General features: G+C 43.7%; 6 protein-coding genes across 13 annotated transcripts; 2 read left to right on the forward strand and 4 right to left on the reverse strand.

Moving 5' to 3' along the window:
* Positions 1–17768: 17768 nt before the first annotated feature.
* On the reverse strand, positions 17769–277508 carry LAF3 (Amidohydrolase family). 3 transcript variants are annotated; one of them, XM_087400544.1, is made up of 15 exons: positions 277315–277508; positions 277111–277235; positions 268873–268974; positions 263052–263124; positions 241639–241745; positions 241419–241542; positions 216475–216669; positions 216088–216173; positions 165323–165430; positions 90942–91037; positions 90734–90832; positions 72548–72622; positions 66419–66550; positions 66202–66317; positions 17771–18228 (listed from the first exon to the last, which is right to left on the reverse strand). In XM_087400544.1, exons 1-15 carry the CDS (start codon positions 277484–277486, stop codon positions 18057–18059), a joined length of 1782 nt encoding a protein of 593 aa, XP_087256670.1. In that variant the 5' UTR covers positions 277487–277508; the 3' UTR covers positions 17771–18056. The 3 variants fall into 3 exon arrangements, with proteins under 3 accessions (XP_087256671.1, XP_087256670.1, XP_087256672.1); XM_087400545.1 differs by lacking the exon at positions 268873–268974 and having other exon boundaries at positions 17769–18228; XM_087400546.1 differs by lacking the exons at positions 66202–66317; positions 66419–66550 and having other exon boundaries at positions 18054–18228.
* A 53955-nt stretch (positions 277509–331463) lies between these two features.
* On the forward strand, positions 331464–333361 carry LOC147882924 (putative aquaporin NIP4-1). The gene is made up of 5 exons (XM_087400816.1): positions 331464–331778; positions 331880–332101; positions 332370–332564; positions 332664–332725; positions 332867–333361. The coding sequence occupies exons 1-5, from the start codon at positions 331596–331598 to the stop codon at positions 333090–333092; spliced, it is 888 nt and encodes a 295-aa protein (XP_087256942.1). The 5' UTR covers positions 331464–331595; the 3' UTR covers positions 333093–333361.
* A 10728-nt stretch (positions 333362–344089) lies between these two features.
* On the reverse strand, positions 344090–345017 carry LOC147882925 (uncharacterized). The gene is made up of 4 exons (XM_087400534.1): positions 344933–345017; positions 344725–344828; positions 344203–344312; positions 344090–344147 (listed from the first exon to the last, which is right to left on the reverse strand). Exons 1-4 carry the CDS (start codon positions 345015–345017, stop codon positions 344090–344092), a joined length of 357 nt encoding a protein of 118 aa, XP_087256660.1.
* A 15287-nt stretch (positions 345018–360304) lies between these two features.
* Positions 360305–364427, reverse strand: LOC147882926 (ribonuclease H2 subunit C-like protein). Its single transcript, XM_087401013.1, has 5 exons — positions 364226–364427; positions 361903–361995; positions 361379–361572; positions 360771–360834; positions 360305–360668 (listed from the first exon to the last, which is right to left on the reverse strand). The coding sequence occupies exons 1-5, from the start codon at positions 364371–364373 to the stop codon at positions 360625–360627; spliced, it is 543 nt and encodes a 180-aa protein (XP_087257139.1). The 5' UTR covers positions 364374–364427; the 3' UTR covers positions 360305–360624.
* A 99421-nt stretch (positions 364428–463848) lies between these two features.
* LOC147882927 (superoxide dismutase [Cu-Zn], chloroplastic-like) lies at positions 463849–512203 on the reverse strand. Of its 2 annotated transcripts, none has more exons than XM_087400649.1 (8): positions 511993–512203; positions 511421–511482; positions 511243–511282; positions 510947–511042; positions 510829–510860; positions 510629–510704; positions 503163–503216; positions 463849–463934 (listed from the first exon to the last, which is right to left on the reverse strand). In XM_087400649.1, the coding sequence occupies exons 1-8, from the start codon at positions 512162–512164 to the stop codon at positions 463909–463911; spliced, it is 558 nt and encodes a 185-aa protein (XP_087256775.1). In that variant the 5' UTR covers positions 512165–512203; the 3' UTR covers positions 463849–463908. The 2 variants fall into 2 exon arrangements, with proteins under 2 accessions (XP_087256775.1, XP_087256774.1); XM_087400648.1 differs by lacking the exon at positions 463849–463934 and adding an exon at positions 493164–493520.
* Positions 512204–529503: 17300 nt separating this feature from the next.
* Positions 529504–538184, forward strand: LOC147882928 (ABC transporter B family member 10-like). Of its 5 annotated transcripts, none has more exons than XM_087400597.1 (11): positions 529504–529713; positions 530843–530897; positions 531130–531305; positions 532725–532925; positions 533047–533306; positions 533980–534296; positions 534384–534607; positions 534922–535298; positions 535413–535843; positions 536085–536320; positions 536468–538184. In XM_087400597.1, exons 1-11 carry the CDS (start codon positions 529594–529596, stop codon positions 537683–537685), a joined length of 3615 nt encoding a protein of 1204 aa, XP_087256723.1. In that variant the 5' UTR covers positions 529504–529593; the 3' UTR covers positions 537686–538184. The 5 variants fall into 5 exon arrangements, with proteins under 5 accessions (XP_087256723.1, XP_087256721.1, XP_087256722.1 ...); XM_087400595.1 differs by lacking the exon at positions 529504–529713 and adding an exon at positions 529726–530607; XM_087400596.1 differs by lacking the exon at positions 529504–529713 and adding an exon at positions 529726–530595.
* Positions 538185–576716: the final 38532 nt, after the last annotated feature.

Below are 576716 nucleotides of genomic sequence, written 5' to 3' on the forward strand. Positions count from 1 at the left end.
CAGAGAAAGTAGACCCAACGATGAAAGTCAAGTAGTAAAGTGAACCATTGATGCTGCGGGTTTGGGCATAACCCCATACATCTGTATGTATCGAATCAAGAATGCTTCTTGTTCGAGAGGTACTTCTATCGAAATTGGTTCGCTTTTGTTTGCCGAAGCAACATTCGCAAATTTTTCCAAGAAACTGTAGCTTAGGAATCCCGATTTCCATATTCTGATTCCTGAGATCTAGCAAGCTCTTGAAATTGACATCACCATATCTCTTGTGTCATTTTGTGGATAGTGGCATCTATTGCAGTTGAGCTGACATGGCATGCAAATCTAGTACTATAGCTAGCATTCTGTACAAGCATCCTTCCTTGACTCCTTTTCCTACTAGTAGCTAAAATCTTCTAGATTTGTCTTCGATAGTGCATTCATCTCTGTCAAAGATGAGTCGATAGTTGTGTTCCGTCATTTGACCTACTAATGACAAGAGGTTCTTGCTGAGCTTTAGAATGTAGAGTACATCTTTCACCAATCCTTTCATACCAGTGAAATTGTTCATAAGGATAATGCCTGTCCCTTGAATTGGATTTGGTGTATTATTTGCTATGTAGATGACATTCTTTTGACCTTCTAATGGTTTCATCTCTGTGAACCATTTCTGTTGATTTGTCATATGAGATGATGCACTGTTGTCGATGTACCAAGGATCCTAATCTGCTTGGTCGACTTGATAGTTGAAATCCTCTTTTGAATTGCAATCAGTGTCTAGATGCATTGTATCGGTATGCTGTATTTCCTCGTTTTTGCAAGAAACATATTCCCATGTTCATTTGCATAATGACTATGACTAGAATGTCCACCACGATGATTTCCTATGTTGTGAAAATTCCCTTGATTGCTATTGGATTGACCGCATTGGTTGTATTGCTTCTTGTGGGAAATCTCTTTCATAGTGTCCAAACTTATGACAGTAGTTGCACTGGATGTTTGACACGCTGGTGGATGCATTTCCTCGTCCTTGGAATATTTTTCAATTGGAATGATTTTCTATTCTGAGGATGATGTTGATGCTGATTCTGACTTTGATGATGATTTTGTTGCTGATGATGACCACTTCGTTGGAATGATCTACCTCTGCCTTTGCTTTTGTCTAAAGCTATGAATGTTTGATCATTAGAATGACCTTTGCGTGCATGAATGGCATGAGTCCTAAGTTCTTCACTAAGTAAAACTGATTGGATCTCTTCTAGTGTTGGAATTTGTTGTTGGATGGCAATACTCTAGACTAGATTCTCATATTCCTCTCCTAGTCCATTCACGATGACTTGAACCATTTCTACGAGGTTCATAGTCTCTCCTGCTACTACAAGTTTATTATTGTGGTCTTTGATCCTGAGTATGTAAGCATGACTGGTTTCATTGCTATTGCAGAAACTCTAGTTAATTTGGTTTCTCATTGTGAGAATCCTAGAAGTGTTCTTGGACTCGTAGAGAGTTGCGAACATATCCCATGCTTCTTTGGACGTCTTGACGGTGTTTAGCTGTCCTAGCATGACATATTGCACATTCTGCTTGATCAGATAATATGCATACCTATCTTTCTTATCCCATTCTGCCTATGCTCGGGAAATGGCAGGATATGCTATAGGTGCAGAAACAATTTGTGTAGTTGGAAATCCCACTGTAGATCCTGTTGCTGGTGCTGTGACAACAGGTGGAGTCGCTCGTGAGGTTGTGTTGGAGAAGCCTCATGGGTAGCTGATGCTAAAGGCAGATCTCAAGGCTCTAGGAGCTGGTCATTGAAGCGCCTAGTATGGAGAACCGCCCGTAGCTAGAGATGTTTGCAGGAGGTTGTAGTTGGCGGGCATGGCTGAGCCTCTATTGTTGAGCCTTGCTATTCATTTGTTGGCATAGGAGATCTACGCTAGTTGGAGCTAGCCCGTGAGCTTGATGTGTTGGAGAGTGTGGAGCCACTGCTTGAGTGATGGAGTTGGTATCCGAGAGGAGATCATTTGTAGCACTGTGGTTGCATGCGAGTCATCGACATCTAGGGAGCCTCGTTGAGGTTGGGCATAGCTGGCTAGACGTAGGCACTAGTATGATACTTGGTTATTGCAGTCATTTGCTACTGGATGCACTATGGTGAGTCGCCAATTCGTTGCTAGCGAGTCATCGTGTGGGAGCGGCTACAGAAGGTCGTTGGCTGTAGGTAGAGCTTGATAAAGCTATTGTCGGAGTGTTGCCCCCCATAGCTTGTAGTTGATGGATGTAGCAAGCTGCACCATGCTTTGTCGTGAAGCTTTTTACTACTACTGAGGTGTACGTTTAGAGAAAGGTCCAAAGCTGCCTCCACCTAGCACTTTGTTGAAGAGGAGCTTCCTATCGACAAAGGAGGTCGAGCCGGATTGACCTTGAGCTTGTAGAGAAGGAGCTGGCTTCTCTTTGAATTGCCTCTCAAATTCAATTGAGCCACTATACAAGGACCACAAATGCCTTGAGGAATAGCACCAAAAAACAAAGGCATAGACTAGTCTTTTTCTATCGAATTTCTCACAAATGAAATGAATGAAGAAGAACTCACAAATCTCTCTATCTCTATCACTCTCTCAAACATGGATTGCAATGCCTCAGCGGAAGGCAAGGGAGCTCTGATACCATGACAAAATATGAAGAGGGGAGAGGAGAAGAGTGGAGATGAGGAGAGAGAGCACAGCTAGAGAGCACACCACAAATGACTAACTGTACACTAGATTTTGTTGAAAATGTAGAATATATACAAACCCATTTAGGGTTAGGGTTAGGGCATCTAACCCTTTCCTTTATAGCACTCTATATGTGTTAGTGCTATGCACATGTAATCACATGATGTTGAGCATGGTCTTTCAACACTTTATACATAGCAAAAGTAGATAAAGCTACCAATGAAGCAGTCAAGCACACCCTAAATGATAGCCTAGTCTCCAAGGCTAGCTAACAAACGTGTATGCAAAATAGGAAACACAATACTAAACACTTAAGACATCAGTGCCATCAAGTTGTCTACCTTTCATTATCACTTCCGCTAATGAGTATCACTTTGCTAATGAGTAGGCACCCACAATGAGGTTTATTAGTGCATTAATATTACTCGAGGGGCGACATGGAAAAATTAACATAAGTACAATGCACACTTAATTCAAGAAGGGGGCAAATTAACATAAGTTGAATAATAATTCCAGAAGATTCGCCTCACAAGAGAATTTGAGAAGGTTCATTGCATCGCCCTGAACAAGTATATGAGGGGGAGGGAGAGTCAAGGGAGAAGGGCATGGAGGGTATCTGAGGGGGGGGGGGGTTCCTAACACTTCCGGAAGTATTATCGGAGGCCTAGGGCCACTGGTGCGAGAAGCGAGTAAGACGTGCCATAAGTGTCACTGATGGTACGTAGGTGAGTGCTTGTCGATGGTGTCAACTATGTGCAAGCGGTAGATGGTGTCAACTATGTGCAAGCGGTACAAGTGCTGAAGTGATGTGAGCAAGAAGAAGACCAAAGCGGAACAACATCATGAAAGCCAACCCTCGACATGAATAGCAAAGAACTTCAACCACATGACACAGGTCCGTTGTACCAGGTGAAGGGAGAGGAGGGGAGGAGAACACAATGAAAAGAGATTTTAGAGTAGCGAGCAGAGATGGGAAGTAGCATAACTCATTAGAAAGCAAGATGACTGATACACTCCCAGAAGATACACATGAGGCGAGCTCTTGACTCTAGCCTCTCACTCCTTCACTCACGCCTCTCGCCCCTGCTAGAATGTCCCTCCCCCTTTTCCCTTTCCCCCTCTTCACCTTCTCCTCCTCTGCTCCACCCCTTGCTACCAATCTCCACTCCTTCTTCCTATTGGATGTCTTCTTGCACCCTTAGCCATCCTTAGCCATTCCACCGTTTGTGGGCCGCTCTGTCCTTGATGGCTTCCGCAACACTCCAGCCTGTCTTGGGTCAGTGAATCTCGTGCTCCATGTGTTCTCCTGCGCTCCTGACACTAGTTGGTTGAGAGGGTTGGTGCACCACCTATGCCTCTTAACTGTTGGACTGCTTCCCATGTGCACCAACAGGTGTATCCCGTGTACCATTGCGCCAGTACTTCCCTCTGATTGACTTTGACCATGGTGAGTCGAGGTTGAGGTTTGGCACTATCATTCACCGTCCCGGTGAATGACTGAGGATCTTGTGAGAGAAAGTTAAGTGTAAATTACAAATAAGAAAGTGACCTTGTGGTTGACATCCCAAAACTGAAAAGAAAGGGCTCATGGCCTTACAACTGTAAAACTGAAAAAAAAAAAAAAACTTGCTCATGGCCATACAACTCCAAAATTCCTTATTTACATGAGAATCCAAATGTACAGAGTTCGCAAAAAGAAATGCCGAACTAAAAGATCCAGGAGCTACTGCTTGCTGGATGAAGGTCAGGGAGGGGGAGGGGGTGGGTGTGGTGGGTGTGCGGATGTTCCGGGGCTGGTCCTTGCCTCTTCCTCGACTGTGTCCATGAGGTTGCGGATGTCCTCGTATTTGGATTTATACCTGTGGTAGCCAGACCTGTAATGATCACATCGAGATTTGAGAGCAGAATTTTCATCTTGCAGCCCATGGAAGTTGTCCTGCAACTTGGAATGTGAAACTTGGAGATGGTCTTCCTCCTCGCGAATCTGCTTCATCTGACTCCGCACCACCTCCACTTGTTGATCCACAGTATGCTTATCTGCAGCCAGTGAGGTGTATCTGTCCTGTAGGGCGGCAAGCTCCCGCTGGATTTGAGCCTGTTGGGCTGAATGATTGTCCTCCAAAACTTTCTTGGTGGCTGTCCACTCTGCCTCCTTTGCTACAAGACATTGCTGAAACTCGTCCTGCTGAGTTTTCCACGCAGCCTCCCTTGCCTGTAGAATTGCTCCCCACTCCGCTTCTTTCATTTGCAATGTTGTATCCCATTCTTTATGCATGCTGGCTACCTGCTTCTCATGTTCCAAGCGGAGGTGTTGCTTCTGTGACAGAAGCTTGCAAACCTGACCCGTAGTATTAAAGAGGGAGGCACCCATCTGAATGAAGCTGTCATCTATAATGCGCTGAGCCATATGAAGGGACCTTTTAACCCATGCATACCTGTCCCGATAGGTCATTTGTCAGCCATGTCAATAAGTTCGCCATATTCCTCGAAGGCTGCTTTCATCCCCTCTTGCTCTGGGTCCTCGAGAGCTGCCACTGGAGCCAGTGTGTCGATGTCTAGGTAACAGCTTGGAGCTTGGGATACCTTCTTGTTGGAAGCGATTGTCTCTTGCAAGGGAAGTGTGAAAATTTGGTCCAGGTCCTCCTCCTCCATGCAAACAGGAGACCGCTTCCGCTTTAATGCATACAGCAGCGGTTTGTGTTCCTGGCTCTGTTCCTCTATCTGGGCCTCATGGGTGAATAGATCTCCTGAGGAGGTTGCGAAGTAGGTATCCAACATATCATTTTGAGGAAGTGGAGGACAATTCGCTTGAAAAGGTATCTTACCCCAAGCAAAAATAACCTTGCCAGGTCGAGTTTCCAGTAAGTCCTATTCAGCAGCCTCCATACTTGGTTCAAGGGTCAGCCGTCGAGACACCCGAGGTGGTGTCTTCGCATCACCAGTGGCTCCCAAAGTAAGATTCAAGTTCAATAACCTGTGTCGCTTTGATGCCTCTCCATCAAGAGATTCCAAGGCAGAGGTGCCTGCTACCGTAACTTCTGTCAAGGGATCCCCCTGAGTTGGGGGGCCAATGTGCATATCTTTGCACCCTACTGACCCTGATGAGATGATCGGAGGGGGAATGGTCATGACTGCAGGGGAGGTAAGTGGTAATGTCCTGCCATGGTGGGTGAGACCTGAGGAGGGCAGGGGAGTGACCGGAAGAACATCATCAGGGAAATCAAAATCTGCCTCGAAGGGGATGGATGGAGAGGCGACTCCTGCATGAGCAACTGATGGCAAAGCTCCAGAGGCTGGCCCAAGAGGGGATGGCTCAGAAACCTGTGCTGCAGATGTGGGTGGAGCAAGTGTGGGAATGGGGACTGGAGAGGAAGAGAGGATAGAGACTAATGCAGCAGAGGCCGAGGATGCTGGGGCCGCATGAAGGGGCAGTGGAGCTGATCTCAAGTGGGGGATCATAGGAGCGGAGGTGGGCGGTGAGGAGAAGAAGAAGTATGTGAAGGTGGAGGAAAAAGTGCAGGCGTTGCAGCCCGCTATGCGGAATTTTCATTTGCTTGGCACATGGAACTCCCCTTCTAATAGCCTCATCCAAGAAATGAAGATTTTTATTAGTGTGAGTGTGTCCCTTATGTTTCCCCTTGCATATCCATGTGGCCATGAGGCTACCCAACTTTGGCACGTTATGGACCTCAAATATTTCCCACATGGCACTGTGCTTTGAGTGCAACCTCACAGATATGTTAGATAGAGATAGAGATATAGCGAAGAGGTGATCATAATTCCGTAGGTATTATCCTTTACCTTCATAAGAGATAGGAGTACCACATGGCACAACCCTTTCGGCGTAACCTCACAAATGAGGAACATTGAGACAGAGATATAAAGAAGAGATGATTACATATATAGAAGCAATTCATGGTGCTTAAAATTAACTTGAGATCTCATAAGGTTGGCGCCACCTAAGGGGACCATTCATGCCACAGGTCTTGCAATTAATGAAGTCGGGGATCTTGTAGAATATAAGAGCGGAGAGGTCGAGGTTGGGGGCCAAAACCTTTCTGATACACTCTTGGAGAAGCCATTCATGCAAGTAGTGTCTCTTCTATTCATTCGTGTGGGAGACATCAATGCATAAGATTGATGGGCACTTAATGACCTTCAAGAGTTCCCACCGAGGATGTACACCCATGCTTTGCTGGTCAACATGACACTACTATAGTGTCTATGGTAAAGAATGATGATCAAGGTGATAAAGCCTTTTTTGCAAAGTGCCAGTGAGAACTATGGCATTGTCATCACGAAGATCATATACTAGGCATCTGTAGCCATCAAAAATTACTCTGAAACCTGAAGTAGCAATTGCTGAAATTGAAATCAAGTTGACTTCACTCTTGCCATGCTATTCAAAATGTGTATAATAATGTTTGAAGGTTATCAAGCAAGGATTTGCAAAAACAAACCCTTTTAAATTTGATCTTTTGTGACTACATCTTACAAAGTTCAATCTTGAGAAATATTACCCGAAAGGTGGTTATGAAGAGTTACTTTAAATACCCTTATTGATCCCTTATTTGATGTAGATATTAACACTATTTCTGAAACACGCTTCAAAGTTTTGGGAAACAGAAGAGGAAGCAACAGGTCCTTGAAATTGTCCTTTTATATGGTGTTCGTGTTTTCCATATGTTATCTTGCTATATTCTCCATATGATGTATTAATTTCGTTCCAAAGATGAGTTTCAGCAAGCTGTGAATCTGAAATAGCCAATGCTTCAGTAGACATTGGATCCTATTTGGCCTTTGTTGCTTTCCATGGTTGAGCATTTCTTGAGAGTTATAGAGCATGCTAGGTTGGTTGTAGCTAAGATTCAAGCTGGTATAAAGTGGCTTCAAGAACGTGACACACCATTGACATTCTTCTTTAGAGCGATAAGAGAGGAAAGGCTCAAAGAAATTATAATTTCAATAAAGGATGTTGAGGGAAATTCGGTGTATGAGGAGTCAAATATAGCAGGATTTTTCATGCAAGATTTATCTAGCATTGTTGGTACTAGGCCAGTTGAAAGCACTAATTACAAGGTAAAGCTAGATGCATTCTTGAGTAATCTACAAATGGGTGGTGATGCCCTATGAAACTCTGTTGATGTAGATGCCCTTCTCTTTGGCTGGGATCAAATTTGTTATATTCTCTATGGCTAGAGGTAAGTCACCTAGACTTGATGGTATGCCTATCGAGTTCTATCATCATAACTAGGAGGACTATGGTGAGGATATGATCAAGGGAATTAACTGGTGCTTTTGAGGAGGTATCCTTCCTTGGAGTCTCAATATGGGTATGATTCAACTCATTCCTAAGGGGTCAAATTGATGCTTACCGAGTCATTGGAGACCTTTATCTCGATGCTCAACTATGTGTATAGATTTATGGCCAAAGCTTTGGCTAATGGAATCAAGCATATTCTCAGTAGGGTGGTGCATGCCAGACAATATGGTTTTGTGTATGGAAGGGACATACAAGATGCAGTCCTAAATATATTGTTGGCTATTGATCATGCAGTGAATTAGAATGAGAGATTTGTGCTCTTAAATCTAGATCTTGAAAAGGCATATGATAGGATTTTGCAATATGACACAGGTTCTTTTCTCTAATGCACATGCTAGATTGTCTTTTAATGCATATTTATGGCAATATTTTGATTTGTAGTGTTCTATTAGGCAGGGATGCCCACTTGCTTCGTTACTCTTTGCTATCACTGAGCCGCCATTGTTGTAGCTTGTGTCAACTAGATTATTATTAGAGTATTGGATTTATTAGAGGCCTTTCATTGCCTAATGGATCATCCTTTTGCATGCAATTTTTTGTTGATGATAATTCAAGTATCTTGGTTGGTGAGGAGGAGAATTTAAGAAGGTTTCTTGATGTTTTTGAGGAGTTTGCTATTATTTTTTACTCAAGGGTGAATCATGATAAAACTACTACTATTTGGTTGGGTTGGGGAGAGACTCCTAGGTGATCTATTAACTTCTCTTTCAAATGATGCAAAGTTGGGGAAATAATTAGATATTTTGGTTGCCCTATTGGATTTGTAGTTTCAATAAGGGAAAATTTTGAATGGCATTTGTTGCTGCACTTTCAACTGGTTTGTCTTCCACAGTTTGTTCAACGGGTTCAACCTCAACATGTGAGGTAGACAGTCTCTCCAACTGGAGGAAAAACTCCGATTTCATTTCTTCTAAGTAGGTTGTGACGGTTGGTAGACATTCTCTCTGCACCCTGACTTGGCCCCTGTAAGCTTGGAAATCTGCTTATCCTGCATTTCCTTATATTGGGCATATTCTTGCTTCACTCTACTGCAAGTTCATTTTTGGTCTCTTCAAGTTGTTTCTGGGTAGTTTGCTACTAAACGATGTAATCATGTACATCCTATTTGTCCTGCTTCAATTCCATGATCTGTTTGTGAAGTTGCATCTTCCCTTCTCTTTGCTGCTCGTAGAATGTCTGCAATACCTACAGTGCATGTTTTGCCTCCATGGTCAATACCCTTGCACCTTTGCTTGTGGTCAAACTTATGTGTGGAGTTGTCTCTCACAATTCCTTAGCTCTTGGATAGGGGAGAGTGCTTCGAGCAAGCTTCGTCGAGATGTTATTAGCAAAAAATGAGGCAAATCCTCCTTGGGTTGTTGCCATTTCTCTTGATTCAAAAACATCGACTTGGCCTTTGGATTTAATTTGAATTTCTTTGCCGCCTTTGGTCCCAGCCAAAAGCTCGGCACTGGTTAGAGGCATATCCCAAAGTTTCTCTTCCAGTGCAACTGACCATACATCGCCATTGTGGCTTCTTCCTTGGTGTAGTGTGAAGTTTCAAGGTCTTGAATGACTTGTTGCTTCCCTTTTGCATCATCATCATCCAGATTATCATGGATGTGTTTTGTTCTTTCTTCTCAATATTGCACAATTATCTCAGGCCGCTTCTAGCTGCTTGATGAGCATACTCGAAAAGAGCACAAATAGAAGGTGTGATTTTGGTGTGGGCATTTGACGTTTTTAAATCCTTCCTTGCAATCTCACTCATCGACCTAGAGTGGCTGGAGGAAGATTGCCCTGATGCTTGTGCATCCATTGTACTTCTGCTTGTTTGAGTAATATTTTTTTGTTGCAGATTATTGCCTGAATGTTGTTGTCAGATTGTTTCAGGTAGAGAACTATTGGACTGGGCTCCAACTTGCCTCGGATCAACTTTACCCTTGCCTTTGTTATTGTGGTGGGTTGTCTTTGCATGTTGACGTGCATTGTTGTCAAGTACTTGTTGTAGGGATTTGTTTCTGATTTGTTCTTGGTTGGGTGAATTCATGGGCTTTGTTGTATCTTTTAGGGCATCTCCGAGTGCGACTCAAGGTTTCTCTGATTCCTGTGTCCTTGTATATTATAATCATCAATAATTGGCACCAAGTAAACCATGTTGACATGTGGTGGTGGCTGCTGCTCTTGGTTTTGGTTACCTCTTTCATTGTATTGAATGATATGTATTCCTCTTTCTTCTCTGTGCTTACACCACAATTCACATTGTGGTCCTTGTCTATGTCCATCCAAGCCTGTGCATGCTTGATCTTGCTTTTGTCTTTTTTTTATTTCCCCAATTTTGTTGATTGGGTCTTCATGGTGCTACATTGTGGAATCTTTGTTGTCCTTGCCTGCCTACTGCAACTTGATTAGCTGCCACGAGTGGGGCCTGATTTTGGATGTGTTGAATGTGTGGTGGGACTCATCCCTGTAACTTGGATTGTACCAGCATCTCTCTTTTTCATGGTTGTCCTTCCCACAAAAGTCACAGTGAACTTTGGGTGGGGCTAGGGGTGGCTTCAAACTCTGCAACTAGTCCTTGATCATTTGCTCCAACTTGGAGTGTTTTCTTGACAACTTGTCTGATTTCTTCTTAGTCTTTGAATTTTCTTTGCTTTTGAATTGCTTGTCCTTTTTCTTTTTCTTGGTGCATTCTTCCTCTTCATTGTTTTCATCGGATGTTTCATATTCTTCTTCCTCACTATCCTTTTCCTCTACATCAGTATTTGTCTTTGTGTCAGAGTCAGAATGTCTCTTTTTCTTTTGCTTTTTGGCCTTTGACTTAGTGCCAAGTCTTCTGCTCTTTGGGCTACTTCAACCATGTTGTTGAAGTCATTAGCACCACCAAGTTGATCTCTACCAGCTATTACTACAGTTCTTAATTCTTTGTTTAATCCTTTGCTGGAGTAATCTTCCAATTGCTCCTGAGTTGGTTGCTGGGCTGGAGTGAGTCTTTTATTCAAATTTTGGAACATCTGAGCATAATCCTCCACTAAGAGATCTTTCTGTCTCATGTTTCGAAGCGTCTTGAGGATATCTTCTTGCATTTTTTATTTCCAAAAATGACTTAAAAATGCAGTTTTTAACTCGTCATACGTGTTAAAATGAGCTACTCCATACTACATCAACCAATTTCATTGCCTTACCATTGAAGGTTGGTGCAAATTTCTCCTTTTTTGTGTCGTCTGGGAGTCCGTGCCAAAGCTGCTTGCTATCCACCTTGTCTCAAACTGCCATGACGGTCTGGCTCTTGGCCTTTTTTGCCTGTGAACTTGGCTGCTTTCACTAATGGGTTATCCATTCTTGGTGGAGCTGGATTTTGAGCTTTGGCTGGTACTCTCCTTTTTGGTTGTTTAGATAGTGGGTCAAAGTTCAATCTTCTTTGGGCTACAACAACCACACTTGCTACTATATTAGTTGCAAGAGTTCTTTTGAGTAATTCCTCTGTCAGTGTAGAAATCATCAACGTACTGAGTTCAGCACGATCTTTGAGTGAGCTGTTAGACAAGCTTGTTCCACTTGGTGTGTAATCTGGATCATGGAATATATCCTATTGATCCTAGTTAGCTTGAGTCACTGCTTCAACACAAGCTCGATTGCATGTGAAGTAGATGTATCCTATTCATCTTGGTGACAATGGCTCCTGAAATCTATCTGACATGAGCGGAGATATCCATCATGAAAGAAAAGAGAAGCAGAACTACTGTCACTAGATCGTGTCGGACTACTTGTACTGTAGTCTTGCCCACTAAGTTGCTTGTAATGTCGACGGAGCTTGATAATTTGAAAGCTTGTGTAGTACTTTGTTGTCGATGTAATCGTATTGATCTTGATTTCTTTGATGAACTCTTCAAAACAATCTTCTATCGCTTTGTCTAGTCGAACTTGTCCAGTGTGGATCCACTTCTGTCGAAGACCCAATCCGTGAACAGGCTTTGTAGTCATTTGCTCCTTGTTGCAGTTCTTCTAATTTGTTCAAAGGTTGTTGGAGACTCTTGAGTGCGTTCTTTCCGTGAGTTCTTTCTGGCAGAAAGTCACAGTATATCTCCTACCGTACGCTGTTGGAAGTTGGATTTTCATATGAATTCATGTTATGAATGCACCGATTTGTCGAGCTACTATGTCGTCTTTGTTTCTAGTGATTTTGCTATTGATTGTATTCGTTTGAGTTGTCGCTATTGTTGGCTTCTTGCTGTTTGAGTCGTTTTGGATTGTAATGTACTCACTCTTTTGCACAATTGCTATGTAGCAGCAATTGGCTAGGAGTTCGAACACAGTAGAGGATCGCCAATAGTGTTCCTAGTGTGTTCTAAAGGGAGGAAAACACCAACACACATCCACTTCTAGTAATGGAACTACCAAAGTCAGATTCATGTCTAACTAAAGTAAAAAAGAGATGAATTAGAAATGCGCATTAAGAGAGATGAAACAACGTTTTAAAAGGCAAAGGCTTGCAAGTAGTTTGTATTTTCAGCTTATAGCATACAACTCTCTTAAAAAAGAAGACGACATGGTGCTTATAACATATTCCATTAGTATTTCGATAACGGTCGGGTTTCTAAGCATCATTCACTAGATAGGGCTACTACTCTAGAATGTGAGCAGTTACAAAACGGCCTCCACTCTTATATTGTTGTTACTCCCCAAAGTGATGGCCACATGGGTGAGAGGTGGACCTCAACAATTGCATTAAGGATGTGTTCTGTGCCTTCAAGTATGTTAAAAATGACAAAGCGTTTGTGTGAACAGGTGAGGAACTTTAGTGATTTTTGTTGGTTTTTGTCTGTACTTGTTATTTGAATGAAGTAGAACTTTGTTCGTATGTTGTCCTATTCTTAATCTATTTAAGATGTTAATAAATGCGATGTTCTTTTGTCTCATAGGTTTATTAAGCTCATAGTATTTTACTTGCTCCCTCCAAATGCAAGGCATTATTGTGAAGGATGTGTTTTTTGGTGAGAAAATCAGAGTGTCTTTAGTTGGGCTCGCTTGATATAGATCTCCACATAAGAGTACATCCACTCCTCCAAAAGGTTCCATGTGGTTATGCTTAATGTCTCTCATTCGCATGTATGTGGCAATGAATGTGTTGAGTCCTACTAAATATATTTCATTAAGAATGAGCAATTCCAAGTTCTTGTATAGCGTGGAAAGGCTTTGCAATTCCTTGGGTGCAAGGCATGTGTAGTTCAACATGAGCAGAGATAGATGGAGCGCTAAGTGAACTCTTGTTCCACCTATGTTGTGAGCTGCTTTTATTGTGTAAGCAAGTAAGAGTGCTCATGGTAGTTCTATGTTTGTATTATCTTTGTGGGAGTAGTGGCATAGCAATGCTTGTAGTATCACATGGAGGGCATAAGTTTTTCCTACTCCTGCATTTTCGGTCAAGAAAATAAGAAATTGTTTGTGTCCTATAATTCTTTTTTTCAAGATAATATCTTCTACTATTATGCATTTTTCATTGTCGAGATCTCTAAATAATTTATGATATTGCTTGTTTTGCATCATGATTTGTATTGGTGTGTGTGTGTGTTGAATGTTTTTGGGGTTACTTGTGTATCCCATTTATGTACCAATGTCGAATTGTTCTTGTGCTTTGTTATGTGATGGAGCCTATGATGAGTTAAATGCTGTGTTGCTATTTGTTGGAGATGGTAGTGCTCATAGTAATATTTTGTTGAATGCTCATTTATTACTTTCGATGGTTGCCCTATTTCATGGCACACATCCTACCGTGGGAAGCTCTTATGTGAATGAATGCTCACTTCCCATGAAGGGCAAGTACATCATACATTCTTATTTGTAGTGGTTCTTAGGGTCCCTATTCTTGCTGTAGTTATTGGATCGTATAATCTTTGGTCTTCTTCTTTTTTATGTGTTTTTATTATGCATGTACTCACTTATGTATTATGCAAGGCAAACCTATTGTAGTTGTTGTGATCTTCTTTGGTATTTAATGATAATGTCTTCAAGGAAGATGTTAGTGCTATTCGGCTCCATCTTTTCTAATTCCCACCATTGTTTCAAAAACAATGTATGCTCATCTGGTGGGCTAGTGTTAATGTAAGCATGTCTTCTAGTACTATGCATTAGCACCAAACAAAATCACATTAAAGATGTTGGGTAGCCACACTTTCACACTATGTCAACCACTCAACCCAGCCACCCTGATCAACAAGTCAAAGGGTTGCCAAGGGAGGCACCATAGTACTTTCATTTTGAAGAGGAGAATAGCCCTCCAAGCAAATGAAGTGCAAGTCCAATCAACGTGCATGTGGAGCACCAAGTTGGGGTAGAGCAAAGACCTGGAAAGGAGCCAATGGTGATTGGCACTTTGTTAGAATCGACTAGTAGCATTATGCATGCTGAAAATTTTAAGGATGCATCACCTTTATGCAAAATCCAGCAAATGCACTTTTATGGCAAAGGAGGTTGAGTACCTGGGGCATATTGTGAGTAGACGTGGCATTCGAGTGGATCCTGCAAGGTGAAATGCATCAAAGATTGACCACAACCACAAAATCCCACCCAGTGAGGATTTTTAGGTCTTGCTTCCTTCTACATGCACTTTATTTGCAAATTTGCTAAGAGGACAGCTCCTCTTACTGACCTCTTGAAGAAGGATGCCTTTGGGTGGTCAAAGGAGGCACAACGAAGCTTTGAAGACCTAAAATTTGCTCATTCATGCACCTGTCTTGGTATGCCCTGATTTTTCGCGTCCTTTCATTGTGAGGCAGATGCCAGTGGCAAAGGATTGGGGGCTCTTTTCAAAAATAACACGGGATAATAGGTAGGAAGTTTAATGCCAAAGAGTAAAAAAAAGGGAAGGAAAATGTGGTTGCAAATGCCTTGTCCAGGATGTGGGCTTGCAATTCGTTTGCTATCTGTACCATATATCAAGAGTGGATTCATGACCTTCACGAGGAGTATATGCAGAGTTCTAAGGCAGCTCCCATATTTTTAGATTTGCAGATCCTTCTAGTCAGGGTCATCTAGATTTCAAATTGCATAATGGGCTGTTGTGGTGCCAAGACATGATTTATTTAGTACCAGACTCAAAATACCGCCAATTGATTTTACAAGATTTTCCCTCCTTTCCCATCATTCAACATGCGGGTATCACTAGAATATATGAAAGAATCAAGCAGAGCTTTACTTGGGAAAGCACTCTGCTTTACTTGGGAAGCATGTGGAGAGATATGGTTAAATACGTGGTTGAATGCTTGCCTTGCTAACATAATAAAGTGGACAAAAAATTATCTGCAGATCTCTTGCTGCCATTACCAATTCCAAAGGACAAATGGACACACATAGCAATGGATTTCATCACAAGATTGTCTTCTACAGAGAGGGAACGTGACAACATTTTTGTTATGGTGGATAGAATGACAAAACAGACCCATTTCATACCTACTATTCAGCATCACAAGTTGCTTGGTAATTCATTAAGCATGTCTTTAAGCATCATGGTTTCTCTCAGGACATTGTCAATGACAGAGATGCAAAATTTATGGGTCACTTTTGGTAGGAGATATTTACAGCAGTGGGTACTCTACTCACACCTAGCACTACTTACCATCCTGAGATTGATGGACAGTTGAAAAGGATGAACAAATTGGTGGAGGAATATTTAAGGCACTTTTGTCATGATACTCAAAAGTCTTGGGATAAATGGTTGGCACTTGCTAAATTTTGCTACAACAGCACCAAGCATCTCTCCATTGGCATGAGCCCATTTGAGGCAACGTACGGATGCAAGGTCGGGATGCCTTCTTCAATTGCTGACATGGCTGTGAAGCTGTCATTAGCCACATCTGTCATGGCTACCATTCCACTATGCTGGCAGTTAAAATTACCAGCCACTGCTCACCCACCACCAGGCTTAAGCATACATGATCACTACGAGTGTATTAAAAATTACCAGTCACTAGGCTCACATGATCAGTAGAGTACTAGAGCGCATGATAACGAGTGATTACAGTCACGTCTGTCGTGGCTACGATTCCATCGGACTGGCAGTTAAAATTATCAACCAGCTCATTCACCACCGAGCTTAAGCATGCATGTAAAACTTACCAGCCACCGAGCTCGTATGCTCAATCAGTAGAGAATTATGTGCATGGTAAATGAGTGATTAGAGCTTCATGATAACAAGCACAAAATGACTTGGAGAGAATGGATGCCCTTCTGCAATTGGTAAAAAATAATATGCAGGATGCCCAAGCCAAGCAGAAGAAATATGCGGATGAACGTAGGAGATATTTGTCAATTAAAGAAGGAGATTATGTGCATTTGCATCTCCATAAGAACCGTTATGTCTCACTGAGAGGTAATACTAACACAAAGCTTGCTCATAGGTATTACAGTCCTTATAGAATCATTCGCAAGATTGGAGAGGTAGCATATCCGCCCGGTACCTCCAAGACACGTGATGTTTTCCTTGTGTCTTTGCTGAAACCACATGTTGGACAGCATGTCCATGATGAAGAGGGCCACATCCTCTATGTTCTAGAGCACATCATGGGTTTCAAAGACCATGTACTCCGAAACAAGGCCTACGTAGAGTATCTTATCAAGCGGCGAGGACTCCCTCAGGATGAAAATTCATGAAAGCCAGAAAGCATTGTCCAGGACCACCCCTATCTCCTACCAGATTCTTTTCGGATAGCCATGCTGTGAAATTTTGAGGGAAAAATTCTATGGGAAGGGATGGCTGTAATGAAGGTGAAAAAGGGCCAAGTTAGAGGCCCTTTTGAGGCCCTTTAGGTGGAAAATGTGGAGGGACTATGTAAGTCCCCATCCACCCCCTCCTATGTACTTTTTGATGTGACATTGAATCCTATCTACTCCCACCTCCTTCCTCCTACGTGCTGCCTACACTCTCCCTATCTCTCTTCCCCTCACTCCTCTCCCTCTTCTTCTCCCTCTACCCACTTTCCCTCCTATCTCTCTCTCTCTCTTGCCTTCCTCTCCCCTCTCCTCTTTTCCTCTCCCTGCCATCTCTGGCGCTTCACCAATTCAACTCCGGCCTCCTTCATTGCATCAAATCTCATAGTGCTAGCACTTCAGGTACCCGATGGGCAAGAACACTTCTATCAAGAATGGAAGGCAGGTTGTTTTGCCGACTCTTTTCTCACTTACTCAACTAAAGGAAAAGTGGAAGTAATTATTTTAATGCAAAGGTTTAAAATGAACCCACCATGTTTCATTTCCCATTATAATATTTTATTCAATGTTGGAGTATTTCACAATGATTTGTAGCTATGAGGCCAAACTTGCACAAGTTTATCCTTGCATATTGGATTTATTGGAAGTGTAGAATTGTTGTTCCTTGAATTATGCACCATTGTTCTACACTTCTATTAAGAATGGAAGGCAAATTGTTTTGCTGATTCTTTTCTCACTTATTCAACTGAAGGAAAAGTGGAAGTAATTATTTTAATGCAAAGGTTTAAAATGAACCCACCATGCTTCATTTCCCATTAGAATATTTTATTCAATGTTGGAGTATTTCACAATGATTTGTGGCTATGAGGCCAAACTTGCACAAGTTTATCTTTGCATATTGGATTTATTAGAAGTGTAGAATTGTTGTTCCTTGAATTATGCACCATTGTTCTATTCAATGCATTGGGATGGCAGCTTGCTTATACCAACCTGAAATATCGATTATAATTGTTATGCCATTTTATGAGTCAATGTTGTTCATTCATTTCAAAAATTGGGTTTCTCCGTGAGCAAAGCCCTTGAAAATCACAGATTGATCAATATTTTACACTAAGATGTTGGCATGTTCTGAAAGAGTACAACATATCCCCTTATACTTTCTCATTTTCCCTGGCTGAACAACAAAGAATAAGAGATTGGAATTGTTTGTTTGCTTATTGCTTGTTGCTTGTAGTCACTCTACAAGCATTTGCATTTTGAGTGTGCGTTAAGTTTTTTAATATGACATTTTTCAGCACTAAGGAATAACTCTATCTAATGCAAATTCAACCAAATAACTTTTTAATAAGTCAATTGTTCTAATGCATGGAGAATGCTTTCATCCCTCCAACATACGTCGCTGAGACAAATATATCATCATACTTGCTTAAGAGATCTCCTGAAAGGACGACAAAATCTGCAAATTTACCTTGTGAAAGTGATCCAATCTCATCATCCATGAAACTAGCATAAGCTGCTGAGATGGTGTACCTGCCAATTTGAATTCAGAAAGCATTAATCATCAGAATCATAGCATTGTAGTTTACGCTCCATTAATGGTAATAAGTTGGATGCAACACAAATTCCTTTCTACTCTGAATGACATAGTGAGCTTTCCATTAGTAAATAGTTCAAGAAGTACATTTATTCTAGCATAAACAGAGCTGCCATAGCTTTCATACTGGCACTCTTGGAAATCCTCATGCAAGCCTAGGCCTAATGATCTCCCTCGTGGGATAGATGTATGAGGTCACTGTTGGAGTAACAAGAAGGATTCAACAAGTGAAGAAAAAAGGAGAGATTATTCAAGAGAGATAGGCCCAATATATAGGCACCAGTTACATCCTGTAGTGACATCATATGTGAGCTCAGTAGAGCATCTAGATCCACAAATCTCTCAATCACTTCCATGATTCTCTCAATCACACACCACACACCTAGATTCACTCAATCATACCTACTGACACCTAACCAGGCACACCATGTGTTCACAACCTTAGACCTTAGGACTCTAGGTATGATCCCATTACGTCAATTTGTCCTTTATTCCCCCCCACAAATCGATGACCTCAACCCTAGCAGTAGTCCAATGGGAAACTTCATGGCTTCCACCTCTAGTGGCAATACACATGATCCACAACCTGGTACTCACCCTAGTTGCATCAGCAGTAGACTCATTTGGGCATCCTCATCCCAACATGATCTCACTTTGACTTTGATCTTTTGGTTTACAATTGGGAGATAGACAATGACTATGCATGGGAAGACCCTGAGATCCAGCAAGGTAAAACATAAGACTGACAATCATTTGAGGGGGACATCCCAAGGCAGAGAACCCTTATTGACCACACACACAAAAATTCTAAATTGAAGATGTGGGAAAATACCCCCCTTTGATGGCATGTCTTGTCATTTTCTTCTTCTCTTCCAAGCTACCATAGTGTGAGGTACATTGTCATTGGAGAGGTTCTTGGTGTAGCCAATCTTGTAACTCCTTTGCTCTTTGTCCTTCACCACACTCTTTAATGTATCTTGTCCATATTCTGCAATACAAGATCCTTGTAGTCCTTCACCTTCGAGTGTCCAAGCCTTAAAAACACTTTGTGAATTCTCTGGACTGAAAAGGGTCTTACCACTTGTCATGCAAGGGCAGTGTCTACTCTTGTACAAGAGGAGATCATGATTGGAAACCATCATGTAAGTCATGATATACTCTTTCTTCATGTAAGCTCTTGTCATAGTCAACCCACACTAGTCAACTAGTCAACAAGATAGTATGACTTGAAATCCACTTCAAAGTACCATAACTTCAATCCTCAATATAAAAGATGAACAATGCATTCAACTGAACTTCAAAGAACATTATCTGAACTGAAAAAAGCAATCTCTGAATCTCTGAACTGTGCTTTAAGAGAGATAGGCCCAATATATAGACACCAGTTACATCCTGTAGTAACATCATATGTGAGCTCAGTAGAGCATCTAGATCCACAGATCTCTCAATCAGTTCCATGATTCTCTTAATCACACACCACACCTAGATTCACTCAATCACACCTACCGAAATTCACTCAATCACACCTACTGACACCTAACCTTAGACCTTAGGACTATACTAAACACACGGTGTGCCTGGTTAGGTGTCGGTAGGTGTGATTGAGTGAATCTAGGTGTCCTATAGTCCTAAGGTCTACTCTTGCAGCTTTTTTGGGGAGGCCTCTACATGTTCCGAGACAGGAGTTTTTGTAGGCTACCTGGGATGTTCGCCTTTGTATTTTATGGGATATGATGCAGCCTGTGCCCTCCACTCTGGATCTTGATTTGGGATTTGCCCATCCGATGCACAAGCTGCATTTTGCCTCTTTTCCTACAGCATGTTATCGGTACCGGCAGGTTGGTCATTTTGCACGTGCTTGCCCTTTTGCTTCCATGACCGCTCCTCCTGCTCCTTCTTCAACTGTGAAGGTTACTCTTCCTTCTCCTCCAGTTTCTGCCAAGGCTTTACTGGATACGCCTTCTTTTACTACTCCAAAGCATTACTGGAGGAAGGTAGAAAAATCACAGGCCATCTTTCTCTTGTTGAAAAAGTTCAGGATCCGACTCCTGTTGAGCATCATCAGCCTCCTCCTCCTCAAGATATGGATGTGCCTCTTGCAGAGGGGATCATACAGGACGTTACACATGCCTTTTCTCAGGTTGATCCTCATAGTGAAGCTACAATGTTGAGTCCTGCTTTATCAGAAGATATTGGGCCCTTTGGACTATATGGATAGATCGCAATCATAGGGTCTTTGGTGATCCTCAGTTATCCACTTTCTTTTTCTTCCGCAGATCTTTGCAGCAATCTTTCTTTGATTGTCTGCAAACTCACTTCATAGATTCTCATGTATATCTTTCTTCAACTGAGATTTTCTGTTGATGTATTGTCCAACTTTCCCTTTTTGGGAAGCTCTCTTGTAATATAAATCAATGAAATTTTCACTTAAAAGAAAAGTGCGCGCATGTGTGTGTCCTCCGCGACAAATTGAGATTGAGATTCTCTCAGGCTGTTTTTGGCAAGCATTTCTGGTTGTTTGGGATATATCTCAAACGGCCAGATTTTGATTTGTTCTTTACCTGGGTTCGCTACTGAGCACTCTAGACTCTCTGAAAAGCTAGGAATCATAGAGTCTTTGGTGATCCAGTTTTTCCTACTTTTGTCTTTTCCCGTCATTCCTTGCAGCAATCGCTCTTTGATTGTTTGCAAACTCACTGCATAGATCAGGATGTATATTTGTCCTATATGGACATTTTCGCTTGATGTACTATTTTTGCTTCCCATTTATTTTCTGGCTAGCTATCTTGTAATATGAAGCACTCAAAGATTTCACTAAAAAAGTGTGTGTGAGAGTGTGTGTGTGTGTGTGTGTGCCAAGTATACATAGCAGGATGTGCTTATTCTGTAGGTAGATATTGCAAAGGCATTTGACACCATTCAACGGGATGTTATAGCTCAAACTATGCAGGCTTTAGGATTTGGTCAAAAATTGCAGCATGTTATCTTTGGGCTTTATCAGGATAGCAAAGCTGCATGCATTTTATCTGGAGATTTATCAAAATCCTGGACACTTAAATGTTCAGTTTGGCAAGGTTGCCCTCTCAGTGCTATTTTGTATGCTATAGCCACGCATCCAATGCTTCAATATATATATTTTTTTCAAGAAAGAGACTACTATTAAGTAAGAGAAAAAACCCGCGAGAGCAAGCTCAAAGCGGAATACATCATGAAATCATGAGGATAAATAAAACCCCCTCAAAGTGAGGTGGAAAACAACCAAGGCTGAGGCTGAAAGTGCCACCTCAACCTTGTAGGAGTCTCAGAGAAGAAAGGAGAATCTTTCCATTCCTTGAAGAAAGAAGACCTCCTAGCTGAGGCTGCACGGGAGTCTCCCTGCATACTCATCCATACGGCCATCAAAGTATGTACGGTGTCTGTCCAGATACTAGCCAAAGTGTGCGAGGGATGAACCTGAGTACCCTCCAAAGCCTCTATACATCTGGCTCTCCAGATATGCCAGGATGCTATGCTCGCTAGAATCTCCCAAGAAGTATCCACAGATGCATGTACAGCTGTAAAAGGAAGGTGTGGTACCACATCCAACGAACAGGACTCAATCTGATGACGTCGAACCAAAATGGCCCGAGAGGAGTCAAGTCTCTCATAGAATACCTGAGGCTCTGTAAGAGAAAGCCAAGGCCCATCATTGCCGAGTTCATAACTCCCTTTTGACGTTCAGCTTCGATTAGGGACCTCCATATTTCATTGCTTCGATTAGTGAGGTTCCATTGCTTCATGCTATAATGTTTCAAGGCCTATCACTTCCGAGTTGCTCACGCTCTTCAGACGTTCAGCTTTGATTCGCTTTGCCTTGCTGCTTGGGGGGAGGAATTCCCCGCCAAAACCCATATTCTACTCTGGTGGGAGCATCTTCAAGTACCTTTCTCGTCCTTTATCATCATGAATGCTAAATGGGGGGAAAAATCCATTGTCAGGCTGGCCAAATCCACTATGTCCATAGCCTTAATGGTGTTTCTTGGTTGCAAGTGAGTACTAATGGTTCCTTCACGTTCTTAGTCCAGTTTCTAATGTACCCACATAGTGAGCTCGGAAGATCTCACACAGCCAACTCTTTTGTGAACCACATTTCTATTTAGCTCTTTTTGTGGACCACAATGAGAAAGAAAACGTCAATGTCAATTATGCTTATGTCCAAAGTACTCCAAGCTTCCCGCTTAAGGCTGCCTCTGGCATCTCTCATAAATTCAAAACTATAAATGCTCTATTTCTCCAAGCAATTAGGCATCCCGCAAATCACGTAAATGATAGTAAAAAATCCCACCATTTTACTCCATTATTGTCACGTATTTCTTCTTGAATTGATCCTAGCCTCTTTTTCATTATAATAATGCCCAAGTATAATACTCCCTTCTATAGTGTTTCAGTAGAATATGCGCGTGATTTACTTGCTGAGTCCTTGCTTAACTCGCCTTGAATTCTCTCAGTGGTCCCAACATACTTCAATTAAGTGTACTTAGTCCTCTCCAATAATGGTCCAAGGGATATCGTGGATCCAAGTGATTGTCCGATGGATATTTTGGTATCCAAGGACCGATAAATATCGCATGCACATTACGCCTTTAATACCACAATATATTCCAATGAAAATGTTTATAACCTCACTTATGTCATTGATATTCATAAGGATTACCCCATGACCTTGAGCATGCATGGTTGCTCATAAGGATCTTCCCATGACCATGAGCATGCATGGTTGGTCATAACCTTTTCCAACATGATTAAACCCCCAATCACAATTCCAAGTTCTTTTTGTGGGGGACGATGCCAATAATGTACCCCAAATTCTTCCTCTAAAGTGTTCTCACGCATAGACTTTACACAGGTCCCCCAGGGGGATGAGTATGCATACTCAAAAATCACAAGGGACCCCAAGGGTGTGTGTGTGTGTCTCGTTTGCTTCTGCCCCTTCCTTTGCCCCTGCATAGGCCGTACCTGTTGTACGGTCGTCTGTACAGCCTGTACAGAAGTCTATACAGGCCTCCCTCCTCCGTACAGACATCCGTACAGCCCCCCCCCCTCCGTATAGCCTTTTGCTCTTCTCACGCCGGGTTCTATACAGTCTCTTTCTGATGTCTCTTCCTCCCCTCTTCCTGCTCCTCCAACAGATGGCTCTTTCGTTTTCTTTGCTTCAGCCCCCCCTTCTGCCTTTGCTCCTCCTGCACGTGTCTTCTTTCGACGGAAGCGTGGTGGTTTGTCTCCCTCCACTTTGGTTAAATCGGCAAAGCTAGATATCGCGGATGGTCCTTCGTCTTCCCTCCAGCTGGACCTTCTTCGCCAGTTGTGTTTTGCTTTTGTCATAGATGTTCCTTCATCGGGTTCACCGCTTGTTTGTTCTTTGGACTCTGCCCTTTTGGTTTCCAGTCTTCGACAAGCTCAGCAGTTTGGGGTCTGTCTCTACTTTATGGGTAGGGTTTTATCTACAGCTCAACTTCGTCGATGGGCTGAAGTTGCAGTGGGTCAGGATTGCCTTTCCTCCTTTGTCTTCCTGGGAAAAGTCCGCTTTTTGATCCGTCTGCCTCTCTTCTGACTCACTGTCCGGTCTGGGTTACCCTCAAAGCGTTGCCTCTGCCTCTTCTTCAGCATCTTCCTAAGGTTATGAACACATGGTGTGCCTGGTTAGGTGTCAGTAGGTGTGATTGAGTGAATCTAGGTGTGTGGTGTGTGATTGAGAGAATCCTATAGTCCTAAGGTCTAAGGTTGTGAACACATGGTGTGCTTGGTTAGGTGTTAGTAGGTGTGATTGAGTGAATCTAGGTGTGTGGTGTGTGATTGAGAGAATCATGGAACTGATTGAGAGATTTGTGGATCTAGATGCTCTACTGAGCTCACATATGATGTCACTACAAGATGTAATTGGTGCCTATATATTGGGCCTATCTCTCTTGAATAATTTATAATATATAAAAAAGTGGTATCAGAGCCATTCCATCCTCCATGAGCTCCCTAGTAGCCTAGAAGTCGAGATTCCAAGATTCCCTCATGATTTGTTCTTCTCTCCACCTTCTTCTATATCTCATTCCCTTTCTCTTCAAACTTGCAAAGATTAATTCTCCCACTACATGCAACCATTGTTGGAATTCTCTTAGCCTTTGCATCCTCCAGTAGTCTTTGCAACACTATGTAGCTAGCGCGGCTGGGATGAGAAATCACGTAGTTGCTAGACATCACATAGTTGCCCACGCAGCCGCTCTTGCTGCCCACGCTTCTCCTGGTGACCCTGCTCATTTGCTGCCCACGCAGCTGCTCAGGGATCATGCTCATTTCTACCAGCTCGCATTGCACCGCCCACAGAGTGTGCATCGTCAGTGTAGGAATGACTGGCCTTGCTGCTTGCAAGCACCTCATGCAACATGGATAGTTCATCCCAAAATGATATGTTATTTCCATTTTAATTAGTCATGTTTGTTTGCCTTGAGTCATATGTCCTATGGTGATACCCAAAGACACATATTCCTATGGCCACTTATGACCCAACGTTGACCCTTTTTTTTGTTTGTTTGAAGGTGAGAAAAACGTATAGTCCAATCTCGATCAAAAGATAGAGCGGCTTGGAAAGGCCGTGCGACTTGAAGGACATAAGGCAATGATTATGGCAGCCTGGAACCCAGGACAGGTGGACTCTCTTATTGTAAACTGAGGTAACCAGATTTGGAGTGAGGCCATGGTGGAGCTAGGGCGTTCACATGTGCCTACTGCCAATGCAACTGGAGTGAGACATGAAGGGCTACTGCCACGGTAGAAGGTCATCAATTTAAGGGGGGGTGTTGGATAAATTGATGTTTAGGAGACACACTTATGGACATGGTCATGTGGTGCGTGCGTGCGCCAGTGGGCTAGTGCTGTAGGACATGGTGTGAGTGCTAGTGAGCACCATGGTAGGTGTGTCAGGTGACTCATCAATTAGGTGTCACCCATCTAGGTGTGATTAAGATAAGCTAGGGACTTGGTGGCCAGTTTGATGGAGAACTTGGAGGTGTTACTGATGGAGACAATCAAGGAGATAATCATGGATGTGGAGCCACCTACTCAGGGGCATTCCACTATATGTAACTCTACTCATGAAAGAAATCAGACTTGCTACTGCTCCCATTTGCTCACTTGCTCTTGCTCATGCTACATTTCTAACAGTCATAATATCTATTCTATCCCTAAAAAGGATCATCCTTGTAAGATCAAGTAAGAAGTGTTGAAAATCATGCATTTTGTCTTGAAGAGATACACCACAACCCATCATGTGAGAGAGTTTTCAAATCTGTCCAAATGTGCCTGAAATTCCTTAGAGGAAGAAATAAGCATCACATTGTGAGTATATAGAAGGATTGAGCGCTAGGGATCCTCCAAGCATACCATTGGCACTCACAAACTGCGTCACCTATGCATCTAGCTGACCAAGGTAAATCAAAACATGACCGTTGATGGGGGGACATGTTTGATTCTCCCTAGGCATGCAACAAAAATACATTTACGATCCAATAGGGGCATGCTTGTAGATAGCCAAAGTCAGCCAAATACGCATACTCCTAGATCCCGTGACTTTGGCAATACAATGATCAAAAGCCTTCCTGAAGTCCACAAAGTAGAAACAGACTTTTGGTCTCAGGCTGAAGGGTACAGATGTAGAAAATGGTCGGGTGATCATCTTTGAAGCCGGTCTATGAGAAAAGCCGCAACCACAGACACACAGGATCTTGGCCATGACACAGTCATACAAATCCTATGGTTGGAAGGATCCATAGGATTCTCTAGACCTGTGGGTTGGCCGGATCACTTTGCTAGTGCAAAAATATGGAAACCCCTCACAATTTGCTCAAATTAGAAGTTCTGCAATCAGTTGGACCAATGCATGATAGACTCTGTTAGTAGGTACTCATGATCACTATGGCGTCTGCCTTCAGGTTTGAAATAGCCTACATACCCATCTTGAATGTGAAAATGTTGACCTCTTCAAGCTAAGGTCTGTCTCGACGTCTTCTGACTTGGACCTCATCTAGTCTTTGGGCATAACCCTTCCAAGTTTTTATTTCCAAGATGACAAAGGGTTGGGATGATTTTGAATGAGGTCTTTTCACCTAAAGGCTTCTTGGGCGCTGTCTTTCCAACTCCTCGCACTCTAGTCCCTTGGGTGTTGCTCTCCAATCGCTGGTAGGCTTTTGGATCGAGGGTTCTCTTGGCCCAAACTTATTGGTTTTTGGTTCCTGGGATTTTGGTGTGCCTTCGCTCAAAGATTTTGTGTTTCATAGTTTCGTGATGGCCTATTTCAAGTGTGCTGTGGTGAAGAGTGTGTAACTAGTCAGATGGGCAATTTCTCAAGTTTGGGTATAGGCTGGTTAGGGATATGGTAGAGGGTGTCATCGTAGGCTATCCAAAGAGTAGGATCCTAGATAGGACATGGTGGTCTTTTTCTCCAAGAATTTCATCTGGGATCCTTTGTATTGTTGTACAACTTCTTGCTCATGCCGCACAAGAAAGTATCGTATCTTGCGCTTCTCTTTCCCAATCAGTTGCTTGTTTGGATGCCCTATTGTCTTGGATGCCAATGTTGCCTAAGCGCTTTGAGAGAGAGAGAGAGAGAGAGAGAGAGAGAGAGAGAGAGAGAGAGAGAGAGAGAGGGAGAGCGAGAGAGAGAGAACACAATAGAGCAATAGGTCACAGAACAGCCGGAGAAGAGACAAGTAGATAGGAGTACAAAGTCATTTAAAAAAAGTAATACAATAAGTCTCGGAGCGTAGTCCTCTCCAAAGTCCATTTAAGCTCTTACTAGCTAAAGGGACCCTAGCCAAAGGACTCCAGCATGTAATTGAGGGGAGGGGTTCCTATCCTTCCGGAGGTGTTACCAAAGGCCAAAGGCCACTTGCGTGAGAAGCATGAGTTTTGCAATGCTCCGCGCAGAGCGCACTGTGCAGTAGTGTGCGAGTGTCGTATGCTATACTGCAGTGAACGACGACGTACGAGTGCACTATGCTAAATGACAATCACCGGCGAACTCCACAACATAAGCAGAATAAGAAAATCCTACACTGGTGAACAATCCCCATATCGGGAAGAGACAAGAGAGATGAGAAAGTGACCGAGTTGGCCAAAGTACATATCACTGGACTAGTGTCCCCAGGTCACAAGTCGCAAGTCACAAGAATACAAAAGTCTATCCCCATAGTAGACAGAGGATACACACAAGTCTCTCCACACTCTCTCCTTGGCGAGCTCGTAGCTCTAGCCTCTATCTCTCCTCACTCTCCTCTCTTTCGCTCCAGTGCCGAATGCTGAATGAATTTCCCTCTCTCCCCCTTCTCCTTCATCCTCATCCCCCGCCTTGGAGGGTCCCTTCTTCGCTAAGAATCCCCCTCTTTCTTCCCATTGGTCATCCTCTTATCTCCTTAGCTGTTAAGGATAGCCGTTGCGCCGCTGGCTCTCTTGATGGCTACGGCGACTTCCTGACTCCCTGACTCGCCAGCCTGATGGTGTAAATTCTCCATGTGCAAGTGAGCTGGATCACCGCACCACTGCACCACTGTATCACTGAACCATTGTGTAAATGTAAATACTCATGACTGCTCCATGTGCTAAGCTCACTCTCCATGTGCGCAGCTCTTGATGAGATCACTTTGGACATGATACTCCTGGTTGACGCTTCTGCGAATGCCCCCTCCCCTCTCCCGCTCCCGTCTACCCCCCTCGCGCTGCGCGGCCCCCTCTCCCCTCCCCCTCCTCTCTCTCCACCGCCTCCCGCCGCACCCCTCTCTCCCTTCTCTGCCCGCCATCCCCCCCCCTCTCCTCCCTTCTCCGCCCCTCCATCCTCTCCCCGCCTCCCCCCCCTCGTGTTGCACTACCACCCCCCCGACCCCTTCCTCCCCCTCCCCGCTGCTGTGCAACGCTGCTCCCCCCTTCCCCTCCTTCCTCGCCTTTCTCCCCACCCCCTCTCGCGCTGCGCTGCCACACCCTTCCAACTCTTCCCCGTCTTGCGCGGCGCTCCCCCCCCCCCCTCCCTCCTCCTTTCCTTCCCCCTCCGCCACTCGCTCCCTCTCCACCACCTCTCCTCCCCCCGCTTCCCCGTACTTCTCCATCCCTCCCTCTTTCCTCCCCCGCCTCCGTCCCACTCCCCCCTCCCTCAACTCTGCCTTTTCCTTCCCCTGCCTTTGGAGCGTTTGCAGTTTGTCAGTGCGGTATGGCGGCCGTGAGCCCGGAACCGGTGGCCCAGACGGACCCCCCCCTCCATCAGCCTACCGCATAACACTGACAGAGCATCAAGTCTCCCTAGTGAAGCACGCCGCCAAGGACTTCTCCCAGACATCCGTTTATGGGAGAGTCATTGGCTACGCCCCTTCACGAGCAGACATCAAGGACTGGTTGCAGTCCACCCTCTACCTTGAGGACAACCACATATTGAGGAGGTTGCACTCATGGGACGTGGTATCTTCTGGCTCAAGCTCTCCTCAGCACATGCTGCGAGCGATATGGTCAGACGGTCCCCTACTTCTGTGGGTGGGAAGATCATCCTTATGGTCCCATGGTATAGGGGTTTCAGTGTAGCGGACTTCGATGCCCGCTTCCGCATTCCTCGCCATCTAGTTACCCTCATTTTCCTAGGCCTCGCAACCGAGCTTCGCCCGATCATCAAGGACCTGGGGGGGCACTTTGGCTAGCTCATGCAGGACACCTTCGTTGATGCGGCGGCAGCCCAAGGGGTGCCACGTGTCAAAGTGGCAGTCCTAGTTCGCAAAGTATCCCCTCAGAGTTCGGACACAGGTGTGGTGACGCAACGCATTATGGTCACTGGTCGCCCACATCAGTGTTTGAGATGCCACGGCTTCGGGGACCAGGCGCACTCCTACCCTCGCTTCATGAGGACAGAACCTCAGATGGCCCCCATCCAGGCAACTCAAGATCCCCCGCCAGGCATCGACACCCCCTCCCGAAGGGGAAGGCTGGACTGAGGTCAAAAGAAAACGGAAAGGAAATAAAACATGACCAAAAAAGCCTTTCCATCTGCAGCAAGAGCCCCGTGTGGTCACCAATCAACAGCAGCCCGGTAAGGGGAAGGAGAAAGGGAAGGAGAAGATCAGCCAGCCTCCCCCTCATCCTTCACCCTGCGCCCCCCCCCCCCCCCCCCCCTCCTCCTCGGTCCCCCTACCTCCCCCCCCTCCAGGATCCCCCCCAGCACCTTTGGATTCAGTCCCCCTCTCTCCCTCGAGCATGATCCCGAGGGAAGCCCCCCCTCCGCCTGCGGCCCCGAAGCCAGCACAGACCTCCCCCGCGCCTATCCCTCCTGGCTCGGCGGAGGGGAGAGGCCCTTCCCCGCAGATGGCCAGCATCACTCCAACTTGTTCGACAGCCAGCACCCCTCTTTCTGGTTCAGACTCCTCATCCTCGTCCCCACACCCAAGGGCAGCTCCTAGAGCTCTACCTTTGGAGTTTTACTGAGCAGGACCTTGGGATTATTTGGATGCAGCGGGTGTTGGCTCCTTCCCTGCATGCCTAGACATCAGCATCTTCTTCCTCCAAGAGGGGCCTGAGGGTAAGGTGTCCGTCCTTGCCTCCCACGATGGTCCTAGCTATTCCTTCACTATCACCAGTGACGGGAATGAGCAATGGACGAATGAAAATGTTTGGGAGACGATTCGAGATCAGTCCCAAGAGCAGGTGCAGGACTGGATCGGTAGCAGAGCAGCGGAGCTTCTTCAGCAACAGTGGAAGGAGGGTGACGTTCGTCTGAGATGGCGCCACAGCGCCAAACGATTCCGCCTTTTGGTCATTATTCGACCGCCTCTGGAGTGGATCTACGCGGAAGGGCTCCGCTCGTGGAGGACCTCAGAGGTAGCGGGCTTCTACAGTATTTCCCTGGCGGAGGTGTCGAGTTGGTTAGAGAGAGCTTACCACCATGGGACGAAGGGCCTCTCCCCTCTGTTGAAGGTTTTGAAGGATGGGTCCGATGATCCGGCCTGTCCTTCGAAACCCTCACAGAAGCGCCTTCGTCTGCACACTGGACATCCTCTGACCACCTTGACATCGATCGCAAGCAAACAGCTGTTTGTGGCCCATCTCCCCTCTTCATGAGTATACGCATTATCTCTTGGAACGTCAACGGGTTCCACTCATCAGGAACCCGCGGCCCTAGGAAGATGGTGCTCAAACAGGAGCTCCACAGCCAGCCTTGGTGGGAAGGGTAGATGTGCTCCTATTGCAGGAACACAAGCTTTCGGCTTCTCAGACTAGTAAATGTGGGAAGGTCCTCACAGGACGCTCCCACACCTACTGGGAACCTTCGATTGGCGAGCAAGGGAGGAGCGGGGGTGTCTGTACCTCCATCGACACTTCTCTAGTTCAGCATGTGTGTGGTTTTGGCACCCTGATCCCCGGACGAGCGCTTTGGGTGGGCTTGAATATTGAGGGATCCCGCATCGGCATCCTCAATATCTATGCCCTGACCGACCTCAGACGGAGAGCCGCTTTCTGGAGCTCTTTGACAGACTTATTGCCAGAGATGGATTCTTGGATTGTAGGAGGGGACTTCAATAACCTTGAGACCTTAGAGGATTAGCAGGAACGGGGCCCAGAGTTCCTCGGTATATCTCAGGCAGAGCAGGCAGATTGGGACTTCTTCTTGTTCGCTATGGGAGGTCGCGACAGCTGGAGGAAGCCTTCCTTTTGCAGATGGACAGGGAGTCTGGACTTCTCTTGGGGTTACAGGAGAGAGGGAGGCAGACTTCTGGAGCGGTTGGACCGTTTCTATGTCAGCAATTGGGCGCTAGGTAGAGGTGGAGAGTCAGGAGTGGTTCCAGGGATGACCCTCTCCGACCATGCCCCAGTCATCCTAGTCCTGGACTCAACCTCTCGCTCCTTACCTCCACGCTCGTGCCGGATCCCAGACTTCATCTACTCCAGAGCAGCGGTTCGCAGCAGGATAGTGGACCTGTGGGAGCAGGATTGGGACCCCATGGGGGATATGGCAACTCAGGTAGCTCAGGCCCTTGCCAAGTCTATTCTCATCTGTCAGCAGGAAGCGATTCAGGTTAGGCAGCAGTGGTGGGCGAAGGAGAGGGGTCTCAGACGAGATCTTGCCTCGATACAGCGGATGCAACAGTCTTCTCCAGGCTCTGAGGAGCTCAGACGGCAGGAGGTTAGAGCCCGAGCCATGCTAGAGGAGATCACCCAATGACGCTCAGAGTTCTCATTTCATGCTTCCAAGTCCTTTTGGGCTAGGAAAGGCGACAGGATGTGCAAAGAGTTCTTCAGGACTCATGGCCAGAGGTCAGCAGGGAAACAACTCCGATCTCTTAGAGTGCAAGATGGTAGTGTCAGGACAGAGCCAGACGAGGTCCGGGACTTGGCGACAGATTTCTATAGATCCCTGTTCCAGTAGGAGCCCCAAGACCCTCGTGCCCGCCGTTGCAGGGAGGAGGCGTGGAGGTATACACCGTCGCTCGTGCAGCCTAGCATGAGTGAAACCCTTCTCACCCCTTTCACCGTGGCAGAGATGCAAGATGCGGTGAGCGCTATTGGTGAGGATGGGCTCTCTAGAGCTTTCTTCACCACCTTCTGGGAGCAGGTCCACCAGCCCTTGCTCGCAGCCTTCCAGCATATCTTCTCCAGCGGACAGATGCCAGAGAGCCTTGCGATAGGCTTGATTTGCCTCATCCCCAAAGGGGGGGACCGTCAGGAGATCAGACAGTGGCACCCTATCACCCTCCTCCCGACTGCCTACAAAATCCTCGCCAAGATGATCAGTAGCCGCATCTGCCCCCTACTACATGACTTGATCCATGACACCCAAACTGGTTTTGTCCAAGATCGCAGCATTTTGGACAACATTTTCACATTCTTAGAGGCGACAGAGTGGGCCCAGCACAGTGGCTAGCACCTTGCCATACTTCTTCTTGACTTTGAGAAGGCGTACGACAGGGTAGACTGGTTCTTCTTGGAAGGTACACTCTCTCGGTTCGGTTTCCCGAACGAGCGGATCAAAGGTATTGCTAGCCTCTACAGGTCCGAGCCGGGTTATCATCAGCGGCAAGATAGGGGAGAGATTCACCCTCGAGCGCTCGGTGCGTCAAGGCTGCCCGCTTGCGCCCTACCTCTTCTTATTTTTTGCGGAGGCCATGACTCACTTCCTATGAGCCGGTACCACTGGTCTTCAAGGGATGCGCCTCCCTATTCGCGACGATGCAGAACTTCTGGACTCCGAGTATGCAGACGACACAGCCCTGTATGTGCAGGATGATATCGAGTCACTGGAGCGAGTGAGACTGTCTTTAGAGGTTTTTTGCCTAGCCGCTGGGGTGAAAATCAACTGGCATAAGTCAGTTGGTTTTCTTACAGTCTGGGAGCCAGCTCACAGTGGGGTATTTTCCTGGGGTTTCGCTGGATCCCTAGAGGACAGACGACACGTTACCTGAGATTCCAGGTAGGCCTGGGTATCACGCCGGCTCAGCAGTTCTTACCGATCCTAGTCTCCATACAACGGAAGCTAGCCTTCTGGAGCACGGCTCTGCTATCCTTGGCAGGCAGGGCCCTTGTGGTCAACCAGGTCCTTCTTGCCACCACTTGGTACGTGGCATCTTGCTGGTGTTTCTCGAGATCGTGTAGCCCAGCTGAGGAGACTAGTGCGAAACTTTCTTTGGTTTGGCTCAGATGGGGTTCCGGCACCACCAGAGCCCGGGTCGCCTGGCAAACGGTCATTCTCCCCCAGACAGAGGGCGGTCTTGGTATCATAGATCCAGAACTGTAGAGTCAGGCATTACTTGGCAAGTTAGTCATCCACGGTCTGACCCCAGGAGGGCAGACGTGGAAGCTCTTGCTTCAGCATGGTCTCAGCGCATGTACCCCACATAGAGGGGGTGATTGGCAGCTGTCTATCCGATGGATTTTCACTTCTGTCCCACTGACTCAGCCTCGTTCCCCCTTTCTCCGTAGCCTCGTCTCGGTCTGGAGGAAGTTGCGACATAGCCTCTCTCACATTCCCCCTAGCTGCCGACAGAAGATAGACAGACAGCCCCTGATCTGGAGCAGCCACGTGACAGATGATACAGGTCGCCAGCTTGGAGAGAGATCCCATATCCCTTGGGTGCTCTGAGCGCGTGGGCCCGCGCGCTTGCTTCGAGTTTGGAGGGACGTCTATAGCCAGCTAAGCTGGCAACAGCAGTAGGTACGACACGTGGGATCCAGGCTCGACGAGCGGAGATCGATGCTGCCATTCCTGCAGGCCTTTTCTCGAACTCCTTGATTCACTTCTTCTCCGTCGCCGATGATAGCCGTCTCCAGAGCAGAGAGGCCGTGATCGACCACCAGCTTCCCTGGTAGCGCCTTCGCATCATAGGGATGCAAGGGAAAACGTGGCATATAGACCCCCTGATTATGCAGGACCAGGACTGGAGACTCTGGATTTGGGAGGGCCGCTCCTTGACAGTGGTGAAGTGGGACCCAAGGGAGTGGCGCTGGCCACCACTGGAGACCTCAGAGAACCCTACCCCCTTCTTCTCATACAGTGCGCGTACTGGTAGGCGTGCTCTTGGGGCTCTCCAGCGCGGGCTACCCACACAGGCACATAGTTGGTATGCCTAAGGGATATCTCTAGTCTTTCTTCGCACAATCTGGAAGACTCTTTGGGCAAGCTCGCGGCCAAGAAAGATTTGTTACTTTTTTTGGATGGTGGCCCACAAGGGGCTACCAGTTGGCAGATGGCTGAGGCAGATGGGGCAGAAGGGGCACTGCCAGATGTGTTTTCAGGAGGAGTCGTCCCTGAAGCACTGCCTTTGGAGCTGCTCGCATGCTCAGATAGTGTGGAAGGGAGTCATGGGGATCTTAGCGAGGGCTGCACCCGAGCGAGGGCTGGTCACTTGGGGAGCCGTTTGCTGGTGCAGCACCGAGATGGGACATCACTTGGCTTATGAGTTCTCTAGGTAGGATCTAGTTTTCTTCATCACGCATACCACCTGGGCATACATGGACAACTTCCCTTGGCATCTGACAAAGACAGATGTAGAAGCAATGACTCGGCACCCAGTTTGGGAGATCATAGGGAGTATTGCACGCTGGCATATCTGGACTTCCAGATGCGCGCAGACCTTAGGAGATCAGGCTTCTTTTGCTACCCAGACCCTAGCGGACATTTGGAGCACGATCATTCACACGCTCAAGGGTCAGTGGGATCAGATTCAGGGGGAGTCTCGGGCAGGGAAGGAGAAGAGTTGGCACTTCCTTCGCGACTGGGACCATCGAGAGCTGTTCTTCCAGCACTCTGCTCAGAGTCTTCAGTGGCATTACTCCCCCCCACCATGGCTGTTTGTCCACACTCCGATGATTATGCCCTGAGAGGCTTGTAATTAGTATTTTGTTACCTCGGGCTGTATCCGTTTTGTGATTGCAGCCCGCTGGCCTTTAGGCCCCCTTGTACTCTCGTTTTCAAGCAATATAACTAGCACTAGTTTTTGCGCAAAAAAAAAAACTCCTGGTTGACCTGTGGTTGACATGTGTCGTTACATGATTGCCTCGGATAGTACTCCTGGATGAACCCGTGTGATCGCCTAGCTAACTTGTGTTGACACATGGTCAACATGTGGTCAACAGATGTCGTCATGTGGTCAACGCCTGTCGACAGGTGGTTGTCGTGTGATAAGGTAACAGTTTCCCCCGCCACGATCATTCACCGTCCTGGTGAATAGAAATGGAGGACGAATCCGTCAAAGAAAAAATAAAAATGAACTTACAAACCATTGATATGGTGATGGAGTAGGAAAAGGAAATGGTACAGACCATGTGGTTGGCCGTGGGAGTAATCCAAGATTTGTATTAAGTTGAAACTTAAAAAATAAACTGCTGCATGATAAGGGACAGCATGGAAAATTGCAAAAAAAACTGAGTACATCTTGAGGTAAAACACTGATATTTACAGTGAGGGCCAAGCAGCTTGGCAAAATCTAACAGTGCAAAAAAAAACCCAAACACCCATGTATCAACCCTTGTATGAGATTACTGAGAATGGTAATCAGCAGCCTGTTCCTCTGCCTTCTCCTCTTCCGCCTTCGTATTTGGCTCTGTGGCCTTTTGCTCATCCCTTTGCTTTGGCTCAGTCATATGTATCTGTGGATGGGGTGCTTCCTCCTCACACTCAAGCGTGTCCATCACATTTCTCAGATTTTCATACTTGGCTTTATATCAATGGTATCGCCGGTAGTAATGATCCTTTTGCCCTTGCAAGGTGGACTGGGAAGTCTGGAGGGTGGCCAACTGCGTCCGAAGATCTGTGAATTCTTCCTCCATGGATGAGCGCTTCTTTTCCAATTCAGCCACTCTAGATTCTGATTTTTTCTTGGCAATCTCCGAGGAAGACAACGACTCTTTTAACTGTGTAATCTCCTGGTGAAATCTGGTCACCTTTGTGACATGCTGGCTTTGCAAAGTTGCCAGAGCTGCTGCAGGTTGGCTGTGTAGTGTTGTCATTTCTGCTTCCCATTCCTACCTGTGATTATGGAGGCGATCCTCAAGGGCAGCCTGCTGAATGTTCCAAGCGATGTCACGCTCATGTATTGCTGAGTCCTTCTCTTTCTGCCACCTTTCCTCCTGTTGTCAAAGTGTCACGTCTGTGGCGCGCTGCTAGGCTGCCTGTGCTCTCTCGAATTCTAACTTCAAATGTTGCTGTTGAGAGAGGAGCTTATCAGCATAACCTGTGGAATTTAAGACCGCTGTCCCAAGCTGCATGAAGGTGTCATCCATGATACGCTGAGCAAGATGCAGGGACCTTTTCATCCACGCATACCTATCGTTGTAATTCATCCTGTCTGCCAAATTAATCACGTCCCCCAATTCCTCAAACATGTCAGGGAGAGCTCCCTCTTCCTCGGTTGACAGGTTTCCTGTAGGTGACAATTTGTCCAAGTGCACAAAACATGTCAGGGCCCTGGAGATCTTTCTGTTCTGTGCGAGGCAGTCCTGCAAGGGAATGGTGAAGATTTGATTGAGATCCTCCTCTTCCCCACATATTGGTGAGCGTTTTTTGTGAAGGACAGATAGTAGTTGGCTGTAATCTTCATTCTGTTTTTCCACCAGGGAAATATTTGAAAGAGGTGGGCCTGATGAAGCAGCTATGTAAGCTGTGAACATATCATTCTCATGAAGGGGTGGGCAATCCACAGATTGGGGCAAAATCCCTTCCTCAAATACCTCCTCTAATGCTGAAGTGGCCGATGGAGGATCTCCTCGAGAGGGGCTCCCACTCCGGTCTTTGCTCCTGTCTCTGCCCTGTGGTGGTCGTGGTGGGGAGGCCGAAATGTGAAGTACTCCCTAGGATGACATCCCTTGAGAAAGCCCGTGGGAGTCAAGTTCCAGGCTAAGATTCAGGTCCAACACCTGGTCTAACACATGATCAGAGGTCGCTTGAACTGTGGTGATGACTGCATCGGTGAAAGTGGTAGGGAGTGAAGATCAAACAGCTGCAGTCCTTTGTAACAATACACCTCTCGAGGAAGTCCTTGGTACAACAGTCGTCATCACTGGTACAACAGGGGGTGTACCTAGTGCAATCCCTCCCATTGAAAGTCTGGAGATCCCTGGAGAAGCCTGGATAAGTGTGACTGATGGAGAGGCAAGTCCTGACACGGGCATGATTGATGGAGATACAAGACATGTCACTGATGGGAAACTTGTGGCATAGGTAACAGAATCCATCATGTCACTGATGGGAAACTTGTGGCACACCGGTGTGGATGGAAAGGGAGATGATACCATCATGGCAGGTAAAGGCATGGCCGGAGCAAAAGTATCCCCCAATGGGATAGATGTAGAGGAAGAATTAGCTTGGAGCCCAGAGCTATGCATAACAGATGAGGTAGCAGCTTGTCCACAAGAGGTCGAGGCGGGAGTAGAGGAGTCACCACTCCGGTAGAAGAGGTGGTTGATGAAGACATCGTTGCAGGAGGAGGAGAGGGGCTGCCTTGACCTTGATGAGTCCTTGAGGAGCCCTCGTCCTTAGTACCCTCTTCTTTCACCTGTTCTCCGCCGCTTTGCACTTCTTCTTCTCCGGAGTTCGAATCAGACCACCAAGGTTCCTGTTGATCCAAGTCAATGAGAGTGTCGATGAAGTTACTTGCTCTGGCTACTACTCCAATGGGCTCACTTTGTGCTCGAGTTGAGGACTTCACAAACTTACGTCGCACGTAATGCTTCTTGTACCTAGTTTGGTCTACCGTAAGTCTTTTCTCCACTCTCCTCAAGTACCTCCTAGTTCTCTCACTAGCTCCTTCAAATGTTTCAGAACTACTCGGCATAAGACCTCTCTCTAGGACCCTAGATCACCACTTCACTTGTGCTACTCAACACTAGCAGTGTCCCACTGTGATCGCCATAAACTGTTTGAGGGGAGGGGCTCCTATCCTTCCGGAGGTGTTACCGGAGGCCAAAGGCCACTGGCGTGAGAAGCATGAGTTTTGCAATGCTCTAATGCAATGGATCGCGCAGAGCGCACCGTGCAGTAGTGTGCGAGTGTCGTATGCTATACTGCAGTGAACGACGACGTACGAGTGCACTATGCTAAATGACAATCACCGGCAAACTCCACAACATAAGCAGAATAAGAAAATCCTACACTGGTGAACAATCCCCATATCGGGAAGAGACAAGAGAGATGAGAAAGTGACTGAGTTGGCCAAAGTACATATCACTGGACTAGTGTCCCCAAGTCACAAGTCGAAAGTCACAAGAATACACAGGTCTATCCCCATAGTAGACAGAGGGTACACAAAAGTCTCTCCACACTCTCTCCTTGGCGAGCTCGTAGCTCTAGCCTCTCTCTCTCCTCACTCTCCTCTCTTTCGCTCCAGTGCCGAATGCTGAATGAATTTCCCTCTCTCCCCCTTCTCCTTTATCCTCATCCCCCGCCTTGGAGGGTCCCTTCTTCGCTGAGAATCCCCCTCTTTCTTCCCATTGGTCATCCTCTTATCTCCTTAGCTGTTGAGGATAGCCGTTGCGCCGCTGACTCTCTTGATGGCTACGGCGACTTCCTCACTCCCTGACTCGCCAGCCTGATGGTGTAAATTCTCCATGTGCAGGTGAGCTGGATCACCGCACCACTGCACCACTGTATCACTGAACCACTGTGTAAATGTAAATACTCCTGACTGCTCCATGTGCTAAGCTCACTCTCCATGTGCGCAGCTCTTGATGAGATCACTTTGGACATGATACTCCTGGTTGACCTGTGGTTGACATGTGTTGTTACATGATTGCCTCGGATAGTACTCCTGGATGAACCCGTGTGATCGCGTGTCTAACTTGTGTTGACACATGGTCAACATGTGGTCAACAAATGTCGTCATGTGGTCAATGCCTGTCGACAGGTGGTCGTCGTGTGATAAGGTAACAGCATGTTTATTACCTAGAGCTTGAAGTTTGAGAACTCCAGCTCTGGCTTGCAGCTCTTGAAAGGAATGAAAGTCATCCATTGGGTACTAACAAATGTAATGCATCTTGACCAACACCACATCTGGTTTCCAAAGTGTAGGAAATTGTCACCACTTGGGTGAAATCAATGAAACAAGAGATGATTGTTGATGTAAACAACAGAGTAAACAAACCCGATGTTTACATGGAAGTGAAAGAGTAGGAAGCCAAAGGAACTAAGAAGCTGATCTTACGCGTGGGGAAACTATCACATGGCTGCCTTGGCAGAGGGGAATACACGGAAAATAAAATCAATTGCCTCAAATAAAAGATACTACAAGTGGAATGATGCGATTTGAATATCCAATGAAAGGGAACACATATACAAATCTCTCTTAGTGACAAGGCAGCAAGGATCAAGATTCTTTGACAAACACACAAGCTAGAGGGCACAAAGATATGGATATCTGAGGAGCTCACTCTGAATCAACTTAAGCAAAGAGCCATTGGACTTGCTAAAGTGAAAGAAGCTAGGAAAGTAGGAATATGGGCGGTCTACCGTGAAGGACAAAATTAACTCTTAGTATTTAACTAATGTAATGAAGGTCACTTTATGATAGTACTAGAATATAGGTATGCTCTATAATAATTTGGAGCTGCTTTATGCACTCTCTAGGAGATGCCTTTTGCACTCCTCTCCTCAAAGACGTGTAGCTTTTTGGATGTGTAACTTCTCTCACAGGCCCGCGAGGCCTTTTGCAAATGTTGATAGATGTTTCTTTCTTTCTCAGCCTACTGGTCAAGTTGTATGGCACTTTCATGGAGTTAAAAATCAGTAGATGGATGGAGACACAAGGATTAAGGCCACCATCCCAAGCATGCTTCCGTCCCAAACATTCGATAGTGGACCATTTGGTCACCCTATGGACTGCACGAATGGAGCGAAGCAGAAGAAAGAGGCCGTCTTTTGTTGCTTTGTAGACTTCAAAAAAGCCTTCAACACAGTTCCACATAAGAAGCTATGGGAAAGACTGGAAAAGCTCCAAGTTCCTCAAGAACTCAGAGAGGCCATACACCCGACTATACGAGGAAGTATTAGCAGAATTAGAGCAACCACTTGTAGATGGATCATGCTCCAAAGGAAAAGCCATCATTAGCATCGTACCGCTTGTCATCGCTCATAAGGCATAGCTTGTCGTCGCCGCTCAAGGCGTTGCTCATAAGGCCGTCATTCCTCAGCCGTTGACCTCATCATTTAGGGTGCCGTTCAGCAGGTCATACCCTAGCTATTGGCTGTTGGTGTCTTTGTCATCCTAACCCTAGCCGTTGTTTAGGGTTGCACAGAGCTTTAGCAAAGAGTAACCCAACCCTGGGGGTTAGTCACAATAGGGGGTGCATTAATACACGCAAGCCAACATGGATGGGAATGCCAAGACGCCTATGGCCTTCCCCAAGGTCAAGATTTTTACCTCTACCCCGACAAAAGTTTCATACTCCATTGCAGCTCTCCCTTTGCCCCCCCTTACGTGTTTGCAAAGACGCCTTCCCCGTTTGCCAAGAATTATCCATAGAATAAGAGAATGGTGAGCATGATAGACCCACAAGAGCATATTTACTATCTATAGCAAGAAATCCGTCAGCTCAAGCTCAGAATTGCAGGCTGGACAAGGGAAGCAGGAAATCATTCATGAAGTACTGCAGATACACAACACAGCAGCACCCACACCACAGATGGTGACTACAGTCTAGGACTTGGTTACAACTCAGCTGCAGTCAGTAAAACAAGAAATTACAGCAACATTGGACACTACAATCAACGCATCAGATGTATATGAAGAAGTACAAGAACAGGAACAGAGGGTGGTTAATGCACGATTCATACGCATAAGGGGGCTATCAGAGGGCTGGTTTGAGGAAGTAAAATAGAAAAGCTGGAAAATATCATGGAAAGAATTCCACAAATAGAGTGGGAAGCTGAAGATGTAATAGTTGTCTTAAGTTGAAAGGTACTAAAGTATGGATAGCGGAGGAGCTTACCCCCACTCAGCTCAACTGAAGGCCACTGAATTGACTAAAGTGAACAATGCTCGAAAGGAAGGAAAACAGGCTGTTTATAGGGATGGAAAAGCAATAATCAGAGATTTCAAATCCAAACCTAAAGAGTCTCAGTCTTAAACTGATGTAATGCAGGCCGATTATCTTCTATAGTAGACTGTAGTTAACCTATAATACTTTTGTACACACTCCCAAGAGACTCTCAGTCTATAACTGATGTTTGGTGTTTCTCTCTTTGGTGTGTGTTTTGTCCCATAGGCCCGTGAGGCCTCTTGAGGACGTTAATCTCTCTCTCTCTCTCTCTCGCTCTCGCATAACGGCTTCTCTTTCATATGGAAGTCTTCATGGGTTCATAACCTACCATGAGGAGACCCGGCATGTTGCAGAGCATCAGGATGATCGGATGATGTGGAACTATTCAAGGCATAGATGCAAAGTTTCATGAGTGCTTTCACGTAGTTCACACAAGATCCTCACTTCCAGAAGATGATGAGCTCAGATGTGCAGCCGAAGAAAAGGAAACCTGATGATGGGGATAGGGACGTTGAAGCTAACAAGAGACCACATGTCAGCTTTCAGGATCAGCCCTCTCAAATCCCCTATGGTCAGCAGCAGCAGTCTAATGCGATTCCGGGGCCAACTCAAGGTAATAATTTTCAATCCATGGTTTCCGGACAGCAAGGAGTTTTGGCAAACCCGGTGCAACCAGGTTATTTTGGTGGTGGTTCAGTGTTTCAGGCCATGGCTAGCCCACAAGCCCAATTTTCGGGTATGCCTGCTAGTCAAACAGTTGGGTTTCAGCATAGTTTACAGCCCATGGGATAGAATATGATGTATGCAAATGTTGGAGCAGCCCCAGGGATGCATACAGGTATGCCTAATGCAGCAACAGGTAACCTTGCTTTGGGAAATATGAAAATTTTGGGTGCTGGTCTGAATAATACAGCTTTTCCCAATGCTGGTAGTGTGGGAGATAGATTGAGTGCTGCTGTCCCTTTTGCCCAGGCACCTGTTTATGACAATTTGGCACTTCAAGGGAAGTTGAAGGACTTTAAAGAGGCAGGTGCAGCCGTAAAATTTGAGACATTCAGTGGGGTGCATGACAAACATAAGGCCCCTGGTTGCTATTCTGAAAGCTTGGGCTAGTTTCAGAAGCTCTCTTCGGAGGATTCCTCCTTCCTCCCGGGAAGAGATTGATAGGCAGCCCATCATGTGGAACGACAGTATTTTAGATGATCATGGCAGACCACTGGGTGCCTCACTCTACATGCAGTGGGCCAGGTGGGAGAGGGGACCTGCTTCTTCTTTGGGATCTTGGAAAGCCTTCCGTAGGCTTCCAGAGGAAACCAAGTCAGGGTTGACAGAACATCTCAGAGGGAGTGCAGGGAGGATCTTGCAGATTGAGTCAGCCCTTCCAGAGGCTTGGATAGACACAGATGATATGCAAGGATTCTCCTTTCTTCTCTGAATCTACTACAGGGTTGAGATGGCACTTTCAGCCTCAGCCTTGGTTTCTTTCCACCTCACTCTGAGGGGGTTTTTTTATTATCCTCATGATTTCATGATGTATTCCGCTTTGAGCTTGCTCTCACGGGTTTTTGTTCTTACTTAATAGAAGTCTTTTTCATGAAAAAAAAAAAAAAAAAAACATAAGGCCTTGACCTTTTTGCAGCAATTCGATGCAGCCTACAAAGGAGCGAATTTCACAGAGTCTTCCAAAGTACGCTGGGCTGCAAGTTTTCTAAAGGGGAACGCACTTCAGTAATGGACCACTAGGCTTATGCAAAACACCACACCAAACACGTGGGTAGGTTTCAAGCAGGTGTTTTCAGCTGCGTGGCTTACCACGACTTTTGAAGTAGATATCATGACTGCTTGGCATGAGCTGAATTCTATTAATTGCCGCAATTTAGAGTAGTATAACAGCAAGTTTTGGGCAGCTTTGTTGCCCGTTAGCTCCTACCGGCTTGTTCCTTTCACTGATCAGGTTGAGAAATATTATTGCGGGCTGCCTAAGGAGTTGAGAGACTACTGCACGAAGACTCAAGTCTCCAATATGTCTTAGCTGATCGAGAATGCTAGCACAGCACATGCTTTGATGCAAGGGAGGACTTCTGGATTCAAAGGTGAACAGAAGCAGGAATCTAAGAAAGATGACACAGATAAGAGAACTGGGTTCCAATTTTCCAAAATAGAGAAGAAGACTAATCGTCAGAAGGCTGCGTTTGTTGCAGGGAGGTGACAAAACAATAAAAAGGCAGCTGCGTATTTGAGTCCAGAGGAGCGAAAAACTCCCTATGAGGAAAAGAAGTGTTTCAAATGCAAAGAACCAGGTCATGTGTCTCGGGATTGCCCAAAGTGGAATGAGGAGAAGGCTGAGGCAAGCAAAGGAGATTAGAAGGGGAAGAAACAGAAGACCATGGCTGGTTTGATGCCTGATGTGATCAGTGAGCAGCCCCAGGGTGAGGAAACTGAGTTATGCAGAGCTTGGGGTAAGGTTCGGGATCAAACAACCCTTGTTTTCTTTGATCCAGGTGCAAAGGCCAATTTTATTTCTCCCGAGATGGCAGCGAGATTGGGCATTCGAGTTGAGGAGATGGGACCGAGCTGTGACGCTGGCATGGCCACCATTCCTGTCACACCTATCATAGGGAAGTTGTGCTTGCATATTCAGTCTTTCGTGGACAGCGAAGACTTTTATATTATGCCACTTGCAGGTTGTGACGTTTTGTTGGGTATGCCATGGATGCATCGTTGGGATGTGGTGATTGAAGCCAGGTGATCGAAGCAAAGAACAGAAAAATTACAGTTTTGCATAAGGGGAAGACCCATGTAATTGACACAAAATTAAAAGGGGAGTCTGTCCCAGTTGTAACGGCTTCTGCCATTAATTCTGTAATGAAAAGACATATTTTTGCATACATGGTTTTTGCTAGAGAGATACCCCCTGTAAATGAAGAGTATACTGTTTCCTGTTTGGAAAAGCAAAGGGCTGTTTTTCTAACTGAATTCTCAGATTGCTTTTCTAATGAGTTGCCTAGTGAGCTTCCACCAGAAAGGCCAGAGGACCATGGGATTGACATCATACCTGGCAGTAGTCCACCCAATAGACCACCTTGCAGAGTTAGTGCGGCGTAGTAGGAGGAGATCACGAGTCAGGTAAATGAACTTCTGGAGAAGGGGCTGATTCAGCCAAGTTAATCGCCTTATTGCTCTCCAGTTCTGTTGGTTCAGAAGAAGGATTGTTCTTGGCATATGTGTATTGATTACTGCACCTTGAATAAGATCACCATTAAGAATCGCTTCCCTATACCCAGGATAGATGATATTCTGGATAGGTTGGAGGGGGGAGCTATTTTCAGCTGCATTGATTTGAAGAGTGGGTACCATCAGGTTCGCATACGTCCACGAGATGTGCATAAGATGGCGTTCAGGACTTCTTTTGCTTTCGGACTCACTAATGCTCCTGCCACCTTTAATCGTATGATGGACATGATCTTTTGAGACCACAGAGCCTTCGTGGGTACATTCTTTGATGACATGATTGTATTTTCGAAAGATGAAGAGGAGCATCGGGAGCATTTCGCGATTGTGTTTGCCGAGCTCAGGAAGCAGAGGTTGCTCATAAACCCCAAGAAGAGTGAGTTTTTCATGGCTGATATTCATTTTCTTGGGCATATTGTTTCCAAGGATGGGGTTCGTATGGATCCAGCTAAAGTGGAAGCAATACGGAGTTGGCCACAACCAAAGAAATTGCACGAGGTTCATAGTTTCTTGGGTTTGTGTTCCTACTACCGTCATTTTATCCGTCACTTCACAGAAATTGCAGCCCCTATGCATGCACTTTCCAAGGAGGAAAGACCTTTCCAAGAGGGAAAGACCTTTCCAATGGACACAAGCTGAGAATGACTCTTTTGAGGAGTTGAGGCCCAAGCTTATAACAAATCCGGTGCTGATTTTACCTGACTTGAGAAAGTCTTTTCACGTGCATGTGGATGCTTGCAGTAAAAATGGTATAGTATTGGAGCTGTTCTCACACAGGTTGGGCATCCTGTAGCTTATGGGAGTCGTATTTTACAGCCAGCTGAGTTGCATTTACAGATTTATGAGGACATGTTGGCTATACTTCATGCTTTATCCACTTGGAAGCATTATCTATTGGGAGCTGACTTTATAGTACAGACGGATCATCGGTCTTTGCGCTACTTCTTGACCCAATCTAAACTGTCCGAGAAGCACATGAGGTGGGCAGACTTCTTGTCGATGTTTCATTTTCAGATTGTACATGTTGAAGGCAAGAAGAATGTGGTTGCAGATGCTTTGTCTAGGAAGCCACAAGTTTCAGCTGTGACAATTGCTTATCACAATGAGTTGGATGTAATGAAGGATTACTATGCGGAAGATGAGCAATTTGCTGAAATTTATGACCAACTTAATAATGGACAGAGACACGAGCATTATGTGCTTAAGGATGGGTTTATGATGATGCATGGCAGGTTGTGTGTAACTAAGCCAAAGCCTTTGATACTGTTCAGTGGGATTTTATTTCATCGACTATGCAGGCATTGGGTTTTGGCACAAAAATGCAGCAACTTATCAATTGGCTATATTAAGATAGTGAAGCTGCCTGCATACTTTCAAGAGATATTTCTCCATCCTGGACTCTTGCTTGCTCTGTCAGGCAAGGATGTCCCCTGAGTGCTTTACTGTTTGCCATAGCCACTCATCCACTGCTTCAATATCTGGATCACCTCTTGGACACTGACCAGTTGCACGGTTTGGAGATTCTTGGCAGTCGCAGCATGATTGCTCATGCTTATGCTAATGATTCATTCTTTACTCCAAAAAATACTCGGGCTGACCTGTCCATGATTATGCATGCTCTTTCTACATATGGATTGGCTGCTGGCCTTCGGGTAAATTTTCAGAAATCAAAATTGCTGCCGTTACATGCACAGGAATGGCACAACCTTCTGTGGCCTGGGGAAATTGTCCCCGCCTCTCAATTCATTCGACATCTTGGTTATCCTCTAGGCTGGGGACTCACCCGTTCACAACAAACTGATTGGGTGCTAGTAAAGTTAAGGGCAAAACTTGAATATTGGAAGCTTGCAACTTGGCCATTACATGTTCGTCTGCGAATCACACAATCCATTTTGATAGCATACATACAATTTTATTTGCCTCTCACTATGTTCACTAAGGCAGATCTGGTTTCATTTATGTCAGCTATCATGGAAATTTTTTGGCGTTCAAAACATGGCAAGAAAAGTCTCAGATTACTCTCTATGCATCGTCTCTGTTCTCCAAAGATGCACGGGGGTCTAACATTCTCAATATTCAAATGCATTTACTTGCTCACAGAGGGAAAATGATGATACAGTTTATGCAAGGAGATCAGCCTTGGGCTTTCATGATCCGCTCTCTCTTATTACATCTTCATACATCTGCCTTTGGAAATTGGCAGCCTACTCAGTGGGATTTTTTATTTGGCTCTATCCAAGGCAAGATCAGAGGCTGCCCTTTTGTCTCTCATCTACTTCTTGATTGGAAACACATTCTATCCCACTTGGAATGGCATGGCAGGGACTCTCTCTCGGGCAACTCTTTGAGGGTAGAGAATTTTTTTGGTCTAAAGTATTCCACCCTCCTTTGGCCATACAAGAACCCCGACGTTCTTATTTTCTCTCTTTCAAAGGCATTTCATCTGTGGCGGATGTACTTTAGGATGATGGCACAATTTTATCTTTTTCTATGGCTGCTCACAAATATGGCTTGGGAGCTCATTATCGTCCTTTATGGCATAGAATTTCAACAATGCTCCAACCGTACTTGCCGGTACCTCATTTGGAACTTCAGAATCGGCTTGAGGATTGGATTTTACGCTCTCCTTCCTTATACGCCCGTCCTTTGAAGCTCTCACATATCACAGTGTCATCACTGTATAAAGTGTTATTACCTCCACCTTGGATTTCCCACAGAGCAAATACTGTTTGGCATATGGATCGTCCAATGAAGTGGTGGAGAAAAAGGCTGCGTCTCCTTTGGCATTACGAAGTCCCTCTTCGACAACAACTTTTCCTATGGCGAGTTCTCCTTGGCATTTTTCCATCCGAACAGTTACTCGCACATAGACATATTGCTTCAGCTGTTTGTCACAGATGCCAGCACTCTACTGAATCAGTGTTTCACATCTTTTGGTCCTGTCCAAATACTTCTGATCTCATTGCTCTCATCAGACAGAGGCTTCGACAGCGATTTCCTACTGTTACTTTTGGCAGATTTTTCTGGTTGTTTGGCTTTCATCCACAGAGATAGGGTTTTTGTATGGGTGCGCTATTGGTCCCTATGGACTTTATGGATGGATAGAAATCATAGAGTCTTTGGTGATCCACTCTTTTCATCCTTTCTTTTTTTCAAACGATCTCTGCAACAATCATTCTATGATTGCCTTCAGACTCGTTTGATTGATCGGGATGTGTATACAGCTTATACTGAGATCTTTAGTTGAGTAGTAGCTACTTCGTTTTTGAAGTAACTATGAATGTAATTATTCTACAGAAATAAAAGATTTCTTCCCACAAAAAAAAAGTAACTAAGCAGGTAAGACAGAAGGTCATGAGAGAATGTCATGATCCACCATATGCAGGACATCAAGGTATTGATGCTACAGTTAAGGCGGTGGAGCATTTATTTTATTGGCCTACGTTGTGTCGCGATGTTGATGAGTATGTTCGCACACGCCTAACTTGTCAGAAGGCGAAGTATGATCGCCGGGAGACTCCTAGACTGTTACGTCCTCTGTCCATACCCGATGGACCATGGGAGAGCATAGCCATGGAATTTATTTTTTATTTGCCGAGGACACCTATAGGTAATGATGGAATATGGACGATCATTGATTGCTTAGCAAGTAGGTGCACTTCATTCCTGTACAGAAGAAGATTGGGGTAGATCATATGACGAAGTTATTTATGCAGAATATCTTCAAGTATCATGGTATGCCAAAGTCCATTGTGAGTGATAGAGACCCACGCATAACTAGCTTATTTTGGCGGAAAATTTTTTAGAATATTTTTTTTTGCGCAAAAAGTAGTGCTAGTTATATTGCTTGAAAACGAGAGTACAAGAGGGCCTAAAGGCCAGCGGGCTGCAATCACAAAACGGATATAGCTCGTGGTAACAAAATACTAATTACAAGCCTCTCAGGGCATAATCATTAGAGTGTGGACAAACAGCCACGGTGGGGGGGAGTAATGCCACTGAAGACTCTGAGCAGAGTGTTGGAAGAACAGCTCTCGATGGTCCCAGTCGCGAAGGAAGCGCCGTCTCTTCTCCTTCCCTGCGCGGGACTCCCCCTGAATCTGATCCCACTGACCCTTGAGCTTGTGAATGATCGTGCTCCAAATGTCCGCTAGGGTCTGGGTAGCAGAAGAAGCCTGATCTCCTAAGGTTTGTGCGCATCTGGAAGTCCAGATATGCTAGCCTGCAATACTCCCTATGATCTCCCAAACTAGATGCCAAGTCATCGCTCCTGCATCTGTATCTGTTAGATGCCAAGGGAAGCTGTCCATGTATGCCCAGGTGGCCTGCATGATGAAGAAAACTGGATCCTGCCTAGAGAACTCATAAGCCAAGTGATGTCCCATCTCAGTGCTGCACCAGCAAACGGCTCCCCAACCAGTGACCCGGTCCTAGCTCGGGTGCAACCCTCGCTAAGATCCCCATGACTCCCTTCCACACTGTCTAAGCATGCGAGCAGCTCCAAAGGCAGTGCTTCAGGGATGACTCCTCCTGAAAACACATCTGGCAGTGCCCCTCCTACCCCATCTGCCTCAGCCAGCTGCCAACTGGTAGCCCCTTGTGGACCACCATCCAAAGAAAAAAAGAGATCTTCCTCGGCCGCCAGCTTGCCCAAAGATTCTTCCAGAATGTGTGAAGAAAGACCAGAGATATCCCTTGGGCATACCAACTATGTGCCTGTGTGGGTAGCCCGCGCTGGAGAGCCCCAAGAGCACGCCTACCAGTACGCGCACTGTATGAGAAGAAGGGGGTAGGGTTCTCTGAGGTCTCCAGTGGTGGCCAGCGCCACTCCCCTGGGTCCCACTCCACCTCTGTCAAGGAGCGGCCCTCCCAAATCCAGAGTCTCCAGTCCTGGTCTTGCATAATCAGGGGGTCTATATGCCACGTTTTCCCTTGCAGCCCTATGATGCGAAGGCGCTGCCAGGGAAGCTGGGGGTCGATCACGGCCTCTCTGCTCTGGAGACAGCTATCATCGGTGACGGAGCAGAAGTGAATCGAGGAGTTCGAGAAAAGGCCTGCAACCACCAAAGGAATGCCACGGCTAGCCACCTCTCATCTCCCGGGAGGAGCTGTCTGGTGATCATGGGACTCCTCCAACCTGCAGGAATGGCAACATCGATCTCCGCTCGTCGAGCCCAAGGATCCCACGTGCCGTACCTATTGCTGCTGCCAGCTCGCCTGGGCTCAGCTGGCTATAGACGTCCCTCCAAACCTGGAGCGAGCGCGCGGGCCCACGCGACCAGAGCGCCCAAGGGATATGGGACCGTACTCTTGCACTTGAGCTTGCTCTGCCGTTTTTATTCATACTTAATAAAGTACTTTTCTTGAAAAAAAAAGTGAATGGACGAGAACGAGTTGGCAAATAATCCTGAAGTGTTACAGCTTTATCTTGAGGCTTTCCAGCTGGAGCCCAATTTGCGTGGCACTCATTCAGGTTCAGCACAGCGCCAGGTGTCTGTAGCATTACTTAATGCACAGGGGGGGAGTTAGCGCTTCCATACCTAGAGGACACTTGGTGTTGCATTTTTGTTTCACCCGAGGTACTGGTTGCTGACAGTATCTTCGCCGTTAGAGCCTCTATGATTGGTGTTCTAGTCACTTAGTTATGATGCATCTTACGTGCAATGCATTATGTATTTGTTACCATGGCTCTACAGATACATACTCATTCTTGGTTTACCTGTTGGCGGCATTGGTACGCTACCCTTTCAGGTTTGGTTGGTCTATTGGGTCGCTCCCATTTTAGACTTGGTTGATCTGTTGATGGCATTGTTGGCTGTATTTCAGATTTGGTTGTTGGTTATTTGGTTATTTTTCTATTTCAGCTTTGGTTATTTCATTTGCTTTTGATTTTTCCATTGCTACTTTTTCTTTTTGTTTTGGTCTACAGGAAATCGAGGACGTTTGCCTTCTTTCAAAAGGGGGGTCTATCACGAGGACATGAAATTATGGGACTTTTGATTTGCAACTCTCGTAATTTGCGTGTGACTGCCTTGAGCCTCTGGGGCACGAGGGTTTGGCCATGGGCGGGACTTGGGGAATTAAAATTCCCTAGTGGGCCCTTGGAAATAGTGAATGTGCGCCCGGTTACTAGGCAATTAATTCCTAGGGCCAAAGTGTGCAACAGGGGGACCAAAAAAGTGGTGCAATTAAAAATTGCTAATTTTAGCACAGGACTCCAAAAAGAGCCCATAGCTCTTCTTTTGGGCTTAGAAGGCCAAATCAGTTCCAGAAGGAGCCAGATCATTAGTTGTGAGCTGCCAGAGCCTGCCACGTGCTGCTAGAGCAAAATCGCCTTTTACCAGGAGCTTCCAAAGCTTGCCAAGGAAAATTGTCATCAACCAGGGTCAGTACCATTGCATCCAGGGCTTGCCAAAGGAAATCGCACCTGATCCAGAAGCCTGTTGCACACGGGTTGCCTAGGGTCCAAACGGAGAAGCCGCTAGGCCCGAGCGGCGAGGTGAGCTGCTCGTGGGCACCCGAGATGGGGGACGGCCCCCGTTAGTGAACAACAAGCTACTCACAAGGGGCTCTTGAGCGAAGACGCGGCAGAGGGTGGGGAAAGAAGGAGAAGAAGCGGCCAAAGAGGGGGCCCGAGAGGAGACGGAGGGAGAAGGAAGCAAGGAGGGGAGGGGGCGAAGCGGGGGGGTAGCAACGAGCTCAAGAGAGAAGGAAAAAAGATTTTTTGGTATGCAAAATAGTTGATTTTCAAGCATCATGGTATGCCCTAGTCCATTGTTAGTGACAGAGATCCCAAAATGACTAGCCTATTACGGAGAGCCTTATTTGATAATATCCGGGCGAATTTTTATTTTTTCCATGCCCAGACAAATGGTCAAAGTGAAGTAGCTAATTCAACAGTGTTAGATCTTTTGAAATGCTATGTGGCTGACAAAAAAATCAGATTGGGAAAAGTACCTTTCACTTGTGGAGTTTGCATACAATAATACAATTCATACTTCCACAGGGAAAGCCCCATTTGAAGTCACATATGGAAAGGTGATTCGGCCACCAATCCTGAGGACCAAAGCCGAGATATATACAACTGATCAGTCTGTCAGAGACCTCCACACGGCATTCAACCAAGTGGGGACAACGATAGAAAGGTCTCAGGAGAAACAATATAAAAGTGCAAATAAGCATAGAAGTAAACCAGATCTCAAGAAAGGTGATTGGGTACTCTTGAAATTTGAGAAAGCTAGGATCCACAACTTAAGGGCAAAGAGAAAGTATATGCCAAAGTTGTCTACCAAGTACGATGGCCCTTTTCTGGTCACATATGAAATCAATGAAGTGGCATACTGATTGCAATTGCCAGAGGATTGAAACATTCATAATGCCTTTCATATGAGTATTTTGAAGAAATATCAAGGGCCGGAGCCTAGTGAACCAATAATGGAAGACCCACCAGAAGTGGATGAGCTGGAGGAGATCCTTCAGCCTAGAGTAGATCGTGTACCATGCTCTATGCAAAGGACCTTAGGGCAAGGTATTTTATAGATACCTTCAAACATTCAAGAATTATGCGGCATTGAATGCCAAGTGGATGGATGGAGACATATTGTGATTATCCACAACTTCTGGGTGGTTAAAAAGAGGCTTTTCAGTTGAGGTCACTTGATTAGAAGCCGAGGGGATGTTACCAAGCTGTAAATATCCAAGTAAAATACAAAGTTGACCATATATTTCGATCATAATTGAAGAGTTTTTCATTCAGTTTTAAGTATGGTCAAAGAGTTCTTTGAAGTGATCAAAGCATTGACTTCGGTCAAAAATACTTGACTTTGGTCAAGAATGCCTTGACTTCGGTTAGGGGGACTTGGTTTAGGCCAAGAGGGTTGACTTTAGTCAACCAAGATGTTTTCAACTTTGGTTGGAGAGGTTTGGTCATAATTAAGGCACCTTGACTTTAGTCAAAGCCCTTTAATTATGGTCAAAGAGGGTTTCCCTCGGTCAAACAAAAAATTATTGTTTGGCGTGCACTTTGGTTTGCTTGGTGGGGACACCCACAGAGACAATGATTAGTATAGGGATTATTTTTATTCGCAATTCTAGAATTTTAGTTTCTTAGTATACCACTTACCAAGGGCCCTAGCGAGCCCTTGCTCAGCCCATAGTGGCTTGTAAGAGTTACTTTTCTGATTGTACTTTCGTTTATAGGCCATGACCCGTGAGACCTCCGTAAGACATCTCTCTCTCTCTTTCACACACACACACTCTCTCTCTCTCTCTCTCTCTCACACACACACACACACAACACACACACACTTTTTTTTTTTTTAAGTGAAAATTTTGTTGCTTTATATTACAAGAGAGCTTCCCAGAAAGGGAAAGCTGGACAATACATCAACAGAAAATTTCAGTGTAAGAAAGATATACATTAGAATCTATGTAGTGAGTTTGCAGACAATCAAAGAGAGATTGCTGCAAAGATCTGTGGAAAAACAAGAAAAAGCATAACTGACGATCACCAAAGACTCTATGGTTGCGTCTATCCATAGAGTCCAGAGTGCCTAGTATCTAACCCAAGAAAAAAACAAATCAAACTCCCGTCGATGTGGATTAATGCCAAAGAGCCAAAAGAATTTTCCAAAAATAACATTTGGAAAATGAGCTCTCAAATACTGTCCAATGATACCCAGAAAATCAAGAATATGCAGACAAAGCTAGAAGAGATGAAGCATAGGTTCCTGCGGAGCATGACATCGCTAGCAAACAACAGGAGCAATATGTATGCGTGCCATAAGCTGCCCAGATGGGAAAACTCCCAACAAAACTCGCCACAAGAAAATCTGTTGCCGAAACCTTAGAATCCCAAATATGGCAGTCTATTCCGCCACCACTTTGCATGTTGATGCATATGCCAAATCTGATTAGCTCGATCCGAAACCCAAGGTGAAGGCAACATAACTTTAAACAATGCCGATACCGTAATATGAGACAGTTTCAGTGGATGAGATGTGGATATAGAAGGCTGAATAGTTCAGTCCTGAAGCCTGTCTTCAATCTCAAGTGGAGGAACCAGCAGAAAAGGCTTCAGTGTAGAATCAATGGAGTGAGATTAGGAAGGAGGATGGGGGGAAGAAGGAGAAGTGGGGAGGAGGAAGGAGCGGAGGAAGGGGGGAAGGAGGAGGAGATCTATGGGGAGGGGGAAGGAGGAAGCGGGAGGAGTAGGGGGAGGATGAGGAAGCGAAGGAGAGGGTAGTGGGAGGAGAGAGCAGGAAAGCTGCAGAGGGAGGATTAATGCTATGCGAGGCATAGGTTAGTGAAAGTTGGGGACTAATATTTTGTGCGGGTGCCACACAGGATGATCGTGCATCCCCAGACCATATTTTGCAGCCGCCAAGAAAAGAAAGGAGAGTACCATCGTCATGAATACCGAATAAACACCTTTGAAAGTGAGACCATCCCAACGAGGAGATTTCCATCTGCCACATGATTTTACTGCATCAGACAATTCTCTTTCAGTGAAAGGAAGTTCCAACTCCAAAGCTTGCACAAGAGAGATAATTAGATTGACATGATGCAATAAAAGGTCTCTTGCTGAAAGAACCTCAGGAGTAGAAAAATCTGCATGGCCAAAATGTCGAGAAAAATGATCAACACAAGCTTCAGCAAGCTGTGCTCAAGAAGAAGTCCAAAACCCATCAGGCAAGAGAACTCTGCAGATATTTTTAGATTCTCTTGTGATGTAACTCTTGAAGAACACTTTAGACGAGAAGCCTTTGTCCAAGAAAGCCCTTTGCTGTGCCCTGGTCTCCCACTTAATAATTTTCCTATGATCATTGGATTGGAGACAATGTTTTGCCTGGCATAAGGACGTATTTTCTTCAACTGATAGAGCGCGAAAGTGGCTGAGCTTAGTCAATGAATGACAAATGCTTCTGGCCTGAGCAACAGAGTCTCTCAAAATTTTCATATAATTTTTTCCCTAATCACGAATAACTGCTTGCATTCAAGCAACAAAAGCAGTCCAAGCATAATCAATGTCAATGAGACTCTGACGTGAAAGAGGCTAAAAGGCATAAGAAATCATGGCCTTAAAAGTATCATGCCCCAGGTAGCTATTATTGATTATTTGTGGCCACCAAATGATCAATATATTTGTGGCTATCAAATGATCAATATATTGAAGCATTGGATGCGTGGCTATAGCATACAAAATAGCACTGAAAGGGCAACCTTGCCGAACTGAACATTTAAGTGTCAAGGATTCTAATAAATCTCCAGATAAAATGCATGCAGCTTATGTAGATCCTCCTCATGCAAGGCATCATATAAGGACTGCCGCAATGAGGCCCAGAAGAACTCATAGGGGTGTTAAAAAGGAGAAGCTAGAAATGCATGATTACACTGTAGCCATAGGGTCCACACACACTTTTTTAAGTGGAAAATATAAGGTACACACACACACACATTTTTTTAGTGAAATCTTTGAGTGCTTTATATTACAAGATAGCTAGCAAGAAAAAAACTAGGAAGCAAAAATAGTACATCAAACGAAAATGTCCATGTAGGACAAATATACATCCTGATCTATGCAGTGAGTTTGCAAACAATCGAAGAGCGATTGTTGCAAGGAATGACGGAAAAAGACAAAAGTAGAAAATACTGGATCACCCAAGACTTTGTGATTCCTAGCTTTCCAGAGAGTCCAGAGTGCCTAGTAGCGAACCCAAGTAAATAATAAATGAACCATAAATGCTTGAGAGAATCTCAATCTCAATCTGTCACGAAGAATACCCAAGAAATTCTGTGTCTTAGAGCAATTCCAAAATATATGAGATACAAATTCCCGGGGAGCTAAACACCGATGACAGATAGCAAGAGCAATACATCTGCAAGATAAAAGCTGTCCTGACGGTACAACCCCCAGCAGAACACGCCATAAAAAAACCTGTTGGCGTAAAGGAAGCTTAGAGTGCCAAATCTTCTTTAATCTCTTTCTCCACCATTTGAGTGGCCGGTGCAATGCCCCAAATTTGATTAGCTCTGTCTGACACTCATGGTGGTGATAACAAAACTTTATATAAAGAAGAGATTGTGATATGAGACAACTTCAAAGGATGAATAGATGAATATAAAGGAAGAAGAGTCCAATCCTTAAGCCTGTCTCGAAACTCTAATGGCGGTATTGGCTGAAATGGTTGAACCATTCAAGAAATGACCTGCCATACGGGACAATAGTACATGCCCAAACCATATTTTGCAGCAGCCAAAGGAAAAGATAAAATAGTGTTTCATGGAAAAAAAAAAAAAGATAAATTAATGCAGTCATCATTGATAACATCTGCAACGACTGAAATCCCTTTTAAATTAAGAAATTAATAGCGTCAAGGCTCCTGCAAAGCCAAGGGAGTAGAGAAAGCTCGGGACCAATGGATGCTCTCAGCTCGCAAAGAGTTACCCTGTAAAGAGTCTCTTCCATTCCATGCCAAGTGTGAAAGAATATGCTTCCAATTCTAAACATGTGAGAAACCACATTCAATGTAGCCCAGAGGAAAATCCCATTGTGCGAGCTGCCAAAAACCAAATGCAGGAGTGGTGATGTGAACCAGTAAGAAACGCATCATGGCAGCCCAAGGCTGATCATCTTGGAGAAACTGAAGCATCATCTTGCCTTTGTGAGCTAAAATGTGCACATGTATATTAAGAATATTCAACCGTCCATGCAATTTGGGCAAGCACAATCTCTGCACTGAAAGAATCCACAAGCTTTTCTTGCCATGCTTTGACCGCCAGAAAATTTCCATAATGGTGGACATGAAGCAAGACAAATCCTTCTTAGTGAAAAAAATCAATGGCAGATAAAATTGAATATAAGCCACCAAAATAGACTGAACAATGCGAAGTCGGACATGCAGCGGCCAAGTAGCCAATTTCCAATATTCCAGTTTTTTCTTCAATTTAGCAAGAACCCACTCAATCTGTTGACGGCGAGTAATGCTCCAACCTAAAGGATATCCAAGATGACGAATCAATTGAGTTGGCGGAACAATTTCCCTCGGCCATAGCAGCCTTTGCCAATCCTTGGTATGCAATGGCAACAAACGGGATTTCTGAAAATTAATGTGTAGGCCAGCAGCCAGTCCATACAAAGAAAGAGCCTGCATTAGTGAAGAAAGATCCCTTGGAGTGTTTTTGGGCATGAAGAAAGAATCATCTGCATAAGCCTGAGGAACCAATGAGCGACTTGCAGGAATTTCCAGCCCATGTAATATATTTGTGGCCACCAAATGATCAATATATTGAAGCAGAAGCAGCCCCCTCCCTTGCTGCCCCCTCTCTGCTAGCCCCTCCCTCTGCATCAGCCACTCCCCCTCCCCCGCCCTCAGCCTCTCCCTCCTCCCCCTTCTCTCCCTCCCAGCCCGCCCCCTCACCTCTCAGCCTGCTGCCCCCTCCCCCGCTCCCTCTCACCCTCCCCCGCTCCCTCTCAGCCCGCCCCCTCACCTTCAGCCCTGCTCCTCCTCCCCCGCTCCCTCTCAGCCCTGCTCCCCCTTCCCCGCTCCTGCTGGACCAGTGCAGGATATGTAGGACCATTGGACACTTTGCCAGGGATTGCCCCAGGAAGAAGAAAAGGCCCAAGAAGCCCTCTGGTACAGCTACCGTCCCACGGTCTCGACAGAGGGGTGGTGCAGGTCTAGCACCTGCTCCTCGGTCTCGACAGGGGGGTGATACAGGTCCTGCACCTGCTCCTCGGATGCCCTTGAGGTAGAAGGTCGTGAGGCAACTGAGGTAGAAGGTGGCGATATCAAAGGAGCGCTCCGTGGAGGAGCACTCTGGCGAGCAGCTAAACCACCATCCTGAGGAAGACTGCCATGTGGAGATCGAGGAGCAGGTGCTGGACCTGTACCACCCCCCTGTCGAAGCCAAGGAGCAAGTGCTGGACTTGTACCACCACCATCCTGAGAAGGACCATCGTGCGGAGGTCCAGTCTCACCTCGCACAGTCCGAGACGTTGAAGCTTCGACCTCCTCCCCGGTTGCAGCTTCTCTCCTAGAACCAGCGGTGCCAGACACTCTCCTTGAGGCAATAGAGGTCTCCGCGGCTGGGCAGACATAGGATTGAGAGCAGTCCTCACTTCCTCCCTTGGATAGGGGGAAGGGGATGCTTTACACTATTGATCCTCTTCCTTCAGAAGGGATCCTTCGCACTCCGGTGTCTGGCTTGCTTCACAAGAACTCATTTCCAACCTTGGCAAATGCTTCAGATTTCCCAGAGGAGTAGTTTGTGCCCTCTACTTTTTGTGAGCCAGTGATTGGGTTTCCTGTTGACAGGGCTTCTTCTTCAGGCGGCAAGGTTCTTTCCCCTGTTGATTTTTCGCCAACTTGGTTCCATTCCTCGCTCCTCGAGCAGGAGGTCTTCCTTTGTTGAGGGATTTGTTTCCGCCACTAGGTCAGGTAAGGTGTTCCACTCTACATCCTCCTGTCGATGACGATTATTAGTTGGAACATAACAGGGCCTAGGTGGCGTCCCACATCGCTGCCGTAGACAGCTTAAGCTTCATCCAGGTGTTACTGGGGGTTCCATTGATATCTTATTTATTCAGGAGCACAAACTAGATTCTAGAGATTGTGCCAAGTCAAGCAAGTTGCTTTTTGGCCATACTTTTTGGTCGCCTGCCTTGGGCACCAGGGGGGGCAATTCTATTTCAGTTTTGCAGTCGGTTCTCCCCTTGGTTGTTGGACACGCAGTTGTTATTCCCTCTAGAGCTCAGTGGATTATTCTCTTGATTGGAGGGCATAAGGTTGGTTTCCTTAACCTGTATGCCTCCAACATTAGAGGGGAATGTACCATTATGTGGAAGGATTTGCTCTCCTGGGCCCCCATTGCGGATTCATGGGTGATTGGAGGTGACGTTAACATGGTTGAGTTACCGTCAGACAAAAAAGGAGGTAGAGAAGGAGGAGTTAACTCTTTGGAGAGAGCAGCTTGGGATGCCTTCCTTTTTCACTATTGTGGCAGAGATACTTGGTTTAACGATGCCTTTCTTATTCAGCCACAGTCCCTCCTGTTCTCTTGGTCAAACAGGAGGCAACAGATGCCTATTCATGCACGCATTGACAGACTCTATGTAGATGATTGGGCACTAGACAGAGGTGGATCGGTATGCATTGCTGCTGGGGTTTCCACTTCAGACCACTTTCCTGTTGTACTGGCTATCTCAGAGCCTCACTTGAGAGGCCGGTCTGCCAGCATCAAGATTCTAGATGCCTTGTACACAGAGAAGGACCTTACAGAGGCAGCCCTGCAGATATGGATTTCTCATGTCCGGGGTGGGCAGCCATTGCCATCACAGGTAACTGCTGCCCTTTCTGGTATTAGCGACTTCTACCTCTCAGTTGCTTGTACTAGGAGACGAGATATTCTCAGACGTGAGATTGGTGTTTGCCAGCAGTTGGCAGCTTTGCAGAGGGAAGAGCAGGAACGGCCTTCAGATGCTTGGATTGAGGAGCGCCTTGCTGCAGCAAGGGCTCACCAGCAGGTATTGCTTGATCAGAGAGCAGAGTATGCCTTTCATGCACGGGCCTTTTGGATTCAGATGGGTGGCAGAGTCAATAAACACTTTTTCTCTACTCTTGGCCCTAGACATAGTAGAGAGAGTGTATCCCAACTTATTGACTCACATGGGGTTTTACAGACAGATCCAGGTGATGTCTTGCGCATAGCTTCAGATTTTTATGCCACCGTTCTTATTGCTGATCCTAAGACACGGGATAGATAGGATGCTAGATATGCAGGTTTTGCTTGATGCACCTTTCACCAACACAGAGTTCAGGACTGCATTATCAGCTCTTCACAAGGGCAAGTGTCCAGGTTCGGATGGACTTACCCCTTCTTTTTTCTTTGCATTTTGGGATATGATTGGAGACTACATTACTTCAGCCCTGCAGGGCATTTAGGACTTTGGTGAGATGCCCAGGTCGCTTACAGAGGATCTCATCCACCTTATCCCGAAAGGAGGTTGCAGAAATCTAGTGTCCGAGTGGAGACCTATCACACTTCTGGGGACTTGTTACAAGATTCTGGCCAAGGCAATCAGCCTCCAATTGCAGCCCCTTCTCCCAGATCTTATTCATGACACTCAGACGGGATTTGTGCATGGCAAAAGCATTTTTTATAACATTTTCTCTTTCTGGGAAGCTTCAGAGTGGGCCATGCAGATCAGCCAGGGTCTAGCCATTCTACTTTTGGATTTTGAGAAAGCTTATGACAGAGTAGATTGGGGTTTTTTGGAGGATAGTCTTCTACGTTTTGGCTTTACTGATGCTTGAATCAGAGGTGTTTCCTCTTTGTGCAGATCAGCCCACAACGAGGTACTTATTGGTGGGGTAAGGGGTGAGAGATTTCAGATTTCCAAATCAGTCTCTGTTAGGGATGCCCCCTTGCTCCTTTTCTTTTTTTGTTCGTGGCCGAAGCTATGAGTATCTATGTTAGATCTCAAGCTGACATCTTTGGGCTGAGACTTCCCATTAGAAGGGAAGAGGAGTTACTTGACAGCGAGTTGGCAGATGACACAGCAGTTTACTTGGATGCCACTCCACAGATGCTCACTTCTTTCAGGACAGCATTGGATTTATTTTGCTTGGCGGCAGGGGCGCAGATAAATTGGCATAAATCCAATGGCTTTTCGATCAGTGATGAGGACACTCTAGTTTGGGGGCTTGACATAGGATTCACTTGGGTTCAAAGGGGTGCGCCTATCAGGTATTTGGGCTGCTAGGTCGGCTTGGATATTTCTTCCACGCAGCAGTTTGCTCCCGTGTTGGAGAGCATCAAGAGCTGCTCAACCAAGCTAGATCTTGCCTCTAGAGTTGTGGTGGTCAACCAGGTTCTCTTGGCCACAGCCTGGTTTGTTTGTTCTTGCTGGTGCCGTTCTAGGGACTACATCTCTCAACTCAGGAGACCGATCAGAAATTTTCTTTGAAGTGGGCTTGATGGCACCGCAGAGGCCTTAGCCAGGGTGGCTTGGGAGACCCTCATCCTCCCTACACAGGAAGGGGGTCTCAATATTATTGATCCAGATCTACAGTGTACTATGCAAGATGGTGGTGCAGGGACTTATGCTAGGGCAGGAACCATGGAAGGCCTTTCTTATTAGCAGCATACAGAGGTGCACACCTTCTTCAGGAGGAGACCGGATGAGCAGTATTAGGTGGATCTTCACCACAGCACACCTCAAATCACCTTCGTCCCCTCTCATGGTTGCCATTCTGAAAGCATGGGCCAGTTTCAGGAGCACTCTTCGGAGGATTCCTCCTTCCTCTCGTGAAGAGATTGATAGGCAACCCATCATGTGGAATGATAGTATTTTAGATGATCATGGCAGACCACTTGGTGCCTCACTCTACATGCAGTGGTCCAGGTGGGAGAGGGGACCTGCATCATCTTTGGGGTCTTGGAAAGCTTTCTGCAGGCTTCCAAAGGAGACCAAATCTCAGTTGCCAGGACATCTCAAAGGGAGTGTAGGGAGGATCTTGCAGATTGAGGCAGCCCTTCCAGAGGATTGGGTAGACACAAATGATATGCCACTCACTTGCTCCACTTGGGTAGGTACTTTTACGAGAGGTGGTGTTCCGCTTCAGGTTCTGGCCTTTCGAGATGCACAGGAGGATGCTTTAGTTTTTAGTGTGCAGGATGGGGGCAGATTGCTCAGGTCTACAGAGGACATCTTGCTTGAGTCTGCTTTTCAGCCTATCAGGGTTGTAGGTCTTTTGGTGCAGGGATCAGATTCAGAGTGGTTCCTCGACCCAGACCCCCGGCTACTCTCCACCGGGTCTTGGAGGCTTTGGCTCTACGGGGGAGTTCCCATTAGGTATTTGCAGTGGGACCCTAGAGAGTGGGAGTGGATTGACACAGGGCATCAAGAGAAGAGCATCTCCTTCTTTCGTTACATGGTCAGTAATGCTAGGGGATTTTAGCTCAGTAGTAAAGGTTGGAGACCTTCCAGAGTTCCTCATTGGCAGACATTTGATATCACTGCGGATTTGCAGAGGTGCTTCTAGAGGAGACTCTGGAAATCCCACAAAAATAGTAAGATCACTCTCTTCTTTTGGCTCTCTATCCATGGTGGGATTGCAGTGAACCTTTGGAGATCCAGGTTTGGAGCCAACCCTACTTGCCCTCGTTGCCTCTCTGCTTCGGAGACTATTCAGCATTATTTATGGGATTGCAGACAGGCGAGGATGATTTGGATGGGGGTAGCCAGGATTTTCAGTCACTTTGTCCACTCCCCATTCTTTATGACATGGCATGAAGCAATGGAACCCCACGAGATGTTCTTGATGAGCTGTGGACAATGGAGCCCATCCCAGGTATGGCAATCATTTCTTTTTCGGTTCTTTTTGCTGATGGAGTCTGGACCCTCATAGCTACTGTTGGAATGCTGAGGGCAACGAGCAAGAAGAAACAAAAGCTTTGCAACACTTCAGTTGCTACTCGTAACAGTCGCAACATAATAAAATGGCTAGAGGGAGAAGTCCGCCATGGTTTTGTACTGAACATAGGTCATGCGACTTACCTGTAGTTTCGTAACGAGCAGGCTTCCGTGTACTCAACCAGCTGCTCTTCTAAGTTCCTACCCTGCTATAGCAACGTCTTTAACATTCTAGAGACACATTGCCCTCACTAATCCTTCAAGATTTGTGATTCATGGATCCAAGAATTGATGCATAAGGTTTTACGAGAGAGCTCGAAGCTCCTATGCAACCTGTAGAGACCTTGTATGAGGACAACCGGTGCTATCCGGATGCTCCAAGTCGTCTCCTTGCTTGCACTAGTCTTACGTTGCAGGTCATAGGGCATTGTGGCCTTTGGTAAGCTGTGGTATAGGATAGCTACGGGCATGCCGCTGTGTAGCAGTTTCATGGGCTAGGACTTCATGGCTTCAACGCTGCTTGTAATCTTGCTATTATTGATTGTTAGACACTCCCTGCTTTCATTTGTGGATGATTAGTAGCTGGCACTCATGTTAGACACTCCCTTCTTTCGCATTATGCCTCCACTTAACGCTCCTAAGTAACTGGATCATGTCAAGGAGCTAGCAGAACCGTGTTGGTCTTCATCTTTTGCTCCTTGCCTCCCTATGATGATTGCAACTTTCTTTCTTGCACTTCCAGTACGATGAATACGACTCCTTGCAAAAAATTTACACAGGACAAGGCTTACCTTTGTATAGTAGCTTACCTGCCCATTTGTAGTCGTCCAGTTCGGTTCTTTTGTAGTAACAAGGCACAGGACAATGTGTGTTGGGGAAACCTGGGTAGAGGATTTTTTACGACTTGTGAGCATGCACAATGAGAGCATGCGGGATGAGAGTAACTATTTGAGCACAGGATCAAACTTGTGTTGTAGCCATCCTTAGCCACTACTGTTGAGGCTCGCAACACGGGAACCCTTGGGAGGATTAAATCGTTGGGATTTTTACCTCTCCTCTAGGATGAATGTCGAGTAACGGAACCCGTGCATTCCGAGAGCTTGGCTTCTTCACTTCATGTTGGGTGAAGCACCTGGCATAAAATCAATTGGTGAAGTCTACGTGATTATAACGCTAGATCTTCCTTCTATGGTTCTATGAAATCAAGAGAATGGGGACCTTTTGATTGTTGTATGGAACACTCTTACGGCCCTTGTAGATTGTCAATTTCCAATGGCCAACGCTGCCCATTACTCTCCACCGTAAGCGTAGTTTAGACGGTAAACAGGATATGCTCCACATATATTTTGTAAACAGGATTGGTAATACGTCAGTGATTCGGTATTATGGATATAAGACTATTATGTAGATTGGTAATGCATCAGTGATACGGTATTATGGACATGAGACTATAACGTAGAACAATATTTTACCAAGATTCAAATAGATTGTTTATGGAAAAGTGTTAAGGGACACTAGCCGGCGTATAGTATAGAAGGAGCTCTTCCATCTACTAGGGATGAGCTCTTTATGACTTTGAAGTCTCAAAAATTCCATTGCAGAAAATGCTATAGTTGATGTGACTATCTTATGCTCATTGCCTGAATAGAAAGATATAAAGATAGAAAGAGTTCCTTCTATTGTATATGGCAAACTTTAGATGGAGACTTAGATTTGATTTGAAGTTCCCTCTATTTCATAAGGGAGTTTCCTTTAATTTCAGTAAACCCCTTGATGTAAAAGATGGGAATATTTCTATTTTACTTTCTATGTACTCTTTGTGTTCTGCTCTCACCTTCGTGTTCTGCTCTTGAAACTCGAGCGTAGGATACTTGGTACATCTCTATTAGAGCTCTAGATAAGAAGCTCAAGCAGGATGTTTAATCATTCATAGAATCCCATGAGACGCCCTTCGATTTTTAATTTTCTTTGGAACTCTCCTGCTGGAAAATTCGGACAATTATTCTTCAACCTGAAGTTATGTAAGGTAGATCTCCATGGGCATTATTTTACCCCTACGATGATCTTGGGTTATTGGGCATTTAAGTTATCTTGCTTGGTGGATTTCTTTACAATTCTAAGAATTATGGTGATACTTACAAGGGGCCTAATGAAAACCACTTGGAAAATATACTTAAATTATTTTGTATTGGAATTTCCTCAGACTCGTGAGTATTATGTGGATAAACTACATGATCATTAATATGGATCTATGGGATGGCCTTGACCTAATGGATGGCCCTGCCTTATTGAGTTTCGGCCATATGGGGAGATTGTTTTGGCATTATTTAATCCAAGGTGAAAAACACTGTACCATTGGAACTTGGAATTTGTCTTTGAATTGGAACAAGGGAATTGCAGACACGAGGAGAAAGAGCAATATCTCCAATGATTATTATTTGAGGATTTCTTTATGGTATTGTTTTTAACAAAATTTCCTTTAGGGTGAATGGATTGATGCTTTCATGTTCCACATGTCTAGCTTTTATACTTTATGCCATCCTCCTACCCATTGGTATCTTATCACAGTGTGTTATGCCTAGGGTGCCATTGGCTTTTGAAAAGAGTTTCTTGCCCTATGTTCTAGAATATTCAAATGAAAAATGGGATCATCTTGGATATATGCTGAGTCGAGACATATTTTACCCTTTGGAGTTCTTGTGTACAGGCCTAACATGATTCAATATCATGATTGGTTGAGAACTGATCAAAGGACAAGGGGGCCTTTGATTAGTCCATATAATCCTTTGGGAATTACTTTAAGATTTTATATGCATTTCATTAACTGTCTACATTCCAACCTTTGATTATTTTTGAATTGAATGCCATATTTGGTTATGCTATCTAGATACAGTGACATGGATAACAACTATGTGCCGGCATTGAAGCCTGGCTACCACAGCTTGAATGAATTGTTCTAACTTTCATTTGGTTGTGATGGTGCCAAGTGAGTCAGCATACCTCTCCATCAGATTTGCATTGAAAGTTCTATGGCATAAAGACGGTGTTGGCAACTTCAACGGATTATCTTCAAGTACTAGTAAATAAGATTTAACATTCTATTGGAGACTAGCCATTGATATATGTTGTACTTTTTGCAATGTTCTAACATGAATGTGAGTATAAAAATTGACTTTCACTTGGTAACTTTGTCAGAAGAAACGATATGATATGAATTATTCTCACTTAAGCAGTATTAAGAGATTGGTTAACAATGGATTACTCTCGTTAAGTGTGTGAAAAGGGCAAGAGTGGATGTTTGCAATTGATTTATTTTGACATTGGAAACTGGTGCAATAGTGTAGTAGGATAGTTGTTTGATAGGACACACACACAAACACACACATACACACACACTTTTTTTTGGGGTGAAATCTTTGATTGATTATATTATATGAGTAGCAACCTCAAAATCCTATGCCACTCCCTTTTAATATCTCTACAATAATCGAACCATATTTCAAAACCATCCTCAAGGTAATGAAGCTTCCTGCTGCTAGAATTGAGCTATCTTTTTTACTCTATCAATGCAGACCATGCTCATGAAGGCATAACCTGAGATCACTGCTATAATATGCATGCCCAAATTAAGACACATAATGTTGGATATGGGCTAACCCCTTGATGTGCCTCCTTGTGTGGTTTGGATAAAGGTAAATGGGTGATGGATGGAAGGCACCCTTGGCGTTTACGACACGTGTACAAATGGGCATTTGAGTAATCCCATATGCAAAAGAGGATCACACTAGGCCTTGGATATAAAGAGGGTTGAGACCCCTCTATCTCATTCCATTGTCTTTTTGGGGATGCGTCAATTTTACGAGCAAAAACCTATGAGCATTTTTATCCGAGCGTGTTTTTCAAGAGATTAAAAAAAATGTATTTCTTTAGGAAACATGGTTTTTACACTTTTATTTTCACTAGAACTAGATCCCTTTATCATAAAAATATACAGACTCGTCACTCATTTATTTTTACACAACATAATTTTCTTATTTAGAGACATCCCTTTGTACCCCTGTTATTACCTTAAAAAAGTGTTGATTTCTTTAAGAAATATCCCTCATAATCACTCTCAATGTAATAATACTATGCATATATAATTACTTATTAACACATTTATATCATATGGCATTTGGTTTGGTGGTGACACGTGTTTGTATGCACTTTGGGAGGTCTTTGATTTGTCCTACCCCGTGCGATTTGTCGTCTCCCTCCTTCCTTTCAAGGTGCTGAGCCCCCGGCGGGTGTTGGATATGGGCTAACCCCTTGGTGTGCCCCCTTGTGTGGTTTAGATAAAGGTAAATGGGTGATGGATGGAAGGCACCCTGGCGCTGGTGACACGTCTACAAATGGGCATTTGAGTAACCCCATTTGCAAAAAGGGATTACAATGGGCCTTGGATATAAAGAGGGTTGAGACCGAGGTCTCATACCCCGCCCACTTTTTGGGAGAGAGAGAGGTCTTGGCATGGCTAGAGGATGTGGGACCCTCGTAACCGGAGCCTCCTTGTTGACATGTGGTGTGCTCTCTTACATTAGCCTAGAAAGGGTACAATTGGGATTCAGAAATCAGTGATCATGACTTAGATACAAAAAGATTTTTTTGGACTCATAATAAGATGGACAGAAATTCTTTGTGACCTAAAACATTCTACCAAGAGGAACATTCACAAAGAACTGTTAAGCACTAGCAAGCTACAAACCCTCTCAGTGCAGCTTCTATGTCAATTGATTCTGAAGGTGTCCACGGAGTTTTCCAGCCAGAGGGTGTTCTCTTTACAGCTGCCTTTATTCCTTCCAAGGGATCAAGATGTGTCACCTGAAATTTCATAAAGAAGTTTGATGCACAGCGGTTCATAAAATCACTTGCATTTTGATATTTAAATCAAGACATTTCCTGCAGAAATGTTCACCACTCACAGGCCAGTCTGAACCAAATGCAAGTTTTGTTCCATTCTTCAATAACGTACTGAACAAGTAAGAGCCTCGTAAAGCTCTGTCCTCCCCAAGCTTCCTTGAGACATAGACAGCATCATCTAACAAATGTTCCGGCTGCACATTCCCAATTCATCTTTCGTATAAAGCACTGCATACATGATGCTCAGCCAAGAGGCTTCTGAAAAATCCATGTTGCATTCTATGTCAACAAGTTAGTTTGGAATGTTTTCCAAATTTTCAGACAAATCCAATATTTAATAGCAGAAAACTAGAGTACAAAGGATGTGTCAATTGAAACAAAGACAAGTTATGATCACCAATACAAAAATGTCATGGTTTGAAAAACCAATATTTAAAAGATTAAGATGTGCATTTCCAATTTCTCTTTGCTATAACCACAAAGCATCTTGCTTTTGAGTTTGTTGATACTAGCTGCATGAAGTTGCGTTTGTACCCTTGATAGATGATTTAAGGAAAACCTTGCCAAGACTCACAACTATGGCATCCCTACCAACTTCATTGGCACAAAAAGTAGAGCACACCTTGTAACTGGTTAAGCTAGGAGGCACACAAATTTGAACCAGAAGAGGACAAGAGAGAAAACAAGATGTCAATCAAAAGGTCAAGTAGAAAAACAATGGTATGTAGAACAGTCTGTATGCCTTCTCATAGCTACAGAAAAAAAGCGTTGACACAGATTGGTTGATTAGTGGAAATGCCTTAGGTTGCCAAGATCTTCATCCTCACATAGGCGTCAATGTTGGATGAAAACTCTACTAGCATCTTGGACTCAAGAGCTGTCATGAGGGCGTGAATTTCTGATTGTGAGATTTACTCGTGAATACCTTTACCTGCATGTGGACGGCCATAGGTTGTTAGGTGTGCAAGGGCCCCCCAAGGAGTTAATGGCCTTGGGGGTGAATTAATTGTTTGGTCCAAAAGAGGAGGCAAAGGCCCCTATATTAAATGTTGGGCCATTGGTGTGGTCCAAAGAGGGTCCAAAGAGGAGGCAAGAGGCAATTGAAACATGGAATTGACACGTGGCACTTTCCAAATGAAAATTCCCTGCATGGGCTGCTGGAAGCACCTGGAATATGTCGCTGGACATTGACAGGGAAGACAAAGTCTTCTGTACAGCAATCTTGCCAGGGGCTGGCGCTGCACGTCGTGGGTGAATTCCAAGGCCGATTTCAAGAGCTCCAGTTGATGATTCCGTTCATACAGGACTATGAACAGCTCATGGACAAAGTCTGTACGTAGGCTGCTCACGATTCAGGCTGTGAAGAGCTCGTGGGCAGAGATCTCGAAGTCCTTAAGTAGGCTGGTCATGATTCAGGCTGTGAAGAGCTTGTGAGCAGAGATCCCAAAGTCCGTATGTAGGCTGGTCACAATTCAGGCTGAAGAGCCCATGGGCGGAGATCACAAAGTCCGTATGTAGGCTCTGGGCAAATAAAAAGCTCAAATGGGCACTTGGTACAGCAATAAGAATTACCCAGCATGGATTGCTAGGAACAATTCTTGGCTTAGAACAAGCCATCTGGAACAGAAATGGATGCCCATTGACTTGCTTGGTGAGAGCAATGCACAGCAAGGAATATTCATGGCATATGGATGCCTAATGGGCTGTGGAAGGCCCTTGGTGCAAGTGGAACTGTATCCATTGTGTAACCCAATTTCCGGGTCAATAAACTAATATCGAAAGGGGCACCAACGTTTGGGGTCAATCTGTCTCTCTGTTTTTGTTGCAGGAGCATTCTAGCTCCCAATCGGTTGGTTGTTTAGTTTCTGAATTGTTAATGTGAGAATATTGTCTTGGTCATTTGCTTATTATTGCCCTTTTGTTAGAATTAAGGCCGGTTTCATGGTTCCGTTGCCGGACTATCTTCTTTAAGGAGGTGAACCTATGGTTGTCTCTGGTGCAAGTATAGCTTGCTGTAATTGAATTATAGCAAGAATGGCACATTTTGATGAAGATTTGCGATATGGAACAGGATTCCTTCCAACAAGGGCAAGATGGACAGTCTATGAATGAGGGAACTCCTTATGATGATGAGTATGCTGATGGACAGCAAGCTCTAAATTCCTTTGATGTGAATGTTTCTCAGCCCAAAGGGTCTAAGGAGGATGATTATGCAGAGGAGGCCGATGCATTGTTCAAGGCATAGTTGCTTAGTGCAGTGGGAACACTAGCCCAGATTACTCAGGACCCACGGTTTGCTGAGTTTCCGCAAGCTCCTCCAAACACAAAGGAGAAAAAGAGACAGGGAACCTAGTGGGGTTCAAAGGCAGCCATATGGTCCAATGCCATTCAACGGACAGTCATCAGTTTGCACACGGTGCTCCATTGCAACAGTCTATCTATGGTCTTGGTGTTGACTTGCATGGCCAAGGCAATAGTTTTCATAATGCAAATCAGGGACAGCAAGTCATCCCACATGCCACAATGCATCCAGGATATTTTGGGGGTGGTTCAGTATTCTATGCAATGGCTGGTCAAGCTGTGGATAATTTTGGAATGCCTAGAGACTACCCCGTTGGGTTTCAGCCTGGTATGCAAGGAACTATGCTTGGGGGTATGCAGCCTGGAATGCATAATGTAATGTATGGAAATATTGGCATGCAGCCAAGGAATACAAAGTGGAATGCATGGCACCATGGGAGCTCCTACATGCATGATTGGTATGCAAGGAACTCGGGCTGGTATGACAAACCCTCCCATGGGTAGTGGCAATGTTGGCCAAGCTGTGGTGTGGGTAATGCTATGCAAGCACCATTTTTGCATCCGCCTGTTTATGATAATCGACACCTACAGGCAAGGCAAAAGACTTTAAGGAAGGTGGGGCAGAAGTGAAGTTTGAGACCTTTAATGGGGCACAAGGTAGGCTGAAAGCTTTGATTTTTGTTCAACAGTTTGATGCAAACCTTTTCAGGAGGTAAGTTTGCTGAGTCTTCTAAGATATACAAGGCAGCCACCTTTCTGAAAGGGAATGCATTACAGTGGTGGACTAATCTGTTACTTAAGAACAAAGCACCATTTAGTTGGGTTCAATTTAAACAGATATTCTCAGCCACTTGCTTGACTACTACATTCAAAGTGGATATAACGATAGCTTGGCATACTAGATACAGACAACTGCCTTAGCTTGGAAGAGCATAACAAGAAGTTTTGGGAGGTTTCGTTGCCCATTAGCTCTTATTGGCATGTGTCTCTATCTAAGCACATTGAGAAGTATTGTTGTGGGCTACCCAAAGAAATTAGAGGTTACTGCACTAAGACCAGAGTAACCAACATGTCACAGTTCCTTGAAAATGGAACTACAGCTAATGCTTTATTGCTTGGGAAGACTACTGGTTACAAGAGTAGTAAAAATGAGAATATTAAGAAAGCAGGGAAGCTAGGGAATGTTTCCAAGGATCCTTTCAATAGGGGGAAGAAGCGTGATAGGCTAGGCTCTAACTGGCTGTCACATGAAGAAAGGAAGGCCTTAATGGATGCTAACAAATGCTTTCATTGCAAGGAAGAGGGACATGCAGCACGGGAATGCTCAAAGCGCAAGTTAAAGGGGAAAACTGATGATACGGATAAATAGAAGGCAACCCACTGCAAGATTTACGCCTTATGTTATTAGCGCGCAGCCAAAAGGGGATGCTACAGAGCTGTGTAGAGCATGGGACAAGGTGAGAGATCAGATGTCATTGTGAGATTTACTAGTGAATACCTTTAGCCTGCATGTGGGCAAGGCCATAGTCGTTAGGTGTGCAAGGGCCCCCTAGGCATTAATGGCCTTGGGGGTGCCGCAAGGGGCAATTGAAACGTAGAATCACCACATGGCACTTTCCAAATGCGAAGTCCGTATGTGGGCTGATGGAAACACATGGAATACATCACGTGGATATTGACGATGGAGACAAAGTCTTATGTGCGGCAATTTTGCCAAGGGCTGGTGTGACACATCGCAGGTGAATTCCAAGGCTGATTTCAAGAGCTCCAATTGATGATTCCATCCGTACAGGGTTGGGAATAGCTTGTGGCCAGAGCTCACAAAGTCTGTACATAGGCTGGTCAGGTTTCAGGCTGTGGAGATCGTGGGCAGAGATCCCGAAGTTCGTACGTAGGCTGGTCATGATTCAAGCGTGAAGATCTCATGGGTAGAGATCCCAAAGTCTGTAGGTAGGCTGGTCACGATTCAGGTTGTGAAGAGCTTGTGGGCAGAGATCACGAAGTCCGTACGTAGGTTAGACATAACAGCCTATGAGGGATTGCTAATGTGGGCATGGGACCCAAGAATGCCCTCAAGGCATAGTCAATTGACTTCGTACTGCTTGAGAGGAGTTGGTTGCTCATAGGATTCTACTCATAGGTCGCGACTTGTTCTTGAAAGCTTGGTTGATCACTATAGGTTGCCTTATCGGCACAATGAGGCCTTGGAAGGTTGGCAGGGCACAAAGTTCCACCTACATGTCACGAGTTGTCCGGAAGGGGTTGGCTGGTCACAAGAGACTGCTTGCACATGCGAACTAACTCTAGGAGCTGGCTAGATAGTAGACCTCCTAATGCCTATGTTGTGCATGGGTGCTTTGAGTGGGTAGTTCTATTTCATGTCCAAGCTTCTATGGATGCTGCCTGTTTATTCATGCTTTCTTTCTAGCTTTGGGCAAATAAGAAGGTCAGGTGGGCAATTGGGGCAGTAATGGGAATTGTGTTTACCAGTAGGAGTTGCTAGGAACAATTCCTGCTGACTTAGAGCAAGCCATCTGGAACAGAAATGGATGCCCATTGACTTGCTTGCTGAGAGTAGTGCACAGCAAGCAATATGCATTGCATATTGATGCCTAATGGGCTGTGGAAGTTTCAGGGTCCTTTAAATAATAAAGAAACACGGAAAGGGGCGCCAAGGTTTGGGGCCAATTTGTGTCTCTGTTTTTGTTTGCAGGAGCATTCTAGCTCCCAATCTGTTGGTTGTTTAATTGCTGAATTGTTAATGTAAGAAAATTGGCTGGTCATTTGCTGATTACCGCGCTTTTGTTGGACTTAAGGCCGCTTTCAAGAGCTTTGTCTCTGAGTCTAATGACTCAAGACCGGCCTTCACCTTGACCTCCATGCAGCTCGTCCCCTTCTAATAGTTGCCTGTCCCCCCCGCCAAATGTTTCCTTCCCCTTTCCACCTATGCTAGTGGCAAGCTACCTTCCAGCCACCGCCCCCTCCTTTCATCTAGTTCTGGTCAGCCCTCCTGCCATTTACCGACATGATCTCCTCCCCCATCAAGAATCTTCTCCTCTCCTGTCCCAACGTTTTTCAGCTCCTCTATGTCCCACGAAGTTCCGCATCCCCTGCCTGCCGCTTTTTGGGCTGCCTGCTGGCCCTCGACCCTCTTGGTGTTAGGGCTGTCTAGCACAGCACATTGAGGCCTTGTAGGCCTTCCATCACCTTGTCCAAGATCTAGGATCAGTTGAGGCCTCCAAAGCCTTGTTTCCTCCTCACTGCCCCCCCTAGATTCCTCCCTTTTCAAGCTGCCTTAAGGAGGCTCCAAAGGCCTCCGCCCTCCCCGATTTCCCTCTCCCTCTCCAGTAAGAGATAACCATAACACTGAACCCCAAGTCATGAAGAAGGGTGCTCTATGAAATATGCTAAATATCTTGGCAACACCCTTCGAGATCATCCTCGCCTGTCTGCACTCCCAGAGGCAATGCTGAGCTGAGTTAACTACTACGTGGCATCAGGGACAAGTAGGGTCAGCCCCGAACTTGGATCTCCATAGGTTCACCTTGCAATCCCTCCATGAATAGTAGAAAACCAAAAGAAGAGAGTGATCTTTATATTCCTGAGGGATTTCCAGAGCCTCCTCCAAAAGTTTTTCGGCATCTCTACAGAAATCTGAAAACTATCCCAATGAGGAGCTCTGGAGAGCCTCCAACCTCTACTACTAAGCTAGAATCTCTTGGCATTTCTAACTATGTAACGAAAGAAGGAGAATATGCTTTTTCTGACAAGAAGAGGAGTCGTGATACTCGAAAGTGCCAGCCTTTCCTATTCATCTTTTTAGAAAGTAATTCATAGCAACTCCATAACACTGCTGAATTTCTACCTGTAGGTATCTTTTGCACACTTACTTGCATCGAAGCTATCACACCCAATGAGCTAAAACGTGCTGGAGCGCTTTGTGAAAGATGTTGAGCATGCTCAATCTACACCATTCAATACACAAATTTGATCTTTTAATTTAAAAACGGATCCTCTGACTGCATATCGATAGACAAGAATTTGACATATTATTATTAGCACATGCAAAATGACAGTAGTAATCCATTGCAATTTCATTTGAACATGGAAAACGAGAATTGCATTCTTCAGCAAATAGAAATAAAATTTTTGTGACAAAACTTACCATTAAGACAAATATTGCCAAACAATCAATACAAAGCTACAAGCAAGAATTATAGAAGTTTATTTAGCAATGTATTTCCCGTGTTTATGAAGAAAGTTTTCGGACCCAAGGCTTGGAATGTTTTAAGAAACATCTATCCATTTTCTTAAAATCATAAGACAAGGATTAGATATACAATTAACCTTGAGCATTTGTAACGCGAATATAGTGTAAGAGAAATATAGCTCCTACAACTTTATATATTATGCACTAAGAGAATTCTGCAAACACTCGGGAATGCAAGCCAATATAGATAAGACAAAGGTAATGGCGATCGAGACACGTACTAAACAAATGGATGTCAAATTTATTTTTTTGGCAAAAAGAGACTTCTATTAAGTATTAAAGAAAACCGTTAGAGCAAGCTCCATACGGGCTACACCATGCAATGCATGAAAAGCTCAAGAGCCAAAAAGAAAGGATTGGGGCTGATAGTGCCATCTCAATACGGTAGAAACCTCCGAGAAGAAGGGAGAACCCCTCCAAACTTGAAGAAATACCGTACTCCCAGAAGAGGTTGCCCGTGAAGGGCCCTGCATGCTAGCCCATATGGCTATCAAAGTGTAAACTGTGTCACTCCAAATACCCATGAACACCTGTGATGGGTGTATCTAGGTGCCATCCAAGGTCTTTGTGCATCTGGCTCTCCAAATGTGCCAAGAGGAAATGCTAGCCAAAATCTCCCAAGAGGTGTCCACTGAAGCATGCGAAGCTCTGAAGGGAGTAAGTGGTACATCCTGAAGAGAGCAGGGCTCTGTCACCTACTGGCGGATCGAGAGTGCCTAAGAAGAAGGCTCACCCTCATAAAACACCTAGGGCTTAGTAAGGGATAACCATGCGTCTGAGCCCCAAGTCATGAAGAAAGGGGAAGTATGAAAAATGCCGAGTATCCGAGCAACCCCTTTCCAAATAGTCCTCACCTGACTGCAGTTCCAAAGGCAATGTCGCACAAACTCCTCTGCCGAATGACAGCGAGGGCAAGTGGGATCAGCTCCAAATCATGATCTCCACAGGTTCACTGCAATCCCTCCATGAATAGAAAGCCAAAAGAAAAGAGTGATCTTTCTATTTCTGAGGGATTTCCAGAGCCTCCTCCAGAAATTCCTACGCAAAGCTGCGGTGATGAAGAAGTTGTCCCAATGGGGGGCACTGGAGGGAATCCAACCCCTACTGCTCAGCTGAAATCTCCTAGCATTACCAACCGTGCAATGAAAGAAGGGAATCCCCCTCTCTCGGTGCCCATGATCTATCCACTCCCACTCTCCTGGGTCCCACTACAAGCACCTGATAGGTACACCTCCATATAACCATAATCTCCAGGATCCCAGGGCCAAGAGTAGAGGGTCGAGGTCTAAGTACCACTGCAAGTCTGCTCCATGGTCCACAAAACCAGCAATCCTGACAGGCTGAAAGGCAACCTCTAGAAGAATATCATCCGTGGATCTAGCGAGTATACCTTCAACCCCAACATCAAAGACCAGTGCATCTTCCCGGAGACCTCGAAGATCGATCACTTGTAGAGGAATTGCTGTCCTCGGAAAAGCTCCCATCCAAGTGGTGGAAGTAATAGGCATCTCAACTGTCCATTCCACCGAGATGGCTGCATCTATCTGCTGAATCTTGCGTGCTACCCCTCTGAGGTGAGTGAGGGACTATAGACTCTGATCCTCAGGTAGCCTGATAAAAGCCTCCCAAGTGCCTACTGTGTAGGCGGGGCCTCTCTCCCATCTAGACCACTGCATGTAATGGGAAGTACCCAGTGGTCTGCCATGCTCATCAAGTATACTACCATTCCAAATGATTGGCTACCTATCAATCTCTTCGAGGGTAGAGGACCGAACCCTTCGAAGAGTGTTCCTGAAGCTCCCCCAAGCTTTCAAGATGGCAATCATGAGAGGAGAGGCAGGAGATCTGAGAAAGGCGAAAGTAAAAATCCAACGAGGGCTGTCCACCCAATCATCTCCCAAGGTAGATGTGCAAGCTTGAATGCATCCAAAAAAGAAAACCTTCCAAGGTTCCTGCCTAGGCATGAGTCCCCTCACCACCACCTTACAAAGCAATGCCCTGCACTGCAAGTCGGGGTCAATGATATTAAGGCCCCCTTCACATGTAGGGAGAATAATGGTCTCCCAAGCCACCCTTGTTGCAACATCTGCCGTGCCATCAAGTCCACTCCATAAGAAATTCCTGACTGGTCTAATGAGCTGAGTGATGTAATCCCTAGACCGGCAACAGCAAGAACACACAAACCAGGTGGTGGCCAAAAGAACATGGTTCACTACCACAACTCTAGATGCAAGGTCGAGTTTGGCTGAGCTCCATAAAATGAGCTTTTTCCTTAATACTTTCTAGTACTGCGGCAAACTGATGTGCTCGAGAGATGCCCAATCCTACCTGGCATCCCAAATATTTGACAGGAACACCCCTCTGAATCCAGGAAAAGCCAATGTCAACTTCCCAGCCTGGAGTATCCTCATCACTGATCCAAAAGCCAAAGGATTTATGCCAGTAAATGTGTGTCCCTGTAGCTGAGCAAAAGATATCCAAGGCTGTCTGGAAAGAATCAAGTGACTGCGAAGAGGCCTCAATAAAATTAGCAGTGTCATCAGCCAACTCACAGTCAAGAAGCTCCTGCTCCTATCTCAAGGGCAATCTCAGCCCATAAAGCTCAGCCTGAGATGTAAGGAAGATACTCATAGCTTCTGCCACAAAAAGAAAGAGGAAGGGAGCTAAAGGGCATCCCTAACCAATTGATTCTAGAAATCTGAAACCTATCACCCCTTACCCCTCCAATCAAAACATGGCCGTGGGCTGATCTGTAAAGGGAGGCCACCCCTCTAATCCATGCATTTGAAAATCCAAATCGTAGAAGAGTGCCCTCAAGAAAACCCCAATCTACTCTGTCATAGGCTTTGTCAAAGTCCAAGACTAGAATTGCTAGCCTCTGCCCGCTCTGCATAGCCCACTCTGTGGCTTCCCAAAAGGAAAAGATATTATCAAATACGCTCCTGCCATGCACAAAGCCTGTCTGAGTATCATGGATGAGGTCTGGAAGAAGGGGCTGCAATAGGATGCTGATCGCCTTGGCAAGGATTTTGTATAGAGTGCCCAAAAGAGTGATGGGTCTCCAATGGGATACAAAATTCTTGTTGCCACCTTTCGGGATAAGGTGTATGAGTCCCTCGGTCAATGAGTCGGGCACCTCACCCGAGTCCCAAATGCCCTGCAGGGCTGAAGTAATATGATCACCTATCATATCCCAAAAGGCTATAAAAAAAGATGGAGTACGACCATCGGAACCAGGGCACTTGCCCTTATGAAAGGCGGAGAGAGCAGTCCTGAACTCTATGTTGGTAAAGCGTGCATCAAGTGAGCATATCATCTCTGGTGTGACCAACACAGGTAAACTCTACCAAATTTCATCTCTAGCCACATCTCTGGCCTATGTGTCAGGATCTGCAGAAAGAAGGGAGGCATAGAAAGCTGTCGCTAAGTGCATGACGGTATCCGGATGAGACTGCAAAACGCCGTCAGAGTCAATAAGCTGCCTGACACTCTCTCTACTATGTCTGGGACCAAGTGTAGAGAAAAAGTGTTTATTGACTCTCCCTCCCATCTGTATCCAAAAGGACTCCCGTGCGTGGAAGGCAGACTCTGCTCTCTGATCAAGCAATGTCTGCAAGTGAGTCCTTGCTGCAGCAAGGTGCTCATGTATCCAAGCATCTGATGGTCGTCTCTGCTCCTCCCTCTGCAAGGCTGCTAACTGCCGGCGTATACCAATCTCCCGCCTGAGTACCTCACCTCACCGAGCACTAGCGACAGAGTGATAAAAGTCGCTGATAATGGCAAGTGTTGTGACCACATGTGAAGGACCGGCCACCCCCCCTGCATGTGAGAAACCCAGATCTCCAAGACTACGTCTGTGAGAGTCTCATCTGTGTATAAGGCATCGGGGATCCTGATACTGTGAGACCGTCCTCTTAGATGGGGCTCTGAGATAGACAAAACTATCGGAAAATGGTCGGAAGTGGAAACACCAGGTGCAATGCAAACTGTCCCCCCTCTGTCAAGAGCCCAGTCATCCACATAGAATCTGTCAATCCGAGCAAGGATAGGCATCTGCACCCTACGGTTCCACCATGAAAACAAAAGTGACTGAGACTGAATATCAAATGCATCATCTGACCAAACATCTCTACCACTGAACCTGAACAAGAAGGCATCCCCAGCTGCTCTCTCGAGGGAATGAATACCACCTTCTTTGCCCCCTTGCTTATCGGATGGTGCCTCAACCATGTTGAAGTCACCTCCAATAATCCAATGTCAGCCCACGAAAGCAACTCTTTCCAAAACCGAACATGGTCACCTCTGTTGTTCGGAGTGTAGAGGTTAAGGAAACCAACCTTATGTCCGTCAATCAAAAGTAAAACCCACTGGGCCTTGGAGAGGATGATGGTAGCGTGTCCAATGACCAGAGGGAGAATAGAATCTGAAACTGATATGCATGTACCTCCTCTGGTTCCCAGTGCAGGAAGCCAAAAAGTCCAGCTTGAAAGCAGCTTACCTGACTTGGAGCAATCTCTGATATCGAGTTTGTGTTCCTGAAAAAAAAGAATGTCTAAGGAACCACTTGAAACACCTGGATGGAGCTGAAACCTGATCAGCTGTTTGCGACGGCGATGAGGGATGCCGCCCAATCCCTGTATATTCCAACTGCCTATCCTCATCGGCGCAAGGAAGCAGGTTGGAATACCTTACCCGACCTAGTGGCTAATAAAGAACCCTCCACCGGAGCTCACCTCCTGCCATACACACGAGGTCCAAGGGGAGGAAAGTCCACATGTGAGAGAGAGAAAGATCTCTCAATAGGGATGCCGATAACCGGCTCTCTGAAAGTGGAAGGCGAAGGATTCCTACCGAAGCAGGGAGAGAATGTAAGACTCCCTTTCCTCTATCCACAGAAGGAGGCACTTGTACTGGGTCCTGATCAAGAAGTGCTGCGAACGAGGTGCCAACAACGTGGGCTGCTGAGGGAGGTACACCTTGATCCTGAGGTGGAGTGGAAGAAGGCTCCTTAACACTAGGCTCCAAGGCGTTAGTCTCCCAAGGCTTCAAGGGGGTAGCCTCTAAAGCGGTCGAGGTATGATCTGAAGTAGAGGGCCTAACCGCGACCGGATCCCACCGTGGGCCAAAGGTGGTGCGGGGTGCAGTAGGGACTCGAGTAGCCCTAGGAGGTGGGGGAACCTGTGTCTGAGGTGGTGTCTGTGGAGTGGTAGGTCCTGCTCCTGCTCTCTGTCGTAAGCTAGTATCAGCTGGTTGCTTTTTGGGCCTCTTTTTCTTCTTTGGGCAATCTTTGGCGAAGTGCCCCAAGGATCTGCAAATCCTGCACTGGTCTTGCCAACTTGCAACCTCAAATCTCTGGTGGAAGAAAGACCCATCGGGTCGCTATAGCATGATGTGGTCATCTGAAATATTAGGGTCCTGGACAATGACCCTAACCCTACGTACCCCATCCATCTTGACCGCCTCAGTAGCCGAAGAGGGCTTGCTAGGAAGAGGGGGGATCTCTGCTACCACACCAAACCTCTCGCTTATAACTGAAAGAAGCCGGTGATAAACTAAGGGGAGACCAGGGAACCTGATGAAAACAGAACTCCCTGCTTGTCCTCTTCAACTGGGTCAAAGTGCAGTTGAAAGGGAAACAAAAAAAATCCTCCTGTAGCCTAGAAATAGAAACCCGGCCTGTAGCAAGTCTCTCGTGACGTCTGGGGTATCTAGGTACACCTGAAAGAAACCTCGTCCCAAACAGAGGAGAGAGAGCAAGTTAGAAAAAGCCATCTCGGGTTGGACACCCACATCACATCGGGTTGAAGGAGAAGGGAGGTTGAAGAAGGGGGGAGCTGGAAGGGGGGAGAGGGAGGGCAGCAAGGGAGAGAAGGGAAAGGGACAGCAGGGGAGTGAAGAGGAGAGAGGGAGGGGAGGAGAGAAGGAGGGGGGGAGAGGAGAGGGGAGGGGGGGGGGGGCGTGGGAGCAGCGTAGGCAGCAGCGCGGGGGGGGCAGCGCAGCAGCACCGCGGGGGCGGGGGGGTAGTGCAGCAGCAGCGCCGGGGGGGGGGGGGGGGTAGCACAGCAGCAGCACGGGAGGGGGTAGCACAGCAGCATGGTAAGGGGAGGGGAGGAGAGGGAGGGGAAGGGGCAGCAGGTAGGGAGGGAGGGGAGTCGAGGGGAGGGCAGTAGGAGGAGTGGGGAGCAGCAGCAGCTGGTTCTTGAAAAAATCCGCACAATGATTCTTTTGGTAGATAGAGAACCTTCCATGTCAAATTTTAAGGGGAGCCCTGGAAACAATTAACACATATAAATATCTAGGGATATAGAGTTGACGCACACATCCGAGAACATTACAAGGCAGCAGAGATAGTCTGAAAAATCTGCTGGAGCAGCCAGCCAAAAAGCTAGGAATCTACTTGAAAGAGATTTTGGAACATCACAATAAGGTACTAGGACTAGCACACACGCTAGCCCAAAAAGTACTCACTATAAGTTAGTAATATTTTCTCTCACTCGATGTAAAGGAGCACTATTAGTCGATAGCGATCACCGGTCCCATAGAGCTTGAAGAGTCTCACCCAGACTTTAATAGAAGCATATCATCTTTCTCCCTCAAGGCACAAGAAGAAGAGAAAACAAAGAAGGCATTTGGAGGAGCTAACATCTGCAAATGAATCTTTCAAGAAGGAGATGGCTGCAGTTCAAGCCAATATGCAGGGCAAGCAGAATTTATGCAGTAAATAACAAAAGGGGAAGAAAATTTTCTAGAATGGAAAGAAGTGGTCAAGAAAGGTGCATGAGCCCCAAAGATGGCCTTCACTTTTGTGGCGTTAGAGCAGGAAAACAGGCGAAGCAATAAAGCCCTTAGTGTGTTGGTAAGAGGCTTGGCAGTGGGTGATACCTTGATGACGGATGCAAAGGCATTCATTACCACGATGAACATCAATCTCAGCTTTGAGGTTGCATGGTGAGGAGGAAGAGATGACGTACCCACACGAGGCTGCTCATAATTAAGTTCAGGACTGCCATGGATCAATCCACTTTTATGAGTATGAGAGCCACGCTGAAAGGGACCATGACATACCTTGATGACGATCTCACACTCTTGCAGAAAGAGCATCGAAAAGAGGTATGACACGTGTTATGCCATCCACAGAGGAAGGAAAATGGGCTGTCTGTAAAGATGGAAAAGTCATAATCCGAGAGAGGAAAGAAAAAGGAGAGGATACACGTGGGGATAGTGCATGATGGTGCCCAGGCCATGGGGTGAGGGGACAATGTGGGATGAAGATAGCAGTATGGAATTGTAATGGCACCCTATGGTCAGATCTAGGGGGCTTCTCAGAGACTTACACTGGTAGAGAGTGAATATTCAACACTGAAACACATTAGAGTCCTGAAAGAGGACTACCCATAGTCATCACAGGATATACCTGGGAGTAAACCTTTAGACAGGAGACGAGGAGGAACACTCTAGAGGGGTAGTTTAGATCGCACTTGAGGCCAGCTATATCTATGATATGGAAGGAGGAGCACGCACAACATATGTGGATACGATTCCAGCCACAAGATACACGACCGCTCTTTATGCTATTTTCCCCCAGACACATCATCTTAAGCACGTGAGGTCACAACAAATGGTCATAGCCCCTATGAGATGATCTATGAGGACATAGTGGAATTTTCCAAGTATGAAGAGGTACTCCTCGGTGATTTCAATGCGCGCATGGGGGATCGACAGGTGGAGCTGCTTGATTTTGAGTAAGACCCCCTCCAGGTGCCAGAGGTAGACCTAGCAGAGCTCTGGATAGAGAGACATTCAAAGGATGCATCACATGTGCCACGATATTGGACACATATATTAGACGATGGAGCGATACATGATCTGATCATATATAATAGTCTCCAACGAGGCCGAGGTCTCGAGGGCTTACATGTTTCCCACATGGAGGGGACAACACCACTGTGGACTACCCCGACTTTTGTGACATGAGTACAGGACTTATATATATATATATTCCCTTATATATATAGTCCCTTTGGCCCCTCTTGGCACCGATCACTCATGCATGTCATTTAACATCTTGACTACATTGCCAGATATAGTACATGATCCACCTGCCCCCACCCAAGTTTGGGTACATTTCGATCATGCCCTTGATGCAGTTTATATGAGGCACCTGTCCCGCTGGCTAGCGACTCCCTTGAGAGATCATGCAGACCTCGTTCTTGCCTCAGACAAACCGGTATTAGTGATCCATGATGCTGCCACCAGATCATTCCCTACGATGAGATATACAGTTCACCCCCTAGCTAGGAAGATGCACACAATCCTTGGTATGACGATGAGTGTCGAAAGATGAGATCATACCTCATATGGGAGCAAGCTTTGGCACACTTAACGAGGTTTGAGGCACAATGGATTTCACAAAATCTGATGCGGCGTAAGAGGCGAGCTCTCCTCTCACATAGGATGGATGAGGTGATCCGATCATTTCGTGGAGATGACCCCACTTTTGCACCGCGACTATTATCCGATGGGAAGCCACCTATACCCATCACAGATCCAAAGGTGTGGCACACCTAGGCGACATCCCTCTACGATGTCCTGGCTCAGACACCACTGGACATGTCCGCTCTTTCCTGGCCCTCCATGCATCCTATTCGACCACAAAGTGTGAGAGTTGTGCTATGCCGGCTCCACAATCGGAGAGCCCAAGACGAGAGGCCTTGGCCCCGATCCTAGCACAGATGCTCAACCATGTGGTATGTCATGGTTTCCCTCCTCCTTGGAATACCACTACCATTGTACCGATACACAAAGAAGGAGACTTTTAGTAGCTCCACCCTTTTTGCTTGTTGTATCAGGGTTTCTATCAGTCTCATAGACCTATCAGTCTTCCGTAGATTCTAATACTCTCTCTCTCTCTCTCTCTCTCTCTCTTTGTTCTCCATCGTAGCCTATGTCTTAGCCTCTCATCGTAGTCGTAGCCTCTCCGTCGTACCCTTCTTAGACTCCGTCCCGTAACCCTTCCGTAGTTTCGTCTTTTTATCTCGTCTATAGCCCTCCAATAGCCTTCGTCCGTAGCCCATTAAAACCCAAACCACACCTCAAGAATAACTTTGAGGTGAAACTACAGTTCAGAGGGCTTGAGGAATAGTGCACTACATAGGGACAACAAGCTCTTACAAAAATTTCCAAGAAAGAGGCAAAATGGAGAGGAGGTGGAAGTGAGGAAGAAGATGATGATGTGGCAAACTAGGGGGCTAAAGGGTTTTCTAGAACCAAGAACTCTGATACCACATGTTGGGGAATGGGAGAGAAGAGATGCATCATGACAAGAGTTGTGAACACAAGAGAAGACCAAAATGTGTGTTCTATTGATTGTGAGAGAGAAGCCTCTCATTTATAGAGTGGGAGAGAGGGTGGCCTAGATCATAGGCACCTCTCCTACAATCATCCCTACATCATAGGGACCTCCTAAATCATTTGCACCTCTTGAAGAGGGCGCCTTCTACTGCATCATCACCTTTGTCATGGTCCTAGATAGTACTAAGTGTGCTTCACTACACACACACACACAAACATGTGACTGCTAGATGCACACATGCACCTTAGAGCAAGCCCTTGATCACAAATGTCCCAACACTTTACACAATCCAGGTTATAAAAGAGGACCCTCATAAAACAGTATATGGGGCTGGGGATAGCAGCAAATGAGGGAAATATTTGCCTAGAACCATGCTATTTTGTGCCAACTCCAATCTCCTATCAACAAACACAACAGCCTCTCAGGAGGGGACTCCTTCATGCATTTGGGAAAGGATATAACCATATACTCTAAAAGATCATGAAATCATACCGATCAGGGATTCTAATGCATGAAGAGGCTCAAGGCAGGCTATCATAACAATAGAAGGGAAAACCCCACCTGGAAGGAGGAAATGGATGAGGATAGTGAGGAAATAAGGGGCTAGAAGAGGACGTCAGAAGACATAAGTGAGACCACCCCATGGGGAAACAATTACTGACCTTATGTGAATGTTTTGGGCTATAGATATGCAACAGCACTCTCCTCTTTAGAAAAACAGGAGGCTACACATGCAAAATCCCTCACAGTTTAAGCGTAACTGACTAAATCATCGTAAGTCTAAATGCAAATCACATGGTCAGATATCTCAAGGTCGATGGAGACACTCTAGAGTCTGACCACAAAGAGATCGCCCTTGAGATTGTTGGAACAAGGTTCACTGCAGTAAAATAGAAGCAAACAGCACTCCTTCATCATAACACCCACCTCAACCTAAGAAAACTACGTGCCAAGGTAGTACATGGCCCAAATCTGTTGTAGCAAATGACAACTGTGAATCAGCCTCAAAAGTTGCAATATCCTGACTGGAAGGTCGAGTCAAGATCATTCCTCCCACATATAAAACCAGAATCAGCAAGTTAGCATCATGCTTGCGAACATAGACCTCGTCTTGCAAATTTGCATGATGGAAAGCAGTTGTGATGTCAAGCTTATGCACTTGCCGATGATGGGCTGCTATGGCAATGGCACACCTAATGGTTGTTGTCACGGGGACGTGAAGTTATGAACCGTGACTAACTTTGGCTTAGGGGGCTAGCCCAGGGGAAGCGACACTTCCCAGAAGTCCCTAGGTGCACACACTAGGCCTACTTGCTAGGGGCAAGGCAAGGTTTAGAGGAGTCTTAAAGTTAGGCCCAAGGAAACCAATCTTTCATTGGTTAGAAGGGTTAGGACTTAAGTGTGAGGAGCAAACTGATGTTTCATTGGTTTGTGTGGGTTAGAGCATTAATGAGGGGGCCACGTGGCAGCCCCTCATGCACACCTACCCTCTCTCCTTCCAAGGCTAATGTATGGTTTTCTTTTGACGTTGATTTTGTTTTTGCTCATTTGCACGCATCTCGAGGCAAAGGGGTCATGTTTTACGAGGCGCCGTACGAATCCATACAGACGGGCATGCATTCCAACGCTTGATTGCTTGCATATTTGACCTGCACGCATCTCGAGGCAGTCTGTACAGTCGAGGAACTGCATGCATACCTGTTGTACGGGCCTTTCAACGATGTTGTACGGACGACTCCATGTTGGCTGTACAGGTCTTTTATTGCTGCTGCCGAACGGGATATTTGGGCACTCTTTCCAAGGCTTGTATGGTGGTTTTTGCTTCACGCACTTTGAGGTTCTGGCTGCTGGTTGAACTTGTTTTCTCCTGCCCAGAGGTCTTTTGCACACCTGAGCTTCTTCATCCCCTTTCTTCTGCGCTTCCAGTCTTCTCATTCTCTCTCTTTCTCCCTCTACCCCTTGGTTGGAAGTCACCTGAACTCTGTTAGGGGCCTGGACAGTGGAAAGGTGCGAGAGCAGAGCTTGCCCCTCTTCCACGGACAGCAGGTACAGTCGTTTTGACTTCCCCTTTGTTTTCCATTTGCAATTTTTTTCAAGTTCCTTGCAGTGCATTTGTTGTTTGGAGCTTCCTCTGGACCTTACAGGCTTAAAGCAAATGCTTAGTTATAGAAAGTGTGCCTGGGAGAGTGCCAGAGGGGCAGTGTATTGCATTTGGATGCCTTGAGGCTGGGAAGTGTATGGATGCCTTGTCACTAACAGTTGGTTACAGTCTTTGTGGAATGCTTGGACACCTTTACAGTTGGTCATGGACAAATGGTGAATGCCTTAGCTTTGCCTTGGCACTTGGGTACTAGTGTGTGCACTAGGATGGAATGCAGGTTATAGCCAAGGTGGCTTAGACTATAGAATTGCCCGTGGGCAGAGCATAAGGGTGAGCCCTTGTTGTATGTACAAATCTCATTCTTAAAGAAATAAATAAAAACCGGAAGGGGCGCCTAGAGTTTGGGGCCAGTGTGATGTCTTGTACTTGGTCTCATTGAGCAGGGGCACTCTAGCCTCCATCCAGTTATTTCTCAAATTGTTTCTAAGTGGTATTGTTTAAAGTTAAGTGGTTGGAAATGATGCAATGTGGCTGTGAGTAATGAATATGCAATGCAAGTTATGGTCTACTGCCCCTTAGGAAACTTAAGGCCGGTTACAGTTGTAATGCATGACATAGTGCAAAAGTTTCCTTGAAGTCGATTCCCTGCTATTCAGCATAGCCTTTTGCAACAAGCGGGCCTTATAGTAGTCAACATTTCCTTCAGCCTTCCTTTTGAGTTTGTAAACCCAGTTGGTCCCTATAGCATGCTTCCCTTTAGGCAAGTCACACAACTCCCAAGTGTGCGATTTTGATATATTGAATCCAACTTGGATTTCATAGCATCCATCCAATCGTTGCTCTCAAAAGCATCTTGTGACGCAATCAATGGAACCTCCACTAAGTGTCCCTGCATGTGATGAGAGGCAGCCCTCGTATGGCCAAACAAAGTCTCTGCTTATTGGCTGTCCTTCAAGCCATCCAAGAGCCATCTAGGGACTGTTTTCTGCTGTCTTATGACAGCCCTCTATTTTGTCCCAGTTTCATCTGTGGCAGCCTGATCAACGGGAGGCATATCAGGCTGTAAATCAAATCGAATATGTGGATGTAAAGCGCCATGTTTTTGACAGTCCAATGAGTTTTCAGCAAAGACAAGATCTCTATTAATGGTAACATTGCATGTAAGCAAATATAACCTATACCCTTTTCTTTTTTAGCTGTATCCAATGAAAATGCATTTGAGAAGATTTTCCTCAAGCTTCTATTGTAACTGAGATGGAACATGTGCATATGCTAGGTGTTCAAACTCTCTCATGTGTGAGACAACCACCTTATGACCTATCTATGCCTCATAAAGTGTGATAGTCATTAATGCCCTGGTTGGTGACTTGTTTAAGACATAATTGGCACACATGACAAGATCCAACCAAATTTTATTTGGCAAAGACTTCCCTTTCATGGTTCAAGCGCTCATGCCACGAATGAGTATCTAAAACCACAGAATCCTCTACTGCAATTGATGCAGTGTCTATCTCTTTTGGCATAGGCATCTAGTCTATACAGACCCCGAGTCAAATGTCCCAATGATAACAATGGTATTCCCTTTTCTGAAATCATAGACTGCACAACAGTAACCAATGGTATTACCATTTTTTGAAATCATAGACAGCACAATGGTAACCGTAGAAGATAACTCTATACCCATGGTGATACCAATGTTATTACGATTTCTGAAATCATAGGTGACACAGCAGTAACCATGGAAGACAAAACTATATCCAAGAATAGCTATAGTTGAAACAGATATGTGATTCTTTTTGACCCCTGGAACATACAAAACATCCTGTATAGAGGCAGAATCACCTGATGATGCTGCTGCAAGTTTAACTTGGCTAATGCCCTTCACAACATAAGATGCATTTTTGACACAAGTCATTGTGCCCCCATCAGTGCACCATGCAGAGAAAGAAAAAGCTTCTCACAAGAAGTGATGTGCTTAGAAGCACCACTGTCCAAACACCTGCATGCATCTAAAATTGCCATGCAAGAGTCATGAATGGAGGGATTATACCTGTATGTGACCACAAAATCCCAATCATGATGAGAAACATTGGCTGATTCACCCTTCTTATGAGAAGAGGAAGCATCAGTAACTGCAATTGCTCCTTCATCATCTCTGACTCTATGTGCTTTCGGCATTTTTGAGATATCATGAACTCATTTCGTGCAATGATTGCATCTTTTCTTTCTATTCTCTGCATTTTTGTTGGCTTCAAAGTACTACCACAATTGTGCTTGGGTTTACCATGAGGCTTTGTTGTTTTTGCATTATCCTTATGATGGGTAGCAAAAGACTAATCACCAGGGATCAAAGCATTCCAACTAGTGCGGCTTTGCTCCTCCTAAAACATCAGAGTAACCAACTGGTCAAAGCTATAATGGATGGGATTTCCTATGGCAATCAACCTCAATGTGTTAGCAAACCCTTGATAGGAGTCAAGAAGTCCACTCAGCGTCATGGATGCCAGTCTGGCATCACCTCATCAACATTGGCCAATTGCTCTTTGAAGTCCTTGACCTTTGTCAAATTGGCATTCATACTTTCCCGTTCATCCATTTTCAAACCACCTAATTACTTCTGCAGATTTGCAACCTATGCTTCATTGTGAACCTAATACAAAGAGCTTGAGCATCTCTGCCATCCCATCTGACCTAATCTTGAGTCGGAGGCACAGGGCCGGTAGCGGCAAAAGATGAAGAGACAACAGCATTACCAACGTAGCGGTGGGTGTAGTGGAAATCTCACCTCAAAACCTACAATAGCTCCACAAGTTATTGGACACCAACACATGACGTGGAATGTATGACCACATGGGGTACTTGGTCCCATCAAGCTTGTCTTCAGGAGCAAGCTTACCGAATGCACAAACACTCCCATCTTTCGGGAAAGAAACACCATGCATTTCCCAAGTAGGCATGTCTCAGTGATAGGAGCATGCTAATGCATATTTCTTAACACAGGTATGAGATGCAGTGGAAAATAAGAAAATCTCCATGCCTGATGATGCAAATGCTATCGAATGAACATAATATTTTTCATGAAACTTGTAGTGAATAAGATTAAGGCATGTGCAAAGTATTGTATCCATCCGTCACAGGCATATGTGATAGGAGCATGCTGATGCATATTTTTTTATACTCATGTACCCATGACGAAGGTCTCACCTCAAAATCTAAAATAGCTCCACAGTTATTGGACACCAACACATGACGTGTAATGTATGACCACATGGGGTAGTTGGTCCCATCAAGCTTGTCATCAAGAGCAAGCATACCAAAAGGTCATTGTTTGCCATTGCAAATAAGGCACAAATGCAAAGATCCCAAAGAAAACTGAATGAATTAAATGATGGTACTAAGGCAAGTGCAATTGTCTGATTCTGACCAGAAAAGGTCAATGGCCTGCACAAACTTTAGAACCAAAAGATATGCTGCCTACACAATGCTGCAATTGAGACGACCTGCAAACAAAACCCCAAACACAAAGGCAAATGTGCAAGAGAAAGGGCAAAGCAGGCCCAAAAATGCTGCAGACTGCACAACAAGTGCACCAATGACAACAACTGCAAGAAGTCTAACTGAGGCAACAGTCCACTGCACATCTCCTTCTAGAAGCTCACCAACTAAGAAAACAATGCCAAAACAGTTCGATATATTCTCTTGGAGGAAGTGCTCCACAAAAGTGCATAGAAATGCCTCAAAGGCAGATGAATAGCTCCAAAATTCACAGGAGCAACTGAAAATTTGCACAAAGACAGTAGTCGCCTGATTTACGCCTTCAAAGAACTGATTTGCTGGCGGTTGGAGCCCCAAGATAGGAACAATTGAGCTCATAAATGCTGCAGCAGATCTTGTGCAGAAAATATCAGCTCAAAACAGCTGAAAAGAGCTTCAAAAGAACTCGCACAGTACGGCAACAGGTCAGGAAGCTCCCAGAAGAGGCATAGTGCAGAGAATTTGCTTCAAACTGCTGCAGGTAAGTTGTACATGCAGAAAACAGCACAGACAGCTCTAGACAGCATGAAGGAGGCACCAGACTGCTCCAGATGGAGTCACAGCTCAGCAAACAGGTTGGTGCAGATGGCGACAGAACTTGGGTAGCCGACTGAAGCTGTAGCTGTCATTTTCTCATGACAAAGTCTTCCAAAATAAGCTGGAATGCATAGGGTAGGGCTTTGCACTGAGAAATGCAGCAGCTAAAAGGTAAAGAGTAAGCTGTGTTATTGCAGCAGCACTGTACAACTCAAAGTAATGGAACGTCACTTGGAGGGATAACTCTGAAACCCTAGTCCAGTCAACCCATTGTGGGGGGGGGGGGGGGAGTAAGTTATAAGGGCAGACTTTATCTAAATGAACTAATAGTGCACAGTGTCACACTATGTACAGTCCCGTACAAACTGCACAAAATTTCGTAGTTGCTGCACGCCATACAGCTCACTGTACCTACGCTGTACAATGCATCGTACCTGCAGCTGTCTGTACAGTTGTACTTGCAACCCGCAAGCAACTCCGTACATCTGTGCTGTCAAGTTGCCATACTGATGTCCATACCATCATACGGTTCAGCGTTGTACCTGCCGTACACGTACCTTACAGCTACATATGTTCACGTATAGGCAGTACAGACCTGTCGCTAGTCAGCAGCTCTCAGGTCCACCAGTCACCTGCCCGTACACAGTACATTCCATACTGCTTGCCATCAGCCCTTCCATACAATAGTTGCTCCTGCACATTTCTTTGGTGCACAGGTTAATTTTGTAGGTGCACTTCGGAATTTGGTGTGCTGAAAGGCACACATTTGCACTCAAGGTGCATTTTTCAGATTGCATTTGGGGATTTTCGTGTGCCCACAGGCATACATATCCACTTGAAGTGCATTCTTTGATTTGATTGCAAATCAATCAGTTCCACTTTGCAGTGGTTGATACCATTTATGCTGTGATTGCACAGAGCAGTCAAAGGCACTTTTATTTCAGTTGCATTTTTATTCGCAGGTGCATTTGCAGTCAGAGTTATTTTTGCAGTTAGGATGTCTTAGAATGAGAGCTTTGGTATTATGATGACCGAGGGTAATAAGTTGGAAGGACCCAACTATGCATTGTGGTCATTCATGCTCAAGAATATTCTGGTTGGCAAGAATTTATTGGACATTGCGAGTGGTGATGAGACTAGGCCAGCAGGTGCAGCTCATTCTAGATCATCTTCTACCACCACTGCCACTTCTACTACTCCTGTCACTCCTTCTACTGAGAAGCAGAAGAAGTTTGATCGTAGAAATGCCCACAATTTGTTCTTGATTGCCTCATCAGTAATGAAGAGGCACATTATAACGATCATTAAGTCATGCAAGTTTCTCCTAGGATCATTCAGCACTACAGTATTGCAGTGGATACATTGTTACAACAGATACACATGTACGAATTGTGAAGGATGCTTTTATTACATGGAGATTACAAAGTGTTGTCTTTGGCTCAAACTAAACCTACACACATCTGGTTTGGAAAGTTGCCTCTCTACCAAGCTGGAGATGTGTGTCATGCAGGTCTGCAACAAGAAAGTGATAACTTCACGAGGCAGAGCCTTGACTAAACATTCTATATCCCACATCATCAAAGATCCCCACTTAAGTTGTCACTCTCCTTCAGAGAAACACTTAAAGCATCAATCGTGACTTGCTCGTCCTAAAGCAGATTGCTTGGGAGATTCTCTTTAGCATACTTCTCTGTATGTTCAGGTGTACTTGCTGTAAAGATGTCATTGGAGAAGAGTAAATGGAGGGCAGGTGGGTATTGTCATAGATTTGGCAGGAGATCATGCACACTCTAGCAAGTCAGTGGAGCAGGTATTGTGAGACCTCAGGCAGTGAGAGACCAATCAGCGACCTTCCTCACATACTGGGATTTCAGATCTTCCTTCACCTTATGAGTATATGGCAGAAGGTGGCATTTTGCCCTACAACATTATCCTTTTGTTGATTTAGCTCTGGCAAGAATCTCTCCAGCCAACTGTACTGAACTCAATTTTTACGTGATTGGAAAGACTTTGTCGACTTTTTTTTACATGATTGGAAAGACTTTATCTCCCTTCGTAACATATATATTGGGACATTACATGAGTGGTTTATGCCCTCTTTGTTTGATTTACGTGATCCATTTTACTTAGCCATTTAAAAGAAGATACAATTGACATTTTCCTTTCTTCAGAACAAGGCACATCATGTTACAGCATTCCTAAGGAATATTTATTAGAGTGAGTAAGACAATAAAACTGGAAGGATTAAAACATAACATGGAAATTCAAACTCAGTTTCGTACCCTAAATCTTCGATCGCGCAGACCATTTGTTGCAATGACTGCCGCAACAGTAGTCAACACCCTATCGTTAGCTGCATCCCCAATTGCATGCACCGCCACCTGTATGCTTCAAGGAAAACTTTGCATAAATATCCTACACTAATTCGCATAACGCTTACAAAGATTCCTAATGGATTTGGAAAAACAATCATGCATGCACAATACTCACCTGGAGCTTTCTCTTGTCGGCCTCTAATGACTCTTTAAAGATAAAATTTTGACTGGACACTTCTAATCCACAATTTCTAGGATCATCTGTATACGGCTGGAGCAGCAGGACAGGCTGTTAGAAAGTTTTGACCTGAATTCCAGATGTGCATGCAAAAGTAAAATGTCACCATAAAACCAGTATACACATACTAACTGAACTTAAATAGCATTCTGATTACAAAGAGGGGCAGAACTAGAGAATTACATGAGAATAAGCTTGTAAGAAAACGCTTACACCCTAATTTCTAAGTCAAAATAGCATTCCTAGAAATAACTCCTAGCACCATTTCCAGTATGAAAGTTAGATGCATTTGGATGGATTAGAATGCTGGGCTATCGATTTAGAAATCGCACTATGTTGCAAGATCAAGACCTGGGGTTATGTAGCACGTTCAAATCCTATACTACACACCAAAATTGTTGATGTCTTCAGCCAAGACTCTCTTTTGGACTCATTTTGTCCCATTGTTTCTAAAAATGTGTCCACATTTATGGAAGTGTTATAGCCAGCCTGTGATCGCTTACGTGAGGAGGCATGGTGTGTGCCTAGAGCTAGGGTGCATTTAATCAACATCAAAAAGACAACAATGGACACCATGAGATTAAAAATAACAAAGAATGTAGATGGGAGACAATAGAAAGAAAGAAAGAAAGAAAGTGTATTATTGTCCACTAAAGGCCAAAATGGGCTCATGGGACATCAAGAACTCTGCGTACAAGATAGCACAAAATCAACGTGCCACAAAGAAGAGGCATCGTCGAATATCATCTAAGTGCTACGCAATACAATGCAAGTGAAAGTACATAATGTCAAATCCGAGCCTAAATACAAAGTAAGCTAGATGCAAGGAAACCGCCCCTGGGTGCAAAATGGGGGGATGAGTACAATATGTCAATGCAAAGATACAAGTCCATGTATCACGGAGTCTGAGAACCAAAATAATACTGGAAATCCTGTCCATCGACTCTGCCTCCTGCTATGAGAGTACAAATCTGAGCAAAAGTGACGTGAGCAGCTGGTAGGGCGAGATCTCCATGAGTAAGTCTCCTCCGAAAAGCTGCCATCATCCTGGATCGTCTGGAGATGAAGCGGCGAGTACGTCCCCTATGTAACAAGATCCTGCGGCGTCTACAAACCATCTCATATGTACATCCACAGGGTGGAGGCATGTGTCCTGTGTGAGCTCTGACCTCCTCATGCTCCTCCTGATACCTGTCAGAGAAAATTCAACAAAATTCCGATGTATGACCTCAAACCTCTGTTACTATGGCGGCTCATAGTTCGAGCCTTCTCCTCTTTTACATTTTTGCGCAATCTTCTCTTCAGTTCATTCTGCCCCCCTTTTTGTCTACTTCCTCCTAACATGCCTACCCCTTGTTGTTAGGAAAGCCTGCGTCCCTATTCTTCACGAATCCCTTGGTAGATTTCCGTCCCAATAGCTCTATTGAACTAAAGAGATACTCCTCAATTGATGTTTTCTTGGGATGATGCTCTGATTACTCCATCAACACTCTAATGCCTCTAATCCCTTGCTCCTTGTGACTTGTCACATTCTCTGCTCCCTACTACAACTGTGAGTGCAGCTTTGCTCTGACCGTCACCGATTCCTCCTTGGGCATAGCCAACTCTGGCACCACTCTAATCCATTCTCTTGGTGAACTTCCATGGGAATACTACAACATAACGTCTACTTGAAGATGGTTAAAAGTACAATATGTAAAATAGGCGGCTTAAAGATAGCCTTGGTTCAAATGTGGCTCGAATGGACTTTTGGGCCATAAGTGGCTCGAACGCACCCTTTGCTTGAAGATGACTCAGGCATCCCATGGTGGCTCGAACATACGTTCGGCCCAAAGTGGCGCAGACTTACCCTTGTCCGAAACTCATTGGCAGCACCCTTGGCCTGCCACTATTTATTTAATCCACTCTTTTCTTCTCTCTCCATTCCTTTGCCTTTGCTCTCTCTTATATATTTCCTGTGTTGCTAGACATTCAGTGTCCTAGTGTATGAGGCCTCTTGTAGTTTTCTTTCTTTAGAGAATAAAATGTACAGAAAATCTTCTTTCACACAGAAACATGTATGATATGAAGCTCTTAGCATGTTTTATGTGTATTTATTTTGGGGAAATTTTTAAGCACTTACAGTCCATAGAGAGGGATACCTTTAGTACACAACTATACATGCCTGTCCACACATCAGACAAAGACCCATATTGATGGGTAGAAACTCAAAGCGAGGGGGTAGTAGTTCCGTTTCAATCTCTTTTCCAATAACCATCACAAGCACGGATGAGCATGCTCGATATATGTGGATCTAATGTCAAAGGCCCTAAGCCACAAGTCTATACATTGCTGCATGCTACTTTCCTCCTAGACATCCGACTATGCTAGGACTTTCACAAGGAGGGGATACGTATCACTATTTTTGGCACTCTATGAGGATATCCAAAGATACATGCAACAAGGGAAGATCCTACTTCTCAGGGACTTAAATGCCAAGACTATAGACGTGCAAGTAGAAATATTGAGTTTTTAAGAGGATCCCATAAGTCCCACAACTAGACATTCCAATAGGAAAGTTCAAACGTAACTCAGCAAACACACACTATCACACCATATGGGGCATACTTGCTAGACATGTGCACTACACATGAGCTAACCATATACACAAAGATGACCAGCTCGGAGAGATGAACTCTCAAACGACCAACCACTCGGATCCTTAGCCACTCTCAATAGACCCAATCATTCCAAAGATCTTTGTCTCTAAGCTCAATTCCAACTAAAGCGACCCTCTAGGACCTAGGGCCGATACTAAAGCATACTCAGAATGGTAGACCGATGTCATAATGCAAGAAGACGACTCTAAGTTCCCCTACCCTAGAGAGTTGATCATCTGGGGTGGGGAATTTGCTAAGCCCATCTGGCCATTGGGCTGCATTGATCTCTAGCATTATACTACTAGCCCCTCTTAAGTATTCTAGTGCTCGGCTTCACTCCTCAAGCTGTTGGGGGAGCTAGCTCCATACCCCTATGAATCTAGTGAAGGCAAGGGGAGGTGTATAGAGGAAAGTAATTAATATGGATGACCAATTGAAAAAAATTCAACCATATAGTGGAAAGGGAGCAGGGGAGGGGTGGGAACGGCAAGAGGAGGGGTAAAGAGGAGAGTGATTAGTGATTGTGTCCCTATATTGAGATGTGTATACAGCTTATACTGAGATCTTTAGTTGAGTAGTAGTTACTTCGTTTTTTGAAGTAACTATGAATGTAATTATTCTACAGCAATAAAAGATTTCTTCCCACAAAAAAAAAAGATTGTGTCCCTATATTTACAAGAGAGATGCTACGCAAATATTTCCTATATGGTTGATGAAGATGGGCCCATTATGGATGCTGGCCGGCATGCTGTACAAACGCATTGTTGCCCACTCCTATGGCAAACATCTTTCTTGTTTGGATCATAATTGGGATTTTAGTAATAAATTCTACCTTAAATTCTACCTTGTATTGTTATGTTCGTGTTTCCAACTATTTCTTTTATTCTCTATTTTAAGCATATCTCTATTTTTTTACTTTGTATCTTTTATGAGACGGTGGCCATTCTATCCCCTCTCCGAATTGAGGTCCGGCCCAAATAAGGGCATTGATGGCTAGTTCAATGAGGCCTCTTGAGGATGATGCCACCTTCTCATCAAGCTTGTCATCGATGATGATTCCTTCCCTATAAGAGTGGCCTCTGCAACGATCCACCGATGAGATTTGTTGGGGTGGAGGAGACAGCCAACACACACCACGGAATAGGGAGCTGAAGCAACGTACACGGACTGCAGGAATAATAATGAAACTGAACGTACAACATAACAGATAATACCCTAGGACCAGTACTAGGTGTCCCAAGTGGACCAAACAAAGTGTCCTAGATGTCTCAAGTGGACCAAGTGTCCTAATTGACAACAAGGCTCATACCACGGATAATGTGGCAACAAACCTCCCTCCATGGTATGGTTGATGTATCCTGGAAACATCTCAAAAATACCTAGAATCTAAATCATGGTTGCGCATGTTCATTCATGATGAGATATAGCAAAGTATGATAGTACAGGAAGGGCAGAATCACGTGACAAAAAGTACCAAGTGTAAAGCTTGCTGAAAAGCTTCTAGCTTGGGTCATGGTAAAGCCTTCGTGACAAGATCTACCAAGTTATCCTCCGTCGGAACACAAGACGACAGTATGTTTCAGCTGACAGTCATTCTCGGACATAATGATAGTCAACCTCTATGTTCTTTGTACGCACATGAAACACATGATTGCGCGCAATAGCCTAGGCATTTTGACTATCAGTGTGGATTGTAGTCGAAGATGTTTGGCTAACATCATGATCTACAAGTAGCGTGTGTAGCCAAACACATTCCATAGTATCTATAAAGGCTTCCCTGTACTCAGCCTTATAGCTAAAAGTAGCAATAGTAGGCTGCTTCTTGCTGAACCAAGATATGCACAAAGCAGCCCAGTCATTGTCATAACAACCAGCCCAATCACTATCCATAAAAGCGTCCATGACCAGCACATCATAGAGAAGCCCCAAATGTTGTGTGCCCTTCAACTAATGGAAGACACATTTCACTACCTACCAATGTTGTGTACTGGGTTTGTGCATAGACCTGTTTAACTCAGAAACTGCATACTGCAAATCAGGCCGAGGTTGGCACAAATAAATCAAGCAACCAACAGCCTTCTGATATAGAGTACCATCAAATGGATCACTCCAATACTCGAAGGAGAAACGGAAGCTAGGCTCCAAAGGTGTTGAAACCCGCTTACAATCCTCAAACTGAAAGTGATGCAAGAGCTGTTCAATATACTTGGACTAGCTCATCATAATGCCCCCCCCTCAAAATGAGCAAGTTGGATAATGCGACTGACTCAGATCTGTCATAGCAAAAGTCTGTCATAGCTATTGCAGCTCATGGGCATTGGGAGGTTCATTAACTGAACATTAAGACTGCCTTTCTTCATGGTGAGTTGCTTGAGGAAGTCTTATGTCAACCCACCTCCTGGTTTTGAGGTTGGTCATCTACGTATGCCATCTACGTAAGGCCTTATATGGATTGGGGTGGTATGCCAAGATTTATGCGCATTTGATGTGCCTTGGTTTTCAGAACAGCCCCACAGAAACAACGCTTCAGTTTTGGAAGGTGGATTTTTTTCTCTTTTTGATTCTTTATATGGATGAGTGATAATCACGGGGCCACCTTCGGAGCAAATCGCAGCCTTTAAGGCTGATAACCCTTTTGGCAAATTGCAACTGTTAAGGCTGATTTGCAGAAATGGCATTCCGCTTCAACTTGTAGACTCACTTTGTGCCGACGGCACGCTTGGCAAGAGGCAAGTCACACAACACCCATGTGCCATTTTGGTGAATGGGATCCAATTCAGTTTTCATAGCATCCATCCACTCTTGGGTGTCAAATGCATCAAAGGCTCCTCATTACAGGCCGTGGCAAATCAATGCAACATCCAAAAAATGACCATGCATCTGACGTTGCACACTTCTTGTACCGGAAGCCAAAGGTTCAACGTGTTTACTCTCCTTTAGAGTATCCAAGAGCCATCTTCGAACTTTTTTGTGCTTCCAGTCATGACAAGAAAATGCTTGAAACAAGCAAAGACATTGGGCTTGGATTATTCACAAATGTGATAAAGTAAGAGTAGCCTCCAAGAGATGGGATTTGCATCGGTCCTATGAACCAAGTTGAACTTATGAGATGCACCAACAGTCCCATCCTTGGGAAAGAAGAACCTGTGCATCTTATAGACTAAGCAGCCCTCACAAATGTGCTTTGAAAATGCATGCATTTTTGGAAGGTCTACCATCATATCCTGTGAATGCATTGTGTCGCTTAATTGGTTAATTGTCATGAAGGGTATGTGGGCTCATGGAGGCGCTTGCTAACACATGGCATTGTGGCATTTCAATCCCATAAGCATAGTTGGGGGATTGAATGCCTTGTATATATATGGTCGATAGACCTCTATCTCTCATCCTGCTCATGACTTTTTGGGAAAGACAGAGAGAGTTGCGTGGCTATGGGAGGGGGAGGGGGACCCCTGCACCCTCTATAGGTTCCAACATGGTATCAGAGCTTGTTCGGCTGTCACAAGTGTTGACACGTGGCAACTCTTCTGGGTGGTGTGGCAGCTGTTGCGCATGTGGCTGATGCATGGTGGTGCTTGTCTCTATCTCGACTGCTATGAAGTGTCATGATTCGGAGCAAGCACCTAAAAAAGAATTTGGTGAGCAGCTCGCATGCACCGGCAGCTCGCTGCGTTTGTATTGTGGTGACGAGTCTTTGTGTGCACTTTGGGAGGACCTACCCCGTGCGATATGTCATGTCCTTGTTGCTTGGGTTGGCATTTGGTTTGTGGTCAACTCACTTTTCAAGGCGCTTAGCCCACGAGGGGTGTTGAATATGGACTAACCCCCTTGGGTGCCCCCTTTCGTGGCTTAATTGGTTAATTGTAATGAAGGGCTCATGGAGGTGCTTGCTAACACGTGGCATTGTGGCATTTCAATCCCATAAGCATAGTTGGGGGATTGAATGCCTTGTATATATATGATGGATAGACCTCTCTCTCTCTCTCATCCCTCTCGGGACTTTTTGGGAGAAAGAAAGAAAGAAAGAAAGTGTACTATTGTCCACTAAAGGCCAAAATGGGCCCATGGGACATCAAGAACTCTGCATACAAGATAGCACAAAATCAACGTGCCACAAAGAAGAGGCATCGTCGAATATCATCTAAGTGCTACGCAATACAATGCAAGTGAAAGTACATAATGTCGAATCTGAGCCTAAATAAAAAGTAAACTAGATGCAAGGAAACCGCCCCTGGGTGCAAAATGGGGGGATGAGTACAATATGCCAATGCAAAGATACAAGTCCAGGTGTCACGGAGTCTGAGAACCAAAATAATACTGGAAATCCTGTCCATCGACTCTGCCTCCTGCTATGAGAGTACAAATATGAGCAAAGGTGAGGTGAGCGGCTGGTGGGGCGAGATCTCCATGAGTAAGTCTCCTCCGAAAAGCTGCCATCATCCTGGATCATCTGGAGATGAAGCGGCGAGTACGTCCCCTATGTAACAAGATCCTGCGGCGTCTACAAACCATCTCATATGTACATCCACAGGGTGGAGGCATGTGTCCTGTGTGAGCTCTGACCTCCTCGTGCTCCTCCTGGTCTCTGTCCTCTGGTATAGCGTGTGCCTGAGCTCTATCACGCTCCGGTCTGTGCTGATGGTCTCTGAGGTAGTCTCATCGAAGCATAGTGGCCTCCCTAACATAAAGAGCTAGGCAATGTTGATCCTCGTAGTCCATCACTCGTGAGAGAGGTCCGAAGACAATGGAATCTACCTCTGAGCTCATAATATAGCGGGCATCTGCAAATGAAGTGCTCCTCTGACTCCACCTCTCCCATGGTGCAACAAGGGCAGATCCTGGTCTCTCGGCCTGGTCGCCGTCCATCCTCCATGCGTCGCATCCTACCAGCCTCTATCTCGAGCTGATGCGAAAAGACTCTAAGCTGGCCAAGGGCAATCCTCAGTGAGTGGGACATGTGGATACCTGTATAGCCTGGTGGAATGACAAATCCATCCTCTGAGATCCGAAGGAAGTGGTCACGATATGTGGCCATCTTCGTCGGAAGCTGCGTGGGATAAATCCAAGTGCGATACGTATGAAGCTGCAGCAAGTCTGCTCTCGTGACCTGGCTAAGCTCGTGGCGAGTCAACTCGAGATGAGGGGCATCTATGCTGTATCAGAAGGGAGGCAGTCTATCCATGTCTAGTCCAAGAGATGTGAGCCACCTAGTGAGTCTGAAGTACCAGCAGTATCGGGCCCCAGATCGTGCCAACTCCATAGAAGATGCAAGTGCTAACCATGGCAACCGAGCTCTGCCTGCTGCTGAGTCTCCAAACTCCCTAACCCTGTGCAAATACATGACCGACTGAAACGCTGCATCCAATGCAAGGGGAGTAGCTCCAAACTCTGCTAGCATGATCTCGTGCGGAACTGTAGCCTTGGCCCTAATGAGCCGAGAGAACATGATGATCTGTAACCTCTCTACTCGTCTCCGATCTGCAGCACCGAGGTCTCCTGCCCAGAAAGGAGCTGCATACATCGCAGCTGGTCTCACCAATGTATCAAAAAGAAAGGATTTTGTATCGGGATGCTGAAAGTGGGACTGAAAACACTGACGCTCAAGATGAGCCAACGAAGCATACCCTTTACTAATCCTATCTCGTGCTGCATATGTCATGGTGAAGACCGGTCCCCTGAAAACTGCCCCCAAATAAGTGTACTCTCTAACAAGCTCAATGGGCTGTCCGTCATAAGTGAAGCAAAACTCATCCGTGCTGTAAATACGATCAGAGGTGTTGAAAACCATAACCTTGGTCTTGCCAAGGTTTACGGTCAACCCCCTGTCCTGGCAAAACCTGTGGAGTGCCTCAATATGTGCCTGGAGGCCCTGAGCAGTAGAGGAAATGAGAACCACATCGTCCGCATACAGGAGGATAGGAATGGAGGATCCTGAGAGAGTAGAGCCCACACCGCCTCATCTGTACAAACATCTCTAGCTCATCAATATATAATCCAAAGAGAGTAGGAGAGAGCGGGCAACCCTGCTTCACCCCGATCGTGCTGCATACCTCCTCTGAGAGCCCCTCACGTGTCCGAACCCGACCAGTGACCCTCTCATACAAAGCCATGATAGCCCACTGTATCTCTCCACTGAAGCCCATCTGGCGAATCCTCTGAAAAATCTGAATCGCGGAACTGTGTCAAATGCCTTCCTGAAGTCCACGAAGCAACAATAAAGCCGTTGCCTTTGTGACTTCGCATCCTCTACCAGTGCCCTGAGTGTGAGGATGTGGTCAAGTGTCGAATGATCCCTGCGAAATCCAGCCTGCCCTCTGGCTCTGAGTCCTGTCGTCTCGGCATGGTCATTTATACGGCTTTCCAAAACTGATGCATAGATCTTGGCCATAACGTGGCCAATCATGATGGTCCTGTAATTCGACGGCTCCATAGGGTCCCCCGACTTGTGGATAGGTACTATGGTATTGCCTAACCAGGACTGTGGTAGGCCTGTACAAACAGACTCATTGAAGAGACGGGAAAGAACAAAATCTAAGGCATCAATCCCATGGATTACATACTCCGCTTGCAATCCATCATGATCCTTAGAGAGAGAGCTTGCATGGCTATGGGACGAGGAGTGGGAACCCTGCACCCGCTACTCCGCTATGTGACACGTGTCGCCTTCTACGGGTTCCGACATGCATCTTCATCAAACTACCATAGTTTAGATGCCCAAGTCCTTCATGCCAGAGGTGAGTACCTGCAATAACTGATTCAGCTACTACATTTGCCTCAATGGCAGTCCCTCTCTCATAAGAGTCTAGATTATACAGCCCTCTAGTAAGTGTTCCAGTAAGTTACAATGTTGTTATCATGTTAGACGTCATACATGGCACAGTGATAACCATCAAATATTACTCTATCACTATCCCCCTTTGTGAGGTGTATTCCCTACTACAACAGAAGTTTCCAAGGCTAGGAGATTGGGGCAAGACCCCTAACAACAAGCTTGACCAAGAGGGATTTGTCTTGCATCTCTCAATCAATAATGCCCAGACTACCCTCCTTTACCTAGAGCATAATCACCATCTGGCAAGCATGTCTACTAAGCACTTGCCTAGGTTGATAGCAATCACCCCCTCATCCTTGCTCCTGCGAATGCCCCCTCCCCTCCCCCGCTCCCGTCTACCCCCCCCTCGCGCTACGCAGCTCCCTCTCCCCTCCCCCTCCCGCCTCCCGCCGCCTCCCGCCGCGCCCCTCCGTCCCCCTCTCTTCCTTCTCCGCCCGCCATCCCCCCCCTCTCCTTCCTTCTCCGCCCCTCCGTCCTCTCCCCGCCCCCCCCCTCGCGTTGCGCTACCACTCCCCCGCCCCTTCCTCCCTCTCCCCGCTGCTGCGCAACACTGCCCCCCCCCCTTCCCCTCCCTCCTCGCCTTTCTTCCCCGCCCCCTCTCGCGCTGCGCTGCCACACCCCCCCTTTCCTTCCTCCTCTTCCCCGCCCTGCGCTGCGCTGCCCTCCCCCTCCCTCCTCCTTTCCTTCCCCCTCCGCCATTCGCTCCGTCTCCACCACCTCTCCTCCCCCCGCTTCCCCGTACTTCTCCATCCCTCCCTCTTTCCTCCCCCACCTCCGTCCCACTCCCCCCTCCCTCGTCTCTGCGATTTCCTTCCCCCGCCTTTTGGAGCGTTCGCAGTTTGTCGGTGCGGTATGGCGGCCGTGAGCCCAGAACCGGTGGCCCAAACGGATCCCCCCCCTCCATCAGCCTATCGCATAACACTGAGAGAGCATCAGGTCTCCTTGGTGAAGCAGGCCGCCACAGAATTCTCCTAGACGTCCGTTTATGGGAGAGTCATTGGCTACACCCCTTCACGAGCAGACATCAGGGACTGGTTGCAGTCCACCCTCTACCTTGAGGACAGCCACATTGAGGAGGTTGAACTCATGGGATGCGGTATATTCTGGCTCAAGCTCTCCTCAGCACAGGCTGCGAGCGATATGGTCAGACGGTCCCCTACTTCTGTGGGTGGGAAGATCATCCTTATGGTCCCATGGTATAGGGGTTTCAATGTAGCGGACTTCGATGCCCGCTTCCGCATTCCTCGCCATCCAGTTACCCTCATTTTCCCAGGCCTCGCAACCGAGCTTCGCCCGATCATCAAGGACCTGGGGGCGCACTTTGGCTGGCTCATGCAGGACACTCTTTGTTGATGCGAGATTGAGACGGACACAGGTGTGGTGACGCAGCGCATTATGGTCACTGGTCGCCTAGATCAGTGTCTGAGATGCCATGGCTTCGGGCACCAGGCACGCTCCTGCCCTCGCTTCACGAGGACAGAACCTTAGATGGTCCCCATCCAGGCAACTCAAGATCCCCCCCGCCAGGCATCGACACCCTCTCCCGAAGGGGAAGGCTAGACTGAGGTCAAAAGAAAACGGAAAGGAAACAAAACAGGACCAAAAAAGCCTTCCCATCTACAGCAAGAGACCCCTGTGGTCACCAATCAGCAGCAACCCGGTAAGGGGAAGGAGAAAGGGAAGCCAGCCTCCCCCTCATCCTTCACCCCGCCCCCCCCCCCTCCCCCCTCCTCCTCGGTCCCCCTACCTCCCCCCCCTCCAGGATCCCCCCCAGCACCTTTGGTTTCAGCCCCCCTCTCTCCCTCGAGCATGATCCCAAGGGAACCCCCCCTTCCGCCTGCACCGCCTGTGGCCCCGAAGCCAGCACAGACCTCCTCCGCGCCTATCCCTCCTGGCCCGGTGGAGGGGAGAGGCCCTTCCCCGCAGATGGCCAGCACCACTCCAGCTTGTTCGACAGCCAGCACCCCTCTTTCTGGTTCAGACTCCTCATCCTCGTCCCCACACCCAAGGGCAGCTCCTAGAGCTCTACCTTTGGAGTTTTACCGAGGAGGACCTTGGGATTATTTGGATGCAGCGGGTATTGGCTCCTTCCCTGCATGCCTAGACATCAGCATCTTCTTCCTCTGAAAGGGGACGGAGGGTAAGGTGTCCGTCCTTGCCTCCCATGATGGTCCTACCTATTCCTTCACTATCACCAGTGAAGGGAATGAGCAATGGACGAATGAAAATGTTTGGGAGACGATTCGAGATCAGTCCCAGGAGCAGGTGCAGGATTGGATCGGTAGAAGAGCAGCGGAGCTTCTTTAGCAGCAGTGGAAGGAGGGTGACGTTCGTCTGAGATGGCGCCACAGTGCCAAACGATTCTGCCTTTTGGTCATCATTCGATTGCCTCTGGAGTGGATCTACGCGGAAGGGCTCCGCCCGTGGAGGACCTCAGAGGTAGCGGGCTTCTACAGTATTTCCCTGGCGGAGGCTTCGAGTTGGTTAGAGAGAGCTTACCACCATGGGACGAAGGGCCTCTCCCCTCTGTTGAAGGTTTTAGAGGATGGGTCCGATGATCCGGCCTCTCCTTCGAAACCCTCACAGAAGCGCCTTCGTCTACACACTGGACATCCTCCGACCACCTCGACATCGACCGCAAGTAGACAACTGTTTGTGGCCCATCTCCCCTCTTCATGAGTATACACATTATCTCTTGGAACGTCAACGGGTTCCACTCGTCAGGAACCTGCGGCCCCAGGAAGATGGTGCTCAGACAAGAGCTCCAGCCAGCCTTGGTGGGAAGGGTAGATGTGCTCCTATTGCAGGAACACAAGCTTTCGGCTTCTCAGACCAGTAAGTGTGGGAAGGTCCTCATAGGACGCTCCCACACCTACTGGGAACCTTCGATTGGTGAGCAGGGGAGGAGCGGGGGTGTCTGTACCTCCATCGACGCTTCTCTAGTTCAGCATGTGTGTGGTTTTGGCACCCTGATCCCAAGGCGAGCGCTTTGGGTGGGCTTGAATATTGAGGGATCCCGCATCGGCATCCTCAATATCTATGCCCCGACTGACCTCAGACGGAGAGCCGCTTTCTGGAGCTCTTTGACAGACTTATTGCCAGAGATGGATTCTTGGATTGTAGGAGGGGACTTCAATAACCTTGAGACTTTCGAGGATCAGCAGGAACAGGGCCCAGAGTTCCTCGGTATAGCTTAGGCGGAGCAGGCAAATTGGGACTCCTTGTTCGATGTGGGAGGTCGGGACAGCTGGAGGGAGCCTTCCTTTTGCAGATGGACAAGGAGTCTGGACTTCTCTTGGGGTTACAGCAGGGAGGGAGGCAGACTTCTGGAGCGGTTGGACCGTTTCTATGTCAGCGATTGGGCGCTAGGCAGAGGTGGAGAGTCAAGAGTGGTTCCAGGGACAACCCTCTCTGACCATGCCCCAGTCATCCTAGTCCTGGACTGAGCCTCTCTCCTTACCTCCACGCTCGTGCCGGATCCCAGACTCCATCTACTCCAGAGCAGCGGTTCGCAGCAAGATAGTGGACCTGTGGGAGCAGGATTGGGACCCCATGGGGGATATGGCAACTCAGGTAACTCAGACTCTTGCCGAGTCTAGTCTCATCTGTCAGCAGGAGGCGATTCAAGTCAAGCAGCAGTGGTGGGCGAAGAAGAGGGGTCTCAGACAAGATCTTGCCTCGATACAGCGGATGCAGCGGTCTTCTCCAGGCTCGGAGAAGCACAGATGACAGGAAGTTAGAGCCCGAGCCATGCTAGAGGAGATCACCCAGTGACGCTCAGAGTTCTCATTTCATGCTTCCAAGTCCTTGTGGGCTAGGAAAGACGACAAGATGTGCAGAGAGTTCTTCAAAACTCATGGCCAGAGGTCAGCAGGGGAACAGCTCCGATCTCTTAGAGTGCAGGATGGTAGTGTCAGGACAGATCCAGACGAGGTCCGGGACTTGGCGACAGATTTCTACAGATCCTTGTTCCAGCAGGAGCCCCCAGACCCTCGTGCCCGCCGTTGCAAGGAGGAGGTGTGGAGGTATACACCCTCGCTCGTGCAGGGTAGCATGAGTGAAACCCTTCTTGCCCCTTTCACCGTGGCAGAGATGTAGGATGCGGTGAGCGCTATTGATGGGCAGAAATGTCCAGGTGAGGATGGGCTCTCTAGAGCTTTCTTCACCACCTTCTGGGAGCAGGTCCACCAGCCCTTGCTCGCAGCCTTCCAGCATATCTTCTCTAGCGGACAGATGCCAGAGAGCCTTGCGACAAGCTTGATCTGCCTCATCCCCAAAGGGGGGGACCGTCAGGAGATCAGACAGTGGCACCCTATCACCCTCCTCCTGACTGCCTACAAAATCCTCGCCAAGATGATCAGTAGCCGCATCCGCCCCCTGGTACATGACTTGATCCATGACACCTAGACTGGCTTTGTCCAAGATCGCAGCATTTTGGACAACATTTTCACATTCTCAGAGGCGACGGAGTGGGCCCAGCACAGTGGCCAGCACCTTGCCATACTCCTTGACTTTGAGAAGGCGTACGACAGGGTAGACTGGTCCTTCTTGGAAGGTACACTCACTCGGTTGGGTTTTCCGGACGAGTGGATCAGAGGTATTGCTAGTCTCTACAGGTCAGCCTCCAGCCGGGTTATCATCAGCGGCAAGATGGGGGAGAGATTCACCCTCAAGCGCTCGGTGCGTCAGGGCTGCCCGCTTGCGCCCTACCTCTTCCTATTTTTTGCGAAGGCCATGACTCACTTCCTACGAGCCCGTACCATTGGTCTTCGAGGGATGCGCCTCCCTATTCGGGACGATGCAGAACTTCTGGACTCCGAGTATGTAGACAACACGGCCCTGTATGTGCAGGATGATATCAAGTCACTAGAGCGACTGAGACTGTCTTTAGAGGTTTTTTGCCTAGCCGCTGGGGCGAAAATCAATTGGCATAAGTCAGTTGGTTTTCTTACAGATCCGGGAGCCAGCTCACAGTGGGGTATTTTCCTGGGGTTTCGCTGGATCCCTAGAGGACAGACGACACGTTACTTGGGATTCCAGGTAGGTCTGGATATCACGCCGGCTCAGCAGTTCTTACCGGTCCTAGTCTTCTGGAGCACGGCTCGGCTATCTTTGGCAGGCAAGGCCCTTGTGGTCAACCAGGTCCTTGCCACCGCTTGGTACGTGGCATCTTGCTGGTGTTTCTCGAGATCGTGTGTAGCCCAGCTGAGGAGACTGGTGCGGAACTTTCTTTGGTCTGGCTCAGATGGTTCCGGCACCACCAGAGCCCGGGTCGCCTGGCAGACGGTCATTCTCCCCCAGACAGAGGGCGGTCTTGGCATCATAGATCCAGAACTGCAGAGTCTGCAGAGTCAGGCATTACTTGGCAAGTTAGTCATCCGCGGTCTGACCCCAGGAGGGCAGACGTGGAAGCTCTTGCTTCAGCATGGTCTCAGCGTGTGTACCCCCCAGAGAGGGGGTGATTGGCAACCGTCTATCCGGTGGATTTTCACTTCTGCCCCACTCACTCAGCCCCGTTTTCCCTTCCTCCTTAGCCTCGTCTCGGTCTGGAGGAAGTTGCGGCACAGCCTCTCTCAGGTTCCCCCCAGCTGGCGAGAGGAGATAGACAGACAGCCCCTGATCTGGAGCAGCCAGGTGATAGATGATACAGGTCGCCAGCTTGGAGAGAGATCCCATATCCCTTGGGCGCACTGGGCGCGTGGGCCTACGTGCTCGCTCCAGGTTTGGAGGGACGTCTATAGCCAGTTGAGCCCAGGCGAGCTGGCAGCAGCAGTAGGTACGGCACGTGGGATCCAGGCTCGGCGAGTGGAAATCGATGCTGCCATTCCTGCAGGTTGGAGGATTCCCATGATCACCAGATAGCTCCTCCCAGGAGATGAGAGGTGGCTAGGGCAGTTCACACCCCGTGGCATTCCTTTGGTGGTTGCAGGCCTTTTCTCGGACTCCTCGATTCTCTTCTTCTCCGTCGCCGATGATAGCCGTCTCCAGAGCAGAGAGGTCGTGATCGACCCCCAGCTTCCCTGGCAGCGCCTTCGCATCATAGGACTACAAGGGAAAACGTGGCATATAGACCCCCTGATTATGCAGGACCAGGACTGGAGACTCTGGATTTGGGAGGGCCGCTCCTTGACAGAGGTGGAGTGGGACCCAGAGGAGTGGCGCTGGCCATCATTGGAGACCTTAGAGAACCCTACCCCCTTCTTCTCATATAGTGCGCGTACTGGTAGGCGTGCTCTTGGGGCTCTCCAGCGCAGGCTACCCACACAGGCACATAGTTGGTATGCCCAAGGGATATCTCTGGTCTTTCTTCACACATTCCGGAAGACTCTTTGGGCAAGCTGGCGGCCGAGGAAGATCTCTTACTTTCTTTGGATGGTGGCCCACAAGAGGCTACCAGTTGGCAGCTGGTTGAGGTAGATGGGGCAGGAGGGGCACTGCAAGATGTGTTTTCAGGAGGAGTCGTCCCTGAAGCACTGCCTTTGGAGCTGCTCGCATGCTCAGACAGTGTGGAAGGGAGTCAGGGGGATCTTAGCGAGGGCTGCACCCGAGCTAGGACCGGTCACTTGGGGAGCCGTTTGCTGGTGCAGCACCGAGATGGGACATCACTTGGCTTATGAGTTCTCTAGGCAGGATCTAGTTTTCTTCATCACGCAGGCCACCTGAGCATACATGGACAGCTTCCCTTGGCATCTGACAGAGACAGATGCAGGAGCGATGACTCGGCACCCAGTTTGGGAGATGATAGGGAGTATTGTAGGCTGGCATATCTGGACTTCCAGATGCGCGTAGACCTTAGGAGATCAGGATTCTTCTGCTACCCAGACCCTAGCGGACATTTGGAGCACGATCATTCACACGCTCAAGGGTTAGTGGGATCAGATTCAGGGGGAGTCCCGGGCAGGGAAGAAGAAGAGACGACGCTTCCTTCGTGACTGGGACCATCGAGAGCTGTTCTTCCAGCACTCTGCTCAGAGTCTTCAGTGGCATTACTCCCGCCCATCGTGGCTCTTTGTCCACACTCCGATGATTATGCCCTGAGAGGCTTGTAATTAGTATTTTGTTACCACGATCCGTTTTGTGATTGCAGCCCGCTGGCCTTTAGGCCCTCTTGTACTCTCGTTTTCAAGCAATATAACTAGCACTACTTTTTGCGCAAAAAAAAAAAGCAACCCTTGCCTAGGTGTTCCATGTGCCATCCAAACCTGCCCATAGGAAGTTGTACACCAAGTGCCTAAGCTGCCCCATGCATCCCTAATTTAAGCACCTACATGATACAATGTACCAAACAGTAGCTAGAAGGACTTGGTCCGTCACCAGAGCCTCCCCGCCATAAATAGTTTGGCCGAGCACTAGTATGGAATCTTACAACAAATACTCGTAAGCATTGGGGCAATTTGTTGCTCTATTAACGTGTCTAAACCTACCTAACATCCCTCTTCGTCTGTCCCTAAAGAATCCAACGAAAACCTCATATTGCCCCCCCATCCTAAATCTCTTTAGTCTTTACAAAAGCTGCTGATTTAATCCGGTCGATCTTGGCTTTGGATGCCAAAGAGTACAGCTCCAATGAATGGCATACCCTCTCCAAGCTCTCAACTGAACCTCCACATGCACGGTGTTCGAAATATTAATATATTAAGGGAGTGCCAATGTAATGATTAGTTAGAAGGGTTAGGGGCACTTTTCCCTCATCTAAGGTTTTTTCCCCTAACCAGAGTTTAGGTGTGTGTGTTTTTTAACCCTAGTTTGACTTACCCTAGGGTTTTGTCATGTTGAGACCCTTGTACTGATTCATTCTTTATTCTAGCAACTACAATTTGTGGATCTTCACGTTTTACTCCCTCCACGCTTTGTTCTCCGCCCCATCTCCATCATTTGGTAACGAAGCAAGTTGCCTCTTGCTCTCCCATTCCTATCCTCACCTCCATGCTCCATTTGAAGCTCCAGAGCACGATTGTGTGACGAATAAGTGCGCTGGTCGACCTGTTCTTCACATAATGCTGCTGGTTTTTGATTGGTCGAGCCCTTCTGAAGGTGTTTGCACAGTTTTCGAGCTGTTTTCATCTAGCGACCTGTTGTCTGGCAGCTGTTCGAGCTGTTTTCAGCCAGCCTACCTCAAACAATGCCTTTGAGCTGCTCCAGACCTGTCTAGACCTAAACGCCTGATGTTTGAGTCTTCTACAAACAAGTTTCATCTCGGTCATCACCTTTGAAGGTGGTTCCAGAGTTGCGCTATTTTGGAGGCATTTTAGTGATGTCAGTTAGGGTTTTGGACCAGCCACCAACTTCTATAGGGTATCCAAAACTGTGTTTTAGGGTTTCGTCCTGGTCGCTAGATGTTTTGGAGCTATCATGGTCCATTTCAACAAACTACTAGAGGAGTTCACTCTGTTATGCACCTGCTGCTGCATTTTACGGCTCAAGCTCTGTTGGCTTTATCAGAGCTATCTACTCGCTCAGCCAAGTTAGTTGTTGCATTCTCTGGTTGATCCCCTTCCTGCACATTAACATACATGCTCTTTCTTGTTTGTTCTTCTTGCATGAAGGGGATCGAGCCTTTGGCAAAAGGGAAGAACAAGACTCATTTCAGCGCCATTGGTCCAAGACTGATTCCACTCAGCAATTAAAGATAAATTCAGAAAACGCATGTCAGCCCAAATAGAAGGGTACGTGTCATTACTATAAGAAGATTGGACACCATCTCAATCAATGCAAGAAGAGATTGGAGAAAGAAGAAAGATGGAATGAAAGTTAAAGATTCCAATGCATCACACGCAAACAAGGGTAGTACTTCAGCAAACTATGTAGCTAAAGATTGGTCTTTCTTGGTCAGCACTTTCATATATGCAATGTGATGCTAGATATGATGCCAACCATGAGATTACCTACACTTAGTGTGAGTGATGTCTACAAACTAGTAGTTTGATAGTGCCGCTTCTAGGACAGCTTCAAGGAAGGATTTATTTGCTGATATACAGCCTGCTCCAATTGGCAAGACAGTGTCGTGAAACCAGCCTTCAATTAATCAAAGGGCAGTAAAACTAACAAGTAACCAGTCAACACTGTTACATTCGGCTTAGGCATGACCCTAGACCCAAGCCCTTTAGGCCTTAGTAATGCAAGTGCTACCAAGCCCTCTGGCTTCCCGCCTTATACCGTAGTCACGGTATTATAGTTGACGCTTCCTCTTAAGAAACGTTTACGTCCTTGGAAACAAAATTGGAAAACCTCCTCTAGAGACTGCTTACCCTTTCCCATGTTGAACTCTCTTCAGGTCTATCTTTCCACTTAACCACACATTCTTGCCGTATAGTATGTCGTGTTCTTTTTTCTTGTTTATCTAGAATTCTTTCTGGTTCGTGTGGTAAAGATGCAGGTTCAATGAGTTCAACTAGGACTTCATTTCCAATGAGATTATCATCATCTCCTAATTTTCTTTTTAGCCTACTAACATAAAACTGGATGTACTCTACATCCCTCAGGTAAGGCTAATTTGTGAGCGAGTTCTCCAATCCTCTTAAGTATTGTGACATTTACCTGTCTTTAGAGATTCTAAAGATTTAGGCATCTTTCAAACTCCAACCTTCTACGGTGCGGGTTTGCACAACTTCATGCTCTATCCTAAGCTCTTCTTATGCTATCTTTAGCTAACTTAAGCATTGGATTCACATCTTCAAGAATGTCTTTGGCCGCTTGAACCTTCTCTTTTTCGAGTCCCACTGCCATTGGGGCTCTTGGTTGAAATTCATGCATCATCATGAATGGACTAAAACCTATAGCTGAATGTTTGGCACTATTATATGCAAATTCTAATATGGATAGATACTGTTCCCAATTAGTTTGCCGTTTATTTACATATGCTCGAAGCATATCCTCAATGATCCGATTGACTCTTTCAATTTGACCATCACTTTGTGGATGATCCGCAATGCTCATATTCAATGAAGTTTCTAACCTCTTAAACACTGGCTGTTAAATTTGCTATCTCGGTCACTAACAATACCGGTTGGTAGCCCATACAGTCTATAGACATGCTCCACAAATAGCCTAGCTAATTCTAAAGTTTCAACATCTTCATTACCCGCAATAAAATGAGCCATCTTGGTCAACCGATCCACAATTACCCGCACAGAGTTGTGCCCTCTCTGTGTCCTAGGTAATCCCACAATGAAATCCATGGAGATGCTTTCCCATTTACCAGATGGAATCTCCAATGGGGGAAGGAGACCTCCTACCTTAAGGCGTTCAGTCTTATTGACCTGGCATTTTTGGCACTTCAATACATAATCTTGGGTGTCCTTACCTGTTCTAAGCCAAAAGAATTGTCTTTTCAGAAGCACATATGTCTTCTGAATTCCCGGGTGTCTAGCACTGGGACTATCATGACATTCAAAAAGAATTTGGCGCCTAATGTCATTATTATCCAGGACACTTACTCTACCCTTGTAGAGTAGGTAGTCATCCTCAATAGCATATTTTTTCCACGTAAGTCCTTTATCACCAACCTATGGTGTGTCGCCATTTCCATGCGACTCCAAGACCCTCGATTAGTTGAATTCCTATTTCTAATTGCTTTCCATATTTCAGAGAAGTGAGGATCAAACTCACATTTCCCCTTTAAGGACTAGGAAATCGTTCTGAAATTAAGTAAAACTCAATTCATTAACAATTGGCATTCGGCTAAGGAGTCTGCTACCACATTGAACTTCCCCTTCCGATATGTCAATTGTATATCAAACTCTTGCATTAATTCAGTCCATCTAGCGTTTCTGCCTTTAAGCTCTGGTTGATTACAAATCCACTTAATGCTCTCTTAATCAAAGATGTGATCTTTAAAAAAAAAAATTTTGAGAAAAAGTGATATATTCCATTCAAAACGAATCATACAACAGGTGGGAGAGAAAGTACTCTATCCCTAGCCTCAACAATGTGGCCAAAAGCCATGGTGGTGGTCTAAAATGCCACGACATCCCAAAAGGGGTCAAATGAAAAAATAATAAGCAGTCCCATGTCCTCATGAAGGATAACAGTCTCCCACGAGCTGCCAAAGAGGTGCCTCTACACCGCTCCCACTGACTCCTGAGAGTGAAGATAATCTCCGCCCAAATGGAAGCGAGAGTGTCAGCCTCCGTGCATAAATGGCCCCCAAGGAGAAAAGAACATCGCGAACACCATATCCGCCATAGGGTAATGCTGGAAATCACCTCCCACGCTGACCCTGCAGGTGAAGTAGGCATGGAATCCTGAGCTGGTACAGGTACCAAAAGTAAATCCTGTGGCTCCATGATGCTGACCTCTGTGGGACCCCGTCTTTGGCGACGCTGCATGAAGAAATCGTGATCTCCTGGCTCTGACTCAAAGAGAGCAAAGGCTCCACATTCTCTCCCCCAAAGGGCGGCGTCCCATGTCATCAGAAAGGACTCGGATGTAACATATGAGAATAACCTGAAGATACCTGTCCATACCACCCTAGAGCTGGGGCTGCTCCATAAACAATGCTTACTAGATTCCTCTGCAAGCTGACAACGCATACACAAGGAGGGTCTACCCATCTGCTGAAGCCAAGTACCCACAGGTATACCCCTATGTATAGTGAGCCAAAGAAAGTAGGAGACTTTCCTGGCTCTACTGATGCCCCAAAAGTGAGTCCAGTAGCTCAGCAAGAGCTCTGCAGTATGTCCCTGTGCGTGCCAATGCTGTGAGGCAGATGGTAGGTGATGAGAGTCTCTCTGTTGAAGCCTATAGCCTGCTCTCGTCGAGTATTGGAAAAAGGAAAGAGGACGAACGCCTGCCACCGGAGCAGGCCACGCCCACTCACCTGGGTCCCAATCGAGTTCCGCAAGAGGTCGACCTTGAAAAATCCAAAGTCTCCATCTAGGATCCTCTGCAATGGTCAACCTGGAGGGATCTGTGGCCCATTCCTTACCCAGGCAACCAATGACCCTGACTCTCTGCCAAAGGAGCTCCTGTCGATCCAGGGGCTGAGTGGGATACAATCTGTGAGAGGAGTCCGTCTCAAAATAAGTAAACGGTGCCGGTCCTAAATCATCTCTCGGTTTCGCTGTCCTGCTGAGCTGATGAGTGATAGAGGGTCTCACTTCCTATATGACACCATTGCCTCTGGTTCACCTACTACAAATAGTTCACAAATTTTCATCTCCCTATTACCCACGTGCCAATGGTCTAGCTGAGAGCTCAAATCGCACAATGTGCGTGATCATGCATTGTCTTTGCCTAAGTTCTTTAGCCGATTGGGATGAGATACTTCCCGCTGCTTTATTCGCCTATCGAACTGCTTACAAGGCGAGTACTGGGTATTCACCCTTCAAGCTGGTTTATGGACTGGAAGCCGTCATGCCTTATGAATTTCATCTTGACACCCACAGGGTTCTTCCAGACAAAATAACAACTTTGAAGCCTGCACAATGGAACGCTTGTGGAATTTGGAGGCACTAGCAGAGCATCAACGTGAAGTTTTCGCTCAAGAAGTGTGGCAGAAACGACACAAAGCTTGGCATGACCGAAACCTCAGAAAAAGAAATTTCAAAGTTAGTGATTTAGTACTCTTGTATTTGAGTAAGTTTCTCAAACACAAACCTAAGTTTGTAAGTGGTTGGACAGGCCCATTTTTCATTGCCAAGCTTATCCCAAGTGGCGGAGTCTACTTGGCCACTTTGGAAGGCAGACTCCTACCTGCACAGTGAATGGGTTACGCATCAAGAGATACCATGATCAATGAGGAAACACCCTCCTAGTCCTTCTATATACACTCTTGCCTTCTCCTTCCCTGGTGACATCTTCTCCCTCTGAGTGCCACTTTCTCTCTCTACATGGGTCCTTCTCTTTCTACCCGAGTGTCACTTTCTCTCTGTAAGTGAGGCCTCCCTTTTTCACCACTTGACACTTTCTCTCTCTAAGTGAGGCCTCCCTTTTTCACCCCGTGCCACTTTCTCTCTCTAAGTGAGGTCTCCCTTTTTCACCACTTGACACTTTCTCTCTCTAAGTGAGGCCTCCCTTTTTCACCCCTTTCCACTTTCTCTCTCTAAGAGAGGCCTCCCTTTTTCACCCCGTGCCACTTTCTCTCTCTCTCTAAGTGAGGCCTCCCTTTTTCACCCCTTGTCACTTTCTCTCTCTAAGCGAGGTCTCCCTTTTTTACCCCATGCCACTTTCTCTCTCTAAGTGCGACCCCCCCTTTTCATCCCGTGCCACTTTTTCTCTCTAAGTGAGGCCACCCTCTAAATGCGACCCCCCTTTTTTTTCACTTCGTGTCACTTTCTCTCTCTAACTACGACCTCCCCTTTGCATCCTGTCACAAACCTTCTCTTTCCACCCTCTGTCCAACCCCACCTCTCTCTTACAAACACCTTCTCTTTCCACCCTTTGTCCAACCCCGACCTCTCTTACAAACACCTTCTCTTTCCACACTCTGTCCAACCCCCACCTCTCTCTTACAAACACCTTCTCTTTCCACCCTCTATCCAACCCCTACCTCTCTTTTACAAATTCCTTCTCTTTCCACCCTATGTCCACCTCCCACCTCTCTCTTACAAATTCCTTCTCTTTCCACCCTCTGTCCAACCCCCACCTCTCTCCTACAAACACCTTCTCTTTCCACCCTCTGTCCAACCACCATCTCTCTATTACAAACACCTTCTCTTTCCACCCTCTGTCCAACCCCCACCTCTCTCTTACAAAATCCTTCCCTTTCCACCCTATGTCCATCCCCTATCTCTCTCTTACAAAATTATTCTCTTTCCACCCTATGTCCACCTATATCTCTCTCTTCCAAACTCATTTCCTTTTCACCCTCTTGACCACCTCTACCTCCCTCTTAGAAACACCTTCTCTCTCCACACCCTGTCACTCCCCCACCTCTCTCCTACGAGTACTTACTCTCTCCACCCTTTGTCACACTCATCTCTTTCCTGACCAAAACCTACTCTTTCCATCTTCCATCATCTTGGCGATACACTTCCAACCTATTTTTAGCACTTCGCTAAATTTGGCAAATATGCTAAATTTGACAATTATGCTAAATTTGGCAGAGATGCTATTTTTGGTGGATTAGGTTAAGTTTGGTGGATTCACTTTTTGGCTCTCTCTCCCCTCCATCGGTTCTCTCCACCCCCCTTACACATCACACTCAAAAGTGCTATTTTAAGCGCCTTGGCGGCCAACTATCCTCCTCCCTCTCAGCTCCCTCCCTCCCTCATCAGCTCTCCCCTCCTTGACGATCAACTCTCTCCCTCTCCACGCAACTCCCTCTCCTCAGCGCAACCCCCCGCCTTCCTCTCCCTCTACCCGCCACCCTCCCTACCCTCTACACCCCCCCCTTCCCCTCTCTCCTGCGCAACCTCCCCCCCTCCCTCTCCCTCTACCCACCCTCCCCACCCTCTACGTTCCCCCCCTCCCCCCTCTCCTGCGCAACCCCCCTCCCTCTCCCTCTACTCGCCACCCTCCCCACCCTCTACGCCCCGCCCCCTCCCTCCCCCCTCTCCTGTGCAACCCCCTCCCCCCCCCTCCTGCGCAAAACCTCCCCTCCCTCTCCCTCTACCCGCCACCCTCCCCACCCTCTACGCCCCCCCCCTCCCCCCTCTCTTGCGCAATCCCCTCTCCCCCCCCCCCCCTCCTGCGCAGCCCCCCCCCCCGGCCCCCCTTCCTCTCCCTCTACCCACCACCCTTCCTACCCTCTATGCCCCCCCCCTTCTCCTGCGCAAAACCCCCCCCTCTCCTCAGCGCAGCCCCCCCCCTCCCCCCTCTCCTCAGCGCAAACCCTCCCCCCTCTCCCTCTACCCGCCTACCTCCCTACCTCTACGCTCCCCTCCCTCTCCCCCTAGCCACCACCCCTTCATCTCCTCAGCGCAACCTCCCTTCTCCTCCCTAACCTCTACGTCACCCCCTCTCCTCTCTCCTTGTACCCACCCTAGTCCCCCCTCATCACCCCTCCCTCCCTATCCCTCTACATCCCTCGTCACCCCTCCCTCCCTATACCTCTACATCCGCCCTCTCCCTCTACCTCTCCACCCGCCCCCCTCCTAGTTACCGACCCCTCCGACTCCACCCTCTCTCTCCCTCTACGTGGCTTGGCTCTATGGCCATCCTGTCAACCTCCTCTCTCAGGTCTCAACATGTCCTTCCGACAGCTGGGCCTGCATTGGTGGCTCTGCTAAAGAATTCTCTCGTAGCAGATTCCGGGCTCCTATCTTGTTAATCTCGACATCAACACCTCCTCCTCCCTCTTTGCCTCTCCAGACCTCGACATCAACACCCCCTCCTCACTCTTTTTCTCTCCATACGACGCAACTGGGCCTGCATTGGTGGCTCTACTAAGGAATTCTCTCGTAGCAGATTCCGGGCTCCTATCTTGTTAACCTCGACATCAACACCTCCTCCTCCCTCTTTGCCTCTCCAGACCTAGACATTGACACCCCCTCCTCACTTTTTTCCTCTCCATACGACGCCATCGTTCATGCCTACCCGTGCCCCTCGCCACTAGTACAAACCCAGATTACCCTGCGATACTCTATTCGTTGACTTCCATAGGGGCTCTCGGGCAGGCCACAGAATAGGATCAGGACCACCCTCCATGGCATCACCTGGCAAACGCACCACAGACGACCTGGGTGCCGAGTCTACACCACAGAGCACTTCCAAACTACCTTGAGCAGCTGTAGATTCACCTCCCTCCAATAGGATCACTATCATATCAGATGAGGAGCTATCCCCTTTTTTGAGTTCCTCTAATTTAGATCATGGAGGCTCTGACTATCTGCCCCCCATAGGTCCCATCAAAACACCATCCAAGGCATCCAGTGGGCACAATGGGCACAGTACCGGTGGCGGTGATTTGGCCCCACAAAGTACAGCTTGCGATCTTCCACCCCCTGCTTCATCTTCCTTGATCATTCGGGTGGTTTTCAAACCTTTCCTTGATCCCACACTCAAGCTGTCCAGCATCTTGTCACCTAATGACATAACCCGCATGTCTCTCATGGAGTTTGATACTCTCACACTTCCCCACGTGGACGTCCAAATGTGTACTGCGTTTATTCAGTCATATGACTTTCCAACAAACACATTTGGATTCTTGAATTCCCGTCATATGTTCACTCCAAGTCTCGTATCCACATCTCTGTCTTCCCACTTCCCTTTTTGCCACCTCACACCGACTCACTCACATTCATGTCCTTCTTGTTTACGTGTAAATCTCATCACCGGGGACATGAGTGCAAGAAGGTTCTCGAGGGAAACAACAGAGAGGCGCTTTTAGCAAGGTAGTTGTTCACGCACTTCTACTCTGTCCCGGGCCACTTCTTCATCACCAAGGCGATCAATTCTACCCTAGACTCCATTCTCTCCGTCACTCCCTACGATTTCGCCTCACTCTTCTACTCTACCTTCCGTAACACAGTCCGCAAGTGTCGGGGAACATGTACCTGTACTTGTGGGCCTGTCTGAGGGGGGGGGGGGTTTCCTAACACTTCCGGAAGTATTACCGAAGGCCTAGGGCCACTGGTGCGAGAAGCGAGTAAGACGTGCCATAAGTGTCACTGATGGTACGTAGGTGAGTGCTTGTCGATGGTGTCAACTATGTGCAAGCGGTACAAGTGCTGAAGTGATGTGAGCAAGAAGAAGTCTTACCGGAGGCCTAGGGCCACTGGTGCGAGAAGCGAGTAAGACGTGCCATAAGTGTCACTGATGGTACGTAGGTGAGTGCTTGTCGATGGTGTCAACTATGTGCAAGCGGTAGATGGTGTCAACTATGTGCAAGCGGTACAAGTGCTGAAGTGATGTGAGCAAGAAGAAGACCAAAGCGGAACAACATCATGAAAGCCATCCCTCGACATGAACAGCAAAGAACTTCAACCATATGACACAGGTCCGTTGTACCAGGTGAAGGGAGAGGAGGGGAGGAGAACACAACGAAAAGAGATTTTAGAGTAGCGAGCAGAGATGGGGAGTAGCATAACTCATTAGAAAGCAAGATGACTGATACACTCCCAGAAGATAAGGTATCTTACCCCCAGCAAAAATAACCTCGCCAGGTCGAGTTTCCAGTAAGTCCTGTCCAGCAGCCTCCATACTTGGTTCACGGGTCAGTCGTCGAGACACCCGGGGTGGTGTCTTCGCATCACCAGTGGAAAAAAAGTAAGATTCAAGTTCAATAACCTGTGTCGTTCTGATGCCTCTCCATCAAGAGATTCCAAGGCAGAGGTGCCTGCTGCCGTAACGGTGCCTGCTGCCGTAACGGGGGTTAATGTGCATATCTTTGCACCCCACTGACCCTGATGAGATGATCGGAGGGGAAATGGTCATGACTGCGGGTGAGGTAAGTGGTAATGTCCTGCCATGGTGGGTGAGACCTGAGGAGGGTAGGGGAGTGACCGGAAGAACATCATCAGGGAAATCAAAATCAGCCTCGAAGGGGATGGATGGAGAGGCGACTCCTGCATGAGCAACTGATGGCAAAGCTCCAGAGGCTGACCCAAGAGGGAATGGCTCAGAAACCTGTGCTACAGATGTGGGTGGAGCAAGAGTGGGAATGGGGACTGGAGATGCAGATGTGGGGGGAGTAAGAGTGGGAATGGGGACTGGAGATGCAGATGTGGGGAGCAAGAGTGGGAATGGGGACTGGAGAGGACAGAGACTGATGCAGCAGAGGCCGAGGATGCTGGGGCCGCACGAAGGGCCAGTGGAGCTGATCTCAAGTGGGGGATCATAGGAGCGGAGAGTGGGCAGTGAGGAGAGGATGAAGTATGTGAAGGTGGAGGAAAAAGTGCAGGCGTTGCAGCCCGCCACTGGTGCAAGAGGTAGGTGAGGTGAGGTCCACAAGTACAGGTGTGTGTGCTTCGGCGTGTGCGATTTCGAACAGTGGTCCGGAATGTTGAATAAAAGAGGGATGCAAAATCATACTGAGTGATGGTGAAGAGAGCATTGAGAGCAGGACGGATACCTTTCGTGATGTAGTAATGCCCGGGTGCTGAATAGAAGCGAGTGAAGAAGTAGCGTGTGATCACTGCTTCTCTGCTTCCACCTTCCAAAACCTTTTTGCAATCATATTCCCTCCTGTTGGGTTTGCACTGTGAAAGGAATGAAAGGAGATGTGGTGAATCGTCGGAAGGAGGCTGAATAGGGAGAGCAGGGAGCCCCATGTACTGTGAGACCAAATTGGGTGTGAGAAGCTGCCTGGAGCCCATGAACTCAAAAGTGTCTGTGACATAGTCATAAGATCTGATGAATCCTGTACACAGTTCCACATCCACCGAAGGGAAGATGACCTTGTCGAACTCAGTTAGACTGAGGGTCTGGATCTCGGAAGATGTCAATACGGAGGATAGTTTGAGGTTCGGATCAAGAAGAGGTTTAAACATAACCCGAACGTGGGAGAGGGGAGGGGTGGTTACCGAAGGGCTCTGTATCTCCGTTGGCCCACCTGACCCTTCTGAATGTGGTCTCCGTGCAGAGGAGGTGTAATCTGAGCCCCCATGGTCGGAAGAGGAGGCACTGGAGCTCTGAGAGTGAAAAAGAACCCCCCGCTGCTGTCTTGATTGCGGTGGCTCTCCATCCGAGATGATAGTGATCTCCGGACCAAGAAGGGAATGCATCACTGATGAAGTCGGTCCTGCTAATGAAGTCGGCCCTACCGATGAAGTTGGCCTTGCTGATGAAAGTAGCTCTGCTGACGAAGTCGGTCTAGCTGATGTAGTCGGCCCTGCTGAGGCTGTAGGCATGGGTGAGGTCATGTGCATTGCAGAGGCTGCCTGAGACGTCATGGCGGTATAGAAAGGGATGAAGAGCTTATCTCTGGGCAACCGTGGCTTATACTTGGACTTCTTCTCGAGCATGAAGAAGAACAAGAGGTAAAGTAAAAGCTAATGACGAAGCAGGAAAGGAAGCTGATGACGAAGCAGGAAGGTGAGTGATGACAAGGCAAGAAAGGAAGCAGGAAGGGAAGGGGAGCTGGTGACGAGGTAGAGGAGCTGTTGTCGAGGGCTTGAAGCAGGAAGGGAAGGGGAGCTGGTGACGAGGTAGGGGAGCTATTGTCGAGGTGTTGGCAAGCCCGCTGAGATAGAACGAGATAGTGGGGCAGGTGGGGACAAGAGGGGGAGCTGATGGTGATGAGAAGGGAAGCTGATGGAGAAGCACGGAGGATAGAAAGGAAGCAGGAAAGGAAGGGGCGTTAATGACGAGGCAAGAAGGAAGTTGGCCAAATGATAACGAGAAGGGGAGTCGATGACGAGGTCCAGAGAGGAAGCTGGCGAGGTGCTAGTGAGGAGGGGAGCTGGTTAGGTGATAACGAGAAGGGAGAAGGAGAATTGCGATGGAGTGAGGGCTGCAGGAGAAGGCTGCAGGAGAATTGCGATGGAGGGAGGGCTGCAAGAGAAGGCGCTGGAGGGGAGGCTGCAGGCTGCTGTAGGATGGCGATGGAGGGAGAGCTGCAGGAGAAGGCTGCAGGAGAATTGCGATGGAGGGAGGCTGCAGGACAAGGCGCTGGAGGGGAGGCTGCAGGGCTGCTGTAGGATGGCAATGGAGGGAGAGCTGTAGGATGGCGATGGAGGGAGAGCTGCAGGAGAAGGCTGCAGGAGAATTGCGATGGAGGGAGGCTGCAGGAGAAGGCGCTGGAGGGGAGGCTGCAGGGCTGCTGTAGGATGGCGATGGAGGGAGAGCTGTAGGATGGCGATGGAGGGAGAGCTGCAGGAGAAGGCTGCAGGAGAGTTGCGATGGAGGGAGGCTGCAGGAGAAGGCGCTGGAGGGGAGGCTGCAGGGCTGCTGTAGGATGGCGATGGAGGGAGAGCTGTAGGATGGCGATGGAGGGAGAGCTGCAGGAGAAGGCTGTAGGAGAGTTGCGATGGAGGGAGGCTGCAGGAGAAGGCGCTGGAGGGGAGGCTGCAGGGCTGCTGTAGGATGGCGATGGAGGGAGAGCTGTAGGATGGCGATGGAGGGAGAGCTGCAGGAGAAGGCTGCAGGAGAGTTGCGATGGAGGGAGGCTGCAGGAGAAGGCGCTGGAGGGGAGGCTGCAGGGCTGCTGTAGGATGGCGATGGAGGGAGAGCTGTAGGATGGTGATGGAGGGAGAGCTGCAGGAGAAGGCTGCAGGAGAGTTGCGATGGAGGGAGGCTGCAGGAGAAGGCGCTGGAGGGGAGGCTGCAGGGCTGCTGTAGGATGGCGATGGAGGGAGAGCTGTAGGATGGCGATGGAGGGAGAGCTGCAGGAGAAGGCTGCAGGAGAATTGCGATGGAGGGAGGCTGCAGGAGAAGGCGCTGGAGGGGAGGCTGCAGGGCTGCTGTAGGATGGCGATGGAGGGAGAGCTGTAGGAGAAGGAGGGAGGCTGCAAGAGAAGGCGCTGGAGGGGAGGCTGCAGGGCTGCTGTAGGATGGCGATGGAGGGAGAGCTGTAGGATGGCGATGGAGGGAGAGCTGCAGGAGAAGGCTGCAGGAGAATTGCGATGGAGGGAGGCTGCAGGAGAAGGCGCTGGAGGGGAGGCTGCAGGGCTGCTGTAGGATGGCGATGGAGGGAGAGCTGTAGGAGAAGGAGGGAGGCTGCAGGAGAAGGCGCTGGAGGGGAGGCTGCAGGGCTGCTGTAGGATGGCGATGGAGGGAGAGCTGTAGGATGGCGATGGAGGGAGAGCTGCAGGAGAAGGCTGCAGGAGAGTTGCGATGGAGGGAGGCTGCAGGAGAAGGCGCTGAAGGGGAGGCTGCAGGGCTGCTGTAGGATGGCGATGGAGGGAGAGCTGTAGGAGAAGGAGGGAGGCTGCAGGAGAAGGCGCTGGAGGGGAGGCTGCGTATGGTTTCGTTGTTTGGAGGGGGACAGCCATAAATACATAACCAAGAGATCCAAATTTAGAAAAGTAAGCCAAAAATAGCATGAGTGGGTTGCAAGATGCGGTGGAGGAGGTGGATGAGCTGATCCCAAGGATCCACGCTGAGTTTAGCCAGATGCTAAATATAGCACTGGTTGGAATTGGGAGATAAAGGACAGACGCTGAATTTGGTGGCTAAATATAGCCTTGGTGGGAGGGGGTAGGTGAGAGAAAAAGCGGTGTGGGCAAGAGGAAATATTTGAATGAACACGGTGGGAAAATTGGAATTTGAATTTTACTCTCTCTTGTATAGGATATTGGATGAGGGTGTCATAGAGGTGAATGAGGCTGAATGAGGCTGAAGGAGGGATGAACCAAGGGTGAACCAAGGATGAAGAAGGAGTGACATTGGTGTGCCCATAGGTGACGGAGGGTGAAAGCGGCAAGAGGTGACCTAGGGTGAACAGGGGAGGAACAAGGGGTGACATAGGGAGGAGCATAGGTGACAGAGAGTGAGCTTGGGGGGTGACATAGGAATGAACAAGGGTGAACTAGGAGTGCACAGGGGTGACCTAGGAGTGAACATAGGTGACCTAGGAGTGAACATGGGTGACAGAGAGGTCAACATGGGGGTTGACATAGGAGTGAACAGGGGTGACCTAGAGGTGAACAGGGTGACCTGGAGGTGAACATGGGTGACAGAGAAGTGAACATGGGGAATTGACATAGGAGTGAACAGGGGTGACCTGGGAGTGAACAAGGGTGACCTGGAGGTGAACATGGGTGACAGAGAGGTGAACATGGGGAGTTGACAGAGGAGTGAACAGGGGTGACCTCGGAGTGAACAAGGGTGACCTGGAGGTGAACATGGGTGACAGAGAGGTGAACATGGGGAGTTGACATAGGAGTGAACAGGGGTGACCTAGGAGTGAAGAGGGGTGACCTGGAGGTGAACATGGGTGACAGAGAGGTGAACATGGGGATTTGACATAGGAGTGAACAGGGGTGATCTGGGAGTGAACAGGGGTGACCTGGGAGTGAACAAGGGTGACCTGGAGGTGAACATGGGTGACAGAGAGGTGAACATGGGGTGACCTGGGAGTAACAAGGGTGACCTGGAGGTGAACATGGGTGACAGAGAGGTGAACATGGGGAGTTGACATAGGAGTGAACAGGGGTGACCTAGGAGTGAACAGGGGTGACCTAGGAGTGAACATGGGTGACAGAGAGGTGAACATAGGGAGTTGACATAGGAGTGAACAGGGGTGACCTAGGAGTGAAGAGGGGTGACCTGGAGGTGAACATGGGTGACAGAGAGGTGAACATGGGGATTTGACAGAGGAGTGAACAGGGGTGACCTAGAGGTGAACAAGGGTGACCTGGAGGTGAACATGGGTGACAGAAAGGTGAACATGGGGAGTTGACATAGGAGTGAACAGGGGTGACCTAGGAGTGAAGAGGAGTGACCTGGAGGTGAACATGGGTGACAGAGAGGTGAACATGGGGATTTGACATAGGAGTGAACAGGGGTGACCTAGGAGTGAACAGGGGTGACCTAGGAGTGAACAAGGGTGACCTGGAGGTGAACATGGGTGACAGAGAGGTGAACATGGGGAGTTGACAGAGGAGTGAACAGGGGTGACCTGGGAGTGAACAAGGGTGACCTGGAGGTGAACATGGGTGACAGAGAGGTGAACATGGGGAGTTGACAGAGGAGTGAACAGGGGTGACCTGGGAGTGAACAAGGGTGACCTGGAGGTGAACATGGGTGACAGAGAGGTGAACATGGGGAGTTGACAGAGGAGTGAACAGGGGTGACCTAGAGGTGAACAAGGGTGACCTGGAGGTGAACATGGGTGACAGAGAGGTGAACATGGGGAGTTGACATAGGAGTGAACAGGGGTGACCTAGGAGTGGAGGTGAACATGGGTGACAGAGAGGTGAACATGGGGTGTTGACAGAGGAGTGAACAAGGGTGACCTAGAGGTGAACAAGGGTGACCTGGAGGTGAACATGGGTGACAGAGAGGTGAACATGGGGAGTTGACATAGGAGTGAACAGGGGTGACCTAGGAGTGAAGAGGGGTGACCTAGGAGTGAACATGGGTGACAGAGAGGTGAACATGGGGAGTTGACATAGGAGTGAACAGGGGTGACCTGGGAGTGAACATAGGTGACCTAGGAGTGAACATGGGTGACAGAGAGGTCAACATGGGGTTGACATAGGAGTGAACAGGGGTGACGTAGAGGTGAACAGGGGTGACCTGGAGGTGAACATGGGTGACAGAGAAGTGAACATGGGGAATTGACGTAGGAGTGAACAAGGGTGACCTGGGAGTGAACAAGGGTGACCTGGAGGTGAACATGGGTGACAGAGAGGTGAACATGGGGAGTTGACAGAGGAGTGAACAGGGATGACCTGGGAGTGAACATAGGTGACCTAGGAGTGAACATGGGTGACAGAGAGGTGAACATGGGGAGTTGACATAGGAGTGAACAGGGGTGACCTAGGAGTGAAGAGGAGTGACCTGGAGGTGAACATGGGTGACAGAGAGGTGAACATGGGGATTTGACAGAGGAGTGAACAGGGGTGACCTAGAGGTGAACAAGGGTGACCTGGAGGTGAACATGGGTGACAGAGAGGTGAACATGGGGATTTGACATAGGAGTGAACAGGGGTGACCTAGGAGTGAAGAGGGGCGACCTGGAGGTGAACATGGGTGACAGAGAGGTGAACCTGAGTGACAGAGAGGTGAAGAAGGATTAAGGAGGAGGGTGTGTCAGAGAAGGCAAGGGCTATCTCCGTCTTGCCAGAGAAGGAAAACTCAGTTTTTATTGGTCTCTCACCAAAGAGTGCAACGGGGTAGAGAGTAGAAGCTTGACAGGGTTAGGAAAGGGAATACATTGTTGTGGTTTGAATAAATAGAAATTCAACTAATAGGAATGGAAATCCTTATCCAAAGAGAGAGAGTCAATGTGGATGATACTTCTTTACCCGTGAGCCATTTACAGGTGCTGGTAACTTCTTGCCCTCCAAGGTGGCCAAATAAACCCCTCCAGTGGGAATAATCCTTGTGATAAAGAAGGGCCCTGTCCAACCACTGACAAATTTGGGTTTATGCTTCAGGAACTTACTGGAATATAACAAGACCAAGCTGCCAACTTGGAATTCCCTCTTCCTGAGATTTCTGTCATGCCATGCCTTCTGCCTTCTTTGCCAGACTTCCTGAGCCAGGATCGCTTCACTACGATGTTTATCCAAGGCTTCAAGATCCCATAATCTCTCAAGTGTGCATGCCTCCAAGTTATCATCCATCTCTGCCATGACCCTAGTGGTCTTCATGTGGAACTCATAGGGCATAACTGCCTCCAAGCCGTAAACTAGCTGGAAGGGTGAATATCCAGTGCTAGCCTTGTATGCGGTTCTGTAAGCAAAAAGAGCAGCTGGTAGTAGAATATCCCAATCTGCCAAGGAATGAAGGCATAACCGAGCCACAATATGAGACATGGTCCGATTGGAGCTCTCGGCCAAACCATTGGCTCGAGGGTAGTATGAACTAGAGGTCTTGTGAACAATTTGCAGTTGGGTGATGAGGTCAGCGATGACATCATTGAGAAAGTGGGTACCTCTGTCACTCATCAATTCCACAGGACATCCAAACCTAGAAATGATTTGATCATACAAGAATGAGGCCACAACTTGAGCAGTGCAGGTCTTCGCGGCCTTAGCCTCCACCCATTTAGTGCCATAATCAGTAGCAATCAGAGCATACTTGTTCCCTCTTCGAGTTGCAGGAGAGATGGGTCCAACAAAATCCAATCCTCATCTATAGAAGGGGGGTACAGGGCTGGATGGCTGAAGGGGAAGGTACTCCCGTCGGGTAGGCTTCGGCCCCCCTCTTTGACATGAGTCACAGCGGCGCACATAAGCATAGCAGTCTTGGAATAGCTTTGGCCACCACAACCCAGAGCGCATTATCTTTCTAGCAGTGGCCTCTGGTGCCATATGACCTCCCCCCATTCCTGAGTGAGCCTCCTGAAGGATGTCTTGTGTTTCATGAGGGAGCACACACCTCCTCAAAATGTGGTCCTTCCCCAACTTGTACAGCTGACCCGCGATCAGTTTGAAAGGAGCAGCCTGAAGAATCTGCCTCCGCTTTTGTGCTGGAGTTAACCCTTTGGAGAACTCCCCTGTAGACAACAAGTGTACAATGTTTGCATACCATGGGGGAAAGCTATCCACAGCAAACAGGCAGTCATCTTTTGGTACTGTGGCATCGACACGGAAGAGGCCCGCATCTGGAAGGTCATCATCAACTCCTATGGCTGCTTCACCTGAAGAGATCCTTGACAAGTGGTCTGCTGGTTGATGTAATCGGCCTGCTCTCACTAGGATGTCAAAGTCAAACTCTTGAAATAGAAGAATCCACCTACTCACTCTCCCCCCAAGCGTTGGTTTGTTCAGTAAGTACTTGAGAGCTTGATGATCAGTAATGATGATAAACTTACTGCCCAAGAGATAGTGCCGATACTTTGTCATGGCATAGACCATGCCCAAGCCCTCGCGTTCAGTGGTGCTATAGTTTCTTTCTTCTCCATTGAGTTGTCTGCTTGCAAAGTACACAGGTAGGTCGAGTTTGTGCTCTTCATCTGGTTGGGCCAATATCGCCCCAATGGCCAGCCCACTTGCATCTACATGCACATGAAAAATGACATCCCATTGAGGCTGCCGCAAGATGGGTGCCTTTACTAGACGATCCTTGAGGTTGTCAAACGCCAGTTGTTGAGGTGCCGACCAGTTGAAGGACTGCTCCTGCCGAAGGAGTTCCGTCAACGCCACCGCTATGTCGGCATAGGACCTGATGAATCTTCTATAATAACCCACATGTCCCAAAAAAGACTTGACTTCTCTGGGTGTGCGAGGAATAGGCAAGGTCAATATCACTTCCACCTTTGCTGGGTCCGTGGTCATTCCCTTAGCTGAGACGATGTGGCCAAGGAGGACCCCTCGCAAGGCGAGGAAGAAGCATTTGTCCGGATTCAAGCACAACCTAGCTTCTCTGCACTTATCAAAAACCCACCTCAACTTACTCATGTGGTCAGTCTGAATAGCAGGTTCGAGGTGAGAAGCATTCTTACCATTGAACACAGAGAAGTCATCCAAGAATACCTCAAGGAACTTTCCGATGTTCTCTTGGAAGAGTTTGCTGACAAGACGTTGAAACGTGGCCGGTGCATTGCATAGACCAAAAGGCATCATCCGGTAAGCATAAGTTCCCCATTGGGTGACGAAGGTAGTCTTTAACTGATCTTGCTCTCGCACCCGAACCTGGTTATACCCACTGTATCCATCCATGAAGGAGTAGAGAGCATGACCAGCTACGGTTTCTAGCACCCTGTCAGTGAAGGGGAGAGGAAACCTATCCCGACGTGTGGCGGTATTCAAACTCCTATAGTCGACACAAACTCGGAGTTTTCCAGTCTCTCTCTCTTTCTCTCTCTGCTCAGCCCCCCCGCTCAGGCCCCCCGCTCACCCCTCGCTCACCCCTCCGCTCAGTCCCCCCGCTCACCCCTCCTTGCTCAGCCCCTTGCTCAGCCCCCCCGCTCAGCCCCCCCCCCTCACTCACCCCTCCGCTCAGTCCCCCCGCTCACCCCCCGCCCCCCCCCCTCGCTCACCCCTCGCTCACCCCTCCGCTCAGCCCCCCCGCTCACCCCTCCGCTCAGTCCCCCCGCTCACCCCTCCTTGCTGCTCCTTTGCCCTCAGCTCACCCCTCCGCTCAGTCCCCCCGCTCACCCCTCCGCTCAGCCCCCCCGCTCACCCCTCGCTCACCCCCCCCGCTCACCCCTCCGCTCAGCCCCCCCGCTCACCCCTCACTCACCCCTCCGCTCAGTCCCCCCGCTCACCCCTCCGCTCACCCCCCGCCCCCCCGCTCACCCCCCCCCGCTCAGCCCCCACAGTCCTCACAGCCCCTCGCTCAGCCCCCCCCCCTCGCTCACCCCTCCGCTCAGTCCCCCCGCTCACCCCTCCGCTCACCCCCCGCCCCCCCCCCGCTCACCCCCTCGCACTTGCAGCCCCGACCCCCCTCCCTTTTTTTTTTTTTTTTTTTTTGGCAGCCCCAACCCCACCTTTTTTTTTTTTTTTTTTTGGGGCAGCCCCAACCCCAACTTTTCTTCCCGCTTTTCAATGTTGCCAGCTTCCCGTAATTAAAAATGGCCGACACCGTCAAGCATGTTACAGAAGCAGCAACAGCAGCAACATCAATGGCCGCCACGACCGAGATGCTGCACTATAGTAGAAGAGGACTCGCATCTTCTACAAAGGACAGCGCACTGCCCGCACTTGCCGCACTCCCAGTCGCAGGTACACTGGTTTCAGCTCCATTGTCCCATCTTCCGTCCAGCGCAGTGCCCGCACTCCCAGTCGCAGGTTCACCGGTTTCAGCTCCATTATCTCATCTTTCGCCCATAGCTACTTTGTACCCGCAGTTTTTTTCACCCCTCCCCTCTCAGGTTCCTTCTTCTCCTACCCCTTCTCCACCCTTTTTTCTCTCCCTCTCACAGCCCTCTGTCACCTCTTCCCCTTTGTTGCCTATTTTACCTACTTTGCCAGAGGTTACCTCCTCCTCATCCTCTCTACAGACTTTATCCATCCCCTCCTCTCCTTCCCCGGTACCCGTTTTCTCTCCCCCTTTCCAGCCTTCTCCTTCATCCCCGCTACCCACCTTACCGGTTTCCCCCCTGTCTCCCTCTCTTTCTCCTTCCATGCCTTGCACTGTTTGTCCTTGCTGCCACATCCTGCCAGAGCTTCAGCACTTTGAGACCCATCTCCGAGCTGCACTTCAGATGCTTCACAGAAAGGACGAGACCATTTCTCTACTTACAGCTCAGGTTGCATCTCTTGCTGATCGAGTGACACAGCAGGATCGGGAGGTCTTATCTATTAGGACAGATCTTCAGGTCTTACAGGCGACCCATAGGACTCTTGCTGGAGAGATTCATGGACACACAGAGCGAGTGCAGCAGATCGAGACTCGCGTTCAGCACATGGATACATCTCCCACTACAGCAGTAGCAGCGGTTGAGGAGCGTTTGACCTCCCTTCAGACAGAGGTCCAGAGAGCCACAGAGTGGGTGGATGTCGTCCGCCGTCAGCCATCACAGCCTCAGAGATCTACTGTATCAGCTACATTGGTCGAGTCACAGCAGAGGGCCACAAAGGCCCTCAACATTCGCATTCGTGGTATCTTGCCCTCGGCGACAGAGTCCAGGATGACACAGGCTGTGACCTTTGTCTCTCAGACATTGGGAGTACAGGATCATGGCATAGTAGGAGCATATAGAGTCGGGAGGGATCCTACTAGAGAGCAGCCCCTCATTATCAGATTCAGAGATGCCCAGGCACGTCTAGCTGCCCTCAGGAGGAGAGGGACACTCAGAGACCACCCACAGATTTCCATGGACGAGGATCTGACTCAGATACAGGTTGAGGAGCGCAAGGCGCTCATGCCTCAGAGAGATGCAGCCCGAGCTCAGGGCAAGTGGGCAGTGATTAGGGATGGCAGACTCATCACAGGCACCTTGAGGCGTGCTCCCACAGTGCTTAGAGATGGCAGACCAGCAGATACAGCCCCACCTCCACCTCCACCTCCTGCCCCGTCCGCTTGACAGGACAGGGCCCATGGGACACACCACCCGTCAGATAGTCTACGCATCGCTGTATGGAACTGCAATGGTTCTTTTACAGCACAACCAGGCAATCTACGGGGGGCATTCTTTGGGAGAGATATCATCTTTTTCACGGAGACACACGAGAGTCCAGAGAGACCTTTGCCACGAGTGACAGGGTATACATGGAGATCTGCCTTCAGGCAGCACGCCCGGACATTTGGAGTGAGAGGATCTGGAGGAGTGGCCATTTTGTACAGAGAGCATCTCGATCGGATCATCACAGTGGAGAGAGCAGATTCACATGCCCGATTCTTGTGGGTACGCATCTGCCGCAGGGCCCCTCAGCGAGATCTTTTTATTGCAGTTTGCTACTTCCCCCCGGCACAGTCGATCTATTCTTCCACTGGACCAGGCCAGTCCATATTTGAGGATCTCTCAGCGGACATTGCAGATTTTTCACGTCGCGGAGAAGTCATCCTTTTAGGAGACTTCAACGCGAGGACCTCAGACAGACAGGCCTTCACTTATGACTTCATGGAGGATCCGGTCATACTCCCAGCATTTCACGATGATAGCCTCTGTCGGACTTCATCAGACTGCACAGTACAGCCCACAGATCAGGGACGTCAGCTACTGGAGCTCCTCACCTCGCACAGTATGGTCATTTATAACGGCTTGTCCAGGTGGCCACAGTCTTCCATGCCTACATTCTCTTCTGCTTCTGGACGTGGTACTAGCGTGATCGACTACATCATAGGTCCCCCGACTCTAGTCCCTTCCATCCATAGCCTTACTGTTAGCCCCTTCATGCCCTCTGCCGACCATGCACTCATCCACTTTACTTTGACTCATGTCTCCCATGACCCACCTCCCCCTCGTTATCACGACCGCCAACCCTACTACGAGGTTCATTTCGACCACCAGTTCGATGATGTATATAGCCAGAACCTCAGCCGCCTACTTAGTCCTCATCTATTAGATGCTCTACCATCCACACGGGACCGGTGGGAACTTGTACATACTTCACTCGTTTCTGCCGCTCACATGTCGTTCCCTGCCACATGTCATCCGTCTAGTCCCCCACCGGTTGGTCTTGTTCCTTGCAACGGTTGGTATGACGAGGAGTGTAAGGAACTCCGCAAGAAACTTAACCTTGAGACCAAGGAGAAGTCTCCCCTCCTTGCCGAAACCAAGAGAGACTACAAGTGGTTGGTTAGGCGCAAGAAACGCCAATTTCTAGCCCGGAATGAGGAGGAGCTGAGAAGCTTGCTTTTCAGCTGTGACTCCAAGGAATTCTGGAGAAAATTCCTCCGCTCGAAGTCTCAGAGCCCCCTCACAGATCCACGTGTCTGGTCTGCATATACTTCAGCTCTATACGATGTTCCAGATCAGCCAGATATCGATTTATCCCACTCCCCTAGGCCAGGCTTCATCTAGTCTCTTCACACCGGAGAGTGTCCGTGCAGCAGTCCACCGATTGAAGAATGGGAGAGCTAAGGATCATGATGGATTGCAAGCGGAGTATGTAATCCATGGGATTGATACCTTAGCTTTTGTTCTCTCCCGTCTCTTCAATGAGTCTGTTTGTACAGGCCTACCACAGTCCTGGTTAGGCAATACCATAGTACCTATCCACAAGTCGGGGGACCCTATGGAGCCGTCGAATTACAGGACCATCATGATTGGCCACGTTATGGCCAAGATCTATGCATCAGTTTTGGAAAGCCGTATAAATGACCATGCCGAGACGACAGGACTCAGAGCCAGAGGACAGGCTGGATTTCGCAGGGATCATTCGACGCTTGACCACATTCTCACACTCAGGGCACTAGTAGAGGAGGCGAAGTCACGAAGGCAACGGCTTTATTGTTGCTTCGTGGACTTCAGGAAGGCATTTGATACAGTTCCGCGATTCACATTGTTTCAGAGGATTCGCGAGATGGGCTTCAGTGGAGAAACACAGTGGGCTATCATGGCTTTGTATGAGAGGGTCACTGGTCGGGTTCAGACACGTGAGGGGCTCTCAGAGGAGGTATGCAGCACGATTGGGGTAAAGCAGGGTTGCCCGCTCTCTCCTACTCTCTTTGGACTATATATTGATGAGCTAGAGATGTTCGTACAGATGACAGGCGGTGTGGGCTCTACTCTCTCAGGATCCTCCATTCCTATCCTCCTGTATGCGGACGATGTGGTTCTCATTTCCTCTACTGCTCAGGGCCTCCAGGCACATATTGAGGCACTCCACAGGTTTTGCCAGGACAGGGGATTGACCGTAAACCTTGGCAAGACCAAGGTTATGGTTTTCAACACCTCTGATCGTATCTACAGCACGGATGAGTTTTGCTTCACTTATGACGGACAGCCCATTGAGCTTGTTAGAGAGTACACTTATTTGGGGGCAGTTTTCAGGGGACCGATCTTTACCATGACATATGCAGCACGAGATAGGATTAGTAAAGGGTATGCTTCGTTGGCTCATCTTGAGCGTCAGTGTTTTCAGTCCCACTTTCAGCATCCCGATACGAAATCCCTGCTATTTGACACATTGGTGAGACCAGCTGCGATGTATGCAGCTCCTTTCTGGGCAGGAGACCTTGGCGCTGCAGATTGGAGACGAGTAGAGAGGTTACAGATCATCATGTTCTCTCGGCTCATTAGGGCCAAGGCTACAGTTCCGCACGAGATCATGCTAGCAGAGTTTGGAGCTACTCCCCTTGCATTGGATGCAGCGTTTCAGTCGGTCATGTATTTGCACAGGGTTAGGGAGTTTGGAGACTCAGCAGCAGGCAGAGCTCGGTTGCCATGGTTAGCACTTGCATCTTCTATGGAGTTGGCACGATACTGCTGGTACTTCAGACTCACTAGGTGGCTCACATCTCTTGGACTAGACATGGATAGACTGCCTCCCTTCCGATACAGCATAGATGCCCCTCATCTCGAGTTGACTCGCCACGAGCTTAGTCAGGTCACGAGAGCAGACTTGCTGCAGCTTCATACGTACCGCACTTGGATTTATCCCACGCAGCTTCCGACGAAGATGGCCACATATCGTGACCACTTCCTTCGGATCTCAGAGGATGGATTTGTCATTCCACCAGGCTACACAGGTATCCACATGTCCCACTCACTGAGGATTGCCCTTGGCCAGCTTAGAGTCTCTTCGCATCAGCTCGAGATAGAGGCTGGTAGGATGCGACGCATGGAGGATGGACGGCGTCCAGGCCGAGAGACCAGGATCTGCCCTTGTTGCACCATGGGAGAGGTGGAGTCAGAGGAGCACTTCATTTGCAGATGCCCGCTATATTATGAGATCAGAGGGAGATTCCACTGTCTCTTCACGGATGGCTTTGGACCTCTCTCACGAGTGATGGATTATGAGGATCAGCATTGCCTAGCTCTTTATGTCAGGGAGGCCACTATGCTTCGACGACACTACCTCAGAGACCATCAGCACAGACCGGAGCGTGATAGAGCCCAGCCCGATAGAGCTCAGACACATACTATACCAGATGACAGGTATCAGGAGGAGCACGAGGAGGTCAGAGCTTACACAGGACACATGCCTCCACCCTGTGGATGTACATATGAGATGGTTTGTAGACGCCGCAGGATCTTGTTACATAGGGGACGTACTCGCCGCTTCATCTCCAGACGATCCAGGATGATGGCAGCTTTTCGGAGGAGACTTACTCATGGAGATCTCGCCCTACCAGCCGCTCACCTCACTTTTGCTCAAATTTGTACTCTCATAGCAGGAGGCAGAGTCGATGGACAGGATTTCCAGTATTATTTTGGTTCTCAGACTCCGTGATACATGGACTTGTATCTTTGCATTGACATATTGTACTCATCCCCCCATTTTGCACCCAGGGGCGGTTTCCTTGCATCTAGCTTACTTTGTATTTAGGCTCGGATTTGACATTATGTACTTTCACTTGCATTGTATTGCGTAGCACTTAGATGATATTGGACGATGCCTCTTCTTTGTGGCACGTTGATTTTGTGCTATCTTGTACGCAGAGTTCTTGATGTCCCATGGGCCCATTTTGGCCTTTAGTGGACAATAATACACTTTCTTTCTTTCTTTCTTTCTTTCTTTTGGGTACCACTACGATGCCACTAAGCCATTCGGAGTAGTCAACAGGGTAGATCAACCCTGCTTGCTCCATCTTTTGAATATCAGCATGGACAGCCTTGCCATAGTTAGGATTCATGCGATATGGTCCCCTGATCACCGGCTCTGCTTCCGGATATAGATCGATGCGATGTTCCATGAACTCAGTGGGTACTCCCTTTAAATCCTTATATGACCAGGCAAAGACATCAACATACTCTTGAAAAAAATCAGACAATGCAGCAAGGAGATAGTCATGTTCCCAGACCCAACTGGCTACCTTAAGATGTCGCGGTTGGTCTTCTGTCCCTATGTTCAGATACCTCCAATCCCTGGCATGGTCAACCTGAGGTATGCTTCCTGATGTGGAGTTGTTCGGTTCTTCTACTCCCACTGCTGGGTGCGCAGGAGAATCATCTAGAGAAAAATTCCCCACTACTTCTTCCATCCAAGAGCTCGGATAGGACGGTTGGGTGTGTTCTGGAAATGGTTGAAATGTAGAGGCAACAGTTGGGCCCATTCTCTTCTTTCCTTTTTGTGCTTGCTTGAGCATTCCTCTATATGGTAGTCCAACCACCTCGTATGTAGTGTCATGAACCTCCTGTGTCGTTGGGGAGTCAGCTTCTGACATATATAAGTCGAGTAGAACAAGGTCCGCGACATCTTCTTCTCCCTGTATGTTGTGGGCTTGCCTTGAAGGTCTGAAGTTCCAGACTCCAGTGTGAATGTGGACGGCTCCTTCAAATTGTCCGGCCTCTTGACCCCTCCTAGGTTGGTCAGATTGCATAATGGATTCAATAACCCTTCCAAGAGTCATTTCCAGTACCTCCTGCCTTTGAATGACATCAGTAAGTAGGTGGTCATCCTCTTCTTCTGCAGATCCATGAGTGTATTCTCCAATACCATCATTGTGTTCAGCCAGCCCATGATCTATGTGGTCATCTTCTTCTTCCATAGATTCATGAGTGTTCTCTTCAGGACCATCATTATGCTCCGCTCGCTCGCTCCGCTCGCTCATCATCTTCTTGCATAAGATCCTCTTCCTCCTCTGTTGTGACCCCATGGTCATTTTCTTGGTGTGAGGCATCCATGTCGTGTGCATCCATTGCTTCCATTGCTGCTTCATGGTTTTGTCTTTGAGTCACCCTGGTGGCCTCCCCACCACTTGGTCTGGTACTTGCGGACATCATTCGCTGATACATGTGGGGATTATTAAGAAGGCCAAAAGGCATCCGTTCATACATGAGATCAGCCAAACCAGGTGGGGAAGAGGCTTCCTGGCTCACCTCTTGCGCATTCCGTGAAGTACCAAAATGGGCTTCAGGATCCTCTTCTGGACACAACTCCACCATGTTGATGGCTAAGGATCCCAGGGCCCCCATCCAATCCAAGATGACAGCTTCTTCCTCATCTGGTCTAGCATGTTCCAACAAGTACGTCAAGCTCTCACCAACATCTCGTGCCGCTGTTACATCGGTTTCACCTTGGAAGGGTGAGTCCTCCACATAGGCCAACTCTTCTTCCTGTAGGGGCCAATCCCCAAGTGCCCATCGCTCCTCTTCCACCCCTTCTTCTTCTTCAAAATCCTCTTCCCCAAGTTCCACAGGTCGGTGGCGGGCCCTTCCAGTAACCATGTCTATTTCTAAGGATGTGGATCCCAAAGGTAGTCGAACTTCATCACTTGACCAATCTTGAATGGCCTTTGCTGAGCGTAACCATGGTCTACCAAGAAGTAGAGGGTAAGTCTGCTCACCCTCCGTCATATTAAGTACAACAAAATTGGACAGGAATGTAACTCCCCCAATCTTCATGTGAACACCTTTTACAGCCCCCATAGGCTTCACCTTGCGTTGATCCACCATGCGTACTTGGAAATGTACGTCAGTTGTCAATTTCAAACCCAGTTGTTGAAGAGTACCCCTCGGCATGATGTTTATTGCTGCCCCACCATCCAAGAAAACATCTTTCAGCTCCACCCCATTGATCTCCACTGCGAGCTTGGGACTTTGTTCACATGTGAGGGCAGCATAGGCTGAGCAATTGTCTAGTGTTACTCCATCTTGAACTGTTACTGTCTCTGGTGTGGGTCCACCCTGAACAGATCCCCTTTGGCGCCCTCCTGGCATGCGATTCAAAAATGCAATAGTCTGATGCTTGATATGTGGAGACAATTGACAGAGTTGTCGTAAGGTGATATTGGGCCTAAAATCCATCAAGTCATCCATCAAAGAATAGGGCTGCTCTGAGCTGCTGCTCCTCCCCGTTCCCCTGCTGCTCCCCCTGCCTCATCCCGTCTCTCTCCCCCCTCAGCCTGTCCCTAGCCCCTCCCTGCTGCTCCCCCCCCTCCCCCCCTGCTGCTCCGCCCCCTCCCCCTGCCTGTCCCTCGCTCCCTCCCTCTGTTCCCTGCTTCCGCCCCCTCCCCCTTGCTGTCCCGCCCCCTCTCCCTGCCTCCGTCCCCTCCCCCCTGCTGCTCCGCCCCCTCTCCCTGCCTCCGCCCCTCCCCCCTGCTGCTCCCCCCTGCCCCCTGCTGTCCCGCCCCCTCTCCCTGCCTCCGTCCCCTCCCCCCTGCTGCTCCGCCCCCTCTCCCTGCCTCCGCCCCCTCCCCCCTGCTGCTTCCCCCCTCTCCCCCTGCCTCCGCCCCTTCCCCCCTGCTGCTCCGCTCCCTCTCCCTGCCTCCGCCCCCTCCCCCTTGCTGTCCCGCCCCCTCCCCTGCTGTCCCGCCCCCTCCCTGCTTGCTCTCCCGCCCCCTCTCTTCCTCTCACTCCTCCCTTTCTTCTCCTCTCCTTTCCCCTCCCTCCTTGCCCCTCTCCCCTCTCAGCCTTAGCCCCTCTCCTCCTTCCCTCCCCTTCCCCCCTGCTTCCTCCTAGCCTCCTTTCCCCTCCCTTGCCCCTCGCAGTTTTTTTGGAACGGAAGGAGCCTTTTTTTCTGTTCGAGTCGGCCTCCTCACCTTGATTGGCGATGGATTCCCCGTCAGCCAATCCTACTCCATCTCCACCGGCCGCGAAAACTATCACTTTCTCTAAAGACGAGTTGCAGCAGCTCAGGAAGGATGTAGAGATTGAGTGCTCTACCACTTTGTTAGCACGCATCTTCGGGTCTCACCCTTCCAGATCCCAAGCCAGAGACTGGATGCTTGCGGCTCTCCCCCCAGACCTCGCTCCTCGATTGGTAGATGTTCGCCTTCTGGGACGAGGTTTTTTCCAGGTTGTTTTTGACACTCCAAAGGCTGCGAGCACTGTGCTCAAGGCCGAGCTTTTACACCTGGGACACAGGAAGATCTTCTTTGAAGCCTTTCACCTTGGTTTCGACCCAGTTGAGGCAGATAAGAAATTCTTCTCGCTCTTCATCAGGTTCCCCGGGCTTCCCCAGGTTTACCATCGACTTCTTTCTGTTATTGGGGAGCATTTTGGCGTAGTTGCTGAGATCCCACCCCTCCCTGGGTTGCCATTGACTGCAGCAGAGGCAACCAAGGCTGATGGGGTTCCTAGAGTTAGGGTCCTTTGCAAGGATCCTAACCTCGAGATGGACCACGTCATGATACAGCGCCCGGATGGTTCCTTTTTTCGCCAGAGAGTGGAGATTTCAGGCAGGCAGGACCAGTGCAGGATTTGCAGGACCTCGGGACACTTTGCCAGGGATTGTCCCAGGAAGAAGAAAAGGCCTAAGAAGACCTCTGGTACAGCTACCGCCTCAGGGCATCGACAGGGGGGACAGGGGGGGGGATTAGACCCGGCACTTGCCCCTCGACCTCGACAGAGGGGTGGTACAGGTCCAGCTCCTGCTCCTCATTCTTCACGTGGCGGTCCTGCTCAGTCAGGTGGTGGTACAGGTCCAGTACCTATTCCTCGGCCTCATCAGGGGGGTGGTACAGGTCCTGCTCCTCGACCCCCACCTCCCTCAGGCACACGCGATGCTTTACAGTGGGTTCCAGTACGTGTGCAGGTCCCTCCTTCAGTTCACGAGGGTACCTTAGTAGACTCTGCTTCACCTCGAGCTGTCCTTCCTGTCTCACCTTGCACAGTCCGAGACACTGAAGCTTCGACCTCCTCCCCAGTTGCAGCTTCTTCCTTAGATCCAGCACTGCCAGATGTTCCTCTTGAGGACGGAGAGATTTCCGCGGCTGGGCAGACACCGGGTAGAGAGCCTTCCTCACTCCCTCCCTTGGACAGGGGGAAGGGGATAGCTTACACTGTTGATCCTCTTCCCTCACAAGGGATCCTTCGTACTCCGGTGTCTGGATTGCTCCACAGGAACTCGTTTTCAGCCTTGGCAGAGAGTTCAGATTTCCCAGAGGAGGAGTTTGTGCCTGCTACTTTTGGGGAGCCAGTGGTTGGATTTCCTATTGACAGGGCTTCTTCTTCAGGTACCAGGATTCTTTCCCCTATTGACTTTCCTCCACTGGGTTCCTTCCCTCCATCCAGGAGGTCTTCCCCTGTTGAGGGGTTTGTTTCCGCCACTAGGTCGGGTAAGGTGTTCCACTCTACATCCTCCCGTCGATGAGGATTATCAGTTGGAACATACAGGGCCTAGGTGGCGTCCCACATCGCTGCCGCAGACAGCTGATCCGGGATCAGCTTCATCCAGGTGTTACTGGGGGTCCCATTGATATATTATTTATTCAAGAGCACAAGCTAGATTATAGAGATTGTGCCAAGTCAGGCAAGTTGCTTTCAGGACATACTTTTTGGTCGCCTGCATTGGGCACTAGGGGAGGCACTTCTATTTCAGTTTCGCAGTCGGTTCTCCCCTTAGTTGTTGGGCACGGAGTCATTATCCCCTCTAGAGCTCAGTGGATTATTCTCTTGATTGGAGGGCGTAAGGTTGGCTTCCTCAACCTATATGCCTCCAACATTAGAGGGGAAAGTGTCCTTATGTGGAAGACTTTGCTCTCCTGGGCCCCCATTGTGGATTCTTGGGTGATTGGAGGTGACTTTAACATGGTCGAGTTACCTTCAGACAAAAAAGGGGGTAGAGAAGGCGGACTTCACTCTTTGGAGAGAGCAGCTTGGGATGCCTTCCTTTTCCATTTCTGTGGCAGAGATACTTGGTGTGATGATGCCTTTCTTATTCAGCCACAGTCCCTCCTGTTCTCTTGGTCGAACAGGAGGCAACAGATGCCTATTCATGCACGCATTGACAGATTTTATGTAGATGACTGGGCACTAGACAGAGGGGGATCGGTATGCATTGCTGCGGGGGTTTCCACCTCAAACCATTTCCCTGTTGTTCTGGCTATCTCAGAGCCTCACTTGAGAGGCCGATCTGCCAGCATTAGGATCCCAGATGCCTTTTACACAGAGGAGGACCTTACAGAGGCAGCCCTACGGGTATGGTTTGCTCATGTCCAGGGAGGGCAGCCACATCCTTCACATTTAGCCGCTGCCCTCTCTGGTATTAGCGACTTTTACTGCTCAGTTGCTTCTACCAGGAGACGAGATATTCTCAGACGTGAGATTGGTGTTCGCCAGCAGTTAGCAGCTTTGCAGAGGGAAGAGCAGAAACGGCCTTCACATGCTTGGATTCAGGAGCGCCTTGCTGCAGCGAGGGCTCACCTGCAGTTATTGCTTGATCAGAGAGCAGAGTATGCCTTTCATGCACGGGAGTCCTTCTGGATTCAGATGGGTGGTAGAGTCAATAAACACTTCTTCTCTACTCTTGGCCCTAGACATAGTAGAGAGAGTGTATCTCAGCTTATTGACTCACATGGGGTTTTACAGACAGAGCCAGATGACGTCTTACGCATAGCTTCAGATTTCTATGCCACCCTCCTTACTGCTGATCCTGAGACACACGATATAGAGGATGCTAGACAGGCTATTTGGCAGAGTATCCCAGTGTTGGTGAATCCGGATATGCATGTTCTACTTGACGCACCTTTCACCAACACAGAGTTCAGGACTGCACTTTCAGCCCTTCACAAGGGCAAGTGCCCAGGTTTAGATGGCCTCACTCCGTCTTTTTTCATTGCATTTTGGGATATGATTGGAGACTATATTACTTCAGCCATGCAGGCCATTTGGGACTCTGGCGAGATGCCTGAATCGCTTACAGAGGGCCTCATCCACCTTATCCCAAAAGGAGGTAGCAGAAATTTATTGTCCCAGTGGAGGCCTATCACACTTCTGGGGACTTGTTACAAGATTCTGGCCAAGGCTATCAGCCTCCGATTGCAGCCACTTCTCCCTGATCTTATCCACGACACTCAGACGGGATTTGTGCATGGCAGAAGTATTTTTGATAACATTTTTTCTTTCTGGGAAGCTTCAGAGTGGGCCGTGCAGAGTGGCCAGAATCTTGCCATTCTACTGTTGGATTTTGAAAAAGCTTATGACAGAGTAGATTGGAGTTTTTTGGAGGGCACCCTTCTACGCTTTGGATTCACTGATGTTTGGATCAGAGGTGTTTCCTCTTTGTACAGATCAGCCCATAGCCAGGTACTTATTGGTGGGGTAAGGGGTGAGAGATTTCAGATTTCGAGATCAGTCCGTCAGGGATGCCCCCTTGCTCCTTTCCTTTTTTTATTCGTGGCCGAAGCTATGAGCATCTATGTTAGATCTCAAGCTGACATCTTTGGGCTGAGACTTCCTATCAGAAGAGAAGAGGAGCTGCTTGACAGTGAGTTGGCTGATGACACAGCGATTTATTTGGATGCCTCTCCACAGACATTGACTTCTTTCAGGACAGCATTGGATTTATTTTGCTTGGCGGCAGGGGCGCAGATAAATTGGCATAAATCCAATGGCTTTTGGATCAGTGATGAGGACACTCCAGTTTGGGGACTTGACATAGGGTTCACTTGGGTTCAGAGGGGTGTGCCTATCAGGTATTTGGGCTGCCAGGTCGGCTTGGGTATTTCTACCACGCAGCAGTTTGCTCCCGTGTTGAAGAGCATCAGAAGGAAGCTTCTCTTTTGGAGCTCAGCCAAGCTGGATCTTGCCTCTAGAGTTGTGGTGGTCAACCAGGTCCTCTTGGCCACGGCCTGGTTTATTTGTTCATGTTGGTGCCGTTCTAGGGACTGCATCATTCAGCTCAGAAGACCGATCAGGAACTTTCTCTGGAGTGGGCTTGATGGCACAGCAGATGCCTTAGCCAGAGTGGCTTGGGAGACCCTCATCCTCCCTACACAGGATGGGGGTCTCAATATTATTGATCCAGATTTACAGTGCAGAGCCTTACTTTGCAAGATAGTGGTGCGAGGACTTATGCCAGGACAGGAACCGTGGAAGGACTTTCTTATCAGGAGCATACAGAGGTGCACACCTTCCTCAGGAGGAGACTGGATGAGCAGTGTTAGATGGATTTTCACCTCAGCACACCTCAGATCACCTTCATCCCCTCTCATGGTTGCCATTCTGAAAGCTTGGGCTAGTTTCAGAAGCTCTCTTCGGAGGATTCCTCCTTCCTCCCGGGAAGAGATTGATAGGCAGCCCATCATGTGGAACGACAGTATTTTAGATGATCGTGGCAGACCACTGGGTGCCTCACTCTACATGCAGTGGGCCAGGTGGGAGAGGGGACCTGCTTCTTCTTTGGGATCTTGGAAAGCCTTCCGTAGGCTTCCAGAGGAAACCAAGTCAGGGTTGACAGGACATCTCAGAGGGAGTGCAGGGAGGATCTTGCAGATTGAGTCAGCCCTTCCAGAGGCTTGGATAGACACAGATGATATGCCTCTCACTACCTCCACTTGGGCAGGTACTTTCTCGAGAGGCGGGGTTCCACTTCAGGTCTTAGCCTTCCAAGGTGCACAGGAGGATGCTTTGGTTTTCAGTGTCCAAGATGGTGGCAGATTGCTCAGATCTACAGATGATATATTGCTTGAGTCTGCTTTTCAGCCTATCAGGGTCGTAGGCCTTTTGATGCAGGGATCAGATTCAGAGTGGTTCTTAGACCCTGACCCCCAGTTACTCTCCACCGGGTCTTGGAGACTTTGGCTCTATGGAGGAGTTCCCATCAGGTATTTACAGTGGGACCCCGGAGAGTGGGAGTGGATTGACGCGGGGCATCGAGAGAAGACCATCCCCTTCTTTCGTTACACGGTCAGTAATGCCAGGAGATTTCAGCTCAGTAGTAGAGGTTGGAGACCCTCTAGAGTTCCTCATTGGGAGACTTTTGGTATTACTGCGGATCAGTAGAGGTACTTCTGGAGGAGGCTCTGGAAATCCCACAGGAATAGAAAGATCACTATCTTCTTTTGGCTTTCTATTCATGGAGGGATTGCAGTGAACCTTTGGAGGTCCAGATTCGGAGCCGACCCTACTTGCCCTCGTTGCCTTTCTGCTTCGGAGTCTATTCAGCATTGCTTATGGGATTGCAGACAGGCGAGATTGATTTGGATGGGGATAGCAGGATCTTCAGTCACTTTGCCCATTCCCCACTCTTTATGACTTGGGGCTCGGTGGCTTGGCTTTCTCTTACAGGACCTCAGGTTTTCTATGAGGGACTTGACTCCTCCCGGGCCATTTCGGTTCGACATCATCGGGTTGAGCTCTGCTCGTTGGATGTGGTTACACACCGTCCTTTTACAGCTGTACATGCCTCTGTGGATACTTCTTGGGAGATTATAGCGAGCATAGCAGCCTGGCATATCTGGAGATCCAGATGCACAGAGGCTATGGAGGGTACTCAGGTTCATCCCTCGCACACATTGGCTAGTATCTGGACAGACATCGTACACACTCTGATGGCCGTATGGACGGGTATGCAGGGGGACTCCCGTGCAGCCTCAGCTAGGAGGGCTTCTTTCTTCAGGGAATGGAAGGATTCTCCTTTCTTCTCTGAATCTACTACAGGGTTGAGATGGAACTTTCAGCCTCAGCCTTGGTTTCTTTCCACCTCACTCTGAGGGGGTTTTTTTATTATCCTCATGATTTCATGATGTATTCCGCTTTGAGCTTGCTCTCGCGGGTTTTTGTTCTTACTTAATAGAAGTCTTTTTCATGGAAAAAAAAAAAGAATAGGGCTGGACAGTAGCAGCAATCTTTTGTGCCTTCATCCGCCGAGCTTCTGGCCGAGGGTCGAAGCTTACGCGAGGGAGAGGAGGTGCCTCTGGATTCTCAGTCAATATTTCCTGTGGTGACTCTCCCATCACCCATTTCCCCTTTTCTTTGGCACTACTAGGCTTCACCCCTTTTTCCTTCTCTTGCTTCATTGTGCTTCCTGAGTGGAAGGTGGATGGGCCTGCCTGCGACTCTTCACGTTTTTGCCCTGAAGTTGTCACTTCTGTTGCAAACCTCACTATTTTGGACTTGCGCGAAGGAAACTGAGGTGTGACTCCTTCATCTTCAGAACTAGATTGAAGATCTTTGGTGACACTCCTGATCACCTCCTGATACCTTGAAGGCATAGATTGCTCACTTGGAGCTGAGGTAGTTTTAGAGCTATTGATAGGTCTTGATGGCTGTGGGGCCCTTCGGGTCCTTTCTAATCCAGTTACAGGAGAGGACAAGGGCGATGTAGTCTTGTGCCCAATGTCCACCTTGGAGGAAGGAGGTGGGGATGCTCTTCTAGTGACTGAGCTGGTATTAGTTGGTGATGAGGCCTCCGATATTGATGTTGAATCATCCTTACTACTGTCACCCTTCATTTGTGACCTAGTCACAGCTCCCAACACTGCACCAATCAAATGGGGTTTGTCACCCTCCCCCGCCACTACTACGTCAACCATGTTGACTTGCGATGTTAATTCCCTTCTGCCATTGGGACAATCTCTGGTGTAGTGGTCATTTGTGTTGCACTGTGTACAAGAGGGTCCCCCAAATGGTTGTGTACAATCATCTTGGTAATGGCCGTACTCGCCACATCTATAGCACATGATGGGCCTGCGAAAGTTGGTACCTCTGCCTCCACGTCCACCTCGGAACCCACCCCGTCGACCGCGAACATAAGGGGGTCCATATCCACCCCCTGACATAGGTGGTTGATACTGTGCATAGTAGGGTGGAGGGTAGAAGTATGGAGCCCCAAATTCACTAGGAGTAGGAGCTTGGAGCAAAGGAGGATTAGGAAGTAGTGGAGGTGGAATGATAGGGTGGGTGGGTGGTTCAGGTGCCTTCACAGGGGCTGAAGCTAGGGGTACTGGCCCTGAAGTGGTCGGTGCAGCTTTGTTGATTGTAGCCACCAGTGGCTCCCCAATTGGATACTCCGGTAGAAGCTTCCTCAACCCCTTAAGATACCTACACTCGGAGGCATCATGTCCATGAATTTCACAAAATGTGCAAAAGGAGGTTGGGGTGGGTACCTTACGCTTCGATGGACATTCCCAGTAGCCATGGCCAGAACCCTTGCAGTCGGTGCACCAGAGACCACTTCTTATCTGAGCTTCAAAGGGTGACGGTCCATCCACTTTTGTTCTGTCTTTCAGACCTTCTTTGATTTCTTCTAATTCCTTCTTGAGTTGCTGCCATGCCTGTGAGCCCTCTTCTCTCGGAAGTTGGGTGGTCTGAGCGGGTGTTGAGGCGAAACTTAACTGGGACCGTTCCATCTTCACCGCTTCCCTCAGAAATTCTTGTAGTGAGGCATGCTCAGGAAGTTTGTCAACCAGCCTTATAGCAATGGTGGAGGATAAAGCCTTCAAAAACCACCCCTTCATGACGGCGTCATTGGGTGGCACTGACATCTTTGCCGCCAAGACCCTCATCCTTGTGTACATCTCAGAGATGCTCTCTCCAGGCTTCATGGTGTCAGTGGATAAAATCATGTGTTCGAATTTTTCCAACTTGAAAGTGCGTAAGAATTCCTCCCTTAGGTCTGTCCACGTCTGGAAGTGGTCTGGAGGAAATTGACTGTACCATACATCCGCAGCATCCTCCAATGACGAGGGAAAGATGTGAAGGAACCCATGCTCATTCTCCACACCTTTAGCTCGGAGAAGTCACTACTGATGTAGTCATAGAGGAAGTGTACCCAGATGGTAGGGCGTAAGTGGGGGGTCTCGGTGTTGCAGAGGGATAGGGTGAGAACATGGAAGATGTGGGGGTGAAAGAGGATGGGAGAGCATTTGGGAAAGAGAGGGACGGAGTTGAAGTCATGGATGAGTAAGCAGAAGGGAAGGAAGAAGGTGGTGGAAAAGGCAACACCGGTGTGGATGGAAAGGGAGATGAAACCATCATGGCAGGTAAAGGCATGGCCGGAGCAAAAGTACCCCCCAATGGAATAGATGTAGAAGAAGGATTAGCTAGAAGCCCGGAGCTATGCATAACAGATGAGGTAGCAGCTTGTCCACAAGAGGTTGAGGCGGGAGCAGATGGAGTCACCACTCCGGTAGAAGAGGTGGTTGATGAAGACATCGTTGCAGGAGGAGGAGAGGGGCTGCCTTGACCTTGATGAGTCCCTGAGGAGTCCTCGTCCTTAGTACCCTCTTCTTTCACCTGTTCTCCGCTTTGCACTTCTTCTTCTCCGGAGTCCGGATCTGACCACCAGGGTTCTTGTTGGTCCAAGTCAATGAGAGTGTCGATGAAGTTACTTGCTCTGGCTACTGCTCCAATGGGCTCACTTTGTGCTCGAGTTGAGGACTTCGCAAACTTACGTCGCACGTAATGCTTCTTGTACCTAGTTTGGTCTGCCGGAAGTCTTTTCTCCACTCTCCTCAAGTACCTCCTAGTTCTCTCACTAGCTCCTTCAAATGTTTCAGAACTACTCGGCATAAGACCTCTCTCTAGGACCCTAGATCACCACTTCACTCGTGCTACTCAACACTAGCAGGGTCCCACCGTGATCGCCATAAACTGTCTGAGGGGGGGGGGGGGTTTCCTAACACTTCCGGAAGTATTACCGGAGGCCTAGGGCCACTGGTGCGAGAAGCGAGTAAGACGTGCCATAAGTGTCACTGATGGTACGTAGGTGAGTGCTTGTCGATGGTGTCAACTATGTGCAAGCGGTAGATGGTGTCAACTATGTGCAAGCGGTACAAGTGCTGAAGTGATGTGAGCAAGAAGAAGACCAAAGCGGAACAACATCATGAAAGCCATCCCTCGACATGAACAGCAAAGAACTTCAACCATATGACACAGGTCCGTTGTACCAGGTGAAGGGAGAGGAGGGGAGGAGAACACAACGAAAAGAGATTTTAGAGTAGCGAGCAGAGATGGGAAGTAGCATAACTCATTAGAAAGCAAGATGACTGATACACTCCCAGAAGATACACACGAGGCGAGCTCTTGACTCTAGCCTCTCACTCCTTTACTCCCGCCTCTCCCCCCTCCAGAAAAGTCCCCCTCCCCCTTTTCCCTTTTCCCCCTCTTCACCTTCTCCTCCTCTGCTCCACCCCCCGCTACCAATCTCCACACCTTCCTCCTATTGGATGTCTTCTTGCACCCTTAGCCATCCTTAGCCATTCCACCGTTTGTGGGCCGCTCTGCCCTTGATGGCTTCCGCAACACTCCAGCCTGTCCTGGGTCAGTGAATCCCGTGCTCCATGTGTTCTCCTGCGCTCCTGACACTAGTTGGTTGAGAGGGTTGGGGCGCCACCTATGCCTCTTAACTGTTGGACTGCTTCCCATGTGCACCAACAGGTGTATCCCGCAATGGTTGCTTCCCATGTGCACCAACAGGTGTATCCCGCGTACCATTGCGCCAATACTTCCCTCTGATCCCCGCCCCGCTACCCCCCTCCGCCCCAGCCCGCTACCCCCCACCCCGCTACCTCCGCCCCGCTACCGCCCTACCGCCCTAGCCCGCTACCCCCCGCCCCGCTACCTTCACCCCGCTACCGCCCCACCGCCCTAGCCCGCTACCGCCCCAGCCCGCCACCCCCTCGCTCCACTCCACTCACCCCCGCCGCCGGTCGTCCCTTCACCCCTCGCCTCCCGCCCCGCCCCGCCCCCTCCCGCCTCTCCGCCCTCCCGCTTCACCTCCGCCCTCCCCTCCCGCCCTCACCCCCGCCCCCCCCGTTCATTCGCCCCACCCCGCCCCCTCCGCCCCTCCATTCCCCCCCACCCCCCATCCGCCACCTCGTGCGCCACCTCCGTTCCCGCCACACCCAGGCTCCACCCTCCCGCTTCTACCCCCCGTTTTTGGGTGACAGCCTCTTCCTCATCGGAAGCCTCGCAGTTTGTCTTGGCGGTATGGCGGCTCCCTGCCCGGAACCGAGGCCCAGACGGTCCCTCTCTCTCCAGATGCCTACCGCGTCATCCTGACTGAGCAGCAATCATCTCGGGTTCAGGAGGTGGCCAATGACTTTGCTCTTACATCAGTCTACGGCAGAGTCATTGGACATTCCCCCTCCAGATCAGCCATCAGGGACTGCCAGTCTCATGTTAGAGGACGGCCATATTGAGGAGGTGGCCCTTATGGAAAGGGGCATCTTCTGGCTCAAACTCTCCAGTGCGAAAGCTGCGAGCAACCTGATTGCTGGCTCCCCCACGTCAGTGGACGGAAAGATTATCATGATAGTCCCGTGGTACCGTGGATTCAGCGTAGCAGATTTTGATGCCCGGTTCCGTATACCTCGCCATCCTGTGACGTTGGTTTTTCCTGGTCTTGCTGCTGAGCTGCGGCCGATTGTTAGGGACCTTGGTTCCCACTTCGGCTGGGTTATGCACGATACTTTCGCCGATGCGGTGACTACGGCAGGAGCCCCCCGAGTCCGTGTGGCTGTGGCGGATCCTGCGACTCTCCCGGCAGTGATCGAGATCGTGACAGGTGCCGGCAGCATCACCCAGAGCATGGTAGTCAACGGACAGCCAGGACAGTGTCTGAGGTGTCACGGCTTTGGACACCTGGCGGCTGCCTGCCCACGTTTCGCCAGCTCTTCTCGGCCCTCCCCGCGTCCCCCCGCTCCGCCCCCTCCTCCCCCCTCCGGACAGCCACGCCAGGAGGAGCACAGGCAGCCGGAGCCCGGACCAGAGTTAGCTGGCGGCTGGACTGAGGTTAGAAGAAAAAAGGGAAAGAACAAGAAGATCTCTGATAAAGGCAAGGAGGCAGAGGTTACCCCGCCTGTAGCTGCACCCCAGAGACCCGATAGGCAGCCGCCCCAGGGACTTGGGAGAGCATCTTCCTCGACGGTAGCCCGCCCTCCATAGCCTCAGGTCCCCCTCTCTCCCTCTCCCCAGCCTCTCCCCTTCCAGCCCCAGCCCATCCCCCAACGGCACCCCTTGTCTCCCGACCCGCAGCTTCAGCCCCCGCGTCCTCCTCAGTCTTCTTCCCCTCCTTTTCAGCCCCAGTTCCAGCTGCAGCCCCATCCCTCTCCCCCCCCCGCCTCTTTCAGTTCTCCCGCAGAGCTAGCTGCTCCGTCGGTTCCCCAGCCGAGGGCAGTTCCTGCTCCCCCTCCTCCTTCTCCTCCGCCAGCCGCCCCTGAGTAGTCTGAGCTGCCTATTCCCCAGCCTCCTCCCCCTCCCCCTCCGCTGATAGGACACCCGGAGTCCCCACCATCACCGGAGCAGGCTTCTCCGTCCGCTAGCCCCTCAGTGGCAGACTCTGATGGGCCTCAGCCTCAGGAGAGAGAGCTCCCCCGCGACTTTTACAGATCTGGCCCCTGGGACTACCTGGATGTGGCCGACCTCGGGACCTTCCCTACTTGCCTCGACATCAGTATCTTCCTGCTCCGCAAAGGGGCGGATGGGAAGATAGCCGCCTTGGCCCCCAGGGATGGCCCTAGCTTTGCTTTCACGTTCCTCAGTGACGGCACCGAGACCTGGACAGACGACTCGGTCTGGGAGGCTCTCAGGGAGCAGACGCATGCTCAGATTTGTTCCTGGATAGGCCCGTCCGGTGGGCAGCTTCTCGAGACTCAGTGGTCCGAGGGTGACGTGCGCCTGCGGTGGCGTTGCGCCGCCAAACGATTCAGACTGATTGTGATCCTCAGGCCCCCCCTGTCTTGGCCCCTCCCCCAAGATGTCAGAGCCTGGACGCCTCAGAAACTCCGTGCCTTCTACGGGATGTCCACCTCAGAGATCTCGAGCTGGCTCGAGAAAGCCTTCGTTCATGGTACCAAAGGCCTCTCGCCTTTGCTGAAGGTGTTGAAGGACGGGCAGGACGACCCCGCCTCCCCCTCCAAACCTTCCCATAAGCGCCAGCGCCTCTCCTCCGAAATGTCAGCTTCTTCTTCGACCTCGACCGCGAGCAGACAGTTGTTCGCTGCCTCCCAGTCCTCACCATGAGCCTACACCTCGTATCCTGGAATGTGAACGGGTTTCACTCTTCTGGCACCCGTGGTCCCAGGAAGCTCATTTTGAGACAGGAACTTCAGCCAGCAGTGATAGGACGTGTGGATGTACTTCTGCTACAGGAACACAAGCTTTCGGCGGCTCACTCCCGTAGATGTGGGGATGGCCATCGATAAACAGAAGTGCCCAGGTGAGGATGGGCTATCCCGGGCATTCTTCACCTCCTTCTGGGACCAGATCCATCAGCCCGTCTTAGCAGCTCTTCAGAGGATTTTCAGCAGCGGTTATATGCCAGAGAGCCTCTCCTCGGGACTGATTTGCCTCATCCCGAAGGGAGGAGATAGACAGGAGATCCGCCAGTGGCGCCCGATCACTCTCCTTACCACTAGTGGCCTACAAAATCCTAGCCAAGATGATCAGCGCCAGAGTTCGGCCTCTACTTCCAGACCTCATTCACGACACTCAGACAAGCTTTGTTCAGGATCGCAGTATCCTGGACAATGTCACTTGAGAAGGCCTACGATCGGGTGGACTGGTCCTTTCTGGAGGGGACTCTGGAGCGGCTAGGTTTCCCAGCAGGTTGGATTCAGGGTATTTCAGCTTTGTACAGGACAGCCTCTAGCAGAGTCATCATTGGAGGCAGGATGGGAGAGCGTTTTAGCTTGGAGAGATCAGTGCGTCAGGGCTGCCCCCTTGCCCCTTACCTGTTTCTCTTCTTCGCAGAGGCTATGACTTACTATCTCCGGGCGAGGTCTACAGGGATCAGGGGAGTTCGCCTTCCCCTCCGGGAGGACACGGAGCTCTTGGACTCGGAGTACGCGGATGACACAGCCCTGTATGTCCAGGACGATGAGTTGATGCTGGAGAGGGTGAGGATGGCCCTGGAGGTCTTCTGTTCGGCTGCTGGTGCGAAAATCAACTGGAACAAATCAGTTGGTTTCCTCACAGACCCCGGGGCGCGTTCTCAGTGGGGGAGGTTATTGGGTTTCAGGTGGATCCCGCGGGGACAGACAGCTAGATACTTGGGTTTTCAGGTCGGCCTGGACATCACGCCAGCTCAGCAGTTTCTCCCGGTGCTAGATTCCATCCGACGGAAGCTGGCTTTCTGGAGCACTGCTAAGCTTTCCCTTGTAGGTCGTGCCTTGGTAGTCAACCAAGTCCTCCTTGCCACGGCTTGGTATGTGGCTTCCTGTTGGTGTTTCTCGAGATCCAGTGTGGCACAGCTTAGGAGGCTGGTTCGGAACTTCCTTTGGTCCGGGGAGGATGGCCTCAGAGATACCAGAGCCAGGGTTGCTTGGCAGACAGTTATTCTTCCGCAGGCTGAGGGAGGCCTGGGAGTCATCGATCCAGAGCTGCAGAGTCAGGCCTTGCTAGGCAAGTTAGTCATCCGCGGTTTGACCCCGGGGGGGCAGACGTGGAAGATGCTACTTCAGCAGGGGGTCGGTTCTTGTGTCCCGCGACGAGGTGGAGAGTGGCTCCCGTCCCTCAGGTGGATCTTCACTTCCGTCCCACTTACTCAGCCCCGTTCCCCACTCGTTCGTAGCCTCCTCATGGTTTGGAGGCGGCTCCGCCTCAGTCTCATTCAGTCCCCTCCCCGCTGTCAGGAGGAGATTGATCGCCAGCCGCTTATCTGGAACGATCAGGTCAGAGATGCCGAGGGCCTTCAGTTGGGGGAGAGATCACACATCAGGTGGGATGGTTGGATGAGGGGGCCAGCCCGGTCCCTTCGAGTTTGGAGGGACACGTACAGATATTTGGAGACGGCTGATCTCGCAGATGCCGCTGGAGGTGTTTGTGGAGCCCAGGCGAGACGCACGGAGATCGACGACGCGATTCTAGATGATTGGTTGGTTCCACCGGAGCCTCAGATTCTCATGCCTGGTGACGACCGTTGGCTGGGACAGTTCACCCCCCGTGGCATCCCACTCGTGGTCGCAGGACGCATGGTCGACTCCTCTATTTCTTTCTTCGCGGTTATGGGGGATGGACGACTCAGGAGAGAGGATGCACTCATCGACCCCCTACTCCCATGGCAGAGGGTTCGGAACGTAGGCCTTTTGGGGAAGGTCTGGCGTACCGACCCTAGCATTGAGCAAGATCAGCTGCAGCTTTGGCGACTCTGGCTCTGGGACGGGCGGGCCTTGTCAGAGCTTGAGTGGGACCCAGGAGAGTGGAGCTGGCCAGAGGTTGTGACAGGACAGGGGCCGACCTCCTTCGCCTACAGCACAACTTTGGGCAGGCGAGTTCTTGGGAGGATGCAGAGCCGCCCCCCCACCCAGCGGCCCAGCTGGTATGCACAGGGTATTTCCAGATTCTTTTTGCAGGCCTTCTGGAAGGCCTTGTGGGAGAGCTGGCGGCCGCGGAAGATGTCCTACTTCCTGTGGCTTCTCGCCCACAAAGGTCTTCCGGTGGGAAGCTGGTTGAGACAGATAGGCCAGGACGGACGCTGTCAGATTTGCCATGTGGTTGAGGAGTCACCAAAGCACTGCCTGTGGAGCTGCACTCGCGCCCAGGAAGTGTGGAGGTGGACTTTCGGGATTCTCACTCGCGCAGCACCAGAGCTAGGCTTGATCACGTGGGGCGCGTTCTGTTGGTGCAGCACCGCACCTGGTCTACATCACTTATTCGAGGCATGCCAGCAGGACCCCACTTTCCTTATCACGCAGGGTACATGGGGGCTGCTCAACGGTATCCCGCAGCACCTAGCAGAGGCGGATACAGGAGTTCAGGAGAGGCAGCCAGTCTGGGAGATTATCAGCAGCATAGCAGGGTGGCACATTTGGACCTCTCGTTGCGCGCAGATCCTCGGTGGCACCTCCTTATCGACTGCCCAGGTCATGACTGATATTTGGTGCGAGATTATTCATACCCTCAAGGGAGATTTCCGGTCCGGTCAAGAGAAGCGGAGACGCTTCCTTCGGACTTGGAACACTCAGGGCCTCTTCTTCGAGCAGACCTCGCAGGGCCTTCGGTGGTGCTACTCACCACCCCGATGGCTGTTCATTCATACTCGCCTTATCCCGACGTGAGAGAGTGATTTATTGTGTTACCTTTTAGGGCTGTGTCCGATTTGTGACGCAGCCCGTCAGCTACAAGCTGACCTTTTGTATCTTGTTCTCGAAGTAATATAATTAGCACTGTTTTTTCGGAAAAAAAAAAATACTTCCCTCTGATTGACTTTGACCATGGTGAGTCGAGGTTGAGGTTTGGCACTCTTCAGTCATGTATTGCTTCCGTCATATCCATGTCAAGTCCATGTCATGTCCAAGTCATGTCCATGTCAAGTCATGTCATGTCCAAGTCATGTCCATGTCAAGTCATGTCATGTCCAAGTCATGTCCATGTCAAGTCCAAGATGTGAACACATGTGAACACTACGCAGCCAGCATGCAGCACCTCTGGCAACTTTGCAAAGCTAGCATGTCACAGAGGTGACTAGATTTCACGAGATCACACAGTTAAAGGAGTCGTCATCTTCCTTAGAGATTGCCAAGGAAAAATCAGAATCTAGAGTGGCTGAATTGGAAAAGAAGCGTTCATCCATGGAAGAAGAATTCACAGATCTTCGGACACAGTTGGCCACCCTCCAGACTTCCCAGTCCACCTTGCAAGGGCAAAAGGATCACTACTACCAGCGATACCACCGGTATAAAGCCAAGTATGAAAATCTGAGAAATGTGATGGACATGCTTGAGGCTGAGGAGGAAACACCCCATCCACAGCTACATATGACTGGGGCAGAGCAAAGGGATGAGCAAAAGGCCACAGAGCCACATACGAAGGCGGAAGAGGAGAAGGCTACTGATGACCTCCCTCAGTAATTTAATACATGGGTTTTTGGGTTTTTTTTTTTTTTGCACTGTTAGATTTTTGCCAAGCTGCTTGGCTCTCAATGTGAATATCAGGGTGTTTTATCTCAAGATGTACTCAGTTCTTTTTGCAATTTTCCATGCTGTCCCTTATCAAGCAGCAGTTTATTTTCCCAGTTTCAAATTAATACAAATTTTGGAATTACTTGCATGGCAAACCACATGGTCTGTACCATTTTCTTTTCCTACTCCATCACCATCTCAATGGTTTGTAAGTTCTTTTTTCTTTGATGGGTTCCTGCTCCATTTCTATTCACCGGGACGGTGAATGATAGTGGCGGGGGAAACTGTTACAATAGAAACACCCCTGACCACACAACGACAGACGTTGACCACGTGTCGACAGGCGTTGACCACATGACGACATGGGTTGACCACATGTTGACCATGTGTCAACACAAGTCAACCACACGACACAAGGAGTGGATCACACGGGTTCATCCAGGAGTACTATTTGAGGCAACCATGTGTCGACACATGTCAACCACACGTCAACCAGGAGTATCATACCCAAGGCGATCTCATCGAGAGCTGCGCACATGGAGAGTGAGCTTAGCACATGGAGCAGTCAGGAGTATTTACAGTTACACAGTGGTTCAGTGGTAAGGGGATCCAGCGCACTTGCATGGAGAATTTACACCATCCTGACTAGAAGAGGTTGGCGAGTCAGGGAGTCAGGAAGTCGCCATAGCCATCAAGAGAGCCAACGGCACAACGGCTATCGTCAACAGCTAAGCAGATAAGAGGATGACCAATGGGAAGAAAGGGGGGGATTCTCAGCGAAGAAGGGGCCCTCCAAGGCGGGGATGAGGATGAAGGCGAAGGGGGAGAGGGGAGGGAGACATTCAGCAGGGGGCATTCAACGTTCGGCACTGGAGCAGGAGAAAGGAGAGTGTGAGGAGAGATTGAGGCTGGAGCTACGAGCTCGCCAAGGAGAGAGTGTGGAGAGACTTGTGTGTACCCTCTGTCTACTATGGGGATAGACCTGTGTGTTCTTGTGACTTGTGACTTGTGACCTGGAGACACTGGTCCAGTGATATGTACTTTGGCCATCTTGATCACTTTCTCATTTTTCTTGTCTCTTCCCAATATGGGGATTGTTCACTAGTGTATGACGAGATTTTCTTATTCTGCTTATGTTGTGGAGTTCTCAAGTGATTGTCATTTAGCAATTGGCAGCTCGCCGCATTGCTTCTCCTTTCTGCCCCCGTTGCTCTCATCCTCGCGAGACAGTTCCTCACTTATTATGGTTTTGCCCGCACTCTCGCACATTGATCACTCAGGTTTCTCATTTACTGCGGCTTCGGTTCCCTTCTATCAGATTTGGGAAACTTTTCTGGATGTTTGGATGCTGCTCATCTCAGATGTCTCCATTACTCCTTTTCTTTCATTGGACTCGCTTTTGGGTATTATGGACCATCTGGACACAGAGACTGCACTCTAGGATGGGTCAACAGTTTCCTCAGGCATATATTTTCTTCAGAATGTCCCTTAAGCAGTCTTTACATGACAGTATTGCTGCAAGGGATTTGGATGCTACTTGCCTTGAAGTGTTCTCTACTTGTTTTTGAGTTCTTCTATTGGGCTCTCTTTCGGAGTTCTTTGCTAGTGTGTGGGAGACCTCCCATATTGTAAATTTATGAGCATATAAATACAATGGATTTTACCAAAAAAAAAGATTGTCATTTAGCATAGTGCACTTAAAGGACACCTGAAAGGCATAGATCAGTCCCATCAACTGATGAGACTAAAATCCTTGCAACTCCTTACACAGGGTATGAAGAATTGTCGGCATAGGTGTCAGGAGGGCGTGATTTCTGGCGCATGCATGTTGGGCCGCATGTGGGCAAGACCCTGGGAAAACAAAGAGCGAGGTCATGGGTTGCTTGGAATGCTAGAAACCCCTAGTAATAAATGCCTTGGGGGAAAAATGGTGGTTGGGTCCAAGTGGGGGGCAAAAGGCCCTAAGGATCCAAGGTTGGGCTATTGGAATGGACCCCATAGAGGGGGCAAGGGGCAAATGCCTTTCAAGTTGGTCATTGGAGTGACCATATAGAAAGCTTGGGGGAAAACTAAAGCCCAAGGGGGAAAATGGAAACGTGGGCTGCCATGTGGCATGCACATGCAAAACCATTCAGGCGACGGGAAAACATGGAAAAGAAAGAACGAATCACAGGCTATCGTCGCACAAGTAGCGGGGAGCTTAGGAGGCATCACGACGCTTGGAAGGTGGTAAACCAAGGCGGACTGCACGCAGGGGCTAGGAATGCTCGTACATAAGGTTCATGAGGGTGGCCTTGCATCGGGCGACGTGCGTGGGCAGCAGGCTAGAAAGAGCCGTACTGGCTTTGTACGGGTTCTAGTGAGCTACATGGAAGGCTTGGTTAGTGTAGGGAATATTTTTCATGGCTGAACGGAGAGCCATACAGCTGTGTACGGAACATCCGTGCAGTTGTACAGAACAGCCCTATATTGTACGTACGGGTCAACCGTACAATGTGTACGGTAGGCAAGGGTATAGCCTGCAGGCACAACAGTGAGTGCATCTATGTACGGACTATTCAAAGTACGGATTTGCTCACGAGCTGCTGCTAGTCGGTGTTTTGGGGCTCGAGCTGAGCACATGAGCTCACGGGCTGATCAAGGGAACTGCTTTGGAGCTCGAGTGGAACATGTATGCTCACAGGTTGACGAGAAGGACTTGTTTGATGGCTTCTCTTCGTATGTGCACATAGTTGGCCACAAGGGACTTGTGCTTTTCCTTGGTGGGGCTGAGTACAGCCCTTGCTCTTGCATTTTCTCGTGAATGAGCTGAGTTGGTTGTCTTTGGGTTAATTGAGAATGCCCGATCCTTTCCTTACGATTATTCTTGATTGAAAGTTAGTTTGGAGTGCCAAAGTAGGAGAGAGATGCACAAGTATTGCTTTTTGGCTTGAATGCAGGTTTCCTGGAGATTATGGGCAGGCTCCTTATGCTTTTACCCATTGCTTGGGTATCTCAGTGAGGTAGTAGACACCTGTGGCAGTTTAGAGAGTTGTGTGACCCAGCTTGGGCTGCTTGCAACAACTCCCGGTTCTTATGCAGGTGTTAGCACTGATGTGGATGCCTGTTGTCACTGGGGTGTGTGAGCAGGGCCCAGCAGGGCTAATGTTTGGAATTCTAATGCCTACCGAGAGTTGAACATGCATTGAATGCAAGTGGGATTGAATTCATTGCATATCCTATTTGCTGGCTTTGACTAGTAACATGTTCCGTGTGGGAATATGTTTTTGGTTGCTCTAGGAGATGGGTCACATGCAGGCAGTGGCTGCTAGGCAGACGGCACATCTTTGGTACAACCTCATTGCCGAGTAGGAAGGGGTCGAGAAATCCATGCTTGGAATGGGTAGTATTCCTAGAACCTCGCAAGAGGTGGTACAGGTGTGACTGCCTTTGTTTGCTGTGTTGTGATGCAAGTTCCTTTATGGAAATCAAGTTGATCTCTCAAGATTTATGCTGTCAATAGGGTGAGAGACTTTTGGACATGACAGCCCTGGACAATGGAGAAAGCTCCTGTATGCTTTCTTTCTCAGCTTTGAGCAGATGAATGGCTAATTGGGCACTAGTGACAACTGTCGGGAACTGAGTGGCTGAGTGGGCTGCTAGTAACAGTTTCAGGCTGAGTGCAATCAATCTGGAATAGAGATGGATGCTCATTGCCAGGTTTAGTGAGAGCAGTGACCAAGGCAACAGAGGATGCCCTTTTGTCTCTCGTCTACTTCTTGATTGGAAACACATTCTATCCCACTTGGAATGGCATGGCAGGGACTCTCTCTCGGGCAACTCTTTGAGGGTAGAGAATATTTTTTGGTCTAAAGTATTCCACCCTTCTTTGGCCATACAAGAACCCCGACGTTCTTATTTTCTCTCCTTCAAAGGCATTTCATCTGTGGTGGATGTACTTCAGGATGATGGCACAATTTTATCTTTTTCTATGGCTGCTCGCAAATATGGCTTGGGAGCTCATTATCATCCTTTATGGCATAAAATTTCAGCAATGCTCCAACCATACTTGCCGGTACCTCATTTGGAACTTCAGAATCGGCTTGAGGATTGGATTTTACGCCCTCCTTCCTTATATGCCCGTCCTTTGAAGCTCTCACATATTACAGTGTCATCACTGTATAAAGTGTTATTACCTCCACCTTGGATTTCCCATAGAGCAAATACTGTTTGGTATATGGATCGTCCAATGAAGTGGTGGAGAAAAAGGCTGCGTCTCCTTTGGCATTACAAAGTCCCTCTTCGACAACAGCTTTTCCTATGGCGAGTTCTCCTTGGCATTTTTCCATCCGGACAGTTACTCGCACACAGGCATATTGCTTCAGCTGTTTGTCACAGATGCCAGCACTCTACTAAACCAGTGCTTCACATTTTTTGGTTCTGTCCAAATACTTCTGATCTCATTGCTCTCATCAGACAGAGGCTTCGACAGCGATTTCCTACTATTACTTTTGGCAGATTTTTTTGGTTGTTTGGTTTTCATCCGCAGAGACAGGGTTTTGATTTATTTTTTGTATGGGTGTGCTATTGGATCCTATGGACTTTATGGATGAACAGAAATCATAGAGTCTTTGGTGATCCAATATTTTCATCCTTTCTTTTCTTCAAACGTTCTCTGCAACAATCATTCTACGATTGTCTTCAAACTCGTTTGATTGATCAGGATGTGTATACAGCTTATACTGAGATCTTTAGTTGAGTAGTAGCTACTTCATTCTTGAAGTAACTATGAATGTAATTATTCTACAGCAATAAAAGATTTCTTCCCACAAAAAAAAAAAAGAGAGCAGTGAACAATAAAGGCTGTGCAGGGTATGTGGATGCCCACTGGGATGTGGAATGCCCCAGTTGTAAAAAGGAGTGTATCCTTTATGTAGCCTGGATTTTGGGGCCTCTCAATTAATTAAAGAAATACTTAAACGGGAGCCAAGGTTTGGGGCCAATCGGTGTCTTTGTCTTGGTGCAAGGGCACTCTAGCTCCCAATTTGCTGGTAATACTTTTGCTGAATTGTGATTGTAATAGTGTTGACTGGTTACTTGTTAGTTTTACTGCCCTTTGATTAATTGAAGGCCTGTTTCATGTTTCCGTTGCCGGGACATCACCAACTTTCTCAAGGGGGTGAGTCTGTGGTTGCTTTGGTAAGGAGACAACGGCATCTTCTTTAAGGAGGTGAGCCTGTGGTTGTCTCTGCTGCAAGTATTACTTGCTGTAAATATATTGCAGCGAGGAGAATTCAGCAAGTATGTCACATAGTGATGACGATTGGGATAGCGGACAGGAGTCCTCCCAAGATGGGCAATGTTTGTTTGGGGTAGCTTCTGTTGATGATGATCGGAATGCTGATAGGCAGCCTTATGGACCTATGCCATTGAATAAACAGCCAATAGCTATTCCAAATGGACAAGATGCTCCATTGCAACAGTTTATTCATAGTGTTGGTGTTGATTTGCATGGCCAAGGCAATGGTTTTCAGCATGCAAATCGGGGACAGCAAGTCATTCCGCACCCGACGGTGCATCCACGATATTTAGTGGTGGGTCTGAGTTTCAAGTAGTGGCTGGCCAAGTTTGAAATGATCAAGGAATGCTTGGAAATCACCCTGTTGATTTTCAGCTTGGAATGCAAGTTATGCAAAGGTTTATGCTTGGGGGTATGCAAGTCGGAGTGCAGAGAGTTATGAATGGAAACACTGGCATGCAACCAGAAATGCAAAGTGGAATGCATGGCACTATGTTTAAAAGTGAATTCAAGACCATCGAACAAATACCAAGGAAGAGGGCATCATGATTTTCTCTCTGATATAAAGCGTTTTGCTTTATTATTTCTGAAAAATACGCGTCTTTAAAACGACAACTCCAGAAAGGGACGACATGGTTAGAGAGGCCGAGGAAAGGACTAGGAAAGGAAAAGCTGTAGCTGGAGAGGAAATACATAAGGAGGTACAAAATGAAACTCAAGAGGATAACTTGGAAATGGAGGATATAAATTACGGTGATTATGGAATTCCATTTACGGAGTTCACTAAACTTGACACTTGAACGCAAAATATAGAAACACAGCTAGGAGCTATCAATGATACATTAAAAACCCTAGCTGAAGCCATAACTAAGTTAGCTGATTCTCAATTGGTAACTATTATAGAAAAATCACCGATTCCTCCTAATCAAGTTGAGAGGTCCACCTCTCGACTTAGAGAAACCTCTAACATCCTTAAAGACTTGAAACCGCCAATTTTCAATGGGGAAGAAAAGGAGCATAATAAAGATGCGATTAATACGTTCTTGCAAAAGTGGCGAGACTTCCATTGACTCAAGAATACTCCTCCTGAAAATCAAGTCGTGGAACCAAGTCTTTCTCTTGGAAATAAAGCCTACAAACGGTGGATGAGCCTCAAGGAATATGATAGAATTCCTAGGTATTGGATTGAGCTTGAACAAGCCTTCCTAAAAGAGTTTTTACTGGAAAATGAATTAGAAAGAGCATGGGAGGCTTGGGACAATTGCACTATGGGTAAAAACACTCTAGTCCAGTACATAGCAAACTATAGGGAGGCAGTCCTTAAGTTGAAGGGAATTGATGAATTCCAAAAAATAAGGGGTTCGTGAGAGGTCTCAAAGACACTTATAAGGTTGAGGTGAAAATAAATTCTCGTAAAACCTTGGAGGAAGCCATTAAGTATGCCCAAATATATGATGATACGATGGGGAAATTCAAAGTTGGAACTTCAGAGCAAACATGTTTTGTTCCAAAGTTCAACAAATTTCCCAATTTGAAAAGGAAGGGGCACTTTAAGAAGGACGTTCCTCAGGTAACCCCTAAGAAACCTCAAACACAAAATTATCCTCTCTTGAAGAAAGAGGATTATGAAAGGGCCAAGCAGGAAAATCTTTGCTTCAAATGTTTGGGCAAAGACCATGCTGCTTGGAACTACCCTAAAAATAAACAAGTGAGAGCTAAAGCCCCAAATAGACCTCCACAAAAACAAGTACACACGGTGCAAGTGTTGCCGCTTAATGGTACTGAAAAGTAAAGTACACTGAGGTAGAGGTCTATCATGAGGATAGCACCCACGTGTGTTGTCTATCATCCTTGTTGACCGAAGTCAACACTCTCTGACCAAAGTCAGCACTTTAGTTCTTTGGTTAACCGTGGTTAACCATCTTGACCGAAGCCAAATCTTCCTAACCGGGTTTAGGCTTACTTAACCGAGGTTAAGTATCTTTGACCGAAGTCAATACTTTGACTAAATAAAAATAACTCTTTGATCATAATCATATAAATGAAGAACTCAATAATAATGATTAATAAATGGTCAACTAGAACTTTGACTTAGGAGTATTTACAGCTTGGTGACATGCCACCTCTAGTTATGGGGGGCAAACCCTTGCACAAGGTGCAATGGGATCCAAAAGAGCGGTTTTGGCCATCCATGATTGGGCACTTGGAGCAGGTGGCGGAGGTGCTCTTCTCCTCCTAAACCACCCACATTAGTAGATGGCTTCAACTGGATGCTGACGTCCGTCATGGGAGCGGCACTAGCTAGCTCTCTCTCTCACTCTTCTTTCTCTCTATGTCCTCTTCACTCCCTTCCCTCTTCTATCACCTGGGGGCCGCAGCCCCCAGGAGTCCTCTCTCTCTCTCTTCCTTCTCTCTCTCTCCTCCCCTCCCCTTCCCTCCTCGCTCTCACTCCTCTCCCTCCCTTACTCCTCTCACTCTCCTCTCATCCCTGGGGGCCGCGGCCGCATGAGGCCCTTACCAAGTTTTGGGCCCCTCTATGGACTAGCCTTTGTCCCTATTTCTTTTGACTGGTTGCTCATGGAGGGTTGCTAGTAGGACCGTGGCTAGATCAGATGAGAGTAGATGTGGCCTATCAATGTTAAGATGTGCGGCACTCTGACCCCTCAAGATGGTGGCCAAAATGCGAGTACTCGTCAAGACTTCACTTCAGACATGGCAAAATGGTTTACAGAGGGATGGCACACTGCCCCCATTGAGATGGTCCCTCTAGCCTACACCATAGATGGTCTAAGCATCATGAACATGGATATCCAAGACTTGGTCCCTCCCTCTCACCAGGGACCTGTCTACTCTCAAGAGGATGGCATCTAAGAGTTGGTGGCCAGTATCACACTATGGGATATCTCGGTAGCACACTACGATGTAGTGATGGGGGGGCAGCAGATTTGGTCTGCAAACACCCTCGTCAACATATGCCATCATATCATATACACCCTACAGGCCACATGGGAGTAGAGCACAGAGAGATCTAGGAAGAGATTGCCAAAAGGTGGGAGTGTTTCTGCAAGGCATGCTCTGCAGGTTTTTTTTTTTTTCTGGGTGCAAAAAGAAACTTCTATTAAGTATTAAAGAAAACTGTTAGAGCAAGCTCCATACGGGATACACCTTGCAATGCTTGAAAAGCTCAAGAGCCAAAAAGAAAGGATTGGGGCTGATAGTGCCATCTCAATCCGGTAGAAACCTCTGAGAAAAAGGAAGAACCCCTCCAAAGTCGAAGAAATACAATCCTCCTAGAAGAGGCTTCCTGTGAAGGGCCTTGCATGCTAGCCCATATGGCTATCAAAGTGTGAACCGTGTCACTCCAAATACCCGTGAACACCTGTGATGGGTGTATCTAGGTGCCATCCAAGGCCTCTGTGCATCTGGCTCTCCAAATGTGCCAAGAGGAAATGGTAGCCAAAATCTCCCAAGAGGTGTCCACTGAAGCATGCGAAGCTTTGAAGGGAGGAAGTGGTACATCCTGAAGAGAGCAGGGCTCTATCACCTGCCGACGGATCGAGAGTGCCCAAGAAGAAGGCTCACCCTCATAAAACACCTGGGGCCCAGTAAGGGATAACCATGCGCCCAAGCCCCAAGTCATGAAGAAAGTGGAAGTATGAAAAATGCCGAGTATCCGAGCAACCCCTTTCCAAACAGTCCTCGCCTGACTGCAATCCCAAAGCCAATGTCGCATTGACTCCTCTGCAGAATGACAGCGAGGGCAAGTGGGATAAGCCCCTAATCGTGATCTCCACAGGTTCACTGCAATCCCTCCATGAATAGAAAGCCAAAAGAAAAAAGTGATCTTTCTATTTCTGAGGGATTTCCAGAGCCTCCTCCAGAAATTCCTACCCAAATCTACGGTGATGAAGAAGCTGTCCCAATGGGGGGCTTTGGAGGGAATCCAACCCCTACTGCTCAACTGAAATCTCTTGGCATTACTTACCGTGAAACGAAAGAAAGGAATCCCCCTCTCTCGGTACCCATGATCTATCCACTCCCACTCTCCTGGGTCCCACTGCAAGCACCTGATAGGTGCACCTCCATATAACCAAAACCTCCAGGATCCCAAGGCCAAGAGTACAGGGTCGGGGTCTAAGTACCACTGCAAGCCCACTCCATGGTCCACAAAACCAACAATCTTCACAAGCTGAAAGGCAACCTCTAGAAGAATATCATCCGTGGATCTAGAGAGTATACCTCCAACCCCAACGTCAAAGACCAGTGCATCTTTCCCGAGACCTCGAAGAGCGATCACCTGTAGAGGAACTGCTGTCCTCGAAAAAGCTCCCATCCAAGTGATGGAAGTAATAGGCATATCAACTGTCCATTCCACCGGGATGGCTGCATCTATCTGCTGAATCCTGCGTGCTACCCCTCTAAGGTGACTCATGGACTGTAGTCTCTGATCCTCAAGTAGCCTGATAAAAGCCTCCCAAGTGCCTACTGTGTAGGCGGGGCCTCTCTGCCATCTAGACCACTGCATGTAATGGGAAGTGCCTAGTGGTCTGCCATGCTCATCAAGTACACTATCGTTCCAAATGATCGGCTGTCTATCAATCTCTTCGAGCGTAGAGGGTGGAACCCTTCGAAGAGTATTCCTGAAGCTCCCCCAAGCTTTTAGGATGGCAGTCATGAGAGGAGTGGCAGGAGATCTGAGAGAGGCGGAAGTAAAAATCCAGCGAGGGCTGTCCACCCAATCATCTCCCAAGGTAGGTGTGCAAGCCTGAATGCGTCCAAAAAAGAAAACCTTCCAAGGTTCTCGCCCAGGCATGAGTCTCCTCACCACCACCACCTTACAAAGCAATGCCTTGCACTGCAAGTCCGGGTCAATGATATTAAGGCCCCCTTCACATGTAGGGAGAATAATGGTCTCCTAGGCCACCCTTACTGCAACATCTGCCATGCCATCAAGTCCACTCCATAAAAAATTCATGAATGGTCTAATGAGCTGAGTGATGCAATTCCTAGACCGGCACCAGCAAGAACACACAAACCAGGCGGTGGCCAAAAGAACCCGGCTCACTAACCACAACTCTAGATGCAAGGTCGAGTTTGGCTGAGCTCCAAAAAAGGAGCTTTTTCCTTATACTTTCTAGTACTGGGGCAAACTGTTGTGCTGGAGAGATGCCCAATCCTACCTGGCATCCCAAATATCTGACAGGAACACCCCTCTGAATCCAGGAAAAGCCAATGTCAACTCCCTAGCCTGGAGTGTCCTCATCACTGATCCAAAAGCCAAAGGATTTATGCTAGTTAATGTGTGTCCCTGCAGCTGAGCAAAAGATATCCAAGGCTGTCCAAAAAGAATCAATTGACTGCGAAGAGGCCTCAATAAAAATAGCAATATCATCAGCCAACTCACAGTGAAGAAGCTCCTGGTCCTATCTCAAGGGCATTCTTATCCCATAAAGATCAGCCTGAGATGTAAGGAAGATACTCATAGCTTCTGCCACAAAAAGAAAGAGGAAGGGGGTTAAAGGGCATCCCTGACGAACTGACTTGGAAATCTGAAACCCGTCACCCCTTACCCCTTCGATCAAAACCTGGCTATGTGCTCATCTGTAAACGGAGGCCACCCCTCTAATCCATGCATTTGAAAATCCAAATCGTAGAAGAGTGCCCTCAAGAAAACCCCAATCTACTTTGTCGTAGGCTTTCTTAAAGTCCAAGAGTAGAACTGCCAGCCTTTGCTTGCTCTGCATAACCCACTTTGTGGCTTCCCAAAAGGAAAAGATATTATCAAATATGCTCCTGCCATGCACAAAACCTGTCTGAGTATCATGGATGAAGTATGGAAGAAGGGACTGCAATCGGATGCTGATCGCCTTGGCAAGGATTTTGTATAAAGTGCCCAAAAGGGTGATGGGTCTCCAATGGGATACAAAATTCTCGTTGCCGCCTTTCGGGATAAGGTGTATCAGTCCCTCGGTTTGTGAGTCAGCTAGAGGCGGGGTGCAGGAGGGACTTGAGTAGCCCTAGGAGGGGGGGGAGCCTGTGTCTGAGGCGGTGCCTGTGGAGCGGTAGGTCCTGCTCCTGCTCTTTGTCGTACGCTAGTACGATATGGTTGCTTTCTAGGTCTCTTTTTCTTCTTTGGGCAATCTCTCGCGAAGTGCCCCGAGGATCTGCAAATCCTGCACTGGTCCTGCCGACCTGCAACCTCAAATCTCTGGCGGAAGAAAGACCCATCAGGTCACTGTAGCATGATGTGGTCATCTGAAATATTAGGGTCTTGGACAATGACCCTAACCCTGGGTACCCCATCCATCCTGACCGCCTCAGCAGCCGAAAAGGGCTCGCCAGGAAGAGGGGGGATCTCTGCTACCACACCAAACCTCTCGCTTATAACTGAAAGAAGCCAGTGATAAACTAAGGGGAGACCAGAGAACCTGATGAAAACAGAAACTCCCTGCTCGTCCTCTTCCACTGGGTCAAAGCCCAGTTGAAAGGGAAACAATAAAATCCTCCTGTAGCCTAGAAATAGAAACCCGGCCTGTAGCAAGTCTCGAGCTCTTGGGGAAGCGCTGCAAGCATCTGATCTCTAGCCTGTGATCTGGAGGGGTGTGAACCAAAGATGCATGCGAAGAGAGTCGTGGAACACTCATGCTCCAAGTCCTTTTGCAACTGCTGCAGCTCGTCTTTTGAAAATGTGACGGTTCTCGCGGCGGGCATGTGTGATAACGGATTGATTGAATGGGTGCACATTCGTCAATCGAGGTGGGGAAGGCGGACTCAAACACACACAAAAAAACTCCGTCTGCTTTCCTGATGCCCAGGAGACCCCCCAAAAAACGGGGGTACACTTGAAGGGAGAGGGTGAAGGAAGGAGGGAGAGAGAAGAGAGAGCAAGTCAGAAGAAGTAGGGGATAGGTTGAAGGAGGAGGGAGGTTGAAGAAGGGGGGAGAGGGAGGGCAGCAAGGGAGAGAAGGGAAAGGGACAGCAGGGGAGTGAAGAGGAGAGAGGGAGGGGAGGAGAGAAGGAGGGGGGGAGAGGAGGAGAGGGAAGGGGGAGGGGGGACGTGCAAGCAGCAGCAGCGTGGGGGGGGGGGCGGGAGCAGCAGCGGGGGGGGCAGCTTAGGCAGCAGCGCGGGGGGGGCAGCGCAGCAGCTGCACGGGGGGGGGGGGGGGGGGGGGGTAGCACAGCAGCAGCGCGGGAGGGGGTAGCGCAGCAGCAGGGGAAGGGGAGGGGAGGAGAGGGGAGGCGAAGGGGCAGCAGGTAGGGAGGGAGGGGAGGGAGGAGGCAGCAAGGAGGGGAGTCGAGGGGAGGGCAGCAGGAGGAGCGGGGAGCAGCAGCAGCTCGAGGCTGCAGGTATTTTTTGAATTCTCATGGATCGAGGAATCTGCTGGTTGTACAGCCCCTAGCCTGCTGTTGGCACCTGTTTCTGAGACACTCTAGGCAGTGAGCTGGGGTCCTGAGAAGCAGGAAGACAGCCACGTTCCCCTTTTGATTGGTCAAGCGTCCTATGGATTACTGAGCTGTTTTTGTTTTCTCAATTTTCTTTTGGGAAATAAAAAATCTTAACAGATTACACCATGCCAGCAATCCAGCTAACACACAGTATTTGGAAGTAGTGAAAGATTTTTAATTTTCGACATTTTAAAGTAATGCTGAAACGTGACCATATCATAAAAGAATTTTGAAAAAGCACATGTTTTGCAAAGTTGTTCCAGCCACCTTATACTCATCCTCTTTTCTACTTTCCTTGCCCATGATTTTGGCAAGACCACTAATCTTTCAAATAAACACAAGACTGTTTTATCATTCATCACCAGCAATCTTTCGTCACAATTCCTATTAGGGACTAGAAAATTAAAGCTCATCTTTTTACTGAAACCAATAAAAGGACCTTATACTAGAAAATGACAAAACCCATAAAACTAATATTCTGAATCTTAAAGCTGACTACTTGAGACATTTAGGTCAGATTTGCACTGTTGTATGATTTACTTATCCATGCCCTTTGCTTCCACAAAGTCACCTCATTGAACAGAGCAGTGTTGGAACCTAAAGATCCATCTGCAAATGCTTTCAAGCCACCAATTTGAAGCCATTGGCTCAATTTATGCCCTGTGCTTCTGACCATTTCCTGCACAAATGTGCTTCAATCAGCTTAATTGTAGGATGCTTTTTATACATAAGAGCAAAAGGCTTCAGACAAGCATAACAAGCATTGTGCCGATAAAGAGGCAGATAACCAAGGATTTTCTTATCTAATGGCATTTTGAAAGAAATTTACATTGTTTTTTCATACTCTGTTTTCTTCCGGCTTTTATGTGACAATGGTAATGGACGATGAAAGCAAAGCTGGGATTGGAAGGGGTGAATCAGGATTCAGAATACCATGAAGATAGGCATGCAGTAAAGTTTGAGTTAACCATCTATATAGAAGTGAGATTGGGGCTATCACAGGCGTGTTGGGGGCTAATCGAGTATATTCATCAGCTTTTGGACTGATGCTCACATAAGTGGAGATAAGTGGAGACACCTCAGCGGCATCCCCTGCCTCTTTAGCTGCACATTAAAATGGTGCAACCTTTGGTTGACAAAGCTATTGTTAGCCCACTCAGCTTCAGAAAAACAGGAGAGTATATCGAAAAAGAAGGGGTGGCCGCCGTCATCTGCAATAAACTGCTATACCATGCAGCTCCTGTTGGCCCTGATATCAAGTTCATTTGGTTTGCTCTCTGTTTGTTCAAAGCTGTGGTCACTTACCCCTGTTGAGCCATGAACCTAGGGCTCCCACCCGCTTCAAGCAATGCACTACCCTCTTGGAAAGATGTCTTTTCCTCCTATCTGATCTCTTGGAGAATGATGAATCAGGCATGCAGTCTCTCCCCTTTGCATAGGAACAACATTGCTCATATATTTGCACGTTTTACAATATCCCATGGCCATATGTGAGGGGATATAGTAAAGATGTCTTGCAGTAATAAAATAGCAACTAGCCAACCAGTTGACTTAGCACACCACAAATCACCAAGGTGCAACTTCATTATCCTATCTAGAGACTGCTGTCCCCCATACGGCCTCCAAAGGTCAGCATCGTATGCTCTCAAAGGAAACTCTAATTGACCACCGTCCAAGGGGACTAACTCATTTTCTTTTGCTCACACAAACACATTTTCCGCACCCCAAAATGGGAATCTGTTGCATTTGCCTCTGTAGCTGCTTTCATAAACTCCTTTTCCTAATGATCAGGAATAGTGCCTCCCAATGTTTTCCACTGCTCCCTCATCTAATCAGCACTGCTTGCTAGCCAATGGTGCATAGAATGGACTATTCAGTAGAGCGTAGGTCTGGAGCATGGCCTCATGCTGAAGAGAGGGGTAGAACCTCTATCTCTTTGTACAAACAGGCTCAGATATCTAGAGGTTGCTTGGTGACATTGTATATTTCACCCGAGGTATTGTTTCCTGACAATATATCTGACTTGGAACTTCTATGATTAGTGTACTAGTCACTATGAGATTTTCGCAGTAAATATGGATTGCCACACTAGGATCTGAACAATCATATATGCTATGCCAGTTTCTCATACAGGGCGCTTGCAATGTTTCAAGAGAGGGGTATGTCACGAGGATGTGATTGTTAGTGCATGCATGTTGGCCTGCATGATGTGGGCAGGACCCTAGGAAAACAAGGGGCGAGGTCAAGGGTTGCTTGATGTGCTAGGACCCCTAGCATTTATGCCTTGGGGGAAAATATAAGGCCTAGGGCCAAGAAGTGCCCAAAGAACCTTAGAAATTGAAGTTTGTCATTGGTGTGGTCCCACTAGAGGGGGCAAGGGGAAAATGAGCTCTAAGTTGGTCATTGGTGTTCACCAACTAGGGCTTAGGGGCCCCTAGGGCCAAACTAAAACGTGGGCTTCCAAGTGGCAAGGCCATGCAAGAGAATTTGGAAAAGAAGGCCTTAGAAGGACTCATGAAGGAAAATGGCGCAGCAGGATCACGTACGGTACGACGCGATCTCTCGGGCTCTTCCGCGCGGACAAACGGAGATAGCTGGCGGTCGTACGACGATATGGAAGGGGATTGAGGAGCTGTGTAGATCCCTACGGGTCCATTAATTGATGCTGGTACGGGATCATACAGCAGTTGGTACGGCATGCCATACGATTCAGTTGTTCGCTGCTACAGTAGGTAGTATGCATGGTTTGCAATACAGATTCTCCAACCTTGTGCACGATGCTCTTGGCTGTTGCTGAATGCATTCTTGTGGCTTCTTGACAAAGCTGAATTCTTATGCACAAATTTGCCGTACAATTTGTATGGGGCTTGTGAAGGGGCTCGTGTTGGCCTATTACTCAGCTCAGGTGGGCTATTTGCAGCGACTTTGGGCTGCATGTACACGCATTTGGGTCAAGGGTGCTTGGTTCCGTTTTTCCTTGTTATTTCTTGCTTTGCAGCTTTTGCAGTGCATGCGTGTTGTTTGCAGTCCTTTTAGGACTCCTACAATTTCTAGCAAGCACCCAGAGGTAAGGGTGATCCCATGGAAGGCCTAAGGATAGTGTGGATGCATGTGATAGCCTTGAGGCTGCCTTGAGCTCAGTTTGTCAGAGGTATGGATGCCTGAGTATGCCTTGCCAATGGGAATTCTAGTGGTGCACTTGGATTAGATGCCTTGAAGACAAGTAGAGGATTTGCAGAGAGGAACGGTGCAGGGTTGAACCCTTGTTGTAAAGCTTTGAAGCATTAAATAAATACCGTAAGGGGCGCCAAGGCATTTGGGGCCAGTGGGTGCACTGTGTACTATTTTCATTGAGCAGGGGCACTCTAGTCTCACCTTTGTTGTTGTGTTTCTAAGTTGTGCTAAGTGATTGAAGTGACAAAAGCTTGCATTGTGGCCATTTATGAAGTTTATGACTGAGTAGAAGAAGATCACTGCCCTTTTGTTTATCGAAGGCCGGTTTTAGTGGTTCCATTGCCGGATCGTCACCATCTTCCTACACAGGTGAGCCTTGGTAGTGTTGGGTGAAGGACACCTTCAGTGCAATTGTTGCTATAGCCATCAATCATAGCAAGCATGTCACACCGTGAGAGGTCATTGACCATCTCAGAGTAGGAGGGGTAGGACGAAGACAAAGCATCAGAGCACAGTATCAGCGGGGGTGATGACCAGCAAGATAGTGGGGCACATCCAGTTTCTTCTGAGCATGCCACGGAGGACTCATAGGATAAGGTAGATGAGACAGAGGAGCTTGATCCCAATGCACTTTTCAGTTATGAATGCAAAGTGTAGCGGAAGCCCTGTCGCAGTTGCAACATGTTGTCACACAGATTATACAAGCTCCTTCTCCTATGGTTGCTTCCCCTGGAAGCAAAAAGTCAACTCAGAAGAAACATAAAAAGCATAAGAAGACTCCTAGACATGTTTCCTTCAGTGGACAGCCGTCAGAGAACCCCTTCCTCAGCCCACAATGCATCTAGGATATTTTAGAGGGGGATCAGTTTTTCAGGCAATGGTGGCACCATCCGCAGAGGCACCCGGAATGCCAGGTAGCTTTATGGGCAGCACGCAGCCGAGAATGCAGAATTTCCAGCGACCTATGATGGGTGGAATGCCCCTTGCAAATGCCAATATGATGTACTTAAACATTGGGATGCAGCCTGGAATGTAGACAGGAATGCCTGGGACAATGGGCAATACTTGGAATATGCCACAGATGCAAGGAGTGGGACTTGGAATGCCAAACCCCACCATGGGTACGGTTGGAATGGCTCAGAATGCGGGAGCAGTGATGCCCCCACCGTTTTTACAACCCACCATTTATGACAATCTCAACCCTAAAGGCAAATTGAAAGATTACAAGGAGGAAGGGGCAACTGTCAAGTTTGAGACTTTCAATGGGATGCAGGACAAAGTGAAGGCTTTGACATTCGTACAGGTGGACACTTCACATAATCCTCCAAAGTCCGAAAGGCAGCCACATTTTTGGAGGGCAAATCGCTCCAATGGTGGACCAACCTCCTCTTGCAAGGCAAAGCACCTACCACTTGGGTTGAATTCAAGCAGGTCTTCTCAGTAGCATGGCTCACCACCACTTTTGAGGTGGATATCATGACCGCCTGGTACAAGTTGGATGTTGCAAATTGCAAAAATTTGGAGGACTACAATAAGAAGTTTTGGAAAGCCCTACTGTCAGTGAATTCTTACAAACGTGCCACTGTCCTAGCAAATTGAAAGATATTGCTGCAGGTTGCCAAAGGAGATTCAGGACTACTGCACGAAGACAAGGGTTTCCAATATGTCTCAGTTGGTTGAGAATGCCACTGCAGCTTATGCACTAATGCAAGGGAAAGTTTCTAGGTTCAAAGGAAGCTCACACGAGACATCAAGGTCAAAGGGCAGCAAGACGGAATCCCCTAAGAAGTTCAGATTGTTTTCGCAGCCCATGAAGGCAAAGTTTGTTGGAGGACAGAGGCAAGTACCGACCTGCATGTCTGATGAGGAAAAGCAAATTCTTTATGATGCCAACAAGTGTTATATTTGCAAGGAGGAAGGCCGCAGGGCTTTTGAATGCTCACATAAGAAGCGGGAGTTCCCTCCTACTCAGCAGGGTGAGCACAAGGAGGAAAAGAGGACTGATCAGAAGAATAAAAAGCCCAAGCCCACTGCTGGTCTTTTGCCGGACTTGATTGGGGCTGTTTAGAATACAGATTGTACAGAGTTATGCTGGGCATGGGGTAAGATAAGAGACCAGACAGCTCTGATGTTTTTCGATCCAAGAGCCAAGGCCAATTTCATCTCCCTAGAGCTGGCTGGAAAGTTAGGAATACGGGCAGAGGAGATGGGTCCTTTGTGTGATGAAGATATGGCTTGTCCGGGACTCAGCCAGTTAGTTACTCCGGTGATAGGCAAGCTGCGGATGCATATTCAAAGCTACGTGGACACAAAAGAGTTCTATATTATGCCGTTAAATGGTTGTGATATGTTACTGGGGATACCTTGGCACTTTCGTTGGGGTTGTTTTGGATACAAAGAATAAAACAATCACAATCACTCACTGTGGCAAGACCCACATTCTGGATGCTAAATTGAAGGGAGAATCCATCCTTGTTGTATCTGCTTCTGCATTGGCAACGTAATGAAAAAGCATCTTTCAGCGTACTTAGTGTTTGCATCTAAAAAGAAGTCAGTAGAAGAAGAGTCCCATTTTTCTAAGCTGGAAAAACAGCGGACAGATTTTCTTTTTCAGTTTAGGGACTGGTTTTCTGACTCACTTCCACAGGAGTTGCCCCCTGAAAGACCAGAAGACCACACATTAGATATAATCCCTGGTAGCAGTCCTCCTAACCGACCTCCTTACAGGGTCAGTGCAGCCCAGCAAGAGGAAATTATGAACCAGGTCAAGGACCTACTGGAGAAGGGGCTGATTCAGCCCAGCTCTTCACCTTACTGCTCAGCCGTGCTCTTGGTCCAGAAGAAGGATGGATCCTAGCAGATGTGCATTGACTACAGAGCCCTCAATAAGATTACCATTAAGAACAGATTCCCTATACCTCGGACAGATGATATTTTGGATAGGTTACAGGGGTCTGGAATGTTCAGCCGCATTGATCTAAAGAGTGGTTATCACCAGATTCAGCTAGAGAATGTTCACAAAACAGCATTTTGTACCACATTTGGTCTGTACGAGTTTCTTGTCATGCCATTTGGGTTAACCAATGCACCAGCCACCTTCAACAGAATGATGGACATGATTTTTAGAGAACACCGAGCCTTCGTTGGCACTTTCTTCGATGACATCATCGTGTTCTCTCAGGATGAGGCTGAACATAGGAAGCACCTGGCAATTGTTCTCGAGGAGCTACATAAGCATAAGCTGCTTGTCAATGCCAAGAAAAATGAATTCTTCATGCATAAGATCCATTTTCTCGGGCACATTGTGTCCAAGGATGGAGTTAGGATGGACCCCGCCAAGGTAGAGGCCATCAGGAATTGGCCACACCTGAAGAACATCCAGTACTATAGGAGGTTCATTCGGTATTTTGCAGAGATTGCATCTCCTTTACATGCCTTACAAAAGAAAGGGGTCACTTTGAGATGGGGTCCCAAAGAAATTGCAGCTTTTGACCTACTGAAGGAGAGACTCTACTCAGATCCTGTGAGTATTTTGCCAGATCTTCGCAAACCCTTCGCTGTCCAAGCAGATGCATGTGGGAACAGCGTAGGAGGGGTACTTATGCAGGATGGAAGAGTCATGGCATATGAGGGTAGAGTGCTCCAGGATGCTGAAATGAATTTTGACATCTATGAGAAATAGATGTTGGCTGTCATACATGCTCTTTCGACCTGGAAGCATTATCTTTTGAGTGCTGATTTTCATGTTCAGACCGATCATCAATCACTGCAGTACTTTCTCACTCAGAGAAAGTTGTCTGAGAAGCATATGAGGTGGGCAAATTTTCTTTCTATGTTTCATTTTCAGACTGTGCATGTGCTTGGGAAGAAGAATGTTGTTGCACATGCACTCTCACGCAAGCCCACTCCAGATGCAGTGTCTGTTAAGCCACAAGGGAGGAGGAGGATGACACATCCCAGCACTCCTGAAACCCCTGATCTGCAAAATAACCACACACAACATCAGAACTGAGCAGGCTGCTCACCACCCAACCGTGACATCTACGGGATGTGATCCCGAATCAGAAGATGTCCCCTCCGAGCCACGAGCTGAGCTACTGGCACGAACTCCCAATCAGATCCAAACCAGCCTGGTGTCCCATACCACCAGATGGCGCTGTGAAGCCCTGGATCTGCCACTGGGCCTTGGGCTACGCTAAGATGCAGGCGCGCGTCCGCGACACAATCCAGGATCAGACCTAGCACCTGGGAACGAGACTTGCTCCCAACTGCAACTGAGAACTGAACCCCTTGGGCCGCTTTTATAGACTCGGGCCCCGGCGCCAAAAATAGCGAAGACCTATAAATAGTTCGTACCCTTGCCACTCAACCCGAGAATCAAGCCTGCCTAGCTCTAAGCCTCCCCAGGCTAACCTGAGCTAGTTCTGTGTACCTAGTACACGTCAGATACCGATCCGTGCACATGACATACTCCCCCTCCTCTAAGAACTCACTCCTGAGTTCGCTAAGAAATTCGGAAATGTTCTTTGGAGGTTTTGTAATGTCTCCCATGTGGCATCCTCCTCAACACGATCCTTCCACTTAATCTTGTATTCCGTGATAGTACGATTTCGAATCTGTCTTTCACGAAATTCAAGAATAGATTCAGGTTCGTGGCTCACAGGTTCGTGGATGAGCCAGGTAGAGGGGGTGCAGTAGATGAGGCTGTAGTGGCGGGACAGCCTGTGTAATAGGCTGTCCACAGCCAGCGCAGTAGGCTGTCCACAGCCTGCGCAACAGGCTGCGAACAGCCTGCGCCTAGGGCTGCGTGCAGCCTGCATTGGAGAAAGGTGCTTTTTTCGAAAAAAGCACCTCTCCAAAGTTGGAGGGGCTCAGGTGCTTTTTTCGAAAAAGCACCCCTCCAAAGCTGGAGGGGCTTAGCCTTTTTTGGAAGCCTAGCTTCCAAATCAGGCAGCCCTGCACCCTATATAGGTGGGGGCTGGGTGCTAGGCTACCCACAAGCAGCCCCAAGATTCGAGATCTTACCTCGAGTTTCGTGCCAGCCAGCCTCGCCCTTCAGCCTGCGCCCTGTTTCGATCAGCTCCCCTGCATCAGTCCTGATACCAACTGACACATCCCAGCACTCCTGAAACCCCTGATCTGCAAAATAACCACACACAACATCAGAACTGAGCAGGCTACTCACCACCCAACCGTGACATCTACGGGATGTGATCCCGAATCAGAAGATGTCCCCTCCGAGCCACGAGCTGAGCTACTGGCACGAACTCCCAATCAGATCCAAACCAGCCTGGTGTCCCATACCACCAGATGGCGCTGTGAAGCCCTGGATCTGCCACTGGGCCTTAGGCTACGCTAAGATGCAGGCGCGCGTCCGCGACACAATCCAGGATCAGACCTAGCACCTGGGAACGAGACTTGCTCCCAACTGCACACTGAGAACTGAACCCCCTGGGCCTCTTTTATAGACTCGGGCCCCGGCGCCAAAAATAGCGAAGACCTATAAATAGTTCGTACCCTTGCCACTCAACCCGAGAATCAAGCCTGCCTAGCTCTAAGCCTCCCCAGGCTAACCTGAGCTAGTTCTGTGTACCTAGTACACGTCAGATACCAATCCGTGCACATGACAGAGGAGGAGAAGGAGGAGGAGGGGGGAGGAGAAAGGAGAAGGAGGAGGGAGGAGGAGGAGGGAGGAGGAGAGGGAGAGGATGGGTTGCAAGGTTGGAGGAGAGGGGAGGAGGAGTTGCAAGGTTAGGACATGCTTTTGGATGTGGAGTGCAAGGAAGCATGGACACTTGAGACAATTGCTTGGAATACCAAAGTAGAACTCAACACAATGCCCCAAAGAGTGTGGGCTTCATTCCATTATGGGGTATTTATACAAGTTGGACAGCTTCTCTTTCTACATGTAGGAATTGTAAGGCATTCTCTCTCTACATGTAGAACTTGCATATAGAAGTTGCATGTAGGAGTTGCATGTAGAACTCGCATGTAGAACATGCATGTAGGACTTGCATGTAGAACTTGCAAGTAGAACTCGCATGTAGGAGTTGCATGTAGAACTCGCATGTAGAACATGCATGTAGGAATCGCATGTAGGACTTGCATGTAGAACTCGCAAGTAGAACTCGCATTAAGGATAGTGTGGATGCATGTGATAGCCTTGAGGCTGCCTTGAGCTCAGTTTTTCAGAGGTATGGATGCCTGAGTATGCCTTGCCAGTGGGAATTCTAGTGGTGCACTTGAATTAGATGCCTTGAAGACAAGTAGAGGATTTGCAGAGAGGAACGATGCAAGGTTGAACTCCTGTTGTAAAGCATTTCCATTCAGAAGCATTAAATAAATACCATAAGGGGCATTCTAGCCTCACCTTTGTTGTTGTTGAAGTTTGTTTCTAAGTTGTGCTAAGTGATTTAAGTGACTGAAGCTTACATTGTGGCCATTTATGAAGTTTATGACTGAGTAGAAGAAGATCACTGCCCTTTTGTTTATCAAAGGCCGGTTTCAGAAGAGCATTGAATGCAAGTGGTTTGGAATTCATTGTGTATCCTATTTGCTGGCTTTGGCAGGTAACATATTCCATGTGGGAATATGTTTTTGGTTTCTTTAGGAGATGGGTCATATACAGGAAATGGTTGCTAGGCAGACAGCACATTGGTACAACCTCATTTTCCTGAGTAGGCACGAGTTGAGAATCCATGCTTGGAATGGGAAGTATCCCTGGAACCTTGGTACACGTGTGACTACCACAGTGTTTGTTGTGTTGTGATGCCAGTTCTCTTATGGGAAACAAGTTGTTGTATCAAGATATGTGTGACCCATAGGGTGAGAGAACATTGGTCATGGCAGTCCTGGTCAGAGGAGAAAGCTTGTATATGCTTCCTTTTTCTGCGCTAATTGGGCACTAGTGACAGCCGTGGGGAACTGAGTGACTGAGTGGGCTGCTACTAACAGTTCGAGGATGAGTGCAATCAATCTGGAATACAGATTGATTCTTATTGCCAGGTTTGGTGAGAGCGGTGAATAGTAAAGGCTATGCAGGGTATGTGGATGCCCAATGGGATGTGGAATGCCCCAATTGTAAGAAGGAATGTATCCTTCATGTAGCCTGGAATTCAGGGCCTCTCACTTATTTAAAGAAATACCGAAAGGGGCGCCAAGGTTTGGGGCCAATCTGTGTCTTTGTCTTGGTGTAGGGGCGCTCTAGTTCCCAAGCTACTGGTAATACTTTTGCTGAATTGTTAATATAACAGTGTTGACAGGTTACTTGTTAGTTTACTGCCCTTTAATTTATTGAAGGCCGGTTATCTCCATATCAGTCCGTCAGGGATTCCCTTTTGCCCCTTTTCTTATCCTATTTGTGACTGAGGCAATGAGCATTTTTCTCAGGTCTAGAGCTGATATTCTTGGGCTCACACTACCACTTAGACGGGAGGAGGACCTCATCGACTGTGAGCTAGCAGATGACATGCTATTTTCTTGGAGGCCTCCCCTCAAACTCTCACCTCTTTCGGGACAGCCTTGGACTTGTTTTGTATGGCAGCAGGTGCTCACATTAATTGGAAGAAGTCCAATGGCTTTTGGATTAGTGATGATGACACTTCGGACTGGGGGGCTGATTTGGGCTTCACTTGGACGCAGAGGGGTGTATCGTCAAATACTTAGGATGCCAAATCGGTATGGGTATCTCTTTTTCACAGCATTTTGCTCCAGTGTTGGAGAGTATCAGGAGGAAACCCCTTTTTGGGAGTTCGGCAAGGTTGGACCTCGCATCCAGGGTGGTGGTTGTCAACCAGGTTATGTTGGCCACAGCTTGGTATGTGCATTTGTCTCTGTCAGATGCCAAGGGAAGCTGTCCATGTATGCCCAGGTGGCCTGCGTGATGAAGAAGACTGGATCCTGCCTAGAGAACTCATAAGCCAAGTGATGTCCCATCTCGGTGCTGCACCAGCAAACGGCTCCCCAAGTGACCGGTCCTAGCTCGGGTGCAGCCCTCGCTAAGATCCCCATGACTCCCTTCCAAACTGTCTGAGCGTGCGAGCAGCTCCAAAGGCAGTGCTTCAGGGACGACTCCTCCTAAAAACACATCTGGCAATGCCCCTCCTACCCCATCTACCTCAGCCAGCTGCCAACTGGTAGCCCCTTGTGCACCACCATCCAAAGAAAGTAAGAGATCTTCCTCGGCCGCCAGCTTGCCCAAAGAGTCTTCCAGAATGTGCGAAGAAAGACCAGAGATATCCCTTGGGCATACCAACTATGTGCCTGTGTGGGTAGCCCGCGCTGGAGAGCCCCAAGAGCACGCCTACCAGTACGCGCACTGTAAGAGAAGAAGGGGGTAGGGTTCTCTGCGGTCTCCAAAGGTGGCCAGCGCCACTCCCCTGGGTCCCACTCCACCTCTGTCAAGGAACGGCCCTCCCATATCCAGAGTCTCCAGTCCTGGTCCTGCATAATCAGGGGGTCTATATGCCACGTTTTCCCTTGCAGCCCTATGATGCGAACGTGCTACCAGGGAAGCTGCGGGTCGATCACGGCCTCTCTGCTCTGAAGACGGCTATCATCAGCGACGGAGAAGAAGTGGATCGAGGAGTCCGAGAAAAGGCCTGCAACCACCAAAGGAATGCCACGGGGTGTGAACTGCCCTAGCCACCTCTCATCTCCCGGGAAGAGCTGTCTGGTGATCATGGGAATCCTCCACCCTGCACAAATGGCAACATCGATCTCCTCTCGCCGAGCCTGGATCCCACGTGCCGTACCTACTGCTGCTGCCAGCTCGCCTGGGCTCAGCTAGCTGTAGACGTGCCTCCAAACCCGGAGCAAGCCCACGGACCCACGCGCCCAGAGCGCCCAAGGGATATGGGATCTCTCTCCAAGTTGGCGACCTGTATCATCTGTCACCTGGCTGCTCCAGATCAGGGGCTGTCTGTCTATCTCCTCTCGGTAGCTAGGGGGCACCTGGGAGAGGCTGTGCCGCAACTTCCTCCAGACCGAGACGAGGCTACGGAGGAAGGGGGAACGGGGCTGAGTCAGTGGGGCAGAAGTGAAGATCCACCGGATAGATGGCTGCCAATCACCCCCTCTCTGGGGGGTACACGCGCTGAGACCATGCTGAAGCAAGAGCTTCCACGTCTGCCCTCCTGGGGTCAGACCGCGGATGACTAACTTGCCAAGTAGTGCCTGACTCTGGCCTGACTCTGCAGTTCTAGATCTATGATGCCAAGGCCGCCCTCTGTCTGGGGGAGAATGACCGTCTGCCAGGCGACCCGGGCTCTGGTGGTGCCGGAACCATCTGAGCCAGACCAAAGGAAGTTCCGCACCAGTCTCCTCAGCTGGGCTACACACGATCTCGAGAAACACCAGCAAGAGGCCACGTACCAAGCGGTGGCAAGAAGGACCTGGTTGACCACAAGGGCCCTGCCTGCCAAGAATAGCCGAGCCGTGCTCCAGAAGGCTAGCTTCCGTCGTATGGGGTAAGAACTACTGAGCTGGCGTGATGTCCAGGCCTACCTAGAATCCCAGGTAACGTGTCGTCTGTCCTCTAGGGATCCAGCGAAACCCTAGGAAAATACCCCACTGTGAGCTGGCTCCCGGATCTGTAAGAAAACCAACTGACTTATGCCAATTGATTTTCGCCCCAGCGGCTAGGCAAAAAACCTCTAAGGACAGTCTCACTCGCTCCAATGACTCGATATCATCCTGCACATATAGGGCTGTGTCATCTGCATACTCGGAGTCCAGAAGTTCTGCATCGTCTCGGATAGGGAGGCGCATCCCGCGAAGACCAGTGGTACGGGCTCGTAGGAAGTGAGTCATGGCCTCCGCAAAAAATAGGAAGAGGTAGGGCGCAAGCGGGCAGCCCTGACGCACCGAGCGCTCGAGGGTGAATCTCTCGCCCATCCTGCCGCTGATGATAACCCGACTGGAGGCCGACCTGTAGAGGCTAGCAATACCTCTGATCCACTCGTCCGGGGAACCAAACCGAGAGAGTGTACCTTCCAAGAAGGACCAGTCTACCCTGTCGTACGCCTTCTCAAAGTCAAGAAGGAGTATGGCAAGGTGCTGGCCACTATGCTGGGCCCACTCCGTCGCCTCTGAGAAAGTGAAAATGTTGTCCAAAATGCTGCGATCTTGGACAAAACCAGTCTGGGTGTCATGGATCAAGTCATGTAATGCGGCTATTGATCATCTTGGCGAGGATTTTGTAGGCAGTCGAGAGGAGGGTGATAGGGCGCCACTGTCTGATCTCCTGACAGTCCCCCCCTTTGGGGATGAGGCAAATCAAGCCTGTCGCAAGGCTCTCTGGCATCTGTCCGCTGGAGAAGATATGCTGGAAGGCTGCGAGCAAGGGCTGGTGGACTTGCTCCCAGAAGATGGTGAAGAAAGCTCTAGAGAGCCCATCCTCACCTGGGCATTTCTGCCCATCAATAGCACTCACCGCATCCTGCATCTCTACCACGGTGAAAGGGGCGAGAAGGGAATCACTCATGCTAGGCTGCACGAGCAACGGTGTATACCTCCACACCTCCTCCTTGCAACGGTGGCCACGAGGGTCTGGGGGCTCCTGCTGGAACAGGGATCTGTAGAAATCTGTCGCCACGTCCCGGACCTCGTCTGTATCTGTCCAGACACTACCATCCTGCGCTCTAAGAGATCGGAGCTATTCCCCTGCTGACCTCTGGCCATGAGTCTTGAAGATTTCTCTGCACATCCTGTCGCCTTTCCTAGCCCAGTATTTAGTGAAGTACATGAAGGCATTGCAGAAAAACACTTTCAAGGTTAAGCAACAGCAAGAAAAATCCTCCTTGCAAGCTACTGGTGGCCAGCTCTTTGGGTAGATGTGGCTTGGCTCTCTTTGTCAGGACCTCAGATTTTGTATGAGTAGCAGGATGATTCCTGGGTCATCTCTATTCGAGACACCTAATTGAGCCTTGTTCTCTAGAGGATGTGCCTATCTCCCGATATAGACCAGTACATGCTGATGTGGATTCCGCTTGGGAGATACTGGCTAGTATTAATGCTTGGAAGATCTAGAGGCCACATGCACAGAGGCCTTAGACCAATCACAAGTCCACCCTTCTCATACCTTGGCCAGTATTTGGGCTGATACCATTCACACTCTCATGGCCAGTTGGGCGAGCATCCAAGGGTCCTCCTAGGCAGCCTCTATCAGAAGGGTTATATTCCTTACGGAATGGAGGGGCTCTCTTTTTTCCTCAAAGCCTACATCAAGGTTGAGGTGGCATTTTCAGCCTCAACCTTGGTTCCTCTCGAGCTCTTTTTAAGTTTTTCTTTACTCTTCTAGAGTGTTTTTTCTCATGCCCAGCATGATGTATTTCCACATCGAGCTTGCTCACACGGGTTTTTTCCATACTTAATAGAAGTCTCTTTCATGGAAAAGAAAAAAAAGAAAGAAAGCTAGGAGATTTGTGAGGAGTTAGGGAGGGAGAAAGGGTAGAGAGAGAGCGAAGTAAAGAGGGAGAACGGATTAGGCCAATATTTTCACCAAGGCATACACCACATGGCTGGCCAAAGAAGTTTGGCATTCCTTGATGGGGGGTTGTCCCTTCCAAATTTATGACTCTAAATATAGTTTATCTGGTGGGGATTGTCACACATAGTTTATCAGTGATGTGATCTCAATTCCTTATTGAATGTTCCCCCCCCCCCCCCCGCAATAGAAACCCTAGCCAAGAGAACAACAATCTGGTAAAACTATATTTGCAAAGGAAAGCATATTGGTCTACTGTATAAAGGTGTCGGGGCCAATAACGACATGAAGCCTTGTATTAGGTAGGAAAAAGATGACATTCAAACTTTGCATGCTGCTATGGATCTTTAAATCTCTTTACGTACACTGTAAGCCTTGGTGAACAGAGGTAAGAAAGCATTCACATGCATGATTGCTTGATTCACTTGACCGCATTCTTTGGGTCTGTGCAACTACGCACATATGCAGACTGGGTGTGCAAAAAGAGCCGCTTATTTAAAAACTCACTTCCGTGTATAGGTGGTATTTCCTAGTTTCATGGAGCTGATCCTCTTCCATTATGTGATTTTCTGTTTGGGAATCGCTGACAGAAGGCCCATCCAACTTGAATATTGTTCTCTTAACTATCTAACGCCCGTCGCGTGAAAGTAATACCAGTTCCAAACACTGAAAGTGAGATGTGCTACATCAACATACTACAGATACAGGTATGACTCTCATAAGATAGGAATTCATAAAGCATAACTATTTGAATTTTTCACTCATTAGTATGTTCTTAAAGGTCAATTTGTAAAACCAAAAAATGCAGGAAAATAGGTGGAGCCCTTCTTCTGCCACTTCTTGAGAACAATCTTATTTTGTAAACCAAAAGGGAGGATTACCAAAAAGCGAGCGGAGAAAAGCGAGCATCCCCAAATAAGCGAGCAAGATTAAATAGGTTTCAAGCGAGCGAGAACCTCATCCGGCATCTTATTCCTCTCAATATCATTGGAACAATTGATGTGATCATAAGCAAATTAAACATATTCCAACAATGAAGGCATGCATGAAACTCACAATTAACTTCTCTTTCATCCCCATACTATCACATTTGAGTCGTTGTGGAGAGGTAGAGACACAACAATACATAAAATTTGCGATAAAAAAAGCAAACACTACTCAGATTGAACATCCACACAGCAAGATAATGATAGATCACAAGGTAGAATATATGATTGAAAATATGTAAACATGATCATGTGCTACATATACATATCATGTCTTTGATGCTTGCAGAAGATAATCCATACATTCGATCCAAAAACATGGAAACAGAACTAACTATATCAAAAGTAAAAAAACACATTTTCATCATAAGGATTAATTTTGCTTAGTGAAAATACCTATGTAATCTGGACAATACCATGCTGTAAAAGACTTAGGGATCCAAAAAAGGATTTTAGCCCTCCATACTTCTATTATGACCAATGTCTGAATGATAGTTCTATCGGAACTAGAAATGAATGCATCTAACCACACTGTTGAGTGCTCATCCAGTATCCTATAGACTATTATGTTAAACTCAATACGTGACCACAAACTCAAGCATAAGAGGAGCATGATTCAAGTGAAATAATTGGCAAAGACACTCTGTAACTAGTATCCTGCTGCATCTAACAGAAAATATGCACTAGGCGTTAACAAGCTTCTATTTCCACACCTATAAGCAAACTCGTATCCTATAGTATGAAAAATTATGTATGTACATGCATATATATATACATACATACATACATACAAACATCAAAAGTAAGACCCCATTGGTTTCCCATGTCATGCATTTTGTTGTCTCATGAGCATAAGAACAAGCACTTGTGTTCTTTGCCTTTCTTTGCAATGGGGGTCTTGATTTTGGGGGGGTATGCCAAAAATTGATTGATCAACAACATTATTTGATGAATATAGTTTTAGTTGATGAAGAAAATGGACATGAAAACCATCTAAACTGGATCTTGCCGTTCGATTTGATATATGACATGATCCCATTTGGATATGCAAGTCCAAAGATACGGGGTACTACTTTTAGGGCCTGAATGCCTAAAATAGGCAGCGCGTTAACGCGTTGTCTATCTCATGCATTTAGGCCTCAAAACTAGGACCCCATTGTGTTGCCAATGGGGTCCTACTTTTGAGGCCTAAATGCATGAAATAGGTAGCGCCTTAATGCGCTGCCTATTTTAGGCATTCAGGCCCTAAAAGTAGGACTCCATATCTTTGGACTTACAAATCCAAATGGGATCATGTCATATATCAAATCGAACGACAAGAGCCAATTTAGATGGTTTTAATGTCCATTTTCTCCATATATCAAAATTGTATGCATCAATATATGCATCAATATATACATCAATATATACATATATGCATCAACATATACATATACATATACATATATATATATACATACACACTTTTTTTTTTTGTGGGAAGAAATCTTTTATTGCTGTAGAATAATTACATTCATAGTTACTTCAAAAACGAAGTAGCTACTACTCAACTAAAGATCTCAGTATAAGCTGTATACACATCCTGATCAATCAAACGATTCTGAAAACAATCGTAGAATGATTGTTGCAGAGAGCGTTTGAAAAAAAGAAAGGATGAAAATAGTGGATCACCAAAGACTCTATGATTTTTGTCCATCCATAAAGTCCATAGGGTCCAATAGCGCACCCATACAAAAAATAAATCAAAACCCTGTCTTTGTGGATGAAAGCCAAACAACCAGAAAAATCTGCCAAAAGTAACAGTAGGAAATCGTTGTCGAAGCCTCTGTCTGATGAGAGCAATGAGATCAGAAGTATTTGGACAGGACCAAAAGATGTGAAGCACTGATTCAGTAGAGTGCTGGCATCTCTCTGACAAACAGCTGAAGCAATATGTCTGTGTGCGAGTAACTGTCCGGATGGAAAAATGCCAAGGAGAACTCGCCATAGGAAAAGCTGTTGTCGAAGAGGGACTTTGTAATGCCAAAGGAGACGCAGCCTTTTTCTCCACCACTTCATTGGACAATCCATATGCCAAACAGTATTTGCTCTATGGGAAATCCAAGGTGGAGGTAATAACACTTTATACAGTATGACACTGTGATATGTGAGAGCTTCAAAGGACGGGCGTATAAGGAAGGAGAGCGTAAAATCCAATCCTCAAGTCGATTCTGAAGTTCCAAATGAGGTACCGGCAAGTACGGTTGGAGCATTGCTGAAATTCTATGCCATAAAGGACGATAATGAGCTCCCAAGCCATATTTACGAGCAGCCATAGAAAAAGATAAAATTGTGCCATCATCCTAAAGTACATCCGCCACAGATGAAATGCCTTTGAAGGAAAGAAAATAAGAACGTCGGGGTTCTTGTATGGCCAAAGGAGGGTGGAATACTTTAGACCAAAAAATATTCTCTACCCTCAAAGAGTTGCCCGAGAGAGAGTTCCTGCCATGCCATTCCAAGTGGGATAGAATGTGTTTCCAATCAAGAAGCAGACGAGAGACAAAAGGGCATCCTCTGATCTTGCCTTGGATAGAGCTAAATAAAAAATCCCACTGAGTAGGCTGCCAATTCCCAAAGGCAGATGTATGAAGATGTAATAAGAGAGAGCAGATCATGAAAGCCCAAGGCTGATCTCCTTGCATAAACTGTATCATCATTTTCCCTCTGTGAGTAAGTAAATGCATTTGAATATTGAGAATGTTCAGACCCCATTGCATCTTTGGAGAACAGAGACGATGCATAGAGAGTAATCTGAGACTTTTCTTGCCATGTTTTGAACGCCAGAAAATTTCCATGATAGCTGACATAAATGAAACCAGATCTGCCTTAGTGAACATAGTGAGAGGCAGATAAAATTGTATGTATGCTATCAAAATGGATTGTGTAATTCGCAAACGAACATGTAATGGCCAAGTTGCAAGCTTCCAATATTCACATTTTGCCCTTAACTTTACTAGCACCCAATCAGTTTGTTGTGAACGGGTGAGTCCCCAGCCTAGAGGATAACCAAGATTTCGAATGAATTGAGAAGCGGGGACAATTTCCCCAGGCCACAGAAGGTTGTGCCATTCTTGTGCATGTAACAGCAGCAACTTTGATTTCTGAAAATTTACCCAAAGGCCAGCAGCCAATCCATATGTAAAAAGAGCATGCATAATCATGGACAGATCAACGCGAGTATTTTTTGGAGTAAAGAATGAATCATCAGCATATGCCTGAGCAATCATGCTACGACTACCAAGAATCTCCAAACCGTGCAACTGGTCAGTGTCCAAGAGGTGATCCAGATATTGAAGCAGTGGATGAGTGGCTATGGCAAAAAGTAAAGCACTCAGGGGACATCCTTGCCTGACAGAACAAGCAAGAGTCCAGGATGGAGAAATATCTCCTGAAAGTATGCAGGCAGCTTCACTATCTTGATATAGCCAAGTGATGAGTTGCTGCATTTTTGTGTCAAAACCCAATGCCTGCATAGTCGATGAAATAAAATCCCATTGAACAGTATCAAAGGCTTTGGCAATATCAACTTGCAATAACAAAACATCCTGATGTGTGTATTTGGCATATTCAATTCCAATGTAGGCATTAGCAATGTTATCTGTGATATGCCTACGCGGGACAAAGCCATATTGAGCAGGATGCAACCCATCATGTAAAAACCCCTTTAGCCGATCAACAATCATTTTGGTAGTGACTTTGTAAATTACGGACATAAGAGTGATAGGTCTCCAATCTGCCAAAGACTCACAAATTTGTTTTTTGGGAAGGAGTTTAACAAGACCTCTCTTCCATGTGTCCGGCATTTTCTGATTTTGCCACGCAGCATTCACCATATATAGCAATGAATGCTTCAAAATAGGCCAATATTCTAGAAAAAACTCGACTGTTAAACCATCCCATCCTGGGGATTTCCATCTGCCACATGATTTGATCGCATCTGACAGTTCCCTCTCGATAAAGGGTTCCTCCAATTCCAAAGCTTGAGTAGGGAAAATGATAGGAGAAACATGATGCAACAATAAATTTCGTGCAAGCAAAATCTATTGCAAGGGAGGAGCTACAGAGCCAAATTGCTGAGAGAAATGATGCAATCCATCGGGCATAAGCACTCTGCAAATTTCTGTTTTGATTCTCCTCTGATGCAACCTTTATCTGTAAAGGCTCTTTGTCTTGCTCTAGTCTCCCATTTTGCCAGTTTCCTGTGATCATTTAGTTTAAGACTGTCTGGCCTGGCATAGTGTTGTTTGCTCATGCATGGACAACGAACGATGATGACTGAGTTCAGTGAGGTCTTGACAAGTGGATTTGGCCTGAGCAATGGTTTCCCTCAAAGTCTTCATGTAAGACTTGCCATAAGCTCTAATCACAACTTGCATTTTAGAAATAAAAGAATCCCAGGCACCATCAACATGAAGATGGCTGCTAGAGGAAAGACAATGAGCTGCTTCAGTAACCATTGCCTTGAAATCAGCATGTTGCAAATAACTATTGTTTATGATTAGATGTCTCCTTTGTGGCAATCTATCATCTGGCATATTATGAAAAGATAACCGCAACCATAGTGGTGCATGGTCTGAATGCACAAAGGCATAGTCAATCCACATTTTGCATGTGAAATCCCCATTTTGTTGGGGAGCGACACTATACCATCGATCCAGACGTGCATGATAAGCAGAAAGAGCATTATGTTGAAAAGTGTAGCCCGGTGACAAAGGCTGCAATTCCTTCCAAAGGTCAACCAGATCCAGATGCAAAAGTAGTTGAGACCATGCATGCCTTTCAGGAGATAACATATGGTCATGTCTGGAGGTGTTGTCTCCCTGTTGTGGAGCATTATTGAAATCCCCACATATGTAGGCATGATATCTCCACGGGTATTGTTGCATGGCATCCCAAATTGCAGTTCTTTCTCTAGAGGACTGAGGTGCATAAACTGAAGCAAATTCAAACACCTCTCCTCTAATAATGCATTGGAGAACAAGCCATCTGCCTTTGTTGTCATTTAAAGCAACGACTGGTTGAAGCTCATGTTTGATCAGAAGGACAACCCCTGAGAAAGAGTGCTCCCCAGCATAGAAAATATCATATCCACAGTAGTGTCCTGTCTTGCTTGCATAAATATGTTGGTTGTGTTCTTGTAATGCCACTATGTCAGGCTGAAATCTGTTGATGTACAGCCACACAGATTTCCATTTCCTACTGTCACACATGCCCTGGACATTGAGTGTAAAACATTTGATGTGAGCAGTCATATATACAGGTATTTATAGTAATGTAACAACTATGTACAGCAGCAAAATTTATGAGGTCAGCCTTGCATTTCTATCTCAGGGTCGAGGCCTCGCCCCTGAGAAGAAGTAGCCGCCTGAGAAGTAGACAGCAAAGCAGCAACCTCTTCTTCAGGGAAGAGTGTTCTGCTGGCTGTTACTGCAGCCCATGTAATCCCAATTCCTGTATTTATCTCTGGGGTATTTCCGCTAGAAGATGCACCATTCCAAGTGCGGGGGGGTGGAATTCTTCGAGCAGAAATAACTTTTCTTGGACTTTGCCAACCATCAGTTGAAGGTTGCTGTCCTTTGGTCGAGGATTGAATAGCAGGAGGTGAATGTGAAGTGAGATTCCCATTGGGAGCCACTGGAGCTTTGCCTTTATCCTGACTCCCAGAAGGCTGTCTACTGCTTTTATTTTTGTTGGCAACTGGAGTAGGAGCATCTTCAGTAGGCATGTGAACTGGCAAAGTGGCACGAGGCATTTTATGTTGATTCATTGGACACTGTGAAGCCATGTGTCCAAACTTTTTGCACTCAAAACAGGCCCCTGCAAATAAACCCCATTTGAGTTTATAAAAAGCACTTCCCATGTTCACATTATTCACCGTGACTGAATAAGAGTCCGGTGTGGGATTATCAGTATCCCAGAGAATGCAAAATCTGTTTGAGTTGCCATTTGGCCGTGGTGGGCAGACCACTTTACCTAAAGATGCTGCAATTTTAGGCAAAAGTGAGGCCATACATTGTGGGAAATCAACAACTTCAACCCAAACGGGGTATTGTGTCGGATTAAAGCCTGAAAGTCCCTTGTGGGAGACCATGGCAAGACATGCACCATTTGCTGCCCAAAAAAGAGAGGTGAATGTTCCAAAAGCATTTGTCTGTGGATCTCATCCACCATGATAACCTCAAAAAAGCCCCTGGCTGCATAGTGTACTTTAAGAACAAAAGAGCCAGCCAATGTGCGTGTCAGCCAGTTGCCTATCTCTGTAGCAGGTGGCATCCGGCCTAGAAAAAATAATATGACTGCATTCTTGGCATATTCTCTGACTGGATCCACAATTTCATCAACCTCAACCATGAGGCCAACTGAAGGAACCGAGTCTTTCCACTCTTTTCTCGTATCTGCAAATCCTTCATGCATTACATCATATACCAGTTGAGCCTCAAGAGTATCATGCATCGGGTCATGCTGACCCTCAACCTGCTTTTGCTTCTTGCAGGGAGCCGAGCGCTCCTTTTGAAACGTTTTTTCATATGAATACTCTGCCATGACTTTGTAAGAAAGGGAGCTTGGGAATGAAGTACCTGTAAAAGGGTAGTGAAAACCAAAAAAACCAGTCCCAAAGAAATATCCACAGGAAGCCCACAAGAGAGGAGAAGAAGAGTATAGCTGGTAAGGAGAGAGCAGAGGGATAGGTAAGATTTTGGTGGAAGACACAGGACTGCGGGAAGACACCGGAGCAAAAAAACCCCAAAACTTGTACGGCAAGAGGTACTAAACTGTACGGACGACGATGAGCTGTGCTGAAGTATATACGGGCTGCACGGGGGGGAGTCTGACTGTACGGGAAAACTGAGTTGGTATGGAATCGTACAAACGTACGGACGCCGTACGGCCACCGTACAAATGTATGGACGAAAGCTACGCAGGGTTCCTTGCGAGGACGAAATGCAGAACGGCGTACACCTCACTGAAATCACGCAAACATGCCGCGAACAGTGCACACACACCGAGGGGACTGTACAATAGGTACGGAAGAGCAGCAGCAGATGCGAGCCTGTACGGAACAGCTGAGGCGGGCTGGAACCTGTACGGAACAGCCGTACGACCTGTACGGGTAGCCGTACAGGTGGTATGGGAGATTGCAAAGGTCGTTGACGGTGGCTGGAGGGCACCAGACTCTGACAAGGTCGCGGGGATGGCACGGTCGTGCTCCTCAGCTCCTGCGATGCACACACACACACCTCTCTCACACACTTTTTTTTTTTTTTTTGGGTGGGAAGAAATCTTTTAATGCTGTAGAATAATTACATTCATAGTTACTTCAAGAACGAAGTAGCTACTACTCAACTAAAGATCTCAGTATAAGCTGTATACACATACCTCTCTCTCTCTCACACACACATACACACACGCGTGCGCACTATATATACATACACACACACACACACACATATATATACACATATAGATATATATGTATGTATATACATACATATATACACACTTACATACATATAGCAAAATTAGGATCCCATTGGTTGCCTATTTCATGCATTTTGTTGTCTCACGAGCATAAGAATAAGCACTTGTGTTCCTTACCTTTCTTTGCAATGGGGGTCTTGATTTTGGGGGGGGTATGCCAAAAATTGATAAACAACATTATTTGATGAATATAGTTTTAGTTGATGGAGAAAATGAACATGAAAACCATCTAAACTGGATCTTGCCATTCGATTTGATATATGACATGACCCCATTCGGATATGCAAGTCCAAAGATACGGGGTGCTACTTTTAGGGTATGAATGCCTTAACGCGCTGCCTATTTCATGCATTTAGGCCTCAAAACTAGGACCCCATTGTGTTGCCAATGGGGTTCTACTTTTGAGGCCTAAATGCATGAAATACCGCGCTGCCTATTTCAAGCATTCAGGCCCTAAAAGTAGGACCCCATATCTTTGGACTTACAAATCTAAATGGGGTCATGTCATATATCAAATCAAACGGCAAGAGCCAATTTAGATGATTTTCATGTCCATTTTCTCCATATATCAAAACTGTATGGATCAATATATACATCAATATATACATATATGCATCAACATATACATACATACATACATACATACATACATATATATATATATATGTATGTATGTATGTATGTATGTATGTATGTATGTATGTATGTATGTATGTACATGCATATATATACATACATACATACATACAAACATCAAAGTAAGACCCGATTAGTTTCCCATGTCATGCATTTTGTTGTCTCATGAGCATAAGAACAAGCACTTGTGTTCTTTACCTTTCTTTGCAATGGGGGTCTTGATTTTGGGGAGGTATGCCAAAAAGTAATCAACAACATTATTTGATGAATATACTTTTAGTTGATGGAGGAAATGGACATAAAAACCATCTAAATTGGATCTTGCCGTTCGATTTGATATATGACATGACCCCATTTGGATATGCAAGTCCAAAGATACGGGGTACTAACTTTTAGGGCCTGAATGCCTAAAATAGGCAGCACGTTAACACGTTGTCTATTTCATACATTTAGGCCTCAAAACTAGGACCCCATTGTGTTGCCAATGGGGTCCTACTTTTGAGGCCTAAATGCATGAAATAGGTAGCGCGTTAACGCACTGCCTATTTTAACGCACTGCCTATTTTAGGCATTCACACCCTAAAAGTAGGACCCCATATCTTTGGACTTACAAATCCAAATGGGATCATGTCATATATCAAATCGAATGACAAGAGCCAATTTAGATGGTTTTAATGTCCATTTTCTCCATATATCAAAATTGTATGCATCAATATATACATACACAAACACACACACACACACACATACACATATAGATATATATGTATGTATATACATACATATATACATACTTACATACATACAGCAAAATTAGGACCCCATTGGTTGCCTATTTCATGCATTTTGTTGTCTCATGAGCATAAGAACAAGCACTTGTGTTCCTTACCTTTCTTTGCAATGGGGGTCTTGATTTTGGAGGGGGTATGCCAAAAATTGATAAACAACATTATTTGATGAATATAGTTTTAGTTGATGGAGAAAATGGACATGAAAACCATCTAAATTGGATCTTGCCATTCGATTTGATATATGACATTACCCCATTCGGATATGCAAGTCCAAAGATACAGGGTGCTACTTTTAGGGTCTGAATGCCTAAAATAGGCAGCGTTGTGTCAATTCTTGTATTAAATGTAGGGTGATGAATATATCCTATTTCATCATGGGGCCTGCAGAAGACGGAGGGAAAAAATTGAACCTCCAAAAAGACTTCTTTTACCAGTCTATGGGGCCTAGCTCTTACTAGCATTGAGAGTGGACAAGACAGCTACCGCTGGTGTGATATGGGAATCTCCAAGTCTCAAGTTTTGGGATACATGAAATTAGATCATGCTAACGGTAACTCTAAGAGGTTCCAAAGGCAGGCAACATTCTTCATCATAGCTAACTCAAATGCAAGGCAGTGAAAATGCCAGGAGAGTTGCTAGGTAGCATTGATTTTGGGAAGGGATATGATGATACTTTGTTGTGTTACGTAGGATATTAATTTCCATTGAATTTGGGACATGTTAGATATAACTTCATAAAATCCTAAGTCATGAAATTAATACATTACAAGCTCAAGCATAAATAATAGTCGTGGAATTAATCAAGACCTAATGCACCGTACCAGAGACTTTGGCCTTACCCTCATTCCATAGACTTGCCAACGTAAGGCCAAAATTTTCATTCTTAAGAATATGTGGAAAGACCTTACATTTGGCCCACTTTTGGCGAAAAAATTTCATTCTAAAGAATAGGTGGAGTGAAATTGTGTTTTATAAATACAAATCAATGCTCAAGTTTGGACATAAATAAAGGTATCCTTTTGAAGATATTGGAACACATGAGAGAAATAATATTGAAGATACATGAATTTTTAGACATACTATTAAAGACAAATGTAACATATAATGGATGAAATCCTATTGATGATACATGAATTTTCAATAGAACTGTCATTCAAAAGATTTGATGGATTGAATGTAGCTTTAATAAATTATCCCTTTTACAAGGGTGTTTGAGTTTGAGGCTTGAAACATAAGAATGAATCTGTGTTGAAGCCTAGTGGTTTGTTAAGGATATGTGAAACTTATAGTAAAAGTACTTACAATGGAAAGGATTATATCAAGATCCTATTAAGGACATGTGAACATATAGTAGAATAATTCTACATAAAATCAGTGGATCAAACTTAATGGCTCAAAAGCAAAAAAGGATGATGGTGCAACCTAGGGGCTACTCTACGGCACTATGGCAGCAATCTTTGTAGTTACTATCAAAGGTAGTGTAACTTTTTTGTCAAGGAAAGAGATGCGAATCACTCCACATGACCTAGATCTGTATGACCTAGGTTGCACCGACTTGTTTCTTTCATGGATAAAAAGTGACCCTTAGGTGATGCTATAGCACTCCCTTTTTTGGTCCATTATTATAGCACAATTGGGGCCTTTTGACCTAATACTAGCTACCCATCAAATATTTATTGTAGATGTTAGGGATAATTACCAAACTACTAGTGGTAGTTTTGTCACCACCATTAGTAATTTTATTAGAGTGTTCCTTAATGGTAGTTCTCCTACTACAACATACAATATTACCAATAGTAGTCCTAATCCCAATGATAGTACACATAATATTATTACGACCGTCCAACTTTAATCATCATTATATCTATGAATGCATATATATAGGTCTATCTATATCTATACCTATTTATTCCTCATCCAATACGTTTGCGTTTATTTTTGGTGCTTTGCTTACTTTGAAACTAAAGATAATGTGATTTCATTATTGTTTGCATTCTTGTCAAACATGAGGAGCTGGAATGCATAAGAGTTGGGAGGCACATTATAATTTCTGTGCAAATTTGAGCCATTGAATAGCCTATTGATTCTGATTGTTTTCTTTCTTATTAAATCCTTAATTTGGTTATTTCACACCGAACATCGCCATATCAATTCATATTTTTTTTGTTCTAGTAATGTCCTATCGCAGCATAGTCTAGGGTTGATCATACAAGATAAATGGGTGCTCACATTTAATATACTTTTGGGGTCAGAGGATAGTGGTTATAGACTACAAAATCATCACTTTGAATAAATTTGGCAAGATTCTTCTAATAGAAGGAATAATTTCTATTGCACTAACGATGAAAGAAAATTATCAAAAGGCTGATACAAGGCTCAAAATCACACTGGTGCTACTAGGCTTAATAGTCGTAGGCTAGTAGTAGTACTAGTATATTTACTAAGTAGTGCCCGTGCCTCTCCTCATTAAAATTCAGTCTTCAAAAATATATAATACATAAGTCAAAATATTCTAATTAGTTTTATCATCCTAATGTTGAAACTGACTTAAATTCATAGTCTTCAAAAAGGTATAATACATAAGTCAAAATATTCCAATTAGTTTTATTGTCCTCATGTTGAAACTGACTTTCTCTTCCTTCGTCTCCTATGAGCTTTAAACCTTTAATCCATTAATCTCTCAAATAGTAAGAATGGTCTTGTATTAAGAGGCGATGATATCTAAAGTAATCTACAAATACTAAGAATGGTCTTATATTAAGAGGTGATGATATCTCAAGTGTTATACAAATCGTAAGAATGGTTTTGTATTAAAAGGTGATGATATCTCAAGTGTTCTACAAATAGTAAGAATGGTTCAAGTGTTCTACAAAAGTATTAGGTACCTCTTAGTGGCTGAAGGGAAGGAGTGATGATATCTCAAGTGTTCTATAAATAGTAAGAATGGTCTTGTATTAAGAGGTGATGATATCTCAAGTGTTCTACAAATAGTAATAATGGTTTTGTATTAGGAGGTGATGATATCTCAAGTGTTCTATAAAACTATTAGATACCTCTTAGTGGTTGAAGGGAAGCGGTTGGAAGTATGGGCAAAATCTCTAGGAACTACAGGATGGTTGCAAGAGCAATTTTGAATGTCATAAATGACACTTGGGTTTTTCAACATACGGGTGAGCTATTTTTAAACATTCACTTCTTTCATGGTTGATAACACTTTTAATAAGAAGAACCATTTTGAATGTCATAAGTGTTGATGCAATCCCATGCTATTAAGTCTACAGACAGTTTTTTTTCCCCCGCATATGGGTGAAGTGATGTTTATGTTACTCAGTTCAACATATCAAGCAACGCATTTGTTTTGATTATTGAAGGAGTTTGATAATAAGACCCATTTCAAATGCAAAAGAATTGTTGTATTAGTAATGGAATCCGCTTTGGAGTGGAAATTCGCTTTCTTTCAAACCCACATACTATTGTTGCATAATGTGAGTATGGCTCCAATTGGAAGTTAAGGTAGACTATAATTCACAATATTGGTATAGTTACACATAGTAACATAAGTTTTATTTTCGAGAATCTTTCCAAATAGTGGTTTCCACAAAGCTATGTTGAGTACCTTGATAAGAAAATTGTGGAAAAGCTCGCTCGCTTTTTTGGGCCCGCTCGCTTTTCCTCACTCGCTCTATCGACTGCCTCACCAAAAGGGACTCTTATTAGAGCCACAGCATGATGCAAATGCTTTCTTTTTCTTTTCTTTTTTTTGCAAAGAAAGGAAGCTTCTATAAATGCTTAAAAGACTTCATACAAAACAGCAGCCCCGAAGGTGCTGAGTATGGAAAAAAAACAGGAAAAGGCTCTGAGAAAAGAACCGGCCTGTTCAAGAGAAACCCAGCTCACTGCCTAGGGGATCTCTGGTATTGGCTAACAGCCAAGTGGGGGACTATACAACCAGCGAATCCCTCGCGGAGTGAAGATGTAGAAAACTCCTGCAGGCCAAGCCTTGCAGAATCGAGCACGCCTCTCAATAGTCACTCTAGAGCCTGGAGTCCCATGCTCCCAGGTGGACGTAGAGTGTAAATGATATCCTGCCAGATGGCGACCAGGGTAGCTGAGGGTGGAACCGGATGCTCACCCATCACGAGACTACAGCGAGCCACCCAAATGTTCCATGCAATGATACTGGCTAACACCTCCCAAACGCTGTTCTCTGGAGGAAAAGGGGGAGCTAGGCTATCAGGAGGGACTGCCTCATGGAGCCCTATCCTCTAAATGCTTTGACCTTGTATCTGGTAGGCTGGGAAGATCTCATCAATCTAGAACATCTATCCTCCCTCAGTCAACCAAGCCACCATCCCCCAGGTGTAGTCCCTCTAAAGACTCTGCATACGGGTCATGATCTTGAGGGCTCCCATCCAGATCCTCGTTGCTCTATGACAGCTCCAAAGGCAGTGCGGGATCTCCTCTCCAGGAAACCAGCATAGCAACAATGGCACTGCCCCTCCACTCTGTGAGAGTTTGTGGAGAGAGAGAGAGAGCAAGAGAGAGCGAGCTTGAGAGCTGAAAGCTTGATAGCTTGGTTGCAATAGAAGAGTGTAAGAGAGTACAACTGAAAGAGTGAGAGATAAGGTTTTGTCCTAGTGACAAAACCTTAGTAGTCACTAACCATAGTTAGTGAACTAACTGCGGTTAGGGGGAAAAACCTCTTAAAGAGGGAAAAGTGCCCCTAACTAGCTTATTAAATTACATTGGTCATTGCTGAATTATATCTATAATTCTAACACCCCCCTGCAGTGCCAATGTCATGTACAAGGCTGATCAATCACCAAACGGATATAAGTTCAGGGCACTGCGAAATACCTCAAACTTTTCACGTGGTAGTGCTTTGGTGAAAATATCTGCAACGTTGTCATGTGTGGACACAAAGATCACACTGATCTCTCCTACATGCAACTTCTCTCTGACGTAGTGATAGTGAACCTCAATGTGCTTCGTGCGAGCATGAAACACTAGATTCTTTGCCACTGCAATGGCACTCTGACTATCAGTGAGAATTGGAGAAGGACCCTCCAAAGACAGATGAAGATCAGCAAATAGACGTCGCAGCCAGACACATTCAACTGTTGCTGTGAAAGCTGCCCTGTACTCAGCTTCACATGATGAGGTAGCCACTGTGGATTGTTTCTTGCTCAGCCAGGAAATGCAAGATTCACCCAAAAAGAAACAATTGCCACTAGTGGACTGCCTAGTGTCATAATCACCAGCCCAATCTGAATCACTGTAGGCATGCATCTGCAAGTCACCCCCCCTGGGAAATAACAAGCCAAAAGACTTCGTGCCCTGCAAATAACGGAAGATGCGCTTAACTGCCTGCCAATGCATAGTTTTTGGGCTGTGCATATACCTGCTCACCTAAGATACTGCAAACTGAATATCAGGTCTAGTGTTGCAGAGATATATGAGGCATCCAACAGCCTGACTGTAAGATGTGGCATCAACTGATTCTCCTGCATCATGCATTGTGAGTTTCAGCCCCGGCTCCATGGGAGTGGCTATGGGCTTACAATCATGCATGTTAAATATGTCCAAGAGTTTCTGCACATACTTGGACTGAGACATAACAGTGCCACGTCTCTCTTGAGAGAACTGGATCCCCAAATAAAAGTGAAGCAGCCCCAAATCTGACATGTCAAAAGTGGTCTGCAAATCAGCTTTGAAATCTGCAATTTTATCTTCATTGGACCCTGTGAGCAGTAAGTCATCGACATAAAGAAGGATGACTAAAATTTCCCCCCCATCCATCTTGATGTAGAGGGTGCTCTCAGTAGGACTATTGTGCAGCCCCTTGCTGGTCAAAAAGGCATGAATCTTGGCATACCATGCACGAGGGGCCTGTTTCAGCCCATACAAAGCTTTGTTTAGCTTGCATACTTGAAGTGCATTTGCTGTAATTTCAAAGCCTGGAGGTTGTTTAACATACACCTCTTCCAGCAAGTCTCCATTTAAGAAGGCTGTTTTTATGTCCAACTGATGAACATTCCACTCAAAATGTGCAGCCATTGCAATAACAGATCAGATGGTGGTCATCCGGGATGTAGGAGCAAAAGTCTCCTCATAATCTATGCCCTTTTTTTAAGCATAGCCTTTAGCAACCAGCCTTGCCTTGTATCTGTCAATGGAGCCATCTGGCTTCCGTTTCCCCTCGAAAACCCATCGTGTGCCAATGGCACGTTTACCTGGTGGCAAGTCTACAACATCCCAAGTCTGATTTTTTTCAATGGACTGCAACTCATCGTGCATGGCATTCATCCAATGCACATTGTCCTTAGCTTCTTCGAATGTTGCAGGCTCCTCCTCATCAAGAAGAGTACCTGCATATGCTGATTGCACTGAATTAGCACCTTCCATGTGCCTTGCTGCACTGCGAGTCCTGCCAGGTAATGGAGCATCAATCTTACTCTCCCTGAGAGTCTGTAACAGCCAGTTTGGGACTGTTTTTGCTGCATGTATGTCTGCAATTTCTTGCTGCACCACCTGTTCCACTGCCTGTGGAGATGGCTGAACTAAAGCATCGGGAGGTGGCTGTAAATTCTGATTTGCATCAGAAATATCAGTAGGGGAACCCAAGGCAATGGGTAGCAACCCCTCAAAAACATGCTCTGAAGAAGAAGGCATATGAAATTCAGCCTGAGTGTGAGCTGAATTTTCTGCAAATATCACATCTCTACTGACAATGATCTTGCGTGTAGCAGGATTGTAGAGACGGTACCCCTTGCTTTCTGCACTGTACCCAACAAATATACACTTAATTGCCTTATCTGACAACTTGTGCCTAAATTCAACTGGCACATGAGCATATGCAAGGCATCCAAAGACTCGGAAATGATCCACTGAAGGCTTTCTCCCATTCCAGACCTCATAGGGAGTTTTTGTTTTCAAAGCCTTAGTGGGAGCCCGATTTAAAATGTAGTTGGCACACATCAGACCTTCAAGCCAGAATTTGTGAGGCATGTGTTTGCTTTTCAGCATACATCTGTCCATCTCCATAAGAGTTCTATTTTTCCTCTCAGCTTTGCCATTTTGCTGAGGGGTCAGCCTCACTGTGAGCTGATGCACAATACCCTTGCCTTTCAGAAAAGCATCAAAATCTGCACACAAGTATTCCCCACCTCTATCTGTGCACAATGTCTGTATCTTGAGTCCGGTTTCATTTTCAACCATGGCTGAAAAGTGTTTAAACACCATGAACACTTCTGATTTGTGCTTCAGCCCAAAGACCCAAGTGAAATTGGAGTAATCATCAATAAAGGTAACAAAGTAGAGATAACCACCCAATGATGGAGTCCTCATGGGACCACAGACATCACTGTGTATAAGCTGTAATTTGCGTACAGCTTTAACTGAACCATCCTTTTTGAAGGGGAATCTATGCATCTTGCCTAAAATGCACCCTTCACAGGCATGTGGAGGAGGTATCTCAAGAGGTGGCAATGCATCAACCATAGAGTGCTTCTAAAGTGTCATAGCTGTTGTAATGCATGTGGCCATATCGGGCATGCCATAATTCTGCATTCTGCATGGCAGCAGTAGGGGTAGAAACTGCAAGAGCATGGGCTGCTCTTTTCTCAAAAAGATCAAGCTGAAAAAGCCCACGCAGCAGAGTACCAGATAATCTTAAGGCATAATCATTTTCCCTGTCTCGGACAGCACATTTGTCATCCTCAAAGATGACTTGAAATCCAGCTCTGTTAAGAGTGGACACTGAAAGAATATTCTTGGTGATACCAGGCACATATAAGACATCTGAAAGTCTGAAAACTGAGCCATCAATGGCAGTAAGCTCAACTTCTCCTGTGCCACGTACTGAATATGACGAGTTATTGGCACAAGTGACTTTCTTACCAACGGGAGGTGGATGCAAGGAAGTCAAAAGACACTTCTTAGAAGTGATATGCTTGGATGCACCGCTGTCAAAATACCAAGTGTTCAGTGTTTCATTGACACTGAAAGCAGATGCATCCGTAGAAGAGTCATAACCGCAAGTCAAAAATGCATATGTATCATCATTACAAGTGGCTGTACTATCCTGAGCATCTGGAGCAGCCAGCCTAGAATCTGAAATGCAAGATAAAAAGGCATAATCCTGTCCAACAAAGTTGGCTGCAGCATCCCCACTGTCAGATGCATGTGGAGCTGAATCTGAAACAGCCATACCGGAGCTGTTTTTCTTCTCTTTTGCAAGCCTTTTCCTGCATTCTGCAATGTGATGACCTGGCTTTTTGCAGTAATGACAAAAACCCTTCTTCTTGGGCTTACTTGCATCATTTTTAGCCTTTTGTGAAGGCTGTCCTGACCCACTGGAAGGCTGATTTACTGATGTCTTTGCCTGTCCCTTTGTTTTTGACTTAAACTTTGAGAGCATAGCTTGTTCACCTGCACGTGAAGCCAAGTTTTTCCTGGTCTGCTCTTCGTGAAGCAGAAGTCCTATCAACTCATGAAAAGTGAGAGGATTTGCAACCCCCCTCAATGATAAGTTCAGCGAGGTATGAAAGCTGAGATAAGACTCAGGAAGAGAATTCAGAGTGGTAGTAATCATCTCTGAATCAGGAGTAATCTCATCTATGTTCAATAATTGCTCTCTGAGATCCTGTAGCTTTGTGAGGTGGACTGACATGGAGTCACCCTCTTCCATATGTGTATTACTTAACTCTCTTTTCAAGAAAGATACCCTTGCATCATTCCGGGCTGCATACATGCTTTCTAAGATATCCCACGCTGCCTTCGAGGTCTTACACGACCGGATACGCGGAATGATAAATCTTTTCACTCAAAGAGAGATGCATGACAAAGCTAAGGCATCCCGTGAATCCCATCTCTTCTGCTCTTGAGTAGTGGCTATAGCTGCACCAACAACTTGTTCTGCAGCTGCACCCTGTGCACGACCTCTTCTACCTCCTTGCTGAGGAGGGGTATTAGGTGCTATACCTGCTGGTCGGATCTCACCCCCAATCACATAATCCCATAAATTGCGAGAAATCAGGATATTGCGTACCATAAAACTCCAGAGGGAGTAGTTGGTACCATCCAACTTGTCTTCCTGTGAAAGACCACCGAACTGGAAATCATTCTGATTTTGCTGGGCCATATCTGAGAAAGAGATTTAAGCAGATACAAAACTGAATTCCCTTACTGGGAATGAAATGCACAACTCCCAAAAAACACAGCCAAGCACTGGCTGTAAATGCAACTCAGATTTCTGCACTTGCACTGTCAGAAATCTGTCCAAGCATCAAAAACTCAGAATTTGCCAAAAGTGCTGCAAAACACTTCAAGAAAGGCAGTATGAACTGAAATCTCCAAAATTTCTCTCCTAACATAAAAGCCCCAAAATAGGCCCGAAATTGCAACCGGAAAGGGGCAAATTGATCAAAAACCCCAAATGTTGCAAGAATTGCGCTCTGTCTGCAAAAGCCCCAAATTTCACTGCGAAATTGCAGTATAATTACAAAATCCTCAAATTTCTTCAAGAAATTGTACTGCAAAATCAAAAGCCCCAAATTTCGAGCTTGAAATTGCAACCAGAAAGGAGCAAAAGCACAGAAAGCCCCAAATTTTAAAATTTCAGCAGAAAGCCCCAAATTTTTGGGCTAAACCTCTGAATCTGCTTGCAATGTCTGCTTCACAAGCAACTACGAACCCGAAGATACCCAAATGACTGCAAAAGACTGCAAATGTCTGCACAAACACTACCAGATCTGCTGGTACAGTGACTGTACGACAGAGTATGGATGACCGTACTGTACGGTCGATGCAAGTTGGTGCCACACGTGGTACGGAATATTTGTACGCAGTTGTATGGAAGCAAGTACGTTTTTTGTACGCAGGAGCTGTACGGAAGCTTTGACGACAGATGTACGGAATATGGCGCAGGGCTAGTACGGCGATACAACGTACGGCGCCACACGTGCAATACGGCCTACGATCTGTACAGCCGTACGATCGACGAGACTGTAGGTGCGAGCAGGTACGACACGTACGGCAAGTACGACTATGATGCAGGGGTGCTGGTACGACGCTGCAGTGTACGAACATACGAAGCAGCCAACGACGATTTGTACGGATGCAGGTACGAACGAGCAACGCAGGTACTCTTCAGAACTATACGGAATCAGTCTGTACATATTGTACGGACGACGAACGATTGGAGCAGGAAGCTGTTGGGCTGGTGATGGAGGCGAATGTGCAGCAGGAGTTGAAGGGAGCAGGGAGCACGGAGCTCTTGAACCCGCTCTGATACCAAATGTGAGAGTTTGTGGAGAGAGAGAGAGAGAGCAAGAGAGAGTGAGCTTGAGAGCTAAAAGCTTGATAGCTTGGTTGCAATAGAAGAGTGTAAGAGAGTACAACTAAAAGAGTGAGAGATAAGGTTTTGTCCTAGTGACAAAACCTTAGTAGTCACTAACCATAGTTAGTGAACTAACTGCGGTTAGGGGGAAAACCCTCTTAAAGAGGGAAAAGTACCCCTAACTAGCTTATTAAATTACATTGGTCACTGCTGAATTATATCTATAATTCTAACACACTCACATTTGCTCCAACCACGGATCAATGGCCTCCGTGGGCGGCTAGCCAAAAGAAGTAGGATATCTTCCTCAGCCGCAAATTGGACCATAACCACGTGCAAAACCTGGAACGGACATCCCGGGGCACTCTCTAGATCACCCAATGTCGCTCCCTCGAGGGGGTCCACCTCAAAGAGTCCACCTGAAGTAGAAAAAGAAGGGCACCTTGTCCATCTTCTCGGCAAGGCTGCCCTTGGAGAGCCATAGCCACTCTCCCGGATCCTACTAGACCTCCCTTAAGGGTCAACCCTCCCACGGCTAGAGGCGCCATCTGGGGGCATCCTGCTCTGGGATACTGGGAGGGTCGATGTGCCACTCCTTCCCAAAACGTCCCACCACTCTGATCATCTACCAGTGAATCCCATCAAGACTCACATCCATCTCAGGGTCTCTCTCAGTGAGCGGATGAAGTAGGCCTCCAGGTCCTACACGGAAGAAGCTGGGGTGCGCATTGCCTCACTGCATCATCATCCTCAAGGGGACACCAGTTCGAGAAAACGGCCCCAACCAAATGTTGTCCCTCCAAACGCGAAGTCTCTCCCACCAGAACTCAGGGATGGCTAGGTCAATCTCTCTCACCCGCTGTCCTACCCCTCGCAGATGCGCTACGGTGCCAAGGCTCGCCTCTGCCTCCATGGGGTAATCTGCTCCATCATTTATCAATATGCTACTTTGACATGACCCATGACTATGCTATTAAAAGATGGAGTTGATTTCTCTTGGGATGAGGATTGTGATCATGGATTTGTACAAATCAAGAGTGCTCTGGCTTCAGAACCCATTCTACGCAATCCTGATTGGTCAAAGACTTTCTATATCAATCCTGGGTTTGGTGAGCACACTCTGGCAGGTATTCTTCTCCATCAAGGGGAGGATCGGTTCATGTATCCCGTTCGATTGCTTCTCAACAATTGCTCGAAACTGAATGACACTACTCTGAGGCAAAAGACCCGGCCAGACCACTATCCCACTATGCCCAATCAATGTGAGTTCGTTGTCCAAGCATATGCCCCTCCTGATCTCGGATCTCTGGGTGCCACATAAAGGGTTGACACTCAAACTCCTCTCTGCATCGGGGCGGAGCACAAATGAGACCTCTTGCTAGTCTCTGCCAGACCCTGTGAAGGCTCCTCATCAAGGGCGATTGGGGCTCTGGTATTCTGCGTGCCGTCCGAACCTGCCCAAAGGAAGTTCCGAACCAACCATCGGAGCTGCCCAATGCATCCTCTGTGAAAGTACTAGCAAGAGGTGATATACCAGGCCGTGGCAAGAAGGACCTGGTTTACCACTAAGGCACGACCTCCTAGGGATTGCTTGGCCAAGCTCCAGTACAGAAGCTTGCATTGAACACTCTCAAGCACCGGGGCGATCTGCTGCTTTGCTATAATGTCAATACCAACTTGGCATCCGAGGTATCTCACTGTCTGGCCTCGCAGTATCCATCTGAAGCCAAAGTCACTCCCCCATCTGTATGAGAAACCCAATCTCCGCATAGTACCCTCTAGGAAGGACCACTCCACCCTATTGTAGGCCTTCTCAAAATCCAAGAAAAGGACGGCTAGCGGCTGTGACTCCTCCTTGGACCAATCCACTGTCTTCCAGAACGTGAAGATGTTGTCCAGGATGTTGTGCTCCTGGACGAACCCCGTCTGTGTGTTGTGGAGGATGTCAGTAAGATGGGGCCATAACTGCAAGCTCAAGACCTTGGCGAGGATCTTGTATGCAGTATCAAGCAGAGTGATCGGTCTCCACTGTCGGATGTCTAACCTAACTCCCCCTTTCAAGATCAAACAAATCCACCCCCTGAGGGAGGGACCCCGTGTCAAAAATCTCCTGGAATGCTAGTCGGAAAGGGGTGAAGATAATCTCCCAGAAGTTTCAGAAGAAGGCCCGAGTCAAGCCATCCTCGCCAAGACACTTCTAGGTCGGAAGCGGGAGAGCCTTGAGGGCTTCCTAGAGCTCCTCGTCTGTGAAAGGCTCCTCCAGTCTGCTGCATAAATCATGTGAGACTACTGTCAAAACATGATCCCAAACTACCTCTCGGGCCACAATACTAGCTGGAGTCATCCTATCCGTTTGAAAGAGCTGGCTGTAAAAACCTATGGTCAGGTCTAATATCTCTTGCGGGTCAATGTGGATGATGCCCTGTGGATCTCGGAGACGCTGCAGCTGTGTGCCTACTGATCGGGGCCTAGTGGTGTGAAAAAATTGCTTCATCATCCTGTCCCCCTGCTGTACCCACCGGGCCTGGGAAGAGTGATAGGAGAACTCAGCCCGCCAAATCTCCGTGTCCTAAAGCTCCAGGCAAGCACTCTCGATCCAGCACTGCCAGATGTTCCTCTTGAGGACGGAGAGATTTCCGCGGCTGGGCAGACACCGGGTAGAGAGCCTTCCTCACTCCCTCCCTTGGACAGGGGGAAGGGGATAGCTTACACTGTTGATCCTCTTCCCTCACAAGGGATCCTTCGTACTCCGGTGTCTGGATTGCTCCACAGGAACTCGTTTTCAGCCTTGGCAGAGAGTTCAGATTTCCCAGAGGAGGAGTTTGTGCCCGCTACTTTTGGGGAGCCAGTGGTTGGATTTCCTATTGACAGGGCTTCTTCTTCAGGTGCCAGGATTCTTTCCCCTATTGACTTTCCTCCACTGGGTTCCTTCCCTCCATCCAGGAGGTCTTCCCCTGTTGAGGGGTTTGTTTCCGCCACTAGGTCGGGTAAGGTGTTCCACTCTACATCCTCCCGTCGATGAGGATTATCAGTTGGAACATACAGGGCCTAGGTGGCATCCCACATCGCCGCCGCAGACAGCTGATCCGGGATCAGCTTCATCCAGGTGTTACTGGGGGTCCCATTGATATATTATTTATTCAAGAGCACAAGCTGGATTATAGAGATTGTGCCAAGTCAGGCAAGTTGCTTTCAGGACATACTTTTTGGTCGCCTGCATTGGGCACTAGGGGAGGCACTTCTATTTCAGTTTCGCAGTCGGTTCTCCCCTTAGTTGTTGGGCACGGAGTCATTATCCCCTCTAGAGCTCAGTGGATTATTCTCTTGATTGGAGGGCGTAAGGTTGGCTTCCTCAACCTATATGCCTCCAACATTAGAGGGGAACGTGTCCTTATGTGGAAGACTTTGCTCTCCTGGGCCCCCATTGTGGATTCTTGGGTGATTGGAGGTGACTTTAACATGGTCGAGTTACCTTCAGACAAAAAAGGGGGTAGAGAAGGCGGACTTCACTCTTTGGAGAGAGCAGCTTGGGATGCCTTCCTTTTCCATTTCTGTGGCAGAGATACTTGGTGTGATGATGCCTTTCTTATTCAGCCACAGTCCCTCCTGTTCTCTTGGTTGAACAGGAGGCAACAGATGCCTATTCATGCACGCATTGACAGATTTTATGTAGATGACTGGGCACTAGACAGAGGGGGATCGGTATGCATTGCTGCGGGGGTTTCCACCTCAGACCATTTCCCTGTTGTTCTGGCTATCTCAGAGCCTCACTTGAGAGGCCGATCTGCCAGCATCAGGATCCCAGATGCCTTTTACACAGAGGAGGACCTTACAGAGGCAGCCCTATGGGTATGGTTTGCTCATGTCCAGGGAGGGCAGCCACATCCTTCACATTTAGCCGCTGCCCTCTCTGGTATTAGCGACTTTTACTGCTCAGTTGCTTCTACCAGGAGACGAGATATTCTCAGACGTGAGATTGGTGTTCGCCAGCAGTTAGCAGCTTTGCAGAGGGAAGAGCAGAAACGGCCTTCAGATGCTTGGATTCAGGAGCGCCTTGCTGCAGCGAGGGCTCACCTGCAGTTATTGCTTGATCAGAGAGCAGAGTATGCCTTTCATGCACGGGAGTCCTTCTGGATTCAGATGGGTGGTAGAGTCAATAAACACTTCTTCTCTACTCTTGGCCCTAGACATAGTAGAGAGAGTGTATCTCAGCTTATTGACTCACATGGGGTTTTACAGACAGAGCCAGATGACGTCTTACGCATAGCTTCAGATTTCTATGCCACCCTCCTTACTGCTGATCCTGAGACACACGATATAGAGGATGCTAGACAGGCTATTTGGCAGAGTATCCCAGTGTTGGTGAATCCGGATATGCATGTTCTACTTGACGCACCTTTCACCAACACAGAGTTCAGGACTGCACTTTCAGCCCTTCACAAGGGCAAGTGCCCAGGTTTAGATGGCCTCACTCCGTCTTTTTTCATTGCATTTTGGGATATGATTGGAGACTATATTACTTCAGCCATGCAGGCCATTTGGGACTCTGGCGAGATGCCTAAATCGCTTACAGAGGGCCTCATCCACCTTATCCCAAAAGGAGGTAGCAGAAATTTATTGTCCCAGTGGAGGCCTATCACACTTCTGGGGACTTGTTACAAGATTCTGGCCAAGGCTATCAGCCTCCGATTGCAGCCACTTCTCCCTGATCTTATCCACGACACTCAGACGGGATTTGTGCATGGCAGAAGTATTTTTGATAACATTTTTTCTTTCTGGGAAGCTTCAGAGTGGGCCGTGCAGAGTGGCCAGAATCTTGACATTCTACTGTTGGATTTTGAAAAAGCTTATGACAGAGTAGATTGGAGTTTTTTGGAGGGCACCCTTCTACGCTTTGGATTCACTGATGTTTGGATCAGAGGTGTTTCCTCTTTGTACAGATCCGCCCATAGCCAGGTACTTATTGGTGGGGTAAGGGGTGAGAGATTTCAGATTTCGAGATCAGTCCGTCAAGGATGCCCCCTTGCTCCTTTCCTTTTTTTATTCGTGGCCGAAGCTATGAGCATCTATGTTAGATCTCAAGCTGACATCTTTGGGCTGAGACTTCCTATCAGAAGAGAAGAGGAGCTGCTTGACAGTGAGTTGGCTGATGACATAGCGATTTATTTGGATGCCTCTCCACAGACATTGACTTCTTTCAGGACAGCATTGGATTTATTTTGCTTGGCGGCAGGGGCGCAGATAAATTGGCATAAATCCAATGGCTTTTGGATCAGTGATGAGGACACTCCAGTTTGGGGACTTGACTTAGGGTTCACTTGGGTTCAGAGGGGTGTGCCTATCAGGTATTTGGGCTGCCAGGTCGGCTTGGGTATTTCTACCACGCAGCAGTTTGCTCCCGTGTTGGAGAGCATCAGAAGGAAGCTTCTCTTTTGGAGCTCAGCCAAGCTGGATCTTGCCTCTAGAGTTGTGGTGGTCAACCAGGTCCTCTTGGCCACGGCCTGGTTTATTTGTTCATGTTGGTGCCGTTCTAGGGACTGCATCATTCAGCTCAGAAGACCGATCAGGAACTTTCTCTGGAGTGGGCTTGATGGCACAGCAGATGCCTTAGCCAGAGTGGCTTGGGAGACCTTCATCCTCCCTACATAGGATGGGGGTCTCAATATTATTGATCCAGATTTACAGTGCAGAGCCTTACTTTGCAAGATAGTGGTGCGAGGACTTATGCCAGGACAGGAACCGTGGAAGGACTTTCTTATCAGCAGCATACAAAGGTGCACACCTTCCTCAGGAGGAGACTGGATGAGCAATGTTAGATGGATTTTCACCTCAGCACACCTCAGATCACCTTCATCCCCTCTCATGGTTGCCATTCTGAAAGCTTGGGCTAGTTTCAGAAGCTCTCTTCGGAGGATTCCTCCTTCCTCCCGGGAAGAGATTGATAGGCAGCCCATCATGTGGAACGACAGTATTTTAGATGATCGTGGCAGACCACTGGGTGCCTCACTCTACATGCAGTGGGCCAGGTGGGAGAGGGGACCTGCTTCTTCTTTGGGATCTTGGAAAGCCTTCCGTAGGCTTCCAGAGGAAACCAAGTCAGGGTTGACAGGACATCTCAGAGGGAGTGCAGGGAGGATCTTGCAGATTGAGTCAGCCCTTCCAGAGGCTTGGATAGACACAGATGATATGCCTCTCACTACCTCCACTTGGGCAGGTACTTTCTCGAGAGGCGGGGTTCCACTTCAGGTCTTAGCCTTCCGAGGTGCACAAGAGGATGCTTTGGTTTTCAGTGTCCAGGATGGTGGCAGATTGCTCAGATCTACAGATGATATATTGCTTGAGTCTGCTTTTCAGCCTATCAGGGTCGTAGGCCTTTTGATGCAGAGATCAGATTCAGAGTGGTTCTTAGACCCTGACCCCCAGTTACTCTCCACCGGGTCTTGGAGACTTTGGCTCTATGGAGGAGTTCCCATCAGGTATTTACAGTGGGACCCCGGAGAGTGGGAGTGGATTGACGCGGGGCATCGAGAGAAGACCATCCCCTTCTTTCGTTACACGGTCAGTAATGCCAGGAGATTTCAGCTCAGTAGTAGAGGTTGGAGACCCTCCAGAGTTCCTCATTGGGAGACTTTTGGTATTACTGCGGATCAGCAGAGGTACTTCTGGAGGAGGCTCTGGAAATCCCACAGGAATAGAAAGATCACTATCTTCTTTTGGCTTTCTATTCATGGAGGGATTGCAGTGAACCTTTGGAGGTCCAGATTCGGAGCCGACCCTACTTGCCCTCGTTGCCTTTCTGCTTCGGAGTCTATTCAGCATTGCTTATGGGATTGCAGACAGGCGAGATTGATTTAGATGGGGATAGCCAGGATCTTCAGTCACTTTGCCCATTCCCCACTCTTTATGACTTGGGGCTCGGTGGCTTGGCTTTCTCTTACAGGACCTCAGGTTTTCTATGAGGGACTTGACTCCTCCCGGGCCATTTCGGTTCGACATCATCGGGTTGAGCTCTGCTCGTTGGATGTGATTCCACACCGTCCTTTTACAGCTGTACATGCCTCTGTGGATACTTCTTGGGAGATTATAGCGAGCATAGCAGCCTGGCATATCTTGAGATCCAGATGCACAGAGGCTATGGAGGGTACTCAGGTTCATCCCTCGCACACATTGGCTAGTATCTGGACAGACACATCTGGACAGACATCGTACACACTCTGATGGCCGTATGGACGGGTATGCAGGGGGACTCCCGTGCAGCCTCAGCCAGGAGGGCTTCTTTCTTCAGGGAATGGAAGGATTCTCCTTTCTTCTCTGAATCTACTACAGGGTTGAGATGGCACTTTCAGCCTCAGCCTTGGTTTCTTTCCACCTCACTCTGAGGGGGTTTTTTATTATCCTCATGATTTCATGATGTATTCCGCTTTGAGCTTGCTCTCGCGGGTTTTTGTTCTTACTTAATAGAAGTCTTTTTCATGGAAAAAAAAAAAAAAAAAAAAAAAGAACCTGTCGCTAAGCCACTAAGAACCTGGGTCCTACTCCCTGAGCCGCTCTATGGAGTCGAGGTCTCTCCTCAAAGCCCGCTCACGCTCCTAAAGAGTCCTCCTCCGCCTAAGGGCGTGAGCCTGTAACTCCTCATTGCTCCTCTAGATCGCATCGGCCACCCAAGAAGCCCAACCCTCACACAATGTCATCTCTGACTACTCCCAAATCCCTGCCATGACCTGCTAGATCTCCTCGCCCTGCAGGAGGTCCTTTGGAATGCGGGCCCTCTTTTGGGGAAGACCTCGACAGGGCTGATCTAAGTGAAGTACTACTGAAGAGTGGTCTAACATCGTGGTACCTACCAGAATCCCGGTAGAGCCACCTTTGTGCTGTGCCCAGTCCCCAACGTAGAAACGGTCTAGTCTCTCAACCAATCCATCGTGTCTCCTCTGTCCGAAAGAGAAGAGGAGGCTGCCAGGTATCCTACTGAAATCTAGCTCTCGAAAGAGAAGAGGCGGCTGCCAGGTATCCTGCTGAAATTTGGCTCTTGCCACGGGTCTCTGCTACTAATCATGAAAATGAATTGCTCCCAGGTACTAAGCTCTACTGCTAGCATCTCAGAGTCTTCCCCAAACTCCAGGTTGTTGAAGTCCCCTCCAACAATCCAGGAGTCTACATCCGGAAGACACTCCGATAGCCTCCTCCAAAACACCGGACGGTGTTGTCTGCATGTTGGGGCATGCACGTTTAGGATTCCAATCCTGGACTCTCCCGTCCTAACTCCCATCCAAACTGCCCGTCCTGGGATAAGCTCGCCCTGATCGTAGACCTCTGGAGCCAAAGTCTATGAGACCGAGATGCAGACCACTCCGCTCCGTCCTACTGCAAGGGACCACCCTCGGACCTCTCTCTGGAAGAAGGTGGTGTTGCCATTTGATGTCTGCTGCTGAGAACATATGCTCCTGAATCAAAAGGATGTCCATTGTCCACCCTACCACTGCCCTTGGTCCAGTTCCCGTGCTCCCATCCATTCGTCCATCATGCGTGAAATCTAATCTCCCATAATAGCATCAAACACCTCTGGGGTCACTTCTCCAACCCTGTGGAGGCAAACTGGAAACTCGAAACGGGGTGTGTCTGAGAGCCCACTGCGCTGATCAAACCCCCCTACCATGGCTGCAGAATCATTAGCATTACCTCCAGCAATAAAGGATAAGAGCCCAAGAGCTCTAGATAATTCCAGGGTCCCAACCTCTACAAGTCCCGCGGCAAGGGACGCCAGGGCTGGAGGTTGCGAGCTACTATCCGGGAGGACGAGCCCCTCTGGCTCCCTCCCCGACTGGACCTGATGCTGCAATGAGGGAGCAGAAGGGGACGTCATCTTACCCTTGCCTGCTAGCAGGAGTGTTGAAGCTAGGGAGGGGAGGGAGGTTGAGGAACCTGCTACGAAGATGGAGAGGGGGAACGGCGGGGGAGGGACGAGGTGGGGGGACGGAGGGAAGGGGGCGGGTGGTGCGAGTGATCATTGCAGGAGGAGCGAGAAGGGGGGGAGGGGGCGGGGGGAATCCAGGGGGGGTGGAGTGGAGGGGAAGAGGAGGAGGGATATGTGCCAAATTCAAATTGCTATTTGCTGATTGAATTTTCTAAAAGGGTTGCACTTTGGTTGCAAGAAAGGGTGCCATTTTTCCATTGTAGGCTTCCCTTTTGCATCTTCTAAGAGTGGGTGCAATACAAGCATGTCCATTTTGCATCTGCACCTACAAGGACTTGAGGGTCTTCAAATCACCAGCTAGATGCCATTCAACTTGAAACGTTCCATGCCCATCCACTATTAATGTTTGCCTTGCCTCTTGTCTTTGAATAATCGACGGGATGCCGGTTCTCTCCAAAACCCGAGAGGAGAGGGCGGAAGGGAAGGCAAGGAAGGCGACAGGGGGTAGAGGGGACGAGAAGGTGGAAGAAGTGGTGGGGCAGCGGAAGAGAAGGAGGGAGCAGAGGAGAAGGCGGAGGAGAGAAAGGGAAGGAGAGGAGGAGGAAGGAGAGAAGAAGAGGAGGGAGTGGAGGAGATAGCGAAGGAGGGAGAGGAGGCGCAGGAAGAGAGACGGCAAGGGAAGGAGGAGGGAGCAGAAGGGGCCGGCGAGGCGGAGGGGGGAGATGATGGGGGGAGGCGAGATGGCAGGGGGCGCAGCTGACGGAAGGTGAGGCAGATGGGCGGAGTGCGGGGGGGAGGTGAAGGGGTGGGGCAGTGGAGGAGCGGGGCAACCAGGGAGTAGGTCCATGGACGGAGGGGGAGCTCGCCTATGTATCCAACTTAAGGCCTCCTTCATAGAGGCACGCAGGAGTGAATATTGAACAGCATCAGCCCCTCAATGCATATGCTTTCAGGCCAAGCATTCTTTTTTTTTGCAAAAAGAGACTTCTATTAAGTATTAAAGAAAACCGTTAGAGCAAGCTCCATACGGGATACACCATGCAATGCATGAAAAGCTCAAGAGCCAAAAAGAAAGGATTGAAGCTGTTAGTGCCATCTCAATCTGGTAGAAACCTCCGAGAAAAAGGGAGAACCCCTCCAAACTCGAAGAATACAGTCCTCCTAGAAGAGGCTGCCCGTGAAGGGCCCTACATGCTAGCCCATATGGCTATCAAAGTGTGGACCGTGTCACTCCAAATACCCCTGAACAGCTGTGATGGGTGTATCTAGGTGCCATCCAAGGCCTCTGTGCATCTGGCTCTCCAAATGTGCCAAGAGGAAATGCTAGCCAAAATCTCCCAAGAGGTGTCCACTGAAGCATGCGAAGCTCTGAAGGGAGGAAGTGGTCCATCCTGAAGAGAGTAGGGCTCTATCACCTACCAACGGATCGAGAGTGCCCAAGAAGAAGACTCATCCTCATAAAACACCTAGGGCCCAGTAAGGGATAACCATGCGACCGAGCCCCAAGTCATGAAGAAAGGGGAAGTATGAAAAATGCTGAGTATCCAAGCAACCCCTTTCCAAACAGTCCTCGCCTGACTGCAGTCCCAAAGGCAATGTCGCACTGACTCCTCTGCAGAATGACAGCGAGGGCAAGTGGGATCAGCCCCAAATTGTGATCTCCACAGGTTCACTGCAACCCCTCCATGAATAGAAAGCCAAAAGAAAAGAGTGATCTTTCTATTTCTGAGGGATTTCCAGAGCCTCCTCCAGAAATTCCTACGTAAACCTGCGGTGATGAAGAAGCTGTCCCAATGGGGGGCTCTGGACGCGGAATCCAACCCCTACTGCTCAGCTGAAATCTCCTGGCATTACCAACCGTGAAACGAAAGAAGCAAATCCCCCTCTCTCAGTGCCCATGATCTATCCACTCCCACTCTCCTGCAAGCACCTGATAGGTGCACCTCCATATAATCACAACCTCTAGGATCCCAGGGCCAAGAGCAGAGGGTCGGGGTCTAAGTACCACTACAAGCCCGCTCCATGGTCCAAAAAACCAGCAATCCTGACAGGCTGAAAGGCAACCTCTAGAAGAATATCATATGTGGATCTAGAGAGTATACCTCCAACCCCAACGTCAAAGACCAGTGCATCTTCCCCGAGACCTCGAAGAGCGATCACCTGTAGAGGAACTGCTGTCCTCGAAAAAGCTCCCATCCAAGTGGTGGAAGTAATAGGCATCTCAACTGTCCATTCCACCGGGATGGCTGCATCTCTCTACTGAACCCTACGTGCTACCCCTCTGAGATAACTCATGAACTGTAGTCTCTGATCCTCACGTAGCCTGATAAAAGCCTTCCAAGTGCCTACTGTGTAGGCGGGACCTCTCTCCCATCTAGACCACTGCATGTAATGGGAAGTGCCTAGTGGTCTGCCATGCTCATCAAGTATAATATCATTCCAAATGATCGGCTACCTATCAATCTCTTCAAGGGTAGAGGGCGGAACCCTTCGAAGAGTGTTCCTGAAGCTCCCCCAAGCTTTCAGGATGGCAGCCATGAGAGGAGAGGTAGGAGATCTGAGAGAGGCGGAAATAAAAATCCAGCGAGGGCTGTCCACCCAATCATCTCCCAAGGTAGGTGTGCAAGCCTGAATGCGTCCAAAAAAGAAATCCTTCCCAGGTTCCTGCCCACGCATGAGTCCCCTCACCACCACCTTACAAAGCAATGCCGTGCACTGCAAGTCCGGGTCAATGATATTAAGGCCCCCTTCACATGTAGGGAGAATAATGGTCTCCCAGGCCACCCTCGCTACAACATCTGCCGTGCCATCAAGTCCACTCCATAAAAAATTCCTGACTGGTCTAATGAGCTGAGTGATGCAATCCCTAGACCGGCACCAGCAAGAACACACAAACCAGGCGGTGGCCAAAAGAACCTGGTTCACTACCACAACTCTAGATGCAAGGTCGAGTTTGGCTGACCTCCAAAAAATGAGCTGTTTCCTTATACCCAATCCTACCTGGCATGCTAAATATCTGACAGGAACACCCCTCTGAATCCAGAAAAAGCCAATGTCAACTCCCCAGCTTGGAGTCTCCTCATCACTGATCCAAAAGCCAATGGATTTATGCCAGTTAATGTGTGCCCCTGCAGTTGAGCAAAAGATATCCAAGGCTGTTCGGAAAGAATCAAGTGACTGCGAAGAGGCCTCAATAAAATAGCAGTGTCATCAGCCAACTCACAGTCAAGAAGCTCCTGCTCCTATCTCAAGGGCAATCTCAGCCCATAAAGCTCAGCCTGAGATCTAAGGAAGATACTCATAGCTTCTGCCACAGAAGGGGGCTAAAGGGCACCCCTGACGAACTGATCTGGAAATCTGGAACTTGTCACCCCTTACCCCTCCAATCAAAACCTGGCTGTGGGCTGATCTGTAAAGGGAGGCCACCCCTCTAATCCATGCATCTGAAAATCCAAATCGGAGGAGAGTGCCGTCAAGAAAACCCCAATCTACTCTGTCATAGGCTTTTTCAAAGTCCAAGAGTAGAACTGCCAACCTCTGCCCGCTCTACATAGCCCACTCTGTGGCTTCCCAAAAGGAAAAGATATTATCAAATATGCTCCTACCATGCACAAAGCCTATCTGAGCATCATGGATGAGGTCTGGAAGAAGGGGCTGCAATCGGATGCTGATCGCCTTGGCAAGGGTTTTAAAATTCATGTTTCCACCTTTCGGGATAACGTGTATCAGTCCCTCGGTCAGTGAGTCAGGCATCTCACCCGAGTCCCAAATGCCCTGCAGGGCTAAAGTAATATGATCACCTATCATATCCCAAAAGGTTGCAAAAAAAGATGGAGTAAGACCATCGGAACCAGGGCACTTGCCCTTATGAAGGACGGAGAGAGCAGTCCTAAACTCTGTGTTGGTAGCGTGCATCAAGTGAGCATATCATCTCTGGTGTGACCAACACACGTAAACTCTGCCAAATTTCATCTCTAGCCACATCTATGGCCTGTGTGTCAGGATCTGCAGAAAGAAGGGGGGCATAGAAAGCTGTCGCTAAGTGCATGACGGTATCCGAATGAGACTGCAAAACGCCGTCAAAGCCAATAAGCTGCCTGACACTCTCTCTATTATGTCTGGGACCAAGTGTAGAGAAAAAGTATTTATTGACTCTCCCTCCCATCTATATCCAAAAGGACTCCCGTGCATGGAAGGCAAACTCTGCTCTCTGATCAAACAATGTCTGCAAGTGAGCCCTTGCCGCAGCAGGGCGCTCCTGTATCCAAGCATTTGATGGTCGTCTCTGCTCCTTCCTCTACAAGGCTGCCAACTGCTGGTGGATACCAATGTCCCGCCTGAGTACCTCACCTCGCGGAGCACTAGTGACAGAGTGATAAAAGTCACTGATAATGGCAAGTGCTATGGCCACATGTGAAGGACCGGCCACCCCCCCTGCATGTGAACCTAGATCTCCAAGACTGCCTCTGTGAGAGTCTCATCTGTGTATAAGGCATCAGGGATCCTGATACTGTGAGACTGTCCTCTCAGATGGGGCTCTGAGATAGACAAAACTACCAGAAAATGGTTGGAAGTGGAAACACTAGGTGCAATGCAAACTATCCCCCCTCTATCAAGAGCCCAGTCAACCACATAGAATCTGTCAATCCGAGCATGGATAGGCATCTGCACCCTACGGTTCGACCACGAAAACAAAAGTGACTGAGACTGAATATGAAATGCATCATCTAACTAAACATCTCTGCGACTGAACCTGAACAAGAAGGCATCCCAAGCTGCTCTCTCGAGGGAATGAATACCACCTTCTCTGCCCCCTTGCTTATCGGATGGTGTCTCAACCATATTGAAGTCACCTCCAATAATCCTGCAATGTCAGCCCACGAGTGCAACTCTTTCCAAAATAGAACACGGTCCCCTCTGTTGTTCGGAGCGTAGAGGTTGAGGAAACCAACCTTACGTCCGTCAATGAAAAGTAAAATCCACTGGGCCCAGGAGGGGGTGATGGTACCATGTCCAATGACCAGAGGGAGAATGGAATCTAGAACTAATATGCATGTACCTCCTCTGGTTCCCAAGGCAGGAAGCCAAAAAGTCCGGCCTGAAAGCAACTTACCTGACTTGGAGCAATCTCGACATCGAGTTTGTGTTCCTGAAGAAAAAGAATGTTTAAGGAACCACATGAAACACTGTGGATGGAGCGGATTCGTGATCAGCTATCTGTGACGGCGAGAAGGGATGCCGCCCAATCCCTGTATATTCCAACTGGCTATCCTCATCGGCGGGAGGAAGCGGATTGGAATATACCTTACCGGACCTGGTGGCGGGAAAAGAATCCTCCACCGGAGCTGACCTTCTGCCATACACACGAGATCCAAGGGGAGGAAAGTCCACAGGTGAGAGAGAGAAAGATCTCTCTATAGGGATGCCGATAACTGGCTCTTCGAAAGTGAAAGGTATAAAATCATCATCTGGGAGGTCAGAGAGGTCCTCCAGAGCAGAAAAGGAGTTCCGCTGAGCCAATCCTAGGGAGGGGGTCCGAAGGATTCCTACCGAAGCAGGGAGAGAATGTAAGACCCCCTTCCCTCTATCCACGGAAGGAGGCACCTGTACTGTGTCCTGATCAAGAAGTGCTGCGGACGAGGTGCCAACAACCTGGGCTACTGAGGGAGGTACAGCCTGATCCTGGGGTGGAGTAGAAGAAGGCTCCTGAATACTAGGCTCCAAGGCGTTAGCCTCCCGAGGCTCCAAGGGGCTAGCCTCTGAAGCGGTGGAGGTATGATGTGAAGTAGAGGGCCTAACCGCGACCGGATCCCACCGTGGGCCAAAGGTAGCGCGGGGTGCAAGAGGGACTCGAGTAGCCCTAGGAGGGGGGGGAGCCCGTGTGTGAGGCGGTGCCTGTGGAGTGGTAGGTCCTGATCCTGCTCTCTATCATAAGCTAGTATGAGCTGGTTGCTTTCTGGGCCTCTTTTTCTTTGGCGAAGTGCCCCGAGGATCTGCAAATCCTGCACTGGTCTTGCCGACCTGCAACCTTAAATCTCTGGCGGAAGAAAGACCCATCGGGTCGCTGAAGCATGATGTGGTCATCTGAAATATTAGGGTCCTAGACAATGACCCTAACCGTGGGTACCCCATCCATCCTGACCGCCTCAGCAGCCAAAGAGGGCTCGCTAGGAAGAGAGGGGATCTCCGCTACCACACCAAACCTCTCGCCAATAACTGAAAGAAGCTAGTGATAAACTGAGGGGAGACCAGGGAACCTAATGAAAATAGAAACTCCCTGCTTGTCCTTTTCAACTGGGTCAAAGCAGCCCAGTTGAAAGGGAAACCAAAAAATCCTCCTGCGGCCTAGAAATAGGAACTCGGCCTGTAGTAAGTCTCTCGTGACATCCGGGGAATCTAGGCACACCTGAAAGAAACCTCGTCCCAACAAACGAACATCCTTATGGTGGGGGGCGAGTTTCTGGGGAAGCGCCGCAAGCATCCAATCTCTAGCCTGTGATCTAGAGGGGTGTGAACCAAAGATGCATGCGAAGAGAGTCGTGGAACACTCATGCTCCAAGTCCTTTTGCAACTGCTGCAGCTCGTCTTTTGAAAACGCGGCCGGTGTGTACGGTAACGGATTGACTGAATGGATGCCCATTCATTAATCGAGGTGGGGAAGGCCGACTCAAACACGCAAAAAAAAACTCCGTCCTCTTTCCTTATGCCCAGGAGACCCCCAAAAAAACGGGGGTACACCTGAAGGGAGAGGGTGAAGGAAGGAGGGAGAGAGGAGAGAGAGCAAGTTAGAAGAAGTAGGGGATAGGCTGAAGGAGGAGGGAGGTTGAAGAAGGGGGGAGCTGGAAGGGAAGAGAGGGAGGGCAGCAAGGGAGAGAAGGGAAAGGGACAGCAGGGGAGTGAAGAGGAGAGAGGGAGGGGAGGAGAGAAGTAGGGGGGGAGAGGAGGAGAGGGAAGGGGGGGGGGGGCAGGTGCAAGCAGCAGCAGTGTGGGGGGGGGGGGCGCGGGGGCGCGCGGGAGCAGCAGCGGGGGGGGGGCAGCGTAGGCAGCAGCGCGGGGGGGGTAGCGCAGCAGCAGCATGGGGAGGGGCGTAGCACAGCAGCAGCGTGCGCGGGGGGGGGGAGAGCACAGCAGCAGCGTGGGAGGGGGTAGCGCAGCAGCATGGGAAGGGGAGGGGAGGAGAGGGGAGGGGAAGGGGCAGCAGGTAGGGAGGGAGGGGGGGAGGAGGCAGCAAGGAGGGGAGTCGAGGGGAGGGCAGCAGGAGGAGCGGGGAGCAGCAACAGCTCGAAGCGGGATGAGCATGGGGCCAAGCTCTTCACTTGGAAACAAAAGTTATTTCTATGCATTAAATAATGTGACATGGGAATACAAACCAAAATGAATGTTGAATTTAGGAAAAGCCATGTTTATCTTCTCAAATACAAGGATAGTAAAATCCACATCATATGCGTGTGGAATTCTAAAATACGATATTGAGCTGAAATTTTTCTTACACTGACGCGAGAGCCTGTCTCAAGAGGGAAGTACACAGATACTCGCAAAAGCATATAACCCATTCGATCTGCCCATTTGTAAACTTCTGGAAAAGAGAACCCATAATTCCATATTACACTTCTCAAATTTAAAAAGTGAGGACTAATCTGATCAGCACACTTAACAAAATTCTCTGTTGGATTAGACTATGAAGATTTCACATATCTGCGAAAATGTATACCTTCATAAGACAAGAATATATGGATCCTGCATATAGCTGAGAATCTATAGCTTCATAAGATAAAAGAGTACAAGGCTAGAATAGCAGAGAAAATAGATTGATTTTGCAATGCATTGGCATTCAGATTTGTAGTATGAATTAACCAAACAAGTTTAATTTTACCTACCATGAAAATCACTCCAGACCCTTGTTGTTCCAGTCCCTGGAAAGAACCGTCCAAAATCAACAACAGCTGTAACTCCCCGAGATAAAGCATGCTTGCTTGCTCTAGAAAGAGCATCTCTTCTCTCTTGTAAAGAAGGCTCAGGAATACAATCAATGACAAGCTTCATTGCAGAATCGATTAGAACACCAGTCAGTCCTGTGACAAAAGCATTGACAAAGTAGCAATTAGAGTTTACCATCAATAATCTATCCATTTAAACAGGACAATCGTCAATGACAAGGTCAGACATCACTATGAGAAACAATTGATGGAGTTTTTAAAAAAGTGGATTGTCAGTAACATGAATAATTGCAATAAAGGAAGGAGACTGTTTCTAATTTGATTGGAAGTGCAAGTTAGACATCCTGCCTGAGTCCTGAACAGACTTTTGAAAGGACCTGCAGCACATCAAATACATCTCATCGTGAAGAGTATACACAGGAATTAAGCCAGACACCCCTCTCTGTCTCATCCCCTTGCAGCTTTCTCACCTCCTCTTGTGTTTTTTTCATCTGCCTTCTTGCTTCCTCCACTATCAGCCTTGTATTTCCCCTACCAGGCCAAGTTCTTCTGTTGAACCCGCCCTGCTATCCCTCCTGCAACCATCAGCCCCATCTTCACGTTCTATTTGATTTTTCTCATGGCCCTGGAGCAGGAGCCCAGATTTTCTTGGTGGAGCTATTACTTTGACCTTGTTTAGTGAAGCAAGGGAGCTGAAAGCTGAACGTACTTGCAGTTTAACAGAGGGGGACCTCTACCTTCACATGCTCGGCCAATCTCTACCATAAGGTACAAACTCAGTGAATCCTTGGTGTCAACTGGAGACCCAGGTACAAACTCAGTGAATCCTTGCAATTGCTCCATCAACTTTTAGATTCAAGCCAAATGCTTCAGGACCAAGGCTCAATTTTCTCTAGCTATTTTACCAAAAGTTCTGATAGTCATCCCGAGGACATTGCAGAGTGCTGTTGGGACTCCTATCTTCAGATGCTCTGCCAGTGTCTAACAAAGCCTTCACTTCACGAGGGTAAGGGTTACCAATTCGTGATTACTTTACATGAGTCCATTATCATCGACAGATTCAACCGACATCTGATTTGCCAAACAGAAGCTTACCGTTAGTGATCCATCAGCAAAGGCATCTGTCACTCGCCACACCATGACCATCGACCAGATCCAGTCCCTCTTTGACAGCATTTTACTGCCAAAACAACAAGAAATCATGTCCTGCCTGTCTAGAGATTTTGGCCCAGGGGCAAATCTTCATCACAGTCAGCAATCTTACAGGCAGAGACCACAGAGAACTGTGGTCATGAGAGGTCATTGGATCAGCATCCAACTCCTCCAGTTCTGGATCACTAGGGACTCCAGTTAATAGGAGGCGGCAGCCAGCCTTCAGTCCCAGATTCACATCAACCTTCCATTTTCAGTGCACATTCTGCAAATCGTCCGAATCCACCACCTCCTTATCTGCCGACATCCCAAGATGAAGAAATGCTAGGCCTTCCCTTCTCCAGGGTGGCTTGTTGTGTCATTCCGGCTCATGATTACCTTGTGAGACCTCTAGATTCATCGGTTTGGGCACACCCTACATTTTAGCCCTCCTTGCTAATTTCCTCCGATAGACAAACTAACCATTTCCTTCTCTCTCAAAGGTTCCTTTTTCCTTGCCTTACGCCTTCCGTCAGCCTCTCCGTCACTCAAAGCCCTATCTTGGAGCCATGGCATTATATGAGAGAGTTATGGGCAGACTGTACACAATGCAGTGCTTGTCAGGGGAGGTGAGTAGCACCTTTGGGGTGAAGCAAGGGTGCCCCTTATCATCGAGCTTCTTCGGACTCTACATTGGTTGGATTCTCTCATAAAAACACTGGGTGGGCAGGGATCGATGTTGGCAGAGACGGTCATACTATCCTATTGTATGATGATTATGTAGTCTGTATCTCAAATGTACCACTAGGCCTACAAAGTCACTCGACACTTTTGCAAGCCTTTTGTAACAACGGTTCAATCTTGGGAAGACCAAGATTATGATCTTTAACACAACTGTCTGACGTGGGGAGTCCGACTCTTTCGCAGGTTTAAGTCGCGGTCAAAGGCCGCTGTGCAACTACCACATGCATCTTTGTACTATTGTGGTGCAACCATGTGTCTTCTTATTGATGTGGTGCATTGGCACTACATAGTGCAACTGATGAATACAATTAGAAAGGAAAAGATGAATGTAAATTCTTGCAAACTCCTATAAACTCAAGCAATGCAGGAAGTAAGACAAGAACACAGATAACACTTGCTATCCTGTTACAGAATCCACCAAGACATAGCGAAGATTCACTCTCCAAAGCTCCTTAGTACAAGGTTCTCGGCATCCCTCCTCTCACACACTCCCCCAGTTTCTCCCCCAGTATGAATGATCATCCCCTATCCTAGTCTTCTTTACATCCCTTGTGGTTCTCTCCCTTGTCTTCTTTACATCCCTTATACTAGTCTTCTTTACATCGGTTGTTATTCTCTCACTTCTTCTATTGGTCCTGAATACATTTTCCAAGCCTTATTGGTGACTTTCATCCTTATTGCGCTCCATTGATGACTATCGCATCTCCTCAGAACACCGCTGATGCATCCAAACATCCACATCTCATCAATGAGCGGGTTGTGGACCAATGTGGTCTTTGAGTGATATTCTAGCCTCTTCTCATAACTGCTCCATATGGCCCCATGTGCAACTCCATACTAGTGCCGAGATGGCTCCAGTTGGTTTTGGAACTAGTGGGCTCCATGGTCACTCCATGACTCCCAAGGCCAACTTCCTAATCTCTCATGGTAACGCTCGTCTTTGTGTGGGCAATGGTGGCAATCATCTTCGTAGGCATCGATGATGGTCGACTTCGTGACCCTTGATGACAATGTCATCTTTACGCTTGAACTTCTCATGTGTAACGGCTTCCTCATTAACCATCCTAGCGAATGGGAAAATAGGTACACTATGGTGATCCAATCCGAGTTGCTCTCTGGTTCTTTTGCTTCCCTTACTTTTTTAAAAGTTAACTTTAATGGACATACAAAACAAATCCAACCACTGAATGAAATAAAATATAGCATATTTCTTTAGCAACCATGAAAGTTAATCCCAATTTGTACTGGAAAAAAATACACATGGAGAATGTTCTCTACCAGTGCGCCGCCTTGAACAAGAATGTCACAGTTTTTGGGCAACCTTGTGCCAAAACACCACATAGGCCTTTGATTTGTGCGTGGCACTTTGTCTTTGGGGGGCTGCCCTTTTTGGGGACCTATACGTTGTTGGATCTCCTTCCAACATGACCTATCCACCAACGAAAAATCTTGTTACCATACAAGTGGAACAATGCTATGTGGCACAATCTGAGTTGCTGGCCCACATGTGCATTGGAAGAATGCCATGAGTCAAGAAATGGATTGTCAAGAATCACACTTCGGACCTTGTGGACCTTCCACCTAGAAAAATGTGGTAGGATGCAAGTGGGTGTACAAGAAGAAATGCAAGGCACATAGATCCATGGACAAGTGCAAGGCAAGCCTTCACAAAGACTTTTTCACTAGTTACAAAGCCTATTAAGTATTTTCATCATAGCACATTGCATGTTAAATCATCCTTTTTGAATAGCGATTTGGATGAGGAATTTCACATGGATTAGCCACGTGGCTTTCTGTAGAAGGGGCAAGAGCAAAAAGTTTGCAAGTCAATTTAGGGCTTAAGCAAGCACCCACATTGTAGCACACAAAGATAGATGACTTCTTCAAATAGTTTGACATGGAAAAGGCCAATTCACACCCCAATCTCTTGGTGGTATAGAATAATGACAGCTTGATACTTATAATTCTCTATGTGGATGCTCTTATCATTACAAGCAATGACGATACACTCATAGCGAAACTCAAAATGGCACTATGCAAAGACTTTGAAAAGACAAAATTTAGGGCAACCAAATTACTTGTTGGGCATAGATGTATGGCAGCACACAAATGCCATGTTGCAAGTTAAACAAAGTATGCCAAAGGCTTGCTGGAAAAACTTACCATGCAAGACAACAAACCAATTTTCAACTCCCATGGAAACAGGATTGAAATTGGACACTGATGTGGATGAGTCAGATGTGGATGCCACATTGTACAGGCAGCTAGCAGGCATCTTGATTTATATCATGACTACTAGGCTTGACATCTCTCATGTCGTTAGCTATGTCAATCAGTAAGCCAGCCATTGGCGGGCAGCCAAAATGATCCATAGGTGCATTAAAGGTACTATGCATTTTGGGGCATTTTATGGGCAGTCCAAGACGCTACAGCTGCAAGGATTTCACATTAGTGATTGGGTAGAGTATGTGTTTTCAACCCATTGTCTATAATAGGAGCACAAACTTGATGACAAGGATCGCACACAGTCATGTAAGTTGCTCTCTCGTTTCACTTTTTGGTCTGCTACACTTGGCCCCATAGGATGAACATGGATTTCAGTTTCAGCCACTATTCTCACTCTTCTGAATGGCCTTATTGTTCCATCTAGAGCACAGTGAATTATCCTTTTCATAGACAGGGTTAAGATTGGTTTCCTTAGTATCTATGCTCCCCACAATAGGGGGGAACGGATTGAGTTTCTTCTTGGGCCCCTACAACTGATTATTGGATCATTGGAGGTGACTACAACATCATAGAGTTGCCTAGAGATAAAAGAGAGGGAAGGGAAGGTGACATTCACTCTCTTGAGAGAGCTTCGTGGAATGCCCTGATTTTTCAGTTTAGAGACAGAGATTGTTGGATACATTATGCCTTTATGCCTTGGCACCATCGCTCCTGCTTCAATAGGAGAAATTCAAGGCCCATCCATGCAAGGATTAAATCATGATCTCACTTGATGCACCTTTCACCACTACAGAATACACAGCTGCATTATCTGGCTTATATAAGGCCCAAGGGTAAATGACTTGGTTCGGATGGGTTGACCCCCTGCTACTTAATGCCTTTTGGGAGGACATTGGTGATCATGTTACTTACTCTTTAGAGCATATAAGATTATGGATTTATGCCTTCTTCATTTACTCAGGGTCATAGTTGCAATGAAACGCGTTTTTTATTTTTTGAAACGTTGCGAAACGTTTGGAAATAAAAAACGTGTTTTTTGGCCCTATCTTGTGTCAAAACAATCGAGGCAGGTGTCGCATCAAGCTCAATGTTTGTATTGAGTCGTCGTGGAAGTCCAAAAGCGGTACCTGACGTGTGCTCGTCCTTGCCTTAAAGTCCCCAACAAGGAGTACTTCTCCGCGGCTCGAGAGATCCCAAATGTCTAGAAGGAGAGCCACATATGGGGACGTATCGCCCTCCTCACGTGTATCCCTAGCGAAGTGAGATGTCTCAGGTAGAAGTAGTGCGTGATTATTCTAACATCATGGCACCCTTGACCAACATATTGAAAGGTCGTGGACGCAGATCTACCTTGCAGATTTCTTGGAATGATGCATTGAACAAGGCTTTTGAGACCTTGAAGCAAACTATCAAGGAAGCCCCTGTTCTTGCATTGCTCGATCCTACCTGGCCTTATGTTTTAGACGCCGATGCGAGTGACTTTGCGATTGGGGCAGCTTTATTCCAAGAGGGCAGACTTGTAGCTTTTGAAAGCAAAAAACTGCTATGAATAGATCACAGCCCCTTGTGCGTCAGATCCGGACCCACATGAATCTAGAGTGTGCATCCCTCCTCTCGATTGAGATGACCCCAATGAGAGAAGATATGTATAGGACCACCATTCCTCCACGTCCTTGTACTCAGCCTGTCTCCCTCGACAAGACCCATTCCCTCTTAGAGCAGGATCACAGAGTTCTTCCGGTCAGACCGCACGCACCCTACAGTCAATGATAGCAGACGCAGCAGAGACCCAGAGCCTGAGGCATGCCACACTCGACAGCAGACAGACATGCAGATCACACTGAGCGACCTCCCATCCATGTTCAGGCTTTTCGGCCCACAGGGGTTACTATAGCTCTGGTCAGCAGGAGCAGAGTCATTGCCAGGAGACCGAGACGGGCGGCACCCACAGATAGCCGCTAGCGCTCCCTCACTGGCTACATATTAGTATTCCCTTGACACACATATACTTATGTAAGGCCACTTGCATGGACCAATGCTAGCCAGCCTTGATGGTGGTTGACCCGAGTATGAGGATGAGGATGATGATGATGATGATGTCACTACTTAGCACTTAGCATTCAGCATGGGTGTTGATGCTCATTTAGTAGCTCCACCCTTTCCGCTTGATTTGTATCAGTTTTCTATCAGTCTCATAGACCCATCGATCTTCCGAAGACTTTAATAAGCTTTCTTTCTTTCTTTCTTTCCAGGAGCCACATTTGGCTAGCAGGCTTGGAAAGTAAGCAAGAAAGTCGAAATTTTATTTCAGGGCTGTTTTCGGAACCACAGAAGAACAAAGAGAGGAAAGTCACAAGCTGGGAAAGAGCTCCAGGGCTATTTTATCACATAGGTTTGCTGATTTTTGACTACCAGGGCAGTCTATGGGCTGTTGGTGGGCTGCCAAGGCAGCCAGAAGCTCAAAAACGAAATTCGTTTTTGTGCCACGAGCCTCCAGATCAGTTCGTTTTTGCTGCATGCCTACTGTTCATGCCTTCCTAGAGGTCCAAATCTGATTCACACTTCTTCCAAGAGCTTTCCACACCAAGTGCCTATCAAAATCGCAATTTTCCAGGCAGTTTGGAGCTTCCAAGCAACTCGATTTGCTTTCAGACTTGGCGATTCTCTTCCAGCAGGTTTTCTAGGGTTGCTTTTGCTAATTTTCAGCTGCCAGGGTGCCAAAGATCTTGCCACGGAATTTCTTTTTTCCATGCTTGCTGATTTTTCCAAGGTTTCCCGAGCTTTCCTATCGGTTGATTGCTTTCCGAGGGCTTTCCTACTGCCTCAGAACCTTCAGATCCTTTTGCTTTGCGCAACTGGCCTTTTTGTTTGTAAGGAACAACCAGGTGTGGTTGTTTTGCTGGCTTTTGTCTTGCTAGGACTCCCTTGACGGGTATTCAAAGCTACCAAGACAGATAGGGCTGATTTCTCTCCTACCAGGACTCCCCTAGTGGGTACCAGAGCTGCCAGGTTAAAACCCTCAGCCAGGTTGCCAGGTTAAAACCCTCAGCCAGATACGGAAGAAGGGCCACTATGGAACGTTGCATTGGACTGGGATGCCTGTTTGAAACTGAAACTGATGCATAACAGGACAGAAGAGCCTGTGAACGGATTACTCGGCTGGCTGATTTTGGGTTGATGCACGACAGTGCTTTTCTTGTATTTGGGCGCCTTTTGAATAAAAGATAAAGAAATACCGAAAGGGGCACTAAGTTTAGGGCCAATCTGGTGTCCAGTGCAAGATGGGGGCGATCTAGCTCTCGGGTATTGTGTTCTAAGTTGATTTTGGTTTGCTGTGGAAAGTTCTAAGTGGCTTTAAATTAAGTATTTGCTGGTTGTTATCTGTTCTTTGCCCTTTGGAGATCCCGAAGGCTAGTTACAATTTGGGTTTGTCAAATCTGAATATTTCAGGATTGAGCATATTAGAGACATTTGGGAGAGCAGGTGGAATTGGTTTCACAAACCAATACATGCAGTTGCCAATGTATTGCATCCATTGTGGACGTTTGAAGAGCAATAAATTGATGAGGAGCTGAATTCAGGTTTTAATGCCTACATAGATCTTATTTGTAAGGGGAACATTGAACTTGTCAGGAGACTAGGGGATGAGTTGTTGCTGTTTCGCAATTCTAGCTTGACTTTTGGAAGAGCCATTGCGAGGTTTTGAGACATGCAGCTTCATCCTGTGTCTTGGTGGGAGAAGTATGGAGGATCGACTCCTACTTTGAGGCATATTGCTATGAGGTTTCTTTCACAATATTGAACTGCTGCAGCTTGTGAGAGAAATTGGAGTACGTGGGCATTGTTTCTTACCAAAAAGAGAAACCGCCTTTCCTCGGCTCAATTGGAAAGGCTTGTTTTTGCTAATAGCAACTTGCATCTCTTGAGCAAGTTTAAAGGCTTGAAAGAGCCAATACAGGTATGTACTATGCAATTTGTAATATTCTGAATTTTGTATTTTCAGCAATGAGTAATCAGTCTTGCGTTAAATATTCAGCAAAAATCACCTCTAGAAGCTTGCATTTGTAGGTTGATCCTGATATGGTGGACATAGACAAGGCCCCACTATACCTAACATTCCACAGAAGGGGCTGGACATCTATGCCCAGTTGTACGAGGAGATATTGCAGCATGGCCCGCACACAAGAGCACGCAGCAGGGTACAGCCTCGGGCTAAGGGCGGAGTGGTTAGATCTTGAAATGATGATATTATTTTGGATGTACACCTTGAGCCGATCAAAAGAGTGGGCCATATGAAGCAATGCTTTTACACTACTGGTGGGTACATTGACTCCTTTCTGGAGGACATTCACCTTGATATTTGGAGGCTATGACTCTATGGGCGTGTTCCCATAAAGCATCTTTAATGGGACCCAAGTGAATGGGAGTGGATTGTTGTAGGCAAGCACTCCAAGAGCCTTCTATTCTTTGACTTTACATCATTAATCCCAGGAAATTTCAGATTGGAGCCAGAGGATGGAAATCATCCAAAGCTCATCATTGGAAGAGATTTCAAGTCACTCCAAACTTACTTAGGTCATTTTGGAGGAGGTTTTGAAAATCCCTCAAGAACATGAAAATCGGTTCTTTCTTGGCTTTTTTGTTCATGGAGAAATTGCAGTAAATCAGTGGAGGAACACTTTTGGAGCTGATCCTCTTGCTCTGAGCACTTCAATGTTGATGAGTCTATCCAGCATTGCGCCTGGGAATGTAGACAGGCAAGGCTGGGATTGCAAGACTTATGGGTAGGTTTTGTTCCTCCATCTTGCTCATCACTTGGGGCTTAGTGGCCTAGCTATCTTTTTTCTTTTTTTTTTTCATGAAAAAGACTTCTATTAAGTATGAAAGAAACTCGAGTGAGCAAGCTAGCGGAAATACATCATGCTGGAGATCAATCTCAGGTTCACCCTTCCTACACTTTGACCGGTATTTGGGCAGACACCATTCATACTTTGATGGCCAAGATGTGCCTCTCTCCTGCTATAGACAAGTACATGCTGATGTGGATTCTGCTTGCGAGATACTGGCTAGTATTAGGGCTTGGCAGATTTGGAGGGCCAGATGCACAAAGGCCTTAGATGGATCTCAGGTCCACCCTTCCCACACTTTGACCAGTATTTGGGCAGACACCATTCATATTTTGACGGCCAATTGGGCGAGCATGCAGGGCTCCTCTGGAGTAGCCTCTGCCAAGAGGCCTCTGCCAAGAGGGTTATATTCCTTACAGAATGAAGGAGCTCCCCCTCTTCTCAGAGACTACAGTAGGGTTGAGGTGGCACTTTCAGCCTCAACCTTGGTTTCTTTCTTGATCTTTTTGAGTTTTTATTTACTCTTATAGAGTACTTTTTTTCCTCATGTCCTTCCAAATCTACCAAGCCCTAATACTAGCCAGTATCTCACAAGTAGAATCCACATCAGCATGTACTTGTCTATAGCGGGAGAGAGGCACATCCTGGCCATCAAAGTATGAATGGTGTCTGCCCAAATACCGGTCAAAGTGTGGGAAGGGTGGACCTGAGATTCATCTAAGGCCTCTGTGCATCTGGCCCTCCAAATCTACCAAGCCCTAATACTAGCCAGTATCTCACAAGCAGAATCCACATCAACATGTACTTGTCTATAGCGGGAGAGAGGCACATCCTCTAGAGAGCAAGGCTCGACTAGGTGTCGTCGAATGGAGTGGCCCAAGAAGCATCCTACCACTCCTAGAAAAGCTGAGGTCTTGACAAGGAGAGCCAAGCCACCGATCCCCAAGTCATGAAAAAATGAGAAGGGACAAAAGTATTGAGGATCCTAGCCGCCTCTATCCAAATGACACTCGCATGCTTGCAGTCCCATAAGAATGATGGAATGAATCCTCCGCAGACAAGCACTTAGGACAAGTAGAGTCTGCCCCAAACCTAGACCTCCACCTGTTCACTGTAATCCCTCCATGTGAATAGAAAGCAAAAAAATAAAGAGATCTTTCTATTTCTTCGGGATTTCCAGAGCCTCCTCCAAAAGACTTTCTGCAAGTCTGCAGAAACCTGATAACTCTCCCAATGAGTGGCTCTGGAAGGTCTCCAACCTCTATAGCTGATCTAGAACCTTCTGGCATTATTGATCGTGTAGCCAAAGAAAGGGAGACTCTTCTCTTGGTACCCTACAACAATCCATTTCCACTCTCTGAAGATACCTAATGAGGACTCCTCCATAGAGCCACAACCTCCATGAACCCGAGATAGAAAGACGTGGGCTCGGATCTATATGTCAAGCAGAGTCCTTGCCCTATTCCACATAGCTATGATCTTGACAAGATGAAAAGGCATGCCCAAAAGAATATCCTCTGAAGAACTAGACAACCTGCCGCTTGACTGCACATCAAAGACCAAGGCATCCTCTTGTGCTCCCAGAAAAGCAATGACCTGAAGAGGAATACATGTCCTCAAAAGCCCCCATCCACTCTGAACAAACTACAGGCCTATCATCTGTATCCACCAAATCAAGGGGTAATGTTGCATCTATCTGAAGAATCCTCCTTGTACTTCCTCTGAGGTGACTGACCAAATGTTGTTGACGATCTTCTGGAAGCCTCTTAAAGGCTTTCCAAGAACCTATCGAGGCCGCAGGCCCTCTCTCCTACCTGGACCACTGCATATAATGAGACAAACCAAGTTGCCTACCATGCTCATCAAGTATATTGTCATTCCACATGACAAGTTGCCTATCAATCTCTTCGACAGAGGAGGGAGAACTCTCCGAAGGGTATTTCTGAAGCTGGCCCAAGCTTTCAGCATAGTGACCATAAGCGGGGAGGAAGGAGAGGGGGGGGGACATGGGATCTGGGATGGGCTGAAGTGAAAATCCATATGGTGCTGTCCATGCAATCTCCACCTGAGGAGGGGCTCCATGTTTGGGCGCAATGAATTTTAAAAAAAATTCAAGGCTCATCCCCAAGCATAAGACCTCTAACCACAAACTTGCAAAGCAAGACCTTACACTACAAATCTGGGTCTATGATGTTGAGACTCCCCACCTGCATCGGAAGGATCAAGGTCTCCCACGCCACCCTGGCAATAGTGTCTGTTGTGCCATCTAGATCACTCCATAAGAAATTCTTATAGGCCTTATGAACTAAGTGATGCAATCCCTAGACTGCACCAACAAGAGCGAACATACCAAGCCGTGGCCAGACTTACAAAGCAAGACCTTACGCTGCAAATCTGGGTCTATGATGTTGAGACCCCCCTCCTGCATCAAAAGGATCTAGGTCTCCCACGCCACCCTGGCAATAGTGTCTCCTGTGCCATCTAGGCCACTCCATAAAAAATCCTTGTAGGCCTTATGAACTGATTGATGCAGTCCCTAGAGCTGCACCAACAAGAGCAAACATACCAAGCCGTGGCCAGTAAAACCTGGTTAACTACCACCGCCCTAAATGCAAGGTCCAACCTGGCTGAACTCCAAAAAAGGAGTTTCCTCCTAATGCTCTCCAGCACCAGAACAAACTGCTACAAGGAGGAGATACCCATGCCCACCTAGCATCCTAAATATCTGACTGGCACACCCCTCTGAGTCCAAGTGAAGCCCAAATCAGCCCCCCACTCTGAAGTGTCATCGTCATTGATCCAAAAGCCATTGGATTTGTACCAATTAATGTCAACACCTGCTGCAATACAAAACAAGCAACGCTATCTTAAAGGAAGTGAGAGTCTGAGGGGAGGCCTCCAAGAAAATAGCAGTATCATCTGCTAGCTCACAACCAATGAGGCCCTCCTCTTGTCTGAGCCCAAGAATGTCAGCTCCAGATCTAAGCAAAATGCTCATGGCCTCAGTCACAAAAAGAAAAGAAAATGTGCAAGAGGGTATCCTTGACGGACTGATCTGGAAATCTGAAATTTGTCTCCCCGAACCCCTCCGATAAGCACCTAGCTGCCCCCTCTGATCCATGCATCTAAAAATCCAAAATGATGAAGGGTGCCATCCAGGAAATCCCAATATACCGTGTCATATGCTTTTTCAAAGTCCAGGAGAAGAATCGCTCCGCTCTGCATGGTCCACTCAAAAGCTTCCCAAAAATAGAAAATATTATCAAAGATGCTTCTGCCATGAACAAATCATGTCTGCGTATCATGGATAAGATATGGAAGTATGGGATGCAAACGCAAGCTGATGGCTTTCACCAGGATTTTATAGCAAGTGCCCAATAATGCGATAGGTCTCCACTGTGACACTAAATTTCTGCACCCCCCTTTTGGGATTGTATGAGACCCTCTGTAAGTGAGTCAGGCATCTCATTGGCGTCCCAAACACTCTGTAGGGCTGAGATGATGTGATCCCCAATCATATCCCAAAAGGTCAGGAAAAAAGAGGGTGTAAGACTGTCTGAACCTAGGCACTTGCCCTTATGTAGGGTAAGAAGCGCAGACTTGAACTCTATGTTGGTGAAAGGTGCATCAAGAGAGACTCTCAATCTGATTTCACCAACATAGGAATACATTGCCATATGACTTGACTGGCATCATCTGTGGCCTTGCCACCAGGATCTGTTGAGAGAAGGGAGACATAAAAATCTATAGCTAGGCACAAGATGGCAAAACTTCGTTTGAGCCAATAAGCTGAGAAAAACTCTCTCTACTATGCCTGGGCCCATGAGTAGAGAAGAAATGCTTATTGACTCTACCTCCCATCTGGATCCAGAAGGATTCTCGTGCATGAAAGGCAAACTTTGCTCTCTTATCTAACAAAATTTGCTATGAGCCCTTGCTGCAGCAAGTGCTCCTAAATCCAAGCATCAAGGGGCCTCTTCTACTCATCCCTCTGCAAGGTTGCCTGCTGGCGAATGCCAATCTCTCGTCTAAGAATCTCACGTCTCCTGGTACCAGCAACCAAATGGTAAAAGTCACTAATATCGAAGAGTGTTGCTGCCATATGTGAAGGGGAGGACACTCCACCCTGCGTGTGAGCAACCCAGATTTGCAAAGCTGCCTCTGTGAGGTCCTCCTCTGCATAAAGGGCAGCAAGGTGCTCCTAAATCCAAGCATCAAGGGGTTTCTTCTGCTCTTCCCTCTGCAAGGCTGCCAACTGCTGGAGAATGCTAATCTCTCATCTAAGAATCTCACATCTCCTGTACCAACAACCAGATGGTAAAAGTCACTAATATCAGAGAGGGCTGCTGCCATATGTGAAGGGGAGGATACTCCACCCTGCGTGTGAGCAACCCAAATTTGCAAAGCTACCTCTATGAGGTCCTCGTCTGCATAAAGGGCATCGAGAATCCTAATATTGGCACATCATCTTCTCACGTGCGGCTCTCCGATCATCAAAACCACCGGAAAGTGATCCAAAGTGGAAACCCCTGGGGCAATGCATACTGATCCTCGTCTAGCCAAAATCCAATCATCAACATAAAACCAGTTAATCCGTGCATGGATATGCATCTACATTCTCCTATTTGACCAAGAAAACAAGAGTGACTGTGACTCAGTAAGAAAGACATCATCCAACCAAACATCTCTGCCACTAAAACTGAAAAAGAAGGCATCTAGAGTTGTGGTGGTCAACCAGGTCCTCTTGGCCACAGCCTGGTTTATATGTTCATGTTGGTGCCGTTCTAGGGACTGCATCATTCAGCTCAGAAGACCGATCAGGAACTTTCTCTGGAGTGGGCTTGATGGCACAACAGATGCCTTAGCCAGGGTGGCTTGGGAGACCCTCATCCTCCCTACACAGGATGGGGGTCTCAATATTATTGATCCAGATTTACAGTGCAGAGCTTTACTTTGCAAGATGGTGGTGCGAGGACTTATGCCAGGACAGGAACCGTGGAAGGACTTTCTTATCAGCAGCATACAGAGGTGCACACCTTCCTCAGGAGGAGATTGGATGAGCAGTGTTAGATGGATCTTCACCACAGCACACCTCAGGTCACCTTCGTTCCCTCTCATGGTTGCCATTCTGAAAGCTTGGGCCAGTTTCAGAAGCTCTCTTCGGAGGATTCCTCCTTCCTCCCGGGAAGAGATTGATAGGCAGCCCATCATGTGGAACGACAGTATTTTAGATGATCTTGGCAGGCCACTGGGTGCCTCACTCTACATGCAGTGGGCCAGGTGGGAGAGGGGACCTGCTTCTTCTTTGGGATCTTGGAGAGCTTTCCGTAGGCTTCCAGAGGAAACCAAATCAAGGTTGACAGGACATCTCAGAGGGAGTGCAGGGAGGATCTTGCAGATTGAGGCAGCCCTTCCAGAGGCTTGGATAGACACAGATGATATGCCACTCACTTCCTCCACTTGGGCAGGTACTTTCTCGAGAGGCGGGGTTCCGCTTCAGGTCTTAGCTTTCCGAGATGCACAGGAGGATGCTTTGGTTTTTAGCAGATTGCTTAGGTCCACAGAGGACATCTTGCTTGAGTCGGCTTTTCAGCCTATCAGGGTTGTAGGTCTTTTGATGCACGGATCAGATTCATAGTGGTTCTTAGACCCTGACCCCTAGCTACTCTCCACCGGGTCTTGGAGACTCTGGCTCTATGGAGGAGTTCCCATCAGGTACTTACAGTGGGACCCCGGAGAGTGGGAGTGGATTGACGCGGGGCATCGAGAGAAGAGCATCCCCTTCTTTCGTTACACGGTCAGTAATGCCAGGAGATTTCAGCTCAGTAGTAGAGGTTGGAGACCCTCTAGAGTTCCTCATTGGGAGACTTTTGGTATTACTGCGGATCAGCAAAGGTACTTCTGGAGGAGGCTCTGGAAATCCCACATGAATAGAAAGATCACTATCTTCTTTTGGCTTTCTATCCATGGAGGGATTGCAGTGAACCTTTGGAGGTCCAGATTCGGAGCCGACCCTACTTGCCCTCGTTGCCTTTCTGCTTCGGAGTCTATTCAGCATTGCTTATGGGATTGCAGACAGGCGAGATTGATTTGGATGGGGATAGCCAGGATCTTCAGTCACTTTGCCCATTCCCCACTTTTTATGACTTGGGGCTCGGTGGCTTGGCTTTCTCTTACAGGACCTCAGGTTTTCTATGAGGGACTTGACTCCTCTCGGGCCATCTCGGTTCGACGTCATCGGGTTGAGTTCTGTTCGTTGGATGTGGTACCACATCGTCCTTTTACAGCTGTACATGCCTCTGTGGATACTTCTTGGGAGATTCTAGCGAGCATAGCAGCCTGGCATATCTGGAGAGCCAGATGCACAGAGGCTATGGAGGGTACTCAGGTTCATCCCTCGCACACATTGGCTAGTATCTGGACAGACATCGTACACACTCTGATGGCCGTATGGACGGGTATGCAGGGGGACTCCCATGCAGCCTCAGCTAGGAGGGCTTCTTTCTTCAGGGAATGGAAGGATTCTCCTTTCTTCTCTGAATCTACTACAGGGTTGAGATGGCACTTTCAGCCTCAGCCTTGGTTTCTTTCCACCTCACTCTGAGGGTTTTTTATTTATCCTCATGATTTCATGATGTATTCCGCTTTGAGCTTGCTCTCGCGGGTTTTTGTTCTTACTTAATAGAAGTCTTTTTCATGGAAAAAAAAAAAAAAGGGAAGGCATCCCAAGCTGGCATTCTATAAAGAGTGGTTGCCGCCCTCTCTGGCCCCTTTTTTATATGAGGGTAACTCCACCATGTTGAAGTCCCCCCAATGACCCAAGAATCTGCTATTGGGGCCCAGGAGAGCAACTCCTTCCAGAACACGACACGATCCCCTCTATAATTGGGGGTGTAGAGATTGAGGAATCCAACCTTACGTCACCCAATCAAAAGAAGAATCCACTTAGCTCTAGAGGAAAGGATAACTCCATGTCCAAACACCAAGGGCACTATTCTGTGGCTTTGAAGTGATATTATTACCTTTATGTAGGGTGCATAGGACATATAGATTTAAAGTGCTCATGATATCTTTTAAAGTGACTTCCGATTTGGTGTTCTCTCAATTCTTCAATTTAAATAGGTTTAAGGTAGTGATTGGCCGTTTTAAAGCAGGGACCCATAGCTTTAAAGCAACTGAGATGCATGTACCTGCCCTAGTGCCCAAAGCAGGTGACCAAAAATGTGTAACCTGAAAGTAATTTACTTGACTTTGCGCAATCTCTGGCATCCAGTTTGTGCTCCTGAACGTATAAGACATCAATGGAGCCACAAGTAACACCTGGATGAAGCTAGTTCCAGATCAGCTGTCAGCGGCGGCAATGAGGGACACCACCAAGTCCCTATATGTTCCAACTAACAATCCTCATCGCTGGGAGGAAGTAGCATGGAACATCTTACCCAACCTAGTGGCGGAAACAAACCCCTCAATGGGGAAGGACCTCCTACTCAATGAGAGAGGGAGGGAGCCAAGTGGAGCGAAATCCACTAGAAAAAGAGGAAGAAGACACCTTGTCAACAAGAACCCCAACCACTATCTCACCAAAAGTAGAAGGCACAAAGTCCTCCTCCGGGAAGTCTATGAGATTTGCCAGGGCTGCGAAAGAGTTCCTGTAAACCAAACCTGTCATAGGGGTGTGAAGGATCCCTTCAGAGGGAAGGAGATCAATAGTGTACACAACCCCTTTCCCTCTATCCAAGAGGGAAGCTGAGGGAAGGGGCTGCTCTGAATGCCATTATCCTGCAAAGTTGCGGGGCCTCTCTAGCCGGCGAAATATCATCTAGTGCCGCTTGTTCCAATCCCAACCAACGATCAGTGGGGTCCCTTGGCACAAGAGTCAATGGATTTTTGAGCTGATATCATTCATTACCGATTTTCGCTCTTCTCGTAGCTGGCATTGTGGGACGTACATGTTCATATGCACCCAAGTCCTCCCCCTACAGTTGGAAAGAATTGCATGACCAACACATTCGGGGAGGGTGGTAAGAGCTCAAAGGCTCGTCAACTTTTGGAGGTCAGGGTAATCAGCCCTCTCTCACCTGGTTTATCCAAGCCAAGATTTGCACAAGCCAGCTTCCTTGGTAAAGTCGAGTCTCTTGGAGACCAACAATATCCCAGTGATCCTTCGATATCTGGTAATCAACTTGTCCTTTCTTGTTTCTCACTATCAACATATATTTGACACGAGGTGGGAAGGATTAATGCCAACAAGAGAGAAAGGATGCCAGCCAACAAGTGACGGAGAAATGCCAAAAGAGGGGGTGTTGCCGTAATGCTAGTCTACAGAAGGAGAAAATGCCAGCTAGAAGGTGCTACTGTGTTTTTCCTGCGGATTTTTTCAAGAACCAGCTGCTGCTGCTCCCCGCTCCTCCTGCTGCCCTCCCCTCGACTCCCCTCCTTGCTGCCTCCTCCCTCCCCTCCCTCCCTACCTGCTGCCCCTTCCCCTCCCCTCTCCTCCCCTCCCCTTCCCTTGCTGCTGCTGCGCTACCCCCCCCGCGCTGCTGCTGCGCTGCCCCCCCCGCGCTGGTGCCTACTCTGCCCCCCCGCTGCTACTCCCGCGCCCCCCCCCCCACGCTGCTGGTGCTTGCACCTGCCCCCCCCCACTTCCCTCTCCTCCTCTCCCCCCCTCCTTCTCTCCTCCCCTCCCTCTCTCCTCCCTGCTGTCCCTTTCCCTTCTCTTCCTTGCTGCCCTCCCTCTCCCCCCTTCCAGCCCCCCCCTTCTTCAACCTCCCTCCTCCTTCAACCTATCCCCTACTTCTTCTGACTTGCTCTCTCTCCAGCTTTTCGGAGGAGACTTACTCATGGAGATCTCGCCCCACCAGCCGCTCGCTCAGATTTGTACTCTCATAGCAGGAGGCAGAGTCGATGGACAGGATTTCCAGTATTATTTTGGTTCTCAGACTCCGTGACACCTGGACTTGTATCTTTGCATTGGCATATTGTACTCATCCCCCCATTTTGCACCCAGGGGCGGTTTCCTTGCATCTAGTTTACTTTGTATTTAGGCTCAGATTTGACATTATGTACTTTCACTTGCATTGTATTGCGTAGCACTTAGATGATATTCGACGATGCCTCTTCTTTGTGGCACGTTGATTTTGTGCTATCTTGTATGCAGAGTTCTTGATGTCCCATGGGCCCATTTTGGCCTTTAGTGGACAATAATACACTTTCTTTCTTTCTTTCTTTCCTCTCTCCCTCCTTCCTTCACCCTCTCCCTTCAAGTGTACCCCCGTTTTTTTGGGGTCTCTTGGGCAACAGGAAAGTAGACGGAGTTTTTTTGTGTGTGTTTGAGTCGGCCTTCCCCACCTCGATTGACGAATCAGCACCCATTCGGTCAATCCGTTACCGCACACACCAACCACGAGAGCCGTCACATTTTCAAAAGACGAGCTGTAGCAGTTGCAAAAGGACTTGGAGCATGAGTGTTCCATGACTCTCGTCGCATGCATCTTTGGTTCACACCCCTCCAAATCACAGGCTAGAGATTGGATGCTTGCGGCGCTTCCCTAGGAGTTCGCCCCCCACCTTAAGGATGTTCATTTGTTGGGACAAGGTTTCTTTCAGGTGTGGCTGGATTCCATGGACGTCACGAGAGACTTGCTACAGGCCGAGTTTCTATTTCTAGACTACAGGAGGATTTTTTTGTTTCCCTTTCAACTAGGCTTTGACCCAGTTGAAGAGGACAAGTAGGGAGTTTCTGTTTTCATCAGGTTCCCTGATCTCCCCTCAGTTTATCACCGGCTTCTTTTAGTTATTGGTGAGAGGTTTGGTGTGGTAGCAGAGATCCCCCCTCTTCCTGGCGAGCCCTCTTTCGCTACTGAGGCAGTCAAGATGGATGGGGTACCCAGGGTCAGGGTCATTGTCCAGGACCCTAATACTTCAGATGACCACATCATGCTACAGCGACCCGATGGGTCTTTCTTCCGCGAGAGATTTGAGGTTGCATGTTGGCAAGACCAGTGCATGATTTGCAGATCCTCGGGGCACTTCGCCAAAGATTGCCCAAAGAAGAAAAAGAGGCCCAAAAAAGAAACCAGCTCGTACTAGCTTACGATAGAGAGCAGAAGCAAGACCTACTGCTCCACAGGCACCGCCTCAGACACGAGCTCCCCCCCTCCTAGGGCTACTTGAGTCCCTCCTGCACCGTGCACTACCTTTGGCCCACGGTGGGATCCGGTTGCGGTTAGGCCCTCTACTTTAGATCCTGCCTCCACAAGCAGTTCGGAGGCTACCCCCTTGGAGCCTCGGGAGGCTAACGCCTTGGAGCCTAGTGTTCAGGAGCCTTCTTCCACTCCACCCCAGAATCAGGCCGTACCTCCCTCAGCAACCCACGTTGTTGGCACCTCGTCCGCAGCACTTCTTGATCAGGACCCAGTATAGGTGCCTCCTTCAGTGGATAGAGGGAAGGGGGTCTTACATTCTCTCCCTGCTTCGGTAGGAATCCTTCGGACCCCCTCCCCAGGATTGGCTCAGAGGAACTCCTTTTCCGCTCTCGAGGACCTCTCTGACCTCCCAGATGATGATTTTGTACCTTCCACTTTCGGAGAGCCAGTTATCGGCATCCCTATTAAGAGATTTTTCTCTCTCTCACCTGTGGACTTTCCTCCCCTTGGACCTCGTGTATATGGCAAGAGGTCAACTCCGGTGGAGGGTTCTTTTTCCGCCACCAGGTTGAGTAAGGTATTCCAACCCGCTTCCTCCCGTCGATGAGGATAGCCAATTGGAATATACAGGGATTGGGCGGCATCCCTCATCGCCGTCACAGACAGCTGATTCATCTAGGTGTTTCCGGTGGTTCCTTAGACATTCTTTTTCTTCAAGAACACCAACTTGATGTCAGAGATTGCTCCAAGTCAGGTAAGCTGCTTTCAGGCCGGACTTTTTGGCTTTCAGCCTTGGGAACCAGGGGAGGTACATGCATATCAGTTTAAAATTCTATTCTCCCTCTGGTCATTGGACACGATACCATCACCCCCTCCAGGGCCCAGTGGGTTTTACTTTTGATTGACGGACGTAAGATTGGTTTCCTCAACCTCTACGCTCCGAACAACAGAGGGGACCGTGTTCTGTTTTGGAAAGAGTTGCTCTAATGGGCTGACACTGCAGATTTGTGGATTATTGGAGGTGACTTCAACATGGTTGAGGCACCATCCGATACACAAGGGGGCAGAGAAGGTGGTATTCATTCCCTCGAGAGAGCAGCTTGGGATGCCTTCTTGTTCAGGTTCAGTGGCAGAGATGTTTGGTCACATGATGCACTTCATATTCAATCTCAGTCACTTTTGTTTTTGTGGTCGAACCGTAGGGTGCAGATGCCTATCCATGCTCGGATTGACAGATTCTATGTGGATGATTGGGCTCTTGATAGAGGGAAGAAAGTTTGCATTGCACCTCGTGTTTCCACTTCCGATCATTTTCCGGTAGTTTTGTCTGTCTCAGAGCCCCATCTGAGAGCACGGTCTCACAGTATTAGGACCTCTGATGCCTTATACACAGATGAGACTCACATAGGCAGTCTTGGAGATCTGGGTTTCTCACATGCAAGGGGGGATGGCCGGTCCTTCACATGAGGCCACAGCACTTGCCAGTATCAACGACTTTTATCACTCTGTCGCTAGTGCTCGGCGAGGTGAGGTACTCAGGCGGGAGATTGGTATCCACCGGCAGTTGGCAGCCTTGTAGAGGGAGGAGCAGAGACGACCATTAGATGCTTGGATACAGGAGCGCCTTGCTGCGGTAAGGGCTTACTTGCAGACATTGCTTGATCAGAGAGCAAAGTATGCCTTCCATGCACGGAAGTCCTTTTGGATATAGATGGGAGGGAGAGTCAATAAACACTTTTTCTCTACACTTGGTCCCAAACATAGTAGAGAGAGTGTCAGGCAGCTTATTGACTCTAACGGCGTTTTGCAGTCTCATCCGGATACCGTCATGCACTTAGCGACAGCTTTCTATGCCTTCCTTCTTTCGGCAGATCCTGACACACAGGCCAGAGATGTGGCTGGAGATGAAATTTGGCAGAGTTTACCTGTGTTGGTCCACCAGAGATGATATGCTCACTTGATGAACGCTTTACCAACATAGAGTTCAAGACTGCTCTCTCCGCCCTTCATAAGGGCAAAGTGCCTTGGTTCCGATGGTCTTACTCCATCTTCTTTTACAACCTTTTGGGATATGATAGGTGATCATATTACTTCAGCCCTGCAAAGCATTTGGGACTCGCGTGAGATGCCTGACTCACTGACCGAGGGACTCATACACCTTATCCCGAAAGGGGGCAACATAAAATTTGTATCCCATTGGAGACCCATCACTCTTTTGGGCACTCTATACAAAATCCTTGCCAAGGCGATCAACATCGACTGCAGAACCTTCTTCCAAACCTCATCCATGATACTCAGACAGGCTTTGTGCATGGCAGGAGCATATTTGATAATATCTTTTCCTTTTGGGAAGCCACAGAGTGGGCTATGCAGAGCGAGCAGAGGCTGGCAGTTCTACTCTTGGACTTTGAAAAAGCCTATGACAGAGTAGATTGGGGTTTTCTTGAGGACACTCTTCTACGATTTGGATTTTCAGATGCATGGATTAGAGGGGTGGCCTCCCTTTACAGATCAGCCCACGACCAGGTTTTGATTGGAGGGGTAAGGGGTGACAGGTTTCAGATTTCCAGATCAGTTCGTCAGGGATGCCCTTTAGTCCCCCTTCCTTTGTTTTTGTGGCAGAAGCTATGAGTATCTTCCTTAGATCTCAGGCTGAGCTTTATGCGCTGAGATTGCCCTTGAGAGGAGCAAGAGCTTCTTTACTGCGAGTTGGCTGATGACACTGCTATTTTTATTGAGGCCTCTTCGCCGTCACTTGATTCTTTCCGCACAGCCTTGGATATCTTTTGCTCAGCTGCAAAGGCACACATTAACTAGCATAAATCCTTTGGCTTTTGGATCAGTGATGAGGACACTCCAGGCTAGGGAGTTGACATTGGCTTTTCCTAGATTCAGAGGGGTGTTCCTGTCAGATATTTGTGATGCTAGGTAGGATTGGGCATCTCTCCAGCACAGCAGTTTGCCCCAGTACTAGAAAGTATAAGGAAAAAGCTCCTTTTTTGGAGCTCAACCAAACTCGACCTTGTATCTAGAGTTGTGGTAGTGAACCAAGTTCTTTTGGCCACCGCCTGGTTTGTGTATTCTTGCTGGTGCCGGTCTAGGGATTGCATCACTCAACTCATTAGACCAGTCAGGAATTTTTTATGGAGTGCACTTGATGGCACGGTAGATGTTGCAGCGAGGGTGGCCTAGGAGACCATTATTCTCCCTACATGTGAAGGGGGCCTTAATATCATTGACCCGGACTTGCAGTGCACGGCATTGCTTTGTAAGGTGGTGGTGGTGAGGGGACTCATGCCTGGGCAGGAACCTTGGAAGGTTTTCTTTTTTGGACGCATTCAGGCTTGCACACCTACCTTGGGAGATGATTGGGTGGACAGCCCTCGCTGTATTTTTACTTCCACCTCTCTCAGATCTCTTGCCTCTCCTCTCATGATTGCCATCCTGAAAGCTTGGGAGAGCTTCAGGAACACTCTTCGAAGGGTTCCGCCCTCTATCCTCGAAGAGATTGATAGGCAGCCGCTCGTAGAAGAGTGTCCTCTTCTTGAGCATGGCAGACCACTGGGCACTTCCCATTATATGCAGTGGTCTAGATGGGAGAGAGGCCCCGCCTACACAGTAGGCACTTGAAAGGCTTTTATCAGGCTACCTGAGGATCAGAGACTACACTCCGTGAGTCACCTCAGAGGGGTAGCAAGCAAGATTCAGCACATAGATGCAGCCATCCCGGTGGAATGGACAATTGAGATGCCTATTACTTCCACCACTTGGATGGGAGCTTTTTCGAGGATAGCAGTTCCTCTACAAGTGATCGCTCTTCGAGGTCTCGGGGAAGATGCACTGGTCTTTGACGTTGGGGTTGGAGGTATACTCTCTAGATCCACGGATGATATTCTTCTAGAGGTTGCCTTTCCGCCTGTCAGGATTGCTGGTTTTGTGGACCATGCAGCAGGCTTGCATTGGTACTTAGACATCAACCCTCTGCTCTTGGCCCTCGGATCTTGGAGGTTGTGGTTATATGGAGGTGTACCTATCAGGAGCTTGCAATGGGACCCAGGAGAGTAGGAGTGGATAGATCATGGGCACCAAGAGAGGGGGATTCCCTTCTTTCATTTCATAGTTGGTGATGCCAGGAGATTTCACCTGAGCAGTAGGGGTTGGATTCCCTCCAGAGCCCCCTATTGGGAAAGCTTCTTTATCACCGCAGATTTGCGTAGGAATTTCTGGAGGAGACTCTGGAAATCCCTCAGAAATAGAAAGATCACTCTTTTCTTTTGGCTTTCTATTCATGGAGGGATTGCAGTGAACCTGTGGAGATCACGATTTGGGGCTGATCCCACTTGCCCTCCCTGTCATTCTGCAGAGGAGTCAGTGCGACATTGCCTGTGGAACTGCAGTCAGGCAAGGACTGTTTGGAAAGGGGTTGCTCGGATAGTCGAAATTTTTCATACTTCCCCTTTCCTCATGACTAGGGACTCGGTCGCATGGTTATCCCTTACTCGGCCCTAGGTGTTTTATGAGGGTGAGCCTTCTTCTTGGGCACTCTCGATCCACCGGCAGGTGATAGAGCCTTGCTCTCTTTAGGATGTACCACTTACTCCCTTCAGAGCTTCGCATGCTTCAGTGGACACCTCTTGGGAGATTTTGGCTAGCATTTACTCTTTGCACATTTGGAGAGGCAGATGCACAGAGGCCTTGGATGGCACCCAGATACACCCAACACAAGTGTTCACGGGTATTTGGAGTGACACAGTTCACACTTTGATAGCCATATGGGCTAGCATGCAGGGCCCTTCACGGGCAGCCTCTTCTAGGAGGACTGTATTTCTTCGAGTTTGGAGGGGTTCTCCCTTTTTCTCGGAGGTTTCTACCGGATTGAGATGGCACTATCAGCCCCAATCCTTTCTTTTTGGCTCTTGAGCTTTTCATGCATTGCATGGAGTATCCCGTATGGAGCTTGCTCTAACAGTTTTCTTTAATACTTAATAGAAGTCTCTTTTTGCAAAAAAAATGGCAGCTAGAGGGAGAAAGTCGTAGCAACAAGGAAAGAAGTGAAGAAGGGGGGTTCCGATTGCAGGGCATGAACAAAAATGCCAGCCCAAAATGTCAACCAGGGGGAATGGGAAAATGTCAAGACAAGGGAGGCAAGGGGGAGGCCAACAGGTGGGGTGAGAAAATGCCAACAAGTTTTGGTTGTCCATCAAAAGTTGGCCATATAGTGAAGGGGCTTGCTAGAGACAGAGTTGTAATATTTCAAGGATGGCCTATAAATTCCATATTCCAGCCGTCAAACTGTGCTCATGAGCAAGAAACTAGGAGGAATATCGTAGTTCACCTCATGGGTCCAGGCTTGCATGTTGGCATATGCCACAACTTGTAACATTGGGCATTGGCATCGTTAAACGGTGTAGGCCACCACAAGCCTCAAAGAATCTTGTTTGCAGCGATTTCTCCTCGGTAATGTGCACCTTCTGGTCCTCCGTGTGCATCCACTAGTATCTCTTGTCCGAAGGCAAACTTTCCCATGGCATTGTAGTCTTTAACAAATTGCCTGCATGCCAGCAGGGCCACAACTTTCTCATGGTTGAAGATCCTGTCACTTGTAAGATTCAAACTTGAGATGGGTGTTTGATAGGCCAACTGACAGCAACGTGTTATGCTTCTTTTTTGTCACACAAACCTTATTTGTGAATGACTGGATTGCTCTAAATATCAATTCACACTCAAGCTTAAATGACTACCTCCCTCATGCTCTGCATCACTTTCTACTTATACAAGTTGCACAACTCACCACCCTTATGGTCCTTGACGATGCTCCCACCTTCAGGATCAGAAACATTTCTCCCTAAGCCTGCCAGTTGCAAAGCCACTGAATTTGCAAGACCCATGTGACCATCTATCCTGTAAAACCATACCTGCACCAAAATTAAGACAGAAAATCGTAAGTAATCTATACCAATGCCAAAGACACACCCTAAGGAATACTTATTTTACGTTGATTTTGAACTTACTGGTATATCTTTGGTAAACGAATCGATCCAAGAAGCTTGGGGCAACCCTCCACCCCACTTTTCATTGTTCCAACCACCCCCTAACACCCACTGTCCATGGCTTGAAGCTGTGTTGCAGCACATTCCCAACAAGCCAAATTAAGTAATTTGAAGAAGATTTGTGAAGATCAGCACAATGTAAGCTCCAAAAATTGTAACAGAATCTGTCCCACTTCGTAAAGGCTAAAGTTCTGTATTTCCAACTTTCATTTTAATGGGGAACCCAGGGAGTTCAGTTATACTGGCTAAAGTTCTGTTTCCAACTTTCATTTTAATGGGTAACCCAAGGAGTTCAGTTATACTTTCTATTAAATCATTAAGGTTTTAGTAAATCCATGAAGTTTGAGCTGGAACTTCTTATAATTGATGCCTCCTATGAATTAAAAGTACATGTTTCCAAACTTGGTAAAAGAGTGTTCTTTTCGGATTTCAAGAGATAGGGGAAAGAATCATCACCACAGCATCAGAATAGCTAAGCTATCTGCTTTAAGCCATTCTTTGATCCCAGTAGATAGCAGCCCCCTCCTCCAGCCCACATATCTTGAGAATATCAAGTGGGAAAGAGATGGGGCCCACTCTGCATCCCGTCCATTTTAGGCAGAAATCACCACAGCATCAAGATAAGCTGTGATTCACATGAAGGTGTTCTTTCATTTCCACAGCAAGCACCCCATTCCTCTATTCTATATGAGGACTCCATTGAGCATAAATGGGGCCTCCTCTCCAAATAGGCATCTTAGACAGAATTCCGCTGGTACAGAACACAGGTGGTACTATCAAGTACTATTTCAGGACATGTCCATGTTGTTTGGACCACATGTTTGCAGACAAGATGTATAAAATGTAAACGTATCATGGAGAGAGTGGGAGAGAGTGAGAGAGTCATAATATTGAAGACAATGCTAAGGCACAAGCTGAAAGTTTATTGATATTCATAGCACCTCATTTTATAGGCAAAGGATGTCTTGTCTTCCCCACACACATACCTCACTGATGATGTCAGTGAGGTGATATCACACAATCAAGATGAGGCTAATCTAGTATTGGGGGTGTTTCACTATCTTGGCAGTCTTTAGAGTCTATAGATGAACAACCAAACATAGATGCCAAAAATATTCTCCACACTAATTCCATCGACATCGCAGCATAACACACGTTCCCGTACATGATAAGAAAAACAAAAAAGTAGCCCAAAGGGCCTACACCTCAAACAGCTAGTTTAATGACCAGTGTAATGCATCGAGGCAACATTGGCACTCCAAAGGATACCTTGCCCAAGAACAGACTGGGAAAGAGTATGTTTCTTGTCCGCCATAAGCAAAGACTAGGTAATTCCAAAGAATCCTGAATGAAGCTTCTATAAAGATATCCCCCGTCCCACCTTATCCTCAATGTTTACTACAGCCTTCCTAAAAGAGGTCATCAAGAAGCTACAGAAAGATATCTCCTGCCCCACCTCATCCTCACGCTTAATCACAGCCTGCTCGACTTTCAGACCAACAGAAAGCTACAGATTTGCAAAGCCATGGATCGAGACGGCCTACAAGCAAAACTCCTCACCCATGGATGGGGCATACTTGTTCCCATCCTAGCCAAGCTGTTCAATATAGCCTTTTGCAAAGGCTTTCCGATCTCCTGGACCACAAATAACATCATACCCATCCACAAGATAGAGGATCCCATGGATGCAGGTAATTACCAGATTATCATGGTTGGCCACTTGATGGCCAAGGTTTATGGGTCAGCTGTTGAGATACACATCAAGGAGCATGTTGAGAAAGCAGGTATATGCACGATTGGGGCGGCAAGTTGTAGATCACAATTGCACTCGTGGATCCATCATGGAGGGGGCCAGACATAAAAATAGAGAGTATATTGTTGCTTTGTGGACTTCCAGAAGGCCTGGACTCAGTATATTGTTCGCCTCATCACATGACTCCGAGCTTTGGTTATTGCACACGATATGATATGGTAGTCATGGCTTTGTATGAGAGTCATAGGCAAAGTACGGGCTGTCCTCCGAGGAGATGAGCAACACTAGTGGGGTGAAGCAACGATGCCCTCACTTCCCCACATCTCTTTGGCCTGTACATTGATGAACTGGCTTCTTTTATGGACACACTAGGAGGGTGCAGTCTATCATACCTATCTTGCTATACATTGATGATGTTGTGCTAATCTCTGACACAACAGAGGAACTATAGATGCATTGCAGGTTTTTTGTGATAGCCAATACATGAAGATCAACTTGATAACACTAGGGTTATGATCTTCAACACTAATGGTGCTCGATTTTTGTGCAAGGCTTTCACATTCTTAGGGGGCCCGATTGGGATAGTTAGATTGTATGTATAACTGCAGTGCACTTTCATAGGCCCCAAGTCTATCAAAAACTACCAGCATAGACACAAGAGACTACATGGGTGTTGTGGGTGCCTCCATGAGGTACCAACTATACATATTTCTACTACAATCATATCAGGATTCGAACGAGGGCAGCTGCTTGGGTAGAAGGCTGCCAAACCTAAGAAACTACACAATTCATGCACATCCTCATGTCAAACAAGAAGATCACAATCAAAAATCACAAATTTTCGCATGATCTAATGGAGGAAATTTACTCTAAACAAAATTAATCTAGCAGAGTTCGCAAAACAAGTCCTCTTCACAGAGATGCCTTATTTCATATCATTATATATCTAGATAGTTTGGCTGATAGAGTTGGCCAACAGAGGCTAACATGTTTGGTCCTCTCAGCTTCCATGTAGAAGCTGAGCTTCACTAGGAGCTCACTCAGTGCCAACCACGCCTGAATGTGTGTAGCTATAGAAGGTCCTCTTGGATGACCTAGTTCACCTTGCGATATCTGAGTGGCATAGATGGAGCCTCAATGTTGTATTTAAAGGGGTGTAATCTATCCATGTGGAGCCCCAATCTCTCAAACCACATGCATGTGTGCGCATACCATCGTCTCTCATCACTCTCAACTGATGGAAGCCAAGAAACCTCACGTATGAAGAGTGTGATGCATCGCCGATCACGATAGTTAATAACATGACTCATGTCCTGTAACCGTGGGTACATAGGCAATGGAATCTCCCTCAAATCTCATAGTATCTAGGGCATCTTATCAGGTATATATGTGTGTGAGAGAGAGAGAGGGGGGGAAGGGGTAAGGGATGGCAAATGATGCCTTTATAAACCGTCCACAAGAAACCAACAAGTTTTATTGGAAACAAGTAATATCTATCATCATCATTTGAAAATTGTAGTTCTATTAGAGTTGTTGAAGTTCATAAGCATAGAGATTTCAGGCCTATGTGTCTGTGCTTAAGCAAGTTTGGGCAGATTGTATATATGCACACACACACACCCTTTAAGTTCATGTCTCCAAATAGTTTTTATCACTAGGAATGTCTACCGCCAATGATTTACCACCATCATATAAGTACTCATTGGATGTCCCTTTTCTGTGCTTGACACAATAGGAGATTCATCAAATTCAGGACAATCTATGGTGGCAAGTATACATCCATAGGCCACGGGTGTCCTGCTCGTAGCCACATGCAATGCAGATGGTCTTCTACAGAGCATTTTTCCCATTTGAGCGATGACCGTTTCGTTAAGAGACCATCGGTACCTAGAGACTCACACATCCATATATCAAAGATTTCAAGTTGTAGCTTTATAGATGCGTGCCAATGGTATACCTTTTTTCCTTTTTTCTTTTTTTGGGGGAGAGAGAGAGAGAGAGAGAGAGACAGAGAGACAGAGAGAGATGATATAGTTGTATTAAAGACTTCTTCATACCTGGCTGATGATCACTATCAACAAATAGTGATCTTTCACATCTAGTGAAGAAAATATTTGCTATGTAGTTGGTACTTGATGAGCTAGCTTGTGTGCTATAGAGAGAGAGAGAGAGAAAGAAAGTTGTATAACGTCCTCGAGAGGCCTCGCGGGCCTATGGGACAAAGTACAGGTTCAAATGTGACACATATTCGTACAAGCCACAAAGGCACACTAAGACCCTTTGCGGAATACTATACTAGACTAAAATCACAAATACAAAACATGTAAGCTCCAAGTCTAGAACTATTGAGCAATAGGTATACTCAGTCTTAGATAAGGATTCAGAAGAGATATCCAGATGCCATGGTGGCTCTCCTGTGAGCTGCAAAGATGTCTCATATCTCTATCTATCTAGCCGTCTCACACTGTGGTGGAGGGCAAGGTCTTCGAGCTCTTTGTATCCTATGGGCCATATCAGTAGTAACACCTCTAGTCGGGCGCTCTCCTCCCAATAGAATTGTAAGAGGCTGAACCTCCATCACGCACGCTCTAGTCCGTCGCCACATCATGGGTGGCTCTAATGTCTCTGGCTATATCTCCCCTCGTCGTCGTCTCGTCTCACTAGTCCATATTGCCCTCGTGTCGTCGATCTCCTCATCCTCTATCCTGACATCAGACACCTCTCAGAGCAGGATCACAGAGTTCTTCCCATCGAGTGACATTGATCGTCCATAGTGCAATACTTTTTGGATAATTTCCAGATTTCCCTTCCCTCCATATCACTATTTTTCCTTTCTAGAGCTGCAATTCTAAGCTTGAGCTCATGCATTTCTTGCTGCAAATAATAAATGTGCCCTTGTGAGTTTATCGTGCTCACCATTTTCTTGTGTTGTAGACATATCTTTCCATATAGAGAGGGCGTCTTTGAGAAAATGTACGGAGGGGTGACGAGGATGCAACATAAGAGTATAAAGGCTTACTTGGGGTCAAGGCAAACGTTTTCACCTTAGGAAACTCCCATGACTTTGGCCTATGTTGAGAGACCCCTCTGCTAGATTAACCCCCAAGCACTAGGGATTCAGCCTAGCTTGGAGTTCGTTGTTGTGGGTGGCCCAACTTGCTCCTGAGGCTAAGGCACCTCCTGGAAAAACTAATGGAGGCATCCTTGGATCTCATAGTAAATAGGGCAGATACATAAGAAGTGCACCTCTGTCTCTACCTCACCCAATGTGCATAATATGCAGATCCGTTGCTCCCTAGGTGTGCTTGCAGCTCTCCCTACCTCAACCCTTAGCTGATGGGATGAGACTCGCATCTGGCCAATGGCAATCCTAAGGGCATGTGATACTCGCCTGTCGTCCAAATACTGGGGTTTGATGATTACTCCATCCTCCAATACTCTCAAGAAGTGGTCGCGATAAAATTTGGTCTTGGTCTGATCCAGTTGATTCGCAGATTGCAGGAGCCTGCCAGGGCTGGTCTGTGATTTCGGCATTCGCCAAGAGGCTCTTCTGCTCAATCACTTCCAATTTCGCACCTACCTGGGCTGCTCCGGTGTCCTCTAGCAGGTTGCCTTCAGGTTTTCTCATCTGTCAGGGCCATCCAAGGCTTCCAAGGTTGACGATTTTCTCTAGCAGGCTTCCAGGGTTGGCAATTTTCTCCGGCATGCTTCCAGGGTTGCTTTTGCTGATTTTCACCTGCCCAAGTGCCAAAGAACTGGACCTGGAAGATTCGTTTTCATGCTTGCTGCTCTTCCAGGGTTTCTCGAGCCTCCTAATATGCTGATTGCTTGCCAGAGGCTTTCCTACTACCTTAGAATCTTCTAATCCAATTGCTTTGTTGCAGCTAACCTTTCTGTCTGCCAGGAACAGCCAGGGTTGGTTGTTTTGCTGGCCTCTATCTTGCCAAGACTCCCTTGACGGGTATCAGAGCTGCCAGGACAGATTTAGCTGATTTCTCTCCTACCAAGACTTCCTTGACGGGTATTAGACCTGCCAGGTTAGCACCCTCAGCCAAAATCGGAAGAAGGGCTGCACCCTGCCATGGGATATTACACCAGACTGGGATGCCTTTCTATGATTGCACAGCAGGACGGAAGTGCTTGTGAACGGATAATTCAGTTGGCTGTCTTTGGGCAGACGCACAACAAAGCTTTTCTTTGTATTTGAATGCCTTTTGAATAAAAGATAAAAAAATACCGAAAAAGGCGCTAAGTTTAGGGCCCATCTGGTGTCTGGTGCAAGACGAGGGCGATCTAGCTTTTGGGAGTTGTTTTCTAAGTTGTTCTGGTTTGCTGTGGAAAGTTCTAAGTGGCTGGAAATTAAGTATTTGCTGCTTATTAACTGTTTACTGCCCTTTGAAGATTCTGAAGACCGGTTACAGTAATTCCGTTGCCGGGATATCGCCATCTTCTTTAAGAGGGTGAGCCTATGGTTCTGTTTGGGTCAGGACAGCAAATACTAGTTGATGTAATAAACTTGCAGCCTAGAGAATTTTTCAGCCAGGGCACATAACACTAACGGTGAGGAATCGGGGTCTTTTGATTATACTGCATGGCACTGAGGGTTCTCGACATAAAGAGGAAGAAGTTGAGGAGTCAAATGCAGATGAACAGTTCAGGGCACAGTTGCAGGGAGCCGCTCAAACGTTTGCACAATTGATGCAAGATCCACGCTTTGCAGAGTTGGTGAATGCCCCTTTGAAGCCTGAGAAGAAGAAGAAAACTCAGCAGCCTGGCGCAATGCCTCCTACATCTGGTATGGGTGGAAATCCCTGGAGCTTTTTATTTTTTGGTTCGAGACAACAGACTTTCCCTCCATCTTCTATGCCTACAATTTATTTTGGAGGAGGTTCAGTATTTCAGGCAATGGAGAGCCTGAGAAAGGCATGGGGATGCTTGGAAATTTTCCTTTTGGATTTCAGCCTGGCATGCAAGGCTATCAGGGACAGATGTTTGGAGGTATGCCTGCTATGATGCCTAACATGATGTATGGTAACATTGGGATGTAGCCAGGGATGCAAACTGCTATGCCTATGATAATCTCGCACCCAAGGGGAAACAGAAGGACTATAGTTCAGCTGTAAAATTTGACACTTTTAATGGGAGTCAAGACAGGCATAGTTGCATCCGTACGGCCATCCGTACGTGACTTTTTTTTTGGGGGGGGGGGGGATCGGGATCCGTACCTTATAAACGTGATTTGACGTGCTATTTTCTATTCCGTACACCGTTTTTGAATAATGGCAGTACACCCGACTCTCCCGTACTTGCCGACCTTGCTGTCTCAAGAGCCTATATAGGCAGCCCTTCGCCTATTCTTCAGCATGCAGTACCCTCAGCCCTTCACTTTTCATCTCCAGCCCATTCAAGTCATTGTGCAGCCTTTGCCAACTTTGGAGGTCAGTGGTCACTGTACAGTTGTAGCATTCAGCCTGCCTCTACACTCTACCTGCTCTAAACGTCAAGGTATTGGCTATGGCTGCTCTCTTTTCCCGTTTTGCAGCAAGTTCTCTCTCTTTAGTTGATGCTAGATAAAGGGGCAGGGGCTTCAAGCCCTCTTTTGGAAATTGTTCCTTTGCCTTATTTGCCCTCTTTTGCAAATTTGCAGCTTAGATCTACAAATGGGAAGACAAAAAGGACCAAAATGGGAATTTGTAGAGGCCTTAAAGCCTTTGGGGAAGGGCCAATACAATTGTAAATGTCATTCATGGGATGGAGGGCCGACCCGTATAAGGGCACATTTTCTTGGGCTTGGGGGTTGAGAAGTGTACCGCTCCTCCCGAGAATGTGAAAGATACTTGTCAAAGATTGCAAGCAAAGGCAGCTCTCAAAACGGCTGCAAAACAGCTTGATGAAGATGTGGCTGATTTGGGGGATGCCTCAGTGAGTGGTACTGCACATGGAAACACATCTGCCAGTGCATATGAGCCAAAGCAAAAGAAACAGAAGATGTCAAAGGGAGCCTTGGCCAAGGCATGGGAGTCACAAGCACGGAAGTATGCATACATTGCTCTCCATTGTTTTTTCTTTGCAAAGGATATTCCTCATTGAAAGGTGAGGAGCCCTTATTTTTTGGAGAAGGTTCGTGCCATTGGCCAAGTTGGGCCTACCTTCAAGCCTCCATCCCACAATGTTTTGAACACAAGGGAGCTAACTAATGAAGCAGTATGCATAGATCAAGAGATGCTACAGTTCCGGGATAAGTGGAAAAAATATGGTTGTAGCATAACTTGTGATGGCTAGTCTGACACTTGGCGCCAGTCTATAATCAATATCATGGTCTCATGCATATTTGGCTCAGCCTTCTTGAAGTCTGTGGACACAAGTGGGCAGTATAAGTCAGGGGAGTACATCGTTGGGATGATGTTGGGGCTGAAAATGTGGTGCAGGTGTGTATGGACAATGCATCTAACTGTGTGCGGGCATGAGAATTGGTGGAGGAAGAGTGGCCTCATATTTTCTATACTAGATGCACATGCCATTGCCTTGACCTCCTGTTTGAGGACATTGGAAAGCTTGCATGGGTGAAGCTAGTGTTGGTACATGCTAACATGATTGTGACGTTTGTTACCCGGAAACACACCGTGTTAGCAATGTATAGAAAATTCAGCAAGAAGGAATTGGTGAAACCGGCACAAATACGGTTTGCTTACATGTTTATCATGTTAGCAAACTTGTTGGATGAGAGGGTATACAATGGATTGTGCCGCATGGTTGCCAGTGATGAGAATTGAAGGAAGAAGGTGTCACGCACTGTTAAAGCACAACAGGTGTCTTCTATTATATTGGGTCCATCATTTTGGCAGAATGCAAGACTCATTGTGAAGCTTTGTGCACCTATTTTGAAGATCCTTCGCCTGGCTGATAAGGAAGGGGCTACCATGGGACTTGTATATGAGCTCACTGATCGGATGGTCGAGAAGATAGCAACTATTGATGGGATTGACTCCTCAAAGCTGGCTGATGTTAGAGCCTTGTGTGTTGACAGGTGGGATATGATGAACTCTCCATTGCATGCGGCAGCTTTTGTTCTCCATCCTATTTGGAGAGAGAAAAATCCACATGGTGACAAGGAGGTGCATGGTGGATGGATGTCATAGAGCGGTACACAAAGTATGATGTTGACAGCCAGGTTACCTTATGTGATGAGTTGGATATTTACAAGTCCATGTCAGAAACATTTGCTCGTGCGATTGCGAAGGAAGAAAAGAGAATGCACCAAGGGGTGAAATGGTGGGTGGTTGCAGTTGCACTCTCTAGAAGGTCAGCACTGAATGTAGTATCCAAGAAACCACAGGTTTCTACTGTTTCTATTGCCTATCATGATGAATTGGATGCCATGAAAGAGCAATATGCTATGGATGATGACTTTGCACGGATATATGATCAGTTGTCTGAGGGATAGAGAAATGATCGTTATTCTCTTCGAGATGGTTTTCTGTTTATGCATGGCAGTTTGTGTATCACAAAGCAGTTGAGGGCCAAGGTGATGGCTGAAAGCCATGTTCCGCCTTATGCAGGACACACAGGAATAGACGCACCTGTGAAGGCTGTTGAGCACTTCTTTTACTGGCCAGCTTTGCGACATGATGTTGAAGTGTATGTTAGAACATGCATCACCTATCAGAAAGTGAAGTATGACAGGCAGAAAACCCCAGGACTGTTACAGCCACTCCCCATTCTGGATAGACCGCGGCAAAGCTACGCTATGGACTTCATCATCTTTGATCTTGCTTGTACACCATCAGGTCATGATGGTATCTGGACCATTATTTGCAGGTTCAACAGGCTCATCTTATTCCGATGAGAAAGAAAATTATAGCAAACCAGATGGCAAAGCTTTTCATGTCTCATGTTTTCAAATACCACGGAATGCCACAGTCTATCATCAGTGACAGGGACGCACAGATGACAAGTTTATTCTAGAGAGGATTGTTTGAAACTATGGGGACCACACTGAATTTCTCATCCTCATTTCATCCACAGTCTGATGGGAAATATCAGGAGGCGATGGCACCGCCCTCGATCTCTTTAAGTGCCACGTTTCGGAGCACAAGGCAAAATGGGAGCAATACTTGTCACTCATTGACTTTGCCTATAACAACACGTGCATACTTCGAGAGGAAAGGCTCCTTTCGAGATCATAGAAGGATACAGGAAAGTTCCGCCCATTTTGCGCACCAAAGATAAAATCTTTGAAGCTGATATGTTTGTGGACAACTTGGATGAGGCTCATATGAAAATCAAGATCGCTCTCCAGAGATCTCAGGACAAGCAAAAGAGCGCTGCTGACCGTCATCGTCGTGAGCTGAAATTCAAAGAGGACGATTGGGTTCTTTTATGCTTTCAGAAAGCATGGTCGAAAAAGAAGGGAAAGGACATGTTGTATGTTAAGCTTGGCATGAGGTACTATGGTCCCTTTCAGATTCTGCAAAAGATCAATGATGTAGCTTAGAAGTTTGCTACTGGATCATTGAAAGATTCACAATGTGTTCCATGTGAGTCTTTTAAACCGTTTCACGGAGATGTGCCACGGGATATGCCCCCTGAAGAACAGCCTGAAGTTGAAGAATTGGATGAAATCTTGGTTTCTAGCACACAAGAAGTGCAAGGTGAAAGGTAGAGTTACCCGCCGCTATCTGGTTAAATTCAGAAATTATCCAGCTATTGATGTGAAGTGGATGGAGGAGGGTGAACTGGCAGATTCACCTCAGTTGGTTGTAGCTCTACTTAGAGGCATTTCAGCTTGAGGCATTTCAGTTGGAGCTGATTGGAGGAGGGTGAACTGGCAGATTCACCTCATTTGGTTGTATACAGCTCTACCTAGAGGCATTTCAGCTTGAGCCGACTTCGGCTGGGGCTCATTCAGGCTCAGCAAAGCATGTGTCTGGAGCATTGCCTGATGAGAGGGGGGGTAGCATCTCTCCACTCCCTTCGTTCAGACTGCTCCTGATATCTAGAGGACACTTGGTGACACTGCCGGTGTCTCACCCGAGGTACCACTTGCTGACGGTTTATCTGCCGCAAGACTTTTGGATTTGCATACTAGTCACTGTCAATTTCTATTTATATATCTGGAATGGCTGGTTAATTCTTGCTCACTAGGGTGGCCTTTGAGGTTGCCCTTCAAATGTCAATAATTTCCTGAGTGCAGCAGCTTCACCAGTACTTTTCTGAAGTTCACGGATGTCACATTCCTCCAAGTGTAACGTAAATCAAGGAAGGGGGGAGGCGAGATTTGGTCTAGCTGGTTGCCTTTCTGCAGTCACTTGTATGTGACTACATGTGCCCACACTGTGATTGAGCACGGGTCCTTAGGACAGATTTGGCTGATTTCTCTCCTGCCAGGATTCCCTTGACGGGTATCAGAGCTGCCAGGTTAGAACCCTCAGCCAAAATCGGAAGAAGGGCTACCATGGGATATTGCACTGAACTAGGATGCCTTTCTGTGATTGCATAGCAGAATGGAAGTCCCTGTGAATGGATAATTCAGTTGGTTTTCTTTGGGCTGACACACGACAGTGCTTTTCTTGGTATTTGAATGTCTTTTGAATAAAAGATAAAGAAATACCAAAACAGGCGCTATGTTTAGGGCCAATCTAGTGTCTGGTGTAGGACGAGGGCGATTAGCTCTTGGGTGATGTTTTCTAAGTTGTTTTGGTTTGTTGTGGAAAGTTCTGAGTGGCTGGAAATTAAGTATTTGCTGGTTATTAACTGTTCACTGCCCTTTGGGGATTTCGAAGGCCGGTTACAAGAGAGAGAAAGAAAGATGTATTAACGTCTGCAGGAGACCTCACGAGCCTATGAGACAAAGTACAAACCAAAAGGATAAGCACCAACATCAATTATAGACTAAGAGTCGCTTTGGAGTGCACATAGCATCCCAAAGTTATTATAGGTTAGCTATGATCTACTATGAGAGATACAGTTTAAGACTGAAAGTCTTTGGGTTGAGATTTGAAGTCCCTGACAAGTGCTTTTCCATCTCCATAAATAGCTCCTTTCCTTGCCTTGCAAGCATCCTATACTTTGGTCAATTCTGCGGCTTTCATCTTGAGTTGAGTTGTGGTGAGCTCCTCCAAGATGCATATATTGGTGCCTCTCAGCTTATTGATTTGCTTGAGAACCTTATTTCTTGCCATCCTATCATTGAGAATCACTTTGGCTCTTGTCCCAAGTTCACTCACACAAACTATGTCCTTTGAGTCCCACTCAATCTAGGGGGTTGTTGCTATAATATGATCAATCTTTTCTGCCATGCTCCCTTCATGCCAACCCTCGGGTAATCCTCCTACGCATAGGCACCAGGTATTAGCAGGCCTTTTTTCATGTTCTTGTACCTCTTCATACATGCCTCTTTTGTTGATTTTATTGTCCTTTGTTGCTGTAATTTCCTGTTTTTTTAATTTGAAGTGATCGGTACCATGTCTTGGACTTTGGTCACCAACTGTGGTGCTGGTGTTGCTTGACTGCGTATCTACAATATCTCCTATATGATTTTCTTCTTCCCATTGCTCTCCATCTCCTTCACTTTCCTCCCGAGGGCTGCAACTATAAGTCTGAGCTCTCTTATTTCTTGCTATAAGTAGTAATTCTGTTCTTGTGGATCTCTGTGCTCTCGTTTGCAGAGTCTCCTCTATGTTTGCTGAAAGTGATCGGACCACACTCACACACACGGCTGGTATTGAGTAGCAAAGAGTGAAGTGGTATTTTAGGGCCTTAGAAGAAAGATTTTATGCCGAGTAGTTCTAACACCTTTGAAGGAGCAAGTGAGAGAACGATAAGGTACTTGAGAAGAGTGGAGAGAAGGCTCCTTGTGGATCAAACACAGTATAAGAAGCATTACATGCGACCGAAGTTGGAGAAGTCCTCCAGCCGAGCACAAAGTGAACACATCGGTGCACTCGCCAGAGCAAGCAACTTTATCGAAGCTCTCATTGACTTAGACAGGCAAGATCTGTGGTGGTTAGATTGGGAGTTTGAAGGGAAAGAAGAAGTGCAAAGCGGCGAACAAGTGATGGAATAAGGCACTAAGGACAAGGCTTCATCCGAAGTTCGTATAGTTTAAGACGACAACTTCTCCCCTCTCGCAACTATGTCTTCATCAACAGCATCATCTATGGGGTTGGCCACCTTAACAGCATCTGACTAGACACAACAAACCGGTGAAGGTGCTATGCCATCTCTTATGCACAACCCCAGGTTCCTCCCTAGTCTAGCCTCTATATCCATGGCACCTCTTGGTTCTCATTTCGCTCCGGTCATGTCCCTACCTTCCATGAATGTTTCACCTTCTCTTTCCGATGCATTTCCTTTTCTAATATCTCACTAGCCTCTCTCCGCTCAACCTCTCCCGCTAGCCTCTCTCCGCTCAGCCATTCCTGCTGGCCTCTCTCCGTTCGTACCTCTCCTGCTAGCCTCTCTCCATGCCTCGTCCGTACCTCCCTCTCTCTCCCGCTAGCCCCCGCTCCGCTCAGCCCCCCTCTCTCTCTCTCTCTCTCTCTCTCTCTCTCTCGACATTTTCAGCATCCCGACACGAAGTCCTTACTTTTCGATACGCTGGTGAGACCTGCAGCCATGTATGCTAGCCCCTTTTGGGCAGGAGATCTCAGTGTTGCAGATTGGAGACGAGTAGAGAGGTTACAGATCATCATGTTCTCCAGATTGATCAGAGCGAAGCCCATGGTACCGCATCAGATTATGCTCGCAGAGTTCGGAGCTACACCCCTAGCGCTAGATGCAGCATTTCAGTCAGTTACATACTTGCATAAGATCAGGGCGTTCGGAGACTCAGCAGCAGGCAGAGCACGATTACCGTGGCTAGCACTGACATCCTCGCAGATGTTAGCGGAGAGAGGTCATACTTTTTGTTGGTACCACACACTCTCCACATGGCTCACCTCGTTGGGCTTGGATATGGATAGGCTGCCACCATTTCGATACAGCATAGATGCCCCTCGCCTCCCTCTCACTCGACATGAGCTCAGTCAGGTTATCAGGGCAGATTTGTTGCAGCTACACACGTTTCGCACTTGGGTTCATCCCACGGAGCTTCCTACGAAGATGGCCACATATCGTGACCATTTTCTCAAGATTTCAGAGGATGGCTTCATCATATCCCCAGGATATATCGGCGTTCATATGTCGCACTCACTCAGGATTGCCTTGGGCCAGCTCAGGGTATCTTCCCACAGATTAGACGTTGAGGCCGGCAGGATCCGTCGTACAGCTACCGGACATAGACCCAGGCGAGAGACTAGGATATGCCCTTGTTGCACTATGGGGGAGGTGGAGACTGAGGAGCACTTTGTTTGCAGATGCCCTTTATATTATGAGATCCGTGGCAGATTTCACTGTTTATTTGGGCACGGATTTGGACCTCTCTCTCGGATTATGGAGTATGAGGATCAGTATTGCTTAGCGTTGTTCATCAGGGAGATCACCAGATACAGAGAGAGATTCCTCAGAGAGCACCGTCGCATCCCTGCCAGAGACCTGGTTATTCATGAGGAGCAGGACGAGGCGCAGGACCATGAGCACAGAGATAGCCCAGCTTGCCAGAGAGCACCGATGGTTCCACCCCGAGGATGTACATATGACATGATCCGGCAGCACCGCAGGATGATCTTACACAGAGGCCGTACCCGTCGCTTTATTTCTAGACGACGGAGGATGATGGCAGATTTTCGGAGGAGATTGCTCCATGGAGACTTGGCACCGCCAGCAGCCCACTTGACACTTGCCCAGATCTTCACACTCATGGCAGGAGGCATGGTCGATGGCCATGACTTCCATCATTTCTTTGAATCACAGACCCCTTAGGGAAGACGATGTTCCTCATATTTTATATTTTACATTTTGTATCTAGGCATTTTTGGTACTCTATTTCATTTCATTTTGTATCTAGGATTTTTGTAGCCATTTTTGGCATCTTAGCTGTATTACGATGAGGCCACCTAGTTGGCGCATCGTTGATGATGTATTTTCCTTTCGGATGATTTTGTGTCCCATAGGCCATGTATGGCCTTCTGTGGACCTTTAATAAAATTTCTTTCTTTCATTCTTTCTTTCTCTCCGTTCATACCTCGTCCGTATCTCCGTACCTCTGTGGTAACTCCACACCTCCGTCTTCGTCTGTACCTCCAAACCTCCGCACCTCTGTCATCCGTACCTCTCCCCCATCCGTACAGCCCATCAGCAGGCAGGCAGTACCGTACAGCCCATCAGCAGGCAGGCAGTACCGTACAGCCCATCAGCAGGCAGGCAATACCGTACAGTCCGTCAGCAACAGCCCGTACCTCTCCCTCCGTACCCGTTAGAAGCAGCCGAACTAACCCTAACCCCGAGTTGGGCTAAACCCCCAACCCAACCCGAGGGTTAGGTTAAGCTAGGGGGTTCAACAGACGACCAACTATGGACTGGCCTACCCTCTCCTCCAAGTCCCCCTCAACTCCCTCAACTCCTTCAACATCCATCAGGACTCGATACTCTACAGTTGCAGCCATGACACCCTCTCCATATGCACAGAATTACCAACAAGAAGGCTTAAAACGACCCATCCTTGGGCAACTGGATCAGATTTTTTATCTACAGCAGCAGTGAGAGCTAAGATTGGAACTGCCAGAAGTAAAGGCTCGACTTCACCTTCTGGAAGGGCCTGGTAAGCAGGCTGTAAAATCTTGTAAGGATTCCCCCCTACCCCGCAGCAAGTCTCTACAATCAAAGATCTTGTTCACACTAAAGTACAAACTGCTAAGAAGGAAGTGATTGTGGAAGTGGACACCAAAGCAAGTCAGTCTGATATCAGAGATTAAAGAACACGAAGCTAGATGTGATAATGCGCTGAAGATTAGAATAGGGGGACTCCCAAAAGATTGGTACAAAGAGGAGGACACATATAGTGAAATATTAACAAAGATCAAAGCAAGCTTGCCCAACATTGAATGGGTGGATGATGATGAGCAGGATGATGACAACTCCAAGCCAGCTTCTATTTTGCACTTTAAAGGTCATGCAATCCTTACATTGAAGTTAAAAGATATGCGGATCAAGCTTCTTCGACAATCTTACAAGTTGAAGGGCACCAAAGTATGGATAGCAAAGGAGCTTACACAACTTCAACTTAAGATTAAGGCAACTGAATTAGCTTAAGTCAGGGCTGCCAGAAAGGATGGAAAATGGGTAGTTTACCGTGAAGGCGTAGCACTAATCAGAGAGTTTAAATCAAAATCAAAAGACTCTCAGTCTTAAACTGATGTATGGCTGTTTACTCTTTCAGACTATCATGTAGGTACTCTAAATAATGTGGGTTGCTTTTTGCACTCCTTGGGAGTTGCCATGTGCCCTCCCTAAAGCAAATGTACTAGAGGGTTTCTTGCTGTCCCATAGACCTTTTGGGATTCAGTGGACGTTAATAGACTTTCTTTCTTTCTTTCTTTCTATCCTTCCCTACTTACCCATCATTCATAGCTTCTACTCTATCACACCCTCTCTCAATTGCTCTTCCAACATCAGTGACTTCCCCACCTTCTATGTTCTCACCCCCTACATTTGTGTCCATGGTGCCTTCGACACCTGGCATACCACCTCCTTTTTTATCCCCTATGTTCTCCAGTCTACATTGGCATCAGTAATGCCTTCAGCACTCTCACCTTCTACGTTGAAGTAATAGTACCTTTAGCACTAGCACTATCCATGGTTACATCAGTAGTAATGTCGCCACTGTGGTCTTCATCAAGGCTCCTTGTCTCACCCATGACCTTGCAACCATATGGCCCTTTGGCATCGAGCCTTACTACTAGTCAATCAAGAGGTCCTTCACTAGTTGTAACTACTTCAAGTCCTGGTTTGGGTAAAGGTATTGCCTCACCCGAGCCCCCCTAAACTCCGAGCGATATTTTCAAAGCAGAGACAATAGTGCATAAGTCCAAGATCTTTCATATCGAACTCTGCAGATAAGCCTTGTTTTAACTTCTTGATGACGCTATCATTAGTTCCGATCATAATCAGATCATCTACGTACAGAAGTGTAATAGTAATGTCTTCCCCTTGAACTTTGTAGTAGAGAGTGTGATCTGCATCGGACTTGATCCAGATTAGCAAATACTTGTTGATTCTGTTGTACCAACTTCTAGATACCTGCTTTAAGCCGCAGAGACTTTTCTTAAGATGACAAACCTGATTCTCTTTCCCTGATTCAACATAACCTGTTGGTTGTTGCATGTAGACTTTAACGTCTAGATAGCCATCGAGAAAAGCATTCTTGACCGCAGAGACTTTTCTTGAGATGACAAACCTGATTCTCTTTCCCTGGTTCAACATAACCTATTGGTTGTTGCATGTAGACTTCCTCGTCTAAGTAACCATCGAGAAAAGCATTCTTGACATCTAGCTGGTACATACTTTTTTGCTACTGGAGCATAAGTCTCACCATAATCTTGACCATACTGCTATGCAAATCCTTTTGCAACTAGTCTGGCTTTGTATCTTTCAATGCTTCCATCTGAATTGTACTTTACTTTGTAAACCCATTTTTTTGCTATGGTCTTCTTTCTTGGTGGAAGGTCGCATAACTCTCAAGTATTGTTCTTGTACAAATCTTCCATTTCTTCATTCATAGCAGTTTGCCATTCTGGCTTGTAAACTGTGTCTTCGAAGTACACTAGCTCTTCTGTATTCACGATGGTAGTCATAAGAGTATGGTTTGTAGTTTCAACTTGAATGGCATTGCCTTTCTGAGCATATGTTAATCTGACTGGTGGTCTGCTTCCCTAGTAGACCATCAGATTTGATGCTCTTCTCGGGGTGTCTCTGGCAATTCTTGCTCTTCTTCATCAACCTTTTCTGTAGGTGACCGTGTAATCGGTATATCTATCCCCTGTGTAGTGGATGTTTTCCATTCCAATTCTTCATCAAAGATTACATCTCTGGAGATAAGGATCTTTCGGTTGATGGGATCATACAGTTTGTTTGCTTTGCTTTCTTCACTATAGCCAACCATGATGCATTTACGTGACTTCGCATCCAATTTTCTGCGATGATCGTCATGTATGTAGGCATATGCTATGCAACCAACTATGCGAAGGTGCCTAATGCATGGCTTGTGTCCAGTCAATGCTTCATAAGGTGTCATATCCTGAATCGGTTCGGTCGGAAGCTGATTAAGCAAGTAGTTTCAAGTGGCAATTGCTTCCGCCCAATATTGATCCGGAAGATGCTTCTCACTGAGCATTGCTCTAGCACTGTCTGCTAAAGTACCATTCTTCTTTCAGCTCTTGCATTCTGCTAAGGAGTGAATTGCCTTCGAATGCCGTTAGTTCTGTAAAAGTTCATATATTCACCTCCTTTGTCTGATCGCATGACTTTCATCTTTCTGCCTGTTTGCTTTTCTACCATGGCTTTGAAATCTGAAAAAGACTTTAGACTCCTCTTTCGGAAAGTAGACCCAACAATATCTGTTGTAGTCGTCGATGAAAGTCAAGTAGTAAAGTGAACCATTGATGCTGCGGGTCTAGGCATAACCCCATACATCTATATGAATCAAATCAAGAATACCTCGTACTTGAGAGGTGCTTCTGCCGAAATTGGTTCACTTTTGTTTACCGAAGCAACATGCTTCGCAAACTTTTTCAAGAAATTGTAGTTTTGGAATTCCAATTGCCATATCAAGCTTTTGAAATTGACATGTCCATATCTCTTGTGCCATACTACAGAAAGTGGCATTTGTTGTGGTTGAGCTGACATGTTATGCAAATTTGATACTAAAGCTAGCATTATGAACAAGCGTCCTTCCTTGACTTTCCTACTAGCTGATATCGTCTGGATTTATCTCTGATAGTGCATTCATCTCCATCAAGGATGACTCGATAATTGTGTTATATCATTTGACCAACTCATAAGACGTTCTTGCTAAGTTTTGAAACCTAGAGTACACCTTTCACCAATCCTTTCGTACTAGCACGTAGAGCACAAATAAATCGAGCGTTTTTTCTTTTTGGAGCGTCCTCAAATTCTTCCTACTAGCTGATATCGTCTGGATTTATCTCTGATAGTGCATTCATCTCCATCAAAGATGACTCGATAATTGTGTTACGTCATTTGACCAACTCATAAGAGGTTCTTGCTAAGTTTTGAAACCTAGAGTACACCTTTCACCAATCCTTTCGTACTAGCACGTAGAGCACAAATAAATCGAGCGTTTTTTCTTTTTGGAGCGTCCTCAAATTCTTCCTAGATCTAGAGATACAGCTTGATCTAGGTGGAGGAGCAAAAAGGGTGCAAATGATGAATGATGTGGCAGGGTGCCACATGCAGAGGTGTGCCTGGCAAGGGGTGTGCCAGTGGAGCACTGTGCTGATGTGGCACATGTGTACATATGCAGTGCTTGGCAAGAGGTAAGTGTGCCTACAAGGGATGGCGTGGCTTTGCTGAGCTGGCAGGCTAACTGGATCTAAAGACGTGGATTGATGACGTGGCTTGGTGATGTGGTAGCTGAGTCAGTTGATGGCATGGCTGGTCCACTGGTCAACGATGACGTGGCATGCTGACTAGGCTGTGATGACATGGCACAATTGCTCTTATACCATGAACAAATATGGAGAAAGAAGAGGAGTAGAGTGGAGATGGGGAGAGAGGACACACCTAGAGAGCACACCACAATTGACTAACTGTATACTTGATTTAGTTGAAAATGTAGAATATATACAAACCCCTTTAGGGTTAGGGATTCTAACCCTTTTCTTTATAGCACTCTATGTGTTAGTGTTATGCACAATATTGAACACATGATGTTGAGATGGTTTCTCAACAACATCTTCAAGCACACACTCTAAACATTCAAGAATTTATGAGACAACTAAGAAGCCTCAAGAGAGAAGGGCTCACCAGAATGGGAGCATCTCAAGAAAAAGTTGGAGGCAATCAAAGGATTTAAAGAAAGAACAAGGGGGGAGGGTCCCTCTTTCTTTGAGACTCATGTCAAACGTACACTCTAGTGCACCGAATGCAAAGATGCAGGTCATGGTCACTAGAAATGCCCTTATAAACGTAAGGTATCCACTTCTTCTTTTTATACCTTTTGTGAAATTCATGGAAAAGATGCCTTTGAATGTCACTACCTCAAAGGTTGCAGAAGCTTCTACCCGAATATTGCCGCGGTCCAATGAGCCCACAGACCACTTTCGTCCTAGTACCTATAGCCCGTCCTCCTGCAAAAGCATCAAAACCACTTATCCGTCCTACTGTTCCCCCTCCCTTGCTGCCCAAACCCCCTTTGCTCCAAGCTCCTCCTTTGCATCCAACCCTTGCACCTAGTCAAGTCATGGTCCCATATTTTTATCCTCATCCCTATTATGCATCTTACTAGCAAACCACCCAGAGAGATGGGCATGGGCTATATTATCCCCGTGGTCGACGTAGTGGTTTTTGGGGAGGCCGCGGAGGTCCAGGTGGAGGGGGAACTAGCCTAAGGCAGCCTATCATGTGCTATAGATGTGACAAGTATGGATGCTACCAAGATGATTGTACACGGCCGTTTGGGGGACCATCTTTGTATGCAATGCAACACCAATGACCATTACACTAGAGAATGTCCTAATAGCGGTGTGGAACCAACATCTGAAGTCAACCTCGTTGATGTCGTAGTCGTGTGGGAGGAAAACAGCCCCCATTTGATTGGGGCAGTGCTTAGAGCTGTTACAAGGTCACAAACAAAAGGTGACACTTCTTCCAGCAAATCAGAGCCTTGTCATTGACCAGTACTACCCCGGTTATCACAAGTGCATCCCCACCGATGTCTTCAAGGAAGTCATCCCCTCCCTCCACAATGAACAATGTGTCCCCGAACACATCGCCACCGATGTCTTCAAGGAAGTCATCCCCTCCCTCCACAGCGAACAATGTGTCCTCGAACACACAGCCCATGTCTTCTCCTATTGGTGGATCTGATCGAATCTTAACGGGTTTTCTATGACAGCTATTCACCTTATCCTATGTGACATCAGCTCCATTCCTCTGTCTACCACACTTGCAGAATTGGGTTCATTTCCTTGGTGGGTGATTTTTCCTATCATTGTGTACATCCACAAGTGGAAGTATGTGATACAAGTCTATCCTTTGGCACTACCCCTATTAGGCTCGAAACATGAGAAGTTTTATTTTCTTCTCAACCTCTAGGATCCACCTCTACACCATATGATACACTCCTTCATAGATATTGTTCAGCCTACAAATCCGAGGTGAAGAAGTTTGTGACCTCTCTACCTAAACCCTCTATATTAGAACAAAGGTTGTGCTTCGAAACATCTATCTAAGGGAAAATCCCAACCTTCACATTACATAGAGGCAGATTTGCATCCTCGCAAAGAATGGAAAGAATTTATTGTTGTGCTTTGCTTATCAAAAAATGGAATTGCAGTTAATTCATGCAACCTTAGGCATTAGCATAACACATAGATATTAATTGGCATTCTCAAACACTAATTATACTGAGAAAGAATCCTACTGCATCGGTTGATTAAAAAATTTTGATTTTGGTGTTTTTAGAAATGACTTTTAATAAAAGGAGGTAAAATCGAGTCAATACCTTGCACAAACTGTTGGACTTTGCTGATAAAATTAGCTTTGCTATGTGCATCGCGAAGATCCACTTGTGCCATCTGCAAAAAAGTCTCACTCTTTACTTTCAATACAAGGATAAACAAGGTCTATATCTTTGCAAAATCACTTAAAAGAGTACATATTTTGTTGGGGAAAGAGCTCCTCCTGGTGATGATCGCCACTGCCCCCCCTCAAGGCTCATCTCTTCCATTTTACCCCCACTCTTCCTTGCTTGTAATGACTTGAAAATCAATTTACCAAGGTTAAAGAAATATTATAGTGACCTTAATTTACAGCCTAGAAAAGAAAGCAAACCATACACAATGTGAACCTCCACCCACTCCAATCTTGCTCTCTTTCTTTCCTTCGACGTGGCTCTACTTGTGTCATGTGTACAGACAATAGCATGTCTACGAACAAGCTACCTAACTATGCTCAAACTGGTGGTGACTACACAAACAATTCAGCTGGAAAGAAATAATGACCTCAATCTGAAGTGTGGTGTATAGTTGAAGCCTTCATGGAAAGATCGGCAGCGAGTAAACATAACCCAAATGAGAAAAACTAGGGGCAATAGAAGCCCTAACGTCCATAGAAAGCTTCATGGCCAACAATAAATAGGCCAAAGGACTTTGCTAAGCTACCTAGCTAGATAGGGCATATATCTAGATGAATCCACGAAACTCATCCTCTAAAAACACAACATAGTGCAGTTTTCATCTAATGATAGTCACTCATAAGGTAGAAAACCATGAACTCCATCAGGCATAGCAAGGACTAGCTACTATGACATCCCCACTAATGTCATCAGCGCCCAACCATGGGTGTAGACCAAGTATAAATACGTGCTCTCACACATACAAACCCACACATACTGTCCATTTATACAAAGCCTTCGTACTGAGTTTCTATCGGCACTCTGGAGGTAAAGGGCAGACTAAGCCATGACAAAGGCTAGCACTAAAGGAGAAGGCTAATAAAAAAGTAGTCCAAAATCTCTTCATTCAAGCTACAGCTGCTTGCGAAGACTAAACGATTTCATTTTAGTCTCTCCCAAATGAGCATCCAAAGCTACCTGCTGATAGGGCAATGCACCAGTTAAGATAGAAAGAATTATCGCAATTCCAGCAGGCCGCAACATGGACAAAAACTTCACAAGGTGAAATTTGCATGTCCGCTAATATGGCAGAAGCATATATCTGGATGAATCCAGGAACATGCCCCAAACGCATCCTCTAAAAACACAACATAGTGCAGTTTTCATAACAATCTTATAAGAGGTCTTTATAGTTATCCCGAGATCAAAACGTGACTATGTACGGTGTACAACCTAACCTACACAAGAAGAACAAGCTAAAAAGCATAAAGAGCATCAAATTTTCACAAATGACTCTCGAGGAATTGTAGGAACATTATTACAATGGTATGTCTATGTAGGTAAGTCACTATAGCTTTGACTTTTTATGGGGCTTTTGAATAACCGAACTTAAGCCACCCAGTGGACTTGGTTCCTTAAAGAGCATATAGAGGACTGCAACAATGATACCACACTACATTCTCATCCTCTCCATGGTCTCAAATACTTGGTGTTTGTATCTATCTTGGGTGTGGATGCCCACTTAGTTACTCTACCCAATCTCATTCTCATAGACCCTTCAGTCTTTCGAAGACTTTAATAAACTCTCTCTCTCTCTCTCTCTCTCTCTCTCTCTCTCTCTCTCACACACACACACACACACAACAAATTACGAAAGGGAAGGCTGATATGCTTGCATGGAAAGATGTACTCAAGAAAGAAGGCTGATATGCTTGCATGGAAAGATGTACTCAAGAAAGACACAACACCAAAGAAAAGGGAACTCATATCTGAAACAATTGAGGAAGAGAAACGATGGGACAGCAAGAGTTTGAATGTGGTGGTCAGAGGCTTAACGGTAGGTGATAGCCCCAAGTCAGATGCCAAAACCCTCTTTGACAAGATGGGAAACCTCATTTGTGAATCAGCCTGGAGAGTGGGTAAAATAGATGCATCAACGAGGCCCTTGGTTGTAAAGCTGCGAACAGCCACAGATAGGTCCACCCTTATGAGTACATGGTCAGCATTGAAGGGGACCAAGATCTTTCTAGATGAAGATCTCACACTCCTACAGCGGGAACAAAGATGTGATCTTCTACACCGAGACACATTAGCGCCTAGAGAGAGGGCTACCCACAGTGACAGGATACACATGGGAGTCTGCCCACAGGAAGGAATTGAGAAGGGATAGTGGGGTACGAGGATCCGGAGGTGTGGCTGTTCTTTTTAGATCACATCTGAGGCCACTCCTTTCTATGATACAAAAGGAGGAACATGCACGACACATTTGGATTCAGATTCAGTTACTAGACACATCCGACTTTCATTGCAGTATGTTACTTTCCCCTAGACACATCATCCTATGCACGAGAAGTCACCACTGACGGACACAGCCCGTATGAGACTATTCATGATGAAAGCACGGAGTTCTCCAGACAAGGGGACACTCTCCTCCTTGGTGACTTCAATGCACGTACTAGCAACAGACAGGTGGGCCTGTTAGATTTTGATGAGGATTCCCTCATAGTACCAGAGATGGATGCAGCAGAGTTGGGGATCATGAGACAGTCAGCAGATGCAGATGCACCAGTGACAGCATATGGGAGACATTTACTCGAGCTGGGGGCTATACATGACTTGATCATATATAGCGGTCTCCGAAGATGGCCATCATCTGAGGGACTCACCTATTTCCCACATGGCGGGGGGAGTAGTACGGTAGACTACCTGCTCGGTCCACTGACACTGGCCCCACGGATACATGACTTTATTGTGCCGCCCCCCCCCACTCGGAGCCGACCACTCATATCTCACTTTTTGTATATCGATCGCCACGCCAACCATGAGGAGGGCCCCCCCACCACCCACTCGTGTTCAAATCCATTTTGACTGTGCTCTTGACCCGGTGCACATGAGCCACTTCGCTTCTGAGCTCCCAGTACTACTTGGTGATGGGATGGACCTCGCACATGCATCAAACACTCTTATATCGGTGATACAAGATGTTGCTGCCAGATCCTTTCCCACGACACGATCTCCGCGTGTTCCAGATGGGAAGATGCCCCAAAATCCATGGTTCGATGATGACTGCAAAGAGATGAGAGCCCACCTTACACGTGAGATAGCACTGGGACATTTGACTCCGCCAAAGGCACACCGGATCTCACGCTGAGTGGCACGGCGTAAGAAGCGGGCTTTCCTCATGCACAAGATGGATGAGGTGATTAGTTCTTTTCGCGGAGGAGATCCTACCACGGGATGGGGACTCCTATCAGAAGGGAAGTCACCCATTCCCATCACAAATCCCGCAGTCTGGTACACATACGCTTGCTCTCTTTATGATGCAAAGTCACGCACCACCTGATATGTCCTCTATGCCCAGACCCACCACATGTCATCTGTTTACTTCGCAAAATGTACGAGCTGCCCTTCTTCGGCTTCATAGCCGACGATCACCGGATCATGAGGGACTACGCACTGAGTATTTTGCGCATGGGCAAGAGATCCTAATCCCGATATTAGCACAGCCGTTCAATCATGCCGTATGCCATGGCTTCCCACCTACCTAGAGCACCACCACCATAGTACCAATACACAAGGCAAGTGATCCCATGGACACTGGGAATTACCGTACTCTTATGATTGGCCACACTTTGGCTAAGATATATGGATCGGTCCTAGAGAGGGAGATCAGCAGCCACACAGAGGGTCATGGACAGCGGGCACTTGGGCAGGCAGGATTTCGGAGACAGCACTCCACCCTGGATCACATTTTTACCCGAGGGCTATTATTGAGGAGGCAAAGTCGAGGCATCAGCATGTCTACACTTGCCCAATGGCAATCCTTAAAGTATATGTGAGACACGTCTATCCTCCAAGTAATAGGATCTAATAATCACCCATCCTCTAGCATCGCTAGAAAGTGATTGTGATAAAATTAAAGCTTGGTGGGGAACTCTGGTTGCCCCCAAGTCTGTGTCATGTGGAGTTGGAGTAGATCCAACCGTATGATATGGTTGATCTCATCCCAGGGGATCCAGGGAGATAGGCTGTACTAGAAGGGTAGGAGTCAATCCATCTCGATACCCTAACTAGAAAACCATTGTGATATACATGCATAATCTGACTCCTCTTCCCACATTCTCATGGATGACTCCAAGACCAACTCGGTAATCTCCAGCTAGGCGTAGCCCAGGCCCCATACCCAGTGTAGATATGTTACTGTCTGGAAATGGCATTAATCTGAAGGGGTGTCATAACAAACTCTGCCTGCACTATCTTAGAGAGGGCACTCAAGAGGGACCTCGCCTCAAACGAGAGGCTCAGAGAGCAAGAGCAGGCTGCAAGTGCTAATCCCCTCTGTCGCCAGCCCAATCATTATGGCACAGACAGAGGGCCCTTTCCAGGACGATGAGCTTTTGGAAGCCCTGGAGGCTCTCATAGTGCATAAATGCCTGGCTGAGGGTGGCTTGCCCCCGATGTTCTTTTAGTGTTTTGGGGAGCAAATTTGCATGCCACTCAGACTAGCCGCCTCCTCCCAAGTCTTCTAGGAAGCCCAAGAAGGGCTCTGTTTCGTCTTGATGACCTCTCTGCTCTGAGCTTCACTTTAACACCAAGCTCTCTGCTCTCAGCTTCGCTTTAACACCAAGCCTCCTTGTAAATGAGCTCTCCAGCCCCCATTCACCTGGTCAGCCTCTCCTGCTGTGCCTCAACTTCTCTTTAACCTCTTTTGGGTGCATATTTTCCAGGTTTGCACAGCTCTTTGACTCATCTTTTCTCTATCTTCTAACTACTTGTCTTCTGTTCCAAATTTATTGCTCTCGTGTCTTTCAAATTTTTATTATTGGTTTGTCTTTTCACCTTTCAACTTGTTCTTTCTGCACCTCTCTCTCTTTTCACTCTTTCTCTGCGTGACAACACATGCACGCACTCTTACACAACTATTACAGTTTTCATACACTCTCTCTCATGCACACGCTTACACCCCCTTCAATCTCGATCTCTTACAGGCAGTTGTCACCTACCCTCATACACAGATCATACTCAGCTTCATATGCACCCTCACACGTGCAATGCACATACACACCCTATCAAACATTCTGATTCTCAACTCTCTCCTCAAAAACCAAGAAAATTTCTTGGAGTGAAAGTAACGTATTATATTTGAACAAATGAAAGAAGGGATGGAAAAGTAAAAGTTAGTTCCAAAACCTCAACTTTTAATATGAGAATAGGAAAAGCAGCTTCACGCTCTCTTTGACCATCTCAAACACATTTTCATTCACATGTCATCACACACTCTCTTTCTCCCCCTTACACTCACACTCTCCCAATCTCTCGCTTTCTCTCACCTAACCCCTTATTTCTTTTTTTAAGTCTTCATCTCTTCATTTGATACCTCACCTTGGTTGTCTCTCTTCTTCCCTGAATTTGGTATTGTCATTTGGAAATTCACCCCTACCATGAGGTATGTGATGGAGAATTTCTCACACACCCTATGCCATTGTAATAACTACTGATCACCCTAGATGTGGAGCCATAGATAAAGAAACAGAAGGTGACACAGTCAGATACAGTGATTTATTGACATTTTGTCTAATTGTCTAAGAGATTCATGATCGAGTCAGAACCAATCACAGCACACAACCACACATTCCAAAATAAAAACTCGAAGTGCATGGCTTCTAGGTGACATGTAATGTGAAGCTGCAGGTAAAAGCCTCCAATGTACCTGAAGCCCACCAGAAATCATATGAACATGTGAGTCAATAAACCCTGGCACTAACAATTTTGCTTGCAAGTCTACATGTTCAGTTTTTGGACCACCCATGACCTGGATACACAGAAATGCCCACATCAAAACTGACACAGATTCTCTTTCCCAATTAATACTTTGCAATTAAACATTGTCTAATAATTTCTGAAAGTAGAATGGCACGCTGAGCTACATTGCTGCGTTAGTGCTTATAGAGAGAGCAAACATGACAGGCTAATTACAACATGGTAACCAAATCAACCATCAAAGGTGACCTGTAACAAACTCCCGCTGGCTGGCTATCATCAGATTAGAATGAAAGCTGGGGATGAGCACAAGACAGCCTTTCACACGGAGAGGGGACTGTATGAGTTCAAGGTGATGCCTTTGGATTGACCAATGCACCAGCTACCTTCCAGGCACTCATGAACAAGATTTTGCAGCCTCTCCTTTTTGAATATGTGCTGGTATTTTTTGATGACATCCTCATTTACAGCAAGGATAAGCAGGAGCACATCTGACATGTCAAGCAAGTACTGGAAATTTTGAGGTTGGATCAGCTTTATGCTTAAATTCAGCAAATGCACTTTTATGGCACAAGAGGTTGAGTATCTTGGTCACATTGTGAGCAAGGATGGCATTCAAGTGGATCTTGCAAAGGTGAAATGCATTGAGGATTGGCCGCAGCCACGCAACCCTACTCAGTTGAGGGGATTTCTAGATCTTGCTTCCTTCTACAGGCACTTTATTTGCAAGTTTGCCAAGAGGGCAGCCCCTCTGACAAACCTTTTGAAGAAGGATGCTTTTATGTGGTCTATAGATGCACAGTGCGTGCAGCTTTGAAGACCTGAAATTCGCTCTCACTCATGCTCCTGTGTTGGTATGCCCTGATTTTTCACGTACTTTCATTGTGGAGGCAAATGCCAGTGGCAAAGGATTAGGGGCTGTGCTAAGACAGGAACACGGGGTAATTGCTTTTGAAAGCAGGAAATTGGATTGCAAGGAACTAGATTATCATGTGTATGATCAGGAAATGTTGGCTATCCTCCATGCTTTCGAAAAATGGCACCACTACCTGTACGGTAGCAAAATCAAGGTTAAGACAGATCATAGGACACTCAGGTATTTCCTTACGCAGCCCAATTTGTCAATGAAGCAAAAGAGGTGGCTAGCTAAGGTTCAGTCTTATGATTTCGACATTGAGTACAGGAAAGGAAAAGAAAACGTGGTTGCAGATGCCTTATCCCATATGTGGGCTTGCAGTTTGTCTGCCATTTCTACCAATGGATTCGAGGTATTCAGCAAGAATACATGCAGGATTCTAAGGCAGCTTCCGTATTTGTGGAGTTACAAAGGCCATTGAGCCAGAGGCATGCTGAATTTAAGCTGCATAATGGGCTGTTGTGGTGCAAGGCACAGGAGCATTACCACCTGCATCTTCACGTGCATAAAAAGGTATCGCATCGTGATGCTCCACAGAAAAGAATGTTGGCCTACGGCCTCTCATGCCACCAGTGGGCAGAATCTCATGCGAATGCGAAGCATGAGTGTCATGCGCAGAAGCACCACCAGGATCAAAAGGAAAGTCAGTGCCCTTCGTGGCTTCAGTGTCAGGAGCCTCATCTGCATCATGTGTATTTGCCATCTCATCCTGAGACGTATCGAAAGAACCTGGGGCATTAAACAAATACTCGTCATCTGAGAGGTCAATGATCATGCTGAGCTTGGCAGTACCACTATTGCGCATCTTGCACACATTCCTGTGCTTAGGAGTCCATTTCTCGCCACATTTAAAACATAAGTTGGCCTTCTTTCTGCTGTCCATTATTGCCCGTGTATGCTGTTTTATCTCACCCGGCTCATTTCCAGCAGCAGGCTTGCCTCCCGGCTTGGCATCGGGATACCTGTAAGGCTTGGCATACGGCATCTTACTACCCGAGACAGTAGGAAAGTGAGGAAATGGTGCTGCTGCAGATTTCTTGTCAGTCCACTCAGCAAACTTAGGCTTCGACTCAGTGTCATACCCCATAGCATGCGAGCTGCCCATGGCATTTCTGTGCTTGCTAGCATATTTAGGCTCGAATACTTCTCCAAGCTGAACTGCCCTCTCAATTGTTTGAGGGTTATGTGCCTTCACATCTGCAGTGAGAGAAGAACTTAACCCATGGACGAAACGCAGCGGCTTTCCCTTTTTAGATACGTCCTGCACAAACAAGGAAAGCCTCCAAAAACATTGCAAGTACTCTTGGACCGTACCGGTCTATGACAAGGCATAAAATTCAGCCAAGTATTGATCCAATACAAGTGGAGATACAAATGTAGTGACCATCAATTCTTTGAAACCCCTCCAAGTGGTTGGTTTCTGAGGCGAATCGCCACCATGTGTGGGCATAGTCTTGCATATGCATACCTGCAAAAATGATGCGCTCCTCCTCAGACTTGGGGTAGAAGCGAAAATAGTCTTCCAGCTTCGTGAGCCACTCCTCCAACTCATTAGGAGTGTGAGTGTCCCCTCTAAACTTATGCACTGTGAGTTTGTCCTTCATATCCTTGGCTGCATAATTCTTGTGTGTGTAGCCTCCAGAAGTGCGGGCATCATCACGCTTGAGGTTCACATAATCGGAGAAGGGCATCTCAAGTTTGATAGCCTCAGGTAGGGCCCTGTATGAATGCAAAGAATCTGCCAACATGTCATCAAAAGTGGCTTGCTGCCCACCACCAACCCCCCCTGCTGCCTAGAAGCTGCTGCGATCTGATGCACTGGCTGCGTCTGGCTATATGTGCTCGCTGGCGGACCAATAGGTGCATGAACTCCGGGCTAAAGTCTCTCTGCCAAATGCATCTCTCCGGAATGATGGCATACCAAAGGGGTGAGAAGAGGACTGACCTCTCTCCCAGGAGTGTGGGCTGCCATATAAACCCAAGCCAACTCTAGGCATACTTGCTGGTGCGGTGAAAGGAGCACTAGCCGGATGCACACCAACAGGTCGGCCCAAAAGAGACGGCTCAGCCTGCATAGATGCAGAAAGCTAAGAGCCAAAAGATGGCCTGACATCCCGCAAGAAGGTGCTCTGTGGCATAGAAAATGCATCATCTATGTCCAGATAATCCCCAAGCTGGGGTACATGCAATGGTCCAAAAGACTGATGCTCATAGGCACGACGGGCATCTGCCATAAAACCCCTGCGTGGGGCAGACAAAACATCCTGACTGTCTGAATGGTCCCCTTGCTGGGGTGTGGGCTGCTTACCCTTATCCTGCATAGCAATGGCAGATGTGATCTGCTAACCAATCTACTATCCCATTTGGACAAGAGCCGTATCTTGCATAGCCATGGCTGTGGTAAGCTGCTAGCTGAATTCCTGTCCTATCTGGCAGAAAGCACCCTGGAGCATAGAGGAAAGGGCATCCAAAAATTGCGTCTGCGCTACCGAGACTTCTCGGGATGCAGGAGAGAGAGGCTGAGTGGAAGGAACCTCTGCACCACCAGTGGATGCAACCACTGTGGCAGGTACTTGCTCATACTGAGTAGCCTCATCAGTGTCATGCGATACATCCTGAGGGACACACTTCGGTGCCATGGTGACTGGCCTTGGAGAGAGAAGCTCGAATATAGGCAAGGAGTAATGGATAACAAAATCAAAATCCTGCGTAATGAGCACCTCAGATAATGCGTGGAAACACAAAAATATCGATGAAGAGGCTCGGAAGAAGGGTCGTCGAAGAAGCTTCAAAAACGGGGTCCAACTAAGCCTAAATAGGGTTGTGGAAAGCCCCTAAAAGAAGCTGGAATTCTGAGGGGTTTTTTTTTTTTTTTTTGAAAGGGATCCTAAGTCACCTATGACAGCTCTAACCTAGGACCTTAAGGACTGTTAAGACAATGTCTTAGACCAATCTAACCCAACGTTTAACCTTAGTTAGTACTAACCTAACCTAGAGCCAAATTGACTAAACCTAAACTAATCCAATCTACTAACCCAACTCAATCCACTAACTAAACCTAACCAAACTAGCCAGACCTAACTTGACCCAACTAACCCTGACTATTGAACCTTAGGAAAGAAGAAGGGCTAAGGTTTTTTTTGCAGGGTAAATGGTGGCAACGCAGCAACGGGGCGGGACGGGGCAGGGTGTGGCGGCCATGGCGTAGTTGGCTAAGGGAAAGTAAGGATGGTGGGGGAACTGGGGCAGCGATGGTATCCGGGGGAGCTGGAGCAGCGACGACGGGATGGCAGGGGAGCTAGAGCAACGACGACCAGGGGTGGATTGCTGGAAGCAAGGAACGACGGGGAAGCTAGAGCAGAGCTGGGGAGCTGAGGCTCAAACTTGCAACACAAGCTGTTCGTTGATGGCACACGTCCGTGCTGTTTGTTGCTGGTGTCCTAGATTTCGTTGGTGGCGCATGCTGTTTGTTTGCTGGTAGCCCACGCTTGTTTCCTTGACGATTTCCTTGACGTAGCTTGGTCGACGACGGGCTAGTAGTTCCCCTCAGCCTGAAGCGTTGGCAAACTACGATTGATAGCAAGACTCAGCGAGGGTCAAGTGCCAAGAGCTTGGGCTCTGATACCAATGTAGTGAAGGGGTAGGGACAGATTTGGAGAAAGGGAGATAGAGGAGCAGAAGAGAGAGAGAGAGAAAGGGGAAGAAGGAGAGGAAAGGGTAGGAGAGAGAGAATGAGGTAGGAAAGAGAGGGAGAGATGGAGAGGGAGTAGGGAAGAGAGAGAGAGAGTGAGTGAGCGTAGACAGGAAGGAGAAAGGGAGAGTAGATAGGATTAGATGTCACATCCAAAAGTACATAGTAGGGGGTGGATGGAGACTTATATAGTCCCTCCACATATTCCACATAAAGGGCCTCTAACCTGGCCTCTTTTTCCCCTTCATTACAGGAGCAAGCCCTCAGACCCACATAAGATAGTACATGCAGAGTTCGCCATGATACCACTACAGATTGAAACCATCTTTCAGACACTGACTTTCATTCAGAGAGTCTGGGACTTACCTCATTGGAGACTATCGAGCCTGGCTCTGGAGTCATCCAGACGACTAGCTAAGGGTGGGGCGAACACATGGTATGCATGTATATCCACATGGTTTGCCAGACACAGGATTCACATGGACAAGCTCCCTCCCTTTTAGTATAGGATGGATGCACCCCCTAGGTCGATCCCAAGAGATGAGATTAACCGTATATACGGTTAGATCTTCTCCAGCTCCACACATCTCGGGCTTGGGGGGAGATCAGGAGCTCCCCACCAAGACCCAGTTCTACCGCGACCATTTCATGAATGTCTGGGAGGAGGGATTCATCATCAGACTCCTATATCTCGAGGACAAAAGAGTCTCACATGCACTGAGGATCACCATTGGGCAGATGCACGTTTCATCCCATCAGTTGAGATAGTGAGAGCAACACGTATACCTAGAGAGCAGCGGACCAAGAAGTCTACAAAAGAAGAAGCTAATTGGTTGATCAAAGACAAGAAGGCTCTTGCTATCATTGCTTTGGGATTAAGTGACTCATACATTCACCACATTGATGGCTTCGAAACTTCACATGAAGCTTGGGATCATCTTCTCACAGTATTTGGTGCACAAGGGAAATGCTTCAAATATATCTTGCTTATTAACATGGGAAAGTGCTTCTCAAGCAAGCATATGGCTTTGATGGATTTCACCCTAACCTTCTCAATGCTCGATATGGAGATCTACCTTTGAGATATCCACCTATTTCACATGCCCATGTAAGATATATTCATAATCAGTCTACAGATTATTCAGCTTAAATTGAAGAAAATGCAATCAATGCGATTTGATAGTAAGCCTACGTCACAATACCACTGATCTTGAATATAGCATTTCTAACATCTTCTTGTAAGCACCCTTTTATTATAATTGGGAGGATGAGCTATCAAAGCAACAAAGAAGTCATGTCAACAATATAACATAATCATAATTTTGGCTTCAATTGATCCAATTCCATGACCAGGTCTGCATTGGGCTCTACTTGCTTGAGATGCGCCGACACTAGGAGACCCTGCTATGACATATCAGAGAGCAGCAGGACATGATCAGACCACAGAATACACAAGCTAACTAGACACAACGGCATGTCACAAATTTCTATGCATTTAGGTCAGCTCCAAGACACAGTGGAGTGGACGAGGAGCTGGCTGCTATGCGAGCAGTTTGGATTACCGAGAGAGGATTGCAGAGACCATCCACAACACGGAGAGCGACCAGAGCACACTCGAATGAGGTCCGTCCTATCACAACTTTCTCAGATGGGACCGCCCGAGACGAGGGGGCCAACTCTTGGGTGTAGCGGGCTTGCTCCTGTGCAAAGCGAGTGAACTCTACCTCTTGTGCTCGTATATTGTGTACCTCTATGAGTAGTGTCTCCCATGTGTCTAATGGGTCAGCAAGTCCTCACCCCAGCTGAAACTGAAAAGGCTGGGGTATAATAGTAGGAGGGTGGGGCAGGATGTTAGGCGGTGATTGCACGAGCTAAGACATATACAAGGATGGCTGAGGCATGGATGAGGTGATCCCAATAGGCTGCGCGAGAGATGGTTGAGGCGTGGATGAGATGATCACCTAGAGTAGGATGCGGGAGAGATGGCTGATTGAGAGGGAGGGGTGAGAAGAAGGTCGAGTAGTGTGGGCTTGTGTGTGTCACCTCCGGTGTGGGTGACCTAAGTGGTGAATCAAAGAGAGAGAGAGAGAGAGAGAGAGAGAGAGAGAGATAAAGAAAGATATTGACATCCACGAGAGGCCTCGCGGGCCTATGGGACAAAGTGACACCAAAAGGAAAAAACCCATACAAGCCATAAGGGCTCGCTAAGGCCCTTGCTGAGTACTATGCTGAAATAAAGAGAGCTCAGTAGCTCAAGCAAAGTCAAGTATAAAACATATCATATCATGTGCTATCTGCGATCTGGAGCAAGTTGAGAGCAGGAGCTGGAACTCAAAGACCGAAACCCGGTACTGTGGTGGCTCGTCTATGAGCGGTGAAAATGTCTCGGATCTGAGTCTGTCTAGCTATCTCATGCTGTGGTGTCGGAGGGGGGGCGTGGTCTCCTCGATCTCTAAACCCGCTGAGCTATGTTCAGAGTGACCATGTTATACAAGAACAAGCCTGCGTTATTCAGCAGCAGGCTGGCCTCATCTAGGCAAGGCTCAGACAGGACGTTTCGTAATCCTGGAGGAGTTCACCACCATCCGTATAGTCCCAAGGAGTACACCAATGGTTGAGGCACAGATTGCGAGCATGTAATCTGTCATTGAGGAGACATCCACATGGGTGGATATGGCCAAAGAGGAAATTGCGAAAGCAATTGTTTTGGCCACTCTCATGGAGTAGTGGCAGAGAGCCAGTAAGGCTCTCAACATCAGAGTTCATGCCATCCCACCCATTGAGAGCACAACGATGAGTGATGCGACTACATTTGTAGCCACTATTCTAGGGGTAGCAGAGCACGGGATCGAGAGGGCCTGTCGAGTGGGGAGAGACCCCAACCGAGGCTTGACCTCACAACACAGAGGTGTGTTGTTGCTGCTGCAGCAGTTCAAGGCCTGTTGTTCCTGATGGGGACACTGCACTTCACTCTTTTCCATGTCGCAAGCATTACTCTGACTTTTGCTCCTCTTCCTTTGCAAGAGGACACTATGAAAGACTTGCAACTGCTTTGTTTAGTCTATCCAAATCCATTTTCGTATGCTGTCCTTGCGACAGCATGCATTTGTGTGTGACGTAGGAAGTTGAAGAGTATCTACCAACTGTGTGAAGTGTCATCCATGACCCTCTGTGCCACGTGCATAGAACGCTTGGGCATGCGTATCGATCACTGTAGCTCATCCTGTCAGTCATGTCAATCAGCTCGCCATATTCCTCAAACACTACCGCCATGCCTCGATCCTCCAATGATTCCAAAGCTTACACTGCTGCAAGAGCACTAGTGTTGCTCAGCCTCTGCATGCAACAGTGTCAAGGCCTGATTATAGTCCAGCATGTTGTTCCTGATAATTCCGGGCGCTTCGTTCACCAGTTATAAGTCCCGTTGACATATTGTGTAATGTGCAGCTTCGTTCGTACGTTCTTCAAGGCTTGTCATAGCAGTGAAGTCTTCCTCCAGCGTACGTATAGCCTGATTGAAAATATCACTCCTCTAGACTGTACTTCGATTAAAAGATTGCGATGGAAACCGGAAAAATCACCTCGACTTTGGAAGTAGATCCAATCGCTATGACGCGGCCTTTTCTAACAGCCATGGCGTGTGCCCAAGGAAGCCCGGGGTCACCCGTGTAAATCGTCGCATTAGTGAAAATTACTTCTGCGCTCTCTGCAAATTCCAAACCCAATATACCAGTTAACGCAGCTTACGCGACAACGGCTTAAAGCACATAGGTAGATATCGCAACCTGCTGAAGTGGGAACTCTGAAGAAGACGCAGACTACGATGGAGAGGCATCCAGGGATGATCAGGAACAAAACCCAATGAGTAATTCGACGAGTGATCAAGAGAACGAAGGTGTACATGGCAGACATTTGCTCGTGTTTCGAAGGGTGTGCTACAGTTTGCTCTGTTGGCATGGATCCAAAAGGTGGCCAAATGGCTCAGGTAGGCCTCAGCTACTTTTTGTAGAAGCGAAATTCACTAATTTTTAAAATATCTCTCTCTTTTTGTGATTTGTTGAGGCTTCCTTGTCTTCCCCCTTGTTTCTATTTAGGGCTCCCTTTTTCTTGGCCACTTAATTTCTATTTCTTGTCCTCTTCACGGTAGGCCACTTGAATGTAGTTCAACTTGTTTGCCTACTACTCTTAGACTATGGAATCTGCTTGTTGATGTCAGGGAGTCTTAGGGACTGCATGAGCCTTAGGGACCCACTTTTCAATGGAAGCAGCCTATTTTGGGGATGCAAGGGGCAGCCTCTTTGGGATTTCCCCTATTCAAAGGGTAGTTTTTAACCACTTGTGTGGAGAGCCCACAAAGGAAACAAGAATTAGGCAGATTCTTGTGCACCAAAGGCTATTCCCTTAATGTACTACCCTTCCTATTCAAAATAACCAGGGTCTTAGGTAGTTCCTTTGCAATATCTAGCTTCATACACACCTGGGTATTACTACTAGGATTGATGAAATTCTCTTGTTCCACTCCTAGGACTTCTCCCAACCCACAATAAAGAAAAGGAAATTGATTACGTAGATAAAGGAAGATAAGGGAGCTCTACCCACACATGGATTCGAGTTTGTCGGGGGGCATCAAGAGAGAACTCCTTGGTCTACCATTCCAAGTACAAAGGCTGGTTCCTAATGGTCCAAAGGTGATACTACAGAGCTTTGGCTACCATGTCAGGTTTCTTAAATAAGGAAAAAAAGAAGCCTTTTCCCAAAAACCTTACATTTAGGAAAGTCGATCGCTTCCTAACCCAGTTTGATCTAATCCATGTTTCTATAAAGGCCATTGTGGTCTAACTCCAGGAAGGAATCCTACTAGTTCATGAGTGCTAAGGCACCTCACAGAGTTAGTAAGGAGCTTGTCATCAAGAAAGGACATAATGGACTTACCATTACCAGGTTGTTCACCTTCACCCATAACTTGGTGCGTTCCTCCATCATTTGGTGATGTAAAAGCTCCTATGCCTGGATTGGTCTGGGTCATCAAAACTTCCTCTTTCTTCTCGTTGGGGAGGGAAGTCTCTTCTCATGTAGAGTCGTCCTAGCTCCACCGGTTCCGCTTTGATAGCCAACAATCCCTCTAGTGCCTTCTTCACTAGAGACTCTCCCACTATCTGGGCTTTGACTGTGTTGACTATCTCTTGCAAGGCCTCCGCTTCTAGCTCCTCCTTCACTCAAGGTGGTGATGACAGTGTTCGTAATAGCGGTGGGACCTATTACAGAGTACTCTCTTGTTTCACTAGGACTGGCTACTCCTCTTCTGGCTCGAGAGACCTAAAGTGTGGGGCTTGGTATGGGAACTTTGAAGCCAAGGACGCATCTAGATGGGCAAGGCCAGAAGCAAAACATGATCATGAGTGAAGGCTAAAGACCCTCCCCCTCTCGTGGCTTTTCCTTGACTTCTCGAAAAGGTGACTTCATGGCAAGGTGGAAGGGGTAGGTGCTTTTTAGTCATTAATGAAAGCCACATTTGGGTATTTGGCTAGCACAGGGAAAGCATGTTCTTCAACAATCTCATATTCCTCAAAGAATGATAGTGGCAGAAGATCTTTGGCTACAAAGCTTTGTCTTGTGCGTGTGAGGATGTGACCTCCACTCAAAATTTGAAAACCTCCTTCAACACCTCGGGATCTCCAACGAGAAGCATGCAGTCTGTATTGTAGATTGGGAGCTAATTGGGGGAATGAGAGATAACGATGGTGATATGCAATGCCATCACCATCAAAACCACTACCATCTCCATCTCCATCCTCCATCTGGTCCATCAACAAATGTCTATTGTCTTCCTTCATTTTATAGCATTCGAATTCCATGGCAATTGCTAAATGCTAGCAATTCTAGAGCAATGTTCTCCATGGATTGCAAGCTTTGTAGAGCCTAATGCACCATTGGACTTGAATTTAGCTAGCTCGGACAAATTGGAGCAAGCCGATGCAAGAATGATTTGCAGGCCATGACAAGGCATGGCATGGAACGTTATCAAAGGTCCCAGATCAAGTTACACCGACACTCATACCACAAGGTCAAGTGAAGAAATAGATCCTGTTGTAGTGGGTTTGGAGTCTTTACTCTACAAGAGTAACAAAATGGATATAGAGGATGTGAAAGAAATTGCACTAGATCACCTTTCTCTAAGGATGTGAAAGCAATTGCACTAGAGCACCTTTCTCTTAGGATGTGAAAGCAATTGCACTAGAGCACATTTCTCTGAGAATAAAGACAACAAAATCCAACGAGCATTGGGCAGAGAGCATTTTATGAAAAGGAGAAACCATGTAAGAAAGAGAGAGCAAGGAGCACAGGGAGACAAGTTTCAAAAGGAGCTAGAAGGACCCAGACTTTTAGGTCGGCTATATTTTTAGGGAAAGTGATAGGAAAACCTCCTGCATACACTTAGGTTAATTCAATCTAGTCGTGATAACTTTGCTTAAATCTCATTAATTTGTGAAGGAGGGGAGGATTTAATTAATTGAATTTACATTAAAATTTCTCTAGGGGGACATTTAACCTCATTGATTTGTGAAAGAGGGGAGGGATTTATTGATTGAATTTCCATTAGAAGTTCTCTAGGGGGACATATGGGGACATGTACAGAAAGGTGTTACAAAAAATGTCGAATTTATTCAAAAAAGGGAGGTTTAGATCCCTAACAAATTAATACAAAAATTATCCAATAAGAGGAAACAAAACCTCAAGGTCTACGCATAAGCTAAAGAGTAGATTAGATTATCATATTAGAAAGAGGCAACCTCTAGGAGATAATCACACATCAAGGGGTCAATACTATGAACAACACTGGATAGATGTACTAGGGTACTCTTTCTTGCATTCGAAATCATTGACTCACTGTATGGACCCAAGTTACCATCTCTAAAGATGAGTTGGTTCCTGACATTCCAAGTTGACCACCAACAGATTGCCTCCCTACTGTAAGGCTAGCATGACTTTAGTGTAGAGGGGATACCAAAAGTGTAAGGAAATTGCATCCAATGGATGAAATATCCAAGAAAAGTGGTCACTAGAAGCGTCAAGTGAGAGCTTGTAGAAGTGTTTCAGAACTCATGTCTATCCATGAGGAACACTATGGTGCTATGGGTGAAGTGTTTACAAAAAAAATATTGGAGTCTGTTATACAACATCCAAAATTCAAAAGTCTAAAATAAGAGATAACATTTGAGTCAATGAACAAAGTTGTGGAGCATTTCAATGCAACTAGTGCACAAGGAGTTTATGACACTATAGGGATAAGTACAAGGGCATATTGGTTCATATTTAAGAGCTTAAAAATAGCATGTCTTTATGTGGGAGCAAAAGTTAAATCCCCGCTTCCTAAATTGACTGATGTTGATAAGGCCAAGCACGCACTCAATTTGGACGTACTTGATTTAGTCGATGAGCCCCAGCATGTATGTAGTACACCAACTTTGAAAACAAAGATTGGAGAGACTAAAGAATTGGAATTGATAGTCAATAATAACTTTGTGTGGATGTTCAAAGAGTTCTGCAAGCCATGGTGAAGTTTTATGATATGCCTATGGAGGAATGCAATGGCACTCTGAACATTATACTAAAGCTTGATGAAAGTGAGGTGGTCAAAGGTCAAAAATTAGAAAGAGTTAGTTTGACAATGATGAATAGAATAGTGGACCTTGAAGTTAAGCTTGATGATGCAAGACAGTTCATTGTGCAATCAGAACAGGAGATTTGGTGGTTGGCTGCCTTTAAGGTATGATGGAAATTTGTATTTCAATGCAATAATGCAAAAAGACTTAGAATTTTTTAATAACATGTGAGCCTTTTTTGTAGGTGCCGAAAGAGTCACATTCAATTTTGAAGTGGTTTTTTGACCAAACCAATATCCCAATTGTGATCAAAGGTCATAACAATGGTGAGCTACTTGAAGTTGAGGGCTATGGATCCTATTGTGTAGAATGGCATGTAGTTGATGACCTCAAGACTATGAAATGTATGTTTAATGTGGCACATGGAGCAAATACAAGCCATCCTTGTCCTTTATGCATGCAAATGAGAGTACCTGCAAAGGGTGGTAAAAAGAATCAAAAGCAATGGGCCTCTAAACTTGCAGAGATAGATCAAACTAAGGCACCAGATAGGGATGCTCCAAGGAAAGATCCATCATGGAGCCCAATTCTTGAAATTCCTCTTAAGCGAGTTCACATTTGTGCGCTTCATGCTATTGTGAGAATAATTGAAAAGTTGGTGCATCTGTACATCATTGATGCATATAACTTGAAGCCCCAACAAGAGAAAGAGAGGATGATTGCAAGAATTGAAAAGGTTCTTTCAGATATGGGACTACATTCTGGGCAAGTAAAGATTACAAAAGATGAGAAAAGATATGGAAAAATAGGCAATATTCCTTGTAAGCCAAGCTTTGATGGTGTCAAGGCTTTAAAATTCCTTTCAGCAAAGAAGAAGAATGACAAGCTCAAACGTGCTAATGAGTTTGATGTATGGAGAAAGTTACACAATGCCTGTTGTGAATGAGGGGGGAAGGGACAAAAAAGACTGGAAAAGGCGCAAGTGTGGTTAGCTCTTGATAGCTTGGTACCTTTACTACAAGAGAAAAGATTCGAAGAAGATGATGCACAATGTTTCATCAATGCTGTGAATGACTTTAGTCAAAATATGGAGATAGCTTGGGGAAAGAATCATTTCACACAGTACATGGTAATCTCTAACTTGGACATTGAGATGTGCATATTGAATGGTCCTATATTTACTGATTTGTTTTACTATTTGGCAGCACATTTTAGATGCTCATGCACAATACATGGCATGGAATTATGGAAGCATCGGAGTGTGGTCCACTCAAGGCATGGAAAGATCGCATTGGCAAGCACATTATGCATATAATAGAGCAACCCAACACGGGGGTGGTAGAACTAAGTCAAGTCCAATGGTTCAATCGGTTCAATGATGGTACATGCGTATCAAAATAAGAGCAGCTGCAACACTAGCATTCAAAGAGTCCTTAGTGTCCCATGTAGTGCAAGATGTTAACGCAGAACGTCGAAGAAGAATATACAACTCATTGAATGCAAGACAGAATCATTGAAGGTGGCATGCAACCCGTCATAGACAAGGGCACATATGGGTGGAGATAGATGAAAATGATGGTGTAGACTCTTCCAATGTGGATGCCCATGCATAAGTTTCAAAATTTCTTTGTAAACTTAGTTATGTGATTTGCAGTAAAGCCAATGTATAATGGACATGAGTTGCAGTAAAAATGAGAAATTTTGTGTCATTGGATGTTAATTATAAGTATTTAGCTCAAGGTTGCACTAATTTTACTTTTTTAAGGATTTTTATTGAAACAAGTATTTTAAAAATTATGGTTTTTGTCCTTATATAAGAGAATGCGCCCTCATTTTCATTTTATTGTTTAAAGAGCTCTCCACTCCCACACCAGCTCCCACTTGCCCCTCAGATTTCCACCCTATCTCTTGCACCATCACTCTTTCTCTTGCACACTCTCTCCATCCCCCATGGCCAGGCCCAAGATCAAGGCACCACGGAGACTAGCACAGCTAGTCCCACCTCCAGACTCAGAGACAAGGAGTGATAGCTCCCCCCCTCCCCCCTCGATGATCCCCGTCAAAAGGAGAAACTACCAATCCGAAAGCCATACAAGGAGCAAGAGGGAGAGAGGAAGGCACAAGAAGATCCTCTGATAGAGGAATGGATGACTTGGAGAGCACAGAGGAGGAGCGTGCGGAAGAGGAACAACGAAGGACAGAGCAGAGTACCAAGGCAAGAACAGACAATCAGGGTCCATGCCAAGAGGGGAGACGTGCCCGACCTCCAAGTGTAGGTCAAAGAGGCCCTCGACATCAAGGAAGAGGCCCTCCACATCAAGGGCAAAGAGGCCCTCCTCTAGTGAGAGGCAGTACAGATTCAAGCCAGGGACAGTGGCACTTCGAGAGATTAGAAAGTTTTAGAAGTCCATTGATCTGCTCATCTCGATGGCCAGCTTTGCAAGGGTGGTATGCAAGGTCATGCAGGACCTCAACCTTAGCCCAACGTCCCGGTTTTACAAGTGCGGAGTTGTGGAGGCTCCCTGGCATATTTCTAGAGACACCTTGCTTGCCCTGTAGCATATGCAGCTAAGGCCTACCTAGTAGACCTCATGGATGAAACCCAGCTGGTTGCCATCCATAGGACTTTAAAGGGTCACAGTGACCGCCACTGACATGCAATTTATTGTACGTTTTAGGAATTCCAAGGGCACTTAGGGATTTTGTATGCTCTACCTTGTACTCTACCTATGGGCATCTATCTTGTACTCTGCCTATGGGCATCTACCTTGTATTCTGCCTATGGGCGTCAATATAATAAAATATATTTTTTAGAATTGTCTTTGTATGTGCGATTATCTCAAATTTATATTTAGTGTATTTGCAATCTATTAATTTACTTACATGCACTCTCAATTTACTTACGAAAGACTGTCTGATGACGTATACAAAAGCAAAATGAAATAATAAACATCAAATCTTAATAGAACATGTAAAAGGAAATAATACTCAATTTTACCTAACATAGAAAAGGAAACAATGTTATGTAAATGGGAAGAGAAAATAATTTGAAAATGGTATTCTTTATTTACATTGAGTAGTATCACAAAGATCATCAAAGCTTGAATGCGTAAGCTACTCTAGTCTATGCTTCTTCTTGCTTGGCTCAGATCCCTTTTTTGCTTGCTGAAGCAGAGAGGGCTGCACAATTTCATTCTCTATAGCCTGGGGATCCATAATGCGAGCTAGCCTTGCAATACCTATAATACTATGTAGCGGACTAGATCGTGTGTCCGAGAACAAAAATAAAGCTACACTACGCCTAATCAGAACAACACGATCGGCAGTAGGATGAATGGGCCTCATCTTCCCCATCCGATTGAGGACCTTGAACTTCATGATGTTTATCTTTCCATCTGGCAATAATTGTCGATGGAACACCAAAATGTGTTGAGCCACTCTGTTGATGTAGTGGCCGATCAACGCCATCCCCCCACCAAAAGACCCTTTGGCTCCACCCTTGTGTCCGGTATACTCATCAACCCATAAAATATCATGCAACTAACATATTACATCAAAACCCAAAGATTATATCAATTAATAAAATATAAAATTTCAAGAATTAATAAGAATAAGCGTTTTTTCATATATTAAAATCATATCTTTAACAAATCTGATTTGGGAGGCCACTGGGACCCTAGCAACCATGCCCATCAATTTTATGCCAAAAAACCCCCTCCAAGCCCAAAATCTGACATCATGTGCCAAAAAACCCCTGCAAGCCCAAAATCCGACATGATTTTGGGCTTGCAGGGGGTTTTTTGGCATAAAATTGATGGGCATGGTTGCTAGGGTCCCAGGGCCTCCCAAATTTCTTAAAGATATGATTTTTCATCTGTGAAAAAACCATAACCCTAATTGGTTACACAAATGGAGTGGGAGGGGCATGTATCAAGGGCAAGTGGCAGGGCAAGTGAGGATGTCTTGGGTTTAAAATTATAACATTTGGTTAGGTTTTGTACCCTAAACCCTCAATCTTATTTTTCATTCCCTAAGTCAAATTTGGGAGGCCGCTGACACCCTAGCAACCATGTGCATCATTTTCAAGCCCAAAACCCCCATGAAAACCCTAAATCCGACATCATGTGACCAAAGCCGTGTTTTAGAAACAGGGCTCTGGTCGCATGATGTCGAATTCAAAAACAGGGCTCTGGTCGCATGATGTCAGATTTAGGGTTTTCAAGGGGGTTTTGGGCTTGAAAATGATGCACATGATAGCTAGGGTGTTAGTGGGGCCTCCCAAATTTTATTAGAACTATTTTTTTCCCTAAATTACAAAACCATAACCCTAATTATTTCAAAAAATTTACGGGCAAGTGGCAGTGGTAGGATGTCTTGGGTTTAAAATCATAAAATTTGGTTGGGTTTTCTACTCTAAACCCTAAACCCTATTTTTTATTCCCTACCAGTTGAAGAAAAAGCAATGATTTTGTTTCCTAAAATGGAACCTAGAATGATACTGATGATTTTGAATCACATGATGAAGCTGGCAAAGCTACATACATTTTCTGCCTCATCGCGGAGTGTGTCAGCTTACAATGTCCAACTGGACTGTCCAACTGGACTCCCTTTTATGGTTGGTCTTGAACTTCATGTTGGCTTGAGGTGCCAGCTTCTTCATCTCTCTCCTCGAATGATTCCCTTTGCAAATTCATGAACTGCTCATCGGACATGTCGTACTCTGGTGCGGCATCCTCGATTGCCTTCTATCTTAGTTGGATTGCCTCTAGATCGGTGAGGCTTGAGTCATCAATGCGTGCAATCTCATCGATTACTGGATTGATTGGAGCATCAAAGTCAATGACATCATCAAAAGTGTCATTCGAGAGCCAACATAGCACCTCGTCCTCTTGGAGACCGGTTTCTTCCATCACTTCCAATAGGGTAAGGTTTTCCTCACCCTTAATCCTAATTAGATCAATCGAAGCAACGTGTGGCTTGGTTGCTGCCTCGTCTGGATTATAGGTAGAGGATGGATATGCACTAGTCGGATATGAAGATAAGATGACCTCGCTTTCAACTTGCTCCTCAGCTAGGTTAATAGTATGCTCCTTAGGCTCCAGGTCTAGGTTTAGGTCATCTCCTCCACCACTTGTTGATGGACCTGCTCCATGACTTGTGGATGCAGGACCCTTGGGCTGCTCGCCAACATCCTCATCAAACTTGCTAGTTACAAGGAGAACGGTAAGGGCTGCATCTCTCTCGATCAAATGAATTGGGGAAGATGAATCATCCCCGATGGGAATAGTGTACTCACAGAGAGAGATAGGGACATTATCCATGGCCCTACCTACTAGTATCTTCTTGAAGTTAGCACTTTGGTCAAAAGAGCTCAAAATATCCAATGAAACCCATTGGTGAGGAGAGTTAGCAATCGCAATAGATTGCCCATGGATAAGTCTATCAAAAAATTGAAGAGAGGGATTATCAGCAGGAAGGAGAGCTCTCAATTGTGACTCAAGATGGAATGCCTTGCAGAAGATAGGATAAACCTGATCTGCAAAGGCATGGGAATTAGTGGATGAAATCCACTGGTCAAAAGCCTCTCTAGGGAAAGCCATGAGTGTAGGAGGATGCTCGGGAAGACGAAAGAGGAGGCTGTGGAATGCAAGGTTAAGAGTGGGAAACTGAAAATGTGAAAATGACCTTAGAAGTGTACTTTATAAATGGGCATTGCCCTTAAAAATGCTCTTAATTATAATATTTTCATATTTATTGTTTTTTCTTTGGAAAGTCTCTCTCTCTCTCTCTCTCTCTCTCTCTCCTTAGCTATCTCCCTCTCCTCTCTCTCTCTCTCTCTCTCTCTCTCTCTCCCCCCCTCTCTCTATCTCTCTCTGTCTCTCTGTCTCTCTCTCTTTGTCTCTCTCTCTCTCTCGTTGCCCTTAGCTATCTCCCTCTCTCTCTCTCTCTCTCTCTCTCTCTCTCTCTCTCTCTCTCTCTCACCCGATGATCATCTTGTTGCCATGTTGCCCTTAGCTATCTATGTCATCGACATTGATTTTACATATACACTTTTTGTATTTTGTTAGTGGCTCCACCCTTTGGATTAGTTGTATCTTGGTTTTTTTTCAATCTCATAGTCTCTCAAAGACTTTAATCAACTTTCTTATTTTTCTCTTTCTCAACTTAGAGGTGCAAATGAATAAATGCAATCTTAACTCTCTCTCTCTCTTCCCATTCTCTACCTCTCTCTCTCTCTCCCCTCCTGTAGCCTCTCCACCCCCTCCTGTAGCCTCTCCGCCCCACCTCCCGTAGCCTTTCCGCTCCTCCCCTCCCGTAGCCTCTCTACCCCCCCCCTTCTTGCTCTTTGCCCCTTCCTGTAGCCTCTCCGCCCCACCTCCCGTAGCCTTTCCGCCCCTCCCCTCCCGTAGCCTCTCTACCCCCCCCCTTCTTGCTCTTTGCCCCTTCCTGTAGCCTCTCCGCCCCTTCTCTCATAGCCTCTCCTAGCTGGGTTAAACCCCCAGCTCAACTAGGGGGTTAGCTCAGCCAGGGGGTAATAGAAAATATGGCTAGCAAAGCATGGCCCAACCTACCTTCCTCCTCTTCACATTCCCTCTAACCCCAACTTAGGCTAAACCCCCAACCCAACCCGAGGGTTAGGTTAAGCCAAGGGGGTCATCATACAACCAACTATGGATTGGCCTACCCTCTCCTCCAAGTCCCCCTCAACTCCTTCAACATCCACCAGGACTCGGTACTCTACAGTTGCAACCGTGACACCCTCTCCATATGCATGGAATTACCAACAAGAAGGCTCAAAACGGCCAATCCTCTGGCAATAGGATCAGATTTTTTATCTGTAGCAGGCAGTGAGAGAGCTACGATTGGAGCTAGCAGAAGTAAAGGCCTGACTTCACATCTTAGAAGGGCCTGGTAGGCAGGCAGTAATTGATGAGGCTGTAAAATCATGTAAGGATTCCCCCCCACCTTGCAGCTAGTCTCTATAATCAAAGATCTTGTTCACACCGAAGTACAAACGGCTAGGAAGGAAGTGTTTGTGGAAGTGGACAACAAAACAAGTAAGTCTGACATTCAAGTAGAGATTAACCAGCACCATGAAAACATTGTGTATACATGCATTCAAGAATCACCTTTCTCACAATTGGAAGTGCACATAACAGCTTCAAGATATTGTACTCTTCATCATTTGCATAGCAAAAGAAGTTAAAAGCATTGAGAATCACCACTCCACTGTTATAGTCAAAAACTACCCAAAGAATCAACTCTTCTTCACACCAAGCTGCCAGTGCATGAAACAATCCCCAATCTATCATTGTGCCTACTAACAGTGTTGTCGATTCACCAACATATTCAAGAGTGCAAACATAAAGGATATGATCATAATGACCGTGCGAATAGCTTGAGCATCACCTTCACAATCTTCAAGTTCTCTTAAACGAGTTGCAATCTCTTCTAACGGAGTTCTTCCCGGCATCTTCTTTATCACATTAGAAACACATGCCTATACTAGGCATAACATGCAATCAAGTACACCCGAGACCATTTAGTAAGGTGGGATGAATCCAATACCAAATGTACCCAGTGTCTCCACCAAAAGATGTGACATGAAGTTAGGGGTAATGAAACTTCATGCACCTCTTAGCTTCTAAGGGGGTAAAAACTACCATAGAAATAAACAGTCATACCCAAAGACTCATAACTTTTACAAGAGTATTTGATTCAAGATCTAATCACATAGGAACATGTGCCTTGAAGAGAGCTTAGCGTTGATATGATTTTCATTGAAAATAAATAATCGATTGAAGAGATATGGATAGTTTACTGAAAGGGGGTAAAAACTATCATAAAATAGACTATCAAACATAGAGAATCATAACTTTTTACAATAGTATTTGATTCAAGATCTCATCACATAGAAACATGAGTCTTGAAAAGAGCTTCATGTTGATGTAAGCTTTAGTGAAAACAGATAATCGGTTGAAGAGATATGGACAGTTTACTGAAAGGGGATAAAAACTATCATGAAAATAGACTGGTAAGCATAGAGACTCATAACTTTTTACAGTAGTATCTAATTCAAGATTTAATCACATACAACATGTTCCTTAAAGAGAGCTTCGCATTAAAATCAAACTACCGAACAGAAAGTTATGAGCAAAACACTAACAGGGGGTCAAACTGTCATCAAAGCTACTCTCCACGCATGCTAATTTCGCCTGAGCAAACTACTCCCTCAAGGCTCCACAATTAATTATCAACAATCTAATACCCCTATAATTTGCCTAAAAGAGAGGAAGAAGCTTGCATGGTGGCTTGAGAAACGGATGGACCATGTGTGCACAGTGAGCGGCCGAACAAGAACTACTTTAGAGACTTGAATAGAGAGAGAAAGAACATAGGAATGGAGACTCAAGGAAAATGATAAGAAGTGACTTTCACTGCCATGAGAGTGAGACTCCACTCAAATACACTCAAAATACTATAAACACAAGGGGAAGAAGAGGTTTCATACATACAAGAGGGAGCGGAAGCTCCAAGACTACTCATAGAGAGAGAATAAACTAAAGAGAGATGGACTCAAGAGTCTACATAAGAGAATATCTACAAGAGGGAGAGAAGGCTCATGGAAGAGGCTTGAGGAGACTGGAGCTACAGCAACATGAGGCCTAATGGTGGAAGAGATGTTGAACAAGGGAGAGGAGGGCTCTTTTTATAGAGATTTTGTCACCCTCCTTCACCCATTTACAATTGCTGCCTGTAGATTCCTTTCCCCATCAATCACATAAGCCCGTATGTCACCATCCATGTCCTTTTTGGCTACTCTTGCCATGTGTCCCATCAAAAGATGCTCAAGACTCTTAAAATATTGAGAAAGTCAAGAGTCTCCCCACATGGAGCCCATAGGGACCCTCTCTTTTCCATATGTCCACATCCTCCTTATTCCATATAGGAATTCTAGAAGGATTCCTCTTGACTCCACGCTCCTCCACATGCCTTCCACACACTTGGCATGTGGCCTCTCTTATATTATTGGAACATGTGGACATGAGCCCACCTCTTTATATGACTCTCTTCCTATTTTCTAAAAACCCCACAATATCCCATACATAAATAACTCTCACCCCATACCAAGGTATTTATAATTCATACTGCTGGTATTTAAAATGATCCATTCCACTCATCTTCTCAATCCCATACAATATCTTAGAAAATAGAAATAAGTGAGAGCGGCTAGGCTATCAGTTAATACTCAAACTCTTATCAAACATAGAGAAAAACAATACCAATGCCAAATTAAAAATATCAATTTTTGGCATCACAATAGCATCCAAAACTGAAAATAAAACTAAAAATAAATCATAGTAGTATCTGCGTATGTGAGCACAATGACTATGCAATAAAAGCATGTACAATGAGTATAACTTACAAGATCTTATACATATCGTACATTTCTCCCTCTTAAGTTGTGGGTCATACTTCGCCTTTGGGAACAAAGCCATGAAGATAAGACAAAAGAAAGAGGAAGGAAATATGTAGAAGTGAAGTCCACTTGGATTAAAGACTAGTTGATTGAAAGATGACTGTGTCAAGAACTGTGTGTATGGCTGCGTGTTGAACATGTCATAAGTAACCATGGACTTTTGCCTACTCTGTAGAAGAGGCATCTAGATGTGAAGCTAGTCGATGTGATTTGGTAGGTTGTGACATACGAGGGTATCACCAACCCAAAAGAATTGACAGCAATGTCTGAGCTATGCTGCAGTAGAGCTCTCTATTGAATAATGCGGGATCAAAGTAGATCGCATAGTTGGTGTCGACAGAGTGACCCAGGGGCTAAAAATATGGGGCCAAAGGTGTAGGATGCGATAGAAGATGTGAGTTTGTCATACTAAGGACTTACCTACTAAAAAACTACATGATCACTGAACTCCTGTTGAGTATTTACATTCGTGGCAAAAGATGGAGTCAGATCCATGCATAAATGTGATGGTTGTACATCATTGGGATCAGACTGTGCTGATATGAGTGTGAATGCTTCATACTAGGAGGACTTACCTTCAAATTTGCCTCATGCTAAGGGCTTAGTGCCAATCATGCATGATAAGAATTTGTGGGCTGATCCATGCTAACATGTGAAGCATCTGCATCTAATCTCTCAAGACTAACGAGGCTCGACTCGGCGGTGTCATAAATTGGAACATACTCTGTGGAAATAAATGGTCTAAAAAAGGTTCTCTTTCCACTCACCTCATTTGGAGTCATGACTGGAGTATCATCAATTGTGTGATGTAAATAACTCCATGCTGGAGGTGGTCTAGTGCTCTGTGAAAGAGGCTTACCTGTGTATTGGTGAGAGAGTCTACCCACACTTGTGTGAGTTGCCACTAGGGGGATTACACTGATTTGGCAAAACTAAGTCATGTGAGAACTTTGTATGCCAAGGGTCAAGCCTATATTAGAATAGTGACAACTGTGTCTCGGGATAGCCAAGTGGCTGTACAAGGCTGATGTGTATGCATGTAGGAACCAATGCCAAAAAATAGTCAACAAATGTGACTGTACATGGGTGGCATATGTGCATGCAAGAAGAATTCAACAATCTTGAATCAAAAGAAGATAACTCTACCAAGTGTCACACTGAGGTGCTGAAGTGCCAAATGCCAAGGGACAGCAGAGCTGAAGGAGTCTCCCTTGTTGATGGTCGATGTTGGAGTGATGGAGCATCCGAGGCGTTCCTTGTTGATGAAGGCCATAGTATTGGTCCATGAGCTAGAGTCTGAGGACCGTGAAGCCATTGGGTGGCTGCCTTGTAGATAGGGTCGTATGCAGTCGAGTTTGAAGGTTGATAGCATTGAGCATTGGTGCTCATTGGAGAGAACTGATGGCCATTGATGTAGAGACATGGGCTCGTTGTCTTGCGAGCTGTAGGCACTATAGCTAGTGGCTTGTTGTGCAAGAGCTGTGAGACAGACTAGGGAGTCATCATTTGCCTCATAGAAGCATTAAAGAGGCATTGAAGATTGAGGCGGCTCTAGCATTGTGGTGAGGTCTGAAGATGGCTATGGAGTAGGCGTGGAAGGCATTGCTATGGCGAACTATGCCCGTGGGTCTCCTAAGCTTGGACGTTGAAGCATTCATTGGCTTGAAGCTTGGAGCCATCAGGTTGTCTTGAAGGAAGAGGCTAAGGAAGAGGCTCTAGAGCTCTTTTGGCTCTGTAGGTTGTAGATAGACCTCTAAAGAAGAAGATTTGAGACCTCTAAAATTCATCAAACACAATGAATAGAGAAAGAATGACCAGAATTCATCTCTCTTTATATTTGAAGAAGAACCAAAATTCCTCTCAATGAGAAAATGAACATATCTCACTCTCCATAGCTCGGAAGGTGAGCATTTTGATGCAATTGGAGAGGGGAATGAGCTCTACAAGATGAGCATGAGATGAAATGGAGATGCCTCAAAGGGATGGCTTGTCCCTTGACGGAACAAGGGCTTGCTGCCTTGACAAGGGCAAGGGCTTGAATCTCTCTAGCGGGAAACTCCCAATGGAAGATGCCTCACGCAAGAAGGGCTTAACACTCATGAAGGGAGTGGGAGCACAATCGACTCTGATAGCATGATAACGAAAGTGAGAGAGGGAGAGAGAGAGAGAGGAGTGCACACGCTATAGCTACCTATACACTAAGTTGTATTAAACATGAACATGAAGATATATATGTGTGAACCCCTTAAAGTTAGGGTTAGGGTTAGGGTTTACCCCTATCCCTATGTAGATGGTGCAATTTACACCTGGTGCAATTTACACCATCCTCAACATCAATAATCTACAAGTTGGTTGAATTGTAATTTTTTTGAAATTAATGAGTAGATCATTAATTTCGGGTTTAGGGTATAGGGTTCACGTTTAGGGTTTAGGATTTAAGGACTTGGGTATAGGGTTTAGGGTATAGGCTATGGGTATAGGGTTTAGGATCTTGGGTATAGGCTAAAGGTATAGGGTATAGGATTCAAGGTCATGGGTATAGGCTTTAGGCCATAGGGTTTAGGGTATAAGGTATATGGTTTAGGGTTTAGGGTATAGGGTATATGGTTTACAGTATAGGGTTTAGGGTTTAGGGTATAGGGTGTCAGATTTTAGGTATAGTGTGTAGAGTTTAGGGTTTAAGCTTTACAATATCACTTAGATATAGGGTCTTGGGTCTTGGGTGGTATAAGGTTTAGGATTTTTGGTATAGTGTTAGGGTTTAGGGTTTTGGATTTATAGTATAGGGTTTAGGGTATAGGGTTTAGGGTCTTGTATATAAGGTATAGGGTTTAGGGTATTAGGTTTATGGTTTAGGGTATATAGTATAGGGTTTAGGGTATAGGGTTTAGGGTCTTGGGTATAGGGTATAGGGTATAGGGTATAGGGTATAGGGTCTTGGGTATAAGGTTTATGGTATAGGGAATAGGGTTTAGGGTTTAGGGGTTAAGGGTCTTGGGTATAGGCTTTAGGGTATATGGTATAGGGTTTGACCAAGTAATACCTATTAGAAAGCTATGTACCAACAACTCATCCTATTATAAAAAAGGAGCCATGTGGCTTCACGCCAAGGTCTGCAAATCTCACAAGCCCACCATGAATGTAATTAAAAACCAAACATCAAATAGAGCATGGTTTCATGGAACTTGTACAAAATTGAACAACAATCACAATTTTTTTTGAAAGGTTTCTATCTAGCATATAACGTTAGGTCATACTGCTCTATGAAAGTCTAACTAGAGCCTCACATCAATATCCCACCTTCACACCATAAGGAGAGGAAAACAACATAATATAAACAAGGAGAAGCAACCAAAACACAACTAAGAATATGACAAGGGCTAGAAGGGAAGCAAAACCTGACAACATGACTAGAAGAAAAGACATGCTAAAAAATCTCAGGCAATTTCATTCCCTACTAAGGCTTGAGCAAAGTCTAAAAATACCCAAAGCCCTTCCAAAGTCACCATAGGTAACTTTTTCTAGAGTCCAAGGCAAGAACACCCAAAGAGAAAAATGCAGTGATCAAACTTTGAAGTAGGCAATGTGACCCATGATGGTTAGGTGAGACAACAAACACTAAACACCATAGAGCAAAGTAAACTATCTATTAAAAAAAAAGCCAAACAAAAAGAAGGCACTGAACATGAAAACTACTAGAGAAAGAAAACAAGAAACAATGCAAGCAAGGAGCCACACAAGGTGGGAGAGAACAAAGGGACTAAGCACCAAAATAGATGAGGGGCAAAACATCCCAAAGAGGCAAGCCTACTCAAGAAGAAATACAACTAAGAAAAAAGTAACAATGAACAAACAAACAAAAAATAAGAAGAAATACTGCAAAGAAGCTAAGCAAAACAAACAAATAAGCAATAAGTAGGGAATCATTAAAGTCAAAGTGGAACCAAGCTAGAGAAACCTACACACTCTCTATCAAAGAAAGCTCCTCCCCACCAACTTGTTTGGTGCTCTGTTACTATCATGTCAATCTTGAGAAATGGTCTCAAGTTCCCTCTCTTTCCATTTATGCAAGTGTAGGATTTCTTTTCATTATATTAGAAAAACTTCCCTATTTTTTAAAAGAAATTTCCCTCCACATCTAGTGACTTTGCCATCTCTAAAAATCTCTCCATATGGTTTGCTCTTTTATAGCCCATTATCTTGTTTCATGGGGTATCATTCCTAGCCCCCAATTCTCTATTACTATACTCCTTCATGATGTAAAGTAATGTTTCCAATTCTTTCTATAGCCCGTTCTTAGTTCATTCCCATTTTTCTCAAGGGCTGGTGAGGTGTCTCCTTTTTTATAATGCATCTCCCACAGCATAAACCTACATCTCATCTTTGAGTAGCTTAATTTTATTTGCCATCTATAAGGGTGTTAATATTATAGTCACTATTATAGTCATTGATTTCCCTTAATATATTCAAATGGCTATTTCCTTTGTGTGTTTAAACCATACAATGGTTTTTTCATTCGCTCCTTTTTCCTCTATAAAGAAATATATTCCCTTAGTACTTCTAGCAGCTTCACGATTTTTTGGGAAAAATATCCACATGGGGTTGTTTTTATCCCACTATGTTGTCCATGGGCTATCACTACTAGCTAACCCTCTATTATATCCTACTGTTCATAGTGCAAAGCCATGCTTTCTATACATACCATACTCCATTCCTAGTTGGCACCTTTTTGTCTTTTGCCAATGATAAGTGAGGTGAGCCCTTTCTGCAAAGTATTTCTAATGGCCTAGTTCCCACTTTTTTCTTCCCCTTTTTCTCTCTAAGTATGTGAGTGTGTATGCAATCAATGTGAATCACTCCTTCTTTCCACTTTTCTTTTTTCTATAACAAAATGGTATTTTCATATTTTTTAAATCATCATTTTCCTAAGCAAGGGGTACCTTTAAGGAAGGACATAAGTTTGTGTCTCCATTTCTCCCGAGTGTCAAGGGTACATTTCAACAACCATGCATGAATAGCCTTACTATGCTTATTAACCCTATATGCACAATGTAGTGTCATTTTCAATACTCCCAGAGGTAAATATGACGAAACTTTTCTTCATAAATCATAGCCTCATATACTAAAGTAGTTTTTACCAAAAAAACTTTCCCAAGGTTGTATACATCATTATAGCAAAAGATTCAGATGTCATGCTACTACATTTTTGGCAAATTCCTTTGTAACAGAGGTCTTATGGCTTGGTAATTATTCAAGGTAATATACAAAAATTGCCAACAACATGGCATGAAAAGTTTTGCAAATTTTGGGAGGGGTATCCTCTAATAGGCCCTTAGGTGATTTTCACCTACTTATGTTAGAACATCCATATGATCCATACCTAGGTCCTCTAATAGATCCTAGGTCCTTTTCACCTACTTATGCTAGAACATGCATATAATCCATACCTATGTTATAATGTTAAACTGCAAAATGATCAAAGAAATACATTAGGTCACCTATACCCATCCAAGCACATAGCCATCTTAGAACATGAAGACTATGTGACATGGGATTGCAAGCTTCATAACTAAATTATAATTGTTATCTTTGTCACCTTGATAGAATTGCAATTAGAAAATAGGCAATTCTTCAATTAGCTACCCTAAAAAATAGATGAGTTGGTAAGTTTCTTAAATCAAGCTTATGACATCCTTTTCTTCAACACAAATTTCCATGGATAAGGAGTCCAAAGACTTCTCCTCTTCGCTAAGTAATTTTCTTAAGTCCATCAATTGTCAAGTTATGAAGAAAGGATAGAAGCTTAAACTAACATTTTGGAAGGTGAAATATTACTATTTCTATTTAAAAACTTTTCCAAATGTAGAAGGTACTTCAAAGATGTACTCGATTGCACCATAAAAAACCTCTTTAGTTTTATAGTAATAAGTTCTAAATTCTAGATATCTTCCAATAGTGCATTTGTGCTGAAACAAAGGGTTATTGCTTCTTGGTTCTAAAATACTCATGGGAGAAGTAGCTTCCCAAGATTTGCAAAGTCTCATAGAGGTCACACTAGGACCAAGTAAAACCCAATAGATTTACACACCAATAACTCATCCCATTATTAAAAATGGGTCAAGTGGCTTTATGGCAAGATCTTCAAGTCTCATAAGCCCACCTCAAACATAGGTGAAAACTAGACATAAAAAAGAGCATGGTTCCATAAAACCGATAGAAAACCAAACAACAATAACCAAAAACTAAAAGGTTTGCATCTAGCATACATTGTCTTGCTGCTATGAAAGTCCAACTAGAGCCTTGCATTACTATCCTACCTTTACACCACAATTAGTTGGAAAACAATCTAAGGTAGATGAGGAAAACTAGCTAACAACTGTGTGTGTGTGTGCGTGTGTGAGTGTGTGCATGCATGCACATGTGCATATGTGCATTTGTGCATGTGCGTGCATGTGGGTGCATGCATGCACGTGCGTGTGTCCCACCAACCACAGATCCGTAGTCAAAAAATATCAACCACAAACCAAGTAGGGCAATAGTTTGCCAAATCACTTCAGATTGGGTCAGACTATTGTTCTATTTCTTGGAAAAAGGAAAAAATGCATTCTTAATACCATACATGTACTAGGCGCCTTGAGTTCATCCAACAGATCATCTATCTTGGGGATTGGAAACATGTTCTTGATAGTGGCCTTATTTAGATCCCTGTAATCAATGCACATGCAGTACGATCCATCCTTTTTCACAAGAAGCACCGGGGAGACAAAAGGAGAAGTGCTATGAGAGATAAAGTTCTTCTCAAGCAATTCCTATACCTGTACTGCCACTTCCTTCTGCTCAACCTTTGAGAGCCGGTATGGGGCTTTGTTTATGGGCTTATTGCCAGGCTCTAGAATAATGGCATGATCCACATTCCTCTTGGGTGGCAATTGGGATGGCATATCAGCAAATACATCAACAAACTTCGATAGAAACTATTGCATATCACAATCTTCAACACGGGGAATGCTACCCCCCTGAGATACTGAGACATTCAATGTGTAGAGGGCATGCTCCTTCCCGAGCTCTTTGGCCAACTATCTTGCTGAAATGACCATCAATTTAGGAGTGGCAATGCCATGCAATGCTACAGTTATACCCTTGTGGACAAAGCTAAGTGATAGGGCATTTAAATCCATACTGATTTTACCCAAATATTTTAGCCAATCGCAGCCTAGGATAGTATCTATTGGGCCCATATCTAGTGCCAGGAGATCCCCAGCAAATTCATAATCCTCGGAGAGCTTGATCCTTGCATTGTGGCAACAAAATTTTCTGACCAAATGTTGTCCATTTGCCACCTCTACTCTCAGCCCATGATCAATCTAGTAGCAATTAGTCCCACCTTCTATAAGGTCTAAGAATTGATGAAAGTGAGTGCTACGGCTGTCCATAAGCATATGAACAATCCTGCCATCAATTTGTCCTTTCAATCTGATAGTTTCAGCACTTTTGGTACCCATCAAGGCATGAAAAGAGATAGCATAAATTGTTTGTTGCACGTCCCAATAGATCTCCTCCTCATCCACAAGAGCATTTCCATTTGCATCCTCTTGCACAGGCATAGCAACCTAATGCTCCACATGAAAGACTTTAGGCCAATGACCTTGCATGTTACATGTGGGTTGAGCGTCATCGGATTGAATACCATGCATATTATGTTCATTAGCACCACCGAGATCAAAGGGGAAAATCAGCCCCCTTCGTGGCTCCAACATTTGGAGCATCTTCCATGACCTGTGCACCCTCAGAATCATTATGAGTGGCATACAAAGTCTCAGAACCATCCATTAAATCCTCATCATCCAATATCTCAATAATCATGTTGAGTTTTGTAGTATCACTATGCATTTTGCAAACTTCCCGATGCTGAGGAGTCCACTTCTCACCACACTTAAAGCATAAGTTTGCCCACTTTCTGTTGTCCATAATAGCCCTAGTGTGTTGTTTAAATTCTAATTTTTCATTTCCAACACGGCTTATCTCCTAGCTTAGCATCAAATGACCTATATGACTTAGCATATGGCATGTTGTTGCCTGTAATAGTGGGAAACCTTGGAAATGGTGCTGTTGCTAATTTTCTTTCATGCTAATGGGTCACCTTAGGCTTCTTCTCAGCCTCATTTGCATTCCCATATGCACTACCCGCAATCATCTTATACTTGTTGGCATATTTGGGCTCAAATACCTCTGCCAATTGGGCTACACGCTCAATTGTTTGAGGGTTATGTGCCTTCACATCTACAGCAATGAGAGAAGGACTCAATCCCTGGATGAAATGCAGCAATTTCCCTCTCTTAGATACGTCCTGTACAAACAAGGAAAGTCTCCAAAAATGCTACAAGTACTCTTGGCCAGTACCGGTCTACGATAATGCATAGAATTTAGCTAGATATTGCTCTAGTATGAGCAAGGATAAAAATGTGGTGATCATCAACTCCTTGAACTCTTTCCATGTGGCTGGCCTCTGAGGCAAATCCCTCATATAACACCACTAAGTAGGTGCATAGTTCTACGTGTGTATACCTGCAAAGATTATGCGATCCTCATCCTACTTTGGGTAGAAGCAAAAATAATCTTCCAACTTTGTAAGCCACTCCTCTAGCTCATTCGAGTGTCCCATTTGAGTTTTTCCTTGATATCCTTGGCTGCATAATTCTCTTGTGTGTAACCGCTGGAAGTGCAGGCATCATCGCGCTTGAGGTTCACATAATTGAAGGACATCTCAAGTTTGATGGCCTCAGGTAGGGCCTTATATGAATGCAAAGAATCTGCCATCATATTATCAAAAGTGGCTTGCTGCCCACCACTAACCCTCTATTGCATAGTAGTTGCTGCCATCTGATGCACTAGCTATGTTTGGCTATATGTGCTCATTGGCAGAGCGATAGGTGCATGAACCCCTGGCTGGGTTTCTCTGCCAAATGCATCTCTATGAAATGATACCATACCAAAGGGCTGAGAAGAGGATTCACCTCTCTCCCAGGGGTGTGGGGGGCTGCCATATAAACATAAGCCAGCTTTAGGCATACTCGTTGGTGTGATGAAAGGATCACTAACTAAATGCACACCAATGGGTTGGCTTAGTAGAGATGGCTCAACCTGCATAGATGCAGAAAGTTGTGAGCTAAAAGATGGCCTGACATCCTGCAAGAAGGTGGTATGTGGCACAGAAAATGCATCATCTACGTTCTAATAATCCCCATGCTGGGGTACATGCAACGATCCAAAAGACTGATGCTCATAGACATAGCCGGTGTGGAGTAGACAAAATATCCTAACTGTTTGAGTCGTCCCCTTGCTCGGGTGCGGGCTGCTTACCCTTATCCTATATAGCAATGGCAGATGTGATCTACTAACCAATTTGCTGTCTCATCTAGGCAAGAGTAGTATCCTACATAGCCATGGTTGTGGTAAGCTGCTAGCTAAACTCCTGTCCTATCTGGTAGAAAGCACCCTAGAGCATAGAGGAAAGAGCATCCAAAAACTATGTCTGCACTGTCTGCGCTTCTCGGGATGTAGAAGAGAGAGACTGAGTGGAAGAAACCTCTGTACCATAAGTGGATGCAACCACTGTGGTAGGCACTTGCTCATACTAAGTAGCCTCATCATCACTGGAATGCAACATATCATGAGGGGCATGCTTTGGTGGCATGGTGATTGGCCCTAGAGAGAGAAGCTCGAATGTAGACAAAGAGAAATGGATAGCCAATCTCTGATGTAATGAGCACCTGAGATAGTGTGTGGAAATACGAAAAGGTCAATGGAGAGGCTTGGGAGAAAGGTCATCGAAGAAGCTTCAAAATAGGGCCTGAATGAGCCAAAATAGGGTTGTGGAAGGTCCCTAAAAAAAGGCTAGAAAATTTTGAGTTTTTGCCTATTTTTTTTTAAAGGTCTCGAGGGGGTCCCTATGTCACCTAAGACTATTAGGATAGCACTAACCTAAGACCTCTATGACAGTTAGTACAAGGACTTGGTCTAACCTAACCTAACTAATTAACTAAACCCCACCTAAGTAACCATACCTACCAACCTAACTTGACCTAACTAAGCCAACCAAATCGGTTAACCTAAACCTAACCTAACTAACACCTGTTAGTTTGTAGGCTAAGGTTTGTAGAGGCAGGGCGATAGTCGACGGCAGCAAAGGCATGGTGACGAGAGGTGATGACAAGGCATAGGGTCATGGAGATCCCTTTCATTACAGTCACGGAGATTAGGTCACAGTAGGGGCTAACAACAACGACGACAAAAGGGCCTGACGGAACAAAACTGGTTTTCTTGGAAGGAAGCCGTTAGGACTTCGGGACTGGAAGGAAGCCACAACCATGCGGGTGGGCGGTGACGAAGCATGTGGCTAAGGTTTACACCTTAGAATATGGCAAGCTTCGCCTCTATCACACTAGGCACTGCTGCGCTGCTGGTGAATAAGGCATCGGCCAATAGGAAACCCCAACGCCTCTGCTTCGATCTAAATCTGGTTGCATCAAACTAACTTGGAGCTTAGGTATGGGCCACAACAACAACAAGTACACAGCCTGTTAGGGCATGATGAACTGAGATATCAGCATTTGGGTTATAGAGGGCACGGCTCTATTGCCATGTCATGTCGCAAGGAATTCGACGTGTATGCTAGTTGGTTCATCTAGTTTGTAGAGGGGTCCGAGTCCTTGGTTACAGATGCTTGCATGTCTTGTCAATCGCATGCTCGGTTACATGGCCAAATCTTGTTGCACTCAATCCTGTAACAAACACATGAAGCTTCTTATCCCTTCACACTTCTTAAATCCAATTACTTCTGTGTGGCTGTGGCCTTCGACTAGTTGTACTACTTGTATGTCGCTTGGTAAGCTATGGAGTGTTATGCCTTGCTGTGTTGATTATGTTTTTGTATTGCATGGCAAATGAACCAAGCAAGGGAAAGGGAAAACAGAGGTGCCACGATTAGAGCTTTGACACCAATGCAATGAAGGAGGCCGAATCAGAATTGGTGAAGCGCTTGAGATGGCAGGGAGGGGAAAAGAGGAGAGGGGAGAGGAAGGGAAGAGAGAGATAGGAGGGAAAGGGGGTAGAGGGAGAGGAAGAGGGAGAGGGAGAGGAGTGAGGGGAAGAGAGATAGGGAGAGAGTGTAGGTAGCACGTAGGAGGAAGGAGGTGGGAGTAGATAGGATTAGATGTCACATCAAAAAGTACATAGTAGGGGGTGGATGGGGACTTATATAGTCCCTCCACATTTTCCACCTAAAGGGCCTTTAACTTGGCTCTCATTACATTTGACAAAAGGGGTTGTAAAGAATCCTCCCTTACACTCCTTGAGGATGCCAAAGTTGTTGGGTCTCTCGGAGGAAGGCGAGGATGCTAAAGTAGCTGGGCCTCTTGGAGAAAGGTGAGGTTCTAGGGTCCTAGTTGGACCACCTTGCTTGGTGAGGGTTCTTTCACTTTTTCCTCTTCTCGAGAGGGGGGTTGCTAATGTTGTTGGGAGGACTCCCCTTTGGAACGATGAAACATTCGCTTGGGTCTTTGACTTCAACACCTTTTCACTGTCCAAGATTTTGGGGTTCCTCATCCTCCAGTCCGAGATAATCTTGGCAAAGCAATCTGCCTTCCATTCTTGATAGAAGTGCTCTTGCCCCTCGGGTACCTGAAGCACTAGCACTATGAGATTTGACAAAAGTGGTTGCAAAGAATCCTCCCTTACACTCCTTGAGGATGCTGGAGTAGTTGGGCTTCTCAAAGGACGACAAGGTTCTGGCAGGACTAGCTAGACCACCTTGCTTGGTGGGGATTCCTCCACTTTTTCCTCTTCTTGAGATGAAACCTGCTGCTATTGTTGCAGGAACTCCCCTTTGGAAACTCCCCTTTGGAATGATGATACATTCGCTTGGGCCTTGACTTTACCATCTCTTCATTGTCCAAATTTTTTGTGTTCCTCATCATCGAGACAATCCTGGCAAAGCAATCTGCCTTTTCCATTCTTGATAGAAGTGTTCTTGCTTCTCGAGTACTTGAAGGGCTAGCACTATGAAATTTGACATAAGGAGTTGCAAATAATCTTGCCTTATCCTCCTTGAGGACGCTCGAGTAGTTGGGCCTCTCAGAGGAAGGCGAGGATCTCGTAGGAGCGGTCCTAGTTGGTCCACCTCTCGCACTGTTGATCCACCTCTCGAGGTGTTGCTTCTAGGGGCCGTTGCTCCTTTGTAGTTTCCTCCTATCCTAGAGGGTCCCCTTGAAGTTAGATGTTGCTCCTCTTCCCACTCAGCAAGGTCTTGTGAGCTACAAATTCTATCTCAGTAAAGCAAACCGGGAGCATAGGAAAATGCATGTGAGAGTCATAGTCGGTCTCCCAATTGAAGGGAGTTAGAGGGAACTTCTATAATATCTCCTCCTTGCAGGATTCATCTCCATGAGTGACGTCCCATCAGCTTTATCCTTGGCTTCCAAAGATGGCAACAACGAGCTAGGCAAAGGTGGAGCTCCCTAAGTGCTTGCACATTTAGAGAGGTCTGTCTTGCTAGGTTGCAATCTAGGAAGAGAGGCTAGAAATCTAGGGAGGGAGGGTAGTCTGGGGAGGTGGAGAACCATCGAAATCCACCTCCATTGTCTTCGGCAATCTCCATGGCCCGGACTAGAGGATGAGGAACCCTTAAATCCCAAACAGTGAAAAGGTGCTGAAGTCAAGACCCAAGCAAATGTTTCATCGTTCTAAAGGGGAGTCCTTCTCAACAATAATGGCAGTCCCCCTCTCAGGAAGAAAGAAAAAGTGGAGGATCCCCGAGCCTCAATCAGTGCCCTTCCTCAGATGGAGATGTAGCAGTTTAGTACTTCTCGAGCAACCAGCTAGCCAGAGAACAATCATCAGGAGCCTTTGCAAGAACTAAGAATGAGACTCAAGAACATTTGGAATGGTACACGATCTATAAGAGGGAGGCCAATCTGATGACGAGGAAGAATCTCCTAGTCCAGGTACTCATGTCTCCACTTTTATTGATGAAAGCTTCATCATGAATCTATTAACTGTTTGGCCACCCATGACTCATAGGATTCATTCCTAGCACAAAACCCCCAAGAGAGAGAGGCAGGTGAGAGGGGTGGGAAGGGAAGGGAGAAGAAATTCTCTCTATTTTTCTCCTAAACCTATAATGCATGTTAGCATAGTTAGTGCACCTACTAACTATCATTAATTAGCACTTGTAATGCCTATTTGCAGTGCCTAAAATGCCTGTTAGCACATGCAAAGCCTGTCAATGTACCAACTTACTATGATAATTAGCATCTTTAATGCATGTTAGCACCTACAATGCCTGTTAGTGCCCCTACACTACTTGTTGGTGCACGTCTTTCCCCCAACAAGAAGGATGTTTGTTGAAAAAGAGTTGGTAGAAACAAATAGAGTTGGCACTTGCTAATTAATACTTTCATCTACCACTGCCATATGCTAGTTATCACATGCAGTGCTAAACTATCATATGCTAGTTAGCTCATCCAATGCTTGTTAGGACCAATAGGTGCTTTTAAGCACATACTAATTAGCACTCTCATTTATTCATGGCATATGCTAGTTAGCATTTGCAATGTTGTTAGTGTATGCAATGCCTGCTAGTGCCCCTACTAAGTGTACTAATTAGCATGTGCAATGCCTGTTATTGCACCTACTTACTACACTATGTTAGAAATTGACTGACGGAGGGTATGCTCAATGGAAGACTGATAGATTGGACCACGAGCTCACACTGTATGTGTGTGGGAGTGTCGAATCACAAACCTCTTAACTTAATGTGCAGCATATTGATGTGCAGACTCATCAATAGACAATGAACCAGCCAGATATAGAAACCATCAATATAATATATTTTTGTCCAAAGCTATGGGACATAATACAAAATAGATAGATCTAGAGTCACACCGATGGTGTGATCCTCTGATCTTACCACAAGGTACTTCTCCTATCTGTTGGCTATCTCTAGACTTGAGCCCACATGCTTCACCTGGAGCGTATGTAGACTCTTTGTCTTGATCCAAACACCTTGCTACCTAGAAGATAGCCCTCTAGGGAACTCAGTCTATAGCACACCTTCAACTCTCCTTCACCCCTAGTGTGAGGCCCAAGGGAGTGGCTTCTAGTTGCTCCGATCTGCTCCTACTGATCTGCTCCTACTCTACTGAATGGTTGGATGCATTATGAGGCCCAAGGCCTCTCCTTTTATAGGCCCAAGGCCTGGTCAAAATAGCCAACTGGATAGCCCTATTTTGGCTGGCTTGGTCTAGCTAAAAATTGACCTGGTTGGCTGCCCCTACCAACCCAACTAAGGCCCTATATAAGGATTCTTACTAGGCCCCTTGCAACCTTTGTTCCAGGTAGGGACCCAGCCCTCTTGACTAGCCTAGGCCTGGTTGGCTGGCTCAACCAACCCTACTATTGGCCGACCTCTTTGCTGATTTGTCCTACCATATTCCTATCATGCCATCTTTAGGGTATGTTGCAAGCCATGTGCCTACCCACATGCCTCGCCAGATAGCTTGCCATGTAGGTGCCTGTACCCCAAGATACCCCACCATCTTGTGCTTCTCTAGATCTACCTCTTCCAAGCCAGATCTATGCCATGTATGCATCGCCATCTACCATGGTCTTGATGCCATATGTTGCAGCCACTTTGATGCATCCAGGTACTTTCCTTTTTCTCTCTGATCTCTACCCCCATGGCAGCCATCTTCTTGTTGCCGATGTGGCCATCCTCAGGACCCAAGTCCACCCCCCCCATGCTCTCCTCATATGGGGGCTTACAGATGGGGAGGTGACATTTCCAACACCCCCTCTCACCACCGGCACATTTTAGCCCAATGCCAACATGCCGATGACAATGCTCTAGTGACTCCCAAGTCATAATCCTCTAGAATACTTTGATGTTGAAATCTTATCATGGCTTTTCTTCCAGTGGCTCTTGCTCCACCGGGTCTGGTTTCGCTTGTGCACACCATCCTGGTACATAGGTCCATCTCTAGTAGCACCTCCTGGCACCACCACCTTTAGTCATATTCCCAAGAGCCTTTGAACTTGAGCAATTCAGATGCCAGGATCTTCTAGTTTTCCCCCTCCTAATGAGTGAACAAAACTTGGAGTCTTCCTGGCACCATGCTTGGAGGGTCTGTTTCAAGCTGTCCTTCCTTTGGAAAGGTTTACAACAAAAGAATATCTCTAGATAACGTGGATCAAGAACTCTCACTAAGCTCTCAAGCAGGTACTCTTTTGGCTTTAGTACACCTTGTCCATCACCTTCCAGCAATCTATGTTCGAGATTTGAAGAAGCACCCACACTTCCCCTTCTTCCTTCAAAGAAGGCCAATTCCTTCCAATCTCGCATTATGTGAGACAATTGAAGAGCATATTCTCTCCATAGCATGCTATAAAGGCTTAAATTAAGAACAAGTACATACTAGATGGTCGTACGGTCTCTGTGCTTGCTCTAAAAGAAAATCATGCACCTCATCAAGGCACATACCAAAAGCATGTGTAATCTTGTGCTATCCCCTTGTGAAGTACAACAACCATCTAAACATGAAACCCTAGGGAACTTCATGGAATCCACCCTCTTGTCAGTATCAACAACCACACACCTAGAAGATACCAAGAATCCCATGCTATCCTTCACCTTCACAAAGGTTTTTGACTCCTCGTCGACCCACATCTCAATGTCAGACTTCATCAATGTGGTTTCTAGGTCTGCATATCTGACCTTAGTAACACACGAAGATGTCTCCAAGAACAACTCTTCGATTACCACATTAGCTTTGACTTTTGTGTCACCCTCTGAATCTGAGTCAGGAGGACTCCTTCCTCTTGTTTTTCTGATCCGCCTTCTTCTTTCTGCAATCCTTTGTAAAATGGCCTGGCATGTCACGATAGAAGCAGTTCTTCTTCCACTTCCTCTTGGAAGTGTCCTCATCATTAGATTTATCCTTCTTGGGCTTGCCACCGTTAGGCTTGCCCTTTCCTTTACCAGCGTAATCCTTTGCCAACACCTTATCATCTTTGTCATTATTGAAGAGCTTCTCCCTAGCTTCTTCCTGTAGCAGTAATGGACGTAACTCCTCAAAAATCAGAGGTTTGGTCCTCTTTCCTGCTGTCATAGTCTCGTCACAGTCGTAACAAAGCTTTTGAAACTCCAAGGTAGCCTCCTCAATACCATCAAGGCCAAATGACACCAACTGATGCTAGTTGATCCCTCACCACCTTGACCTTCATCAAGTGGTCATGTATTGAATCTCCCTCATCCATATTTAGGGTGTAGACCTGAGGCTGAAGAAGCAAGATCCTTGGGATGTGTTGTTTGTCTCGTACAAACCCTTTAGAATGGTCCATGCCTCTACTGATGTGTCGGCCATCTGGATGTGAGGAAGCACAGAGTTCGTCGTAGTCCCTATGATCATGCTAGGGCATGGGCATATCTATCTTCCCAAGCTTTGAGCTTCTCTCCATCTATTGGCATGAGTATCTTCCCCTTTATCCACCATATCCTACGGCTTTTCCTCCACTCCTGTTGTTAATTTCCACAGCTTCCGAGTCACTAAATGACCAAATCTTCACTTTTAATTGGGTAATTTGCCCCATCCAGTTTCCCAGACTCTCCAAAGTTAGGGATGGTGAAAGAAAGAAATTTGGGGAAGGAGGAAGGGAGAGCAGGGGTTAAAGAGGCTGAAGAGATCAACATCTTTGCTAGCTACTGCTAAACCACATAGCAAAGTCAAACAAACTCGGCCTTTTGTAGACCAGAACTCCTTATGCACCTGACTAAACCTGAGTCACCCTCCTTGCAAGGGCACTGTCCTCCAGTCATGAAAGTTGATTCCCAAGAGCTTCTGAATCAAGGTCGTTCTTGAGCAAGGCACCTGCCTTCAGGTTCCCACACTTATGAGCTTCCTCCTTGGGCTCTGATACCATGTTAGAAATCCACCAATAGAGGGTACACATAGCAAAAATTTGATAGAATAGTCCAAGAGCTCACACTGTGTGTGTGTGGGAGTGTGGAATCACAAACTTCTTAACTTAATGTGCATCATATAGATGTGCAGACTCATCAATAGACAATGAACTAGCTAGATATAGAAACCACCAAAATAATATATTTTCATTCAAAGCTATGAACACAATACAAAAGAGATAGATCCCCGTGGTCCTTTGATCTTACCACAAGGTACTTCTCCTATCTACCGGCTATCTCTAGACTTGAGCCCGCATGCTCCACCTCGAGCGTATCTAGACTCTTTGTTCTGATCCAAGCACTTTGCTACCCTAGAAGATAGTCAAGGTCCAGCCTCTAGGGAACCCAGTTTACATCACACCTTCAACTCTCCTTTACCCCCAGTGTGAGGCCCAAGGGAGTGGCTTCTAGTTGCTTCTATCTGCTTCTACTTTGCTAAGTGGTTGGATGAATAATGAGGCCCAGGGCCTCTCCTTTCATAGGCCCAACAAGGCTTGGTCATGGCCGATTGGTCATCCCTATTTTGGCCAACTCAGTCTATCTAAAAATTAACCCAGTTGGCTGCCCTACCAGCCCAACCAGGGCCCTATATAAGGATCTTTACTAGGCCCTTTGTAGCCTTTGTCTAGGCAGGGACCCAGCCCTCTTGACCAGCCTAACCAAGGCCTAGTTGGCTGGCTCAACTTGCCCCAACCAGCCCTACTATTGGCACCCCTGTTTGCTAATTTGTCTTGCCATATTCTTGGACCATCTTTAGGGTATGTTGCAAGCCATGTGTCTACCCACATGCCTCACTAGATAGCTCACCATGTAGGTGGTTGTACCCCAGGATACTCTACCATCTTGTGTAGCTCTAGATCTGCCTCTTCTAGGCTAGATCTATGCCAGGTATGCATCGCCATCTGCCATGGCCTTGACGCCGTGTATTGTAGCCACTTTGATGCATCCAAGTAGTTTCTTTTTTCTCCTTGATCTCTACCCCCACCATGGGATCCATCTTGCTACTCCCATGTGACCATCTCTCAGGACCTAGGTCCACACTCTCCTCATATTGGCACATTCTTCCATTGCTACTCTCATCAAAGTCAATAAAGTATTCTCAAGTTTAGGTCAATTTAAGAAGTGGCTAGCACATGAGGAGTATGCAAAGCAAGGGAGAGAGTAGATTTGTGATCATTGTAAGAAGTAAAGACACTCTCAAAACGAATGCAAGGCAAAGCATCATTTTCATCCACATTTGGAAATTGAGATAGTGTTCTAGATCAAGAACAATTCAAACCTTAGGTCCAATTTATCAATTAAGAACAAGTCAATCCTTAGAATAATAAATCCTTCTCAAGCCCAAAATACATTAAAATTGGTGCATGAGTTGCTTATGAGTTGTATGGTCAAATTTGTAAGATAAAGGTGTGGCTGAAATGTAGGAAAGCAGTGGACATAATGCTTGTATCTTGTATCTTCTCGCTTGCTGGACAAGAAAGTCACAGGATTGGATGTTTCTTCATGGACATAGTCCACACAAGGTGAAACACGTATATCGATGTCTCTTTGTCTCTTCCATTCTTTGCTCTTTTGTATTGTGTAATTTACACATTCTGCTTCTTGCATGATTGCTTTGTTATCTCGTTGCTCCTAACAATTGGTATCAGAGCGTTTGTTTGAGCAACATCCATTGACTCATTAGGAAGGAGGTCTTGGTTTGAGTGGGAGCAATGACAAAAGAAGGAAAGTTAAAAATTGAGAAGTTCAATGGAAAGAACTACCAAGAAGATGTAGATTGAGGATTACCTGTATCAGAAGGATCTTTTCTTATCATTAGGTGGGATCACAAAGAAGTCTACAAGTATGTTAGTCAAAGATTGGGAGGTTCTTGACAGAAAGGTGCTAGGAATGATACGACTGTGTTTGGGAGAGTCAATGGGTTTCAACGTTCTTGAATAGGAGGCACCAAAGGACTTAATAAGCACACTGGATATATTATACAAAAAACCATTAATTTCTAACAAGATATTTCTTATGAAGCATCTATTCAATCTGAAGATGTCAGAAGATGGGTCGATAGAGCTAATTATTTGAATCAGTTCAATATAAATACAAGCCAACTAAGGTCTATAGGAGTAAAATTTGATGAGGAGGCTCAATCTCTCTTGATTTTGTGCTCATTGCTAGAAAGTTGGGATAGCTTGGTCATGGCTCTAAGTAAATCTATTTCTAGGTCAAACACTTTAAAGTTTGATGATATTGTTGGTATTCTCCTTGGTGAGGAAGTGCAATGGAAATGCACAAGTGAAACATCAAGTAATTCTTTGACTCTTGAGAATAGGGGAAGACAAAGCGAGGGAGGAAAGAGCCCAGAACATCGTGATAAGTGAAGATTCAAAAGTAAAATTAAATCCAAAGGGAACCTGGAGTGCTAGCATTGTGGTAAGAAAGGACACCCGAAGAAAGACAATTGGTCATGAAAGAAAAAGGAAGGAGATGGACAACAAGAGAATATGTGGGAAGCAAATATAGCACGCAGTGTGTTGCAAGATGCCTTAGTTCTTTCATCAAATATTATCACCGATGCAAGGGTGGTGGACTTAGGGCCTTCATTTCAATCTACACCTCATAGGAAATACTTTCAAGCCTATGTCAAGGTCATTTTAGAGTTGTTCATAGGTGATGATGAAGCATTGAAGGTTGTTGTTGGAAAGGGCAAGGTGTTGATAAAATTACAAAATGGAAACCAATGGTTGTTGAACGAGGTAATGCATGTTCTTGATTTAAAAAGAAACTTAATTTCAACAGGATAATTAGATGATGAAGGCTGCACAACCACATTTGTAGGATGTTTGTGAAAGGTCACAAAAGGATCAATGGTAATAGAAAAAGGACACAAGGTAGTTACATTGTATTTATGTACTGGTAATGCTCACTCCTCTATTGCTTTGGCTTCTAGAAGAGCGAATACAACTCTTTGGCATCATAGGCTTGGACACATGAGTGAGAAGGGGATTCAGATTCTTCACTCAAGAAAGTTGTTGTCAAGTTTGAAGCAGGTTGATTTGGATTTTTGTGAGGATTGTGTTTATGGAAAACATAAAAGATTCAGGCTTCCTAGAGTTGGGAAAGAAAGGAAGAGAGAAAAGTCAGAGCTTATGCATACAGATGTATGGGATCCTATTGATGTGTCCTCTCTTGGTGGTTCTTACTATTATTGATGATGCAGCTAGGAAAACTTGGGTTTGTTGCATTCAAAGAAAATATAACATCTTTGAAACTTTTAAGAAATGGAAAGCTCTAGTTGAGAATAAGGAAGGAAGAAAGTTGAAGGCTCTTAGATCTAATAATGGAGGTGAAAATTGTAGCAAAGAGTTTGATAGTTATTATTCATACAATGAAATTTGTAGAGAGAATACAACTCCAAGAAGACACCTCCATCTAATAATAAAGGTGAATACTATAGCAAAGAGTTTGACAATTACTATTCATACAATGAAATTTATAGAGAGAAGACAACTCCAAGAACACCATAAGAAAATCCTGTGTAAGAGAGGATGAACAAAACAATCATGGAGCATGCAAGGAGCATGAGACTACATGTAGGGCTGCCCTTACACCTTTGGACTGAAGTAGTGAATATAGATAGCTATTTACTTAATAAACAAATTGCCTTCAAGTTCCTTAGATGGTGGCATTCTAGAAGAGGCATGGAAGCTTTTGTTCATGTTGATAAGAAATTGAGAACAAAGCTTGAGGCAAAATCCAAGAAGTATATTTTTATTGGATATGGAGGTAGTGAGTTTGGTTATCGTATGTGGGATTATGAGACTATTATTTATAAAGATCACTTGTAGAAAAGGAAGAAAGAAAATGCAAATACAGAATACACAACTCTTGATGAAATCACTAGAGATGAAATTCGAAAGGTTGCAAAAAATGAGAATGTGCAATAGTATGCAAGAATTTGAAATTCCTCCAGGTGGACTTAGAAGGTCTGCGCAAATATGTAGACTACCTAAGCAATTTTCTTTTTCTTTCAATTATGTTTTGCTGTGATTGATTCTGGTGAACCAAATTAAAAAGGAGTGGGGGTGAGGCATGGAAGAATAAATGGACTCTTTGCTACAAAAGTAGACTTGGGATTTGGTCAACTTGCCTATGGGAAAAACAACATTGCAGAATAAATGGGTTTACAAGGTGAAGGAAGAAGATGGAGGAAAAAGGAGGTATAAGGCAAGGGTTGTTGTTGTAAAGCGGTTTGCATAGAAGAAGGGTATCAACTTTGATGAAATATTCTATTCTGTTATTAAGATGAATTCAATCAAAACTATTTAGAGTCTTGTGGCTATAGAAGGCTTGCATCTTGAACAATTAGATGTGAAGATGGCTTTTCTTCATGGAGATCTAGAGGAAGAGCTTTATCTACAGCAGCCACAAGGATATGAGGTCAAAGTTTGACAGGTTTATGGCAAAACATGGCTTTAATAGATGTCATTCACACCACTATGTTTATCCTCAAAAACTAGACAATGGCAATGTGATCTTGTTATTATATATTGATGACATGCTTATTGTAGGCTCTAACATGCATGATATAAATGTGTTCAAGAAAAAGTTGGCAAACACTTTTGCAATGAAGGATTTGGGTGTGGCAATAACAAGAGATAGGAAAAACCACAAGTTGACATTGTCTCAGAGTGAATACATTGAAAAGGTTTTGGAAAGGTTTGAAATGCAAAATGCAGAACCTATTTCTACACCTTTGGCTAATCATTTCGCATTATGAAAGGATATGTATGTCACGACATAGGAGGAGATTGACTATATGTCAAGCATTAGCAATTGGTAGCTTAATGTATACAATGGTATGCACAAGGCCAGATCTTGCACATGCAGTGAGAGTTGCGAGCAGATTTATGAGAGTAATCCAGGTAAAGAACATTGGATGGCTGTAAAGTGGATTCTCAGATATTTGAAAGGTTCGACTTCTCATGCATTATGTTTTAAAGGTTCAAACATTTCTCTACAATGATATGTGGATTCAGATATGCAGGTGATAAAGATGGAAGAAGGAGAACTACTGGGTATATTTTCACTATAGGTGGAACAGCAGTAAGCTAGGTTTCAAAGTTGCAAAAGATTGTTGCACTTTCTACAACAAAAGCAGAATATGTTGCAATTACAAAGGCTAGTAAAGAGATGATTTGATTTGAAGAGGTTTATGGAGGAGCTTGGGAACAAGCAAGAAAATTGCAGCTTGTATAGTGATAGCCAGAATGCTATCCATCTTGCAAAGAATTTAGCCTTCCATTAAGAACCAAACATATATAGCTCAGATATAATTTCATCCAATCTATTTTGGAGAATAATGAGGAACACTATGAGAGATAGCCAAATGATCCAAAGAATTTCAGTGAGTGTAGTAATAGAGTTACCATGATCACAGTCTCCAAGTGGGCGATTGTTGTGTGTGGAGCCTGATCTTTTTTCAGAGATTGTTTTTTGTCGTGCTTTAGACCCAGGAAAGCTTATACCCATTCTATGAAGGGGCATAGGGGGGAGCAATGCCCCTCTAGGATGTCATCGGGGATCCAAGGGGGGCATGCATTAGGGGCCCCTTGGCAAGGGTTTAGGGTTAGCACCTCTAAAACCAAAAATACATGAAAATTCGTGCATGAGTTGCTTATGAGTTATGTGGTCAAATTTATAAGATAAATTTGTGGCTCACATAGCAAGAAAGCAATGGATATATTGCTTTTATCCTAAAGAAAAAAATAAAGTTTATTTTTTGGAAGATAAGCTATATTTTGTTCTATAGTCCAAAGTCAAAATTGATGTTGTTTGGCCGTGGTGAAAGTCATAAGTAGAGGGGGTAATCATAGAGTATTTTTTCTTTTATGGGGATAGGAAAATAGAGAAGAAACCTTCATATGCTGCAACAATAGCTTCACCTTTGCCTAACACTATGCAAATGAGGTCATTATTCTTCTACAACAGCAAGTTCTCCTTCTTAAAATGGAGAACAATGAGAAGTTTTCAATTAGAGAAAGGGGGGGGGGGAATATATTTCCCCATGTGTTCCAACTCCCCTTATAGCACTTTATGGAGCTTTAAAATCAGCATTAAGCTCTATGGAGTACTTGGATAATCTATTTATTCTATTCTCTAAGGATGCTAATCGTGTACGTGAGAGGAGCGAGGTTCGTGGGAGGTTTGGCACGAAAACGAGGCTTGCGGTAGGTTCGAAAGGAGAAATGTATAGGTTTGAGAGGAGTGGAGGTTCGGGGAGAGAGAAGAGACTTTCGTGGGCCATGTGGAGGATGCTGCGCAGTAGACAAGGGTTGTAGGTAGTGGGCACGATAAGAGCACAGTAGCAAGGGTGTGGCACCATGGCAATGCATGGCACGACATCGCCACGTGTTGTAGATATAGAGCATGTGCACCACGTTACCACATGGTGAAGGTAGGGTACAGAGGGGCACACCACGGCCCACATAGAGCACGGAGCACGAGGTAGTGCCACATGGTATCTCAGTTCACGGTCTGTGCACTGTGTGCATACAGCTTAGTGCTCTGCCCCAAAGGTCTGGTGATGTGGCACAACACGGGGCTCCATGCGAATCGAGTACTAGCCAACAACAATGACATGTGTCATAGGCAAAAGGGCACATTGCACGACTGCAAATGATGTGGCACAGGTTGTGAGGCATCTGGCCCAATGCTGAGATAGCAGGGGAGGGCGGACTACAGTGAATGCAAACACATGCCAGAGTACATGGCCCAACTACCGTAATGAACACAGAGGCTCATTAATGACATGGCGTGCACGTAGAGCAGTTCAATACGTGTGGGGGTCGCCATGTGGCATTGCCTGACCACTAGCAATTTGGGCATGGCATTGCGTAGGAGGCCGCATGCTAGCGGGGGATGGGCTATATGCATATAAATGTGCACATGCAAAGGGTTAGGGCGGCATGCGAGCACATGCCACGTGGCCATGAGTGCCGCACGAACATGCCATGTTGGCGGGTCAGACAAGCAACTATAGGTGAGGTGGCAGAGGAAGAGCCACCACGATCGGCCACATGGCTATGCAGCAGGCCGGTGGATGACAACGGCATGCGGGACACATGGCATTCAATTTTTGGTAGCATGATGTTGGATAGAGGGCACAGTGGATAGTACAAAGATGGTTTTATATTTATATATTTATATGTTGAATATTAATTAATTTTTAATATTTTGTATATTATATTATATATTATAGATTATATAAAATGCTTAATATATTGAATATATATATATATATATAATTTTATATAATCTATAATATAATATATATATATATATATTATATATTAATTAGAGAGAGAGAGAGAGAAGGACAAAGAGAAGAGGGGAGAGTGACATGGGAGTATATAGTATAAGAGAGGGAGAGAGATAAATACATAATATTTATTTTATATATACATATATAAAAGAGAGAGAGAGAGAGAGAGAGAGAGAGAGAGATAAATATAAATTTAAGTATAGGAGTTTCATTATAATGAATCATAAGAGTAATTGGAACTTCAGAGATGAATCTAATGGATATAATCAAACTTTGAAAAAGGGGATAGAGTGCTAGAAGTAATTAAGAAATCCAACTAGCCAAAAGTTTGTCTTCTTCTATGTGATGACTGAAGAGTAGAGGATACAACTATCTAAGGTTTAGAAATTCATAGAGAACTTGAAGACTAGCAATGACTTTATGATTGAGGTATTGCAAGCTGCCCTATTTGTCAAAGTTGGGCATTACCCATAATTTTTTTGGTTGACAAGGAAACTTTCAAGCCAGACTATTGATCATGCTAAGCTAAGATGGGATGTTGCTGGAGAGATGATGTAGGGATAGATCAATATGTTGTAGAGCTAAGTACCTAGCCAAGGCAATTGGTACATCACCCATTTTATTATTTTGAGCAAGAGCAAACCACCACACTTTGTTCATCATACCAAGCTCCTATTGAATGGCTTTTAAGAGCTACTTCAAGTAGAGATGAAGCCTTGTTAGGCCGAAGTAGTTTCCCAAGGTCATAGAGATGAAGCCTTGTTAGGCCGAAGTAGTTTCCCAAGGTCATAGAGATATCAATCCCCCATTAGTCTGTTACTCTAGAAATAAACCCTTTTGAGTCCACTGAGCTTAGGTGCAAGGTTATTGAACAGAGTTTTGCATCATGTATTATACCTGGATTTTTCCCTCATTGGTTCATTATCTACTAAAACATAGCAAGAATCCACCCACTTATAGAGAGAGAGAGAGAGAGAGAGAGAGAGAGAGAGAGAGAGAATATTTCCACACACTTAGCTGCAGTAGGACTCAAAATTAGTTGTTGCCATCGAGTCATTTGTTGTGTGTATGTGTGTGTACATATAGACGTACTTTATATAAAAATATACATATGCATATATAACAAACACACACACACACACACACACACACACACACACACACACACACACACACACACACACAAGCTTTATCTTCTTCCTTGATGGATTCAATGGTGCGTATAATTAATGAGGGGAAATAGTGAACTGGTAAGCCAGGCAACTCAACATCAGCGAATGAATTGGCAATCAATGGTCTAACAGTAGAGGATACAACTATCTCAGGTTTGGAAATTCATAGAGAACTTGAAGACTATTGATGACTCTATTGGAGCTAAAATAGAGGTATTGCAAATCTGTCCTACTTGTCAAAGTTGTTGGGCATTACCCATAAATTTGTTGGTTGACAAGGAAACTCATGCCAAAATATTCAACATGTTGAGCTAAGATGGGGTGTTGCTGGAGAGAGGATGCTGGCATAGATAAATATGTTGAGCAGCTAAGTAACTAGCTAAGGCAATTGTTACATCACCCATTAAATTATTTCTAACAAGATCATCGGTTCATTGTCTACTTAAACATAGAAACAGTCCACACACTCTGTGTGTGTGTGTGTGAGAGAGAGAGAGAGAGAGAGAGAGAGAGAGAGAGAGAGAGAGAGAGAGAGAGAATGTAATAAAATGTGACAAAGAGAGAGAGAGAGAGAGAGAGAGAGAGAGAGAGAGAGAGAGAGAGAGGGGGGGGGAGTATAAATATATAAATAAACAAAAAAATCAAGAAATAAATATATAATGCTAACATGCACAGAGAGAGAGAGAGAGAGAGAGAGAGAGAGAGAGAGAGAGAGAGTTGTGTGTGTGTAGGTGCCCCGATGAATTCTATTGGGGGTATTAATTAGATGAGGGGCGATAGAGAAAATTAATGCACACGAAGGTGGTGAATTACTGTAAGGGATCTAGAGAATTTGAATTCTAGAATGTTTTGTACGTGTTGATGGCAAGTACAAGAGGGGGAGGCACTTCTTCTCCCTTTTTTGCAACTTATGATTGATTAAGCATCACCTTATGACCCTCTGTCAACTCCCACTCAAATCTATCACGCAACCTCCTACCAAAACCTCCATTAATTTTGTTTTGAAAATTAGTATTTCTTTGCAAGTGATTTAGAGTCGATTGGAGTTGTATTTGTTGGGGTATGAATTTTTAAAGTCGAGCGATCTAGTAGGGCTATATATATATATATATATATATATATATATATACATATATGTATGTATGTATGTATGTATGCATGCATGCATGTATGTATGTATATGTATATGTATGTATGTATCTTACTACTACTTTAAGGAACTTGGCACACTTAGAGACTTGCGGAGCAAATCAATAGTCGCATAAGTAATAAGCAGCCTACATACAATCGACCAAGTAATAGTCTCCAAAAATGGTGTGACAGTGCGAGTGAGTAGAAGTGGTGGGGATTTCGATGGCATGACACAGTTGGCAAATTTAAAATTAAGGTAGGGGGATCTCAAAGGCAGCACACAGAGGGTAGAGGTTGCCCTACCCACACCATTGCCAATTGCTATGGTTGCATAGCTTGCAATGCATGCAATGGTGATCAATGGGGCCCATTCTTGCATCCTACCTACATCATACTTTTTCCCTCCATCTTATGTGTGTGTGTGTGTGTGTGTAAAAACACATAACAAATATATATGTAGATGAGTTAGTCTGTAAGTGTAAACTCTTAGAAAGAGAAAATAAGTGTTTATCCACTTCTTCAATAATCATTGCTACCTAAGGACATTACTCCATATTCCCTCGAGCACCTCAATAAGGATAGCATTTTCCTCATGTGCCACAAGCCTTGACCATGTAGTGTTTGATATTATAAAAGGCTTCTAAGGGTATGTGTATTGAAGGCTTCCAAGGGGATGTGTATTAAAGAGGATGGGCGTTCCCTAAAGACTTCAACAAAGATTGCTAGAGTTAGGTTAGGCAAGCTTTTAGAAAGTGGCTAAAGTCTGTTATCCCCTTCTAAAACTTATTTCCCAACTGAAAGCATGACAAGGCTTAACATAGATCCAAGTTAAGAAGCATTTACATCTTGAGATTTATAAATAAAATCTTAAATTGTGTTTGTTGAAATGAAAGGGAGCCTAGACCCCAACCTTGAGACCCAACAGAGCGGATTGCTAGCTCATCGTAGATAGGTCAGGTTACTCATCTCCATTTAATCCTGAACATGTCTAAGTGGATGAACCTAGTGGTCCAAGTCCCAACATGTGTCATCCTACTAAGTGTGCTTCTACCAAGAGGGAATGCCCCTAGTACATAGTAATTGTTTTATAATAATTGCCTCATCTTAATCTCTCAAATCCTAAGAGTGGCTAGTTTAACCTTCCATACTAATAACAATCTACCCAATGTATAATTCCCATGCGTCACATAATTCCCATGGCTCCTTATATTCCCATCCTTTTGATATTAAAGATTGGCCAAGTCATTAGTCTAGGTATAGGCTTTTTATAAATTCTTAAAGGCATAAGTGGAATCCAGCACATAAAGCATTCCTCTTGACCTCTATAGTCTCCCCTATTATTATTATAGGGAGTACAAGGGAAGGAAAGGCTTGAAAGTGCACCCTCTCCTCTCAGTTGGATAAATTTAGCATTCGTCTTGACCTCTATAGTCTCCCCTATTACTATAGGGCTCAACAAGGGAGTACAAGGGAAGGAAAGGCTTGAAAGTACATCCTCTCTTCCTAGTTTCTATTATTCTTAATGGCCCGTGGTGGTATTCAAAAGAACATATCAATGGGGTGTAAAAATGTAAAGGATCTATGGCCTAAGATGTAAGGCCTATGTGACCTAGGATATAGTAAGTAAAAATATGTACATATTGGGGCCCACAATAAGAAAAAAGGACTACCAAGCTCCATTTCCTATGCAAGATATTTCCTAGCATAAGGCTTGAGCATTCCTAATGGTAACTCTTATATGAGTCACCAAACGACATGGGGCAAATGTCACTAGTGTTTTTATTGGTCCTCAGAGTGTTGACAAATTTGAAAATTATGGTATAAGTGGGAGAAGTTCTTCTTTATGAAAGTATCACAAGGTGCAAGATAATAGTTCATATACATTGCCACATTCTCTCGACGAGTTTCATTATTTTGTAAGTGGTAAATGCCATTAATCTACTCATTAAGGCCATAGGATACATGGACAGCCCATCACAATCTAAAGTGTATCCAACTATAAGCACACCCAATGATCACAAGGATCCCCAAGGCTGTGTGTGTGTGTGTGTGTGCGCGCGCTCGTGTGTGCATGCATGCATGTTGATAGAACTAACTTATGAAAGTTGAGCTAACTAGGAAGAAATGAAATTCAATAGATAACTACAAGGAAGAAAATGCATGGTGATTATGTAGAAACCAAATGAGAGTACTTACATGACCAAGTGGATTTGATTGATTTGATAATAGAAGTAGAACCCTTTATAGGATGAAAGGACACTCACACTAGACAAGACTCTCTATATGAGATAACTCCCTAAAGACAAAGACATACACATAGACTCACCAATGCTTGCACGAACATATAGACTAACTTAGAGAGGTGAGATTGCCCATATTCCAACATGCCGTCTTAATTAAAAGCTCTCTAGAGACCGCCCTCCTCATGGACTGAATGAAAGTAGGCTGACTATAGAGAATAATATGGCCATTTTCCTTAGAACTCAAAGTTCCTAGCCATTTCCCTTGGCTATGGATGTCTACACAATAGCCCATTACCAATGGCTATGGATCTCTACCTTGACTACAAGATAACACTCTCAACACAAATTAGTGCATTCATTTTAGTCATGGCACCAAGGCTAAGTACCTAGACCAACACATAACTGATGCAATACAATCATTTTGAGCTATGACCTGGGCAGAGAATCCCCCTCTCAAAATTTCGTCAAAGGCAATATTTGCCTCTTTGTGACATAATTGGTTTCTTCCATATGTTTCTTCTTAAAGCATTCCTTTGCAAATCGGTGCATCTTGGTACAATTATGGAACTTAATCTTTTTTCCATCAAAATGGTTTCTTTGTACCCAAGAGGGCTTCATTACAATATTTAGCCTTATTTCTTCTTGCATGAGTAGGCATGCTCATTATCATGATGGCTATAGTATCATCATCACCATCATCAATATTCCGTAGGCATGCTCATTATCATGATGGCTATAGTATCATCATCACCATCATCATCTAAGGAGCTTGGATGCTTGCCAATTGTTGCATGAGACTATTAAAAGTGCTACATGTGGCAACAAATTCTGAAAATCCCATGCACAATCCAAAGAATTTTACCTTGAGACTAATGTTTGCATTTTTAACTGTGGCCACAAATTGTTGTTGTAGTTCATCCCATGCCTCGTAGGAGATAGAGTCAACTTGAATGTGTGATAAATTTGTTGCAGAGGGTAGAAGCAATGATTGACAAGGCCTTCTCATCTTGTGCATGACATAGCAAGCCCTCTTTTTGAGTCATGGGCTCTCTTTCTTGTCCATTTGTAATGTTCCAAAGTCCTCAAGCTTAAGCAATTATTAGATTTTAACTTGCCATGTATGCAATCCTTCTCCATCAAACTTCTCAATAATGATTTGAGAAGTAGGCATGATGATCTCAAATGCACCAAATGAGTCTGTACAGTCTTTTCAGGCTAGGTAGCAATAGAGTTGGAAAGGTACCGGACAGAAAATAGGTGCAAGTTTTGACTGTGTCTTTGTTGAAGCATTTGCTAGAGCAAATTCAACCTACACATCATCTTGGCTCTAGAGTAACATGCTACCATTGGGATTCCATATCTTGTTGAAGGTTCCAACTATGACCCTTAGCATCACATGCACTATTCATACAACTTGTAGTAGCACTGTTGAGCAAAAAATTCCACACACAACTGAGGATAAGATGCACCCAAAGTAGGAGCAACACAACCAACAAGCAATAAAAAATGGGGTGCTTTTGGAAAGTGAACTTCTCACAAAGTGGCAATCAGAAAAAATGGATAGTAGTAGCAACTCACATTGTCCCCACACATCAAGAATTCTTCTTACTTGAACTCCCATGATTGAGAACAATTCCTCTTTTTATGGCCATCCACTAAACACATGGCTGATGTAGTAGAGAAATAATCCCAAGGAAGAAAGAGCACTGAGGAAAAAAGGGAATGTGGTTCTCATACCATCACAAAATTAGCTAAAGAAATTTGAACTAGCTAGGGAGTAGGAATCCAATGAGAGTACGTACATGACCAAAAGGAATTGATTGATAAAATAATTCAAATTATAGCCCCTTTAATAGATTGAAAGGACACTCACACTAGACAAGACTCTACATGGGATAAATCCCCAAAGACACATGGACACACACAGACTCACCAATACTTATACTAACATGTAGAGTAACCTAGAGAGGTCGGATTACCCATATTCCAACATTTAAGAGAGAGAGAGAGAGAGAGAGAGAGAGAGAGAGAGAGAGAAAGAGAGAGAGGGGGGGGATGCATGTGTGTGTGTGTGTAGTAAACATATACAAACAATTTCAATACAATGCATTTCATTTTTTCAATGTATTGATTCAATACAAAGTAGATACTATTCAATCATGGACATCTAGATGTATGGAACATTTCTTTTTCTCTTCCATTCTTTTTAGAAAATTACACCAATATAAATATCAAACGAAATAATCTTGCTGATATAAATACCGTAGAGTCATGGCCGAAGCTTGTGATATCATTCATATTAATGGAGAAATACTAACCTACCACCATCCAACATGACATTTTGTTAGAACAATACATGTTACATTGGCAAGGAAGGTTAAGAACACATCTCCTTAGTTGTTGTCCATGTTACAACTAAGTATAACAATATTCACTAGTCTCTTTGATGAAACTTGAAAGAAACCATAACCATCCAATGTAAACAAAGATCCACCTTCACTACGCTAATCAATAACTGAAGCTAATTAGTAAAGATCCACCTTCAATGAAGAGGGACTCACATACAAATATATCTATATGCATATATATCTCTATATCTAAACACACACACAAATATATCTATATGCATATATATCTCTATATCTAAAATGGCACCAATTTGACCAACACCGAACCTAGCGAAAATACCATGCAACCACCCTCTACAGAAAGTAAAAGAATGAAAGAGTAACAAAGAAAAATGAATGAACAAAAAATTAAAGCAATTAAAGAAGCTTACTACTTGACATAGAGGGCTATGAGCCAAGGAGGACTTTTGAAGAAGCATCAGGTCTCCATGAGCTCAAAGCATGAGAAGCATTGTCTAAAGGCCACTCAATCATGCTTTTAAGGCTGTGAAGAACCAAAGAAAAATCAAATAAGCAAATGGAGGGAGCAAGGAGGAACAAATAGAAAAGTGTAGATGTGACCTCTCAAGAATCCATAAACTCACACCTCCATTGAGAAAACCAAGACCAAGGGTAAGGCTTGTAGCTTGGTAACAAAAACTCAAAAGGGTTGGATGTAGCTCATTGAAAGAAGAGAAGAAACTAGAAGAGCCTACAAATGAATGTAGTCTACATGTAGCTGCACGATTGACACCTTCACCATGAGAATCCAGATGAGGTAGGGGCTGAGTCACTAAGGAAGGTTCCAAAAGGTAAGATTAGAAAGATTTAAGCAATGCTCAAGCATCTAGGAACAAACAGACTCATCAGTTTTTGGTAAAGCTCATGATGAGGATGCAATGGGGAGTCTTTACCAAGGAAGAAATGCTAGAATAACATAAGAATGATGTGATTAGCTACCAACACAGGACTGCAAGCTGAATACTTGCGAGAGTGACCACCGAGGATTAAATAGATAGAGCAAACACTCGGCAAGGGTAGGGATAAGGATGACGTGGCAATAGCTATTTTTGAGTGGTGATGACTAGGAAGCATGCAAAGGAATTCCATCTATGAGGAAGCCCAAAAGGATATGAAAGCTAGAGCTAAAGACATAGGCGACGACCCAAGTGAGCAAGGAGAAAAAGAAAGCTTAATGAAGCTACCAAAGCATAGAAGCAAAGCAACATACAGGATCAAAGTGAAAACCTACTAAGTAAGAGAGACCCAATAAGAATGCAGCTTCTAAATTTTCTAGATTAACCAGCAAAAAATCATACTTAAGAGACTATTTTTAAGTTGAGTCTAATTTTTATGCTAAGAGACTATTTAAAGCTAAGAGTAAAAGTAGTTGTATGCTAAGAGACTAAGTTTACTTAACATTAACATAGGTAAAGATTCTTTAAAGGATTAACCAATTATTAGGAGTAACTAAAGATCAAATCAGAGATAAATTAAATCGAAAAAACTTAACAAGAAGGAGCAATAAAAAGAAACAACCATGCACTCTTAGCAAGTTACTAACTACTAAACTTTGTGTAAACAAGATCATGAAAGTAAAGAAAAAAGGAAACCAAGCTCCCTAGCTAATAGCCATGGATTCTTTACTTAAGAGAAAGCATCTTTTAAACCATAGTATTAATACTCTATGCTAAGAGATTCCTAATATTATTACTCAAAAACCTATTGCCTTTTAAAGACCTATTAAGAACCTCAACAATCGACCAAATCCACTAGCTTTAGACATGCATAATGATGACACACTAGACAATTAAAATGGCATAAAGTGGCATAGTAATAAGGAAGTATAATGTGTTTTGTAGTTTTGACTTTATCAAACTAAAGTAGATATGTGTTTCACGTAAAATGTTTGTGGAATAAGAAAATCACTCACAATGGATGTCATGAGAAAATTATTCATCGTTCTTGTATAGTAAGCAAGAAAGTTCATTGAAATTTGTAATTTTTCATACGGTGGAGTCTACTCCTTCACACCCCATGAGACACACTCGGTAGAGGTCTTTTGTAGTTGCATTGTTCTCTCCATGTCTTTTCTGCGTGCCATTCTAAAGCTTGTGCTGTATCATGGTAATTTTTTCGAATTTGATTTTTGCTTCCGTGTGTGTGTACCCACCATCCATCCCTCATAACAAGCTATTTCAATAATTTTATACGTGATGAGTTACTTCATACTTAAACTAGTTTGGGCGTCATTGTTGGCTATCTAGTTTGTGGTTAGCTTGATGATCACCTATTTGCTTACATAGTATTGCTTTTGTTTTTGTGGATCGCATCTACCCATGGAAAATTTCTTTGGTAGTGATTTCTTCACTATTTTTATCAGTTGTGATATTTGGAAACGATTTGTATGGAATTATTTTATTAGTTTACAAATTTGTTTTGTTGCATCTCTTTCATCGTTACATATGTAGAGAAGTGGTTGAATCTGTGATTGTGACCTTATATGAATATGAGCTAGGTTAATTTGATCGTTTCCACATGAATTTTGTTATTTTGAATGGTAAATTGTCTCTTTTGTCATACTTCATAATATAATATGTTTTGAAGCGAATAGACATGACACAAAATTTCGTTTTTAGAAATGTTGTTCGAGTTTTAAACATTTGTCCTTTCTCATTCTGGGCAAAAAAATTTGTTTCTAGTTTGATCTCAACAAATTTTATTGGATATATCTAGAATGGGTTATCATTGGATATATTTACTGCCTTATTTAAGAAGGCAAGTGCACCTCATACATTGATCAGACATATATCATCAATGAATTTGAATGAATGTTGGAATATAATACTCAGATCTCATCTTCCAAGCCTTATCAGTCTTTTAAAGAATGTGAATTCAAAGTAGAAGAGGTAGAGGTTACACCATATTGGTGAGCACAAGAATCCCATAGGTATTCCTATTTCTTGCTTCCATACTTTATCACCCAATCATATAAACATGTTTTTAGTGAGCTAGTTTGTTATATTCATGATGTCATGCTTCTCAAAGTTTAACCCAACTTTATTGATTTTGCCTGTCCCCTCCCCCCCCTTGCGTGCATGTCGCGTACCCCCCCCACCCCCACCCCCCATGCCCCCCCCCCCCCCCCCCCAATGGCATTACTCGCAAATACTCCACACTCTATGATGCATGCGATTTTGTCTCTACATTCTAATTTGATTATATCAACTGAAGCTATCAAGAAAGCTCTATGTTTCCTAGCCCACCATAGGGTCTAGCATAGTATCACAAAACAGTAAAGGAAATGGATTTGTTATTGTGGTAATCAATGCAAACTCAAAGCTTACCGTTCTTTTTCAAGATGATGACTATCGGTGATAGCCATGTTACCTTGTCCATAGGGTATATGAAACCTACCCTTAGAAGCTTATCAATTTCCTCCTTTACTTTTGCTCACATAGGGTTCATTCGGTATCTTTGTTGGACTACTTGCACTGCATCTTTCTTCAAATTTATCCAATATTGACAAAAGGGATGGATCAATTCCCTACATATTTGTATAATGCCAAGAAAAGACATCTATAAATTCAAGTAGTAAGTCCTCTAATAATCCCTTAAAAGGATTTTCCAACAAGGAACTCACTTGCACCATGTTAGCAATATAGAGCTCTCATGAAAATTCTAAATACTCACATAAAATGACGATTCAAGTTGTCACATAATCAACAACACAATGGAAAGAATCCAAAACAATTAGGGATCATTTCTAAAACATTATGACACAAAAAATGAATCTAGCAACGCATGCCTACTAGCCTTGTTGTTGCGAATAAAACTGAGAATACACTCGAGAGACCCTACCATGCTACATCTACAGTAGTTGCTCTATAGGAGACCTATACTATACTCTCATGTGAGCATGAAGCTCTCACAGGCTCATGGCCTGTATAAAAGAGAGACCAACCAAAGCTGTTGCTACAAACTTGTAGGAGAGACACACCACCTCTAGAGAAATCTATGCCATGCTATCCATTGCCAGGTGTTTGCCATGTACTAGGATAGTTGCCAAGATAGCCAATCACCATGTCTCAAATTTCATGGACCAATCATGTTCAAACTACTATGTCAAGGAGTCCAATCATGTGCCATAAGAAATTCATGACAAGGGTCTTTTAGACGTCTTTTATCTAGCAATCGCATGATATATCACGTGAGTCCCTCTTCATTGAAGGTGGATCTTTATCTACATTGGATGGTTACTGTCAAAGGCAACCAAAAAATATGTAGATAACCATCCAATGTCTTGGTTGCGTTTGACAGTAACCATCCAATGTAGATAAAGATCCACCTTCAATGAAGAGGGACTCACGTGTAACTTCACATGCAATAATAATATAGACAAATATATATATATGTATATATGTGTGTGTGTGTGTGTGTGTGTGTGTGTGTGTGTATGTATGTATGTATGTACACACACATACATACACACACACATATATATATACATACATATATATGTGTGTGTGTGTGTGTGTGTGTGTGTGTGTGTGTGTGTGTGTGTGTGTATGTATCTATGTATCTAAAAAATGGCACAAGTCAACCAAGACCAAACCAAATAGAAATACCATGCAACCACCCTTTGCATAAAGTAAAGGAATGAAAGAGCAATGAAGTAAAACGAACAGATAAAAAATTAAAACAATAAAAGAGGATGACCTACTGACATGGAGGGCTGCGAGCCAAGGAGGAGGACTTTTGAAGAAGCGTCAGATCTCCACGAGGTCAAAGCATGAGCAACATGTCCATGATTCGAATAAAATCGCATAAAGACCACCCAATCACACTTCTAAGGCCAAGAAGAAACTCATAGCTCCACTCGAAAAACTAGGACCAGGAGCAAGGCTTGCAGCTTGGTAACAAAAGCACAGACGGGTTGCACATAGCTCATTGCAAAAAGAGAAGCAAGTAGAAGAGCCTATGAATGAATGTAACCTACATGCAGCTGCAGGATCGACACCTTCATCATGAGAATCCATATGAGGCCAGGGCTGAGTCACTAAGGAAGGTTCCAGAAGGTAAGCTTAGAAAGGTTACAAGACAAACCATATGAAGAGGGAGTTGCACCATCACCATTGACCGGCCAGCAAGTAAGGTAAATGAGGGAGAAAGGGGAGAATAGAAATTCGAAAAATTAAGGGAAGTAGGTGTGGAGGGGCAGGAAGGGCGGGGGGTTTAAGTTTTGATGCAATTTGGAGCACTCTTTGTTTGAGAGTCATCAAATCCATCTAGAGGAATTTGATAGTACATTATACAAACTCCTAAAATGAGGGGTTGAAAGGTTTGTAGCATCTGGGATCTAGGAAAGGCTTATAAGCTAGAAGTAAAAAGAAAAAGAGAAAGGCAAAATAAAGAGAAGAGGATGATTCAAAGTTAGATAGTTAATGGTGGTTTTCATAAAGGAATGTAAAAAAAAATATTTGAGGGTCACAAGAAACTCATTTGAACCCATATTGGTGTCATCACCTTCACCCCTTCACCTTGCAATTAAATGTATTCTCTAGAGCTATTTTGGCTTTGTTGATGGGATTTCTTGCCTGATGCTGAGTGGTGTACTGAATGTCCATAGTGTTTTTATCTTATCTTCTCGACCAAGGAGCTCTTCAACTGATGTAGATGTGATTTGCTGAGAAAACTGTGCTAAGAACCATTGATGTACCACTATTATTTTTTCCTAATCTTCATCCTTTCATGGCTAGTGGAAATGGCCACATGTGGAAAAGGATACAAAGTGACAAGCTAGAAGATTCCACCATACTCTAGATCTTTAGAGGTTATAGTTGAAAGATAATTTAAGTCAGAGTCCTCTAGGTTAATGAGAGAATTTTTTAGATTGGAGCACCCCCCTTTTACAATTTTGAAAGAAAAATCAAGCTCCTAGTACCTACAATACCCCTAGCCACTACCCAAGTGTCCCTAAAGAGTGTGGAGATAAGAACATTCTTGGCTAGCTTGTCTTCACCTACCAAGAAAACAAAATTTATATCGATCACATTGCTTGAACCTCTCAATAGAAAAGACGAGGGAGAGGGCTCACTATCAAGTAGTATTTGCTATGAAGCAAGTACATGAACCTCTCTACCTTGCTATCAGAGAATCCCTATGACTCTATGTGAAGCAACTCTGACTGGGTTGATAAAGAAAGTTTAATCCTAGTTTGGATTCTAGATGCCAAATCATCCTTCATATTTGCAAAGCTTTCATGATAATTACTATCACACACGAAATCTTTCCCATCCTAAGAAGAGAAATGGTCATGGGACTTCTCACTAAAGCATATTCAAGTGTGAATCAATGATAATAGCTAGCAAGATTTACAAAAGCCTTCACTTATCTTTTGGTCTTAGGATCATGGACGATACCTTATAGAGATAATGTGGTTAACTAGTCATCCTTGTCAACTCCAATCATACACTTCTGAGGATTCAAGCTTCCATGGGCTTCATCAGTCCTTTGAAAAGTCAGTCAAACTTTTGAGGTGCTCTCATTCCTGGTAAATTAGTTTAACAAATTCAAAAATAATCAAGGAATACCTACAAGACTCTTCCTCCAGTAGGGTGTGAACACTAGTGACATGAAGCATTGGACAATGATAGGGGCATTGGATGCAAAACAAAGAGGTGCCCCAAGGGTTATGAGGTTGTCTTAGCACATCCTCTTTTGCAATCTATATTTGATAGAAGCTATAGTATCCATATAAAAAACCACTAAACTTCTCAAAATGAGGCCTTGGAAGGGGAGAGGGAAGCAGTCTCAATGGGTGGTAGGAGCATTTAGCTCTTATAATTGATGCACACTCTTCACTTGTTATTTTTCTTAGGGTACACTACCACAAGGGAGACCCATTTGGAATTTTGGATCAAAATGATGAAATGTCCTCAACAAAACAATAAACTCTATCGGGAGCACTCCCATCTAGGTGGGACAGAGTCACCTTAACTATTGCATAATAGGCTTGGCCTCTCTCCAAATTAATGTTATGGGTGACCTTATGAGGTGATGATAGCTAGTGGTGGCAAAGATCTTGGAAATTCATTCAACATGATTTCTTTTGAGTGGGGTGAAATAACTTGAAAGTATACTAGAATCCACCCGTCAAGGTCTACTATTATCTTCTCTTCTATGATAAGCACTGTCGTAATGTCTTGAGTATAAATTTCCTCTTTCAAAACCTCATACTCCATCTATATATCTTTAAATCTACCTAAAGAGGAAGTTGAAGCACTTGAATCAATAGTATAGTTTGTTGCTCCTTCAATCTGATGCATGGTTGCATTAGGACCTTTCTTTAGATTTACCAAAAGATGTCTCAAATTCACCTGCTGATAGCTAATTGCATCACTTTTCTTGATCCAAGGTTAGCCCAAGATCACTAGATAACTCTTGCCAGTATCCTCTATGTCCACTATGTAAGAGTTTAGAGAGGTGGTGGTACCATTCATAGTTATTGGGAGATCTTCAATCACTAAACAATTGACAATTTTAAGACATTTGACACCTTAACTTGATCTCCTTATGCAATGGAGATTCATGATTTAGGGCACCATTACATTACATGTAGGCCCATCATCCACACAAGCACCCGTGACTGTACACTTATCAATTACAACATCAACTATATGTCTTATTCTTTTTCTTTGACTTTCAAGTCAAAAGGCTTTATTGGAGCTCCTTACATAGACTGGGCCTAAGCGACAGTAGTTGAGATAGGGTGACATTGAGTGTATGGTGGGAAAGATACTCCACAACTAAATAGTCCTTTTGCCCCTACCCTATTAGAAAGTATTAGGGTATAAGCTTGAGGGGCTTTCTTAGGAATTCCGCTAAGAATATGTAAGATAGCACATGAGTTCAACAGAAAGTCTTTTTTTTCTTGTGGAGTTATGAAATACACTTGCACATGATGAGCATGAATAACTTGAGTTGTAGAGGGAAATGGAAAAGATCTTATGCATGAAGAAATTGAATAGTAGAGGGAAATGGAAAAGATGTATAAGAGGCAATACCAAGTTGCTAGGTGAATGGTGGGAGTTCTATGGTCAAAGTTGTCTTGCCAAATGTCCTCTGTCATTCACAACCTTTTCGAGGGTTGGGAATTTCTCCTTATGGTGATCCTTGAAGGATTCTTTTTTAAGTTGTCCTTGCCAAGTTTAGCCATGCCCTTGTGCTAGGCATACAAGTAGACTCCTCTTGGATCAAATGGTAGCCATCTCCTCAACTAGTAGATTATTTCTATTCTCCCATTGACATGGAATAGCCAACACGCCTAAAGGTAGAGGAAAGTACGTTTGGGAAATATTGTACCTACTTGAGCTTTTCATATCAATTTTATCACTTCTCATCACGAATGACCTTATTATTTAAAATCAACTCAATAAAGAAGTTATCTATTGAAATAGGCCCAAATTCCTCGTTTGACATCAAAGACCAGTTAGCATCAATAGGTCAAGAAACAAAGAAGGAAAGAGTAGTTCAAATTGCATTGAATGGTCTTGGTGAGGCTTATGAGGCAAAGGCTTCCAAAGAGGAAGAGACAAAAGTCCATACAATGCTAGACGACATAGTTTTAGAGGGAATTGTCCACTTAGCCATTGCTAACATTCCAACAATTACTAAGGATCATCATCTTCTCATCACGTCACGATCATGGCTACTCGAAGGGGGACATGGAATCCAAGAGGTAGAGGTAACTTTGGAGGGGAGTGTCGAATCTTCCAATTGGTAAATTGAGACTAAGGTTTAAGTTACTAATTGCCGTGCGCAAGTTTTTCAAATGGTTCAATCCTCATGTATGAAGATAGCCATACATGATTATAGGCATGTTAAAAAGAGGCCTTTAGTAACCAAGTTCAATCAATATACTAAGGTGATAAGCATTATACTTAGTAATAGTGGTTTTCAAATGTTCCATAAAACATTTAATGTGAGAATTTGAATTTGAATTGAGTGGGATCTTGGGTGTGCATGTGCGTGTACACACATGTATGTGCTTTTCACCATCACTCGCTCATTACTGTGAGGAGGTTGCTCGTGTAATTTGAAGAGATGAACTCAACTAATATCATTGGGAGACTTCAAAAGCTAAGAGCCATTTATGGGAATTGGTGGCCTTACCTAGGTGCCACAATCACTAGATTTTTTGTTGTGCATTTGTACTGAGATGTTAAATTGCAATTGTAGTTTTTCAAAGTGCGTTGGGTTTGCCGTTGGGCGATGATCATGCACCCCGAGGCAATACCATCTCATGACTCTGAAGCGAGGACTCATGGCTAGGGCTGGAGGAGGAATTGTTATGATTGCCGTTGAAATCCCATAAAGCGAGAGGGTATTTACAGACTAGAGCCTCCCATGCTCGTCCATGGTGCGTGGGCGAGCAATCTTGTTTGTCCATGATTCGTGGGCGGGCAGTGCGGAGTGCCCATGGTGGACTAGTATGTGAACAGCATGAGGCATCCCCCATGTGGTGGGAGTGACATGGAGGTATCCCAAAAACCAGTTGGCCCTAATGACAACCTCACCCCTGAAATGCATCAACCCCTCATCGCGGCCTCGTCTGCTCTACGCACCCAGTTCCCCATTGATTAGCTTCGAAGCCAACATCGCATCAACTTATCTTCCCAATCCGTGTCCGTGAGTCTCCTCGTTCCTTACAATAAGCGATGGGCGAAGCAGATGCAGAAAATGGCAGTCGTGGTGGTGTTACTGTCGACCCTGAAAGCCTCAAAGAACCTCTGCTTTTCTCCAGTACCATTAGCGCCTCGGAGGAGAATAGCCCAGGTCCAATAGAAGTCGAAGACGCCAAGCATGCAAGATGGGCCGCGATCATTGCACTTGTTCGAAAGGTGAGTCGGCCCTTGGCGTGGTTTTATTGATGCATAAGCATTTCGGCGTGAACCACTTTGGACCTGCGTAAGTCACCTCCAAAAGCTATGGATCTTGGCAGATAGCCGGAGAAACCATAGCTAGTTTCATTGTCATCTTCACGCTGTGTGCGGCAAGGGTCAACACGGACGGAGGGGGAATCATTGCGACCTTGGCCACTTCGCTCATAGGCGGCCTGGCTGTTATGGTGACAATCTTCTCTTTGGGGCATGTGTCCGGTTCGCACATTAATCCTGCTGTCACTATAGCTTATGCTGCAATAAGGCATTTTCCATTGTATCTTGTAAGTCATCGCTTTGCTCTGTGAACTATTTCGATTGCTCGATTCATTAGCGTTTTGGTCGTATTTGCGGCGTATGTCCTAGGACGCTTCCTAAAGAACTTCAACTTTCGATCCCCACGTTCTTTGGTCCAATTTACGGCGTATGCTTACTGAAAGAGTTCATCCGTATGATGCTTCGAAGCTAAACAATGTCCAGACTTCAAGTTTCGATTCCTCTCTAATTTTTATTTTTTAGGGGGCTATAATTCTAATCCGTCGTGATGCGCAGGTCCCTCTTTACATATCCGCTCACATACTAGGAGCTACGGTGGCGGCTCTTCTGCTCGAATTGATCTATCGTCCAACGGCAGGCTTCCTTTTGGTGACACCGAACAGTACCATCTTGCAATCTGTGCTTGCTGAAACGGTGGCCGGTTTCTTGCTGTTGTTTGTGGCTTCGTCGGTGTCAACTGATACGCGCGCGGTTAGTATTTTCCACTCTTTCATTTCGTTACCCTAACATGTTGAATCTGGTATTTGTTTATCACCTTCAGAATCTTTCACCATCTGTAGGCTCTTGCAGATCGGTGAATTTGCGGGCTTGGCCGTGGGTGCGATCATAGCAATCGACATAATGCTTGTTGGGTAAGCTAGGGGGATCATAAGGAAGTACTTATCTTCATTCGTCTTATACGATTTAGTCCATTGGGCGATCAAAGGCACCTAGAAAGATTCCTTGTCTTTGCAAATCAAGTGTTGAACAGGAAGAACTTGTTTTAAGTGCAGGCCTATTTCGGGAGGAGGAATCAACCCAGCAAGGGCTTTGGGCCCGGCAATTGTATCATGGAATTTCACCCATGTTTGGATCTATGTTGTTGGGCCGATCGCGGGAGGGTTGCTTGGCACTGGGTTATACAGGTTGTTGCGCCCCGAAGAAGCTCGACGCAAGGTCATACCCGAGCAAAACAAAGTAAGCATCAGCACCAGGCGGCTATCCTGGAGACGCACCTGATTAAGCTTGCAAGTTGCAAACTGCAAGTTAAATAAAGGCGGAGAGCAATTTTAGGCCAGGAGCTGATCAGGGCGATGGCGTTGAGAGAAGGGGGAAACGGCAGCCTAAAGCCAGCCTTTGCACTGTGCAGGGGAGGAGTGGTGGAGCACGTCTGTATCGCTTCCCTCTGGGCATGGTGACGTTTTTGACCTTTTCGGATGGAAATATTCCCGATGCAGTTGCAAGAGGTGATTGGCGAGAGGTAGATCACAGCTGCGCAAGTCTACTAATAAGAAAGGGCAGCTGCGTAGTGGCCGTGCTACCGGTGATATTATTGAAACCTGAAGGTCTGCTGTCACAGGATGCGTTTTCCATGCCTATGCCTAAAACAAGTTGGAGACTGCTGGGCATTTTTTCCCTCTATTACATTTTACATCAATTTTATTATCAAGAAGCCGCCTTTCATTTTCATGGATCCTCCCAATCAAATTTTGGACACTCATTCCCTCCATTAACCCTTTCCATTATGGAGAGTGCGCTCTCTCTCTCCCTCCCACCCCTACATCAACTATTGATCTACTTCATAAAAGTTAAAAAGGTAGTGCTCTTCATTATGAAAGATTGTTCTCAGACTTCCCCTTGAGAATAGTGGGGTCGGATATGGTACAAGGGTTAGTTGTGGCATGGAAGGGTTGTGTGAATAAGCTATCATGGAAGGGTTTGGGAGGCCTGAGGGGCGAAGCCTAAATGAATCGATCTGGTGGAGCAATGTAGTGAAAATAGATGGCCAAGCAATTGCCAAACACGATCTCCAAAAGACTCGGAGCATATGCAGAAAAGGGTTGAGATACTCGTCACAAATTTGGATCCCATCTAAGGGGGGTTGGATGCCTCTAGGAGAGATCAGTTGCTCCTTCTCTCTTTCTGTCCAAGAGACTGCACTGATGCACATGATTCTCAAGGAGATTCCAGAATGTTGGCCATTAAATTGCATAGAGCAGAAAAGTCGGAGGTCTTCCTAGGGGTATATGGGTAAAACTTGCTTAAAAAAGCTTGCAGCAAGAGTAATCTATAGAAATCTGCAAACCCAACAACCACTATACCTAGAGTTAAATAGAAAATGGCACCTCCGTCGTACAGCTAGTTGGTGGAAAAAATACTCAAAGAGATCTGGAAGGGGTGCAGGTTGGTAAACTCAGTTTTATGGCATAGAAAGTTCTACACCAATGGGTTCCCGGGCGCACTACATTGGCCAAAAGGTTTGAAGTTAATGTTATATGCCCACTATGCAATAGAGCAATAGAATTGGTAGTTCATCTAATGTGGAGATGTAGTCTGGTTCGTCGTGTTAAGATACGAATAGAAGCAGCCGTGAGAAAGAGTGGCCTGATGGGGAGGTTTCATCTGGGTCAAAATTTGAGAATGGGTCTTTTGGGTGACCTGACAGGAGTCACATCCACTGTCAGTGCGTGTTGGCCATACATTCGGGCCTTAGTCCCATTGGGGGTATGGAATTTTCGCAACCAGATTGTCTTTGGGAGGAAAGGGATGGTAGGGTTTAGGGATGATGCCCTGGGGGGATGGGTAAAACAGCTTGTAACAGACACAGCCAAAGTGCTAGAGCTATCAGATCCAGTTGTGAGCCAGGCACTGACAGCCGTGGCGAACAACTTCTAAGTTCTACCACCGAGTAGGTTCCCATCCGCTTCTTAGCGTGGGCCTAGGGCGTCGGCCCAACTAGAGGTCAAGTTTTATACTACTAGGGTCTGGTTTATTTTCCAGGGACTGTGACCCCCCCCCCGCAAAACAAAACATTAAAAAAAAAAGGCTTCCCTTCCAAAAAAAAAAAAAAGGTAGTGCTCTTGAGCACATCATGTGCTCACTTGTTTTATTTCCATGAATAGCATGCTCGCTCATCACCATGAGGTTGCTCACTTGTTTTATAACCATGAATAGCATTCTCATGCCTATTCTACTATTTGCGAACTCTAACCTCTCATCGCCTCTCCTATTTCAACCCATTTATTAATTAGTTTTGGTGCATGGAGGCTTAATTAACCTGAATTTATCTATGGCTTAATGTATTTATGCTTTAATTAACCTATGTTTCTCCATGGCTTAATCTAATCTATTCTATATGGATGCTAATCCCAAACGGACAAGAAGGGAGGTTTGCCAGGGGCTCGGCATGAAGCGAAGGTTCAAGGGAGGCTCGGAAAGAAGAGAGAAGTTCAAGGGAGAGAAAGGAGGTTCGAGGAGAGGAGAGAATGTTGGAGCACCACGTGGCGTGATCACAAAGGGGCAGACTGCAAGAAGGAGACCTGGCGCCATGTGGTGTGATGATGAGGTATTGCTCGTTAGGTGAGCAAATAAACGGCGGTTGAAGGGTGGGAGGCGGTTGCTAGATCGGCGTGACTCGATGCTACATGGCGCGATTGCATGGGGTGCCACAGAGGGCAGTAAATGTACCGCCACGATTACTAAACCTGTGCTTTGCATAGGCAAAGATGCATGACCATCCTCAACCACTCCCCATCTGAAGGTGGATCTTTGATTCTTAAATTTTGGCTAAGTCTTCCATCTCCTCCTTCCTCAAGAAGGTGATCTTCCATCTCCTCCATTCCATTGACCTTCTATCTCCTCCTTGACCCTAAAGGTGCCTCTTGTCTTTCCACCTCCTCCCCCCTCCAAGCCTCCATCCAAGAGCTCCTTCTTTGTGACACGTGGCAGGCTCTTCTCCTCCAAGCTACCACTTGTCCTCTCCTTTTTTGTGTCTGTGGTTAATAGGTTAAAGATAGTTGCCCTTGGGGCACAATGCAATTGATGATGTGGCGAGCGCAACACGTGGTAGATGTAGGGCACAGATGCAGAAGGTGGTGGCGCAAACGAGTAGTCGTGCCATAGAGACAGGGCATTGATGTGGCGCGATGACATGGGGCAATGAGGGCCGCCTGAGTAGTCTGACGCGGGACAGCTGTGCCGTCTGTCGTCGTCCATCTGACACGTCGAACTGGCAAACTATGAAAGGAGGAAGACTGTGAACGGCAAGGACTTCAAACACGTGGCACGCAAACATGCGTCGGCTCGCTACACGAGGCGTGCGGAGCTCATCTGGCAAGACGTGACACATGGTGAGGCGCCCCCTATACATATACTATATTATATATTAAATAATATTAATAAATACATTATTTAGATATATTATAATATTAAAATAAATATAATGCATAATACATACATATATATATTATAAATATATTTCATATTATATAAATAATATATATGTATTATAAAAAATCTAATATATATTATTATATATATATATATATATATATATATTATATTTATAAGTACATAAATATAAACATAAATAAGTAGATATACTTATATTTATATATATTATTTATTATATAAATAAATAAATTTATATTATATTATAAGGCAACTACCCCACCATAGAGAGAGGGAGGAGGAAAGAGAAAGAGCAATAAGAAAGAGAGGGGAAGATAAGACAGCGAGAGGGAGGAGAGAGAGAGAGAGAGAGAGAGAATCCAACCATATGTGCACACGTTACTACAATCACGAGGTGCAAAAGCATTGATGAAAAAAGATGATTCAATTATAGGAAATGTGATAGACAATTTCTTTGTTGCTCATGAACATGGTATTCTCTAGGTGCAAGATGCTACTATCTTTACAACTGCAACAATGAAGATGAAGCTATATCTTCCATAGACAAGCATATAATATACGATAAGGATTTGATGAATTCCAACATGAAAGACATCCAGACACACAAACACACATCTACATGCACAAAAGACAACAATAAAAAATGTTGATTCAATTACCCGAAGCCCCGATTTGATCAAACCATGATCCTCACACCATTGGAAGGTAGCAATAAGCATCATTACAAAGGAGTTTATAAAAACATACATACAGTAATGTCCTCAATTCCCTATGACACCATAATGACATTAGAGGAGTGGATGGAAGCATTAAATATAGATAGGAAAACATATGTGCTATCGATCTCAATTAACAAAGTCAAACAAAGGATATCTTCACAAATGCTTTCAATAAGAAAGTAAGGTATCTATGGCAATCTAACATGGATTGAATATTCAATTCATAATAGATCCATATGCTCTAACCTCATATTGTACTTCTTAAATCTAAAAAATGGATAACACACTAACAAAACACATGCAAGATCCTATAAAGGAATGCATAAATGATGGCTCTAATACACAAAATAGAATGCTCTTTTATACATCATCACTGCCATTAAACAGAACATGAAGAGAATTCTAGTTTATGAATACTAATGAAAAACAGAATAGAGCACTCATATTTTAAAAAAAACATCAACTACAAAAACTAGAAGACAATTCTACAATTGTGGACAAATAAGAGGGACACACTAAAGATGACAACAAAAACAAGTACTTTGTTGCATGCATGCTCAAAGTTTGGGTAGTATCAATCCAAGTGGTGGTATGCCAAAAAATGCACTGTACTTGTCAACTAGGCGGCATAGGAAACCAGAGGATGAGTGTCCTCTGAGGCCCAAGCAAGGCCAAGGAAAAGGCAAAGGAAAAAGTGAGAAAGGACAATGTCAAGGATCACCATACATTAAATACTATTTTCATGGGGAATTTGGTCATATTAAGGTAGAAATGTAAGTTATGGTTGGAGCATATCATCAAGTTTCTCAAAAGCAATGCTAAAAGACAAGAGATCGACCCTTTTTATCGAGAAATCCTTATGGAGGTGGAAGACTCAGTTGATGCAAATGCATTCACTTGGTCTTAAGGACCAATAACTAGTTTTCAGAAGGGACCACCCCTAGCTAAGCATATTGATTGGAAAGAATAGGAACTAGACGATAAGGCCCCTATAGTTAACCAAGCAATAGATAGTTCCACAATTCTTATCATTTCTACCAAAATTAAGAAGCAACACATACCAAGTGTCATTGTGGATGGTGTCTTAGGAGTGAATATCATTCAAAAACCATGGTTAAGTGGCTCATCCACAAGAATTTAATGCCTTCACCATTTTGTGTGTATGATGGATCAGAGACCCAGTGGAACCCAAGGGCATGCTCTCTAACGTGTTCATCAAAGCACACAAGAAAATAAACAAGAGGGAGACAAGAAGATAGCTACACTCAACTCAATCTATTGCAATGCCATTTCAATTGTACAATGGGAGGCTTCACATATAGATAACCTCAAGCTCTCCTAGGAATACACATCATGATGCCATGTGCCATTGTCTACTCGACAGCTGCTCTTGATCCTCTCTTGTATTCCTCGTAATACCAATATGTGGGATTCTTAATTCCACACTCTCTAGTGGTAGACCTTGTGCCACTTATATCTTCACCTTATCTCCGAGATCTTTCTCACTACTATAAACCTTGTTCAAGTGCTCTTGTATGCATCACTCTCTCTCAACACCCCCCCTTGGTGCCTTATTCTCTTGGCTACACAAGGTTGTTGGGATTTTACATTGATGTTGGTTGTCCCCAATTAGGCTCGTTATCTAGTGGTGTATTGGAGAAGTACACTATACTCTAAGTTTGATTGTCATTGCTAAGGAAATGAATGCCTACCCATTTTTGTTACGAAGACTGTGGTTAAAAAGTGCAAAATAATTGCATGATTGGGGATCTAAAATGATGACAATCAAAACCGAGTATAGTGAGTTAAAAATCCCTACCAACTTGAGCAGGGTACCAAGTACCTATCAATGTTGATGGTCAATTCCCATGGAATGTAGCATTATGACAAATGGAGATGCATATCTTGCTTGTGGGTGAAATAGATTTATTCCAAGTAGCTACCAAAATCAAACATAAGCAGAAACTAAAAGAGTAGAAGCATTTGTTTTCCAACTTCACTAAGGATGTTATTGGGAAATGCAAATTAGCCAGGCAATAAACAACCATTATTTGGCTTGGTTCTGAGAGCTTGGTGCTCGAACAAACCCAATTACTGAATCTAGGAACCAAAGATGAACCAGACATAGTCTTGGTAAGTACAAATGTTGTTGATGATCAACTTCATGTTGTGAGAAGTCTCTTTTTGCAGTATAAAGACGTGTTTTCTTGGAGCTACACTGATGTACAAGATTTTCCATTGGAGATATGCTAGCACTAGATTCCTTTGATATCTTATGCCAAGATGGTGAGAAGGCTTCATCTATGCAAGCAATCAGAGATTTCCAATCATACTGGTGTCCAAGAATGGGAATCTCTGAGCATGTGTTTTTAGAGACTTATTGAAACTTGAATGTCCACATGTAATTTTTGTGATGGGCTACCAGCCACTTCTTTCATAGTAACATAAGTGTTTAGCTATGTCATTCATTGTTTGTGTTGTCTCATCTTGCTCAATCACCCATCTTCATATGGTTTTGTCCATGCTTGCACAACCCATCATTAGTTTGATTCTCATTTCTCCACATCCAAGCACCGAGTAAGACGTTGTATGCTAAGCAAATTTTGAAGTGTAAGAGGTGGTACACCAAGCACTAATGTCTCACAAAGCACCATGCACACAAGCTTGGATTGCTTTGCCTGAGATGGAGAGTTCTTGTGTCAAGATCTTAATGCTCCCTTCCCGCAGGGCCCTGGGAAAACCAGTAGTTAGGGACCTAAGCAAATACTTGCAAGGTTGACGTTGCTCTTTTTCCTTCGAGTTTTTGGCTCATCCAAGATGAAGTTTTCTTGCCTCTACTCCCTTTTAGATATCTTCCTTGGTCTCTAGAGAGTACTTCCTCTCTTCTGGGCAAGTGGTTGTCCCATATGTGACACATGTAGCCTCCTTCCAATTAAATCCTTACATTCCTTCCACACAAATAGGAGATTAGTGGGATTAATTCACAAACATAATGCAAAATCCACCCCTCCCCAATCCATTCAAGCATTAGGCTTTATCTTCTAAGCTATTTCATGCATCCCTTACTAGTACATTACATTCATTTTAGATATATTCACAAGCACATGCACAAATTATGATTCGCATACATCCAATAATCTTATTCCTCCATTAAATAGTCACAACATTACAAAAAGATAAAAATCACACCAAGATCAAGGCCTTTTCTTCTTTCATCATTTCCATTCATGAGATTCAAGTTCACTAGTCAACCAAGGGATGAGAGACAAAGACCATAAACAAAGATAAATGCACAAGCTAATATAGGATAGAGCATTGCAAGAATGATAGCCCATTGATGCAAATTGGCAAGGACTAGACGTAGAGCTCGCAGCTGCATGATCTAGAAGGTAGACCAATTGACACAATATATAGTAACAAAACATGAAGTATATTGCATGGCTGAGCAATGTGGTCAAGGTGCAATAGAAATGCATGACATGAGGAAAAATAACACGCACAATAGTGCTATGATGCATGGGCAGAATTCTAACATGACTAAGACCTAAGCAAGCAAAGCCAGATGAAAGTTGTAGCAACAAATGCACATAGCAAACTCATGGATGGATTATGAATAGTGACATGTGAAAGAAGCACAACAAATTTGTGGGAAATTATTGGCAATTGAAATTCATGAAAGGTGATGTCAAGGGAAGGGAAATATGGCCCTTGAAGCTCTCTTCTTAAGGTGAACTCACACAAATAAAAAGTGTGACAGTAAAATGTCCTCCAAGAGAAACTAATATCGACAAAGTGAAAACATATTTAAATCACACATGCAATGCAAAAGATTGAAGTTGGAGGACAATGGAGCCACATGCCTTGAAGAATGAACTACATGAAGGCAATAGCCACACAACATGAAAAAGCCAATGACAAATTAGGGACCACAAATTGCAAAGGGAGCACATGAGTATAGAACTCTATGGCAATTACAACTGACTCATGACTGAGGGGGGCTATTAGAATGTGTGGATGAAGCAAGTGCTAATAGGGAGAGGACTAAATGAAACCTCACCATCAAATCACATGTGGCAAATGTACATGGGATTAATCCCACAGATGAAGTGGGTAGGATAATTTCAAGGCATGTAAATCCTTGGTGATAGAAATCTCAAATACTTGGGAACTACTTTTAAGGATGAGGCAGCTAGGAATGGCTAGCGTGAGTACATAGATTTTCCAAATAATGCCACATGTCCTCAAAATCTCAACACAAATAGTGGCAAACCATTATGAAAATGTGTGCATATATTTAATAGGTCTTTTGGCAATGCTTTCTTGTCTTCATTGACCTTCTTTGTAAGCGATAAGTAGTTGGTATGACTATCTCTTGTGTATTTGATGAATTCTATTCTGATTCATCATCAAACACTAGATCTTGGAGATAGTTACCAAGCCTAATGCATTTATGTGACTTAAAATCTATGTGATAACCATCATGTATGTGGGCACATGCTATGTAGCCAAATATGTAGAGATGCCCAATGCATGGCATATATCGAGTGAATGCCTCATAATGTGTCATACCTTGAATCAATTCAGTAGGAATCTACTTAAGTGGTTTACAGTGTGGATTTCTTCTACCCAATACTAATTTGGAAGATGCCGCTCAATGAACATGCTAGCACAGTCTACTAAAGCTTTCTTCTTTGTTTCATCTACTACATTTTTCTCAAGAGTATTAACACATATGAATTGTCTTTTATTGTCCTTGAACATATTGTATAAAGTGATCATAACTACTATAATATTCAAACTCCATTTGAGAAAATAAAAATGGATGTCATCTATTCCTTAGAAAGTTTGAAAAGTATGATATAAGAGCTATATTGTGTTAATATTGAAATTAATAATCAAAACTATAAAAAGCGTGATGACAACAACAATACCATACATATATTGTAACCAATTGATATAAGAATGATATAAAAACTTTATCATATTGACATTGAAAAAAAATTTGACATTAGGGTTGAGGGTTGGTTCTATAACAAGTAAATAAGTACTTGAATTAGACATTGCATACGCTTCATTCTCTAAAAAACATTATTCTTAACTACTTCTTATCATAGAAGAGGATTAGATAAGGAAATATTGGAAGAGAAAAAAGAAAAGACAATTTGTATATTGGAAAAGATCTATTGAAAGTAAAAGATTGTTAATAGTTTTTGCCAACTAAAACAATGAGAAAACATGATTAAAAATGGATGCTATGTTAATGTTGGGCTATGGATATCATGTCATTAGTTAGACTATTGTTACATCCCAAGGCAACCAAGGGTTGCTACTAGTAGGTATCCCAAGGTGTAGGAGAGACTCTAGAGGGTGAGGCCATTAGCCTAGGGTGGAACACCTAAGGGTTAACATTAGGAAATACTATCTACATGTTGTCTCTATGCCAACATGGACTTAGGTAGCACAAAATGTGTGTGTAGAGTAGTGGCAAAGCTCTGCTTGTACTTGCATAAGGCTAGGAATAATCTCTCTTAGGAATCCTCAACATGCAAGTTCTACTTGCAACTTCTACATGCAAGTCCTACATGTGGTTCCTACATGCATGTTCTACATGCAACTCCTACATGCAACATCTAAATGCAAGTTCTATATGTAGAGAGAGAATGTCTTACAATTCGTACATGCAGAGAGAGAAGCTCTCCAACTTGTATAAATACCCAATAATGGAATGAAGCCCGCTGTGATCTTTGGGGCATTGTGTTGAGTTCTACTTTGGTATTCCAAACAATGGTCTCCAAGTGTCCATGCTTCCTTACACTCCACATTTAACAGCATGTCCTAACCTTGCAACTCCTCCTCCCCTCTCTTCCAACCTTGCAACCCATCCTCTCCCTCTCCTCCTCCTCCTCCTCCCTTCTCCTCCTCCCTCCTCTTCCTTTCTCCTCTCTCTCCTCCCTCCCATGCTCTTACACCTTCTTCCTCTCCCACTCTTATGCTCCCCCTAAACCTTTAGTTCCTCAACCCTTTACCTCCATGATCTACGAGGGAGACGAGTTCTCCACCATGTACTCTACCCTAAACCTTGGATCCTCCTTCTACCCCTTGAACCTCTTCTAAACTCTGGAACCTCTCTTTGAACCTTGGAACCTCCTTCTAAACCTTGAATTTCTCTCTAACCCTTAAACTCCTCCTAAACCCTTCAACCCCCAATGAAGGTGAAAGCCTTCATTACCCCAACCATGATGATGCACGTTCCTTTCACACATGCATGCACTATGTTTGCTTACCACACTTAACCCTACGTCTCTCACTGGAATAGGACCCGAGGTCTCGGACCCGAGGTCCTAAGCTACACTTATACTACAAACAACAACACCGATATATCTGTAGGTGACAAAAAGCCTCGGAACCCTACATATTGAGAGCTCTTCTTGCGAAAGCCATGGGAAAGAGCCAACATTTACCACCGATGTCAAGGAGACTAGCATCTCAAGTAACGAAGAGTAAACCTATCCAAGTATGTGTAAAAAATGAACTACTGCGAACTTTCACAAACATAACACTCAAGGGCAAGGAGAGTAAATTTTTTTCCAAACTCTAGGCAAACATATCAACCCCAAGCATTAACCTTGGGTTGCTACCTTAAGAGATTTTCTTTATTTCTTAAAAAGAAGCCACTTGAAGAACAAATTAGTCTAGGTAATGAAAACAAATGCATAGAGCTTACAATTTCAAATATTTCACCTTTTTACAGAAGAGTGATCCGAGCTAACCATGAAAAGTTATGGCCTGGGAAGAGTTTAGGATTTTACCCTAACCCTACACCCATTCCAATATAAATCCACTCCACCCCCTCATTCTTCTTCTTTCACATCTAGCCTCCATCCTCTTCCCCATTCCGAGCCCTCTATTCAAGACCCACTTCCTTCTCCATCGGCCACCACCCTACTACCATCCTCACACAGTGAGTTATTTCGAGCCCTTCTCGCAGCGATAACCTAGCCATCCACCCACCGTCCATTCGCTCTCAACAATCCTGTTACATCGAGAAAGACTTGGAGAGCGTTAAGGTGACCATATTCTCCTCCCTTTGAATTTCCGTCAAAGTTTTCAGTCCGTTAAGTTTCCACCACCACCACCCCCCCTTCCCCCCCCCTCTCCACCACCACTACCCCCCCCCCACCCCACCCCCTTCCCCCCTCCACCCCCCTCGTCACCCCCACCCTCTTCCACCCCCCCCTCTCCCCCCCCCACCACCCCCCCCCTTCCCCCCCCATCTTTCCCTCCCCCCCCCCCCACAACCCCCACCCCCACTATGGATCAATCGTGAGTTCTAAATCTTTCACTTCATTCAAACAATTATATCTAGTTCCAGTAAAAGTAGCTTTAACCTTATACTATGTTGGTGAAACTTTAAGATTCATTGCTTTTACTAATCGTTCAAAAATGAAATCGTGTGCACTTCCATCATCATGTAGAATAACAATTTCTTTCTCATTTATTTTTTCCTTCATTTTTAACAATGCATAAGAAGAAAACTTACCCGATTTACCCAAGTCAGAAGTGTTACCCTCTTGCTTGACTTCGTCAATCACGTTAATATTTGCGGTTAATGCCTTCTTCTTTTCTGGACAATTATTTGCATAATGCCCCTCCCCTTCCAAACCCCCCTCTTAACCCCCCCTCCTCCTCCCCCTCCCCCTCCCCCTCCACCCCCAACCCCCCCACCCCTCTCAACCCCCCCCTCCCCCTCCCCACCCCACCCCCCCCCCACCCCTCTCAACCACCCCTCCCCCTTCCCCTTCCCCTCCACCCCCAACCCCCCTTCCCCCCCCCTCTAGCCCCGCCCCTAACTCCCCACTCCCTAACTAACTCTCTTAAGGACCTAAGCCTTAGGGCCAAGGCAAGGACCCGACCGCCTACGGCGGTAGCTACACATAGCCGCCCACCCACGATGCTGTGTCGATGCCCCGCCATGCTCTTGACTACCTTGCCGTCCTCCGTTTGCCCCGCGCTCCATCTGTGCTTGCTCCACCATCTCGTGCCACGCTCGCCAAGGGTGACACGCCCATTCTCTTGGCCCTTCCGACCTCCTCCACCCTTTTTAGCAGTGCGGCTCCAAGCTTCCAACCTCCTCCACCCGCGCCTCGACCTACAATCGACGATGGATGACCTAGGACCTAGGACCTATGCCCGATGACCTAGCTCCTACACACTACCAGCCCCGCCCACGACCAACCCTCTCTTGTCACACACCTCCCCCCTCCCCTCATCCTCTGCCCCCTCCACCCACCTGGCCGACGGTGATGGCCGCCCCACCCCCTCTCTATGTAATCTAAATAAATAAATTATTTTAATTTTTTAAAAAATAAACTTACCCTAATCTAACCCTAGATAGGCTAGTCCTAGCCTAGGTTAGATTAGAACTAACTGCAGTTTTAGTTAGCCTTAGGTTAATACTAATTGCGGTTCAATTAGTAGACTAATGGAGATTAGTTAGCTCCAATTGAACTAACTATTGTCAACCACAATCAGTTAAGTTAGAGTAACTGAACTGAGTGTCAGTTACTCTCTCTCAATTAAACTTACAGCACATTCACACCAAACTTTTGACCAAGGGACCCCCCCCAACACACAAAAGGGCACATTTAACCCGTACTTTAACCCTTCGTATCTCGCTCATTTGGCGGCCAAAATGGACCCCGTTTGAACCACGGTTTCACACACAAAAATAACACACTAGAAAGCATTTTTCCAGCCCATTTCACACCATTTAAAAATCCCTAGCACTCGTTAATTTGTGCCCTCATATGGGCCCCTTTTTGCACTAATTCACTCATAACTTTTCATTGTGACCTCCGATTGACGATCCGTCTGCACCAGCACATTTCCCTACTCATGTGGGACAATCCTAGGCACATTATTAACATGATGCTCCCTACAACACTAACACATCTCTAACCCCCTTAACACATACATCAACACCCGCACTTGCGGTAGAGACACCTGTTCCACCTCTCACCAAATCTGCATGCAACTACACTCTGGCCAATGCCTTCAAAAACTATGCTCACCAAATCTACATTGAACTATGCTCTGTCCAATGTCTCCAACAACCCTCTGTCCGATTCCCCACTAAAATTTAGGAAATCCCTTTGATGACTCCACAACACAACATGGTCGGGCACTGTTACGATAATGGGGATCTTGAACTCGAAGCAGAGGGGAACAATTTCTTTAACAATCGCAATAATTTTGGCAACAAAAATAACAATCAAGGCAGGTGCCCCCTGGGCAAACTTGAACTTCCCAAATACAATGGTAGGGGCGATCCAGCCCGATTCCTCCAGCATTTTGATGCCGCATGCCAAGTAGGTGGAGATCAATCTAATGAAACCAAGGTCACTTGGTTCCCCATGGCCTTAACAGATGAAGCCTCATAATGGTACCTAGACCTCCTAGTGGAAGAAATAGCCACATGGGACCTGCTACAAATAGAATGATTTGGCCCTCGGCTGGTCCATATTATTTACTGGTTCTATTCTCATGCCATTGCGCAGTGCCTGCTTGGTAGTGGGTTGTCAAGGACATGGACTACGACCCGTTCAGTGAGACATGGTTGCCCTCTTAGTTCGCTACTATATGCCATTGCTACTCATCCGTTATTGTTACATATGGACCATCTTACAGATACAGGGCAGCTTCATGGCTTGCAAATTCTAGGGGCACAACCGTTTCTTGCACAGTCATATGCTGATGATTCATATTTCATGCCCAGGAATTCTCAAAGTGACCTCTCTGATTTAATGCATACTCTGAATGATTTTGGCATAGCTGCTGGACTGCATATCAACTTTCAGAAATCGAATCTTCTAGCATTGAAAGAAGCTGATTGGCATGCACTTCTCCAGCCAAGCCACATTATTTCTTCCCATACTATTGTGAGGCATTTAGGGTATCCCATTGGCTGGAATATTACCCCTCAACAACAGCTCAAATGGGTGCTTCAAAAGATTAACAAGAAGCTGGAATACTGGCACTTGCAACTTGGCCTCTACATGTTCGACTTCAGATAGTACAGTCTATCATTATGGCATATGTGCAATTTTATTTGCCTCTTCTTCATTGGTCTTTTAAGCATTTGGCTTCCTATGTGTCCTAGGCTATGGAGATATTTTGGAAAAACAAATCTCACAAAAAGGCTTTGCGACTACTTCCCATGCAGTCTGTTTGTTCTCCTACTCAAGAAGAATATCCAGCTCCTTCCAAAGGTAAGCCATAAGGATGAAGAATTCGGAGAAGGAAGTAGATTGTGTAGAGGACCATAACGGACACCTCCATCATGAAATGATACTTCCTTGATGGTACATGAGGACTCCCGAGGAGTCTAGTACATTGGTTGACAACCTTGAAGCCAGTTCAAATTCTTCGATAAAATTTGCGAGACTGTGAGCTTTGGGTGAGAGAAGATGCATTTCATTCCTTAAGATGCCAAAAGCACGTGTGGTTTGGGCCTAGCTGACGTTGGGAGTGAGGAGTTTATCTCCATAAAGTAAGAGGTTGTTCCTTGGGTGGAAATTGTGATGTGATATACTAAAAATGGTAATGAGGTGCAGGTGGAGTATGGAAATGTATGAGAAGTCGATTTCATTCTTACCTTTAAAAGTGCCTGGCATCATATTTAGTATCTGTGTGGAAGGTTGTTTGATTCTTATCTGCAGTGGAGGGTAGGAGAGCCTTGAGAGGTGATGAAAGCCTGTTGGAAGGTATTAATTGGAGCAAGGCGGCGGTTTCTTGAGAAGGTTAACCCTTGGCCTAGATTGATTTTCGAAGACTAGGAGATGCAAAGGAAAGGTTGTGTCGAGGGGGTACTCAGGCTAGTTGGAAGCCTATCGAGGAGTTTTGACCTAGGACAAATTCTTGGGCTAGAAAATGATATTCAGGAGTTGAGGCATTTCACACATGACTGAAAATTGCAACACTTGATTGGATCAACGCAAGATGATGCCCTTAAACTCACTTTTTTAGTTGTTTACACCCTTGAATGACCAAATACTAAGCACATGAAAGTCGAGCATGCCAACACCTTCACCCTAGCCTACCTTAACCAACGATTCTATTGAAGCTTTTGGGTTGTGGGACTTGTTCGTATTGAGTAAATTACTGTCAATAGGGGAACTATTATGCCGATGAAGATTTCTGTGCAAGCTATTTATAAGGTGGTCCTCAAGGGCAAATCACCTATCATGGGGGTTCAGGCGTGGAGGAGTGGTGGTGGTAAAGTGAAGTTCTTGCTTTGGGCAAGCATAAGACCTCTTCTGGGAACAATGGCAGGGTGACCCTAGACATATCAACCAACACCTTGCTCGCCAAAGGGTGGTTCCTCTGAGTTAACGAGTACTCTCAAGTCCATCAAACATCTTCTCACCATTGCAACTAACCAAGCATTACTAATTCCACCATCTTCCTCAAACACCACCCTATTCTTGACGTTCCAAATCCCTAACAACTTGCACCCCGAAGACTTGACCACGCCACCACCACCCCCACCAACACTGATCTCCATCTCAATTGGCATTATCTGTGAGGGGGGTGATGCAACACGGGCAATATGCCCCTTTGTTTTGTTGGCCATTGATTGTATGTTTTTTAGCACTGCCTTCCAGGCAGCGCTATCGTTACACTTTTCTTAAACAAGTGTCCCACACCATTTTTTGCCACGTGGCCCCCTTCTATTTTGGTTCTTTCTCTCTCACTCACACACTCTCTCACACACTTTCTTTGTTGCTCCTATATGCAGATGACATGGTTCTTTTCGCTAATGAGCCTGACTCCATGCATCAACTATTACAGGTACTACAGGTCTTTTGCATGGGAAGTGGGCTGCAAGTTAACACTACCAAAACCAAAATGATGGCAGTATGCACCACTCGACCTAAACATCCACCGGTTATCAACTTTGAGGGGCAACCCATTGAATATGTCAATACCTTAAAATATTTGGGAATTGACATACCAGCCTAATCACAGATGGTGGCAATGTGCACAAAGAAGACTGGATATAGGTTGGGGGAAGTACTATCAATTTGAAAACGACTGTAGGCACACTGACACCTGGAACTGGAAGATTCGGAATATGTTGTTTGATCCATATGTGATTCAAATAGTGTTATATGGAGTAGAAGTATGGGGACGTAGCATCTCTCTCTCCACATGGAATGAGATTGAAAAAATGCAAAAAGCTTTCCTATGAAGACATCTAGGAGTCAAGGCAATTACCCCTTATTCAGTACTCTTATTGGAAACGGGCAAGCGGCCAATTGAATTCCATGCACTGATCAGAGTGATGTAGTACCTACTAGAAGTACAACAAATGCCAAAAGAAAGATTGCCACATAGAGCATGGACTACTAGTATGAAACTTCAGAAGAATCATAAAAGCAAGATCATCTGCACAAGATGGGGGACAGATATAAGAAAATGGTTCAGCAAATGGAAAGTGGAATCATACCCGACTATGCCTCCTGAAATTGTCAAGATGCAAGAATTCCAGTTGTCCCTACTATGCACTCTACAAACCCAATGGTTGGCAGTAGAAAAGAGGACCAAGCTAGAATACTATCGAGATAAAAAAAATCCTTTATGATGGTCATCTTTCATGACACTAGATGCCCGTGCTTAGCCATACATCAGTACTCCCATACCTCTTCTCTATCGCAGGAATATTGCCAAATTCTACACACGGTCACATACCTTGGCAATAGAGACAAGAGCTTGGCTAAATCTACCGCGACATGTTAGAGTTTGCAAATTATGTGATTCGCCAGACAGTAGAGACAAAAGCACATATAGCCCTACACTACCTCCGATATGCACACATCAAAGATGACTATCAACAAATACTGGCAGACACCACTTAGATCTCGTCAGTTCTCTCCACTGCCTCTCTGGCAACGTTGGGATCTTTTGTCACTCTTCTTTTTTTGTACTATCAAGAACTTGAAAATTCTTGACCCCTCCACAACGGAGGAGATTTTTGTACTGAGGATTAGGTCCCATGGGTCATTTTTGGCCCCTCAAGGATGATAATAAATTTCTACTTCTACTTCTCTCTCTCTCTCTCTCTCTCTCTCTCTCTCTCTCACACACACACACACACACACACACACATAGTTTGCAAATCATTCGAACTTTCCTATACACGAGCTTCCATCACAGGAGTTGCAAATTAATCATTCATTCATCTTCACAATTTCCTTTGACAGAACCAATTGAAGGCAATGCTCATGAGTACTTGTACTCACTTGTTTGTTGCTTGTTTTGTCTTTGGGTCCGACCAACCCTTAATATAAGGGGGAAGTTAACCCCAAAAAAACGAAAAGGGTTTACAACGTCATAACCATATATATGATTATGACTGTAGTTAAACCACAAGTTGCAAGATTTTTCCCCTATCGCAAACATGTGGATCAAAGCCAACGGTAAAATCAACATATCAAATGTCATAACTATTCGCAAACATGTAGACAAAGTATGTCACAAGAAAAAAGCAGAGAGTATGTAGTAGAATTGTTGTTTACCAAGATGCCTACATGTGTAGATTGCAAATCATTAACGACTCGGTGTTACATGGATCATGAACTCGGACTCATATGAGCCATTTTGTAAGCCAAATGTGAAGGACACTTTCTTGAAAGGCTTTTCTCCCCTATAGCTATAAGGATGGTGACTCAATCACAAAAGACTAAACAGAACCAACAATTTATTAACTGCTCTGTGAAACTTTGAAATCCTTTTGGTACATGAAAACTTTAAGCCAAAAAACCTAAACCAAACAGTGATGCATGCTTCTTTTGGTGAAATTCCTTTAGGACGTATTGTTACCTCCAATACTTCAATCCTTCCTACTACTTTATAAGGAAGCTTTTCTTTACAAGACACAAAATTCTGAGTTTCTTGTTCCAAGGATTTGCATCTTTAACAAGGCCATATAGAAAGGAGCTTGAAAGCTTGCTATTCTCGAATAGAGCAATTTTCGGAAGTCCAGGAAATCGAAACTTGACTCTAGCTACTTTAAAGCCAACACAAGTTCCCCTTGGTTTGCAGCTCCAGTACTAGTAGCTCCAGAAATAGAGCCCCTCAAGTTCTAGCAAAAGTTAACCTCTCTTAAACCGTTTCAGCCTTCAGGAGGCAGCCAATAGGAAAGCACTTTAAAAAGGATGAGAGAGACACATTACCAGTCGTCGTAGAAGGCACATTCTCTCATGCTCCTGTTCTTATAGAATTAATATAGAAAATCCTCTTACTGAAGGGGTGCTAGTTGGACCAAAGTGCTGCTTTGTCCCATGTCCTCTCACTCTCCACTCTCTACCCTTTCCCTACAAGTTCAATTTCAGCTCAAATTTAGTAGCATTTCATGTGCAAGTGCATTACATAGCATCCTAGATTGCATGCCTGTTACATTGGCATTTGAGCATTGAAGATCCTTGGACAAGACAAGCCAAAATTTTATAAGATCAGGACCATATCCCGGTCAGCTAGGGTTCCATTAGAGGAACGCTACAGTGAGCCACAGCAGAGGAAGATCCACCCTAGTCACACGAAAATTTTCACATGAGTGACACTCTACTATAGCAAGTCCCACAATTTATAGTAGGGAATTGAGATAGGAGGAATCCACAATCAAGAATCCAAGCCTTCCAACATTCAAACAAACATAGGGACACCTCAGTCTTCTACCCCCTGCATATACAATGCCAACCCTTCCTAGATCCCATGGAAATGATTGGAATGGCCATGCATATGCAAGCCATCCAGATGGAGATGCAGCAGCCCAATGAACGAACTACTGTGAGTAGGAAGAATGGTTATTCTAGATGCAGAACTGACTTCCAAGGAATTGCATTTCTACCAAGTGCCCTCTTGTACATTTGGATGATTGACAACTGGGTTCGCTGTTGGTGGACAGGCAAAGTGTGAAATTTGAATCAAGATTCAAGATATGCCAAGGTTAGAGAGGGACTGCCAAAGGTCCGATTCCCTTATGGTTGTTTTTGCAAAAGGTTACCCATAAAAGCATGAGCAATCCAATCGCCGTTCCAGTTCCTAGGTGAAAATGCAATGAATGGGTGGCTTTATAAGCAAATTTCCTTTACTGTGCACATTAATGGATCATCAAACACTGAACATTTGTAAGTTTCAGGAGTTCTATAATGTGCAAATCTTGGTGGCATGCTAGGTAGCATCAGCTAAGATTCTTAATCTGTGGATTAGAGCTCCTCTGTATTTATTTTCAAGCATGCTACTTTCTAGATTAGTAATCCTTTGCATTTATTTTCAAGCATGCTTCTGACCCTTGCCCCTGCGGACTATGGCAAGCAATATTTTTCCTATCACTTTGATTTTGGTCACCAGCACTCAGGCCTACCTTTGAATTTCACCTCACATGACCATGGATTTACATATTTTTCCTATCACTCTGATTTTGGTCACCAACAAACACTCAGTATGGCAAGCAATATTTTTCCTATCACTCTGATCTTGGTCACCAGCACTCAGGCCTCCCTTTGAATTTCACCTCACATGACCATGGATTTACATATATTTTCTATCACTCTGATTTTGGTCAAGCATGATTAGTAATCCTTTGCATTTATTTTCAAGCATGCTTCTAACCCTTGCCTCTGCGCACTATGGCAAGCAATATTTTTCCTATCACTCTGATTTTGGTCACCAGCACTGAGGCCTACCTTTGAATTTCACCTCACATGACCATGGATTTACATATTTTTCCTATCACTCTGATTTTGGTCACCAGCACTCAGGCCTACCTTTGAATTTCACCTCACATGACCATGGCTTTATATATGCATTGCAAGACAACATGAGAGCCCTCTACACTGAATTCAAATTGAGCTCTCATGCAAATAGTCATGCAGGCTTTCATGTGTTCCTATAATTAAAATCATGCATTGTCATGGTGGCGTGAAATTCTAAGTACTTTAATGTACTACAAGACCATGACAACTTTGGTTTTAAAAGTCCAAGCATGGGCTTAATAATGTGTAATTAAATGCGGCATGGTGCCTAGCACATAAGCGTAATTAATCCCTAGGCCCAAAGGCATTCCAAGGAAGAGTGGTTGTTAGGAAATGATGATGTGGCATTTTTAATGGGCCCCCTAGAGGGCCATGTACCTTCAGTGGCCCCCCTAGAGTTCCAAGTGGCTCTAGTGCCTTCTACATGCTCCTTTGCCATTCTTGGACCTTCCTGGGCCTTCTAAACTTCACATGTGTGGTTTTCTCTCTCATCTTCTCCCTTTGTTGAGATTTTGGACTGGTTTTTCAGCCTCCTTCAGCTGATTTCTGTTTTTCTTCATAACTCCTCACTCGTTTGGATTCTTGGACTTCTGTTTGGCCCGATGGCTTCCCCTCTGCCTCCCCTTCGTAGTGATATGCTTTTCCCTCCGTGCGTTTGGTAGAACGGGCAGAGCTAAGCACTTCTTTTGCTGGTCGAATTTGCAAAACTGGCTTTTTTTGGACCTTTTTGCTTCTACCGCCTCTTGGGCCTCTCCTCTTGCAAAGCTACAGCTTTCTATTGAATTTCGAGTGATCCCACGTGCTAGTTAACTAGTTTTTCTCAGTTTTGGAGGACTTTCTGGCGATGAAACTTCTCCAAAACCTTCTCAATGCATTCCTCTCTGAAGCACGCTTCTTTTGAGCCCAAGAACTCCCATTTCTTCATGACAGAAGTGCTTCTTTTTGCATTTTTTAGTGGAATTCTTGCTGGTTGGCTCTTGTAAATGTTGTTTCTTCATGCCTTTGCACTCCTCTTTGGCTGAGAATGCAATTGGGCATTGGCTACTATGTCCTCTCGGCGATTGAGGACTTGGTTCGAGTTTTTAGGGCTTGGTGAGTTATGATTTTGTTGCTGCAATTCTTTTTGCCATAAGCTATTGGTTCGCCTCATGTGTCGCCTCTTTCTTGGCTCACAGGTGCCCAGGCAGTGCTACATGAGTCATTCTTTGCTTGGGTACTTTGCAGATTTTATTTTGGAGCTTTGAAAAGATTTGTGAATGCCATTTGGAAACCACTCAAAGAGAGTGCAGCTAGGGTGCAGTGTGATTGCATATCTAGACAGCCAATGGAATTGCACTCAGAAAAGAGAATGCCTTTGGGTTGAGCCTATGGGTTAAGTGCACTTATGTGATGGTGTTCTATGCTTGAAAGCCTTGTGAAGCTTAGTGAATTGGGGCTGCATGCTCAATTACAGGGAAGGTCTCCCAGATGCAACTTGTAATCATTTCATTGTGAAATATAAAGAAATACCGAAAGGGGCACCACGGTGTTTGGGGCCAATCGGTGCACTTGTCTATGTTTGTTGAGTAGGGGCATTCTAGCCTCCATTCCTTTTTCAGTGGTTTTGTTTATGAACAAATGGGTAAATGCCAAATGGTGATCATGCAATGGTTAATGGTTGTGATATATGCTTTGTGAGCTATAAATAAGTGTTAAAGTGATTAAAGGTTTAGTTCCACTGCCCTTTGAGTGATTAGAGGCCGGTTTCATTGGTTCCATTGCCAGGATACCACACACTCTTTCTCAAGAGGTGGGCCTTGATAGTTTGGTGGAAGGATATCTTTGCTGCACTTTTTGACAGCTGAATATTACAATGATAAACATGGTGAGTACCCATGAGCAAGAGAGCTCCACAACTCCTCAAAGGAGAAGGCAGGAAAGCCTTAATGATCCAGCTAGTGTACAGCTGCACGGAGCACAACAAATGCCTTTTGAGTAGGCCACACATGAAGCTACAACTGAGCTCAACAATGATACTAGTTCTAGCAGTGAGTCAGATGATGCTACTATGTTGAATGCACAGCTTGCAAGTGCAGTGACTGCTTTGACTCAGCTGGCTCAAAATTTGGCTCAGATTGTGCAAACAAATGCCAAGAAGAAGAAGAAATCAAGAAAGCACAAGCACGGAAAGAGTGAGTACACACATGCATCAGCTTCTCATGGCGGGCCGCACACTCATGCATCAGTTTCCCATGAGGGACAGCCGTCAAAAATGACTCAGAAAGTGACTTCCAAGAGAGAGGAATCACCCAAAAGAGCACTTGAGAAAGAGGTACAAAAAGTACAGCCAGTGCAACAGTATGAGCAGCCAGCATAAGGCCTTAGTTTGGGTACTTCTACTCCTCAAAATAATAATGTGCAGTCCATAAATGTGGCTCAACCACCTCAGCCATATTTGAGGCAGCAACCTGAATATTTTGGTACAGATTCTATCTTTGATGCTATGTTGATTTCACTGCCAATTGGGCATAGAAAGCAAGCCATGTATGACAATGTGGGAATGCAGCCAGGCATGCAAGCCACAGCATATGCTCCCATGCCTAATGTTCAGCCAAGCATGGCTCTCCCTAGTGAAAGGAATGCTGCAAATATACAGCCATCTTTGGGACAGCCAATATCAAATGTATATAAAGAATTTAAGGACGATGGTTCTCATGTCAAGTTTGAGACATATAATGGAGTACAGGACAGGTACAAAGCCCTCACATTCCTTCAACAGTTCGATGCTGCATTTCTTGGGGGTTTGTTTATAGAAGAATTCCAAGATGAGGAAGGTTGCCACATTTTTGAAAGGCAATGCACTTAAGTGGTACACCAACCTTATGCTTCATGGAGATGCACCTGCTACTTGGCTGGAATTTAAGCAAGTGTTCTCTTCTACTTGGCTTACTCCAACTTTTAAAGTTGTACTTTCACACTGGCATGACTTGCCATACAAACTTTGCAAGAATCTTGATGATTACACCGAGAGGTTTTGGGATGTTTTGCTGCCATTGAGCTCTTATAGGCATGTTTCTTTGAAAGAGCAAATAGAGAGGTACTGTTGTGGATTGCCTAGTGAGCTACGTGATTATTGCATCAAAACCAAGGTGGGTTCTATGACTCAATTAATTGAGAATGCAAGGACAGCATATGCATGAATGCAGGAGAAGAATTTGGGCTTTATGGACAGCAAGAAAGAAGACAACAAACGAGCTGCCAAACACCAGGATAAGGACATCAAATTTGAAAATAAAAATTATGGCAAACGACCGTTTCAAAAGGGAGGAAAAGCCCAATTCAAAGCTGGTCAGGCGTGGACAGCCTAATAAACAGCCCCGTACCAAGTTATCTGATGAAGAGAAAAAGTCACTCATGGAGCAAAACAAATGTTTTGTATGCAAAGGAGAGGGACACCGCTTTTATGATTGCCTATTCAAGAAAAGAGATAGGTCAGATGATGATAAGAATGGTGATAAACAGGCTGATCAGAAGGGCAAAAGGCCTAAACCTTCCGCAGGACTTCTTCCAGATGTGATTGGGAGTTTGCCACATGGACATGATGAAGAGGAAATGAAAAAGACTGAGATGTGCAGAGCATGGGGAAAAATAAAAAATCAGAATTGTTTGTTTTTCTTTGATTTTGGGGCAAAGGCGAATTTCATAACTCCTGATATGGCAGGAAGACTTGGCATCAAGCCTGAGGAAATGGGGCCATCCGGCATGTGTGATATGGCCAACACATCTGTCACTCCTATTATTGGCAAGTTGAGGATGCATATCCATGGATATCAGGATGCAGAGGACTTCTACATTATGCCTTTGCCAGAGTGTAATGCTTTGCTTGGGATGCCTTGGATGTACAGGGTGGGGGTTGATGTGCAGATGAGAAACAAGAAGATTTCTTTAACTCATAGAGGCAAAAATCATGTACTTGATGTAAAGTTGAAAGGGGAGTCCATCCCTGTAGTTTCAGCTTCTTGTATTTCCAATGTAATAAAGCATCATATTTCAACGTACTTGATTTTTGTCAAAGAGGATAGCCAACCAGTTCAGGAAAGCTCTACTCTTTCTGCTTTAGATAGAGAAAGGGCTGCTTTTATTTTAGATTTTCAGGATTGTTTCTCAGATGCACTTCCTCAAGAATTACCTCCCAAGAGGCCCGAGGATCATTAAATTGATATAATTCCAGGAAGCTCACTGCCTAATATACCTCCCTATCATGTCAGTAAGGCACAACAGGAAGAGATAATGTCACAAGTGAAGGAACTCTTGGAAAAGGAATTAATACAACCAAGTAATTCTCCTTACTATTCCCCTGTGTTGCTTGTGCAAAAGAAGGATGGCAGTTGGAGAATGTGTATTGATTATAGGGCTTTGAATAAAGTCACAATTAAGAGCCGTTTTCCAATTCCACGCATTGATGATATATTGGATCGGTCTACAAGACTGCCTTCTGCACTTCATTTGGCTTATATGAGTTCCTTGTGATGCCTTTTGGTTTGACTAATGCACCTGCCACTTTCAATAGAATGATGGACAGAATTTTCAGAGCACACAGAAAGTTTGTGGGCACTTTCTTCGATGACACCATTGTGTTCTCTAAAAATGAGCAGGAGCATAGGAAACACCTCACTATTGTGTTTCAAGAGTTGAAAAGACACAAGCTATTAATAAACACCAAGAAAAGTGAGTTCTTTATGCATGAGATTCATTTTCTTGGTCATATAGTGTCAAAGGATGGAGTCAAGATGGATCCTGCAAAAGTGGAGGCCATAAGGAGCTGACCAATTTTGAAAAATCTGCATGAAGTCAGAAGCTTTCTTAGGTTGTGTTCATACTATCAGAGGTTTATAAAGTACTTTGCAAAAATTGCTTCTCCCTTGCATGCTTTACAAAAGAAAGCTGTACCGTTTCAGTGGAGACCAAAGAAAAATGCAGCTTTTGAAGACCTAAAGCAAAAGTTGTGCTATGAATCAGTTATTATCTTGCCAGATCTTGCAAAACCCTTTGCTGTAACTTGTGATGCATGTGGAAACACACAGATAAAATTATCTGAAAGCACATGAGATCGGCTAACTTCCTCTCGGTGTTTCATTTTCAAATTGTACATGTACCAGGTAACAAAAATGTCGTGGCTAATGCACTTTCCAAGAAACCACAGCCTGAAGCAAACTCCTAGAAACCCAATGTTTCAGCAGTGAGCATTGCTTACAACAATGTGTTAGATGTGATGAAAGATCAATATGTTAATGATGCTGATTTTTCAACTATTTATGATCAGCTTTCTGATGGTCAAAGGCATGATCACTATATGTTGAAAGAGGGTTTCATTTTGATGCATGGACGACTCTGTGTCACTGATCAGATGCGACAGAAAGTCATAATGGAAAGTCATGCTCCTCCATATGCAGGACATAGGGAAATTACAGCAACAATTACAGCAGTGAAGCAATACTTTTATTGGCCATCTTTGAGAAAAGATGTGGAAGAATATGTGAGAACATGCATGGTTTGTCAGAAAGTAAAGTTTGACAGGCAGAAGGCACCTGGGTTGTTACACCCTTTGCTAATTCCGGATAGACCATGGCAAAGCATAGCTATGGATTTTGTGTTTGATCTTCCACGTACTCCTACTGGACATGATGGATTGTGGACAATAATTTGCAGGTTTAGCAAACAAGCCCACTTTGTGCCAGTAAGAAAGAAAATTACAGCAGATCAAATGGCCAAATTGTTTCTGCATCATGTCTTCAAGTATCGTGGAATGCCTGAATCCATAATCGGTGATAGAGATCCGAGGATGACCAGCCTCTTTTGGAGAGGGCTGTTTGAAAATATGGACACTACGCTGAATTTTTCATCATCTTTTCACCCTCAGTCTGATGGACAATCGGAGCAGGAAAACTCTACCATCTTGGATATGTTTAAATGCTATGTCTCAGACCACAAAAGCAAATGGGAGCATTATTTGCCTTTGCTGGAATATGCTTACAATAATAAGGTGCACACATCCACTCCTTTGCCATTCCTGGACCTTCCTGGGCCTTCTAAACTTCACATGTGTGGTTTTCTCTCTCATCTTCTCCCTTTGTTGAGATTTTGAACTGGTTTTTCAGCCTCCTTCAGCTGAATTCCGTTTTTATTCATAACTCCTCACCCATTTGGATTCCTCGACTTCCGTTTGGCCCGATGGCTTCCCCTCTGCCTCCCCTTTGTAGTGATATGCTTTTCCCTCTGTGTGTTTGGTAGAACGAGCAGAGCTGAGCACTTCTTTTGCTGGTCGAATTTGCAAAAGTGGCTTTTTTTTAACCTTTTTGCTTCTATCGCCTCCTAGGCCTCTCCTCTTACAAAGCTACAGCTTTATGTTGAATTTCGAGTAGTCCCACACGCTGGTTGGCTGATTTTTCTCAATTTTGAACGACTTTCTGACGATGAAACTTCTCCAAAACCTTCTCAATGCATTCCTCTCTGAAGCACGCTTCTTTTGAGCCCAAGAACTCTCATTTCTTTGCGACAGAAGTGCTTCTTTTCGCATTTTTCAGTGGAATTCTTGCTGGTTGACTCTTGTAAATGCTCTTTCTTCATGCCTTTGCACCCCTCTTTGGCTAAGAATGCAATTGGGCATTGGCTACTATGTCCTCTTTGCGATTGAGGACTTGGTTCAAGCTTTTAGGACTTAGTGAGTTGTGATTTTGTTGCTACAATTCTTTTTGCCATAAGCTATTGGTTGGTCTCGTGTGCCACCTCTTTCTTGGCTCACAGGCGCCCAGGCAGTGCTACATGAGTCATTCTTTGCTTGGATACTTTGCAGGTTTTATTTTGGAGCTTCGAAAAGCTTTGTGAATGCCATCTGAAAACCACTCAAAGAGAGTGCAGCTGGGATGCAGTGTGATTGCATCCGAACAGCCAATGAAATTGCACTTGGAAGAGAGAATGCCTTTGGGTTGAGCCTATGGGTTAAGTGCACTTATGTGATGGTGTTCTATGCTTGAAAGCCTTGCGAAGGCTTAGTGAATTGGGGCTGCATGCTCAATTGCAGGAAAGGTCTCCCAGATGCAACTTGTAATCATTTCACTGTGAAATATAAAGAAATACCAAAAGGGGCGCCACGGTGTTTGGGGCCAATCGCGTGCACTTGTCTATGTTTGTTGCGCAAGGGCATTCTAGCCTCCATCCCTTTTTCAATGGTTTTGTTTGTGAACAAATGGGTAAATGCCAAATGGTGATCATGCAATGGTTAATGGTTGTGATATATGCTTTGTGAGCTGTAAATAAGTGCTGAAGTGATTAAAGGTTTAGTTCCACTGCCCTCTGAGTGATTAGAGGCCCGTTTCATGCATTGAAATTTTCCCTGGCACTATTACCCACAGAATAGTAATTGTCTCCAGACTCGTGACTCCGTATCAAGCATGCAATTTCCACCAGATGGTTGTAGATCTGAGGTTAAAATGGAAATCCCAACCTTGCAATGTATACCCCGCAACCATTTAAACAAAAGGCCTTCATGCAAAGTTTTTCCCAGCCCTTCACAGGCGAAGAAGTAAATGACTAACTTTACATGCCTACATGCTGAGTGACAGCGTAACAGCATTGCCTAGGATACTCCACCAGTCAATAACTGTGACATTTCAATATACAAAGATATCATGACTGTCTGCTGGTCTCTGGCAAAACATGAGTCCTTAAAAGCACAAATGTGTCTACCAGGTCTTACAATGTTCAACAGACGTACTCCTTTTTTATAAGTGCTAAGCACACACCAATTTTCATGATAGCACCTTTCAATAAGGGACTAATATATCTGTTTCATGTGTGCTCCAACTTTCTTTTATGTCCTGAAGCTCGGTTTTCTGTACATATAATTTGACATGACAGCAAAATCAGTAATCGTTATCTTTCTGCCATAGAAGCAACTGAAGACTTATGTCAACAAAATTGATTGCATTTGCTACCTTCAGGTCTTCCATCCTGTTTCATTATCACCATCACTTCTGCTGCTGGCACAGGTTGATGTATCTAGCAAACAGACACAATAGTGGATTAACCATAAGAAAACTTGAAGAAAACCACTAGCAGATGCTAGGCAACCTAGAGAAAAAAACCTGATAACAGAATATGTTTGACAAGCATGCATTGCATATTACAAGCAATAGCTTGAGATATTATTTTCAAGACTGATAATTGGATCTTACTGCTCACATAGACTATGCCCTATATGAGTGCTCTTAAGAACGGGAAATTGCAAAAAACATACTGAAGAACATCTTATCCTAGCAGGAGGGTTGTCCTGTTGTTCATAAGAAAACTTGAAGAAAACCACTAGCAGATGCTAGGCAACCTAGAGAAAAAAACCTGATAACAGAATATGTTTGACAAGCATGCATTGCATATTACAAGCAATAGCTTGAGATATTATTTTCAAGACTGATAATTGGATCTTACTGCTCACATAGACTATGCCCTATATGAGTGCTCTTAAGAACGGGAAATTGCAAAAAACATACTGAAGAACATCTTATCCTAGCAGGAGGGTTGTCCTGTTGTTCAGGATTTTCAGTACCACTGATGCCAAGCGCAACCACTCTAGGGTTTTGCGTCCATCATCAACAAAGTGGGGATTGTCATCATGACGCCAGTATGTAAGGTCTTGAAAAACAGCATTTGCATTCCAGATATCTGGCAGACCAGCACAATCATTCCACGTCCTTGCTTTTGCAGAGTCTCCAGCAGAAGTATCTTTCTCCAGAACAAGTCCTAGCATTCCACCACAATAAAAAGTGATTATAGGTTCAGAAAAGAATGACTTTCAAAGGTCCTAACTATAAGTTAGGCAGATATGCAGGCTCAACTTCTCCTCGTAGACTATCCAAGCGACTTCAGACCAAAGCTTAGAGAAATAGGCAAGCTATCTAACCAAAAACACCAGCATTTCTACAAAACATTCTTGACACAAGTAAAGCAAAAAGTGACAAAAAACAGAGACAGCAAAGAGAGAGACACACAGACCACACATGCACATAAGTGAGTGGACATGCCCGCACACAGAGGAATAAGAAAGAGAGGGAAGACAGAGAGAGAACCTACCACAGTAGTCTTGTGGAAGCTCAGTTGTGCAGCCAATTAATTTTCTCCCTCGAAAGGCAGCTTCCTTCACTTCTACACCTTCTATGACAGAGTTTGTCATAACCAAGCACCTCAACATCATTTTGGTAATATACACCTTCGTAAGTCTAAAAGATTTCCAATCTTAATAAATTGAGGAATTTTTTGAGAAACATAGGTACAAAACACACACACAGAATTAAACATCAAAGTACGAAAAATGACTACTTCGAAGCAATCCTATGCTTGTTTTCTCATTTATATGAGGCGAATCATCTTACCATAGTATCAATATTAGGCCTTCTCTGAAATAGGTAGGTACAGAGTAATGTTAAAGGACGGGGAAATGGTAGGCTCCAAAAACAGGAAAACAGGAACAACAAGTCATCAAAGGCCAAGTTGTTACATAAAGAAACGAAGGAATCTTAATATCCCATAGAATCCAAGGGTGGCTCTGGATGGCTTGAGTGAGGGCCAAGAAGTAGCTCAAGCAAGGGCTGCAGTTGTGACTGCATTTCATCCCTCTTTTCAGCACAAAAACCCACCTCCCACATTTGCCCAGCCCCCTCCACCCAACTTGTGCCCCGCCCAAATATTTGCTAGTCTCTCATCCAGAAAAAGAAAAAGATACTTCAGAACATGTTCCCTAATTAAGTGTTTAGGATTTGTCTGCAAGCATTGTGATAGGTCAGTTAATTATCAAGAATAGCACATAAACCTAGAAAATCCCATACACATAAAAACTAAACAAATTTCTAGTAACCAGTCATGGATCACATAGCGATGATAAATTTCATATTGCAAAAAGTAAAAGGTCCCCTTCACGTAGGAAGCTTTGCCCTCATTTAGTTGTGCGGCCTTCTTACTCATGAATCAATGCTGACATCATCATCACTCCTTGTTTACAAACATGACAATTAAAAACTAGACATTTCTTTCTTCCACAAAGAAGCTCCAAACCAATATCGACATGGATAAAGATTAGGTACACGCCATGGACACATGGAAGGACATTAAAAGCTTTATTGCACAAGCACAACATTTGTGCAGTAGGGCTTTTGAAGATCATGCGACCCTACAGAAAGGCACATGTGCCATTAGGGTTTCCTTCATGGTCATTTGTGCTCAAGTCTCTCAAAATCTGAGAAATGAGAGACCATTGGATTCAATACAAATTTTATGTATGCTGCAATCTTCGTCTCTCAATTTACTTTCAAGTAATAGGGTATAGTTTATTGCTACCATTTCATCAAGGTGCAAGAACCCTGTTCATGTGTGCAGTGGACATAGATTGTACATTTTTAAAATATTATGAAACTTATATTAGGTACAGTGTACTTCTCAAATCACTGCCGCTGCCCATGTGTGGCAGCCTTTCTCTCCCTTGTCCTTCCTTCTAGAATCTGTCTACAGTACGTACATGTCTGAACCAGTTCTATTTCTTCTCTTTGAAATTTCTGCATTACTTCAAGTTTCAGAACACAATTTTCTGCTAGAATTTGGAGCAGGTTCTCCCTAAGCCTCTTTCGCTGTGAAAGAAACAATTGCTATAGGTTCTAGCACTCTCTTGTTGCTATCTCTTGTCAAATTGCATCAGTTCACAACATCGAAATTGCCTCCCTGCCCTGGTTTGGATATGAACTTGCCATTGCAAAATTTTGGGGATTTGAAATCTTAGCTGCCACCTCCATCAGTCCCTGTACTCAGCTTCAGATGCCACCTCTGTTCTCAGCTTCAGATCGTATTTCCGAACTGATACATCAATAGCGCAAGTCCAGCTGTTAATTGGTCACATTTTCAGAAAATTTAAGATTTAATATTTTCTTGCTATAGGTACGTATGTGTAGGTCCTACTGGGGGATGTGAAAGTTACTGTCGAGCGGCCAAAGTTGTAAGTATTTGTGTCCCCTATTGGCCAAGGCAAATGCAGGTCGGGTGAGGGAACGAATAGGGGCCTCTGCAACATCTCCCTTCCCTCCCCCTGTATGCCTACCAGCGTGCCGAAAGAGTGAGTAATTGTACTTGACCGCTCACACCTATACTAACACATCCATTTCAAGAATTAAGTATCGATTTCGTAGGGCCAATTGACCCTCCCTCTTTATCAAGGAAGAGATATATCCTGATAGCAACTTTTTTGGACTTTCATGGAGTTCTCGTTGGCCTCGCAATTGGAAAATATGAATTCGCTTCAACAAGCCACACTGAGGATTCGCTGTTGCAAGAGGAACCAGAAAAGGAAAACAGTGACGGGGAAACCTCAGGAGAAAGTGGAACATCGGATATAGCCGTGAGTACAGCGTACCTGCAATCTTGGGTCTAAAGTAGTCTGACACTGGAGCAGGTCCATTGTAATTGATACAGCAAGGCAACATGTGCACCTCGTTGTTGGCGAGTCGCGAATAACCTTTAGCAATGCGAATTACTCCTAGGCTGCCCTCAGGAACCGCCATCGCACCAAAAAAAAATCCTTCAAAGCAATTTATTAACAATTAGGGAAATGGCGGGAGATTATGGCCACTTGCAAACCATTCCATCTGGATTTTGAATTTTGTGCAAAGTGACAAATGGATTTACCCCCCAAAAAAGTATGTGTATGATATGTATGTATATATTTATGTGTGTAGGTGCATGGACACATACATGCCCCCTGCCCCTCCCTCCCTCTCTCTCTCTCTCTCTCTCTCTCTCTTCTTGGATTGGTTTTTCCTTTATTCATACTAAAGAATGGCATTTCATTTTGAAATTGGAGGTGTCACCTACTTGTCACTTATGCTTAATTTTCATGTCTCTTAGATGACATTGAAAATAATTAACTTAATTAATACTGGTATCGGAGAAGAGAATCTAAACAATGGCTTAGTTTTTGAGCTAGTATGTCTTGGATGATTTAGTTGTAACCCTCTAGAATAGAGCTTAACTTTTCGAGTTGCTATGTCTTGGATGATTTATGGATAATTTAGTGGAACCCTCTAGAGCAAAAATAAATTTAGCTAATTTGTCTTGGATGATTTATGGATAATTAATTTAGTGGAACCCTCTAAAACAAAAAAAACTTTGTTAATTTCTTTAATTTGCATTTTGAATGTGTTGGCTCCTAATATTTGTTTGGACGGTCTTTTTCTCTTAGCCCTTAGTTGATTGGCTTACCCAAAGTTGGTGGGTGTGTGCAATGTACTCGGCAAATGCCAAGTGCTTGGTTGGAAGATGCTCTCTCTTGCACTCAGTGCTTGGATGCAGAGAAACGAGCATCATACTAAAAGCAATCATCAATAGAACCATATGAGATGGGTGATTGGGCAAAGCGAGCTAACACAAGTAATGAAAGCATATTGTTAAGAAAGGGGGCTTGGTGCTCGTTTACAACCAACAGTAGAGTTGAAGACGTGCTCGTGCAACAATCCTCACACACACTCGCCTAAGCTTGAGGTATATACCTTATTTCTAACTAGAGCAATGTTGGCTTAACCAAGTCTAGGACTCTACACTTGCTCAGAACTATAGAACTTGTCAAAACCCGTTCTACTTTGGAATCTACTACACTAGTAAGTTCTATAAATTTGACTTCTAGAACCTGCCCCAGCACTTCTCAAACCATAGTCACTAATTGGATTGCATGTGTGGTTTGTTCTTGCTTGTCCTCGTCGCTCGGTGTCTTGTTGCTTGGACAATTGGTTTGTGGAGTCCAAGTTATTCATCACTCAGAACTTGGGTTGGGTAGTTTGACTAGAGGCTTTTTTGTTTTTTTGAAACTCAAGAACCCTTTAGAAGCGTCTACCTTTCTAGCATTTTTCTTGCAAAGGATCTCCCTCCCTCTCCTAGTTTCTTCCCCCCGTCTCCTAGTTTTCCCCCTCTCCTAGATTTTCCCCTCATTTCGCGATAGAGCCCTACGCAATGTGTTAGGAGAATGCCATTTTAGTTGGAAAAGGGAGGCACGAACAACAATACCCTAGGGCTGCATACTCTCTCTCTCTCTCTCGCATAAGTACGTTGCAGAGTTTGACTGGAGCAAAAGTGCACCTTCTAACTTTTGTGCATTTACTCATCGTTAGGAGCTTGATGATCTTTGAAATTAACAAAAAAAGAAAGGGTCTATCTTTTGTAGCATTTTCCCTCGAAAGGCTCTCCGTTCCTCTCCTAGTTTCTTCCCCCCCCTTTCCTAGTCATTGTTGGGAGCAAAGTCATTTTGATTGGAGCAGGAGTTGTAATGGGTAGCTACAACTAGACCCTACTCTCTCTCTCTCTCTCTCTCTCTCTCTCTCGCTTTTGTCTTGTGTTAAGCTTTGTATGTCTCCCTACGCAATAGAGAGTTTGCATTACACAAAACAATCCCATAAAAGGGACAACGAGTTACAAATCATCAGAGGATAGTACTACAAAAATAAGCTTGAAGTCTTTTCCTTGCACCCATGTGTACCCACACATGCACATGTACATGCACACACACGCACGTGCACACATAGACACACACACACGTGCATGCACATGCATCACATTCACACGTGCACTCGTGTATGCACACACAAGCAAAAATTAAATTAGGAAAAACATACCATGATATGATACTAACTTCAGAATGGTATGCAAAGAAAAAACATGGAGAGAACAATGCAACTACAAAAGACCTCAACCGAGTTTGTGTCATGGGGTGTGAAGGAAGAGATTCCGCCCTATGAAATTTTACAAAGTTCGATAAACTATCTTGCTTACTACGTGAAGGACGATAATTTTCTCATGACATTTGTTGTAAAAGATTTTCTTATTCCACAAACATTTTACGTGGAACACATATCTACTTTAGTTTGATGAAGTTAGAACTACAAAACTTGTTACATTTCCTTATTACTATGCCACTTTATGCCATTCTGATTGTCTAGTGTATCGTCATCCTACTATTTGATGCATGTCTAAAGCTCATGGATTGTTGAGGTTCTTAATAGCTCTGTTAATCGATTGGTTAACAATATGCCACCGTTGGTTAGTGATGTCATTTGATGGATACTGTGGCAAAGCTAGGATTGTGCCTTAGAGCCAAATTGGCCCAATTTGATTGTAAAGAATGAGGAAAGAGAGTGGTATAAAGAGATGAGGGTTGGCCCTCCCTTCAAAAGGTGACATGTATAAAAGGCCAAGTGGTTGACTTTGATCTTCATTGTTGGATGCACAAGTTTGGAATACAAGCTCCCTCTTCTCTTCCAAGAGTGTTTTTGGGTGTTCTCTTGTTTTCTTTGTAGTGCCTTTGTGTTTGCCACTCCATCCCCATTCATTCTTCCCTTCTCCTCCCCTTACTCTCTTCTCCCCTCTCCCCTTCCCCTCCTTCTCTTGTGGAAACACATTGCAACAATCTGGGATCCGCTTGAGTGACGCTTGCAGATGGCTCGTGCTTTGCATTGCCCTCACAAGGAGTAGCTTGGAGTGGAGGCTCCATCGGCATTCCTTCAAGATCCCCATGACCGTGAGTCACTATTGAGATGACACATCTTTGGCACCACTGTCGGGGGAGTTCAAAGTAATTTTGCATTGCAATTGCGTTCTCTCTTCATTTACCCATTTCACATTTCTTTAAGCTTAACTTGGAGCTTTGTTACCGAAGTTGTAGGAGAGCAATGAGTGGAGAAGTGTGAGTTTAGGAAGAGAAAAGAAGAAGCTGTCATTTTCTTTTTGGAAAGCAGTTTGGATCATTTGAAGCTTGCTTTTTATGTTTTTTAGTGTTTTGAGTTGGTAGAAAGATAGTTTGGAAGATAGATAAGGAGTGTATGGTATCAAATCTCACAAAAAACAACCAAGAATGAGGAGTGATGATAGTCACCTTTTCAAGAAATCTCTCATTTTGCATTCAAATGTTGTTTTTATTTCTTATTTTTTGCATAGAGTAGGTAGGCTAGGTAGTTGAGCATCCCCTATCACAACAAGACCTGAACAAAAACTTCAAAATCATCAAAAACTAGTCACCGAAACTATGAGTTCCTATCCCACCGACTCGTCGCCATAGCCCGCCGATATCCCGCCAACCCAGTGCCTTAGTCCCTATCCCACCGATTGACACATGTTAGCCACCTAATCCACCTACCAAATTTATGGTCTGATAGGAGGGTTGACCCGATGCTATAGCCTGCTATCCCTCTACTCGGTGCTATAGCGGTATCCCTCTGACTCGTGCCGTACTGATCATCCCACTAACCTGCTATCCCATCGGGATAGTGCCTTAGCTCTATCCCCCCAAGTCAGTGCTTTAACTCTATCCCCTCGGATCGGTGCTTTAACTCTATCTTACCGGATCGGTACTTTAATGTATCTCACCAGGTTGGTGCTTTAGCTCTATCCCACCGGATCGATGCCATAGTTCTATCCCACCGAGTCAGTGCTTTAGGCCTCTATCCCGCCATCTGGAGGGATAGCTTTGGGAACACACAAAAATCACAAAAAAGCTGGGAAGGCACAAGGGGATGCCGCCCCTTAACCCCGCATCAAGGCAGACTCAACCTAGAATTGGGGCCTTAACTGTGCCAATGGACACATGATCTTGAGATCAAGAAGAGTCCTACAAGCTCACCCTCAGCCTGAAGACAGAGCCTCAAATACCATCTTGTCGACCTCCATACCTAGCTTGGCATCCTTAAGGTCAGCGAGCTCAAAAGTCAGTTCTCACTCCTTGCAAGAACCACCACCAAGTGAATTGTATAGCTCGAAAGAGTCCGTGAGTCAGGATGGAGACATGGGTGAACCCTTTAATGTTAGAGCCTCAGTGGCTCTGAACTACATCCCCAATGATCTTCACTCTCCTACCCCATCTACAGTAGCAACTAGATTTATAGGCCTATGCCTGCAGGGAACATACCACTCCCTAGAGGACCTCCAGTCCAACTTGTTAGGCCCAACCCGATGACCCAAGTCACAATGCAAATGCCTAGTGGGCCTGGATCCTCCCACACCAACCTTGTGCCATCAAATCCATGGAACCCTTCATCAGGACCACCAATGTATCGTGTAGGGCCCACCATTCCACAACCTCCTCCTATATCGCAAATGGTCCTTATAGACGAAGCTATGAGAATCCTAGTGCAAGGGCTAGGAAGGGGACCGCCTCCATCTTTTCCAAGAAGGGATACCAACCCCTCAAGGAGCTTGCATGTCACAATCTCCAAGCTAATCACCAAGTTTGTAGGAGAAGGAGACTCAATCTCCCATGTCGAGAAAAATTTGAACAAACTTGCGAGACCTTTGGTGATATGGGGGATCTAGGCAAGGTCAATGCTTTTGGCTTGAGTCTTGATGGCAAGGCTGTACAATGGTTTAGAGCCTTAAACCCTAAGGAGAAAATAAACTAGGATACATTACATAAATCTGTCATTGTCGGGTTTTCCCATAGTGGTCCCAAGTGGAGCCCAATTAACCAACTTTATGAGGTGAAGCGGAAGGAGACTAAGTCCTTAAGAGACTATATAAGCTGCATGATCATATGTTTGCTGTGAATTCCACATCGTTTGAGCTATGTAGCAAGGTGGCGATACACCTAGGGGGTTAACATGAGGGAGAAGCCACAAAAGGACAAATCCTTAGCTTCCTCTGATATGTCCCAAATGGCAAAGGATTCAACCTCAAAAGCAACTAAGGATGCAAGCATGATGCCCAAGGTGCTAAACATGGAAGTGTTGGCCACCAATCTATTAAATGAGTTGGGCCAGCAATGGAAGGCAAAAACATTGAAAGATGCTCCTAGCAACCCCCATCTATTTCCACAAAGAGGTAACGTATGCTGTGGGGTATGCAATGGAGACCATCCCACTAAGGAGTTCCCGAGGATTACCAAAAAGCGAGCGAAGAAAAGCGAGCGAGGACAAATAAGCGAGCGTGGACAAACAACAATGCAAGGTGTTATCTATTTAATAACAGCCATATCATATTCATCTAGGATAGCCAATTACCACAATTTATGCTCCAAGAAAGCTTACCCACTCGCCTGCATCTTGGCTGGCATGTTTCCAGAAGTACATGTTCAAATCATGTTTCCTTTGCTATGAAAAAGTAATGATAAAATAAAACATTGAATGCTTTCAATAATGAGAATAGTAACATATTACATTAACTACTCTTCATGTTGTCAAAAGACACCTTTTTTCTAAAAGTTATTAACTCCATAGCACAAAAAGCATATGTCATACAAAAAAAAATTAATATAAAAATTTGATGCTTCAAAATATCTTCCAACCCTTGGAATGATTGTACAAAATGTTTTTTCATGCATTGCCAAAACATGGAAGCACACCTATGTATATCATCCACTTCCAAAGGAAATATAAAAAAGGGACATCTAGGCTACCTACTAAATGCTTGATGGGTTTCTTCCACCTTCAAAAAATACAACTTAGTGCAGCTTCATGCAAGGAAGCACACCTACATATATTATCCGATTCTGAAGGAAATGCAAAAAAAGGGCAACCAAGCCATACACTACATACTTGATGGGTTTCTTCTACCACCCAGAGCTTGAAACAATTCAACTTTTGTCAATGCAGCCTGATGCATAAACTGATGCACCATTTCAGTTAAAAGCTCAAGACAACAATAAACATGAAGTATATGTGCTTGCAAGGCATGTAGGGACTTTTTCTTGCTTCCCTTTCTGTGAAATCAAGGCATGTGCAACGTGGAAACTCTAAAATCAAGACACTATATGTTAGCCCCTTGGACATTGATCCTGTTGTACGAACATGGAATACATGCACCTCATGTGGAATAATGATGTTCTCTCTCACCACCTCCCCATTTTCTGTAACTGCCTTGTGTATCCTTTCCTTGAAATCTTTATTCAACTTACTTCTCCATGAGACAAGCTTTCCATCACGATGAGAAGGGCGCACATGGCTAGGTGTATGGATTTGCTATGCATAAGGAGGTCCCATCACACCAATAGAATCATCACTATTAAATATGAACCTTGCCCTTACAAGGGCACCCCTCTCATCTACAGTCATTGATGTCCCACTTGCAACCTTCCATACACCTGGAGAGACCCCAGGAACACCTTGAATGAATTTATCCACATTCCATGTATGGGTGACAGAAGTATTACAAAACCATACAAACTGCTCTATCACTCCATGAGAATGTTGCCTTCTTCCCTTAAAACAAGGGGCTGGCACACTATAACTTGCACTTCTACCAAGTGAATTGATTAGTGCCCCACATCGTCTCCGACTCTCTACCAAATAGCCAAAGCATGTGACAACACTATGTGGTTCAGTTCTCCTGATTGCCCAATTGGCTTCATGAATATCTATCTCTCTACAAACCACGTCCTATGATGGACTTTTAAAATCAATTTGTCTTCTTTTTCCTATCACTCTCCTTGTTGTCACTGTCATGTATTCTGGTCGATGACTATCATTTCCATGGACCGATGTTGAACATTTTGAACCCCTCTTTCTTCTTATGCTCACCGGTTCTGTTATTGGCCTATTCATCTCAGGAGATTGTATCCCAGCCTCTTCAATCACTGTGTGTGATAAATCCACAAGCCTATTTCTGTCCCCTTTACCAGACCCACTACCATCAAGTATTCTTCGCCGGAGAGCATCCAAATTTGGTCCTGTACCCAAGTGTCTTCCATTCATAAAGGCATTGTAGTGGGCACTCTGAAGGACACTCATTGCAAGATCTGCTGCACAAGCATCATACAATGTTATGTGTTTTGCATATCCATGTGCTGCTCTCATGCATGCTAGAATGTTTTGTCTCTGAAAGGTTCACTATAGGAACAAATCCAGAGTGCCCTTCCTGCCGCAAGAACATTCCCCCCCACTGGTTGACTCTAACATCCCACCAAGCAAGCCACGTATGCAATGTTGGTAGCTCACCCTCCTTCACATGAGTTGGGGACCAATACAAATTCAATGTTTGTTTGCATTGGTCTACAGAAGTTGAAGTTGTTGCCTCTCTCCACTTCCGACATAGAACTTTATTCTCCTCCTGAAATTGTGGCTTAATGCATCGTCTGGTGTCCTCAACCATGCTCATTTCCCAATGGAAAACACAAGTTCTTTCTCTACCATCCATCACATTTTCAGCTCCACCATTGTAAACAGTGCGGACAGCTAGCCAATTTGCTCCTGCTCCATCTGCCATGAATCCACAGAATTTAAGTTTTTTAAAACCATTCTTCTCCATTGTATTGTTCAGTAGCTCCCAAAATCGAACTTGAGCATGGTTATCCTCCACCTTGAATTCACATATTGCTATAGTTAATAGTTTCCTTATGAATGGGTCATACACATGAGCACCCATTGTTGACCATCCCCTCACTCGATGCACATGGTCAAAATGAACCCATTGTGATTCCAAGCTTCCACCAGGCCGCATGCGATTCACTAGATCAACTCCTGATCTTGGACCAATGGTCGACATTTTGAAGATATGTGGTTGTTATTCATCTTGCAATTGTTCAAGAAATAGGATACTTTGTAGGTATGGATATTTGCATCTCCTCTTTAAATCAAGTATTGAATCCATTCCACCATCCCCTCCTCTAGCCTCACTTCTTGCGCTCTGCACCACTCTCTGAAGCCTCCTTTTTTAGGTCATTAGTGTGATGGTTTCAAGCACTTCTTCGAACTTTTGATCATCTAGTGGCTCCACAACAACCCCATCCTTTGCTAGCATTATCTCCTCTAGCCTCACTTCTTGTGCTCTGCACCACTCTCTGAAGCCTCCTTTTTTGGGTCATTGGTGTGATGGTTTCAAGCACTTCTTCGAACTTTTGATCATCTAGTGGCTCCACAACAACCCCATCCTTTGCTAGCATCATCTCCATCACAAGGTCTTGTGCCACAGACACCTTGATATTTTTGCAAGAGGAATTTCCATTCAACCTAGCACGCATTGAAATGAGATCCTCTACTTGCATTTCCTTTGCTTGACTTCTACCTTTTTCAACTGGATGGTCATGGAAACCCACATGCACTACGCATCTCGTTGTCTTCACTCATTCATGGGAAAAGCAATAATATATAATAGCATTGCATAGGTAAACACACTCTGGTATTGCATCACAATGCTTGCACACAAGTGACCCCAAGGCTGGATCAATGGGACCAGGTAGAGGAGGTCTCCTAAGCTTTCCTTTCCATTGTGTATCATTTAAAATTCCCATTCGTTCAAGGAAAGGACAATCCAAATTACAACATCTCAAATAACCTGAACATCTACTCATTCTCACAACACCATTGAAGCAGTCTTGCGAACATGTGGAATATTTTGTCCAAACATGACCATCAGCATTTTGTTCCATTCCAAACATTGGTGAACCCTTAGGCATAGGTGGAAGTTCGAAGACAATATATCCATCGTAAGTTAGAGGAAGCTTAGTAACCTTCTCCACCCGAACTGCAGATTTGAGCGCAACATGAAGAGAACTATTCAAAGGCATCCTCTCTATAAGTGAAACCACACTATTCAGTTCATGATTCATAAAGTCACCATGAGTACCTCTCTTATCGGATATGTGAACTCTTAAGGTAGATTGTTGGCCACCACTAATCTTGAACCCTTTCTAACCATCCTCTAAGTTCACCACTAGAAGTACGATGGCAAGCTCATCTATTCCGATTTCTTGATGCAGCTCAATGTCCTCGTTCTCAATGTGAAAGTGTTCCTTAAGCTCCACCAATGAAACCTCCAGGAAAGGAGTGTCAAAACGAATGGTCAATGATTCGTGTTCTCCAAAGCGAATGAAAACTGAGAAAGGCATGATTCAAATGCTAGAGCCAAGATGTATCACCAAATGACACCAACCAAAGAACAAGAGAAAAGCTAGCTACACAAAGGGTCCGAAAGCAGGGAGGTAAAAGAAGAAATGGCATAGATGTGTTGGAGACTGAAGAGAATGGACCTTGAACAAATATGTGTTTATTAGCTACAACGAGATGCCTTCATGCATTTGAATGACGCCTCCATGCATTTCATTCAGTAAGGGTGTACATTTAATATAAATGAATAAAAAGAGAAGTAACTTTCAAATCTATATATTGGTATTGAAAGACTAAAATATCAAGAAAAAAATTAAAGATTTATAATTACTATATTTTACTAGCAATAGTTAGAATGAGTAGTATCTTCAAATCCATATCTAAAGTGAAAACTATCAAAATGTGTTTGTTTACTTCACATTTGCATCAACGAGCAACATTACTATTTCCATCATAAGTCATTACATGGTGTTCTCCTCACTATTACAAGGTGTTAGTTATGCGGTCTTCTCCTACCGTCTAATAATGACCAGGCCTGCAAAATCCCTCAAAAATCGTTTCTCTAAAGGCTACGCTTGCAAAATCTGTCTAATAATGATCATCGCCTGCAAAATCATAACTACGAAATTGCCTGCAAAATCTGTCTAATAATGACCATCGCCTGCAAAAGGAAGGGCGTGGTGGGCTCTCCAGCCTTGAAGGGATTTTATCTCTCTTTCTCTCTAGCCTTGAAGCTTCCCTCAAATGCTCCTCACACTTCTCCAAATGTCCAAAAATTTTTATTTTCCTGCCCTCTCATCTTTTCACAGTTCAAAAGTTTAGCGATGTCGACTCCTTCCTTTCCAAGGTGCCTGCCATGACATCGAGATGCTTGTGGCTTTCAACAAAATTCAACGACATCAACCTCCTTATGGCCTTCAACAAACATCAACGAGCAAAGAGCTTTTGAGGTAAGTACTCTTTTCTCTTCAAAAATTCAACGACCATAGCCTAGGGAGGCAAGTGTAATGGCAAGAGTGCAAGCAAGAAAAAGATATGAAGCAAAGTGAGCCGAAAGAGATATGAAGCAAGGTGGCTCACTATGGTGAAAGTTGGACTCCCTGAGGCAGCAAAAGAGGCAGCACGTTAACGCACTACCTCTTTTGCTGCCTCAGGCAGTCCAAGAAGGAAGTTAGATAACCTTGCTCACTGTGGTGGCAGTTGGACTACCTGGGGCAGCAAAAGAGGCAGCACATTAACGTGCTGCCTCTTTTGCTGCCCCAGGCAGTCCAGGAAGGAAGTTGGATACCTCCGGAGCTCGAGGCTGGAAGTTTGATGGTGAGGTCGATGACGGGTTCAGAGGCAAGGAGATGGTGACGTTGACGACGGGTTCAGAGACTTGTTTGAAGAGGAGGAGCTCACGGGTGGTGAGGTTGAGGATGCACAAGTTAATGTGGAGTCTAGAGTCCGCACTGCATTGATGCAAATGTTTGAATTTTCATTTTTCCACATCCCTCCTCAACCAAAAATGCATTGTAGACTTTGTGCAGCTGCTATCTTGATCCATTTTCGTGATTGCGACAATGGATGAAAGCAATGAAAGGATGGGCAGAATGTGTGCTAGCTAAAGAGAATTTTATAGAGTTTTCTCACATGAGATGGCTATGTTTAAATTAGATGAAGAAAGTTGCAAGAGACACAAAGAAGGGTCCTCCACACAGCGATGAATATACAAGCTCACAGAGATGCCCACTACTTGCGTTTCAAGAGGTGACCAAGAGGAGCTCAATTGCAAAGGCGACCATGAAGGAAGCGCAGTGTTACTAAGAGTTAGGATTTGCAAATATTCACACCGAGAAGGGAGGGGTAGGGAGACCAAAACTTCGAGATGCCATGAAGGCCTTACGTAGAAGAAAGGTCAAGAAAGCCAGTGAAAGTGCTTGTACAAGTGATAATGCAAGTTGAGAGGTAGAGATGTGAAAAAGAATGCAAGCACCTGAGTGTGAAGGGCGTCCAAGGGGCAAGCTCACAAAGGCAAGGAGGCTACGAAATGAAAGGAGAAAGTGCAGCTATGTGAGTAGGAGGTTGCCATCGAGGGAGAAGGATGAAGCTAAGCGCATGAGACAAAGCTTCCGAATTGATGTGGCAAGGCGGGAGCTCACCGGTATATGACTTCACAGATAGAAATACATTAATCGAATCTAGATGCGAGTATCTGTTACACTTCAACGACAAGAAATTTAATTGCTTTCCCTGAGCTATTCACATAATATTTATGGGGGGTAATTAGACTGGGTAGTAGGGAGAAAATACATGGATTTCATGGAACAAGGGAGAGGAAACCAAGCTTACGAAATTCAAAATCAACTCATAACACCACATAAGATGAGACTGCTCTCAGACCCCCTCGTTGTGTCCTGGATTTCCTTCTACATTCAATCAGATTGTTTGAATTGTTTTCAGAAGAGAGATTGTTTTTCCTTATACAGTCTCAAAATATGTGAAGCCTCCGATTCTGCAACCGAAACGATAAGGTATGGAGTGGATTAAACGCAGGGCACCAAAGCTTCAATTGGGTGATTTTGCACTACCTACATTTCTGCATTCACCTCCTTTTGAAACAAGGGAGAAGTGGGCTTTGTAGTACTTGGCTGAGATAGGATACTAGTAAAAGCATGTCTCTCATTCATCTTCTTCATGAATGGAAGGACAAGAAAAGAGGAGAAAAAGCAAGCATTTAGCAGCGAATTATTGAAGGCAAGAAGCTATTTAGGAGATTCCAACTACCAAGCCAGGAGATGGTGGCAAGGAAGACGAAGAAGAAGAAGAGGGAGCTCACCGGTGAGCTCCCGCCTTTCCTCAACCTACAATGAATTGAGTACTCCATACAATTCATTGTAGGTTGAGGAGGGTAAGGAGGAGCTCACGGGTGGTGAGGTTGTAGAAGAGGAGGAGCTCAAGGGTGGTGAGGTTGCAGAAGTTGAGGTGGCAGTTGGACTGCCTGGGGCAGCAAAAGAGGCAGCGCGTTGCTGGACTCGAGGCTGGGAAGGAAGGAGATCGAGGCTGGGAAGGAAGGAGCTTCCTCGGCTTCCTCACTGCAGCAGTAGCTATCGCCATCCCTGCCGCCCTTTGGGCTTGCTCACTCCCTCTGCTCCTTCCCTGATCAAAGAAGAACGACTGTTGCACTGCTGGGAGCTCTTCGGTCTCATCGCCAGGAGGTACATCGATAGCAATTCCTTGCTCCGTTATGAAGCTCACCAATGTTTCAGCGAGAGCATCGGTGAAGAGCATAGCAGGAGGTACATCGATAGCAATCCCTGATCAAAGAAGAACGACTGTTGCACCGCTGGGAGCTCTTCGGTCTCATCGCCAGGGGGTACATCGATAGCAATTCCTTGCTCCGTTATGAAGCTCACCGATGTTTCAGTGAGAGCATCGGTGAAGAGCATAGTAGAATTTGGATCTGAGCTTCTTTGTTTTGGCTTCAGTTGTGGGTAGATCGGGAGGCTTTTCATTCAATCTGATGCAGATTGGAAGCTTTGTCGTCCAATTTTAATGCGCATTTCAAGGTGAAAGGGTGAGCTCTGATCAGTAGCTCTCAAGGTTTTGATGAAGAGAATAATCGGAGCTTTCTTGTTTGCCATGCTCATATTCTTCGTTCCGTCTATGCTTGGTATCTGCAGACAGATGATGACCAGGAAGTGTAGGATGCACAGCATCAAAACGCAGCAAATTTGTCAAGCTTGCGGTCTTCCTCGGTGCAGATAGGATGGAGAAGATAAGCCGGCCGAGCGTTTTTGTTCATTTTGCCACAAATTCCAATGGCCAAGATGTCGATGCTTGTTTTCTTGCTTTCTTTGCTTCCAAGCATCCTCTCTGTGCAAGCATACACTCCCAAAGATAATTATCTCATTACCTGCGGACTCTACCCTTGTTGATCTTCATTCCAATCCATCGTGGACTCTTTCTCTACTACAACTCTTCGCTTATAGTGAGGCAAAGTTCTTTGAGGGAAACGTTATTACTTACTGAGGGATCTTTGAGGCGTGTCTCCAATGTGTCCATTGTTGTTTCACTTTGTTTCATTATGCAAGTAACGTGTAGGCCAAAATACTTGCACTTAAGAATCATCTGTGGAAATCAGTTGATGAAGACCAAAGGAATCCTTGCTAGAGCGGATGTAACACAGAACATTAAACAATAAAGAAGTAGTTGAAGGTCTGAATTGGATTCGATCTACGTCCTCAACTTCTTCGTAGATTGACCTCCTTTCAACTTCCTATTTGGGTAAAGGCATGTCTTGTTTAAGTTATTTGTGTTAATGCAGTAACTACATGTCGGGAGGCTCTTTCAGCCAACCCTACCTTCTCTCTCGTAGCGCCTCTCCTTTTCTCGATACCTTCTTCATTGGCATTTCCTTGAAAGATTGCATCGTTTCCCTCAAAGATCCTGATACCTTCTTCATTGACATTTCCCTCAAAGATCCCGATACTTATAGCGTTATTATTACTCTACAAGGGAGGGGAACTTGGATTGTCGGGGGTAGTAAAAGAGGCAGTGCGTTAACGCGCTGCCTATTTTGGTCCCTCGGGCAGTCCAATAGTCCCCTCCTTGCATAGCGTTCAAAAGACCATGTGACCTATCCCTCCAAGAGTCCAATAGCATTCCAAAGACCATTAGACCTGTACACCAAAGCATACTTGTAGACAAAAGATGAAATGGTCGAAGCAACCTGTTGTGAGTATGAAAGAAAGTATTGATACATGGAGGATTGAGTAGAAAAGCTTTCATAAAAAGCCTTCATGAAAAGACAGCTTGAGATGCCAAAAAGGATAGCGCATTAACGCGCTGTCCTTTTTCGCATCTCAAGGTGTCTTTGCATGAGGGCAAGGGGTAGGCATAGAAGTGCATATTTACCACTGCAATTCCATATATCCAAGTGTATAGATACCACTACAAGTTGATATACTATGTGAATTGGAGATGAACCTTTTTCTTTTAGGACAAAAGTGGGTGAATGTTCCCTAAACTGGAAATCAATTGCATTGGTAGATACATGTATTTGTTTTTAGTTTTGGTTTTTATTGAAAAGGTTTTGAGAACTATGATTGGAAAAATGCCTTGTTTTTTGTCTTTTCAGGATGACAGGAAAAAAAGGCAAAAAATGTCAAGTGGCACATTCTACAAAGGTGACAAGAGGAACAAAAGTAGATCACACTGTTGAATCATCAGTAGGTGGAATGGAAGAGCAAGAAAGTGTGGTGGTTCTAGAGGTTGAAGTATCATCAACTCAAAGAGATGAAGGTCCGAGGAGGATGAGTTGGATGATAGTGAAGTTCAGGTGGAAGGAGGAGCTGATGTGATTGGCAAATGTAGGATGCTTGATTCAGAGCAGTGTCCTCGCATTCCCTTGTGTAGGTTGATACCTTATGCAAGAGTGAGAGGACTTCGTGATGATGTATCTTCACTCAAAAGTAAATTTCAAGTGGAGGGCTATCTCCCAGAGAAAGGGTCTTTCATTGTATCTGTCTGCAAGAGTGATGGAGAGGAGATAGTTGTGATAGATGATATGAGGAAGAGTTGGTCTACCACCTGGAGAGAGGTGGATGGGGAGTTTGAGAAAGATGTGATGTCTAACACTGACTTTCATTTTACGTCGCAAAAGATGTTATTTGTTTGGGAGGGCAATCATAGGACCACTACATGGATGAGTGTCATCAAGGAAATCTTTCCTACAAACAAGAAAAGACATGTACGAGTGGTATGCACAATAATTGACCCAAGGAAAATTAGTGAGATTGCTCTCTTGGCAGGGCTACAACGAATGAATTCGTAAGTACATGGACTCTTTGAATCTTCTCCACATTTGTGTTTTATGCTACTTTGCATTTATTGATCGGGTTGCGTACTTTGTTGTTTGTTTTCCAGCATGAATGAACATGCCATTATCAAACCCACTCTAAGGGACATACTCATAAATGCACACAACATTTGTGAGTGTGACTCTATGGTGTTTATGAGAACATTATCTTCGAGTGAGATCAAATCAATAGAGAATTGGAGGGCTCAAGAGAGTAAAGGGAAGAAGCCATGGTTTCCATTGACAAGAGGTTATCTGGTAAGGCTTGTCTTCCATGTAGAATGTTGCATTTGTATTGATGCTTACATCTTTATCACTCCTTTTCTTTCTCTAGTTGGAACAAATGTATGTAGGTTGAGTACAATACAGAGCTTAAAAAAGCAATGGACAAAATATCTACAAAGCTACCTTTAGATCAAAGGGGAGAGGTAGAAGGAAAGTAGCGTACCATAATTCAAAAGAGAATTGCTGATAGGATGGGAAAGGTGTGAATTGAATTTTCTATACTTTGTTGCATTACTTTTGAAGTTAAGTGACTAACATGTCATCTTTGGATAAGTGTTGAATTGTATAGATCCTGGTCTTGGAGAGGCTTGGTTGGAAAAGTTGTTTGCCTTGTGCTTTGATGGTACGGACTCTTGCGTGACATTGAAGAAGCTCCAACTCATTGCAAAGTCTGATTTTAGATTAGAAAAAAAAAATATTTTCCTTTCTTTGTTAGAAGCCACTAAACCTATGTGAGACATGTACTTCATGCTTGTGGGCGACCTTGAGTACAGAGGGTGTGTTTCTTCTACCAATACAAATCATCTTTCATGGTGTTTGTTTATTTCTTGCCAATGGCATAACTCCTATTTTTTTATTATAAAATTGAGTCAACTTTTACTGTTTAGGTGGATTAGTAGAGAGATACTTTTGGAGAAGGTGGAGAGACAGTCATTGAAAGTGCTTGAAGATTTGAGGGTGATCACAACAATGGGCATGCCTTTGGATACCCCTAAGGATTACACATTGCAGCAATACATGGAGGATATAAAACTGGAGGGGAGAAAACATATGTTTGTGGTGCTAAGATCAAAGGAAACAAAGATGGAGAGCAAGGGTGGAAAAAAAGGAGATGGACTATCGGAGTTGGACATGGCTGCCCATAGGGTGGTTTATAGGTATGTTGTCAATTCATTTGAAGGTTCATTTTTCATTTGTCTATGTTTGTGCTGTTGATTCATGTAATAACACAATCATTTATGGTTGTTTCACTTGATTTCTTGACCTTTTGATGGTTTGGGACATCCAATTTTTTTTTGTTTCTTGGTTGATAGATATCTCTCCCACTTGGCAATAGAGAAAAGGATCTCTGACATTCCAAATTTGTGCAAGAGTTGGGTGGAGATTGGTCATGCTGCATGCATGTATCCACCTGGCATGCACCGTCTCTCTCAATGGGAATTAGCACATTGTCCCTGGTGGATAGATTTCCCTAAAGGACAAGTACTGGTGCAAGAAAGAGACTTGTACAGTACTTATGCTTCACAAAAAGCCAATGAAGCAAGTAAGGACAAAGTGGAGGGAAGCTCAAGGAGAGATAAGAAAGAGAAAGAGAAACAAGAACATCCTACAGAAAAAGGTAAGGAAGATATAATATGATTGTTTGTTGATGTTGTCTTCAATTCGTTTTGACATTGCATTAATAAGTTTATGATTGTTCTCTTTCTAGATGAGGGACCATCTAGTCCTATGCAGCATGAAATGGATCACATAGAGGGTTGTTGTGTTTTGCATATGTAGTTGTTCCTTTAACACTAGTTTTACTTGTAATTGATTTGCTTTTGCATATAGGTGGAGAATCAATCTCGGGACTTGTGAAGCAATACATGTTCCATCGATCACAGTCACCTGACATTTCCTTAGCCCGTGGCATCACACCTTTGTTTGCTTGTATAGTTGGAGATTACATTGCAATGGGCAAAGACTTTGTTGACTCTAAAAAAATTGATAAGTATGCTATTTTGCATGAGTTTTTTATTACAGTGGTGGCTAGTCGAGATCAGGACTACAAGAGGATGGGTAAGAAGGTGAAGTGGGCTTCAGATTTTATATTGCTCGATTTTCCATCTGGCTATCCACTTGATGAGAGAGGATCCACTCCGACTTGGAATGTCTTGCTCGAGGACCATGTGCGACATGGGCTTGCAGTTGCATTAGCTTCTTTGTCTGATAGTGGTTGGTTGGCATGCGTATGTCCTTTGGCAAGTAAGGCACAATATCACAATTGACATTTCACATTTTGTGTTTCCATTCTACTAGTTTTAAATAAAATTAATTGCTTGCAGGACAATGTATTGGTTGGATGGAACGGTTTGCATATGTCCAAGGCTTGGAGGTTGTTAGACATGTGATCATTCATGACAAGTTTCCATATGGATTTTGTAGAGAACATGATAAAAGTGTTAAGGTAAGCTACCATTACCATTCCATGCATCCTATGTTTGCATTCCATGATAAAAGTGTCTTTGATAAATGTCTCCTCATTAGTCCTATGCATGCTATGTTTGGAAGGATAAGTCCTATGCATGCTATGTTTGCCATCTTTCATGCTATAATGCTTGCTAGTTGAAGTCAATATACTATACATGTTTTTCTCGATGTGGTTTCCAGATGCAATCTTCAGTATTAGCTCTAATACGTAGAGCAAAGAAGAATCCAACAGTTTTTTGGGAGGGGAGCTTTCCACTTTTCCAACAGCTTTTGATTGATCCACGTGAAGATGTCTGGACTCATCACATACCTCCCTCTACAAGGACAATCGTGCTGATGTCTTCTCAACTAGCACGAGGTGGACTAGAGAGGAGTAGTTTTTTTTAACGTTGCATTATGTCTCTTCTCTGTGCTCCTGGAGGGCTGGTTCTAGAGATGGGTTGTGGTACAGCCCCTCTTATGTGTGCTTGTCAGGCCATTGGCAGGCCTTGTTTTTCATTTGATTCAGACAAACGTATTGTGGCTAGCATTGTTGAGCCACTTGTGGCAAATCATTCTGGAAAACAGATCAAGTCAGAGCATGATGGAGAGGGGGAAGAAGAGAGAGTGGAACCTGTCACAAACCCCTTTGATGAGTAGTATGCTACTGGCCTTGAGTTTTTTTGTTGTATATTTGGAATGCTAAAATTGAGGACTTTGAAAGTGTTATTTAGCATCTCTATAATATGGTAGATAGTGAACATTTACGGGTGCCTTTGAATCAAGAAAGTATAAATTTTGATGCTTTGGATAGTGTTTATAAGGCCTTGATCTAGCAATTGATTTTTTCTACTTTTTGTTGGTAGCGAATTGTCTTTTGTATAACACATAAGGATGGCAAGTTCTTCTTATTGGAAATTATTTTCATTGTTCCACTTTGACTTACTTTCCTTTGAAATGTATGTTTTGTTGTAGTTTGTTACCATGCTATGCAGAAAAAATGGCAAGATTCATGACAGCCGACAAGAGATATGATGAGTGCTAATTAGATAAACCACATGCGTGCAACTACTTTCTTGATGATGAATGTCAGGGGGATTAGAATATGGTTTAAAGCACCATTTTGTTCATAGACTGATAATTGTTGTGGTGAACCACGGACACATTTGGAAAGTTTTGGTCTAGTGCATTTTGCAGGTGAAGTGGTATTTCAACAGTCATCTATGTTATGAGTTTGGTAATTAGTTTATGTCCTTGAAGTGAAAGATAGGGTGGATTGTAAGTCTGATTATTGGTATGCTTATTATGACAACATCTTGCTATAGTAAGTTTGGTCTCAAATTTGTTCTAATCGGAGGAATTGTAAAAAAACTTGCTCGCTTTTTCTCGCTCGCTCTATTGACTACCTCTGAGTGCCCTTGCCTTAGGGCAAGGCCGGCACTGTATTGTGCCCATTTTTTTCGTTGGGGAAATCATGACACACATCCCAATTTTCCCTAGGGTGATTTTGCAACCCATATATCAACAAAGGCCACATCTAGCATTACCCACTCCACCCAATCCATCCAATTGGAAATACAAGGAGCCACATCAGCCAATCAAGGGAAATTCACGGCTCAAAATATTCCATAAACCCCGCTAGCATTGGGACCCCAACCACCACCACCACCACGAATTACTCCCCTGAATCAAGTATTGGTGGAAGAGCCACCTAGTGATTGGGGCAACCCTGAACCTACTTTTACTGGAAATGGCTACCCCCAATATGGTGACAATGCAAATTGGTCTAGCATTATAACTCTCTATGTCATGCAAGACGACCAATTTATACTGATCTACCAAGCGCCACCAATTCCTCAAAAAATGGGATATATGAACAACCCAAACAAGACAACACCCATTCAATGTCATACGTGTCATGGCCCCCACCAATCCAATGAGTGTCCCCTCAAGGGAGCAACTAATCAACCCCGATCACATGTATGCCAGCGTCTAATACACCACCGCCATTGTGCAATAGGTGTGGTGTGGACCATCTTTTTAAGGATTGTCTAATGAAAAGGCCATCTAAGTCCACAAGCCTTAACTTGTTAAGTGTTTAGAGGCCAAGTGTCATCAGTATATCCTTGAATGTAATCACGAGGTTGCAAGCTAAAGCCCTTAATAAAGAGCTTCACAAACAAGCCAAAAGGGTTAAAGCTAGCACATCACAGCCCAAGGAGCCAACTAAATCCGCACAAGTAAGCACCAAGGGTGCAACGAAGATTGGGAAGGGACACAATAAGGTCATCATCCAAGATGGGTCGGATGAAGACACAACCTCCCTAGCAACATCATCTTCTTCTAGAGGTACTTTCTCAAATGGAGGATTAAACAATCCTCCTCTCAAAGCAGTCAAGGAATCACTAAGGACCCCTATCCAAGGTAGTGCCATAGTGCCCAAAAGTCAAGACGAATATACAAACCCCTTGTTAGAGAAACAACAACTTATCAAGGTGCAAAACTTGATACACGAGTGCCGAGGAAAGTTTGAGCTAAGACTCAAGGAAATCAAGGGAGCCAATACAACCTATCCAAGGCACCAATCAATCAATAGAGCCTCTAAGTCCTTGCAAGTGCCTGAAAGAGTAGAATATGAAATTACTGCATGCTCTTCAATGGAAGGGTCCACACTAATGCAGTGGCGGATATGTGAAGAAGACCCCACCTTGTAACCACTAAAGGAGGATGACAACATGTCCTTATATGGCTTAGAAGAGTCAAAATTGATAGACATGGAACCTATCTCACTGGTCCTTGAGACATGGCGGCACTACCCTCATTCCTATCCCCACTGAGGTCAAGATGCCCATCACAAAGCTATTACAAGGAAATATTATTCTACGGCTCTAGAGACCACTCGGATTGGTGGATGAATGGGCAAATAGTGACACCCCAGTCCACTAATCCTAAAAATGTTGAATCTCCCAATTAAACTCAAGGCCTTGCAAGGGCGCTAGTCAACAAATTAGGCCAATACTTTGGTCTTGAAGACTCTTGGTGTGCTCCTTTACCCAAAATAGAAGCCTGACTAAATGGGGTGCATACATTGGCAACAATTGATCTACCAACTGCTAAAGACACTCAGACAATGCACCTTGAAAATGATAAACCTACTATCATTACACCTTTTTACACCATAAGAGCGGTACTACCTAATCAAGTTGAACCTGCAATTGATAATATTATTGATCCTAATAACGAGACAGACATGATTCTATCTCAACTTTGGGTAGAGCTGACATCAACAGGTGCAACATGTTGAATATAGACCGTGGCAAATTGGCGAGAAGCAATAACATCATATCTTGGGAAACATTAAAATATCTTGGCTAGGTACACCTTCAAGTATGTGATTTTGAAATTCAATCCATAGAGGGTACCTCTGTTAAGGTTATTGATTCTTTAATGTTGAATGTTTCCTTGGACAATTACATTGTTCCTTGCAAGTTTTTTGTAGTTCCTATAGGCACCTTGATGGCAGCCACAATTCTTGGTAAAATTTGGATGCAAGACACTCACAAAGGGTTATTTAATGATGAGTCAACCCAACAAGATGTGCTAAGAACTACCAACAGGCCCAACATTCAAGCATCAACATCAACATCCACTTCCACTTCTCAACCTCGGTAAACACCTCACAAACAACAAGAACGAAGAAGAAGAGAAACCAAGCAAATGTGGCTCCAAAAGTATCTACCAGAGGCCCAAGAGTACTTTGAAGGTGAATCATACATTTGGGTTCCAACAAAACCTCGACATCAAAAGCCACCCCATGGGGCGTGTAAACAATAAACCCGATATCGAAGAACAAAATGATGCCATCCGCATATCGATTATCAAAAATTAAGGCAAGGATTAGAGAGTAGAACCACAAGAAACTACCTTAAAAAAGGTAGAACCACAAGAACCCGCTCACAAGGACAAGGGAAAAGCACCACTACAAGAGGGTCACACATAGAGATCATCCTCTACCTCCTATTGGGTAGTTACACAAGAACCTGTCTCAAAGAAAGAGATAGTAACACAAGAACATACTCAAGTACCAATCTACCAAAATCCCTTTGAATTCATTGCATTATCTTCAAGGCAAATGGTAGTTACACAAGAACCTGTCTCTAAAAAAGACAGTAACACAAGAACCTACCATGAAAAGGAGGGAATCTACTTTGGGAGCCACACAAGATCCTTCCAATGAGAATGATGAATTATTTTCACTGGCAACTTTCTCAGAAGCAACTTGGGCTCAACCAAAAAAAAGATCTCTGAGACATTGTGATCCTACTCCCATTTGATACATAGAGCATATATCACTTTATTACGGTGAGTATCATAGAAGGGGTACATGTGGGAGATCATAATGTTCAACGGTACAACTCCAACAACTACATGTTTGCAATAGATCTAGAAGAACCTACTCCTAAAAATGGAGTAGCTCTACAAGAACCTAGTACATTGAAAGATATGAAAGGACTTCAAGCAATGTTGCTTTCAAGGGGAAGACAATTGCCTGCCAACAAGATCTCAATTGATGTCTCAATGACACTTCTTCCTAGTGATTATCATAAAAATATGAGGACCAAAATAGTGATACAATTCATATTCCTCATGGTGATCTACAAGGTGATGTCCTTCCTAGGTCCATGTCACAATTGGTCAATGTATCACACACTGTCATACTAATGCACTCATAGGTACTAAGGCCATTTAGGTGAATAGGAACTCAGTTCCAAGTGCTAGGTCTTGGCGTGTCCCCGAAGAATCACTAAAGATAAAACATGTGGGAATCCTGCTCTCCACTTGCTTCAAGGAAGTCCTAGGTGAAAATAGGACTAGTTGAAATAGGCAATTAGTCCTCTTTAGGTCTGATAGGGCACTAATGGTGTGCTTCAAAGTAGCATTGATGCTAAGAAATTCCAGATGTAATGTGTTCCACCATAATGGTGCCATTTCTTAAAAGCATGCAAGATAGCCAGCATCTCCTGATCATAAACATGGAAATTTAGTTCTCTAGCATCAAACTTCCTTCTTTCAAAGGCTATTACCCCGTGTTCCTACCTGAGAACAGCCCCCAATCCTTTGCCACTGGCATCTACCTCTACAATGAAAGGATGTGAAAAATTAGGGCATACCAAGACAGGCGCATGAGTAAAGTTGCATTGTGCCTCCTTTGACCACCCAAAAGCATCCTTCTTCAAGAGGTCAGTAAGAGAAGCTGCCCGCTTGGCAAATTTGCGAATAAAGCGCCAATCTTGGATGCATTTTACTTTTGCAAGATCCACCCGAATGCCACGTCTAATATTATTTGTATAAGTGAATGATGCAATAATAAATGATGGTACAATTTCTTGATATGATAAATGACACGACAATAAATGTTTAACTATTGTTTGTATAAGTGAATGATGCAATAAGTATCCATTTGTATTTAATTGTTTAATCTTATTTATGGTTATAAAATAATTCTATCTTGTTGTCATTTTTTAGGTTAAGTATGAGCATGAAGGAAGAGAATGTAGAGAACATTCTCCCACAGGATCCTCCCCAACCAGAGGAACCTCCACTTCAAGACAGCCCATAAGCCGCTTTTGCACCTCAAGCAACTGATTTAGCAAACCAACTAAATCATGCAGAGACTCAAGCTATCTTGCAAGCGCAAAGAGAGATGCTCGGAAGAGAGAGGCTATGTATTTTCTTCACTAGTCGAGTGGATGATGACACCATGCAAGGTGACCCGCTCTCTCTTTGGCAAGTACAGAGGCTACGTCCATCGTAGTTTATACGAAACACCTTGTTTCTTCATTCTGGAAATGTTAGAAATAAATATGCACTGCCCAAGTTGTCAGACTTGTGGCACAAAACCCTTGTCCACATCCTTCTCCAACGATTCATAGAGGATTAAGGGAGCATCCCCAACAACCAGCAACAATACCCATGTTTTTCATTCAGTAGGTTTATGTTTATGACATCTTGCATCGATGTGTGGATTGGAACGACAAGCATCACTTGTCAAGGATAGGAAAGGGACATCCTACAGAGTGCAAGCGAGTAAGAATGGAGAAGAGAGAGCCCATGTCTCAGAGGCCTCGCATGCTAACTCCCCAAGCACACAATGATCTTGGCAACATCTGCCATACCTCTCCATCAACAGGGTGTTACTGTTGCTGAGGAGTTACAAGCTCGTCTTGCATCACAAACCAAAGAGATCAAGGACTTGCAAGCACACATACACATGTTGGAGGCTGAACTTGCACGCTACAGACATACCTTTGGAGACTTGGATGTAGCTGAGGATATTGACACGTTTGATTTTGAGGACCTCACTAACATAGATTCGTTGGGTGCAAGACCAAGCATGGCAGATGTGGGACCTACTGCATAATTATGTAAACTTCATACATAACTTTATAATACTCTTCTTCGAATATAATGATCTGGGTTAAGTGCATAATGTGGATTGATTATGGCGAACATTTGTTTCATTGTATAATTTTTATCATTCTCCAATTTCTTGTGCAATGATAGTTCAAATTTGTTTTGTAGTATCTCCTCCAATGGTATCAATGGTGAGATATTAGACTAAACATTAATAAGTTTTCATTTGTCAATCCTGTACCAAACTCTACTAAATCTAAGATAAACTTATCCCTCCATCCATATTGAGTAGTACCTTGCAATCCTAGAAGCTCTTCAAAATTAATGCTTTTGTACTTTTTGCAAAGCTGTACTCAATGAAAAGAGAGGGGCTGATAGAAATGGTCATTTCCATGAGCCCATGGAAACCACCATTTTTACCTACCTCTATGTTTTCATACAGTAGAGTTTTGCAAAAAATATAAAAGCATTAACTTTGAATAGCTCCATTGGTGAGGAGACACTACTAAAAAAGTATGAAAGATGAGGCTTAGGATGGATTTGATAGTTATTAGAGGAGATACTACGAATGAAAAGTTATTAATATTTGGTCAAAATATCCCACCATTGATGTTCCTAGAGGAGATACTAAAGTTGTCTTTGAGTAGCTCAAGCTCGTCTTCTTCTTCGTTAATTGCACCCTTGGCAACTAATTCTATAGTCAATCGTTGTCTAGCAATTCTCATTACAGTAGCTTCTCTTGCTACGCTAGCCGTAACATTAAACCCTTTAGACAATCATAGATTCCCAAAGCAAAATACTAAATCTATAGCTCTTGATGGCTTTAAACGATTGTGTCTCTTAGAGTGAATAAAATCATATGCACTCCAATTTTGCTCACATGCACCCAATGATGCAGCAATAGAGAGCACATGAGTTGCAACATGTTGCAACTCCAATGTCTCTCCACTGTATTCCTTCCACCAGGTAGGTGCAATATTCATCTTAATAGCATCAAGATTCCAAGGATCTCCAAAAGAGCCTTCGCGATTCGTATACCTCACTCGTTGTTGGTAGGCCAATTTGCCTTAATCTCCCAGAAGCAAGTTTCTCGAAAGTTACTTATGACTTCTAGATTATGTGATTGAGCATGCATTTGACATTGTGGATGTACTGCAAACACAGCTCCATGTAAAGGAGTGTGCATTTGCTTCCATCTCTTATCAGTCAAATATACCACTTGTTGCTTTTCCCTAGGTGCAAAGCGCACGAATTCTTTAACCTATCATATTGCTTCTGACATCTTCCAATACACTTTACCGACCATAACAAAGGCATCAGCATCAACCATCCACAACACTGTCACAAATAGCTCCACACCTTCTTTTATTCTTTCTACATTTCTCTAGAATAATGACGATTGTACAAAATGCACACATTTATTGCCTGTTGGTATTGCGTACTGTGTCTTTTTCTCGAGCCAATTCAGCCATCGTCTATCAACAACAGTCTTAACTAAAGCTTGATGTACTTCCAACAATCTAGCAAGAACTAGAAAAGAAGTGGCAAATCTAGTTTGACAAAATTTCCTTAGTTTCTTCACAGAGTGCTCTCTCTGAATACTACATGTAAGTATTTATGACTCTTTATAAAACTCACTACGGCATTAGCATCTTGTAGTACTGGTTGCACAAATGGCAATTGTCCAATATCCTTCCATAATAAGTTGGGAGTATGACTGCCACATAGCACCCATGTCAGAGTGGGATACTTTGCCATGACCATCTCACCCACAATCTTGTAATTCGATGCATTATCTGTTACTAATGTAGTAACATTTTCACTACGACCAACTTTACAAATTGCTCTTTTGTATATTTTTACAATATATGCTGAAGTTTTTTCTTTTAGAGATGTATCAATACTCTCCAAAAACATTATTCCCTTGGGAGTAATGCACATTACATTTATCAAGGGTCTGGCTTGCTTGCTAGTCCATCCATCAAAAGCAAGAGTGCACCCATATGTAGAAATAAAATCTAATATATATTTTTTCAAGCAGTCCACCGCAGGTTGTTTGACTCTATCAAGATGATCTATATGCATTTTATTATAATCTAGAAAAATAAATTTTGGTCTAGCACATGACTTCAAGGCATTACAAAACGTCTCACCTCTCATGACATTGAATAATATACCATTTTTTACAAATGCTTCTGTCCATCTTAAGTGCTCTTCATGCACTTGTTGTCGAAGAAATCCATCCTCCATAGAAGATTCTTCTCCCTTTTTCTCTTCTTTATTCGATAGGCGTTAGTTGCATCAAAACTCACCTGCAACCTGCTTGCTAGCAAATCTATATCACCTTCATGTATGGATACACCCCTTGCATTTATTGGTGCTTCTCTTTCAACCGTCTCATCAACCTCAGCGCTCACATCTTGTTGACTTGGACAATTTCTTATGAGGGTCAGATTAACCAATTTCTTCACTTTCTCTAAATATGATTTGCATAATGGAAGAACATCAAATGGAGTGCATGAGCAAGCTTCAACGTCACTGCCTATTCCGAGAAAGTATTGCTTGATGCAAGCAGAACCGCCTGTGAACTTATGTCCACATGAAAGAGACCGAGGCATGTAATTTTTGTATCTCCATCACATATGACCAAATCTTGCCACGCACCATGCTTTTAAAGTTGCAAAAAAACAAAATCCAAAAAAATTAATTTGCGTATGCAATAGAAACATACTGCAATACACATTTTGTCGAAAACAACACATATCCTTTAAAAAACTTTCAAGAATGCAATATATTAATTGTCATTCATTCACGTTCTATTGAAAGAAAACGAAATATTCATTTAGAAGAAAGCATAAGGACGAGCAATGAAAATTAAGAGACATGGATTCATTTCTATTGAAAGAATACACTCAAACTGTAAATCATTGCCCTAAGCCTAAATGTACATCGGCACCATTACAAAAGTAGAAGTGGAGTCCCAAATCTATAAATACAAAAGCATCAACGAGTGCAGATGCACCAATAGTAGTCACATAAGAACCTACTCTACAAAGATGCCAAGAACAGCAAGAACCTGCTTACAAGGACAAGGGAAAGGCACCAATGTAGGAGGATCATATGCAGAGGAATTCATCTACCTCCTCTCAAGTAGTTAAACAAGAACTTGTCTAAAAAAGGGAGACAATAAAACAAGAACTTGCTCAATCGCAAGTCTATCAAAAGGGATGTCAATTTATTGCATCATCTTCAAGGCAACTAGTAGTAACACAAGAACCTGTCTTGAAAAAAGAGATAGTAACACAAGAACCTGCCAAGACAAAAGCTGAATCCATGTTGGGAGCCTCACAAGAGCCTTCCTTACTAAGAAATTTGGCATCTATCATTAGGGCAGCTACGGAAGAATCGGCCACACAAGTAATGCCCATCACAATGGAAGTCCCTCAAGAACCTTCCAAAGTCAACAAACAAGTTATCTTCATCCCTGACAACTTTCTTAGTTGAAACTTGGGCTCAACAAAAGCAAAATATCTTTGAGACATTGCGATCCTACTCACATGTGATACATAGAACATATCTCACTTTATTACGATGAATATCATAGAAGTGGTACATGTGGGAGATCGCAATGTTCAATGGTGCGACACTAATGAAAACATCCCAACAAGAACCTATTGCTACAATCAAGGGTCTCAAAGAACGTCAAGCAACATTGCCGCCAATGGGATGACAACTGCTCGCTAATAAAGATCTCCAGTGATGTCTTAGTGACTCTCCTTCGAAGTGATTATCAGACTTACACGAGGTCCTGAATAGCTATACAATTCTTATTCCTCTGGTGGTCTACAAAAATGATGTTCTTGCTAGGTATGGGTCACAATTGGTTAATATGTCACTGCACTCACCTAGTATTAAGTTTATCTAGGTGAATAGAAACTCAGTTCTAAGTGCTAGGTCTAGGTTCCATAAGAGTAATAAAGTTATAACATGTGGAAGTCCTACCTCTCTACTCACATGTGGAAGTCCTAGGTGAAAATAGGACTAGGTCAAAATAGGCAATTAGTCCTCTTCCGGTCCTCAGCACGGCACACTCAACAAATCATAACTACATTAGCCCAAGGGCTCCTTGGTCGAGAATATAAGCTACAAACACTATGGAAAGTCAATACACCAATCAGCATCAATAACAAATCCCATCAACAGAGCCAGAATACAACAGGGCATTGACTCATGCCTAAGTCATCGTCTTGAATTTGAATTCACACATGGAACGACAAGTGGTTCTCCATAAGCCACTTTGGAGGATGCATTCAACTCAAGTAAGTATATGGTTCCATAAATGAGAAATTAAGAAAGAATTGTATATTCCTTTGAGAAATATACAAGCATGGTTGGTGTCAAAAAATATCGTTCGGACTTTTTTGCTCGTAGGTTTTTGCTTGTAAATTGTGCACATCCTAAAAATGGGGGGGAGGCTCAAACTTGCATTTAAGCCTCTAAAGTTCACTTCAGCTACTATCGGACCACTTGAAGAGAATGCATGAAGTCCATTTATGTTCATATAACAAAATATCTTGCAGGATCAAACTTGAGTTTGAGCCTCATGAAGCGTTTCTTTTCATAGGAATTTATCTTGGATGGCCATGGGGATCAATTCTCAATTTGAGCTTTAAGAGGCGTTGCCTTTTGCATGAATTGTATTAAAAATGGCCAAAGAGGCTCAAATTAAAGTTTGAGTCTCTAAAGTACATTTATGTCATTTTGCAAAATAGCTTGGAGGCTCAAACTTGCATTTGAGCCTCTTTAGGCTCAAACTCCAGTTTGAGCCTTGAGACATGCTTTTCACAAAATAGCCTATAGGCTTAAACTTCAATTTACTATTGGATTGTGGGAGCCTAGCCTAGCTCTCTAGTCTTAGAATCAAGTATGATCCTCATGAAGAATATTTTCTCACAATACTTATGGAAAGTACTTCTTGTGTGATGGCACATCAATAACTTGCAAATCCAAGTACGATTCTCATGAAGCATTTCTTTTCATAGTAATTTATCTTAAAACAATGTAAAATACACCTTGTGTGGTTTGACCTTGCTACATCAATAACTCTATTTCTACTTCTTATGAAAAAACCAATTCCTATATGTCGAATGCTAAGAATAAATAACAGATTTGGTGGTCTTATTGTGTGGTTTTTTATTTGCAAATGCTTTACATAGGTTTATGATTTCCCATTCACAATTACCATGCATATGTCAAAATCTATGGGAGGGTTTTTTTGGGGGTTTTCCACTCTCTAATGGTGCTACCTTGCAACTCCACTTACACTCCTCACAAAATTTTCAAGGTCAAGTTTATTATTTATTGGTATGTTAGAGAGTGACAGGTTTAAAGGCCTGGTTGTGGCATAAGGGAACACATATGCATTGAGCATAGCTTGGCTGTGGCAATGCCTAAGTTGCTAAGCATAGCTTGGTCTACCAAAATGGCAATGAAGCATCTACTAGGATCAAAGCATTCTTTTGTCAAGCGCTCAAATATTCTTGGTGTTGTTCTTCACCAAACTACCAAGGATTGGATGCAAAAAATTCACAATAATGATTGGTATATGAGGCCATGAAAGATTGCTATATCAGTGTCTTTGCATAGACAATGAGGACTTCAATGACACCCTCCTTTCCTTCTCCCCCTCCCACCCACCCAATCTCTCTCTCTCTCTCTCTCTCTCTCTCTCTCTCTCTCTCTCTCTCTCTCTCTCTCTCTCTCTCTCTCTCTCTCTCTCTCTCTCTCTCTCTCTCTCTCTCTCTCAACCCTCGGCGTGCTGTTACCATGTAGCCACACGCGTAGGCTGGGAATCATGAGGAAAGTAGGGTTAGAAATAAGGGAAGTGGGTAGAAAAAGACCTCGTAATAGTGTTCAATGCTTTATAAGATCACCTCAGTGTCGATGCAGTGCCATGAAGAGCGCAATGCAATCAGATTAGGTATCACTATAGGCAAGAGAGGCCCTCAAAAATGGGTTAGGATGGTTAAGGGTAGAACAGGGCAAGAGAGGGAGGAGGAGAGGCCATCAAACGCTAGAGGAAAAGTGGTGGTGCAAGGTACAATGTTAGGAGGGGATAGGTTTGTGATCAAAAATTGAGTCGTTGTGTATAGTTTGCTTTGCTGGGTAAGATATCAGCTTGGTGAAGCTAATGCAACCAATCCAATCCCTGATGCTATCGATGTACCCACTGAAAGAGCTGCCATTGCTGAAATGCACATCAATAAAGATAGAGTCATTGGAAAGCTACCTGAAATCATCATTCACAAGTCAACCTACCAAAAGAGTAGTGAAGAATGAGGGGAAGGAGGAAGCAGTAGGGAGCAAGAGGCATAGATCAATGTAGGGCAAGAGTAATAGTGCCAAAAGAAGAGGTAGTAAGTGCCCTTATGTCATGATGTGGAGGGAAGGTAGGTGGCAGTAGGGCAAAGGGAGGAGAGGAGGCAATAGCATATGTTCATAATTTTGGCGGCACAAGGAAGCTCAAATTTTAAAAACTAGATTCATTGCAAAATGTGGGCAATTCATTGGAATATGTGGGCAGTTATTTAATTTCAAGACAAGGTTTGTTGTCAGAATCTTTGGTGCGCACTTGTACACACACACACACATCCCCTTGAGTTCCCTTGTATTATTTCCCTATTTCATATAGGCCTTCAAATACTTGGGATAAAAAAAAGGACCATGTTTGCATAGAGATGCATTCCTTTACTTAGAACCCTTTAATATATTCCATGAGAGCCCACGATGCACCTCTTTTACAAGCTTTATAGAAATATATTGATTATACAAGCATACAATTATTAACAATGCGTTCATTTACGAGTTTCTATAAAGAAATAAGGAAGAAATCATAAGGATTTAATCATATGGAGGGAAATATGATCTCCTTAAAACCCACCCTTGGTGAGGACTATAAAATATTAGGAGTTAGGGAGGTGGAGAATGCAAAGAGGAACTTTAAAGCCAACTTCTTATGTTATGATTTAGGGGCCCTAACCCCTCTCCACCTACCAAATGTGAGCAATGGGGATTACCAGGCATGCAAACTCCATGAATTTTACCCATTGGATAGCCTTGGACAAAGAGAAACTAGCCATGAGACGATAAAGAGCCATCATGGAAGAAAGTGATATTGCACCCCTTAATCAATTGATGGACGAGCACAAATTTAATGGGTGGATGAGTAGAGATTATGGAGATTTTTATAAGACAATGGCTTGGGAAGTGGCAAGAAGACCCATATTGGTTAGAGCCTTTATGATCAACTTTTTAGATTGAGGACCACCTTTGGGCAAGGAGTAGAAGTACAAAGTTTTGAAAGTGTGGAAGAAGGCTAGTAGCATGAAGCTTGAGCAAACACTCCAACTCCCAAGACTCCTCAACACTCTCCCCAGGCTACCTGAGGCATATATTTCAAACTAGGAGGAGAATTGCAAAGTTAACTACTTGAGATGACACTTCTCAAAGGGCAACACACGACTCGTGAGAGTGCTCACAACGGCAGTGGAATGGAAGAGGGTGAGAGAGAGGGAGAGCCACACAAGTTTTGGTGGGAACAGAATCCCCTAATCTTCTATGTCATCCATATATATATGTGTTTGAGTATTGTACATAACTAGGGTTAAGGCACAATGGCCTTTAACCCCCATAACCTCCCACTTAAAGGCCACTGTGCCTTTAAGGGAGAACATCTAGTGAGCATACTATCCGATTCCCATCAATGCATGACGATACTAAAACCGCTAACTAGGTAGACTCTTCGTCATATCTACAGGGTTGTCATTTGTATGGACCTTGACAAGCTTTATGTGCTTGTCCTCTGATAGCGAAAGTGAGAGAGGGAGAGATAGAGAGAGGACTGCACACGATATAGCTACCTGTACACTAGTATTGAACATGAACATGAACATGAAGATATACATGTGAACCCCTTAGGGTTTGGGTTAGGCTTTTGCCCCTATGCCCTATGTAGATGGTGCAATTTACACCATCCTTAACACCCCCTCGTAAATTGCACTGGGTAAGTAGCGGGTGCATGTACAAGACCTTTTTGTGGATTTCGTTTGATGCATATGCTAGCATCTAAAAGTGAAAAGAAAACGAAAGAAATCAAAGTTACAAGTAGTCTATCCTTTCCCATTGGAGACTTCTCTTGAAAATCAAGATAAGTTGTAATGTCTTCCACCATCAATTGATCTAGAGACCATGATAATTCTTACGTGCTAGCTAAATTTACTGTGGATACTCTTATAATTCCTATAAACTACGGGCAATGTTAAAACCCAATATCTTCATTCTAAACAAAGTATCAAGGCCTGGCAGCCAAGGGGAGGAGTTGATCCTACCTTTTGGTGCCGAATTGAGGCCTAAAACAAAAGCAAGTATATCCATTAGTCATTTTATTATCCTACAAATGGATATACTAGTGTCTGTTTTACCTCATTAAGTACAAACCTGAATTCAATAAGGGGAAATTTCACTTTGATGCATAATGCTTAAGTAAACTCATATAAAAAAAGACGATATTACCCTTATATAATGATCACAAATGAGAGTTATCCATTCTTACCAAATCCATTGTCATTGTGCATGATATTAAGAATCAATTCAATAATTATATGCATATTAGTAAGCCGTGAAAAATACAAGACCATAGTCTCCAATTTATGGCTAATTCATTTTGCTCAAAAGCTAGGAATAATCCATCAAGAAGTAAACCTCAAAGTTGTCAATACCATTTATTCAATCCACATTACCATGCTAAAGATTCTACTTTGCAAATATGATGGAGAAAAAAGTATACAAATTCACCTAGCACCATCACAAGTTAGAACAATTCATCGAAATTGTGGAAGCCAGGCTTCAATGCTAGCACATAGCTGTTATCGTTTTGTCACTCAATCTAGACTAGCAATATAATAAAATCTTGGCATTCCATTTCAAAGACCATAATCAAAGCTTGGCCTTTCCAATGGTTAACTCTAGGTCTTTGCAAGGAAAAAAATCATGCTCATAGGAAAAAGTTTATATAGAGACTCCTTGAGGAGAGAGAGGGAGATAGGGATTGCTATACATAAATAAGTTTCTATCTACCCATTCATTTCCTCTTAGTGCAAAGTATAATACATACATTTGTTGAAAAGTATACATACATGCATTCCCTCTTAGTGCAAAGTATAATACATACATGCAAAGTATAATAAATACATTTACAATGCCATAATTATGTGACCTAAATGTATTCAAACTTCAAGTATTGAGGTCTTGGGACATATGATCTCAAGGGTTCTCCCTAACCCTTAGCTTATAAAGCCCTTCATTTGGAATCTTATCCATGGACAAAGTAAAAGACTTTTAAAAGTTAAAAATTCTTGCATAGATCAAGACAACAGATATATGCATCCCTTTTTAAACACTCCTTAAAATTTTAAAGGGTTCTCCTTATTCTCATGATCTTTCACTATTCCAAAGAAGTTAAGAAAATCTACATATATTAACAAGCTAAAAAACATGACACTATCTATGATCAGAGGGAGTATATTCCTGGTATGGGAGAACCTTCTTACAAGATAACACATTTTTGGCAGGTTTTTCCAAGGATTAGTTACTCTACATTTTCATACAGTAAAGGACTATTTCAGAAAAGGCCACCCAATAGATTCTCATGCCATGCGTGTGTAATTTTCATGGGATGAAATAATGTATATAAGGCTGCATGCATATAGTTATATGCAAGCCTTTTCATCAAGTCTTCAACTAATGGATGCATGCAATTCTTGGCATGTAAGGGTAAACAATTGCATGCCTATACCAGTTGCTTTTAAATGTAATGGATATGCCTTCCCTACAATATCAATAATCAAGGCTACATAAGCTCCAACCATCTCTTGCTAGCCCAAAAAGACTCCACAATGCCTAGTTGTAACAGATAGATACACAAGACGGGAGAGCTCAGTCCTTCAACAACCATTCTCCAGTTATGGCTACTTAGAATGATGGCAATGGAGGCTAGAAAATAGGCATTCTATGCCATTACTTAGTTCATAACTACAGCGACACAAGTTGAATCAAATCAAAGAAACTTGTCTTTGAAATCCTAAGTCGAACTAATAATTGGAGTTCAATTATATAAGTCCTATAAATCTTCAGACTAAAGGAAAGATCACCATCGTCACAAAAATCTCAAATTGACATTCCAAAGCGAATATAATTCCAAAAGCTCATGTTGCCAAGTCTCTAGTCTATTTGCTCACTTGAAGTTGGCTGATGTTTAAGGAGAAGACCTTGTAGTCAATGATCACATCGTTCTTGATATGATGAATGTCCACCTAGTATATGAGGGTTCTTTGAGTTGCAAGTAGTTTAAGCACCTACCCTCTTGTTGTATAAGGATTGGGTTCAAGGGCAGCTCGTGACTCCTAAAGGTATCCACAAAGATAGGGACCTAACTAGCCAAGTGTTAGTCTATTGCACTAGAAAAGGGATAAAGGATGTAATCTAAACCTAAGAATGTAGTCCAAAATATACATTAAGATCCCCTCAAATCTGCCTTCCAAGACTTAACTCCTCACACACAAAAACTCCACATAAATTAACTTTTCTTCAATAACTTCACTCATACTCTCTTGAAATTGAATTTCGATATTCAAACATCCACAAAATAAAAAAAGCCTAAATTATTTATTTTAATACCCTTTCATTTCAACACCCTTATCATGAAATATTCCACCAAATATATGTTGTTAATGATCCATATCCACTATGCATTTACTCATCAACATCATTTCAAACTCATCTAAAACCTTCTATGATTCAATATTCAAGATCCCCTCAGAGAATAAACATAACTTTCTCTTCATTTCATTCCCAAATAATGCACCAATCCCAAGATATTCAACATCTCACAATCTCTTCAAACCATCATTTTACAAAGCATCACCCCTTCATGCATTTCAAATATCAAATATCAATGCATATTCAGATCCAACACATAAAAATAACACATGTTCCTTTTTACTTCATCTCAAACACACTTCTTCATCTCAAGATATCCACAAATACATAATTTTTAAGTGAAACCTTCTCATAAATTTCTAACACTATATCATTTCAGATATGTAATATTCTCAACAAAATGAAAACTTTTCCTTTTACTTCACTTCCATCCCAGCTTTCCATGAAAGCGTAAAATGCGTCAAAATCCCTTATACAAAACCCATTTTTTCAAAATCCACCTTCCACTTGGCCAAATCAGACATGACATATAAAATTGACCAGAATCATGTTCCATTTGACACACCATTTATGACTTATTCCAGAAAATATAAAACAGTCTACAGTTTTTGCAAAAAACCGAGTAAAAATGATTGTGTGTGAACTCAGTTTCGTTTTTTACAGGAAAAACCACGTTCCTACCTCTCAATCCTTCACCGATTGGTATGGGAGATGTTATGGGATGCTTAGCTTTCTCTTTAGCAACCCTTTCAAGCCCAGCAAGCATCGAGATTGAGTGGGTTCATGTCCACAAGCTTCTCCCACGAAATTGAGTGTTTAACCTCTTCTTGGCCCCCTTCCATTTAGCAAACTCGCTTCATCTTTCCACAATCCGTCACTTGGGCTGGCTTAGCAATCTCCCACGAAGCCCACAGATGCACTCACAACCTGATATGATCAAGAAATGAGCAAAATGGAATCCTCTTCTCTCCGCGCGTCGCCGGTCTATGTATTTTCTCCTTTCTTTGTATTTCTCCATCCATAACTACCTTAGTCTCCACATTAAAACACAACCGTTGGATCTTGAGTACTTAGATCGCTGCCATGTGTCCCTCTCTCACACCCCTTCATTTCTCCACCTTTTTACCACTCCAAATCCGCAATTTAATGCATTTTTGCTCATTTTTGCAACCTCCATAACTCTCAATCCGTAACTCAGATTGCTACATTGTAAAAAACAAAAGTGCTCATCTCAATGAGCTCTACACATCCGTAATGCTTCCACCACAATCTGAACAATATAGATGCACCAATTTTATGGCTAAATACCATGACAAGTACATTGCTTTTATCTTCATTGCATGACATATCCTCACTCATGACATGAAATTTGTAAAAAATACATGCTTTTCAGGATCCAAAATCACACATCATCAATAGCCACAAACTAGAGCAAGAAATAGTAGTCAATTGTTAAGCATTCAATCCCAATATTCATGTTACACTTTCCACTCCAAAGAATAACAAATAAATCTCCACGGAACCTAGAATGTATAACCAAAAGTAGGCACCAAGAAATCATTCTTGTTATGATTCCAAGAACAAAATGTACACAAGGTAATACATAGGTTGTAACATTATGAAGAAAATATATAGGGGTATGGGGGGTGGCCTTTTTATATAAGCAATAAACTCTAAACGTCCAAGCAAAGGGCCAAAAGTTCACATTTCTACTTTAAGAAAAGGCTTATTAGGGTATGTTACTGAAACCATGTTTCTCATAGAAACTATATGTTTATAGTTACAAAAAAACACATTTACACTTCAAATGAGAATGTGTATTGTGTCCATAGATCTTGGAACAAAGATGGAGAACTTCATCTAACAATGACAATGATATAGGCAAGGTCGTTGGAAAGGATTTTGAAAAAACCCATGTGTAGAGTGGGTCTGTCATAGAAAATCTCCTCATAACTCCTATTTGATAGGGGAGTATACTTGAAGAAAACCTCTCATGAACCCTTGGTTTCTCCAAAGAAACTCATTTGAAGGAAGCATTTTCATTGTGAAACTACCTTGGACTTTGAAGAATCACTCTCATCACCCCTCTTCATGGGGGGTTTCTCCAAAGAAAGCCACCTTCCAAAGTAGTTTCATCGGGCGAAACTATCTTGGACAACATTTTTAAAAATGTAATAATTTTCACATCCAATGTCCAAATATTGTCATTTAGCCACTCAAGTCAAATGAAAAAGGCAATTTCAACACATATACAAGGTTATAAGTTATAAATTACATCATTTAGAGTCTTAAATTCTAAGTTTAATTTTTAAGTGTATAAAAATGGTCATAACATATATGTAGTATTAGTAGATTTTTTTGCTTTTTAGTGAAATAATATTTGATTCTTGTTGATGAATCCTCTTATGAGAGCCATAAAAGTGATAGAAAACTCTATGGAGAGGAGGTATAATAAGCTATGGTTTGATGAAAGCATGGTATTTAATATTGGGTCATTGTTTTTGCTGTGGTTTTTCATGCTTCCTAATTGTGCTTACATAATAGAATGGACAATCTATAAAATCTATTACTAAACACTCCAGAAATAGTCGACAAATTGCATTCTTCTAAACATCCCAAAATGAAAATGAAGAGGTAATAGAGATAGAATGAATTTCCAATGTAGTTTGTCTAACTAAAAACTCCTTGAGTGCATTGCTAATCTTGAATCGCTCATAAAATCTCGATCATACAATTTTGCTCATAAGAAGTACAACTCCCAATCTGTATTGTTAGCCTCTAGAAAGTAAATAGTGCTTGTTCCTATCATGATAAGGCTATTGAAGGGCAGATAGAAATTGGGTACATGATTGGCAAATTTAGAAAAAACATCAAGACATACATAATCAGAGCAAGATTGGTCTCCAGTCTCCTCAGCACTACCAGAAGTAGGAAATAATGACTCTTCAAGTGTAAAGAACTTAATGATGCCTGAAGTAAACATTTCAACTATAATCTAAAATCACTATTGTTCTAGAGAGCATGGCTATGGACCAAACTATTATAGAGATCTTTTGCAAGGCTAGTGTTTTGTGAAGAAATATGCCAATAGATCTATACACCTTTCGCTTATGCGGGCCTCTACATAGGGCTTGTAGTTTATACAGCTCAAATCTATCATAGTGTATACTTAGCTTAGGTTTAGACCTTATGGTCTTCAGAGGAGCTTGAGGGAACTACTAAGGGGAAACAAATAGTGGCAAAGGTTGAGACATATGCTAAGAGATTTGTTGGATAGAAGTTTTGTACCTGGGAAGCATCCATTGTCTCTTCACCCACTATCTCGAACATAATAAGTTTCCTTAGCAACTTTGAGGAGCGAGCTCAATGTCTAAAATAGTGTCCCTTCTCTTGTATAAGTTGCTCTGAAAGTCAAAAACTACACCTTGGGGAGTGTGGTCTTTTCTTGCCGGTGCTAGTAGAGAGGGATAGCCTATGTGTAGTGCGAGAAAGAGTAGACATGAGTCCAATCTATCAATTGTGTGTTACTCAAAGTGAGGTAGTTAGACCAAAGCCCGAGCATTGGATCCCCCTATGGCTTTTGTTAGATATGCTCAATGCCCCACCCTCCTGGTAACCACCAGTGATCCAAGGTGCTCAAGTTGTAAGGCCCCATATATGAGGAGAAGCCATGTGTGAGCCTGGGACATTGGATAGATCCTGACTTGCATGTTAGATGAGGTCTATCAATGAGACCATTGATGGTAGAAAGGTGATTGTGTGGGCATCCCTTATTCTTGCTGGGGCCTAGGGCCAGGTGGGGGTTTGAGGGCGAGAGCCCCCGAGGCGATGGTATAGAGAATATTCCATGGACGCGTCGCTAGTCGGTTCCATCGACTAGGTTGATTGGTCGGCTCCACTGACTAGGTCTACTGGTCGACTCCACTGACTACGTTGATCCAACTATCGCCATCATAACTATAAAGAGGCGACCTCCCCAGTCCATTGTATCAAATCAATTCAGATAGATCAGATCTTCCAGCTAGTAGCTCTTCACCTAGTACCTGTCTAGACCGCCATCTAAGCTCCACTGTGGGAGTGCACGGGTGGATGGAGCCATCATCTGTACTACATCAATATTGAAGGAAAAGTTTGTTCCTCTCCAGTTTGCTTTGTACTCTCTATTCTTTGTTCAGTTTCTGTTCCACTGCACCATGTAATTTAACAGCTTCCCATCTGGTCCTTATGCCACATGTGGAAAAATTTCCAATAGTGTGAAAGGCTTTTACACACACACACACACACACACACAATTTCCCTTTTTAAAGAAAGTAGTTAATAAAATATAATAATACCTTCTCCATCCATTCAATTTATGTTGGAATATGAAGCATAGAGATATTGAGGTATCATCCCTTAAAACTACCCTCTTGTTGAAATACTTATAGTGAACAACCATAGCTTATAATCAAGGTTCTTCCTAAATTCTCTTTTATATGGAAGCATATGGGGAAATTAGTATAGTCTCCCTTCATCTCCTAAAAATGCCATAGTGGTAAACTCCTAGGGATAATACATAAATGTCCCCTAAGAAATGTCAAAGTGTCTACTAACCCAAAATGCCAATAATGTTTGCAAGGGTCCTCAAAGAGTTGGTGAATCCAAAAGCTACAAGGGTTAGCAAACCCAAGAAAATTGCAAGGATCCCCAAGGGGATAATTATGTGTGTGTGTGTGTGTGTGTGATCATCACTCCACATAATCAAATTGACCTAAGTTTGATTTGCAAAGGGATTCCATTATTGTCATGACCACCTTCTATCTAATCAACACAAGGTAGATGACAAACAAAAGAAAATTAAATCAATGCTATGTAGATTTAAATCACCACAGTAGGCCAAAGTGAACAACAATTACAACAAGTAATAGGATGATATACTTACTATTTAAGTTGAATTTATGGAGAAAGGCTTCAAAGACTCAAATGCACTAGACAATGGATAGTTTGTGGTAATCTGCTCCCAGGTTTGTGAAACATTGAGTCTACCCATCATCTGCTCTTGCATTCTCATGTACGTAGTTTTATGACTGTAATAATAAGAATATATAAGATTATACAAAATCATATTTTAAATAGAAATGATAATAATAAAATGGAAATGAAAAATAAACTCGTCCTAGGAAGCGTATAGAGGCTTTCTCTTCAAAAAATAAAGACAAATCATCAAGGGAGTGCTCTCGGGCCAATGTAGACGGATGAATTTTTCATCCTTGATGCCCTACATGATCTTTGCACTGTGATCTTCATATCATCTGAAAGGGCCTTATCTATAACAACTACTCTTTTGCTCTGCCCTTTAAGAATCACATTAGGGTCATCCTTGGCTTTCAATTGCTTCTGCCCCTTCACCTCGCCCTTTTCCCATATATCAAAAATTTTCTCCTAGATATCCCAGATAGAGCTTGATCTAAATGCGAGTTGGAAGAATTGGTCATAGCATCAAAACATTTATTTTCATAAAAAACCAAGCATGTTTCTTGATAGCAATGAATCCTAAATTAAAGTCTAACCTTTTCATTGGTTCTCATGAAATCCAAGTATTCATTGTGGAAGAAATGGATCCTCTGGATAAAGGTCATGCCCTATCTATATTCATTATCATTATTGTGGTCCCAAGCCAACAAATTTCTCTCTTCCTTAGTGAGCCCTATATAAATCTTACACTCTGTAGATTTGAAGTGGGGGGAGTCACGATACTCAGTGCACAATTGTCTTCAGGACTCTGCACTATGACAACCACCAATCAAAAAATAATCATAGACATTTAGTCTATTTTTGTCAAAACTATCCTTGTCAAGACACTGAGATGGATTCACCATAACCAAAAAGGAGACCACTATGGCAAAAGGGTTATTCTTCATCTTTGATTTAATATTTGCCACATGAAGATGGTGGGGTGGCTTGACCTCAAGAGATCTTCTACTTATCTCTAGATCAATAGGGAAGCCTATGAAGTTTTCTTATTTAAATCACAAAAGTCCGGACCTCAACAAGCTTTGTATCCTTGATTTTATCCCTTGCCCTATTCTACTTGGAGTCCATAGTAGCAGAAGCTTACAGCATGCCAAGCACAACAAGAGTGTCATCACCTTCATCCTCCTTAGAGTCAAAATCTTTCTTTGGTGGAGCAGGCTTCTGTTTCTTCCTTGTACCCTTTTTATTACCCTCTACATCTGGCCCAAGAGAAGAATCTATCTTAGGCCTCTTCTTGCTCTCACCCTTTGTGGTCGTCTTCTTGCTCTCAATCTCCATTGATGCCTTCTCACTGAACATGTAGGGCATCGACACAAGTAGAAGATTAGAGTTGGTCCTTACTACTTCTTTGACTTGTTGTCTCTAGTCCAAAAGTATTAACCATTTCAAAATCACAATTGATCTCTGAAATAGAGATCTCCCCTCATAGTCGAGGTTGCACCCTTGGTGACTGAAAAGGTGAGTGCCTCATTGGGCCCATCCTCACTATAGGTAAGTGACCATGTAAGGCCACATCATTTGTAGTTCTTCTCATCGTCTATGAGGATCGCACCCCTTGGCAAATACAACAAAATATGATTGTCTTTTTGCTCCAAGCACCATCTAATGTGTGGCAATGCCCTTGAGGAGTCCTTGAAATGCTGCAACCAACTTCTGCTGACTTGGTGGCTTGAGATTGAGAAGACCCTTTGGCTGGCCACCAAAGACAAACAATTTCTTATGAGCAAAAGGTGATGTCTTCTTTGTCTTGATTTTCCTTGGGGGTTTGGTAGGAGGAGTTGGGTCAGGAGAGGAAAGCAAAGGGTTAGAGTCCCCTTGCTCACCTTGTGATGACTGCTTAATTTTGAGCTTGAACTTCCTACAACAAAATGCATGACAAGCTAGTATTTGATTCAAAAGTTTGGCAAATTTATTTAAGAATGACAAAAAAGTAAGCTCAAAATGAATTTTAGTGGACAAAAAACATATTTTTTATACTACAAGCAATCATAAAAACTTCAAAAAAAAACTTTTTAACCCAAGAAAATTCACCAAAAGATACCCCAAAATAAGCTTGAAACGCACATTGTTTTTGCAAAAAATACAAAGTAAGGGTAAAAAACACAACCTGATCCCTAGGGTCATATAATCGTTGAAGCACGCAGATCCAAATCTTTGGGATTGGATTAGCATGCATCTTCATGCAAATCCGATCCCGAGGATCATATATATGTGCACAGAAATTCAAAAGTTTGAAAATCAATACGCAAATTTGATCCCCAGGATCGGATTAGCTGGCTTTTGCAACCTAATTTGATCTCTGTTGTAGCCTAGTCTGATCCCCAAGATCAAATTAGGCTGCAAAAAGCCAGCTAATTCGATTGTGTGGATCAAATTTGCATCGTGATTTTCAATTTTGTTTTAAAACAAAACATTTATCCTGAATTTTGATTTTTTGTGATTCTAAAATTCATTAATTCGAGAGAGAAATAAAAAAAAATCTTAAGATTCTACTCACTTTATGGGTTTTTCTCCCATTTTGGATGCTGGCTAGGATTTGGCAAGGTGTCAGGGTTGGCAAGAGGGGGATTAGCTTTTGGGGAACAATGAATAATGAGGGATTAGGGTTTAGGATTTGGATTTTATATTCTAAGAGAATCAGATCCAACTAAATTACTGTTTGGAGTTTAGGGTTTAAGAAAATAAGAAAGTAGTCAATTTTTCATAATAAAAAGGTAATAACAGCGTTTTTAATTTTTGGGCTCAAAATGGATAACTTTTTCATGTCCAGGGTTTTACCTTCTAAAATATGTATTTTTCAAAATATGGACCTCAAAACAAATTTTTTCATCATTTTAATCCTTTTTGGGTTCCATTTTTTACGGTTGGTTCATGGTGTCAAATTTTAGGGTTTGTTCATGATTTTCTTTAAATAAACCTATGACATTTGTCTATATACAATGCCAAGATTTTGTTGAGGCATTTCCTCATTGTGATTGTGCACGATCTTCAAGATGTCTATCTAGGTCTCAAGCTATGTTCTAAGCTCCTCAAAGTCATCTCAAAATACAAGCTTCATCAACCCTCATGAAACTTTAGTCTCCTAAAATGCAATGTGTCTGTCTCCTCATTTGAATATGTTGATGAGTAAACAAATCTTTTAGTGTCCTCATATGAGCCAGAGCCTTCGACAAGGATTGAACCAAAAGAAGTATTACAACAATTCCAAAGTCACCAATGTTCATTCTACTACCACACAAGATATGGATGCACAGTTGTAGTTGTGCCTTTGCCTTCACAAGCTAACAAAGTGCTTCTACCCCTCCAAAGAACCTAAGAGAAAAGGGAAGGATGCACATTGACAAAAGATTCACGAGTTACGATAGGAGAAGAATGCAATTTCTGACATCTAAGGCTCAGTTAAAGGAGACATGCACTACTATATGGTGTTCAAAATTGTTTGGGATGAGAAAGTTGAAACTGTTTGGACACAATACTCTGGTTTGAATTGTGAGGAATAAGATTTTTACTTGAATGCACTAATCACCCCCTTGAAGAATGAGCAGGTGCAGTATCATTTAGGGAGTATGCAAATTTGTGGATCAACCTTTGAAAAAATTCATAGCTTGGGGAACTGAAGGCTTGCATGTGTACAAAAGAGAACAAAGTGTTGTAGGAATCCACGTCTGATTGGGCTTATTGGACATATGGCCCTATCATGGATGGAAGGTATTTTGCTTCGAATGCAAAAGTGCAACCCACAATAGGAAAACTACACTTGATGGATAATTAGATTTGAGGTTTTCACGCTCTACAAGGAGAAGATGTCAGAGGGCAATGAGCAATTTTCTAGCTATAGTCATTTCATGTGCAAACCTCAAGAGTCAATGACAAAGGGCAACAACCTCAAGTGAACGAGGTACCAGGGCATTTTATATGTACAGTTTGATTCTCTAAAACATTTAGGGTGCTTGTTATTAATAATACTTGAGTGTTTTGACATGCAAATCAAATCAATAGTGCTCTTAAGAACCACAATGAGCAATAGGCCCAAGAATAATCAAAGTTAACAAAGCATAGAAGAAAGTGCTTGAAGAATCCCAAAAATTATCTTGGTCTCTTTATGGATGGTCTGGATCAAAAGAAGACCAATTTTCCTCACTTTATGAGAGTTCAAAAAATGTAAAGGCAGAGACATTTGTGCAAATGCATCTTGTGGGATGTCTCGTGTATCATAAAAGGCTCCGAGCTAGGTGTTTTTCACCTATCCAAATATGCATGATGATGCAAATCTGTCAATCACAATAACTCATCACATTCTCACATCATGGGAAGGACCCCTTCCAAGAACCCCATATATCCATCTTGACAATACAACAAGAGAAAACAATAACCAAACATTTCTTGTGTACTTGTGCACGCTTGTGGATAAGGGAGTTGTTGATAAGATCAAAGTTGGATTTCTCTTGGTTGGTCATACTCACGATCAAATAGATCAAATGTTTTGTACATTCTTCAAGAAGCTTGGAAGAAATAATGCATTCACTTTGGAAGAGATGATGGATCTTGTGACAGAATCTTATAATCCACGGCCTCAAGTTTGTCACTTGAAAGATGAATTACGATTTCAAGAGATTTATTCAAGGTGGACCAAGTGATGAATGTTGCATCAAGAGATTGAATGACATGAGCTTTTAGCATGAACATAGAGCAAAAAGCAAATCAAAGAACATATCTATATGCTAAGCAATATGCCTCTTTCCTAGATTGGGTACCCATGGATGGCTTGTAATTTCTATCTTTCATTCTAGTCTGTGAAATTCATGCTTCAATGCAAGTGATTGAGACCGAGGTAGAGCAAGCACAAGCTCAAGGAAGGGATGTTGACTATGTGCATGTCTGAAAGATTTGCTAGCGAAGGCACAAACATATTACATATTTTAAATTGCTATGTAGGGTTTATATTTGTGTTTTGATCTAGTGGCTTTTACATTGTGTTGTAGAACAAATAATGGCAAGCAAGAGCACTAAAATGTCAAGCAATTGCCTAAAGATGGTGCCAAAGAAAAGAGAGAAAATACAACTTCTGGTGGTGGTAGCAAAACTATTAAGAAGAGTTAGACATTTTAATAAAATAGACAATAGTTGCAAAGATCTAGAATGCGCATGCTACATGGTATGTACTATAAAAATGCTACATCTTTTAAGAAACTTTATATGTTTGTGAAAAGAGGTAATTCTTCAAAATTTAAAGATATTGATGTTGTAATTTGATAGCAAAGAGTAAATTTAGTAAATAAGAAAGGTGATGAATCTATCTTTGTTAGAATTGGGGGGTTCTTAATTATTGTTTTGCGAATTGTTTGCAAGCACCAATTGATAACGCATATAGACCCCTTGTAGATCAACATGTCTATAATTTGTTCAAGGAATTCGGTATGAATCCAAGGGCTGTATTCATGAAATGAAACGTGATGCCTTATGAGCAAAATATAAATTTTCAGTGTCTAAAGTGTTGGCTTCAGAGATATCCACTTATTCTTATCGGGTGCTTTTGGGGCAACACTTAATTAAAGAGATTTTTTTTTTGCAAGAGTGTGATTTCTCAACACTTCAATATATCAAAGCAATTTATGCAAAAGGGACCATGAGGCTTGTTGGGGCGAATTGTCTAAATCATGCTTGTTGGCTTGGCCAATGAAGAACTATAGAAAATAGAAGGACCCACCGTATGCAGGACAACTGAAGCAACTTCGGAGTCAGTAGGTTGGGAATATGAAGTGCGATAAAGTTCTTTAGATATATTTTGTTGATTTCCTTAGAGTGAAGTACCAGGACAATGGGGATAAGAGTTGGCAAGAAATGAAAGAGTTTACAATATCGGAGATGAGAAGTATCAAACTTTATTTGAGTATTGCAATGAGTGGTTAAAATAATACTTGAGTCCAAACAAGCCAATAAATCTAATGTTACCTTATACAACATTAGCCTACATATTTTGGGTATCGGCTAAAACTTGCAAGCATCCAATTAGGACTAGAAAGAGATGACTTGGAAGAAAATTAACATTTGATCCAACTTAGAGGGGCTTGAGAGTAAGAACTGGTATACAACACACCAAAGGATTGGATTAGTTATTATTGAGATGCAGGTACTCCTTGTGCATGATTGGAACTTTTCTTCTTTTGAAAGCTTCTTTAAGATGCTGACTTGAACATGTAAAGTGTCATTTTTATAGATTTTGGGGTGTGTTGCTACATACATATTGTACCAAGTGAGGATACTCTCCCTTTAGACTACCATTGTCCATGCAATACATTCTGAGCATACCCTATAGGACTAGATTGAATCTCTGAGTCTATCCATTCGTGGGTGATAGCGCTTTCAAGTTTTGGTTTGTCTCAAGTGTGTAATGGAAAAACGCCATTATTAGGGGTGATAGGAAGAGCTCAATGTGAGCTCAGTGCCTATAGCATGAAAAAGGGACTTCCAAAAATTGGAAGTAAATTTTTGTCTCTATCTAATACTATCCTTTTGGGTAACCCATGCAACCTAAACATTTCTTTTATAAACGTCCTAGCAATGTTGAGTGCCATATCTATAGTCTTAATAGGGATGAGGTTTCCTACTTTGTTAACCACTACAAAAATGGAGTCGTGACCAAATCCAAGTTTTGATAGCCCAATGATAAAATCGATGGGTCACATACCAGTTCTCAATCATGCATATAGCATAGAATTGTGGGTTTCAAGCTTAAGCCAACAACCACCATATTTTCTTCTCCAGGTTTATAGTGTATGTCAAAGTCATATGTCAATAATATTCAAATTTTCATTTATCATGCTGTATTGATGTGGTAAAGAGACTAGAGAACATTGCACTCAATAATATATTAGATACAAAGGGGTTCCTTTCCATACAAGGCATGAAAGGATTCCACAAGGGGTTGAGTAATTTTTTTATTGTGAAAGAGAACGAGGGTGTCACATACATTGTGCAAAAAGATATGCCTTTCTTTGATTTTGGTAGTGGGAAACCATCTACTTTAATGTGTCCATATGGAGTTACAATAGTGTCACCCGAAGAGTTTTCATAGCTGTAGACATCAATTAAGTGCTCATCTTTTCCACCTTGGCCTCCTCCAGCCACGCACAAACGTTTATCTTGTAGGTGTAATCTTGCATCACCAAGCAAGATTTCAATGCATTGGAACATATCTAACGCCTTTTTCACATGTTAACTTGGCAATTTATAGAGGACATTCTAGGCCACCCAAATTCACCTAATGTTTCATCTTTTGCCAAGCCTTCTTGTCATAGCCTTTAGCAAATCCTCTAGTGAATGAAACTGGTGTAACTACAAGTTTGTGCATTCTGTCACAAGGAACTACTTGACATCAGCGACATCAAAGAGATTAGAGAAGCTGGTATACCTCTATGTGAATGGTAGAGTGTTGGACGATGTAAAAGGAGTGTACAATGATGGTGATATGCCAAAGTGGGTGCATAGTGATCTTCCAGGTCTCTTGCATGATGTTGTTGTACTTACACATCCTGAACTGAAATCTAGCGACTCGTAATAAGAGGTTGCAATTCAAGAAAAAAAAGTAAATGAGATATTGCAAATCATACTTGTTTTTTATCATCATCGATCGATGAAATTGCTTTAAAACATTGCTAAATGAGATGTTGCAATTCAAGGTTCTTTTACATCAATGTTTAATAGAGCAACTCTTTTAGAATACAAATGAAATGTTGCAATTCTTCAACATAAGATGAAAATATAAATCTTTCCCAACACAATTTACTTAGAGCACTTCTACCTCATGAAAGTGTGCAAGAAAGATTAATAAATTCATAAAAGGCTAATTTGTAAAGGCAAACTTGCAGCTTCTCAAATAATTTGTAAAACAAAATCAGATTGGATTTCAAAGTGTAGGTTAAGTAACCATGCCAATTTAAATCAACCAATATTTCACCAAACATGGCAATAGCTTGTCACCATATTATATAAGTTCAAAGTATACATGGTCAATCACGTAGAATATGGGCAAAGTATACATTGTTGACCACGTTTGATATGAGCAAAGTATAGGGAGTGCTTATTTTGTAGAATTTATAGGTACATTCGATGTGGCCAAAATAATACAAGGGATGCCTATTTTGCAAAAATTACACTTACATAGGATGTGGCCAAGTATTAGAAAGTAATCCCATTTGAATTAAAAAAACCCAAAAAGTTAACATTTCCTAATGCAACGAAGTTGTATCAATTTGGTGCTCCACAAGAACAGTTGCACCAGTAGCAATTGCTCAATGGAATAGTGAACAGGCCGCATAGCAACATGATTAATACAAGGGTAGCTAAGAGGGAGAGCAAGATTGCCAACATGCTTGCGATTGCAAAGTATCTAAAGAATATCAATTTGTAAAGACTCAATGATTAAAATCACTCAACATGTAAGAATATCATAACATTTAAAATAGAGCACTCAAAACTCTATTTAAAAAAAAATTAACACAAGAAAAGATAGTAATTTGCAAATACAAAATATAGCATGGGAACATACTATAATTTCTTGCATCATCTCTAGAATCCATTAACAAAATTGATATATTTCATAACAATATATGTCATTCAACTTATACGGGAATTACAGTCCCTACTAATGAGGATCTATTGAAAATGTTGTTCCAATGCCAATAACTTCATTCAATTGATGGGCTTGAGAAGTAGTATAGGTTGGACATGCACTCCTAACCTTTAAAGTATTTACCAAGCATGCCTGGTGAAACCAATGGTGACATGAGAGCGCATAATAACCGACTGTAGTATCAAAATGGTCTTGGCATATAGGACATAAAGGTATGGCCATCATCCACATAAGTAATATGTGCCAGAATGGTAGAGGGTTTTTTGACAACCAGGACCACAAAATTAGGATCCAAGTTATGAACATGGCCTCCTTCTTCAATATGTTGGAGTGCGGTCATGCTTGTTGACAATATGCAATGGAGATGAGGCATTGCTCCTCATAGGCATTTTCGATGTCTTGCTATTTCCAAACTGTTGGATCAATGCATTCAAGCAATTCATTTCAACCAGGAACCACTCATTCTCACTCATTACAATTGATAGCATCACAAACTTTGATGTTGGGAAACATGAGATCTTCCCTTGTGGCATTTTTTGGTGTTGGTTGGCCCTCTACACCATCACTGCCCTTTGCACTGTTACTCTCGTCTATACCTTCATCTCCCTCTATAGCTTCATGTACATTCATAAAGAGTTCATAAAGAGTTCATTGCTTGTCATAGAAACTACACGATGCAAAACATAGCTAATGAGTTCATGATCATTGATATAAAGACTATTTGCACAAATTGAACAAATTGGCATGCACGTTCAAGAGATATCACTTTACTCACCTGAGACTGGGCATCCCACATTAGTGGGTGGTGATGCTACCATGGGGATAGTAGTTGAAATGTTTTTCGTTGGCTATGATGGCCATTGCATGTGGGTCCGAGGAGAAGAGGTGAAGTCTATAGGCATGTCAAGCATGAACTTTGCATATAAAATCTTCGCAAAGTATATTGGCATGGCCCCATTGTGAGGCTTCTCTAATTTTCTCATGCAATGAATATAATATGCATTCTTCTTATAGCTTGGGGGTGATAGTTTTTTATGGGTCACCATCCATGTAAGGCCTCGCCGCAATCCCAAATACTACTATGTTATCATTTGAGAACATAGTGTTGATGAAGTCGTACTTCCAACCATTTGGATCATGAAAGAGGCTTACAGTAGCAATTGCGTGAGCCTCATCTTTCCTTGTTGGTAGGAGGGTGGCATCAACCATGTCCATTTTTATGTTTAATGGATAGCTTTGCCCTCACATTTAGTCTTGTGATGATGACTGGTATGCAGTTTGTGGTTGCCATTGTTATGAGGATGCCATAGAGAGAGAGAGAGAGAGAGAGAAGATCTAATAACCATGCCAATAACGAATGAGCAACATGGTGTTGAAACATTCAATTGTAACATACTTATTCAAATTATAAGATGCGCTAGCTCTATTTTAATTGTGGATTGAGCGTGATCGATTAAATTGAACAAGATGCATTGCTTGAATTTTTCAGCTGTTGCAGAGTGCGCAAAGTGAGATGCTTGTGCAAGTTGAAGGATGCAAATTCAAGAAAACAAACTCTTGCATATTGTTACAATTGAGTTGAAGATACATGTTATAAGGGCATCAATAATCCATATGTACAGTCCAAGGACACTACAAATTTGGCAATCAAAATTGTGTTCATATGGGTCAAGCTAAAAAAAGATGCAACCTATGTTCAACAACATGTCTTCAATTCCTCAATGGGGCACATTGCCACATCCTCATTTATATTGAAACTATGCATTTTTGTCAAAGCTTCTTTCATGGTAGCTCATTCCTTTGGATCATACCTATATAGCGAGTTTTTGTAATCAACCAAGAGTTTGATTGCAATGTCTCCCTTCACCGAGTTGTTACTGAGAGCTCCTATAGCATCTATGAGAAAATTGGCAATTTCTCTAAATAGCCAACCAATAGCAAAACAATTTGACTCTAGTGCCCATGCACCCTTGGAATTTGGATGTGTATTCGTATTGGCATACAATTTTGGTGCTAACCATGGAAATGCTTTCTTGTAGAAACATGCTTTTAGTCCAGTGGAGGCTTCTTCCCCAATCAATAATCCCTGTTCGGACCGACTCGTCATCCCCTATGAAGTCCAACATGTAGGTTTCCTATAGATCAGTTTGCACATATCTTTGTTCGTGGACTGCTCTCAAAGCACTGGAAATAGTAGCAACAATGGCCAAAGGTGACTAAATAACCTTGCTCGCAACCTTGTGAGTGGAGAGTTCCAATCAAAGCTAGGTTTTGCTCTCGGACATGTGGTCTTAACCCATTTCACATATGTTCCACAATGCTATGGGAGACACATCAACATATCATGCACACTTCCTCCATTAAAAAATGGAGTAACAAGCCAAAGCTCTTGGGTGTGCGAGTATCCTAATATGTTTAAATGTTAATCATCATGCACTATAGAGTTTATGGGAGGAGACAGAGCCTCTAAACATCAAACTCCTGATATCTTGGCATTACCATTTCAAGTTTTTCATATGAAAAGGAAGGATATACGGTATCCTCCAATACTGTCAAAATTGTATTTGTATGGATCGCTTGTTGTGTTGTGAGCATTGTTTATAGCACTGGTCCTACACCTGCATGAGTATATAACATCCAGGTTGGTTGCAATTGGAGTTGACCTTCTAGGCAGCTACCATGATGAGCTCTATGTACTAGAAAACCTCCTACTTGGCCGATGCATTCTCTTAGATGTCTCTACCATTGCATTATGGACTGAGCAACATTTTTCTTTTCTTTTGCCCAAGTCTAAGATAGAGTGGGCAATACTTCAATTTGTTCGATATGTATCAACCCACTACTGATGATGATTTCTATTACCCAATCCATGTACAACCTTCTCCTGCCCCCCTTGACAAAACTAGCTGAGTGCAACACATGAGAGGTGTGTGGAATTCAATTGGGTTTTCTTTACAGTAGTGACGCTTGGTAAGGAGGCGAGTAACCTATCTTTCAAGGATAGAAATTGTGAATAAAAGGCAGTCTGAGTTGAGTAAGAAGGTTTGGAAATTCTTTTGAAATCCTTGTTGAGATTGATTAAGCACTAAATTATTTATATAGATATTTATATTTGTTTTTTTCAACCTTGTAAACCATTATTAGATCTCTTAGGAATGTTTTTGAAAAAGTTTTGTGGATGGACATGGATGACAACTCTGCATTGGCTATCAATCCTACTTACCCTTTATGAACTAACCATTAACCTTGTTTGTATTGGATTGTGGTAGGTGAGCCGGTGCACGTTCTACAAGGTTTTCTTCAAAAAGGCTATGGGTGCTTTGGTGGGATTTCAAAGACCATCTGAGATGCTCTACTTTGGAGGATCTGCTCTTGGTTTTACTATGGAGTAATGGAGTGAACTACCATGGTTTAGCACATAGACGAAAGTGTTTTTGTGGCCTAATTTTAAAGCTATGAGTAGAATAACTTCTAGTTTTATCTGGTTCATATTTTAGGACTCTTTTTAGATAGCAAGAAAGCTTATAAACTTATGTAATGCAATGTCCTTACACTTTTGATGATTTGCGTGCTGACCAGTACCAAAGAAAGGGGTTTTTGGAGAAATGACTTGACTACTGCCTGCACTTTTTTGATGATTATGCAACATTATGTAGTAAGGGAGTTCTTATGTAGTATAATTTTGATACTTGGTTATGAAAAGTAGAATTGTATGGTGGAGAAGAAGGGTCTATTAATGATTAGTGATTGGGTTTGTAGCTTTTTTGGCTCTTTTGACTCCTACTGAATTGTCTGGCTATTGACTCCTACTGAATTTCTTTGCATTAAAAATAAGTAATAATGCTTGCATATGAGTTCTACTTGATTGGATAATGGCATTGTGCACTAGATGCATAGAGAGTGTTTATGCTATTTTTTTAAAAAGGAATGGGGGTGTGGGCCTGAACATTGATAGAATAGTAGCGGATAGGGAAAACACACACTAGCTGCACCATTTAGAAATAGAAAAAATCTTCGCACTAATGGTCAGGTTGGATTCAATGATTGCAGTAGGTCACCTCTTCACACCATGATTTAAGAGGCCTTGGCTATGTTGAGCCTCTTCCTACTTCTTTGGGGTGCCAAGCTGTTTTATCAATGATGAGCAAGAACATCCATAAAACCATCAGAGCTTTGGACTTGTAGGAATTTAGTGACCACCTGGACTCCATTAAGCTTTTACTCATGCATCTTTCCTTTAGTTATTGGTATCAAATTTTGGTTTTGGGTAAAGGAAACATTAAAAAGACACTTTCTCTTATAAATCATCTTGCAGCCCCTTTGGAATAGCTTATGGATGAGGATAATGCTGCACTAATGGACTTTACTGAGAAATCACCTAAGACAATAACGAATCTCTTTGTTTATTTCACCACCATTTAGAAATAGAAGAAATCTTTACACTAATGGTCAAGTTGGATTCAATGATGGTAGTAGGTCACCTCTTAACACCATGATTTAAGAGGCCTTGGCTATGCTGAGCCTCTTCCTACTCCTTCTTTGGGGTGCCAAGCTGTTTTATCAATGATGAGCAAGAGCATCCATAAACCATCATAGCTTTGGACTTGTAGGAATTTAGTAACCACGTGGACTCCATTAAGCTTTTACTCATGCATCTTTCCTTTAATGATTGGTGTCAAATTTTGGTTTTGGGTAAAGGAAACATTGAAAAGACACTTTCCTTATAAATCATCTTGCAGCCCCTTTGGAATAGCTTATGGATGAGGATAGTGCTGCACTAATGGACTTTACTGAGAATTCATCTAAGATAATAACGAATCTCTTTGTTTATTTCAACCTTCCACCCCACTTTCTCCTATAAATATGGGCTTGAAGTGTCTCTCCATCTTAGAGGTAGCCTTTTTAAACTTATTACAGCATAGTTTTATGATATGGAAGGTTTGTCAAAAGAAGACCGTGAGGCCATATTTTTAGAGTAGCTCATGAAAGCCATCGTATCTTCCAAGAAAGGCTCAACTCACACTTATATCTCTTCTAGCTCCTTTTGCTCTAGATATGTGGTTATTTCTAGAAGATTTGGTGGATGCTAAAAAACTATTAAAGCAGAGGCTTTTAACTCATCCATCTCCTGGAGTCATCTTATGGGGAGCTTATGTTGAGGTCACCAAATTCGTAGCCATTGAGATCTTATGGCCCTACTAAAAGAACAAGGTTTGTCAGGTGTACCGGTATGGCACAGGGACATATATGAGGCACCCCTTACCCCCTAATAGGCCAAGGTAGCAGCATGCTTATTGATTGGTAGTCTTCTTCAAAGATCTCTGTCCACCTTGATGCCTAGGAGTCTCAAAGGTATGAACAACAAAAGTCTTGAGAGGGGGTAAGTTTGTTTCTTATACCAATGCAAGGAGTAGTAATCTCTAGATTCCAAATTTGCTATATGATGACAAAGATTGATAACTAACAGATATGTGCTTGCTTTCAGAGATGGTTAACCTTACTACCTGATGGGAGATTTACATTGGAATGTAATAGAAATGCCTTCCAGCCTCTTTATTTGTGTATTATTTGACAAACCTTCGTTAGATTTTTGTCCTCCTTGCCACGTTGCAGTTAAATTAGTACAACATTGCCTTTGGGAGTGCAAATAGGTGAGGACGATTAGGTGTTGCTAGGATTTTCAATATTTTTCAGACAACACCTTTCTATATGACCTGGGGTTTAGTAGCTTGGTTATCTCTTACTGGCCCTCAGGTGTTCTTTGAGGGACATGATCTAGATCCAGCTCTCATTGTACGGCGACACTGAGTGGATTCTTGTTCCCTCTAGGATGTTCCCTTCGCTCCTCCTTTCAGAGCTGCTCATGCCTTAGTAGACACATCATGGGAGATTCTAACTAGCATTGCAGCTTGGCATATTTGGAGAGCTAGGTGTATAGAGGCAATGGAGGGTACCAAGGTTCACCCTTCCTAGGCTATGGCTAGTATTTGGACCGACACAGTATACACTCTGATGGCCATCTGGGCGAGCATGTAGGAATCCTCCAAAGCAGCCACCACTACCACTAGGAGAGTTACTTTTTTCAAAGTTTGGAGAGGATCTCCTTTCTTCTATGAGTCTCCCTCAGGCTTGAGGTGGCATTTTTAGGCTCTGCCTTGGTTTTTTATTAGCTCCTTTTGAGGTTATTTTTTCCTCATGCAAAGCATGATGTATTCCCACATTTGAGCTTACTCTCATAGTTTTCATTCATAATTTATGAAGTAATTTTCTTGAAAAAAAATAAAAAAGGATTGGGTCATATCATGAGGAATAATTATAGTGTTGAGGCAGGCTTAGGTTCCTTAATTAAAGTGTGGCATAGGTTGGCAACAATTGCACCCACCCTTGAGAAACCTCATGATTTTCAATTTTGTTTTAAAACAAAACATTTATCCTGAATTTTGATTTTTTGTGATTCTAAAATTCATTGATTTGAGAGAGAAATTAAAAAAAATCTTAAGATTCTACTCACTTTGTGGGTTTTTCTCCCATTTTGGATGCTGGCTGGAATTTGGCAAGGTGTCAGGGTTGGCAAGAGGGGGACTAACTTTTAGGGAACAATCAATAATGAGGGATTAGGGTTTAGGATTTGGATTTTTTACTCTAAGAGAATCAGATCCAAATAAATTAATGTTTGGAGTCCAGGGTTTAAGAAAATAAGAAAGTAGTCAAATTTTTATAATAAAAAGGTAATAATGGCGTTTTTAATTTTTAGGCTCAAAATGGATAACTTTTTCATGTCCAGGGTTTTACCTTCTAAAATATGTATTTTCCAAAATATGGACCTCAAAACAATTTTTTTCATCATTTTAATCCTTTTTGGGTTCCATTTTTTACGGTTGGTTCATGGTGTCAAATTTTAGGGTTTGTTCATGATTTTCTTTAAATAAACCTATGACATTTGTCTATATACAATGCCAAGATTTTGTTGAGGCATTTCCTCATTGTGATTGTGCACGATCTTCAAGATGTCTATCTAGGTCTCAAGCTATGTTCTAAGCTCCTCAAAGTCATCTCAAAATACAAGCTTCATCAACCCTCATGAAACTTTAGTCTCCTAAAATGCAATGTGTTTGTCTCCTCATTTGAATATGTTGATGAGTAAACAAATCTTTTAGTGTCCTCATATGAGCCAGAGCCTTCGACAAGGATTGAACCAAAAGAAGTATTACAACAGTTCCAAAGTCACCAATGTTCATTCTACTACCACACAAGATATGGATGCACAGTTGTCACCTATGATAACTCCAATCTTAGTTGTGCCTTTGCCTTCACAAGCTAACAAAGTGCTTCTACCCCTCCAAAGAACCTAAGAGAAAAGTGAAGGATGCACATTGACAAAAGATTCACGAGTTACGATAGGAGAAGAATGCAATTTCTGACATCTAAGGCTCAGTTAAAGGAGACATGCACTACTATATGGTGTTCAAAATTGTTTGGGATGAGAAAGTTGAAACTGTTTGGACACAATACTTTGGTTTGAATTGTGAGGAATAAGATTCTTACTTGAATGCACTAATCACCCCCCTGAAGAATGAGCAGGTGGAGTATCATTTAGGGAGTATGCAAATTTGTGGATCAACCTTTGAAAACATTCATAGCTTGGGGAACTGAAGGCTTTCATGTGTACAAAAGAGAACAAAGTGTTGTAGGAATCCACGTCTGATTGGGCTTGTTAGACATATGGCCCTATCATGGATGGAAGGTATTTTGCTTCGAATGCAAAAGTGCAACCCACAATAGGAAAACTACACTTGATGCATAATTACACAAGATTTGAGGTTTTCACGCTCTACAAGGAGAAGATGTTAGAGGGCAATGAGCAATTTTCTAGCTATAGTCATATTATGTGCAAACCTCAAGAGTCAATGACAAAGGGCAACAACCTCAAGTGAATGAGGTACCAGGGCATTTTATATGTACAGTTTGATTCTCTAAAACATTTAGGGTGCTTGTTATTAATAATATTTGAGTGTTTTGACATGCAAATCAAATCAATAGTGCTCTTAAGAACCACAATGAGCAATAGGCCCAAGAATAATCAAAGTTAACAAAGCATAGAAGAAAGTGCTTGAAGAATCCCAAAAGTATCTTGGTCTCTTTATGGATGGTCTGGATCTAAAGAAGACCAATTTTCCTCACTTTATGAGAGTTCAAAAAATGTAAAGGCAGAGACATTTGTGCAAATGCATCTTGTGGGATGTCTTGTGTATCATAAAAGGCTCCCAGCTAGGTGTTTTTCACCTATCCAAATATGCATGATGATGCAAATCTGTCAATCACAATAACTCATCACATTCTCACATCATGGGAAGGACCCCTTCCAAGAACCCCATATATCCATCTTGACAATACAACAAGAGAAAACAATAACCAAACATTTCTTGTGTACTTGTGCACGATTGTGGATAAGGGAGTTGCTGATAAGATCAAAGTTGGATTTCTCTTGGTTGGTCATACTCACGATCAAATAGATCAAATGTTTTGTATATTCTTCAGGAAGCTTGGAAGAAATAATGCATTCACTTTGCAAGAGATGATGGATCTTGTGACAGAATCTTATAATCCACGGCCTCAAGTTTTTCACTTGAAAGATGAATTACGATTTCAAGAGATTTATTCAAGGTGGACCAAGTGATGAATGTTGCATCAAGAGATTGAATGACATGAGCTTTTAGCATGAATTTCTCATAAAGCAAAAAGCAGATCAAAGAACATATCTCTTTGCTAAGCAATATGCCGCTTTCCTAGATTGGGTACCCATGGATGGCTTGTAATTTCTATCTTTCATTCTAGTTTGTGAAATTCATGCTTCAATGCAAGTGATTGAGACCAAGGTAGAGCAAGCACAAGCTCAAGGAAGGGATGTTGACTATGTGCATGTTTGAAAGATTTGCTAGCGAAGGCACAAACATATTACATATTTTAAATTGTTATGTAGGGTTTATATTTGTGTTTTGATCTAGTGGCTTTTACATTGTGTTGTAGAACAAAAAATGGCAAGCAAGAGCACTAAAATGTCAAGCAATTGCCTAAAGATGGTGCCAAAGAAAAGAGAGAAAATACAACTTCTGGTGGTGGTAGCAAAACTATTAAGAAGAGTTAGACATTTTAATAAAATAGAAAATAGTTGCAAAGATCTAGAATGCGCATGGTACATGGTACGTACTATGAAAATGCTACGTCTTTTAAGAAACTTTATATGTTTGTGAAAAGAGGTAATTCTTCAAAATTCAAAGATATTGATGTTGTAATTTGATAGCAAAGAGTAAATTTAGTAAATAAGAAAGGTGATGAATCTATCTTTGTTAGAATTGGGGGGGTTCTTAATTATTGTTTTGAGAATTTTTTGCAAGCACCAATTAATAACGCATATAGACCCCTTGTAGATCAACATGTCTATAATTTGTTCAAGGAATTCGGTATGAATCCAAGGGCTGTACTCATGAAATGAAACGTGATGCCTTATGAGCAAAATATAAATTTTCAGTGTCTAAAGTGTTGGCTTCAGAGATATCCACTTATTCTTATCGGGTGCTTTTGGGGCAACACTTAATTGAAGAGAATTTTTTTTTGCAAGAGTGTGATTTCTCAATACTTCAATATATCAAAGCAATTTTTGCAAAAGGGACCATGAGGCTTGTTGGGGCGAATTGTCTAAATCATGCTTGTTGGCTTGGCCAATGAAGAACTATAGAAAATAGAAGGACCCGCCTTATGCAGGACAACTGAAGCAACTTCAGAGTCAGTAGATTGGGAATATGAAGTGTGATAAAGTTCTTTAGATATATTTTGTTGATTTCCTTAGAGTGAAGTACCAGGACAATGGGGATAAGAGTTGGCAAGAAATGAAAGAGTTTACAATATCAGAGATGAGAGGTATCAAACTTTATTTGAGTATTGCAATGAGTGGTTAAAATACTACTTGATTCCAAACAAGCCAATAAATCTAATGTTACCTTATACAACATTAGCCTACATATTTTGGGTATCAGCTAAAACTTGCAAGCCTCCAATTAGGACTAGAAAGAGATGACTTGGAAGAAAATTAACATTTGATCCAACTTAGAGGGGCTTGAGAGTAAGAACTGGTATACAACACACCAAAGGATTGGATTAGTTATTATTGAGATGCAGGTACTCCTTGTGCATGATTGGAACTTTTCTTCTTTTGAAAGGTTCTTTATGATGCTGACTTGACCATGTAAAGTGTCATTTTTATAGATTTTGGGGTGTGTTGCTATAGACATATTGTACCAAGTGAGGATACTCTCCCTTTAGACTACCATTCTCCGTGCAATACATTCTGAGCATATCCTATAGGACTAGATTGAATCTCTCAGTCTATCCATTCGTGGGTGATAGCGCTTTCAAGTTTTGGTTTGTCTCAAGTGTGTTATGGAAAAACCCCATTATTGGGGGTGATAGGAAGAGCTCAATGTGAGCTCAGTGCCTATAGCATGAAATAGGGACTTCCAAAAATTGGAAGTAAATTTTTGTCCCTATCTAATACTATCCTTTTGGGCAACCCACGCAACCTAAACATTTCTTTTATAAACATCCTAGCAATGTTGAGTGCCATATCTGTAGTCTTAATAGGCATGAGGTTTCCTACTTTGTTAACCACTACAAAAATGGAGTCATGACCAAATCCAAGTTTTGATAGCCCAATGATAAAATCCATGGGTCACATACCAGTTCTCAATCATGCATATGGCATAGAATTGTGGGTTTCAAGCTTAAGCCAACAACCACCATATTTTCTTCTCCAGGTTTATAGTGTATGTCAAAGTCATATGTCAATAATATTCAAAATTTCATTTATCATGCTGTATTAATGTGGTAAAGAGACTAGAGAACATTGCACTCAATGATATATTAGATACGAAGGGGTTCCTTTCCATACAAGGCATGAAAGGATTCCACAAGGGGTTGAGTAATTTTTTTATTGTGAAAGAGAACGAGGGTGTCACATACATTGTGCAAAAAGATATGCCTTTCTTTTATTTTGGTAGTGGGAAACCATCTACTTTAATGTGTCCATATGGAGTTACAATAGTGTCACCCGAAGAGTTTTCATAGCTGTAGACATCAATTAAGTGCTCATCTTTTCCACCTTGGCCTCCTCCAACTATGCACAAATGTTTATCTTGTAGGTGTAATCTTGCATCACCAAGCAAGATTTCAATGCATTGGAACATATCTAAGGCCTTTTTCACACCTTCTATGTTAACTTGGTAATTTATAGAGGACATTCTAGGCCACCCAAATTCACCTAATGTTTCATCTTTTGCCAAGCCTTCTTGTCACAGCCTTTAGCAAATCCTCTAGTGAATGAAACTGGTGTAACTACAAGTTTGTGCATTCTGTCACAAGGAACTACTTGACATCAGAGATATCAAAGAGATTAGAGAAGCTGGTATACCTCTATGTGAATGGTAGAGTGTTGGACGATGTAAAAGGAGTGTACAATGATGGTGATATGCCAAAGTGGGTGCATAGAGATCTTCCAGGTCTCTTGCATGATGTTGTTGTACTTACACATCCTGAACTGAATTCTAGTGACTCATAATAAGAGTTGTTATTGTGATGTACAATATTGTATTTGATAAATGTTGCAATTCAAGAAAAAAAAGTAAATGAGATATTGCAAATCATACTTGTTTTTTATCATCATCGGTCGATGAAATTGCTTTAAAACATTGCTAATGAGATGTTGCAATTCAAGGTTCTTTTACATCATTGTTTAATAGAGCAACTCTTTTAGAATACAAATGAAATGTTGCAATTCTTCAACATCATCCTTTAATGATTTAGTCCATCTAAGATGAAAATATAAATCTTTCCCAACACAATTTACTTAGAGCACTTCTATCTTATGAAAGTGTGCGGGAAAGATTAATAAATTCATAAAAGGCTAATTTGTAAAGGCAAAATTGCAGCTTCTCAAATAATTTGTAAAACAAAATCAGACTGGATTTTAAAGTGTAGGTTAAGTAACCATGCCAATTTAAATCAACCAGTATTTCACCAAACATGGCAATAGCTTGTCACCATATTATTTAAGTTCAAAGTATACATGGTTAATCACGTAGAATATGGGCAAAGTATACATTGTTGACCACTTTTGATATGAGCAAAGTATAGGGAGTGCTTATTTTGTAAAATTTATAGGTACATTCGATGTGGCCAAAATAATACAAGGGATGCCTATTTTGCAAAAATCACACTTACATAGGATGTGGCCAAGTATTAGAAAGTAATCCCATTTGAATTTAAAAGACCCAAAAAGTTAACATTTCCTAATGCAACGAAGTTGTATCAATTTGGTGCTCCACAAGAACAGTTGCACCAGTAGCAATTGCTCAATGGAATAGTGAACAGGCCGCATAGCAACATGATTAATACAAGGGTAGCTAAGAGGGAGAGCAAGATTGCCAACATGCTTGCGATTGCAAAGTATCTGAAGAATATCAATTTGTAAAGACTCAATGATTAAAATCGCTCAACATGTAAGAATATCATAACATTTAAAATAGAGCACTCAAAACTCTATTTTTAAAATAATTAACGCAAGAAAAGATAGTAATTTGCAAATACAAAATATAGCATGGGAACATACTATAATTTCTTGCATCATCTCCAGAATCCATTAACAAAATCGATATATTTCATAACAATATATGTCATTCAACTTATACGGGAATTACAGTCTCTGCTAATGAGGATCTGTTGAAAATGTTGTTCCAATGCCAATAACTTCATTCAATTGATGGGCTTGAGAAGTAGTATAGCTTGGACATGCACTCCTAAGCTTTAAAGTATTTACCAAGCATGCCCAGTGAAACCAATGGTGACATGAGAGTGCATAATAACCGGCTGTAGTATCAAAATGGCCTTGGCATATAGGACATAAAGGTATGGCCATCATCCACATAAGTAATATGTGCCAGAATGGTAGAGGGTTTTTTGACAGCCAGGACCACAAAATTAGGTTCCAAGTTATGAACACGGCCTCCTTCTTCAATATGTTGGAGTGCGGTCATGCTTGTTGACAATATGCAATGGAGATGAGGCATTGCTCCTCGTAGGCATTTTCGATGTCTTGCCTATTTCCAAACTATTGGATCAATGCATTCAAGCAATTCATTTCAACCAGGAACCACTCATTCTCACTCATTACCAATTGATAGCATCACAAACTTTGATGTTGGGAAACGTGAGATCTTCCCTTGTGGCATTTTTTGGTGTTGGTTGGCCCTCTACACCATCACTGCCCTTTGCACTGTTACTCCCGTCTATACCTTCATCTCCCTCTATAGCTTCATGTACATAAATAAAGAGTTCATAAAGAGTTCATTGCTTGTCACAGAAACTACATGATGCAAAACATAGCTAATGAGTTCATGATCATCGATATAACAACTATTCGCACAAATTGAGCAAATTGGCATGCACGTTCAAGAGATATCACTTTACTCACCTGAGACTGGGCTTCCCACATTAGTGGCTGGTGATGCTACCATGGGGATAGTAGTTGAAATGTTTTTCATTGGCTATGATGGCCATTGCATGCGGGTTCGAGGAGAAGAGGTGAAGTCTATAGGCATGTCAAGCATGAACTTTGCATATAAAATCTTTGCAAAGTATACTGGCATGGCCCCATTGTGAGGCTTCTCTAATTTTCTCATGCAATGAATATAATATGCATTCTTCCTCATAGCTTGGGGTTGATAGTCTTTTATGGGTCACCATCCATGTAAGGCATCGCCGCAATCTCAAACTACTGCTATGTTATCATTTGAGACCATAGTGTTGATGAAGTCGTACTTCCAACCATTTGGATCATGAAAGAGGCTTACGGTAGCAATTGCGTGAGCCTCATCTTTCCTTGTTGGTAGGAGGGTGGCATCAACCACGTCCATTTTATGTTTAATGGATAGCTTTGCCCTCACATTTAGTCCTGTGATGATGACTGGTATGTAGTGTGTGTTGGCCATTGTTATGAGGATGCCATAGCGAGAGAGAGAGAGAGAGAAGATCTAATAACCATGCCAATAACGAATGAGCAACATGGTGTTGAAACATTCAATTGTAACATACTTATTCAAATTATAAGATGTGCTAGCTCTATTTTAATTGTGGATTGAGTGTGATCGATTAAATTGAACAAGATGATTGCTTGAATTTTTTAGCTATTGCAGAGTGCGCAAAGTGAGATGCTTGTGCAAGTTGAAGGATGCAAATTCAAGAAAACAAACTCTTGCATATTGTTACAATTGAGTTGAAGATACATGTTATAAGGGCATCAATAATCCATATGTATAGTCCAAGGACACTACAAATTTGGCAATCAAAATTGTGTTCATATGGGTCAAGCTAAAAAAAGATGCAGCCTATGTTCAACAACATGTCTTCAATTCCTCAATGGGGCGCATTGCCACATCCTCATTTATATTGAAACTACGCATTTTTTTCAAAACTTCTTTCATGGTAGCTCGTTCCTTTGGATCAATCTTATATAGCGAGTTTTCATAATCAACCAAGAGTTTGATTGCAATGTCTCCCTTCACCGAGTTGTTACCGAGAGCTCCTGTAGCATCTATGAGAAAATTGGCAATTTCTCCAAATAGCCAACCAATAGCAAAACAATTTGACTCTAGTGCTCATGCACCCTTGGAATTTGGATGTGTATTCGTATTGGCATACAATTTTGGTGCCAACCATGGAAATGCTTTCTTGCAGAAACATGCTTTTAGTCCAGTGGAGGCTTCTTCCCCAATCAATAATCCGTGTTCGGACCGACTCGTCATCCCCTATGAAGTCCAACATGTAGGTTTCCTATAGATCAGTTTGCACATATCTTTGTTCATGGACTGCTCTCAAAGCACTGGAAATAGCAGCAACAATGGACAAAAGTGACTGAATAACCTTGCTCGCAACCTTGTGAGTGGAGAGTTCCAATCAAAGCTAGGTTTTGCTCTTGGACGTGTGGTCTTAACCCATCTCACATATGTTCCACAATGCTATGGGAGACACATCAACATATCATGCACACTTCCTCCATTAAAAAATGGAGTAACAAGCCAAAGCTCTTGGGTGTGCGAGTATCCTAATATGTTTGAATGTTAATCATCATGCACTATAGAGTTTATGGGAGGAGACAGAGCCTCTAAACATCAAACTCCTGATATCTTGGCATTACCATTTCAAGCTTTTCATATGAAAAGGAAGGATATACGATATTCTCCAATACTGTCAAAATTGTATTTGTATGGATCGCTTGTTGTGTTGTGAGCATTGTTTATAGCACTGGTCCTACACCTGCATGAGTATATAACATCTAGGTTGGTGGAGATTGGAGTTGATCTTCTAGGCAGCTACCATGATGAGCTCTATGTACTAGAAAACCTCCTAATTGGCTGATGCATTCTCTTAGACATCTCTACCATTGCATTATGGACTGAGCAACATTTTTCTTTTCTTTTGCCCAGGTCTAAGATAGAGTGGGCAATACTTCAATTTGTTCGATATGTATCAACCCACTGCTGATGATGATTTCTATTACCCAATCCATGTACAACCTTCTCTTGCCCCCCTTGACAAAACCAGCTGAGTGCAACACATGAGAGGTGTGTGGAATTCGATTGGGTTTTCTTTACAATAGTGACCCTTGGTAAGGAGGCGAGTAACCTATCTTTCAAGGATAGAAATTGTGAATAAAAGGCAGTCTGAGTTGAGTAAGAAGGTTTGGAAATTCTTTTGAAATCCTTGTTGAGACTGATTAAGCACTAAATTATTTATATAGATATTTATATTTGTTTTTTTCAACCTTGTAAACCATTATTAGATCTCTTAGTATGTTTTTGAAAAAGTTTTGTGGATGGACATGGATGACAACTCTGCATTGGCTATCAATCCTACTTTCCCTTTATGAACTAACCATTAACCTTGTTTGTATTGGATTGTGGTAGGTGAGCCGGTGCACATTCTACAAAGTTTTCTTTAAAAAGGCTATGGGTGCTTTAGTGGGATTTCAAAGAGGATCTGAGATGCTCTACTTTGGAGGATCTGCTCTTGGTTTTACTATGGAGTAATGGAGTGAACTACCATGGTTTAGCACATAGACCTTAGAAAGTGTTTTTGTGGCCTAATTTTAAAGCTATGAGTAGAATAACTTCTGGTTTTATGTGGTTCATATTTTAGGACTCTTTTTAGATAGCAAGAAAGCTTATACACTTATGTAATGCAATGTCCTTGCACTTTTGATGATTTTCGTGCTGACCAGTACCAAAGAAAGGGGTTTTTGGAGAAATGACTTGACTACTGCCTGCACTTTTTTGATGATTAAGGGAGTTCTTATGTAGTATAATTTTGATACTTGGTTATGAAAAGTAGAATTGTATGGTGGAGAAGAAGGGTCTATTAATGATTAGTGATTGGGTTTGTAGCTTTTCTGGCTCTATTGGCTCGTATTGAATTGTCTGGCTATTGACTCCTACTAAATTTCTTTGCACTAAAAATAAGTAATAATGCTTGCATATGAGTTCTACTTGATTGGATAATGGCATTGTGCAGGGGACGAGCATTTTCTGAGCGAAATCTTTCGAGCGTCCGAGCGAAGGAAAAAGAAAGCTTCCAACTATGCATAAATATGGCAAAAATCGATCAGAAGAAAACATAGTTTCACTTAGAAATATGCAAAGTATTATAGCAATGCCTATTTTATACAAAAATCTTTAGGTGAATCTGTAGGAATGGTGAGAGCATAATGGGATGGCTTTTGAAGAAACCCACATGTAGAGTAGATTTCTCTATGAAAATTCCCTTATGATCCTTCTTACAACTTTTACTTAATAGGGGGTGACATTGAAAACCCTCTCTCAACCTATCTTCATGAAAGAGTTTCTTCAAAGAAAACTCATTGAAGCAAGCTATCCAGGTAGTTTCGCCAGCGAAACCCCTTTGAAGCAAGTCTCCCAAGGTAGTTTCGCTGGCGAAACTACCTTGGACAGCACTTTTAAAAGTGACATAACTTTCATATCCAATGTCCAAATATAGTCATTCAACCACTCAAATTGATCGGAACACCCCATTTGAGCACATCTATGGAGTTATATTTTGGAAAATCTTTCATATATAGGATTAAATATTACATGTATTTTATGAGAGTGATATATAAGCCTAAGTTAATACTTATTTATAGTAATTTAAACTTCTTTAGAAACATGTCCATAAATATGCTATAAAAACACTAAAAAGATATTGCCATATGATATAAATGTGTTAATAAGTAATTATATATGCATAGTATTATTACATTGAGAGTGATTATGAGGAATGTTTCTTAAAGGAATCAACACTTTTTTAAGGTAATAACAGGGGTACAAAGGGATGTCTCTAAATAAGAAAATTATGTTGCGTAAAAATGAATGAGTGACTAGTCTGTATATTTTTATGATAAAGGGATCTAGTTCTAGTGAAAATAAAAGTGTAAAAACCATGTTTCCTAAAGAAAAACATTTTTAAAAATCTCTTGAAAAACACGCTCGGATAAACCTGCTCATAGGTTTTTGCTCGTAAAATTGACGCATCCCATTGTGCACTAGATGCATAGAGAGTGTTTATGCTATTTTTTAAAAAAGGAATGGGGGTGTGGGCCTGAACATTGATAGAATAGTAGCGGATAGGGAAAACACACACTAGCCGCACCATTTAGAAATAGAAAAAATATTTTCACTAATGGTCAAGTTGGATTCAATGATTGCAGTAGGTCACCTCATCACACCATGATTTAAGAGGCCTTGGCTATGCTGAGCCTCTTGCTACTTCTTTGGGGTGCCAAGCTATTTTATCAAGGATGAGCAAGAACACCCATAAAACCATCATAGCTTTGGACATTTAGTGACCACCTGGACTCCATTAAGCTTTTACTCATGCATCTTTCCTTTAGTTATTGGTGTCAAATTTTGGTTTTGGGTAAAGGAAACATTGAAAAGACACTTTCTCTTATAAATCATCTTGTAGCCCCTTTGGAATAGCTTATAAATGAGGATAATGCTGCACTAATGGACTTCACTGAGAAATCTCCTAAGACAATAATGAATCTCTTTGTTTATTTCACCACCATTTAGATTTAAATAGAGAAAATCTTTACACTAATGGTCAGGTTGGATTCAATGATTGCAGTAGGTCACCTCTTGACACCATGATTTAAGAGGCCTTGGTTATGCTGAGCCTCTTCCTACTACTCCTTTGCGGTGCCAAGCTGTTTTATCAATGATGAGCAAGAACATCCATAAAACAATCATAGCTTTGGACTTGTAGGAATTTAGTGACCACGTGGACTCCATTAAGCTTTTACTCATGCATCTTTCCTTTAATGATTGGTGTCAAATTTTGGTTTTGGATAAAGGAAACATTGAAAAGACACTTTCTCTTATAAATCATCTTGCAGCCCCTTTGGAATAGCTTATGGATGAGGATAATATTGCACTAATGGACTTTACTGAGTATTCACCTAAGACAATAACGAATCTCTTTGTTTATTTCAACCTTCCACCCCACTTTCTCCTAAAAATATGGGCTTGAAGTGTCTCTCCATCTCAGAGGTAGCCTTTTTAAACTTATTACAGCATAGTTTTATGATATGGAAGGTTTGTCAAAAGAAGACCGTGAGGCCATATTTTTAGAGTAGCTCATGAAAGCCATGGTAACTTCCAAGAAAGGCTCAACTCACACTTATATCTCTTCTAGCTCCTTTTCCTCTAGATATGTGGTTATTTCTAGAAGATTTGGTGGATGCTAAAAAAACTATTAAAGCAGAGGCTAAAAGGGTAGTCTAGAATTTCTAGATCAACATTGTGCATAATCACCCACTAGTAAGTTTTTTCCCAATGTCAACCTTTTCCATGGGTAGGTGCACTTCCAATAGGAATTTTTGGAAGGTGTAAAAGTAGAATCTCAGAAATAGAAAGGAGAATGCCTAAGTACCTGAATGACATTTTTAACATTGGGTGTCCCTACATAAAGTGTAGATGCATGGAAGAACACATTGATTGTAAGGCTCAAACTCTTTGGTATGATCACACAATATGGCACATTGTTAATAACCTACCAACCTTTTTACCTAATCGTCCTTTGAAAGAAGCCTTACAATCCTTTCTCCTTCTTATGACATCCAATGATATGGTGGAATTTTGTAAGGCCTCACTTAGATTTTATTACATGAGGGAGTTGGTGTTGATGGTGGTTAAGAACCTAGAAAATAACCCTCAAGCTCTGCTTTTAACTCATCCATCTCCTGGTGTCATGTCTTATGGGGAGCTTATGTTGAGGTCACCAAATCCGTAGCCATTGAGATCTTATGGCCCTACTAAAAGAACAAGGTTTGTCAGGTGTACCGGTATCACATGGGGACATATATGAGGCACCCCTTACCCCCTTATAGGCCAAGGTAGCAGCATGCTTATTGATTGGTAGTCTTCTTCAGAGATCTCCGTCGACCTAGATGCGTAGGAGTCTCAGAGGTATGAACAACAAAAGTCTTGAGAGGGGGTAAGTTTGTTTTTTATACCAATGCGAGTAGTAATCTCTAGATTCGGAACTTGTTATATGATGACAAAGATTAATAACTAACAGATATGTGCTTGCTTTCAGAGATGGTTAACCTTACTACCTGATGGGAGATTTACATTGGAATGTAATAGAAATGCCTTCCGGCCTCTTTATTTGTGTATTATTTGACAAACCTTTGTTAGATTTCTTATCTATTAAGAGTTTAGTTGCTGAATCTTTCCACTTATGGGATCTAGGGCATGGTTGTGACTTGTTGAGTGAAGTGTCTTTTGGTTGGACATTTACTAGGCCCTTCTCAGCAATATTTTCCACACTTGAATCGACGTTTAAATATGGGAGTGGAAAAATTTGCAAGTGCCCTACAACAACTTTTTCTAGATTTTCTCATGAAAAGTGGGAGCATCTGGTAACTTTGGATAGTGGTAATGTTAACTTTTTGCCATTATGATGTGAAATTCAAAAAGGATTGGCTTTCTATTCATGGAGGGATTGCAAAAGTGAACCTATGGAGATCCAGGTTTGGGGCTGACCCTACTTGTCCTCCTTGCCACGTTGCAGTTGAATTAGTACAACATTGCCTTTGGGAGTGCAAATAGGTGAGGACGATTAGGTGTTGCTAGGATTTTCAATATCTTTCATACAACACCTTTCTATATGACCTGGGGTTTAGTAGCTTGGTTATCTCTTACTGGCCCTCAGGTGTTCTTTGAGGGACATGATCTAGATCTAGCTCTCATTGTACGGCGACACTCAGTGGAGTCTTGTTCCCTCCAGGATGTTCCCTTCACTCCTCCTTTCAGAGCTGCTCATGCCTTAGTAGACACATCATGGGAGATTCTAACTAGCATTGCAGCTTGGCATATTTGGAGAGCCAGGTACCTGTACAGAGGTGATGGAGGGTACCAAGGTCCACCCTTCCTAGGCTATGGCTAGTATTTGGACCGACATAGTATACACTCTAATGGCCATCTGGGCGAGCATGTAGGAATCCTCCAAAGCAACCACCAGTGCCACTAGGAGAGTTACTTTTTTCAAAGTTTGGAGAGGATCTTCTTTCTTCTATGAGTCTCCCTTAGGCTTGAGGTGGCATTTTTAGACTCCGCCTTGGTTTTTTATTAGCTACTTTTGAGCTTATTTTTTCCTCATGCAAAGCATGATGTATTCCCGCATTTGAGCTTACTCTCGTAGTTTTCATTCATAATTTATGAAGTAATTTTCTTGAAAAAAATAAAAAAGGATTGGGTCATATCATGAGGAATAGTTACAGTGTTGAGGCAGCCTTAGGTTCCTTAATTAAAGTGTGGCATAGGTTGGCAACAATAGCACCCAACCTTGAGAAACCTTTTTTTGAATTAGAAGTGCGGTTTATTGGTTTTTACAGCATGGAAAGATTACAGAACTTGGCAACTAAAAAGAATCAATGATATCAAAGAAACCCCTTCATTGGTGGAGAGATGAGATGTGATAGAACAGATTGAATGCCTCACACCATGCTTACTTATTACATCTATGGATAAATCTACCAATACTTCGGCATTTGTGTCAAGAAATTCATACAAGCCCTAGCAAGAGAGAGATTGGGGAGAAATGATTTCCAATTGGTAATGGACCCTTTTGTCCTCGACCGAGAGATTGGGAAGAAATGGTTTCCAATTGATGATGGACCCTCTTATCCTCAATCGACTGGTTAGAGAGACTAATTACTTTGACTTACACTTTTGACTGCAATCCTTGGCACTACCATATTTGATGGCCACCTATAAGCCCCATTTGGAGTCAATCTATTGGATTACTCTAATGCCCATTCATGCATCTTCTTGGAAATGGATTCAATAATGGAATTGATCCTACACGGGTGTATGGACCCAATTATAAAATTATCCAATGATCCCCGGAATGAGATTTGGAATAGCACGGGAATTTCAGTTAGTGCCTTTTGGATAAAGAATTACTTTTTGAAGTAAAGCTTAACTTGCCCAAGAAGATTCACTAGGTGTTTATAGCTAATATTGGAAAATACTAGGAGATTATCCCTTTAAGAGGGGATTTTGGCGTAAAGAAGGTCATGGCACAAGTGATAGCCTAGACCTTTGCGAAACAAGAACAACAATATAAATGCATTAACCTAGGAAAGAAGCAGTTTACTTGGAGTGATAAGCGGGGTGGATTTGCAGTGACCCTCTCCTTGGAAAAATGCATTGACCTTAATAATTGGCTCCTAGAGAATTTGCATATTTGATTAGGAGTGGAGGTCTTTAAAAAGGTGTTTGATATCCCAATGGGCTTTTCATGCTCCCCCCTTTGGCACAATCTCTATCATTTCTGGTTTGAATTTAGAGGAGTGTTGCATATTTGGAAATTGGATGAATAGGACTTGCTTTTGAGCTTTAGGATGTTTACAGGTTCATGGATGACATTCTTATGATTAAGGTGGACTCACCTCTATCCTTTTTTGACCCTATACACTAGGGTGATTATGACGCGATGGATTTACCCCCTCAGTTCTTGGAGATTAAGGACACGACAGTAGATAAGACCTTGGGTTTTGACTGTGAAATGATTGGCACGAGACTGAACTTTCCAAATATGACAATCATCGTTAGATATAGGGAGAATGGGATTGTAGTGACTAGCAAGTTTGATAAGACAAACTTCCTTCCTTACCTAGTGTAAAAATACATTTGGTCAATAGACCTAGATCATTTGCTAAGAAGGTAACAGTTTCACAAGTAATGCCAATTTTATATATGGAGAAGGAATATTTCAATGCTTTCCTACAATTGAAGAGCTTCATTGAAAGCTTTGACCACAATAGGTTTGACCAAAAGAAGAGCCAGAGGCTGGTGAGGAGATTGATGGACCAGTCCTTCCTTGGATATAGCCTCGACTTAAAAAGGATCATGAGATGGATCGGTAAGCCTTGTTCTTATCCATCGTGATTATGAATCTCTCTTTTTGTATTCACTAATGAGTACTAGTCCGACCCACTCCTATGCGAGGGATAGACTACTGCCCTCATTAGGAGTGTGTGTTCCACCTAGGGGATTATGGTCGGTGGGAACACACACACACACGCTCTCTCTCTCTCTCTCTCTCTCTCTCTCTCTATCTGTCTATCTTCCGATTTCTTTGCCATGCTCATACGTATCTACAACAATAAATTTTCATTCACCTATATGATTGTCCCTAATTTTAACTTGGTATTACTTCTACTGTACCTTTAGACTTAATCCCTTTTGTAAGGAATTAGCTATTAATATATGTAAATTCCTTGGTATTTTTATTTTCTCTCTTTGGCATTGTCATATATAGTTATGCTAGCTCTTTTTTAATAGTTTCTCCTCTTATAATTTTTTATTCATGGGCTTTGGTTTAATAGTTACTCTTGGGATTTTTATGAAATTATTAATATTTTCTTTATGTGATTCTTTATTAGATAAGTATTTATTGTTCACCGTTAGTTATGGAATTTTTAAATTAGCATCTTATTTATTCTTTTGTATTTATAATAATAACCTTTGCTATGTAGGTCCCCCTCCCATCTAGCTACACACACACACCTCCCTATACTCAATCATGATTTACACATTCCCTTCTTCCTTCCCCCTTTTATTGTTCATTGTTAAGTAGTGCATTATTGTTCATTTTTATGGCATTTGTTAATTTTTCGTTATGTGATTCTTTATTAGGCAAGTCTTTATTATTCATTGTTATAACATTGTTTAATTAGCATCTTATATCTTCTTTTGGATTTATAATAATAATCCTTGATCGTGTCATTCCCCCTTCCCATATAGATACTCGCTCTAGTTTTTCAAAATTTATTGGCAAGATATATATATATATATATTTATTTGTTTATAGGTTATACACTTACTATGCCTCTTCCTAGGACTTATCATTAGATAGTGACCCCCCTTATGCCCCCACAATCCCCACCCCAATCCCTATCCTTAGTTTCCCCTAAGCAATCCCTAAACTTGCTTATCTCCTAACCTCTCTCTCTCACCCTCTAAACTTGCTATCCCCTGGTCACTTAACTAGCTCATAGCCCTTTTAAATCTCCCTACCCACTACCCAACCGCTGAATGCCATTGCCCTATTCTACATGCTCCTCTTGACAGTGTGTTATTCTCTTTATTTATGCCTTTTCTACCAACCCCTTTCTATTTCTTCACTCCCCTCCAAGTTTAGGTGGGTCTTTCTATTTTGCCCATGCTACCTTATGTCTCTCCACTCACACAGCTACCTCCTTCCTTCTTCCCCGTAGCTACCACCCTTCCTCCTCCTCTTATAGCTACCTTATCCTCAACTGCGCCTTGGACTTTGCCTTGCTACCAACCCCTTCCTTTGGCTCCCTGGTTCAATCAAGTCTTGCTGCTATAGTGCTTCTTCTCTTGCTTGTCCTGCAATAACTATTGCTTACTTCCCCTTTTTTTCAATGTATCGTGGTGCTTTGAACGCTTACTTCATTTTGGTCTCTCCACTCAACATAGCATTACAATACCTTATGGCCTCCTTTCTTGCTGAGGTGCGGCTTTGTGCTTTGTCCCCGCTATCTTCATATTCTTAGGTGGCAACCTTCTTTCAATACGTTGTTGGAGTCGCTCCTTCACTTTGGATCTTGTACATGGCTCTCAGGTTTAGCTTACACTCTATCTCTCATGACCTACACTATTATCTCTTGCACCAATTCATCATAACTCTCTTAATGTGTCTTCATGCCGGTTTGTTATGGTTTCCTCCTGTCATGTTTACATGTATGGTTCTCCCTAGAATGAATTGATATCATTTTTTCTTTGGTTCATAGTAGAATGCCGTGTTGTTTTCATCATCATGTGTTTGGAACCCCCCATGGAATCCTTTTCTTGGATCACTGGTGGTCTTGTTAGCATTGTCTTGAATGTCGTCTTTATAGAAACCGCGATTTGCTATTGCATGGCTTTGTCGGCACCCTTATTCCATTGTCTTTGCTTGTGACTTCATCTACACAATTGTGGTACTGAGCATTCCCTCTACTGCTGGCTATTCAAGCTCTTGAGCTTTGTTGTGATTTGTTTCCACTTCATAGATCTTAGGCTTGGTGATTGCTGCACAATTGGTTTTGCTTGGTGATTGCCCTTGCTTTCTTAGCTCACCAATCTTGCTCTAAACTGCTATGCCTATACCTTGGCTCGCTGGTGGTGTTTGGCATGAACCTTCCCCACTCCCTTGCAACAACTATGGTCATTGCTCAAGTATGGAGCCATGGCTCTTTGATTTGCTAGTTCTTATATACCCAATGGCTCTTCTATTTTCACGTAATCTTCTACATTCTTTACACTTAGGAGAAATCTTTGATGCTTGTTGACTGAGTGCGTGGCTTGGTTTAGCACTATCTCTCTCCCTTATTGTAGCTACGTGTAGCTCACTAACTTTTGATAGCTCTACGGTCCACTAGCTTGGAAGATCGTCTCTACGTATTTGGCGTATGACCTTGTTAGGTCCTACTGTAGCCTGTGGTTTAATCGCAACCCTCCAATTGTAAGAGTGCAATGGATTCCCACTTACCCTTCTCCTTTGGCATACATCCTCCTTGCTTCCAACTATGTACGCTTTGGTTTTGTGCACTGGTTATGTACTATTTGCTTTTTCTCTGATGTTTGTTGCTACTGGCTTGTTTGGTTGAGGGTCTAGAGTGGTGTTCTACCCATGTAACTAGCTTAGTTTGTGGCATGGAGCTCCCTCGTGGTCTGGTTAGTGTACTTGGTTGCTTGTTTAGGGTAGTTAGTTTTAGATTATTTTTCCCTCCTTTAATTCTTTTACTTTTGAGCACTTGTATTTAAATGCATAATTTTGTGCAATTTGTACCTTAGGTCCCCTTTAAATGACTAGCTCAAATCTTTTATCTAGTAGTTAACTTGTAATGTTCTACTACTTTAAAATTGTCAATTTTCTATGTGTTTCTTGCTTCTAATTAATGTTCTCTAGGTCTATGGTTGGCTGATCACTTTAGCCATATAACATATCCCTTAAGCTTTGTTCATCTATGTGCTCTCAATTGATGGTTATATTTTTCAAAAAAAGTTTAATGGTCTTTGAAACATATGGCACATTAAAACATACTTTTGGGAAGGCATTTATGGATTTTATCTTCTCTAAAAATACTCTTGGGGAGAATTGTGAAATCGTGCTCTAGACTATTATCATTCAGTTGTTGATTCTAGGAGACGTGAGATTCTCAGATGCTTGGATTCAGGAGCGCCTTGCTGCAGCAAGGGCTCATTTATAAACACTTTTGTTTAACTTTATATATATATATATATATATATATATATATATATGTATGTATGTATGTATGTATGTATGTGTGTGTGTGTGTGTGTGTGTGTGTGTGTGTATTTACATACATACATATATATATATATATACACATTTATATATCACAAACACACACATTTTTAACTCTTCTAAGTGCCTCTCATTTAATATATCTTTTCTAACTTTTTTCATTTGGCAGTTTTCTATGAATTCCCCCTAACTTTTAGTGGATATTTTTTGAACTTTTTAATGCATATCCTTCTAACTTTTCAACTAATAATTTTCTAACTTTTTCTAATATATTAATATTTCCTCTTTGGGATATCAATAAAATTATGTCTTATCATCACACGATTACGATTGAGGCTCTTGGGTGTGGATAACCCCCTTCATGATCTTTAGTTTTGTGGCCATTAATTCTACATGGTGGGGAATAAATATTTTCACTTTAATTGCTTGGTCATCCCTTGGGATATTTTAAATTAATAACTTGTTTTTTCACAATTATTGCTATAATCCTTTTTCATAATCTTTATATTGTTGTACTTTATTATTTATCACTTTAGAATCTGTAGAGTAACACATACACTTCCCTTCCCCTTGCTCTACCTGGGTAGGATCTGGAGATGGATGGTCTTTACCACTTGGGGCAGTGGTCTTATGGATCCCAAATTAGGAAACCGGCATGCACTTGGGATGTGTTGATTATTTTGTATGGATATATATATTAATGAGTTTGTTTTTTAAAAAGGGGAGGAGATTTTAGGAATAATCATGTTGCATTAATCACTTATGAGTGACCTTTAGACACCCCATACCCTAGTTGGGTAAGATATAGTGGGACCAAGTGTAACATGGTGCCTTCTCAACAAGTATTAATTTATCGAAAGAATGGGGATACTCGGGGTATTCTTTTACTTTTTTTCCTCAAACCCTAAGGAGATGAATAGTTGCAGATCCAAGAGTATAAGATGCATATACATATGTTTATTTATTTATAAAAAGGTTGTCAATTATAGGCACTTATTGGGAAGTAACTTAATGAGATATGGCTAATGTATTTGATTAGGGGATGAACCCTTGATTGAGTGAGTGATACCATGAAAACCTCCTTTGGGAAGTTTAATACATGGCCCTTAAGGGGTTTGTCTTTAGGATTTATTTGTTTTATATAATAAAAAATGATGTATTCTCATGGGTATGACAAATACTATGTAACTAATATAACGGTCAATGGTAGTAGCAACAGATAGGTACACTGGAAGATGATTGTTGGGATGTACCCATGAGCCTTGGGTTGTTCATGCATTGGGACTAAGGAAAATGCTATGGTAACTCCCCTTGCATGCTTGGTAAGGGTACCCACATTAGTGAACCACATTGGGCAGTCGAAGTCATCGTCACGCAAGAACCACTATAGATCAGTGAGGGAGAGATGTTAAAGAACTCGGTGCACTATTGCAGGTAGTTAACTAACCACACCTAATGGGAGTGTTGTATGCTATTAAGATCAAGGTGGTGGAGTGTGACCAATGGTACACTCATGATCAGAGGGGATTGGTCCCAAAATATGGCTCGCAGCATTGGGGATGAGGCCAAGCTTTTTGAAACCCTATTGTAGTTACATTGTTGTCCCAAAGGCCAAGGAGTGTTGGATACTCAACTCCAACTTCACATAGTGTCAGGCTGCCCTTGACATTCACCTCAATTTGCACTAGCAAAATGGGTCAACCGATGACTTATTGCTGGAGCACGAAGCCATGGACAATAGCTAATGTGCTTGGCTATTGCAAGCTTTGCTTGATAGATGGACTCCAATCAAGTATGGAGCGATTTTTCATTGTTGTGACCACCACTTGAGGTGGGTGAGTTTTCCAGCTCCTACTGATTGGCTTTATCAATTCTTGCCATTTCTTTCTGACTGCTCTCAACCTGCACCATTAGCAATGGAAGGTGGTAGGCGATTCAACATACCTAAGTGCCTCACTAAGGCATGGTGAAGGCATGTCTGGGAAATGATCTCTTATTATAGAAGAGCCAGAGGAGGAGACGAGCACCATTAATGCATGCTCCTTAGGAGCACCTTGATGAAGTCATATTAATGCTTAGGAATGGCTTAACGAAGGCATTTACCCATGTTGTACACTAAATCCATAGGAGGCTTAAGCGTAATAGATGAATTGAGAGCGTGAGGAACTTTTGTGTTATGCTGGGTGGAGCATAAAAGTATTTACATGTGTTGCAACTGGTAATGCCCCCGAGGTCTATATAAGATGTGCTCTTTGAGTGTTGCCTAGTATCATGAAAATTACTCGCTCCTTTACTTGATGTGCACATACAAAAGCACACAAGACCTCATTTAGGTGGATAACGAATGGCTATGCTTGTATATTCTCAGACATTGCATCAATCGTTACTTCTTCACTACAAGCATGTGTGGAGCCCCTTATGAGGGCAAGTGAGAGAGGGTACAATAGTCCATCATGAAGGATTTAGGGGTTCCTTCAAAAGTCTTTCAGATTGTTAATTCAATTTATGACACGAAGATTAATTTACATGAGAAGATTACATGTGCCTTCACAGCTAACATTGGGAAATGTTCTGAAAACATCCCCTACAAGGGGATGTGGGCCTCATCCAAGTCATGTAGCAAGTCATCTCCCTAGCTTTCTCTTTCTCCAAAAAAGGGCTTATTATTCCTAGGAATGGAAGAAAAGCGGAGTGGCACGAGCAAAGGAAGTGTCATACCCCCTGATTATCTAAGGAGGAGTGTATAGAGATTAAACTTGGCTCCTCTCTAGCATGCACCTATCCTTGGGTCATTGACGTTTAAACAAGTATCTGGCATACCAATGGGGTTTGCATGTTTTTCCCTTTGGTGTAACCTAGACTTGTTTTGGTTTGAGTATAATTTTATTATCAAATTGGTCAACCTTGGTGAAAAATAAGCACTAGAAAGCTTCAAACATTCAGTGCATTACTTGGACGACATCCTTTTAATAAATGTACAGAATCCTAGACAATTCATAAACCTAGCCTCCCCAAGTTACCCGGTAATCCTTATTAAATCTTCCCTCCTCTAGAGTTTCTAGAAATAAAGGAAACAACCAAAACTTACTCTAGGGAGCTTGTCAAGAACCTCTCCGCATGAAGGTTTCACTCTAGGCTTTATATATGTACGATCGCCCATAACGAGACCTTTGTTAATGAGTTATGAACCCATACTTTCACACAGCTATGAAGATGAATACAGGGAAGATGAATACAGGGTCCCATGGACATACCTCGAACTACAGTAGGGGGTGGAAATAAGAGAAGATCCCCAAGAATTAACCGCTAAAAGAAAACCCTTGGGAGATAACTATGAGGATGTTACCTTTGAAAAAGATGGTAGAATCTTCCAAATTCAAGGAGAACATGATGTGCCTAATGCTCGTCTTTTTTGTTCGATGGAATTGGAATGACTTCTACAACAACAATGCGAGGTATATCTCTGTGAACTTTCTTTTATTGGTGATTTTATTTCTTGTTGCATCTGAAAAAATTAAATTTTCTCTTGATGTGATTTAAAAGATTGATTCTTTGTTTAAAGATTTAATGGTTGAATTTAAAGATGTTTTTTTGAGTCTTACCTGATGGTTACCTCCTGAGCGAGATGTAGATAATAAAGTAGATATTAAGTCCAAGGTCTACCTCTGTTTGTAAACTAGCATATAGGCTTAGTCAAATGGCAGAACGGGAGGTCTAAAGACAATTACTAGAATACCTTAGCAAGGGAAAAATTCAACCTAGTAATTCACCATGGTCATCACCCGTTTTACTGGTGGTAAAGAAAAAAGATGGCACTATGCGTTCATGCATAGATTATAGATATAGAGCCCTAAATAAAATCATAATAAAGAATAAGTATCCTATGCCTCGCTTCGTAAAATGAGGAAAAAGCATCTGGAACAGTTAAGAAAAGTGTTCCAATTTCTTAGAGATAATTCTCTTTTTACAAAAGAAATGAAGTACTTGGGATAGACAATATCCCTAGAAGGGATTCGTATGGATCCCGATAAGGTTAGGGACATATTAGAATGGCTACATCCTACAAACCTACAAGAATTGCAAACATTCTTAGGTTTGTTTGGATTTTATAGGAGATTCATCCAAGACTATGCTAAGATTGTTGTTTTGATGATGGACCAACTTAAGGGGAAGGGAAGTACCTTCATATGAGGTGAACCTCAAAAGAATAATTTTGAGAAATTAAAAGTGTTTATAGCATCTGCTCTTGTCTTAAAGGTAGTGGATCCCAATGAACCATTTGTGGTTGAAATAGATGCCAATGATTTTGTTGTTGGGGTAGTACTATTACAAAAGGGTCAACCAGTGGCTTTTGAAAGCAAAAAGTTAGACAATGAGCAATGAAATTACTCAACATATGAGAAGGAACTGTATGCTAGTCTATGCTTTAAAGAAATAGAGGCACTATTTGTATGGTGTCAAATTTGAGATCATTTTTTATCAGGAAAGCATTAAGTAGATTTGCAATCAGCTAGAGCTTACGGGTAGAAAAGCTAGATGGGCTGAAAATATGCAAGAGTTTGATATCCAATTGACATATCAGAAGGGGAAGGTCAGTGTGGTAGCAAGCTCCCTAAGCCAAATGCCAATTCTTAATGAATTGAGTTTTACTCAATTTGAGAATGATTTCCTAGAGTCCTTCAAAGAAAAATGTGAGTTTGATCCTCACTTTTTTAAAATGTGGAAAGTAGTTAAGAATAGGGATCCAACAAATGGAGGACCTTTCACTGAGGAGTCACATGGAAATGGTGAGACACCACAGATTCATGATAAAGGACTTGAATGGAAAAATTATACTATTGAGGATGACTACCTACTCTACCAATGTAGAGTATGTGTCCCGAATAATAATGACATTAGGTGCCAAATTCTTTTTGAATGTCATGATAGTCCGAGTGCTGGACACCCGAGAATTCAAAAGAAATATGTGGTCCACAATGTCGTGCATCTCAACACAAGCAAGACACACAAGGAGATAAGATTCTTGGAAAGACATTGTGACACATGCCCATCTTAACATGTATAACACACCCATTTCATTGTGGATCATTGGATGTAATTACAAATTAGCATTCTCGCAAATCGCCCCATGGATGGAACATTAAGGATCTCCTTAAATGATAAGGCTTGAGAGACACGTAGAAAATAAGTGGCTAGAGTCTAGACTTGCGCCTTTGCATTTGTATCTTGGATTGCTATGGATGGTGTTAATCCAATTAGGTGATAGTCCACATCATGTCCACATGCACAGGGTACTCACAGTCTACAATATTCCTTCATGGTTGACCATAAAGAAGAGGCATCTATAAGAAAAAGTAAGGTGAATAACATATATGTATATCTAGCCCTGTGATAGGGTGAGTTGCAAACATTATGGAATGGCATGGAGATTTATGACATTTCAGGGCCTTGGGCCAACATCATTTGAGTCAAATGTATTCTAATGTGGACAATGCATGACTATCACGATCGGCATGATTGTTGAGGTACAAATTTTCTCTTCTTCTCAATTCACCAAAATCAAAATTTGATTTGTTCTCTTCTTCTTTCAATTATCAGTACTTTTTTGTATTATTTGTTTATTACATTAATAGGTCTCCAAGTGTATGGATACCTTGCATGTCCATCTTGAGGAAATATTTTGTGCAATTGGCATTTCTCAAATCTTTCAAGGATTCTATATGAGAAGAACAGTAGGCTTCTTCCTATGAACCATGCATATTGAGTGAATCCATCCTTCAATCTTACAAAACTAGCTCTTATTCCTCCATTCATTAGATCTAAAGATCAAGAGCAACTTTGGCATGATCCTGGCACCCTAATGCCTCTACCTAGCATATGTCATGTTTCCATATTTTACACTCTTCCTTATTAGAAGAATCTAAAAGTCAGATATCTATTGTACCCATTGCATATATTCAAGAATGTGGCAAAAAGTATATGGAAGCATATGATTGGGGATAGAGTCAACATGAAGGCATGACAAGACTTTTTTTCTTTGGTTTGAAAAAGCGGCAATTTTTAATTGATAGAAAAACTTTACAAGGCATGTGGCCTATACCAAAAAAGGCACACTAAGATCTAATAGGTATATCATGCAAAACACAAGCACAACTCACCAAAAGGATCCCCCACCAAGGAGTCCTTTCTCTGAATAGTCAACCCCAAAAATAGATAAGAAATTCTTAAGGAGCCCAAGAACCACTTGCTCTCTAAAGCCCACACTCACCCCTTGATAGAATACTTGACTATTCCGAACATTGCATATAGTTACTAGTAGAATAGCCACATGGATAAATTGCCAGTACATAGCCAAGGTAGAAGGCAACCCCTTGGTATCACCTAAGACCACCAACTTCCAATTCTAGTGCAAAGAAAATAGAGCAATCAAGAAAATCCTTATGATAACTCTAGCCATAATCATCCAAATTCATCTAGACATAGGACAAGACCATACCAAGTGCAAAACATCCTCCCATGCTTTCCCACACAATTGACATACAAGGCTTACACTAGACCACTTGACCATTCATCTTCTAACAAGGATGCATTTATGCTATCACTTTTCAGATAAGAAAACTTACTTTCCTTGCCTGACCAACTTTCCAAATCTCAACTATCTTATGCTTTCACTAGTGTGCATATCTCCTTAGCCTCCACTCATCGTTCAGCCTAACAAAACCAAGTGTTGCCTCCCATTAAATTTATGTATGTAAGTCATTATTTTTCTCAAACTAATAGCACCCAAACTCCATTGATTAGGTTACTCCATACACTTGAACAGACACAATTGGTCAGCCAATCATCTAGCACATTAGCTAGCAACCCCTCCACCAAAGTAAGATAGCACATTCGCTAGCCCCCTCTCCACCAATGTAAGCTCTTGACAAACAAATTAAATTGTTCCTCGATGGCATAGATAGGACTCCAGCTAGCTCTCAGATCATCATAGAGCTACAGCCAAAAGCCCTCACTCCTTTTTGAAAGAAAAGCTAGCTGACATCATATCAATCCAATCTAGGGCTTTGCCCTATAGGGTTACTACCCAAATCCACCCCAAGCATTCTAGAAGGCTAACATCCCCTCTTAATCCTAACCTACCCTTAGAATACATCAGATTACTTAGCATGAACTCTTAATCCTAACCTACCCTTATAATACATCAGATTATCGCAACTCTTCCAGGCATAAACAAGACCAAAAAACCAAATGCGAAACCCTAGCCTTAAGAGAAAACCAGAATAGAGCCTGTCATACCAATCCATTTCCTTCCAGGCACCTTTACCAAATCCATTCTCAATAAACCACTTAACACATTCCACGAGAGGAGCATCGAATTCAATTACTGCGTAACCACTTACATATTAAGGAAACATTCCTCTTCTCAGTGTCAAGCACACCCTGGCCCCTATTGGTTTTGGATAACTTCATAGTATCCCAAGAAATATGATAAAATTTCCTCTTTTTCCAATCCTTTGTCCTAACAAAGTTTCAATCTCAGGCCAATGTGTCTTCTTGAACCTCGAGATAGTTACTAAGTGAGTGGTATTATCCAAAAGCACATGCTTTACCCAACAAGCATTCTAGCATCCCAAACCAAGGTAACACCACCCCAAGTCCTAAACTTCTACCAAATTTTATACTTAGACCAGTCAAATCTTTACCCAAAGGAAACCCTGACTCCCAAAGGTGCCCCAAGATACTATATCATTCTACCCTTCTCAATCTACTTTAGGGATAGCTTGTTAGCCAATCAAGAATGCCCACAAATTCCACGCTTAACCCAAGTTTTTTATCCCAACTAGATGTGCAAAACTTCCTCAATGCCTAGCATACCTTTTCAACACTAGCGTTATTTTCTATCATTAGGGCCATCATATCATGAGTAGACAATTGCTGGAACAACTACTTACCTTAAGGGAGCACTATCCGTTTAATCTCACTTGTAAGCATCTCTTTTTAAATCAAGTGTATTAATGGCACTTCATAACTTGCAAAAAGTAATGGGCAGCCTTGCCAAATGGACCTATTGAACTCAAATCTCCCAAGAACCCCCTTGCTCAGACAAAGAACAACAGATGCCCCTAATAGAGTACCAACCATTTTACGAAATCACATGCTAAACCTCAACTTTTCCAACACAGCCAAGACGTAATCCCACCAGACCTTATCATAGGCTTGGACAAGATCATACCCATATAACATACATTTTTGTCCTACCTCAATAGCAAAGTCCAACATAGAGGAAGACATTCAAAATGTTCTCAAGAATATCTCTAGATCTCACAAATCTTGTTTGCTCCCTGTCAATCGTAGATGTATACACTTCTCTAATAGCCTTTGCCACTATAAATTATAAGAGGTATTAAGCATAGAAATGGGTCTCCAATCCCTAACTTTCAATCTATTTTGTCTTTTAGGAGATATCTTTATTAGCCCCACATTATAATCTTCACATAGCTCACCCATCGACATTGCCTTACACACCATATCCACAAAATCCTACTTCATCACTGCCAAAAGGCCCTATAACTCAATTGTCAACCCATTAGGCCTAGGGGATTTGTCATTTTCTAACTTTTGCAAGGCATTGCATAACTCATCCTCCAAAAGCTCTCTCTCATGATCCCTGCCAAGACTTTTGACAATGCCTCATTTCATTCAACGTCCCTTTCTCCCTTGACACCCACAATGCTAGCCAATTAATTACAAAAAAACTATGCAATTTGCCAAAATCCAAAAACAAGAGTACCTTGTTTATCTAGGACCCTACTAACAATTCCCATAGGATCTTTCTTCCTTACAGTTTGAAAGAAAAACTTAGAGGGACAATCTCCTAATGAAATCCACAATTTCCTACTCAAGATTTGAGCTCTCTCAACACTCTCTAGTTCCAACACTTTTAGGGCATCCTCTAATTCTACAATGAGCATGGCTGAATATGGACCATATGGGGAAACCTCCAAGGCTTTGAGTAGTTTACTCCTGCATTCCATGATGAAACTTGAAAGTGACAGGAACCAAAAGGCATTTTGGCCAAAAAACATCAATGGTAAGGTAATTTTACCAAAGGCACCATGAGTGTTGACAAAAATAGAAAACAACTACGTGAAAAGTATTGTCATGGGGTATGAAAACCCCAAGGGATATATTCATAACATGAAGACTGCCTTTAGTACTTTTGGAGAACTAAGTGGTTTCAAGTCACATCATTGGCACAAAATGATATGAGAGGCATTATTTCCACTTGAATTCAAAATTTTTTTCAAATCTTGTTTCAATTTACAAACACATTATTGTTACTATAGTATGGCTTTCCACTTGTTTGTAGGGATATATTACTATAGATATTCGGAAAGCGATCAACATATTGCATTTGTAAGGTATGTTGTAGGATCTATTATGCACATCTTTTGGAAAAGTTGTTTCCAATGCCTATCCAATGAATATGTGTAGGTGAATATCATAAAAGGGATAAACAAATCATACATTTAGGAATATTTCTAGCCATCAAAGCCATATGTTTAATTGAAAAGTAAATTCCAACAAGTATTGTGGACATCCAATTTCATCTAATTGTGCAATTGGCAGGTGAAGTGGAATCTATAGGAACTTTGTATAGCTAATGGATGTTCAAATGCATATAGGGCAAAATTCTAGACTAGAGGGTAGCATGGTAGAAGGATGATTAGTGCAAGAGCCAATGTTTTTACATTACAAAGTTTCCTATACAACTCAATGTAGGCATGCTTCAAATTTGGGATAATAGCAATGGTCCACAGGTTTCAAGAGATCTCGGACAAGGGAAGGAAAAGAAAACGAAAAAGAGTGCCTAGTTGCAACACAAATTAAACACCTTTTGTCTTTACAATTGTGGAGGAACGGAGAAGTGGACCAAACAATATGAACAAGAAAGAGCTTAAAGAGATGAGGACAGAAAGGTATGACAAAGAACCAATAGAGGTAGGCCTTATCCCTACAAGTAATTAGTATTTCCTACTAAATGCACCATCACTTTGGTTGGGAGATTCTCTTGAAGATACCAGTGTGGAGAAGGGATATTGTAACAGAGTGAGAGGAGAAATTTGCATGGGGTTGTGATCTACAAGCATATAATCATTTATATCCTTTATGTTTATGCTAACCATTACCTCTTTAGCACCATTTCTTCATTGCAATGTTGTCTTATGGTAGTACTTTCAAGTGGAGGAAATTGATGTAAGGTGCAACACATTTGATTGAGGAGTCATGGTCAACATGTAGTAACCATATAAGAAATTTTGTCGGTGAATTTCAAAAAAATCAAAGTATTTATATTTGATGTGAAATGGCTCAAAGTCATCTCTAGAGGTGCTCAAGGTACAGTTAGGAAGGATTCAATTGAGTTTTTTCCATGGACTCAACAAAAATTTTGGGATGACATTTGTGACACATTTGTTCTATCTTTGCACTGCAAGCAAGTAAGTATTTTTCTTATATTGGTGTCTTACCGTTAGATTTCATTACAAATATAGCTTAGGTGGTTTTTAAACCCGATCGAGTGGAAACTATTGGCAGTTTATGATTCAAGTTGCACCTAAAAAGCGATATGTATGTGAAGATGAGAAAGTGGAGCATGAAATAGAAGATCAACAAGTAAATGTGTACAAAGGTAGCACTTTCAATACACATTCTAAAAGAGTTTTAGAATGTGAAGATAGTTTGACTTTTTTAAACATTGATTTAGCAGAACTCAACTTACATATGGAAGATGTGCAAGACCTAGTGATAGATCATCGAGATGATGAGCATCACTCTCACAAGGGCAACTTAGAAGATTCCACCCATGCTTTGATTGATTAGAGAATGTAGGACTGCATTGATAGTGAAAACACTTGCATTTACTGTCATTGTTACCAAAATTTTGAAGGATTAAATTTTACAAATTATCCACACTTTTTTTGACACTATTTTTTTTCCAAGAGCCTTATCGACACAGATACCAATGCTAAAACTGACACTTCTTGGAGTTTTTGTTGTTAATATCAAAGTTTTTTTGTATATGAACGATAATATAAGTAACTCTTGCACTACTATTGATGGTAGGCCTTTAAATAAAAATCCAAGGAAAAATCATTAATACTAGAGTGAATGATAGGAGTCTCTCTCTCTCTCTCTCTCTCTCTCTCTCATACACACACACACACACACACATGTGTGCGCATGTGTGCACACGCACATGCACACACACACACACATGCACATGCACACACACACACACACACACACACAAACAAAGACACAAAGATTATGTGTGATTTAGCATGATCACTTGCACATCAACCTTGGGTCAATACGAGGATGGATAGAAGGTGGCCATGACCACAATGGTAGGACTTTGTGAAATGACATTAGGTCGATTTGACTATGTGTGTGTGTGTGTGTGAGAGAGAGAGAGAGAGAGAGAGAGATTTCAAAAATAACAACCATTATATGAATTTGGGTATTGTCAATTCTATATATGCATGGCACAATCTGAGCCACAATGTAAAGTTATTCTACTAAAAGATGGATTGAAGGTAGCACAAGGGACAATTATTTTTATTGATCCAAATGGCTCTTGCCACTTTTAACCATTAGGAAATGGAGTGGTATTTGTTTTTATTGATGTCTGTTACAGAGCTTCGATCTTGACCTTCGATACCCTAACATGGGTGCATCCCACGTCAAAGAGGCTCTTTGTAGTATTGCACATTGGTACTCAAACATAATGCAACCCTTATCAGAGGCAACCTCAAGAGCTAGCACACATATACCAAATGTATACTTAAGGAGGTCACAGAACTTCTAAGTACATGGGCACATACATACTCTTGTTACAAAGGATTGGATTATGTGCAAACTATTTCTTATCCATAAGTGTTTAACTTCAATGGCTGATTTTTAAATCTTTTTTCTTGTTCAAGAACCTATGCAAGGCCATGCTTGTAACATGTAAAGGGCATATCCTTCTACATAAGGAGCAATTTTGATCACCTTGGGATAGTGACTTCTCAAGTTCTTATGCTAGATGCTACTAGTAGTAATTAGTGTATAGAGGATCTTCTTTAGTTGAAGTTGCTAAAATGGCCAATTGAATGACTTACATTCAAGGACAACCTTTTGAAAATGAGAACAACATTGACCATTTTTTTCATTCTACTAATGTCTTAGTTGCAAACACCAAACATCTCAAACATCTAAAACAAAAATGGCCATATTATGATAAATAATAAGAAAGGAAAGAAATGAATGAAAGTGAAACAAGGATGGCCATGAAGACCACGCCTAGGACTATCAAAAAGTTTGCAAGTACTGATTGTGTAAATGATGTTGTCAAGTTACTGATCGAGAAATGGTTCTAAATATTCAATAAGAATACTACGGTCAATGCTTTGGTGATTGTGCAAATTGAATTTCTAGTCACCTATAAACATATGAGAGGTTGAGGCTCATATAAGTGGATTGAAATGCTTTCTAGAAAACATGAATGTTTGTTGCAAGGATTTTTACATGATACAAGAAATTCCAAATAAAACTTTCTACAAGTGCAATAAACAATATGATCTCATAGTGCAAAAAGCTATGCATGGAAATAAGGAGATAATACAAAATTGAATGAAGCATGTGGAGGTTGGGAAAGTTGTGATTCAAATATTTGTTGAGTATAATGTAGAGAAAATGCCCTATAAAAGTCCCAAAATGATGATTGGGGAATGCAAGACACAAATGGTCATCCCATCCATGTACAAGCAAGTGGACATTTTATGAGAAGTTAAAAAATGGAAGGGTTAAAGCACAAGACTTTGTCAAGGTCAACATTGTTGTCAATCCTCTTACGATTAGTTTCCATGTTTATGATGTGCTATATACTAAATGTGTATGTGTAGTATTTCCAATACAAAATATTGCATACACAAAATTATTGTTGTGACTTACAATGAGTTCTAGTTTTTTAAGGTTTTATTCAATTTCATTAACTAGTTGATTAGAGAGTATATTGTATATGTATTTTGTTAATTTAGATAACTGAGAATAATTATTGGTAAATAAGATCATTATTTTTAATTAAGATACTTAATAATAAAATTTTTAAATACATTTATTATTTAAAAATTGCTTCATAAAACAAGACCAAGTTTGAACACACAAGTACGAAAAAGTAGAATGCAAAGGTTGAGTCTTGTTAACATTCATAAAACAAGACCAAGTTTGAATGAACAAGTACAAAAAAATTGAATGTAAAGGCTGAGTCTAATTCATTCATGAAGTAAGATCGAAACATTTGGCCTATAAAGAAAGAGCTCATCCATTCATTACAAGTTGCCTTTACATGCATTGGCCTTTTGCTCAAATGGACTTTATCTTTCACTTATCATCCAAGAAATCATCAATATCCAGATCATCCTTCCCACTTTTGTTCCCAGCTGTTCAAAGATCCTCCTATGTTTTCAAGATTGTGTTTTATGGTATTCTAACCTTACTTCTTTTATTTAGGGGTTTTCCTATGTTGCAAGTCAATACTATTAAATCCACATGCTCCCAATTATCCTCATCTCCAATCTATCACCACTCTTTATTTGATCAATTTACATATTACATAAACATATCTTCCTCTATGTATCTGAGTCCAATACTGCACAAAGACCTTCATATAATTAGTGGATGCCTTTTTTGTGTCTACATCTAACAATGCAACACTTAGGCAAATGGGATATAGATTGTCACTCAATCTAACCACAACATGGAATCATCTTGTTTTATTTCCACCTCTAGTTTGAATTCTTCTCTTAGGTTAGTATATGCAAGGTTAGTCCTCTAGGTCTCTCTAGGATGAAAAATATACAAATGTACTACATTATAAGACCGAGGTATTCTTTCTAAAAAATAATGTAAAATTCCCCTTTAGTTTAACACCTTACTTTTTTTTGCATGATTGCTTACCCCTCTTTTGTATATGTACATGTAATAATTTTGACTAAAAGTCCTCTTTGTATATGTACATACCATACTTATGTTGGAAAGTATTTTTTACAAGCCTTATACTAAGAAATGCCCACAAGTCCCAAAATTTTTAAAATCCCCTTCCATTAATTAACCTACTATGTTGCACTTTGATAAAGTTACTACCTCTATGTCATAAGTCAAGGCTACAATAGCTTCATAATATGATGAAGACAATCAAGCTCAATGAGACCTAAGACCTAGATAAATTGTCATCATCCTCATGCAAGGCCTCACCCTTTTTCTCCTCTCCTCCATTTCTTGTGTCCCCACCACTTCCTCCCTCACCCATGTGCTGTACATTGCTACCACATGGTGCACCCTAGATACAATGCATGGATTAAAAAGTTTACGTAAACAAGTAACAAAAATAAGTTCAAGAACCAAGAGTGGAAACTTACCACTAAATCAACTTTACCACTTGGACTTGATTTTGTCAAAGAGGTTATTGGTCTTATTCCTAATTTAAGCATATTCATATTCATTCTTGGTTAGTAAATGGCCAACCACACAATGCTTCAACCAAATAGCCCTATTCATAAGAGACTCAATGTAATAAGCAAAGCAAACATAAAAAATGCAATAACTATCAAAATACTAAGAATAGTCCATCCCAAAACTCGTCAACATCTTCTTAGCTTTGTTTCTTGATGCCAACATGGTATTTGGCTTAGTAATTATCTTTTGGAGCAACCTATTCCAAATTACATGTACACAAATGTTGTGAAAAATTTAAGGAAATCAATTCTAGTAACCTTAAGCCAAAAATCCCACATCTCATGATAGACACTAACATTAGTAAAGATGACATAGTAGTGTCAAACCACCCATATATTGCTTGCAAATTTAGGATTAAGACGCATGCTCATAGCTTTAACACAAGAAATCCATTGTATAAGCATGTTGATTTCAACTCCCTCATGTGGTTCTCTTATTTAGACATCACATGTGCATGCTTATTTGTGCCTCTAAAAAATTGCATCAATCATGTGTCATCCATCCCATCATCTTTGACATCAGGATAGTTATACTCATGTGCATTCCCTAGATACTCCCACTCATCCTCTCTCTTGCACGATAACATCTCTCTATCTCCCCAACATCACTAGAAGCTTGCCAAAATCTATGTGATTTCATGGCTACATTGTGTATAAGTACAACATAGTTTGTAACTCTCTTGCCCTCCCCATCCTACACAATGATGCATGGTATCATTGGAAATTGAGGATTTTAAAATCATTGACTCACCTGTAATGTGTGCAAACTTGGTGACACTCACATCAAATCTGTAGCCTACATGTATTGCATGCATGGACAAGAAATCCTATACAAAGCCACTTCGAGATCCCACATGTTATGTCTTCATCTAAAGAGGTTGGATTACATCTAGCAATCTACAAAGCGATAAAAAAGATGTTTTTTAAGAGGCAATGTCCATCCAACTTCAAGGGAAACCGAGGGGACAAGGAAGATTTAAGGGGGGAAACATATTTAGATGCTGTAGTGGGAAGGAGAAATTAATAGGAAAGAAAGCAATAAGTTTGGAGTGATGAAAGTGATAGGCGATGGGTTTGGAACAACAAAAGTGATAGGCAATGTGTTTGGAACAACAAAAGTGAGATACGATGCTTTTAATTTTGGAATTTCTTTCTAGAGAGTGTATATGTTTTGTTGAAAAAGCCAAGGTTTTCAAGGAAAGTGCCAAAATCACATTCCAATTGAAAATTTGGACTAGTAATCATCATAAATACCAACTCATATATTGACAAAACAAAGTACAGCGGCAGCACTTTTTCCCAAATCTATTGACAGTTTGTTGTTTCTTAAGTGAACTTGTATTGGGTTTTTGTGGGTTCATATTTGAGTTATTCTCTCCATCTTTGAGATTTAGGCGAGCTTCTTTTTCAAAAGGGAAAAGTAAGATTTTTTCTAGGCTTGTCCAAATTTTCTCAACCCCTTGCTTTCTAGACACCCTTCTATGTTCTCTTTCCTACAATGTTGCTAATGGAGAGATAATGAAGGAATAAACATGGAGTAAGAGAGTTGATATAAGTGTAAAGTCAAATCTTTTGATCTTGGTCTTCAAGGTTACCCCTCTCAATCATAGTCCATGTGTTGAATGCACACCTTCCTCTTCTCAAATTGGTCTTCCTCTCTTCAATAATTTGGCATTTCCCATGAAGTCTACCAGCCTCTGCTCAACTCACAAGCAATGTGAGTGGGATGATTCAATCAATTAGCTCGCTAAGTGAAAGTCTCTAACACCATTAGCTCTTGATGATCATAGCTTGAAAGGATAGACCTTCTATTTATAGGCCCATTTATCAATCCTATTTAACCCTTGAGGTCATGAGACTCTTTCATATCAATTTGTCTCATGGTAGTCAGAGAACCTCAAGGCCAATCATCTGAATCATCCATCCAATCTCTTTCTTATTGGGTACTTATTACACTCACCAATACATATGAGTCAATTCTGATGAAGACAACTTAAAGAGGTTGGTAGTGAAAGTAATGTGTATGGAATTTGGCAATCGTGTTGATATTTTGTCTAATGCAGATTGATATTTCATCCTACTTGTTGCAACTTTGGATGATTGCTTGTAATGCCTGCTATTGTTGCTCATGTAGGCTTGGTGTACTATTTCCAAAGAATCCCCCTGGGTGGTTTATTTCTAACATTTCTCTAATACCAATGTAAGGAAAGTGTGACAAAAAAATTAGCTACATAGACAGCCAAGTCTTAGAGATTTGTCTTCTTCAATGTATATGAACCCCTCATCAAGCTCCCTCTTACAAGATTCTAATCAGCTCTCTCTAAACCATCCCCCATTACCATTACTTGCCACATAGCTTACTCGTGCTTTTATTTCATGGTGCCATGTATGCCATAAAAGGGCCACAAAAGACCCTTTTCACCTTAGCCCTCTCATGGGCCTACCCATGCATCCTTCCATTATTGCATAAGTCACATAGGAATACCCCGAGGCATTAGCTTTATTTGCAATCAATACCAAGACCTCTTGGTTCCCGTCTATCATGTGGTCCTAATCCTTATTACTAGTTCAAACTCTATTTAGCAAGCCACTATGTGGAGAGAACTAGAGAGTCAAGAGATATTGTAACTCTCATTAATAACATCATCAAAATCAAGATGGTTGTAGGCAGATATACTTTGGAGGATGTTGGATATTTCCATCTCTAGCTCTTCCATAGTGTACACATCTTGTGCAGCATCTAAAGGTGGGAGATTGGTACATAGGCACTCTGGAGCAATGTGGCAAAATCTTGCAATGGAACTCTACACAGTGTTGGGGCTGTCATTGGGTAATGTTGGATAGTGCTTCCTAGTGCTGCATGGAGTCATCATTCCCCAATCACAAATGCCCAGATACACTTCCTTGGATGACTCCGAGAAGTGTAGCATAATGTTTTCCACATGAAAATCATTATGCAGGGCATTGTGTTGGTGCATGTAATGAATAGTGCAAACTAGTGTACTTAAAATATCAAATACATGCTGATAGACCCGTGGAGCTCTAGTAGGCATTTTTGCATCATCTATGTGAAACACTGGAGATGGTCGCTTTCCGTCATGTCTGAGGTAGTTTAGCCATCTTTCCAAATGATTTCCATTCCAGAATGGAAATAGTATCATTGGATTATTATCATGGATGATGCCCGGATGTACGACATTGCCCAAGCACGTGGCTTCTTCCAAGGCTCTAGCTTTCAATGCATCAGTGGGCATAGAAAGCCTCAGCACCTTACATGCATAAATCTTGTGCAAATCAAATGGAGCGACAAGAAGATTGCACATGTTGACTGTTTCGTGTGTGCCTATGCCCACAGCCGCACTAGGTGTGAATCGAATGTCTCGTCATCTCGTTGAAGTAGTATGGGCCACATGGGTCTTGCCACTAGTGCATGATCATGCAAGCCATGTGATACGGGTGGTGCTTGTGCATGCGAGAATGAAGGAGATGGAAATATATCTGCTTGTGTAGATAGATTGTGCATTCTTGGTGCAAGCGAGTATGCGGGAGATGGAAATTGGTCTATGTGTGTGGCAAGAGACACAAATGGAGAAGAAAAAGATGTGGCAAAATGTGGGGGTGCATGTGGTGGGAGACATCGATCGGGTGGAGGAACTGCTTGTGGGTATGGAGGAAGAACTTGGGAAAAAGGGATACAAGGAAAGACAAGCTATTGTCAATGCACTAGTGCATATGCATGGTGTGGCTGTAGTGGTCCTTGTGGTTGCGGTGAGTGCAATGCGGCATGTGACTGAGGGCGTGGGTGCATTGGTGCTTGTGGCTGTGGTTGTGCTTGGGGGTGTGGGTGCATTTATGGAAGGGAGGTCGAGGCAGCTCCTTTGCCTTTGAAACCTCACCACGCATTTAGTCCTAAACAAAATAAACATTAATTAGTAACGAAAGACTGCAACACAAGTAAGGGCTTTGAAGGTACCTATGAAGAGAGCTGGTAGGTATCACAAGTAAGCAGGAGGTAGTAGGGTTGGCAAACAAGTGGCTGAGGTGGCAAGGAAGACAGGTGGATGTATTCATACGAATACCAAAAATGGCAGTGGCTGCATGTTAATAATACGATTATTCGTACAAATAAATGGTGTTATTTGTGTGAATAAGCTATTCGTACAAATAGCAAGTTATTCGTGCTAATAAGCTATTTGTATGAATAATATAGCAAAAAACGTTTGAAACGTTTCAAATCATAAAAAATGTGTATTTGAGCTTTTTTTTAATAAATAAAAAATACGTCCGAATTAATGCAGCTTAGATTTTCTTGGTTGCCTTTTGTGTTTCTCTTCTTCCTTAGTGGCATCCTAGTCGAGGTGGGGAGGTGGAAGTAGTTGTTGATGTTGATCCTTGACTAGCAATTGGTGCATCATTTGATGGGATGATTCATCACCAAATAACCCTTTGCAGGTGTCTTGGATCTAGCTTTTATCAAGAATGGCAGCTTCCATAAGGTACCTGTAGGAGCTACAAAAAACTTGCAAGGCACAATGTAATTGTCCAAGCAAACATTCAACATTAAAGAACCAATAACCTTAATAGAGGTACCCTCTATGGATTGAATTTCAAAACCACATACTTGAAGGCGTACCTGGCCGACGAGATGCTTTAATGTCTCCTAAGAGATGAGGTTGTGGCATGCTCGCCCATCTACCCTAGCCTGTATTCGGCATGTTGCACTTGCTGATGTCAGCTCTACCCAAAGTTGAGATGGAGTCATATCTATCTCATTAGGATCAAGGGAATTGTCAATTCTTAATTCAATTTGATTAGGTAGTACCACTCTTATGGTGTAAAAAGGTGTAATGGAGTTAAATTGTTCATCATCAAGGTACATCATCTGAGTGCCCTCAGTATTTGGTGGATCTATTTCTGCCAGTGTATGGATCCAATCAATCGAGTCTTCTAGTTTTGGTAAAGAAGCACATCAAGGTTCATCAATCAAGACTCTCTCACTATCATTTTTCTCATATTTTTTAACCAGCTTTACCGGCACAGATCTATCAGTTGTATCCGATCCAGTTGTAAATAGATTTCTGGACATAGTGTGAGCCTTCCATGTTTGGAGATCAACCCTCACTACTTGTTGATCTTTCCTTAGTTTTGGTAAAGAAGCACATCAAGGTTCATCAATCAAGACTCTTCTCACTATCGTTTTTCTCATATTTTTTAACCAGCTTTACCGGCACAGATCTATTAGTTGTATCCGATCCAGTTGCAAATAGATTTCTGCACATAGTGTGAGCCTTCCATGTTTGGAGATCAACCCTCACTACTTGTTGATCTTTCCTTAGATAAATTTTGTTGGAGCACTAATCATGGATCAATCTTACCATACACAAGAAAGGTCTCCCTAGAATAGCCTCATACCTAGGGTTGTTTTGGAAATCCATTACAACAAGACACATCCGATATGTGAGACCATAGGTTTTGATTTTAATGTTCTTTGAGTACTCCTATGGGATAAGCTGTGCCTCCATGAGCTAATTTAACTACCGACAAGGAAGTACTCTCTTGGTCGGGGACTTTTCCACTTTTCCTAGCATTGTTTCATGATGATGCTAACACCTGCTCCTCCATCTAAGATTGCCATAGATATCTTGAAGGAGATGGGTATCACTACATTCGTATCATCACTCTCAAAATATTGGCCCAATTTGTTGACTGGCACCTTGGAAGGTCTTGAGCATGATTGGGAGATTCAACATTATCAAGATTTGTGGGTTGGGGTGTCACTATTTACCCATTCATCCAATCCAAGAGGTCTCTCCATAGAGTAGGATTACCCCGTAATAGTGTCACGATGGGCATCTTGATCTCAGTGGATAGAAATGAGGCTAATCCTACGATGTCTTGAGAACTAGTAATAGATTCCATGCCTATTGATTTAGACTCTTCTAAGCCATATAAGGACATCTTGTCATCCTCCTTTAGTTGTTGCAAGGTAGGGTCTTCTTCAAACATCCGTTGCATTAGGGTGGATCCCTCTGTTGAAGGGCATGACACACCTTCTTTCTCTACCATTTCAGGTATTTGCAAGGCTTTTGAGGCTCGAGCATTTATCTCATGTCTAGGATGAATTGTATTAGTACTACTCTTTCTTGCCTTGAGACTCAACTGACATTCCTCTCGGCACTTGTGTACCAATTTATGTGCCTCAGTGAGACCTTGTTTTCCCACCCATGGGTTGGGATATTCACCGTGACCCTTAGGTGTTGTGGCTTGGCCATGGGTTGAAGCCATTAGCATTGCCTCATTTGCCTCATGCGAGTGGTTGTTGCTGGTACCATTTGAGAGAGTATCACTAGAGGAAGATGATGTTGCTAGGGAGGCTGTATCTTCATCCGACCCATCTTGGATGATGACCTTGTTTTTTCCCTTCCCAATCTTCATTGCACCCTTGGTGCTTACTCGTGCTGATTTACTTGCTTTTCTAGGCTGTGACATGCTGGCTTTATCTCTTTTGGCTTGTTTTGCAAAGCTCTTTATTAAGGGCTTTAGCTTGCAACCTCATGATTACATTCAAGGATATTGATGACACTTAGCCTCTCTTAATCCCTAACGAGTTAAGGCTTGTGTACTTAGATGGCCTTCTCATTGAGCAATCCTTAAAAAGATGGTCCACACCACACCCAGTGCATAATGGCAGTGGTGTATTAGATGCTGGTGCACGTGTGATTGGCTACTTAGATTGCCATTTTTTAAGAAATCGGTGCCATCTGATAGACTGAGATGTATCAGTCATCTTGTATAATGTAGTGACTTATAATGCTGGACCGATTTGCATTGTCACCATTTTGGGAATAGTTGTGTCCACTGTACGTAGATTTGGAGTCTCCCCAATCACTAGGTAGCTCTTGCACCAATACTTGATTCAGGGGAGTATTTCTTGGAGGTAGTGGTTGAGGTCCCAATATTGGCGGGGGTAATGGAATATTTTGAGCCCTAAATTGCCCTTGATTGGCTAAAGTGGCTCCTTGTATTGCCCATTGTGCTGGATTGGTGGTGTAGGCAATGGTAGATACGGCCTTTGTTGATACGTGGGTTGAGAAATCACCCTAAGATAATGACATTGGGATGTGTCATGATTTTCCCAATGAACACAATGGGCCGAATAGAGTGTTGGCCTGGCTCTAAGACAAGGGCATTCCTTAGTGGGATTATTTCTAATGCATACCCCACACCATATGTTATCTCTTTGTGGAAATATATGGGGGTTGCTAGGAGCATCTTTTGGTGCTTCTATCTTCCATTGTTGGCTCAACTTGTTCAATAGATATGCGGCCAACTCTTCCATGTTGAGCCCCTTGGGTATAATTCTTGCATCCCTAGTTGCTTTTGAGCTTGAAGCCTATGCTATTTGGGACATATCAAAGGAAGCTAAGGATTTATCCTATTGGGGCTTCTCCCTCATGTTATCCCCTAAGCATATCACCATCTTGCTGCATAGCTCAAATGATGTGAGATTCATAGCAAACAGATGATCATGTAGCTTAGCATCTTGTAGCCCTATGAGGAAGCATGGCAGAAATTGCACATCTCCTGGGGTTCACATCGTTGATAATCCTAGTGATATAGTCTCTTAAGGACTCAGTGTCCTTCTGCTTCACCTCATAAAGCTAGTTAAGCGGGCTCCACTTGTGACCACTGGGGGCAAACCCCACAATGAAATATCTATGCAATGTGTCCCAATTTATTTTCTCCTCAGGGTTTAAGGCTCTAAACCATTGTCCAGCCTTGCCATCAAGACTCAAGCTAAAAGCATTGACCTTGTCTAGATCCCCAATATCAACAAAGGTGTCATAGATTTGTTCAAACCTCTCAACATGGGAGATTAGGTCTCCTTCTCCTACAAAATTGGTGATTAGCTTGGAGATTGTGATAGGCTTGCTCCTTAAGGGGTTGGTATCCCTTCCTAGAAACATTAGTGGTGGAGTGGTGGCCCCCCTTCCTAGCACTTGCACTAGGATTCTCATAGCTTCGTTCATAAGGACCATTTGCGATACAGGAGGAGGTTGTGAATGGTGGGCGATGTCCCATACATTGGCGGACCTGATGAAGAGTTCCATGGATTTGATGGCACAAGGTTGGGATGGGAGGATCCAAGCCCACTAGGCATTGGCATCCTGACTTGTGGGCCTAACAGGTTGGACTGGAGGTCCTCTAGGGAGTGGTATGTTCCTTGCAGGCATAGGCTTATAAGGGGAACTTGTTGGGTAGGAAATATCTCCCATGTTTTTTTGCCAAGGAGGCATCATAGGGGATTTTGAGGTGCAAGGTCTTAACTATTGACCTTCAGGGTTACTCCTCTTACCCCTTTGCTCTAGATTTTGGGACCTTGGTGAGAATGTGGGTCCAAATCCATCCCCATAGGTATGACAGGGGTTGATTGCCATTAGGTATCGTGGGACTTCACTCCTTGCATATTGCTTTTGACATCGGTGGTTGGGCTGGTCGGCATTTGAGCCTCTGACATTGCCTTAGTCTGTACAGCAAATGGGTTTAGCCACTCTACTGGGTTTGTCAATCCAAACCTTACCATGATATTGGAAAAGGTTTCCCTTAATGTAGCTACTGCTGTAGATGGGGTAGGAGAGTGGAGAATGGGGATGGAGTCCAAAGCTACTGAGGCTCTAACATTAAAGGGTTCACACATTTCTTTGTCCTGACTTAGGCACTCCTCCGAGCTGGATAATTCAATTGGTGGTGGATCTTGCAAAGAGTGAGAACTAAATTTTGAGCTTACTGACCTAAGGATGCCAAGGTAGGTATGGAGGTCGACAAGATGATATTTGAGGCATTGTCTTTAGGCTCAAGGTGATCTTATAGGACTCTTCCTGATCTCAAGATCATGTGTTCATTGGCACGATTGAGGCCTCAATTCTAGGTTGAGTCCATCTTGATGCAAGGTCAAGGGGTGGCAGCCCCTTGTGGCTTCTGCCACAGCAGGGCAAGGTCCAAGGACAGCATCCCAATGGGGTGCAGGAGTAGATCCCAATGATTTTTTTGCAAAATGGGATTTATTTCAATGCAGTTTGCATCCAAATTTCATCATTTCTTGATTCTCGGGGTCCCAATGCAAGAGAGTGCCCCCTAACCCCATGGATCTATGGCCCTAATCTATTTCTCTGATATGCAAGCCGTCCCTCCAAAGGCATAATTTCAAGAATTTTAAATCTCGTTCTGAGCATAGGAAAGTTGGAAGAAAAAGGAATTGCCTTGAGCTAAGACATTTCCCTTTTTCCCAAACCTCTGTCTAACCTCATCAGAATCGGGTTGTGATCATAGAAAGGAAAGAAGATCAATGATTTAGAGAGGGTTCATCATGCATAACTTGGGAGTCGGGGCATATAAGATATATCTATTCTTACCCTCTTATGGTTTGGTACTATCTAGTGATTAATCGATGTAATCAAGGTATCACTAAAGACATCAAATAACTCTAATGATTCTTTCAAATTCTACTCAACAAAAAGTTCACTATACATACATATATTATATATATATATATGTGTGTGTGTGTGTGTGTGTGCATGTGTGTATGTGTGTGTGTGTATACATACATATATATATATATATATACATATATTTATTTATTTATTTATTTATGTATATGTATATATACATATAGATATACTTATACATACATACATACATACATACATACATATATATATATGTATGTATATGTATATGTATATGTTGTATATATATATATATATATATATATATGTATGTATGTATATGTATATCTATATGTAGATATATACATATATATACATATATATATACATACATATACATATATATCTATATATATATATATGTATATGTATGTATATACATGTATATGTATATATACATACACATGTACATACACACACACACACACACATATATATACACACACATATGTATATTACATATATGTATACATATATATACGTGTATATATGAGAGTTTTGCATGGAGCAACTCCACACCTACATGCACACATATAGAGGACACTCGTACAATAGACACACACACATATAGAGGACACTCGCACGCACCTTTTAAATATGCTTACATTTTACACATGCGTGCATGCCAGGTGCATCTCTACATTACTAAGTAGAGTGAATTTAGTCGCCAGATCGAGAAACTTTCTATTACCAATCGAAAATTATGAATCTCTCTTCAATGTAAACCAACTTGACAATAGTCTACAAAGTTATTTCATTTTTACCTCAATGATGGCAAGAAAGGAACACATATGGTCATCATCAATTTCCTGCCCATTTGAAGATTGATATTCCTACCTCTAGAAGGTGGTCTTGCTGCCAATATCAACCACGAAAGTGACAGAATTCGTCCCCTCAAAGGAAATGCCTTAGAGTCATGACAGTCAAGAAATATGCAAAAAATATTTTGCAGTATGAAACTAAGCATGAAACTAAGCAGCAAAGATCACACAAGGAACAGTATTACCACACAACAGTTAGCATTAAAGGTACTTGTGTTGGCGCCATGAGGCTTTATGGGTATATGCTCCGCAGTTAGGTACCAGAAAAAATCTTTCTATGTGTATCATTTTGGGGAAATTCCAATAATGCCTGCAAGAAAGAAGAGTTAGGACCATAAAACTGAAACAATAAAGTATCCAGACTAGCTTAAGATGTATAACATGAACTTAGAATCAAACTAGTTATCAATAAATTACAAGCATGCTTCTTTGACACACACAGAAGAATGCTTCCGAATATCTGGCAAATGCAAAGAGGGTTAGTTTCATTGCCTTCGTCAAAGATTGGGTCTCCCTTTAAACAACTTAACCCTTTACAATTAGTGATCTTCCTGAGCAGAATATACAGTCTACAAACTTTAATCCCTATTGATTTTGTTTATGTTCTAACTTGAAAGGACTAGCATTATTGTCTGCTCCATGAATGAGCAATTATTTATCAAGAGAGAAACCAATATATCTAGAACAATTTTTACTTTTTGAAAGATATGTCCCCTATGACTTGGTGAAATATCACAATGCTAAGCATATGGTTGATGAGAATTGGGGAGAGGAAAAAATGAATTGCATTCAACCATATATACATAATTGAATAGAAGCATTCAAGTAAAAAATTGAATAGAAGCATCCTTAGGAAGTCCCTAGTACCACTTTCTTCCAATGGTTTTTCGAAGCTTTACATGCTGATGTGTCCTTTAATAACATGTACCTCTGCAAATTAGTTGAGACCTGATACCTCCCAATAAGGGGATCTAGAAGGCCTCCAACCTCTATAGCTGATTTGAAACCTCTTGGCATTACCGAATTGATCTCCTAAATCATCATCATACTCCGGCATCGTACGTTCACCTAAGACTTGATCATTTTCTTCAATAAAGTGTGGTGATTCTTGATGATCGTCATCTTCTTCCTCAATATCGTGATCTCCATCTTCCTCCCGTACGATGTCATTATGCGCATCTTCCTCCTGGGTCATATTGTGATCTTCATCTTCTTCGCTAGATCCATCTGGATCAATTGGATCCAGCATTAGTAGTGACATCTCCATATCCACATCTCTATCTTCAAAAATTTGCTTACTTCATGGTGCTATCTTTCATTGAATGGAAGCATTCATGTACATTGGCTAAAAATGATTTGATTGAATATACCAGGAAATTTTTCATACCACATTGGATATCTATATTTTGTTCTGTAAATTATCATATTAATTCTTTTAGGATGTATTACTTTAGGTTGATTGTTGTATTTAGTTAGCTAGGACAACTTTGAATTACTACATGAATTAGTGAGATGAAGAACAATAGGTTGTGCATGGATGAGAGTAGCTAGGTTGTTTGTGGGATCTTGTCGATGAGGTGTAGATGTAAGTCTTGAAAACAATTGATGGGACATGGATTCCTTTATAATGAATTCCTTTATTAGGTAGTAGGTTGTCTTTGGGATCTTGTGGATGAGGTATAGATGTACATGTTGTGTTTGGGATTTTACATCAACGGATATATGGTCTTTGAAAATGTACTACTTTTAAAGATTATGTAGGTTCAGTTAGATATGAGTCTTTATTTACTTAATAAATCCCAATGGTGCCAAAATACACCACCTCATGCATGGATGAGACAAATTAATATGTATCATGTTGTGTATATGAAATATGTATGTAGCTATTTGGAAGCTATATTTACTTCTTGGACATTACACCACATTTGAAAACAATCAGACATAATTGCATGTGATCACTTGTATTTATTATTTACATAGAATGGGAGTTGGCAACTTGAACCCCCAAGTAATACATGCTTTGATGGAATACTCCAAGTAACATTTTGGTAAGGTTCTACTCTTAGGTATGATAAGACACTAGGTATAGACTTTGTTTCGCAGTACGTGATCCTTGAAACTGGTTGATGATGCACTCCAGAACATAGAGTATGTGGCCGTCCTCATCCATAGGTGGTAGCTCAGGAAGGACTTGGACATGCTATCCCACATATGGCTTCAGCAAGGACACATGGAAAACATTAAGAATCTTGGAGGTCCAGGGTAGCTCCAACTCATACGCCACCTCGCCAACTTTGTGGATGACCCTGTAGAGACCGTAATACCTATGAGCAAACTTCGTGTTTGCGTTACCTTTCAACAAGGCATAATGGTTCTTATGGAGACATAAGTGCACACAACCCCCTTCTTCAAAAGACAGATACATCATGTGTTCATCCGCATACTTCTTCTACTTGGCTTGGGCATCCTGCATATTCTTTTTAGCCAATTGCAGAAGGGCATCCATACTCTCCAAGTCATTTCTGTTAGATATCAATGCTCCACTCTCATGTAACTATGCGGGAACTAACTAACTCTACTTGTAAGCCCCCCATATGAGGAGAAGGCATTTGAGTAGCTCAGTTATCCAGTAGGTCCAGGTTTAAGGTCCAGGTTTAGACACCAGATGGGGGCCATGTGTGGCCTGGTGGCTGGACGGCTTCAGATAGAGTTGACACACTGCCAACTAGGCTACATGCAAGTGCGAGAAGGCATCCCATGACTGACCGCACTGAGGGTAGACGGAGCATTTCCTGAGGCAGCCCACTCTCGAGTTGTGGGGCCCGTTTGGAGCCCCAGATGATCCCGGATGGGCCGAACAGAGTCAGTAGGTGAGTTGCTCTATTTTGTGCCACGATTCTATCGTGTGGTCAGTGGCCTATTTCGGGACTGACCCCTAGTCGACCATTTTGGGTGGACTGGGTCGGTCACCCAATTGGGTCTAACCGACTACGACTGGTGGCTATATAAGAGCAAGCTCGTGAAGCCCATCATCATCACTAGCTACAGCAACCTTGATTCCTTAGCATCTAGCCTCCATCCTCTACTGTTTCCAGCATGCCGTCGAAGCTTCTCACACAGGAGCGCACGGGGGAGAATCTGGGGTGTCCATGCAAAACAAGTTTGCCGAGAAGATCCGTTCCTGCCTCAGAGACAGCAACAAGGTCCATGAGTGAGGAATTTGAACATAATGGACCACCGAAGGTCCAAGCATGACCACTGAAGCTCCCATTCATGACCATATATAACAAAATTTGGTCACATAGATACGCAATGAATGAATATAGGAGAGAGCTCTCTATGCTCTATGTGTTTCTGAACAAAGCCACAAGCACACACACATTGTTCCTTGCACTTTGCTAGTATGGCATCTCTGGCCGGAAGCCTAAAGGCTACTCGATTGACTCTCCTTCTCTATTCCTTGCTACCTATGCATTGCCTTTTTGTTCAACGAAGGGAGAAAGCTTTGGGAGAAGTAGAGTGGGACTACATAGTATAGCAAAGTTACACAAAAAGTCGAGTAGAGTAGAGTTGCGCCAGAGCATGCAACAGTTGGAAGCCGCAATAGTCCTACTAGCATTGCAAACAAACGTTTCATATTCCAATTATCAAATAGGCAAGGTCTCGTGTGAACAGTAGTAAGCCAACAGCCAAGAATTGCACCTGGAAATTGTTCAAGGTCCATCCATTTTCCATCGTCAACCCATCTTGGTAGAAGAAGAAGAAGAGCGTGAGCGCCAGACCAACATGAGCTCTAGTTTGAGTCCATCACTACAGGGAGCTCGGAGAGCCATCAACTCAGGGAGGCTGTTTCAAGGATGTGTACTTGGCTAATGTCTTCATCTTGCAGTTCATTTCCACCCAGCTGTGTAATGGGCTTCCCTATTCTTTCATACACCGTATAGGTCCTCGTGATCTTTTATGATCCTTCTTGGAACTGTGGTCCAACCAATCTCCACTATCTAGAGATTCCTTTCTTGAGCTATGCGCCCAAGTATTAAGCCAATACCAATGTCTCTTATTATTCCTATCTTAGTGATCCAAGGGTGAATATTTATAAGAGGCATATTCCTCCAAAATTGCTAATGTAATCTCAAGAGAAAACCTCAAGCGCCCATAGCTCTTATAGCAAGCCCCTTTCACAATATCAAAAGTCTCAAGAGCCTATATCCCCTAGTCCATAGTTCCCATTTGACATATTGGAAGTGTATAAAGCTATATGCACACCCCTTGATTGCAAGGGTCCCCAAGGGGATGTGTGTGTGTGTGTGTGTGTGTGTGGTTTGATTTGGGATCAAAAAAAGATCACAAATTTCCCAAAAAAGCTCAGGAAAATTTTTTCCCCCTCTTCATATAATCATAAGCATCTGCCCAAAGTGTTGGTCACCAATATCCTAATGAGAGGACTTTTTCAATTAGTTGGTAGGGTCAAACAAGTTTAGAACGAAACTTCTTGCATCAATTGGTCAAAATTTAGGAAATGGTCTTCCTATCATCACATAATCCATGATGACTGCACAGCAAGTGTGGAACATCTATTTGGAATAGTTCTGCATCTAGCAAGTCATGTTCTACTCCATCTCCCTCTTCTCTTATCATGAATCATGGCATGACGTACTATGTAGTCATAATCCCCTGCTATTTGAAGTTGAATCCTTCTAGTAGTAGAAGCCATCTAGTTATCTAACATATCATACATGGTTGGATACAATAAGGCTTGATTATCAATAAAATGCAAAGTCAATGGCAATTTCTAAATTTTCACACTCTAGACAATTGCTAGAGCTTCTCTTTTTATGATGATGTAATTCACCTATGCATCATTTACTTGTCTACTTGCAAAGTTTCTTATATCTATAGGTTGGCATAATACATTCCTATTGCATAATTTGGACTATCATATGTACATGGAGTTAAATGAACTAGATTGGTGCAGCCATTAGTATAAGAGTTGCGATCAATCTCCACTTGAGGATTTTAGATGCATGCTCACTTTCTTCTATCTAGCTAATTTTAAGAATAGCTTGTATAGGGGCGTTGCAATAATCTTATCATGCATGGACCATGAATACTTCTACACCCTTAGCATTTTGTGGGGGCGGTGATGCCATGATTACCTTAAATTTTCCCATCCATGCGTAAAAACTGTCCCAAGACAACTCTATGTGTGACCAAGAATTGACATTTTGGAGGGTTCAAGGATATGACATGCTCTTTGCAATTTTTCAGTACCTCTTGCAAACATTTCAAGTGATCCTTTTCCCTCGAACATATGTATAAGCCATCTAGGAAGACTTGTGGAAATTTGTTAAGGAATGCCCTAAAGGTGTATAGGATTCATTAAAAAGTGGTTGGGGCATTGCATAATCCAAAAAGCATGACTCTGTATCCAAAATTCTCTATTCTATGCCAAATGCAGTCTTTGATCTTCAGGTTCAAATTGTCCATTGAATCCATCCAAGAAGCTATATAATTTTGCCTCAGCTATACTACCATTTCCAAAACTATTTCAATTAGTGGAAGGGATAGTGATCTCTAATTGTAGTTGCATTGACATTTTAAGATTCACATATTCTTAGCTTCTTGTTCTTCTTTGTTGGTGACCCCCAATCGGTGTGCCTAATTTCATTAGTGAAATAGGCATTGAGTAATTTTTATAATTTCTCACATACCATGTTGCCATACTTTGGGTTTGTCTTGTAGGGTCCACATACCTTAGTGTTGGAAGCTTCCTAATAGCTATGATGTGTACTACAACTTTGGGAGAAACTTAAAAGCTCTTTCATTTCTTTATACCATACAATCCATGTATTCCATCATTAATTCTTTTAATTGAATTCTTCCTCTTTTGTGAGTTAATCATTGATGTACACATGCTTTTCTTTTTCCTTCATAACAAGATTCAATTTCTTTGTTTTGGATGGCCCCTCATAAACTGGGGTTTCCCTAGTCTATCTATGTTTCTATGTTATGACTATCAAACTGGCCTAGGAATTGTTATCATTGTGCCTTCTCTTCTATCATTCTCTTGAAGTAGTCAAGCAATTGCCAATATAGTAAAAGTCTTGAAGTAGTTTGGCGTTTGCACCTTGGATTCAACGATAGGAATATGCTTATTGTTGATGATGCAATGTACAAGCTAGCTCTAGGAATGATAGATGCTATTGGTTCACTTCATCATTTGTCCCTAATGACACTTGACAAGACATGCATTATCTAATAAATGGGTTACAGGCATGGCTACATGAGTGAGATTGCAGCCACCATGGTCTTATGCGCATTAACAGACCTTACACCGAGCATCTTCCTAATGTAATACAAGATTTGTGGGATACCCATGCTAGGATTCTTTGGGAATGTTAACAAAACTAACTAATAGTTATTTAGTACTACTATTGATGGCTTTTTAGAAGTAGCACTAAGCAAGTGTTTAATACAAAAGATGACTATTGAATACTATTTAGAAGTAATAAAACAGCTATTTAGTACTATTAAGCAGCTAATTAGTACTATCAAAGATGAAATCTATTGTTAAATAGAATTAAATAGTGTTTCTAAAAGTTTTGAATGTTATTACAATCATGGCTGGTAATAAACTATTAAGTCTTACTAAAGAGTACTATTTCGTATTAAAAAACACTCATAATAGTACTAAAATATTAGATTAAGAGTACTCTATAGTGTCTCTAATAGTTTTTTCTACACAAGGGTATGAGTAGAGCTATTGTAACTTCTACTAAATAGTCAAGATGTACTATTAATCAACACTAAGGACATTGTTACTAGTACTAAACACTTGGTTAGTGCTTCACATGATCTTTTTAGCAATGTTTGCAATAGTTTTTTTTTTAATTTAAATAAATAACTATAGCTACTATAAATAGTCTAAATACATAGGATCTAACTATAGCCATTATGGTTAGTACTAAATAGCACTAAATTAGTACTATTATATCCTGTGTGAATTGCAATTGCAAACCTTGATTTGACAGCTCTGTTGCTTAATGGAATAGACAGTTCACTAAGACTTTAGCCCTAGTGAAATAGATGATTCTTGAACCTTTTCACCACTTCTCGATGTGTCCCTATTGTTGCTTGACTCTCAAATGACCTGGCTACATGGACCCTACCAATAGCCAGCTTACATAGCAATAATTGGATTTGTTCTTTGGCCCTCTTACATGAGCCAATCAAAACTAATAAAGAGGTGCCCCCTTCAATCAATGTAAACATGGTGCTACACCTTCTACTGGCCAAGAAGGTAAAATGACTCCTTTCTTAGACGAAAGGGGTCTTTGGGGCCACTTGGATTCAAAAACAAGAAGCCCAAAACCCCCTTTCATCTAAGAAAGGGATATTTGGACCTTTTTTTAAACATGGCCTTGACAAAAGGGGATTTTGGGTTTCTTTATTTCATATGGGCCATGTTTAAAAGGCCTAAAAAGCCCCTTCCTTTGAAGAAAGGGAAATTTTGGCTTTTTTTTGTTCAAATGGGGCTTCTAGTAAGTATGCATGGTGGAGAGGATGCTAAAATTAAGTAAACATGTAGGGTAGTATTGTGAATAAAGGGTCTCATGAACAATATTTATATTTTGAATGTCAGCAAAACATTACATATTTGCAAGGTGAATTGCTCACATGAGCCAATCAAAACTAATAAAGAGGTGCCCCCTTCAATCAATGTAAACATGGTGCTACACCTTCTACTGGCCAAGAAGGTCAAATGACTCCTTTCTTAGACGAAAGGGGTCTTTGGGGCCACTTGGATTCAAAAACAAGAAGCCCAAAAACCCCTTTCATCTAAGAAAGGGATATTTGGACCTTTTTTTAAACATGGCCTTGACAAAAGGGGATTTTGGGTTTCTTTATTTCATATGGGCCATGTTTAAAAAATAGGCCTAAAAAGCCCCTTCCTTTGAAGAAAGGGAAATTTTGGCTTTTTTTTGTTCAAATGGGGCTTCTAGTAAGTATGCATGGTGGAGAGGATGCTAAAATTAAGTAAACATGTAGGGTAGTATTGTGAATAAAGGGTCTCATGAACAATATTTATATTTTGAATGTCAGCAAAACATTACATATTTGCAAGGTGAATTGGTAAGATGTTAAATGTGGCTAAATTGGCGATAATCGATAGCATGTTTGTGGGGTGGTCTTGTGACTACAGAGGTCTACAATGCTGTAACAAAATTATCTAGGTGAAGACAATATATGTGATGCTGAGAAAATTGTGCTCGGTCCAAATGCTCAAAAAAAAGACACACCCTCATTTTTTGCACTTTTAACTATCGTTTGCATACTGTGACATCATCATTAGACATTATTGTTGGACCATTTTTGTCTTCCCCACCAACTTTGGCAAGTCAAAAATTACACTTTTGAGACAAGTTTCAGAATATTTTAATTTTTAATAGCAATATTTTAATATTTTTGACAGCCATATTCATTTTTTGAAGTATAAGATTTGTATTTGGGTCATTTGACACCCAAATAATGTTAACTACAAGAATAATTAGTCTTGATACTTTAGCAAAGCTAGACAACTCAAAGTATGGTACTCTTGTAGGATAGATGGGATATGTTGATGGATACATTACCTAGTCCAATTGGTAATCCACCAATATAAGCTAGCTACTACACAAGCACAATTTGAATAGGTTAAAAGGGACAAAAATGCCTAACACTTGATAAAGCAAAATGTATAAGATGTTACGATTGGAAACATGGGATACTTTTGCAACTTCATATGAATCAAAGAATCCTTCTAGGATTTTGACATTGAGAGACATCAAATCATTCAGAGATTCTGACATTGCAATGAACCAAGATCCTTACATCTGCCGCAATCATACCTCCAAGGCTATCATATTGACTTCTTGCAAATGAGCAACAAGAAACTCTCTATGGTCCTCATACTTACGGATTTGAAAGAGCAAATTCTTAACTTTAGTACACTGCTCTTTGTTTCCCCTAAACGCACCACTAATACTCATGTCCCTCAAAGGCATTTCCAAGCCTTGACTATGTTAGCTAACCTATCTAAGATGATATCATAATTACTACAATCGTCCATTTCCTAGCCTTGACTATATTAGCTAATCTATCTAAGATGATATCATAGTTACTATGATGACAGTGTGCTGACCTCGAACATACCTATAAAACTTAATTTAGTATTAACTATATATTAGCTAATCTATATGAGATTATATCATAGTTACTACAATGACAATACACTAACCCCGACATACCCATATAACTTAGATAAGTCATGTCGACCAAAGGTGTAATGCAAACTAGAATTATTGTCTTTTATATTATTTTCAATGTTTTTACAAGAAGGTTCACCCTCTTGCTTAGGATGAGAGGCTCTAGAAACATTGGTCTTACCCATCTTTCTCTTTAGCCTTGGACAATCATGCAATCTATGATCTGTCACTTTTTTGCATCCAAAAGATTCTTTCCTTAAACAATCTATCATGTTCCTGAGTAAACATGAATGGGGGGGTTCATACATCCACCTGAAGTAGGTTTTCTTGTTGGTTTGGTAATAACCATTTGCACTCCTACTCAACTAGGAAAATGACGTTCATTCTGCCTAGAATTACCTGATCAAACAAAGGGTCTACTCTTTGATGTTGATGCCTCATGTGTTGCATCTCTCAATCTAGGATTAACTTTCTTTTCTACTGCCCCTGCTAGTCTAATTGCATCCTTCAACATAGTCGATGAGCTTAGGAGTTCCAACTCATGTCAAATATTTGTTCTAAGTAAACAAATATTTCCTTAAACAATCTATCATGTTCCTGAGTAAACATGAATGGGGGGGTTCATACATCCACCTGAAGTAGGTTTTCTTGTTGGTTTGGTAATAACCATTTGCACTCCTACTCAACTAGGAAAATGACGTTCATTCTGCCTAGAATTACCTGATCAAACAAAGGGTCTACTCTTTGATGTTGATGCCTCATGTGTTGCATCTCTCAATCTAGGATTAACTTTCTTTTCTACTGCCCCTGCTAGTCTAATTGCATCCTTCAACATAGTCGATGAGCTTAGGAGTTCCAACTCATGTCAAATATTTGTTCTAAGTAAACAAATATTTCCTTAAACAATCTATCATGTTCCTGAGTAAACATGAATGGGGGGGTTCATACATCCACCTGAAGTAGGTTTTCTTGTTGGTTTGGTAATAACCATTTGCACTCCTACTCAACTAGGAAAATGACGTTCATTCTGCCTAGAATTACCTGATCAAACAAAGGGTCTACTCTTTGATGTTGATGCCTCATGTGTTGCATCTCTCAATCTAGGATTAACTTTCTTTTCTACTGCCCCTGCTAGTCTAATTGCATCCTTCAACATAGTCGATGAGCTTAGGAGTTCCAACTCATGTCAAATATTTGTTCTAAGACCTAACATATACTTATATAATTTCTCCTTCTCCATCTTTGTCAAAAATCAAGAGACAAATGCTAGAATTTTGTTGTGTATAAGTTCACTATCTCCCGATCGAGTTTCTACTTTTTCTCCCATCTGGAACTTTGATCCTCCTTATACTCAAGGAGAAATGTAGCCTCTAATTCTTCCAAGAATTTAGAGCATTCCCTAATGGGACTATTTTCCGATTGGCGCACGGACCACCAAAGTGGCGCATCCTTCTTTAAGTGTAGATAGCTAGCACCAACTTTTCATCTTCAGTATGCTCAAATTGTACAAAGTACAATTGAAAATGTCTAATCCAATGTAGGAGTTTCTCAAGTTGCCTAACCCCCTCATACTTTGGAAGGTCAAGTATCTCCTTAAGACTTAACTTTCTTTTCTTAGCCTTTTCTAATAGGTCTGTCTAACCCTCCAATAACTTCCTTTCGCCGTCATATCTCATTGAATTGTGTCATTTATTATAGTTGACATCCTTAAAGAAATTATTAGATTGTTGTCTGGTTGGTGAGGTGGTTATGTTGTTCCTGGTGGAGTTTAGTTGGTGGTTGAGGGTTATCTAATGATGGGTCACGTACATGTTGGTATATGGGAGTGTACGGTGTGGCTTCCATAAGGTTTAGTGTGATATGTGGGCAAATTTCAGGTGTGAATGCTTGATTATCTTCCATGTTTTTATGTGATGAAAATGGAGCTAATCAAGTTTTCAATTAAGTTTCGTGATTAGTTACTAGTGTTTGTAGTTTATGAATATAAGCAATGTATGAAATTCAACTAAGATATAAAAAGTTGTAAGGATAATGGTACTTCCCCTCTCTAGCGCCCACGCTTCACGCTACTGCTTTGATGGTATTGATGTTGTCTTTGACTAAGCTGTATGTTGTCTCTTACTTATTTGTTTTCTTTCTTTTGTTATTTTATCTTAAAATTGCACTCGACTAGAGAGGTACTGTAAAGAAGAAGACATAAAAGTAGACTTAGGAGAAATAAGAGGGGGGGAAGGGGGGGGGGGGGATATAGTGGATTTTTCGCCCCTCTGCCTCTTTGAAAAGTCCAAAACTCAAAGAAGGAAAGGGGAAGGAGCCCTAGTCCTTTTCGAGTCTCCTATGCCTCGACAAAGTCAAAATGATGTTTGCATCTTAAATATCTTCCACTTAATAGGTCCACACAGGTAGATGATCATGGCTTTGATACCACTTGTCAAGAACATAAATGCAGATAATCATGTGTGGAGAATGATTTTAGAAACTGAGAAGTATTGGCCCTTCAAATGGGGTGGAAAGAGTGTCCATGTGAGTGTACTCTTCCTACATGCTCTTTGCAAGCCACAAATCCATATGCAATTACTCACACACACACTATGAATGATGCAAGAGGGACTTCTTCTCATGCCTCTTGTATCACATCACGTGGGCATACCCCATTATTCTACTCTTAACCTATGACTCTTTTATGCCTACCATTAATTAATGCAATACATGGCCATGCAAATACTACCCATCCTACCCATACAAATACTACCCTTTCCTACCCATCCTAGGACCTAATGCATATGTGCAAATTAAACTAAATTGGGCAATTTACAAAGTCACAACCATAGGGTAATCACCACACTCCCTAGTATGATCCACTAGGATCTAATACAAAAAACATGTCATGACAATAAGCATATCATCTTAAGCCTTGGCAAAGAATCTAGTACATTATTCAAGGATAAATCATATTGATGTTCAAGAAACTTCATCTATGAGAGAGTACTCAGTGGAGATATCATATTTCTTCAAATCCTAACATCACCATCTTGAGGGAATGACTAATTCATGATGTTGATCTTGAGGGAAGGTGTTGAATATTCATCTCAACATCATGTGTTATAATGTGCATAAGCACTAACACAATAGAGTGCTAAAAGAAAAAAGAATAAAATACTCTAACCATTACTCGAAAGGGCTCATATACATTGATTCTTTACAACTAGTCCAATGCACGTAGTCATTTATGGTGTGCTCTCTAGCTATGCCCTCTCTCCTCATTTCCTCTCCCTCTTCATATTTTATCATAGTAGCCATGAAATCATTTGGTGAAATAGCCACTTAAGCGTTGCAATCTCTATTTGACACTAGCTTATCAATGTCTATTCTATGCTCTAATTTCAAATCTAGATGATAATGGCTTAATAGAACAAAGAGTACTTGTGCATATTCTCATCTGAATGATCTAAGTCTTGTAATGTGTGATTGATGATTGCAATAACTAGTATAAGTTAGTAGTGGCATTACTCGATTACACTCATTGTTGATAGAACAAACATGTAGGAAACCTATTGCAAGTGCTCTGTGTTTCCCTTATGCTCATTCAAAATGTGAGTAGCTAATCAAGTGGGGGAAAGTGAGTGGGTTAGGGAATCACTTGATGAGCAATTGAGAGGGAGGGCTAGGGAATCACCGTACACCATGTCAACACCATATGCAACCTTGTGATAAAGTAAATCCAGAACTTCATACTTATCCTATTTTTAAAACCATCCATTTATATATCCTTTTGATTTGAAGACCCCTATATATTTGTTTAAATCTTCTTGATTAAGAGCTTCTCATTTTGTTGGCTCTTTCCTAGGGTCTTTATGATCTTACAAGGATCTTGCTAGGCTTAGCTTTGATTGCTAGCCTAAGAGTTGCAAGAACTTGGATGGTATGAGTAGAATATTCTTAACAAAAGATGAACTTATATAAAGCAAAGAAGAATGCTACCTCATCAATGGTGGACATGTTTGCACTATACCATGCATTTGTTTAACTTTGCATTGATCTTCACTAGTTAACAACATATCATATATTTTAGCTATACCATATTTGGAGGGAATGATGGTCTTGAAAGAGTTGGAGTGCGTTATATTTTTATGATCATGGATTTATGGGCTCAAAAGGATGAAAAACCTAGAAATCTACTTAAGATCTTTGACTAGTTGGCTAGTTTTCTTGTAATCATGATTGATTATGTAGGAGAGTTAGTTTGTTGTCTACTTGGTCTTGTATCTATTGGAGTTATATGCATCTCATAGTGAGTGAGGAATCTTTGTGGGTGTGGGGGCCCTTATTCAGGTGAGGATAGAGAGTGTTTGGAGGCCTTTCCAAGGCTATTGGGTGAGGTTGTCTTGCCTAGCTTCTAGGGCTAGTTGGCCAAGCCATGTAGGGCACTGACCCTAGTCAAGTTTAGTCGATTTGGAGGTTTGGTCAATCAACCAGTCTAATCAATTGACTAAACCTAGGGTCGCCCAGTTGGTTGGCCCTAGGTTGGGACCTACTTGCATAGTTCCCAGGAGTATTGGAAGTAGGCGAGAAACGGTGTTTCGAAGTTTTGGGCACCAGATTAAACGGTGGAAATGGAGTTTTGGTCTTTAAGGTTAATAAAATATATATTATATATGTAATTATTATTAATACATATGTCATACAACAAGTTCTGAGAGGAGGACAATGAGGAGAGGAGAGGGCAAGGCCTGAGGAGAGCAAGGAGAAGAGGGTAACGGCTGAGGAGAGCAAGGAGGATAGGAGAGGAGAGGGCAAGGGCTGAGGAGAGCATGGAGGATATGCTAGAGAGGAGAGCAAGGAGGAAGGGCAGCGGGCTAAGAGGGGGATTGTAGGATGAGAGGAGAGGCTGGAGAGGGAGAGCAAAAACTGCCCTACCCGCCAATGGGGTTCTTACTTCTTACTCGGTGGTTGAGGCAAGTGTGGGAGTGTGTGCTGGTACTTTTGCTTTTATTCTGAGCATTGGTGTCTACAAGCTCTTACATTGCTACTCTATAAATTTTTCCTTGGATAAATTCCAAAGGCACTGCAAAAGCATAAAACTCTTACATTGCTGCTCTATATACATTTCCTTGGATAAATTCCAGAGGCATTGCAAAAGCACAAAACCCAAAAAAAAAAGAAAAAACCTTGTCCGAAACGCCGTTTCTGGTCGCGAAAATGGCGAACCGTTTCGGGTGCTCGAAAACGCCGTTTTTGGGTACTATGCCTACTTGGTCGGCTATTAATAGCTCTGCCCACTCCATTCTACAGCATCTCCTCCTCTGTTGGTGTATCCCTCTACTACATATAGAGTTGCCATTGCCTCTATTTGTGCAGACTCTCTCTCTCTCTCTCTCTCTCTCTCTCTCTCTCTCTCTCTCTCTCTCTCTCTCTCTGGCATAGCAAAGCATTGAATCTACTAGTGCGAGGGTTAGATGTAGGATACACTCCAATGGGGGATGCAAAAGCTTTATTTGAGAAAATGGAGATAAATCCCACATGCGATTCAGCCTGGCGCATTGGGAAAGAAGACATGCCCAAGAGACCTATAGTTATCAAAATGAGGATAGCCACAGACAGCAGATCCAATCTCTTAGAGGTGAGGGCATGATTGAAGGGGACTAGAATCTTTCTAGATGATGACCTAACACTACTACAGCAAGAACATAGAAGAGAGGGCATGGTCAAGGTTATGGCTGCGAGACAAAAGGAAAGTGGGCTATGTACCGAGATGGGAAAAACATAATTTCGGACAGAAATGACAGCAAAGAGAGGACAAGTGGAGAAGTGAGTAATGCCAGCCGTGACAGGAAGGGCAAGGAGATAGTGAAAGACAATAAATGACGGTGTCTATCTGATGGAGGAAGAAACTTAGAACAGCTACGCATGGCTGTATGGAACTGCAATGGCACGCTTTGGTCCGATCCAGGGGGGTTCCTAGAGACATATGCTCACCGAGATGTTATTTTTTACACAGAGACACATGAGAGCCCAGAGAGAGGGCTGCCCGATGTGGTGGGCTACGCATGGGAGCCGACCCATAGGAAAGAAACCCGGAGAGGGAACGGAGTCCGTGGATCAGGAGGGGTAGCTGTCCTATTCTGAGCACATCTGAGACCATGCATATCCGTAGTACAAAGAGAGGAGCATGCACGATACATGCGGATACGATTACAGCCACCAGTGGCCCGTGCACTTTACATAGCAATATGTTACTTTCCCCCAGATGGTTCCCCTCATGCAGCTGAGGTCACGACAAACAGACATAACCCATTTGAGACGATCCATGACGACATCATTGAGTTCTCTAGAATTGGGGACATTCTCCTTCTAGAGGACTTCAATGCACATGCACGTACAGGGGATCTACAGGTGGGGCTACTGTTGGGGTAAGTATGATCAAGGGCTTGCTCTATGGTGCATGTGTGCATCTAGGGGAGTCACATGTGTGTTTGTGTGTGTGTGTTGTAAAGGCACATCAAGTGCTATGATGTGTCTACTGTGTGACCTAAGTGATGATGTAAGACAAATAGAATCCCACTGATGTAGGGATTGATTCCCACTAATGTAGGGACTGATTGCCACTATGTAGGGAAGGTATTACCTTCTCCCCCTTTCTATAAGAGAGAGTGTTCTCTCTCACAATCATAATATAGAGATTTCATTGTGTTCTCACACCTCTTGCAAGATGCATCTATTCTATCCTACGGGCTCCTACAATTGGTATCAGAGCTTTAGGTTATAGATCTAGCCTAGCCTAGCGTTAGATGCTATCTCTAGCATAAACTACAAGTTTCTTCATCTTCTCCATTTTTCTCCTTCTTCCCAAAATCTTTGAGAGCTTTGTTCTTTGCCTACAAACGACCATTGCCCAAACCCTCTGAGCTGCAAACTCCTCTCGTATGGGCGAACTTCCAGCTACAAGCTTTTGGTGAAATTTCGATTGTATGTGAAACACCAACACTCACACTCTTTGACGAAATTTTGCGCAATGCTGCCTCTGTGCTTATCCTTCTGTCCAAGCTACATGACACTGAAGGGAACATGCTGTTGAAATTTGAGCTCATTTGGACAAGGAATGGAGGCGCAACAGACGAAAAACCAGTCGGTCTTCTCAAGCTTGGCTATGGCGACCTGACGCAACATTGCGCCTCTCCTTGCTAGTAGCCCTTCTCTGGTATAAGGCCCTTCTTCCTACATAAAAATCCCCTTGAATAGAGCTATGAGCTGTGAGAATTGCACCCTCCAAGTTCAGGTCTCTGTTTTGGACAATTTTGACAATGTTGTGAGTTTGATGCTACATTAGATGCTACATTAGCATTTTTTATGTTTTAAAGTATTGAATAGCTTCAGTGCAACTATGGCTATAGCTTTGCTTTAAGTTGCTACACCTGGATTTGCTTGGAATGCTTTCATTTAGCCACCTCTATGAAGCATGCAAGTGAAAGCATCATTTCCATTATGTTTTGTAGTATGGAATTTGGTTACAAGTCTTTGCTACTCTAAATACTTTGAAGGATTATTTTTGCTCATATTTTCACTTGTAAGGCACTAGACACTGCCCTCGAGTAAGACCTTGCCATGGAAGCTAAGACCTTTTTTGAGAAGTTGGTTGGAACTAGTTTCCATACTTGGCAAACAAAAGCCAAGCTTATGCTTATGAAAAAGAAGATATGGAATGTTGTGAATGGAAAGAAGTCTACAAAATAAAAAGCTAAACACAAGAAGGACTACTTCAACAACAAAGCAATTATGCCTGAAGGAAGAACTCCATCAGCAAATGAAGAAAATGAAGACTATGCTTTTTAGGCACTTTGTCTTTTTTGTTTATCATCACTTGGTCAAATTTTGAGCTTCTCTGCCTGGAGTAGTACTCCAAAAAGAATATGTTATGTAAATCACCTTTGATCACCATATGATGTAGACCATATGATATGTGTTTTGACTATCCCATTTCTGTAAAACTCACACCCTTGGGAACCCTTGCTAGCATGAGATCCTAGCCATATATTAATCCTTGACCACCATGAGATGGCATGAGAAACTATGAGACTAGATGAATCCTTGACACTGCAAGAGGCAATCCCTTGAGGGGGGCTTGTTGGGGTAAGTATGATCAAGGGCTTGCTCTATGGTGCATGTGTGCATCTAGGGGAGTCACATGTGTGTTTGTGTGTGTGTTGTAAAGGCACATCAAGTGCTATGATGTGTCTACTGTGTGACCTAAGTGATGATGTAAGACAAAGGAAATCGAAATCCCACTGATGTAGGGATTGATTCCCACTGATGTAGGGACTGATTGCCACTATGTAGGGAAGGTATTACCTTCTCCCCCTTTCTATAAGAGAGAGTCTTCTCTCTCACAATCATAATATAGAGATTTCATTGTGTTCTCACACCCCTTGCAAGATGCATCTATTCTATCCTACGGGCTCCTACAGCTACTAGATTTCACACATGAGAGGGACCCTCACATGATTCCAGAGCTAAATGCCACCGAAATGGGGATACTGAGACATTCCGCAGATGCCCCAAATGTGACCGAATACGGGAGACAATTACTCGATCTAGGCGTGATACACGATTTGATCATATATAACGATCTCCAGTGATGGCCATCATCAGGAGGACTCACATGCTTTCCACACGCAGGGGGAACAAGTACAGTAGACTATCTCCTCAGCTCACTAGCCTTCACATCGAGGATATCTGACTCCATGGTGCCTCCACCCACACTTGGAGCCGATCACACATATTTGGCATTCAGTATATCAGCCGTTATACCTCACATGTATCGGCACCCCTAGAGACAACCATGCACCTAGGTTCATTTTGATCGAGCCCTCGATCCAATCTACACCCGTCATTTGGCTAGAGAGCTCTCTAACTTACTCGGAGATGGCGAAGACTTAGATCTGACTCAGGCCTTAGACACACTTGCTACCATTATACGAGATGCTGCCAGTAGATCCTTCCCCACGACTCGACCCAAACAAGCACGTGAGGGGAATATACCACAGAACTTATGGTTTGATGATGAGTGCAGGGCGGCCAGAGCACACCTCACACGGGAATAGGCATTAGGTCACATGCCTACACATGAGGCATAGAGGATCTTCCGACGACTGACACACCGTAAGAGGCGAGCTTTCCTTTCACACAGAATGGAGGATATCATCAGCTCATTTCGAGGGGGTGACCCCACTACTGGATGGGTTAGAGAGGAAGCTGTCTATCCCTATCATGGACCCATCTACGTGGCACACTTATGCATGCTCCCTATATGATGTCCTCGATCAAGCTTAGCCCGATATGTCATATATGCCAAGGCCCACGCATTGTTATCTATTCACTACACGGAATATACACGATACACTGTGACGACTCAATAATCGGAAGGCACAAGATCATGAGGGACTACGGACGGAACACTTTGCACATGGCCATGAGGTTTTAGCTCCGATCCTAGCACAGATGTTTAATCACGCAGTATGCCACGGCTTCCTACATACTTGGTGCACCACCACCATAGTCCCTATACACAAAGCAGGGGATCCTATGGACACGGGGAACTATCGCACTCTCATGATTGGCCACACATTGGCCAAGATCTATGGGTCAGTACTAGAGAGGGTACTTAGCAACCACACAAAGCTCCATGGGCAACGAGCACTAGGGCACGCGGGCTTCCGAAGACAGCACTCCACTTTGGATCATATCTTTACTTTGCGGACCATCATCGAGGAAGCCAAAGCCCGACATCAGAAAGTCTACACTTGTTTTGTAGACTTTCGGAAGGCCTTTGACATTGTCCCACGAGCCCGTCTCATCACGAGATTGCACGAGCTACAAGCCCCACAGACATTGATTTGGGGGGTTATGAGCCTATATGAATCGATCAGAGGAAGAGTCCTAGCCCCAGGAGGTATATCAGATTGGGTTGAGACCACGATTGGGGTGAAGCAGGGTTGCCCTCTCTCGCCGACCCTCTTTGGACTCTACATTGATGAGATCACATCCTTCCTAGACCGACTGGGTGGAGAGGGCTCACCATTGGCTGACCTCCTGATTCAAATATTACTATATGCCGACGACATAGTTCTTCTATCTTCATCGGCCGAGGGATTACAGAAGCATCTCGACGCCCTTGAGGTGTTTTGCAAAGAGAGGGACCTGACTATCAACCTTGGCAAGACCAAGGTCATGATCTTTAATACCCCACGTCCAGCGCTTCTTCGACACAACTTCACATACAGAGGGGAGCTAGTGGAGATAGTACAGTCCTATACATATTTGGGCACGGTCTTCACAGGACCCATTTTCTCGATGACCCAAGCTACCAAGGCATAACTCACACGAGGCCAGAGCGCTCTGGGACTAGAGAGACAGTGCTTCCAGGCACACTTTCGGAATCCTCCAGCGAAGAGCTGGCTCTTCGACACTCTAGTATGGCCAACTGCCATGTCTGCAGCACCCTTCGGGGCGAGTGACATTCCAGCAGTAGATTGGAGGAAGTTTGAGAGGCTACAGGTCTCAATGGGATCCGGGATGATACTGAATAAGCCCTCAACTCCACATGAGACCATACAGGCAAAGTTTGCCATGACGCCACTATATGTTGATGCTATCTTCCAAACAGTGACTTTCATTCACAGGGTATGGGCTTTGCCTCATTGGAGACTACCGAGGGTAGCTTTGGAATCATCCCAACGCCTAGCAGGTGAGGAAGTAGCCACCTGGTATGCACGCACGTACACATGGCTAACTAGCCATGGCATTCAGAAGGACAGACTACCCCCATTTCAAGTATAGCATGGATGCCCCTCTTGAGCGACTTCCGCGCGATGAGATCAACCGTATCATACGGTTAGACCTCCTCCACCTTACCACATCCCAGACTTGGTTGAGGGACCAGCCGCTCCCCACCAAGATGCAGTTCTATCGTGATCACTTCCTCAGAGTCTCTCTCTAATGACGATTTCATTATCCGACCTCCTTATCTAGAGGACAGAGTCTCACATGCACTCCGGATTGCCATTGCCCGAATGCGAGTTTCCTCCCATCAGCTTAGGATTGAGGCACGCCGAGCTGTAGGTCTACCCAAAGAACACAGGATCTGCACACTATGCGACATGGATACCGTTGAGACTGAGGAGTACTTCCTATGTAGCTGCCCGGTTTACTATGAGATATGAGGGTGATATCATTGCCTTTATCAAGAGGGGACCGGCTTCGGCCCGCTCTCTCGAATTGCCTTGAGCTAAGACTTTTCCCTTTTTCCTAAACCTCTATCCAACCTCATCCGAATTGGGTTGTGATCATAGAAAGGAAAGGACGTCAATGATTTAGAGAGGGTTCATCATGTAGAACTTGGGACATATAACATATATCTATTCTTACCCTCTTATGGTTTGGTACTATCTAGTGATTAATCGATGTAATCAAGGTATCACTAAAGATGTCAAACAACTCTAACGATTCTTTCAAATTCTACTTGGCAAAAAGTTCACTATACATACATACATACATATATAAATGTGTGTGTGTGTGTGTAGTTTGTGTGTGTGTGTGAGAGAGAGGTAAGCTAGCTACTGGTGAGAGAGAAGGTGTGCACGTCGCATGTGCATGTACCTGTATCTGTGGTGCGATTTTCTGATGAGCATAGTGGCTAACGGTGTAAAGCAACAACGAGAGAGGGTGTGAGGCGTGCGCCGCTCTACTCTTCGTCCTCGCCAGGAACCCTATGCAGCCCCGTCCATACATCTACACGGTCACCGTATGACGTCCGTACGTCAGTACGATTCTGTACGTCCATACGCATATCTGTGTCGGTTCTGGTTCTCCTCTGCAAAGTCTCGTACATAGCCCCGTACCTTTTGCGTTGTCGTCCTTTTTCCTGCAGGTCTTTCCGTACATTTGTCCGTCCTTCCGTACAAGCCAATCTTCCCGTGCCTTGTTCGTATTTCCGTACAGTCAAACTTCTCTCCGTACAGCCCGTGTGTACCTCAGCACAGTTCAGCGTCGTTCGTACAGTCTCGTACTTTTCTCCGGTGCTTTCCTGTACAGTCCTGTGTTTCTGCCAAAATCTTACCTTTCCCTCTGATATCTCCTTACCAACTATACTCTATTTCTCCTCTCTGTGGGCTTCCTGTGGATATTTCTTTGGGACTGGTTTTTTTGGCTTTTACTACCCTTTTACAGGTACTTCATTCCTAAGTTCCCTTTCTTACAAAGTCATGGCAGAATTTTCATATGAAAAAACGTTTCAAAAGGAGCGTTCAATTCCCTGCAAGAAGCAAAAGCAGGTTGAGGGTCAGCATGACCCGATGCATGATACTCTTGAGGCTCAACTGGTATATGATGTCATGCATGAAGGATTTGCAGATACGAGGAAAGAGTGGAAAGACTCGGTTCCTTCAGTTGGCCTCATGGTTGAGGTCGATGAAATTGTGGATCTAGTCAAAGAATATGCTAAGAATGCAGTCATATTATTTTTTCTAGGCTGGATGCCACCTGCTGCAGAGATAGGCAACTGGTTAACACGCACACGGGCTGGCTCATTTGTTCATAAAGTACACTATGCAGCCAAGGGCTTTTTTGAGGTTATCATGGTGGATGAGATACACAGACAAATGCTTTTGGAACATTCACCTCTCTTTTTTGGACAGCAAATGGTGCATGTATTGCCATGGTCTCCCACAAGGGATTTTCAGGCTTTAATCCGACACAGATGCCCGGTTTGGGTTGAAGTTGTCAATTTCCCACAATGTATGGCCTCACTTTTGTCTAACATTGCAGCATCTTTAGGTAAAGTGGTCTGCCCACCACGGCCAAATGGCAACTCAAACAGATTTTGCGTTCTCTAGGATACTGATAATCCCACACCGGACTCTTATTCAGTCACGGTGAATAATGTGAACATGGGAAGTGCTTTTTATAAACTCAAATGGGGATTATTTGCAGGGGCTTGTTTTGAGTGCAAAAAGTTTGGACACATGGCTTCACAGTGTCCAATGAATCAGCATAAAATGCCTCATACCACTTTGCCGGTTCAAATGCCTACCAAATATGCTCCTACTCCAATTGCAAAATAAAAACAAAGGCAGTAGACACCTTTCTGGAAGTCAAGATAAAGGCAAAGCTCCAGTGGCTCCCAATGGGAATCTATCTTCACATTCACCTCCTGCTATTCAATCCTTGACCAAAGGACAACAACCTCCAACTGATGGCTGGCAAAGTCCAAGAAAAGTTATTTCTGCTCGAAGAATTCCACTCCCCCGCACTTGGAATGGTGCATCTTCTAGTGGAAATGTCCCAGAGATAAATACAGGAATTGGGATTACATGGGCTGCAGTAACAGCCACCAGAACACTCTTCTCTGAAGAAGAGGTTGCTGCTTTGCTGTCTACTTCTCAAGTGGCTACTTCTTCTCAAGGGCGAGGCCTTAACCCTGAGATAGAAATGCAAGGCTGACCTCATAAATTTTGTTGCTGTACATAGTTGTTATATTACTATAAATATCTGTACATATAACTGCTCACATCAAATGTTTTACACTCAATGTCCAGGGGATGTGTGACAATAGGAAATGGAAATCTGTGTGGCTGTACATCAATAGATTTCAGCCTGACATAGTGGCATTGCAAGAACACAACCAACATGTCTATGCAGGCAAGACAGGACACTAGTGTGGATATGATATTTTCTATTCTGGGGAGCACTCTTTCTCAGGGGTAGTCCTTTTGATCAAACATGAGCTTCAACCAGTTATTGCTTTAATTGACAACAAAGGCAGATGGCTTGTTCTCCAATGCATTATTAGAGGAGAGGTGTTTGAATTTGCTTCTGTTTATGCACCTCAGTCCTCTAGAGAAAGAACTGCAATTTGGGATGCCATGCAACAATATCCGTGGAGATATCATGCCTACATATGTGGGGATTTCAATAATGCTCCACAACAGGGTGACAACACCTCCAGACATGACCATATGTTATCTCCTGAAAGGCATGCATGGTCTCCATTACTATTGCATCTGGATTTGGTTGACCTCTGGAAGGAATTGCAGCCTTTGTCACCGGGCTACACATTTCAACATAATGCTTTTTCCTCTTATCAGGCACGTCTGGATCGATGGTATAGTGTAGCTCCCCAACAAAATGGGGATTTTACATGCAAAATGTGGATTGACTATGCCTTTGTGCATTCAGACCATGCACCTCTATGGTTGCGGTTATCCTTTCATAATATGCTAGATGATAGATTGCCACAAAGGAGACATCTAATCATAAACAATAGCTATTTGCAACATGCTAATTTCAAGGCAATGGTTACTGAAGCATCTCATTGTCTGTCCTCTAGCAGCCATATTCATATTGATGGTGCATGGGATTCTTTTATTTCCAAAATGCAAGTTGTGATAAGAGCTTATGGCAAGTCTTACATGAAGACTCTGAGGGAAACCATTGCTCAGGCCAAATCCACTTGTCAAGACCTCACTGAACTCAGCCATCATCGTTCGTTGTCCATGCATGAGCAAACAACACTATGCCAAACATTGTCTTAAACTAAATGATCACAGAAAACTGGCCAAATGGGAGACTAGAGCAAGACAAAGAGCCCTTACAGATAAAGGTTGCTCTTTCAAAGCATTTTTCAAAAGTTTACATCAGAGGAGACTCAAAACAGAAATTTGCAGAGTGCTTATGCCTGATGGATCATGGACTACTTCACGGTCACAGCTTGCTTCTGTTTGTGTGCATCATTTCTCTCAGCGATTTGGCTCTGCAGCTCCTCCCTCGCAACAGATTTTACTTGCACGAAATTTACTATTGCAACATGTTTCTCCTATCATTTTCCCTACTCAAGCTTTGGAATTGGAGGAACCCTTTACTGAGAGGGAACTGTCAGATGCAATCAAATCATGTGGCAGATGGAAATCTCCAAGATGGGATGGTTTAACAGTCAAGTTTTTTCTAGAATATTGGCCTATTTTGAAGCATACATTGCTATATATGGTGAATGCTGCATGGCAAAATCAAAAAATGCCAGACACATGGAAGAGAGGTCTTGTTAAACTCCTTCCCAAAAAACAAATTTGTGAGTCTTTGGCAGACTGGAGACCTATCACTCTTATGCCCGTAATTTACAAAGTCACTACTAAAATGATTGTTGATCGACTAAAGGGGTTTTACATGATGGGTTGCATCCTGCTTAATATGGCTTTGTCCCGCGTAGGCATATCACAAATAACATTGCTAATGCCTACGTTGGAATTGAATATGCCAAATACACACAGCAGGATGTTTTGTTATTGCAAGCTGATATTGCCAAAGCCTTTGATACTGTTTAGTGGGATTTTATTTCATCGACTATGCAGGCATTGGGATTTGGCACAAAAATGCAACAACTCATCACTTGGCTATATCAAGATAGTAAAGCTGCCTGCATACTTTCAGGGGATATTTCTCCATCCTAGACTCTTGGTGGTTCTGTCAGGCAAGGATGTCCCCTAAGTGCTTTACTTTTTGTCATAGCCACTCATCCACTCCTTCAATATCTAGACCACCTCTTGGACACTGACCAGTTGCACGGTTTGGAGATTCTTGGCAGTCATAGCATGATTGCTCAAGCATATGCTGATGATTCATTCTTTACTCCAAAAAATACTCGGGATGATCTGTCCATGATTATGCACACTCTTTCTACATATGGATTAGCTGTTGTTCTTCGGGTAAATTTTCAGAAATCAAAATTATTGCCGTTGCATGCATAGGAATGGCACAACCTTCTGTGGCCTGGAGAAATTGTCCCCGCTTCTCAATAAAAGCCGAATTGCCATTGAAACAGAGGCTTTTCTTTTGGAGATGTATAGTGGGAGCCTTCTCCATTGGGGTGAAACTCGCAGCACGTCGCATTGCTTCCTCTTCCTGCCCCCGTTGTTCTTATCACCGTGAGACAGTTCCCCATTTGTTATGGTCTTGTCAGCACTCTCGATTATTAATCACTCATGTCTCTCATTTGCTGCGGCTTCGGTTTCCCTCTATCAGATTTGGGAAACTCTTCTGGATGTTTGGATGCTTCTCATCCTAGATGTCTCCATTCCTCCTTTTCTTTCATTGGACTCGCTTTTGGATACTCTGGACTATTTGGACACAGAGATTGCATTCTAGGATGGGACAACAGTTTCCTCAGGCATATGTTTTCTTTAGAATGTCCCTCAAGCAATCTTTTCATGATAGCTATGCTGCGAGGGACTTGGATGCGACTAGTCTTGAAGTATTTTCTGACTTTTTGAGTTCTTCCATTAGGCTCTCTTTGGAGTCTAATATCATGTACATTGATCTCATGTTAATAATATAGTTACTGGTTTCACCCAAAAAAAAAAAGTGTGTATGTATATATATATATATATATACACACACACACACACACACACACACATACTTTTTTTTTTTTTGTGGAAAGAAATCTTTTATTGTTGTAAAATAATTACATTCATAGTTATTTCAAAAACGAAGTAGCTACTACTCAACTAAAGATCTCAGTATAAGCTGTATACACATCCTGATCAATCAAACGCGTCTGAAAACAATCGTAGAATGATTGTTGTAGAGAGCGTTTGAAAAAAAGAAAGGATGAAAATAGTGGATCACCAAAGACTCTATGATTTCTGTCCATCCATAAAGTCCATAGGGTCCAATAGCGCACCCATACAAAAAATAAATCAAAACCCTGTCTCCGTGGATGAAAACCAAACAACCAAAAAAATCTGCCAAAAGTAACAGTTGGAAATCGCGCTCGAAGCCTCTCTCGGATGAGAGCGATGAGATCAGAAGTATGTGGACAGAACCAAAAAATGTGAAGCACAAATTTAGTAGAGTGTTGGCATCTGTGACAAATAGTTTCAAATACCTTGCTTCAATCGATACTTTCCAAGTGAAAAGAATTACCATGATTGGAAGAAGCACCTGTCCATTTAGCATAAGAGAGAATTCTCTTCCAATCATGAATAAAAGCAGTAGAGACAGAACAACCAGGAATTTTCCCCTGAAATGTGGTCATGACTGCTTCCCAGTGATCTGTAATCCAATGCCCATATGCATGGGACATCATGTTTCCACACATAGCTGCTAACATAATAGCCCATGGCTGTTTTTGCTGAAAAAAATCAGCAATCATAGTGCTCTTTCTTGCCAGCATATGAAACTGAAGATTAAGAATATTCAGTCCCCCATGAGTCTTAGGAGAGCAAACAGCTTGCATGGGAAGAAGTCGCAATGCCTGTTTGTGAGATTTGCTTTTCCAAAATATCTCCATAGCCTGGGACATATGGGAAGCCAAATGCTTAAAAGACCAGGAAGAAGAGGCAAATAAAATTGCACGTATGCCATAATGATAGACTGTACTATCCGAAGTCAAACATGTAGAGGCCAAGTGGATAAATGCCAGTATTCCAGCTTCTTATTGATCTTTTGAAGCACCCATTTGGGCTGTTGTTAAGGGGTAATATTCCAGCCAATGGGATATCCTAGATGCCTCACAAGAGTGTGGGAAGGGAGGATGTGGCCAAGCCAGAGAAGTGCATGCCAATCAACTTCTCTCAATGCTAAAAGATTGGATTTCTAAAAGTTAATATGCAGTCCAGCAGCTATGCCAAAATCATTCAGAGTATGCATCAAGTGAGAGAGGTCAATTTGAGAATTCCTGGGCATGAAATATGAGTCATCAGCATATGCCTGTGCAAGAAACGGCTGTGCCCCTGGAATTTGCAAGCCATGACGCTGCCCTGTAGTTGTAAGATGGTACATATGCAACAATAACGGATGAGTAGCAATGGCATATAGTAACGAACTAAGAGGGCAACCTTGTCTCACTGAGCGGGTCATAGTCCATGCTCTTGACAACCCACCACCAAGCAAACACTGCGCAGTGGCATGAGAATAGAGCCAGTAGATAATGTGGACTAGCAGAGGGCCAAATCCCAATTTATGCATAGTCTGAGAAATAAAATCCCAATGGACAGTATCAAATGCTTTGGCAATGTCAACTTGCAGAATGAGAACATCTTGTTTAGAATATTTTACATACTCAATTGCAAGCAAAGCATTGGAGATATTATCAGTAATCTATCTTCTAGGAACAAACCCATACTGCCTAGGATGAAGTCCTGCTTGCAAGATAAATCGAACCCTAAGAACAATCATTTTGGCAATGAGTTTGTAAATGACTGGCATAAGAGATATGGGTCGCCAATCAACCATTGTCTCACACAACCTTTTTTTGGGAATCAATTTGACAAGGCCATGTTTCCAAGAAGGAGGGAGAGATTGTTCTGCCCAAGCATGATTGATCATTAGAAGCAGAGTGTTCTTGAGATCACCCCAAAATGCACGGAAGAATTCTACAGTCAATCCATCCCAACCAGGAGAGCTGCCTTTACGTAAGTGACTCAGAGCATCATCCAGTTCATTGAGCATAAAGGGCTGCTCCAGTGCACGAGCCCGTTCCGAGGACAATGTGGGCTGAACATGCATCAGAAATTGAGACCTAGCTGCATTCACTTGCATTGAATGATCAGGCTAAGGAGAGAAGAGATGTTGAAAATGACTAGAGCATTTCGATTCCAATTTTGATTTGGATGTGGTCCAGGTGCCATCATCTTGCCTGATTCTGCAAATATCCTCCTTTCGCCTATCCGCATGCAGGCTTTTAAAGAAAGCTTTGGAGGAGCAGCCCTTATCCAAAAGGGGTTTCATGCGAGCTCGGATTTGCCACTTCTTTAATTTGCGAAGATAATTTTGATGGATGATGCGAACCGCATAAGCACAGGAATCCTGTTCAGAAGAGGTGAGCTACCTATGAGAGCTGATTAAATCCATTCGTTGCTTATGAGATTGAGCCCATTTCAGCTTGAGCCTGAGGTTTCCCATGTAACTCCGTCCATAATCTTGAATGACAGCCTGCAAACGATGGGCAAGACTGATCCAGGTGAAATCCATGTCCTCCTGAGCATGTGACAGGAGGGGGCGGACAGCCTCTCACCATGTTCTGAAATTGTTGATGCAGCAAACAAGCACCATTAACATGGAGCAGGCGATGACCAAAAAAAGACATGTCATCTGTCAGACGTGCTATAGATAATGTCAAGCATACTGGAAAGTGATCAGATAGCAAAAGGGAATGATCAACCCATAGTGCACATGTGAATCTCGCATATTGCTAGGCATGCAACAAATACCATCAGTCAAGTCGAGCCCAGTAATGAGTAAATGCATTGTGATGGTATGTGTAACCCATATCTCTATCCCTTGTTGAGAGCCATAAATCTTCTGCATGCAAGAAAGAAAGCATATCTTCCCAATGTCGAAGCTCAGTGGGGATCATGTGAGAACGATGAGTGGTGTTGTCTTGGATGGCTGGCGAGTTATTAAAGTCTCTACACAAAAAGGCATTGGACAGCCAAGGATATTATTTGAGGGAGGACCACATTCGAGCTCTTGTCGCAGAAGTTTGAGAGGCATAAACAGATGCTATTTCATAAAGATCAGCCTGACAGATGCATCTGATCACCATCCATCGACCCTCGGGGTCATTGTAAGCAACTGTGGGCTGCATATCATGTTTCACCAGCATGCATACCCCCGAAAAGTTCATTGTACCAGCATAAAAGATGTCATAACCAGCATAATGGCCTTGCTGGCCAGCCAAGAAGTGTTGGTTGTGCTCTTGTAAAGAAATTACATCAGGGTGCATTCTATGTACATAATGCCAGAAAAGTCTCCACTTATTGACATTGCAAAGACATGGCGACCATACAGGTGTACAGACAGATGGGGGAGCAGTACATACACACACACACACACACACACACACATATATATATGTATGTATGTATGTATACACACACACACACATGTATATATGTGTGTGTGTGTGTATAGATATACATATATATATGTACATACACACACACACACACACACACATATATATATACACACACATATGTATATAACATATATGTATACATATATATACATGTATATATATGAGAGTTTTGCATGGAGCAACTCCACACCTACAAGCACACATGCAGAGGACACTCGTACGATAGACACGCACACATAGAGGACACTCGCACAGCACCTTCTGCTTACATTTTACACATGCGTGCATGCCAGGTGCATCTCTACATTACTGAGTAGAGTGAATTTAGTCGCTTGATCGAGAAACTTTCTATTACCAATCCAAAATGATGAATCTCTCTTCAATGTAAACCAACTTGACAATAGTCTAGGAAGTTATTTCATTTTTACCTGAATGATGGCAAGAAAGTAACACATATGGTCATCATCAATTTCCTGCCCGTTGGAAGATCAATATTTCTACCTCTAGAAGGTGGTCTTGCTGCCGATATCAACCATGAAAGTGACAGAATTCGTCCCCTCAGAGGGAACGCCTTAGAATCATGACAGTCAAGAAATATGCAAAAAATATTTTGCAGTATGAAACTAAGCAGCAAAGATCACACAAGGAACAGTATTACCGCACAGCAGATGTATATGCTCTGCAGTTAGGTACCGGATAAAATCTTTCTACGTGTATCATTTTGGGGAAAGTCCAACAATGCCTGCAAGAAAGAAGAGTGAGGACCACAAAACTGAAACAAAAAAGTATCCAGACCAGCTTAAGATGTATAACATGAACTTAGAATCAAACTAGTTATCAATACATTACAAGCACGCTTCTTTGACACACAGAAGAATGCTTCCCAATATCAGGCAAATACAAAGAGGGTTAGTTTCATAGGGTGTAGAACTATGTGTTCAGATTGCAAACTAATACCTGAAAAGGAATTAAGGAATTGCAAATCTATAATATGCAGTTGCATTTAAGTTGGATACATTGCCTTCATCAAAGATTGGGTCTCCCTTTAAACAACTTAACCCTCTGCAATTAGTGATCTTCCTGAGCAGAATATACAGTCTACAGACTTTAATCCCTGTTGATTTTATTTATGTTCTAACTTGAAAGGACTAGCATTATCGTCTGCTCTATGAATGAGCAATTATTTGTCAAGAGAGAAACCAATAGATCTCGAACAATTTTTACTTTTTTAAAGATATGTCCCCTATGACTTGGTGAAATATCACGATGCTAAGCATATGGTTGATGAGAATTGGGGAGAGGAAAAAATGAATTGATTTCAACCATATATACATAATTGAATAGAAGCATTCAAGTAAAAAATTCGGATTTCAAGGAGCACCCAAAAACAGATCCAAGCTGATAACCAGAATCACCGTTACAAAACTGTCTTTTGCAGACACTAGTTCATCGAGATTTGTCCAGCACCAAGCTCTAGAGGCCAAGAGCTATAAAATGAGTTTTCAAGCCCCTAAAGTTTGGGTCATAAGCCTGGTTTAAAAGGCAAAGTACTTTTGTTTATAACCTGGATTGGAGACTTCCTAACCATTATCTGTTGTCCACATTAAATGCTTTGAAGACTATTGCCACACCAAACTAACCAGCCAGGAGGCGTATGTTATTAAAGTTCAGAAATATTTATTAGCACGCTACTTTCAGTCTCGAGATTCAGTACATATTACCAAAGGTCTAAATTGCAGTGGAACATTGGATACGAACTTATGACTTTGGCAGAACAATGGAACAACGTCTTTGATTTCAAATACTTTAATGCAGACTATATGGTCCCAGGACTGAGGAAACTTCGTGACTTATGAGCATCAATATATTTGCAGATAAAGAATACCTGACAAAAAAATGACACGAGACTGCGCAGAAGCAACCTAAGGTTACAAGATCTTATGACAGTTCTAGTCTTGGACAGCAGCAACTTGATATCTTGCCCCTAAGAAGTGGACCGTGGTATCTGTGAATTGTCACTGTTGCAGTACCAATGAATTTATATTAGCAACATTTTGTCGAGTCAAAGAGGCTAATCAAAGGGCAAGCTCAAATATACCAAGTGAAGAAGGTTAGTGTATCACATTCCATTGCTTTTTCTTACAAATTTCCTATTCTGTGTTGATTCTTGACTCAATTCTCATCCCCTTCTACACACCCTTCTTTCCGCTTGCTTATGTGTTGCCTTGATTTCCTATTGCCTTTGTCATGCACCAAGGTATCTGAAGGGATGATTTCTATGTAAGAATACCCTTTCTGACACTGTCTTATCAAACATTTCTGATGACTCTCTCTCTCTCTCTCTCTCTCTCTCTCTCTCTCTCTCTCGTGGCTCTGGTTCATGTTGTGTGTGCGAATGTCTTCCCATACTTTCGAGCGTCTTTGCTTCGGTCTCTGCAGGATGCTCATTCCTTTGGAGAGCTTCCTCAGGCCCAGTTGGAAGTTTTTTATTACTGTTTTTAGTTGTGAGTAGTAGCTGTCCCACTCTGAGACAGCTATGAATGTAAATACTTTCTTAATGCAAAATTTGTTCCACCCAAAAAAAAAGTGTCTATGTTCGATCTTGATTGACATCAGATGAGTCATTTCGGCTCCCGGTTTGTACCCAGACATTAAAACACTGTCTCTCTCCGCATATGCCATCCTTGCCCACCAAAATTTTACAAAACCTGCGTGGTTGGTTGAGGCTCTGCTTCGTGTCATTGTGTCTGTGTGTTCCATCCTTGATCGACGTCTGATGAGACGTTTCAGCTCCCCAATTTGTACCCTCATGTTATAACTCTGTATCTATCCACGTATATGTTAGAAACGAGAGAGTGTGAGAGCAAGAGAGCTGAACGTAGTGCTTGCAATAGAAGAAGTGACTAATACAAGTAGTGGGATGGGTTTTGTCTAAGTGACAAAACCTTATCCTTCACTAACCGTAGTTAGTGAACTAACTGTGGTTAGGGGAGGAAACCTCTAGAAGAGGGAAAAGTGCCCCTAACCTACTTATTACATTACATTGGTCACTGCTGAATTATAATAATAATTCTAACACCCCCCTGCAATGCCAATGTCATGTACAAGGAAATGATCAATCACCAAAAGGAGATAAGTTCAGGGCATTGCGAAATGCCTCAAACTTTTCACATGGAAGTGCTTTGGTGAAGATGTCTGCAACATTGTCATGTGTTGACACATAAATCATACTGATCTCTCCTGCATGCAACTTCTCTCTGACATAGTGATAGTGAATCTCAATGTGCTTCCTGTGAGCAAGACACAGGATTCTTGGCAACTGCTATAGCACTCTGACTATCAGTGAGAATCGAAGAAGGACCCTCCAATGAAAGATGAAGATCAGCAAATAAACGACGCAGCCAAACACATTCAACTGTCGCTGTGAAAGCTGCCCTGTACTCAGCTTCACATGAGGAGGTAGCCATTGTAGACTGTTTCTTGCTCAACCAAGAAATGCAAACATGTCCTAGAAAGAAACAATTCCCATTGGTGGACTGCCTAGTATCATAGTCTCCAGCCGAATCTGAGTCACTGTAAGCATGCATCTGCAAGTCACCCCCCCTGGGAAACATCAAGCCAAAAGACTTTGTATCTTGCAAGTAACAGAAGATGCGTTTTACAACCTGCCAATGCATAATCTTTGGGCTGTGCATATACCTGCTCACCTGAGAAACTGAAAACTGAATATCAGGTCGTGTATTGCAGAGATAAATGAGGCATCCAACAGCCTGACTATAGAGTGTGACATCAATTGATTCACCCGCATCATGCATTGTAAGCTTCAGCCCCGGCTCCATGGGAGTGGACGTAGGCTTGCAATCATGCATGTTGAATCTGTCCAAGAGCTTTTGAACATACTTGGACTGAGACATAACAATGCCACGTTTCTCTTGAATAAATTGGATCCCCAAAAAGAAATGTAACAAGCCCGAGTCTGACATATCAACTGTAGCTTTCAATTGGGCCTTGAAATCTACAATTACTTCCTCATTTCATCCGGTGAGCAGCATGTCATCTACATAAAGAATGATGACCAGAATATCCCCCCCATCCTTCTTGATGTAGAGGGTGCTCTCAGTTGGACTATTTCAGCCCATACAAAGCTTTATTCAGCTTGCATACCTGAAGTGCATTTCCTGAAATTTCAAAGCTCGGAGGTTGTTTGACATAAACCTCTTCCAACACGTCTCCATTAAGTAAATCTGTTTTAATGTCCAACTAATGAACATTCCATTCAAAATTTGCAGCCATGGCTATAACTAACCTGATGGTTGTCATCTTGGATGTAGGAGTAAAAGTCTCCTCATAATCTATGCCCTTTTTTTGAGCATATCCTTTTGCAACCAGCTTTGCCTTGTACCGATCAATGGACCCATCTGGTTTTCTTTTGACTTTGAAAACCCACCGTGTACCTATGGCATTCTTACCTGGTGGCAAATCCACAACATCCCAAGTCCGATTTTTATGAATGGACTGCAACTCATCGTGCATGGCATTCATCCAATGCACATTATCTTTTGCTTCTTCAAAAGTCTCAGGCTCCTCCTCATCAAGAATAGTACATGCATAAGCTGATTCAACTGAATGAGCTCCCTCCATGTGCCTTACTGCACTACGAGTTCTGCCAGGCAATGGAGCTTCAAGCATACTCTCCCTGAGAGTCTGAAGCAGCCAATGTGGGACTGTTTTGGCTGCGTGTATCTCTAGAATTTCTTGCCTCACAATTTCATCCACACCCTGAGGTTGTACCAATTCAGCTGGGGGCTGAATCTGTACTTGTGGAGCTAGCGGAGGTTACTGTAAATTCTGATTTTCAGCGGGGCAACCAAATGCTATAGGAAGCATCCCCTCAAACACATCATCTGAAGAGGCCGGAATCTGAAATTCAGCATTTGTATGTGCAGAATTTTCAGAGAATATGACATCTCTACTGACAAAAATCTTGCGTGTAGCAGGATTGTAGAGACGATAGCCTTTGCTTTGTGAACTATATCCCACATAAATGCATTTTAGTGCCTTATCTGACAACTTGTGTCTGAACTCCACAGGCATGTGGGCATATGCAACACAACCAAAACTCTAAAGTGGTCCAAAGGCTTTCTCCCATGCCATGCCTCATAGGGAGTGATTGTCTTCAAAGCCTTTGTAGGAGCCCGATTTAAAATATAGTTTGCACACATGAGGCCTTCCAGCCAAACCTGTGAGGCAACTTCTTACTTGTGAGCATGCATCTATCCATTTCCATGGCGGTGCGATTCTTCCGTTCAGCTTTGCCATTCTGTTGAGGTGTGAGCCTCACTGTAAGCTGATGCACAATGCCTTTTTCTTTCAAAAATGTCTCAAATTCATGAGACATGTATTCCCCCCCTCGATCTGTGCGAAGTGTCTGCACCTTGAGTCCTGTCTCATTTTCAACTATAGCCACAAAGTGTTTGAAATGCATAAACACTTCTGATTTTGCCTTGAGACCATAGACCCAAGTATAGTTGGGTCTATGGTCTCAAGGGAAGCCTATGCATTTTGCCAAGAATGCAACCTTCACATGCATGAGGAGGATGCGACTCCAAAGGAGGTAATGCATCAACCATATCATGCCTCTGTAGCGTCATTAAGCTGCCATAGCTCATGTGCCCATACCTGGCATGCCATAACTCTGCATTGTGCATCGCAGCAATGGGAGTGCTAACTGATAATGCAAGATGGGATCTTTTTTCATATAAATCAAGCTGAAAAAGACCCTGATACAAAGTGCCAGACAATCTCAAAGCATATTCATTTTCTTTGTCTCTGACTGCACACTTGTCATCATAAAAAACAACCTGAAATCCTCCTCTATTGAGTGAGAACACTGAAAGTAAATTCTTCTTTATACCTGGCACATAGAGTACATCTGAAATTCTGAAATCTGTGCCATCAGTGGATGTGAGAATAATATCTCCCACTCCACACACTAAATAAGAAGGAGAAGATCCACATAAGTAATATGCATGCCTGGAAATAGCAGCAAAAGAGGGAAATGTCAGGCCGGCAGCATGTTAATTTGCACCCCAACAATCACCCATCTACACAAACATTAGTCATCTATCCAGGGAAGACCCTTCTATGAATTTGGGGTCATCAAGCGATGCCAGAGAAATCACTCAAATGGGCTTGTAAAACTCCACAAGGGTCAAGTGTAATTGACTATGTGATCATGAGCCCGCATGCAAGGCAAATATTTATGAGTACCTCGGGATTGAAGGGGAGACTCCAAAGTCCAATCATAAAGCAATGTCCCTAGGCATCATAGGGACAAAGAATGCTGTCAAAAAACAGAGAATTACAGTGCAAACAAGGCTGAGAATGGATTACAGAATGGCCCATATTTATGCGAGGGAAATAGAGACAGCACTATCACAAGGTCAAATGCCATCTACTTGCCGTGAAATGAACAAATACTTAATCGATTTGTAACAAATAACAGCCCAAAATGCAGCAAGGTAAGGAGCATTGGAATGCCATGCAATCACTGGTATGACCAGTATTGTAAAAAAGCAAGTAAGGCCTGGCAGATAGCAGATTCAGCAGAGCCAGAAGGCAAGAACAAGTGGTGAGAAACAAAATGAAGTTTCGAGGAGCTAAAGCAAAAACGCAAGGAAGTTTTCAAGAAATTGCATGGCAATAAACCTAAAGAGAGGAAAGCAACATGGGAAGACATGATCTAGTTTGTCAAAGACCCTCTATGGAAGGGAGGGAAAAGAGAAAGTAAGTCATGTTTTTTCCATCAAAGCAGCAAACATCATCAAAACGAAGGAAGACGTAGGGAAAGGCCTAAAAAAGCTAACAAATGGAAAAGCTCTAGCTAGATACACAAGCACTAGTAGCAGAGATGCTCACATGGGGGGGAGAGAAGACAAAGAAAATGCTCACCAGAATTACAAACATGGCCCTAGAGGAAGGGTTTTCTTCAGAATGGCAGCTTAGCAGAATTGTACCAATCCACAAGGGAAGGAGACTGCACGGTGACAAAAAAGAGACCCAGGGAGTCAAGGCACCATCCCAAGCAGGGTTTTGCCCCAAACACTCGACAATAGACCATTTGGTGGCTATAAGGGCTGCATCAGAAGGATCCAAACATTTAAAAAAAGCTGACCTTTGTTGCTTTGTGGATTTCAAGAAAGCCTTTGACACAATTCCACGCAAAAAACTATGGGAAAGACTTTGATCCTACCTGGAACTATGGGAAAGACTTTGATCCTACCACCATGTACTTCAAATATCTACCAGATATCTCTAGAACTTGAGCCCGTGTGCTCCACCTCAAGCATATGTAGACTCTCCGTCCTTTGACCTCAGCTTCTTGCTGCCCTAGGAGACAGCCAAGGTACCAGCCCTTAGTAAAGCTCAGTCTGCAGCCTCTCTTGTCCTCCGGCGTGCTCGATCCTGCAAGGCTTGGTTTGCAAGTGTCTTTTACTTTTTCACTCCGCGAGGGATTCGCTGGTTGTATAGTTCCTCCACCTGGTTGTTAGCCCCAGTACCAGAGATCCCCTAGGCAGTGAGCTAGGTTTCTCTAGAACAGGCTGCTTTTTTCTTTCAGCCTTTTCCCAGTTTTTTCCATACTCAGCACCTTCGGGGCTGCTGTTTTGTATGAAGTCTTTCAAGCATTAATAGAAGGTTCTTTTCTTTGGGGAAAAAAAAAAATCAACTCCAGCAGCCCCGACCAGCAGAGCCAAATAAGCCACGATTGCAACTCGAACACCCTGTACGTATGCACAAGTCTATGAATGAGGAGGTCTTTTCTACCGACCCATCATTGCGTATCATGAACATATTTTGTTCCTATAAGATCAGGTGAGAGAGTTGAGGATGCACCCAGCGGATGCAATAACTAGAATCCAAGTGCTTGAAGGACCTGGCAAGCAGGAAGTAATAGATGAGGTTGTAAAGTCTTGCCAAGCTTCCCCCCCTACCCCCGAGTTAGTCTCCAAAGTCAAAGACTTAATACATACTGAAGTATAGACAGCCAAGCAGGAGGTCATTGTGGAGTTTGAAGCAAAGGCAAACAAAGTTGATATTCAAGAAAGAACATGAAGCCAGAAAAGATAATGCATTAAAAATCAGAATTGGGGGACTTCCAAACAGATGGCACAATGAGGAGGATTCATTCGATGATACCTTAGCACATGTCAAAGCAGCCATGCCTAACATTGACTGGACAGCAGACGAGGACGACAAGCCTGACAATCCTTATAAAGATGGTGTCAACATAAAGGACATGCTGTCATTACATTCAATTCACGAGATTTACGATTCAAAGTTCTACAACAGTACCAAGCTATGGATAGCCGAGGAACTCACAATAGCTCAACTGCAGGATAAAGCACCAGAGTTAGCCAAAGTGAAGGCTGCTAGGAAGGATGGAAAGTACGCAATGTACCGTGGAGGAATAGCCCTCGTTATGGAGTTCAAATCTAAACCAAAAGACTCTCAGTCTTAAAAAGATGTATGGACGATTATAAATGTTTCTTTTAGGATTTAATCTAGGTATTCTAAATAACTGGAGTTGCTTTTTGCACTCCATGGGAGCTGCCATGTGCCCTCTCTACGCTGATGTACTAGATGGTCCCCCATGGACGTAAATAGACACACACACACACACTCTCTCTCTCTCTCTCTCTAAAATCCACCAAGAACCCGGATTCACTTCCCACTATCCATGCCTCATCAGACCAACTTCGTATTGAGAGTGGACAAGTTGAGGGCATACCTCAAGAGAGTGGCATATGCACAATGTGCAATAGCCATGAGATCGAGTCAGAGGAGCATTTCTTTTTCAGGTGCCATGTGTACTATGAGATCAAGGTCGTTATCACTATCTATTTAGAGGTGGTGTCGGACCCCTGTCTAGCTTCCTCTCTTATATGGATCAGAGATGCCTCGCAACATTCATCCATGAGATCGTCACATATAGAGAGCACTAGCTCAAGACCCGAAGGAGGGGTTAGGGCACACAACCAGACTCTACCCAGAGCATAACCATGGAGGTTTTCCAGCCATATTATACTGACCAACAGATCATGGGTAGTCGACGAGGCCGAGATCCAAGAGCCAGTGACACAACAAACTCGACAACACGTTGACACACAGATTATGCTTGGGGATCTTCCCTCCATGTTCACTAGGCCAGGGGACATGACCGACGGGGTTACAATGTCTCTTGTCAGACGTAGGACTGCTGCTACGAGACCATAGGGGATCACACGCATGGACTAATGGTAGCGCTCTATCACAGATTTCCTATCATCATTGCCTCATTCATCACCGGGCCCCCCTTGAGCTTCCACGCTGGCCACAAGTCCAGACTTCTCTCATGTATTAGATCTAATTATGTAAGGAAATCCCACAACATAACTTTTGTTCCCATACAAAGGGTAGGTATATGGCTATGTTGGTAAACAGTAATGTTGAAGGGCTTTGTAAGAGTTCTCCAAGCTCACACATGTTTTTGCACTTCAGAATGCATGAACAAGTCAATTAATCTCTCCATGAGATGAATGCAAACCCTACCATCCAGTCCCAAATGCTAATTGTTGTTGTATTTGGTCAAACTTTGTTTCTTTGAAAACATTTTTGGATTTTGTTGTCACCTAGCCTTGTCAATAGAAGTTTCAATCATTGAGTTTATTACAGGATAGTTCTAGAAAGATGGACAGCTGTAAGGGTATGAAGAACATTTCACAGCTCTCTCTCTCTCTCTCTCTCTCTCTCTCTCTCCAATTAATTACAATCATGTGCAATGCAAAAGAACAGGGAAAACTTCTGATCGGACAAGAAGGTGCAACAATATTAGAAAGAAGATGGTCAGTATTACAGAATCCCCCTCACATGGAAAAGGACAATAAAAGTTGCATTCCTTCAAATGCCTACAATCTTGGCATGGAACAAACATCTAGTCAATTGAGGAATAATATTAATACATGAATGCAACCGCCTCCATGCGCAAAAGACACGGAAAAGGGGTGCATTTCTTATCAAGGACACATATGTTTAAGACTTTTAGGAAACGAATCTCATTTTACATTTGCTTGGGGGGCTTAATTTAGCTGGCAATCTGTGGAAATATCAAAACACAAAGATGCAAATACATTGAAAGACAAGAAGCCAGCTCACATTAAAACAAAGGTGAATTTAAAGAAGCAGTCCTTAATACACTCTGGACGTCTAAAAGTTTCACATTTTGACAAGCAGACCCTATTTCAAGAGAAATTGGAAGGCAATTTCAAGTTTCTTGTTTCCTCCCACAGAGACCACAATCAAACTCAATTAAACTCAATCTAATACACAATCTGGTTGCATCTCTTACCACATGCAAGTCTCCCTCCTGCATTGCCTGTTGTCAGGCTTAGCTCTTGACCTCCTGCCCAAATATTTCAGTTATCAGCAATACATTGTCTCTACCAAACATGTTACTGTTCACTTATCATTCATCAAATGAAAAAAAAGAAAACTTTTCTGAAACTGAAAACACTTCCAAGTCATCTCTCTCTCTCTCTCTCTCTCTCTCTCATGGAGAAGGGAAGGTGGGCAAGACCAGGGTACAAAGAGAAGAAGGAATATGTAAAATCTTCCCCACACGAAAGGTGGAAAATGAGCAGCATGTACTGCTCCTATGCTCAAATTACAGAAAGATATGATGATAACAGAGGCAACCTCAAATTTCTGCTAGGGCAGCCAGCTACAAAGCTTGGACATTATCTTCAAAAAAGTCTGGAACACCGCAACAAGATACTTGGACTAGCACACAAGCTAGTGCATCAAGTACTAACTACTAGCAAGTTTATAGTATTTTATTTCACCGGACGTAAAAGATCACTATTTGTTGATAATGATCACCAGTCCCATAGATCTTGAAGGGTGTCTCAAGAGGACTTTAATACAACCATATCATATCATATCATCTCATGCTCCCTAGCAGGGAAGATGCCCCAAAACCCATGGTTCGATAATGAGTGCCGAGAGATGAGATCCTATGTCATTCAGGAGCAGGCCCTGCGGCGTCTTACGAGGACTGAGGCACAGCAGATGTTACGCTGAGTAACTCGTCAGAAGAGACAAGCTTTTCTCTCACATCGGATGGATGAGGTTATCAGGTTTTTCGAGGGGGAGATCCCATCTTTGCCTAGGGACTCCTCTCTGAGGGTAAGTCACCCATCCCTATCACTGATCCAGAAGTTTAGCATACATATGTGACCTCACTCTATGATGTCCCGATGCAGACACCGCCGGACTTGTCTTCATACCCAGGCCCACCACGTCCTCTTTGTTCACTGCACAGAATGTACGGGCTGCGTTACGTCGGTTCCACAACTAGAAAGCCATGGACCATGAGGGACTGAGGACGTAATACTTTGCACATGGCCATAAGATCTTGGCTCCAATCCTAGCACAAATGTTTAATCATGCGGTCTGCCGTGGCTTCCCTCTTGCTTCGAGCACCACTACCATTGTGCCAATATACAAAGCAGGAAACCCAATGGATACGGGGAACTACCACACGCTCATGATAGGACACACTAGGCAAGATATATGGATCAGTGTTAGAACGATAGATCAGTTCCTATGCTGAGGCACATGGGTAGCAAGCACTTGGACAGGCAAGTTTCCGGCGACAACACTCCACCCTGGATCACATTTTTACCTTACGGGCGGTCATAGAGGAGGCAAGGTCGAGATCCATGAAATTCTAAGCCTACTTCGTTAACTTTTGGAAGGCTTTTGACACGAGCCTGATTGATACGGAGGCTTCTGGAGATGCAAATACCCGAGGACATGAACTGGGGTGTGATGAGCCTATATGACTCTGTTAGAGGGAGGGTACGTGCACCTCGAGATCTGTCAGATTGGGTCGAAAGCATGATCAAGGTGAAGCAAGGATTCCCACTCTCTCCAACCCTCTTTGGGCTCTACATTGACGAGATCACGACATTCATTGACCGCCTAGGAAGAGAGGGATCCCTACTTGCACATTTGATGATATAAATCCTATTGTATGCAGATGACATAGTTCTCATCTCCTCCTCTACAGCAGGTTTACAGTGACATCTTGAGGCTCTAGAGCTATTTTGCAGAGAGAGAGACCTAACGGTCAACCTTGGCAAGACCAAGGTTATGATTTTCAACACCTCACAAGCAGTGCTTCAGCAGCACAGTTTCACGTATCGAGGGGAGCCATTGGAGATAGTATAGGCATATACATATCTCAGAGCAATTTTCACAGGGCCTACCTTCACGATGACATATGCAGCTAGGGAAATACTCACACGAGGATAGGGAACCTTAGCTAGGCTCGAGAGACAATGCGGAAAGGCACACTTCCAGGATCCCCCGACGAAAGGATGACTTTTTGATACACTAGTGAGACCGACAGCGATGTACGCAGCACCCTTTTGGGGATGTGACTTACCGGCAACTGAGTAACGGAGATTTGAGAGACTACAGGTTGTCATGGGGTCCAGGATGATCAGAAGCAAGCCATCGGTTCCTCACCAGATCATACAAGCTAAGTTCACTATGACACCATTGTAGATTGGCAATCTTCCAGACAGTGACATATCTACACAAGGTGTTGGCCTTACCCCGAGGGAGATTACCGAGGCTAGCACTAGAGTTATCCAGACAACTAGCTGAGAGCGGGATCAGCAAAGCTTGGTATGCACGTATCTAGTATGGTTTCGATCTCAAGGCATTCTGATGGACTGTCTCCGCCCCTTCAGTATAGTCTGGACTCCCCTGCAAGAGTAGAGGAAGCAAAATGCAAGAGTGAGAGCAAGAAGGTGCAAAACGTCTGAATAGATGAGTGTTAGAGAAAGTACAAGAGTGGGAAGTCTTGTCTGAGTGACAAAACCTTATCCTATCCACTAACCGTAGTTAGGGATCTAATTGTGATTAGGGGAAAAAACCTCAATGAGGGAAAAGTGCCCCTAACCTACTTAATACATTGCACAAGGATGTGAAATTATGGGATTTTTGATTTGCAACTCCTGTTATTTGCATGACTGCCTTGAGCCTTTGGGGCGCGAGGGTCCGGCCATGGGGCGAGACTTGGGGAATTAAAATTCCCTAGTGGACCCTTGGAAATAGTGAATGTGCACCCAGTTACTAGGCAATTAATTCCTAGAGCCAAAGTGTGCAACAGGGGGGCCAAAACAGTGGTGCAAAGGAGCCAAATCATCAGCTGTGAGCTACCAGAGCCTACCAGGTGCTGCTAGAGCAAAATCGCATGTTACCAGGAGCTTCCTGAGCCTACCAAAGTAAATCGTCATCAGCCATGGTCAGTACAAGTGCATCCAGGGCTTGCCAAAGGAAAACGCACCAGATCCAGAGCCTGTTGCAAATTGTGATTTCTGCCAAGGTGTTTTCTAGAAATTGTGATTCTATTTCCAGGTCCTCCGGGATGTGCCAGGTGACTGCATCATGTTCGGGTTCTGTTTCCAAATGTTTCCAGGCTGCTACAAGAATTGCGATCTGTTTTCAGGAGTTTCCAGGCTGTCCAGGCTGTCCCAGGGAAATTGCGATTTGTTTCTAGGCTATCCAAGAAGATTGTGATTTGATTTCTGAAGGCTTCCGGGCTGTGCCAGTTGATTTTGGTAACTTTCCAGGCGTGGGTGTTTGTTTCTAACCTGCTTTTGGGGCTGTGCCAGAGCAGAATCAGCTTATCTCCGCAGGATCTAGGGTTTTCCAGCCAGGGTGACCTTTCTTTTGTGGATTCCAGGTAGAAGAAGGCTTGTCTTTGCCTACTTTTGCCATTCCCTGATTGATTGCTGGCTAGTTATTGCGTTTGGGTTTTTTTCGGCCCTATTGGGGCTGGTTGGGCTGAGCCAACTAGGTCGATTGGGCCAGCCAACCTGGTCTGTCCAGTCGGCCCAGATAGGGTCAGTTTTCTCAGCAGGCCTTAGGGCCTATATAAGGAGAGGCTCTTGGCCTCATTATCCAGCAGCCAGCAGTTCAAGGGCAGAGAGGAGCAGCAAGAAGCCCACACTCTGGGCCTATCTACAGAAGGTGAGAGAGTGCAACAAGGGCTGCAAACTTAGCCAGGAAGGGCTGGACCTTAGCTGTCTTTTAGGGCAGCAAGGTGCTGAGATCATCATCTTCTGGAGCAGCCATTCACAAGCAGGTTGGAGCAATGGAACAGCTATCTTGGGGCCTACATTCAGGAGGACCAAGGGGACCTGTGTGCTGCAGACAAAGCTTGGCAGGGGCTGCCCACCTGGGCTGATTCACAGGCAGTAAGGTGGAGAAGAACACACTAGACAGAGAGTCTACATATGCTCGAGGTGGAGCACGTGGGCTCATGGATCTAGAAGTGCTTCACATCTAGTAGGATAACCTTTTGGTATTGTATCTTGTCCTACTTTGTGGACGGACGGAAATATAAAGAGTTGCTTCTATATTTGTTTCTGAGCATTGTCTAGTTACTGGCTTGCACATCTATGCACATGAGTTGAAGAAGTTTGTGATTCCACACCCCACACCACACTGTGTGAGCTCCTGGGCATTAGTATCAGTCTTCCACTGTGTGTACCCTCTATTGGGTCATTTCTAACATGGTATCAGAGCCCAAGTAGGAGGCTCACAGGTGTGGGAGCCTGGAGACAAGGACCTTGCTGAATGATGACCCTGATTCAAATGCTCTTGGGAATCAACTTCCACGACTGCAGGGTTGTGCCCTTGCGAGAAGGAGGGTGACTCAGGTTCAGTCAAGTACATTTAAAGTTCGCAGTCCACGTTATCTGGAGATGTACTTTTGTTGCAGACCTTGCCAAAGGAAGGACGGGTTGAAACAAACCCTCAGAGCATGGTGCCTGAAAGACTCCACACTGTTCACTCATTATGAGGGGGACAACTGGAAGATCGTGACGGCTGAATTGCTCGAGTTCAAAGGCAAGAATGTGACAGAAGATGGTGGTGCCAGGAGGTGCTACCAGAGATGGACCTGTGTACCAGGATGGTGTGCGGAAGCGGAACCGGACTTGGTGGAGCAGGAGCCACTGGATGAAAAGCCAAGAAAAGATTTCGACACCGAAAGGTTCCAAAGGACTACGACCAAGGAGTTACTGGAGCATCTTCATCGACGTGTTGGCATTGGGCCGAGATGTGTCGGTGAGAGGGGGTGTTGGAAAGGTCACCTCCCCATCTGTAAACCCCCAAATGAGGAGAGCGTGGGGGAGGGAGACCTAGGGCAGGATGTGCCCAAAGAGAGATTACCTGGATGTGTGGATCTGGGACAGATCTGGAGCATTCATGGTTGGCGGGGTGTCCCAGGTAAAAGGCGCGATGACATCAGCAACGTACGGAACAGTACGGCGCTGCATATGTGGCTGGAGAGAGACTGGCAGAGCACAGAACCAGCAGGGAGAACAGGCACTGACATGGCGGGGGATGGGGCAGCACATGGCAGCCCATATGGAGGGCTGGTTGGGCTGCCAGCCAACCAGGCCCTATCTAGGGCTGGCCAAGGGCTCAGCCCCTGCATAGAATCGTGGGCCAGCAAGCCCTGGAAAAGAGAGCCCAGAAGGGCGATTTCCTGGGGCCAGTAAAGGGCCCTATTGGGGCTGGTTGGGCTGAGCCAACCAGGTCGGTTGGGCCAGCCAACCTGGTCTGTCCAGTCGGCCCAGATTGGGACAGACTGGTCAGTTTTCTCAGCAGGCCTTAGGGCCTATATAAGGAGAGGCTCTTGGCCTCATTCATCATCCAGCAGCCAGCAGTTCCAGGGCAGAAAGGAGCAGCAGGAAGCCTACTCTCGAGGCCTATCTACAGGAGGTGAGAGAGTGCAACAAGGGCTGCAAACTTAGCCAAGAAAGGCTGGACCTTGGCTGTCTTTTAGGGCAGCAAGGTGCTGAGATCATCATCTTCTGGAGCAGCCATTCACAAGCAGGTTGGAGCAGTGGAACAGCTATCTTGGGGCCTACATTCAGAAGGACCAAGGGGACCTGTGCGCTGCAGACATAGCTTGGCAGGGGCTGCCCACCTAGGCTGATTCACAGGCAGTAAGGTGGAGAAGAACACACTAGACAGAGAGTCTACATATGCTCGAGGTGGAGCACGCAGGCTCAGGGATCTAGAAGTGCTTCACATCTAGTAGGAGAACCTTTTGGTATTGTATCCTGTCCTACTTTGTGGACGGACGGAAATATAAAGAGTTGCTTCTATATTTGTTTCTGAGCATTGTCTATTTACTGGCTTGCACATCTATGCACGTAAGTTAAAGAAGTTTGTGATTCCACACCCCACACCACACTGTGTGAGCTCTTGGGCATTACTATCAGTCTTCCGCTGTGTGTACCCTCTGTTGGGTCATTTCTAACAGAGGGAACTTCATAGAGTCATCTACAATACGCCAGGCTGCAAGTTTTCTAAAGGGGAACGCACTTCAGTGGTGAACCACTATGCTTATGCAAAACACAAAACACCGCACCAAACACGTGGGTAGGTTTCAAGCAGGTGTTTTCAGCTGCGTGGCTTACCACGACTTTTGAAGTAGATATCATGACTGCTTGGCATGAGCTGAATTCCAATAATTGCCATAATTTAGAGGAGTATAACAGCAAGTTTTGGCTGGCTTTGTTGCCTGTTAGCTCCTAAAGGATTGTTCCTTTCACTAAACAAGTTGAGAAATATTGTTGCGGGCTTATTAAGGAGTTGAGAGACTACTGCACAAAGACTAAAGTTTCCAATATGTCTCAGCTTATCGAGAATGCTAGCACGGCATATGCTTTGATGCAGGGAAAGACTTATGGGTTCAAAAGTGGACAGAAGCAGGAATCTAAGAATGGATCTCGTGGAAATAAGTCTGATAGAAAAGCTAATCATCAAAAGGATGAACGTAATCGTTTGTCTCTAGAGGAACAACACGCTTTATATGAAGCTGGTAAATGTTTTATTTGCAAAGAGGATGGACACCGGTCTAGAGATTGTCCCAACTGTAAGAGAAAGGAGCCGGCTAGTGACACGGATGAGCCACGGAATGTTCCGAAGGGCAAGAGTTCCTAATTCCACAGCGGGTTGTTTACGGCTGTGGTTTTGTTTAGCGCGGTATACAGCTACTTGTAAAAAGAATTTTGTATGGCAGAGTCTGCCACTCTTTTCGGCATCTGATATTGGATGATGCATACGGTTTGCAAGATGGTGTTTTCCCTGCTACTTTTGGATGCTCTTTTGTCATGAGGTTTCGACAAAATGAGATTGCTCTTTTGTCACGAGGTTTCGACAAAATGAGATTGCTATTTTTGTCATGAGGTTTTGACAAAAATAAGAATGCTATTTTTGCCATGAGGTTTCGGTAAAATATGCATGTTATTCTTATCATGAGGATTCGACAAGATGGGAATGCTCTTTTTTGTCATGTGGTTTCGACAAAAAGAGAATGGATTCCCCTGGACCTTGGTTCCGGATGCACAATTCCTGGAAGTGGTCTGTGTCATACATCGTTGGCCGCGATGTATGTGGTCTACTAGTCACAGTGGTGTACCAGTCGCTTGGTTTGCAATGCTATACGTATTTGTTATCTGCAGCTCTACAAATCGTATATGCATTGTTGGTGATCTGTTGGCGACATGGTTGGCTGTCCACTCAGATTTGGATTTGATATCTCAGATACTTCGGATGTTCATGATGTACCACTAGTGTGGGTCTAAAGAGACGGCCATAGGTTGGTAAAGCATGCATGAACTATCCCTAGGAAGTACAGTCTGAGTATCTATGTGGTTTTAGCTTTCACTTCCTTCACAAAGGACCAGGCTTTTAAGACAAAGTGTATGAGCAGTATCGTACCTTTGCCAAGATCATCTTCAAGTTCATGAACTACAAATGCGCGCCCAACAACTGAAACTGGGCCAACCAATGGAATCTGCAGTAGCCCACGAGCAACCCACAACCACCTCATGAGAAAGACAGGGTTTAAAATTAATGCAAATAATTATCACAACCTTAAAGTTTTAGAAATTGTTTTGACAATGCCTGTCAATGCTGACCTGGAAATCAGTGATCGTAGCCTCTGCAGTACCTATTAAACAAATGTGACAATTGGAGTTAGTATATGCATCTCATGTGGTTCACTCTAAGAAACGGAATCTTTTTCTAGGCACATACCGTCTGGTCCAGCTATGACATTGCCAAGATCACCAGCGTGACGAACCTCATCTCCCGGAGCACCATGGGTTAACTTCTTGGGGTTGAAATGTGGTCCTAAATAAATTTAACAAATTCCAGTACGCAAATTTGCAAATGGCAATAGTGAAGATACGATGTTCAGATAGAGAATGGGGTCCTGTAGAGATTTAGCAATTCTAGAACGCAAATTACCGTAAATGACCATAGTAAAACAGATACAGAATGGGCCTAGAAAGTGCTATGAAATTTGTGAATGGACAATTAAAAGTGCACACCTGTTGATACACAGCCATTCGTTATGTCTCCATACTCATGCTGCACAACCACGGCTGGTTTTAAGGTTTTGGACATGGATGGTGCCTCTTTTTTCCTACTGCGTATTAAACAAGGAAAAGCGCTTAACATCACGGTCATTGAAGCTCTTACAACAATGGCATCCTACAATGTACGTACAAGATGAAAGCCGTGTTTGCCAGGTGTGAGCCCAGTAATTTTCAAGTTCACGGTTGTTGGACCTGTGGCAGTAATGCTAGATTTTAAAAGCTGTGTTAATATAAGAATAATGCACATGTTCTTTGCTTGTCTTACAAACAGGGGAGAATCTGTCGTCTGTGGAAATATTTGTACCAACTGACGCTGTAGGAAAATATTTAGAAGCTGAAGATTTCAAAAAAGCAAAATCGAAAGGCGGTGGAGCGGAGGGAGCGAATAAAAGAAACAAATACACTTGACTACTCTCTGGTCAGGCACAGGCACAGTCATGAAAGCAGCAACATTTTCAGCACATGAAATATCTTGAAAATGCAGTTTTTTTATGAGGCGAAATGAAACTGATTCAAGAATCCCGTACGACTAGCACAGGCCTTCCCTGGATATCGAAGGCATAATTGCAGCAGCGGTTTCAGGAAGCTCGCAATGTTCCCACTGAAGAATCCAATGCAACCAGCTTTCTGGGATAAAAATTATGCTAATCGTGGAATGGGGTCGGATGACAATCAACAATAAAGAGCAAAATGCCGACGTACCGCCCTCTGTCTGGGTGAGGTTGACGATTCCCTGGGCAGAGGAGTTGCCCTTCAAGACAGCAACAGCGGCGACAGGCTGGGCAGAGGGAGGGAGGGCGAGGGCTGGTGGGAGGGATGGTGAAGAGATGGCGTGAGCAGCCACTGCAGCGGCTATCAACGCTTGCAACGCCATGATGCTCTATCCGTAAGAGAGCGAACTTCACGTCTTTAAAAATTGTAGGTGACCTTAACATCACGAGTTAGATTAATTTTAGTGTTACCTATCACATTATAAACGATAAACGTGAGAGTTAATCTCGGACTGAATGCATAGTTGGAAGCTATGACATCAAGTCCATAGGACCTGGGTCCTGATATATGAAGGGTAGTGCTTTTATTATTCCTAGGGACTAAGATTAGTGCTCTTTAACAAATACATGAATAGGGGATTGCCCACACAAGCTTATGAGTTTTCCATGGAAATAGGGCCCCCCAGTCAATGTTTTGCAAGTATTAATTAATTAGTCCGCAAAGGTGGATTAAGGTAAGATGGTTGCATATTAAATCAAATTAACGTAAGGTAGCTGCCTCGAATTAACGAATTGACTCGAAGTTTCTAGTGTTTAGAAATCTAGAATGTTCTATCGACGCCCTTAGTGAGTATATATATGAGGGGGATGGGGAGGCACAGGGAGGGCAGGGGAGGGGGATGCAGAGAGGGGGAGGGGGAGAGGGGGAGAGAGGGAGAGGGAGAGGGGAGAGAGACAGAGACGGAAAAAGGGGGAGGGAGAGGGAGGATAGCTAAGTGGAAGGAGAGGCATGAGAGGGAGAGAAGAAGGCTGAGTGGAAGGAGAGGCAGGAGAGGGGGGAGAGAGAGAGAGAGAGAGAGAGAGAGGAGTTTTTTACTTCGTAGCAACAATGCCAAGAAGCCTTAACAGACTTATTCGAAGCGATCCGCAAGGATCGAACACACACACACCACGACATGAACCAGAGCCTCAACCACCAAGACCCACGCGGGTTTTACTAAACTTGGTGGGGAAGGATGGCTTATACACGAGAGAGAGAGAGGAGTTTTTTACTTCGTAGCAACAATGCCAAGAAGCCTTAACAGGCTTATCCGAAGTGATCCGCAAGGATCGAACACACACACACCACGACATGAACCAGAGCCTCAACCACCAAGACCCACGCGGGAGAGCTGAGTGGAGGGATAGGGAGAGGGAGAGGGAGGGAGGCGGCGAGGTCGGAGGGAGGCGGAGAGAAGGGAAATCATTTTTCCCTAAGCTTAGCTTAATAATTGTAAAGGAGGGCGAGGGTGCAGAGGAATTAATTAATACGCTAGGGAGAGTTCTCTATGGAATTAACCATCATTATGACCTTTAAGATGTAATGAGCTGGACTATGATGAGGTGAATGTGCCAGATAGTATTGTCCTTCAATTTTGCAATCATCATGGTCTTTTCTTTTGATTCCCTGTTTCTCACTCACTGTCAAGAACATGCATAAGAAAAGAGAGGAATAGTTACATGAAATCACATGTTTATATGATTTAAGTCTGAATGCATTGTAAAAATGGAACTCTAAATATTATTCACGAATAAGAAACTCCTACCCTTTCAAAAAGCCCAAACTAATAAACATAAGAAAGTGAAAAAAGTAAGAAATTTGTAAAACAAGGACAAAAAAAGAAAATCCATACGTGATGTATGGGGAGAGGTGGCACACTTCCTCTCCCCCTCTCTTGTTAGCTCTAGTTTTCAACTCTTCTTTTAGCTCTGTTTTCTGTGCTGCTTCTAAGTAGAAAAATTCGAATTCGTGATTCGAAAAAATCGAGAAAATCGCTTGAATGATTCGAATGGAAGAAAAAATCGATTGAAAAAACAGTGACACGTCACGTTTTTTATATAAATCACCACATCATCACCACATATTCGTACGAATAACTTTTATTCATACAAATAAGTATTCGTACGAATAAACTTGTATTAGGACGAATACATTCCTTCGATTTTGCATATAATCTCATTGTTTGCCAATTTTTCTTATCTCATGCTTGGTTCCTCAGCCGAGCATAAGAGATCTAAAAAGGAAAAGAAGGAGAATGATCTTTAAGGTTGTGAAAGCAATCTAGAAGGTCCAAAATAAGATAGATTTTTGTTAGGGAGCTTTAGGATCTCATTTTGAGTTCCTGAGATCTCTTGTTTGGATTTTGGTTTTGGTCTTTCCTGTTTATTGGAGTTCTAGGTTCTCTTTATTGAGTACCTTCGATCTCTTGTGATAAAAATATTTTAGATATATATGTGTTTGAAATTTGTTTGTGGGAGTTGTAGGTTCTCTTTATTGAGTTCCTTCAATCTCTTGTGATAAAAATAATTTAGATATTTATGTGTTGAAATTTATTTGTGGGAGTTCTAGGATCTCCTTATTGAGTTCCTTAGATCTCTTGTGAGATAAATTTTTTTGTGAGAGTTTGAAGATCTCCTTGTTGAGTTCCTTAGATCTCTTGTGAGAAATATGTTTGTTTTTGTGTCTATGAAATTTGTTTGTGGGAGTTTTAAGATCTCCTTGTTGAGTTTCTTAGATCTCATGTGAATAGATTTTTGTACATGGGAATTCTAGGATCTCTTTGGTGAGTTCCTTAGATCTCTTGTGATAAATGGCCTTGTTTTTGTGTCTATGAAATTTGTTTATGGGAGTTTTAAGATCTCCTTGGGATCTCTTTGGTGAGTTCCTTAGATCTCTTACGATAAATAGGCTTGTTTTTGTGTCTATGAAATTTATTTGTGGGAGTTCTAAGATCTCCTTGTTGAGTTTCTTAGATCTCATGTGAATAGATTTTTGTACGTGGGCTTGTTTTTGTGTCTATGAAATTTGTTTGTGGGAGTTCTAAGATCTCCTTGTTGAGTTTCTTAGATCTCATGTGAATAGATTTTTGTATGTGGGAGTTCTAGGATCTCTTTGGTGAGTTTCTTAAATCTCTTGTGATAAATTAGCTTGTTTTTGTGTCTATGAAATTTGTTTGTGGGAGTTCTAAGACCTCCTTGTTGAGTTTCTTAGATCTCACATGAATAGATTTTTGTACTTGGGAGTTCTAGGATCTCTTTGGTGAGTTCCTTAGATCTCTTGTGACAAATGGGCTTGTTTTTTTGTCTATGAAATTTGGAGTTACAGCATGTTGCAACTCGTGTGCTCTCTGTTGCTGCATCATCGGGTGCATGTGAACGAAATTGGAGTGCATACGATTTTATTCATTCTAAGAGACACAATCGCTTAAAGCCATCAAGAGCTACAGATTTGGTATTTTGCTTTGGAAATCTACGATTATTGAAAGGATTTAAATTTGCGACTAGGGCAGCAAGCGAAGCCGTTGTATGAGAATTGCTAGACAACAATTGACTACAGAATTAGTTGCTGAGGGTGCATTCAGTGAAGAGGAAGATGAGCTTAAGCTACTCAGTGACAACAGCGAAGTCGAAGAAATAGAGGATATTGTACCTATGTTGAATGCAATATAGAGTGATAGAAGAATATGATAGGTGATAGAAGCAGTGGATGAAGCTCTACTTATATCGGATATAATGTTGTATGCGAGGGAATGGATGGGAGAATATGTCAAGCGATGGGAGAGCGCATATGCTCGTATACATCTCGTCTCCTTTTGTATTGAAATCTAGAACCTTGTGGGCTACAAGCGATGTTGTGTTGTAATTATTGAAATTGTGGATGATTTTAGTATACATAATAGTTAGAGACGACCTTATGACTTGCAAATACTTTCAAGGAAACATTAAAGGGAACATCAGAAAGTTGGAAAGAATAATTGAATATGCATAATCGAAGTTTATATTTTCAAGTCTCAAGGGTTGATCTAGCTATTATGTGCACTAATTCACATCGATATATTTTAATATTTCTGCATTAACATTACAAGTCCACCTAATCCATTGAAAACCACATAAATCACTTATACCACTTAGTTCACTTAAATCACTTAGTCCACTTAAATCACTTAGTCTACTTAAATCACTTATACCACTTAATTCACTTAGATTACTTAAATCCATAGAATTACTTAAATCAATTATACCACTTAGTTCACTTAGATCACTTAAATCACTTAAATCACCTAGTCCACTTAGATAACTTATACCACATAAATCACTTAGTCCACTTAAATGACTTATACCACTTAATTCACTTAGATCACTTAAATCACTTAGTCCACTTAAATCACTTAAGTCACTTAAATCATCTAGTCTACTTAGATCACTTATATCACTTAAATCACTTAGTCCACTTAACTCACTTATATCACTTGAACCATCGTTGTAGAAGAAGAGTATTAGAAATTCATATATGAAGTTTACAATGTACATAATTATGCAGTAGGATCCACATCTACCGTTCCCTGAGTGCTTGGTCCTGCACCTTGCGAATCTATATTAGTGAGGTCCTCAAAATCAAAAATATTGGTGTCCTCAGCTGCATCCAAATCTCCAAAGGATTGTTTATAGCGTGCAAGCTTAGATCCAACGTCTGCATGCGTGCTTGTAGGTCCTTGATCTCTTTGGCTTGTGATGCAACACGATCTTGTCACTCCTCAGCAATAATACCTTGTTGACGGAGATGTATGGCAGATGTGGCCAAGTCAACAAGATCACTATGTGCCTGGGGAGTTAGCACACGAGGTCTCTGAGACACGGGCTCTCTGTTCTCTGTCCTTGCTCGCTTGCGCTCTGTAGGATGACCCTTTCCTGTTCCTGATAAGTGATGCTTGTCATTCCAATCCACGCGTCGATGCAAGACGTCGTAGACATACACCTGTTGGATGAAATACATGGGTATTTGCTGTTTATTGGGAATGCTTCCTTCCACCTCTATGAATCGTTGGAGAAGGATGTGGGCTAGGGTTTTATGCCGCAAGTCTAACAACTTGGGTTGTGCATATTTATTCCTAGCACTTCCTGAACGAAGAAACAAGGTGTTTCTTATGAACTCTGATGGGCATAGTCTCTGTACTTGTCGAAGAGAGACCGAGTCGCCTTGCATGGTATCATCATCCACTGGACCAGCAGCAAAAATACCTAGTTCTTCTTTCCCCAGCATCTCTCTTTGCGCTTGTAAGATAGCTTGAGCCTCGGCGTGATTTAGCTGGTCTGCTAAATCAGCCTCCTGAGGCACAAAAGCACCTTGTGAGCCCTCTTGGACTAGAGGTTACTCTGGTTGCGGAGGATCTTGTGGGAGAATGTTCTCTAAGTTCTCTCCCTCCGTGCTCATACTTAGCCTAAAAAATGGCAAGAAGATAAAATTAATTTGTAACCACAAATAATATTAAATATTTAAACAATATTAAACAATTAAATAATATTAAACCTATACAAATAATATTTAAATATTTATTATTGCATCATTTATCATATTTTAAAATTGGACCATCATTTTTATCACAACATTCAGTTATACAAATAATATTTAAACATTAATTATTGCATCATTTATCATATTTGATAATCGGATCATCATTTTTATCGCATTCTGTGATTCAAGGTCCTACAAAAAAATAATTTAAAAAATCCATCAAGACAAATCAAACTAAACTCAGCTCCGTGCAACAACTGTGATGGTTCTATTTTAGTGTGGTGGTTGCACAAAGTTAACATTTTCCTTCATTTAAAAGTTAATCTTAAACAAAGGAAATACATTTTTATTCACTTTAAAGTTAATCCTAAATGAAGGAAAATGTGTTTCCTTGTGCAACTGCCATGCTGGTTCTATTTTAATGGGGGTTGTTTTGGTGGGGATTGTAGCTAATCGTATAACCTCTCAACTCAAGCTCAAGCCTCAAATCATGTAACATACTATAGAAAATCAAAACATAAAAAATGACCTAGGTATAACCTAATCATGGACTTCACCATCTAACACTAAGATTCAACTGTAACACACAACTATCAAGGGATAGTTGAACAGTTGAGTGCCAGACTAAGTGTCTAAGACAACGTCACATGATATCTAACTTAGACTGCAACACACAACTATCAAGGGATAGTTGAGTGTCAGACTAAGTACTTGAAAACATCTCTAAACTGAGACTATAACACACAACTCTCAAGGGAGAGATGAGTGCCAGAATAAGCATCTATGAAAACATCACTAAGCTTGGACTGTAACACACAACTCTCTTAAGAGAGATGAGTGCCAGCCCAAGAGTTCCTACAAACAAACATTTTTATACAAACTGAGACTGCAACACACAACTCTCTTAAGAGAGATGAGTGCTAGTCTCAGGTAAAAGATAATTATTTATATTATAATTAAAATTGCAACACACGACAAAAATAGAGAGCAACACACAACTCTCGCAAGAGAGCTATCTACACACTTAAATACACTATAAAATAAATATTAAACAATTTAAAAAAACTGCAACACACAACTCTCCTAAGAGAGATGAGTACCAGTCTTAAACAAAACAAGAGAGAGAGAATAATTGATTACAAACGAAAGACTATAATAAAAGTAAGATGCAGTAAGGTATCTATGATGAGAGCTAGTAGGTATGGAAGTAAGCAAGAGGTAGCAGGTAGGCAACCAAGAGGTGACAAGTAGGCAAGCAAGTGGCAGGCAGGCAAGTAGGTGGCTCGAAAAAAAAATTCAAGTGAATTAATGCAACTTAGCTCTGCTTTATGTCATTTAAAGCTAAAAAGATTACCTTTGATTGGTTGATCATATGCTCTTTGTATAAATGCTTCTACCTACATGGCAATCACAACACATAATAAAAAAATTAAAAAGGCATTTGATATAAGTCAGCATTGATGGTTGCAGCTAGTGCATCCCCAATCTATCTTTTTGTCCCAAGTTTTTTGCTTATGGACTGACTTCCATACATTTACAAAACTAAAAAATTTCTCAAATCAAATAATGCCAGAGCATGCGCACAAACTCCCTAGCTCTCATTCCTATAGCCCCTCACATGGAGACCCAATTCCATTTATCGTATTCATCTCTAGCTTGTACGTAATTGTGAACTAAGCATTGTCAAGGAGTTATAATCTTCCTATTTTAAGTCTTATAGTTTTCCTATTTTAAGTCTTATAGTTTCCAATATTTGTTTATCAAATATCTCCATTACATATACCTTTCTTTGATGGAGTCCCCAATTACGTGCTCATAAGGATATGATGGCCTAAGATACATGACCAATGAGGACAGGGTTCTACTAAGTTATGATAGCAATGCCTCTTATTTGACAAAAGCGATGAAAAAGAAGCATACATAGTCAAGTTTTAGTAACAGAAATGGACCTATCTCGCACATCACATGCGACTTTTTTTAAAATTCTAATTCCTCCATCCATCATCCTCCTTCTCCTCCTATTCCTCCCCTCATTGATCTTCACAAAAGAATTTGAAGAATTACTAAATTACACTTTGTATGTATGTCCTAAGTAGACCAACTAGACTAAAGCAAGCAATCCTTATTAATCACATACTTCTATATAAGCTCTAGTATGTTGCCTATAAGTAATCTTATAAGGCAACCGCTAGATGGCCACATTTATAGAGGCTATGGACTGGGTACTAATCGGGAATTTTGGGCATGGCTTAGATTGGCAACTTGGGGAAATTCAAAGTGTCCCATCTATGGCGATCTAGTCTACTCTGATCTAGATCTAAACCAACCGTCAATCGATGAAAGAACAGCAAATAATTCCTTTTCTTTTGTTCTTTTTAAGTATTGGGTCAAATGCGTTGATGTAGAGGCAAAAGTGCGTGAAGGAAGTGGTTTTGTCGGCGAGGCTCAAATGTGAGTGTAACATGTGCCGAAATGTGCGCATGATGTGACGAGCGCATAGAGCACAAAAAAACGAGCGACTTTCCTTTTTAGAGTGCCCTCAAATTCTTCCTGGATCAAGAGATATGACTTGATCTAGGTGGAGGGGCAAAAGGAGTGCAAATGTGCTCAATGATGATGTGTCACTGTGAGTCACATGCAGTGATTATGTGGCACTATGCCTAGCAAGAGGTGTGCTGAGGTGGTAGGACTGGTCACATGAAGTGACTGTGAAGCACTGTGTGTGCTTGCAGAGGTCAGTGCTGACTGGACTGCTGAGGTGGCACTGCTGAGGTGGCACTACTGATGTGGCACTGTTGAGGTGGCAGAGGTGACGTGGTAGTGATGACATGGCTTAATGATGTGGCCTGATGACATGTCATTGATGATGTGGATTGTTGACGTGGCAGTCGATGAGTCTCACGAGGCTGCTGACGTGTCAGATAAGATGATGTGGCACTTGGAGATAAGGTGCCACGTGTCTAACTGTGGATCAACCAGTTAACCCAAGGTCATCTTCACCGGACCTTGGTTCTATGCTATCTACCACGTGTCTGACTGCTAGGCACCGAAATCTTTAGAAGATTCTGATGGAATCTTTCAAACTCCATCATCTTCTCCGTTACTGGGCTAGCGGAGCAACATGTAAGAGAAAGGTGATGGTTGGCTCAAGCACTTGAAGGCCATACATGGACACGATCTCAATGTTGAGACCAAGTGATTATAGGTGATCATGCCTTTAAGAAGGCGGCTATGGTGAGATTGGATCTAAAGAGAGACACCTATGTGCTTCCAGCTAAGGGTTATAGTAGAGCAATCAATCGATAGTGAGCTAGCAGAACATTTAAGAGAAAGGTGATGGTTGGCGCAAGTGCTCGAAAGCCATACATGGGCATGATCTCAATGTTGAGAGCGTGGTTCCAGCCAAGGGTTATAACAGAGAGTAGAGATTAGAATCATAAAAGCACCTATGCTTTTTAAATATATGCATTATGCTTTACTAGCTCCTCCTCTGATTCTATCAGTCATCCGGTCATGAAATCCTCGCCAATTATGTAAGGCAGCTGAGAAGAGCTGGGGAAACTGTTGAGGAGGTGCGATGATATCCTACATGAAGCCATAAGCACGTGCACTGCAAAGTTCAACTCGCTTTTAGCCTAGAGAAAAGGATGCAGGAGAGGCAAGCACTCAATCCTTGTGTTCCAACAGGAATACAACTCCATCAACACTACTTTTACTATTGGCACTGACTTGTATGCCATGTATCTATGTATGGATCGAACTAAAAAGCTACCCAAATTTGCTTGAAAGGACTTGCAGGTAGCCCCTAATTAGGAGGATACTCAGCATCAAGGTTCACTCTTCATGATCTGACAAAAAGCTTGAGGTATCATTTGTAAACCACCCTACACCATTCAAAAACTACATTTGGTCTTGCTTATTTAGCTTACTTTTGAATGTAGCCTCATTTCTTCTTGAGCTAAGTCTTGTATTAATTTATGTTGCTGTGTTTCTATCTCTCTATAATTATTCATTAAAAAAAAATCACTATTAATAAAAGGAGGGTATGAGCAAACCATTAGAGGTAAACTTTCAAAATTTGAACTCAATAAAGTAGAATAGAAAGTTGAGCAGAAAACAAAACTGAAAAATAGAATTGAAAGCTAAGCTAAAAGCCAAATTGAACCCAAAGATGACAAGAGAGGAGCATGGTCTCTCAATTATAAATAAATAGAGAGGACATGCATTGCCTCTCCCCATAGATAACGTATGGAATTTTTTTTCGTTTTGCGACTTTCTTAACTATTTATTTTAAACAAAAAATCTCACTTTTTTAATTTCCAAAACTTTATTATTTTGGGTTTTTAAAAAGGGTTAGGGCTTCCTATTATGATTATACTTAACTAGCCGTCTCTTATTTAATGCATGTTCTTAATGGTGAGTGAGAGCTAGGGAATCTAGAGAAACAACCATGGCAAGTGCACAATCGATGGATGATAACACCATCATTCATGTGATCATAGTCCAACTCATAATATCTGAAAGGTGCAGTGATGATTTCTTCCATATTATTGAAGAGAGAACTTAAAGATTATGTGAGAAATCCCTTATTCATGTATTTGTTAGGCCTCAATTTCCAAAAAGTGCTAATATTTGTCCATCACAAATATTAAAAGCACTACCCTAATATTTACAAGGGAGGATCAGGTCAAATGGACCTTGTGTTGTGTCTCATCTCTAAGTTTTCATAATTCATTTTCTACCTCTTTTTAAAAATGTTGAAGCTATAAAATTGGAAGTTATGTTTCAAATTGGCGATTACATGCTTCATGATAAAATAAAACTATAGAACCTTCAATTCAATTAATAAATGAATGCAACAAGATGCAAGTGCTATCAAGTAATGCATGAGATGAGTTTCTCATTGCATGCTTGACAACAAAAAATTATATTAAAGATTGGGTTTAGAAATAGTGTCATTTGAAATCGTTGAGGAGAAAAGCTTAAGGTTTTAAAAATTGTGAACCAACTTATAAGTCAGTCACATTACATATTAGCAGCTATGCTCTTGGTCCAAAATGTAAACATAGTGTGGGCTGCTAACTAAAGGTTTGTACCTTGTCCTCCTTTTCTGCATATTTTAGCTACCTTTTCCACCTCTTAGGACGTGGTCTCCATGATTTTTGTGGTCTTTTTCTCAAACTCAACTCCATCCACTTTTTCTATGATATATAGCACATGGAAAGTGCCAATAATCAACCTTGTCCATGCTTGATGTGGATCAATGCATGACCGAGTTCTTCTAAATAAATTTTCCAAAACAACGACATTTGGGATTCACAACAAATGCTTACCTTCAATCTCCTCCATTATGCTTTCCTTTCTAGAAAGGATGCCTTTAATAGTAAGGGAAGTCACCACAAGCCACTGAGTATGTCCCATAACTTGATTTCTTGCATGAATGTGCTTATGGTCCAATTAGCATATGCCAAAATTGAGAAGGAAACCGCTATTGTGGTGCTTATGGCCAAGCCATATTCCACATTGGCCACAAATTTGAAAAATATTCCTAAACTTTCACTCAAGGGAGTCACACACTCTCCTTAATGGGGAGAAATGAATCAAGTCCACTAGAGCATCCACACAGGATACATTGGTTGCTATTAATAAAGCATTGCACTCTATGTCAAGCTCAATCAATGCTTCTATTGTAAGGGAAAGGAGCACACTGATAAGGACTTCAAGAAGGATCCAATGCATAAGAAGTGTAGGAAGAGTGGCAAGCATGGCCAATTTAGCAAGGAGTGAAATACAAAGAAAAAAGAAGGGAACTTCACGTCTTCTTCTTTACCTAATACACTACTCTAATGATGAATCTTTGTCTCAGTTATTTAGTACCATGACTCTTATTACTCTAGTGTTGTAGTAAGCATGTTTGATAAAGGCTTTCCCTACTTTTTGTATGAATTGATGCAATGCAATACTTCTCTCTTGTTTTGTATTGAGGGAAGATGTTGAGACATTATCCTTACTTTGATTGGATACTCTTAGACTGGATAGGATTTTGAGGTCATGGTTGCCTATTTAATACGATGTACCTTTGGTGTAATATGTGGAGCACTCAAGGGGCCTTATCTTTACAAGTTTGGTGGCCATCACATCCCCCTCTTACGTATTGGCTTTATATTTGTGTGATATCTCCTCCATTGGATCCTAATCCCACTTCTTGTGCATAGCTCTCTTTAGATCCTATCTCATAATAGCACGGTACTAGAGCCTTGTTGTTTCTATTCCTTTGTAATTGATCTCCCTTTTCTCATTTGTTGCTAATACTACCAATTTTTCTAATCACCCCCCTTCTTTCTTTGTTGTCCTAGCGTGTAATGCTTCAATATGTTGCTATGTGAAACAAAGGAGTGATGCATTACCAATGCAAGCAATAAGCAACAAGCGACTAGCATCAACAACAAGGCAATGGAGTGAAGCAATAATTGCCACTATCATTTGATACAAGGCCAACTAGTTATGAGACTTTGTTACCATTTTTTATTTAATTATTAATTATCTACCAACTCATTTCCAAGGGGAAGAATTGTCTCTATTTAGTTGTCATGGTCTCTTTGTATACTCTATCATTTATGGTTTATGAGACCATCTACTTCTCATATCAAGGATGTCAATAAGTTAGTTATTTATTACAGCCACTATTGGTACTACAATAGTTGTCACCTCTCCTTTCATGATTGCTCAACTTTTTTAAGGCATTGCCTAAGGGTTTATTGGGTAGCTTTTAATGAAACATTGTACTCTAGGTTAGGCTCAATCAAATGCTCTTATTGCAAGAGAAAGAGGCACGCTGAAGCAAAAATTCTTAAAGAAGGATCCAATGTGGAAGAAGTGGGGAAGTGTGGCAAGCATAGCCACTTTTATAGGAAGTGTAGCACAAACAAAGAAGAAGGGAACTTCACTACCTGATACACTAATCTAGTGTTGTATTTTTGTCTTAGTTAGTACCATGGCTCTTATTAATCTAGTCTTGTAATATGCTTGTTTGATAAGGCTTTCCCTATTTTTTGTATCAATTGATGGAGTGCAATCTTCATCTCTCATTTTGTATTGAGGTAGGATGGTTGGATATTATCCTCAGTTTGATTGTATAATCCTAGATCGGATAGGATCTTGGTGTCATGGTTGCCTACTTGATTGGCAACACCTTTGGTAGAATGTGTGGAGCACTTTACAAGGATGGTGGCTAATGCATCTCTTACATGTTGTCTTGATCCCACTTATTTGTGTGATCTCTCCTCCATTCGATCCTTATCCCACTTCTTTGTGCATAGCTCTTTCTAGATCCTATCCTATAACACCCCAACCCCTATAGGGAGGGTGACTAATCAAAATATGGAAGCATAAACCTAACAATCTAATGATGCAATGAGCTCCACTCTAAGTGACAAAAATAAGATGCCAAAAGCTGGAATCACAAACTTAAACTCCAAAGAATCCAATGATGCAATGAGCACTCTTAGAACAAGCGATAAGATGACATCAAGACAACTGAAGATGAACAAAGAACAAATCATGTGATTTACAATAAAAGAAGATACTTGATCAACTAGCAAACAGGAAACATAACTACAGGTCTACCAAAATCCCAAAAAGAATCAACAACTCTACCAAAATCCCAAAAAGAATCAATAGCTCTACCAAAATCCAAAGGATATCTAGAGGAGGGAGAGAATGGGACATATAATGGCCCTACAAAGACCTATTTAGAGACTTGTCCTTTTTAGATGAAATCCTCAAGCTAATTTATATCATTGAAGACATACCAAAGGATTAGCTCCCACCTCTAAAGAATTTCTCATAGATTACAAATATTTATATGCTTTCTCATACAAGGCTTTGAGGTATGTACCCCAACAACTGGTGGCACACATTGTCCCCATTAGAAAAGATACTATACGAGCCCAAGAAAGACCGTACCCCATCAACCCCAAGTATAGAACTTTGGTAAAATAAGAATTGTGCATTATTATAGGAATATATTTGATCTACGAGATAGAGCAAACTAATTGGGTCTCACCAATATTCATTATTCCATAAATAAATGGGAAATCAAAGTCTTAAGAAGGTGAATGGGAAAATCAAAGTCTCAAGAAGGTGAATGGGATGAATTTCAAATTACAAATTGCGTGGTCAAGTAAAGAGGTCTTTAATTTCTTAGAGAACCTTAGAAAACAAACAATTCTAGTAAATCCCAGAGACATGCATTAGGGTTGGTTTCCTTTGGAATGGGGTGTCTACTTAGACAATGATATCATAAAACTTTACCAAAACTAGATGATAAGCTTCTAAATGCTTTCTACCTTTACAATCCACCCACCTAGAGAGAGGGTATTTTAGATATTTTTTAATTGAAGCACGGCCAAGTTTGTCATAACATGTCAAAGTTGGAAGCCAAAAGATTGATGCATTTTTTAGATTTTGTAAGTAAACGTAATGACTTTTGAATAGGGTGTCATTGTAATTAAAAGCATAAAGATATGACCTTTTCTTCTACCATATATTCTTTGAGATTTTGCTAGTAAGTGAACCTTTAAAAAAGAATTATATTCAGAGAGTATTGATGTGCATAAGTATACTTGAGGAGCTTAACTAGTTATTCTATAGAGCACACAAATTTATACAAAGAAGAGGAAAGCATCACAATGGTGGAGCATAAAGCTTAGAAGATTGTTTTAATATGAGGATGCTTGTAGCTTCTATGCAAGCATGAAAGGAGAGGAAAAGAGGGGAGCATGGTTGTTTTGGGATACTTCAAATTATATCATACTTGTTGCTTCAACGATCCAACCTTTTTGGTGAAAAGGAAATGGATGTATTAAAGCTATGTAGGTAGGAGTGACAATGATGCCTCTGTTGCATAGGGAATATTTGGCCATTCATGTGCATTGTAGTCTTCTCAAGAACCACATATTTATCCTTTTGAATCATGAATGATTATCATTATTAACCATCAATGGAGTGGAAATAGTAACACTTTCCTATCTTCGTTTAGACCATGTCTATTGTTATGAATGCTACCCACATGAATTGATATTAATTTTGAGCGTTGGATGAGATGGTGGTTGGAATGGCTTCTCTCCATGTAAGGGACTTTGGGTGAAAGGAGGGAGGACCCATGAAGACGTGAAGGATAGTAGTTGAGTAGACTTGAATTGGGGTGCAGTTGGCAGATTGACTTCCTATAGAAACATGAGTCATACTATTGAATTGGGGCATATGAGGGAGAAATGGGTAAAAGGAGGGAGGACCCACATGAGAAGTGTTGAAGGTTTCCATGACCATTCATATATATTGTATTGAAAATCTAAGGTACTTTCATATTTCTTTTCATAATGCTTGTGCAAGTCCTTAAAAAGTTTTAGTTTTAGTTTATCGTGGATGGAAAAAAACCCATACGTCATGACTTTTTTGGACCTAAAAAGCAAGAAACTTTGCTCAAGATTTCTTGGGTGGCCAAAAAAATTTAGACCCCCTGCCCCCTTTCCCTTCCCTAAGAAAAAGGAAAGGGAAAACAACAACATAGGCATAGTTATGGAGATTCTCTAAGTAATTTTTGAGTTTTGTCTTGCTTGTGATATGAAGGTTTTCCCATGTCTTTCATAAAGTACATGAAAGAGGCATGATGCTCTTGATCTCTCCACAATGTGCTTTTGAGTAGTTTTTTAGTTTGAATACAATTGCTTTTCCATATCGTTCATGAAATAAGGAAAAAGGGAGAGTCTCTTTTATGTAAGGGGTTCCGATTCTCCTCTCATATATTATTTTAGTTTCTTTGCTTTGATATGCCAGGGGCTAGCATATCATCCTCCTAACTATGATTAATGGTGGCAACCCATTACTAAAGACTAGGTTCTTCTTCCTTCAAATTGGGCATGTACCTTTGCTTTTCACTCCTCTTGGGTTATACATATAAAATTTAGCACCATGCTTGTGTATAAATTTTTTGGCCATGCCTTGTGGCATTGGTCCCCTCATTTTGACAACGTTATAATAACAAGTTAAAACCCATTAATAGAACCTTTCACATGATCCCTTGTGTTGACCAATTTTTTTTATCTTTTTGGGGTCCCTATACTTGGTTTGAATTAATAATTTATCAATTAATTGAAATATGGGGACATAACTATCTTTCCGTCATTTGGTATGGTTTTAAGTTCCTCTTAAGTAGTTCAAGCTTGGAAGTAGGTATGCAATTGGCATGCTATTCTTTAGGCCTCATTTTTTAATAAAACAATTGCTTTTGGGTTTGCAGAGGTTAGTAGCCTTTGGTAGCCATCCAAATTCACCTTAGCACCAAGTGCACATGTCCCACTTGAGTGTTGTTTCAAGCGTTGTTGTTGCTTTCATGTTGGGTATCAACATAAAGATAGACAGATTGCATGGCCTTACAATAACCATGCTACAAGGAGCTTGTATGTTATGTCTCATGTCCCTTAACTAGTGTCAGTAGGATGTAGTCAAACTTTTGACTCGCTCATGCTTTATGATCTTTTCATGTATACAAAAATAATCCCTAGGAAGAAATTTATAGGAATGTATGAGCTGTTAAAGACTCAAGCATATTCTTGGAATTTTTTAAACTTGGAGTGGCCAACTAAGGAGGATTCCCTCGCATGGGAGGGATGGGATTACTTTGACATCCTGCCCAAGAAATGGTGCAAATCGACGATGGAGATTAAACCTTTCTCATGGCACCTCCTATTGATTTAAGGGTAGAGTGCTTCAATTGTGCTCCTTTCCAAGTGACACAAAGTGTTACTACTTAGTTTTGCAAACGGTAGAGCCAATCTCCAGGTGTGATTTTTTTTGCCACTACTCAACTTCGTGGCCAATTGCCCAACTGGACTCATCTTATCTTATCTTATCTTATATTTCTTATTTTTGAGTTTGACATGGCATTCAGAGAGTTATGGCACATGTCGATCAAAGGGCTCCTCTTCTCTTCTCTCTTTTCCTTGCCATTTGTTGCCACGTGGCAACAAATGCCCAACACTTTGTCCGCTCATGCTGACCCTTCCTTATGTTGGTTCTTCCTGATCGACCACCATAATGCCTTACATTCTCATGGTTGTTGTCCATGGCAGTTTCAACTTCCAATTTCACATAACTTCAACTCTCCTTTCCGTCTCTTCCCCTCCTCACCACCACATGCTTGTCGAGCCTCATTGCCTCCTCTACGACTAAGCGATTTGCTTCCTCGTTGCATCCTGTACAGTAAAGAGCTTTGTTTCCTTCATTTGTATGTAGAGCCATGCAATTTAATTAATGGGAACATAAACTCCGAGAATATTTGTAGGCATTGGGATTGATGGACGCATGTTTGTTGCTTTCGGGATAGTATACACACTCTAAAGAAGATGCTTGAGATCGTGTTATGTGCGTTCATCCAAAAGGAGGGGAGATGTCGACGATTGTGGCAAAAGCTTGGAGCAAGTGGTGCGAATGCTCGAGGAGAGTAGGGGGTTATCGTTAGAGGAGCTAGATTGACAGACGTGCTGAATACATGCACAAAAGAGAAGTATTTTTGGGCAAGGGCAACAAGGCACCGATGTTGGCGATGTGCTGCATGAGGAGATGATTGATCGATGTAGGATGTATTGTTCGTTGTATGTTGGATCATTGGGATGCGAGGTTTTAGTAGATTCTTCATGGTCAGCCTTCCCACGGAGGACACTGATCTTCGATTCGTAGCTCCCGAGTGGGCTGACAAACCCACAGATACAAACTTCGAGCGCTCAATTCTTGACTATGAGGCATCAGGCCATTCTAACAACAGATGTATGTATGTATGTATGTGTGCAGCTTGACAATGTTCTAAGTGACGGAGCAATGATGGATTTCACAAGCACGACATATTAGTAGTAGATCGTGGGACACCGGGCTCTACGTTTTGCTCTACACGCACACAAAGGTGTGTAGTGAGAGGGAAGACGGACCATGGATGTGATATTTCAAGCTTTGAAGCCTGGTTTCAAACAAGTGGGGCAATGACTCGGTCGGTGCACGGTCCACCCGTTTTCAGCCACTCATGATGATGGTGAGAAGAAATAGTTGCGGTGAGAGTGAGCTCTCTCACAACAGCCTTCAAGGTTCTCAGGCTTCAACTAACGTTGGGCTGGCAAAGCAAGCATAATAATAAAAGTTGCCGATGGCATTGAATGAACAGGGACCGCTGCATCTTCTTCGCTCGGTTCTTATGGTTCGCTATATTTGATGATGATGATGATAGGACTACAGATGACGATCGGATTCAAGGGCATCCGTCGGATTGGCCATTTCCAAACCGCCAAGAAAGGCAGCATTCACTACAGCAACGATTCAGCTACATACATGGTGTGTGTTTCTCTTGCAATCCCTCACGCCCAGTATGCTGAATCCTCTACTCTAGTTTCGATAGTTTCGTACTCTTATACGAGAGTCTCGTACAAACGCAACATGAGCACAAAACAAAAACAGACACCTCATATCGTCTTCCAGCCACGGTAGATGAAGCCATAGCCACCACGCTTGACAGCCAACAGGAGCTACAAGTTGTCAAAGCAGACAAGGGCTACAATGCCCACATCCATTCATTGTAACCGCCACCTGCCTCACTAAATAGTTCGTCGTAGCTTTTGCCTTGCCCAACGGTGCCGTTGTCGTCCCAGAATCTCCGTTGTTCCGTTTTTAAGCTTTCCCATCTGTTAGTCCATCCTTCCCCTCTCATGAGTTCCCCGTATCAACCCTTTTTGGGCTCACTGCGTCCTACAAGCCCTCTCAACCTGCTCCGGTCGCACGCTGTGACGCTTCACAATGCAGTTATTCGGTAAAGTTTGATCAGCGATTTGCGATCTTCGAACAATGCACAGCCTTCTGAGCGGGGGCGCAGGTCGAGACCTCCCGAATTCTCAAGGGCTCGAATGCGCAGAGACCAAGGGAGGGATTGATGGTTATAAAACCGTCGATCTTTTCCAGTCGCCTGAGCCAGATCCCCTGAAATCTACGCAGCAGGGTGAACAAGGCTCCGATGATGAATCAACTCAGCGAAGCCTACCGTTTCTTAAGCTGTTCTCGTTTGCCGATGGACTCGACTATTTTCTCATGTTTATGGGAGCCATTGGAGCTGCAGCTCATGGCGCAGCAGTTCCTATTTTCTTCATTTTCTTCGGAAAACTTATTGACACGATGGGGAACGCCTACGCTGGTGAACGGAACGTTGCCCACGAAGTTGCCAAGGTCTGTGCATGTGTAAGATGCAATGTCGGGGGTATAAATTCATCTCCTTCCAGTCGGCAAACCTAGCGCGAGGAAAAACTTAGCAGGACTGTCAGAAACTACATTTTCATACTGTTGTGGTTACATTCGGGGTGACAAAACTGATGCCACCCTGTCTTTTTTCTCATCATTCCCCCAATCTCCCTAGAACATGCTTTTCTGTTTAAGCTCACAACAAATTGCTTGTTTGCATGGTTTTTAACTGCAGTATTCCTTGGACTTCGTCTACTTGAGCATTGTGGTGATGATCTCAGGCTGGCTTGGTGAGTTAATTGCTTTTGTCCAGATCCTGTCCCCCTAGATGCTGCGCTGCAGATTGTATCTTTCTGGATAGTATGCCAATTTATGCTAGCATGCTGCTGTACTGTGTGATTTGAGCATATCTAATTAACATTGTTGCGAATTGGCGTTTTCAGCTTCTCAGAATATGTTCACACTTTGTTGCCTTTCTTCTCTTGCAAAATTAGTGTGTCCCGGCTGTGGACTTTGTTGCAGAGGTTTCATGCTGGATGTACACCGGGGAAAGGCAGTCTGCAAGGATTAGACTCAATTATCTCAGGGCTATGATAAGCCAGGATGTAGGCTTTTTTGACAAAGACACATCTACTGGAGAGATTGTGGTTGGAATATCAAGTGATACTATTTTAATACAGGAAGCTATTGGCGAAAAGGTATGATGATGGAGTTTGGCTATACACGTGTGAATGTGTGACCAGTCATTGATTTCTGCTTTGCAAATCAAAGACGGTGGTCAATGGCTTGTTGGTGCCTGAGCCTTGCTATAAAAAGATGGACTGTTTTGATCATGGCTTTGACTCTCTTCGTTTTGTGATTCATTTTCTGTTGTCCTTTAACTTGCAATAAGATGTCCTATAAGGAGTGCAAGACCATTGTTATGAGTGCATGAAGACTAATCAGAGAGAGAGAGAGAGACACAGAGAGAGAGAGGCCAAAAGGAGAGCCTGAATGTCACACCTGCTCACTAAAGAAATGATGAATGTACAAGGCACAACTCTAGTGAGTTGTTTGATATGTAGATCAGGTACGCTGTGTTGTACTTTCATTAGCCAGTAGAATGGAGATCATGTATCCACCGATTTGCCTATGGACCTGTCAGGCTGAGTGAGGGAGGGGTGCTTTTTCTGAATTGCCGGAGCATGTGTTTCTGACGTGCTCCTAGGAGCTGACAGTCGTGTGATCCCTTGTGATCCCATGTTTAGGGTGGGTGCCCTCGATGTGGACCCCCTGATTGGATGGCCTATAAAAAGGTTTGATTTGTCTGGGCTGTAGGCCCATTGGTTTTTATTCCATCCTCCTCTTGATATAGACCGCTAATGATTGTGCCTAGTATTCGATTGTAAGATATTGTGGAGTCTTTGTAGGTTGTTTTGCCTGTGTCTTTTCACATAGAGAAAGCCAAGCGTCTGTGCTTTGGATATTTGAGGAAGGGAAGGACCCCCCCCCTTCCTCCGCCCGTCGCCCTGGGTTCCCAGTCTCCATCCACACACAAAATAGATGGAAATAAGTAGTAATCATGTTTCTCGTGTTTCCCCTTAACCTATGCTAGTGATGCCCACAGGAGAAGGAGCTTGCTGTGGACTGCAGACCCACTGTAGAACTGCTGCAGATCTGTCCTCCAGAGCTGTAGAGGAAACTGCTGGAGTGCTGAAAACGTGGATGATATGCGACTCCCAACTTTCCCGATTGGTCAGGCTGGTCCACCAAGCCAACTGTTCCTGCAATTGTTACAGGATGTGAAGAAGAACATCTCCAAATTTTCCTTGGCTTTGATGCCGTCTTTTGCGGCAAGGGTGATGTTCGACTCTATGCTGAGATCTCCCAATTGCTGATGAGTGGTGGGGCCTGAAGGCACTCAGCATCATAAGTTGAAAAACAATTTCAAACGCCAGCTAAGGCAAAATGTGAAGAGTCGGATGGCCTTTCAAGCCATAAGCTAACCCAGAAGCCTGTAGCTGAGTTTATTCTTGTGTTCTCAGACTGCTTTCCTTTTTTGCCCAACCACAGAGAGAGAGAGAGAGAGAGAGAGAGAGAGAGAGAGAGATGTTAACAAACCCTTTAACCTTGTATAGACAGGAAACTATATCCACTACATGGCTCGATTCTTTGCTGGGTTTGCTGTTGGCTTTTCGTCTGTCTGGCAGCTCACTCTCGTCACACTTTCTGTGGTGCCTTTGATTGCTATGGCTGGAGGCTTCTACGCATATATTATGGTTGGACTCACAAACAAGAGTCAAGATGCCTATGTCAAGGCCGGTGAAATTGCAGAACAGGTGGAGTACTGGAGTACCTATGAGCTGTGACAATCTATGCTGTGCTTTGTTTCTGTTGAGATGGTATTGTGGAAGACAGGTTTTTCAGCTTCTCTTTTCATGCAATGTGGACTGTGTTCAGGTCATGGCTCAAATTCGGACAGTGTATGCTTTTGGGGGTGAGGAAAAAGCTGTTACCTCTTACTCAAATGCACTCATAGTCACTCTAGATCTTGGAAAGAAGGGTGGCTTGGCTAAGGGTCTAGGTGTGGGCGCAATGTACGGATTGCTGTTTGGTGCCTGGGCTTTACTTCTTTGGTTTTCTGGTAAGCTTGTGCGAAGCGGAGTCACAAATGGAGGACAAGCATTCACAACCATCTTGAATGTTATCATAAGTGGCTTGTAAGCTGCATTACACTCTACTCCTTGCTCAGTAATTTGTTTTCTACATTGTTTAACTGATGTTCCTAAGGTTTAAGATTGTCGGCTAAAGATCCTAGGGAGCTGCAATCTAGAAGAAGACTATGAATTATATTTACTTTATGTTAGCTTTTGAAGGATTTAGGCCAAGCTGCACTTGTAGCCCAACAGGATTAAGCCTGAAAGAAGTCATGCTTTACTAAGATGCGTTTTGAAGTATTGGGTTACAACTTTCAAAGCCAGGAATCCTTGAATGATCAAAAAGTTGTGCAGCTCAAGTGGGTAGTGTGTACTTTGAAATGCATCTAGATGCAAGGGGACTCTACCTATCTAGATTGGTAAGGAAAGGCCACCTTTTCAAAAGTGGCTAAGCTTGTTATTGTAGTGTCTTCGAAATGAAACTGAGTGAGGCTTATGTGATGCCTAAAGATAAGTTGGTTCAATTATCAGGATCCTTTTCAGCAATCAATTGGTAGAATATACTCTTTTTGCCAGTCTGCCTGTTGACAGAAGGTTTCTGGCAGTTCCTGATTGGTCACGAGTGCATAACGCATCAAATAGAGATTGTCCAACGTATTGACATTATGCATTTTTGTTTGGCTCTTGCAATATTGATGCTGGGTCTTGGTTCATTGCTTGGAATGTCCATATGCAGATCCTTAGGTCAAGCAGCTCCAGATTTGACAGCTTTTGGCAAAGCAAAAGTGGCAGGATACACTATAATGGAGATGATTAATAGAAAACCAAGTATTGACCATAACAATGTGATAGGCAGGAAGCTGCTCTCAGTTGAGGGTCACATTGAGTTGAGAAATGTCTGTTTTAGTTATCCCTCTCGGCCAGAAATCCTGGTTTTTCAGGATTTTTGCCTTGACATTCCTGCCGGTAAAGTGGTGGCAATAGTTGGCAACAGTGGTTCTGGAAAGAGCACAGTCATCTCCCTAATTGAACGGTTCTATGATCCGAACTCAGGTAGAATGGTTTCTAACCCTATCCTCTCTCTAATACAAAACTGCTTTAGAAATTTTGTGCATCTCATATTCGTTCAGCATGGCGTAGGGGAGGTGCTGCTTGATGGACACACGATAAAGAGTTTCCAATTGAGGTGGCTAAGGGAGCAAATAGGTCTTGTCAATCAAGAGCCGGCTCTTTTTGCTACCAGCGTGCGGGAGAATATTTTGTATGGGAAGGACAATGCCACTATGGAAGAAATAGTGCATGCAGCCAACATTTCTGGGGCACATCTCTTCATCGACTTGCTTCCGCATCGATATGAAACTCAGGTTGCCTCTTGTGACATACTCGTGTGGTTTTTTCAGAGGGCTTTCAGGGAGGGACTTGATTGTGTGAGTTTTTTCCCCCCTGATCGCAGAACGCTCTTGTTTGGTGTGAGTGATGATCATTTGTACTACCTTTTTAATGTTGATTTTATTTAGGAAAGAGTTTTGTATGCAGAATGAGAAAGGGGTGAGCTATATTGTAAACTATATAAAGGATGCCCTTATATCAAATAATTTCTAATTAAAGCTATTTATTATTGTACCCGTAAGACACACTGGTGAAAGGACATTGTATCATAGTCTTTCTCTGGATACAGGTAGGAGAGAGAGGGGTTCAAATGTCTGGGGGGCAAAAGCAGCGGATAGCAATCGCAAGGGCTATGCTAAAAAATCCTGCCATCCTTCTTTTGGATGAAGCCACGAGTGCTTTGGATGCTGAGTCAGAAAAGAGCGTTCAGGAGGCCCTCGATCGAGTAATGAAGGGACGGACCACTGTGATCATAGCACATCGCCTATCAACAATTCGGAATGCAGATTTTGTTGCTGTTGTGCAGAATGGAAGAGTCGTGGAGTACGGTTCACACAATGAATTGATAAAGAAAAACGAAAATGGTGCATTTGCTTCTCTTATGAAACTTCAAGATACTGCGACAAAACAGTCTGCAGGTGGTGCGTCAATCAACCACCACAATAGGCAAGTTGAAGAGCCAGTTCCAAGTTTCATTCAGAGTTCAAGGTAAAGACCTCACATTCTGTTGCTAAGGTATGTACGCAAGATTTTCCTGATAAGATTGGATGTATATCGCAGGCTTTCTCGTGGTTCTCTTTCGCAACGAACATTCAGTTTTCAATCAAGTGTGCCCTCAGAACCAGATTCTGCTGGTTTTGGAATTAAGGATTTAAGATCAGAAGTGGGTATTCCATTCTTGGGCGGAGCCAAATCTTCCATGAAGAGATTATTGCAGATGAATATGGAGGAATGGCCCTATGGCGTTCTTGGTGCACTGGGTGCTATAACAGCAGGCGCCGAAACGCCACTGTTTGCCCTTGCAATATCTCAATCTCTGGTAGCGTTTTACTCCCCGGACAAAAGCTACATGAAGAATGAAGTAAACAAGATTGCCATAATATTTTGTGGGGCTGCTATGGTGACCGTGTTCATTTATTGGTGTGAACATTATTTCTTTGGTATTGTTGGAGAACGCCTCACAATGCGTGTAAGAAAGATGATGTTCTCTGGTAATGATCATCTTCCATCACTTCGAAATGTTCTTAGAATGTTTATCTGTAAACTTCACAACGTTAGCTTGCAACGTTGAAGTAGTGAAACTGCTCAGGTTTATCAGTTAAATTCCAAAGCTAAATTCTCTTGACTTCACAACCGGAGCTTGCAATGTTGAAGTACTGAAGAAACTGCTCAGGTTCATAAATTACTGTTGAGTTACTTAATTCCAAAGCTAAATGAAAACAACTTTTGCAGCGATACTCAGAAATGAAATTGGCTGGTTCGACAAGAACAATAGTACCCTTCTGGCATCGCGGTTATCTTCAGATGGCACTTTGGTCAGGGCTGCCATTGCCGATCGCATCTCAACCTTGCTGCAAAATCTTGCTTTGATCGTAACAGCCTTCATCATCGCATTTATGCTGGAATGGCGGATTGCTCTGGTCATAATTGCCACTTTTCCGGCTCTTGTTGGAGCGCATGCAAGTGAGGTTAGCTATTTCATTTCAAGCATGACCGTCGCTTTTTTAATCTGATAACGTCAAATAGCGTAGCGTTGACGAAAGTACTAAGTCCAGCTCTCGGCTAGATGCATGGATTTTGATCTCACGCTCCATGTCTCATTTTTCTGTTGCCAGAATCTTTTCCTGAAAGGTTTTGGAGGGGATCTAAGTACTGCATACGCAAGATCCAATATGGTGGCAGGTGAAGCCGTTAGCAACATCCGCACAGTTGCAGCTTTTTGTGCGGAAGGGAAAGTGTTGGAGCTTTTTAGCAAGGAGCTAGAACTACCACAGAAGCAAGCCTTTTTACGAGGACAAATAGCGGGACTTGGATATGGCGTCGCCCAGTTTTGCATGTATAGCTCATATGGCTTGGCTCTCTGGTACGCATCAACACTGATAAAGAAAGCACAGGTGAATTTTGGCCAAGTCATGAAATGTTTTATGGTGCTCATTCTCACAGCTTTTGGCATTGCGGAGACACTTGCAATGGGCCCTGACTTAGTGAAAGGCTCGCAAGCTTTGAGTTCTGTGTTTGAAATCCTAGATCGGCAGACCGAGATAGACCCAGATAATCCGGAAGCCGAGGACGTGACAGAAGTGTTAGGTGCAATTGAGCTGAAGCACATTGATTTTAGCTATCCTTCAAGGCCAAATCTGCTCATTTTCAAAGATTTCAATCTCCAAGTGCGTCCTGGTCACAGCCTGGCACTCGTGGGAGCAAGCGGTTCAGGGAAAAGCTCCGTGATCGGTCTGATTGCCAGGTTCTACGATCCGCAAGGTGGGCTAGTGTTGATAGATGGCAAGGATATAAAGAGCTTGAAATTGAGGTCCCTGAGGCACCACATGGGTCTAGTGCAGCAAGAACCGGCGTTGTTTTCGAGCTCGATTTACGAGAACATAAGGTACGGGAGGGCAAATGCGAGGGAGGGGGAGGTGATGGAGGCAGCGAAGGCGGCAAATGCGTACGAGTTCATATGTGGTCTGCCGAGGGGATACGAGACAGAGGTGGGCGAGAGAGGGGTGCAGCTATCGGGGGGCCAGAAGCAGAGGATAGCGATAGCTAGGGCAGTGCTGAGGAATCCGGCGATATTACTGCTGGACGAAGCGACGAGTGCGTTGGACGCAGAGTCGGAGAAGGTGGTGCAGGAGGCGTTAGACAAACTGATGCTCAATCGGACAACGGTGCTGATTGCGCACCGTTTGTCGACCGTCAAGGATGCCCACACCATCGCCGTGTTGCAAGACGGAAGCATCGTGGAGCAAGGCAGTCACCAAGAGCTTCTCCACAAGGCGGGTGCCTACTTCCACCTTGTCAGCCTGCAACAGCAGCCGCAGCCGCCGCCGCCTTAGCCAAAACTGTACCGATATCGCCAACACTTGTTCGCTGCTGCTGCTCATCGTCTCCACCGCTGCTATTCTCCTCCACACCTGTATATACTACATACTCAGTGCCCCACACACACTCACTCCATAATGCTCTTCTTCACTTGAGTTGAGGTCGCAGCATTCTTCTTCCAATTACCACACCGATTTTCTGAAGGCTGCCTTCTTCGTTTATGCTGGCATTCCTTAAATAAGGAGTTGAGTTGGGTCAAAACCCACTTCGATCTCTCTCTTTCTTCCTGCGCAACTGCCGGTGGCAACCAAATCTTCAAACGACTGTAGCTAGAACACATCGAAAAATGTTCTCTTCATCTCTACTTCTTGTCCTGTATCACGCAATACAGTGGTTTAACCTCTGATTGGCTGCAACTATAACTATTGTGATACCTGTTCTCGTGGCCTCCTTGGTATGGCAGGCTTTTTCTTCTCTACTAAGGAGAGGTTTCCGTTTCGACGGTTAGGACGATTGAAGGATTCTCGTTCGTTGGATTTTTGAAATGCAATACACTCCATCGGGTGTATGTCTTGCGCGCGTATACGTGTCAATCCTCCACCGATCCAATTCCTCTTTCACGGCCGGAATCCTTTTGCACAAGCTCTGTATTCCTGTTCCGCTTTAGGTGTCCACCGTCTGTCCACCTTTTGACTAAGCGATGCCAATTGATCTCTTACCACTTTGACTTTTGTCTAGTCTTCACGTACCGACTCTCCTCTATCCATGTGCATATTGAAGAGCTGGTGCCGGAGAGTCAAGATATATGTAAGTGATATCTGTCTTCTTGTACAACTCCTTCAGAGTGGCCTAGGCCTCCACTCACGTTGGATATGAGGAAATACAGGGTTAGCCGTCATCCCTATGATCAAAGCCAGGGCATGGGCATCTCTTTCGTACCACGCTTTGCGTTCATCTTTGTCCACCGACATCAGAATCTTGCCGATCTGATCTACAACATCCTTCGACTTTGCATCCACTCCCGTTGTGAGCCTTCGGATCTACAACAAGGTGACTTCGGATCTTTACCTTGTAGATGGGACAATTTGTCACATCCAGCTTCCTAATTCTCCAAAGCTAGGGATGGTATAAGAGGGAACATGACTAGCAGCAGGAGTATGAATAGTAGTGGCAGAGGAGGCTTCTGACTTTGACACGTTTGTTTTAAATTCACACAGCAAAGAATCTGCAAATAGAATGTGCGATGGATGAAATAGAACTCTACAAATCAGTCGCTTTCTGACTTTGACACGTCTGTTTTAAATTCACACGGCAAAGAATCTGCAAATAGAATGTGCGATTGATGAAATAGAACTCTACAAATCTGGTTTGAATCGGAGTCGCTTTCCTGAAGAACTCCTTCCTTTGATGTGAGAGCGTCTAGAGCTGAGAACTGTGCCCTGATGTTGGAAATGAAGGATAGAATCATTCTAACCTCTCAACTTGTGGAATAGGAACAGCTCCATCTCACACACTCAATGATGCGAACTACGCAAGAGAACCTCACTCAAAGGATAGAGTGTAGACACCATGTACAAGAGAGAATATGAGAGAACTCAGATGTATTCCTCCACAAATAGTGGGCAAGGCACAAGCTCAAGATCAGCACAAGAGACCAACAAAGGTCTAGATACCTAAATGCTCCCAAAATCTTTACCTCGTGGTTTGGGCATTAGACTAATGATCATGTCCTCCATTCAACCCAACATCACTACTACTCAAGGCCCCATTGTAATTATAATAAGAGCCTATCGGTACACTTAGATGGGGGATGGAATCCCTAATGTAATTACAATAAGGGTCTATGGGTACTCTTAGAGGTTCATCCGAGGGGATGGAATACTAATGCGATGCCCTATGAAGCATACTATGGTAAGAAACCCACTATCTCTCATGAAGTGCGTCTTTGTCAGGCACTGTGAAGAATCTAAGGGGGTAGTGCATCTTCGATCCATGTTAGCCCTTGGGGTAGGCTAACATGGAGCCACAGGTCTAAGTATGGTCATCGAGTGTCGACCTCGAAAGTGGTGGAGTCTTAATCGAGCACCATTTTGTAGCAGAGGTGCAGGAGATTATGACGTCACCACTTATCAAAAGATGCAGCTTGACGCACCGAGCACATCTACACTTAGAAGGCGGTTTTGTTAGGTAGTCGATATGTTTTGTAACATGCAGTGAAGAGAACAAGAGAGTAGTGTGACGAGTTCTCTTCATCTGACTTGATCTTGTTAGGATAGGGAGTCTTCATTGCAAGCCGAGGCGGCTTGGTTGTACTCAAGACAATTTGACCGGTTTCAATACAAATTGATATTGTTTGCTCATGTACTCAACTCTATGGATGTAATGCACTTCGTATTCTTTCAAAGTATGTGTGTGACTCAATATTCTCTCGTCATCATATGATTCTCCTGTGACAACTAACCTCGACCTCTGAGTGAATGTTATTTGTTCTACACCCAAGCATGCCATCCTTAGGATTGCAGGAGAGAGCATCTCCAGCGAGCACATCATTGGGTTGGGTTAACATCGAGCGCCTTTTTTGAGTTAGCCATAGCTGAGGAAATCGAACCGTCATTTTGGCGATCATGTTGCGGAAGGGTCGATTGAATTGCGAGTTGTGGAGTTGTTAGTTAAGGAGATATAGAGAACCGAGTTAGTAGGCTTAATGTTGAGGTCAATAAGGCTCATGTTAACCAATGACGAAGTGAAACAATTGCTGGGAATCCTGAGCTATTACAGGAAATTCCTCCAAGTGACTCCAGATGAGTGGCACAGTCTGGTGGTGTGCTTGAAGACTGGCGTGTGGGATACACAAAGTAATCAGATTGCTACTTGAATACTTTATGCCTTAGTCAATAGCTGACACACACTCAGAAAAAAGAAGAATATATGTGAAGAGTTCCTGGGCCAAAGGAATTGGTTACATCCACCCATGAGGATTAGAACAGTCTCAAAACCAGAGTCTAATGACCGAAGGAGACTAGCAAAAGGAGAACCTATCCAACAGGAGTGATGAGCGTGAGGAGAGAGACTCAACTATGCTACCCCAGGGGTGGAAGTTGATTACTATTCAAAGATAGAAGGATGGAACACTGGTGTTAGGCTACGGCATCCCAGGAGATTAGCATATGAAGGTCCGTCCTAGCAAGTGGAGTCCGAGCATTCATCTACGGAGAGCTTGGATTTCGAGTGGATGGCCATTTCCTCGGTGGAACATCAAAATAAACGAAAAGACAAACTCTGAGAATGAAGAGAGTGTCTTCAACAGTACTCGGCTATCATTCCAAAAGAATTACGCGGAGAAAGATATGAAGGTAGAAGACCACCTATAGCTAATGGTCCAAGAAACAACCGATGGGAAGAGCGGCGTGCTTCTAATGGAGAGAGACCACCGAAGACCTGAGGTGAATATGGAGCAATTAAGGTAACTTGCCCGAGTTCCTCTCATTGTTGAAATTTGACTCGGCCAATAGACGTACGTCGAACTGTACCTCTAAGGCACGAGGACAACACTAACCGACTGAGGGAGAGTCTACAACGACCTCATACACATGGCGATTATGATAGGTTGGAAGGCTCATGACTTGGTCCTTTCGAGTGGGACCTGTCTACTCGGGTTATGGAGTAGAGAAGTCTAAGTTCAGCTCCAACATCAAGGTAAAATTTCAAATTCTCAAAGGTATAGATGATGAACATCCCTACAGTCACTTGTAAAGCTTCTTGTGTGTTTGTCACAATGGTGCAACAACAGATGAGGAGTACGTGGATTATTTTCCATGTACCTTAATAAAAAATGCCCAAAGATGGTTCAATGAGTTTCCAATTGAATATTTCCCCGATTGGCATGCAATGTTCGAAACATTCTTGCATAGAACAAAGGAGAATCCGTCCAAGACTGTGTGTTGAGGATGCAAGCTCTCATTCATCCAATTAAGCATGGTTCCATATGACAAGTCTATGTGAGCCTGGTTGATTACAGGTTGCATCCAGGTAGACTTGTGCAAGCTAGAGATAGTAAATTTGAATAGAACCTATGAAGAACCATTAGATCAAGCTGTCACTTTGGAGAAAAGTGAAGGCCCAAAGAACAAGGTAATGAAGAAAGATGCTAATAGTGATACCAAGGAGATGCCAGCAAAGAAAGACGAACTCAAAACTAAGCTGAAGAAGGCCTTAAAAGAATTGGGCATTCAAGGTAAGTCGGACAACAATGAGAAATGATGCAACAAGTGTTCGAGAGGTGGATACGTGGAAGAGGGATGCAAGACTAAGTATTGCAACGCCTGCACCAAGTTTGGGCATGATGAATTAGATTGTTGGTTCAATGGTAAAAATCGCTTAAGTATCAACAAGCCAAGTGGCGACTGATGCTCGGCCACCAAGTGGTTAGCCACCATGTCTTGAGTAGAAGGACAAAGGTAAGAATGGCAAGGAGAAAACTGACCCATCCAAGATAAAGTGTTTTTGTTTGTGGGGAGAATCATTTGCGTTCCAATTGTTCATTATGGGCTGAACATTTAAAGTTTCTTTTAATATGGGCTAACATGGAAAGAAAGGAAGTCGAGATCCAGAATGCTGAGCAATTGTTGCCGAGCTGCCAGATGCAGTTGATGTCCAAGTGTTCACTTGGTCGAAAGGATCAGTAGTAACCATTGAAGGCATAGATTCTTCAAGTACAGACATCAATTAAAGGCTCACAAGGAGTTAGCAGCTGAAATTGCAAGGGAGTTGAAAGGAAAAGCTCCAGCAGTGGAGATGCATGAGCAAACTCAACATTGTTACAAGAGGGAAATCCTCGGAATCTAAGGTAAGTGCAATAGATGTGAGTGTCTCACAAAAACTTAGCACAGAGCTAGCTCGAGCAAGGGGGATATTTAAGAATATGTAGGTCAGTTTGACATTCATCAAGTTAATGAGAATAGCTCTGTATTGTCGAGATTTCTTTGCTCAACAGATCAAGGAAGCTAAACAACCAAAAGAGGTATAGTCCTTAGCCACTATACCAGTGATTGATACTCCCGTAGTTGATGAGGAAGTCACAGTGATCACCATCAAGGTTAAGAAGCAAACTATACCGGGAGTAATAGTGGACGATGGTTCTGAGGTGAACATCATTTTTTAAGAGATTGCTCAAAGAGTGAAGTTTAAGTCATACAAGCCATCACCTTTCGCGTACGTATGGTAGATCAATGACCATCTGACCCCAAAAGTATGTTGCAGGATGTGGTTATTTCTATAGGTGGCATCTATTATACAGTTAGCTTTATAGTGATTGCCATGGACCAGCATGCCTATCCAATATTATTGGGATGACCTTGGCTGAAGAGTTCAAAAAGTACTCCATAATTGGGGTTCAGAAGAGATGATCATCAAGACATATAGTCAAGATGTGACTCCGAGACAACTCGGCTCGGAGTTACTGGTAAGTTCCATTTTGAGAATATCATATGCAGATATGGATGTCCTTTGTAGCTTGTCAATGACCAAGGTACACATTTTCTTAATGATGTGGTGCAGTCTCTAAAGAAGAAATCAAAATCGTGCATACCATCTCCACGACTTACTATCCTCATGGAAGTCGAGTCAACAAACAAAACACTTAAGCTCATCCTCACCAAGATAATGGAATAAGCTATGGGTGAATGGGATACTAAACTTCATTCTGTTCTATGGGCCTATCGGACTTGTTACAAGGTGACTACTAATCGTACACCCTTTCGTATGGCCTTTGGCTTGGAAGTAGTTGTTCCCTTATAATTTATTGTTCTGAGTCATTGAATTGCTAAGAAGCATCACTTGGATAAGTCAAAAGCAATCAAGGGGTGATTGCATCAGCTCAACCACTTGGATGAGTTACATCTCCGAGCAACCTAGTCACATCGGTGATACAGCGTAGGAGAAAGGGATGGCATGATAGGCACATTGTGCTTAAGCATTTAAAGAAGGGTATGCTCATATTACTCTACAATGTGAAGTTGGGACCTCTCAAAATGAATTTCAAATTGGGATGGAATGGTCCCGATCGGCTAGCTGAATGGGATAGAAGATAGGCAATGTGTTCTACGAGTTGTATAATGGGAGTAAAGTGAAGCCGTACCAAGCAATAAGTTCCTCGGATAGATAGGGCTCGGATGTAGACCACTCGGTTGACAATGCCTTAGGAAATTTCATAGAAAACAGGGTACCAGTTAGCTATATAGTGACAGTGGAAGAGATGCATCGTACTCGTCCATGTGGCAGTCTTAACATTGTGGACATATTGATGCAGAATCATCAGGAAACCCAGTCGTCAACAATACGGTGAAGAAACAAATATCAATCAGTAGGTACGTGGTCTTTGAGGAAGTAGCATCCAGGTAGAAGAAGAGGTCATCAAAGTTCCCAAAGTTTTGACACCCAAGTTGACCACCATTACAGAGGTACCGGTGTGATTGAAGATCCCGAGGAATCACAAGAGGTCGGGCATAAGTTGAGCATTCATGACTCTTCAAATTTGGTAGATGCCAGTAGGTATCGACGGTTGGTGGGTAATCTGCCTTATATAACCAAACAGGGTCAGACATCTCCTTTGTTGTTGGGCAGTCGTGTTAGTTCTTTGCGAAACCCATGGAGAATCACTAGAAGGTAGGTCCACGGGTGCTGAGGTATTTGAAGGATACTTGCACATATCTGATTACATACACACAGGGATTGAGCTAGGTAGATTCTATGACACATATTGGGTAGGTGACAGCGACACCAGGTGTTCGACTTCAGGGTACTATTTTTGCTTGCATCAGGGGCCATTTCCTAGCTAAGGAAGAAACAACCCTCTATAGAGGTGGAGCACTGAGTTGCATGCACTATAGCATGCGAGTTGTTGTGGCTCAGGTGGATACTTGAGGATATGGACGTGATTTGGGAGGAGGAGACGGTGGTCATGTGTGACAAGCAAAGTTACAATAGCCATCGCTAAAGAACCATAAGGGTGGTTAGTGGTCGCTATTAGTGGAGGGTAATTTGAATGCATAAAAGAGCTTCTTGAATGGGGGGTGGATTGGAGGAAAAGGATTCCAAAATGTGTACTCCTTCCTCCATAGTCATCAAGTATAAGAATCCAATACATGCGGCTTTGCCTAACCTAGAAACAATGAAACCATTGGTGTGGCTAGTATCATGGTGATGCATATGAAATCTTAACCCAAAGGCAAAGAGCTTACCTGAAGCAACATTGATAGACGCTGTATGAATGAGAAGGTCCGATGAAAGAGTTGATTGTGGGCAAAGATCCTCTAATGCACATTGTTAGTAACATTGGCCAAGTTAGAGTTAAAACAATTTGCTCCCCTTGCAAGAAGGCTCAAGCACTTGCATTACAACATAGATGTCTTCTGGCATGGAAGTATGTAGGAAGCGAAGGATGGTGGAGAATGGTAACACTCAATGATCATGAGAGGAAGGAGGCCACGTGTAGGGAGGAGGAAGAGTTTTGAAGAAAGTATGATCGATGATCATGTGAGCTTAGGTAGGTTTTAAATTTTGTTGATCTCTCAAGGTAGCAACCACAATATAAGAACAAAAACATAACACACACAAACAATGTATGTAACAAGGCAACATGCATAAAATGAAGACCACACGCAAAGGCATTCATTGTTCATCATAAAGCTAAAGAAACCTGCATGCAACAAGGCAACATGCATAAAATGTAGACCACATGCAAAGACATTCATTTTTCATCATAAAGCTAAAGAAATATCTATTTATTCAATTCGACATGAAAAATATTGGACTCGTGTAGAATTTTTGAGAGATGCAAAAAACACATGATGAGTCGACACAAATATGCTAACAATCCATGAAAATGTTTCATATGTAGGATTGCAAACTTGGCAGCTTATCAAAGCCAAACAATTACATTGAAATGTAGCCAAAAGAGTATTAAGATACATCAGAGGCACCAAGCAATTTGGAATGGAACATAGAGGAAGTCATACCAGATTGCATAGTTACGATGATAGTGACTATGCAAGAGATCATAATCGAAGAAGATTGACTCGATATGCATTTTTCGTTGGTCAAGGAGAAATTTCATGGTTATCAAATAAGCTAATGGTATATAAGCTTGTATTCTTCATATTTTAGAAGAGTTTTAGATTGTTATCAAATAAGCAAATGGTATATAGGTTTGTATTCTTCATTTTTTAGTAGAGTTATAGATTGTTGGTTTCTATGGTGTGCTCTCTCTCTCTCTCTCTCTCTCACTCACTTTAATACACACTTTTTTTGGGTGAAACACACACACACACACACACACACACACACACACACACACACATGCACGCACGCATGCATGCACACCCACCCACACACATTGACATATTGTTTTTTCTGAGGTTATGTACACAAAATCAAGACAAGATAACATGCCCCTGATGGAAGCACAATCTCCCACAAATTAAGAGCTTATGATACTTGAATATCAATTCATTTTGGCATATGGAACTATTGCCCTCATAGTATGGGCCTACTAAGGTGGCCAATTTACCCCTAGTGGGTGCTTATAGTCAAAGGTTATTAAGGAGCATCTCCTGCTCATTCATTCTTTGGGGCTAGCATAATGATTAGCTTCTTGAGCCTGTTAGGGAGTTTGTATGTACTCATGGCTATATTACTTAATCCCCCTTTCTCCACTGTCATTGAGCACTAGCCTTCTCCCCCTCATCTATCTCCTAAACCATGTTTTCCTTATTGATGAAACTTATCGTGCCCTTCTTATTGGATCACACTCCTATACTGCGTTGACTAGTGTAACCTACTTGGATTACACTCCTATGGTGCATTGACTAGTGTAACCTACTTGGGAGGGTTTCATTACAAGTTTACTTGAAGCTCACATCCTATTGTATCAATATAAGTATATCCAAGTTACATTTGTAAAAATAATGACAAAAACTTTATATTTTGTGAAGGATTGTCCTAAATGTCATATTACACTATGTCACTAAATCCTATTACACTATGTTACTAAATCCTACTACAAGCTAGCAAGAGCCTTGTCGCTCACATCATGGTTCAAATAGACTTGGCTAATGGAATTTATATCCCTAATCATAGGAAGATGCACTTCAGCACGAGTTCATTCGTAGAAAGGACAACATTATGTTGCCAGTTTCTGTCGTGAGCTTAAGAATCCTTATCTTATGCAGTCGAGCACAGATATATGCTTTCCATATTAATCGTTGATTAATACTCCCAAAACATATCTCTTAAACCAAAATGCGAACCAAATGAACATAGAAATAACGAATATATCTTGACACATTCTTAACTTATAGTGGGAAAGTCTACAGGTTCTGAGTTGATTGGAAAGAGCGAAGGGAGGAGTTGAGCCTACATGTCCACTCCTGAGTTGGAGCATCTCCTTGCCTCTTGGATGTGCTTTTCCAATTCTACTTGAAGTTGAGATATCTGGTCATTGTAGTTATGATATTCTTGGTCCAAAAGAAACTTAGCTTGAACCACAGCAAATGGTGATTAGTTAGTAAGAACATAGCATTCATAGCAATTAATAAAGAGCTGTTCAGCATGAATGACCTCATCATTGAATTGAAAAGCATTTCTAGATATCCATATAAACCATAGTGGATATGCTCTAATGAGTGTCCATGTAGCATAAGGTATTTTGAGAGCATCACCCAATAGAATAGACTTCCAGTTTATAGGTTCCCCTATTCTTACTTGCACATATTTCCAAACTTTTCTTGCTTTGGGGCAAGCTATGAAGAGATGGAAGATGTCTTCCTTAGTACTCACACAGTATTCGCATGTGCCATCTTCCTTAATGCTGAGACTTCTACAGTTGGTACAGGCTACCTTATGTAAAGTTAACCATAAATGTGTAGACATTTTCTCAAGGATTCTTTTGTCCCATATCAGCTCAAATCTGATTGTCCATTTTCTTTCATTATCAGAGCTATTCCACCTAGAGTTTAGTTTGGCAACAATGTCCTCTATACCTTCAGATGGTGTGGGTATAGGTAGGAGAGTTGAGCTGCCAACCCATCCAAACTCTCTAGAGTAATTAAGAATTCTGCCCCCCTTCCAAGTGATGTCCCCATCCCACAACTGGATTCTGCCCATAATCAGCACATGGTCTACATTATGTAGTCTGAATTCTCTTCTTATCTCCAACCAATTCTTCCATCTGAGATTAGTCTTGTCCCATAACTACTTTAGCCTAACTGCTTGATTAACCTAACTAACTAGTTAGTGTCTAACTATTTTGGACCACGTGATTTGACATGCTAAGCCCTTGGGAAACACTTTTCCCTCTATCCAAGACAAAATGTGCAATATTGGAACATACAAAGCCAACACACTCCTATATTAGGAAATAAATTTGTACTTCCTTGTATGATCCTATTGATTCTCAATTATCATCCTCAAATAGAGCATTAGTCCATTACACTTGCATTGGTATTTTTTAGTATATATCTCATTTGCCATATTTTGTCACATCAACAGCAATCAGGACATCTCCTCTAGCTTCCCAACATCTTTTTGTCAATCACTAGGGCCACCCAACAAGCTTTGAGACAATTGTTTGAACCAACTCCATGGCCTAGAAAAAATTGAGTTGTAAATGGTGGGAATCAACCATGCATGAACTCATAGAAAACCAAATTTTTATGGCAACCAACTCTTTCTTTCTCCTTTTAAAAGAACCATCACCTTGGTCCATCCCTTTCACATGCATGTCCCCAAGTTTTGACTTTGTTCCATGGCATTGACACTTCCACATAGTCCACCATGCTTAGCTATTGTGAATCTATTCTATGTTGCCAATCTCAAAGCTACTTGCCCTCAATGAGCTTGACCTTTGGTCCATACTCAAAGAATCCAACATTTACAATGGTTTTTGCGCAATGACTCACCACTTTAGTACTAGTTCTAGGCTGTCATATGCCATAGCCACCTCCTCTTGTGAATCCAAACAATGAGACACAAATGTAAATCTTTATTCCAAGAGTGGTTACATATATAGGCAAAAGCATCCATGTAGGTAGATCCCAAATCCACAATCATCTCCCTAATTATCTCAATCAATCACCTCTTATGATCACTCACTCATCACACCAACTTGACACACCTAATTGGAACCTTCTAGCACACCTACACTCACACACTTCTTGCATAGGACTCCAATCCCATAGGCACACACACACACACATCAATTTGCTGCTTCATTCCCCCTCACAAATTGATGACCTCATCCCTTAGCAGTAGTACATGGGATGCTCCATGGCTTGCCCACCATCGTGTGGCAACACTTATGGCCCCAACCTGTGACTCACTCATAGGATTCTTGGTTTACAACAACTGGGAGATGGACACAAACTATGCATGTAAAGCCCAATGAGTCCAACAAGGAAAAATCTCAAAAGAATAACAATCATTTAAGGATGGACCATCCATGGTAGAGAACCATTATTGACCTCATACACATAACTCAGAAAACATATGGATCCTTACCCTTGTCAGATTTGACTTGGGTGTTGTAAGCAGTGAGAGCTTGAGTTTTGACATTCTCTGGTTCTTCTTCTTCTTCAGTTTCTACTTCCTCAACAAGATTGGTTGAACATCTCTTTTTGGCATAACATTCCTTTTCAAAGTGTCCAGGTTTGCCACAAAAGTTACATTTAATTTTGCTCTTTCCCTTGAAGTTGCTTAAGTTGCTTCTGGCGAAATATGCCCCTTCTTTGTAACATGCCCCTTCTTTGTAATCACTTCTTTGTTTGATCTTTCTCTCCTCCTCCAAGAGTGATGCTTCAATTTCTACTAGACTTATCTCTAGAATATTGGTGAGTGTGGTTGCCCCTTCTTTGTAATCACTTCTTTGTTTGATCTTTCTCTCCTCCTCCAAGAGTGATGCTTCAATTTCTACTAGACTTATCTCTAGAATATTGGTGAGTGTGGTTACAATAGTGCCATATTCTTCATTGAGACTTTTAAGTAAGATGGCAATTACAATATCTTCATCAAGATTAAACTTGATGCCAGATAACTGTGTCAAAATGTTCTTCATTGAATTTAGATGTGAAGAGATGGACTCCCCCCTATCCAATTTTAAGTCAAAGAACTTGATAAGCAAGCTATACTTAGAGAGCATCTTCCCTGTGCTCCAAACACATGCTCAAGATGAGCCCATGTAGCATGAGCAGTCTCACATCTATTAATGTGATGAATAAAGGAATCACTCAGACCAAGAGCAATTATAGCAAGAGATTTTTTATCTTTTGGAAGGTCTGGCTGAAGGGGCTCCTCAAGACATTGCATGGACGGAGAGAACAAGGCTTCCCAAGCTCAAGATAGACAAAGGAAAGATAGGAGGCATTTGAGAAGAAGATAGGATCTAGTTGGAATCTTCTAGGAATCTCATTCTAGGCACTCAGATTCTAACCAAGCTCTGATACCAAGTGTGAATCCATATAGAAATAATGAGACACAAATGTAAATCTTTATTCCAAGAGTGGTTACATATATAGGCAACTGCCTCCATGTAGGTAGATCCCAGATATACAATCATCTCCCTGATTATCTCAATCAGTCACCTCCTATGATCACTCACTCATCACACCAACCTGACACACCTAACTGGAACATTCTAGCATACCTACACTCACACACTTCTTGCATAGGACTCCAATCCCATAGGCACACAAACAAACATCAATTTGCCCCTTCACCTCTTTCATTGATGCCACCTTATCCACTAGCTTTTGCTACACATTTTTTATATCCTAGCTCCATGCCTTGCAGCTCACATAGCCAACACTATTGCTATAGCTCTGATGTCAACTATACCAAGCATTATTAGTCAACCAAACCAAAGCCAAAAATGCCACCCTACATTGCTATGTTGCCACCTTGTCATCTATCCAAAAAACATCTGCCATATGTTGCTACCCTACTCATATGTTGATGACTAACACTACTGCTGGCATTGGTTTTTCTACATGCAAACTCAACAATCTATGAAGAAAAATCTAAATAGAAATGATGCCCCATGTTGTCGACCAGTACATGCTACCATAGAGTAAACAAAAAATATATATGCTAACAGCTCCAACTTGGTTTCCCCTAGGCAAAAACACACCACCCAGTGAAGCCTTACACTTGCCATCACCTTGCCAACCTTCATGCATAGAAACTATCATTGGCATCTCTGTCCATATTAGGAAAGATTTAAACAAAGCCACTCTTGCCTTGCATAAGACTCCTTTGCACAAAACCTTAAAGTAAATGCCTACCTACAATTCCTCTATGCTTTGCTTGCTTTAAAATTCCATGCCTTTGCAAGCATCTTGGAAAATAAATAGATTTATGTTCATAATTTTTTGATCTTTTGCCTTCCAATGCCACTACAATGCTATGCTCACTAAACACCTTAACGTTGTGAACCACCAAGACTATGCTAGTACCTGCTCGCCACCAACAATACTTGCTGCTATTATCATGATCTTCCTTATAGCCTGGCGACTCCTTACCTTCCATGTCCAAGCTATTAGTATTTCCAAGATTAAGGCAAGAAAATGCAAAAACAATCACCTTCCAAATGGAAAGACAAGAGAGCATCAAGGTGTGCCTATGTCACAACAATAAGACTTTGTCCATTATAGATCCACCACCAACACTCTCATAGTAGAAATCCAATCAAAGCCTAATTATGTCAAAATTTGTGGTGATCTAACATAATCAACATGAATAAGATAGAAATCATATTGTTGAAGAATATGTAGTACAATATATCCTCTCTCTCTCTCTCTCTCTCTCTCTCTCTCTCTCTCTCTATCCACATGCACTTGGCTATGCCCTTCAATTTTGTGGATGACTCCTTGATGTGCATCCAATGACACTCATGTGTAAGTGATGAATGAATACAAGATTGAGGGATATTTGTAGGCCTTGGATGGCGAACCTTAGACAAGTGGCTTATGGACTAGATTAAGTCCATGCCCACCATAGCCTACAACATGCTTTCTCATGACCCCAAAGATGGTTCCACACATGTCGAGGGAGCTCACAATATCGACATGCCCCATCATCCATCTAGCACACATATTCCAACACATGGATGAGACAAGTGGCTTATGGGACTATGGCTCGTGGTGGAGAGTGATAGGCATGTGCACACTGAGGTGGTTTGGTATGTAAAGGGCACATGCACGGAGGTGATGGTGTGGACAAGAGAGGCAATGGCATGGCACATGCAAGCAAGGGTGTAGCATGTGCCAAGGAGGTAGCATCAAGCATGGTGACGATGGGTGTGTGTGGTGGAGATAATGGTGTGACATGCCCTTGCATGGTGTGTGAGACAGTGGCATGCACAAGTGTGCATATTATGCAAGGTGGCACAAAGCTCAATGAATTGGCTCATGGGATGAGCTAGTTGGTGCAAAATCAACAAAGGCTACAAGACCTCAAATGATGGCAAACATCACGCCTTCTTCATGCATAGGGCATGAGAATGAAACTTCATGTCGGAGGTAGGAGATGATGGAATTCAAGATGCAAGCTAGATGTGCATGTGAGAGAAAAGAAGGAGAAGACATGCGCAAAGCATGCCGACGTGATGGAGCCCACGATTTTGAATCCTTATGAACTCTAGGCACTACTCTCCCAAGGATCCTCCATGTGAGGTAGCTTGCAACGTGCTAACCATGGAAGCTCCCTCCTAGCTATTCAACTAAATGTATTATGAACATGATGAAAAATATATACATCGCCCTTCACATGATATGTTAGCTCTACATTAAATGTATTATGAACATGATATGTTAACTCTACACTAAATGTATTATGAACATGATGAATAATATATACATCACCTTAGGGTTAAGATTAGTGATTGTCCCTATGCCCTAATAGTCCTCTATGGAATAGTACAATTTACACTGTTCTTAATAGTATCCTATTCCATGTAAAGTAGATTGCTTTACTTTCTCATCAACTACCACATCATGGGAAGTAAACATTCTCTAGATGTTTGCAATTTTACATTTTGACATTGTTTGGTGACTCGTTTGTATCCTCCTTCTGATTCTTTATAACTATGATGGCAAGTAACTTGCTTTAATTTCTCACCAAACACCACATCAAACATTTTTGTGAGGTACAATATTGTACAACAAATGTACTTCTCACTCTTGGAATCAACTTGCCTCTCTTTTCCTTTGAAACATGAGGGTTCAAATATATTGAGATGTTAGTCCATGGGACCCATTTAATTCCTCCTTTTGGTCATTTTCCTAATTGAGAAAAATTAGTTTGAAATATTTTTGATCCATGTTATTTTTCTTCCTTCATTTTCTTTAAGTTTCTATGCAATATTATTTGAAAATTTCAAGTTTAAATGTGATTTGGCCTCTTTAATAACTCATAATTGATATGATTTATTATTTGCAAATAAATCACATTATATTAAACCAAATAATGCACTTTGAAATTTCTTTTACATGTCAAAATCAGGCAAATGCTATTGAAAAACATTTCCATTATATTACTCATTCTAGCATGATCAACAACTCAAAATTAAGATCCCCATTATACAATTCATCACAACATTTATGCATTAAATATGCCAAATATATATAATTTCTCTTTCAAAATAATAATATAGAACTCACTAAAAGGTATTGTTATACGCTACCAATTAATGTGTTGTTAGTAGCAACACAATAATGGAGCAACAATGCAAGATGCGAAATGCGTAAAATACACAATACAAAAAGTGCATGGAATGGAACACCTATATACGTGGTTCACCCAGTGTGGTCTACGTCCATGGAGAAATAGCTAGACCTGCATCTTTCTTATCCAGCAAGCAAGAAGATACAAAATACAAGCAAAATATCCACTGCTTTCCTGCTATATGAGACACACCCCCTTGTCTTACCAATTTCGACCACACAACTCATAAGCAACTCATGCACCAACTCAGCACCGGCACCCTTTTCTTTAACCATAGTCAACCTGATAAAGAATTTTCTTTATTTCTTGTAGAAATACCAATTGGTGACATCCCCTCGGCTTCTAACTAGTTGTCCTTAACTGAAAAGCTTCTTGATACAATTGTAAATCTTGGGGATACCTCCTCTCTTGGCATCAATTGCCATTAATAGTTATGGTACTTGGCAAGATACCATGGATAAACTTGCCTATGGGTGCTTTTCTTCTTTGTGCAGTACATAGTCTATTCTTGTTGAAGGGTCTCCTCCATCTCTTCTACTGAAGTGGATCTTGGAATCTGGTAGCTTTCGATCATTGACTTAGATCAGTCTTGTGGCATTCTCTGCTCGTTTTGGCCATCTGGCCTTCTAGGGCACTAGGCAACCACCAACTTTCCACTTGGAAATTCTTGCTTTACTTTGGCGTTCCCTGCTCTTTGAGAGTACTGGTAGCCATAGGCCCTTCTTTTTCTTGGCATTTCTTACTCTTTAAGAGCACTGGGTAGCCATAGGCCCTTCTATTTCTTGGCATTTCTTTCTCTTTAAGATCATTGGGCAGCCATAGGCCCATCTGCTTCTCCCAAAAAAGCACCCACTTTTCACAAATAGCAACTGCTTTTTGTGCATACGTGGCCTTTTCTCCAAAGCAGCATAAAAGAAGCAATAAAAGCAGCCAAAAAGCAACGAAAAGCAGCAATTGTTGCTATAAAACAAATCTCATCATGGATGCGGCCTCTCAGCCCTCACAAGTACAAGCACCTAAGCAAGATTGTGAGATGAAGGGAAGAAGGTCCCAAGATGACTATTGGCTGAATTGGCAAAAGAAAGAACCACTTCTTAGTGAAAGATTGTTATTAGACAAAGTGCTTTCAGAGGTGTTCTGGGAAATCTAAAGCTAGGTATTTCTTTCATGATTATGAGGTTTGATTTATATTTATTTAAATATCTAACCCTTGTATCTTACAAGGAAAGAAGTGTGTTGTTTCCTTCATTGTTTTAGGAATCAAAAGCCAAGCACACAAGATTGCCTATACATACATATGTGGTCCTAGAGTATTCCTTGATGGAACAAGCTAGTTATTATGAGTTATATTTTAGTTTTGGAGGATTCCAAGTTAGTGTACATGAGTGATATAATTTGTTATGGAACCAGTTTTTGTGACCTATATGGTCAAGTCTATGGACTATTTGTTTGGTCTCATCAAACTTTTGTATACATAGTACAAAGACAAAAGAATCTCAAAGTTACTATATCTAGTTTATGGTTTGAGCAACTTATGCCAAAGAGGATAAGTGTCGGAGACTATTTGTATATCTTATAATCATGCGCCTGATTTTATGATCTTCAATTAGGGAATTGGGTTATGATAACTTGTCATGATAATCAATTATGTCCTTATGGAGGATGAGATGATCAAGTATCCGATCCTTTATGGCAGGATTCCATCTGGCCATTATTGACCAAGTATTTCAATTTCACGTTATATTATCTTAGTTCTAGAGGAGTTTCAGTTATGATATTTAGTTTTGTTGTTTTCTTATTATGGAGCATGACATGCTCAAGTATCAGCCCTCAATATGGTAACATTTCAAGCTCTTCTGTTTGTATGCCTGGAGAAGACTGTTGATATATTCATCCAACTTGCTGCCTTGAAGAGGTCATTGTGCATCATCCTGTGGTTGAGGACTGAACTCTACTGTCGAAGGCATTGGAGAGGCTACTGGTGTAGAATCATACTCCGAGGGAGGCTTTACATAATTAAGAGAGAATGGAGAGGAGCATTGATGGACTATCTCCAAATCTTCAGCGAGCGGCTTCAGAACTTGCTTGAGGCATTCTCTGGCAAGGAGTTGGACTAGCGTACCTTGGATGGTTAAAACCATCTCGTTTGTTGAGAAGTTGAATGGAAGGTGGTAGTTTAGGAAGTCGTTGCCAATTACAAGGTCAACTCCTTGTGATTCCAATTGATAGAAATCAATCGTGGTCGGATGACCATCAAGAGAAATGGCAACATTAGATGCAAATCTTTTACAAGCAATCAGGCCACTGTCCATCGTAGATCCTCGCATCTATGATCATGAGGTTCTAGTGTTTGCTAGCATTTAGAAGGAAGAGCACGATATTTACAAATGTTGAGCCCTGAACCTGTGTCGACCAAGGCAATTAGAGAATATGGAGTTATAACCTTTAAGCCGAATTTGCACACTGATGAGCCAAGTCTTCACAGGGTTGCGGACTGGCTGAGCAGGTTGCTGGAAGAAACCTTGGAGAGAGAAAGCACTTGTCGAAGGACCATCATTAGTTGCAAGAGAATATAATTTACACTAAGGTGCTCACCTACTTTGCGATCCAGGGAGTCAATAGAAGTTCGTAGCTTGGCACAATTTTCAATGATCATTTTGAGATGTATACGAAGCCCATCAGTACTGATGCCTAAGCTTTCAAACTGGTCGAAGCAAACAAGATGCTGTTGTGCTAAACTACTGGATGGTTGAAAAGGAGGAGCAATAGAGAGGGTAGTTACAAGTGCTTTCCGAAAGGGAGAGGGAAGAAAACGAGGAGAAGTATCATGCACACTGTGTGGGGGTCTAAATATAGATGGGCCAAAATACTGATCTATTGGAGGGAGATGATACACTGGAGTGGCAAGAGAAGAATCTGATAACTCCTCCGAAGTCTCAAAATTGTGAGTGTGAAGGCTTCTGTTGAATCCATGTCCTCGAAATCTACCGCGATCGGAGCTACGACCAACTGCTGTAGCATGTGCTTTTGGAAGAGGTGGTTCCTCTGGTGTGTCGTCAGAGCTGCCAGAAGATATCTTGATGTCGACATGGAAGGGGCCTTGTTGGTGAGGATAATTCATAAGACTATACACATTCGGATCATCCTCATCAGACCTTACAAAATAGAGATAATCATTTGAATAGTCATAAGAGTCATGGAGTTGATAATGCAAACACTGCTCTATATTAGACGTAGAGCATTCCAAGATGGATTCATCTGAACTACCTTGAGCGACTACCACCCATTTCTCGGGATGTGCAACCATTGCAAAAAACCCTTTTAATTGTTATTATTGTGGGTTGCGGGGCTTCTCAATGTAGTTCTAAGCAAAATGCCCTTTTTTACCGCAAATAAAGCATTCGAAGGAATTACTGGTCCTGCGTCAGTGGAGAAAATGTTAAGGTTGCCTAGAATAGCACCGTCACCAACGGAACTTACAGATCTTTGGGAAAGTTGAAGATCCACAAGCACAATTAGAACATTGGGCTTTAGGGTGTCGGGAATGTCTAGAAGACCAGTTAAAAGAAGTGGAAGGGGGGCGGAAATTCTGGTGACTGACGAATTGCTCACAAATGGTGTGGGCACCAAATCGAAAGGACTCAAGTGGATTCTTTTCGTGGAAAGCAAGTGCTTTTTGCTGCGATAATTGAAAGAAGAGTTTGGAAGCATGTCAACAAGCATGACGACAATAGAATTAACATCTTTCCCACTTGATAGATCACATAGAAGAGAAGAAAACAGCCCGAGAGAGAGAGAGAGAGAGAGAGAGAGAGAGAGAGAGAGAGAGAGAGAGAGAGAGACGTCTAGCCAAGACAAATTTGTGCCTCCTAAAAGATGCACCTCAGCTCCTACCCTCCAAACAAGAGTGCCCCACATTCTTGGATGTGTATTAGTTCACAAACAAGAGTGCCCCACTTCTCGAGCCATAATTAGGCCACAATTGGTGCCCCTCACCCTCCTGCACTCAAACCGATATGCCTTACCTTGATTCATTGCTGCATGCTAGCCTTGGACCATTTCCACCAAGGAAAGTGGAAATCCTATGCTCTGATACCACTCTAACTAAACCTTCAGATACTTGAAAATACTTAGGCAATGAAATAACTGCTACTATCATGACACTGTTGAGCAGTTTGCAACAAACAAAACAGCTTCTCGAACAAATCGCAATATGGCTCTACTTCCAGGAATAGCTTATAGAGGATCCTGGGCACCCTTAGACCAAATTGCAGTAGTGTTAGGCTCCTTAGAATCCTATTTGCAGCAGGTGTGGCTGCTTTGGAGTCAATTCACAACATCTCTGGGCACCAAGGAGCACTAGAAACCCTAATTGTAGCAAAGTAGATGATCTTCGAGAAGGGCTGGGAGCTGGATCGCTATAGCTGCACTCTTTTCGGGCACTTGTATGCATCAAAGAGTCAAAGATATGATGCTGGAATGAATCGCAACTCAGCCTTGGAGGAGTAGAAGTGAATCGCAGTAGTAGCACCCATCCCCGCTTGTGCCCCTCCCCCTTCCCTCATCACCCCTTGCGCCCATGCGCCCCCCCCTTCCCTCATCCCCCCTTGTTCGCATCCTCCCCCCCGTCCCCCCTTGCACCCATGCACCCCCCCCTCCCTCATCCCCCCTTGTGGGCAGCTGCATTTGGGGTATTAATCAATGATTAATATGGAAAGCATATATATGGGTTGGAATTACTTAAGATAAGGATTCTTGCTAAGTTCATGATAGAAATTGGTAGCATACCATTGTCCCTTACTAAGAATGAACTCATGTAGGAGTGTACTTTACCACATGATTAGGGATTTAAAGGCCATTAGCCAAGTTTGTTTGAGCCATTATGTGAGAGACAAGTCTCTTGCTAGCTCATAATAGGATTTAGGGCCATAGTTTAATTATGTCATTTAGGATAATCCTTCAAAAATATGCCTTTTTTTAAAACTACAAGTTCAGCTTCAAAATATCCTAATATTAATACCATAGGATATGCTCAGTTGAGGTACCACAGTTCATTTCTTTGTAGCACTCATATTCTTAGTTGTTTTACTAAAGAATAACACTTATAGGAGAAAAGGGCTAATGTTTTTCTTAAATTCTTCTCTCTCTTCTATTTTATCTAATCTTGACTTTGGAATGTTTGGGCTTGATAGACCCGAAGCTAACCTTTATAGATTTCTTTTTCCCAATGGATCTTTTAGTCAAAAATACCAAATTGGAAAGGATTGGTGTACCTTTCTGAGCAAGGATGCTTGAGTCTGGTTCTTTGTTGCCTCAGGTTGGTGATTAATAACACAACTTTGCTATTTCTCAGGAGGGCGAAACTATTTTTTCAATAATTGCATTTTAATAAAATAATGCACCTAATCCTTTGGAATGGTGTATGTAGTATAAGTATACAGTAGGATGAAGTAGTTCTAATACTTTGTTGTCTATGTAATTAAGGTGCCCTTAGGGTTTTAATTCATCATATAGTAACTTGGACCTTTCTTGTGATAAACGAATGTGAGGTAGAATAGCTATTGATGATATGGTCCCTCTAAAAAGTAAGCTAGTGTTTTTATCATGAATGGGCTTTGTCTTGAAATGTCCCTAAATGGGACTATTTATATCAGATTTTATAGTCTCAATTCAATTGCAGCTCCATTACATTCACTTGAAGGTTTTACTACTCTAACTCATTCTCATACTTCGGTAGCAAGTTAATAGGTCTTATGTCTTCATTTGAGGCTTGATATTGTACCTACTAGTAGCTGTAGAAACATAAAACGATTATTACTCTAAGTCATTATAGTACTTTTGTAGCAAGTTGGTAGATGTGATGTCTTCCTTGGAGGCCTAATATTGCACCATGTTGGTTGCATAATCATTTAAAAAATACCTCGTCTTACAAAGATTATACCTCATCATTATAGATTCATATGTAAATCTTGTCAAATGATTCACAATACTAACAATTGTTGTATACTTTCATGGCAACTCTCAATTTGCTAGTTGCTTATAATTTATTTTGGTTGAGGAAAATGTCTCGATGTTGAATGTCATCCTTCTAGGTTGGAGCAAGAAGCTGGTTCCTTCACAAAAGGAAGTGGATAGATAGAAGTTGTGGATTAGCATAGATTGATATCCCTCTCCTTCATACCATCGAGCTCAATTATCATTTTCTCTTTACTCCAAAACCCGTATAGACCCTCTTTGTTTTAGCGTTACAAAATGTAGATACGTATTGTAGCCTAAGAGCTAAGCTTAATTGATTCTCACAAGTCCTCACACACTATCATGAAGGCATATGGTGATAAATGTAGATTTAATACACTACCATCTATCATTCCTACCCTTCCTCCTTTTTCCTAAAAGTTATAATAAATTTGGATATTTTTTTGTCTATATGTTAGTATAGTCCCGACTACAGTAACATGCAGTCATGATATATGACACCTATAGTCCCACATTATAAGATATGCATGTTCTAACATTATTGTATATGTGGATGAATGTAGGTAGTAGGTCCTAACATTGGAATGTACTTGGATAGCTACTATGAGAAAGATCTTCAATTGTCTTTATGTTTGTTTATGTCTCTACACAAGCCAATGTCCACATGTATTTATTTCTTCAATAGCATTTTCTTATTAATGGAAATCCTTCCCCAAAGAATTTTGTTACAAACCATTGAACTCTATTGTCTCCCATTGGAATCAGTTGCAATAGTGCTACTTTCTTGCAAGTCTTTCTTCTAGGACTTGAAACACACATACACAATGTCTCCAATGTTTGTTCATATCAAAATCAACATGGAGGCCAAACCACCCACAAAATTATTGATCCACCCTTAATGGATGCTCTCATGTACCATATCACTTGACTATATAGGTCAAACATTGATTTTCATATATTACATAATTATTTGTCATGTTTAAATGAAATCACAAATCATTACATGCCAAAAACATATAATGCCACTTTGCTAAATATTCAAGTGGTAGCAAGGCCTTTGGTGCAATTCAGACTACCTTTTGATGAGTTGATGGAAGCTAATAATAGGACTCTAGCTTTTATTTCATTTGATTGGGAAACATATATATTTTGAGTGTCAAGTGATCTACAATGGGTGGCCAAATTAGATAAAATATATGTTTGGAGTGTTAAGTGATCTACAATGGTTGGCCAAACTATTAACTTTCTTGGTCTCTTCCTAGGTTTCTATTCAAGTAGAAAAGGTAAATGAATGACTAAATAAGATATGATAGAGCTACGCTCTGTGTTGGATCTTAATGAGATGTTTGGTCATTTAGGTTGAGGTGGTAAGAATTTCAAGTGTGATGTGTCATTGCATAACATAAATTTTTGTTTATTCACTAACCATGGAAATAATTATAATCAATTTTATGATTCCTCATAATCTTTTCTTATACTATGCATGCATAGTGAAAGTATTATTTGACTCACATATAGTTCGTATGTGTCAATAAAGTCTTCAAATTTTGAGTCTCAATTTCAATGATTTGTAGTTTTTCTTATGGCTAGTTTCTCTTGTCATGAATATTGTGCATTATTTCTAGAGAGTAAAGGGCATAGGGACAAACCTTACCCCTAAACCTATGGGGAAACTATCTATATGTTCATCTTCTTCATCATTCCAATGTAGTGTATAGTTAGGACGTGTGTGCTCTCCTCTCCTCTCACTCTCTCCCACCTTGTCCAACATAGTGTTAGTGCCCATGGCTCTTTATGCTTGCCCCTACCTTAGTTATAAGGTTCCAAGCTTGTATCTTGAGAGATGAGTTGCACTTGTATGTATGTAAGATTATATATAGAGAGAGAGAGGATAATATTGAGAGAGAAATACAGATAATTAAATAGATAGATAGAGAGAGAGAGAGGTGTATGCTTCAATAATGTATGCACAAACAAGCATGCATTGTGCACAAAGTACACTTTAATCACTAACTTGCATGCAATACAAACATTGGTTTGATGAAGGAGGTGATACACCATGCACTAGAGATTTTGTTACAACTAACTATGGTCATAAAGGATAAGCAATTTTGTGATCATTATTGTTGCTCAAAACAATTAGTCCAAGTAGGCATTAACCTTGAGTTCTTCAAAATATGTGTGTCTACATGGTAATTATGAACTGCACATACATATAAATTTTCAAATGGGGTTACAAATTACGTACTGTCATGGGCTACTAGAAAGGTATTCTTTCCCTTGTGAGGGCAAGCCTCACCTCTTGGCTCTTCAACCCAAGCTGATGGGTGAATCTATGCATTTCTGCATCAATAGGACTTGAAGGAACACAAATATATATGCTTGCAAGCCAAGTACAATTTCTAACCCCTTGCTCTTTCTTGGAAGTCTAGACATGTGCAACATGGTGTCTTTTTTATTGCCACTTCATATTGTGTCACTAGTTGGACTTTTTGCTCTTGCTTTCTATCATAAAGAATTCAAGTTGAGCCAACTTTAGAACCCTTTCTAGTACAATATGTGCATCAAGGGTCATTGCAAGCTGAATTTTTTTCCAAGCTTTCTTTGACACTTTTGACCTATAGTATGTGTAGGGTGGTGAAACAACAACATCTTCTTGGACCATGTTGCTATTTACTAAACCCACACATGCAGTCCTTGTTCACTACTTCCAAACTGAGTTGCCTCCAACTTGAAGCCCACTACTATAAGAGAGTTGACCTCTTCTTGTGTAAGTGGTGTCCCTTCCTGCATAGGCCACACATTCAAGATGGTATCTAGTACAAGACTGATGCTAGACAAACATTCCACACATGCGTGCATGTGCTATTATAGGATCACACCATTTGAGATATTGGGCAACCATATAGATGTTTCCTTGTAGCAAAGAGACATGGTGCTAGTACTACAAGGTCATTTTTTGAGATAATTGCATTGCACTTTCTTTTGTTAATTGTCCACCCTAGACACTTAACCCGACTCTCTAGGTTGGTTCTTTGGATTGCCCAAAATACATTTGCTAGCTTTCGCTCAACCACCCTTTTCCCATCTTGGTGAGCCAAAATTGAATGTTGGCCTTGTGAGGTGGTGTATATTCTAGTCTATTCCTTGCTTGTCAATATCCTTTGAGGACAGCCTCTACTTTGCCTGGGTTGGTTGACATAATCATATTCAGGCCTATGGTTGCTACCCTCCTTAGGCCCACTTACATTTGCTGGTTTTCTTAGCTTGTTCATAGGCTCCCCATCACCTTCCAAGTGTGTTCTCTCTTTGTATAATGGATTCTAGCCATCAGATCCCTAACAACATGTACCATGTCCAAAATCCTATGGTATTGCCCTCTCTTGCTCTCTGATCTACAAGGTCTTGCCCTCTCCTGCTCTCTGATCTGCGAGGTGGCAATAGATGGCCCATGGCCTATTTGTGGTCACTCATCATAGGCATGTTGCTTTGCACTTTCAATGATAGCATTGCACATATCACTAACATTAGCATCATACATGGAGGTCTTTGTTTAAAACCTTCTACAGCTAGCCAACTATGGTGTTTGGTTTTTTATAGATTTATAGTTGATATCAAGGTTGCACTAGGTTTTGTATAGTATGCAAATAATGTAAACTATCCTTGGATCTGCACTGTGATTACAAAGGGTACTAAGAACCATGAGCACTCCTCGATGCCATTTGCAACATAGGAAATCAAAAGTGATATCAAGATGCAAGGAAGGAATCCTTTTAAAATATGCATGAAGCATACCAATATTTTAAAATTAAAAAAATTGGGATAAATATAAGAAATTGAAAGATTCATATCTAAGAAAAACTAGAATAGATGGGGTGTGTGCGTGTGTGTTTGTGTGTGTGTGTGTGATTGCTCATGAGAGTTAAAAAAAAATTCCTTTACATTTCACAAAGAGGAGGACTCCTTCACAAGCCAATCGATGGCATTTTCCTATAGTGAAAGCCAATGATTGGCTCAAGAGAGGAAAAAAAATATTAGTGTTGTGCATACCATGTGGAGACTAAGGATTTTCAACCAGTAGAAAATGGGTTTTGAGCATTACCTTGTCTGCAACGATGAGAGGGTAGCTCGAGTTGAAAGAGGGAGGATGGACAACATCACCTTAAAGGCAACTTGTGCTCGAGGAGGGAGGACATGAGGAGGGGTAGTCAAGCAAAGAGCAAGGATGTGAGGGAGGGAGTGGGGAGGATATCTCATGCTCAAGGAGAGCTCACGGGAGGACGACATGATGGGAGGTCATGTCAAACAGGGAGGTTGTGAGAAGGGAGGAAGCGGGGAGGAGCTAGGAGGCAAATGAGGAGGGAAGATGTGAGGTGGGGCAGTCGAACACGGATGGAGTTGGCAAGGAGGGAGTGGGTAGGGGAGAGGAAGCAGGGAGGGAAAACTTACTAACTAAGCCCTAACTTGCAAAAACTCTAACTAGCTATACATAACTTATTAAAGCTTATATAAGTGCTTTTATTTATAAAGATATACTATAACTATATATAACTTATTAAAGCTTATATAAGTGTTTTATTTATATAGAAACCCTAACCAACTAACTATTAAGTAATAAAGCGTATATATAATTAAACTCTAACTAAGCTTATATGTAAACTCTAACTAACTAAGCTTATATATATAAGTGTAAGCTAGCCAACCAACTACATACTCCTAACAACCTCCAACTATCTTATTTTGGAACTTACAAAGTTAAAATGGAAAATGGTAAGAGTTGCATGGTGGCTAGACATTTTGCACAAATGAAAAACACACTCATGATTGGGCCAAATTGGAAAATTTGAGCCAAAACATTAGGGTGTTCTCTCCTATTTCCTATTCCCTCCCACTCCATCCCAACTCTCCCACTAAAGACTATGTAAGTACTAACTAACAATCCCAAGTCCTAACTAACTCAAACCTTTAGGGTTTTGGGTTTTCTCCTATTTTGTGTCCCCTCCCGTTTCCCCCCTACCCTCTCATTTTGTGTTCCCTCCTATTGCCCTCCCATTCCAAGTTCTCCCATTTCATGTTCCCTGTTATTTCCCTCCCATTTCCTATCCTTTCCATTTCCCTCGTAGACCTTCCATTTTATGTTCCCTACAGGCATTCCCTTGCATTTTGTGTCCCGTTCCCTCCCACTTTGTGTACCCTCCCAACCCTCCCATTTTGTGTTCCCTCCCCAATGCTCCCATTTTGTGTCCTCCCTCAACATTACCATTCCATGTTCCCTCTCATTTTGTGCTCCCTCCCATTTCCCTCCCAACCCTACTTTGAAGAGATGCTTGCATGTCAATGTTAGAGATCGTAGAGGGATCCAGGACATCTTCCTCATGTAACAGGTCCAAGGAAGAAATCTGCAAAGTAGGCACTTCTTTTGAAGTGACCTCTGAGGGTCAATTACATTGTCTTGCAATGTGGTGATGATCACAATAGTGCATGATATCTTCATGATGCAAAAATTTAGTACGAACAATAGAGGACATGTTCATGTGCTACTTTTCCATGATGAGGACAAAAGACTAGTGGAGTCCATGCTTGTTGGTACAACTTGCCGAGGGATGCTCTTACACAATTTGTTTTCAATGTAAGTGCTTTAAAGATATTCATTCCTTGTATTGCAATGCTTTGTAAAAGCCAGATATTATCTTAAGAACTTGCGAGTGGTTCTTGTGCAAAACTTGTGGGTGCTTGATGTGAGTGGATCCTGTATTGAGGTATAAAGAGGAGATGGACAAAGTGGACACCTCTATCCTTGATGTTAGAGGAGTGCAAGATGATAAAAGAAGGTGAAGGCTAAAGGGTATAAGATGCAGTCCATTGCCAACCTAGCCAATGGGATGGGATTCTTAGCATTTTGTTCTCCATAAATTGGGAGCTAAAAGGACAAGCTTATGATGTTAGGCTCGGCTCTCCAAGGAGGTATATTTTAATGGAGTCTCATATTTATCATTGTGTTCAATGCTACAACCACTACAACGTAAGTGAATAATGGTTTTTCTAATGGTAGGAAAAAGGAGGTGTTGCACATGCTCACTGATGATGTAGAGCTGTAGATGGATCTTGGCATGCTAAGAGATAATAAGAAATGGAGACGGTACATAGCCAGGGGAACTTATTGGTTTCAGATGATGCAGTAGGTCTGTGAGTTGATTGAGCACATGGAGCCAGATGTTGATGCACTCTATGTATAAATCCGAGGAGATGCAATGAAATATTTTAGAGCTTGCCACCACTAGCTACGCTTTTAGGATACATATTTGGACATAGCACCAAATATGAAGATCTGAACACCTGGGGACAAGCAACCACATATGCTTATATCTATGTGCCATCTGGTGTACTGGACTATGCATGAACAATGTCTCTTGCACCAAAAAGAAGCTGCATGAAGGTACATTTGTCTTGTTACAACTCAATTAATGCATGTGTTTTCCATTCATATATCAAGCCATGCAATGGCACAACTCACACTCATGCTGGACTTTGTGACCTAGACACATTCACAGGGAAAGAAGACAAAGGATTTTGGTTCCACCACAAAGAAGGAGAGGCCAGGCATGATGATGGAACTTTGAAGGCGACAAGGACTTTGGAGTTTGAAAGTGGCCCTAGTGGTGAAGAAAGGATAGTGGGGGAGATGATGATGAGGATATGGAGAGGGGAGATGATGATGAAGATATGGAGAGAGGAGAGGGTAAGTGAGCATAAGAACACCTTCTCTTAAACTTGCTAGCGAGGTTGGTAGGTTAATGTAGTGTAAACTTGCTGTAGAGGTAGTTGTGTACCATTGATTCATTAAAGTTGACTTGGTAGAGGTGCACACATAAATAAAGAGAGAAAGTGGCATGAGTATCCATTTAGCTAAGCTGAGATATAGAACTAGTTTTTAGACCTTGTTTGAATATGAGTATTGATGTCATGATCCTTTTTGTAGGGCTCATGTAAAACTAAGGAACTTTTAAAAGTTGGTGACCATCCCTCATAGTAAATGGGTCAACTAGCAAGGTAGCAACCAGTATGATGTGGGTAGTTTTTCCCATGTCTTCCATGGTTGAGGGCATTCCCAAAAAGGAAATTCCAGACTGGAACATACTACAGATTGCTCTTGTAGATATACTAACCTTGGCATTCTAGGTGGTGGTAGATGGGGGTGGCTCATTACCACATGCTTGTCGGACCATATTTTTCATGTGTAGCAACGGGCAATGGACAACGGATTCACATTGTATCAACACCATGATGGTGTACAGAGAGTGCAGATATATATATATGTGGGAGAACCAAGGAGAAGCTAGAAAAAATCATTAATTGTGGGAATGCAATTTGAAAGACTACACACTACTAACCACTTCGTGTGTTCATGGTGGTTACAAATGAGTTGGCTTGTTTTAGCAATATTCCAATGCCAAGGATGCAAGCAACCCATGTGCTTCAACAAGAGCTTAGTAGAGAAAACTCTTGGGGAGAATATTTGCATCAATGAATCCACTTCAATAGGATCTTAGCATAGAAAATTCTTGGGGAGCAAATTTGCATCAATGAATCCACTTTAATAGGATCTTAGGAGAGAAAATTATTGGGGAGAAGATTTGCATCAGTGAATCCAACTGGGTAAGGGAGTGTCCATCTGACTCCTTCAAATTCACATGGGATGGGCTCAAGACTCTGCAAGGTGGTGTGGAGCGACAACCATCACTGAGCATGTGATTATAACAACGAATGGTGCCTCGTGCTTCTTGCAACCACCAATGCCATTCATGGTTAGTTAACAAATGAGATCTTGATTGGAGGTTTCTCTTGTACACCTTCATGCAAGAGGGGGATGTTGTGATTAATGCATTTGCAGGCACATGCAACATGGCATGCACATGCACAGGACTAGGGAGACACTGTGTCTCTCTTGAAGTAGATGATGTCATGTTGGGGCTTTACTTGAAGTAACATGGCATGCACATGCACATGCACAGGACTAGGGAGACACTATGTCTCTCTTGAAGTAGATGATGTCATGTTGGGGCTTTACTTGAAGTGTTTGGGGTGCCCTCACCCAGATGCCAAAAAATGGGTTTGACACCATGCAGTTTTCTTAGTTTATTTGAACTCTATAGTCATGGTTTTAGAGGATGATAATTACAATATGTTCATGGTTGTTTACCTTGGGTGATTATGTTAAGATCGATGATGCATTATCTGTCTTGCTTTTATAGGATAGGTTTGCATTCTATTGCCATATCGTTCATGCTTGTTGTTTGTGATTCATCTTGAAGATCATTATTTATGGTTGGAACAATGTTTGGGGGCTTTTATTGCTATACCATTCCTTCTTACTTAGAGCAAGAGATACTTAAGATAGTGGGCAAAAGGACATGTATTGTTCAAGGGAGGTTACGATAGATCATTTTATTGTTCAATGGATCTTATGAAAGATTATTTTATTTTTGTGGAACAATGTCTATGGGTGGGCTATAAATTCTGTTTATTTTTTAATTGTAGTGTTCCTTCTTACTTAGAATAGAAGATGATTAAGAAGTTAGATGAAGAACATATGCTTGAGCTAGTGGGCTAAAGAAAATATGCTTATTCAAGGGAGCTTGATAGACTAATTTATTCGTTTGCTCTCGGGTTGCAGGGCCTGTTTGGAGTCCCAAATGATCCTGGATGCTCTATTTTGCGCACCGGTTCTATCGTGTGGTCGGTGGCCTATTTCGAGACTGCCAGTCGATCGTTTTGGGCGGACTGGGTCGGTCACTCAATTGAGCCCAACCAACTACGACTGGTGGCTATATAAGAGCAAGCCCGTGAAGCCCATTTCATTACTGGCTATAGCAACCCTGATTCCTTAGCATCCAGCCTCCGTCCTCTATTGTTTCTAGCTCACCATCAAAGCTTCTTTCATAGGAGCACACGGTTGGGAGGCGGCGCCATCTATTGTATCAGTTCTATAGTAATCAAATTTTTAATTCTCCATACTATCTGTTTTCTCTCGTGTACGAGATCCTGTTATCTGTTGAGCACAAATGTATTGTTTTCTTACAGAAACACCTTACATCATTCATGGTCCTTCTAGAACATTGATTGCCTCAAGTTTCTTCATGAAAATGATTTGAGATTACAACAGAATCTTAGATCGGAGAAGAAGTGATGGGATTTGAATGAAAAGCACCCAAGATAGAGCAAGAAGAGGTTAGATTGTATCTCATTAAAAAATCTTGAAAGTTTTGAAAGAATAATGATGTTTGGGGTTGCAAATTTTGTTTCTTTTATTAATGTAGCATTCCAATTTATATACATGAAAGGTCTCAACATGCCTTTGTCTCCTAGAGCCCAAAATGCATTGCTTTTCTAGAGCCCTTCTTGTTCTATTCCTCAAGTAGTCACTTGTCTCTCATCTTGGACTTAATGTGAGCAAAGCATCCACATTGATAGTGATGATCATCCCATTCCTCACTAACTCACTAATAGAATGCACACTCTTGCACAAGTCAGGGCATGGAGAACATCATTTAGTAACTTTTCACATACCAAGCTTGTTATAGAGAACATCAATCACTCACAAAATTGGCCCTAGACTATGCCTGCTCAACTAACTGCACTCATCTAAACTATTGAAAGCTCCCTGAAAACTGTGACAGCTCATGTAAAATGGTGACCACCATTAGCCAGAAAAGAAATCAAGACCAGAGGCTAAAGGCTAAGCATGGCGATGCTCGAGGGCCATAGAGGAAAGGAGAACGTGAGGGCAAAACGTTATCATGGGAGGGGAAAAGGAATTAGAAGGGGAGGGAATGAAGAGGGAGACTATGACACAAGGGGAAAGGGAGAGGGGGAAGAGAAGCATGTACATGATGGGAGGAGGAATGTAAAGATGGAGACATCAAGGGAAAAGGACCATGCTTTATTTTGAAAGGAAGGGAAGGGAGAAATCAAAGTACTAGCTAGGTGGCTTTACAAGAATGAGCGTGTCTCATCAAGGAATAACCCCCTCTTTTTATAGCCAAGAGAGAGGGTCTCTCCCAATAAATACATCCTCCCACATGCATGGTGTGTGTGGAAGAGTCTCCCATGTGGGCTAGGTGGTTACGCACTCTCAATTAATTGTGTGCGATAACGCTTGGCCACATTTTTCCACATATATCAACTCCCATATCCCAAGTCTATGATACTCCCTTGGTCTTTTCCCAATTTTATAATACGTTCAAACATCTAGGAGGACAAGTGGAGGGTTGGCACAAGGAATCTTGCCACCTCATCCTACTTTCCCCATTATTTAACTTACATCCTTGGACTATCTGTACCGCCCCCACATGGGCCTATCCTATATGAAGGGAATAACCCAATATAATATCCATCTCCACCTATTTTATATTACTTCTCCCATGGACTTTGAGCCATATCTCAATAAATGCAGCCTAGGTGGAGGGGTGGCACATGGAGGAGCCATGCCACCTTACATTTTAAAATATTACTACCATGGATCACACCTTATGGATCCTCTTACATGGAAGGGTGGCACGTGGTCATGCCCTGCCACCTCAACCCTGGGCCCTATGCACACAATATTTTATTATACTATTGCCACACATACAGACACACACACATATTAATGCCTTTTTTCTTAGACAAATTTATCCATAACAGTTCCCCACCCCAGGCAAGGAATGCACAGCATTTCCATGCCTGGGTCCATCATGCACAAAGAAGCACTTGAGATAACGCTTGTTGATCACCTTCCTGCCATATGGCTCATGCAGCTCCTGAACTTGTACAGACCCATTGCTACGTTCCTTGATGACTTTGTATGGACCGGTCCACAATGGCAAAGACTTCTTATCCATTTGGTGGTCCAGTCTGTTATCAAAGCATAGCACAACATCCCCCTCAGCAAAGTGTCTTTCCCATCCCTTGTGAATCTTAGCATCCAAGCGGGCCTTTTGTCGATTCTTTTGAATCTCTGTTTGATGTAGGGCAAGGTGTCCGGTTTCATCTAGCTTCTCAAGTTGCACCAACTGGGCCTCTACATGTTCATCTTCTGTCATCCCCTCTGTTTTGTTGCCAATCTCAAAGCTGGAATCTCTATCTCTACCTCTGTTTTGTTGCCAATCTCAAAGCTAGAATCTCTATCTCTAGTGGTAAAATGGCCTCAGTACCATATACAAACTCAAAAGGAGTGTGACTTGTAGATGTTTTATCAGTGATGTTGTAAGCCCATACATCTTCTATGACCTTCTGATCCCAATGGCTCCCGTTCCCTGTGGCCATTTTTCCCATGGTTTTACAAAGGAGGCCATTGGTCCACTCCGTTTGACCCATGGATGTTGGATAATAGATGCTAGAAGTGCGATGATCAATACCCATGCGATCCATGAGTAACTCCACTGCTTCATTTAAGAATGGACTCCCATGGTCGGAGACTATTTCCATGGGTGTCCCAAACCTTGTGCAAATACGTTCAAATATGAAATTTGAAACTGCCTTACCATTTGCAACAGGGAGGGCGATAGCTTCAGCCCACTTAGTGACATACTGAGTGGCTACCAAAAGATACTTCTTTTTGCGGGTAGTCATGGGCAAGGGCCCGACAAAATCTATTCCCCACTTCTAAAACAGATGGATGGACATCACTGGGTGATGTTGCCTAGGACGCAAATCCTTCCTACCAAAGAATTGACATGGTTCACATGTTTTGCAATACAAAGTGACATCCTTGAACAAGGTCAGCCAATAGTATCCAGCATGTAAAATCTTCTTAGCTGTATAGTCATTGGCATAGTGGCCTCCACAAAATCCATCATGATAATGCTTCAATACCTTAGGTACTTCATCTGCATCAATGGCCCGTCTTAGTATCCCATCCATGCCTTGATGGTATAATACCCCATCAAAGAGGGTGTAGCGCCTACTATCTCTGCAGATCTTCTTTCTCTCATAGCTAGTACTTTCTGGAGGAAAGGAGAAAGCAGTCAGAAACCTGTAGATACTGCCATACCATGGATCCCCCACTTCTATGGCTGCTACAAGCGTTACATCGAGGCACTCCTCTAAATCAATCAAAGCATTCTTCAAGGTGGAACAACTCCCTTTTGTAATTTTGAAAGAAAAATCATATTCTTGTAGAACTGCCAACCATTTGGCCAACCGGCCCATGGGATTTGGTGATTGAAGAACCTACTTTGCAAGACCATTGCTAGAGATTATAATGAAGGACTTTCCAGCCACATAATGCTTAAATTTCTCAATGCAGAAAACCAAAGACAAGGCATGCTTGTCAGCCTCTGAGTAGCGTCGTTCGGTGTCGAGCAATTATCGAGAAGCAAATTGAACGGGATACATGAACCGATCCTCCCCTTGCTGGAGAAGAATACCTGCCAGAGTGTGCTCACCAAACCCAAGATTGATATAGAAAGTCTTTGACCAATCTGAATTGCGTAGAATGGGTTCTGAAGCCATAGCATTCTTGATTTGTGCAAACCCATGATCACAATCCTCATCCCAAGAGAAATCAACCCCATCTTTTAATAGCATAGTCATGGGTCGTGTCAAAGCAGCATATTGATCAATGAAGCGGCGATAATATCCTACTAGATTGACAAATGAGCATACCTGACATTTGGTTGTTGGCGGGGAGAGCTTGAGGATGGCTTCTACCTTCTCGGGGTCAAGCTTGACACCTTCGGATGAGACAATATGTCCCAGTAACCTCCCTTGAGTGGCTCCAATGGTGCATTTCTTTGCTTGAGACTACCATTCGCATCATTGACCCTTTGGAAGGCCAACCTAACCTTTATGACATGCTTCTTACGTGATGAGAATATACAAAAATCATATAAAACACCTCCAAGAAATCTCCCAAATAAGAAGCAAACACCATCTGCATAAATCTTTGAAAGGTAGCAGGAGCATTAGTGAGGCCAAATGGCATTACTTTGAATGCAATGTCCCCCAAAGTGTGGCAAATGTGGTTTTAAGCACATCTTCTTCAGCAATTCTGATTTGATAAAACCCAAAGTAACCATCACAGAAAGTATACATCTCATGACCAAAGTACCTTCTCAAGAATGAGGTCTTGAAAGAGAAGAGGATGATGGTCCCTCTTGGTGGCTACATTGAGTTTCTTATAGTCGATGCAGACCTGCCACTTGTTGTTTTTCTTTGGGGTGACTACCATTGGTGAAACCCATTCAATATTGTGAACCGGAACAATAAACCCAGCTTCTACAAGCTTCTGCAACTCCAAGCGCAAAGCATCAGTCTATAGGGGCCCTAATCTCTGATACTTCTGAGCCACAGGCTTTGCATCAGGCTTCAGCTCTATCTTGTGCTCTATGGCAGTCACATAGTGAAGGTGGTGGTAGCTAGTTGCAAAGAGGTCAGGGAAATCTTTGAACATTTCTAGGAACTCGTCTTTCTCACTTGGAGTGAGGTTTGGGGAAAGCATAGATTCAAGTTGTTGAGGACTAGCTATTACCTTTTCTATAGGTGGTGGGGTCAGAGACACCCCCATCATGTAAACTTCCTCCTCTGAGGACTCCTACCCCCATCTGATTCTTCCATTGATTCAGACACCGAGGATGAGAGAGAATCACTGTCTTGCTCCTCTTCTTCTTCTGGTTTCGTGGCACCTGGTTGCACTGGGATCTTCTCCTTAGAAGCACCAAAAGACATGTGTCATGTCTTCCAATAGCTGACTACATCACTCTTTCTCAACCATGGTCTCCCAAGTATGGCTGGGTAACTCCTACCTATATCTTCAATGTCCACTACATAGAAATTGATGGTGGTGGTCAACCCATTGATAGTGATGGGCAAATCCTTAATGACTCCCAAGGTGGCGAGTCGTCGACAATCTGCTACCTTGATTCGAGTGGAGGAACGCCTTGTACATTTCAAATTCAATTTCTTCATGATTCAGGGCACCATGATATTACATGCAGCTCCCCCATCAACACACATTTTTGACACGGCAATTATCTATGATGACATCGACTATATGTGGGTGCCGATCAATTTCTTCAGAGATAGAAGATATCTCTCTTACCTTTCCCTTTTTCTTATTCCTCCTTGTTGAGAGCCCTTGCTGCAACTCATGTCTCACCTTAGGGCTTAATGCTATTAGTTGAGGGAGCATGATGCTCAAAGAATGATGAGCAAGGTCCTGAACGATCGAATAGTCTTCTTGTCGTGAGTCGATGGGAAAAATCCGAGGGCGACCACTTACTCCTGCAAGATCTTTTAGTCTTCTCTATTGGTGGGTCTGTCATCTGAGGGCTCTGAGAAGGACACCTTTTTCTTGGGGCAGTCTGGTCCATGGTTTGGAGAGGGGTATGAGGTGGTACGACTTCTTTTCCCAAGGTCAAGGATCTCTACATCAAAATCCTCAGTGCCAGATTCACTTAGAAGATTCACCCTTGGAATATTGGAACATTCCATGCAATAATGACCTTTCTGGTGGCACTCGTAGCATACAACATTAGCTCAGTCTCTTGGAGGGCAGTTGGCTTGATTTTTTATGCCCACCATCTCAAGCCAAAGATCATTAAGGGCCTTGGCTAGGTCATCGACTCCGGGTTCTTTTGCAGGAGGGGCCTCTTTAGTTAGAGGGGCCGAGGGTGTAGAAAGGAGGGGGGCTCATGGGCAAAGCTGGGGAAATCTTTGAGGCGAAGGGTGAAAATATACACCTTGTTGAGGGTAAGCATCTAAGGGAGGACCATACATTTGAGGTGGAGGTGGTGGATACATCCCTGATGAGGGGTGGGGGTATGCCCCTAAGTTAGACCCCTTAGGTTGTTATTGCAAGAATTGAGGGGGTTGCGGAGGGACAATCGTCTTGTTTAAAGCAGGATCAGACTGAACTTTATCAAACTTTTAAGCAATCTCATTTGCTAGCACCATAGTTTCTGGATTCTCCCATTTAATCTTGAGGTAGAATTCATCACTTACTCCTGCTACAAGGTAGCCCAGCACATGTTGAGTCATTCTAGCTCGAAATCCGACATTGTCCTCCTATGTGGCAATTAAACGGTCCAGGAGCACCGCTGCTCGATTCACATATCGACGTGCCATCTCACCTTTTGACTGCTTCAAGTTTGCCACTTGTAGGTACACATTCTTTGACTCCTCTTCTTTGTCGAAATACTCAATCATCATTGCTGTCAACCTTGGCCAGCTTTGGCAAACATCTTCAGCCTGCTTCTCATACCACACTTGAGCCAAACCCTCTAGAAATGTGGGAAGAACCAATAGCCATCTGTTTTTAGTAAGAAAGTTGAGAGAAACACAACGGTGCTTGAAGGCCACAAGATACTCATTTGGATTTTCTTCAACCCATCCACAAAACATGAGAATGTTAGCCATGGAAAATGGAAAAGAGAGAGACAAAATGAGGCTTATCTATGGGCAAACAATGGAAAGAGATAGCTTGAACTGAAAATCAAGTGAAGATATATCCACAAAGCACACATAGGCAAGGTAGGGTGTGACTAGTGTATTGTGAAATACTACAAGGGAAGAATTTTCAGCATAGAATAGCTCATAGACAATCTTAAAAGGACCAACCCTCATGGTATTGCAGCCATCTTTACAAGTGAGAGTTAGAGATGCGACGCTGCATGAGGTTGTTCATCAAGGCAAACAAGAATTCCATGACAAACGTCAATAGTTGGAGAGCTTGCACATCACCTTTAGCTTCTTTCAATTCTTGTAGTCACCATGCTATTTCTTCAACGGGTGTGCAGTCTGGCATCCGTCTTTTGAGCAATGTCCTTGAGGATCTTTCTGATGATCTTCCAAAGTCAGTAAACTCGTATCAAATATGCCTAACACTTAGTTTCATGATGACCACAACCTTTGCATTCCTTACAAATGATCACCCTCTTTCGTGGCTTGCAGCTTTATTAGGATGGTGCTTCCACTCGCGTCATGTGTGATTGAAGTATAAGCTTCATGTGCTAAGAAATCAGCAACTATATTTTGAGCTCGAGGGATATGTTGAATTTTTACCTCTTCAAATTGTTGGCACAGTTCCAATGCTTGTTGATGTCATGGAACCAAGCCTTTGCTTCGCACCTTCCACCTTCCACTAACTTGTTCACACACTAGTTGAGAATCTCCTTGCACCTCAAGTTGCTTGATGCAATGCTCTTGTACCTTTTGTAGCCCAAAAATGAGTGCCGAGTAGCTTGGTTGCATGTACTTGCAGGTGCAGACTTGCTATAACAATACTCCTCACCACCTGGTGAAGTGAGCTTCACACCCATGCCAATAGCCTTGGTCGAAGGTTTGTAAGCTTCATCAAATTGAAGGATCCAAGATGTCATCACACTAAGACTAAAATCTGACATCCCAAGTTTCTCGGTAGTCCAAGATAGGTAGAAGGAGAGGGTGGGGAGAATTCAATACTTGAGTCAAACGTTCAGCACCAAATAAACTGGCAATCCTTTGTTGATAGTTTATCTTTAGACCAAAAAGAATTACAACTTGAAGCTCAAAATGAGGCACAAAGGATTGATTAGTTACAAATGGATTCCTTGGTCGAAACATTACCAACCATAGCCAAGGCCTAGAAACCTTTGTAGTGAGATAAAGAATAAACCATTCAAGACGAGCTTATCCACAATAATTAATAAGCAGATGCGCTAAATCTCCCCCCAAGCTTGGGAAGCATCCCACCCTTCAAAGAAGAATACCTTTTTAATTACCTTTGAAGCAGTAAGTAGCTTGATCACCGTACAATGAGTAGAATTGAAATCAAAGTTCTCCCAGCGTATCAGTAGTTCTTCACCTTGAATCATCCATGGTGTATCATCCCACCCGTCGTCTCCTTGAGCAATGCACTGTACAATCAGTTGTTGCAGATCGACATGAAGATCAAGAAAAAGATCTCGCCCATTGGTAGCCGTAAGCTGCGGAGGACCAGGCACCAAATCCTTGAACTCGTCAAGAAGTGACATAAATATCCACCCTCTTTGTGTGGTGTGCATCCGTGAAGTGAACTTAAAAAAGTTCAGAATATGCGATCTAGTAGGAGATATGAGTAGAGCACATGAAGTGAAGTACTTTTGCTTTTTAAAGCATGTGAAAACTCCCTATGGTTAGAGAGTTATAGTTTCTAAGATTTCAATACATAAGCAAGAATCATTACATTTTCATCACTTCTTATCTGTTGGCCTTCTTATCTGCTAGCCCAATGGTAAGTCTCCCTTTTGTGAAGGGGGAGGTCTTGGGTTCAAATCCCAATCTTTAATAAAAAGAGAGGAA

This window comes from Dipteris shenzhenensis, chromosome 29, assembly GCF_047967505.1.
Source record: "Dipteris shenzhenensis isolate YYH24624 ecotype China chromosome 29, Dip_SZ_1.0, whole genome shotgun sequence".
Lineage (NCBI taxonomy): Eukaryota > Viridiplantae > Streptophyta > Polypodiopsida > Gleicheniales > Dipteridaceae > Dipteris > Dipteris shenzhenensis.

Coding starts and splice junctions, on each gene's coding strand:
- LOC147882928 (XM_087400594.1), top strand. CDS start 530,221: ATGCACAGCCTTCTGAGCGGGGGCGCAGGTCGAGACCTCCCGAATTCT. Junction 532,926..533,046: donor CCGGTGAAATTGCAGAACAG/GTGGAGTACTGG, acceptor GACTGTGTTCAG/GTCATGGCTCAAATTCGGAC. Junction 534,608..534,921: donor CGCATCGATATGAAACTCAG/GTTGCCTCTTGT, acceptor CTCTGGATACAG/GTAGGAGAGAGAGGGGTTCA.
- LAF3 (XM_087400544.1), bottom strand. CDS start 277,486: ATGCCAACAGAGCAAACTGTAGCACACCCTTCGAAACACGAGCAAATG. Junction 263,125..268,872: donor TGATTTCTGGTGGGCTTCAG/GTACATTGGAGG, acceptor ACTTTTTTGCAG/ATGGCACAAGTGGATCTTCG. Junction 72,623..90,733: donor TGCGCGATCGAAGATTTAGG/GTACGAAACTGA, acceptor TGAATGGTGTAG/ATTGAGCATGCTCAACATCT.
- LOC147882926 (XM_087401013.1), bottom strand. CDS start 364,373: ATGGCGGTTCCTGAGGGCAGCCTAGGAGTAATTCGCATTGCTAAAGGT. Junction 361,573..361,902: donor GCTTCCACAAGACTACTGTG/GTAGGTTCTCTC, acceptor GTGGAATGCTAG/GACTTGTTCTGGAGAAAGAT. Junction 360,669..360,770: donor ACAGGATGGAAGACCTGAAG/GTAGCAAATGCA, acceptor TTATATGTACAG/AAAACCGAGCTTCAGGACAT.
- LOC147882927 (XM_087400649.1), bottom strand. CDS start 512,164: ATGGCGTTGCAAGCGTTGATAGCCGCTGCAGTGGCTGCTCACGCCATC. Junction 511,483..511,992: donor CCTCACCCAGACAGAGGGCG/GTACGTCGGCAT, acceptor TTACTGCCACAG/GTCCAACAACCGTGAACTTG. Junction 503,217..510,628: donor TGAAGATGATCTTGGCAAAG/GTACGATACTGC, acceptor ATATTTGGGCAG/GAGGTCAAGAGCTAAGCCTG.
- LOC147882924 (XM_087400816.1), top strand. CDS start 331,596: ATGGGCGAAGCAGATGCAGAAAATGGCAGTCGTGGTGGTGTTACTGTC. Junction 331,779..331,879: donor TCATTGCACTTGTTCGAAAG/GTGAGTCGGCCC, acceptor GGATCTTGGCAG/ATAGCCGGAGAAACCATAGC. Junction 332,565..332,663: donor TGTCAACTGATACGCGCGCG/GTTAGTATTTTC, acceptor AGGCTCTTGCAG/ATCGGTGAATTTGCGGGCTT.
- LOC147882925 (XM_087400534.1), bottom strand. CDS start 345,017: ATGGTGGAGCAAGCACAGATGGAGCGCGGGGCAAACGGAGGACGGCAA. Junction 344,829..344,932: donor CGGGGCATCGACACAGCATC/GTGGGTGGGCGG, acceptor GTGGGGAGTTAG/GGGCGGGGCTAGAGGGGGGG. Junction 344,313..344,724: donor GGGTGGGGTGGGGAGGGGGA/GGGGGGGGTTGA, acceptor TGAAAGATTTAG/AACTCACGATTGATCCATAG.